The sequence below is a fragment of the Talpa occidentalis genome, unplaced genomic scaffold (genome assembly GCF_014898055.3).
Source record: "Talpa occidentalis isolate TD23 unplaced genomic scaffold, MPIMG_talOcc4v2.1 talOcc4.9, whole genome shotgun sequence".
NCBI classification, from domain to species: Eukaryota; Metazoa; Chordata; class Mammalia; order Eulipotyphla; family Talpidae; genus Talpa; species Talpa occidentalis.
In genome coordinates, this window is record NW_023605305.1 from 31351932 (window position 1) to 31842785 (window position 490854).

Genomic DNA, 490854 nt, shown 5'->3' on the forward strand with positions numbered 1-490854 from the left:
TAAATATAGCATCTTCTCCCTGTGTCCTCATATAAAGGCAGGGCCTAGGGAGCCTTCTGAGGTCTCTTTTATGAGGGCACTAATTCCATTCATGCAGACTCTGTCTTCATGACCTAATCACACCCCAAAGGCTCCACCTCCTAACTGGGGGTTAGTTTTCAAAATGTGGATTTTGGGGGACACAAAAATTCAAGCTATAGTAAGAAGTAAGAAAAAAAAAGTGTATCCAAAAGAAAGTGGAATCTGAACTTAGGTGGCCCTGAGCCACTGAGTAGGGCAGCTTTGCTTCTTTTTCCAGCTCCCTCCAGCTGTGCCCTGGCTCTGCTTAAAGGCACAGGACAGCATGCGCTTCTGTGGAAACTGGGACTCCTCCCCATCCTTCACATGAACAACACACACACACACACACAATATCAACCCCCAAGCACTGTGATCTCAAGAGCCAGTATTGTGTGATGTTGAGAGCACAGATTCTGGAGCAAGACTGCTTGAGTTCGAACCCTGACTCTACCACTTACTAGGTATATAACTTGGAATGTGATTTGTATCTCTCTGAGCCTATTTTTCTGGGTCATGAGAAATATATGAGTGTCTAGACAGGTCCAAGGCAGATAACAAGAGTTCTATGGGTTAGCTGTTATAGTTACTATTATTATATAGGTTGTTTCTGCTCCCAAAGTATCTCCTGATACTCCTATCCTCTCTCTCCATTCCTTGTGCCACTGTCCCAGTCCAGGTCACCACCATTTCTCCCCAGAAAAAAATCACAGTCTCCTCTTCAGTGGCCTCCAGTAGGTTGTCCCATAATAACCTCTGGCCCCAGAATGTTCTTTCTGAACCATGAATCTGGCCATGTCACATCCTTGCTCAAAAACTATCTGGGTCTGTCCACCATCTCCAGGGGGAATTCCAAGCTCACAGGCATAACTCAGAAGGCCCTTCAGCCCTTTCCTGTCATTCACAATCTCAGTATTTGTCATTATTACCTTGGCCCTCCAAGTGTCAGCCACATGAGCCTTCCTCAGTTCCCCTAGCAGCCTCTGTCTGGGTCACCACCTCAGCTGCTTCACCAAGCCTGCACCTCTGCCTCCTTCAAGTTGCAGCTCAGTAGTCACTCTTTCTGAGATGACTCATCCTAAGCCCCATGCAGAATTAGAAGACCCTTTTTGTGTTTCCACAAGCCCTGTGCCTCCCCAAAATTGCCCTGACCACAGAGTTGCCTTTGTCTCCCCAGATCACAAGTGTCCCTGGGGAAGATTCTGGGCCTGACCCATCTGTATTGATGCTCCATAAGCCCATGTGAAATGGGACTGAATTGGAACCAGCCCAATATTGCATTTTAAGAGCCAGAAAGCAGAATAAAGTGACTGGATCCAACTTCTCCAGGAGAGGCTCATGCGTGGGCAAAGGGAGCATGAGATGTTCTTTTCTCACACCATCCTCTTCCTGCTGCCAACCCCCTCCTAGCCGCGTGAGTCTCGTGAGTCGACTCCAGATGGGATGGGCTTGGCAGTGGCTGCCTGGCTGTGTGCCCACCACTCGTGGGCGCCCAGGAAACACTTGCTGCAAGGAGCTGAGCACCACCCAAGCAGTTTATCCCTCCAACTCCTACCATGAGGCATCAGAGACAGCAGTAGATGGCAAGCAGAAGGTAGGTCACCTGCATCTGCAATATCTATATAGTATCTTCTCTACAAAATGGAGTCAATAACCCCTATTGTAATGGTTGTCACAGGCAGTCAAGGAGATCACAGATGTGAGCACATAGTGGGTACTTCCATAGTGCTCCACCCCTGGAAAGTAAAGAGAATGAAGAGAAGCACAACTTTAGGTTGGATCCCACTTTGGTGCAAAGTAAATGGGAAGATTATCTGCAAACGTACAGTATCTTCCAAGGAGCTGGTTCATTCTTAAAATCCCTCATGGATGGTGAACCTGGGCACTGACTTCTAATGCTTTGGAAGCAGAGATAAGCAGTTCAAGAAACACAGGATTTTGTTTCCATGGGAAGGGCAGTGAACTGAAATACACAACTGCCAACATCGCTAATATCGATAGTACCTGCTATCGATTCCTCTTACAGCATTTACTGTTATATGCATAATCTCATCTAAGCCTCAACACAGCCCTATAAGGAAGATACTATATTTTTATTAGTATTACTATTATTATTCCTGTTTTTCAGATAAGAAGACTAAGTCAGAGGGAGTTAAGTATTTGCCCACGGATCCATTAATGCAGAGCCAGAATTTGAACCCAAAGTCATCTGATTCCTTACCCCTTGCTCTTTCCATCTGTTCTGGAAGTTGTCATTGGTCTTCAGGGCTACACCTGCTTTTCTACCCTCTTATTGAACCCCTAGGGTTGAGAATCCAAGGATTACTTTTCTCAGAGCCCTGAGCCAGCTGGTTTCCAGTCTGGCCCTGCACCTGGGAGGTACACTTGGGACATAAGAAGGCAGGAGGAAAGCTGAAGCCATTTCTGGTTTCTGTCACATATGAAAGTGTGGGCCTTGGATTCTAGGAGCTGCACTGATGTCAGTTCCAGGCATGTCTGCAGAGGTGCAGCCTCTACTTTCCCCCTTTTACTTCTCCAGACCTAAAAGCACTAATGGCTTCCTCTGGGTAACTAATTTCTAGGAGCACCCCATTAATTCCCCTTTTTGCTCTCCAGCCTCACCCACAGCTTTGTAACAAAGTCTCTATTTGAAACACCAAGAGGAGTTTGCTTCTTGACTGAACACCAGTTGGCACAGAATTGCTCTTTCTACTACTTCAATCACAGGCAATAGCCAGTTATAGGATCAAGGAGCCAGCCAAGCAGGCTGAGGCAAGGCTGAGACCTCTGTTGAACACTGAAATCCATCAGGGAAACTGAGGCAAGCTTCCATTCGTCTTACATCAAGAAAGGAGGATGTGGGTCAAAGAACTCCCAGCAGGTATTTGAAATGCTCGGCTCCACTTGTGAGCCTAATTCCAGATTTGCCCATGACTGAGCTGAGTCTAAAGCATTCAAAAGGCTCAGGGCTTGGCTGGTGCCAGAGAGCCTTGGGGCTGGCAGCTGCACAAGGAGCTAGGAGATGCGAGACCAACAGGCTATATTCTACCTGTCTCCACTACCCCTAGAAACTCATATACTTTGTGTTGACTTTTTTCTCCATTTGAAAGCCTGACGGTGAATAAGCTTTGGAGCCACATTCCTTATCAGCTAGTTCCGCTGGTCACTTAGCTCCCATCACCAAAACTTCAGTCTCCTTATTTATAAAATGGGGCTTCATGACCACTGTACAAGCAGGATGAAAGATAAAGTTCCTAACTCAGCTCCTGATCCACTGCAGATGCTTAATAACTGTGCATCCCTACCCTCCCTCTTCTGAATCATAAACTTCCTTATTTAATTGTTGAACATATCCTATATCTGTGTCTCTCAGGCTCCTTATAAGGTCTGGGAAAGTAAAGAACATGTCACTGCCTTTTTGCCTTACTCAGAGAACCTTGTTCATTTAAAATAATATGCCTTTAATAATAGATTACCCTTCACATTCATAAAAAATAAAAAGAAGGTGGGAACAAAGACATGAGGCTTTCCCATTCAGTCTGAATATGGTACATCAAGGAAGACTGAAAATTGAGAAGCTGCTCAATTTATTTTAGTATAATCCATTCCATTTTCCCTACCTGTTTCCTCTCTCTCTTCCATCTCTTTCTTCCACAAATACTCTCCAAGTCTGGAAATGACAAAGATAAATAGGGTATAGTCCTTACCCTCAGGAGTCCAGATTCTAGTAGTAGAGACACTATGTAAATAAATGACAGTCCAAGGGTGGCCAGAGAGGGAGCTGACACATGAGGCCACAGCAGAGACCAGCACACGACAGTATTATGAAGGCCAGGAAGGCTTCCTGGAAGAACTTACTATGTGCTGCATCATAAAAGATAAATGGAAAGGTACGACATGCAGGGTGGGCAGGTACAGCAAAGGAGCCCAGATTCCAGAGTCCTGCAAACTCTGTAGGTTCAGACCAACTCAGTGGTGTGGCCCAGGGTGACTCACCTACTCTCTATGGGACTGTTTCCTCTTCTTTAAAGTAGGGTAATCATACCTTGTTGGACAAGTTTGTCATGGGTTCTTTGACAATACAAGAAGGACCTGGAGTAAAGAAGCTGTCCATGGAGAGTCCCTCTCACCACCATTACGACAAAGGCCTCTCCTGAAGGAGACAGGAGCTCTGAGTAGAAATGTGTGGGGCCAAGATACCTCCTAAAGGTGCTTTGTTGGCTTTTGCATGTGGAAAGGATCCCCACCTCCCCTAACCCCCTTTCTGAACAAGGTTTATTGCTAATTACAAAACAAAATATGGAGAATAATGAAGAAGCCAATCCCTACCTCTATTCCAACACTCCTAGGGCTACATTACCCAGAACACAGTCAGGCTGAGGGACCCACCAGAATTTGGTGAACCTCTCTCAGCTCACACTTCCACTGCTTTGTTAGATTTGAGACAACACAGCACAAGAAGAAACCACCCCTGACTTTCTTTTGAAACTGAGTGAGTTCCTGAACTTGTCAAACATCAATGCAAAATTATGAAAAACAATCATAAATGAAGACTTGAGTTATGAAAATGTATGGGGACTAATTATTGATCTGATGATATGCTGAATAAAAAGAAAGAGACATGCTTGGATAAACGGAAATCTTTTAAAAGTCATTAATATACATGTTTTTATTTTTCCTCATCTACACTGGAAGCTGCAGCAGGCTGTATTGTCTAACAAACTGGAGGGGTGACAATGCCATGTTCAGTCTGATGTGTGATGCCTCTATGCTCAGACTTATTAATTTCTGCCAAATTAAAATAAGGGTGCCCTCCTCACTGCAGGTCACAGTAATGTGTAATGCAAATACAAATGACATTAGGAAGATTTTGCTAGAGGAAACTGCAGGCTAGCCTAAAGTTGCTTCAAGACAGACAGGAGGGGCCTCCCTGGTAGCGCAAGGGGTTAAGAATAGCACTGTGAAGCTATCTGCACCCTCTGAAGCAGAAGGGGTGCTCCCTCCCAGGAGGGCCATCTTGCTTCTATTCCTAGAAGGGTGGCCCTCCCTGCGACCCCCTCCATTTCCCCCAAGGACAGCCCCCCATGTGGCAACACTGTCCTGCAACGCCATTCCAAAATGATGGCTACTCCCCTGAGCTTTGGTTTTCCTATCTTCAAACTGAAACTCCTGGTGTCAGAAGACCTAGGATAATGGAGAAGAGTTGAAATTCCAGAGTCAGATGGATGCCTCTTTCTAGTTGTGTGATCCTGAGCTCCATAATCTCTCTGAGCCTTCTTCTCATCAGTTAAATATGAAAACAACAGTCATATTAATCCTCCTGGCACTGTCTGAAGATCAAATAAGATAATACAGGAAAAGCACTTAGTCGGATCTTGGCTGCATAGATCTTCAATAATTTGTCAGTTATTGTTACTATTATTGCCTTTCTCACAGTTAAATTAAATCACATAAAGTATGCAAAAGCAATAAACATATACTTCCTCCAGATATTTTCTCAAATAAAAAAAAAATTAATTGCCTCTAAAGTCACTCCTTCCAAAAGACCTCACAGGTATGTTGGCCAGCTTACATCTGAATACTGTCCCCTCTACCTTCAGATTACTATTGGAATCTTGGACTGGGGAACTTGACACTAGTGTTTGCCTTTTGATGTGGCCTCCTCCAGGAAGTCTTCCTGGATAGATGCTGTGACCACCTCTGGACTTTAACTTGTGACTGTTCTGCAGATGTCCATCTCCCCAACCTGAAAGTAAATGACTGGAGGGCAGGGCCTGAGTTTTACTGAGCTCTGGAACTCATCCCAGAAAAATGAATAGAGTAGCTAATGTTTACCTGGCATTTATTCTGTATCAGGACCTGAACTAACCAGAAGTTGTGAATCATCACCATCATCATCCGAGGGAGAGAAGTAATGTCACACTGGACACTGTGCTAAGTTCTCTACATACATGATCCCCTTCAGGCTGACACCTTGAGAAGGTATTATTTTCCCCATTTTACAAATGAGATATGAAGGTTTCCAAACAATTTCCTATTTGAGAAAATTTACATGGAAAATTACTTGAACCTGATAAATAAACATTTTTTTCAGCCTTTTGTAACCATGAAATCTGTTCCTGACAACTCAGTTCCCCTCCCTAACATAAAGATGTTGGGGTATCTGTGTCCCCACTTTTTGTCTCCAAATCTCAATCCTATCAATCTGGGACCTGTAGTCCTGGAGCACTCCCAGCCACCTCTCCCAGCTGGTTTAGCAAGTCTGCCCACAAATAGAAATTGGAGACACCCAAGAGTTGTTTAAGGGAACAGGCAAATAAGCATCTTTCCCTCTGATATATACAGACTTCCATAGTCCACCCAAGGTCTACAATTCACTGCTCCTGAATTCCCAACTCTCCCACCGCATAAGCCCAAAGACTCACTCTGACAGCCTGGGTATCAGGTTCAACCACTTGGAACCCCAGACCCTGGAGAGCGATCAGAATTGGGTAAATGCAGCTGTTCTTTTGAAGGAGTAAGTTGAGGGCACTTAGCGAATCAACTTCCTAATGAATCTTTTCAGGTCTAGATGGAAGCTGTTCTGTTACTATGGAACTTGGCTTGATTTGGAAATTAATGTGGTAATTTACAGCCACTCTGCCAGTCTGAAAGATTAAAAGCGATGGAGAGCGGGGGTGGGGAGAAAGTTCTGCAATGGCAAAACCTTAAGAGGCCCCAGCCTGGGAGGTGACTGGAGAGCTGGACTATGTGCATTGGGACAGTAGAGAAGGTCCTGCCAGGCCAGGCCTCTGCAGGACACAGTCTGCAGAGAAAAACAGTCCTCAACCAGATCTGAACACCAACGTCCCAAGTCCTCTCCTTGTTAGGGATTTTACTGAATAGATAGATCGATACATACATACACACAGAGAAAACAGATTTTTCATTGCTGTGTTTCTCTAACTTCCAGGAATACTCACCTATTTTTGTCATGACCATACGTCACTAATACCATTGTTCACTTTACGATATTTGTATTGAAATTTATTCACCTTTTATCTTATGTAAATTTTATATCACTATCATAAATGGAAAACCAGGAAGTAATAATGGAAGAAAAAGTAAATGTAAAATTAATTACAAATGAAACAAAGTTATTAAAATTTTTGAAAGGACAAAATTATTAAATTCTGGAGGAGCCCTTCCTTGTCTGCCAGAGGCTCAGAGTCTGAAACTTGCCTTCAGTTGGGGAAAAAAATCAAGTATCTGAGAGATGTTTAAGGCATATTAGTGCCAAACCAACATGTACATACCTCTGGATGCAATCAGACAGACTGAAAGAGGAGTGAAGCAGCATCTACTTTCTCACTATGTGAGTCAGTGCTGTTTAATGCTATGACCTTTGCAGTTTGTTTATTTAATAAACATTTACATAGCACATACTATGTGTCAGAGGCTGATCTTCTAAAAGCTTTTTTAAAATTGAATTAATTCGATCCATTTAATTGTATAATAACCCTAACTGATATGGCAGTATACCCATTTTAGAGAGAGGAAACTGAAGAACAGAGAGGTTCAGTAACTTGCTAAAGGTCACCCCAAACTATATCACCCCTTAAATCACATGCACTTTTGGTGAGTCAGACTGACCCAGAGTGTCTGGAGCTGCAGGCACTTGGCAAGGGGCACTGTTTAGACACTGAGTTCTGCAAATTCCAGCCTGACCCAGCCAGCACTGGCCTCTGTTGGTGGCCCCTATCAGGCTACTCCCCCAGGGCCTCTGGTGCTCTGCTTTGGACTGTGAATGGACTGTGAGTTCTACTTCTACAGCAAGTGGGGTGAAAGGCAGTTGGATTCTGATCCAGAGAAGAGTCTCCAGAAGGAGAGGAGACAGAGACTTTTTGTTTTGTTTTTAAAAAATATAACAGAGCCCCTGGAGCTGCTGCTTCTCTTTGTTAAGTATTCTTGAAAGAAATCTTTGAACAGCACTCTGAGGACCAGGCCGGGCCTACAGCTGGAGATCAGGTGGCTGAATTTGAGGAGGCAGTGGGATCCCTTGGCACAAGGGGGTGGTGGGAGCAGATGGGGCAGTGGGGAGACATGGGACTCTCTGCCTAGGACTTTTGTGACCTCTCCAGGTGCAGGAGGTGCCCTTGAGCCCACTCCAGAAGTTCCTCACTGGAGAGCCTATTCTTGTTCTGGCAGTGAGGTATAACTCAAGCTGTTACCTTAACCACAACCTGGAACAGATAATGGGGGCCCTGCATCATTATTATGATTAAAAAAGGGTAGTGGAGGCACTATCTGGGAAAATATCAATGCATTATTCTCTTCTGCTTTTCCAAGTACCTGAGCTTTGCCCACTCTGACTAATGTGAAGTTAAGAACCTTCCAGAAGGAATTCCATGAGAAAGGTGAAGTGTCATGCAGCCTCTGACATTAAAAATAGTCAGAATTCTATACTGGCTGAAACTAAAAGCTATATTTTGCCCCATTAGTGAGAGGAGAGAAGGGTAAGTTCAGAAGGAAGGTCAGATCTCCAACAGAAAAAAAAAAATCTTTCTGGAGTGTGAGTTAAATTTGAGACCCCACTATAATAATTAACATTCATTAAACACTTCCTTCATGTCAGATATTTTATATAGATGGCCTCATTTAAACTTCTGAATAATCCTGAGGTTGATGATATTATTATCCCCATTGTATGGACGAGGAAAGGGAGGAGGATCAGGACAAGGTCAGATATCCAGCAGGAGATGCAGCTGGTGAAAAATACTCAGTGCATTCCTCTAGACTGTCACTGCTGTCCCCAAGAAGCTACCAGTCTTCTTGGCCACCATGACTCATAAACACATCTCAGGAGTCAATCTCCAAGCCCAACATTCTTGGGCTCATGTCAGTCAAAGACCTTCAGATAAGAATCCCTGTCCAGGGCCTCCCCTGGTGGCACAGCGATTGAGCGCTGGGCTGTGAAGCTGCCGCAGCTTCTGCAGCACCGGTTCGATCCCCGGCCTCCGGTGAGAGTCCCACATGGCTCACAGACCTCTCCTTCTGCGTGCTGCTCCCCTCAGCAGTGTATTTCATCAGTCTGCCTGTTCTGTTCCCTGCTCTGGCTCTGATGAATTCTCTCACCCTCCCGTCCTTCTGACTGTACCCAGTGCTTGTATAAATAAATAAATAAATAAATATTTTTAAAAAAAGATGGAGATAAATTTCTAAAAAAAAAAAAAAAAAAGGAAAAGAATCCCTGTCCAGCCAGGTGCTAGAGCCCACAATGGTTGGAGCACAGGCCTCACTCTGGGGGATGACATCTGCAGAGGTATCTGCTTCCTCTGGGCATCTCCTGCAACCTTAATTAAATCAGGCACCTGAGCCTCCTGGTGGCACAAGGGGTTAAGTGTCAGCACTATGAAGCTGTCCATACCCACTGTAGCATGAGTCCAATCCCCAGCAAGGGAACTAACCCACATGGCACAGCAGACCTCCCCTGTCTCACCCATGTTCCCCTCAGCAGTGTATTTCAATACATCTGCCTGTTCTGCTTCCCACTCTGTCTCTGGTGAATCCTCTCATCCCCCACACTTCCGGCCTATACCTGAGTTTGTATATGCATAAATAAATAAATCTTTAAAAAAAATAAGATACCTGCTCCCACATTCAGATTCCAGATGTGCATTAATTCTGTACACCCTTCCTCACCACGGGACCAGGCTTGACTCATTTACTGGACAGCTCGGTGAGCCACTCAGAGGCTCCAAGCACTAGCTCTCCAGCACACCTGTCAACTTTCCACTCTCCCCAAAGGAGTTCAAGGTCAGGCAGTACCTGGCTTTCCCTCTGCCACTTGGACACTGGAGAAGGTTTCACCTCTTCACCTATCCCTACCTTGAGTCCTTCAGATACAGCCCCAGCAGAGAGGGCTCAAGCCTTTTTTATCTGCAGGCCCTACCCCTGGGATACCCAGAGTTCTTTTCTTCCCTCAGGTCCAGCCTGCTGCCTGACCTTCAACCAGGAAGTTACCTTCTCTGCACTTCAGGGCCCTTATCTACTAAACAAAAGGCTGGCGTCTCTGAGCTTTACAACCTACTCTTTACTAGACACAACTCATGCTATTAGATCGTTTAGGAGATTTTTTTTCTCCACCTTCAATCTTCTAACTCCTATCCTGAGCTAAATTGCATTCCTTAATAAAAATAATAATACTTTCAGTATAACATCAAATCTTTATGACGCACTTAACTACATGCCAGACGTTGTTCTAAGCGCTTCTCTTGTATTAATTTAAGTTCTCGCAGCAACTCCATAAGGTGGATGCTATTAATGTCCTATTTTATAGAGAAGGATACTGAGAAATAGAGGCAAAATGAATTATCCAAGGTCACCTAGCAAATAAGTAGAAGAGTTAGGATTTGAACAACTCCATGGTTCCCATGAGTGATGAAAAACTGTGATGAGGCCTGAGGGAAGCTGCCTTGCCTGGTCACAGTTTCCATTTTCATACATGATCCTATTCAAGGAGGCACAAGCAAAGTTTTTATACAAATCACATCTTTTTTTCAGACAACCTGTTCTTGTGTGATGGCCCCAAATTCAATTTTCTGGGCCAAATCCCCCAGCAGAAATCTATCTACTGTCAGTACCACCATTACCACCAATTCACTTCAGAATAAAAATCCTAAGTGTGGAGGCACAAGAGCATGGCAGAGCAGAAGAGAAAACTTGCGGACAACTTCTGACATTGTATGTGATTTTGAACAAATTCCTGCTCCAGTCTAAGCTAGGTCCTCCTCTGAAACACGGACACACAATACCAACCTCAGAGAGTTGAAGAGGATCAAATAAATAACAATGTCAATGTCCTGGGAAAGGGAGATATAATTCACTCAATAGCTAGTCAGCAAGTACCTACCTGTACCCAGCACTGTTAATGTCAAATACCACCCAAAAAGGACCTTCCCTCCCAGAGTTTACACTGGACAGTGACGTTTGCACTGGAGTTATTTCCCAAACCAACTCTTCCTGAAGGAGCCTGTCTCTGTTTATGAAACCACCATGGTCCCCATTAAATCAGAATCTCAGGATCCTCGCTGCCAGATACCCACCACCCAACTGTCTCTGTATCTCTGGCCCCTTTGCTCCCTCCTCTGCTCCCACATATGGTCAAGGGCCGGCCCCTGCCAGTCTCCCCACTTCTCTGGGCCTCCTTCCTCTTTGCACAAATAAGGAATTGGAGTCAGATTTCCAGGCTTTTGCAAGGGACCTCCAATGATTGTATGGTTTGCTACTCCTTGGTGGGGGGGGGGGGGGGGGGGGGGGGGGGGGGGGGGGGGAGGGAGCTGGGTGGGGGTGGAGGGTTGGCATGATGATAAGCCCACACATCCATGAGGACCTTTAGAAATTACCAGTAATCACTGAGCCTGAGGCTCTAAGTTTTACTCCCTGACCATACCAAACTCCTTCAAGTTCCCTTCACCTCCCGCTGAGATCACAGGCTGCCTCCTTCACCTGGTAGCTACTCTTCCATTTCTTCCTTCCTGGCCAGTTCCCTTTTACCTTTAAAACTCAGAGCAGATGCTGCCTCCCCTCTGGTCTATCTATTTTTGCACTCAGTGCACTAGAGTATAATTTATTGATTTGCACATCTGTTCTCCCACCATGCTGAGAGCTCCTTCAGGGCAGAGAGTGTAATTTATAATATTGTGTCCCCAGGCCCTAGGTCAGTGCCCGGCTTACAGCAGGTGCTCAATTGGTACTAGATGGATTGAATTGAATGTGATTTAAAGTCACTGATATCAAGTCCCTATAACAGGAACTGACAGGCTAGGATTGGAACCCAGACCTGGGGACATCAACTCCAGCACACCTCATCTCCCTGCACCTGTCAGGAGAGGCACAAGGGAAGCCACTGGAGGAGGAAGGGTGTCCAGACCAGCTGCTTTCACCACCCCCCTGCCATAGGGGAAGACCTGGGGGAAGGATGACCTGAGGCCTCTGTTTGTCCCTGCTGGCATTGCTGCCCACCTGTTTCCTTCCCTTTCCCCTCTCCACCCCCACCAGCCAAGAGACTGGTGTTCTGGGGACTAAAGTCAAGCCACCCTTTGCCGCTTCTTCTCTCTTTCCGGGACCTCTATAAATAAGGTGAGAACGTGGCTTTCTGAATGAGATGGGAGGAGACAAAGGGAGCCACCCACCCCCATGCCTGTGGAGTGCCCAGTTCATATTCCTGCTGTGACTGTATCTAAATTTGCAAATCGTCACCCCAAGCCCCACCATCATGTGTCATCTTTTATGCATGGCCACCTCTGCTGTGCTGCTCGGCCAGTTGCTATGCAACCGACGACGGCGCTGCAGGGGCCTGACATTAGTGAAAGCAAATTGACCAGAGGAGCCCTCATCCCGCATGCAAAGCAGCCAGGGCCTCCCTGAGCCACCGTCTTTCTATCCAGGGCCAGACCCTTGGACTACAACCTCCCCTGCCTAAGCTGCAGACATTGGAAACCCTGGCCCTCCTACTCCTGAAAAGATTTAAATCTTTCCAGTGATAAGAGCCATGCCCAAAGGGAGAGAGGGCCAGATTACCTTCGGGGTTTAAAATCCTGAACCTCTAGTGGATGAACATTGGCTGGGGGGTTGGGGGAGGTCTGAGAGCTACTATTCATTGAGCACTTGCCATGTGCTAGGCACAGTGAAAACAGTTCAATGTAAAAAGCTCTAACTCCCTGGATGCCAGCCCAGCTCCACCATTTCTCAGTTGTGCATCATGCACGCAAATCATTTAGCAGGACTGAGATCAGGCTACAGAAGGAGGTTGTTCTCCAACGTCTTCGAGAGCATGAAGAGGCCAGATGAGGGGCTGGGGGTGAGGGAGGCCAGGAGAGCAGCAGTGGGAAGAAGATAAGAGAAAGGCAGGGAGGGAGGATACTGCTTGCTTGCGCACCTAGTATGGAAGTCCTCTGAGCCTCCTGCTGGGAGGAAGAGAGGAAATGAGAAACTGACAGTTCTATTCTCCTCTCTGCTCAACCCTTCTCCCCCACTCCCAGGAACTTGACCTCACAATTTCCCACTTGAGTATACACCATTTTGCACTAGGAGGCAGCAAGTTGTGCTGGAAAGAGCAAAGACTGGAATTGATTAGAACTGGCCTCAAATCCTCAATTCCTGTCTCTCATTCTTCTGAACCATGTGACTGTGGCAAGCTGTATCTGCCTTCTGAATTTCAGTTTTTCCATCACTAAAACAGGCACGATGACACCTACCAGACCAGGTTAAATGGCTGGTACATGCAAAGGGCTAACAGAAGGTCAGTGAATATCATTCTTCACCCCAAATTTTCCAATGACTCCCAGCTGTCAGAAGAACAAGTCTCCTTCCTCAGCCCCACTGGCTTGCACCAATCACCCCAGTCTCTTCCTCCCCCACTCTCTCAGCCCTACACATTTGCTTCTGTCTACCAAGCCCTTCCTCTAACTGATCATTTTTATAAGTCTGGTCCACCTCTCAGGATCCAGAAAAAGTAAAATAAAATTCAGCTTCAATAGGCAAGCTTGCCCCACCAGACAAGTGCCCCAAACCACTGAAATTTTCCAGGGACAAAAGGAGTAGGGAACCAAAAAGTGACTTTCCCTTCTCCCATAGTGATCTTGAGATGTTCTCCCAAACTTTATGAGGATCTGTCCGTGTTCAGTAGCCTACTGAGGAGTGCAATTCTGAGGATCCTGAAAATATGGGGCTGTGTCTCACCCTGAGGGTGAGCATGGGGCCACTTCATAAGACTCAGTGCAGCAACTTACTTGGCACTAAGCATGGTCCTTGGCATCATAATAACACCTGGGGTTTGGCCAGTGTTAAACACTCATCAGTATTAACTGATTAATCGACAACTATATTAACATATTAACATCATCTTTACATATAAATCAGTGAGGTAGCTATTACTCCCATTTGCTGAAGAGGAAACTGAGGCTCAGTGGGTGGATGATGGTAAAACAAGGGCAAATCTGATGTTCTATCTGAAAACGGGCTATCTGGTTGTAATGATGAACTTTGTCAATATCATCCTTCATCGTTAACACTTTAGACAGATTCATCCATTTAAAAGGCCCACAAGATACCAGGCAAAGCCACTTACTTGTTTCTTGTAAGAGCAAAGGCTTCACTAAACTGGGAACGCAGAGGAAGCACAGGGGTGCAGAAAGTGCTGCTGGTCTGCAAGACCTGGGCCCCGGCTCCACTCCTGGGAGCCTGCGTTTCCTCTCTGAAATGGAAGGAAAGCTACCCCACCCACCCCAGGTCTATTCTCAAGGTCAAAATGTACAGACACCAAAGTGCTAAAGGTCTTGTGAGGTATCCGTACTCCCTGAGAAGTGGCATTCTCCAAACCAGAGGCTTACAACCTGTTTCTGACATCCGCATTTCTTTAATTATTCAATGTTGAGAACTGTGTTGTCATTGTTGTTTAAGAGGAGACGTGCCAATTGTATTGCCTTCGTGGTGTATTGAAAAGCATTTCTTCATTATTTGGACTAATTTCCAAACAAATTAAAAACTGTTGTAGCAGTCAAGCTCTGACTGCTCCATCTATTAGATTCAGAAGATGGCAAATTTCTTAAATCACAGATATAAACAATTCTGGTAACACAATCTGATTTTACAATTAATTTTCTGCCTGGGAAGGCAAAAGTTCTTCTTTCCACTTTCTTTACCCTCAAGTCCCTGACTACTCTTCCACTTCTGGCTGACTTTTGGTTAAGGAAAAGCAGATTCTGTTACCTGGGATCTGTTGCATGTAAAAAGATGTCATTTCTCAAATGTCCTTTCCTCAAGGATGGCAAGGCTAGAGGAAGACAAGAAGCTCCTTTATGCTCTGAGACTGGTCCCTGTTCCTCCCACAGTGCAGCCACAGTGGACACATCTTCATTAGGACATGGTCACCCAGCAAACCCACTCTGGTAAGCAGCCCAAAGAGGCTCCACCCTACCAGCCTGGGGTGGGGAGCTGCTCAAAATTATGGTGTGAGACTGAAATAGATAAAACAAGGAGGAGCAAACACACAAGAAGTGTTTAAATAGTAAGAGGATTTGGTGGTCTGAGCCCCTTGAGAAAGAATGGGCATATAGGATAGATCTAGGATCCAGTCTATGATCAAGCTCAGGACTCAGTCTGGGACAAGGTTTATGGCTCAGTATGTAGCCAGGTTAGACCTCAGCCTAGAACCAAGTTCAGGACTCAGGCTATGTCCTGGATCAAGACTCAGTCACTGAACAAGATAAGGGTTTAATTGAGACGTGATACAATACTAATCTTTGGTCCAGTGTCCAGAATTTGAGCCTTGGGGGAAGGTACAAAGATATGCAGGAGCTGCCTTGGCAGAGAATGGTCACAAATTAGATATATAGGCATAGCGTAACCTGGGCTTTGGATTTCAAAAGTCTTGATTCCTGTCTCCTCTGCTTACTCACTGAAAAACCCCCAGCATGTCATTGAACCATTCTGAGCTTCACTTTCCTCATATAGAAAATGAGACTAATGAAATCTCTAATATGAGGCAGTGGATGTAAAAATATATACTACAAAACCTTATTCAAATAATAGTTTCATTCATTCATTCAAAGCATATTTTTGAGTTCCTACTGTATATCAGGCAATGTGCTAGGAATTAACCTACACATAGGATTAAATGGGGATTCTACTTGTGAGTAGAGAGGAAGCAAATTTAGGAGAAGAAACAAGGAGAGGAAAAAAATTTAGCTTATAATGAGATTAAATGCTGCAGCGAGGGTCTGGAGCTCAGAGACAACACAACTGACTGTCATCTAATGAGGAAGATTTCCCAAAGAAAGTAAAATTTGTATAATTGCTCCTCATACATTAGTGGGGTTTTCCCAAATGAAGAAGGAACCTGAGTACAGGGAACAGAGAGCAAGACACAGAGGCATGAAAAAGAACTGCATTTAGGCCACCAGGACTGGCCACAGCGCAGTGTATTAGGACATGGGAGAGAACAGGAAAGTCTCTGGGGATCAAATGTTATAGAGGGAGTGTGAATACTTTTTTACAGGTAATGGGGACCTTCTCTGGCATGAAAGTTGCAGTGGCATTGAGGTGAAAGGAATAGGTGAGCAAAGCCTATCTGAGACCCAGGAAGAAGAACTGTAGGAGCTAGTGCCTTAAAAACTGCAAAAACATCTGGACCCTCTCACCACCAAGTTGCAGCCATCTCTCCTTCGACAGCAATTCAGCATGGTCAGTCTTGAAAATCTGGCTCCAGCCTATCAACACATATTCACTGTCACCCAATAAGCTTTGTTTGGTTATTCTAATTGTGTTTCTATTGGCAGGGTATAAGATGAAACACCTTCTAATTAGTCCTGAGTATCTCCCTAAAGAGGTCTTTATCAATTTATCTATTTCTGTGTAACAAACCATCCAAAAATTAGTGACTTAACACAACCATTTATTTAGCTCATGTTTCTGCTGGCTAGCAATTTAGGCTATCTTCAGGTAAGCAGTTCTGCTGATCCTGGTTGGGTTCATTCATTTATCTGTGTGTGGCTGTGGGTCAATGAGGAAGCTCTGTTTCTGGGGGTTAGGTGGCTGTCACTTGAGGGTTATGGAGCCAGCTGAGGTACTTTTCTTTCCTTGTCTAGCAGGCTAACCTGGGTTTGGACACATGATGATAGTCTCAGTGTTCCTAAGACAACAAGAGAGGAAGTTACAAGTCCTCGTGAAGTCTACACCCAGACTCTTTTACTCTATTGGCCAAGGCAAGACACAAAACCAGCCTGAAATGAATGCACGCAACCTCTTTTTTTTTTAAAGATTTATTTATTTATTTATACAAGCACTGGGTAAAGTCAGAAGCGCGGGAGGGTGAGAGAATTCACCAGAGCCAGAGCGGGGAACAGAACAGGCAGACTGATGAAATACACTACTGAGGGGAGCAGTGGGAGAGACAGGAGAGGTCTGCTGTGCCATGTGGGATTCTCGCTGGCCGGCCAGCATTGAACCCTCACTGCAGTGGCTGTGGACAGCTTCACAGTGTGGTGCTTAACTGCCTGCACCATCAGGGAGGCCCTGCACTCAACCTCTTGATGGAAAAATTTGCCAAGTATCGTGGCCATCTTCAAAATCTATACCAAGGTTTACAAATTTTTTTCTATTAATACTGGCATATACCAAAAAGGAAGAATGGAGAATGTTCCCAAAAGTTTTTGTTATTGTTGTTAAATAAATTACTCCCTGTAACCAGAACATATACTGAGAGCACAGTGAACCCCCTGCTGTTTATTTATTGTGCATTATTATTATTTATTGAGCACCTCCTGTGTGGCACAGACCAGTCAAATAAACGTAGAAAGGCATACACTAAATAGCACTTGTTCCCATGGAGTTTATAGTCAAATATGGAAAATATCTTGAATAAATAATTATGATAATTTGGTAAGTATCGTGTCTGAAAATTTTATAAATGTATTATTAATCATTTCCTTTATGGTTTTTGCCTTTGAAGTCCTGACTTTTAAAGCCTTTGTAACCCTTACTTTAAATAAATATTCACTTGTCTAAATGGGTTTTGAAAGAAGGAAGGTATACCTGTGGCTGCAGTTCCCCAGTAAGCAAACCCAGACCCGTCAGAAAGCCAAGACCAAAACAGGGGAAACTCCAGTTCAACTCCAGACCCAGGTCTTGGCCTCTCCTGGAAAAGACCAATGCTGTGCTCCCTTCTCATTGTTTACCTTTCCAGGTGACGCCATGAGAGGAAGGTTGGAGGCCCAACTTCAATCAGCCTAGACTGGTTGACCCAACTCCAGGCTGTCTCTGTTACCAGAACTCCTGTTGGGCCCCTCCCACAGGCATGTAACATACAAGCTGACCTCTCAGCAGCACTTGACTGCATTTCCCTCAAATGTATACATACCTACTTACATAACTATAGATAGTTTTGTATCTTTTTTCTTTTTTCCATTTGACAATGTATTAGGAAAATTGCCCTATGCTGTTACTTAAATCTACCCTGCGGGATACAGAATGTATAAATGGATGTTAAAATATATTAAAAGAGAAGTTGTTTGTCCAGCAACTCTCCGTGAAGGTCTCTTCTCCCCCAGACTCCTACTGTAACCAAGTCAGTCAGCACTGGGCATAGAGCTAAGTAGTCACTCTGTCCCTCCCTCTACTTTTCTGGGGATTAGAGTATTTCCATGAATCCTAGTAGACAGATATGAGACTTAGATTTTAGCATTGGTGACCTGCCGTGGGCTGGGTCTGGTGAGCTGCTATCTACACAGTGGAAAAGCTCAAGAGAACTACACCCTTCTGTCCACTGCTACTTCACTGACTTCTACAGACCAAAAGTGCATCTGGTCCAAGCCCTAGTTTATGGACTAGTAAGATATAAACGTCCTCCTTTGACAAACTAAGCCCCTGAGGCACAGGAGAGGTAAGGGTCCAGCCAAGCTGACACAGGTAATAATGGAGACCATTTCTGTACCCCCAGACTGTCCCCCTCACTTCAGATTTTCTTTTCTTTATAGATGAAGCTTCTCGGGTTCATCTAATCCAGTGTTTCTCAATCTTTTTTCCACTATTGCTTACCTTAGGAGTCTTTTTAAACAATTTTTCTCCTAATCCAACTCCCCTACAAAATTTTAATACCACAGATAAAGGAGGTGTCTTGTTTCTATACGTTGTATCTATCTGAGTTTTATATGTTAAGAAAAGAGTAAGCTGTTTTCAACTTCCAAGTACCACTTTTCACCTACCCTTTGGAGGCAATATTGTCCCCTTTGAAGATGCATGATCTAGTTTAAACTTTTCATTTTATTGTTGAAGAGACTGAAGCCAGAGAGGGCAGAGGAATGCCTCAAGATCACTTAGTTCAGACCCATGGAGTCAGGAGCAGATGCCAGGGCTCCAAGCTCCTCCCCACTCGCTGCCTCAGATATAGCTATAGAGGCCTTTGTGACTCCCTCCTTGACACCACCCTGCACTTCCTCTTCTTCCTCCCCCAGGATTCCATCCAAACTCAAGCCTTCACCTGTCAAAGAGCAAGGTTGTCAACAACTAAGGATCCCGGGGCCTCCTAGATTCAGCCATGGACCCTTGCATCAGGAAGCCCATACAGTCAACCGGGACTGTCTTCACAGCTATGTGAATGGACAAGCACTGCTCGGCTCAGGTGCTCACAACAGGGCTGACAGATCACACCACAGCTTCCTTGGAAGTTCGGCCCATCACCTTTTCCAAATGCAAGACAAGCATAAAACTACTGCAGCAGTGAACAAAAAAAAAAAAATTAACTTGGAAATAATTAAACAGCAAGGCAGCCACCCATAATGATATTCTGCAGCACACTTTGGGGACAGTTTGCTGCAAAAGCGCCCGAGCACTCCGGTTGTTTAATTAACATTGAAACGGCAGTTCCACAAGAACTAAAAACCCTGTTAATTTATGTGTCTCTTAATGATGCTCATTTAAATACTGTCAACTTTCCCTCGGTTTAATATTCATGATTTTGAGTCATTAAAACACTATGATCAGCTGGAGGGGGAGGGACTTTCTTACACACCGACAAACACAAACTGTTTGCAGACAATTTCCGAGTTCCTACCATCCCATCCTTCCCCCCAAAAGTTCAATTCCTTAGAGAAGGTGTAAACCAGTTGGGGTGCTTTCTCAGGGCTGCTGACAGTGCAGGGGGTTGAATGTAGTTTTGTCTTTTACTGCCCAGTTCAGAACCAAGCTGGGGTTCCCCTCATTGTCAGCAGTCACAATACTAGGGAGATCTGCTGGTTCTTGATAGCACCTCACCAAGAGGCCGGGTTCCAAACCCCAGGCCCCCAGAAGTATTTCTGCCATGGTTTGGAGACACAACATATCCTGAAATGTATTTCTGAAAGGACATTTAAGGCTGGTCAGGGTAGGATGCTGATGAGGCAAGGCGGCATAAGGCTCAGAAGGAACTGTTGATGCCCTCATGGGAAATGTGCAGCAAGTCACAGGAGGCCCTACGTAGGAGCTATGCACACAGTGCAAACTATGGGAGAGCCCCCCACCCCCAGAAACCCACAGATTCCATACACGGACACTCGCAGCAACACATGAAAACTCTATAAGAGCATGTGGAAATCAATAAGGAGGATTTGAGTCAATCCAATTCAAGATTATCACATTCCAGCAAAAGCCCACACACTATTCTGAAGATTCCAAACTGATCTAGTAGGGAAGACAGACAAATGCATGGGCAATGACCAAGAGGCATTCACCACGCTAAGGACCAGGGTAGGTGAGCGTGAGAGGGTGGTGGATATAGAGGAAGGAGCACATGAGAGGGAAATGGGCAGAACACCAATCAAAACTTAGTGGGTTCTCCTAAGAGCGCGTTGGCTTTCCCATCTCTAGATCTCTGTCTCTCTCTGCAGGACCACTATACAACACGCGAACCTGCTTTCAAAGAGCTACAAACCAAGTCTGGGATAAGCCAGATCAACCAGCATCTCTTTATTATGTGCTTTCCTCCACACAGACAGACAGACAAACCATAACAAGTGTGGTGACAGTTGACTGGAGCAAGAGACAGAGTTCTAATTTCAATGTCATCCAGAACTGGGTTCCTCTTTGTATCCTTATGACCCTAGGAAAAATCAGTTATTAATAAATGAGGCTTAGCCCCTCATCTGTAAATTTAAAATAATAGTACCTGATACCATTTTTGTTGAAAATACCTGTTAATGAGTTTGTCTTTCCCACTAGAATGTGAGCCACTTGAGACCAAGAACCTTGTCTGATTTATCTCTGTATTTTCAGCCTCTGCCATATGTTAGGTGCTAAATAGATGTTTGACTGAAATGAACTGCTGACTTCAGAGGGATATCATCACTAATAAGTAAAATAAAGTATGTAAAGAACATTTAGTAGGTACTCAACAAATTACTGTGACTGGGGAGGGGGGTGGACAAGAAAGCCTTGAAGAGAGTCTGAACTTAAAGTGGATTTTGAAGAGTGATAGGAGGTGAGCCAAAGAGAAAAGTATCTTAAGGTGAAAGAGCAGAGTGTACAAGAACCAGGCATAAGAAGTTCAACCCTTATGGTTTAATTGGTTCTAGAGTCACCTCTTCCAGGAAGTCTCTCCTGATTCCCAGCCTCCTTCTGGTGCTCTTTCTGGGCTCTTGTCTATTCTCATAACACTATGTGCATTCTCACTTGAAGAGAAAGACCAGTTTCTGAATCATCACTGCATGCCCAGTGCTAAGCACAGATCTGGCACAGAATAGTTTTTGCCTAATGGATGGAAACAGTCTGAGTAGAAGTGGCAGTTAGATAATGTGGCCCTCAAATTCACTGTTCAGACAAGTGTCAGTCATCGAAGCCTGGACCAAGCCAACTTCTTCCTTTCCCATTCCATTCCCACCATCCATGGGGTCCCGTGCCCTAATAGGCTTCCGTTCTATCCCTCCAGCCTTTCTGCTGCCTCTATCTCCATTTCCACTGCCCCAACTCAAACCCCACCAACTCCCCCAGTCTTGGGCTGACACTCCCAAGCCCCCTGCAATCAATCCATTCTCTATGATCGCTGAAGAAATTGAGCTAACAACTAAACCCTTCCTCAGAAGGAAATCAAACTTCTCAACCTGACCCGGAAGGCCCTCCAGGATGTGAGCATTGCCAACCCCTGCGTCCCCAGCCTTATTCTGAAGTCTACAGCCCCAGCCAGTCTCCCCCTCATTTCCAGGCCTTTTACCTGCATTTCCTCTTTTGAAAAACTCTTTGTCCTCCCCACCTCCCCTTTTCCCAAATAAGGTTTCTTTATCTTTCAAGTCTCATTTTTAATGGCACCTTTCCTGATCCTGCTCAGGCTGGGCAGACCCCTTAATTCTTTCCTGGGTATCTCTTCTAGAACACTGAGCACTTGTCAGATAAGGTGGAAGGTGCTCTGGATGGAAGGTAACAGGGGGAGGAAGCCCATGTGGAGCCTGTTCTTTCCTGGTTTATAGCAGGGGTGGCTTTAAGCGACCTCCCCCATCCAGCAAGTCTCCATGGACTTTGCCAGGAGAGGTGAGCTGCTGGAGCAATAGCGCCTTCCTCCTGACCTCCTGCCGCTGCACGTCCCCATGACTCACTGATGGAAAACATCCACCCCTTCTGGGCCTCTTCCTTATTTCATCACTTTAATAAATTAAGAGCAGATTGAAAAGCAGGAAACATTGTCTCTCAGGCCCCAGCACCCACATTCCAACTCAATTACAAGATTTGTTTTTCGAGTCTGGCCAGAGGCAGCTGGGATGCAGCAGAAAGAGCAAGGGAAAGAGTTTAAACCAAGAGGCCAGAGAAGGCAATTCAGCTCCCAGCTCAGTCGCTGACCAGTGGCCTCAGGCAAACCCATTCACCTCTCTCTACCTTCCCATTCTTGTCTGAAAAATGGGTGATAACAATGACACTTTCTTCACAGTGTGATGGGAGCATGTCAAATGAGGTAGGGAGTGTAAACGTACTTTGTGAACTGTCAAGTACTAGACCATGTGAGAAATAGATCATTGCCAATTCTCTTGGGTAAAGCTAACATGACATGAGGTACTCCCTCCCTCTCACCTTTGCAACTTGAATTGAAACCCCTGAATTCTTTGAGGTAAGTCCTTCATTCTCCCACTTCTTGTGGCAACTAAAACCATGAAGAGGAGCTCTATGCAGTTTTCAGTTGAAAGCCAGACTGCTGTGTTGGGAAGAAAAAGAAAAAAAACATAAGCCTGGGTGCGAACAGGGAGACATAGCTTTGTTTCTAACTATGTGACTTGATTTCTTGCCAATTGCATCACTTCTGTGGCTTGCAGTTTCAGTTTCTCCATGTATAAAATGAGGGCAGAGAGGGGAATGAGTTAATAATTCTCGTCTTGATAACCTCACAGAGTGGCGATTAAGATGAAGTTAGCCTCTTTACAAGCTATAAAGTTCTACACAAATGTAAACTACTGTTAAAAGGATATTAATAATTCAATGATTATAATAGTGACTAAGTAATGATGAAGAAGAATATTCCAGTTAGATGATAATGCCTCCTTCTTCTTCTTCAGGGAAGAGAATTGCCTGGCTTTCTTTGGTCACCCCTCCTGAGTTTCTTAAGATTTATGACACTGGAAGTTCTCCCTTCTCTAACCCAATTATCTCATGCTTTCAGCTAAGTCATTCTCATTTTCTGCTCTCATTTGAAAAGAAGAATAGGTCACCATGTCCTTTAAAAAATTTAAAAAGCTTTCTCTAAACTTAAGACCATTCATAAGACAAACTTTTTCCTTCTCAAATGCCATCAGAGAAAAGCACATTGGAGGAAAGTGACAACTCTGTTTTGGAAAAGGTGGGTCAGAGGTGCATGTAGATCTTTCAATTGAGAGACACAATAGGCTAGCTGGAAATAAAGTCTGAACATTCAATAGAGTGTGCTCTGCTGAAAATAGTGGTTTGGAGGCCTCAGAATAAAAGTGGCAGCTGAATAGTTTTCAATCTTATTAAACTACTTTCCATTTCCTGGCCAAGCCATACATTCTCAGGCCTCCCTGCCTTTTTGCCCCTCTTGTTCTCTGCCTAGAATGTCCTCTCCACCCTTAAGAGACTATGCATCACCTCCAGAGGGAGGTTCCCAAACATTACTAGATAGTTCACTCACTCTTCAATAAGGTATTGCAAGCTAACTTCCAGACTTCCGAATCTGGGTCTTCAGATAACAATTCCAGAGATTTATTGCTACGTTCTGCCAACTATTTCAACAGCAAGAGATGTATGGAAGGAGTGAATTACCTTTAAATTATAAGACAGATTCTGAATTTAGGACAGAGTTACTCTTGCTTTGGATTGAGTTAGCCAAGTAAATCAGCTGCTCAGTAGCCAGGACCAACTGCTTCAGAGGTTGGGCTGCCTCGGAGCTCTCCGTGGTACTGACACGACTTCCCTATGCCAGCCCTGAAAGTCTTTTTTTTTTTTTTTTTTTTAATTTATTTATTTATTTTTTATTTTTATATTCCCCCATACAATTGCAAACGCCCTATTCTGACCCCAATCCTTCCCCTCCCGCCCCCCACCCCCCAAAAAGTGTCTCTGGTTCATAGTTTTTTGTTGATTTTGATTTTCACTTTCTTATATTCATTTTCCTGGTCCCTTCTTTAAGTTTTCTAGATTCCTGCTATGAGTGAGACCATCCGGTATTTTTCGTTTTCTTTTTGGCTTATTTCGCTGAGCATGATCCCTTCCAGTGCCATCCATGTTGCTGCAAATTGCATGTGTTTATCTTTTTTGAATGCTGAGTAATATTCCATGGTATATATGTACCACATCTTCTTGATCCAGTCATCTATTTTTGGGCATTTGGGTTGTTTCCAAAGCTTAGCTATTGTAAACAGTGCTGCTATAAACATAGGAGTGCAGGTGCTCTTTGGAATTGTTGTTTCTGTGTCCTTTGGGTAAATACCTAGGAGTGGAATTGCTGGATCATATGGAAGCTCTATGTTTAGTAGGTCCAGAAATCTCCACACAGCTCTCCATAGTGGTTGGACCAGTTTGCACTCCCACCAACAGTGCACAAGAGTTCCTTTTTCTCCACATCCTCGCCAACATTTGTTGTTGCTAGTTTTTTTAATATGTGCCATTCTCACTGGTGTGAGATGGTATCTCATGGTAGTTTTGATTTGCATTTCCCTGATTACAAGTGATGTTGAACATTTTTTCATATGTCTGTTGGCCATTTGCATTTCCTCTTCAGAGAAGTTTCTTTTTAGCTCTTCTGCCCATTTTTTGACTGGATTATTTTCTTTGTTGTTGCTGAGTCTCATCAGCTCTTTGCAGATTTTTGTGATCAGTCCTTTATCATTAGTGTTGGGTGCAAAAATGTTCTCCCAGTTGGTGGGGTTTCTCTTTGTTTTTGTTATTGTCTCTTTTGCTGTGCAGAAGCTCTTTAATTTGATGTAGTCCCAGCTGTTTATCTTTCTCTTCACTATCACTGCTTTGGGTGATGTGTCTGTAAAGATGTCTTTGATGTGCAAATCCCGTAGTGTTTCGCCTATATTTCCTTCTATGTATTTTATGGTTTCAGGTCTTATGTCTAGTTCTTTAATCCATTTTGAGTTGATTTTTGTGTATGGTGTGAGGTAGTGGTCAAGCTTCATTCTTTTGCATGTAGCGACCCAGTTTTCCCAGCACCATTTATTGAACAAACTTTCTTTGCTCCAATGCATAGTCTTTGCTCCTTTGTCAAAGATTAGTTGACCATAAATCTGTGGGTTTATTTCTGGATTTTCTATTCGATTCCATTGGTCTGTATGTCTGTTCTTGTGCCAATACCATGCAGTTTTTTTTTTTTTTAATAGAGGCATGCTTTATTTATTTATTTATTTGTTTGTTTGTTTTGTTTATACATGCACTGGGTACAGTCAGAAGCGCTGGAGGGTGAGAGAATTCACCAGAGCCAGAGCGGGGAGCAGAGCAGGCAGAAGGGCCGAAGTACACTGCTGAGGGGAGCAGCGGGCGGCAGGAGAGGTCTGCGCGCCATGTGGGACCCTCCTCCAGTGGCCGGGGAGCAGCCGGGGATCGAACCGGCGCCACAGAGGCTGCGGGCAGCTTCGCAACCCAGTGCTCAACCGCTGCGCCACAGGGGAGGCCCAATACCATGCAGTTTTGATGATTATGGCTTTGTAGTATAGTTTGAAGTCTGGGAGTGTGATGCCTCCATTTCCTTCTTTTTTTTTCAGTAGAGCTTTGGCTATTCGGGGTTTTTGGTGATTCCATATGAATTTCATCAATAATTGTTCTATTTCTTTGAAGAATGCCATTGAGATTTTGATTGGAATAGCATTGAATCTGTATATTGCTTTTGGTAGGATGGCCATTTTAATAATGTTTATTCTTCCAATCCATGAGCAGGGGATGTCTTTCCATTTCTTTGTGTCTTCTTCTATTTCTTTTAATAGTGTTTTATAGTTTTCTTTGTATAGGTCTTTTACCTCTTTTGTTAGATTTATTCCCAAATATTTGATTTTTTTTGTTTTGATAATAAAAGGGGTGGTTTTTTTGATTTCTTCTTCTTCAGATTTATTGTTTGTGTATAGGAAGGCTACTGACTTTTGCGTGTTGATTTTGTATCCTGCCACTTTACTGAATTGATTGATGAGTTGAATTAGTTTTTCTGTGGAGATTTTGGGGTTCTCTATGTATATTATCATATCATCTGCAAATAGTGATAGTTTGACTTCTTCTTTTCCTATTTGGATTCCTTGGATGTCTTTCTCTTGTCTTATTGCTCTGGCTAGGACTTCCAGTATTATATTGAAAAGCAGTGGTGAGAGTGGACATCCTTGTCTTGTTCCAGATCTTAATGGAATTGCTTTCAGCTTTTCACCATTGAGAATGATACTGGCTGTTGGCTTGTCATAGATGGCCTTTATGATGTTGAGGTATGTTCCTTGTATCCCAAGAATTTCAAGGGCTTTTATCATGAATGGGTGTTGCACTTTGTTGAAAGCTTTCTCAGCATCTATTGATATTATCATATGGTTTTTATATTTCTTTTTGTTGATGTGTTGGATAACGTTGATTGATTTTCGGATGTTAAACCATCCTTGTGCCCCTGGAATGAATCCAACTTGGTCGTGGTGAATTATCTTATGGATACATTGTTGGATTCTGATAGCTAAAATTTTATTGAGGATTTTTGCATCAGTGTTCATTAGGGAGATTGGCCTATAGTTTTCCTTTTTTGTGTTGTCCTTATTCGGTTTTGGTATTAGTGTAATATTGGCTTCATAGAACGTGTTTGGTATTGTCCCTTCCTTCTCAATTTTTTGGAAGAGTTTGTGAAGGATAGGCACTAATTCATCTCTGAATGTTTGGTAGAATTCATTTGTAAATCCATCAGGTCCTGGGCTTTTGTTTTTGGGGAGGTTTTTAATTACCATTTCAATTTCGCTGCTTGTAATTAGTCTGTTTAGGTGTTCTATTTCTTCTTTATCTAGCTTTGGGTGATTGTAGAGTTGTAGGAATTTGTCCATCTCCTCTAGATTGTTGAACTTGTTTCCATATAACTGTTCATAGTAATTACTGATTATTCTTTTGATTTCTGCTGTGTCCGTTGTGATTTCTCCTCTTTCATTTATGATCCTGTGTATTTGTGCTTTCTCCCTTTTTTCCTTTGTGAGCCTGGCTAGGGGTTTGTCTATTTTATTTATTTTTTCAAAGAACCAGCTCTTGGTTTCATTGATCTTTTGGATTGTTTTTTTAGTTTCAATTTCATTTATTTCTGCTTTGGTTTTTATTATTTCTTTTCTTCTACTGGTTTTGGGGTTTTTTTGTTGTTATTTTTCTAGATCTTTGAGCTTCGAGATTAGGTTGTTTCTTTGAGTTCTTTCTTGTTTTTTGATGTGAGCTTCTATTGCTATATATTTTCCTCTTATTACTGCTTTTGCTGCATCCCATACATTTAGGATATTGGTGTCCTCCTTGTCATTCAATTCAAAGAATTTTTTAATTTCTTCTTTGATCTCCTCGTTAGTCCAGTGGTCTTCCAGTAGTGTGGCTTTTAATCTCCATGAGGTAGGATAGTTCCTTGCCTTCTTTTTATGATTTATTTCTAGTTTGATGCCTTCGTGGTCAGAAAAGATGGTTGGTATGATTTCAATCTTGGTGTATCTGTTGATGTTTGTCTTGTGCCCCAGTATGTGATCGATCCTGGAGAATGATCCGTGTGCGCTTGAGAAAAATGTGTACTCCGTTTTTTTTGGGTTTAGTGTTCTATAGATGTCTGTTAAGCCCAAATGCTCTAGGTCCTTATTTAGAGCTTTAGTTTCTTTACTTATTTTTTGTCTTGTTGATCTATCCATTGTTGATAGTGGTGTGTTGAAGTCTCCCACTACATATGTGTTTTCTCTGATGTCTGTTTTCAGAGAGGACAACAGTTGTCTGATATATTTTGGTGCTCTTTCGTTTGGTGAGTATATGTTAATGAGTGTTATTTCTTCTTGAAGTATTGTCCCCTTAATCATAATGTAGTGACCATTGGGGTCTCTTTTTATTTTTTTGAGTTTGAAGTCTGTTTTATCTGATATAAGTATAGCTGTTCCTGCTTTCTTTTTTGGCCCATTTGCTTGTAGGATTGTTTTCCATCCTTTGACTTTGAGCCTATTTTTATCTTTTGTAGCTAAATGTGTTTCCTGGAGACAGCAAAAGGTTGGGTTTTGTTTCTTAATCCAGGCTGCAACTCTGTGTCTTTTTATTGAAGAGTTTAGTCCATTTACATTTAGAGTTAATATTGATATGTTAGCATCTGTATTTGCCATTATGTTTGTCTTTCCTTTGATATTATTTATTTATTCTTTTAATAACTTTTTTTTTTGGTCTTCATTCGTTGTTATTCGTCCCTCTGAGGTTCTGGCTTTAGGATTCCTTGTAGTATTTTTTGGAGTGGGGGTTTAGTCGCAATGAAATTCCGGAGTTTCTCTTTGTCTGGGAAGGTCCATATTCTTTCTTCATGGAGGAAAGAGAGCTTTGCGGGATAGAGTATTCTTGGTTGGCATCTGTTTTCTTGGAGTCTGTTGACTATGTCCCTCCACTCTCTCCTTGCCCGTAGTGTTTCTTCAGAGAAGTCTGATGTCAGCCTGATTGGTTTTCCTTTGAATGTTATCTGTTTCTTCCCTCTTGTCAGCTTCATTATTTTTTCCTTGTCCTGGATTCTTGGGAGCTTTACTATTATGTGTCTTGCTGTGTTTTTCCTTTCGTCGTGGAAGTTTGGTGTTCTTCTTGCTTCTTGTATATCAATTTTCAGCTCCTTCTTCGCATTTGGGAAGTTCTCTTCAATTATATCCATGAATATTTTCTCTGTTCCTACATCTCTCTCCTCTCCTTCTGGAATTCCTATAACTCTTATATTTCCTTTCCTCATGGAGTCAGATAGTTCCCGAAGTCTTTCTTCATTCTTTTTCCTTCGTACTTCTCTTTCCTTTTCTGTTTTGGTTCTTTTTATTTCTGTGTCTTCAAGATTACTTATTCGTTCTTCCATTTCATCTATTCTGCTTTCATTGCTTTTCCCAGAGTTCTTTAGTTCCTCCATTAATTCTTTGATCTCCTGCATTTCTCTTACTTCCCTCTTTAGGGACTCAATTTCCTTCTTCTGATCTATCACTTTTTTAATCATGGCAATTTTAAATTCTCTTTCTGGAAGGCTCAGAAGTTCTTCCAAGTTACTGTCGTTGCAATCTGGGGAGTGGTTTTCTTTTTGTGGTGTGCTTCTTTCCTGAGGAGTTGTTAGGTTGCGTGTGGTTCTTCTACTCCCTACTGTCTGTTTTCTAATTTGTTGTATGCGTTGGGACACTGTGTTGCTCGGACTGACTGACATCTTGGGTGAACTTCTCCGCTCCCCTCTGGCTCTTCCAGGAGCCATCTCTGTCTTCTGGGGGACCTTTCTGCTGGTTTTAGGCAGTTTTTACTGAAGAAATGTCCCTGTTCTCAAATGGCGAAGCGGGATGCAGTCCCTGCGCCTCCGGTTTCAGGCACACTCTTCTGCGCACCCGGTCTGCCCCGGACGTGGGTGCCTGCTCCCTCTGTGGGCTCAGACTGCTGGTCGGAAGGGGCCTGGCGTGGGGTGGGCTAACTTCCCGGCTGGCCACTGGGTCCTCTAGAAGCCTTCTGCCCTTTTCAAGCAGTCTTAAGAAATTTCCTGTTTTATGGGGTGTTAGTGACTTTTTTTTTCCTGATCGCTAGGTGGCGCCAGAGATCTCTCCTATTGTCCTTGGGGGGCTGTTTTTCGCCTCCCCCCACCCCGTGGGACAGGGAACAGAGCGGGAATGGTAGGGTACACCTCAACAGCTTTGGGGTGCTGTGTCTGCCTTGTGCCCCACCGTCGTGGAGAACCCACGCCCCGAATTTTCGTGCCCCGGGTCTCAGTTCAAAGCCCTCAGTTCCAGGACGCGGGCTGTAGCCCAGTTCAGTGGCGCGGGAATGGCGCCTTTTGCACTGCTCCCGTGCCTGGGCGCCTGGTTCCTGCTTACTCAGGGAGGGACCTTCACCTCAGTGAGGACCTCCGCGTGTCTCCCCGCAAGCCTAGGTCGTCTCCCCGCAAGCAAGCCTAGGTCGCAGGCGCGGGGACCTGGGCAGCTGCGATCCCGGTCTGCACTTGCTTTTCAAGCTCCCCGAGCGCGCCGCTTTCCGCGCAGGCTTACCGGCAGCCCGGGCTGTGTGCGTGTCTCCCGGGGTCTTTGTTCTTCTCTAATGGCGCCCGGATCCGTTCGCTCACCGCCGCGGGGAATCCTGCAGGGTTCGCCTCAGCTCCCGTTCACGGGGTGTGGTGGCTGCAATAGTTCCTTTCCACTCCCAGTCCCGCTTGCTGCGTCGTTTGTTTTTGTTGGCCGTTTTGGTTTGTTGTTTTCCTCCTCTCTGCCGGAGAGTGCCGCCTCTGTGGGCGGGGGAGGGGAGCAGGGTTCTGCGCTTCCCTCCCTTCTAGTCCTCTTTTATGGCCAGTTTCTTCTTCGGGTAGTTTGCTGGAGTCACCCGTTTATCTTCCGTGTCCCAGTTCTCACTGGGACCTGCCGCTTTTCCTCCCTATTAACTTTTTTTAATGGGAGATCTTACTCGCAGTGTCTCCTCGCCGCCATGTTGCTCCGCCCCTCCCCAGCCCTGAAAGTCTGATGTGCTCTGCCCATGGACACTTTGTAGGTTTTGGGGGGATGGCATTTAAGTCATTTCCTAAGTGTGCCTACTTTTCCCAACCTACCTAAGCTCTTCCCTATACTAGATACTCCCCTGTTGGTAAGTACTCCTGGTGAATTTCTCATCATTCAAGACTTGTCTCCCATGGACTTCCCAGTGTGAAGAAGCCATACTGATTTTCCTAGAAAGGGTTCTCAGGTATCTACTATGTATCATGCACTATAACTTTCACAGGCAATGCCACTGATCACATAGCAACATATTATATGGTTTATTAATTTATTGTATTTGTTATTTTTAATAACTATTTTTTTAAGATTTATTTATTCATGCATACAAGAACCAGGATACAGGCCAGATGCGTGGGAGGGTGAGAGGATTCACCAGAGACAGAGTGGGGAACAGAACAGGCAGACTGACTGAAATATACTGCTGATGGGAGCAGTGGGCGAGACAGGAGAGGTCTGGGATTCTTGCTGGCCGGTCAGGATCAAACTGGCACTGCAGAGGCTGCGGACAGCTTCACAGCACTGTGCTCAATGCCTGTACGACCAGGGGAGGCCCTATTGTACTTGTTATTTACTGTCTCTCTTCTACCACAACAATATAAGATCAACATAGGCAAAGGTTATTGTTTGTCTACCAATTTATCCCTAGCATCTAGAAAAGTGTCTAACACATAATAGGTTGACAATAAATTATTGTTGAATGATTAAATGAATTGCCAAGTTACATGCAAACAATAATATAATGTAATATAATATAATGAGAGAGTTACAATTGCATTTCATATATAATGGTTTAGGCAAAAATGACTTTCCATGGGTGTTTCTTGTCCTTTGAGATCCAAACTCAGAGTGTATACTGAGAGAACTGAAATGTCAGAGTCAGCCTGGATAGGGTTAAGAGCTGGGTACAGGGTTTGGGAGAATGATGTGCCATTGTTTACCTACACAAGTCAATCTTAGAATAACATAGTTACAATCTTCAGTGTTGAAGCCATTAGGACTTTCAGCCTTTAAGGGGGAAACTGAGGCCAAGAGAATGAAAGAGAACCCTAACTTATTAGACACAAATATTTTATGGAGTTTATTATGGTGGGAACAGGATGCCCTGAATAAGTTCCCCTCTTATTCATGTGACCCAATGCATCCAGTCAGCAGTGCTTAAATCTTGAATCACAGTTGGGGTTCAGTGTCTGAAAGAGGCAGTTTATTCTGAGATCAGGGATCATGTATGTATATAAATGGGGTCAGGAATAAGCAAGTGACTTCAGTCAACTAAAACCATTAAATTAAATAATGTAAACAAAGTTTCTGTACCAAAACTTGATCCAATTTGGTGAGATGCTTAATAAATTAAGGTCTTTTTTTCCTAAGATTAAAGGGCACTCTACACTATTTTTAACTTTCACTTAGTCATCTCCACCCTTCATGTACTCCTTTCTTTTCTCTGAGAGCCTTTCAAACGACACGAGTATTAGGAACATCTTGAACAATTTATGATAGAAACTTTGAATTTTGTCCTAAAGATTATGAGGAACAGGAAAATCAGGGGCAGGTTTCAAGACTTAGACTCCATCCCTTCATTACTGCTCTCCACTCTATCTACCAAACCCTGCTGTAGCGTGCACTGGAAATTTGATACTATCAAGACTTGGAGAAAAGAGCACAATTTGTTTAACAGGTGTCCACATCCTGATTCACTGGGAATCTCCACTTGTAGGCAAGTGGAATAAGAAGGATGGAATTTTATCTTCTTTCCTGAAATAAACAAAACATATGAAACAGTGGTTTCCAAGACAGTGGACATCAGTCAACAAAAGACAACAACTTCTGAGAACAGGAAACAAATAAGGCAGATCTTACAACTGACCCCAGAATATTGCTTTGAGAGGTTTTCTACACCTTAGTGTAAATAAGGAGAACCCAAAGGGAATCTCTTGGACTCCCTAAATTGAAGAGTTAGAGCTGAGTATCCAGGGAAACAAAGGCAATGAGCGTTCACAAGACAAAGAGAGGGTGGGAGAGAGAAAGAAACTCAGGGATCTATGGAGATTTCCCCTTGAAGATTGCGTGCATATATGTGGGGAAAAAAAACTATACAAGGTCAGAGACCTATAAGTGCTCAGCATTTAAACAGTGTCAGAAATAGTGACTGTTCCTAACAGTCAACTTGAAAAAAAAAATGACTCACAATTCACAAGTTTTGGGATAAAAAAATCCTTTGGAAGGATTTTGTGCCGGTAATGAGAAACAATTAGCTCTGAACTGAAAGCTGCTCTGGTCCAGCTTTTAAAAATTTTACGATCAAGACCCAAAGGAATCAAACTATTTTAAAATAACATAACTGTATTCCATAACAAAGCTCAAGAATATGCAAAAAATACCCAGTGCCAACAGGGCAAAATTTACAACATCTGGAATCCAAACATTAACTTTAAGCATTTAAAGAGGTAGGAAAATATGGCCCATCTAAAGAGAAACATCAATCAATTAGAGCTGACCCAGATAGCAGAATTTTAAAAAGGTATTTTATATAGATATTATGATTATAACATTTATTTTCAAGAAGTTACATATGGTCATGGAATATATTTTAAAAGACCCAAATTAAACATCTAGAGGTGAAAACTATAACGTGTGAGATAAAAGTACATTGGATTGGATTAATGGCAAATTAAACCTTGCAAAATAAAATATTTTTAACACCTGCACAAAAAAATAGAAATTAAAATGAAATAAAAAAACTGAAGCCCATCAATGATCTGTGGGACAATTTTAAGCAACCTAATATAAGTATAATTAGATACCATGAAGGGGGAGGGGAGAATAGAAAAATTATTTGAAGAAATTACAGCTGACTTTTTTTCCAAATTTGATGAAAACTACAAACCCATAAATCTAAGAAGTTCAATGAAACCCAAACATAAGAAAAACAAAGAAAACTACAACAAACACATTATAATCAGATTTCTCAAAACTAGTAATAAAAAAATCTTAAAAGCTATTATGGCAAAAAAAATTATGTACAGAAGCACAAATATAAGGTGAAAATATACCTCTTCAGAAACAACATATGCCAAGAGATAGTGGAGCAGCATCTTTAAAGTATAAAAAGAAAATTGTCAACCTAGAATTCTATACTTAGTGAAGATATCTCTTAAAGGAAGGGACAAAATAAATCTTTTTCTGACTTACAAAAGCTGAAAAAACAACAGAACAGCCCTACAAGAAATGTTACAGGAAGCTCTTCAAGTAAGAACGAAAATGAAATCAGATGGAAAGATGGATCCACATAATGGAATGAAAAATTCCAGAAATGGCAACTACAGGGATAAATGTATACAATTTTAAACTCATTGTTTAAATTTCTTTAAAAGGTCATTGACTTTACTATGTAAAGAGTTTAGTTTTACAAAGAATAAAGAGTGGTGGAGATAACAGTTGCATAGCACTGTGATGCAATACTTTTAAAAGATACACTTAAAGATAGTTAAAATGGCTAATTTTATATCTACTTTGCCACAACTTCCAATTTTTTTAAAAAGATATCTGAATGAGGGCCTCCCCAGTGGTGTAGTGGGTTGAGCACAGCACTGTGAAGCTGTCCACAGCCTCTGCAGTGCCAGTTCAATTCCGGCCAGCCTGCGAGAATCCCACATAGCACACAGACCTCTCCCATTAACGCCCGCTGCTTCCCTCAGCAGTGTATTTCAGTTTTCTGCTTGTTCTGCTCCCCGCTCTGTCTCTGGTGAATACTCTTAGTCCCTCCTACGCCTCTGGCCTGTACCCCAGCTCTTGTATGAAAAGAAATAAATCTGAAAAACAAAATTTAAAAAGATAACTGAATGATCAAACAAAAATAATAATGTATTGTGGGATTTATAAGTACAAAGCATGACAAAGTTAGCATAAAAGATCAGGAGAGTTGAAATGGAATTGTCAGGCTCTCACATGGAGTGTTAACAGTATCAGTTGACGGTAAACTGCCATGTTAAAGATGTATGCTATCAACCCTAAAGCAACCACTAAAATAATATACCAAAGAGTTGATAAGTAGGGATAAAATGTTCATCCAAAAGATGAGCAATGTGAAACCTACCTTGCCCATCAGTAACTGCATGAAATGTAAATGATGCCCCCGTCCCCTGCCTGTTGAAATAATGGTGTGAAAAACAGGCATCTCTCATATCTGGATTTAAACCTCAAAGCCATCTCTGAGGTAGATCGCTGTTTGCCTCCTACTGCAGATTAGGAAACTCAGACCTTATAAGGGAAGATAACTTGTGCAGGTCAACACAACAAGTGAGCAAATGAATTTCCTGATCTCCTTCATTCCAACCAAGTGCCATAATAGACTCCTTCCTTCAAGAAATTCATAGATACCCACCTACCCCCACTCTTCTCTCTCTCAAGAAAAAATCCAATTTGGAATGAATTAATGATGAGCCTGCCTGGCCAATTACCAGGGCTAAGTGCTCTCCTGCTGGGAGCAGCTCCCACAAAGCACTAAGTGATGTGGGCCTTGTAGAGGGGGCCCCACCCTGCCAGGCCTAGCGCCCCCACCACCCCCCTTGGGTCCAGGCTTCAAGGAAGCAGCTTTCCAATTAGCTATTACCAGACAGACAGGCTTTTCCGCACAGCAAATTGGTTTACAGAGCTCTCCTCCAGCTGGCCTCCTCGCCTGGTCCCACCCAGCCAGCAAAGGAGCTAATCAACTGTGAGCCCAAGCCTGCAGGTTTCAGGAATCCTGTGCAGACCTTGACCCCATCCCACTAAGGTGGCATTCCATGAGCCAGTAGAGGTGCCCCCTACCAGCCAGACAATGGTATCAGAGCTCTGAAATCCAAACTCCTCAGTGAAAAAGCAAACTGCTCAAAAGAAAGAACCAGAGCTCCGGTGTTTACCCCACCCAAAGTCACACCCATGAATGAGGCAGAATCAGGGCTGTCCCCAGCACAGTTCAGGTTGGGCTTTTCAGATTTCTTTCTTTTTCTAGGACTGCAAAAATGGTCCAGATGTCATTTGAATTTTGAAAGAAATGCTGGGTGTAGGGAGGGGAGACTGGCACCCCATCATGGCGTGTCCCTGCCCCTGTGTTTCTTTTTCTGACAAGCCAGAAAGAGAACTTTGGACTAGCTAAGTGCTAGTCCAAAACTGGCACCCCTGCCCACATGGCTCTAACCAGGAGGGCCTGGCCTGCACCGCACTCCCTCTAGTGGGCATAGCCGTATTACAACGCTGAGCTCTTCCCCCGCAAAGTGAAAATACATGCCCAGCACTTCACCTTTTGCACAGGAATTTCAGAGACATTGTCACACTTGGTGCTCACAGTAACTCTGTTAGGTAAGCTAACAGAGTCTAAAGGTCATGGCTCCCACATGGTTAGGAAAATAAATTTGGACAGGTAAGGGAAAATCTGAGTCAGTTTGAAGCAGGATTGGTCCTGTAGACCAGGTCTTGGGGTGGGGGTGGGGGAACAGTTTCTCAGCTCTCCTTCACCAAGCCTGTCTTTTATTTACACTGAAAGTCTGGGGGCTGGGTGTGTCTCCTTATCTACTGTAGCCCTCACTCTTATACCTCAGGCACTGTGGCTTCACTCTGAGCAGCAGGACAGGATCTTAGTACATGAACCCACACAGCCGGCCTGAACTGCCAGCCACAGCACACACTGTGGGACTTATCACGAGCCAGGTTTTAGGGAATCCAGAGTGAATTAGACCAGGTCCCTGCCCTCAGGAGACTCAGAGGCTGCTTGGGAAAATAAATAAATCTTGGCAACACAATGTGGACAGTGCATGATGGAGGATGGAGGTGCCACGGGGCTTGGGAAGAATCCAGGGGACTGGCCCAGGGGAGAGGTGACACCTAAACCAAATAAAAGAGCTAGTGGGAATTCACTGGACAAAAATGGAAGGGTGGGCAGGTGCAGAACATTCCAGGGAGAAGGAGCTGCAAAGAGAAAAGAAAGCACAATGTATCTTGAGGAAATGTTTCAGTCTGGCTGTCACCTGGTGCATGAGGCCACAGAGAGACATGGCATGGGGCTGAGATGTGGCAGGACCAGACTATAGGACCTCCTGTGTACCCTGCTGTCCAGGTTGAGACTGCCAGGGTCAGTTCCCTGTAAGGTAGAGGCTGCAATCCCACAGCTAAGTGGGTTTATAGCCAAATATTCTTATACCCGTCAGGGAGCTAAACAGAGACAGGGCCTCTGGGGAATGAGCAGCTGGTGATGCTGAAAAGTGTCTGCCAGGAGAATCCAACAGAGAATACTTCTCATTCCCAAGAGGTCAAGGGGCTCTGATGTTGCTCCCTAGTAAAGGCCCTGAGATGACACTGTCATCCATAATTCATTCAACAAACACTCATTGCATCTCCTGCCTTTGCCAGGCTCTGAGCTAAGCTCCAAGGTGCAGAAATAAAAAGATATGGCCCTTGCCTGGGAGGGATGCATGGCCCTGGGGGGAAAGCATTGCAAAGGAATGGGAGATGGGCACAGAGAGGAGCAGCAAGCAAATCTTGTATGAAAGCCAAAGAGCAGAGGGAACTTGAGCTGTTTTAGAGGCTGGTAAGAGTTTGTCATACAGGAAAGGGCATTCTAGGAAGCAGGAAGAAGGCTTAAACCATTCGGTCATAAAAGGACACCAAGAGGCAGAGAAAATTAGGCAATTGCTATGTTTGGGGGTGCATGGTGGGAAGTCAGACCACAGAAGACTAGTTTTGCCAGGTTGAAGAGCTGAATGCTCTCCTAGTTAGGTGTGGGTTTTATAAAAGATGACACTGACAAAAAGAGAGTGGTCCAAGCTGAGGGCTGGAGCAGAAGGATGAGACCTGAAATGCACCAAAGGAGAATTGGCAGGGACCAGGAGACCGGCAGACTGACTACAGGAGGAGACATTCATTTCTCTCGTGCTTTTTAAACTTGCCAAGCTCTGCTAAGCAAACCTCTTCTGTGGGGCAGATAATGAAGGTTCAATCAGCAAAGGCAAGTGAAAACCCCTGGTATTGTAACAGGGTGGTCCCCAGGAAAGGGGGAAGTTCCAGGTTCCCTGCCCCACCCAAGGGAGGGTGGAGCTGAGCAGGAAGAGAAGAAGCTGCAGGAAGAGACGGAGGAAGGAAGCAGGATGGAGCAAGGAGACCTGGAGGAGGCGCATGGAGCCTAGAGACACGTGAAGAAACTGCGCTTGTCTTTTGGTTGTGGACTGGGTGACACAGATGTGGGTGAGACCCGTGGGGAGGTGACAATGGCAGCTTTTATCTTGATGTTGATTTTGCTCTTTTCCTTCCGGGCTTGTCCAGTTGTTTCTGACTCTTTTCTGTGGGTCCCCACTGGAAGATGCTTTAGACTTGTGGCAGGCTTTGGGGCCTTGCTCTGGGCCAATCCCATATGGATGGAGTTTTACCCACGAGGGGACGGGTAACTTTGGGTGCTTCATTTAGAAACTAGACTCTTTGCCTTACCTGTATTGTTTCCTAGTTTTATTAAAGTTCCTTCCCATTAAAGTCTCCTATGTTTTGTGTTGATGCGACGGATGGCAGAACCCATGTAGAATAGGCAGGTTTGCGGGGTTTGGGCTGCCCCTCTCCCTGTCCTATAACAGTATGGACTCCAGGGCCACACTAAACATGACATGTAAGGGTTTACTGTCGGTGACTCTGCATGACTCAGTGAGTATGTGAGTAGGGAGTGAATGAACAGATGAGGAAATGTGTGGTCTGTGGGTACCCCAGCAGGCAGCATCAGAACCACATAAGTCTCCATGCCTCTCTGCCCACCAAAGTTCAGGGGAAATGCTATCCAGAAGGCTAGCTTAGTGGTATAGGGTACTTAGGCCTGGGAAGAGAGAAATCCCAGGAGTTTTGGGGCTAAGGGTCTACTGACCCTCCATCATGCTTTTTGGCTAGTGCCAGGTAATGCAGCAATGTCTACACTCTGAGGAGGCCCCATTTCTAGCTTTCCTGTACTCACTCTGCCAACCTCAATAAATCAGAAGAAAATACGTGAGAAATGGAAGACACCTCAGGGGAGTAATTGACATCACTTAGTCACCTATGAAGCACAGACATTGTGGTGGGTACATTATTTCTATTATCTCATTAAATACAATGATCCTGGAAAAGAGGGCAGTTTTATCTACACTTTACCATTTAGGAAATTGAGGCCTAGAAAGCGTAACCTTTCCTAGGTCATCCAATAATTTCCTAGACCAAGTCCATCAATTTATCTAATTTAAGCAACCTATGATGGAAAGGTAGAAAAACAGAGGGAAAGTGCTTACAATTTTATCATCCTCATGTAGCAGCTATTATTTTGCAATAGTTCCTGTATGCTTACTACATACTTGAGATTTTATTATTCATAAAATTTTGTCTTACTTTTCTCCTGATTTCACATGTTATAAACATTTTCCAGGTGACTATGTCACCTTCAGAACCATTATTTTTCATGGCTACCGACTGTCAAGTTAGTTGTAAACACCAGTCTTTATTTAACCATTTCTCAAAATGGGGTACTTAGGGCCTCCCTGGTGGTGCAATGGGTTAAGCACAGCACTATGAAGCTATCCGCAGCCTCTGCAGCACAAGTTCGATCCCTGGCCAGCCAGGGAACAACCCACATGGTGCAGCAGACCTCTCCTGCCTCATTCACTGCTCCCCATAGCAGTGTATTTCAGTAGATCTGCTTGTTCTTCTCCCCACTCTCTCTGGTGAATCCTCTCAGCCCTGCACCTCTGGCCTACACCCCAGTTCTTGTATGCATAAATAAAAAATCTTTTAAAAAAAAGATTGGGTACTTAAACTTTTCCCATTTGATATTATAATGAATTTTTTAAATTTAGAATTGTTTCCTTTTAGCAAGATTATTTCCTTGGCACAGATTCCAAGATATGGAAATTCCAGGTCAGAGAATACAAACATTTTTAAGGTTTTCGCTACCTCCTTGCTTGTGGGGTTTTTCTACTTCCCTCCCCACGTCAGGATTCCTTCTTCACCCCTGCCTCTCTGGAGTTCCCTAGGCCCAGACACAACACCTCCCTGATTCGGGCTCAGTATCTGTGAGGTGCAACTAATGACCCTCCCTGCCAACCTCATGAACTGGAGATAGAAGTGTTTTTGGAAACCCTAGCAGAGTGTGTTTTATTATACAGCACAGTGATTATAAAGCACGACCTTTGACACCAGACTCTGCTGGTCTGAATCCCAGATCTGCCACTCAATAGCTGTGTGACCTTGGGCAAGTTACTTATCCTCTCTGTACCTATTCTCTCATCTGCAAACAAAAGTGATGAAAATAATAGCAACCCCTTAGGGTTGTAGATGAGACTTAAAGGAGTTATTTTATGCAGAAAGCAAGCAGCAAGAGCTGTGTTTGTTATAAAGGTTATGTCTGATTTGTACTACCAGAAAAGACTTCAGCATTCCTTCCCACAGGGGGAGAGGACACAAGGCAGGTGCCTGACAGATGAGCTTTCGGTGGAAACAGCTGATCTACCTCTAATGACAGTGACCATTACTCCCTCCCTGCAGGCCATGCAGTACCAGTCTGGGTCTCTCTAGCCTCCCCCACCCCTTCCACTCCACCCTCTGGCTGCTGTGGCTCCATCTTATCCCTTTTTCATCAGACTGCCTAACTGACCGGAAAATGCAAATGCATCCCTAAACGCAGGCAAGTGCCCCACCACCACACCCCCCTTCCGGGAAGCCAGGCCCCAGCGCCAGCCTGACGAGCAGCACTTAATTCTTTATTGAAAACCATTAACTGGAGTTCAGTTCTCTGAGCCCCAGTTTCAAATTACCCACAGGAAACGCCAGACCCAGAGAGTGGCTTTCAAGGGCAGAGCCATCTCCTCTAAGAGACTGGCTCCAAGACCCTGACTGTGGGGACTTTTTTATTTTGAGAGGCCATAACAGTAGCAGCAGCAGCAGCAGCAGCAGCAGCAGCAATCATTTTAACTCCTATAAAGCCTAAGAGCTAACTAGCCCCCTTCTCTTCCTCTTCTTCCTCCTCTTCCCCTCTCTTCCCAACAACCCAGTGCAGCAGGTCTGGCAGCAAGTATTATCAACCCACGATGAATGAGAAGACAGATGGCCTTGGGGTAACACTGGCAGGCAGAGATTGAACTGGACACCCAATTTCCCTGACAGTGAGCCCCATGACATCTCGTGACCCATGGTGGGGTCTGTCCCAAAGAAGACAAAGGAGAGGGGAAAGATGGGGTCCTGCCTGGGCTTTTGAGAGGCTGCTACTGATGGAGGACAAGAATAGAAAAAAAAAACTGAAAAGGAGGTGCGCCACAAGACCAGAAACCTGGCTCACACAAGGAGGTGGGGGTAGAACAGATTGGCATAGCCATTGACACAGCTACTGCAACAGGGTGGTCCCCAGGAAAGGGGGAGGTTCCCTGCCCCACCCAAGGGAGGGTGGAGCTGAGCAGGAAGAGGGGAAGCTGGAGAAGAGACTGAGGAAGGAAGCAGGATGGAGCCAGGAGACCTGGAGGAGGCACATGGAGCCTAGAGACACGTGAAGAAACTGCGCTTGTCTTTTGGTCGTGGACTAGGTGACACAGATGTGGGTGAGACCCGTGGGGAGGTGACAATGGCAGCTTTTATCTTGATGTTGATTTTGCTCTTTTCCTTCTGGGCTTGTCCAGTTGTTTGTGACCCTTTTCTGTGGGTCCCCACTGGAAGATGCTTTAGACTTGTGGCAGGCTTTGGGGCCTTGTTCTGGGCCAATCCCATTTGGATGGACTTTTACCCACGAGGGGACGGGTAACTTTGGGTGCTTCATTTAGAAACTAGATTCTTTGCCTCACCTGTATTGTTTCCTAGTTTTTATTAAAGATCCTTCCCATTAAAGTGTCCTATGTTTTGTGTTGATGCGGCGGATGGCAGAACCCATTTAGAATAGGCAGGTTTGCGGGGTTTGGGCTGCCCCTCTCCCTGTCCTATAACACTACGGAAACCAAGATCCTTAGGTGTGCAGACTACGATCCTTAGGCCCAGATGCCTAGATTATAAAGCACAACATCCAAGCAGGTATCCCACTGCTGTCTAGAGCACAGGCCCAAGGGTAAGGAAGATTAAGCCCAACAGACCCCAAAGGTAAAGATACGGAGATTGAGCCCATTGTGAATCTCAGTCCCTTTCAGATTCTGCATAGTTATCCAAGATTAGCAACCAAGGAGTGACCCCTCCCTAACAGAAGAAGACTATATCAGTTCAATGCCTGCACAGGCTTGGGGCAGCACTCCCACTGCCCACCTGTGCCTATGCATAGGTACCTGCCTATACAGGTACCTCTTTTCACCAACTCTCTCCCTCTGCAGGGCAGCAGCCTTCCTGCCTGCCTGCAACCACGCAGGCCTCTCTTAGCAAACCTCTCTTAGCTGTCCTTTTGTTAGGGGGAAAAGGATGTCCCAAAGCTAATTCCATACGGGCTTTGTGGACTCCACCCCCACCCCAGGTCAAAGCCAAAGACACTGGGAACTCTATAACACTTTCTGGGGTAGCTCTTCCTGCCAGCTTGTGTCCATGCAAGTGTCTTTAACTGTTTTATCCCTTCCCTAATAAACCTGCCCTTTAAATATAACAAATGTCTCTGTCTCATGGAGAAATTCACCGGGAAACTCGCCATGTGTCGCTGAAACGGGAGCTCTGGTGAAACCTTTCCCAGAGTGAACCCAAGGACCCCGCAATCCAAACCCACAGACTCCAAAAACTCCCAACACTACTAGTCCTGACTGGCAAGGAAGACAATGAAAAGAAGCCTGGCACATTGTGGGGTATGTTTTTATTCACACAACATCCAGAGAATAGTAAGGCTAGGAGGGAATGGACAGAAATAATGGAAGAGAAAAAAATCACTATCGAGATTTATAGCCAACTGGAGAGAACCTTCACTCATTCTTTCATTACGAATTGCTTAAAATCACCTATGTGCCAAGCACTGAGCAAAGTACTTTACAAATAGTTCTCATTAACTCTTTCAAACAGATTTTGAAGTCAGTACTATTGCTGTCCCTACTGACCAGTGAGGAAGGTGAGGCTCAGTGCACTAAGGTAGGTTGCTCATGATCACGTATCAGTAGTGGGATTTGAACGCAATTCAACCTGCCTCTGAGGCTTTTTGCATTTCCATTAATAGTTATGGTTCTACAAACAACAACAGTCACCTAACAAGAGCACAGAGAGAATGACAGGTCTGTGTGGGGGTCGGGGAATGGTTCTCAGAGGCACTGCCATCCAAGTTGAAGGGTGAATGAGATTCAGACAAAAGAAGAAGGCAAGTGAGAAAGTTCCACGAAGGAACAAGAGCACAGGCCTGGGCCAGGAAGTGTCAGAGGACACGGCACGTTAAGGCAAGTCAGGAATTGTTGCAATGCCTGGATCAAGCATAGAGGGTACGAAGGACACTGCCCTCCGGGAGTGTGCGGCCCAGGAGAGATGGAAACATGTCAAAGGACTTGGTATTTGAGGCAAATTGGATAAGAACTTTTATCCAAGAACAAAGAGCTTTCTGTTCTGTATCTCACTTGGTCCCCAGAGTAGCCTGAGAAGCAGTTGAACAAGGAAGCCCTGGTGGGGGAGGAAAAGACCAGGGGTCTGCCTCCCAGAGGTTGTACCACTTACCCCCTCTGAATTTCTTTCCCCTCTCCACAAAGGGGCCACTGGCCCCACTTCCCAGCACTGCACATGATAGTGATTTGAAAATAAGAGACTGGTTTTTATGCTAACTTACTACATATTACAAATGTGGACACTGAGGCTCAAAGACATTAATAACTCACCTATGGGCATCTACAGAAAATGCTTGGTCTGAAATCTGATCTCAAATCTGGTGGCTTCCTCTGCCTCTGTCACTTCCACCCACAGATCTTGGGTAAACCCTCTGGAGCACAAAACAAAAAACCTGCTCCTCTGTCCACAATGCCCCTCTATACGGATTAAGACTACAGCTGCGTCCCCAAATCTCTTCTCCCCAGCCAGACACTCCCAGGTTCTCACCCAATATGATTTCCCCACTCTGGACAGGGTTTAGCTGCCCTTGAGGAAGAAATAGGAATAAACAGTAGAAAGCGCTCCCTAATGCCCTGACCAGGACTGAAACATCCCCTGCCTCAGGTCCGGCAGCCAGAAACAGACAACTCCCCATGGAAAAGAACAGTCACAGCCGTCTGTTTGTTTTTCCTAGTCCATATACTGCCACAGCCAAGCTAGGCACCAGCTTTGGGACCTGTCTCCCCCTAAACCTTGTCTCTGCTCTGCCCCAAATGGCCCTTATTTGAGCTGGATCCATTTTCTTGGCCACCTTGCTGAATGTGGTGCACACTCATTCCAGAAAATGCTGACCTCTGCTCCAAGTCGCCTTGTCGGCAGTTTCCCAGACATGGCTCGACTGTTTATTTATTTATTTTTGTGTTAGCAAAGAGGAGAAAATCACATCAGCCTAAAATGAATACTAATGAAATGCCTTCATTAGCTTCCTTTGTGATAAGAATGAAAAATCGGAGTTCCGCAGAACTGCAAGCCATAAATTTCATTCCCCCAACCTTTTTTTTTTTCTTGCCCTTTCCTCTGATAGGAAGATTAGGGACAGTAAAGAAGGAAAGTAAAGTCATTTCATAAAAAATATCTGCATTTTTAAGGGCGCCTTTGTTGCAAAGGGACGTGGCGGTGCAATTTCTCCAAACCCACTCTTCTCAGCCTGTAAAGCAAATGTACCTATTTGTCCTCTGCTGCAACAATGCCAGCTGCATTCAATCAACTGAGAAGCTGCAAGCCATAAACCTTCTTCCTCAGCTAGGGGGGGTGTGGGGCTGAAGGGGGAGGGAGCAAGCAAGAGAGGAGGCAAGCCATAAAAATTCATCAGAATAATGTAGGGATGAGACGCGCTCCGATCGCCGGCAAGCAATCAACCAATCACTCATCCCGTGGCATTTACAGCACGTCTCATTCCCCTGTTCCTTAAGGACAATTGATTTTTCCTGATTCCATTAGCATAACGGCGTGGAAAATGTCTGCAGTGCAATATTTCTGGAAAGTTCCAACAAGTAGGCTGGGCACTGGAGTGTGACCATCTCCATAAAGCTTCCTCAGGCTCTGCGGCAGACGCTGCCATAGCCACTGCAAAAGGCCCAGGGAGAATGGCGCAGCCTCCAAAACTTGGGGGCCAAGGGCACCTCAGGGGTGTCAACGCATGTAATTGGCACCAATGTGAAACCCCTCGTCTTCTCATTGCACAACATTGAAGCATTCTTTTCTGCAAGGCTGAGTACTATGAAGTGGTAAGGAGAAAGCAAAGGAGGGACCATGTCACAGATCCTGAGTCCATTTGTGGGCTTCTGAAACTTCTGAATTTAGGAGCTGAGAAAGGAATGCCTACTATGACTGTTCCTTCATGTGTGAACAGGAGGCTTCAGGAGTTAGGATCCATGAGCCGTTTTTCTGTGTCTCCCTCTCCACCAAAACAGCATATACATGGGAGGAATGTGAGGAGTTTGGAGCTATAGAGACCTGGGTTCGGATCCTGGTTTTTCTTTTTATTTTGTGTGGCACAAGCCAGAGTGAATTAACCTCTTTGATGCTCTGTTTCTCCTCATGAAAACTGGGAACCTCATTACTTCATAGGTTGTTGGGGGTATTTGCAATATGTGAAAAGCACCTAGCATGTATAGGATTAATGACTATTCAACAAATCAGATTCTCCCCTCTCCCTCTTTCTCCACATTTCATTTTCCTCCAGCCCAGAGGTAACACAATTTTCTCAGTGTCAGCTTCAGTTGGTCAAATGGTGAAACTTTCCAGTGCCAAAAGAAAACATGCAAAACCCAGAATGTTTCCATCTGCACTTGCAAGCAAGATGAAAATCTGTTATACATTCTAGGATATGCTTAGGGACTCCTTCCTCTCATTCAGTTTCCTGAGTCAGCCTCTTGTCTCTTCTCTCACCTTCTTTATTCTCACATTGCACCAGAGGGATATTTCTAAAACAAGCACATGGCCTTGTCACATCCCTGCTTAAAACCACCTAGTGGCGCCTCACTGTCACCTGCTCCCTTCAAGATTCAGCATAGGCTGGCCCTCCTCCTAGTCTCACAACTCACCTCACACTCCATTGTGATTATCTTTACCATGTCGTCTCTGCTCCAGACAGTGGGTCTCTTAAGGGAAGCTTTCTAGTTCCTTGTCCCCAGAATCTCTCATAGCACCTGATTCCTATAGGTTCAGTTGATATATGATGAGAAAAGCTACTATTAAGGTAGTGCTGATCTCATTGACTAAGGCTCTAGGCTATTTGGGTGCTGGCCATGGCCCTGAATCTTTAGGCTCTGAGGAGAGAAGGTCTGTTTTTAGAGTTTCTGCCATGAAAGACCTCTAAAGCTCCTTGCAGTCCTTTCAGTGTTCATTGATCAAGCATCTATACCACCTTCACTTTTTCACTTCCAACTTGCTCCTTAGTCTGCTCCCATGTGGCTTCTGAACCCATCACACTGACAGAACAGCTCTTGATGATGACTTCAAACTGACAAATACTTTGCCATTTTTCAATCTTTATTATAGTTGCTCTCCTAGGACCACATTCTTGCTTTCAAGTATTTATCTTGGGATGCAATTATACATTCATTTGTTTGATTGTTTTATTAATACTTGCTCCCCAACTAGAGTGTGACCTCCATAAGATTCAGAATGGTTTCTTTTTGTTCACCATTGCACTCCCAGGTCCTGGCACACTGCTCACAGTCTCCCCCATGACTTATCAGGAAGACAGGTAATGTGCCCAGAGCAAATCTGGCCATGTCTAGAACTGACTAAAATACCAACGGAATGCCTGGAACCTCTCTGAAATCCCAGTGTCAACCTCCCCAACACTAGAGTTTCTGCCTGTTGGTCTCTGGAGCAATGGGCAAGCTTCCTCCCTCTTGAGAAACATAGAGGGTATAGTGAGGACTTTTATGATGCCCAGCAGCATGAGTACAGAGCTGGTAAGATCTTGGGAACCACTGAGCCCAGATGCCTTAATGTGTTGAGAAGGGAAATCAAGGTCAGAGAGTAAACGTGATCTAAGATCTCACAAGAGTTAATACCTAGAGAGAGCAAGAGTCAGGGAGAGTGATTTTTCAGACCTGCCAGTCTCCATGCTCAGGTCACGATGACCCCTACAATGCCTGATACCATGACTTGTTTCTTTGCTTTTTCATTTTCTGTTCACATGTTCGCCTCCCCTTGGAGGACAAAAACAGTGTGTGGTTAATCTTTGTATTTCCAGGGTCTAGATAAATGCATGACCCATAGTGGGGTGCAGTCAATCAATATTTTTTAACTACATACTAGATGGTGAAGAGATTGGGGGAGTGTGTGTTCAGGTGTAATAAAGGTAACTTGGAACCAACTCCTAACTCCACATAGCCTCAGAGCCCCATGCAGCTCCAGAGCCCAGGAATGAGGAATGGTTGACCCAAGATCTGGCTGACCCAAGATCCAGTCTTGGACTTCATGGTAAATCTCACAGATCTGCTATTGAATTCGTGCTGAATTTCCAGCCTATTCACGAAAAAAAAATCATAGCCATCCCATAACCTCCTGAGACTGACAAAACTTCAGAGTTTATGATTCATCTTTACGGGTAACACAAACACAGAATATTATCTGCATTCAAAAGCCTGGGAAACTGAAGTTCTTTCATTGATCCCATTGGGATGCAGAAGCAGTCTGAACCCCTTTGTATGAATTCTAGCTCCCCCACTTAGAGCTGTATACCCCAAGACACCAGTGTGGATTTACAAGGATACATAAGATACTGGCATTATCTTTCAGGAGTTTATAATCTAGTAATAGGGGAAAAAACATGTCTATAAGAACTTTAATGCCAGACAGAATGTAATTAAAAGTCCCCAAAGAGATGGTAGGGAATGCTCACAGTCGACTGGGAGGAAAGCTTTTGGAGAAAAGAGCCTCTCATCTAAGTCTTAAAAGATTCTTGGGATTTTAATGGCAAAGAAAGGAAGGTCATTCCTAGTGAAGAGGAAGCAGGAAAGTAAGAAAGTAAGGAGTGTGTTCCTAGAAAGGGAAGTGAGCCTATTTGGCTGGAGAATTTGGGGATATGTAAACTGTAAGTGGAAGTTGAGGTTATAAAAGTAAGTTGGTCCAAAGTAAAGATGTAAATGCCATTTAAATGATCAGAGAGGTTAATGATCACAGACACACAGAGTCAGTGGCGGGGGGGGACCTCTAACTGGACTCCAGAACACTTCCCCTTTGCCACTTTGCCCTCATCTTCAACATGAGTAGTGGCACGGCAGCTGGCAAGGGCAGAGGGCTGTCCCATTGTAAAAACACACAGACAAAAATAAAGTCAGTGTGGCTGACTGTAAGGGAAGGGCTAAGAATCTGACAAAGAAAAATTATAGGAATTATAGGATGAAAATAAGGAAAGATGTTCTGCCTCACATATCCACAAGTGGCACGTTCTACTGCCCGCCCAAGCCCTTGCTGAGAACAACTCGTTTCTGTGAGTGAATATGAATCTTTGCCATAGGCACATCTTGTCAATATATTTAGCATCCATTAAACACCCTCATGGCAATTTTTTCTTCAAAAGTATTTACCTTTGCTAAGACTTTTCATGGAAAATGCAAAGGTAAATTTCAGGCCAACTTGCAAATTCTGAGTTATCACAAAATACATATTTGGTAGTGGGAAGAATTTAAGATCAGAACCAGGTTAGTGATTGAAATATTCAGTAGCTTTAGTATGTTCTATCGGAATGTTCCAGCATTGCTCAGGCTGTAACAAATCAAGTTATCGGAACAGCAGCATGGGCTCAGTAGACCCAGGTTTGACCCAAGTCCAGGGACCTGTCCAGACACTGCCTGGTTTTATTATCTTGATTCCTTGATTCCACCTCTGTGCCCATCTCAGATTGTGAAGGTAAAATAAATCAGGTGATGGATTTGAAATCTATCAGAGATCTCATACTCTAGAGGGGAAAGATGACAAAGAAACAAAACGGGTAAAATAAGATGTCTCAGTTTTGCAGGGGTGGTTTTAAGCCAGAGAAAGATAACAATCTGGATGTTGATAGGAGGCACGAGGTCACCTCTTTGCCTGCCTGGCTGTCCTTTTATGTAAGTTATTTCTTATTATTATGAATTAGACTATTATGTCTCCATTTTTACGCAAGAGGAGACTGAAGTTCAGAAAGGTTAGTAACTTGTCTAAGATCATGGGTTGAAGAAAAGGCAGATCCAGATTCAAACACCTATCCAAGTGTAAAGCCTGTATGCTCCACCCCTAAATTATGCCACCTGCCACTAGAAGCCCAGTGAGTGTTACTATGGAAACTTAATCTGTATATTCACCTTGGAATCCTGGGATAGCAGGAGTCTTTCTACAGTGAAGCTCTTACAACCTTGGGAGAAGTGATAACAGGAAATTTGGGTATGATGTTCAAGAAAAGCATCTCAAACAGAAGAGGAAATAAAGGCTGCCCCCATCCAGGATGGAAGACTAAGGTGGATGTTCCAATTGCATTAGAGAGAGTTGAAATATAAGGGTATCACTGGGGGAACAAAAGGAGCCTCAAGGTTCAAAAAGTATAGATGGGAGCTCCACCTCAGGAATTCAGAATCTGGGGTGAACATGGGGTGAGTCTAGTGCTCAAACTACTCCCTGCTCCCCAAGAGGCCAGGGTAAGACTCAAGGTGTGGCTGAGATTGGGGGTGGATTCTGAGTGTATCTGACTGTGGAGGGTTATGAGCTATGGTAATAAACTGAAAGTTTGGCAGAGCCTGGAAAGTACATACCTGGTGGAGTAAGAGCAGTGCCCAATTTCTCCTGCATCCTCAAAATCCTACCTGGATATCATTAGCTCTAAGATGCTTTCCATGAACTCTTGCCTAGATTTAACTAATCTCTCCCTATAACTTCCTGTTGTGACACCTTCCTTACCATATGAACCACTGTCAATTTACATGCCTGTCTCCTTGTCCAGCATGACAGATTCTTTGAGGCAAAAACCTGGCTCCCCAGGACCTGGCACAGAGTCCTCCTTGAGTACAAGCTAAGGGCTATTTGCTGAATGGGATAATAGAGAGAACACCAAAAAGAATGCAGAGGCATTGAGAAGAGGAGGAGTGTGTTGTAGAAGGGGCACTTCCTGGAGGAGGTATGTGAGGAAGGAAACAGCTTTGTTCCTTCAGGAGCAGAGGTCATTTCAGGACTGATATTGGCTTCCCATCTGCACCAGATGCCTTCACAACTTTGAGGTGCTACAGGGTTCGTCAACAATTTCTGGTGTTTTCTAGTGAAGTCATCTAATTAAAATCATTAGTAAGCTGATGAACACATTTGGGCACTTCCAGTAAAAAATGCATATGGGATACTCCACCCTTTGCAAAGAGATCCTCAATTATTAAATTGAGACTATTGTGTGGGCTGAGTCTTCCTCATGGCCATCTGATGAGTCTTTCCTAATCCCATCCACATCATGGTCAAGTTCAGGTCAAACTGTGAGGTGGCAAACCCTTTGCCCCAATCACACTGCTCCCCTCATCCTTTGCCCAGCAGTTTGATGACATCCTGTGCCTTTGCAGGTGCTGTTCCCTCTGCAGAAACTACCTTGCCATCTCCCCACCCACATTTCTCAAGCATAAGATCTGATCCATGCTGGGAACTGTCTTACTTTCGGTTTCCCCAGAAGCAGATTCTGAAACAAGGATTTAAGTACAGGTAGTATACTTGGAAAATCACCTCAGGAAACACTGGAAAGAACATTAGGGGATGAGACAGGGAAGAGAAGGCTCCAATAAAGGGTGCTTTTTTGAGTAAGTAGCCAATATGAGTAAGTAGCACCTAATTGTGGGAGCCAGTCCACAACTATTGCCACAGATTATCCCACCTGAGGGGTGCAAGAACTGGGGTATATATCCATCAGCTCCATCACTCACTGGCTAAGAGTTGCTCTGGGGAGGTGGGATGTGAACACCCTGGTTCTTCTGTCTTGCCCTTCATGCCCAGGAATGGTAAATGCTGGGGCACGTGGATGGTTACTAACACATCCACTTCAGACACTTGTCAATTTTGTTCAACGAATGATTGACCCACAAACAATTCAATTATGATTATAATTACTAATATTCATAATAACCACTATGATATATAGTAACTGCTAATACTTTGCTATGTGTCAGGCACAGTCTAAGCACTTTTTATATACCTTTTCATCCTCCTAACAACCCTACAAGATAAGTTATTCTTTTGTCCATTTTAGAGATGTGGAAACAGAACCATAGCTATGTGACTTGCCAAGGTCACATGGCAATGGCTGGGATTGAGCCTTGGCAGCCTGGCAGGAAGGTGCCTTACTCTCTACCTGCACAATCTGGAGATGCTCCACCTTAGAACCTTGGGGTTGCTCTTCCATGGCCAGAAAGTCTTGGGCAAGTCACTAGTCTTCCAAGCCTTAGTTTCCTTACCTTTCAAGTGGGTGCCACATCACTTGATTCCTGTGTGCAGAGTCCAACCTGATATATTAAGGTTGGGCCAGACCTTGCTCTTCAACTGTGCAAGAAACTCTAAGGCCTCTTCCAGCTCTGACACTCTGGAGTCTTATAATTAAATTTAAAAAATTTCCTCCATCTTCCTGTGACCACCTCACTCAGGTGCACAGACCCTCATAGCCCCATTTGTCTATTCCATGAAGCAAAAGTGACCCCAGGGTTGTCAGGGGAGAGGAGCATGTCTGCTTGCCTTTCACTTCTCCCATTGAGCTAGGGTTCCAAACTCCAACCCACACCCTGAGTTGAGGGTCAAGTTCAAATCCCAGCACCACTACAGCAAGCTGTGTTGCTATTAGCAAGTCACTTTCCTCATTCCTGTCTCAGTTTCCTCATCTGTAACAGGATGATCACAACCCCTCCCCCAAAGGGTTGTGGTAAGCCTGAGGGAAAAGCCCAGCACACAGTAGGTGCTCAAGGTCAGGCAATTTCAGTTTTTGTTATGAAGAAGTACACTGAGATATTTCCATTAGGGTAAAAAAATCTTAACGTTCACTTTAATTCTAAGCCCTGGAGGCCTTTAGCAGGGCTGACAACTTCGTCTGGAGGATGGTAAATATTTGTCTATTTCAGAGGCAGCATTTATCTTCTAAGGCACTCGTGCCAGTCCCGGTGCTGACAAGCAACTTGTTTATTTATTACCCTAATAACAAATAGATTGTCAGGCCCGGGGGCTCTGCTCGCACTGACATTGAGGAGGGGCCTGCTTCAAACCCCAGCCAGCCAGGCTCTGGCTGACTCTGTGGGGCCTGGGGAGCTGGAGGGAGGGGGGCAAGCAGGGAGCTGGCTCCTTCCGTGTCCTGCCACTTAGATTTTCATTTGTTTAATCCCAAAATTTCCCTTGCAGGTTCCACACTGTGAGCCTTGCCCTGACCGGTCCTAGGCTGCAGGAAAGAACCACACACAGCCGTTGTCCTCAGAGTTTAAAGAGGAGAGATGATGATGATGATGACAAAAATAATGATGGTAATGTTGCAGCAAACGCTGTGCAGACATTGTACAAATACTCTGTATATACCACCTCCTCTGACCCAACCAAAAAGTAGATAAAATTGTTACCCTCATTTTACTGATGAAGAAATTGAAGCAGAGAGATTAGGGGGCTTATCCAAGATCACCCCAATAAAAGTCATTGCAATACAGGGAAGGGGTAGATGCCAACAACTGGACAGTAATTATAAATAATGATACTGAACACATTTTTTTGTGTCTCCTATATTCCTCCCACATGCCAGGCACACTCTCACCATAGGGCCTTTGTCATCCTTCTATTTCCTCTTCTTAGTACATGGATCCTTCCCCAGATGACCACCTTACTCACCAAAATACCTATGAACAAATTTAAAAAAAAAAAAAAGTACCATATCAGGGATATCCTCCCCATTTATACTTGTAGCCCCGTATGGCCCCCTTTGTTTAATTAGCTTCCAGAGCACTGACCACCATCTGTACTACATATGTTTTCATCTTATTTATGTCCACCTCTCCCCACTAGTTGTATCCTGCCTTGAAGATAGGGTCCAGGAAAGGAACACAATGTCCTACAAAGAATCCTCCCTGACGCTGGACCTCCAAAGGGTGTACAACTCCCACCTCTGTCATCACACTGAGCATCACTGTCTATGTACATGCCTATCTCCTCATCTGGGCTGTGACCTCCAAACAGGCAGGCCCCACCTTGACTCAGCCCTGGAGCACTCAGTGTGGGCTCCATAACTGAGCACAGCTATCAAGCCCTCCCCTGCCTATAGCCTGGAACCTGAAAACTAAAGCCTTTAGCGCCTGCCTCAAGCCAGGTTCCCAGGAAAGGAACACATTTTCCATGTTGTCAGACCTGAGCCCCTTGGAAGGTTACTTTCCAAAGAACAGAGCTCCCAAGGCCACTGAGAATGTTCAAGAACTGAAAGTCAAGACCTAAAAAGAACATGGGGAGATAATCCTCAAGCATTCAGCTAACAAGCAGGGGAAGGTTTTTGTGGGTCCTCACAAGAGAGCACCCAGGCCATGGCTACCTTTCTAGTCCCTCATGTTAACCCTCAGGCCTTGAAAACAAAAGGGAGAAAGAGCGCCAACTCACTACAGAAGATTCAATCACTGTTTATCTTTCAACAAGGGGTTCTGTGGGCCAGTGTTTCTCAGAGGTGCCTTGATGGCCATGCAGCTGTCAGAGAAGAGCTACAAAGCGTGGGGTCAGAAGCTGCCGCTTGACCCTGAGCCATGGAAAAACTGTCTGGGCCGGGAGTCCTGCTGCTGCCGCTAACTGTGTGACCGTGGGGAAGTTAGTAGCCTGTCCCACGGCCTCTGTGTCCTCATCGTTACAAGGACTGTTTTGCACCTCACCTGAGGATAGCACCTCTGCTCTTGCAACAAACTCTGTAGTTACAAATCAGATTCCCAATCCCTCAGCTAGCATGCATCCAGAGCAATGATTTATTAATCACCAACCGTGCGTCGGACTCCGTGAAGGATGCTGTAAGCATACACACGCACACACACTCTGTGATGCAGACACTGTGGCTGCCATTTTAGTCATAAGAAACTGAGACTCAAAGAGGTTCAGCTTTATTCAAGACCACACAGAGAATAAAGGGCAAAGCTGGGATTTAAACCTGGATTTGCAGAGGCAAATATGCACAGGTTTTCTGCAAGGTCATACAGGCTCTGGTACAAAAAAAATGCAAATGAGACTCAGAAGAACCCGGGATTCCTTGTCACAGCAAAAGGAGAGGCCCTTGCGCATCCTCTGTGCTTGTCCTCCCTCTGAAATATACTCAGATCACCTGAAATGACACACTAACCATCTACTCTCTCATCCTGGAAAATGTCCCTATGCTTCCTACTGGTAAATAAAAATACAATTATGTCTCCATATCCTATTGTTCTCAGAGTTTAGTGGTTAAGAGTTTAGGCTTTGGTCTCATTCAGTCTAGCTGAGTGACCTTGGGCAGGTTACTTAACCCTTCTGAGCCTTGAGTTCCTCATATGCAAAGTGGAGACAATGAGAAAAATCTCTACCTTGTAAGTTTATAGTTCACTCACATGGAGCACTTAACTCTGAGCCTGACCCACAATACTATGCAGTAATAACAGTGTCCACGCACACATTCTGGACCCACACTGGCTGGAGTCAGAACTGGATGAACTTGGACAAATTATAAAACCTCTTTGTGTCTCAGTTTCTTATCTGCAAAATGGGATTTTTACAGAACCTACCTTATAAATGGTTGCAAAGAATGATCAGGTAGATGTTTGAATGTTGGAAAGGAACTTGTGTTTGTGGCAAATGAAGACAGAAGAAATAGTCCTTTTTCTCCTCTCTCTCTTTCTCTCTCACCCCCTCTCTCCCTCTCTCATTATAAGAACAAACGAGAACAAAGATGTGTGATAGAGCAGACTGGCTAGCTCTTTACTAAACCCAAGTCCTCTGCCTGGGCACAAGGCACTTCCCTGTCTCACTGTCATTAGGAGATGTCATTTGACTATTCTGGCCAATGGAATGTGAAGAGCACTATGTGTACCACGTCTTGACCTACCCCATGAAACCTCCAAGCTCATTCCCCCTCTGCTCTGAGTGCAGATGAGATCATGCTTCTAGAGCCACATATTGAACTTGACAGACACACTATGTGTAAGGAACCTGGGTCTCTGACTCACCACTTGGAGAACTTCTCATCAATCAGAAAGAACCAATTTGGACTTTACCAGAGGATGAAATAAGCTTCTACAGTGTTTGAACCATTATGCTTTCATGGGTTTGTTTGTTACAGCAGCTACTGATACCCGGATGTTTGCAAAGAGCTTAATGCAGTACCTGGAGCACGGTGAATACTCAGTTTATAACAATCAAGAAGTAAGGAGGTCAGATAGTTCAATAACATTGCAGGAGATCATAAGATATCAAAACTTATATTGATTACAGAGAGCAACCAATGTTTTGTTCCCTGTCCTTTTTAAACCCACAAAAGCACAGAGGGATACCTCTCTGACTCTGTAAAACAGAATAAATTATCCCTATCCAATATGGTGGCCCTAAGGAATAAAGAAGATAGTTGTAATAACTATCATTTTGTCATGACTCTTACACTGGAGTGGGCATTAACTAATTACTTTTCCTGCATGATCATACTCCTCCAAATGCACTGAGAATCCCCATTTTACAGATGAGGAAACTAAGGCTAGGGGGTAAATAACTTGCCCAAGTCACACAAATAGTAAATTGGTAGCCAAGCCAAGTTCAAGACTTAAACTTAGGTCTGACTGACTACAGAGCCAGAATCCTTAACCCTTGACTTTCCCTGGGGGAGGAGATATCCCACCCCTGAGACAGCACATCTCAGCTCATCCTGGTAAAGATCAACACCAGGACCCTCAACAGCCAGAAAAAGGTTAGGTTTGGGGTCACAAGGGCCAGTAAGTTGAGTCTCAGTGTAAAATCTTGCATCTTGCTGATTCAACCCATCTCTCCAGGATCAGCCCCATCTTCAGTTCCTGGGACCTGGCCAGACCACTACAGGTTCAGTATGTAAATGGCTGAAAATAAAATGGAGGAAAACAGCTCACCAGTAGGGAGGAGGGAGATTGTCACTCCACTCTCTTCACCCCACAAGCAGATTCCCAGGAGGCAGCTGGAGGTTGGACCCTGGCTTTTCCCACAAGGTCACCTTCAAGACAGTTCCACCAGGGCTCCGGCTGGCAGCACCCGCCAACACCAGGCCGTGATGGATTACTGCTCGCTCTGGCTACTGTTCACTGCACAATCCAATCTAGGAGACACACATATTTCTCAATTCAGGGACTTCTTTTATTTTATGAAAAATCAGCCAGCTGCTCAGGCATGAGTGGTGGGGTTTGGCAAGCATCTTGGATTTTGTGAAACTCCTCCAGCCCTGCCTTCCTGAATTCTCTTCCCTCTGCCCTCTCTAGTCAGCCCATTATCACTCTTGGCCCTGCAGAATGTAAAAGAGCACAAACATGAGAGTCAGATAGTACTGGATTCAAGTCCCATATCTGCTATTTATTCTCTGGGACATGTTCTGCAAGTCACTCGTGTTCCCTAAACCTGTTTCCCCACATATAAAGTGTTGGTGATCCTCAGAGTTATTACCAGGCAAAAATGAGTCATGGGTGTGGAGTTTCTGATGCAGTAAATAGCTTACCTGTATCTACTAATGTACAGGAACTTACTCAATTTCCTCTTCTCCATCTCCATTCTTAATCACTTTCCCTTTATTCTCTCTGGCTTCTGTTCTCCCTTCCCCTCCCTGCTCTTTTCTCTGCTTCACTGTAGATCATGTCAGTCTTGAAACGTCAGAGACTATCTCAGACTGCTCTATTGTAAAAGCCAGAGCAATTACTAACACAGGCCTCTCTGAACTTTTATTTCCTGCCTTCTTCTGGACAACAGAAAATGTAGAGTCTGTCTAGGACTGTCATTAGGACATACTCCTTAAGACCAGACAACAGTGATTTTGAGACTGGTACTACTCTTTTAAATTTTAGTGGATCATTGTTCCCAGCACTTCACCTGCTCTTTATAACTAATCCTTCTGATTTGGATAGGATAACCCCACCAGCTCAAAGAGGGAAGAAAGTATTCTCTTGTGGAAAGTGATCATAAGATTATTTTTATGGAATTGGGTGAAAACAAAATAGCAGCCTATTGCATCCCATGAGCCCAAGTTCCCCACTATTTCATGGATCATTTGCATCATCTTGATGATGAATTCTTAAGTGGACAGAAAAGTGAGACGGGTTAGATATAAAATCAAAGCTGAACTTGTGCTGTGATGAAAAATAAAAATTGGGTCTCCCTGGGTCTTCTTTTGTTGTTGCCAGTTTGAAGGTTAGAGGAGGTTGGTCCTTCAAGTCAAGAGAGATCAGATTCCTTGGGTCAGGGGCAGCCACACCCTAAGCACTAGAACCAGTCACCAGAAGAGTCAGAGGCTGTGGAGTGCCTGACTCATCTGTCACACAGATCAATACCAGAACATATCATCTTCCCAGACATCCTTGACTTCTCTACTTTTGCCACTCAAGACACCCACCCATTCTTCAAGCACTTTGAAGCACATCCAGCTCCATTCACTGTGCCTCTGCCATATTCTGGGCCCCACTGTCTCTCACCTGGATGAATGCACCAACCTCCTTTCTGCTTTCATCTCCCTCTCCTTTACCTCTGCCCTAATCCACTCTACATAGCAATAGAATGATCTTCCTAAAATGCAAATCCATCCATGTCCCTATGAAATTCTCCAATGCTTGCCACAAATTTCAGACTAATCTATCTGCTTAGATCAGCAAATATTTTCTACAAAAGTCCAGGGGATAAATATTTTAGGGTCTATGTGCTGTAAGTACTTTGTTGCAATCACTGAATCCCTGTAGCAAAAGCAGCCACTGACAACAACAAATGGGTGTGGCATGTTTCAATAAAATTCTATTTACAAAACCAGGCAGTGAGCCAGATTTGGCTTGCTAGCCACAGTTTGTCAAGCCTGTGATTTAGACTGACCACAGTGCCCTGACTGACTTGGTCACTGCCTCTCAGCTGTTAGCCTGGTCACTTAACATGCAGTGATGTTTGCTTTTCAACCCACTCACACAATATGACTCAGTTCTTCCAAATAGCCTGTGTTTTATCAAGTCCCTATGCCTCTGTTCATACTGTCCTTTATGCCCCTGCCTTTATCTTCCTTCTTCCTTCTCATCTTAGAAGATCCACCCAGTCTTTGAAGGGAAATGTGGTAATGTCATCAACATCTGAAACACATATACATTCTGTTTGACTCAGCTATTTAACTTCTAGGAATTTGTTCCACAGACAAACTCACAGAGTTTAAAGATACACCTATGAAGATAATTGCTGCAGTATTATGTAGAGTTAAAATAAATTGTAAACAACCTAAGTGTTTCATTGATGTCTATTGATAGGTGATTAAATTTTAGCACACGCGTATGTATTATGCTTTTATTAAAAATAGCGGAATCTCTTGTGGGTGATATATGTAGTTGGGTTTTGTTATTTAATCCATCCAGCCACTCTGTGCCTTTTGATTGGTGAGTTTGGTCCATTTGCATTTAGGATTATTAATATATGAGGACTTACTATTGCCACTTCACCTTTTGTTTTCTGATTCTGTCTATCTACTTACTATCTTGTTCCATTTGTTGTGAACTTTCTTTTTTTCAATTTAGATGGAAGAACTCCTTTCAAGATTTCTTATAAAGAAGGGCTAGTGGTGAACTTCTTCAGCTTTTGTTTTTCTGGGAAAGCCTTTATTTCTCCCTCATATATGAAAGAGAGTTTTGAGGGATAGACTATTCTTGGCTGGTAATTTTCATATTTGAATTTTTTTGAATGTTATTCCACTCTCCTCTGGCCTGTAGGAGACTCACTTAATGATAAAGACAACCATAGACTTAAAATGAGGGGACGGGAAATGGTACTCCAAGTCAATGGAATATTTTAAAAGGTAGGAACCACCATACTTATGTAAAATAGACTTCCAGTCGAATAAGGTAAGAGATAAAAATGGATGCTATATAATAAAAAAGGGATAAATATAACAAGTAGACATAACTCTTAGTAATATATACACACCAAACATATGTATTAAAATAGTAACATATCTAAATAGAGATATTGACAACAAAACAGTAATAGTAAGCAACTTAACACCCCACTTACAAAATAGATAATCCAAACAGAAAATCATCAAGGAAACAATGCCCTTAAATGACAAATTAAATGAGATGGACTTAATAGACCCTTACAGGGCATTCTAACTCCTCCCCCTCCCCCCCCAAAAAAACAACCATGAACAAATGCTTATGTATGGAATATTCTCAAAGATAGACCATATGGTGGGACACAAAAAGAAATATCAATATACTTATGAAGATTCAAATCATATCAAGTATCTTTTCAAATCACAATATGATACAAATATTTTAAAATGTGATCACAACAACAAAAAACTCAATTAAAAAATGGGCTATAGGATCTGAATAGACATTGCTCCAAAGAACACATACAGATGGCCATTAGGCAAATGAAATGATGTTCATTATCCCTTATTGTTAGGAAAATGCAAATCAAAACAAAGAGACATTTCACTTCACACCAGTGAGAATAGCTATTATCTGAAAGACAAGAACTAACAAATGTTGGAGAAGATGTGGAAAGAGGGGAAAACTTGTACCCTGTTGATGAAAATGAAATTGGTACAAGCATTATAGAAAACGGTATGGAGTTTCCTCAAAAAATTAAATATAGAAATTCCATATGATCTAGTTATCCCACTTTTGGGCATATACCTGAAGAAAGCAAAAACACAGATTCAAAGAGATATATATACTCCTACGTTCAGCATTATTTACAATAGCCAAGAACTGGAAACAACCCAAGTGCCCATCAACAGATGAGTGGATAAAGAAGACACAGTAGCTATACGTGATGTGTATATCTATTCAGCTACCAAAACAAGATGAAATTCTGTCATTCTCAATAACACGGATGGATCTATGGTTAGTGAAATAAGTCAAATGGAGTAAGACAAACACTGTGTGATTTCATATATAATACATTAAAAAATTGATGAACTAAATAAAACAAAATTAAACTATTATACTAGATGACAAATTAGTGGCTACCAGAAGGGAAGGGGCTAGGGGAATGGAAAATGGGCAAAAGGGGTCAATTGTATGATGAAGAATTGCACTTTTAGTGATGAACCTAAGTAGCATATATAGATGTTGATTTATAATGATGCACACCTGCAACTTATATTATAATGCAATGTTAATTCAATTTTTAAAAATTCATAATGGAGTAGTTCTAGATGTTCTGATCAGAAATTATGCTCAAAATAAATTATGAAAGCAAAATGCAGATGTGGAGAAAAAGAAGCCATTGTACACTATTAGTGGGAATGTAAATTGGTGCAGTCACTATGAAAAACACTATGAAGGTTCCTCAAACAGTTGAAAATAGAACTGCCATATGATCCATCTATCCCACTTCTAGGTGTACATCCAAAGAAATTAAAACAGGATGTTGAGTGACATTTGCACATGCATGTTCATTGTAACATTATTTGTAAGCTAAGATAGGGAAAAAAACTATATATTCATTAGTGGATGAATACATATATGTGGAAGGTAATCAGAAAAATCCTAGTTTTTGCAACAAAATGAATGTACCTTGACAGCGCTATGCTAAGAGAAATGAGCCAAAGTAAAACAAATACTGTATGGCATCAATATTATGTGGGATTTTAAAAAAAAGTCAAAATAAAGGTGTTTGCCAGAATTGGAGTATGAGAGAAATAGGGAGAGATTGGTTAAGAGTGCAAACTTTGAGCTATAAGAGGAATAAGATCTAAGGACCTAATGTATAACTTGGTGTCTATAATCAATAACACTGCAGTGCATTAGAGTATGAACTTAAATATTCTCACCAATCTAGGTAGGTAGGTAGAGAAAGAGATCATAGATAGATAAATAGGTACATCTACACGCAGCGGTTGAGCGCTGGGTTGCGAGGCTGCCCGCGGCCTCTGCGGCGCCTGTTCGATCCCCGGCTGCTCCCCGGCCACCGGAGGAGGGTCCCACATGGCGTGCAGACCTCTCCTGCCGCCCGCTGCAGCAGTGTACCTCAGTCCTTCTGCCTGCTCTGCTCCCTGCTCTGGCTCTGGTGAATTCTCTCACCCTCTCACACTTCTGACTGTACCCAGTGCTTGTATGTATAAATAAATAAATTAATCTTTAAAAAAAAAAAAAAGAACATAGATACAGGGAGTTAATTAACAAGGTGGGGAAATCTTTTTACAATCTACATGTATATCAAAATCACTACAATGGACATTTTAAATATCTTACAATTTTGTCAGAAATACCTCAATAAAGTTGAAATTTTTAAAAATACCAAAAAAAAAAGAAAAGAAGATTTGAAAGATGTGCAAATTGACTACACACACAGCTATGAGGCACTTACAAAGTATCTGAAGTCAAACACCAGAAATGTAATGATGGATACCTCTGGGCAGTGCAACTGTAGTTGAAGGGTTGGAGCAGGTTTGCCAAGTATGGTCGTAAAGCCTGTGCACTAAGTAAGCCCATGTGGAACCACAGACCTAGACCACAACAGCAATGGTATCCACTAGAGTGGTACAGTACAATAGCAGCTTTGATTATGTAAAACTGAAAGCTCTTCATTACCTACCCTTTTAGACTACTTGAATTTTTACACCAAAGCCTGGAGTCTGAAACTCAAACCTAGATTTGAAGACTGCACTTTGCTGTTTGCCTACTTGCCAAGCTGTGAGTCTTTTGAGGGCAAAAAGTCTACCTTATGCACAGCACCATATAAATCATGCCACCAAAATCAGGTGTAAAAGATATAGAGAGAGCACAGATTATCCTGACTTAGAGCTGGATCTTGCCAAACAGAAAAGCAGGGAAGGGCACTCAACCAAAGGGAACCACAAGTTCAAAATCATCAATGTGTGAAAGAAGTCACACCCTTGTTCAGAGTAATACAGAGAAATAGGCTGCGTGTTGCAGGTGGGTATTAGATTTAATGAGTAATTCCTCAGACCCACTATGGACCAGAAAGCATGGTGGTTTTCTGAACAAATCAAGTACAGTTCCGGCCAGCAGTCCAGAGCTGGACAAATCATGGCCTTCAGTGATTCCACTGCTCCTTGGCAGGGAAAAAAGATGAGAATAAGTCAAGATTCTGTTCATACAAAGCAAAGTATGATTGACATCCTGGAGGTCAGAGGCAAGACATGACTTCTCATAGGAGCCATAAGGCAGGCTTTGTAAAAAAAAGCTTACTTAGGACATGTTACACCAAGATGAAGAGGATCTCACTAGGTAGTGATGGAACAGAAAAAGGCAAAATGGACAACATTTTAAGCCAAGGAAGAGAATTAAGAAAGCAAGGTCGTGGGCCTCCCCGGTGGTGCAGCGGTTGAGCGCTGGGTTGCGAGGCTGCCCGCGGCCTCTGCGGCACCTGTTCGATCCCCGGCTGCTTCCCGGCCACCGGAGGAGGGTCCCGCATGGCGCGCAGACCTCTCCTGCCGCCCGCTGCTCCCCTCAGCAGTGTACTTCGGTCCTTCTGCCTGCTCTCTCCCCGCTCTGGCCCTGGTGAATTCTCTCACCCTCCCGCGCTTCTGACTGTACCCAGTGCATGTATAAACAAACAAACAAACAAATAAAGAAAGAAAGAAAACATGCCTCTATAAAAAAAAAAAAAGAAAGCAAGGTCATGCTCAGGTTGCTGGGGCCCAGAGTCACATGCGAGGACGGTTGTAGATGAAGCAAGTGAGTTTGGCTGGCTGGCTGGGGGCAGGCTTGAACATGAGGCCAAGGATACTGGCCTGTTTCCATGCTGTTGGTAGAGTCAGGGTTTCCAGCTGACATTCTCGGAAGCCGAGGGTCATTATCCAGGACATTAAGTGGCTAATGGGCCCATCCCGGTGCCCTGTGCAGCCCCGAGCACAAATGTTTTCCAAATGCTGCTTTTATCTCTTGGCAACAGTGAGGCCAAGCCCTGTAAGCTAAAAGCCCTGTACTTGTTATTGTCCACTCTCCTCTCTACTGCCCACGGCCTAAAGCCCTGAGAACTGTCTCCTCAATGGTGCCACCTACCCCAGCCCCAGCCTGGCTAGCCCTTCCCTGGAAACAAAGCCAAGCCCACACCTGCTCTCTCTGACCTCATTTCTTCCTCGCTAATTGATCAGAACACAATAATAGCAGGCAGCAGGAGGACTAGTCCCTGATGAATCCCGGACTCCGGAGAGAGCCTCAGTTATTAATCCTGCACCAGCTGCTGGAGCCAACAGGCCTCCAGGGTACCCAGAAGAGTGGCTTAATCCCAGGTGGGCGGGTCAGGATTAGGGGGTACCCAAGTAGTATCAAGCAGCTCGTAGGCCACATCTGGAACCAGTGGGGCAGCAGGATCTGGTGTCTGTCTGATTGAGTAGGGAGATCTACCAGCCAATTTGGCGATGCTGAGAGGCAGGCCATTTGGAAGACCCTGAGGACACTTTGTACTTCTCTTGTGCCCATCTGTGGCTGATGCCCTTCCTACTGCTTCACCTTCCCAAAAGGGCCCTCTGAATGGAACCAGAGGGAGAAGAATATTAGAGAAATTTTCTAGCCACCCTGGCCAGGGTCATTCAAGTCTCCCCATGGTTCAGGGAGCGAAGGGTGGAGACACAAATTAACTCCCCTACATCTGCCTGCTCTAAAGTTATACCCAAACTCCAAGGTTACCCAAGCCTCACCTCCTCTTCGAAGTCTTCCCTGACGGCTTCTCCCCAAATTGGTTCATTTCTCCTCTGATTCCTTTTACTCTGAGCCACTTTACAAAGAGTCCACAGAATTACAACCCATTTCTCAGTGTTCTTTTAAGGCTGTGAGCAGTTGCTACATCTCCTTCGCTGTACACTTATGAAGGGCAGGTCTCTCCTTCTTGCTTGAGGGAATAGGGAAAAGGCATGTGATTGGGAGTTACAAGAACAGAGGACAAGTCTGGTCTCTGCTACTGACAAGCTGTGTGACCTCAGAGAAGTTGCTCAACCCCTATGAGCTTTAAATTCTTAATCTGAAAAATGGAGAAGATAACCCCAGCCTCCTGAGTACATCAGGGAAGTGGCCTATGTTGCCCAGGCCTCCTAAGTAGGAACTCCACTCTCCCCTCCGTGCCCATACCCCTGCACACTGTGTGCTCCCAGAAGAACCTTTTTTTTAATTAAAAATAATAAAAGATGATGTGCATATTGATGATTTCCTGCACCCACCAGGAAGTCACTTTAGAAGTATGTTCTGACCAAGGCCGATTCCATGCTCAACAAAGGAACACATAATAACAATATGTTTTACAATGAAAAGTTCCTGATAGAGAAGGCAGGAGCCAGGTATGACTCTGGAATACCTATTAGAGCTCATTACACTACAAGAAAGGACTGAGGGTGTGAGGCCAAGGCAGAGATCCAGAAGCCACCAGGGTCCGGGTCCTGAAGTCACCAGATGTGAGCTTAGGAGTTTTTCCTTGAAAACTCTCTGAGCTCAGGTTTCCTTATCTGTAGATAATCCAACCCTGAAGAGATATTAAAAAGAAGGGGGACAATTGCTGTAAAATGCCTGGCACATAGAGGTACTCAATCAATGGTAACTAGAGGTCTGCAGTGGGGGTTGGCAGTTTCTTGACATGGAATTTACATACCTAAGATTTCTCAATTTTATGAGAATTCAATGAGTTTTGACAAATGTATCTCCTATAATCATAATATAAAACATTTCCATTACCCTTTCCTCATGACCCCTTTCAATCAGTACCTCACACCACTAGTGCCCTTCACAACCACTCGTTTGATTTCTGTCCTTATAGTTTTCCTTTTCTAGAATTTAAAAGAAATTAGATAACACATCATGTGGTCTTTTGAGTCTTGCTTCTTCCATTAAGCATAACACATCATTTGTTTCATTCATTTGTTGATTCATCCATTTGCTGAATGCCTCAATACTTTACCCATTTTACCAGGGAATAGTTTTCCATTGTGTGGGTATATCACAATTTGCTCATTCTTTCACCAGTTTGATGGACTTTGGGTGGTTTCTGTATTTTGGTTATTGTGAATAAATCTTCTATGCGCCTTGGATATAAAAGTTATATCATTTATTATGGAATCACAGAAAAGAAGAGTTGTATATATTCTCAGAAATCACCAAGACTAGCATCTTTATCTCCTTTTTAAAGATTTTTTTATTTATGCATACAAGAATTGGGGTACAGGCCAGAGGTGCAGGGGGGTGAGAGGATTCACCAGAAACAGAGTGGGGGCAGAACAGGCAGACTGACTGAAATACACTGTTGAGGGGAGCAGTGGGTAAGCCAGGAGAGGTCTGCTGCGCCATGTGGGTAGCTCCCTGGCCAGGGATAGAACTCATGCTGCAGTGGCTGCTGACAGCTTGATAGCACTGAGACTTTAACCCCTGTGCCACGAGGGAGGCCCCTATCATTTTTATCTTGGAGATAAAGAAAAGGAGAGTCAGAGGGAAAACTAATGGTTTCACTCCTTGCAACTCAAAGTGCAGTCCATCAATCAGCAGCTTCAGCATCACTCTGAATGCAGAGTCTTGTTGGGGGAGGGCAAGATAAAGCTGAAATACAAATAAAAAATGCACCAGGCATTTGACAATCTGCCCCTGACACGTGGCCCACGTGTCCGTGCCTCTGTACCTCAGAGGAGAACAGAATCTCTGACTGAAGTTGTTATGGAATGTTCTCAGGAAGAAGTGAAAACGGGCAAGGCCTTAAAAGAGAGAAAAGGGGAAAATTCACCAAAAAGGCAGAACAAGTTGAGTGGGAAAGGGGAAGGAAGAAACACATGCTGCAAACAGTCCTTGCCTGTGTAGAGAATGGAGTGGAAGGGGGCAATGGTGTGAGGTGAGTCCAGAGATGGACTCATGGGCCATTACCCAAACCAGGGCAGGAAAGTAGGATTTTATCCAAAAAACAACAGTCACTGAAGAGTTTTATACAGGAGTCTGATATGGTTGGATTTGTAACAGTCTTGAAAAACATTACAGCCCACATATTGAGTCCATGAAGAGTCCTTTTGTTCACACGTAATGGAGTCCATGGTCATAATCACAACTGCTGAGTAGAATTATAGATTCCAGGGCCCTTTCTGGGACCAATTAATTAAAATCTCTGGGATAAAGCCGAGGCATATGCATTTGTTTAAGAGCTGATTTTAGATTTGTTCGAGAAAAGTGATTTTAAGTTCCTCATTTTCCAGAAAAGGAAACTGAGGTTTAAATGATGAATGGATTTCCTATTCATTTTCCCTCACCTATTTAATTGGGGGTATATGTAGTGCCAGACACTATGTCTTCTAGACATATCCAGTAGGATTACCCTACCCATAACCCCCCGGGAGGAAGCATTCCAGTACTTCCTGCCCCTTCCCTTCACTATGGCTGCCCTCCAACCTCCCTTCCCACCTAGGCCACTCAACACTCACTTCTTCCTGGGAATATTCCAGTCAAGGCTAGTACAGATCAGACTTCTGCAGGTCTTCCTGTTGCTGTACAGAACGCTTATGCCTCTTAGCATTTGCTGGACCCAGGAGATGGGTGTCATGTGAGCAGATTAGGGTTAAAGAAAGGAGTCAGTCTAATTGCATTTCATGTCACAGAACAAGGAGACTTCATTAGGAGTCAAATTTTGAAAACCAATTATAATTTCTCCCATGTAATCTTTCTTGGTCTGACCTGCCCTCCAGCCCCAGATACTTAGAAGTCAGTCTCACAGCCAGGATGAAGGGAAGGGAGGCCTGGAATCATACCTCCTAACACATATGGACCAATTTTAACTCAAGCAAAGATTCAAAATACAGAGTCAGGATTTAAATAACACCTAACTCTTGTATAGAACTTACTCTCCACTAGGCACTATTTTAAAAGCTTTACATTTTAACTCTAGTAACAATCCTATGAGGTAATTACCAGTATTACTCCTACTTTATAGATGAGGAAATGAATATCCAGTGGGTCATTAGGCTAGAGAGAGGTCAAGCTGGGGTTCAAACACAGTCAGTCTGGCTCCATAGCCGTGCTAACTACCATGCTACACCTACTGTATGCTAAGCCCTATTTAAGGAGCTTTAAAGAAGATGAACCCAAGCCAGTGTCAGGGGAGCTCAAAGTCTGGTGGAGGGATAGTCATTAGTACAGAAAATAACAATACAGTGTACGAGGGCTGGAACAGGGCTCAGTCCAGGGATCTGAAAGCCCAGAGAAAAACCCCACCATCCCACCCCCAACCAGTCTGGAAATCAAGGAGGCACCTGTGCTACCCTTGAAAGGTAATGATCTGCCAATAATTGCTTCCTAGGAGTGAGGCATTAGTATTTCCTGTGCCTGGACCAGCCCTGGTTCTGATAATCCCTTCCCCTTCTAATTGGATCTGTATACTTCCCATCCAGATCTTGCCCCTGTTGAGAGAAGACTCAGTCAGACTCTACTCCTAGATTCTGTACATTCAGACCCCATCAAATGTTCCAGCTTAACAGTCTCCCAAACTTCTAACAGTACAGAAGATATTCTTTGCAGCAAACCATCTAACAAAATGCAATTCAATTATATCCCCAACCAACCACCAAAAGAGAATTATCCTCCTCTTTTTGAGATCTTTATGGGAAAGGGAGCACACATGGGAACTGGTTTAATCCAATCCATAAACTGGAGGGTTTCAGCAAAGAAGGGGTATGAACAGAGAAATGGACAATAACCCCTAAGTTCCTGCTTGCATACTGAGGAGGGCGGTCCTGAACTGAGATCAGCAACTAAGGAGAGCATGTCTTGGCTGAGACTGTCTGAGCAGCTGAAAGCATCCTATGGAGTGTGCCAGCTGTGCCAGTCTCCATCTGGAGTCCTCTTAAAAAAGAAAAAGGTACAGGTGGTTCCACTTATTATTTTGCAGGGACACCCCATGCAAATGAGACTACGAGTCTATTTTGGGGAAAGAGATTTATCAAACACCCCAAGACTAAGTACTAAATGGGGGTAACAGACCAGTGCTTCTCCCCATGGGCAGGGGAAGGCCAAAAGAACATAACTTTCACCTGTGTTCCAAACTGACTGCATGAAGACAGAGTTTCTTGGGAAACAGGGTTAGCTGAAAAGGAAGGAGAGGGGATGACTTTGAGGCTACACTGAGATTCAGGCTCTGGACTCATCACTTCTCTTAGTCTCAGTTTTCTCATCTGTGAGATGAAGCTAATCCTGTATGATAGGTTCATCCCTATAGGCTCATGTTACAGAGCTGTTGAGGGAATTAGATGGGATAATGACTGTAAATAATGACTGCAAATGATCTTTGTAAATGGATTCAAGGTACAAATGTGAGTTTACAATAACAATGCCCGTTTGCCTTCTACTCAATGACTGATCCCCATTCATAATAGAGTCAAACTTTTTGCTTATTTACAGTTATCATTTTATTATCATGGGTATTTTTTCACTTTATACCATTTCTGTAGGGTAGGTGGGAGAGTTGTTATTTTATGAATTAAAAAAGCAGGGGACCAGAGCTGCAACCCTATGATCCAAGATATTTTCTTCAACATCAAGCTCTATACCAGAGGAATAATAACAATCAACACATATATATGTGCATTATCACCTTATAATTAACAAAGTATGTACATGTATAATCTTCCTCTGATCATCCCCACTAACCTGAAAAAAGGCAAAGTAGCCTATTTGCCCCCTTTATACTGATGCTCCTAAAAGTGGGAGTAGCAAGTCCAGTGCCACACAGTGAGAAAGAGACAGAATCAGAACTGGAACTCAGATTCCAGATTTGGTGTCTCTTTCTCTCCATTGTTCCAGCTTAAGCCACTCCTAGGCAGAAATTCCTTCGAGTCAGTGGTTGGGAGATGAATTTCAACATTTGATACCTAACCTTGATTGACCTTAATCAGTTCAAATGAAATCTTTTGGACTTCAGGTGTGCTACTGTACAAAATGAGTGTCCCCTCTTTGCCAACTCCCCTAAGCCCCACATAGATTATATCATTACTTCTGTGACCTTTAATGCACCTACTTTTTTCCATGTCCCTTCTCCTACTACCCTGGGAAACTTTTAAGGACAGGGACACTGTTTTACCTGTCTGTGCCCTCAATGTCTACACATAAAAGCCTGCCATAAATGGCTTTGCAATATTGAATAAGGACTTCATTTCTCTCCAAGGCAGTGTCCCTGTCTATAAAATGAAGGGGTGGGATAAATGTCTAAGTTTCTCCTAGCATTAAAAATTATTTGATTTCTGTTTGATTTGGTGAAAATGATTTTCTGTCTACCTATCAAACTTACACTTGACCTCCAGTACCAGTTTGGCTTCCACATGTTCTCTGAGGACTTTTCTAATCCTCACAGACTTTGAGGCCACTTCTTATCTTGAAATGTCAGAGCACTTACTACCTGTGCCACTCACCAGCCTTTAACCCATCCCACCTCATCCATTATGTGTTCCCTGCATACCTGTACCTGTTTTCACACACTGAATGGTATAGCAGATCTCCACAATTGAATTGCAGCCCTCAAGTGTTTCACAAACTACAGGAATATCCTGGTGAAAGAGCACTGAGTTTAGAGTCAGAGAGTTGAGTTTGAATCTCAGTTCTGTCACTTACAAGCTGTATGACTTTGGATCAAATTGTATTAACTCTTTGAAAACAAATTTTCTTTATTTATAATGAGAAACTTGAACCAGGACATGCTTCCCACTCTGAAAATTCCATGAGCAAAAGAAAATCCATGTGTTCTTTTCAAACTCTTGTGGATCTGTGGATGTAGGGAGAATGCATGGTTAACTTCTGAGAGGTTGCTGTCAAGCACAGCAATAGAAATGAGCACTGTGCCTAGAGTAGAAGCCACTGTCCTCAAATAGTGACTCTCCTAAGCACCACTGGACCTGGCTTGCCTGTGTCCTTGATGCAGGCATTGAGGCGGAGGTGGTTTCAGCACCACGGATAGCTCCATGGTGCTGCCCCCATGGCCAGGAGCCCAAACAGGCCTTTCCACCACCGACCAGATGTTCCTGCTTTCTCAGCCAGCTTAAGGCTAAAACAAACCTTTTCAACCAGGGTTTATCAGAGTTTCTAAATTACATACTGGGAAGAAATTTAATTGGTTTAATTAAGAAAGTTTATTTCATGGTAATTCAGTTTTGTTATGCTACAAGACTTAATGTGTCCTCTGGTGGAAGCGTCTGTTATAAATATTCATTGCCTCACTCAAATACCCTCTCCTGGCCTAATCTCCCTCCTCTACCCCATAGAGTTTAAAACTGTGTCTAAAGAATATTGAGGAAAGTGAAGTCTTCCTGAGCAAGGACACCAGGCCTGGACAAAGTCAACTGAATTTAGTGTGAAAGACATAGAAAGTTGGAGCTAAAAGAGACTTTGGAGATGTAGTATGCTACTCCTGCACTTTACAAATAGGAAAACTAAAACCTATTGGGGGGTAGGGGGGGAAGGGGAGGTGACACCCTTAGTCAATGACAGACTGGAACTATAGACCAAGTGTTCTGACTTCTGATACCCTGCTCTTGTGTTCTAAATTCAGGCTATTTTCTAAATTCAGGCTATTTTCACATCACCCCTAGTTATCAGCTGGTCAACTTTCTTATGTACAGAGGAGAAAACCAAGGCCTAGACAGGAGACTGACTTGCTCTAATCCACATACAGGCCTATCTACCTCTCTCCCTACTTTAGGATCCCCCAAGCCCTGATAACAGTGCAACTTCTGCTGGATTACCACCAAGGAAAAATCTGTAAGTTTTGTACACTTACACTAGTTATAGTAAGGGAATAAAATTGAGATTTGACATTTGCCATCCTTGAAGGATCTTACAGTTCAACTGGGTGAAGGAAATAAAGTGAAAACAAGAAGCATAATGAAATATATATAATAAACAGCACTGTACACTGCTCATACTCCTCACAGTTCCCCTAATGCACCCCATTATTTCATGTTTTTATGCCTTTGTACATGGATATCCTTCCTCAATGCTGCTGCTTAGTCAACTCCTGCTTATCCTTCAAGGCCCCAGAAAATCTCCCCAATTCCCCTCAACACACACACAGTCATAATTAAGTTTCTCAGTCCTCCATGTCCCCACTGTACTCTACCATCCAACCCCCCAGCATTTATCACACTGAACAGTTCCTCTTGTAGTTGTCTATCTCCTCACCAGGAAAAGCTCATTGGAAAAGTCAGTGCCAAGTGTACTGTCTAGCAAAGACTAGAAGCTCAGCAAATAGGAGCTAAAAGGGTGTTTGAAACTGATTTACTGTGGAATTTCAGCTCATTAGGTATAAACCTGAAAAGAGTTTCATTTTTCCAATAACTGCAACCGATTGTGTTATGGAGAACTCTCCCTTTCCTGCTGGGCAGGAGGCTTCCTTCACAAACTCAGTCTAGGGCCAAAGTTTTTCAGTTCACTTTCAGTTATCAGAATAGTCTCATTTGGGTTCTTTAAGACTCAATCCCATTTATGTCTTTATTCTTATGTTGATTCAAATCTCTTCCTTCTCCACTCTTATCATTCCCTGTCCCCATCATCCCTAACTCAGTTCAAGCATCTGACTCTAGTTGGTGGGGGCAGGGCCTATTCTCACTCTAACTCCTCTCTCTTCAACTGTTTTGATATTGGGATACAAGGAGAGGCAGGAGGTAGTGGACTCCTAATGTAACAGCTCATGGTGAAATAGTCTTCTCCTAATTGTGTGTTAGCCTCTAATCTTGTGTTTTCTGTGGACTCCTATGGGTGGTGGGAGGCTCTCTGCTAATGAGAGCCCTCCAAGCAGCTCCTCTATGTGCTAGTGAGTCCCATTTCGATTTGCCTCAGTATTGGCTGAACTCCTGTCATGGTCTCATGACTCAATCTCCTGACAACCCTCCCTACATGAGTCCTAATCTCACCTAATCTATGTGGACCTCCACTCAGACACCTATGAGCACATCAAGACTTAACAGGTTGGGGGACTGTCCTTTCCTTTTTTGTCTGGACAAGCCATTACCTAGTTTTCTCTGCTTTTCTGTTGCTAGAACAGAACCAGGTAAGTAGTTAAACAGAGAAACAAAATAGCTGGCTCTTTCCTTGGGGCCTTGTCTCAGGGAGGGGAAATCTTTTGTCTTCCCCAGAGTATGAGATGGGAAGTAACAGCTTCTCCCTCTCCAAATCCTCTCCCTTCAGGGAAAGAGGTCAGAGTAGGACTGGTTTTTAAAACCAGAAGCCTCTCAGCCTGCATTGACCGCTCTGACTCCTGGTCAGTCTCTTCAAAATGTGGGACTTTGTGTCTGTTTCCTGAGCCAATTTTAGTTGCCAATTACTAAGGGGGAAAAAAGGATCCCCCACTCTGTACCTCACTCTCCCCATCACACTGTTTCCTGGAATTGAGGCTAGCACAAGAGGGGATGATTCCCTGGGGTAATCAGGGCAAACTTTCTGATAGGAATAGGCTGAAGCCAAGCCTTAAAGACCAAGTTGAATTAGAATTGCTAGAGAAATAAAGGTAGTATACACAGAGGGACAAGGGACAGAAATGGATATGACATTTTGGAGGAGATAGCACAAGGCTCAGCACACAGTGGACACTCCATAGGAACATGAATTAAATGGATCCACCTACAGGCAGAAGTTCTTTCTGTGGGGGAAAAAAAATACCAGGGACTATACCAGACAGACCACATTCAGACCACACACTCCTATTAGCTTGGCATCTTTAGTAAGAGATTTGATCTCTCTGAATCTCTATGTCCTCATCTGAAAAAAAATAAACATACTAAAACCATTTAGGGTATTGTTAGAATTGACAAGGCACATGCCACCCTGTAACTGAGAAAATGCCAGAAGTTCACCAAATACATCTAATTTCCTCCTGCATGTACAACTCAACTTCATTTCCCATTTCCCCAGAGGAAACATGGGACTAAATTCTGGCCACAGGAATGTGGGCCAAAAGTAAGGTGGATCCCTTCCAGCTCAACCCTAAACTCGCACCTCCCAAGCTTTTCTCACCCATCAGTGAGCCTGGAAAGGAAAATAAAGTTAGAAAAGAACTGCTCCAAAGAGCTACCTGACCAACCTCTGACTATGAAATAAACCTTAGCTATTAATCCACTAAGAATTGAAGGCTGGGTGTTCCAGTAACAAGCATTAATTGCCTCAACTAATACTTAGAATGTGCCTGGTAAATGTTGCCCATTGTTAAGAATTATATTTTTATATAACTCTTTAGTTTACATGAGAATATTTTTTTATTTCTTCATATAATTGATCCTCAGTGTGCCCTTGTGAATGGGTCTAGAGAAATGAGATTATTGTTCCATTTTATAAATGATAAATCTGAGATCAAAACACACTGGTGAATGGAGGTACCCACCAATCACAATCAATTAAGTCACATGTCCAAGGCCAAAACCATTATACTTGACTCAATTCCCTCTTTCCCTGCCTGACCACAAACACCAGTGCCAGCCCCTCCAATGTTTATGGCAGAACACAAAGAATTAGTAATTTCCACCAAAAGTTTGTATGTGGGCAGGCAGACCAGATACCAGATACCAAAGCTAGATCAGGTGACATGATTACTGGTTCAGACCCCATACCACCATGGAAAGAAGTAGGAGATATGGGTTCTGGCTCTGCCTCCACCTTGCTAAGTGACCTTGGGGAAGTAACTGTACATCTTGGGACCATAGTTCTAAGTCAAAGTCTATAGGGCAACATGAGAACTGATGTGTTAACCTTGTCTCAGAGTTCTGGGGCCCCTATTGATTCAGGGTGAATGACAACACTCCTCCAGGACACCTCAGGACTCCCCTCATGGCCAGCTGAGAGCGGGCCAGCTCCATGCCCCACCCCTATCCTACACAACTGCTTATGCTCTAAAACCCCAGTCAAAAGGCATCTGTTACCAAACAAGTGGTTTATCATTCTAGCAAGGAGCAAGAGCTGGGAACAAATGGTGTTTTGTCTAAACAATTGTTTCCAACAGCAATTCCCTTTCCAGGATGGCTTATTATTATTATTATTATTATTATTATTATGCTTGTTTACTAATTAGGTTGAGATTTCTCATGTACAGAAAACAAATGCCTCCATTAGAGGAATCAGCCATCCTCAGAGTGCCAACCCCAGTGAATCAATCACAACCTACTAGGGCTGGAGGGACCTGAGAACCTGCCACAGGAGAGCCCACGGGAGGAGGGACTTGCAAAAAGTCACACATAAGCCAGAGGCAGGGTCTAGATGAGAAAACAGGTTATCTTTTTTTATATTAATTTTTTTTATTTTTTACATCATTGTTCATTTTTATTTTTTTATATTTAAAGAGCAGGTTTATTTTTTGTTATATTAATTTTTTATTTTTTTACATCATTGTTCATTTTTAAACAATATTTGCTTCCCCCCACCCCCTCAGGTGTAGTCCCCATAGAATTTCCTTCCCCAATGCACCCGTGCACCATCACCTCAGTCCCCTGTGCTCCTCCCTCCCTCCCTCTGATCCCTCTCCCTCCTCCTCCCCTGCAGGATGTCTCTCATTTATAATTGTCCGTTTTTACTTTGTTGTGTTTTGTACTGTACTATTTTTTACACTGATGTCTTATTTGGTTCCCCAAAATTCCTGCTATAAGTGAAACCATCCGATACTTTTCCCTTCTGGCTTATTTCACTGAGCATAATTCAGAAAGCAGTTTATGTTGACGCTGAGAGCAAGCTTTAGCTGGTAACTCTTACTAATCTGAGTATTAGTAAGTCATTATTTTTAGAATAGACATAACTAGGTTTGAATTCTGACGTTCAACTTTCTAGGCATGTTCCCCTCTTTAAGTCTCAATTTGCTCATCTGCAAAATGAGTTGGAAATTTTCCATTATCTCAAGAGGATAAAATGAAAAAAAAAATCTGTAAAGTACCTAGCCTGTAGCAAGCAACTGATAGTTCTTAATTAACATACGTAAAAAAGGGCCCAGAAGGAAAGATAGCATGTGGTTAAGAGCATAGATCTGGAGCTGGGTTGCAGGAGTTTGAACTCGGCTCTCTTTTTATTAACCGTGGGCCCTTTGGCAAGCTACTGAGCCTCCTGAGCATCAATTTCCTTCATCTTCCAAACGGGGGTGATGATGGTGCTGGTAGCAGTGCATACAGCATAGGATCATACATACACACAGCAAGCACTATAAAAGTGCCTGGGATTCTTACTTTGCTTCACTCCTGTTCAGCTTTTAAAGAATTTTCATAGCAACCCCATACTGAGCCTGGAAGGTAGGAAGGCAGAAATTATCTTACCCACTTCACAGAGGAGTCTCAGAGAGTTCTGGAGACTTGCCTAGGTCACACAGTCAGGAGGTGGCAGAGCTGGACTTGAGTCGAGCTCTCCCTGGCCTCTGACAATAGCTGCCCCAAACCAAAGAGCAGAGTGAGGAGAATGGCCACTACCCCTCTCCACCAGCCCCACCCCAATTCTGCCAGACACCCCAAGTGGTTGCAAGTATACCTATGGGACTCATGAACTCAGGAGATGAATGAGAACAGATAATGCTGCCTGGCTAGCTTCTAAAGTGGGCAAGGGAAGGCAAGTGCAATAATTTTAACTGGATTGATTTCACCTGTAGGGCCATTAACTTAATGCTTCCCACTTGGTTAGAAGCAAAGCCTGCTGCCTGTGCTCCAGAGAAGGTTAAAGAGAAGAGTGGAGTCAACATGGCGGAGACCAGACTGGCAGGGACCAGGACAAAAGGAGTAGATTCTTACCTTCAGGGCTGTACAAGTGCCTTCCTAAATTTTCCACCCTCATTTGCTTTAACCTAGTCCTGACCACAAGCTGTGAAAATGCGCCAGAATGGGGATCAGGACCTCTGTATTGAAGTTATAACTCTGCAACTTACCAATTAATATAGGCAACTGGTTTGCCTATATTAGAAATGGGGGTGCATCCCTATGTAGAAGGGTTGAAAGGTGGGGTGAGGATTAGATGAGAGGGGCTGAGTTCTCACAGTAGATGCAGCCCCTAGTGATCACCTGCTCTTCAACGAAACTTGCTCTGAGCTCCCTTCCAATATCAAGGCAGGCCGAACTCACCTTCCTCCCTCCTTCATAACCACCATCCTCCAAGTCCAACCTCACATATTCACATCAAATCCAGCCACCACACCATTGACAGGCTGCTCCTCCCTCCTTGCCTTAAGCCTAGGCTACTAAAATTCCCCTTCCATCCCAGACTATCCCAACCTTCTACCATCCCTTCTCTAACTACCAAGCTCCTCCTTGCATCACTACCACTCATTCCCCATCGGCTCCACAGGACATACAGGGCCCCTGCCTGACCCTGGACCATTTGCTGTTTGCTGACCTTGAATCGCCAACAAGAAGGGATTTAGGGACTGAACTGTGTCCCTCTAAAATTTGTATGTTGAAACCCTAACCTCCAATTGACCCATGGGATTATTTCTAATAAGACCTTTAAGGAGATAATGAAGGTTAAATGAGATCAAAAGGGTGAGTCCCTAATCCAATGGACGAGTGTCCTTATAGAAGTGACACCAGCAGTATGCATGGGCAAAGTCACATGAGGACATAGCAAGAAGGTGGACATCTACAAACCGAGAGAAGAGGTCTTGCCAGAAACCAACTTTGCCTGCAACTTGATCTTGGACTTCCAGCTTCCAGAACTGAGAAAATAAATGTCTGTTTTTTAAGCCACGCAGTCTGTGGTGTTCTGTAATGGCAACCCAAGCAGATTAATACAAAGGGCCTGTTTCATGTTCCATTTGTGACCTTGGGCGGCCATTTCCTTCTCCAAGACTATTTCTATAGCTGATTATAGCTGATGAAAGGAATAAGCTCTACATCTCTACTGAGGGAAAGGCAGGTACACTGTCACAGAGGTGATATAAAAAATGAGTAGGCATTGCAGGAAGGGTGAATCCAGCAGAGGGAGGGCACCCAGTCAAGCCATGGAGGCTTGAAAAACCCAACTTGAATGGCCAGGTAAGATCTGGTCTGAAGTTGAGCTGGTAGGACCAGGGCATGGGAGACCCTGTTAAGCCACACAGAGGGCCCTGTCCTTTCTGCTGAGGGCTGAAGAAAGCCAGTGAAGAGTCCTAGGCGGGGGGGGGGGGGGGGGGGGGGGGTTTAGGGGGGGGTATGGTTTGTGTTTTAGAAGGATCACACTGGCTGCTGTATGCAATCTAGTTTGGAAATACAGGGAGGAGGCTGGCATGGGCTCCCCAACACCCAGTGGTGGCTTAAACTAGTACAGCAGGAGGAGGACAGTTATTAACAGAACAAATGGACCAGATGTGCTTATCAGAATTGGGAGGGGGGAGGGATGCTGCATCCCAACCCCCACTTGGGCAGCTTCTGGATGAGGCTGACCTGGAGTGGACAGGGATCTGTGGATGTGGAGGTGTCTTTAAACACAGTGGCACCAGCACCCTCAAAATTCTAGGTTCATGATGTTCAAAAAACAGAGACTGAATAAATAAATGTGAAGAAACAAAATGAAGGTTCTCACCTTCACCTGGCCCTGTATCCTTAGTCTAAAGTGGCAATCTGGCTCCCCCTCATGAAACTGACAGTCCCCTTAATTACCTCTTTGATCCTCTTCACCAGCTATACCCTAGCAGCACCAGAATCAGACAGACTGTGGTCAGACCAGAACCAGAAGTCAGATGCTCCAAATGAGGGATCGCGTGCTATGCAGGGGCTTCATTAATCCTTGCGATGACCCACCTACGTAGAAAGATTGGCTCTATTTTCTTTAATTTTTAAATTCTTTATTGAAAAACATTGCATTAGAACATTATAATGTCTCAGGTGTGCATTATTATAAATCAGTGTCTGTATATACTGCATTAAGTCTGTATATACTACAATCAGTTCCATTTTAGGGAATAGGAAATTGGGGCTCAGAGAGATTCAGCAACTGACCCAAGGCCACAGGCAGGTTCCCTCACTCCATCCCACAGCTTTTTGTTTCCCTGAAGGCTGTGAACTCTTCACCTTCCACAAAGAACAAGAACAAATTCTTGGAAGTCATCTACTGTACTGTTTGACTGGAAAATATTTCTTTTAAAAAAAAGATATCCTGTCATCTCCTTTTTTCTTCACATTTTAGAGTCTCAGACCACAGCTTTTAACTTAATCTGCCGGAAAAAATATAGCCTGGCCCTGTCTCCTGTCGCTCTGATCTGAGGCACAGCTCTCAACCACAAATTATTTCCACTTCTCATTAGGAATATTCATTCATCATATCCTATCCAGGGCCCAGTTATTCCTCCATGGAACAGATAATTAGAATAAAATTAGACATTCAGAGTGTCAGAATTTCCCTGGCCTGCCCCCCTATTGTCATATGGGGAAACTGAGGCCTAGAGAGGGTAAGGACCAGAGTCACATAGCCACTCATTTCTAGAGCTGGGACTTGAAGCCAGTCTCCTAGCACCCCACTGCTGACTCTTCCCTTGTACACACTAAATAAAATCAGAAACCACATTCAGATCACTCTTGTGAGTCAATTCACCGTCTCCTTTAAGATGGAGTCACTGGGTTTTATTCCTAAGGCTTTCGGCTGTCCACTGAGTTCTCCCTTCACTCACTTGCTTCTGAAAGAAAGAAAACAGGGCCTCCCTGGTGGCAGAAGGGGTTAAGACGCAACCTATGAAGCTGTCTGCAGCCACTGCAGCACGAGTTCGATCCCTGAGTTTGAGTTCAATCCCGGCCAGGGAGCTAACCCACATGGCACAGCAGACCTCTCAGCTACCGCACCTCTGGCCTGTACCCCAGCTCTTGCATGCGTAAATAAATAAATCTTAAAAAAAAAAAAAAAGTGTGGCCCCACCGCTGGAGAGATCTAAGGAAAACTTGGACAATAACAGGAACAGCAACAAAGGAGCACAGAGCCCCTCTGCAGAGAGAGGCCATCAACAGAAAACTCTGCCAAGGGGCCTCCCTGGTGGCGCAAGGGGTTAAGCACCGCACTATAAAGCAGTCCACAGCCTCTGTAGTACAAGTTCGATCCCCGGCCGGCCAGGGAGCAACCCACATGGCACAGCAGACCTCTCTTGACTTGCCCACTGCTCCCCTCAGCAGTGTACTTCAGTCAATCTATCTGTTCTGTTCCCTACTCCGTCGCTGGTAAATTCTCTCACCTCCCGCATCTCTGACCTGTACCCCTGCTCTTGTATGCATAAATAAATAAATCTTTTTTTAAAAAAAGAAAGAAAACTCTGCCAATCACAGCAGAGGCAGGTGTTTGCACTATTACCATGGCACACCCCACCCTGCACTAGACAGGACCCGAGATTGCTCTTTGGAATGTCCCCCCAAGAGGGCGTGGCCTTTGATGTCCTTCCTTGGCCTCCACTGCCAACTCAGCAACAGACTCACACAGCTGCCCGCGGGCAGCAAAGGGAAGGGACTGGGAAGCCCGGGTCTCTCCCACATGCGCTGTGAGCAGGGGCCAGGCACCGCATTGCGACCACCAGTAAGTGTGCCCTGCTTGAGGCCCTGCACAGGGACAAAGACACAGAGCTGCAAGGAAAGCTTACACAGTTGGGGGTCATTTGGCTCCTCCACACAATGAGGACAATTATTTAATCCACACACATCCTATGAAGTAAGTATAGTTGTTTACTGCATGAAAGTTCAACCCAGTTCACAGGAAGTGCTCTGCGGACTGGAACTGTTGTATTACACAAAGACACAGACCCTGCCCTCAAAGAGCTCCCAGCTTAGTGAGAGCAGCAGGTGTCCCCAAGTAGTAACATTTGTTTCCATTCATAGAAGGGCTCTTATTCTTCAGGCACTGAAATTACTGTATTTCTAACCTTCAAAGAATACTACATGACAGTCCTATCAGATCCCATGTGACACCTGAGGGAACTGAGACCCCCCAAAAGGATAAGCAACTGAGGCCCCTAAAAGATTAAGCAACTTGTTTTAGATGACTAGCTAGGAATTTGACCTTAAGATTGCTAGCGTCTCCTCTCAGCTCACTCCGTTATGAAGTAGTCTGCAAGAAGCTCTGGAATTGCAGTCCAGGCCAACTCTGTATCAACCATCACTAGCCCTTTTGAAGGACTAAGAGTAAAGACAGGAGAAAACCCCAACCACACACTGGGGACTGAGCCCGAAGTCCGGGCAATGGAGATTCCAGGTACCCAGTGGTGCCCCGATGGAGTCCCTGGGCAACCTCACGGAGTTTTCAGGAGTCATTGAAAAGGGTCAGGCTTCTTCCCTGCGTGACCGGTGAGAGGGACTAGCAAAACCTGGAAGGAGGCTGGGCCCAGTGTCCAGGTGGCAGAGAATTAGACCTCACTGGTGGCCATGGAGACAGAGATCAGGTGATGGCCCATGAGTAAGCATCCATAGGACCCCATCCATGTCCTCAACCCTTCTGGATACTAGAAAAATGTCAAAGCCCTGCCCTCCTGGAGGCTTCACTCTCCTCTGTAGGTGAAGGGAGTAAATTCTTCACAGTAACCCAATGAGACAGAAATTATCAGCAGTCCTGACATGTGGAAACAAGGCTCAGAGAGGAAAGCAATTTGCCCTCCAGTCAATTTGCCTCCAGGTTGAGCCCCTCTAGTTCCTGTTCTTCTGCATCATGTCACTTGGCCCCTCCTTGTCCAGTTTCTCTCATTTTTAAAAGAAAAAAGAGAGGAACAAAGGGAACTCCCCAGAGCCCTGGGGACTGGCTATAAGAGATATACTTCTGAAGCTTTGAAATTACTGATCCCCAGTTCCTGCCCCTAAAGATTCTGATTCATGTGGTTTGGGCAGGGCCCGAGGGTCCAGACTTTTAAATAAAAGTGAAAGTTTTAACTTTTAAATAAAAATTAAATTCACAATGGTAGCAAAAGTGTGAAGACCCCTTGAAATATTCATGACTCCCATTGCTACCCCAAGGCCTAGAGAGCAGTGTGGAAAAAGTCTCCCCCAAAATATGAGTTTAGAGGACTTGTGTCTTCCATACAAAGGTTTTCCCTAAAGTCCCTAAATTAAGGTTTAATTATTCTCTGGCTCACTAATTCTAAAACACTAAGGTTCTATGATTCTGTCATTTAGCCCAAAGGTCTAGCTAAGCAGAGAATGCAGGTAGCCTCTGCGGGCTCCTGTAGGGAGTGAAGAGAAAGCAAGCAGAATGGGCCTGGGGAAATGAAAAAGGCCTCGCCAATCTGTTCCATCATTTGTCCAGCATCTAGCTCAGCAGCTGGCCTAGCACAGGTGTTCAATAAATATTTGTTGAGTGAATAGTGCATTTGTCAGGGTTACAAGTGTTATAAACCCAGCTGAAACTTGCCTAGATAAAAATGTGACTGATAGTGGGTCACATTTTATAACTGAGGTGTTACTGGGCCTCTGGACCCAGAGAAGCCAGGGCCTCAAATGTCCCCAGGCCTCTCCATCACCCATCTCAGCCGCTCTCTGCATATCAGTCTTCTATCCCAGAAAGACAAGGCTTTCCTACCTATGCATGAAACGTGACAGTGTATGCCTCCCAAGCCTCATATTCAACTACTCACACTAACAGAGAAAATCTAGGATTTTCTTCCTTTCATTCCAACTTGAAAGATTCCAAGGAAGCCCAGCTTGGCCCAGTGGAATTAATAGCACACCTCTTCCCAGATGGATGGAATTAGCACAGATGTAAGTCCTAGAGAAGGACTTATGAGTCAGGCAGTTACTCCTACTGATGACTATTACCAAAAAAAAAAAAAATCATATGAGAGCTTTCATTATGTAGCACAGTAGAGTCAATTTGGGATATTTACATGATCTTATTTGGTCCTCAAAACAACCATGACTGGGGGCGGTAGGAGAGATATGTTCTTCCCTGTTTGACAAAAACACTAAGTCATGGGGCTCAAGGGCATGGAGCCAGGTTCCAGAGCTAGGGTTACACCTCATGTCTTCTGACTCCTACTCACATATTTGATGAGAACATGGATAAAAATGAGAGAAACTCAACAAAGAGGAGCCAAGTGACATAACACAGTGGCAATAGCTGTCATTTACAGAAAATTACTACGTATAACTCCTACAACTACCCCATAGGCTTCATTTTCACTCCCATTTTATGGATGTAGACGTCGAAATTCAGAATGATTATATGGCTTGTTCAAAATTAGCTCAGAAGGACAAAGCCAACTGTGGACCCATGTCTCCAATGTGAAATGCTGGGTCCTTTCTTCTGCCTCATGCTGTTGAAGTCTTAATACCAGTGCCAAGTTCCTCAGCTCAAAACCCTCTCCCCCACTTCCACTTACAAACATTATGACATTCCGAACAATTCTTATCACTCTTTGAGCCCAAGTCTGATCCTGTTCAAGTGCATATATATAACTCTAACCCAGTGGTTCTGCAAGTGTAACTTCTGGACCCACAGCATTAGCATCACCTGAGAACCTGTTTAGAAATGCACATCCTAAGGTCCCACCCCAGACATACTGCTATGGGATGAATTATGCCCCCCATTCATGTGTTGAAGTCCTAATTCTGAGGACCTCAGAATATAACTGTATTTAAAGAAAGGATCGTGGGCCTCCCTGGTGGTGCAAGGGGTTAAGCACAGCACTATAAAGCTATCCACAGCCACTACTGCACAAGTTCGATCCCCGGGCTGCCAGGGAGCTACCCACAAGGCGCAGCAGACCTCTCCTGTCTCGCCCACTGCTCCCCTTAGCAATGTATTTCAGTCAGTCTGCCTGTTCTGCTCCCCACTCTTTCTGGTGAATCCTCTCACACACACACTCCCCCCAGCCCATCATCTCTGGCTTACACCCTAGTTCTTGTAGGCATAAGTATATAAATCATTTTTAAAAACTTAAAAATAAAGAAAGGATCTTTGGAGAGGTAATTAAAGTTAAGTGAGGCCATCTAATCTGACTCCTGCCCTTACAGGAAGCAGAAATTAGGACACAGACACACACACACTGAAGACCATGAAAGACATAGAAGAACACAGCTATCTACAAGCCAAGGAGAGAGACCCTCAGAAGAAACCAACCCTGCCCAAACCTTGATTTCAGATTTCTAGCTTCCAGATATAAGAAATAAATTTCTGTTTGTTAAGTCACCCCAGTTGGTGGTACTTTGTTATCACAGTCTAGAAAATTAATACTAAAGCACAAATTCTATGGCCTAACAGTCTGTATTTTAACAAGTCCTTTAGGTGATTCAGATGGCCACTCAATGGGGGAGAACCACTGCTCTAAGCCATAATCAGATATATATAGCACTTTGTTACTAGGAATAGAATAGGAAGTGTGACTGTTAGCCTGAAACTAGCTTTAGCAGTGGTTCCAGCCTGTGGGGGAGGTGGGATGGGGGGTGCATATCTTGCCTGAGAGAATGAATTCAGATGCATGGAGAAGAAAGATGATATGTGGAGGGTTGGGGGAGGAGGAGAGGAAGAAGAGATGAAATGAAGTTAGATGACAGTATTCAAATCCATGGAAGACCACTCTAGGATAACTCTGGTCAGCTCACTTCAAAGCTGTGACACTCAAGAGCTACACTTGTCAGTTTCATGTCTATAAACAGAGTGTACGCTCCCAGCAGACAAAGACTGATACATTTTCCTTACATGATCCATAGCTTGAGCACCTGGACCATGGAATAACAGCTGTCTTGTAAGTAACTGTGACCATATAAATTCTCACAAAGCCACCCCTTCAGCCCATCCCCATGGCATGGCTGAGTCCTTATCAACTCTTGTTTAGTTACCTGCAGCAACCCCTAATTGGTCTTCCAGATCCATCCTCTACTCACATTCCCACATCCCCCCACCTTGAGCAAAGTGAGCCAATTAGCCTAGCACTTTCTGACAATATTGCTCCCTGATGAACACCCTCCAATGGCTCCCTACTGTCCTCAGATCAAGATTAAGCTCATTAGCTCATCACCGGAGTCCTCACCATTGACCCTAATTACCTGAGTTGTTGCACCTCTCAGCCCCAAAAACTGTGACAAAGACCCACTAGCTAGTTACCAAATCCAATTCACTTTTCTTCCAGAAACATATCTACATTGTATTCCTCTAACTCCCTACTGTTAGATGTGTCTATGTGCTAAGTTCTAGCCAGATGCATGGATGAGGTAGTAATATACGCCACTTCCAAATTTAGTCCATTATAAACTTTTAATAGACTAAATTCTTTACACTCTTTTCCCCCAAATTCCAGCTGGAGGTCAATGACCAAGCTTATCTTGGAAGCCACACAGGAAATTATAGGGCTTCTGTTAGCAATGATGAGGTACAGAATGCCTTAATCCCCCCCTACTGCCACTGATTGAGCTTTATGTGGGCAAGAAGTTAATATCTATTATATTAAACCATTGACCTTTTAGAGTTTAAGCATAAGTCATGACCTTGGTCATTCCAGACTCCTTTGGAATGGTCAAAGCATCTTGCTGTGTCTCTCTGTTCCTTGTGTCTTGTCTTCCTGTCCAATCCCAATCACCCTCCAATTTTAACTCCAATCTCCTCCACAGTGACTTCTCTCACTCCCCATACCTCATACCTCCTCTCTGTACCACTGACTAGAAAACATTTATTTAGCACTTACTATGTGCCAGATTCTGCAAAGATTTCACAATCATTATCTCTTCAAACCCTTGCAGCCATGGGAAGTGAATGCACTACTCTCCCCATTTTAGAGATGAAGCACAGAAAATTCAGAGACTTTCCCAAGATCACACAGCTAGTAAGTAGCAAAGTTAAGATTTCAATTCAAGAAAACTGACTCCAGGGGTCCTACTTTTAAATTGTGACATGATGTGCCTCTATCTCCATGACTGTTCTTACACCCAATATGAATTCTTCTATGGAGAGATTTCTAAATGCAAGTTAAATATAATTTGATCCTTCAATTAGAAGCACAGTTTATACTGAGCATGTCATAGTTTGTTACAACACAGTGGAGAGGAAGAATCTATTACAGGGGAACAGGATGGGTGAGGGCTGGGGACATCCTGATGTTTTAATGATGCCTCTTTAGAGGGGGTTGGCACATTGTTACTCCAGCAGTGGACTGTCAAGGTGACTAGAAGGTGAGCAAAGGCTGCCTTCAAGACAGTGCTGGGGTGACAGAAAAAGAAAGGTTGTTCCTCTTAAGCAATAGGTGAGAACGTCTAACGTTGAATTTGCTCTGTGATCTTCAGGTTTTATAGCCAAGCACTTAGAGTTGTAAAAGCACCTTTATTATTGACATTCCTGAAGGAAAAATAATGTTGTTATGGTGAGTTTGAAACTATCTAGTCCTTAACCTCTTTCTCCCCATTGAAGCAATTGTCTCTATAATTCTGTTTTTATAACACAAGATTTCTGAGGAATGCTATCTCCACATCCTAATAGAACACAGCATAGACCTGGTGTCTGTCAAGACCAGGACAACTCCATTGCTGGGACCTCAGAGCCTGGCATGAAATGGGTGCCCAATCCATAGCTGTTTGCCATGTGCTGACTCTGCTACTACCCACCATCTCTACTGAGAACCCACCCTTTATTTCTCTTCTGTCGTACCTTTTGGCAAATATAACATCACCAGCTGATCTGACCCACCCAGATCTATCTCCTGCAAATGGCCTGGCTCACTGCAGACAAGCATTACCCAGAGTCCATGTTCATGTGAAATCATAGCACATAGGGCCACATGCTGCACCACAACCACTCTCATAGCAACCTGGGTTCAAACCCCAGCTCTACTACTCCCTAGTTCAATGATCTTGGGCAAGTCACGCAGCCTCTCTAAGACTCAGTTTCTTCCTCTGTAAATGGATAAATAGTATACAGGGCTGTTGTAAAAATTAAATGATATTAAAAAGAAAAGGCCTCTGGAGGTTTCTGAGAAGGAGTAACCGTAACGTGATCAAAATAACATCATAGGAAGACTCACGTGGGACTGTGTGAAAGACAGAGTGAAATGTCTGATAACACCACATGTCGGGGGAAACATGGATCAATGGGGATCCTCAGACACTGGTGGTAGAGTATTTTTACAATCACTTTGGAAAACAATCTGGCATTATTTTAATATAGTTGCAAACGTTCTATGCAAACCTATGACAATTTTACTCCTAGATCAGTAGTGCCTAGAACAGCCACTTAAAGTGTGAAACGGGGATGCTAGAACTTTGTCCAGGGATCCATGAGATCAAAACCACTTTCATCACACATTTGAAAGACATGTGAGTTTTTCATTCTCCTTGCCTCACAAATATACAATGGAGTTTTTAAGAGGATCCATGCTGTCCAACATGACAACGGATTGAAACAAACCAATAAGAGAATCAGCTATAAGGCCTCCCTGGTGGCACAAGGGGTTAAGCACCACACTATGAAGCAATCCGCAGCCTCTGCAACACAAGTTCGATCCCCGGCTGGCCAGGGAACAACCCATGGCACAGCAGGCCTCTCCTGACTCACCCGCTGCTCCCCTCAGCAGTGTGTTTCAGTCAGTCTGCCTGTTTTGTTCCCCACTCTGTCTCTGGTGAATCCTCTCACCACCCCCACCCCCACATCTCTGGCCTATACCCCAGCTCTTGTATGCATAAATAAATAAATCTTTAAAAAAAAAAGAGAGAGAGAGAATCAGCTATAATTTAATAAGTCAGATATTATAGAGGTTTATAAAAATTTTTTTAAGGTTCTTTTTTTTTTTAAGATTTATTTATTTATACAAGCACTGGGTACAGTCAGAAGCGCAGGAGGGTGAGAGAAGTCACCAGAGCCAGAGCGGGGAGCAAAGCAGGCAGAAGGACCGAAGTACACTGCTGAGGGGAGCAGCGGGCGGCAGGAGAAGTCTGCACGCCATGTGGAACCCTCGCCCAGCGGCCAGGGATCGAACCGGCGCTGCAGAGGCTGCAGGCAGCTTTGCAGCTTTGCAGCCCAGCGCTCAACCACTGAGCCACCAGGGAAGGCCTGGTTTATAAAAATTTAAACCATGACACTCTTAGAAAATATTGTGATTTATCATTTTTTTTAAAAGATTTATTTATTTATTTATTTATTTATTTATACAAGCACTGGGTACAGTCAGAAGCGCAGGAGGGTGAGAGAATTCACCAGAGCCAGAGCAGGGAACAGAACAGGCAGAGTGACGAAGTACACTGCTGAGGGGAACAGCGGGCAGCAGGAGAAGTCTGTGCGCCATGTGGGACCCTCGCTGGTGGCTGGGGATCGAACCAGCGCTGCAGAGGCTGTGGGCAGCCCCGCAGCCCAGCATTCAACTACCGCACCACCAGGGGAGGCCCTGATTTCTCATTTTAAATGCATGATCTTTATTAATTCATTATTGTCATTTTATATGAATTAATAAATAATATGTTTATATCTTTCTGTTCTAATTTCTAACACAGTAATTACCTATACCTTTAACTCACATAAACAAAAGTTCTTTGGGATGCTGAGACTAAATTTACTACATTAGACAAACTCTTGCCCATCTGTACCAGGACATGAACAAGGTGACCTGCAGAGGCATTACCACGGCAAATATTTGTGATAGCAAAAATTGGAGACAATGCAAATGTCCATAAACAGAATGAATCGAGTAAATTATGTAGTAGATTATGGAATAGCCACATAACGGAATATCATACAACATTGAAAATAAATGAACTATTGCTTGGTAGTATATAAAACCTGATAGTTGGCTTTTCCTTTTGTAATATAAATGCCTGACTTAAGTTTTGATACCAAGACATCCACTTCAAAGAGGTCTAGTTTGAATTAAAACACATTGCCATCCACTCCACTAGATAAAGAGGCAGGCTCTCTTGCCCCACTGAGGATCCTTTGTCCTGGTATGTACGGGCAAGTTTGTCTAATGTAGTAAATTTAGTTCAGGATCCCAAAGAACTTTTGTTTATGTGAGTTAAAGGTATAGGTTGATTTAGATAACTGGTCATTTGGGGCCACTTGAGGATTTTCCTTTCTCTTTCCGTGGTTTACATTGTCACCCGTATGTTTTAAATTCACCAATAATGAGTGAGGCCATGAAACCCTAAACCCCCAATCTCAACCCCAATAAAAGCAGGACCCCCGGTCATGCACACACACTCTCTGCCCATGACCTCATTGTGTGGCCCTGGGTGTACTGTGTAATTTCCAGGTCCTGTAAGTAATAAATCTCTCTTTTTTTTTTTCAAAGTTTCTTTATGGTTATTGCTGAAAGGCATCTTGCAATAATAATAAAAACCACAAGGTCCAATCCAACCAGATTGGGTTATTGATAGACTTAAACAGACACACAGCAAGCTCAGAAACTAAATCTTAGAAACTTACACTGAGTAAAATCAAGGTAGGTCACAGAAGAACACTTATCATCATTGCATACTTACAAAGTTCAAAACCACAGTAAACTAAACTAAACATGTATATTTTAGGATGTATATATCGATATACACATGTAACATATATAACATTTTTAAGCAAAAGAATAATAAATACTCAATCCACCCTCTGAGATGGAGGCTGAGGACTGAGAAAAAGGTGACACACATACAAGATGAACTGTTGTTGAAGTTCCAATCCTTAAATGAGATGGTATGGTAGTTTATGGGAAGCCATTTTATTATGCTATTTCATGATTTTATAGCTACATAATGTTCTATATATTATATGTTTTTATATATTTATATATTATATATTTATATACATATATGTGGTATATATACACTATTGTATATATCAAAATTAATGTTTAAAAAGTAATATAACCCCTTATATCCAAGCTGTGGCCCTTACATGCCATTCTCACTAAAAAGAAGGGAGGCCATAGATAAGTAGCATTTCAAACTAGGAACCTATTGAAGTTCCCTTGAACCCAATAACTTGGAAAAAATTACTGGGAGCAGGTCTGGGGTGGGAACTGTACAAAATGGAACATCCTGTCTTTCTAGAAAGCAGAGAGGCTAGTAGATACTGCTAAAGTCATAACCAAAAGGACTCAGGAGCCAAGTTTAAGAGGCTCCAATTAACCAAAGATGGGATCATTTCAATATCAATAAAAATAAACAACAGAAATGAACTGAAACACTTCATGGTCACCTTTTGGATAATGGTAGGAAACCAACTCATTATTTTAAGAAACAAAATTAATTGAAAAAAATCAAGCATCTGTCCTACCTTTCCTATATGACCGGTCCTCAGGGTATCCAATAGTTTATGAAAGCATGTTACTCTTTATAGAAGTCTAGATAAGGAATAAGAAAAAGTGATAGAATCAGAATACCATTAATGTAAAAACCTTCAAGAAGTAGAGAATTTAGGCAATAATCATCAATGGCTGCCAACAGCAAGAGACATGACAATTGGACATTCTGCCTCACCATAAAAGTTCACCCCACCACTTCTGAAATATTCTTGCTGTAAAAACAATCCGATGAAGCCTCTAGATTTCATTACAGGAAAAACAGGGGACAGATGAACATATCAGATGACACCACAGGATGCCATCAGCAATCTGCCTGATGTGGGAAATAGCATGAACAACCCAGTTTTTTTTTTAACAAATAAGTAACTGTGGAAAAATAAGAGGAATGAGCATCCCAGGGATTGAAAGACACCTCGTCCAATTGCAGCTTAAGGAACTTATTGGGATTCTGAATCAAATTGTAAAAGAACAAAAATTAAGACTTCACCTAGGTAATTTGAATACCAATTGTGTAGTTGATGATATTAAGGAATTTTTGTTCTTATTTTTGTATGATAATGATGTTATGGTTATGGTTATGTTTTTCCAATTTTTTATTGTGATAAAACACATACAAAAAATTACCATTTTAGCCATTTTTAGCAGTTCATTGGTATTAAATACATTCATAATGTATATCCATAACCACCATCCACCTCCATTATTCTTTTCAACTTGTAAAACTTAAACTCTATGCCCATTAAACAGTAGCTTCCCATTTTTCCTCCTCCCAGTCCCAAGCAACCACCATTCTTTGTTCTGTCTCTGATTTTGGCTACTTTATATACCTCATAGAAGTGGAATCATACAGTATTTGTCTTTTTGTGACTGGCGTATTTCTACAGTTATGTATTTTAATGCATCCTTATATTTATAGACATGATGATATGCTGTCTAGACTTTGCTTCAAAATAGTCTAGAAGGATGGTAAGTTGGGGAGAGTGGGCAGGAATAGATGAAACAAGATAGGCCAAAAATTGATCATTGCTGAAGCTGGGTGTTCTTTATTCTCTCATATAGTCTCTCTACTTTTATATAAGCTTGAATTTTCCATAATGAAACTTTTTGCTAAGAGAAAATAAATAGAACATAAAGTTATTTCCAAGCAGCAACAATAAGGGAAAGATAATAAAGGAGCAGGAGGGATGGCAACCACTCAGATGGAGGATGGCGATCCCGAGAGCAGGAGAAGCTGTGACAGCGGCAGAGACCAGCTGGACTTGGCACATGTTGACTGAGACGACACACTCCCTTATTCAAACATCCAAGCAGAAACCAACACATCTGAGAAAGATCAACACTGGGTCATTTAAGAAAACCAACCAAACCAAACAAACAAGTTCCAACACAGCCTTGGAGAGCGCCTGTCTAGGATTTCAGCTGCTTTTCTCTCCGCTATGTTTCTGTCCATAAGCCAGTTCTGAATATGACAAGCACTTTCCCCAGTCCCATGGTGACTCAAATGTGAGGCAGCCTCTGGTGCTGTGGAAGCCACCAGAGAAGGGATGGGACTTGGTAGGGGGACCAGGAAGGCAGCTCAGAGCAAACAACTTCACCTCACCCTACAGAGGGAAACTGAGGCTCAAAGAGCTGAAGAAGCCCACCAAGCACAGCCCGCAACCACGGTCCAGCTGCAGCACAGCTCAGGGCTCAGTGTTCTCAGTTGAGGGGGGTGGGCCAGGAAGGCAGTAGATGAGAAGCATTTTAAAGAAAAACCTATTGAAGACTGTTTTCATTCCAAGCCCTCTGGTTACCCTATGGAAAATCTGCAGCTCCGAGTAACACTGCCCAATTCAAAGAGTAGGGATTAAAACCTCTGGACATCAGCACTTGGGAGTCCCCCCACCTCCCATTCATGCCCTCAGGGACTCCATTTTGACAGGAACCAAGGCTCAATCCTGATGACGTGGCCCGGTTCCCCACTTTTCACAAGGATTCATCCACCCTTTATTATGAACTGAGCACCTGCCATGACCAGACTCTTCTATTGTTAGGAACATGCCAGTGAACAAAACAGACAAATCCCTGCCCTTGTGGAACTTACACTCCAGCAGAGGAAGCCAGACAATAACTATAACAAATAAGTTAATTATGTGGCATGCTGAAAAGTACAGAAAAGACCAGGTCAGAGAAATTGGGGTGCTAAGTGGGATCAGTTGTTCCCTGAGAACCATCTCTGCCTCCTACTACCTGGCCCAGGCTTCATCTTCTCTCTCCTGGCCCATTGTAGCAGCTTCCACACACTGCCCTCCCTGCTGCCACTTGGGCCCCTCTTACACATATTGGAGTCAAGTTCATTTGCTTAATCACACATCTGGCTATGTCATTCCTTGTGTAATGGGCCTCCCTGGTGGCGCAGTGGTTGAGTGCTGGTTGTGAAGCTGCCCACAGCCTCTGCCGCGCCGGTTCGCTCCCAGGCCACAGGGCGAGGGTCCCACATGGAGCGCAGACCTCTCCTGCCGCCCGCTGCTCCCCTCAGCAGTGTGCTTCGTCAGTCTGCCTGTTCTGTTCCCCGCTCTGGCTCTGATGAATTCTCTCACCCTCCCACGCTTCTGACTGTACCCAGTGCTTGTATAAATAAATAAATAAATCTTTAAAAAAAAATAATAAAACCGATGATTATCCACTGATGACAAATCTCTCCAGGACCTGGACTACAGTGTCTGTCTGTTCAGCTTCATCACCCACCCACTGCCCCTCCACACAGAGCCCCACCCTCCAACCCTCCTGCCCCTTGCTGGGTTCTCAGTTCTGCACCAACCCCCTCGGCCCAGTTTTCCTTTCTGATGCTCCAGAACAGCCTGGAAGCTCAGGGTCTCCATGGAAGAGGTAGCAAAAAAGACCAGGGACTATGGCCTCTGCCTTACATTAGCTTCCTAGGAATGGACTTTGCAGTATGGAGTTGGGTGCAGAAGGCTTATTGAGAAGTACTTTCTCAATGAATTCCTACTGATATCTCCACTGAGCCCACAAGGAGCTCTGAAGTTGGGATGGCCCCACAGAATTGTCCCAAATGGACTGGGTTTTTATACAGTTGCATCAGCCAGTCACTGGCCATGATGATCTCCTGAGAGGAAATATCAGGCAAGGGTGGTGCAGTTACTACATACAAGGGTGATTTTCCATGAGCCATCGTGACTAATATTCCCAGCAGCTGGGGGATGATGTGTGGACCCTGGAGAGATCCAGGTTAAGCACCACAGTATCCACTACAGCTTCTGACAGACCTGAGTTTGAAACTTGCTTCTGTCACTTACAGCTGTGTGACCTTTGTAGAGAAAATAATAGGTTCTGCTGCTCACACGAAGTTGGGAATCTTAAATAAGAGAATTGTCTAGATGAAAAGCTTGAACTTTAATACTTATCTTTTTCTCCTTCTCAACACCCCTCCCTCAAAATGATAGAGAAGGAACAACAAAAAGTATATACCCCTGAGGATAGAAAGGAAGAAGAGTCATTAGCAGATGAGAAGAGAGCTCAGCACATTTCTGTGAGATCAAAGGAGGATGGAAGAGTGCAGGACTTATTTTGCAGAGTGATGGAAGCCACAACACAGCTGAAGTCTCAGCCTCCTCCTGCATCACCACATGACTTTCCACCCCTCTCACACTGTATGGGATAACTTCTTCACCCCCCCACCTTGGGCAGTCCACTGCTACTTACAGTGTCCATATACTTCTCTTCCAGTTAATCTGTCTGCCTTCCCAGAAATAATTGCTTATTCCCAAACCTGTTTATGCCATTATATTTGCTTTGGTAATTATGTGATTCAATTTAATATTAATAAAGCAATAAAATACGATTGTGAAAAGGGAGTTGTTTTTATGAAAACCAAGTTGAATGCCTTGAAAGACTCAATGAGGGCAGATTGCCATAAAAAATGTTCAGATGAGTTACAGACAAGCGATCATAACAGATTGGGAGGAATCTGCATTCGGTGTTCACCAAGTTCCTTTACGTTTTAGCTGCTCTAGAAGGCAGCTAAACCAGGAAATGGCAGACAATACTTTATGGCTGGGGTATGTGCAAGAAATACCATATAGAAATTCAGTTCACAGACCCATATAAAAAGAAAAGGGAATAGGCAGCTGTATGCTTTAGGTTAAAATAAAATGTTTACAATGTGTTTCACCTTTTAATAATTTTTTATCTTTGCTTGAAATAATATTTTCCCCAAAGAACTAAACCTGCACTAGTTTCTACTGGATCAGATAAAATGTGCAGAAGGTGTGCTAACGAGAAAAAAGCCAACTGCCTCACACAGCCAGGAAGAGAGTGGGTGAATAGATGAGATTTTGAGGCTTGAAAGTTGAAAACAGGAAGATTCACTGAGAATCTGCCTAGGGAACAGCCAGTCCCTACAGTCCTCTTCTCTACTCGGTAGAGAATGTGACTGCAGGCACTACCCCCAGATTTATCACTACCAGCCATACTAAGGGCTTTACATAGACAAACTCAACAACCTACTGGGTAGTATTTAGGTCTAATTTACAGATAGGAAACTGAGGTACAGAGGGACTAAGTGACTTGTCCAAGGTCATATTAATTAGTAAGTGGCAATGCTGGAATGCAACCCCAGGTAGTATGGCTCCAGAATCCAGGGGATCAGAAGGGGAAAATATCACTAATATCCTCAGACAGGTAAAGAGGTTGTGTTTATGTTAGGGGACAGGGGGAAGAATGGAGAATACATAAGAACTCTTCAAAATTAAAAATATGGGGCTTCCCTGGTGGCACAGCAGGTTGAGTACAGCGCTGTGAAGCTGTCCACAGCTTCTGCAGCGTGGGTTCGATTCCCACCCAGCGAGGGAGATTCCCACATGGTGCAGCAGACTTCTCCTGTCATGCCTGCTGCTCCCCTCAGCAGTGCTTTTGGTCTATCTACCTGTTCTGCTCCCCCCTCTGTCTCTGGTGAATCCTCGCACCCTCCCACACCTCTGGCCTGTACCCCAGCTATTGTATAAATAAAAAATAAATCTTTTTAAAAAAATTAAAAATATGATAGCTGAAATTAAACATTCAGTAGAAGAACTGGACCATAAATGTAAGGAAATAATCTACAGGGAGACAGAAAGACAAAGATACGGGAAATCTGAGATTAGAGAAGTTAACTGAATGATCAGTTCTGGAGATCCAGGTCCACCTGGTGGGAGTTCCAACAAGAATATAGAGAGAAGGAACTTATAAAGAAAACATAGAGGTTCCTGGAACTAAAGGACACTAGTCTCCATATTGAAAAAGGCCACCCGGGGCTCAGCACAAGGAAGGAGGAAAGTCACCAACATGTCCCATGTATTGGGAAGTTCCAAAATTCTACAAATAAAGAGGGAAAAAATGAAGAGAAACAGACATTGTATTTTGAAAGAATATGAGATTCAGGAAGCTTCCGAATCGTAACTCTAGGTGCAGAAAACAGGGGAGCAGAGATGGACTTTCTGAAGGAGAATCATTTCCAACCCAGAATTCTATGCTCACTGGAATATCGATCAAATGCAAGGGTAGAATACAGATTAAGTTCACTTATGGGAAATTTCCCTACTCCTGCCAAATTTCTTAGGAAACAACCAGTTTCAACAGAAGGCAACAGAGACAGACTGAGTGACCGACAAACAAGGGCATGGAGAGAAAACCCCCTAAATGGTTGAGCAGCGCTGTCTGGGAGGGAACATCCCTGGGGAAAGGTAATGCAACACAGAATATGGAACGTAACAGATCTTTTGTGAGGGAAAATATGGGACAATAGGTGGAGGGCAGATCTGAAAGAGTTTTTGGGGAAATAAAGAGTCACATCATCTTAAGAATGCTGATCACATTGGGGCCTCACTGGTGGCACAAGGGGTGAAGCACTGCACTGTGAAGCAATCCGCAGCCTCTGCAGCATGAGTTCGATCCCCCACCAGCCAGAGAAAAACCCACATGGTGAAGCAGACCTCTCCTGATTCACCCACTGCTCCCCTCACCCTTGTATTTCAGTCAGTCTGCCTGTTCTGTTCCCTGCTCTGTCTCTGGTGAATCCTCTCACCCCCCGCATCTCTGGCCTGTACCCCAGCTCTTGTATGCATAAATAAATAAATCTTTAAAAAAAAACAAAAAAGAATGCTGATCACTGAGTTACCTAAAAATAGTGCTCCAGATATACTGGGCAGGCTTATGGGATGTGGTTGGAACACAGTCAATTCCTTATTTATCCCAACAGGAAGATAATAGATAATATCTGAAGTTGGTAAATTAAGAAACAACAGCATAAGCATATATATTACTTCAAAACGCGTAGGTAAATGTTAGAAAACAGGTACAAAGGGCTGAAATGGCTGCCACCAAATGCGGCACAGCAAGGACAGATTGGGTGAGCTGGGGATGGTTATTTTTCAATATAAGCCTTTCCATTTGCATCCGACCTGGGCCTCAGATTTCCTCAAGCATTTTCACAAGCGATATCTCATCGGCTTCTTCAAGAAACTGCCTTGCAAAGACAGGAGCCGAGACCCAGACGAGGGCAGTGAAACCCCAAGGTCACACAGCGAGGTCAGACGCCCCAGCGCTTGCTCCTGACACCCCACCCACACTCCGCGCGGGCAGCCCACAGGCTAAAGGCCAGCGGGGGCGCTGACGACTCGCCCCCACCCCCGACGCCCAGGCCGCGCCTCTGAACTCCGCCCGCAATGGCACCGCGGACGCCGCCAGGCTCGGTCGGCCACGGCCCCAGCGCCGCCCGCGGCGTCCACACCGTCCTTGCGAGGACACGTGGAGGCCGCGCGCGGTGCGACAGCGCCCCCTGCCGGACGCCGCGCGCCCAGCTCCCCGCCGGCCCGGCCGGCCCTGGAACGGGGCTGGAACCCCCGGGCGCCTGGCTTTTGAGGGCGGGACTCTGACCCCAGAGGGCGGACTCTCGACTGCCTGTGACTGTGGGTCGTCAGAATGACAGAGAGGCCCTGACTAGAATCGCAGGGCGAGTTGGCCGCCAGTTCTCCTGCTTGAACAGACTCCTGGGCATCAGGGTGACCGTCTGCCCAAGGGCACGCAACACGTTCGTGGTACAACCAAGCATGGAAGCCACTCCTCCTGTGGAACCTTCCGGAGGCCAAACCTGGTCTCTAGAGCCCCGCCACCAGGCCTCTTGGGCGTTCTAGCAAAACCAGGGAACAGGGGAGGTAGTTGGGGCTCCACCCCCACTGGCACGACCCCCGGGAGACCGTGGGAGGGTCCTCCCGCCCACACGGGGCCTGGACCTGCCTGTGGCCGCGTGACCTCCAAGGGTCCTTCCCTGCGGCATCCCAGGCGGCGTTCGGCGCTTCACAGCAGCGCATCGGAAGCGCCAACAACGGCCACTGCTGACCCCTCGTGGCCGAAGGAAGAGTCGCGGCCACGGAACGAGCCTTGACTCCCAAGGACAAGGCCAGTTCCCCCCATGAGACTCAACCCGCCCAGCGCCCAGCGCCCAGCGCTGGGTGTCGGTCTGCAGAAATAAGCCCTCTGCGCTCACCTGGAGAGGAAAGGAACCTGGGCCAGCATAAGAAACGACAACAGGGGGCCTCCCTGGTGCCTAAGGGGTTAAGATGCAACCTATGAAGCTATCTGCAGCCACTGCAGCATGAGTTCGATTCCCTGCCAGCCAGGGAGCGACCCGCATGGCACAGCAGACCTCTCCTGACTCGCCCCTCTGCTCCCCTCAGCAGTGTTTTCAGTCAATCTGCCTGTTCTGTTTCCTGTTCTGTCTCTGGTGAATCCTCTCACCCCCCACACCTCTGGCCTGTACCCCGGTTCTTGTATGCATAAATAAATCTTTTTTTTAAAAAAAAAAAAAAGGAAGAAAGAAATGACAACACCCTTCTTGGCTACGGATTTCAGAGAAGAGACCCACGAGGAAGCCAGGTCTTCAAATTTGTCAATAAGAACAGAACACTGCTGTGGCTAACAGCATGGACTCCAGAGCCCCGCCACCTGGGTTTGAGTCATACCTTTGTCCCTTCTCACTCTCTGTTTCACTTTGCACCACCGTAAAAATAGGGGTAGTACCTAAAGTTTGAACATTTCATATGTGTGAGCTCATACAACCATATAGCAACCCTGTAATGAAATAGGTACAGGTATTATTCCCGTTTAACATGAAGCACAGAAGGTTAAGTAACTTAATCAAGATCACACAGAAAATAAGTGGTGGGACTAGGACAAAATCTAGGTAATCTAGCTCCAGGGTCGCTGCCTTTAGTCATATTATACTGGGATGTTAGCAGTACCCATGCTATAGGATTGCTGTGAGGGTTTTAGAGTATAATTAAAGTGTTCAGAACAGTGACTGGCACACTGTAAGCCCAGAGTCAGTGTAATAATATGATTGTTCACTAGGCACCTACTATATGCCAGGCACAGTACTAGGGCCATGTGGATTCAGCAGTGAGCAGACTCTTGTATCTCTGTTATATACCAAACCACAGCCCTGGTGAAGCTGCCTGCCTAAAGAGGCAAACATTAAATGGGTCTAAGGAACACACAGGGTGCTCTGAGAGTTAGGGTCCTAGCCCTGAGGGTGGCTTAGACCCATACACAGCCCCTGACCTGGAGCTGGACAGAAAACAGGTAAGTAGACACAAGAGTGCAATGCAGAGATCCCAGCACAGAAACAAACACCTCAAGCCAGTCTGGGGAAGGCAGCTTCTGGGCCCAGCCTGACTAGTGGGGATTTACCAGGCAGAGGTGAGATTGGGTCCTCAGGTCTCTCATCTAAGGCAGTTTGGCTTCAATTCACAAGACAAGTTTTCTTGATTTTTCAAAATTCCCATAGCCCAGGAAAATATATGCTCTGTGAAAACTGGGGGCCCAGCATGAGCCTAAGGGAGGTGAACTCCACATGGGCTACCACAGGAGACAGACAATGCAGCCCCTGCAGATGTGAGTAAGAGGTTCGAAACCGCCTACAAGGAGCTTGTAGAGAGCCTCCCCATGTAGGGAGGGTGGTGAAACAGGCTGATTTCCCTGCTTCCTCCCACCAATAAATACAATTGTTCTTTCAAAATGTCCTTGTTGATGCTTCACAGAGGGCTAAATGGATACCAGTTACTCTCCCCTACTGCCAACCAGTTTAATCAGATTGCTTTCCTACTGACTCCTGATTGCAGCTTGAGCTTGTAGAAGGGGAATTTTAATCAGGTAAGGAGTCTCCAGGGCCCTCTTAGGGAAAACAGGCAAGAGAATCTTCCCAGGAAAGGAAAAGGAACAAACATTTGTTTAGCCCTCTTTTGTGCCAGGCCCACAGTAGGTGCTTTATGTCTATGGTTGCTTAAATGTAATCCTTATTGCAGCAATAGGAAGCAAAGATAGTATTTATTATTATTCTCCATTTTAGATGTGGAGCCAAGATTCCAGAGATGGCATAACTTACCCAACGTCACTTGAGTAGCAGAGGAGAAATTGAACCCAAGTCTGAGTGACACAAAATGGGAATTTCCTCCACCATATTGCAATGCTTCCTTCGAAAGTCCCAGTAGAATGAGTGCTCTGGAGGACTGGCACTAGGAAGGAAGAAGAGATGGAGAGAGGTTTTTGCCAAGGCAGTAAAGGCAGAAATGCAGGTTAGAAAGAGCCAATGTCTTCACCAAGCCACACAAAATCTCTTCTCCCCAGGCCATACAAAATCAGCAGGGCTGGGGCCTCCTGCCTCTGCAGGGTATTTTTAAAACCACCCACCTCTAAAACTCCTCTGTTCCTGTGCTTTAAAGTTCCTCTGAAAAGTTAGAATAAATTTGCCTGTCTTTTCTCCCAGACAAATGCAGAGGAGGAAAACAAAAAGAACACGTATTTTATGAGCACAAATTTGGGACAGTGACACCTCCAATCATCATTTTATGGCACGATGATATACAGTAATTAGGTGTCAGGAGTAATCTATGGCCACAAGAATAGAGTCATCTCTGCAGAAAAAAAAAAAAATTCTCTTTCATCCAGAAGGAAATCTCAGCATCAGAGAGGAGGAGGTAGAAACCACAGCCTGCAGAATTCAACATGCAGCTGCCCAGTGGCCACAGGGTGAATGAGGTCAGGCAGCTCTGGTTGGGTGCTCTGGAGGAAGAGAGGGGAGGGTCACAAGGAGGACTGGAGTTTGGCCTCCTTGCTCTGACACCCCCTCACCCCCCTTGCAGCTGAGTGATCCTGGACAAAATTCTTTCCCTCTCTAGAAGGCATTTCCAGCATATGTCAGGGCCTCCTGGTGTGGTTTCCTGAGGACTGGAACTGGAGGTGGGCCATGAGAACAAGAAGGGGCACAGAGAAGCAGCAGAGATGTTCCAGACAGAGAAGGTAGTGCCAGCAAAGGTGTAGAAGAGGGAAACCTGCCTTGACTGCCCTCTTAAAGAGAGAATTGTTTTCAAGATAGCTTCATTCTCATGATTTGCCTAATTAATCCTTTATTTCTAAGATAAAATGCTAGGCATTTACCTTTACTTTCTTCACAAAACACTGCCCAACAGGCACACTGGGTCTGGTGACCTAGGCTTAATGTGTCCCTACCACTTCCTCAAACAAGTAACCTTTACTTTTTTCTTTTTAAATATATTTATTCCATCATTCTTCATATTTGCACAATGTATGATTTCCCCATGAAATTCCCACCACCATAGTCCCTTGTGCTCTTCCCACCCCATCCAGATCCTTCTCCCTTCTCCTCCCCTACAGAATGTCTCTGATCTGTAGTTGCCTGTTAATTTTGATTTTTACTTTATTATAATTAACAAGTAACCTTTAAACCTCAGTTTCCTTATCTACTAAAGGGGGATGATTGTGGCAGCAACACAATAATCATTAGGACGCCAGTACCCCATTTTCACCAAGGGACAGATCAACCAGACAGAAAGGAAAGACAATCTTAAATGAAGAATTAGACCACATGAGCTTATGGGCATTTATAGGGCACTGCACCCCCCAAAAAGCTGAAAAAATTCTTGTCAAGTGCACATGGGACATTCTCCAGGATAGACCACATGCTGGGCGACAAGAAGATCAATAAATGCATGAAGATTGAAATCATACCAAGTGTCTTCTCTGATCACAATATCAAGCTAGAAATAAACCACAAAAAGAAAGTAGGAAAAACCTCTAGTATACAGAGATTGAAAAAAATACACTTCTGAGCAATTATTAGATAATGAGGAAATCAAGGAAGAAATTAAATAGTACCTGGAGATGAACAAAAATGAAGACACAATCTATCAGAACATATGGGACACAGCAAAAATTATACTAGGAGAAAAGTATATAGCAATCCAGGGCTCATAGCAAGAAACTAGAAAGAGCTCAAATAAACAACCTTACCTTTCACTTCAAGATATTAATTAAAAGAAGAACTAATGAAACCAAAAGCCAGAAAAAGGAAGGAAATAATAACAATTAGAGCAGAAATAAGTGAAATAGAAATCTAAATGATAGTCCAAAGGATCGATGAAACCAAAAGCTGGTTCTTTGGGAAAAATAAACAAAACAGACTTGCTAGACTCATTAAGAAAAAATGGGGAGAAAAATTTAATAAATAGAATCAGAAATGAAAGAGGAGAAACTACAACAGACTTTTCAGAAAACAAATCATGAGATTACTATGATCACCTATATGACAACAAACTGAATAACATAGATGAAATGGAGAAATTCTCAATAATCTATCCCTCTCCAAGACTGAACCAGGGTGAAACTGAAAATCTGAATGGACTAATCACAAGCAAGGAAAGTGAAACAGTAATCAAAATCTCCCAAAGAACAAAAGTCCAGGCCTAGATGGTTTCACTAGTTAATTCTACCAAACCTTCCAAGATGAACTAAAACTACCCTACTCAACTTTTCCATAATATAGAAAAAGAGGGAGCACATTTTATGAGGTCAACATCACTCTGATACCAAAACCTGACAAGACATTACCAAAAAAAGAAAGAGAGAGAGAGAATTACAGACCAATTTCTTTGACGAACATAAATACAAAAATCCTCAACAAAATCTTAGCAAACCAAATCCAACAATATATCCAAAAGATTATACATCATAACCAAGTGGAATTTATTCCAGGGACACGGAAATGGTACAACATCTGAAAACCGATCAGTATGATTCAATGCATCAACAAAAGATAAAAATCATATGGTTTTATCAAAAAACTAGGGACAGAAGGAATGTTTCTCAACATAATGAAGGCCATATAGGATAAACCCATAATTTTCAAAGGTGAAAATTAAAGCTTCCTCTAAGATCTGGTACAAGAAAAGATATCCACTTTCACCACTACTATTCAACATATTATTGGAAGTCCTAGAGAGGGCAATAAGGCAAGAGAAAGATATATTAAAATGCAAATTGGAAAAGAAGAAGTAAAAATATCATTATTTGCAGATGACACGGTACATGGTAAACCCTAAAGAACTCCACTAAAAAACTAATGGAAATAATAAGTTTATTCAGTAAAGTGGCAGAGTACAAAATCAATCTGCAAAAATTAGTTGCATTTCTATATGCAAACAAGTTAGAAAAAAAAGAAATCCAGAAAACAATCCCATTCACAGCTGCAACAAGAAGAATTAAATACCTTGGAGTAAACTTAACAATGGAGTTGAAAGACCTTTACAATAAACACTATAAGACATTGCTAAAAGAAATAGAAGATGGGCCTCCCTTGGTGGCACAGCGGTAGAGCGCTGGGCTGCGAGGCTGCCTGCAGCCTCTGCAGCACCGGTTCATTCCCTGGCCGCCAGCGAGGGTCCCACAAAAAAAAAAAAAAAAAGAAATAGAAGATGGAAGGAAATTTAAAGATATTCCCTGCTCATGGACTGGAAGAACATTGCAAACAGCCATCCTCCCCAAAACAATATACAGATTCAATGCAATCCCTATCAAGACTTCTAAGAAGGGGGGCCTCCCTGGTGGTGCAAGGGGTTAAGCACTGTACTAAGAAGAAATCCGCCACCTCTGCAGCATGAGTTTGATCCATGGCTGGCCAGGGAGCTACCCACATGGCGAAGCAGACCTCTCCTGTCTCACCCGCTGCTCCCCTCAGCAGTGTCTTCGGTCCGTCTGCCTGTTCTGCTCCCCGCTTGTCTCTGGTGAATCCTCTCACCCTCCTGTGCTTCTGGCCTGTACCCCAGTTCTTGTATAAATAAATAAATCTTTAAAAAAAAAGACTTCTAAGAAGGGACGCTATCTTTGAACCCAGCCCCTCAGCATACACTCTTCCTAGGTTCTAAAGGAAAATGGCACAGTGCTAGATGGGAAATTATAAATGAGAACTGAAAAAACGTTTTTTGGTAACTCTATGAGATGATGGATGTTAACTAAACTTACTGTGGTAATCATTTTGTAGTATGTGTCATGTGGTACATGTTAAACGTATATAGAACTATATTTAATTATATCTCAATAAAACTGGAAGGTGAGGGGAAGAACTAGAGCAATCTGGAGGCCAGTTTATACCTAAAGAAGTTGTAGTTCAGAGAGGGTAAGTCACCTCCCCAAGGTCACACAGTCAGAAACTGGCAAAGCTGGGGTTGGAATGGCAATCTGAGAGACTCAGTTGCTCTGGATCCTTTCGTTGGGCTGGTCCAGGCCTCATTCAAGGGAGGGCAATAGCTGGGGTCAGAAAGGCTGCCTGTGAGCATCTGGAATGCGCTGAGTACCACCAAACAGGAATCATAAGCCACCCTAGGGACCAAGAGTTGAGGAGGGGGTCTCCTAGACTCATCATTTCCTGTCCCTGGGATGACCTTCTCCTCCAGCTAGCTGGAAGGGAAGCCAGCAATTTCACATGTGATGCTTGCTCCCTGCAGATTAGCATGTGTTTGCAAGGGTCCATACATTGCACACTTGCTCTATGTAAATAACAAAATAAAAAGACAGGCTCTGCTGCTGCACAATTCCGCTGTCCCTGTGCAATTCTGCTGTCCCTTGGAGCAGGAGGAGGCTTCCAACTGAAGATGTTTAGGCACTAATGGATTCTACCTGAGCCTTCATATAAACAACAAACACCTTTACAGCTGCATAAAATCTTTCCCTTTCCAGGTGGGTGGCGGGGGAGAGGTGGCTGTGAAGCCGGCTGAGGTGGGCTTTCGGGGCTGGTATTTTTAGAACATGCCGGAAGGCTGTGGAGAGTTGATGGATGTTATAGAGAGGTGTTTCAGGTTGGAAATGGTCTCCAAAAAAATGGAAAGAAATGGGATTCTTTAATGGTAGAGACTTTAAAGCCTAAGATATTCATATCACCTTTCAAACCTGAATTATATAGGGATGAAACTTGGCTTCTCTCTTCCACTATATGTTGTCAAGCTGTGCTCCTGTTACAGAGCTACTGGAACATGCAGAGAATACGCAACTGCTCCTGTTCTCAGGAGGCCCCTCCAGAGTTTCCCCAAGTCCCCCACCAGCTTGGTACTTGGCTGGAACATAGGTGTAGCAGAGGGGCTGAGGTGGCTCAGAGCTTTAAATATACAGAGGGCATTTTAGTTTTTCTCCCCATGTAGTTGCTGTAAATCAGGAAGATAATGTGGACAACTGATCTCTGATTAGTGGTGAATTCATAAACAACTTTGAGGCGACTATTTCCCAGAACAGGAACACAGGTCAAATCCCATCCCCCACCCAATCCCAACCCTCACACGCTCTTAAGGAGAATGGAGGCCCCAGTTAGGAGAGGGAGGCAGCCAGCTAGAGAAAGGACAGATTTTCCCCTGAAATGCAACTGGGTGGAGGGCTCAGATCTACCACTTTCAACTGTGAGTTGGGAAAATCATTTAAGCTCTCTGAGCTTCCAGATCTTATTAGGCAACAGGTAACAGTTCCTGCCTTATAGGGATGAAATAAAATAAGGGGTATAAAATTCCAGCAACTAATGGGTGCTCAGTAAATGCTGGTTTTTATGCCCTCTGGTGATAGCTGGTTTTAAAATAGGTTGGGTTTGTTGTGTTTCTGCATTTCTTTTTCTCTCTGTGTGTCTGCTGGTTAGAAGCCAGGCTGAACAGAACAAAGACTCAGGGTGTGGATACTGTGAGTCTGGTGTGCTACAAAACATTTTTGAGGTTTAGAATGTTCTGGTACAGACTATTTTTTTTTTTTTTTGACAAGAACTGAGGTATAGGCCAGAAGTATAGGGGGAAGGAAAATTGAGAGGATTCACCAGAGATAGAGTGGGGACCAGAACAGGTGGATTGACTGAAACACACTGCTTAGGGGAGCAGCAGGAGAGACAGCAGAGGTCTGCTGTGCCATGTGGGTTAGCTACCTGGCTAGCAGGGGATCGAACTCATGCAACAGTGGCTGGCTGACAGCTTGATAGCGCTGAGACTTAACCCCTGCACCACCAGGGAGGCCCAGTAATTCTTTATTTGTAGATTTAAAAAGGACTTGGCTCATAGTAGACCTTCAGTAACTATTGATGATGGAATTTTGGCTAATGAATCAACAGTCAGTACCTGTTGTCTAGTAGCTTTATAGTTGAGCCCCACACAGGAAGCATGTAGCAACTACCTGCCCCTAGAAACAACTGAGCAGACACTAAAACACCTTGGAGGGGCCTCCGTGGTGGCACAGGGGTTAAAGACAGCGCTATCAGGCTATCACCAGCCACTGCAGCAGGAATTCAATCCCCAGCCAGCCAGGGAGCAACACACACAGCGCAGCAGACCTCTCCTGTCTTGCCCACTGTTCCCCTCAGCAGTGTATTTCAGTCAATCTGCCTGTTCTGCTCCCTACTCTGGTGAATCCTCTCTCTCACACACACACACCCCACCCACCCTTTGCACCTCTGGCTTATACCCCAGTTCTTGTATACATAAATGAAATAAAATCTTTTAAAAATAAATAAGTAAATAAATAACACTTGGACAGCCCTCTGGCTTCCTCAGCAACAGTTCTGCACCAAAGCAAAGGGTACCCTGGAAGGCTTCACACAAGAGGTGACATTTGAGTCAGGTCTTGAAGATGCACAGGAGTTCTCCAGAAGGGGAAAGAGAAAAAGGGTGTTTCTGGCAAATAGCATGTATAAGACCCAGAGGCATGAAAGGAGAGCAGCAGTGGCAACTCAGTGAGACATAAGAGAGTGCAAACAGGAGCTCTGCAACCCCAGGGGCAGAGTCCCACCAAGGAGCCACCTCTGGATGCCATCATCACCATAATATTAGCATTTGTTGAGCATTTAGTATGTGCCCGGCACTCGAGTGCTTTATGCATATTAATGTCTTTAATTTCCATCAAGCTTATGAGGTAGTAACTCTCTAGCCCCACTTTAGAGATGAGGAAACTGATTTTCACAGAAGCCTAATAGCTTCCTGAAGGTCACACAGCCAAGGGGACAAGCATCCTGATTGCCTTTTCCTCTAGAAGAGGGCCCATCTAGGCGTGCTGCCTTCTCTGGCATCTCCCAGGAGAGAAGTGTGCGGCCCACAGATTTATTACCTGATAAGTCTGGGACGAGCCACAAATTTGGAAATCATTATTCCTCTGGGAAGACAGAATTGCATGCAGTGACAAGATGGAAAATTAGAGGCGGCTAAAATTAAGTGATATTACTCACGTACCTCATACCTACTCCCACACCCGTTTTTCTTCCTGTTTTCTCCCCTCTGGTTTTTAGTGGGCTGGTCACAGGTTGCCAGTGATAAGAGAATTACAGTGCCCAGGTGGCCTCCTGCTGGCACTGATCTGGGAGGCAGTGCAGCTTCCCGAGGCAGGGGCCTCTTGCATTTCTGTCTTTCTCCTCTGTCTTTTTCTTTCGAGGCAGGGTCCTTAAACCGCAGTGCCCTGGGAAAGGCCTGGAGCCGGACACTGGGAAACCACTCACGTGGTTCCGAGCAGTTGTAGGTACTTGGTGACTGTGTTGAAGTAAACCCAATTGGCATGTTCCCTGGACAGGGTGGGGGTGTCCATCAGCAGCTGGGTCATGCTCAGTTTCAGACTCTAGAATTTCAGACTCCAGTTGACCAGTCGCAATCCCAGCCTCTGCCACTCACCGGCTGTGTGACTAGGCAAGTTAACAAGCCTCTCTGGGATTCAGCTTTCTCTAGGGCTGTTGGGAGGTTGACATTACGTAAGTACCAGACACACAGAAGTTCCTTCCTTCCTCTCTGAGGATTAACTACCCACGTGACTCTGGGCATGTCAGACCACTTCTCCAAACCTTGGTTTCTTGATCTGTAAAATGGGAGAAATAATGCATTGCCTCATCATCAATGTGAAGATGAAATGACACCAGGAGAACTTAAAAATTTCTTTAAAAACTGCAAAGAGCCAATGGATGGGAGAAGTCCAGGGACAACCTTGCCTCCCTTTCTTCAGTTCAAGCCCTTAATATTGGTGTCCTGAAGCCAGTTTCCTTTACTGGTCTTCATTACTGCACATGGCCAGTGCATCTCCGTGCAGATCAGAATCCTAGAGTCATCCTAACACCCTCCCCAAGAACCGCAGCTAACTGGGGGCTCACTAGGTCCAGGCGTTGGCCTAAGCATCTCAATCCTTAGTGTGGCTTTTACAGAGGAGGAAACTGAGGCATAGAGGAGGCAGCAGCTAGCTGTCTGGGGGGGGATGAAGGACACCATCCTAGCAGGGGTGGGAGCTCGGACTCACCAGATCGCAAAGGGGAGGGTCTTCCAGCAGAGAGGACAGGGTTCCACAGGCCCCTGCCCACTGCCCCCCACGGCCTTGGTCCCCAAGTAGCTGAAATTCACTAAGGTTGTTTTTAAAGCCTAAATAATCCCCGGTGGGGAGCCAGGCAGAAGCAGTTTTTATCTGTGGGCCCATTTACGGAACTAGTGGCAAACTGAAAACAGTCTCTCCCAGAACAATCTAGGCACACGTTAAAGAAAGCTCCCTTTGATGAGGAACAGACTATATTTCAAATTCTGCTGAAGCCACTTCTGCCCTTTCCTTAGGAGCGTGCGGGCCAGTTCTGGCTGAGTGGGAGGCTGCTTTAAGGGCAAGGAGAAGCAGCCTGGCCCGGCCTGGCAGACACCCCTGGGGGAAGGGGAGAGAGGCGAGCACAGGTAGAGGCCCTGCCTCCTGCCCAGCCAGGGAAAGGCTGGACCACCTCGTTCCAACAGAGAAAGGGATGGGTTGACAGGAGAGGTCGGGCCTGTGCTCAGGATGGGGTCCCCGGCCCCAGGGTCAGAGCAAGGTCGCACGACCCCACACAGGGCTTCCATACCTGTTACAGGGGAAGGCACCACCCTTGGCCACAGGGCAGTGGCCAGAGCAGAGAGCCTTATGACCTCCTGTTAAAAGCCATGTTTGGCTCAGGATGGGGCCCAGCTGGACCTGCACAATGTGGTCGTTGTGACCCAGTACAGGGCTGAAGAATGCAGTGAGAGCAAACTAATGTATATGGGAGATCAGGGGGAAAGCATGGGAAGGAAGTTCCATTAGGAAAGGTTCCCAGCTGCTTTCTTACCCATCCAAAACTTCTGTCTCTTCGTAACTGCTAAAGAGTGCCTGAATGCATTGAAATGTGAAGGTGTGCTCCTGAATCTTATACAATGTTGTAAACCAATGGGAAATCAATAAAATTTTACTTTTTTAAAAAAGAATGACTCAATGTAATAAAGTTTTGCCTGTTGCCAAATTAGATAAATACTGAAATCTCGCTGGCTTAACACAAGAGACATTCAGTTCCTGCTCACATTCCTTCACATGTTCCCTGCACAGCCTTCCCATGTTCATGTCCGCTAGATAGGTCCTGGATGTGCTCTCCCTTCCGTCAGGAGAAGGAAAGAGAAAGGATGTGGAGGATTCCATGGGAGGCTTTATGGGCCAGCCAGGCTGAGGCCTTCATCACTTCCACCCACCTTCCTTGGCCCCACCACCACACCTAAACCCATGGGAGGCTAGAAAAACACTGTTTGCCTGGGACAGGGAAACATGTTTGGTGAATAGCAAGCCAATCTCTGTCACTTCAGATCACCTCTTGATAGCTAGAGTCCCAGAGACTTAGAATCGCAGACCCATAGAGTGTTAGCATGGTGAGTTTGGAGAATCTTAAAAATATGAAATGGTAGCATTTTCAAATCCCATAATCATGGAGTCTTTAAATAATATAATCCAGACTCAAAAGAGTTGATTGTGGATATGTCCATCTCCTCTGTCAGCTTGTAAGTTTACTGGAGGGATGGGGCATAGCTTCTACAATTCTCAGACCCAGCACTTGAGCCATAATAACAGTAGGGATTGTAGAAAGTAACACAGTCCTGGGTCTCCCCTGGTGGCACAGCGGTTGAGCACTGGGTTGCGAGGCTGCCTGCAGCCTCTGCAGCGCCTGTTCAATCCCCTGGCACCAGCGAGGGTCCCAAAAAAAAAAAAAAAAAAAAAAGTGACACAGTCCCTACTATGTGCTATTCTAAGCACTTAGAATATTTTAATTCATTTACTTCTCACAACAACCCTATTATTATCCCCAATTAGCAGATGAGAAAACTGAGGCAGAAAAGTTAAGGAATTAACCTGGAGTCAGACATCTTAGTAAGCTGCCAATAAATATTGGTTGACAAGTAAATATTGAATGTATGTGAACCGCTATCCAAATCTGACTGTTTTCCTTTCACTTTCTCTCTCAATTGCAAAGGAGAAAGACAGAAAGTTGTCAGGGCATAATTGAAATATAAAAGAGACCCACAGATGGAGAACAACTCACTTTGTCATTTGCTCCCCAAACTTCTAAAATGAATTCCCTAACACAATGGGAAAATTGGCAGGGCCTCATTAATTTCAGGGAGGGAGTTTGAAGTCAGTTTGAAGCAGGAGCAATGGAAGGGCTTATCCACCCGCTCACTGAGGAGGCCTTGCCGACTCCATCTAATTAACAATAAACCAGACGCCCTGACACAATCCGCTTCTACATCTGTAACACGCTGACAATCTAAAAATGCCAGCCTCCTCCTTGTGTGTCAGCTAAATGTCACTGGCGACATTTGATGCAATTCAGAGATGAAAGTAAATCCAATATTATTGCTGACTAAATAACCACAGGCCCAATCAGAGGGCCCCAGGCCCCAGAGCAGGATAAGGAGAGGAAGCAGTACAGCAGGAAGGTGGAGGATGTGGCTCCTTCCCCGATGAGCCAACCCCCAGCTGCTCATGGACCAGAAATTCCAACTTGCTAGCCGGCTCTGCCTGGGAGGATCTGGACTAGTAACCCCCAAGACCACCTAGTTAGGGTCCAGAGGACTATCACTCTTCTCTCTCTCTCAGTTTCTTCATCTGTCAGAGGCAAGGCATTGCCTCCAAATTGCTCTGACACTCAGTTCATTCATTCAATCAACTCCTCTATTTACTGAGCAACTATTATGTGACAGGGCGGGTCTAGTTGCTGGGGATGCAGCACTGCTTTAACCACTCATCCTCTCCATGAGTCTGTAAGCCTCATGAAGGTAGGCACTTCTAGCTGACTCTTTTATTTTATGCATACAAGAACTGGGGTACAGGCCAGAGATGCAGGGGGGTGAAAAGATTCATCAGAGACAGAGTGGGGAGCAGAATAGGTGGATTGTCTGAAATACACTGCTGAGGGGAGCAGCGGGTGAGACAGGAGAGGTCTGCTGTACCATGTGGGTCAACTCCCTGGCCGGGGATTGAACTCACGCTGAAGTGGCTGATGATAGCCTGATAGTGCTGTTCTCAACCTCTGCACCACCATAGAGGCCCCTTCTAGCTGACTCTTGATCACCTTTGTGTCCTAGGCTGACCCACATACGTGCTCAGTGAATATGTGTGCAGTGAATGCATGAATGAACAAATGACTCTGCTTGTCTGGCTCCCACCAGCTAATCCCTACCTCATCCTCAGAGGCAGGGATTAGCTATCACTTACATGCCCAGCTCCCGGCAGAGCGATGACACTCTTCACACAAATTGTAGCAGTTGCCATCATAGGACCTAGATGAGTGGGAGCAGCAGAGGCATCAAAAACACATGGATGGGGGAGCCAACATGAACACCAGCAATGAGGAGCAGAGGGACTCCTCTGCTGCTGACTCTTTTTTTTTTTTTTTTTTTTTTTTTTTTTTTTTTTTGAGGGAAGCAGAATTCAATTTATTGATATTGTCAATCTACCAGCAAGACAGGTATTTTTTTTTTTTTTGACTTGAGATGGTTTCCAATCCGCCATAACGTGCGCCCACACATCTTCACCTCGAAAATGGAGCATCGTAAGCTTTAGTCAGGGTACATTACTCCTTTTTCACTTTCACAATTTTCACACTGCTGCCGGAAGTCTTCTCGGCGCTGGTTTTGAACTCTGACTTGAGAGCATCTCTCACTGCTTTTGCGCAGATCTGGGAGTATCGGATGTAGTTTGGGTGTGGGAAGGCACTAGCGAGAGCTGGGTTTCAAAAGGAATCGGCACAAAGCAAGAGGGAGGAGAGCTGAGCCCCGCCTGCCGCCAGTAGGCCACCATGCTGCCCGAGCCGCGAGCCGCGAGCCGCGAGGACGCGTCAATGTCGGGCCGCGAGCCGCGGCAGGAAGGTCAGGCCGGGGTGCTGCTGACTCTTGCTGCTGCCCTGAGAAGGACAGAGGGCACTGGGATGTGCTCCAGTCTCGGCGCACCCCTGCCTCTCGTCACAAACAGCTGACAAACCCCAAATGAGAAATGTCCAACTGAAAAGGGAAGTGAGGGAGTAAACTGTATCTTTAAAAATTCCATTGCAGGCCCTCCCTGGTGGTGCAAGCACTTAAGCACAGCATTGTGAAGCAATCCGCAGCCTCTGCAGTATGAGTTCGATACCCTGGCAGACCGGGCAGCAGCCCACACGGCGCAGCAGACCTTTCCTGTCTCACCCGCTGCTCCTCTCAGCAGTGTGTTTCAGTCTGTCTGCCTGTTCTGCTCCCCACTCTGTCTCCAATGAATCCTCTCACCCCCACACATCTGGCCTGTTCTTGTGTGAATAAATAAATCAATCTTTAAAAAAAAAATTCCATTGCAGGGCCCTGGAGCTCAATATGTAACCTGAGAAAAACTCAGGTTTCTCTCCAGGAGAAACCTACTGACAATCAGCGGCTCAAACATGGTCTCTGCGTTTACAAGGGAGAAAAGACAAAGCAAGCCTGAGGAGCTGTTGCAAGTGGCAGGAGACAAAGAGGTAAGAACAGTAAATACAATGTGTGACCATGTGCTAGAAGGAGGAAATGCTAAAAAGGACATTTCTGGTCACTTGACGAGAGTGAAATTGTCAGAATGGATTAGGGTATTAGTGTTACTTTTCTTTTGCTGCTGCAAAATATTATAACAAATAGCTTGAAACAAAACAAATATATGTAGGATGTGGACATCTTTGGGGGCCATTATTCTCCCTAGAATTTCAGTGGTAAATTAAGTTGATAAACATCCTGCATTTAAGAAAACACTCCATCCTTCCCAAATATACACTTATGTGTTTAGAAGCAAAAGGTCATGTGTATACGCCTTATCTCAAGCAGTTCAGGAAAAACAATATACAGAAAAGGGAAGGGGGAGGGAGGGGCGATGATAGAGCAAATACGATAATTTACAATACGTGATTCTGGATAAAAAGGGTATGGTATCCTTCCTACCATGTGTGCAAATTTGAGGGATTTCTTCTGTAAATGTGAGGTATTTTCCAAATTAAATACATGTGCCTGCCTCTGTGTGCATGTGTATGTGTGCATTCCCGATAAGTGAGACTGCCAAAGTGTTGAGCTAAGAGGTTTCATGACCTTCAGCCTCTTTCTCTGACAATCCCAACTTCCATCTGCCCTCTATTCTCCCAACCACACCAAATTACTCACCATTCCTCAGAACTGTATTATTTTTTTGTTTTTTTTTTTAAAGATTCATTCTCACTCATGCATACAAGAACTGGGGTACAGGCCAGAGGTGCAGGGGGTGAGAGGATCCACCAGAGACAGAGTGGGGAACAGAACAGGAGGACTGACCAAAATACACTGCTGAGGGGAGCAGCGGGCGAGACAGGAGAGGTCTGCTGCACCATATGGGTTGCTCCCTGGCAGGCCAGGGATTGAACTCATGCTGCAGAGGCTGCATATTTCTTCCTAGTGTGGTGCTTAACCCCTTGTGCCACCAGGGAGGCCCAGAACTGCATTATTGTTCTCTTTATTAAGCAACTAGTATTTGCTGGTGGGTGTCATTTCATTTAATTCTCCCAACGGCCGTTCAAGTCAGGTACCAATACCCCCTCTGACAGCAAGTCAAAAGTTCAGGAGGCTAACTACCTGCTTGAGGTTACCTGGCTAGAGCTAGACTTTAAATCATATCTATCTGATTGTAAAGCCAGAGTCTTTTCAACATATCACACTGTCCTGCCCTCCAAAAACTAATTCAATATACACCTCCTACAACCTAGTCAGTGCTGGCTTCTATGCCAGGCACCAGGAGTGCAGATGCAATCAGTCCACCCCAGCCCCTGGAAATGTATGATTTGACCAGGGCTGAGGCTCCACTAGGAGTAAAGATCCCAGTGAGTCATGTTTTCAGAGTATGCCCCCTCTGGCCCTCAAAGCTAAACCTCAGCCAGAAGGCTGTGCCTGGAACCACAGTGCAACTGCAAGTAGAGGGGGCAATCCCACTCCGGGCCTCAGATAGTTAGGTCCTCTCTGGCTCAGGTTTCAGCCACTGTTCTCTGGTTGAAGGTTCTGCTAACATTTCCCTTCTTAGTTAAGTCTCTGCTGCCCTCTTGTGGGAGATGTAGAGATGACAGGGAAAGAGGCCTCAACCTGAACGCCAGGAAATCCACAGTAGCACTGACCTCCTGCTTAGCCCAGTCTATGAGCTGGCGCCCCGACTTGTAAATGATAAGACCAGATTTGAGGCTCCAGTTGTCAGCAGGTTTCACCAAGTGAGACACTCAATTTTTCTCAGGTCATATACGAAGCCCCAAAATTAACCCTAACCCGAGCCCTGTAAAGACTCTGCTGAAGGTTACGGTGTGAGCCTGATCTTATCTATAGACTGAGTTCTGACCTTGATGAGAGATTAAACCCACCCTCATATCCCACCAAACTCCTTTCATTCTCACTCGCCAACCACCATTATTAAAAATTAAATTTTATAAATTTGTATTTAAATAAGCTGTATAGAAAAACAATGGTGGTATATACCCAAAATGCATTATTTTCCCCTAATTATTACATTTTACTATGGTCTATTTCTTGAAGTTTTATATCTATCTATCTATACACATACACATATACACACACTGTATCTGCACAAACCAATAAACACATCGACAAAAAGAAAGACAAAACTCATATGGTCCTCTCAAGAGACACAGAAAGTGCATTTGACAAAATTCAACATTCTTTTATGAGATAAACCCTCAACAAAATGGATATACAAGGAACATACATCAACATAATAAAGAACAAAAAACCCACAGTCACCATACTCAATAGCAAAAAACTGAGATTTTCCTCTAAGATCGAGAGCAAAATAAGGATGTCCACTCACCACTACCATTCAATATGGTGTTGGAAGTTCTAGTGAGAGCAACTAGACAATAAAGGACAGAAAATGTGTCTGAACTGTAAGGGAAGAAGCATAAATACTGTCATTCTTTGCAGATGATATGATAACACACAGAGAAAATCTGAAAAATGCCAGTAAAAAGTTGTTAGAAATAGTACAATAGCATTCTTCATAGAAATGGAACAAAAATCATGAAATTTATTTGAAACAAAAAGACCCCAAATACCAAAAACACTCCTGAGAAGAAAAGAAGAAAAAACAGAGCTGTCATGTTCCCTGACTTCAAACAATACTACAGAGCAATAGTATTTAAAAACTGCTTGGTATTGGAATGAAAACAGACACAGAAATCAATGGAATAGAATCGGGACCATATACATATGGGCAACTAATTTACAATAAAGGAGCCAAGAGTTTACAATGGAACAAGGAAAGTCTCTTCAATAAATGGCTTTGGAAAAACTAACCAGTCACATGCGAAAGAAACTAGACCACTATCTAACACCATACACAAAAACATTAGCTCAAATATATATTTGCACCCCTATATTCATGGCAGCACTATTTACAGCAGCCAAGAATTAGAAACATCCTACAGTTTACTGACTGGTGAATGGATGCAGATGTGGCACACAGACACAATGGAATACTATTCAGCTATTAAAAGGGTAAAATCCTGTCATTTGCAGAAACTTGAATGGACCTAAAGGGTGTGTGCTTAGTCAGCGAAGTCAAGCAGAGAAAGATAAATACTGTATGATTCACTTGTGTGTGGTATATGGAAAAAAACCAAAGAGGTGGACTAAATAAAACAAAAATAAACTTGGATGTAAAGGTCAAAGAAAAGGGGAACAACAGTAAGGTGAAGGGTAGATTTCAGCTTCTTCCAGAGATTAACTTAACGTTGTTTATATATATGTCGGCTTTCAGGGATGCACACCTGAAACTTATATAATGTTATGCAATCTTACTTTGATTAAAAAACATTTTTAATGAAAACAAATCTACTGTATCTATATGGGACATCACATTGGTAACCTGAAATTAATTATGGAGAGAGAACTTACACAAAGTCAGGATTGAGTTGTTTTATCTAAAATCTAGACCAGGAACCAGTATATGACAGCCAAGATGTTATTTTTCTATGGTGACCTAAGATTGATTTTTACATTCTAAAAATATTGGAAAATAAATAACAAACTGCAACACAGAACACATGTGTCTTGTGCAGCTTAAAATATTTAATATTTGCAGAGACTTTGCTAACCTCTGGTCTAGACAGCAGTGATGGAAAAAATATTAATAATACATATTATAAATATGTTAGATCTGTAGCCATTACATCACAAAGCACACAAAATATTGAGAAAATATTTTCCCAGTATTTGGAAAGTATTTTCAAATGCAGCATAAAAAAAGTCATTCACATTATCTACAAGCAGGTAAAATTCCAAAATATTAGTGCTGAGGCTGAAAGAGGCTTAAATTTAATAACTAATTTGCATGAGGTTTGGGAAACAGTTTTACAGCCAGCCACATATCAGATTTAATGGCAATAAATTTATATGGGGAAAGAGCGGGTTGAAATGCACCTCCATTTGTCAAATTATGATTGAACTGCAACCACCAATTAGCTACAGGCATGAGAGTGGCAAAAATCAGTGAAAATACTCTGTGAGAACCAACTGGCTCTACAGAAATCACAATAAATAATAGTGTATCTTTCATTATTTTAACTTTATATTACTCAAATTAGTAAATTTATAATAAACCTAGGAACGAATATATCTGCACATATTTTTGGAGAGCTGCTTGTTAAAATTTTAGAAGCACTTCTGCCCACCAACTTTCAAATACCCCAAATCAGTTGTACTAGCCCTCGCTCTGGAAAAGGCCAGGTTTACCCATGTCCATAACACTCAGTCAACGCCCTGGACCTCACCTCCACTTTCTCTCCACTATTTTTCTTACCTGTCTGAATTTGGACCTTTCTTTCCTCTTGCCCTGATGTTTTCCATCTGTCTTTTGCATCACCTTTTAGGATATGTTCTCTAACCCCTCAATTGAGTTTTCTGTTTATGCTCTCAAATATTTAATATCCAAGAGGTTTTTTTTCTTCCCCATTCTTTTTATGGCATTTTGTTATTTTTAACGGGTACAATAGTTTCTCTTATTTCTGTGAAAATATTCACTATAGTGTGTTGGATTTTAAGTTTTTATTTTCCTTGCATAGTTTCTGTGAAGCAGCTTTTGCTTGGTTTGCTTGTGTTTCTATTTTCTATTAGATTCTCTTTGACTCTCTGGTCATCCTTTGTTGTCTCTATGTGAGGCATTACCCAAAGCACAAGGATCCTGGAAGAAATAGCTGATCCCAGAACAAGAGCAGAGACGGTAGTAGATGAGCCCAGGACATCTCTTTCTTTGTGACAGAAATGATTCAGGGCCTCGCTGGTGGCACAAGGGGTTAAACACAGCACTATGAAGCTGTCCCCAGCCTCTGCAGCTTGAGTTCCATCCCCGGCCAGAGAGCTAACCCACAAGGCGCCGCAGACCTCTCCTGACTCACCTGCTGCTCCCCTCAGCAGTGCATTTCAGTTAATCTGCCTGTTCTGCTCCCCACTCTGTCTCTGGTGAATCCTCTCCCCTGCCCCACTTTGCACCTCTGGCCTGTACCCCAGTTCTTATATGCATAAGCAAATAAATCTTTAAAAAACAAAGAAAAAAGAAATGGTTCAGAGAATGACATGACAGATATAAAGACCAGATCAGCTGGAAGTGGATCCCATTCGATAAATCCAGAACAAATTGAGTGTGTTTGTCTCTATATTACAATAACATATGTAAATATAGAGAAAAAAGAGTTCTTTCTTTAACTGAAAACTAACCAATAAACAAATACAAATGCGGTGGAATTAGAAAATTGTCCCCAGACAACATCATGATAACAAACAAGTTAAGCAAGAATCATCAGTGATTGCTAAAACCAGTGAATGATAGAGACTTATTCATTACAAAGGAAAAAAAAAAAAAACTGTACCCTGGAGAAGTCTGGCGGACACCTCCTTTGTAGGTCTGCTAATCCTAAGCAGCCTGTCTGGCCACCATTTTTGTTACCTACAGCTCTGCATTCCAATACAAGATCAGAACTGCCCAGTCAATCAGTTATAGGAGCCCAACCCTACGAAGTGTCTTTCAAATCAATCAAGAGCAGAAAGCTTGGTCACCCTGGGAAGAGTATGCATCACAAAATATGCCCAGGGAACGCCTGGGGGGCCCGGTGACTTATGTATGACAAGGGACCTCAGAAGCTGATCAATGGAACGCCTTGATAAGATTGAAACCATGGCTTCGGATCTAGGGCTTGATTTCAATCTCAATACCGAGTCATCCAGCAGATGAGAAATGCCTGAGGCTCAGACTCAGGACCCCTGATAGATGACTTCGCACATTTCCTAGTTTCACCCCTCCCTTTTCTCTTTGTCTTCCTTCCCCACACAACCGAAGCTGTATGATTATTCTATGAATTAAAAAAGCCAGGATCTTGCTCTTTCAGCAGCGTCCTGCATCCTACAGCTTGCATCCACATCCACCACTCCCCATTGTGGTGTTGTCAATGCAAGACTCCTTAAACAGGTGATTACAGTCAACATTACCAGTCACTGGATAAATAGACCCCGAGTGCCCACTGCTGTGATGCACTGAGAACAGACGTCATTTCCGTGATACTCCTGCCAATGGTGCACAACTCAGGAGGAAACGTCAGACCAAGCCACGTTCGGCGGTATTCTGCAGAATACCTGTCCTGCGCACCTGGAAAGATGTCAAAGGCATGAAAGCAAAGACTGAGCGACTGCTTCAGATTAAAGAGGACAAAAGGGACATGACAACTAAATGCAGCACAGGATCTGGACTTGTGCGCTCTAAAGGACGCTATTGTCACAACAAGTGAAATCTGAATAAGATCTGTAGACAGCTAATAGCCCCGAATCAATGTAAACTTCAGTGTCATGAAGAATGTCCTTGGTTTTGAGAAACACACACTGTATTATTCAGGGGTAAAGGGGCATCGTGTTCAGTAAAAGATAATATATACATATTAGGGGATTTGGGTGAAGAGTAAAACAGGAATTCCTGCAAGTTTCCTCCAAGTCCAAAATTAGGCCAAAACCAAAAATAGTTGAAAAAAAATTAAAAGTGATTGGGAGCTGTGTGCACATGGATGGTGTTGACTGTGGGGCCTCCCTGGGGTGGGAGGGTCAGACTTGGTCATTTCACTAATTCCCTCCTGTCCTAGAATCATTTTCCAATCACCTGCCTAGGGATAGCTACCCAGCTGCAGGTGCCAGGAGTTGAGGGGGGCAGGGAAAGGAATATTGTGCAAGACTCACTGCTGAGGGTGCAGACATTCTCTTAACTCCTGTGTTCCCTCCCACAAGACCTCCTGCCCCCCAAAGAGAGACCCCCTCCAGTCTTCTTCCCAAGTTGGGGGAATGGGACCACCTGGCCATGGGAGTGGAGTAGGGAGGAATCTGGGGGTCCAACTGCTTTCTGTTTTCAGCTCCATCTACTTCTGCAAGTGCTTTTCCCCATTATAAACCCAGATGCTCTTGTAGACCCACTGGGTGTAAGATGCAGCTTTTGAGGGTCCGTTGCCTCATATGTCTATTCACTGCCCCTGGCTTCCCAAATGCTTCTGCTGCCATCTCCTCTCCTGGCTTTTTGTCCTTGTGGCTTTAATTGTTTTTTATTGAAGTAGGAATGGTTTGGGGCATATAAATATTTTAATAAAATCTCTTTTCTGTCATTTTAGTGGAATTTCAGGAAATTGTGTGTGTGTCCATCCTGGCATCTTTAACTGGAAGTCCTGTCCTGTGTTTTCTCATCTTTCTGTAATTACCACACATTGCTTGTGACATTTCAGAATAAATGTAAATGTTAAATATTGAGGAAATACATATGTGTATATATAATATATATATATATATAACAATCTAGGCATAGACTTCATCGGGAGGATAACAAAGGGAGGCAGGAGGATAACTAAACTCTGGGAAGCAGCTGGATAGTGTAAGGAAACATTTGGAGGGGCCTCCCCAGTGGCGCAGCTGTTGAGCGCTGGCTTGCAAAGCTGCCCACAGCCTCTGCAGCGGCGTTTGATCCCCAGCCGCAGGGCGAGGGTCCCACATGGCGTGCAGACCTCTCCTGCTGCGCCCACTGCTCCCCTCAGCAGTGTACTTCGTCAGTCTGCCTGTTCTGCTCTCCGCTCTGGCTCTGGTGAATTCTCTCACCCTTCCGCCCTTCTGACTGTACCCAGTGCTTGTATAAATAAACAAATAAATAAATAAATAAACAAACAAACAAATAAATAAATAATCTTTTAAAAAATTTAGAGAAGCCGTGATGGAAGAACGCTGGACATGGATGATGGTGATATTTGACAATGCAAATGTAGATAATGCCACTTAAAATGTACTTCATGCACATGCAAAATGCACGCTTAAATGTACACTTTAACATTGTTAAAATGATACATTTTATGTTATGCACATCTTACAATAAAACAGCTCCAATAAAAGGCAGAAATTGGGGTGGGGAAGCAAGCACTGGATGGGGTGTGGGAGTACAAAATTCGCTGAATTCTAAAGAAGCAAGGAGATCCTGCCCCAGGCCAAATCTCTCTCCTGGGTGGAGTCTCTGGACAGCCTGGCGCTACCAACCTCAGGGCTACTGGACGTTGAAGGAGAACCCAGGTTAAAGCCTGTCTCTATCTCTTGACCAACAACAAATCAAAACAGATTAGGAGGTGAGTCAAGTCGAAGGGTCGGTGCCAAAGCCACACCCTCGGTGGGAGGGATGCACAAAGCCAGCCTCCAGCAGCGCCCGCGCATCTGACTCCTCCAGCTGCAAGCTCAGCGCGCAGCCGCCCGGGAGGCTTCAGGCCCGCCAGGAGCAGCCTTTCCACCCTAGGCCACACGGGGGCAGTAGATGACAGGCGGAGAAAACCAAAAAGGTCTTGGGGGAATTGGGGTGGGAGAGGGCACGAGGCAGAGAAGAGACCTAGAGAAGGACAGATATACCCTAAGAGGAGAGAGCAGAAAAATGAAAGGTGGGGAGACAGACATACTCCGTGAGGTGAGCCTGGAAGCCCCAGAGCTCTAAAGGGAAGAAGCACCACTAACAAAAATACTAATATAGTGTGATTAGATGCGCTGTGTATAGTAGTATACATTACTTTGTGCCTTAATGTTATAAACCCATTTCACAGATGAAGAAACAGTCTGAGTGATAATGTGGTCAGCTGTTAAGTCACAGAACTAGCACCAAATCATTCATTGACCAGGTTATACTGTGCCTCACTTTCCTTACCCACCTCACCTGGCTTAGCCTCCTCATCTGCACAATGGGGGTAACAAGGGGCAATACAAAGGGCCAGATGAAGGTGAATTTTGAAGGAACACCATTCAATCCAGTACATTTAAAATCAGGAAACTTCACATAAATATCTGGGATTACCACTTTTTAAAATATTTATTTATTTATGCATACAAGAGCTGGAGTGTAGGCCAGAGGTGCAGTCGGTGAGAGGATTCATGAGGGACAGAGTGGGGAGCAGAACAGGTGGATTGACTGTAATACACTGATGAGGGGAGCAGCGGGCGAGTCAGGAGAGGTCTGCTGGGCCATGGGGGTCACCTCTCTGGCTAGGGATCAAACTCATGCTGCAGTGGCTGCAGATAGCCTCACAGTGCTGAGACTTAACCCCTTGCGCCACCAGGGAGGCTCCTACCACTTCTTTTAAAAAAAAAGAAAAACATCTGACCCCACATCCTCCTGTACCCCAGAGCCCACAGGTGACCAGTGGCTATAGCTGAGAAGCAGCTTTATTCCCACTGACACGGGGTACTGTTCCTTCCTCAAGGAATCCAGCGACTGAATTAGGATTCCCCATCCCATCCTCCTTACCACTTTTGATAGTAATTGCTAGAGTCAGAGGAGAGGCAGAGTGGAGAGCACACACCTTTTAAAGCAGCAAGTGCTTCTGCCCCAAGCATTTCTCTTACCTACATTATCTACTGGCCTCTCGGAGTTTTCATCTGGAGCCTGGCTGCACAGTCACGCATGGGTGTGGCCTGCCACTCACTAGAGCAAGCAGCCACTCCGTCCTCTCCATTCCTGAGCAAGCTGGCCTTTTTCTGGCTGGCAGCACCTGACTGCTCTTCCTAAGGACCTATCCCGACTGCCAGAGCCAGCCTTTAACTGCTGATGAGCCCTCAACCAGCTCCCTCACCTGTGGGTGGAGCCACTCCAGACACACCTCTACTCTGGAGTTCCCAGAGTTCCCCAGCAGGAGGACCTCCAGCCAGCACTGTGGTGCTATCTCAACCACAGGCCTCAGGGGCGCGTTGCCTGTCTCTTTCCCTCTCTCCGAAGGAACTGCTTTCTGGGACTCCGCTCAAATAAGCTCTTTGTATACAGTCCTTATCTCAGCGTAGGCATCTGGAGGAAACCAGATGTGAGGACAGACATGGCCTCCCTTACTCACCTGCCCATTGCATCATAGACAATGCTCATTATTCTCTCCTTTAGTCAGTTCTTTGCCTCTAGCTCTGCTTCAGGCCAGGTGCTGGCATAGGTGCAAGAGGGTCCGCCATGTTTTCTGGCCTCCTGGAGCTTCCCGTCTGATTTTCAAGAAAACAGACATTGATGCCCCCTAGAAACACAGCTTGGTTAAAAAAATAAAACTCACAAAACTTAGAAATGTAAAAAAGTGGAGAAAAAGCACAAGCTAGTAGAGAACCAAAATGAGTGGACTTATCATTCATGCACCAGGCAAAATACCACTGAGTACATTTCTCCCAGCAGGGGCACAAACAGGTAGACAGGCAAACAGGACACAAGAGGACAGTGTCCCAACAGAGCACAGCACTGTGGTAGCACCATGGAGAGACTAAGTCAGCATTGCAGGGCAGGAGGACTCCCTGGAGGAGGTGTTCCCTGAGCTAAGTCCTGAAGGACTGGAAGGCATTTGCAGAGCACTGGAAGGGGAAAGCACACATGTCAAAGGAAACTGCACAAAGAAAGGTGTGAAGGTGGGTCTATTGGGGTTCTGGTGTGGCTGGGACAAAGGAGAGGGCTCAGAAGGGAGGAGGAACAAGCAGGGTGGGGTCATGAAGGAGATCTGATGCCAATCTGAGGCATTCAAACCTCTTTGGGACTGGTTTTTCCTCACTGGAATGAACATGCTAAGGCTAAGTGAAGCCTAAGTATGCCAAAGCAAGGGAAGATCTTTGTCCAACATCTGGCATGTCACTGGCCCTCGGGGAACAATAGCTACTTTACCCTGAGAGCCATATAGAGTCATTGCAGGACTTGAAACAGCACGATGCTGTGATCAGTTGAAACCATGCAGACACCAGTGAGGGGGCTGCTGTGGTCAGAAAGGAAATGTTGGCCGAGAGCCTGCTTGGCCTGCCCAGAGTTCTCCTTAAACTTTCCAGCATGCCAACATCTTCTTATGTCTCTCTGAGAACTTTCTCTAGTGTTAGTCTTCTCAGCCACCTGCAATGCAGGCCAGAAATGCTAAGGAGTTTATATCCCATAAAGAACCCTCATGCAAGAAGGACAAGGAATCAGATAAAGATTTTCACTTCTAGCCCTCCCTGGGACAATTCCAAGGACAACTGCACCCTCTAAAAGGATTCCCAGTTGGATTGAACTCCAGGAGACCCCAGAAGTAATCCACATTTTAGCGTACCTTTTATTAGCGCTTATCCACTTCCTGTCTCGCTTCCACATTCCCTCATTAGGACTTCCTGGATCATGTCCCAAATACATTACTTACACCAAAATTCTTCTCAAGATCTACTTTTGGGGAAACCCAATCTAAGAAGTTGATCACAGAAATGACCCTGTCTAGAGAAGGCCTTGGGCAGAGAGTCGAAGATTAAATCACAAACCAGACAGATGGCGAAAACGAATCCCGTTTCCAGTGGAAAGTGAGATGCTTTTGCAGCTTCAGTTAATAAGATTCTCACCTGTTAGGCTGGGCATGTACACAAGCGGAAAGGGACTCAAAGGCCGTGTAACAGCTCCCACACTGACAGCCAGGGAGGCAAACGGGAATTTGCCTAAGGACTGTGCAATTGATTAGCTCTTCTTATCTACCACAGAAGCCTTGAAGAATGAGGATCTGTTCTCTCTTCCTAGTGGCTCAGTTAAATCCACATCAACTGAGGGCATATTGTGAAAACTAAAAGGTCTCCAAGGCACAATTTATTTATTTTTACTTATTTTTAAAATTATGTTCATGGAGGTAGTGTTGACTTACAGATGTATGTTCTCATACCACACCCACCACCAAAGCCCCAGTAATTCACCACCATGGTCCATGGAACCCCCTCCTCTCTCTGCCACTCTCCTCGCCCTCCCATTAGAGTGACCTTCGTTCTGCACTCAGATTTCAAGGGTTTGTTCTGGTTTGTTTTTGTCTATTTGTTTGCTTTGTTTTCTATATTCTACGTATGAGTAAAGCTATCTGGTATTTCTTTTTCTTCTTCTGTCATTTCACTTGGCATATTCTCTTCCAGTTCTGTCCATGTTGTCACAAGTGCAAGATTTCATCTTTCTTATATAGCTGAATAGTTTCATTGTGTATGTAAACTACATCTTCTGTATCCACTCATATGTCCTTGCACACTTACGTTATTCCCATAGTTTGGCTATTGTAATTAGTATGCAATGAATAAAGGGGTGCATATATCCCTTCAAATTATTATTTTTGTATTTTGAGGTCAATACATAGGGGAGGGATTGCTGGTAGATCTTATTTGATGTTTTGAGACATTTCCATACTATTTCCATAGAGACTGGACTATACTACATTCCCACCAACAGTTTATGAGGATTCCTTTTTCTCCACATGCTCTTCAACATTTGCTATTTCTGGTCTTTTTTGATATGGGCCTTTCTCAAAGATGTGAGGTATACCTCATTGTAATTTTGATTTGCTTTTTCCTGATGATAATGATGAGCATTTCTTCATGTGCCTCCTGGCCATCTGTATATCTTCTTTGGAGAAGTGTCTATTCAGCTCTTCTTTCCATGGCACAATTTAAAGAGATGGAGGGTCAATCTGTGCCCAACCAAAAGCCCAAGAATTTACTGCAAGCATAGCTAAGTTACAGAAAAGATTGAATCCACAACATCAATAGGTCTTGGGCTAATAAATCAAGGTCCCAATAGAGAAGTGGGACCTTGAGAGTTAGGATGTTTAGGTTCAAGGATCTTAGAAACCCCCCATTCTGCTGAACCCACAAATGCCTCCCTTCATCTCAAAATAAGAGTAATCTCCCATTGCCAGGAGACCATGCGAAGTCTTCCTCTATGGCAACTGCCTTCTAAGATAATGGTTGTCTTCCTGCCCACCCCCACCCCATCATACCACCATGACATGCAGACCAAAAACTATGGCCTGATCTCAGCATGACTTGATAAGGAAACACTGCCCCTTTTATGGGAGGAACAAATTATTCATCATTAGAGCTACAGGAACTAGTACATACCAGGAAGAACTGGAAGATTATACATGACAGTGTACCTTATGGGTGTTGGCCATGGTAGAGGACGAGCATAAGTCCGGATAGGAGAATGTTTGTTGAAGTGGGTGCTGCTGTCACTAAACACTTCACATTCTGACAAAGATGTTCAAAGCCAGTCTTGACACATTGCTGGGATGGTCCTTGAAGCTTGGTGATGACAATGGCCTACAGTAAATGAAGTAGAAATATCATAACTGCCATTGTAGGGTATTATGGAAGAGGTCAGAAAAGTGAACATGCTAGATTTATGGTGTAAGACCAGACCGTCATCAAGTGATCAAGTAAGGAAGCAAGAAGACACTCACTTTACTAAGTGGATGTGCATTATGGAATAATAAAGAATGCTCTATGAGAAGTCAGTGTAAACCTTTGTAAACAAAGGTTGATGGTACAGATGCAGCTATGGAGCTGGATTACCAAGGGTCAGTGGAGAAACAGAATTCTGAACTAACAGAGGCCAGATGGTGACACTTAAATATCAGAGGGAAGGTGGGTTTATGAGGAACAAAACTGGAAAGGTAATCCTAGACCCTGACCCAGAGGGATATGTGGTGATAGCTAATGGACCAGATTATTTCCAGAAATGGGCTAACTGGGCAACAATCTACAGTGTTGACTTGCAAACCAAAACTACCAAAAGCTTGGAAGCAGAAGACAGATAATCAGCTGCTGCAGTAGAAAAGCATGACATTGCACATTAGAGTTCTCAGATACAGAGTCCACTAATTGAAGGAAAGGCCAGGTTCCTCTGAGGAAGGCCTTGGCAATGTTACAGCAAGTGTATACAACACGTAACATCCCCACTGCCCAAAAGTCCTGTAACCAGTTACCATATGAATTATATACCGGAGGAAGGGGAGCTCTCTGGTCTCTTGAGAGCTGCTAATAAAGCATGTGAGGGCCTCCTTAGTGGTGCAGGGGATAAAGTCTCAGCACTATGGAGCTATCACCAGCCACTGCAGCACTAGTTGGATCCCCAGCCAGGGAGGTGCCCCACATGGCACAGCAGACCTCTCCTGTCTCACCCGCTGCTCCCCTCAGCAGCGTATTTCAGTCAATCTGCCTCTTTTGCTCCTCTCACCCCCCACAACCTCTGGCCTATACCCCAACTCTTGTATGCATAAATAAAAATAAATCTGAAAAAATAATAAGGTATTGGTAAAAGAACTTGAAAACAAATATGCAATAAATATAAACTATTTCATTGTGTATCAAGCATTACTATTGTTATTTGTTAAAATACATTTATAAAATAAATATATAAATGCCACTAAAAAAATGATAAGATCTATGAATTGGCATTTCTTTTTTTTTTTTTAATATCTCTAGGTCTTCCTCCTCTTCATTTTTTTATTTTATTTTATTTTTTTTAGATTTTTTTTTTTAATTTATTTATTTATATAAGCACTGGGTACAGTCAGAAGCGCGGGAGGGTGAGAGAATTCACCAGAGCCAGAGCGGGCAGCAGAGCAGGCAGAAGGACCAAGATACACTGCTGAGGGGAGCAGCGGGAGGCAGGAGAGGTCTGCGCGCCATGTGGGACCCTCCTCTGGTGGCCGGGGAGCAGCCGGGGATTGAACTGGTGCTGCAGAGGCTGCGGGCAGCTTCCCAACCCAGCACTCAACCGCTGCACCACCGGGGAGGCCCTGAATTGGCATTTCTATCAGGAAACCCAAGGAGTCCTGATGGCTCCTTTGTTGGATTGGGGTCACGTGATGGCCAGATATACATGGAGTCCTGGCCCAAGACCATCTCACATTGGGATCCATCCTGTGATTACTTCCCTAGTTCCTGGGTGCATATTCAGAACAGATACACTAAACTGGTTCTTTGTGGAGAAAGACACCTCATGGGAAAGAAAAGCTCAAATGAGAGCCCCTGAAACTCACTTGCTGTGGTCAAGATTGAAAATCAGAAGCAGTGCTACATGGTAGATAAAATGTAAGAAATTAGCGCCACCTTCAATGAGGTAATAGATGCAAGGATGTTGTTGTTTTTTACCATATCCCTATTTAATTTATCACAACATCACCTACAAAAAAATAGATCATGGTGGACAACAGTGTATTACTAGAAACATAACCAAGTGGTAAATGCAGCCATAGTCACTGTGCCAGATATATTATCTCTACTAAAATGAATCAATATGTGGTATTAGCTATTGACACAGCAAATGTATTCTTTTCAATCTCCCTCAAAAAGGAAGATCAAAAGCAGGTCACAGTTCTCACTTCACATTCACCTAAGATGAACAGCAATACACATTGACCTACTTGCCCCAGGGCTATGATAATCCTCCTTTCTGTCACAATATAAGCCAAAGGAACATTGATCATTTTGACATTTCCACAGAACATCATCATCATGGCTCATTATACTGATGACATCATGTTAATCAGATCTCGTGAGCAGAAGTGCACTGGATGCCCTGGGAAGAAACATGCTTGTCGGGGAGTAGATTAACCCTACAAAGTTTAAAGGGTCTGTCACGTCAATAATGCTTTTAAAATTCCAATGTCATAGGGCATTCTAGGACATCTCACTACCCCAAAGGAAAGGATCAGTTATTGTACCTCTTAGCTTCTACAACTAAGAAGCAGATATTGGTAGGTCTTTGGGATTTTAAAGACAACCCACAGAGCTATCCTGCTCTAATCCACTTGTGAGGTGATTAGCTATTTTGAGAGGGCTCTACAACTGGCTGTTTGCTGTCAAAGCTACTCTGACCTTGGGTCATCTGACCCAGTGAAACCCCATGGTGCTAAAAGTATCCCAGGGATATACAGAGACCAGATGGAATCTCTGACAACCCCAAAATATGGGCTTCAGTGTAGACTTCTAGAGTTCTGAGGAATGCTATTCCTATTTCTACAGCAGATAAGTAGTCACTATTCAATAACAAGCTCCTGGCAAGCTCCTGGGCCTTAGGAGACACTGACCTAGAACATCAGGTGACTATGAAGCCACCAATGATTATCCAAAGTTAGGTATTATCAGGCCCACAACAGTTCCATCATGCAATCTGAATGGTTCATTTAGTATCGCATTTGAGAAGGTCCAAAGGATGTAAATAGGTAACCCAAGTCACATGTCTCCTACCTCTATTGAACTGCAGCCTCTCCTTAAGCTTTACCTGGAGTTTCTTGAGAGGTTTTTTTTTTTTTTCTTTTAAAGATTTATTTATTTATGCATACAAGAACTGGGGTACAGCCTTTTCCGCGCTGCCCAGAGAGGGGTCCCTACGGCGTTGTTCTGGGTTCCCGTCGTAACTTAAAGGGGAAACTTTCACAATGTCCGGAGCCCTCGATGTCCTGCAAATGAAGAAGGAGGATGTCCTCAAATTCCTTGCAGCAGGAACCCACTTAGGTGGCACCAACCTTGACTTCCAGATGGAACAGTACATCTACAAAAGGAAAAGTGATGGCATCTATATCATAAATTTGAAGAGAACCTGGGAGAAGCTCCTGCTGGCAGCTCGTGCCATTGTTGCCATTGAAAATCCGGCTGATGTCAGTGTCATATCGTCCAGGAACACTGGCCAGCGAGCTGTGCTAAAGTTTGCTGCTGCCACTGGAGCCACTCTTATTGCTGGCCGCTTCACTCCTGGAACCTTCACTAACCAGATCCAGGCAGCTTTCCGGGAGCCAAGACTTTTGGTGGTTACCGATCCCAGGGCTGACCACCAGCCTCTCACAGAGGCATCCTACGTTAACCTGCCTACCATTGCTCTGTGTAACACAGACTCTCCTCTGCGCTATGTGGACATTGCCATCCCCTGCAACAATAAGGGAGCTCACTCAGTGGGTCTCATGTGGTGGATGCTGGCCCGGGAAGTTCTGCGCACGCGTGGCACCATCTCCCGTGAACACCCTTGGGAGGTCATGCCTGATCTCTACTTCTACAGGGATCCTGAAGAGATTGAAAAGGAAGAGCAGGCTGCTGCTGAAAAGGCTGTGACCAAGGAGGAATTTCAGGGCGAATGGACGGCTCCAGCTCCTGAGTTTACTGCTACTCAGCCTGAAGTGGCAGACTGGTCTGAAGGTGTGCAGGTGCCCTCCGTACCTATCCAGCAGTTCCCTACTGAAGACTGGAGCGCCCAGCCTGCCACTGAAGACTGGTCTGCAGCTCCCACTGCTCAAGCCACTGAGTGGGTGGGAACAACCACTGAGTGGTCTTAAGCTGTTCTTCCAGAGACTTGAACAGAAAGTGGAAATAAGGTTAATGGAAAATAAACAGTTTGTTAAAAAAAAAAAAAAAGAACTGGGGTACAGGCCAGAGGTGGGGGGGTGGGGGTGAGAGGATTCACCAGAGACAGTGGGGAACAGAACAGGCAGATCTACTGAAATACATTGCTGAGGGGAGCAGTGGGAGAGAGAAGAAAGGTCTGCTGCACCGTGTGAGTAGTTCCCTGGCTCTGGCAGGGGATCGAACTCAACTCAACTCAGCTCAATTTCATCCTGCAGAGGTTGCAGATAGCTTCACAGTGCTGTGTTTAATCCCTTGTGCCACCAGGGAGGCCCTCTTGAGAGGTTTAAAAGAGTTAATAGAAAGGGAAAAAACCTGGGTCTGGTTCATGGGCAAGTAGACTCATTCTATTTGTGCAAGTTAAAAATGTACTTCTGCTACACTACAGCTCATTCAGGGGTGAATTCAAGGGACAGGGGTGAGAAGAAACCCTCCCATTAGGGAAAATTGTAATCAGCATATGTAGTCACAATTTGATGCAGTCAGATCAGGGAATGCTCTCTCTCTCTCTCTCTCTCTCTCTCTCTCTCTCTCTCTCTCTCTCACACACACACACACACACACACACACACAACTATCATTTATTTCAAATCTCTTTGAACAGATAAAGATATTGGAGGCTGGGGTCAGAGTCATGAACTGTGTCCTAATGCATGGAACAGTCTGCACACATTGGGGGCTGTATACTTGAATTTCTCTGAATTAACTGTGTAACTCAGATTTCTCTGAATTTGTCCTAGAATACAAAGCATATTAAAGAATAAGTAATTAAAAATTGATTATTTTTTGGCTCCAGTTAAAATGGAGTAATAAGCACATTCGATCTTATCTCTCCCAATGAATGCAACAAAAATATCCCAGAAAGAACACATGGAGCAGCATCTGAGGACTGAAAAGTGAGTAATAGCAGGGGAGCTGGAGAAGAAAAGCAAAACTTAAAGAACCACTAAACTAATGGTGAGTTTCTTTTTTGTTTTACTCCTTCTATATCTTCCGAAACCCAAAGGCAGCCTGAAATCCAGAACACACTAATATATTTAATGTTGAAAGACCGAATCTCTCCCCTTGCCCCTGAGACTGGGACAGCACTTTACTCTCATCACTCCCCAGTCCACACTGTAGAAGAAGTAAAACTGTAGAAGAAGTAAAACTGTCCCTATGCACAGATGCTATTCCTATCTATATAGAAAATCCCTAGGGTTGTACCCCAAAAATCCTATAACTAATGAGTTTAGCATGTTGTAAGATGAAATATCTATAGACAAATACCAAATGTGTATCTGTATAATAGCAATGAACAATCAGCAATCAATTTTTTAAGTAGCATTTACAATGATCCCCAAGAATATAAAATAGTGAGATATAACTCTAACATGACATGTTCAGAATCTATATGCTGAAAACAACAGTTAATGCTGAAAGAAATGAAAGAAAATCTAAATGGATGGAGACACAGATCATGTTCACAGAATGAAATACTCGATATAGTTAAAATTTCAATTCTTTCTTGAAATTAAAATTGACCTATAGATTTAACAAATCCCAAACAAAATCTCAGCAGTAGTTTTTGTGGATATAGATAAACATATTCTAAAATGTATATAGAGAGCCAAAGGAACTGGAATAGTCAAAACAATTTTGAAAAAGAAGATTAAAGCTGGAGAATTCATAGCATACAATTTTAACATTTACTATAAGGTAAAATCCACACTCAAATTTCTAACTGACATCTTTGCAGAAACTGACAAGCTAATCCTAAAATTCATATGGAGATTCAAAAGACACAGAATGGTGAAAACAATCTTGAAAAAGAATAGTGCTGAAGGATTCACACTCTGCAATTTCAAATTTTATTACAAGGATACAGTAACCAAGACAACATGGTATTATCAGAAGATAGAATAGAACTGAGAGTCCAGAAATAAGTCCTCATGTTTATATTTAGTTGAGTTTTGACAGGGGTGCAAGGCAAAGCCATGGGGAAAGAATAGTCTTTTCAACAAATGGTGCTGAAAAAATTGTATTTCCACACACAAAAGAATGAACTGGGATCAGTTACTTCACATATAAACAAAAATTAACTCAAGTGGATCAAAAACTAAGCATAAGAGTTAGAACTATAAAATTATTAAAAGAAAATACATATCTAAATCTTCATGACCTTAGTGTAGGCAGTTTAGACCTGAGATATTGCACAATAAATACCACTGATAAAGGAGAAAGCATAAAACTATGTCAAAAATAAAAAGTTAAGCTACAGAGATACTACCAAGAAAGAGAAAAAAGAACCCACAGAATGGGAGAAAATACTTGTAAATTGTATCTAGACTATATAAGGAGTTTTTACAACTCAGTAGCAAAAAGACAAATGAATCAATGTCTCTCAAAAAAAGATATACAAAATGGCCAAAAGGCACAATGATTAGCCAGCAGGGATGTGCAATTCAAAGTCACAATGAGATAGCACTTCATACACACGAGGATGTCTAGAATAAAAAAGACAGATGATAACAGATGCTGGCCAGGATGTAGAAAAATTAGAACCCTATTACTCTGCTGGTGGGAATGTAAAATGATGCAGCAGCTGTAGAAAACAGTTTGGCTGCTCCTCAAAATGTTAAACAGTGTTATAGATACATATCCAAGAGAAATGAGACTTAAATTCACACAAACACTTGTACACACATGTTCATAGCAACATTATTCATAACAGCCACAAAATGGAAACAGTTCAAACATCTATGAACAGATGGGTGGATAAACATGGGTCTATCTGTTCAAACATGGGTCTATCTATCACCTATTATGGGGGACAGGGGAAAGGAATAAAAGACTCATCCCCGCTACAATATGAATGAACCTTGAAAACATGAAACTAAATGAAAGAAACCAAACCAAAGCCAGAAGACCACATGGTATATGATTGCATTTATATGAATTTTTCAGAATAGACAAATGCATAGGGACAGGAAATAGATTAGGGCCAGGGAAAGCCAGGAGAGTTTGGGGCAAATAGGCCATGACTGCTAATGCTACAGAAGGTGCCTTTTGGACATGATGAAAATGTTCTAAAATCGATTATGGTAATCATTTCACAACTGTGGAATATGCCACAAACCATGGAATTGTACACCTTAAAGAGCTGAATTGTATGGTTTTTTAATTACATCTCAATAAAACTGTATTTAAAAGTACTCAGCTGTAAGGAAACAAATAACCCAACTTTTAAATGAGCAAAATATTTGGACAATTCATAAAGAAAGATGTCTGAATATGAAAAGGTGCTCAGGATCATAAGCCACTAGGGAAATGCAAAAAAAAAAAACCACAATAATTTATCACTGCACAGCCATAAGGGAGGCTTTAAGAGAAAAAACAAGAGTGACATAGCCCCACGTGCTGGTGAGGCAACTGGAACCGGTTACTGGTGAGAACCCAAAATGACATAAGCCCTAGAAAACAGTTTGATAATAACTTATAAAGATAAATATACACTTGACGCAGGACCTGACAATCACACCCTCACATATTTACCTTAGAGAAATGAAAGCCTATGATCACACAAAAGCCTGTACATGAATGTTTTTAGCTGCTCCATTCTTAATCATCAAAAAACAAACACAACCCATATGTCTATCATCAGTGAACAGATTAGCAAATGGTGGTACATCCATACAATTAAATACTATTCAGCAATAAAAAGGAAGGAACTACTGATATATGCAACATCTTGCCTGAACCTCAAAGGCATTTGCAGAGTGAAAGAAGCTAGTCTCAAAAGATTACATACAGTAAGAGCCGCAGGTCAGTGGTTTCCAGGGATCAAGGGTTGAGGAGATTTGATTCCAGAGTAGCTGCACAAGGAAGTTTTCTGGGGGTGATGAAATGTTCTGAATTGTCCTGCTGAACCCAGTCTTCCAACCACCATTAAAGGGTACCAGACATGTGACTGCAGCATCACCCGCTGGACAACACATCCTGCTGTATAGCACCAAGAGATCACCATCAGGGCCTCCCCGGTCGGTTGTGCAGCGGTTGAGCACTGGGCTGTGAAGCTGCCTGCAGCCTCTGCAGTGCTGGTTTGATCCCCAGCCGCCGGGTGAGGGTCCCACATGGCACGCAGACCTCTCCTGCTGCGCCCTCTGCTCCCCTCAGCAGTGTACTTCGTCAGTCTGCCTGTTCTGTTCCCCGCTCTGACTCTGGTGAATTCTCTCACCCTCCCGTGCTTCTGACTGTACCCAGTGCTTGTATAAATAAATAAATAAATCTTTAAAAAAAATAAAAAAGGAGATCACCATCAAGGTTACATGGGACAAAAGAATGGCCTGGGCATGCCCTGCTTAAATTCCTGACCCACAGAAGTCAAAAGGTAATAAAAGGGTTATTGTTTTAAGCCACTAAATTTGGGGGTCATTTGTACACAGGGATAGTTAACAGGTACAGGAAGCCAGAAAGTTACAACCTAAACTGGGCAGAGGCAGATGTACTTTTTTTTTTTTTTTTTTTTTTAAATAGAGGCATGTTTTATTTATTTATTTATTTGTTTGTTTGTTTGTTTGTTTGTTTATACATGCACTGGGTACAGTCAGAAGCGCGGGAGAGTGAGAGAATTCACCAGAGCCAGAGCAGGGAGCAGAGCAGGCAGAAGGACCGAAGTACACTGCTGAGGGAGCAGCGGGCAGGAGAGGTCTGCGCGCCATGTGGGACCCTCCTCCGGTGGCCGGGGAGCAGCCGGGGATCGAACCGGCGCCGCAGAGGCCGCGCGCAGCTTCGCAACCCAGCGCTCAACCGCTGCGCCACCGGGGAAGCCCAGATGTACTTTTTAATGGAGCCTGATACTTGACCATGTGCTCAAAGTGGAGGATCTGGAAGGCAACCTGTAGAGATGAGGAGCCCTGAAGTTCAAGCTCCATTAGTATAACAATAAATTCACCTGTGAAGTGGGCCTCGGGGGAGGTGAGGATGGTCCTCAAAGTGAAGTAAGGGAAAAGGGTCTGGCTTTCCAGGCAGCAGGGCCTGCATGGGCAAGGGAGTAGGGACGTGCATATTCTATCAGGAGTGTCTGAGGAGCTTGGTGTGGCTGGAGTGCAGGATTATGGGGAGAGGAGGGAGAAAAATCACTGAAGCTACAGCTTCAGGGAGTAGAAAGCAGGGACATGTTGAAGGAGATCTTTATGGGTGGGGAGCTCCAATATTTAAGTTTTGTGGGTATCACAATAAATCCAGGGACAGGTGCCAAGAGTCCTGCCCCAGGACAATGACCTTTACAGGGGCAACATTTTAAGAGAATGATTTTAAGAGGCCAGCCGTCTTGTATAAACAGAACTGCTGAGAGACAACTGCAATGTTTGAGGCCTCAAGGCTCACAGCCTCCACCGAGGGAGTCCTGTGTTCTTTTGGGGGAAAGGGCAGTGCTAGGCCACTTTGCCCCCCCTCAAAGCCCCACTGCCATCCACACACTGGCTCTTCCTACCCACCAGACCAACCTCTTAAACTCTGTATATTGAACACCGAACTATTTTTCCTTCCCCTCCAATCTTGCCTCTGCTCTGGGGGCCACAACTCTGAGAGGCATCCTCACTGAGTCACCCGGCCCAGATTCCTACACAGGAGTCCTCCTCCTGGCTTGCTCGCCACTTTGGATCAATAGCAGAGTCTAGATCCCAGCATTCTTGAAGTCAACCTCTTTTCTCCACTGATCATTTTTTGGCACTACTATCTCACAGCTCTTCCTCAGAGGGGTCTGACCTGCCTCTAAGGATAGATCTTACCAAGTGCTGTTGCCAAAGGTGCTCTGTACTCTCTGAAACCAGGACAACTTTCCCAGTTGCCAAGGTCTCCACAAGCTGACCTCTGACCTCTGTCCAAAATCCCAAAGATCTCTCACTCCCTACCAACTACCTCAGGACTTAGCTATTACCTCTTGATGACCCTACTCACTTCACTCTGGGTGGGGTGTCTCCCATAGCCTGTGACACCACAGACGATTTGTAAGCAGAACTCGTTCTAGTCACTCAATTCCTCTGAGTTGTCTACTCCTCTGTGAGATGGGACCCTAGTCTCACCAGAGGAAGAGAATTGTAATAATGAATGCCTAAGAGTAACTGAGCTAAGCGTTTTACACATTATTTCATTTAATCCTCACAGCACCAGAGCAGCAGATGCTACTATTAGCCCCATTTAATTGGGGAGGATACTGAGGGGCAGTGCCTTGCCTAATTTGCCTACCCTGGCAGACGTCCCTGACTCCTGGGGCACTGGGCAGTGCATCCTTATGGCCTGTATCCTTGCTGCCCTGCCCCTAACACACTGCAAGTTCTTAGAGGGTGAGGACAGCACCTGTCTTGCACACTTGTGTATCCTAGAACATATAATAAGTGTTTAGTAAATATTTACTGACGGAAGTAATCTTTGAATGTATAAACCCAGCCACTGACAAAGCCTGGGCCCAGCTCCTGCCTCTTTCTCACCCACTGAGCAGGACACTGGGCAGACCTTGCTTAGTACACAAAGTAGCACACAGTAGGTACTCAAGATGGTGTAGTTGCTGCTCTTGTTATAAGAAAGAGGAGAAGGTAGAAGATAATTAAAATAATTACTTGAATTATTCAGTATTACATAAAGTAGTGTATAATAGAAATTACATCATATATGGTATTTAATCATTTAATTAATTAAAATTTGTTTCATTACGTAAATGAATTTTAAATGACTGTTACTTCAGGAGCGAGTCTGTCTCCCCAACAGTCGGAGCTCCCCTATGGGATCCAGATCTGTGTCCTCCCAATGTCCAGGCCGTCAGCAGACTTAAAGGAGGGCTTAGGGATCAGCACGGACAGTAGCGGTCAGGAAGGGAACTCCTGCCCTGCTCTCCCTTCCCGCAGAAAAGAGCTGCTGCTCCTGCTGCTGTCTGCCAGACGGAGGTGTGGGAAACCCAAGCTCCATCCCAGCTCAAATACCAGCCGATTTCGGGTCCCAGGCCCTCGCTGGCTGCCGAAGCTCCCCAAACCAGACACCTACTCACATGTCCCCGCCTTTCTGATTTGGGCTCCTCAGAGCCTGCACGTGGGACCCTGGGTGGGTCACTGCGGATCTGCGCCTCAGTCTTCCTCATGGGATGGTGGGCAGTGGGGTGGGCTGCTCGGTTGGGCGGAGGATTCTGCTAGGCGCCAAGGTTGTGGACACACGCTCTAGACTTCCATCCCCTAGTCTGGGCAGCTGACACACGCAGGGATGAAGGAGAGAATCTGAGCATCCCGCTACTCCACCCCCTTGAACTTCCGCAGCTAACGAACCTCTCTGGGCTCTATAGAAAAATCTGGAAGCTGGAGCTGAGGCCGCCACCTCTCTGGGCCCCAGAGGCAAGCGGCTTCTCACCAGGACTCTAGTGTACACTGGAGGGGGGTTTCAGCAGAACCCCTGTCATCAGTCACCAGAGACCACTCCATGAGAGGAGGAGCAGCAAACCCACTGTGACAGAGGAGAGAAGGCGAGCAGACAGGAAAGGGGATCAGAGGAGAGGAGGCCCAGGGTCCCCACTAGTTGTACAAGTCCCTGAACCACTCTGAACCTGTTTCCTCCTTGATAATAAACATTCTCCCTGGTTTGCTGTGAAGATAAACTAAAATAATCTTGGAATCTATGAACTCCAGAACTTCTTGACAGTGGGTACAGTGTCCACAGGTCCACTCCTGTGGGGTCCGACTTCTGCACCAGGAACCAAAGAGTTTTGGGGGGCCCTGTGTAGGCCCCTCCTGAAACCAAGAGACCCAACTCATTCTTAGCTCCACTTTGGTGGGCATGAGGCAGAGACCCAGGAGTGCTGGCTGCAACCTGCCTAGCAGGAGAAGCCCCCCCGAAAACCTGGAGTGGTTGAAGGACACCAGAGGCTTGAGAGCACGGGCCCCAAGAAGGGAAAGCGAGTTCACACTTCTAGAAGCTTCCGCCCAGCTTTCTCCTGCCTTGCTCTTTTAGGTAACTCTTCCCTCTGTCTTCACCCCCTTTCCTGCCCCATCTCTTTCTCTCTTGCCCCCAGATCCTCTTGCTTCTTCTCCCCCCGACTTCCATCTAGTCTTAGTCACCCTCGCACTTGATAACCAAACACCCAAACCTCTTTCCAATTAAAGTGGAATTAGGCAACTCAATCAAATTAGTTCCTTATTAAAGCCCTTCTTTATTAAACCGTTTTCTTGTCCTGCTATTAAGTTTCACCGCCTGGCGGAACTCGAGCCGGCCCCAGAAGTTTACCTTGGGATGCCGCGGGCGCAGTCTAGGGGTGGAGGCTCCCAATTTCCCGAAAGAGGGGGAGTCGCCGTGCAGGGAGCAGCAGAGACCGCGTGTGGCTGAAGGAGGGGTTCCTCCCGGGGGCGGCTAATTTACTCTGCTCGGCGTGGAGAGGGGAGGTCTGGGGGCGCGTGGTGCGATCTGGCTGGACGGCGCTTCCGCACGGCCACTGTCCACCCTCGGGTGACTGCCCAGACCCAGGACAGGATTCCCGCCACCCCCCACCGTCCCGAAATAACTCCCAGGCCGCCGCCCCGGGTGCGAGAACGGCCGCTCCCTTCCCTCCACACCGCTGCCGCTTTCCAAACCACTCCGAAAAAGGAGGCGCTCGGTGCGCTACCCGCGCCGAGCCCAAACCTGGACCAGGGGCAAAAAGGACCCGGCCGCCAGCCTCCAGGATTCTGGAGAATCCTCGGCCCGAGGTCCGGAGGCCGAGAGCACCGTCGAGGGGACCCCGCCGCGGTCCCCGTGCCGCAGCCGGCCGGGAGGGGGGCGCCGGGCGCCAGGGCGCAGCGCGCGGCTCCGGCCCGAGTTCGGCTCGCCCGGCCTCCAAGGCACCCCTGGACGTCTCCTCGCCCCGCGCCCTGGCAGGTCGGGGCACCTGGCGACCCCACGCAAGCTTCTTCCTGGCACCAAGGCCCGAGTAGGAAATGAAGAACTTTCCAACCCCAAATCCTGAGAAGCGGGAGGGGGTGCGTGTTTTCTTAGAAAATAACATTTATTTCTAGCTCATGTCTATGCAAAGGAAAGCACAAAGTGAGCCATTCTCTGCAGCTGCGGTCGCCGCTGCCGGCCCTGCGGCGTTTCGCGAGTCCCGGGAGGCGGGGATCGGCCCTCAGGCGGGCGGTTCTGGCTCAGTCACACGTCGCTCTGCTCCTGCTTCAGGGCGCACCTGGACGGCTCCTTACAGAGAGGCCGGCTGCAGGCAAGAGGGGCGGGTGGGCAGGATTCGTCCCGAGTTTGCGATATATTTCATCTCTAAAACCTGATAAGTACAATGCGCGCATAGTCTAATTTTTTTCCATTTTATCTTTTTTTATCCTTGCTTTTGAATATTTTCCACGTTAATACGGAGGTCACCTACAGATTACAATTAATAACTTAGAATTCCATTTTATAACATTATACACTGGCTTGTATATATATATATGTATAGATTATATATAGATTTATACATATATAAAAACTCACACTGCACCAAGGAAACCCATGCTTATCGGCATAAGCAACAAAGAGAGCGACAAATACCGCAACGAGGAAAGTGCACCTTAGAACTTGTTTCCTTTTTTTTTTTTTTTTTTACAATGGATATCGATATATAGGTTGTGTCCCAAAGACTCGACTCAGTGCCAAGAGATTTATACATCCTAAATTTATATTTGTTAGAGCAAATATTTAAAAAAAAATTATAAGGGAGGGGGAGACACAGAAGACAGACTCTCGGACTATCCTGCCATCCATTTGAGAGCGCGGGCGGGCGCGCGGGCGGGATGAGCATAGCTAAAGGAGAGGCAGGAGCGAGCGCAGCGGCCGCAGCCTCCGAATTCTTAAGAATTCCCGGCCTTTAGTAGGGCTGGGGGAGCCTTAAAAGAGGGGGTGTGGGCATGAGGACTCGGGTTCTCTCCGAGAACATCTCCATCCGTTGCTCATTTCTCCAAACCCACCCTCCCTCCAAAACAAAACCGAAAACCACCTTGGAGCAAGAAGACCCCAGCAAGGGCGCAGAAAGCACACGGGGCGGAGGGGGCCGGCGGCCCGCGGGGACCCAGCGAGGGTCCCTGTTGGGAGGCCACCCGGCTGGCGGCCCCGCGCCCTACTGCTTCTCAGGGGCACCATTGACCATAGGCCCATACAGGCCGCCGCCGTAGGTCGGCTCCTTGTGCACGGCTGCAGCGGCGGCTGAGCGGTCGCGCATGAGATCGCTGAAGGCGTAGTCCATGGGCGGACGGAAGCCCAGTGTGGGCACCAGGCCCGCCGTGGAGTAGGGCGCCATGAAGGCGAGCCCGCGGCTGTGCGCCGCGGCCGCGGAGTAGGCCAGGCGCAGGGGGCTGAGGCCCAGGGGTGCGCCCAGCGGGTAGGCGCCTGCGTCTGCGCCGAAGTGGCTGGCGTTGGGCTGCAGGGGCGAGAAGGCCGAGCGGCTGCTCAGCGAGCCAAGCGCCCCAGGCGCCATGGCGCCGGCCAGCAAAGGTCTGTGGTGCGGAGGCGCGGCGGGGCCTGCCTGCAGCGGTGCGGGCAGCCCGGGAGCCCCGGCGGCCGCGGCGTCGACGCGGCCAGGCCACGCGTCGTCCGCGGCTGCTACGACACCCACTGCTGCCTTATCCGGGGGTGAGGTGGGGCCGAGGCCGGCTGTCAGGCCTCCGCGGTGGTGGTTCAGCACCTGCTCGATGGCCTGCACCACGTCGCCGCGGCAGCCCTGCAGCACTAGCTCCAAGACACCTCTCCGGTGGCCCGGGAAGACGCGCGTCAAGATGTCCAGCGGCGTCCGCTGCCGTGGACCCGGACCCCCGCCTAGCCCTGGCGCAGGCACAGCCTCTGCCTCTTCTTTGTCAGCCTCCGAACCGGATTCGGAGCCCAGAGGGCTGGCAGAGCCCGGGCTGTCTTCCTCGCCGCCACCTCCTGGGCCAGCGCTACCTGAGCAGCTGCCACCTGCCTCTTTGGAGGCCCGGGCCAAGGGAGACCCCGAAAAGGACTCGCCGTCACCGTTCTCTGAGCCTGAGCCCGGCCGTACCTCCGGGGACGAAGTCCCAGGCCCCGAGTCCGCGCCGTCGGGTGATAAGGGCTTTCCCGGGGGCTGCGGGCTGCAAGGGCGGCCTGCTTGAAGCAGCGTCTTGGGAAACAGGTCAAACTTCTGTAACTTGGCCTCTGGGAAGGGGAGAAAAAGGGATATGAGGGGAGATTAGTGGGGGAGCTAGGGCACCCATGATACTCCAGACCTTTGGGTCCCTGTTTCCTTCCCCTCTGAGTCCCCAAACCCACATTTACTGGACTCCCGAGCCCCGTCTTTCTTTTTGCTCCAACATTCCTTCTCCTCTGAGCCCTGGCAGCATTTCGCCCCCTGCCCCCAGGGTACACTCTCTTTCTGCACCCAGAACTGCTATCACTTGTGCCCTGGAAACCCAGCGTCCAGTGCTCCTCTTCCTACACGTGTGCTCCCAACACCTCCGCCCTTCATCCTCTCCCTAGCCCTGCTCTGTCCTGGAGAACTGGCTTAGCCCAGGGTCAACATAACTTTCACCTTCCCACTCCATCTCTGTGATTCCAAGAGTCAACCCGGTCCCAGATGTCTGTCCTCTGGCCCGGGCAACATAGCTATATGGGAAGACTTCGTGGGCATCTACAAGATCCCGAGATGCTCTCTACAGGCAAAAGGAGAGCGTCTATTTCTAATCCAGTCTTTACAAAATGAAGACCTAAAAAGTCTTCCCCTCCCAATCTGAAAGCGTGGCAGTCCCAAAGGCCCAAGCCTCATTTCCACCCTCTCCAGAAAAAGTCAAGGGAGTCTCGAAGAAGAGGGTGGGGCTGGACAGAGTGTAGACAGGGGTGAGGAAAGGGAATTGGGAAGGGAGGGAGAGAGAGCTAACTCTCGGAAAAAAGGGGGTGAACGGGGTAAGAAGCTAGAAGGGGAGCAGGGCGCAGATGCGGGTGTCATCATAGGCACGAGAAAGGGAATCAAAGGGAGTAAGGAACCAGGGTCTTCAATACCTAGAAAAGCGATCTGGGGCGCAAGAGGGGGCTTGGAGAGCGTGGAATTTCTGAAGCCAGTGGGGAAACAGTGCAGGGAACCTTGGCGTGTGGACAAGTGCACAACGAAGAAGAAAAAAAGATAACAATGGGCAGATTTCCGCGCCGAGGAGAAGGCCTAGGGAAGCGAGCAGCAAAGCTGGGACCGGCCCGAGTTTGGAAGAGCAGAGCAAACATTAAGAGTTTCCAGCTGGGCTTGCGGAGAGAGAAAAAAAATTGCAAATCCTTCAGCAAGGGAAGAAAGGAGCGTTTGTGTTTGATGACCCAAAAGAGGGGCTGAGTGAGCGGTGAACACTTAGCAGTCCAGGCATTTGGAGAGGATCAGACCGAGCCGTGAGACTTGTCCCTAGGTCGCGCGCCCCAGGGCCCGGTTCTGCTGTCCCTCCGCCCCTCCGCCCCCCCCCCAGCCCCCCGCCCCCTCGCCAGGCCGCCTTCCTACCTGAGCTTCCAGCGCCCGCTGCGCCGCCTCCGGTCCCCGCGGGCGTGCCAGCTCCCGGCCCCCCGCCATCCGTGGCGCACACAGAACCGAAGACCTCGTAGGCGGGTCGAGGCGGGATGATGCCGTTGGCGGCTGCTAGCGCCAGGCCCTCGGCGGTGCCGTAGAGCAGCTGCAACTCGCGCGCCTCGTTCTCCTCCTGCGCCTGTTGCCTGCGCAGCGCCACCTGCGCCGCCATGACGCGCTGGCGCTCGGCGATAAGCGTGCACTTGGCGCACAGGCAGTCCTTCCAACGGCAGTACCGTTTGTGGCCCTTGAGCGCCGACACCACGCCGTGGTTGCGGCAGCGCGCGCACTTGGGGGTCCTGGGGTACTTCTCCGCGGCGCGCAACAGCAGCGGCGGCGCCCGCAGCAGGCCTCCCGCCACGCTCACCGGCAGCGAAGCGGCCGCGGCTGCAGCCGCCGCCACCGAGGCCACGGACGCTACGGGCGGCCCAGTCGCTGTCCCGGCCGCCGTGGCCGCGCCGGGCACGCTGGGGAGCTCGGAGCGCAGCTCCATGGCAGGACCTGGCGCGGGAGCCCGCGGGAAGAGGAGGGAAGACTTGCGGTGAGGAGCGCACCGTGCGCTACACTAGAGCGCACCCGCGAGGAACCCAGGCTTAAGAGGGGGAATTTACGGCCGCTGGAGTTTGGCTCGTGGCTGCCAACCTGCTGGCAGGAGAGGTCGTCTGAGCCCCCTCGTAAGGCCGGACCCCCCACCCACTCCCCTCAGAGTCGTCTTCTTCTATCTGATGTATGCGCTTGGTGCAAGGTTTCGTTACCACCAGTGGTTCCGCTGGAAAACATAAAAAGACATAAAATTTGAAAGTCACTATTTAGGTGGATGCAAGGAAGGTTTGAAAAAGAAAATATTAGCACCACCACCCCCAAGTTTTGTTTAATTGGGATGACACGGGTAGAGAAAAATGCTTGCTTGATGGGATTCGGATTAGAAACAAAATTTGGACGCAACGGTCAGGCGGATGCCCAGGGCAAAACAGGAAAACCGCAGGCAAAATGTTCAGTTTTGTTGGAGGGTGAAGAGCAGGCACGCGATATCAAGGCCATGTTTGGCTGGTAGAGTCGGAGATTTTTGGGGGTTTCTTGCTTGCTTGGTTGGGTTTTTGGTTTCTGGTTTTTGGGGGGGTTGGTTTGGTTGTTTTGCTGACGATAGGAGAGTTTGAGAGAAAAATCAGAAAAGGAAAGAATAGCTTTAGGAAGTGGAGTGAGGACTAGGAATCAAACGATTCCGAAGGAGACGTGGGCAGATGGGTCCAGGGACCTGTGGGAATGTGGAGGCGACTACTTCCATGGCGCGGGCCTCCAGAGTGTGGGAAAGAAAAAAAGGGTATTTAGGAGGCCTGGGGAGGACATGAAAAGAGAAAAGGCAACCTAAGAAACTTTTCCCGGCTAGAAACCTATTCCAGAGAATAGCTTGAAGAACAAGGAAAACAGCGCAAAGCAGCTGCTATAGGTGTCTGGGCCCCAAGGTGCACGCGGGAAGAGGATGTGCTTGAGGGAAAAAAAAAAAAAAAAAGGTGGGGGTGGGGATGGAGTAAAATCTGTGGCACAGTCTGTAGCCTCGCGGCCTGGAGGAGTTCCCTGGGACGAACGGGTATCTTGCGCAAAAGCAGGTGTTGCGGGAGGGGGATCCCTTTCGCCGCCCCTCTCACATCGCGTTCCCTGCTCGCGGTTTGGGGGCAGTGTCGTCAGACACGCCCTCCCCGGCCTGGGGGGCCCCCGCAGGACCCCGCTCCGGCGCAGGTTCCCGCGCTCAGGTCTCCAAGCTGGGCTCCTGGTACTAGGTGGCCCCGCAGGCAGCCCCGAGGCGGGGGAGTCGCCCCTGCATTTGGCTCTGAGCGCGCGCGGGAGTCCCACCTGCGCGCCGCCACCCGAGAAGGCCCATCGCAGGCCCAGCTCCAAGCCTCCGCGGAGGCCTCCTCGGGGTCCCCTGATCCCCGCCAGAAACCGGGAACGAATCCTAGTGTCTCCGCCCAGAAATCCTAGACCCCCTCCCAATTCGCAGCCTCTGCTCGCAGGCCCCCGGAGCCGCGCAGTCCCCAAGGCGCGCACGGCCTGCCTGGGTCGAGTCTACAGGGGCCTCGGGCCGGGGCGCCTCCCGGGCCCCCCACCCCACCTGCGGCCCTCAACTACCTGACTTGAACTCGGGATCCTCCTTCTCCGCCGGCGCTGCGCGCGCCTCCCAGCTCCGCTCCCGACGCCGGCGCTCTTGGCCTCTTTCCCCGCGCACCCCCACCCCCCCCCGGCCCCTTATCTGACCACGTCACTCTCCTTCGGTCACCATGTCCGAACTTCCGGACCCCTCAGAACACTGCGCGGTCCAGCCCTTCCGTCGGAAACCGGAGCCGGGGGACCTTTTAGGGACCGGCCGGCTGGAACCCGCGACCCGGCCTTCGCCGCGCCGCGTCCCCTCGCGGAGCGCGCCGGACGCTGCGCACAGCCGGGCCCCAGCTGCCCGGCGCTGCCAGACTCTCAATGAGCCGCTCGCCCGCTCTATTGTTGCTCCTTAGGGCTCCATTAGACAGAATTGGACAACAATGTGGCGCCTGCCATTGGCCAGGGGAGGCAGACGGCGTTCTGATTGGCCGCGCCCGCGCCCGGGGAGCCCCGCGTTCTACAGTGTCCGAAAGATTCGAAACTCCAAAAGCTCCGCCGAGTGCCTCGGAGAGGGGAGGGGCGCGCCGGGGAAGGAGTGGAGAGAAGTGGGCTAGGAGGAGCGTTGAGAATATCGTGACAAGTAGTTTCCGCGCACCCGAGAGCGTGTGAATTGCGCCTATTTACTGTGGCCGGTGCGCCTCTGCGTAAACGTGTGTAACCCCTCGACTTCTTGCGCGCGGGCTCGGCTGCGCGGCTCTCCCCGGCCGGGGGCGCTTGGCAAGGCCGAGCTTCCCAAGTGGCCCTGGAGGCCGGGGCGGGAGGGGGGCAGGTGACAATTCAATTACCGCAGGAGGGGTGGGGGCGGAATGGGGGCGCCGGGGTGGAAGGGAGGGTGCTCGTGGCATCCATTCCAAGACGGGTTTTCCACCTCCTTCCGGCTGGCTTCGGCTTGCTTCCAAGTCCGACGTGTTTGGGGTGGTTGGGTGAAACGGTTCTGGTTTTCCTCCTGACTCCTTTAAAACGCAGGTCCCTTATTTTAAAAGTCCTCGTGAGAGAGGGTCTCAGGGATGGTCAGTGGGGTTTAGGATGGTTTTCGTGTCCAAAGAGGAGAGGGCAGAGGAGCGAGAGCTCACTCTTCCTGACGGCTCCCGCCGCGCCCTTTGCGCTCTGCGCCTTGTCTCTCCCCGCCCCCCTAGTCCCATCCCTCTGCCCCCTCTTGCTCTTTCGCCTCCTTATTTCTCCAGCATCTCGAGTTCTTTTCGTGGTGGTGGTATATTTGCTTCGTCGTCGTTGTTCGAAGTTGACGAGCAGTTTAGTTTTCTTTTTTAAACGAAAGTAAAAAGTGTCCTCCCGGTCGCCCCGCGTCCTCTTGGACCCAGGACGCGCATCCGTCTGTGCGCCCTTCAGGCCAGAGACAAGGTCGCCCGGGACCCCAGGAGTAGTTTTAACTTTCTCCTTACTCTCCCGTCCTGACGTCACGGCCCCAGGAGCTGTTCGGTCTGCAGAAGAGGTAACAGGTTTCAAATTTTGTTTCCCTTTGGAATGGCAACATCTGGAATGAATACTGCCGTCCTCTGGCGCGCGCGTCTTCGGTCTCTCGGTTTCTCTGTGCTTTCTCTGTCTGTCCCCGTGCCCGCGTGCTTTCACCCATTTTTAGTGTCCCCTCTTCTCTCTCTCTGCCTCAGAGTGAGGAAAATTCGTTTAATTAATGAGGAAAAAACAAGCTTTCCCGTCGCTCCCTCTTCCATCCCGACATTGCGTTCCCGCGTTGCTCTTTTGAACCTCCAGGGCCCAGAGCCTCGGGCCCTCACTCTCTGGGGCGCGGACCTACTGGGTGTGCAGACTCGGCCCGGGGCTTGGGCCCTCCTGCCTGGCAGGACTGGTGGGCCGCGCGTTTGCAGCCCAGGCGCCTCTGACACGGGGCTGGAGACAGAGGGTGACAGGCGCCCACCGCGGGGCCCCTCCACGGAGGGCGAATCTCGCAGCCAGGGCGCGCTCTCCTGGAAGAAGCCAGCCCAGGCTGGGACGAGCCGGGGTGTCATGCAAGGGGTGATGTGGAGAAGAGCTGGGAGAACTTCCAGAAAGTTCACCACGCCGGGTTAGGAGTGAGCCCCCATCCTGTCTAGTCTGTGGGAGTGATAGAGACCAGGAGATTCACCCCCAAGGAGTTGCTCCCTCTGGAGCCTGAGAGTGGGCTTGGGAGAAAGGGCCAGCTGCCTGGAGACTCCCATGTGGAGTACAGGAATGCATCTGAGATAATATATCCTGCCAGAGTGTAGCACCCACACCCCAGTTTCCAGCACCTTGAGGGGATGAGTCCAAGGAAATCCCTGTGATAACCACCCTGACAGGGAGTCGGGAGAGGGAGAGGACCGCCACCAGGATTTGCTAGAGGCCACCAGGTAGCCTCTTCTCAGGAACTCCCTTGGACAAAGTTTTTTAGAAATTGTTTTAGACCCTGAATAAAATGAAACACGGAAATGTGCTTCGTTTGAGGGCCCTGCTCCGGGCACCTCTCTTCTAGCCTTTTGGCTGGTGTGTAAGGAAACTCATTTTCTTAGACGTGGGGAGAGATGGCACATCCTGGAACCTAGTCTAGGGGATCTGCTCACTCCTAGAACAGGCAATTTTCTGTCTCCTTCCCTAGTATTAATAGCCCATCAGCTCCAGGACGCACCCGTATGCTATCTCCCAGGTTGGGGTGCTCGTATGAGTGAACGTGTGTGTTATGGAGGGAGGCAGAGTGAGTCATGTCCCAGGTGGAGGTCACCGCCCTCAGCCTCAACAGACCACTCTGGGGCTAGTCCTTTCTGACTTGGAGGGGAACAGTCTGGGGGGGGGTGGCATACACACTGGCTTCACACCTGGAGGACCACCTGCACTTGTGACCTCATTTGCAAACCTTTTGGACACATCTGCAGACCTGCAAGCTGTGACTGCTCCCACGCTGCACCTGTGATGCTGCACTCCCAGGGAAAAGAACTTAAGAAAGTTGTATAGACCTTTCTGGGGCCTCATAAGCATGACTTCATCCTGGGGCATCCGTCTGATGTGAGAACTCACACCCAGATGTCCACAGACTTTCTCAGTGACGGAACACCCAGAGTGCGCATATGCTCCCCAGGGTGTGTACTCACCCAGGCATGTGACTCTGGGCCCTGCAGGCAGCTGGACCCCAGCAGAAAGGGACAGACTTCTGGGACAAATGAGGTGGCAGAGGGCAGAAAAAAGGTCCTCACACAACCACACAGGGACACCTACCCCACGAATTATCTCCTAACTCAGAATCATTAGCTGACGCCTCTGCAGGTGCCATGGGCTCAGGGCGGAAATCCACCTCCGTCCACATCCTCAACGGGTTCCACTCCCCAGCGCCCCCGCCCCGGCAGTGGTGGGGTGCAAAGCGGTGGCTTCGGTGGAGACTCCCGCTTAGGCTGAGGTTGGGGGCTGGGAGCGCCGGGCGTTGGCGCCGAGTAGGAGCGGGGCCGGGGGCGCTGGTGGGGGACCCGCGAGGCATTGACTTTTGCGCTGTTTGCCCGCGGCCTCGGAGCAAGCAGACGCCATCTGTTTGCCGGCTGCGGCGCATCCCGTTTAATTACCCTCCCGGCAGCCTAATAGAGATGATATTAAACTAAATCTTTCTGACATTAAAAGTAATTATCCCCAAACCAGTGACTCCGGGACGGAATCGCCCCTCCCGCCCCACCGCATCCCCTGGCCACGCCAGATTCCGTTAGTTTGGCTGAAACTCTTCACCCGAGAAGGGGATTGGGGGGCGGGGTGGCATCAAGGGGGGGCGCCTTTGGGAGAAAGATTCTACATAGGCCGCCCCATGCACACGGTGTCCTGAACACCCACACACGCTCCTGTAAGCATGCACAACTGCGTGGACACACACACACACACACACCTGTACACACAGAGACACACAACGACACATTTTCCTGCGGCTCAGCTCACGAGCCACGTTAATTAAGACTCGAGCGCGTGCACCCCGACGTGGACAGGAAGAAGCGCTGCCTAGTTTGCTCTCCCCGGTCCGGACCCCGCTAAAATAGAGCTTTTTTTTTTATTTTTGACGTGGCTAAAGTCATGGATCAGACCTAGGCCAGGGCCAGGGATCTGGGCACAGTTTTGGAGCCAGACAGCACCTCTCCCTTCGTGGCGCCTGATGCCTCGGGCGCTCACCCTGGGTGGGGCCTGTGCCTCGCGCTTCCCCTGCAGCGTTTTTTAAATCGCACCACCCTCTCCAAGGCACGTCCTATGATCCCACTTGACCAGTGAGAAAACAGACTCAGAGAGGCTGGGTGACTTGTCTCACAGCTCACGACGAGCCTGGGACAGAGCAGAATTCGAACCCAGGCGTGGCAGGGAGGCCCCCCCCAGGTCTGGAGCGCTGCAAACTTAGGGGTGCGGGTTCCGGCTGCGCGCGGCGGGCGGGTGTCTGACCCGCGGCCCCTCTCCGCAGCCTCGGGCCGGGCTCAGCCTCTTCCCCGGCCCTCAGCCCGCCAGCGGAGGCGGGGGGCAGAGAAGCCCGCTGCAGGCGGGCGAGCAGGGGCGCCCGCGCTGGGAGCGCTGCGCAAACCCCGAAGCACGCGTTCGGATCGCGCGTGGGTGTCCGCTGGGCGCGCGCGGGGGAGGCAGCCGCCGGTGTGGCCAGCCTTTCCGTCTTTTGCAAACCCTTCTGGTGGATGGCACCTGAACCTGGGGCAAACGCACAGAGAGAGGTGTTTATCGTCCAACTCGTTCGCGAGCACCCACGGGTGCAGCCACTCTGCTCAGCGCAGCGCGTGGGCTGCCGCGCTCCGTGCGCTCTTGGAGGCAGGTGTGGCGCGCCACGGTTCCAGGACGCGGCCGCGTTCTGCAGGGCCAGGTAACTTGGCCCGGGCCACAGAGCTGCTGAGCCTGCAGGAAGAAAGGAAACCAGATCTGACTTCCACTTTCTTCTCACCTTCAGGGCTGGTACGAGCAGACCTAACGCTTTTCCGTCGTTTCGATTTCATTCCATTCACCGATCTTTCCCAGAAACTCCAGAGAACGGGTCAGTTCATTTATTCGTTCATTTCATTCGTATTGAGCACTTAATTTGTGCCAGCGACTGAGGATCGGAGTGAAATCAACCGTGATGGGCCCTTAAAGAGCTCTTTGGCCAACAGTCCCCACCTACCTGGTAGTGAGAACAGGGTTGGGGTGGGACGGGAAAAGGAGCGTCACGAAAGACTTCCAGAAGAAAGGGTCCCTGACATGAAATTGTTATTGTTTGGTCTGACAAAGCAGAGCATCTTAGACAACCCAACGAAGTGTATTTGGGATACATTTTTCTTGTGTACCCGCATTTACAAAAATCTACTTTTGTGACTTGCTCTTTTATTTACAAGCGCGATAAACATTTTTCCATATTAATGTATCTATAGAATCTTTTAAAGGGCTGCTTAATATTTCATTGTGTGGATGACCCTAATATACTCAGCCAGATACCTGTTAATAGTCTCATTTACAATTTTTGCTATAATAAATATTGTCACAATGATCTTCCTTTGTGAGTTTGCTAATTATTTCCTTAGGATAAATTCCTAGAAATAAGATTCATGATCAGCGACTTTTAAAAAGGGTTTTGATAGTTACCTGCCAAATAACACGCAAAAAAGTTTGTGTCAAGGAACACACTCAACTAAGTAGTGCATCTTACTGATCTGTTTAATCTTTGCCAATTCACGCAGAAATAAAGTATTTTATTATCATTGTAATTTGCATTTCCTTCGTTGGTCCTTCGTTTTTTTCCAGCACAGTAGTCACTGTATTTTTTAAAAAATCTGTGTATATACTTTACTTATTTTTCTATCATAAAACCTCTCCTTTCCTTAATTTGTATAGCTGTTTATATATTGAAGACGGTAGTAGCTTCTTGTCTGCAACCTATGCTACCTTCCCGCATTTTTGTTTATCCTGTTTTGTTATTGTTATGCCAAAGTTTAATTTTTTTAAGATTTATTTTTATTTTATGCATACCAGAGCTGGGGTGCAGGCCAGAGGTGGGAGGGGTCAGAGGATTCACTGGAGACAGAGTGGGGAGCAGAACAGGCAGACTGACTGAAATAAGCTGCTGAGGGGAGCCCCAGGTGCGACAGGAGAGGTCCGCTTTGCCACGTGGGTCAGCTCCCTGGCAGGGGATTGAACTCCTGCTGTAGTGCCCGTGGATAGCTTCACAGTGCTAAGACTTAACCCCTTGCGCCACCAGGGAGGCCCCACAGTTTAATTTTAATGTTACCAAATTTATTATTTTTAATAGATTCAATTTACAGTATCATACTTAACAAGGATTTTTCAAGGATTTTTCAAATTCAACTTTCTAAAAGTGTTTACCTATGTTTTATAGTAGCACTTTCCCATTATTTACATGCATATCTTTAGTACGTCTGAAACTAATTTTGGTGGAAGGTGTGAAGGAAATTTTTAACTTAATTTTTGCCCAAATGACTAGGTATCACAGCACTACTAACCGGCTCTCCCTTACCCCCCACTGATATATACTGTAAACTAACTTCTCAGATGACTTTAGGTGCTTTCAGCACTTTCTCTTCTAGGAAACTGTTTAATTTTGCACCATCCTCACTATTTTTTAATTATTGTAGTTCTATAATTCTTGGGAGGACAAGTCATCCTTCTGATCCTTCCTGATCCTCTTTTTTTTCCCCCAAACTTCTCATAGCCATTTTTTGAAGTAGTCTTCTGAATAAAAATTTTTAGAATTTTAAAAGCTAGTTCCAAATATAAAGTAAAAAAAAAAATCTTCAGAAGAAATGTGATTAAACTGCTATTCGAAACTAATTTGAGGGAGATTACAGGTCTTCACAATATGGGATATTTCCATCTAGGACATGGTATGACTTTCATTTATTCATGACTTTTATATCCCTTGGTAAATTTTGTCATTTTGTTCCTATAGTTCTGTTTGTCAAGCACACTCCTTGGCATGTAATGTGGCGATTGTGAATGGAATCTTTTCATCCATTACCACATCTGACTCGTTGAAACAGGAACATAAGAAAGTTACTGATCATCGTAGATTGATCTTGGAGCCAGCCCTCCTTTCTGATCTCTTCCCCATTTAAAACCAAGTCAGTTCTCCCAGCTTCCCAAAGCTGAGTTTGGAAGGACCTGGAACTGACCTGGCTGAAGGAGGGAGGTGGAGGGGGCTGATTAGGCACAAACAAACAGAGCAAAGGCTGGAGCCACTTGCAGGTCCTCCTGGGGCTTTGGGGGCATGGGCATAGGCAGGGTGGTCTACTTTGAACCTTTTTTTTCTCCTAGTCTCCATCTTCTAAAGGGACTTTTGGAAACAGCGATTCCAGGAACCAGCCTGGGGCCAACGTGCAACCCAGACTCAGCACTGCTGTGTGACATTGGGCGAGTTGCCAGCCCTCTCTGGGCTCTCCTCCCAGCGCCCTGGAATCTGATAATGTGCAGGACAGCAGCAGGCAGGCCGCAGCATGTGTCCCCAGGAGGAGATTGTGAGGAGAAGGGGCCTTAGGGCTAGGCTCCCCGGCTGAATCTGCCAGGGTTTGAGTGTCCTGGTCTCTCTTGGGAAGTGCAGAGAGGGCATCCCCAGCTGCACACCCCCAGCTTGTAACTACCCTGCTCCAATCACAGGCCAAAATGAAGGGGGGAGGGTAGGGGCCAATCCATCCCCCACAGCTCTCCCTCAAGTGCCTCTCACCATAGGTGTTTCTTCCTACTCTGACGCCCCCTCCCCCCAAAAAAAACCCTCTGCCCAGCCCCTCCCTCCTTCAAGCCCTGTTCCCTGCAGGGCTGCAGTCTCCCTCCAGGCTGTGCGTCTTGCCAGTTCCAAGCTGCATGGCTGGGTCAGGCAAGAAGTGCAGAGCAGAACAGGTTAACTCTCTTCCCAGGCGAGGTGAGGAGGAAGGAAGCTGCCTGCTTCTGGTTCATTCTCCAGGCTTGAGGTGGCAGACACCCAGATGCCTCCAGATTCTCAGTCCCAGGTAGCCCATTACCTGGGAAACTTCTACTCACCTTGTAGGACCCAACCCCTCCACCCCCTCCCACCCCCCCACACCCCAAGGTCTTGTCGGAGGCACAAACGGACATGCATCTTCCTATCCAGCCCTCTCTGAAGCCACACAGCCACACCTGTCATCTCCAACTCAGGGCAAAGGAAACAGGCACAGAGAACAAATGAATTTCCCAGGGTCATGCAGCTGGGCAGGGAGAGCTACTCTTTGCATCTATCAAGAAAGACTGATTGAAAACTAGGAGGTAGAGTTGAGGCCACTTTCTCTACTCCCAGTTTTCTGAGAGGAGCCTAGGGGTGGGTGGAGGTGGATGGAGGAAGGGACCATTTCCTTTGGTGTTTGGAACATCTTTTCTTGTGGGGGATTTTTATGCCCTTCTGTGCACTCCCTGCCCGCTTCTCGCCCCTCTCCCACTAATCCTATTGGGCCTTCACTGCCAGTCAAGAGTCTGGCATCAGTATCCACAGCACCTTAGCTCACAGGGCCTGGCTGAGCAGGGCTACCAGTGTGGAATCTCACCTGGCCTCGAGTCCTCATTTGTCACATTCACTCCTGTGGAAGATGGGAGGAAAATCTATGCTTTTACGGGGTCATTGTGAGAATTTAACAACACAATTCATGTGCAGTCCATAGTAAACACTTGAGGTATTTGGGTGTTACTATTTATTTGTTAGGCTGTAGCTGAATGAATGAATTCATTTCCTTGCCTTTACTCCAGAGAGGAGAACTATTCCTTTCTCGGTGTCTCTTTGCTTCCATTAAAATGAAGACTAGAGAATTGGGAGCTTGTGACAGGAGAAATGTCTGCTTCCTCCAGAACCAGAATTCTAGAAGATTTGCATGGCTCAGAGACCTTGGCCTGGGGTGTTTGAGATTCCAAAATGACTCTGCATCATCTCTCTCCCTAAATCACCTCACCCAATCTACCCACCACCCTCTCAAGGGGCTCTATGAAGCAGAACATGCTTGCCAGGAGGCACAAAGTGGCTCTGGCCCAGTAAGAAAGGAGCAGCCCAGCCCAGGGCCCACCCCCAACCCTGGGAAACACCTCCATGCGTCTTTTCAGCTTTTCACTATTGGGGGCACAGCCTGGCACTGCTGATTCCTAGTGGGGTTTCCCAAAGACAAGGGGAACCTTCCATAGCATGTGCACTCCATGTTTTTAATACAAAGAAACCAAGGCCCATAAGCAGCAAGCATTCCATCCCCGGCCAGGGAGCTACCCCATGGTGCAGCAGACCTCTCCTGCCTTGCCTGCTGCTCCCCTCAGCAGTGTATTTCATTCGATTCATCTTTTCTGTTCCCCACTCTGGTGAATCACCTCACCCCCCAACATCACTGCACAAGCAAGTTCCTCATTGGCACTCATGTGGCTGAGGCCTTGAGCAATTCCCTTCACTGCTCAGAGCCTCAGTTTCTCCATGTGTAGGCTGAGGAAAGGTGGATCTGCTGTGTCCTGAAGGATCTGAAGTGAGTGAAGGCCTGCAGACCCAGCTAGGAGGATGGTGACCCCCTCCACCTGAGCCCTTGGCACCCAGCTCTGGATACACAGCGTACACAGCGAGCCCCTGACCTCCCCACCTCGTTTCTCTTCCTTGTATGATCTTCCACCTGACTCTCAAAGCAGAAATTTCAGTAAGTCTCGTTGCCAAACTGCTCAGAAAAGTCCAAAGCAAATGTTACCAGTGTGTTCCCAAGCAAGGCAGACAACACTCCCAGGGGCCAGGAGATCTGAGCCCCCAGGGCAGGCTCTGCAGATTCTAGAGGATGCCTCCATTTTTCCACTCTGGGCTCCCAGATGATTGGGTTTGAGCAGGCACAGTTATTACTGAATGGACTCTGGCCAGAGCTGCTAGATGGGGTTCACCTTTTCCCAGAATCCTTTCTCACCACCAGGCTGGGAGTCTCCTCTTGGTTCCTACATCCCTAGAACTCCTCTAGTATTGACCCAGAAATCAGTGGTCACCCCTCAGCCTGGGAGTAGAGGTGAAGAATCCATTGTTTAACAAAAAGGCCAAATGATGAACAGATCAGTCAAAGTTGGCCTGCTCTCCATAAGAAAAGGGCACTTAGTACTTAAACGAAATGTTGGTTTGGTGAAAATGGCTGATGGAAACATTTTTTGCTTTGGAGCTAGATAGGGTGTTCTATATTATTAGCTAAGAGACTTTGGGTAAATGATTTAACCTTTCTAAGCCTCAGTTTATGAAAGTGTGAAACGGACAGTATGTCCCATCTCATAGGCTAGTTTTGTAGTTCATGCCTGTAACATTTACCGTGTGTGTCCTGTGCCAGGCCCCAGGAGGACGGGTCTGTCACAGTCCAGAGGGGGAGACTTCTGTGCAAATAATCATGGTAATGTGTTAAGTGCTCTGCTACAGGGCAAACGAGGATTAGAAGAGACCCCAAACTTAGACTGGGAATTCCAGGAGGTTTCATGTAGGAGAGCTTGTAGGGTGGAGTGGCAGTAGCCTGAACTCTGGAGCCAAACTGCCTGTTTGGATCCTGGCTCCTGGGTTTACTAGCTCTGTGACCTTGGACAAATTACCTAATCTTTCATGTCCTAGTTTGCTCACCAATAAAGGAAGGATATGGGGCCTCTCTGGTGGTGCAGGGGGTTAAGAAGCAGCACTATGAAGCTATCCACAGCCACTGTAGCACGAGTGCCATCCCCGGCCAGGGAGCTACCCACATGGTGCAGCAGCCCTCTCCTGCCTCGCCCGCTGATCCCCTCAGCTTTGTATTTCAGTCAATCTGCCTGTTCTGCTCCCCACTCACTCTGTCCCTGGTGAATCCTCTCACTCCCCTGCACCTCTCTGGCCTATACCCCAGTTCTTGCATGCATAAATAAATCTTTTTTTTTTTTTTAAAGATTTATTTATTTATTTATTTATTTATACAATCACTGTGTACAGTCAGAAGCGCGGGAGGGTGAGAGAATTCACCAGAACCAGAGCTGGGAGCAGAGCAGGCAGAAGGACTGAAGTACACTGCTGAGGGGAGCAGCGGGGGCAGCAGGAGAGGTCTGCGCGCCATGTGGGACCCTCCTCCGGTGGCCGGGGAGCAGCCGGGGATCGAACTGGCACCTCAGAGGCTGCGGGCAGCTTCGCAACCCAGTGCTCAACCGCTGCGCCACCGGGGAGGCCCGCATAAATAAATCTTAAAAAAAAAAAAAGTAAGGATAGTAATAGCTCCTACTTCACAGGGTTGTCGTGAGGAGCAAATGAACTAACACATGTAAAGCACTTAGTGTCTAGCATACAATAAATAAGATATAAAGTTCTCTATATCATCAACAATTCCAGGTTTGTGCTGAGGCATAAAACAACGTTTTGAACCCTACCCTCATGCAGTTTATTTCTGAGGCGAAATCCAAGGGGTGTCTTGGAATACAGACAACCTCTCATCTAAACTTACCTGGTTTGAGAAGAGCAGAGCACAGGGAGGGACTCAGGGGCTGCTGACATCCCACAGGCAAGCAGAGCAAGGCACTGAGGAGACGGAGGGAAGCCATCAGAGAGGTGGACGGAAAACTAGAGAAGCAGTGTCCTGGAAGGCGGGGTCAGAGTGTGTGAGGATTCCTGTCACACTATCATCTGGGGGCCAGAGGTCCCCGCTACTGCAGCGGCTCAGGGAGGGGACCGCATGAGGAGGGAACACAGAGCGGGCATGAGCTTTGGGCACGGATCCAGGGGAAGCTCAACTCCTCTCTTCACTAGCTGTGTGTCTCTGGGACAGTGACATAATTTCTCTGGACCTATTTTCCTAACTATAAAAGAAGGCTACTGTTAGTAGTGACTTCACAGAGTAATTGTATGGGTGGTAGGAGAAGCCCTTAGCATGCACAGGGCTTACCTAGCTACTCAGCACCAATTCCTTTACTGCTGTCTCCTCTCAGCAGTTCCGGCTGGTTTTATTCCAGCTCCAATTAATTTACTGCTCAGTAACCACTGGGTGCCTGACTGTTATGTGCCAGACCCTGGGCTGGATCTGGAAATAAACAGATGATTAAGATCTAGTATCTGCCCTCACGATGTTCGCAGGTGAGCTGGATGGTAGAGATGGAAGTGACCACGTTATTAGTACATGAACGTTATTTCTTTGCTTAAATTCGGTTATTAATTTCAAGTTTCTATTGTGTGTTTGCTATGACTGGTCATTTTGCTAGGCCTTGGAGATACCCTTTAGGAGCTGGGGGCAAGGGTGTGTGAGCAGAGTTATGGCTCAGATGACGCAGTGCTCTAAGGACAGCAGGGCCTGAAGAGTCACAGCACAGGCGCCTAAACTGAAGGGAGTGCAGAGGGCCTGGAGATGGTCAGGGAAATCGTCTTGGAGGAAGGGAAGTCTCAACTGAAAGCGAAAGGTGGGTGAGAGCAGTCTAGTGGTGACAGAAGAGCACGCAGGAATGAGGGAATAGTGTGAAGGCCAGAGGAAGTGCTTTCAGGAAACTGCAGGTAGCTTAGGACGTGTGTCGAGGGCATGGCGGGTTACAGATGGGGAGGAAGGTAGGGGTGAGATGATAGTTTTAAATCTAAGCCAAGAGTTAGGATTTTATTTGGAGGTATGGCATGGGGTGACAGGTGTTTAGAAAGCTCTTTCTGTTAGCTGTGTCGAGATTGGTCTAGAAGAGAGGGGACTGGAAAAGGGAGATCACTTAGGATGTGGTTTTAAAACCCAGCTGAGAGACAATAAGGTCTGAAGGGAAGAAATGTCAGTGGGATAAAGGATGAAGGAGCAGGGAATGGATTTTGGAGACGTCAAAGAGATAGAAGCCATAGGTTCCTTCTAAATCACTGTGGGTGCTTAGAATGAAAGGCATTGCTTAAATTCTGGCTCCTGACACAGTGGGGACTGAATCATTTCTGAGGAGCTAAGTTTTCTATAAAAATGTGGGTTTGGGCCTCCCTGGTGGCGCAGCGGTTGAGCGCTGGGTTGTGAAGCTGTCCGCAGCCTCTGCAGTGCAGGTTCGATCCCTGGCCCCTGGGCGAGGGTCCCACATGGCGCGCAGACCTCTCCTGCCACCCGCTGCTCCCCTCAGCAGTGTACTTCGTCAGTCTGCCTGCTCTGCTCTCCGCTCTGACTCTGGTGAATTCTCTCACCCTCCCGCGCTTCTGGCTGTACCCAGTGCTTGTATAAATAAATACATCTTAAAAAAAAAAAGTGGGTTTACTCCTCTTAATATCCACCAATATTTAAAAGCATTATTATTTGGAATGTTTCGGTATTAGGTCATAGTTTCCTTGAAAGGGCACTGCACTGTCATAACACAGCGGGGGCTCTGAAATCCAAGGTCTGGGTCCCAAACTCTGCTCTTGATTAGCTATGACATTCAGGTAAGTCACTTTAACTCTTTGAGCTTGACACTCCTTCAAAATGGGGTTACAATCACCCGCCTAGCAGGGCTATAGGGGGCTCATATGAGGTAACATGTGTAATGGTTCAAGCATTATCCTGCCACATCCTATATTAGCTCTCCTCTCTCCTTCCCCTGATGCCCCAGGCTCATTCTTTTGGACACCAGTAACACAGTGACACTGCGCAGGGCCCTTTGACCTACCCTCGAGGGCTCTAGATCCTTGCTTCTAGACTTTTCATATTTTATGCCTGCTCCATAAATTTCCACTTCTCACTGCTGTCATCACCCCCTCCTTTCCCTTTATAACCACACAAGTTTGTAGAGCAGATAATAGCTATTCTAACTCTTTACATGTTCACTAACCGTAAATGTTAATTTGTTTAATTTTCACAACTCTATCTTCCAGGTGCTGTTATCTCCATTTAGCAGCTAAAAAACTGAGGCACAGGAAGGTGAAGTGACTTCCTGAGGGCACACTACTGCTAAGCAGAGGAAGCCTGGACCTAGGTGATGGCTACAGAGGCCATTCTCTTAATCTCACATCTTACCACCTCTCAAGCCAAGACCCATAGCTCATAGTGCACTAATCGAGAGCTAGTAGACCAAAAACTGGAGAGCAAGTCTCTTTTATTGGTGTTTCCTCTCAGACCAAATTTTCAAAAGCAGATAGATCTGTATGGCCAGCTCAGATTCTTAAGGGTCATCTTCCAAAGCAGATTATCCAAGACAAGGGAGAGGTACTAAGTGTAGAGGGAGGTTCAAGGCAAGAAAGCTAGTTGTTGCTTCTCACCTTCTTCGGGGACTTGCAGCTTTCTTCCAGATAGAAATATGGTTTGATAAAATGGATGGACACATTCAACTTCCAAAATAGTCTGATAATTGCATGATGTTCTTAATTTTTTTTTAAAGATTTATTTTATTTTTATGCATACAAGAGCTGGGGTACAGGCCAGAGGTGCGGGGGTGGGGGTGGGGTGAGAGGATTCACCAGAGACAGAGTGGGGAACAGAACAGGCAGAGTGACCAAAGTACACTGCTGAGGGGAGCAGCGGGCGAGTCAGGAGAGGTCTGCTGCGCCGGATGGGTGGCTCCCTGGCTGGGGATCAAACTCATGCTGCAGTAGCTGCGGATAGCTTCATAGATTGCGTCTCAACCCCTTGCGCCACCAGGGAGGCCCTTCAATTGTTTTTTTTTTTTTTTTTTTTTGGTGAACACACCCCACTGAGAATCTGATGAATGCAGAATCTCCCTCTATGAAAGTTCACATTTAACTTTTTGTACACAATTATAGAAGATGCCAAGATCTATTCTTGGACATGAAATTAACTGTTTCATTGTAAAAGAGTTGCAGATGGGGAAATCTAGGCCCCTGGTTTGAGTCCTGACTCTTCTACTGACATCCTATATGACCCTATGCAGCCACTACCCACTGCGGCTCATGTACAGACATGGAATGACTGTCTCTGCCCTGCTTCCCTCTCTGTAGTGGACTGTGATGGTGTGTGGAAGGTGTGGTGAACTACAAAGTGCTATCAGATGTTATCAGAACACTGAGGGTCAGAGTTTACTCACCTTAGAGTCACACAGCTATTAAGTGGTAGGACCAAGGTTGAAACAGAAAGAAGTCACTGGCGTGCACATGTGCATGTAGCTCTCCCTCCCTCCAAGACTTTCTAAAAGGATCAAATGAGGTAATGCTCCTGCTGGGGTCACACAGAATGTGAAGTTCAATGCCTGTGTGAGTTACTCCTGGACTGCAGCTAGGATTCCACTTTAGAACACAGGGTGGGTGGATGAGGGACTGAGTGGGGTGGTGGAAGCGTGTCGATCTGTGATGCTGCTCACGGAGACAGTCAGGACCCAATCCTACATACAGCTGAAAGTGGCTGTGTCTTCAGGGCATTGAGTAGAGCCCTGCAATCTCTTTAACACCCACCCCACTGACCAGTCTACTCAGTCAGCATGTCTAGCTTTTAGGAATAGCAATTTTAATATAGTTGCACATTTATTTTATGGTTTTAAAAATGTTACCAAGTAAATTTATAAAAGCCTAAATTCTAGTTTCCTACAGTAAAAAAGAAAAATCCCAAAAAAGATGCTCAGACCCAACTCAGACTTTGGATGCTGTGATTCAAAGATGAACACCTGTGTGTCCCATGTAACTGGTGGGCCAGAGCATGGTGCCATCCCAGGCCAGAAACCTCCGCAAACTGCACCTTCTGAACTGCAGGGGGAAATCGGCAGTACTTCCTTAAACCTCCAAACTAACGCTCCAAATGCAGAACTGGTAAGACAAGAAAGACAAAAATGTAAACTGGGATAGGGACAGGGATGACAAGGAATCCTGGAGCATCATAAACAGCTGGGCATGAGAACACAGGGCAACTATTCTGATGCATTCCCTGCATCCGGAGGCTAGGATATAAAGCCCAAGGAAGTCAAAAGGCAGGAAGAAGAACTGCAAAGGGCAGTGCTATTTCTCTGGTGATAGCAAATCCCTTAGTGTTTTCTTGGCTCTTAATTCTATGTCAGTCATTTAATGCAGTGCTTGTAAGAAAAGGAATGAGACTGCTTCGTCTCCAGTTCTGGAGCTCCACGGGCCAGAACGTGGTGCGTGAACAGTAACAACTAGAAGAGACCTTTCCCAGCGATAGGGCCTATGGGATAGGAATTCATGGAACTGAGCAAGGAGAACCACCTCCCAAGATTGGGCTGAAAAAGGGCATGTAAACTTCATACACATTGGAGTAGCATTTAAGAACTTTTATGAAATTGGTTTCAGAGTAATGTCTGTATTATTGGAAAACAGAAGTGAAGGTGTTAGGAGGGAACAATATAATGAAGTCAAACCCAAATCAGATGGAACAGGCTAAATAGGAAAGTAGGGCCTCCCTGGTGGTGCAAGGGGTTAAGCACTGCACTACGAAGCAATCCGCACCTTCTGCAGCATGAGTTCAATCCCCGGCCAGCCAGGGAGCAACCCACATGGCGACTCACCTGCTGCTCTCCTCAGCAGTGTATTTCAGTCAGTCTCCCTGTTCTGTTCCCCACTCTGTCTTTGGTGAATCTTCTCACCCCCTGCATCTCTGGCCTGTACCCCAGCTCTTGTATGCATAAAAAAATAAATCTTTTTTTAAAAAAAGAAAAGTAAATACAGAGTTCCTTCCCTCAAACCTCCACTCACACCCTTGCTGCTATTCCTGTTCAGGAATAGCAGGGTTGTAGCTTCAGGGTTGTGAGTTCAGGGTTGTAGCTTCTCCATGGCAGCTACAGAACAAGTTCTACCTGGAAAAGGAAGGGCTGGTGCCCTGGCGCATCTGTAGCCTTGGAAATGACTGTCCTGAGGGGCCCCTAGGTTAGCAGGGGGTGAGTGGAGAGGCAGTGCTCAGGATGAGCTCCCTCCAGAGTGGGTTTCTTTTCCTTTCAACCTCTCAAGCCAGAGAAGCACACGGTGAGGCAGACACAGGCCTAACCTGCTAGGAACACATCTGTTAAGAGAGTATTCAGAGCGGTCCCTCACTGGCGCATCAGAGCAAAGATATAAGGAGCACTTCTCCTGGCCAGTGCGCATTCTGGGAAAGGGAAAGTTACCAGGCATATCTCAGGCCCCTGTTAGTCTTCTGAGAACGCTTTAGCTCAGCACAGCGGTGAAAATCCAGCACTTCTGAGCAAGTACAAAATGCCAAAACCAGAACCCTGACCCCTGGGATAGAGATCATAGGTGACAGAAAAATATGGAAAGATATATATATTTTTAACTTCCCCATCCCTGCCCTCTTACCCCCACCCCCCGGCCCAGGTGGAAAGATATTTTAAGACTCAAAAGAAATCATTAACTGTGAAGGTATAAACAGTGCTTCCATGAACTAAATTCCAAAGCCCAAGTCCATAGATTAATAAAAATCCCCATTTACTAAATTAAACCCAAAATTATTGTAGGTAGGTTCAGGCAACACATGTCTTTTGGAGTTGAATTTCCAAGTTTGCTCTCTTAAATATATGAAATCAGAATTTTCAGCCATGGAATAAGACCCCTTTCATTTGCGATGGCAGTCCAATATCTAATGTTAATGACAAAACAGCAAAAGAATGAAAGAGGGGAGCAAGTTCCAATTACAGTGGGACTGAAGAGTCTGTGGGAGGTTGACCATATTTTTTGCAATAGAGAATGTACTTGCAACACCAAATGACAAGGTCCAAGTGTGATGGAATAGAGGGAGAGAGAAGCAGCAGAGAATTGTATCTCACGTACACTGGTGTCCGTGAGGGTCTAACTACTCAAGGGCCAGCCTAACAGCAGCCCCAAAGCTGGTTCAGATGCTGAAATGCTGGTACTGGTCCTCTCACACTATCTTAACATCCACATTGTGCTTGAACTGTTTCCCTTGCTGCAGCGGAACAGCACTGCCTCCTAGATGGAACCTGGAGACCCAAGGTATCAGCAATAAATAAATACCCCGCATATATGTCGAATGCAGTCCTCAAATACAACTTAACGTATTAGCAAAGAGTCAGAAAGTACCCACAAAAATGATAATGCTTTTCCTTCCTATAACGTTTAATCTCCATGCTGAAAAGTCGCATTTGAATTTTTCCCCATGCCGCTTCAATTAGATGACAAAGTAGAAATCCAGTCATGAAAATAAAAAGGCAGAGGTGCAGGAGCCCTGGCTCGGTGAGAAGTATCAAATACACAGCACCCTGATGTTAGGGGACAGCAGAATTCCTAGCACGGTGGGGAGAAGGTGGGCCACAGGGAGGTAAAAATCCCACTCAGTGAAGCTCACACGCGAATAGGGCATTAAATGTTGAACGAGGGAGAGGTGACAGGGGTGAGGGAGAATGCAGTTATAATTCTCTATAATGAGGGTTGGGGAACATATACTCATGGATGGGAAATTTTAAGTAGCTATGTTTATTATTACTTTTTTTTTTCCAGCAATCTTGCAAGAGGCAGAAGTGTGACATTTGAATTGAGTGAGCCGAGCGTGTAGGTGGGTTGGTGAGGAGCCCTTCTCTTGATGCAGGCCTCTGGCTTGTCAAGAAACGGCTGGTTCCACCGCTGGGCCGTGTTTACTCTTTCGCTTCGAGGAAAAGGGTTTCTTGAGGGAACAACTTTACCTCCAATAATGATTTATTTGGGTCAAGCTGGGTTACCTAAAAAGAAAGAAAACACATATTCAAAAGACTGAAACAAGCACTTGATACTCAGATCCTATCCATGCACACCGATCTTGAGCTTACTATCTACTTGGCCCGAGCATTTGCACATCTATTATCTGCTTTGATACTCAAAATAATCCTGTGATGTAGGTAGGTGTTGTTATTTCCATTTTTATGTGAGGAAACCAGGGCTCAGAGAGGTCAGTCTCATAATTTAGTGGGCGTGTGTAGAGGGCTTGCCTCCTGCAGAGCTCAGCTAGGCCAGCAGAACAGGAAGCCCTCGGAAAGGGTGCTGGTTAAATAACTGACTGTTTAGCTCCTGACAGTAGGGAGGATCTTCTCTTCCTGGAGGCATAAGGGCTGAACCCTTGGGGCTGATCTTCATGCTAAATCTACTCACAGTAAACTGCAGAATGGCCACTCCGCCATGCTCATAGATAAGTATCTCTTCTGCTGAGGAGAGGCACCCGCAGGAGGCATATCACAATCTCCTTTTTTCAGGGGGTGGGGTGGGGGGTGGGGGCTATATAGTTTGAAAAAAATGAGGCAATATCATCATATGACTTTACATTTTAGAAATAAAATCATTATTTTATAACATGAACTATAGAAAATAAAGGTAGGTAACATCTTTTTGGCTCAGGGGGAATCTGCTAATCATAAGGATTCTAAATCAGGTTTATGAGCACTTAGGCTGGGGCAGGGATAGATACGCAGGTTTTCTGAGTGGAGTGAGAGAAAGAAACAGACAAAACTTTCCTCTTTATCAAAAGGGAATATGAATTTTCAAAAGTTGAGAAACACTGGTTTAGTGGAAAGGACAATGGGCTTTGGAACCAGAAATATTCTGGTTTAAATCATAGCTGTGTTGGCTACTAACCTTGTGGCTTTGGAGTTAGTATCAACCTTGCAGGACTGAGGTGAGGATTAAATGAGAAAAAACATATAATTAGCACAGTGTCTGGCACAGAGCTGGTGTTCAAGGATGGCTGCTGTGTGTGTGAGCAACTCTAAGGATGGATGGACACAGAGATACAGGCAGCTCTGAGTGTGCATGATGGGAGACCAGGCAATCTGCTCTTGGATACAGGAGTCTGGGGCTCTGTGGATGAGACTGCAGCACCAGAGGCAGGCAGTCTTGTCCTCTGCTCAACTCAAGCCACACCTAATGATATGGCTCTACTGTCTTCTCCTACCCGAGAGGGAGCTGGGGCTCTGGGGGACGAGTATCACAGGCAGGCTGGTGAGCTGAAGGAGGTACACTATCGACTGTATCCAGATGGAAACCTGGTATGCCCAGGAGGGTCATTAAGGAGACACATCCGCCTCCAGAATCTTCTCTGCTTATACGGAACACAGAGCAAAGTGCTATACTGGGCATCTCTTGGGTTCTGGACAGATGGGCCGGCAAGGCGGTGGGAAGGGCTAGTCTACTGTCTGTCTTCCAATGCACTGGGGGCAAGCTACTGGCAAATGTTTACCCACTTCCCCAATTAACGTACAATACTGCACTGGCTTCTGTCAACAAACAGAGCCTCTGCCTCCGACTAGTTGGCATTTTCCGTCCAGCTGCTTCCGCTATTGTTCTTAATTAACATGCCAGAGCTCTTCCGGCATCTTCTACTTTGTTATTTGTGGTTTGTAAATATGATGTTTGCTGGGAGATACCAAAAATCATAATAGTGCCAGAACTGTGCATACCAGCAAAAAGACAGACTAGTAAGCAGATGAGGCTGGGAGGCTGAAGTCTCAGGCCCCAATTTCCATCTTGCCTGAGCTGTTAATATGCAAGGTTAGAGGTTCAGAAAACACACCCAATTTCCTCATGAGGAATCCAAATTTATAAATTTCACACATTTTAAGGAAAACATTCAGACTACATAAAAAAATAACTCAAAGGCAAGAATAGCTTAATATGTAAAATACAAAAATTAGAACAAAAAAATCAATATGGAACTCTGTTTCAGAGTCATTTAGCTATCCCTATACCACCTTTAAAGCAGATCAGAGTTCTTCATTGATAGTTCAAAAAATAAACTCTAAGCATGTAGCAGAAACATTTCTATACAACGGCTTCCATGTCTCTGCAGAAATATTCCACCAGATACATAAAGTTCTTGTGGGAAGAAATAAGTTCGTCATTTGGTGGCACTCTGTGGTTCCCTCCTTTCTTCTCTTCTTCTTTAAAATATTTATTTATTTATTTATACCGGGGTACAGGCCAGATGCGCGGGAGGGTGAGAGGATTCACCAGAGCCAGAGCGGGGAACAGAACAGCAGATGACAAAATACACTGCTGAGGGGAGCAGCGGGCGAGACAGGAGAGGTCTGCCATGCCATGTGGGACCCTCGCCGGTCGGCCAGCCAGGATCGAACCTGCACTGCAGAGGCTGCGGACAGCTTCACAGCGCGGCGCTCAACCGCCTGCGCCACCTGGGGAGGCCCCTTTTCTTCTCTTCTGTACTATACCAGAGAACTAGACAATGCACTAAGACAAGTAATCAAAAACAGTGGGAAAGGATTGGACAGGAAGAAACACTGCTGTCAAGTGAGGCAAAATTATTGCTGTTTCACAGTTGAGATACCATGAGCTATCTTACCAAGGTAGCAGATAGACTAAGGTTTCAAACTTAAGCATTTCTGACACCACTGCTCGTGATAACTAGAGCTGCCTTGGGAAAATGGAGAAGGGAGGAGCTAGGTGAGCCCACTGTTGTACCTAGATGCATTCAAATAAGGGCTTGTTTGAAGATGATGATGATAGTATTTACTGAGCACTTACTTTCTACCAGTTGTATTCCAATCACTTTACATTTTAAAAATAATTTAATTTCCACAATAACCCTTTAAAGTAAGTTATCTGAGGTAGATACATATTCTGCCAGAGGTGTTGTTAAAAGCAGGATGCACAGAGAGAAAGAAGTTGTATGAAATGACCCTGAGGGTATTTCTAACCAAGCTTCCAGGATATAAGATCTTCACTTTAAGAATGGCAAAAGGACAAGGGTCAGGAAAAAAATCCTGAAATGTTTATAAAATACGAATACAAAAACCCAATCTGAGCTTGTGTTCTGCCATTTACTTGGGACTTTACTGAATTATTGACTCTCAAAATCAACAGAAGCCCACCCTCTGGGACTCCTTGGGGGAGGGGAGGTATTCTCAGATAAGAGGTCTGTTCTGATTTTGTCTATGTGAGAAAAGGAAAACCAAACGCCTTGACATTTTATTCATTATACTTAGGAAGCCTGAATGGATATATTATTTTCTCATTATGTTACTATTTTAGCAGATTGGCTTTGTGAGCATGTTTGTGTTAGCAAAAATGGGACATGTTCTCAGCCAAATAGAGTTATTCTTTCTACATCAATTTTCTTAGGAACATGAATTTTCATATACATCTTATTTCTAATACTTTCCTGGGCTTCATTTCTTTTTCTAAAAATGTATAATACTAGGGCCTCCCTGGTGGTACAAGGGGTTAAGCACTGCACTATGTGGAGCAATCCGCAGCCTCTGCAGCACGAGTTCAATCGCTGGCCGGCCAGGGAGCAATCCACATGGCGCAGCAGACCTCTCCTTTCTTGCCTGCTGCTCCCCTCAGCAGTGTATTTCAGTTAGTCTGTGTGTCCTGCTCCCCACTCTGTCTCTTCTCTAGTGAATCCTCTCATGCCCCACATCTCTGTCCTGTACCCCAGCTCTTGTGTGCATAAATAAATCTTTAAAAAAATATAAAAATGTATAATACTGCGGCTGAGACAAACGTGAATCAATGTGACAGATTCTCCTGGCGGAGGTCGCAGTGAGTGAGTCCCAAAATGTTAGGGTAGGAAAGCTCCTGAAATGCCAAATAGTCTAACCCTTTTATTTCACAGCTGGTTAGTCAGAAGCTCAAAGAGGTCAAATGATTTGGCCCAGGTTACACAGTTGACAAGGAGCAGATATAGTATTCTACCCCAGGGTTTCTGGCTTTTGTTTTGGAGTTCTTTCTATTCACTCCATTCTGCCTCTTTTTTTTTTTTTTTTTAAAGATTTCTTCATTTATACAAGCACTGGGGTACAGGCCAGAGGTGTGGGACGGTGAGAGAATTCACCAGAGACAGAGCAGGGAGCAGAACAGGCAGAAGGACGGAAGTACACTGCTGAGGGGAGCAGCAAGCAAGACAGGAGAGGTCTGTCTCGCCATGTGGGAATCTCCCTGGCCTGCCGGGAATCAAAGTGGTGCTGCAGAGGCTACGGTGGACAGTTTCACAGCTCAACCCACTGCGCCACCTGGGAGGCCCCTGCTTCTCACTTTTTAAAAATACCTGTACACAAGTATACTACTACTATTAGGCTGGGAACTACCTGAAGGCAAGAGTCAAATACTACTGAAGATTGGGACCTCCCTGGTGTCGCAAGGGGTTAAGCACTGCACTATGAAGCAATCTGCAGCCTCTGCAGCATGAGTTCGATCCCCCGGCTGGCCAGGCAGCAACCCACATGGCGCAGCAGACCTCTCCTGACTTGCCCACTGCTCCCCTCAGCAGTGTACTTCGGTCAGTCTGCCTGTTCTATTCCCCACTCTGTCTCTGGTGAATCCTCTCACACCCCCCACCCCGCAACTCGGGCCTGTACCCCAGTTCTTATATGCATAAATAAATAAATCATTAAAAATAATATTGAAGATTATAGTAGCATCAATATAGACATAGTATTCTATATATAGTTTGTAAGATATTTACACAAATATTAACTAGTAGTCTTGTAGGGTAGGTATTATTATCAATCCTTTTTATCTTCTTTAATTTTGGTAAGGTCATGCTTTTGAGAATGAATAAAGTCTGGGTCTAATATTTTTACATTTAGAAAAAATGCAAGGTTCAACAAATGGCACTGCAACAATTGAACATCCTCAAGCAAAAACGTTAATCTAGACACCCTTCACAAAAACTAACTCAAAATGGATCACAGACTTAAATGTAAAACACAAAACTATAAAATTCTTAGAAGAAAGAATGGGAGAAAACCGATATGACCTTGGGGATGGTGATGTCATTTTAGATAAAACATCAAAGACACAATACATATAAGAAATAATTGATAAGCTGAACTTCATTAAAATTAAAAACTTCTGTGAAAGACACTGTCAAAAGAATGAGAAGACAAGTCACAGACTGGGGGAAAATATTTGCAAAAGACACATCTGTTAGAGAACTATTATCCAAAATATATAAAAGAACTCTAAAAACTCAACAATAGAAAACTAATAACCCAATTAAAAAATGGGCCAGAGATCTTAAAGACACCTCACCAAAGAAGACATAGAGATGGGAAATTAGCACATAAAAAGATGTTCCACATCATGTATCAGGGAAATGCAAATTAAAACAAATGAGATATTACTACATACCTATAAGCATAGTCAAAATCCAGAACAATGACAACACCAAATGCTGACAAGGACGTGGGTCAAGAGAAACTCATTCCTTGTTGATGGAAATGCAAAATGGTACAGCCATTTGGAAGACAGTTTGGTGGTTTCTTACAAAACTAATCATATTCTTATTATACAACCCTCTAATGATATTTCCTAGTATTTACCCAAAGGGGCTGAAAACTTATGCCCACACAAATCCTGCCTCTTGCCAAAACTTGGAAGCAACCAAGATGTACTTTAGTAAGGGAATGGATAGACTATGGTACATCCAGAACCTGGAATATCATTCAATGCTAAAAAGAAATGAATTCCCAAGTGATAAAAAGACTTGGAGGAAACAATTATATAAACGTTTATTAACAATCTTGTAGGGTAGGTTCTCTGTAGCATTTTCTATTTATTACTACTAGTGAAGGAAGCCTGTCTGAAAAGGCTACCTATTGTATGGCTCCAACTATAAGACATTCTGGAAACGGTGATACCAGATAAATAGTAAAAGATCATTAGTTGCCAGGGGTTGGAGGTTAGGGGGGAGTAAATAGGTAACGCACAGGGGATTTTTAGCACAGTAAAAATACTCTCTATGATACTATAATATTGGATATATGTCATTAAATATTTGTCCAAACAAGAATGTCTAAGACCAAGGTGAATCTAATGTGAATTACGGTCTTTGGGTGATTATGATGTGTTAATGTAGTTCACCTTGGAACAAATGAAACACTCCTGTGGAGGATGCGGATAACGGGGGAGCTATGCATGTGAGGGTGGGGGGAGAGAGGACATGGGACTATGTACTCTCTGCTCAATTTTTCTGTGAACCTAAAGTTACTCTAAAAAAAAAAATAATAAAGACTTAAAAAACACACACAATAGGCTGAATTTTTAAAAAAAGTTTCCAATGTATTTTAACAACTTAATGGGGGAAGTGTACTGCAGCAGTACCTGGTAACCATGCCTTAGGGATCAGGATGTAGATTAAGAAGTAAGACCCAGAGATTGGACTTGCCTATGTTTACATGGTGTAAATGGTAGAGGCAGTTCCAGAACCCAAGTCTTCTGACCTATTCCCTCGTAATTTCCACTCTAACTCCCCCCCTTCCCACAAGTGGTCTAATGGGGTTTTCTCTCTCTCACTCCATCAGTTACACACAACCTTCAGATTTAGTGTGTGGACTGGAGAAGCAATAATGCACCAAGAAACTTCTCAAAATCTATTCTTACTTTCAGAGTAAAACTTGCGTTTTGAAAATATAGGTAGTAGTACTACCCTCAGAGGGTTATATCGTGTTTATAAAGCACTCAGCACAGTTAGCCTAGTAAGCTCCAATAAATGTTGACTGTTGATATTGTTATTACAATATAAAACAAAGAGCTGGGGCAGCCTACAAGATACAATTTCTATCCCATTATCACCTTAGTCTTCTCTCGCTTTCTTCCTTTAACTTTTCTTTCATTCTCCCTTCTTCCCATCTATAAAAAGTCAAGAAAAGAAAATGTCCTGCCAGCACCCTATGCTTTGCAGCCCACCAATGTCTTCAGCACCCCAGTTCCACCACAGCACAGTAATGGAAAGAGGAGCATCTTTCTCTGTTTCCTGGAAATCTCACCCTGTGGTACATCTTTGCAGTGATTCAGTGACACAGGTTGATCCAGAAATTGCACGGAAGGCTGGGATGGAAATAAGCCATCAAATAGTCCCATAATAGGATGTTTCCAGATTGAAACTTCCTTTTGGGGTTACATTATCACTTGGAATAAAAGTAAAGGAGAAGTTGCTATGAGCTATAACTGGCATTATAGATGAGGATGGCGACAACCACCAGGTGATTAGCAATCCCTTATGTTTGCTTAATGAGGCCACCAACTCTAAACTGTTGCTAATGTCAAAAAGGCCTCAAACTTAGCACGCTGTCAGGGAGCTCCTGAACACCAATCAAAAGATGTGGCCCTCTCCTGGTACTGGCATCCTGGATGGTGGCTTGGATCACAGCATTATTAAACAACAATTTTCATGCGGTCAGGCCCAGAGGAAATAGAGGGGCTTCTTACAAGAGGGACAGAGTAAGTAGGGGAGGGGAAAACCTCTTTTTTTTTTTTTTTAAGATTTTTATTTATTTATACAAGCACTGGGTACAGTCAGAAGCGCGGGAGGGTGAGAGAATTCACCAGAGCCAGAGCAGAACAGGCAGAAGAACTGAAATACACTGCTGAGGGGAGCAGCTGGTGGCAGGAGAGGTCTGCGCGCCATGTGGGACCCTTGCCCGGTGGCTGGGGATTGAACCAGCGCTGCAGAGGCTGCGGGCAGCTTCGCAACCCAGCGCTCAACCGCTGCGCTACAGGGGAGGCCCGAAAGCCTCTTTTTTTATGTCTAGAAACTGAAGATCCAAATCTGCAGGATGAACATGAAAATCACAGAAAAGAATAAAAAACATAAAAATAATGAGAATAGACATATCTGCTCATGCTGGGATGCTGTTTCCCTTTAGGCTCTGGAAGACACGTTTTAAAGGAAATGAAAAGAAATATTTTTTAAAAGAGTGGTTTGCAAGCTCACAGTTCCTGAAAGTTTAATAAACAAGGTGTAGGTAAGTAAAGTATCAGGCTTTTCTGCCCTCCTGCCAATAGGATTAATGATGGATCCTTGCGGTCCTGAATGCATGCCTGATGGCGGGCACCTGGAATAGGGTGTGGGCATATGTAGATGGGATTCACCTGGGCTAAGACTTGGCTTATAAGGGCGGCATCATGGAGACGCCAGCAGAAGAACAACCACAAGAAGCAGAGAGAAAGAAAACGAAAGAGAAGCAGAGACCACCAGGGAATGCCGGAGAGCGCAGAAAGAGTGAAGACTTGCTGGGGGCTGGGAGGCCTGCCAGCCTCCCGGCCCCCCAGCACCCCTGCCTGCCGTGTACCTTGTAAATTCCAATAAAGCCTGCAAAAGCCACCAAGGGTTCCAGGACTCTTCCTTTACCCTGTTTGCTAGATCATAGAGATCCTGCTCCGTGCCCTTCCTGCCCTTCCACAAGGTATAGCGAAATTCATGAATGAGGATTCTGGGAATGTGGTCAGAGAAACAATGTAGATTAGGCCCAGTGATGTGCCAGATTACAGGTGTGCTAAGATACTGGCCTCCTCAATCCTTGAACACAAGATAGCTACAGTCCTCGGCACACTGCAATGCCTCTGATCTGAGTGACCTAGAATGCCTACTCCAATGAGGCACACCCACATTTTTAATGTATGCGGTGATTTGAAAAAGGCTGGAAAGCACCGATCGAGCGGATAAGTTTCACTTTCAGAGTCTGATATCATGGAAGAGAGCCAGGCCCTTGTATAAAAGATTCTTAGAATCCCTCTGATAGAAGATTGGTCTATAATACTAACCACTGTGTTTAGAGCAGGGCCCTAAGAGACGAATGAGAGAATCCTGTTATCTCACTCTAAATACCCGAGAAACCCCAGAGTTTCGCCACTAGACACGGATTAAGTGTTAATTAAGGAGGTTTTAAGAAAAAGCACTGGGTTTTGAATCCTGGCTATGCATGTATGCTCTTGAGCAAGTCATTTAACCGCCAGAAGAACCAGATTTCTCATCTGTAAGCTGATGACAACATGATCCAATATTTAATAGGCTCTACGAGACCATTTTCCTCAGGGCTACTCCACATTGCCACTGGGAGAGAATTGAGCAAAATATTGGATCCTTTCTCTCTGCTACTTATAATTGTTACATATTCCATACGGCAACAGGACAGTTCCCTTTTACTTTTGTCTTACTTTCACAATGTGTCAATGGATGGTGTTTTTGGCAAGGCTCAAAATAGCTCTATAATGGAAGACACAGCTGAAAGGATAGTTTGGAGATAAACCATGAAGGGCTTGAATGTCTTATTAGGCTTGATTTAAACTTTTGAAAAAAAACTTTTCTCTCTGACTTCAGAGAGATGTGGAGTGGCATGCTAGATGTGCTCTTTAGGCAGAGTGGCTAGGGAGGAGTGAGCATTTTGAACGCATTTTAATACTCAAGCAGGGCCATGCGAGCTGGTGCCTGTGTAACTGCATGCAAACACCGCTCAAGAGCTGGAGCTTTGAACAGGAGTTAAAAGAGTTGAGTCCCTAACGACATACAAAAGACTTGCCGGTGTGATTTATTCTGATGTATTTACTTATCCAATTACCAAAACAGCAGGAGATCATTAAATTTTCTAGTTACCAGATGCAGCACGTTTAATATCTTAAATGTTACCAAGGCTCTCTCTGAGCTATTTTGATATTACATTTCATCTGCCCAAAGGCTTATGAAACTGGAAGGCAAGAATCATGAACAGAGCAGGTGTGTTCTTTGAAGATTGGTCCAGCAGGTGCCTGTACAATACCAAACTTAAACCAGAAACTCCCAAATTCTTTCCCGGATTTAAGGAAAAGTATCACGATGAGAAACTACTTAGGAGAGAAGATGTTAAGAAAGTGGTACTTGAAGGTGGCTGGAGATTGCATTTTCCTGATCATGCTTGCTCCCCATAAGTTGGATCCCAATGTTCATAGTCAAGACTCGAGTGGAGGAGGGAGAAGGGAACAATAGACCTCTGGGAGACTGCAAACCTGGCTCCTAACCCTACCTTATTATTCCTGACTAGCTGTGTGATCTTGGATGAGTGGCTTTCCTCCTCTGAGTTTCCTTGTCTGTTACCAGGATGCTAACATGGGCTGTCCCTCCTCCCAGGTCTGCTCTAAGCTCCACCACAGTTTATCTTCCATTGTAATTCACATGATGTCTCTTGCATAAGATTGAGCACCTTAAAGACTGAACTGTATTTCCTGTATCTGTATCCCCAGCATCCAGGAAAGAACCTGGTGCATTATTTGCTCTCAATAAATGCTTGTTGAATAAATGTTCAAATCAGAGAAAGGAGATCATAAAATACAGAGCAACATCAACAGTGATGTTATTAACAACATTTTGGAAGTGGCAAGATAAAGGTTTCTTCTATTTTCTTCTGGAAAAAAAATCAAATAAATGAAATCTGGACCTAAGCTTTTTGAAAGGATGATGGGGCAACTTAGTTCCAACATTTTTTATTCTTCTGATTTCTAAATATCATCCCTCACAGATCCTATGCTCCAGCCAATTAAGAGCAGTTTAGTATCCCCCAATCATGTCTTGTGCTTTTCTTCCATGAATCTTTGTTGATATTATTTCCTTTACTGCACCTTCCTCCCCAGTCCCACCTGTTGAAAACATATATACTTCAAGGCTTAGCTCAAATGCTACTTCCTCAATGAAACCAAGTCTAAGTGACAGAACCTGAATTAATCTCTTTTTCTTGTTTCTTAGAAGAGAGTCAATCATCAGTGGCATTTTCCCCCATTCACTGGACCATGGGCTCCAGGGACAAAGGGACCATATATGTTCATTGTGGTTTCTCCCTCATGTGCCTATTCCACTGCCCTGTGTGTGGTCAGTCCACATTTGCTGACCTAACATGTTTGTTTCACCTTAATTTCCTCAGATGAGGGAGCTGCCAATGTCTGCAGGCAGATGCAAGGTTAGTGCTTAAAGTGGAATGCAGGCACTGGCTATGCCAACCTTGTCCTTTGCTAAAAAATACTCTGATACTTTGACCAGGCAAGGCAAACACTTCGGGAGGATCTAGCTCAAAGGATCAGCAATTTTTTTTTTTTTTGTGCCTGTCAGGTTATTTTGCAATTGCTGGTCTATGAGTCTATCTCTTCAGATAGGGAGAATCTGAGGGCATATGCAGACGTCTTACTTCCTCTGTTCCCAGAGCCTAGCATGCTGCTGGAAACAGTATGGATTCAATCAGTATCTGCTGAAAGGCTGCCCTATTGAGTAAGGGAATGGAAGTTCCTCACTCTCCCACAGAACTCCACAATCCAAAGAAAGGGAGTCTAGAGCTGTATCCTCAGACCTCTTTCCCCAGCCTCGCTTCAGCAATGGGCAGAGCATGCTGGTGACACCCCTAGACCCCAATTCCGGATTCTCTCTGGTCCTGGTCCTCAGTCAGTCCTATTGCACCGACATAGTGACTAACAGTAAGTTTGCATCAGTTGCCCTTTTAGAAGCGACAGATTTTTCCCTGTCTATTTAAACTGTTGTTGGAATTGGCTAATTAGAAGGATTTAAAAAATCTTAATACTCTAAACAGAGAAAACTGGTTCTGAATTATTAAGCAACATTTTCAATGCATCTGAATAACCTTAAGTGACTTAACTGCCACCTGATCCTAAGCTCTGGCTCAGATAAATAAATGTGAAATACTGTCAAAGCCCCAGCTTATAGCAGCCTCCAGCTACAGTAAATAAAAGCTTAAGTCCCCATAAACTGTCTGGGACAGAGACATTCTCATATAAAAGGAGTGAAAGAAGATGATCTTAAATAAAGCCAGTAGGACCAGGAAGCCAATGGTTTTGTTCTAGTTTTCAGAAAAGAGTTGTCAATGGGGCAGGTATTACCTACATCGAGGTCATTTAATCACAGAATCACACAGTATCAGAGCTGAAAGAAGATTAAGAAAGCATTTATTTCAATCTCTTCATATTTCAGATGAGGAATATAAGACCCAGAGAAGGATGTACCTTACTTGAGATCACAACAAATGGCTGGAAGAATCAAAATTCTACCCTAGGATACCTGACTCCCAGCTTAGTCCCCTTCCCACTATATCCTATTTTACTGAGAATGTCCTGCTGGAGATTTCAAAATGAGAGGCTGACGACTGGTTGCCAAAAACACCTGAAAATTTTAACCAGAGAGGTGACTTCTGGCACTTAAATCTCAACTTCTGGATTTTTCCTTCAGACTTTGGACTTCAATGGCTATGGAGGAGAGGTGGGAAGGGGAGAGGGAAACCAAGAATATAGTGAGTAATGTTGCGATAACGGGGGTCCCTTTCTTGCCTATCCTGAAACCCTGAGCATACCAGGAGTTTCTGCCTGGCGAGAATAAAAATACAAAAACAGACAGAAACCAAGTAAAAACTGTGGATGCACAAATGGGCAGAACATTTTATTTCTTATTTACTAGACACATTATTTCTTGAGTGCTTACTACAAGGCCTTAAACTGTGCTAGCCATGGGATACAAAAGTGTACAAGGCACTACTTCTCTCTTCAAGGAGGGCAGAGTCGAGGGCAGGACACACAAAAGAAATTGGGCCAGTGCAGTTTTGAAAAGTGATGGGGAAGCAGGCAACAGTGAAGCACATGAAGGTAGCTCAGTCCTATGGGTCCATTAGCTTTACACTTCTCTTTCCTCCTCCTCACAATTGTTTGCTACAATCTAATAATTTACTGACTTGTACTTTAGTATACAATAAACCAAAATTAGTTGCTTACTATGTGTCAGATGCTATATTGGGGGAACACTCAGATGAATTAGTCATAATCCCAAATAACTTCAGACTTGAAGTGTATTTGGGTAAACCATTTCTGCTTTTGGTTTTTCTAAGCTTTGAACAAGTTACTTTCCTTTTCTATATCTTAACATAAGGGACTTTTCTACCTCTCTCAGGTTAAAACACAGCCCTGTTCACATAAAGCTTTTACATACAGCTAACAAGAGGAAAAAAAAAAAAGAGAGAGAAATAAATTTGCAAATGCCAAAAAAAAAACCCAAAAAACCCAGAACTTCAGGTTTAAGATTTAGTCATAGCAATTAAACTGGAAGCCTTCATGAGGTCCCAGTTCTAGGTGAAAAGCATGGTGTGGTCTGGGTGAAATCAGCCGGGACTGGAACTAGAGCAGGTGCTAGAATAGTAGTGAGGTTCAGGAGGATTTGGCATGCTCATGCATGTGCTAATGCACTCTGGAACTCCAGCACTGGCTTTGAAAATTACAAGGAGTGTCTAGAAAAGGTTAATCTGTGCATATACACGTTAGCAGTTGTTTGTATTTACAATGGTGTTATTATACAGACTTTAAGTGAGCAAAGCATGTCTGCAGAAGCACCTGGAATACTGAGCATAGAACTAATGATTTTTTATTTATGGCTGGATGGAGTCAGATTGGATTGTATGTACAGTCTTCAAAAATTTATTCTGATTTCTGTTATAGCAATTTTGACTTGTATAGTGCTTTATAAAACATTTTATAAAATTAAGTTCTGGGGCCAAGTAAGTAATTTTGGAAAGGTTTAAATATTCCATTTTATGTTCAGTGTAGTATGGGGAAAGGACCTGGATTTCGGGGATCAAATACTGGTATTGTGCAGCCTTCAGAAATTTAAGCTCTCTAAGCTTCTTTTTCCTTATCTGTAAAATGGGTATAATAGCTATCTTTCAAAAACTGATATATCTGTGCATATAACAGGCACAAATATAAATGATTTTATTCATTGCCATTACTCCTTACTGCTGAGTCCTATGTAAATGGGATAAAGGTAGATTTTATTAAGGCTCTAAATTCCTCTCAGCTCTGTGAAATGGTTGTAATCACCTCACACATATTTTAAAAACTCCTTTATGTATTCCTTGTCAGGGACATACAAAGATAAATTTTCTTTCATAATACCACTAGTTCTCTCTGTGGGCCAGTAAGATCCTTTCTACTCCTTGCCATCAATTTCATCATAATGGCTTAGATATACTAAGCATTTACTACATGCTCCTAAATTTGTAAGTATAGCTTCATTTCGTTTTTACAACAGCCCTGTGAAATAGGTACTGTCATTATCCTTATTTCATAGATGAGGAAATTAAGCTACAAAGAGGTTAAATAATTTGTCCAAAGTTAAAGAGGAAGGAAATGGAAGCGCTGAGATTTATCCTCAGACTCTAGATCCATTTTTTTAAAAAAAAGATTTATTTATTTATTTATACAAGCACTGGGTACAGTCAGAAGCGTGGGAGGGTGAGAGAATTCACCAGAGCCAGAGCGGGGAGCAGAGCAGGAAGAAGGACCAACGTACACTGCTGAGGGGAGCAGCTGGCGGCAGGAGAGGTCTGCGCGCCATGTGGGACCCTTACCTGGTGGCCTGGGATCGAACCGGTGCTGCAGAGGCTGTGGGCAGCTTCACAACCCAGCGCTCAACCACTGCGCCACCAGGGAGGCCCTAGATCCAATCTCTTAACCACTAACCTATATTGTCTATCTATAATTTATCTCCTTCAATATGCCCCAGTTACTGCCAGAAGCATTTCCTAGTGGTAAGCCAGTCTCACAGTTTCTATTTATCCTCCGTTGGGAAGTATTAACTAGCCTTCTCCTGGCACCTCAGACTCCACAAATTCCAAAGTGAACCTGCCTCCTCATCTGTTTTCCTTGATTTCTGTACATGGTAACTACCATATTTCTAGTGATTCAGGCTGGGAACCTCTGTCTCCTCTGACAATTTCTCCCTCCCTCCTCATCCTGACATGGCTAGACCACTGATTCTTCCTTTCTCCATTGATTCTGCTGCCTCTTCATTTCGATTGCTGCCATCTTAGTTTGGATTCCCACAGCCAGTTGTCTACTGCACTAGTCTTACAGGTTTCCCTTTTCCAGGTTCTTTCTACTCTAATTCTTCCTGATAAAAATAACCAACAGGTTTGAGACAGTGGAAAAAGGCATAAATGTGCAATAAAAAGACCCAGATGAGGCCATTGTTCTACAATTTATTAGCTATGTTAATCTGTGTAAACCACTTGGCAGTGCTACACTTAAATTTCTCATCTTAATATAAGAGATAACACCTGCCTTGCTTAATAGGTTCAAATTTCCACGAATTGGTCTTGTGAATGCAAGAACTATATCTAGCCCTTTCACTATCATATCCCCAATGTCTTGTACTCAAATAATATTTGTTGGATTAATGCATAGAAAACTCCTCAGTATTTTCTCATCTTCTGTGTTTCCTTCCACGATGCAGTTCATATTCTAAATTCTAGTCTGGTAAACTGTGTGCAATTCCCCAAACATATGCTGGTTTTTATATGCCTATGGCTTAAGGCATATTTCTTCTGCTTGGCAATCATTCCCTTAATTTTTTTTTTTAATTTTGAAAAAATCATAACCTCACAGATATTGCAAAAACAGTTATCTTCCACCCAGCTTGCCTCTAAATGATACCATCTTATATAACTATAATATCAAAACCAGGAAACTGACACCAGTATGATATTGTTAATGAGACTGAAGGCCTTCTTCATATTACATCAGTTTTTATTCGATTGTGCATTCATTCGATTGTGTATATGTGATAGTTTCATATAATTTATCTCACAAGCAATCTGTGTAACCACCATTATAATCAAGACTCAGAATGAAACCAGGAACCCTAGAGTCATGTCCACACCCCTACAACACCCTCTATCCAAATTCCCTGGCAACCACTAATTTGTTTTCCTTCTTTATAGTTCTGTCAATTCAAGAATGTTCTATAAATGGAATCATAGCCACATGTCATTTGAGATTGCCTTTTTTAACTTAGGGAAATGCCCTTGTGAGTCATCCAAATTGTTGCATGTTTCAAGAGCTCCCTCCCTCCCTCCCTCCCTCCCTCCCTCCCTCCCTCCCTCCCTCCTCCCTCCTTCCTTCCTTCCTTCCTTCCTTCCACTACTGATTAGTACACAACTATTTCTTTTTTTTTTAATTTTTTTTTTTAATAGAGGCATGCTTTATTTATTTATTCATTTGTTTGTTTTGTTTATACATGCACTGGGTACAGTCAGAAGCGCAGGAGGGTGAGAGAATTCACCAGAGCCAGAGCGGGGAGCAGAGCAGGCAGAAGGACCCAAGTACACTGCTGAGGGGAGCAGGTGGCGGCAGGAGAGGTCTGCGTGCCATGTGGGACCCTCCTCCCATGGCCAGGAAGCAGCCGGGGATTGAACCGGCGCTGCAGAGGCTGCGGGCAGCTTCGCAACCCAGCGCTCAACCGCTGCGCCACCGGGGAGGCCCTCACACAACTATTTCTTAAGAAAATTTTTGTTCAAGTTCTGTTTCTATTGTGATGTTCTACTGATCTTCACATAGAACTAAACTCTCTACTGTTCCTTGAGTTTCCACTATAGCAGCATGACTATCACAGCATTTTTGGCCTTTTAATATCTTTATTTGTTTACTTACCTAAGTAAACAAATAAGACTTTGGTCACATCTTTGTGTCATTAGTGCCTAGTAAGTAGTTTGTAAAAAAGACAAAATAAGGTATGTATTAAGTATTTGTCAAATTAGTGAATATAGACTAACTGAATGTGAAAGTGTCTTGAAGATAGAAAATACTACTCAAGTGTTCCTAAAAGATCACACAGCTCACATATTACAGTTAATTCTCATTACTCAATTCTGTATTTGTGAAACTGCTTACTCATTACAATTTATTTGTAACACCAAAATCAATGCTTGCAGTAACTGTACAAAGTCATTTGAGAACATGAAAAATCTGAGTTGCATGATGAACTTGTACCCAGCTGAGATCAAACGTGGCAATACTTGGCCTTATTGTTTCCGCTCTCATAGAGTAAACAAACATACTTGTGGTATATTTAGTGGCATGGTTTTTGCATTTTTGTGCTTTCTGTTGGTGATTTTGCAGTTAAAAAAGCCCCAAGCATAGCGCTGCAGTGTTATCTTAGTGTTCCTAAGTGCAAGACGGCTGTGATGTGCCTCATGGAGAAAATGTGTGTGTTAGATAAAGTCCAGTCAGGCATGAATTACAGTACTGTTGGACATGAGTTCAATGTTAATGAATCAACCTTATATCTCCAATAAGGTGTCTTTAAACAGAAACACACATGAAATAAAGTTGTGTATTGATTTGTTGATAAAAATTTGTGACCAGAGGCTCGTAAGACATTAATTCTGTATTTACCCTTGGGGCAATGATTGAGTATTTGCTAATTCAGTGTTTGTGGAACTTTATAAAATATATCTACTGAGAATAATAAAAACAGTATATTTCTCGGTTTTAAAACCACAGTTTCCCATAGCCTACAGAATCAAACTGTAATTTCTTAACTTCAGATATACTAAACATCACAACCTGCACACTGACTCAGACAGACTTTTTGGTTTGGCCAAATATGTGTGTTCATGCTATGCCCAACTTGGCAGTATATGCCTTTGCCAGCTAGGCTGATCATTGCCTTACCTCTCCTGTTAGACTCGGTCACATAGGCCAAGATTGTGTCTTCTTTTTTTTTTAAGATTTATTTATTTTTATGTAAGAGCTGGGGTACAGGTCAGAGGTGTGGGAGGGTGAGAGGATTCACCAGAGACAGAGAGGGGAGCAGAACAGGCAGACCACTGAAATACACTGCTGAGGGGAGCAGTGGGCACAACAGGAGAGGTCTGCCACGCCATGTAGGAATCTCCCTGGCCAGCTGGGAATTGAACCCACACTGCAGAGGCGGCAGATAGCTTCACAGTGCTGTGCTCAACCCGCTGCACCACTGGGGAGACCCCAAGATTGTGCCTGACATGCATGCACGCATGCATCCATCCGTCTACTCCACCCCATCCTTCACCCACCTACACAATTCAGCAAGCCCCTAACTCTGTGGTAGGCCTGTGAAGGTTCTGTGCCAGAGACTGGGGGTATAAAGGCAAATATGACACATACAGCTACTGCCCTAAATAAGCATACACAGAGCAGGTCTTGGAGGACCCTGACATATAAGTGAAGTAAAAAATCTCCACTAGCGGCCTCCCTGGTGGCACAACGGGTTAAGTAAGACCCAACCTATGAAGCTATCCACAGCCACTGCAGCATGAGTTCGATCCCCAGCCAGGGAACTGAGCCACAAGGCGCAGCAGACGTCTCCTGTCTCACTCGCTGCCCCCCCTCAGCAGTGTACTTCAGTCAATCTGCCTGTTCCGTTCCCCATCTGTCTCTGATGAATCCTCTCACCCTCCCCCCACCCCAACACCTCTGGCTTGTACTCCTGTTCTTGTATGCATAAATAAATAAATCTTAAAGCTGGTAATTTCCAAACAGTTAATGCTGGACAAGGACTCTGTCTTCTTGAAACTAAAATGTAAAAGAAAAAAATCAAGCTAGAAAGGAGGAGTTGGGGTGGGGAGAGAAATAATCACCATTATCAACCTAACAGTTATGGGATTAGATTCCTGTTGTGTTAAATGCTATGCATATTAACATTTTACATTCATTACTTCATTTAATGCTCACATCAACCCTTTCAAGTAGAAAGTTACTCCCACTTTACCAGGAGATTAAGTTATCATTCTAAGATCACTCAGTGAAGAGTTGATCCAGAATTCAAGGCTTCACAGCCTGTGAATGCTCTTGTTTCAGGCTGCAATACCGCTGAAATGTGACTGAAAAGAAGTAGTGTTAAATAAATCATCCCTACAGTGTTGATTTATATTTGCTTATAAAACAAGCAAGAGAAAATAAATACCAACAACCTCCCCCTTTCTCTTAAGTAGCCAGTTTGAACAAAGTTCTCTTCCTCTGCAATGAGGTAAAATGGTTGCATTCTCAAGGACACTGCAGGGGCACTAAGCAGATCATTACAGATTTGGGGATAAGTTTACCCTGAATATGTTGGTACCCCAGAAACTAGGATATAGCTATTTTCAGAGATTGCATTTCCCCCAGGTTTTCTTGAAAAACTCCTTTGAAAATTCTGGATTAATTGGTGTTTGCTAGTATTTTGTTGAGGCTATTGCAGCCCTTCACTGCAGGACTAAATCGTTATAAGAAGGTGTGAGGCAAAGTCAAACGTTTAGAAGTTTCCTTACTGAGTTCCACATACATACTTAGTAGTAAACCCCAGAAGTGAATCTGAGATGTATCTTAAAAAATAAAACTACCTGTGCAGAGGAGTTAATACAGCATGCTTGCTGTCTTTTTTTTTCTTCTTCAAAGATTTATTTTTATTTATTTATGCATACAAGAACTGGGGTGTAGGCCAGAGGCAAGGGAGAGGGTGTGTGTGTGAGGATTCACCAGAGACAGAGTGGGGAGCAGAACAGGCAAGAGACAAGGTCTGCTGCGCCATGTGGGTCAGCTCCCTGGCCGGGGATAGAACTCATGCTGCAGTGGCTGGTGATAGCTTGATAGTGCTGAGACTATTCTTCTGAAAGGTCTTCTATGGTTGGCCCTTGGCTGACATTTGGGAACTTGGGTTTTGGGTGTGTTCTCACCATTCCCCAGAATTTAAAAAAATGATTCATTAGGCCTAAATTGTGTGCAAATAATGCAATTTATGTTGAGCAACTGCTTTCTCTCTGGGATTCTAGAATTTTGGTACATGCCACAGGGTACCTCTATGATCAGCCCACAGTAAGCCTGGGGCACTGAGTCCCTAATAAACTTCCCGGCTTGGCAACATTTCACACACACTGACTCAAATTATCGCTGGGGAAATGAAGTGCATCTTATGTGACTATTGGGAGAGACCTTTGGAAGTATGTGCCTGGTTTCCCCTAGATTTAGTTTCATGTGCTTTTTTCCTTTGCTGATTTCACATTTTTTGCTGTACTATAGCTATGAGTAAGGCTGTATCACTGAATCCTATGAGTTCAGCTAGGTAATCACCAAACCGTGGAGTAGTCTTGGAGGTCCTCTCCCCGATGGTTGGGTCAGAACTGGGATTCAAAAGAACAACCTGATTCATTGAAATATGGTGAAAGCACTGTTTGGAAAAGAGTGTAAAGGGGCAGGGAATGATGAACCTTTGGTACCTGGGTAGATATGGAGTCACTCACCCACTGGATGACGTAGCTAATGAGCTGCTGTTTATCATGGGAGGAATTTTTAAATGTCAGATACAACTTCAGGAGAGTAGGCTTGCTGGATCCCCTGAAAGTTTTGGTTTTACTGATTAAAGTGAGACGAAAAAAGTATACCTTGCAATGCCTTTGGGTTTAGTCTCTCTTTCGGGTGGCAAGAGAAAGGGTCATAAGATTACTTAAGCTGAACTTTGGATGGGCCAAAAATGTTAAGCATGCATTGTCCTCTCCCATAAATGGGAGAAAAATAAGATAACTCACTTCTCAGGGCTGAAGCACAATTTTAGATAAATTAGAAGGGAAAAAAACATTCTAGTCATTTCTCCAGCTTCACTGTCATCATGTTTACTGCACACCTGAGTATTACCTCTCCCTCTACTTGCCTTGAATGCCAGCAGAATCTTCCTCCAGCAACTCAATATCATGTGAAACTTACTGCTAGGTGTTTGAGTAAATTTGCAATGAGAAAAACAGGGGGAAAAAAAAATAATGGTTTTGTTTTGTGGCTATCACATCTGGATAGTTGATAAAATTTAATATAAAACATTATATGCTTTTAATTTCATAAATGCTAGAGGAATCATTCCAACCAAGGAAAATGCTAAGAAAAAGTGTCAGCAGAACACAATTTCCTTGCTGGAGTGGGCTAGAAATTTAAACTCTTTGAGTACTGGAAACAGAGCAAGTCTTCACAGTAATGATTTTTGTTAATTGGAACCTCATGAAAAAGGGAGACAAAACGGAAAGGAGAAGCAATCTTGAGATATACCTTGAGAATTTTAAAATGCAGTTTTTAGTTTGCTAATGAGATCTTATAAAATCATATGTCTTTACAGGCTGATGATTGCCTAGTGTGATGTGCTTATGTTTGAGAAGTAAATTTAGTGTTATATCTATTGCTCAATAGAGGTTGGCATCACAATAGGGGCTGAAGTTGGCATGAGACTGTTTGAGATGATCTGGCAGAGAGGTTAGCCTAGGGGAGAGGACCACTGTGGATCCCAACCACTCAACTTGGGTGCCTACAGCACTACAAGAAGCTCAAACACCTGAAGACCTTTTGGTGCCCTCCTGCTCCAGTTCCTTTCTATCAACTACCCTTTACTGGCACCAGTGCCCCATCCATTCAAACAGGTGCAGAGGCATCAGTCTATGAAAAACAGATACCTTAAGATGAAAAAAAAAAACAAACAAAACAAAAACCCTAAGATTATACGCAGCTTCTTATAAAAGGTATAAAGTAAGTTTATCAATATAATAAAAGAAAATTCCCTATTATTATCTGAGAAACTAAAAATGAAGAGACAGAGAGCATATCATTGCTAGCACAAATAAACTCTAAGAGCAGTCTTCTTCAATCCAGTAGAAATGCAAACCACGCCTGACGAGGAATATACGGTAACAGTTATAACCATGTTTGCCAAATTAAAGAAAAGAATGATCAAAAACAGGAAGAGACTGTTACAAGTAGAACTAATGGAACTAAAAAATACTATAACCAAATTAAAAAATACAATACAGGGCCTCAACAGTAGACAAACACAAGTAATGGAGAGAATTAAAGGCTTGAAAGCACAGTGAAGGAGAACACACAAATAGAACAACAAAGAGAAAAAAGAATTAAAAAAATGAAAACAGAGCAAGAGCTCTTTGGGATAACCTAAAGGGAAATAATATTCATATCATGGGGGGTTCCAGAGAAGAGAAAGAGAAATGCACAGAAAATTTATTTAAAGAAATAATTGCTAAGAACCATGTCCTTCTAGGAAATGAACCAGATGTCCTGATCCCAGAGGCCCAAAGAGTGAAAATGGGACCCATTAGAATGAGCTTGAGATCACTGTCCAACATTCCACTAAAATAGTCCATCATACCATCACCTTAGCAGCACTTTCAAACAAAAATAAATACAAGTGACCTTAGAGCCAAAAACTCCATTTTACACCATTAAGTATAATATTGCCTATACATTTACGATATATGACCTTTATTATGTTGTAGTAGGTTCCTTCTATTCCAGTCTTGTTTAGATTTTTATTGTAAATAGGTGCTAAATCTTATCAAATGCTTTTCTGCATCTATTGCTATTTTCTCATGATTTTTTAGCTTTTCTTTTGTTGATATGATCTATTACATCAATTTAAGTATTAAACTCTCCTTGTATCCCTGGGCTAAATCACACATGATCATAATGTATAATCCTTGAAATGTATTGATGAATTCAACTTGCTAGTATTTTGTTTAAGGTTTTCAATATTCATCAGAGATACTGGTCTGTAGTTTCCTGGTGCTGTCTTTATCTGATTTGGGAGTTAGGTAATGTTCACATCATAAAGTATTTCCTCTTCTCAGATTTTTAGAAACAATTTCAGCAAGATGGGCATAACTACTGTGGGTACTTGATGACTTTATTCTGTACCTTTTCCTTGGAGGAAGGAACGGAGATTAAGTTTCTCATTCAACTGGACCTAGACATGGACAGTTTTGCATTTTCTTCTAATTATCATTCATTGGGACAGAGAAAAGAAAAATTAGTCTCAAAGATGACAACCAACAATGAAGACCTCAAATGAAAATTTTTTCCTTTTCCTATTTAAAAGTTACATATCCTTCCAAAGGAAAGGTCTAAATGAGATTAGGGGATGATTTAAAAAATATATAATAAAATTATGATAGCTATAAGGACACACTGATTTTGTAACAAAGAAGAAAAAACAAAATAAAACCCTAGCATCTAAGGAAGTACATGGGAGGTAGGAAATCATTATGATCTTTGCTTTTCAAAATTGTTCCTAGAGGGCCTCCCTGGTGGCGCAGGCAGTTGAGCGTCGCACTGCAGCGCAGGTTTGATCCTGGCCTGCTGGGGAGAATCCCACATGGTGCAGCAGACCTCTCCTGTCTCGCCCGCTGCTCCCCTCAGCAGTGTATTTCATCAGTCTGCCTGTTCTGTTCCCCACTCTGTCTCTGGTGAATCCTCTCACCCTCCTGCACATCTGGCCTGTACCCTGGTTCTTGTATAAATAAATGAATCTTTAAAAAAGAACCTGTTCCTGGAAATCCCCCCCTTTTCCTGAAGAAAAACTTTCTTCATGTTGACTTTCCAAGCTGCAAGTGCTTGTAAAAGTCCCCATGTTGACTTTCCAAGCTGCAAGTGCTTGTAATTTTTTAAAAAATTTTATATATTTTTTACATTGTTTTTCATTTTTGCACAATGTATGCATTTTCATCTTGGTTATAGTACACATTCAATTCCCACCACCCTGGTTTAGAAAACCTAAATAAGGGACCAGGAAAAACACTAATTATAATAAAGTAAAAATCAAAATCAACAAGCAACTATAAACAAGAGACACACTTGGGGGGTGGGGGGGGAAGATGGTAGTAGGATCAGAACAAGTGCTTGTAATTTTAACTGATGTCTGAGTCTACAATCAAACCTGACAGTAGTGACTATGAGACAGTAGAAGGGTGGTTTCAGTGCCTACACATGCTACAGAGAACACCTCCAGATGTCATCTACACTTGAGGCAGATGAATTGGTGACGGACAAGTAAGACTGAGAGGTCGTTCAACTAATGTTTGTCCTGCTTGGGGTACTCTAACAATTGCCAAGTTTGTTTCCAGGGGTACCATGTGTATCCTCTGGGATGTTTTCCTGATATCATGACACTGCATTATCCCCGGAAGGCATTCAGATCAGCTTCAGCTTAGAATTGTGCTGGCCCTGAACTGATATCTTGGGTCAGGGAAAAAAAAAGATTAATATAGAAACTTAAGAGGAAGCCACCTTGCTTTTTTTTAAATTTTTTTTAAAAAATTGAGGTAACACTGGTTTACAACACTATATATGATTCAGATATATGTTACCACACAACATCTATCACCAAGGCACCTGTAGCCTTCTGCCATTATCTATTATGCCCCCTCTACACTCTGTTCTTCCTACTCCACTTCCCACTCTGTTGGCCTCAATTTTAGTCAGACTTCTAGGGCTTGTTGTTAGTTTGGTTCTGTCTGACCATTTATTTGGTTTCTCTGTAGTCCACATATAAATGAAACTATCCAGTATTTGTCTTTCTTTTTTTTTTTTAAATTTTTTAAAGATTTATTTATTTATACAAGAACTGCGGTACAGCTCAGAGGTGCAGAAGGGTGACAGAACTCACCAGAGACAGAGTGGGGAGCAGAACAGGCAGACGGACCAAAGACACTGCTGAGGGACACTGCTGACGGGAGCAGCGGGCAAGACGGGAGAGATCTGCCGTGCCATGTGGGTTTCTCCTTGGCCAGCCGGGAATAGAACCCACGCTGCAAAGGCTGCAGACAACTTCACAGCGTGGCACTCAACCTGCTGTGCCAACGGGGAGGCCCTGCCTTTCTCTTTCTGACTTATTTCACTTAGCATTATCTTCTCCAGTTCTACCCATGTTGTCACAAATGGCAAAAGTTCAGCTGAGTAGTATTAGTTAGATCTTAATGGTTAATGGGAAGTCTAGGATCCCTCAAAACAATAACTAAAATAAATACCTCAGGCTGTTCTCATTATTTGTATAGGCTCCTCTGATAAAAACTTCTCTATAAAGATGCCTTGGTCAAGGGATTAGTGGGAGATCTGTAGAGAAAAGAGTTAACATATTGTGATCGGCCCTGGGCACTGAGCACCTAACGTGCATCCTTGTTTTGCAACATTTCCATGTATTGTCTTACATCATTGCTGGGGAAATTAAGCCCATCCTGGGTGACTCCAGTGGTAGAGAGCCTTGGCAAGCTTTGTCTGGTTTCCTTGGACTTCACTTCATGTGACTTTTTTTTTTTTTGCTGATTTTGTTTTGTATATATTTGCTGCTATAAGTCATAGCTATGAATATGTTCACTTCTTGAGTTCATCTAGGAAATCATTGAAACTGGAGGAGGTGTTGAGGATCCCAACATATAACATGAAAAAGATTTCTATTTAGGATAAGAAACACAGGTTTTGGAGTTCAAATTTCAGTTATCTCAGTTACTATGTATGTGACCCTAGAAACATAAAGACTTTTAGCCTCAGTTGTCTTTTTTTGGGGAGGAGGAGGAGCATTAAACCATTATTGGGGGAGGATTGAAGGGCTGTCTCCTGTCATGACTGCCAATGCTCAGAACACATTTTCCCTGCACTGAGGGGGCTGCAAGAAATAGTGTACTTTCTTCCAAGGAAGGGTCTGTTATAACATAAGTGACAAAGTGCAGGTCACCTTCTTATTAAGAAAGAGGAATGTGTCTAAAAACTTATTTTTTTAAGACTAGAGATAGGTCAAAAGCAGTGACTTGCTGGAGATGGATCAAAGAAACTCAGCATTACCAAATCAAACTGCATGGCCCTCTGCCGTTTACCAAGTGTTTTCATTATCACTTTTGATCTTATCATCGTAATATATCTGTGAGGACACATGGCACAATCTTCACTTGAAAGACTAACTGAAATATAGAAAAGAGAAATATACCAGTGTAACTTAGCAAACAGACAGAAGTGCCAGTATTAGAACAAAGGTCTGTCTTACTGCGAGTATTAAAGGGGACAAGAAAAGCTGTAGAATCATATATCAATACACTTAGTCCAGGCATTAGTTGACCTTACATATAAAAATCTTTCTAATTTTCCCTGCTTGGATGCATTTTTATCAATCTCATTTAAAGTACTGCAAAGGGGTCTTCCTGGTGGCACGGGAGTAAAATCTCCTGCTATCAAGCTGTCACCAGCCATTGTGGCCTGAGTTCAAGCCTTGAACCCTGGCCAGGTTGCTAATCCACATGGAATGGCAGATCTCTCCTGTCTCGCCCATTGCTCCCCTCAGCAGTGTATTTCAGTAAATCCACCTGTTCTGCTCCCCATTTTGTCTCTGGTGAATCTTCTCATCTCCCCCACACCTCTGACCTACACCCCAGTTCTTGTATGCATAAATAAATAAAAATAAATCTTTAAAAAAATAGAATACTGCAAAGTATTTAAGAAGCAACTCTATTATTCTTTTAAATCCTGCTATTTAGTTTCTTTTGGATGTTATAAATATTAAACAGTTTACCAAATGACTTCATTCTGCAAACTCAAGTGTTCTGTAATCAAAGTACTTAAAAGGAAAATTGCTCCATTGAAAAAAAAAAAAGCAATCAAGATGCTTGGGCAGCAATTCTGTGTGGTCATTAACTGAACATACACTCTCCAGCAAGTCACTTTACCTCCACTGCACGTTTGCTCCCCATCTGCTGAATGGCACTAACACCAACTTCTTACTATCTCCCAAAGTTGACAAGAAGGAGAGTGAGATAAACTCTGTGAATGTATTTTACACCTGAATGAGATCTCCTGGTTTCTTTCAGTCACAAAGTTTATTGTGGCTTGTGTGGAAGGGGAAGTAATGGGAGGGAACAAGAACTGAACAGGAAAAAGGAGATGGTGTGAGATTGTGAAGGTTTTTGTATGCATTAATAAGGGATGTTTACAGGACATCCCTTATTAATACAGAGAGGTTTACAGGACAAAATGATGGACACCAACTAGACATTAGTTGTATTCCATTCCACAGTCATAGTTCACTGAATGTTGATCATTTAGAGACACTGGAAAATCTCAAATAATTAGATATGGTACACGAAATACTTGAGGGGAATGGAGCAAGCTCAGTAGTGGAAACTTTAACATGTACCTTGCTGATTAGATACTTCATCTTGAAAACAAAGCTTTTAAGATATAGGTAGTTCACTGGCATTAAAGTTTTTCCTTCTCAAACCTTTGTACACTGTTGGTGGGAATGCAGACTGGTCTACCCCTATGGAAAATAGTATTGAGGTTACTCAAAAGATTAAAAATGGATCTACCATATGACCCAGCAATCCCACTCCTAGGTATCTACCCTAAGGATACAAAAACACTCACTGAAAGGGATATATGCACTTCTATGTTCACTGCAGCTCTTTTTACAACAGCCAAAGTTATGAAAAAAATCTTAGTGCTCAAAGACAGAAGAGTGGCTTAAGAAGATATGGTATGTGTACATACTGGAATACTACTCAGATATAAAAAAAGATAAATGCTTGCCATTTGAGACAACACGCATGGAATTAGAGGGGATTATGCAAGTGAAATAAGTCAGGAGGAGAAAGATGAATACCAGATGGTGTCACTTATATGTGGAATATAGAGAAACAAAACAAAGGGTCAGATAGAGCTAAACCAATTAACAAACCCAGAAATCTGACTGTAGAACTGAAGCTAACAGAGTGGGCTGGGGAAAGGAGAGAACTAAGTAGGGAGGGAGCACAGTGGACTATGGAGGAGGACCACAGATCTTTTGGTGGTGGGTGTGGTGTGGTAACAACACCTGAATGGGGAGATCCTATACCTCTAAATTATAAACAGTGTTGTAAACCAATGTTACCTTAATTAAAAAAAAAATAATGCTGAAATAGCTGCAATAAATGGAGAATAAAATTTTTTTGCTCTTTTGAAAAAATTTAACTCAGTCTGATATAAACTGAAACTCAATCACACTGCAATATTAGATCTATTAACATCAAAAGTTATTGAAGTACAGAATATTTTATAATATTGGTGCTTGGAATTGTAATTTATTGCATTTACTGGGTGGTCTGTAATGTTGTAGAACAATTCTATTGTTCTAAGGCTCTAATGTTAAAAGTGTAACTCTATAATCTATTAATAGATTTTTAAAAGGACTCGACCTTAAAAAGCAATGTCCATAAGAAAACTTGGGTTTTTGTGTCTGCTCTGCTACTGACTTGAGAAAAATGCACAATTTTATCATTCTTTGATTCTCCCATCTGTAAAATGAGAGTATTGACCTTGATGCCTCTGAGATCCTTTTCAAATAAGAGACTACAATTCCAATGATACAGTCTTAGATCTGGGTTAGAGCACTGGGGTATTTTTAACACAAACACTCATCAATTGCTCTAAATAAAGATTTACTGCTCCCATGCTTTCTTTAACTATAAGCCTTTTCTACCTCTCTGTCTCTCTGTTTAAGATAATTATAGCAGACACTGTTTATTATGTGGTAGATAGAAGTTTACATTCACTTATTCAATTTTTACCACCTTTTGGAGCTAGTTATTATTTTTAATTAATTTTTTTTATTGTTTTACACCATTGTTCATTTTTAAACAGTATTTGCTTCCCCCCACCCCCTCAGGTATAGTCCCCATAGAGTTACCTTCCCCAATGCACCCGTTCTCCGTCACCTCAGTCCCCTGTGCTCCTCCCTCCCTCCCTCTGGAGCTAGTTATTATTTCTCTTCCAATGGCAAAAAATTGAAGTTCAATAGGGTCAACAGGGTCTGCTAATGTCATACAGCAGATTTGTGATGGAGTGGAATTCAGATACAGTTCTAACTACTGCCAAAACTTTTTTTTTTTATTTTTTTTTTTTAAAGATTTATTTATTTATTTATTATTCATTTATTTATACAAGCACTGGGTACAGTCAGAAGCGCGGGAGGGTGAGAGAATTCACCAGAGCCAGAGTGGGGAGCAAAGCAGGCAGAAGGACGGAAGTACACTGCTGAGGGCCTGCAGCGGGCGGCAGGAGAGGTCTGCGCACCATGTGGGACCCTCCTCCGGTGGCCGGGGAGCAGCCGGGGGATCGAACCAGCGCTGCAGAGGCTGCGGGCAACTTCGCAACCCAGCGCTCAACCGCTGCGCCACCGGGGGAGGCCCACTACTGCCAAAACTTTTACTTTTAACTATGTTGTTCTGTTTTTACTCATCCAGCATCTCTTTGAAAGCTTAGGTCAGATCCACTTCCTTTGTAATGCCTTCCCTATGTCACTGCAGGCTGAAATTACTTATCTTTTCAGCTGTGAGTACAGTTTGCTTTAGATGTGTATTTTCACTAGAATGTGAATTCAAGGTCAGTAAAAATTTCTCCTTTTTCTGTACCACCAGTAACTGATAAGGAGGCTGGCAGAGTATTTGCTTAAAATGTTTTGTAGAATAAAAAAAAAAATGAATGAAATGCAAATTAAAGCATTTATATTTTCTTATGGTGGCAGATAGAATATCTTTGTTATAAATGAAGTCACACATCGTCCAGCAGTAGATTCTGAACAGAGACTTTAAATTCTATAAGGGCTAGAACTACGTCACTGTTTTTCAGCACATGTTTCTCAGTGAGAGCTTTGTGCTTAACATAATAAAAAATGAATGGGTGACAGGAATCGGTATACCCTAAATTTATAAGGTTCTTCCCCACAGTTCATTTAAACAAAGCTTTACTGAAGTTCTATTCTGTGAAAAGCCCTGGTAGGAGCTTCTTTAAATGCACTCTCCTGTTCCTTTAAACATTAGGGGGAGTTATAGTTAGGGAGGGAAAAATAATCTAGTAAGCGTAGCTATAAATAGTCATTACTTTAGAATTTAAAATGTCTAACTATAGTATTTATGAATGTATGTTTGTGTTTTCAGGGTTCACATCTGAGATCTGGAGGAAGAAATGTTCTCAGGGCATACAGGCCATCAGTTCTGGCGCTCACCTGCTAGTCTCTATTTCTCGTAGTATTCTCCAGACATTTTATAAATAGCAAGACTTTATAAAAAGCAAGACTTTCCAGTTGCAGGTAGAACTCCTGAGTGACATGAATTAGGCCAAAGAAGGGAAACGGAGGAGACAAGAAGGGGAAGGGTGGGACAAAAAGTTGAGGAGGGAAGAGCGGAAAGTAGTGGGGAGAGGATAAAAAGAGTAAAGTAGGATTGGGAAGAAGATGGGGGAAGGGGAAAGGAGGAGAGGAGAGGGGGGGAGAGGGTGGTGAGAGGATACTGACAACCTCACATTGAGTAACACAGGGCCATGGTAGGTCTAGAGGGAATCTGGAGTGCTGGCAGGGCTCTCTGACTCTGAGGCAGGATTATTATTGTGTGTGTGTGTGTGTGTGTGTGTGTGTGTGTGTGTCAGTGTCATTCCTCAGCTTTTAGTACTTGACTACCTGACTCCCAGTGCAATGCCCACATATGGCCAATGGGTCACCGTTGTTGACATAGCTCTAACATATCCAGGACGTAGGGCTTAGTGACCAAAGCTCTGGAAGTGAATACTACTTGGTTACCAGTGTGAGTAAAATGGAAAACAAAAAGACAAAATCAAATAACTCAAGGTTCCCAGCATCTTGACAATCAACTTTTCTGGGGAAGGCAGACTGTATGTGCTGCTGTTTTGGTTGTCTCACAGTGCTCAGTTCAGGAAATATACCCAGAAGACATTTAGTAAATAGTTGGACAGCTGGGAAATCTTAACACGAAGTATTGTTTTGGTTGGGGGGAGGGTGTGCAGAAGAACTAAATTTAACAGGTCCTCTGGTAAAAAACCAGTCTCTGCTTTGTGGAGAAAAGGCTGAAGACACAATAAGACTCCTAGAGTTAAGTCTTATGTTATTTGTTATTAAAGAGGCAAGGTCTTAAGATGTGCTTTTTAACAGTCTTTAGTTTGGCTGTAATTTAAGATGACTTTTACAAATTAGATCCTAATCCTTGCAGACACAGATGGCAGTTACAGAATAGCTTTGCAAAAACACTAGTCATTCGACTTGAAAGAGCATTCAGAGAACGATGAAGGGCCATTAACTCTCACCCACCCCTGGCTCTAGGAGGTCTACAAGTCCTGGGTGGGCTTTTTGGGTTTGGATCCAGGTCTGGAATCTGGGTGGGCCTAGGGCATCTGTTCTCATTTGGAAAACCCTTTCTAGTTCACACTGGAATCAGAGGTTTAGGATCAGACCTGAGAGGTCATTAACATTTGACAACAGTAACTGAGTATCTATGTGTGAGATGGGAACCCATGCTGGGAACTCTAGGGGATATAGACAGGAATGTGATAAAGACAGTCTCTATAAAAATTTATAGACTAGACAAGGGTTATGAAGCACATACAAACTGTAATACAAACTGCAATGGGCACATAGGTAAGGAGCTTGGTAGAAGGGGGGTGCTTCACAGAGATGACATCTGAGCAAGGCATTAAAAGGTGAGTTCAAATAGGTCAGGAAAAGTGAGGAAGGTGGATATTCAAGAAAAAGGGAACAGTACATAAAAGCACAGAGCCATGAGTCTTTAGTTAACAGTGAACAATCTCCTATCTTCTGGTAAGGGAAAGAAGTACTGAAGGGCAGGATTTAGGTGGTAAAGGTAGGTATGGACCAGATTATGAAGAATTTTTGAAAATATTCTAGGAGTGTTGTACTTATCCTAGGGCTGGAGGGAGTTACTAAAATTTTAAACAAGAAGGAGTATGATCATGGTGGGATTATAGAAAAATTACTTTGTGGCAGATAATTTCAGGTTGATCAAGGACCACAAAATGTACCTCTGTTGGTTACTGGGGAAATCTTAATTTCTCCTATAGATTGTAAACCCCTTTGTTTAGATTTTTTCTACTGGGGAAATGGGCCAAATTTGTTCTACATTGGCCTTGTGATGGTGGTAGAGGCAGGAACGGGGTCAGTAGTGAAATGGTCATTCTTCAGCAGTGTTAAAAAAAAGAGTGAGTGACCAAATTAAATAGAGTAGATTTTCTCAAAGATGAAGTGTTTGAACATTTAGGGTGAATCCATACGGACACTGAGTGCAGTCTGCATTGAAAAGGCTGAATGCTTGGGTCAGCAGAGCTCAAGGTCGGCAGGGAGCAGGCCCACAAACTCTGCATTTCACTTCACAGTTCACCTACTTCTTTACAGAAGAAACTTTCCATACACCATATATTTACTCAGTGGGAAGAGGTTGTTAATACTGATCATAAAACTCAGCTCCTTTTAAGAGATTGATCTCCTACCATGTCCCCAGTAATCAGGTTTCAAAATTTAAAAGAAAATAAAGTTTAATTTTATAAGCCAGGAAGGTCCTTAGACTACATCTCTTCCAGTACTTTGGAGTGACTTAAAAGCAAGGGTTGGAACCATGTTTTATAAATCTCTAAGGTGAGGTGTTCATTACAGAACATGAATAAGAGAACCCGGTTGATCCTGAACCCCTTGAGGGTAGCTCTTTTCTAAGCATTCACATATTTAGAGTTCAACTTTGGTGTCAGAATATAAGGTAGTTTCTTACCTGACCAAATGGTCCACAGAGCCTGTGCATGTATGTGTTCCCTTGTGTGTGTGTACACATATTCCACATGAATGAAGAGCTAGGAGCAGTACATGGGGGCAGTGAGAAAGGAGCCAATGGCAAGCACCTGGGGCATTGTGTCCTTGGCTTATTTCTAAGTGGTAGGAGCCTCATCATACCTAGGGAATTTGTGGTAAAGTGACAGAGCTAACCATATACCACTGGTTTCTATCTCTATCCTGCAAATCTGACAGCCAGTGTGAAGGAATTAGATGAACCTTAACCAAATTCTTGGTTTTGGTGCATCTGTCAAAGTCTAGGTTACTAGATCTCATATTACCAGATCATAATGGAGTCACAGAATATTAAGACTATTATGTTTCTTAGAAGTAAGTTGGTCCAAGTCGTATCCCATATAATATAGAACACCAGGGATGAATACTTCTCCATATGCATCCACTCTTGCTAAAAGGGGCCATTCAGTTGTCATTACCTCACAAGATAAGCTATTCCTTTCTTAGAAAATGGTTTCTCACACTGGATAAATGACTGCTGTAATTTTGAATTTACCAGCTCCAGTTTTGTCCTTGAAGTCTCAAAAAGTCAGATCCCTCTTTCACACGGTAGGCCTTCAAGTACCTAACGACAACAATCATGCCTCCTAAGGCTCTTCTTTCTCCAGAGGAAATGCCTGTCAAATGATGATTTCTACTTCTCTTACCTTCCTACCAGTTCTGCTCTGGATAGTCCTCCTGTTTCTTAAGGTTTCACAGTGGAGTCTAAGGACCATTTAAGAGGTAGTACTGAGTTGAACAGGACCATCAAGTTATATTATTATTGGGATTAGATTATACCTGTAAAAATGCAACTAGCTTTCTGTTGGCAACCACTACACATTACTAATGTATATTCAGCTTAATTAAACCACAATTTCTGCTAAAACATAGTTTATTCATTCCAAAAGCAAGCAATTGATTTTGCTAAACCAAATGCAGGAATCTCTATTTCTGCATAATTTCTCTAGGATCATTTTTGTCTATTTCAATATTTTTAAGGTCTTCCTGGCTCTTAATTTTCATAATCCATAAATCTGATAAAGTATTCATTTAAGTTGCTAGCAAGTATGGTGAGTAATAAAGGATTAAGTGCAGAGATTTTTGGTCCCCTCTAGGAAGATGGGAGTCACTTAGTCAATACTTTCTGGACATAACCATTTAATCAGCACTTTAACTATTTAATTGTAAATTCACATTTCTCCACTTTGCCCCAGTATTCTATAAGGAACTATCAAGTACCTTGCTGAAATATAGCTACATAGTGAATACAGGTTATCCTCCCTGACTTTTCAGGCTAGTAAGAATTATGAAATCACAAAATACTCTTGCTTTAGCATAATTCATTTTACTGAACCTATAATCATACCTCTGGTAACTGTTAAACACACACTTCTCAGATATACTCTGAATATACAGAGATGAGATCACAAAAAAGTCTGTATGATATTTGGTATAGGGGAAAGAGCTAGGAAGGAAGAAAGACCGAATATCTAATTTTTCACATAGGTTACTAGGCACATGGCTGCTGGCCTGGGAAGCCATACCTTCTCCAAAGACTGAGAAGAGAATGGTGTGCAGAACAGAAGGACTCCTGGGGGTTTGATTTTGTAGTAGGCTGTCCTATGGAACCTTTCTTGGACTACTTTATCCAGTACCAACGATGAGATACATCCCATCTGGACACACTTCTCAGACAGGCATGGGAACTTACATCTCTCCGAGGAAAGGTGCTCAGTAACTTGAACTCATCCCAGGGGAATCCTTTGGAAGCTACAAAATCAAAGACGATCTGGAGCTTATTGCTGGCCAGGAAACGTCTCTCGAGGAACTCGCCACTGGGGGTTCGGATCCGCAGTTTGCTCACAGGCTCAGCATTTTCTTCTTCTGGCTCTGGAGGCAGGGCTTGCTCTAAGGAGAGCCGGATGGCCTAAGGAGGGCAAAAAAACAGGTATTAAAATGTGTGATAGATGGGACTGTAGGAAGGGGGGGAGAGAGAGAAAGATTAGAAAAAAGCTACTATTTTTTAGAAACTCATCAAAAAGTTATTGTGCATCTATTAATCAAATCTTATGCTTGAAAAATAAAATCAGGTATTTTTCTTTCTCTATTTGACCAATAGACTGTTAATTAAAACAAATCTCACCTTGATGACAATAAATTATTAAATTACTAGGAAACTAAATTATTAACTCAATAGGTAACTATGTAGATAAGTAACTTAATTGCTTTTAACTAAAAGGCTCAGGTATTTTGATTAAGGAAACAGGTATCAAATAACCTCTCTGTGAATGAAGACATTAAAGACATTTACAACAGACAAACATATATAAATATACACGTGTAATTCAGTACATTTACATACAACATACATATTTTAATATATTCTCTATTTTATATATGTATAAGCATTATGTATGCATATATACACACATATATAAAATTGTAAGAGAAATAACATACATTTCCCAAGTGTGACTAAAAAATTTGTATAATAATGGATAATATTGACATCAAAATGGAATGGATTCTATTTGAAAAATTTTGTAGAGTGGTAATGGTTATATAGCATTGAGAATGAAATTAGTGTCACTGAATTGTACACTTAAAGGGTTGAAAAGACAAATTTCTGTTATGTGACAATAAAAAAAATGGAATAAAAAGAAGAAATGAAAATATGTTTAACAAATTCTAGCAAGATGGCAGCAGAGTAAAGCACATGGCACACCTCCTCCACATATTCACAACAAAATTACAACAAAACAAAGACAAACTCCCCTGAAGTTAAATGGATCACTATCACATACATTAATAGTTTTTTTTTTTTATAGAGGCATGTTTTTATTTATTTATTTATTATATTTGTTTGTTTTGTTTATACATGCACTGGGTACAGTCAGAAGCGCGGGAGGGTGAGAGAATTCACCAGAGCCAGAGCGGGGAGCAGAGCAGGCAGAAGGGCTGAAGTACACTGCTGAGGGGAGCAGCGGGTGGCAGGAGAGGTCTGCGCACCATGTGGGATCCTCCTCCGGTGGCCGGGGAGCAGCCAGGGATCGAACCGGCGCCGCAGAGGCCGCGGGCAGCTTCGCAACCCAGCGCTCAACTGCTGCGCCACCGGGGAGGCCCACTATCACATACATTAAGAACAACTGTATGGTTGCAGAAAGGGGTAGGAAAAGCTGTTAATTGACTGCGTTTGAATGCTATTGGGGCAGTACAACCCATTACAGAGAGGAGCAGCTGCTGTATGGAGCCCCTCTGATATTAACTCAAGAGAACACATCTACCTGGGGAACTTAAAAAACCCAAAACTATACTGGAGAAAGGGGTGTACAGAGTTGGTGCAGGACAGAGGGTATGCCACTGGAAAACTATGAGAGTTAGTGTATAGAATGATGGCTCAAGCCTGAGGCCCCAAACTAGAACACTGGGGCCTGAACAGGTAGGGAGAGCCAGGTCTGATCACCTTCTTCAGAGAGGGAGATATTGTTTGCAGTCTGTGGCTGTGATATGTGAAACACCTGCCTTACCCCAACCTAGGGTGAACCTAGAAAGCTGAAAGCTCTCACTGACAAGAGTTTGAGGCACCTGGATCTTAACAACAGGCAGGAAAGCCCCAGGGTAAGACTCCCTAATCGAAAAGCAAAGACAAACAATCCCCAGCTTGTGGACCTTCTCAATTATAGACCCCACCTAGAACAACATCTATTGTTCAAACACAGCCTAGAGGTTGAAGCTTGCATGAGATTGTTTGAGATATCTGGTGAAGAAGTTGGCCTAGAGGAGGTGATCAAGTGGATCCCCACTATACAACTAAAGTACTTGTTGCACTGTAAGGACCTTGAACACTTGGTGCTCACTGGAAGTGACCTTTCAGTGCCCTACTACCCTGGTTCCATCCTATCCGTTACCCATTACTGGCATCTATGACCCAACCATCTCAAAGGTGCAAAAGTGCTGGTCTGTGAAATAATAGAAACTTAAAGATACCGAGTAAAAAAACTAGAATGAATCCAAGCTTCTTTCAAGAAAGATATGAAGGCACTTTGTGGCTTTTATAAGAAAAGTAAATTTCCTATTACAACCCATAAAAATGAAAAATGAAGGAATAAACATATAACTGCTGGAGCAAATAAACTCTGAAAGCAGTCTCAATTCAGCAGAAATGCAAAACATGCCTGATGAGGAGTATAAGGTAACAGTTATAACCATGCTTGCTGAATTAAGAAAAACAATGATGAACAAAAACAGGAACACAATAACTTGAGAAAATATGAGACTGTTACAACTAGAACTAATGGACCTAAAATATACTATAACCAAATTAAAAATCACAATAGAGAACTTCAACAGTAGACAAATGCAAGTAATGGAAAGAATTAGCAAGCTTGAAAACACAGGGGGGTAGAACACACAAATAGAACAACAGAGAAAAAAGAATTAAAAAAATGAGAACAGAGTAAGAGTTCTTTGGGATAATGTAAAGAGAAACAATATCCATATGATGCAGGTTCAGAAGGAGAACAGAATGAAAAAGGCATATAAAATTTATTTAAAGAAATAATTGCTGAGGGCCTCCCCCATGGTGCAGTGGTTGAGCGCTGGGTTGCGAAGCTGCCCGCAGCCTCTGCAGCACTGGTTCGATCCCCGGCCGCTGGGCGAGGGTCCCACATGGCGCGCAGACCTCTCCTGCAGCCTGCTGCTCCCCTCAGCAGTGTATTTCATCAGTCTGCCTGTTCCCCACTCTGGTGAATTCTCTCACCTTCCTGCGCTTCTGACTGTACCCAGTGCTTGTATAAATAAACAAATAAAAAAAATTCTTATTAAAAAAAAGAAACAATTGCTGAGAACCATGTCAATTTGGGAAATAAACAAGATGTTCTGATCCAAAGAATCCCAAATAAGATAATACCAGACCAACATAATTCAAGACACGTTATAATGAAACTGTTGAAAAATCAATGACAAGGACAGAATATTAAAAGCATCAAGAGAAAGAAGAGCAACCTATAAGGCAACGACCATTAGAATGTTAGTGGACTTTTCAGTGGAAACTTTACAGGCAAGGAGGGAATGTCAGGAGACAGTTAAAGTATTCAAAAAAAGAGATTTCCAGCCTGGAATACTTCCATCATTCAATATAGAAGGAAGACCAAAGAATAAAGACAAATACAGTCTTGGAGTTAAGGGCTAGAAGACAACTCTATAGCAACTGGCAATCAAAATAAGTCAGGAATAGCTATACTTATCTCAAATAAAAGAGATTTTCAGCTTAAAAAGTTAGTAAGAAATAGAGATGGACATTAGTTATGAGTAAGGGCCTAATACAAGAAATAGTAATACTTATAAGTATATATGCACCAAATGATGGAGCACCAAGATGTATAAGGCAGTTATTGACAGGACTAAAGAGAGATATTCACAAGAACACAATAATACTAGGGGATTTTAATACTTCACTTACAAAAATGGACAGGACAACAAGTCAGAGAGTAAATAAGGAAATAGTCTTAAAAGAGTAAGACCAAATAGGCTTAACAGACATCTACAGAACACTCCACTAGAAACATCTGAAAATAATCAGATGAATCTCACTGCTAACCTTGAACATCAATATTGGATAAACTTCCACTCATACTATCCAAATAAGAAACATAAAAGTAACTGGTTTAACTTTCTATTTTCTGATTTTTGAGCTATATTTCTTATGTTTTCATTTCTGGGTATAATTTTCCCCATACAAAAATGAAAGTCTACAACTATCTTGCCAGTACGACCCCGAGCAACCATTAACTAAAGCTTATTATATGTCATACACCACACTAGGAATTTTATATACATCATGTATATAATTCCCATTGTTAATTAAACTCTTTTAGTAACACTGTCATATATTAATAACCAAAAGAAAGATGAACTGGTGTATATAAAACTTAAATTTCAACTATGTCTTTGATAGCATTTATTATACTGTACCATAGTTATGTGCTTAACGTCTGGCTTTCTTACTAGTTTGCAAGGTCTGTAAGCACTGGGAACATGTCTCACTTCATATTGTAAATCTAGAGCATTGAGCACAACATAGATATTAAATATGTATTTGATAAGAGAAGGAATAAACTAACATGTTATGAGAATGCATTTGATAAGCACATAGCAGATGCTCAACAAATGTTGAGAGAATCTGAATCTCATTTCTTCTAGGAACCAAAAACTGAACAACCTAAGTTTCCTTTCTCCCTCTAGCATCAATTCTTCAGATGAATTTTCCACATATATGTCTAGTAAGGGCTAATTAAGAGTTGTCTGCAGCGATATAATCTACTTTTGTGGATTAGTTACATATATTTTCTAAAAATACATATTTTTTTCCATTTTATTTTATGTAATTCTTACATCATTTTTCATTTTTGCACAATGTATGCATTTTCATTTTGGTTATATTCCCCAGAAAGTTCCCACCCCTCCTTAAAGATTTATTTCTTTATGCATATAAGAACTGGGATACAGGCTGGAGGTACAGGGGGTCAGTGAGAGGATTCACCAGAGACAGAGTGGGGAACAGAATAGGCAGACTGACTAAATACACTGCTGAGGGGAGCAGCGGGCAAGACAGGAGAAGCCTGCTGCACCATGTGGGTATCTCCCTGGACGGCCAGGAATAGAACTCATGCTTCAGAGGCTACGGGTAGCTTCATAGTGCTGTGCCTAACCCCTTGCGCCACCAGGGAGACCCTATTTTCTAAAATATTAATGGGATCATTTGACTGTCTCCAACACTGATGGTTTTTGAAAGATTAAAAAAGGTTTGATGATTAAAAAAGGTTTTTCCTCATTATAGACACATTCATTGTAAAAACAGAACAAGAAAAACAGTAAGATTAATTTCTAGATTTTAAAGATTTTATTGAAATATAACAAACTTAGGGAAAAGGGCACAAATCCTAAGTGTACAACTTGATAAATTTTTAGAGAGAATAGGCCTATAATAACTAGAACCCTGATCAAACATATCTTAAATACTTTGCCCCCTTCTTATTTATTTATTTATTTATTTATTTTTATTTATTTATTTTTATTTTATTTATTTTTGCATAGAAGGACTGGGTGTAGGCCAGAGGTGCAGGGGGTGAGAAGATTCATCAGAGACAGAGTGGGGAGCAGAACAGGTGGATTTACTGAAATGCACTGCTCAGGGGCAGCAGTGGGCGAGACAATAGAGGTCTGCTGCACCATATGTGAGTTAGTTCCCTGGCCGGAGATTGAATTCAGGCCTCAGCAGTGAGAGTGCTGAGGCTTAATCCCTAGGCCATCCCAGGGAGGCCCCTCTTTTGCCCCTTCTTCAGAATTACTCTTCTCAAGTAAATCACTACTCTGTTTTTATCACAGCAGTTTTAAAAACTTTAATCTCTAAATTAAATGTCATGTAATGTTATAGTTGGGAACATATGACAGGCAGAGGTTCAAATCCTGGTCTTTAAGCATATAATAGTCTTTATGAACATCAGTTAACTCCTATAAGAATTGGGTCAAATCTTCTCACAAAGTTTCTTGTATAAAATGCAGTAATGTTTATAAAACATTTAGCAAATGTTGACACATGGTCATCACTCAATGAAAAGTGTCTAGTTTGAAACTCAGGATATAACACTGTACACAACAGATGACAGTTGTTATTCCCTTTGTACCTATTTTATATCAGAATTTAATGTGAGATTTCCTGGTTTCTCCTCCTGTTCTCCCTTTAATCACCTGTCTGCTTGCTTTCTATTTTGACATTTCCCTGCACAGTATAACAACAGATGCTACATTATTTTATGAACTCAACCAATTTATACTACAGAAGAATAAACAACAGTAGTTCATTACCCCATTCACTATGCAGACAATGTCTGCTCCTCAATGCACTCAGTCTCCAGGGCTTTTCTCCAGAATGAAAACAGACCTCAGATACCCCACACCAGTGGCCCAATGCGGAAAACAATGAAGAGATTTTAGGTAAACTGACAACCTTGTGATCTCAATACCCAAGTTTACTGGTTAAAAAAAACCATAAAAATATTATCAGTAGCTTAGTTTCATATATACTAGGTAAAAGCAAAGGCCTCATGTAAGTAAACACCATTGTAAAACAATGACATAAAGGACTCCTAGACTTGAATAGCAGTCATAGTCAACATCATTGTTAAACTTAAGTTTGATTTGCTTGACAAATACATTTTTTTATTTGCATTATTTTCGTTTTGTAATAAAACAGGGAAACCTGGTATAAGTTGGATTTTTTTTTGTTTTACTAAAAATATATGAATATTTAAAGCATTCACATTTGATGGAAGAGAAATGGGGATGTTTTGGAAATGAAATTGGGCAGTAAAGACAGATATTCAGAGGGCCTCCCCGATGGCGCAGCGGTTGAGCGCTGGGTTGCGAAGCTGCCCGCGGCCTCTGCGGCGCCGGTTCGATCCCCGGCTGCTTCCCGGCCACCGGAGGAGGGTCCCACATGGCGCGCAGACCTCTCCTGCCGCCCGCTGCTCCCCTCAGCAGTGTGCTTCCGTCCTTCTGCCTGCTCTGCTCCCCGCTCTGGCTCTGGTGAATTCTCTCACCCTCCCGCGCTTCTGACTGTACCCAGTGCATGTATGAACAAAACAAACAAACAAACCAGCAAACAAATAAATAAAGCATGCCTCTATAAAAAAAAAAAAAAAAAAAAAAAGACAGATATTCAGAAAAGACTGTTTCTATACAATTACATTTTAAACAGGAAGGATACTACACATGTACACCAGTCTCTTATAGTAGGAAACAAAGAATGGCTTAATGTGTATACACACACAAATATATGCATATATACACATATGCATATATTTCTATAAGTACCCACCAAATTACAGCTTATAGCTGGTTTAAGCAGAGTATGAATTAAGCTAATAGTGACATTCATTAATTACATGAATTCTTACTGAGCACCCACTATGTGCAGGCATTGCTCTACATGATGGGGAAATAGCAGTGATAAATAATTCTGCCTTTATGGAGCTTTTATTCAAGTAGAGTGGGAGTAAGACAACAAATATACACACAGGAGAATAAACAGTTTGTCACATAGTTGATGAATGCAACGGGGAGCAGGGGGTGAGTGCAGGAAGTACTTGCAGAGGGAAGAGGGGGCAATTTTAAATACTGTATATCCCAGTAAGCAAATATTATGGAGGTTTAGTCTGGGGAAGTATTATAAGCAGAAGTCACAGTAATTGCCATGCCCTGCTGCCTGGCTTCACTAAGGAACAGCAGGGAAGTCAATGTGGCTGGAGCAGAATTACTTTAAAATTAGGTCTATGGTCTATTTTGTGTTAATCTTTACATGTATACAAGACCTGAATTGGGAGGATTTTTATTGTTCCGTGTTAAAACTTTTTTTTTTTTTTTTGCATATGGGTAAAAAAAAAAAAGTAGTTGCAGCATCATTTGTTGAAAAAAACATCCTTCCTTCATTGAACTGCCTTTTGTATCTTTGTTGATAATTGACCACAGATGTATGGGTCTATTTCTGGACTCTGTTTTGTTTCATTGATCTGTGGATTTACTCCTTTGCCAATTCCCACACTGTCTTCATTATGCTAAGTCTCAGAGGAAGGACTCTATTAAATCCTCTAATTATGTTCTTTTCCAAAATTGTTTTGGCTATTCCAGGTCTATTTTATTTTCATATAAATTTTAGTCAGTTTATCAATTTCTTAAAAGAAAACTGCAGATTGTGATTGGAATCATTGAAAAGATTTTATCTTTTATTTAGTGTTATGAAGTCACTGCAGGTTTTTGAAGTGACATGAGATGCCAAGTGTTTTAAATGATTATTATTAAATGATTATTAAATGATTATTTAAATGATTATTTAAATGATTTTTAATGACTATCATTAAATGTGAAAAGACAAAAATGGAGGGAGGTGTGACATAAAGTTTGTAGATTACTATAGTAACCAAGGTGACAGATAATGGTAGTTTGGATGAGGGCAGACGTGATGGAATTAGTGAAAAGCATTTGAGTTATGCTTATATTTTAAAGGTAGAGTCAGTAGGATTTTTGTCACTTAATATGGATGTGAAAGAGAGAAATCAAGGATAATTCCAAGATCTTTTCGCTCAAGCAACTGGAAAGAGTTTCCACTTATTAAGATAGGAAGAGTGCAGAAGGAGCAGGTTTGGGTGGGGAGAGTAAGATCAGTTGTTTAGTTTAAGACTTGATAAATTTGTGGTGAAGATGATGAGTTAACAATTACACATTCAAGCCTGGAGTTCAGGGAAAGGGAGGAGCTGGAGATACAAATTTGGGAGTCAAATGTATAGAAAAATATTTAAAATCATACCATATGTGGTCATTAAAGGAGTACAATGGATCCCCACTCTGGATAAACTAAAACAAGGCAGGTGATATCTCCTTAACCAAAATTTAGAGATATGATCTGGGGCTGATCCTCGATATGAAGAACAGTTTGTAGGTTGTGACTTAAATATCATCAAACTAGATTTTCTTATCTATTTTAGATTCATGAGGACAATAGCAAATTACTTCAAACTGAATTAATCTCTTCAGAGGCATGCTTTTATTTATTTAATACATGCACTGGTACAGTCAGAAGCGCGGGAGGGTGAGAGAATTCACCAGAGCCAGAGCGGGGAGCAGAGCAGGCAGAAGGACCGAAGTACACTGCTGAGGGGAGCAGCGGGCGGCAGGAGAGGTCTGCGCGCCATGTGGGACCCTCCTCCGGTGATCGAACGGCGCCGCAGAGGCCGCGGGCAGCTTCGCAAAGCGCTCAACCGCTGCGCCACCGGGGAGGCCCAATCTCTTCAAACTATTAATCTCTGAATAATAGTAGGGTGTAGTGATGTGTTCAATTAGATAATGTCTATTAAGTGCTCAGCAAAAAGTTTAGTACATATTATTCCTCAATAGATAGTGACTGTGATGGTGGCTGGGGTGACTATGATTATGGCCAGGTGTAGTAGTAATATTTTTATGTGGCAAAAGGTAATTTACATAGATAAAAACATAAGAGTACAGTTCAATAACTTAATCATGTTACTACCTTCATTTATTCATTTACCATTTTGGGATAAGAAAGGATACCAGATAAAAGCTTTAGTTCTACTTTTATATGAAAAACATAGGTAAGACTTTTAAAATGGGCTTTTTAATCCTGCTATCATCTTCATTTATAAAATGGTAATGAGAATATTGCCCTTACCCATTTTGTAGGGTGGTTATGAAGATCAAATCAGAAAACTAAAGGGAAAGTGCCAAGGTTTCTAGTTCCATGCTCTTCTATTTCCCCATTTAAGGTCTTTAATATTACTTAAACATTTTCTATTTGAAGAGGCATTGAGGCATAAAAGGAAACAACTTTGCATAAATAGGCAAAAAAGTAATATTTTTCTTTTCTGCTTAATGGAACCAGCAATAACAGGGAATAACTTTATGCCTGTTCTCTCCCTCTCATGATTTCTAAAACATAGCCCTTTTAACATTAGCTCTAGTTATTTGATGGTATTCTAAATTTGTCCATTTACTGTTCCCTGAGCAAACCCTGTGTTTTTTTCCTTTTGCTCATGCAAAAGCACCCATGGGTCCTACCCATTCCTATATATCCTACTATCCCCTATTCACTGACCCATTCAAAATGCTTTTCCATTTCATCGTTATAAAAGTTTATTATTCCTCCAAAGTTTCCTCTCTGTGAAGTCTTCCTTATAATCTTCTTAGTCAGAAATCATATTTTTCTATAAATATCCTTATCACTCCATGTCATCTTAATGGTTTTTATAATATATAGTATCTATTATTATAATAATTTTTGAATTCATCCACCCTCCTGAATAGACAGTGAGCTCCTTGAGGGTAGGAGCTATGTTTCACATGACACAGTATCCATAGCAACTGCTTTAGTAATTGGCACATAGGAGATTAACAAATATTTGGTGAATATTGATTAAATAAATACCTGGGAGTCAGGTATTTATCTTGACTGAAAACTTTTACTTACCAAAAACTCAGTGGCAAAAAATATTCAGGATGGTGCTTTAAAGGATATACATTTCTTCAGTTAATATAAAATCCATCCTTTAAATTGGACTACCAGAAAAAAATATAATGTGGGCCATTGTAGAGATGCATTTACTAAACTGTGCTTTGGCTTAATAACTATGAATTACACAGAGAAAGTTATAAGAAGCTGCCATACATGACGTGATATTGCCACTTTGCTACTGGATATGGTGGGGGCAGTATTGACCACACTGCACAGTTCCTTCCTGATGGGGAACCACAGGAACCATTGCTCTAAGGGCTCAGTGCTTGAAAGATCTGGTCACCCTCTGAGAGACTGGCTTTATCTTCTGTTATAGAGTGCAACTTGTAGACAATCCTATATCCTTTGACATAGTTGAAGAGGAGCACAAAATAAATTTTGTGACTAATCTTGACCAAATTTACAGCACCCTATCACATGCATTTGGTGCCTGTGTTGTATTATCTGTTGTCAACACATTAATCTTACCTTTGCCATTATCTTCTTTTATTTGTTCTTTGTATTGACTTCTGTATCCTTTCTATATTTGACCTGATTTCTGTATCTTTTTAATCCTTTGGGATTGGATATATTTATGTAAGCTACCTTAAACTCATTTTGGAAAGAATAAGTAAATACATAATGAGTAAAATAAGGGAGACTTTCGTTGCCATTTCTTTGTTTTTCCTCAGAATAGTCTCCTTTAATGGTCTTTCTTCTTATTGTGGTCAAGGAGCAGATCAAAATCAGGTCTTCCTAGATTTCACTCCAACAGTTACCACACTGCAAAATGAGGCCAACCAATAAGGAATTTCCCTGTAACCAAGGTGATTTGATTATCCAACACTTCATTTTTCTAAAGGACCTTGAAATACTGGAGATAATCAAAATAATAAAACCACTCTTGTTTCTCAATACAATTATATGGATTAAGACTTCTGGCTAGAAGGGGTGGCAGTGTTACTGTGAAAAGTCAGGTGACTTGGCTTCTGGTCCAGATTATATGTCCAACCAGTTTGGTGACCACAGGTAAACTGTATAATCTGAGTTTCAGTTTCTTCAGAGGTTGCACAATACCACCTTTCCCCAAAGAGTCGTTTGTTATACACTAATATGCTGAAATATGTTAACTGGAGCTCCATGAAAACAAGGATCAAATAAACTTGGATAAGACTGAATTAAGATAAACAGATGATAAACGGTTTCTTAATGGTGGTGTTTATAAAATAATTGTGATTCTTTGAGGGAGTGGGGGTAAAGTGCATAGCATTACCTGAACCTTCACTTTTGGGGGAGTACATCAAGTCCTCCCCGAGTCCCTATAGTCTCACATGTTTACAGCTGGAGCATATACACTGAGTATGCTAAAGCATGATTGTGGGACTGACTTGATTTACATTTAGAGAGAAAATTTTAACCCAGGGTACATTAGGTAAACCATCAGAAAAAAATATATATGCCACTAAGCTCTAGATCTGTGATAGGCAGTGTACATGAGACATTTAACAAGCCAGGATGAAGATATGCTATTAAAGAGAACAGGTATGAAAGAGCGCATGAAAGAATGAGAGTCCTAAAATTTCCAACTGTATTTCTTAAAATTGCCTCAAAGCATAGTGACAATCTCTCTTATCTAAACTCTGCAAGCATGATTCCTTATAGACACATACAATGACATGTGGCCTTAGACTGGAATGGAATGAGGCAAACAAAAGGGTATGAGATTTGTATCAAAAGATCCATATGAGAATCTCGGCTGTTTCAGTTCTCAAAAAGCTTTCATTTTCTCTCTTGTAAGGGAAAAACTTTAACCTTGTAGCTTGTTTTAGTGGTCACTGTGTAAGCATATATAAAGTGATTAGCAGAGTACTTGATACACAGAAGATGCTCCAAAGTATTTTCTCCCTCCCATTATTGAGAGCACTCAGAGTACACAAACTAGGGTTTGTCAGGCACAGTATCTTTTACAATATGTGACAGGCACCCAATTAAGTGTTTGAACATGAATAAACTTTGATTTCCAAACAGTGAAATTTTACACATCTTTCAACCTGGCACAAATATCACTTTTATAGTGTTGTCCTGTTCTCAAAGCTGTAAAAAAATTGTGTCTTTGCCCCTGAACTCCATAGTTTGCTTTTACTTTTCCTATGTTAATTAGCACATTTCCCTTGACTTGTTGTTACGTGTAGACATGACGCATCCTTCCTATAAAATGCAATCTCTCCTTACAGGCAGATATTTTATTCTCCTTTGTTTCTCTTTAATTGCTCAGCACAGTTATTGTTCAAAAAACATTTATTGAAAAAGTGAGTGATGGTGACATCCTTTGACCGAGAATAAAGACCAATGGCGCTTTCCTCAGCCCAATTTAGAATCTTCCAGGACTTTCTATCACTTGTTAGATTTTTTCCTTTTTTTTTTTCTAATGAGTAAATCTTGCTATTAGTCTTACATCTAGAAAAAAGTTCTAAAAGTCCTTTCTTTTATGAAACCATCCTAGGAAGTTAGTTGACTTCCTTCTCTTTGTTTCTACTGCACTTTAGGCAAATTTCTATAATAAATTTTCCTCAGAGTATTATAGTTCTATTTTTATAAGACTATGAACTATTGGATGCCAGGAACTCTGTTTGTATTCATGGTTCCTCACAGGCAAGTACTAAGTATTAAAAAAAAATTGCAAAATGAATGAATTAATAATTCTCTGTATTGGGGCCTCCCTGGTGGTGCAGGTGGTTGAGCGCAGCACTGTGAAACTATCCGCAGTCTCTGCAGTGCCGGTTTGATCCCCGTCGGCCTCGGAGCAACCCACATGGCGGGGCAGACCTCTCCTGTCTCACCCACTGCTCCCCTCAGCAGTGTGTTTTGTCAGTCTGCCTGTTCTGTTCCCTGCTCTGTCTCTGGTGAATCCTCTCACTCTCCCACACATATGGCCTATACTCTGGTTCTTATATAAATAAAATAAAAAAATCTTTAAAAAAAATACAGTTGCATATTTAAAAAAAAATTCTCTGTATTGTTAAGGACATGTCATGAAGTCGAGGAGAAAAATTAGTCAAGTTAAATGAATTTCCTGTATTAAGGGACTGAGTGTAAGATGTTGCAGAAGTAACTCAGAATGTTTTTTGGTGAATAAGATTAAGTCTGGGGTAGGGGTAGAAAATTCTTTGTATACTGGGGTAGAACACTATCTAGGAGGCTGGGAGTATTTTTCAGACAAGAACAGGAGAAAGCAATTAAAAAGAATAGAAGACCAGGGCCTCCTCTCGTGGCGCATGTGATTGAGAGCCGTGCTGTGAAGCTGTCCGCAGCCTCTGCAACGCAGGTTTGATCCCGGCCAGCCAGAGGGATACCCACATGGTCCAGTAGACCTCTCCTGTCTTGCCCACTGCTCCCCTCAGCAGTGTATTTCAGTCAGTCTGCCCGTTCTGTTCCCCGCTCTGTCTCTGGTGAATCCTCTCACCCTTCTGCACATCTGGCCTATAACCCGGTTCTTGCATAAATAAAATAAATAGATCTTTTAAAAAAAAAAAAGAATAGAAGACCACAAATCTAGTATAAGGTCAAGTTTCCTAAGAGTTCCATACAAATCAGGAATGCTTTCAAGGAAAGTTTAGGTCTTCCATGCTAAAATGATCTTTGGAAAAGTGGAAAGAAGTAAATTGTAAAGATATCAACAACCTCATTTTTAAATGTAGTGGAAATATACTCAGATTTTGAATAACTTTCCTAAAAATTATGCCTTACCTCACGCTCCTCTTCTTGTTCTTTGCGAATTTGTTCCAAACGAAACTGTTCTGCCATCTCTCTTTCATGAGCTTCCCTCTGTCAATAAAAGAGAATGGGAGTCAGTACTCAATAAACATTTATTCACTTAAAAAAAAGGTGCTCATTCCCAACAAAGTCCAGAGGTACACTGTGGTAATGGAAGTGTTTTTTGGACGACAATGGAAATGAAGAAATAACAAAGCATTATTGCTCTCTGATCACATATGGGGTCCTATTCAAACTTCTGGGTAGTGTGGCATTCCAGATCTTTCAGAATTGTTCTTTAATGTTCCTTTCTGATCTTTTTTTACCTGGCCTTTCATTCTGTGGTCTTTCTTGCTACTTCCTTGTCTTAATCTCAAGCTCTATCACATCAGCTTCCACAACCTATGCAGGCTTTTTGACTCCTTGCTACTAGCATTTATTATTTGCTCTTCTCTTCTACTCTTCTTTCTCTATTCAGTTCACGTACACCACCTCTTCTATGAAGCCCTCCCTAGTACATTCTTACTTCTTGGCTCTCAAAAAAAAAAAGCCAAAAAATTTTCATTGAACTCAGTGCTTCTCTTAAGACACTTAGGATCCTTGTGTTATGCTACAATTATCTATGTTCTTGGCTGAATCTGCTCTACACCACATTATGAGCCTATTTTTGAGGGCAGAAAACTGTGGTTTATTCATTCCCCTTCCTTCAGTGTCCAGTAAAGAAGCAGATGCTCAAGAAGCATTAAGTAAATCAGTGGTTTTCAATATTGACTGCACATTAGAATCACCTGAAGTGATTTTTAAAAATTGCTAGGTTAAAAAATAGACACTAGGTCTACTTTTGTTTTCATTTTTCATGATTCTCAATAAACTATCTTGCCAAAACGAACCATGCTTTAAGAAACAGGGTGGAATTATATTCGTTCTGTTAACTGAATTTGCCTTTCTCCACTGCAAACCCAGCATTCTTAGAGATCAAAGTAATAAAAGGGCTGGCACTTAAATAATGAAAGACTATTCAGGATTGAGTTTTTTTATCCCAGAAATCCCTTGACCAAACTTACCTTTGCTCTGTCAGCCTCAAGTGAAAGGCGATAGGCCTCATCTTGCTCTCTCTTCACATTTTCTCTGGCTTCACGTTCATCCTTAAAACAAAGGAAAAGATTCAAATGCATTTAACCATATTTATTTCTTTAAGAAAAAAACCAAACAATGACAATCCCCTTGTCTTACTCCTGTGGGGATTTATTAGAATTAAACAAGGAACTTTTAAAGTGTATTGGATAAAAATAGGTAAACAAACAATAAGATGAGCAGCACAGTATTTATTGAAAATGAAATGTTTGAAACCTACCATTCACAAATTGTTTGACCTTGAGAAAATTATTCATTCTCTCTAGTCTCAGTTTAATATTTGCCTCATAGGGTTGTTTTGAGAATTAAATGCAATAATATATAAACAGGCAAGGAAAACACCTGATACTTAGTTCATTTTCACAAGGATTAGTTCCTTTCCCCTTTGCTCCTGAGTTTTATAAGATAAATTTGGAAGATTGTTGCATTGAGACTAAGGACTGGGAGAAAATAAAGGACTAGGACATAATTTTCTGGTCAGCCCACAGAAAGGCTAAAAGCATAATGTCCTGGTTAACTTCAGTCCACATACCACCACTAAAACAGGGATATCAAATAAATACCTTCTCACAACATTCACAGCCATGAAGTACAGATAATGCAGAAGTTATCCAAGTTGGAAACCTTTAGAATATTTTTAGCTTCTGAATAGATTATACCATCTGTCTACATTTAAATCATGACTTCATGATATAATATCTTGATTTTTTTTAAGTCATCGAGGATAGATAATGGAAGGATAAGCAGATTTGTATTTAAATCCTAGCCCTGTCAGTAGCAAGCTATGCATTCTTGAGTAAATCTCTCCCCTTTCAGTTATTTATTAAATTAAAGGATTGAATTTCTAAGGATCTTATGCCTCTGTAGACAAGTTTTTCTTTCCAAATTTAGATATCCCTAATATAATCAACAGGGGAGTAATCTTATCTTTCTATGTTTCAAATGGGGAAATACTTCAGATGGTTAAAATTTCAATTTCATCTTACTTCCCCCTCCAAATTAGTTCAGGTTTTTCTCATAACATTGTACTTTCCCTTTTAAAACACTTATCGCAATTGCAAATTAATTAATGATGGCATAATTATTTATTTAATGTGATATTCCCTCATGACACTGTAAGCATCATAAAGGCAAGGACCTTAGCTATATTATACACATTTGTATTCTGAGTGTTTCACACACTTCTGGCTTTGGGAGGTGTTTATTAAGCATCTGTTTAATAAATGAATTGTCTTTCCAGACATAAAATATTTATTGTCTAGAGCAAAAACTAAGGAAAAAAAGAAAGCTCATCCACAAAGTGGCCCCATTTGAGTCAATGAAATTGACTGGTTGGGCATAATGACCTGTTACGGACATGTTATGTAAACACAACAAAAGGACCTTCCAAATGTTACCACAGCTGGAAGTCCTTTGAGCACAAATATATTATAATAATAGCATCCTAAGTACACAGCTCTGTTTTAAAAAAGACTGTTGCTGATATGAAACATCATTTTGTCTGTCACAAAATGTGGCACCTGTTGTGAGAAGACTTCCTGAACCACCTAACTTGTTTCCTTCCCTTTTTTTTCTCCTTCCTATACTATTTCCCTTTCTCCTTTTCCTCTCACAAATAAACATTAAGTATCATTTTTTTTAATGGTCCATTCTATCTTTGGGCTGTAAGCAAAACAAAACAAAACAACCCAAAAAACCTTCCCCTCTCCCCCAAACAAACAACTTTGGCTTGTTTATCTCTGTATCCCTAGTCCTAAGCAGTTGCTGGTACTTTGCAGGTCCTTAAAAATTGAACATGAATGAACATTTGATTTCATAGACATCTATACTGTAAGTTTATTTTTGTTATACTGATTTTCCTGTAAACTCATTAATAAGCTGCTAGTGCTCAAAAACAGTACAGGACTGTGGCAAACCTGTCATTCAACATTCTTTCAGGTTACATACCTGAGAGAATAGGATTGATAGCTATTATATGTAAGACTGAATCTAAATGTTAGATTAACTTGTTATTTTTGAAATGCCAGTTATCGAAAGTTTTAAACAGAATTTTCAAGATAGTCCATTATGTGACTATGAAAACAGAGAGATGAATTAATAAATAGCAAGTAACTACCAGGTCCTAACTGAGGCTGTCTTGCTTTGCTAGAACATAAGTCTGTGGAATTTCCGGTGGAGATGTTTAGAAAAGATTCTTTTTCACTGGATAGAAGTGGTATGTGAGAATGAGTTGAAAAGCTGGATTTAGGACTGGTTTGCTAATTTCTTTAGTGGCAGGATTTTAAATTATGGACTGCAGTAGCAGTGTCTGTTTTAGAGGACATGGGTTAACTTTGAGAATTTATGTTAAGGTTAAACCAATCCAGAGAGAATCTATATATCTGCCTAGGACACTAAGGGTGAAACTGACTCATATTTCCAAACATGCTGCTTCTGTTCAGACCCTTGTCACCTCTTGCCTGGACTATGGCATAGCCTCTTAATAGTTCCTTCCTATATAATTTATCCATTCATTTACTTGCACATTAAAAAAATATATATAAAAAAAAAAAAATATATATGCACACCTACTATGTTAGGCTGTATTAGGAACTGGAAACAATAAGGTAACTAAGACAGTTTTCTCCTCTCACTAGTTGTAAAGTTTGGGGAGACAGATGCATAAGTTTGGGAAGACAGCCAATATAGATGAAGGCCCATTATGGGCTAGTCATTTTATATGGGCTGTTACTTTCTTCATCCTTACAATTAAACGAAACTGCAATGAAATAAATGTTATTATATCTACTTGCCAGATGGGGAAACTGAGATTCAAATTGGCTACATAATTTTCCTGTGTTGTATAGCTTGCAAGAAGCTGAATTGGCTTTTATATATAGGTCTGTTGATCAAGTCTATGCTTTTTCCATGAAATCAATGTTTCTTAACTTAAGATACCAAGGAATCACTTATTATATAGGAAACATTATCACTTCTCAGGCTTCTGGCTAAGATCAAGAATGGGAAACTTAAATACAGATTTTCTGGCCCTTCTACACAGATTCTGATTCAGTAGGTCTAGTGCGGATGCTCAAAAATCTGCTTTTGTAATAAATATGTGCTCAATGGACCATACTTTGAAAAGCACTATTCCTCTTAAAGACAATACCATAACATATAAATTAAAACAACACAAAGACTATGATAAAGATATGAGCCAAGTGATGAGCAAATAGATTAGTCATCAGAATTAGTTACCTAAGTTATAAATCTAATGATCTCATTTTTCTGCTTAAAAGAAGTGATGAATCTTAACTGCCGTAGTTTAAGGCTCTATTACAGCAAGACTTAGAAGTATCTTTAAGACAGGTCCCAGTGTAGATTTTCATCTTTTTTCTCCTCCCTTCCCTCTGCTAAAACCTTCTTGTTTGATTGAATTACTTGTCACTTCTCACATGTCTACATCTCCAAGCTGTATCTCATTTCTGCATTGCTTCAATGTACTTCCTCTTCAGTTCAAATGACTACTTCCTATTCATTCTTCCAAACTCAGTTTATAAGTCATTATTATCTTAGTTTGTATTACTACAGAAACTATTTTGTGAGTACTTACTAGATGTCAGGTACCAATCTAAGAACTGTATCAACTAATTTATTTATGTCAAATAACTATTGAGGAAACTGAGGCATAAAGAAATTAAGAGACTTTTCTCAAGGTTAAACAACTGCTTAGTGCTGGAGTTAGGACTTGAATTCAGGCATACAGCACCTAAAGCTCTTAAATCACTAACCTGAAGCTGCCTCTCATGAGACACTGAGCTACTTTCAGGCAAGACTTCCTTTCCAGTTACCCAGGGTCTAATTCAAGCCATATTTCTCTTCAGGTTCCTCCAGGTTATCCTCACCTCTTAATCTTTGGAACTAACTTCCTTCTATTCCACATGTATGTGGACTATGTCTCCTACTCTTGAATCTAATTATTTTCTAATTGCTTCATGTATTGAGGGTTCATTTTAGATAGATGTAGCAAGCTCACTGCACCCAGTGTAGCCTGACACACAGTGGGCACTGAATTTCTGTTGGACTGAAATGCAGAGCAAAAATTTTACCAGTATAATGTGTACAATGGTTAAAGAGAAAGCAAATGAATGGGGAATGAGTAGTTCTCTAAAGTGGAGTGAGGGAATGAGCAGGCAGGTATTTGTTAGTTCTTTTCTTGACAGCACACTGTTGTTTTAAGAAGCAAATATGAAAGGACGCTTAAGCATATGAAGGATTGATGTCCATGGTTGGCTGGTCCTTACTTTCAAAGAGAAATGCTACGATTTCTTAGTAAACAGTAATTAGATAGCTATAGCTATACATTTAAGTTGATATTTGGATTAAAAAAGCTGTTTAGAATATTTCACCCACTTCCCAGATAAGAGATGGTAACAAATACTTTAGGTTGGTTGCAAAACTGAGTCTACTGCTATGCATGGATAAACTAGTTGAGGACTACAAAGCACATGTCCTTTGTTTCTGTTACACCTGGAATATATGTAGTCAATAGATCCCATGAGCTGTATGCTTTGTACTTTACACAGTTATGCTAGTGTATCTTTTCATTGGAGTGAACCCTTTACAATGGCTAAAGTAGTTTAATCAACTATATACACATTCACATGATATGAGAATTTCATGAAAAAGAATATTTAAGGCAGCATTTTTTTTTTTACCAAAAGCACACAGAATAATTATTTTATACAAAAAGCTAAAATTCAAGACCATTTGAAGTCTTTTCCCCCAACTCCTACATATCTATTGAATGGCCCATCACAAGAGAATATTTAATTTTAATTAAGAGAAAGTAACACTGAAAGCAGAAAAAAATAACAAAAAGTCTGACTCTGTATTGGTCATCTTAAACAAACTACTTATAAAGGTTGCAGTTTCCTCAACTGTAGGATAAAGAAGTTCATAGCAAATGATTTCTAAAGTTTCTTTTACCTCAGCTAGAGGAAAAACAACAGTAGATATACACTACTTACTAAATATAGGCACTATTATAAGAGATGTTATGCTATCCTTACCTGCTGTACATCTATTACCTTTAATCCTTAAAACATGCATAGTAGGTAGGGACATACTATTATTATCCCCACTATATACAAGAGAAAACTGGAAAGTGACTCAATAGGTCAGAGGCCAGGAACATGCATTTTAAACAAGCTCCCCTGGTGACTGTGTTGCTAGTAGCCACTGCACCACACTTTTGGGAACTGCTAATCCAGTGGCCCAGTCAATACTGGTCAAGTTAGTACAATCCCAACTGTTGTGCATAAAACAAGATTTTTTTTTTTCCTAATTAGTATCTGGCTTGGGAAAATCCTTTAGCGCTTTGTGTCAGTTTTCGCTTATGTAAAAATGGGGATAGTAACACTGTCTTGAAGAATTTAGAGTAGGAATGCAAATGACCTAGTCTTATGCCTAAGAGATTCAGTAAATGTTATTATCATAGGCACCCTAAAAGTTAGTAATATAAATTAAAAAACAGGCCTCCCTGGTGGCACAAGGGGTTAAGACGCAACCTATGAAGCTCACTGCAGCCACTACAGCACAAGTTCGATCCCCGGACAGGGAGGTGACCCACATGGCGCAGCAGACCTCTCCTGACTCGCCTGCTACTCCCCTAAGCAGTGTATTTCAGTCGATCTCCTGTTCTGTTCCCTACCCTGTCTCTGGTGAATCCTCTTACCCCCCAAAACTCTGGCCTGTACCCCAGTTCTTGTATGTATAAATAAATAAATCTTTAAAAAAATAAATTAAAAACAATATCGTTTTGCTAAAGGCCACTGTCAAGTCATTCTGTGAAGTGTTTGTTTTCCTTGAGTTTAGCCTCATTTTTAAACACCCAGTAAAATGTACTCTTTTTGGTATACTTCATGAATTTTAACACAAGAATAGATTTATGTAATCACCACCAAAATCAGAACATAGAAACATAGAACATATGATTATTCCCCCCTCCCCTCACCCCAAATCTCTTCTGCTATCCCTTTAGAGTTACACAGTATCCAGAGTCCTAACCCCTGGAAACCAATGATCAGTTTCATATCTCTATACTTTCGTTTTTTAAAAAATATCATGTAATAGAATTAAACAGTATGTAACCTTTAGAGACTGACTTTTATCTGTCACTAAGCATATGCCTTTGCAATACATCCACATTGTTATATGTTATTAATAACCAGTTCCTTTTTATTGTAGTATTTTATGGCATGGATGTAATATAGTATATTTATTCATTCACTTACTGAAGGTGAACTGAAGGACAATGAAGGACATTTGAGTTATTTCCAGGTTTGGCAATTATAAATAGCGCTTTTATGAACATTCATATATAGGTTTTTATAAGAACATAAGTTCTTATATTTCTTGAATAATACTTAGGAATGAGATTGCTGGTTTGTATGTCTAACTTTCTGGGAAACTGTCAGTTTTTCAGAGTGACTGAATCACTTTGTATTTATATCAACAATGAATGAGAGTTCCAGTTGTTATGCATCAGGCAGTTAAAAGTATTCTCTTTTCTAACTAAAGAGTATTAAACATCCTTAATCCAAGTTTCCAAAGCTGTACAAAGCTGTTATGAGTATTTTAGCACTTAAGCAGTGAATTGCTTCAATAAAACAATGGTACATAGATGAGAATTCCAAAAGTAAATCCTTTATTAAGTTTTCTCTAGTCTGTTCAAATTTTCTCTAGAATGCTTTTCATTTATATATATATGTATCTCCAGACATTAAAAACACATAAACCCCTAATAACAACAAAAATTTGGAAGTGTGGAGAATCATTTCTTTACTTTCACTAACTTTGTTGTGTTTTATGGTAAAAATGGTCTGCATAGATAAGATAAACATAATAGAAATGGGGAGGTATATATGACTACCTTTTTTTCTAATTCTGACCAGCAGGTTTCACATCCCACAAACACCTTCGCATGGAAATTCTATCATTATACTGTAATCTTCTGTTTATATGTGACTGAATATTTAAAGGACACTCATATCTCTACTAGTGTATAGCACAACATGGGAGTATAGAAAATCCTTAATAAAAATATGTTTAGGTAGCCAAACAAAAAATTAATGGTGGTTTACCTGGATGTCTATGTTTCATCTTTCAAGACTAAAATATTTCTTCCTTTGAGTATTTGTGTCACTCCTGTACTTTGTATTTAATGTCACTGCTTCATTTTTACACTATTTTGTGCACCTCTGTACTTTGTATTTAATGCCACTGCTATATTTTTACATTATATTGCAATTACTTGTTTGGAGCAGGACAGGTAATTGGAGTTAAAGTAAATTTGTAACTAGAAAAAAAGGTGCCAGAAAGTTCTCACAATTCCCCAAGTAAGGCATAAAAAAAAAATCAGAAGAGTAATTTGAAAAGATAAGTGACATTAAAAATGCTAATGGAAGGTAGCTGAATTTTTTGTTATTTCTAAACACAAATTATCTGCTTTATATAAACTGGACTAACATGACTTCAACTTTTTTTTTTTTAAGTTTTATTTTTTATTTATACAATAGCTGGGGTACAGGCCAGAGGCATAGGAGGGTGAGAGGATTCACTAGAGACAGAGTGGGGAGCAGAACAGGCAGACAGACTGAAAGCACCGCTGAGGGGGGCAGCGGGTGCTACAGAAGAGGTCTGCCATGCCATATGGGAATCTCCCTGATGCCACCCCATATTGGAACCTCCCTGGCCGGCTGGGAATTGAACCCGTGCTGCAGAGGCTATGGACAGCTTCACAGCACTGTGCTTAATCCGCTGCGCCACTGGGGAGGCCTCCAACTTCTTTACACTATTCTTTTGCTCATACTTTCCTCACATGGCAATTCTCTCTCCTCTTACCTCTGAACATGTAAATTGTACTAACCTTTCCAGATTAAATCTTACCTCTACAGAGAAGTTTCTCTTGACTTTAAGAATCATTCTGTCTGAATTCTTCTAGATCATATAATAAACTACGCTTGTAACTTTTCTGTTTTAGCTTTCCAACTATAGATACAAAGTGGTCTCTCACTTTTATTTTTTAAGCTTCTTTAGAAACAACCAGTGGTAAATCCTCAATCTGTCAGCAAACATATTTATTTGGTAGCAAACAAATTCAAGGCAAAGGTAGAATGCACAGGTACTTTCAATTCCCAATTTCTTCTCACAAACATATCCACATATTGCCTAGAGGGAAAGGAAAATTCACGAGGACTATGAGAGTGACTTAAATTAGTATAATATTAGGACAAGGAAAGTTTCTTCTGAGTCTTTTAAATGGATTTGACTTAAGAGAGTCTCAGTTAACACTTTCTTTAGGTACCTGTCAGGTTTATGACACTAGAAGGTCTCAATGTACACTTAAAAAAACTTTAGAAGAAGCAGACGGTTTTAATTATTTAGAGAACACTAAGACATATACTTTTAAAACAACGGTATACAAAGAAAATACAAAAACTAAATATATTATATATTACCTACAAAGCTAGTTAATATTGTATAACTAGAAAAATAAAGATGATTTGTTAGACTATACTGTTATTAAAAACAAAAAGTAGACAGGTTAAACAACTGTTAAACAATGAGCACCTTTAATAAATGTTGACAGCCCAAATTAAAAAAAATGCATTACTGAGACCTCATCAATTGTGTTCTGTCATTACAAGGCAGCTCCACTTAGTCTAAGCTTGTCAAAAAGTGTTACTGTAATCCACAAAGAAGTTTTCCACCTCAGGCAAAAGAACAGAAAATGTAAAAGGATGGCTCTAAACAGGTGTTTTGAACTCTAATGCCAATGATGAGGCATAAATCTCTTTACATTAGTTTCACATATGACAAATTATTAAATTTTACCCTGAGGTGTCAAGCATGGATGAACTGATCTATCATTAGGCACTTTAAGAGCAACATGTATAAATAAACAGGGTGTGGATATAACTTTTTAACAGTGCGCATTACTTCATGCGTGAAAGTAGACAGTTATGACAAACTGCCTTATTCTACTCTGATGAATATGATCCTTGGAATTTGTGAATGTCTGACCTATTCTTAAAGTCAGTCACCCTGATTCTACCTAATCTTGGTAAGAGCATTGCTTGGTTATTCCATTAATCTTTAATGTAAATGTGACTCAGCTTTACAAGAAGTCATAATGGATGAAAAGCATGTTAAGTATGCATTCTGATTTTCACAAGGTTGTATAACCATAGGCAAATTATTTAACTTCTACAAGCCTCAGTTTCCTCCTCAATAAAATGGGAGTAATAACTATATCATGAAAATTAGAAAAAATTATTTACAGAAAGCATACACCATATCAAAATTTGAGGGATATACTAATTACCAGCTAATTCATTTAGTAGATCAGTGTTTGGATTGACATTCTCATGCAATCTTTTTCATGTGACTAATCATGATCTTCTTGTTGAGTTTTAGTTTTAAAAAAACTAAAATCATATCTTTATTAAGATATGATTTATGCATTATCATACATTTTACGCATTTGATATATATAATTTGATGGTTCTGATATATTCATAGACATGTGCAACTATTACCATACTTAGCTTTAGGACATCTTTATCTCATCCAAAAGAAACCACATACCCTTTAGTTATCTCCCTCCTATACTCCCAACCCACTAAAGACCTTGACCACCTTCCCAACCTTCATCAACCACAATTCTACTTTCTGACTTTATGGATTTTCCTAGTCTGGACTTTCATCTGAACAGATTCATATATGTGGTCTTCTTGTGACTGGCTTATTTCACTTTACAAATTTTCAAGATTCATCTGATATTGAAGCATGTATCAAGATTCCATTTCTTTTTATGGCCAAATAATACTTCACTTTATGTGATAAAGTGTCCTGTATCATTTGTCCTTTGATGCTATTCATGTATAGCAACATGAATAATGTTGCTATAAATATTGACGTGTACATTTTTGTATAGACGTTCTTTTTATTTCTCTTATAATTAAGAGTGGAATTGCTGGACCACATAACTATGTTTAAAACTTTGAGGAACTGCCATACTGTTTTCCAAAGTAGATCTATCATCTTACATTCCCACCAGCAGTTTATAAGCATTCAGCCTCACCAATATGCCTGTTACCTGACTTTTTGATTCTAGTCATTGTACTTGGTATAAAGTGGTATCTTACTGTGGTTTTGATTTGCATTTGCCTAATGACTAGTGATTACTAGTAAGAATACTGAATCAGTAATCAATAAACCTCCCAACAAACATAATTCCAAGATCAAATGGCTTCCCTTGTTCAATCCTACCCAATATTTAAAGAACTAACAACAATTCTTCTAAAACTCTTCCATAAAAAGAAGAGGAGGTAACATATTCAAACTAATTTTACACAAGGCCAGCATTACCCTAGCGACAAAATCAGCTGTAGACCAATATCCTTCGACAAATATTAGCACACTGAATTCAATAACACAATAAAAGTTTCATACAACACTATCAAGTAGGACTTCTAGGGTGCAAGGATGGTGCAATAACTGCAATTCAATCAACGCAATATACTACACTAAGAAAATGAAGGATTGAGAGAGATCATATGATCATCGCAATAGATCAAGAAAAAGCACTTGACAAAATTTAATATCCGTTTTTGACAAAAACTCTCAACAAAGTGGGTACAGAGGAAATGTGTACTTCAACATAATAAAGGCCATAAATAACAAGCTCACAGTTGATGTATTACTCAATGATGGTAAGTTGACAAGTTCTTCTAAGTAATCAGTAATAGGACAAGGAAGACCTCTCTTGCTAGTTTTATTCAACATCATATTGGAAGTCCGAGACAGAGCAATCAGTCAAGGAAAATGAATAAAACTTATCCAAACTTAAAAGGAAGAAGTAAGTTGTCTGTTTACAAATGTCATTCTATATATTCCTAAGAATTCCACCAAAATCTAAAAACTAAAAAACAAATTCAGTAAAGTTTCAGTATACCTATCCAACACACAAAAATCAGTTGTATTTCTCCACACTAACAATGAACTACTGGAAAGAGAAATTAAGAAAACAATACCATTTACAATTACATAAAATAGAATAAAATGCCTAATGAATAAGTTTAACCAAAAGGGTGAAAGACCTTTACACTGAAACCTATAAGATAGTAATGAAAGCAAGTCTGTGTTCGTGAACTGAAAGATCTAATATTGTTAAAATGTTTATATTACCCAAAGCAAATGCGACTTCTATGCAATCACTATTAAAATCCCAATGGCATTTTCACAAAAATAGAAAAATAAATCCTAAAATTTGTATGGAACCACAACAGACTCCAAATAGTCCAAGCACTCCTGAGAAAGAACAACAAAACTAGAGACATCATGCTCCTTAATTTTAAACTAGATTACAAATAAGCAAAACGGTAGAGTACTGACATAGAAACTGATACATTCATCAATGGAACAGAAGAGAGAGCCCAAAAATAAACCCATGCTTATTTGGTCAATGAATTTTGACAAAGGAGCGAAGATTATGCAGTGGAAAAAGGTCAGTTACTTCAATAAATGTGTTAAGAAAATTGGACAGGCACATCCAAAAGAACGAAACTGGATTGCTATCTTATATCATACACCAAAATTAACTCAAAATGGGTTCAAGACTTGCCATAAGACCTGAAGCCATAAAACTCTCAGAAGAAAACAGGTGCTAAAGCTCCTTAACATTGGTCTTGATGAAATTTTGGATTTGACACTAAATGCAAAAGAAACAAAGGCAAAAATAAATAAGTGGAACTACACCAAAGTACAAAGTTGCACAGCAAAGGAAACCATCAACAAAATGAAGTCACCCTGCCAAATGGGGTATTAGCATATCATATCACAGAATAAGGCATAAGTACGTAAAATATAGAAGGAACTCATACAACTCTATAGTAAAACAATCCAATTAAAAAGTGGGTAAAAGATCTGAATAGACATTTTCCCAAAGAAGACATACAGATGGCTAGTAGGTATAAGAAAAGACACTCAACATTATTACTTTTTAGGAAAATGCAATCAAAACCACATTGAGTTATCACCTCACACCGTTAGAACAGCTATTATCAAAAAGACAAGAATTAACAAGTGTTGGCGAGGATGTGGGGAAAAGGGAACAACCCTTATATACTCTTTTTTTTTTTTTTAAATAGAGGCATGTTTTATTTATTTATTTAATTTGTTTGTTTGTTTTGTTTATACATGCACTGGGTATAGTCAGAAGTGCGGGAGGGTGAGAGAATTCACCAGAGCCAGAGTGGGGAGCAGAGCAGGCAGAAGGACCGAAGTACACTGCTGAGGGGAGCAGCGGGTGGCAGGAGAGGTCTGCACGCCATGTGGGATTCTCCTCTGGTGGCTGGGGAGCAGCCGGGGATCGAACCGGCGCTGCAGAGGCCGCAGGCACCTTCGCAACCCAGTGCTCAACCGCTGCGCCACCGGGGAGGCCCCCTTATATACTCTTGGTGAGAATGTAAATTGGTGCAGTCATGGAAAATAGTATAAAGATTTATCAAAAAAATTAAAAATAGGAATACTATAGGATCTAGCAATTCTAACTCTGGGTATCTGTCTGAAGGAAACAAAAACATGAAATTGAAAAGATATGCATATTCATATTCACTGCAGCACTATTTACAATAAATAGCCAGACATGGAAACAACCTGTGTCCATGAACAGGTGCATGAGTAAAGAAAATGCAGTGCAGGTGTGTGTGTGTACATACACACACATATACGGAAATGCTGTGATTGTAACAAAATGTATGGACTTTGAGGGCAGAATGTTATATGAAATGAGTCAGACAGAGAAAGACAAATACCACAAGATCTTACTCATATGTGAAATCTTAGAAAACAAACAAACATAAAATCAAAACCAAACAAAATTGAACTCATAGATACAATGAACAGAGTGGTAGTTGCCAGAGCTGGCTGGTGGAGCCTGGGCAAAATGGGTGAAGGCAGTCAAAAGGTATAAAATTTCAGTTATAAAATAAATAAGTCACAGGACTATAATGTACAGCATGTGATTATGGCTAATGCTGTATATTTGAAAGTTGCTAGGAGAGTAAATTTAAAAAGTTCTCATTACAAGAAAAAAATTTAACAGCGTGATGATGGATGCAGACTAGACTTATTGTGGTGGTCATTTCATAATACAAATACTGAGTCACTGTATTGTACACCTGAAACTAATATAAGTCAGTTAAATCTCAAAAAATAAAAAAAGGAACCCTTTTTCTGGGCAGAAAGCAACTAGCCGTAGAAAGGCTTCTGTGGCATACTTGACTATCCATGTAGTGCCCTAATCATTAACATTAACTCAATTAGCCCTTTCTCCTCAAATACTTCTCTGTGTGTATTAGATCTTCTATGACTTTTGCATTTTAATTGCAATGTTAATATTTTAAAATGTTTTTTAATGTCAAATCTAAATTTACATATAGCTTCTTCAGGAAAAACTGACCAACACATATTTTTTTAAGTTTTAAGTAGTCCAGCTATATATATATTTTAGAAGAGTAACAGCAAAAGATCCCTTTAAAGGTTGGTCTGTTTTATAACTTTTGCTTCAGTTTTTGCTCAAAGATGTTGTTTTTAATCCTCTACCTTGTAATGACTTATTCCTGTTCTAAAGAAAAAACAGCAATCTGTACCCTGTTTATCACTGTTAGCTCTGGAAAGAAAAAAGGTATAAAAATGGTGAGATTTTAAACAGAGGAAAGGAATAGAAGTGGAGTGCTAAAAAACAGTTAAGACAAAGCTTAATACAAAAAAGTTAACATATTCCATGTAGCAGACAATAAAGCCAAAGATTTCCCTTGGCAACACAAAAAGCTGCCACAAGCTAATAAGCATACCCTCTCTGTGCTGTGGCAGTAGTTTTTAAGTTCCATATGAGAAATCTTTAAGATAAGCCGAGAATATCCTTTTAGCATATTTTGCCCAATTAGGGCTAATGTAGTGTCAGCACTACCAAAGAAATGAGAATGATATAGTTGCCCGTGAAATTTGCCCTGATCTCTAGTATCTGGATTACAACAATTATTGAGCTATTGTTCAGAAATAAGTTAATCTGAGAGGTTAGGTTGGACAGGAGCAATCCTGATTCCTATGATAGAGAATTTTAAATAATTTAACTGTGGATTAATGAACAAACAAATTAGACAATGAATTGATCAGGAAATAAATGCTATAATTTGATAGAGGTTTCTAGACTACTCATGGCTTAAAACATAGTGTATATGAAAAACTGAATCCAATTGCATGTTAGAAAGCACCTATTGGGGCCTCCCCGGTGGCGCAGCGGTTGAGCACTGGGTTGCGAAGCTGCCCGCAGCCTCTGCGGTGCCGGCTCAATCCCCGCCTGCTCCCCGGCAACCGGAGGAGGGTCCCACATGGTGCGCAGACCTCTCCTGCCGCCCGCTGCTCCTCTCAGCAATGTACTTCGGTCTTTCTGCCTGCTCTGCTCCCCTTTCTGGCTCTGGTGAGTTCTCTCACCCTCTCGCGCTTCTGACTGTACCCAGTGCTTGTATAAATAAATAAATAAATAAAAATAAATCTTAAAAAAAAAAAAAGAAAGCATCTATTGTTTGGAACCAGACTGCAAGCAAAAATGAATTCTAAAACATGGCTATATTATAATGTAGGGCTATTTGCTTTCCTTGTCATCCTTTCTTTGCCAATAGTCTCCAATTAGAGCAAAGAACCTTTCTGTTCCTAAGAACTAGCCCTGTGTTATACATTTGATAGATGCTCAACAAATATTTACAAAATCAAACTAATAACATTAACGTAAATGGCTATGAATAAAGTCAGAGGCCGTTGTGTTAAAACAGTGGCTAATGTAACTTATACTTCCTGGTTAGAGCCAGAACAATTAGCGCAATACAGGTTAATCCGCTCTGGGCCACTGAAGAATGTTTCAGACTGAGTAAGGTTTGGGCTTGGTTTTATTTAATAAAAGCTTTATACAGCATAGGTATTTCTGGTTGCATTAATATGATGCAATCACTGAAGTTATGGATATAACTGAATCTAAGTTAAGTTTAATAAATTTAGGCCTAGGCAGCCATCCTCCAAAACTGCTCATAAATTTGATTTTAATTGCAAGCTTAAGATAAAATCTTATTTAAATTTTTAAAAAATAAAGGCAAATTCACAATTATGAGAGACAATGTTTCTTGCCAAACTCCAGATACCAAATTATCATGATCTACCCATACACCAAAAGAAGCCTTTAAAGTAAGAAAAACTTTACTTAAGAACACTACTTATGACCTGAACGATAACTTTCATGAAGACACTCTAAAAACAAAGAGAAATCCTTAGAAAGAAATACCTCGTATGGTTAAATTTCAATAAAAATTTCAATTATATGGAGCCTTGGATTTTTCCTGTAACCCTCATATTAAATTTTGTGCTCAGTATTAAAGGAATTAAAGTCATTTTCTTTGCCAATGCATTATAAAGAACACAAATTAAGATGAAAGAATGAACTGGGAATATGCATGCAAATATTGTGCATTCATATTATTATACAGCATAATCTGTAAATCTAATACTAATGAGACTCAAGATTTAAATGTCTGAAGAATGTGTTTAGTGAATTATTGTCAATCAATACCTCGATTCCAGGATAAATGTAATCTTGAATGGCAACACATCTATTATTACAAATTCCTAACTAAGCACAGTACTTCATTATTTCAAAATGTCACTGTCAATTTTTAGAGTAACAGATAAACATCTTTCTACCATATACCCAATTACCTTTCCTTCAGAGTAAATGAAACACTATTAAGAAAAATTACAAACTTAGCATTTTTATAGCAACAAAAGAAACCTAATAAGCATTAGGACCCTAAACTAGTTATAACACTCCAAATTTTAATATCTGTTAGTGTGGACGCATCAGATTTTATACCACTATCATCTGCTATTATTTTTTCAGGGAATACTTTCAGGTAAATTCTTCTAGGCATTCACTTCTTCAATCATGTAGCAAAGATTTATTGAGTAAATACCTTGTTCTGGGTGTACTGTTAGGGGATAGAGTTACAGATGTGAATACAATTTGATTCTTACTCTGAAGCTCACAGTCTAATGGAAGAGAGATATAAGTAAACAAAGTAAAATACAAAAATATAAAGTTATACTAGAATTGTCTACATGTTTCTTATTTGCAAAAGCTAAAGGGTATTCTGTTGAAACACTCACTATGTCTGGAAACCTTTCATCATTATCAGATATCAAACTTTCCCTTATTTGCTCTATGGAAATCTTTTTTAAAAATTAAAAACATGGGCCTCCCTGGTGGTGCAAGGGGTTAAGCATCGGCACTATGAAGCAATCCACAGCTACTGCAGCATGAGTTTGATGCCCGGCCAGGGAGGTGACCCACATGGCGCAGCAGACCTCGACTGTCTCACTCGCTGCTCCCCTCAGCAGTGTATTTCAGTAGATCCACCTGTTTTGCTCCCCACTCTGTCTCTGGTTAATCCTCTTACCCCACCCCCAACCTCTGGCCTGTACCCCTGTTCTTGCATAAATAAATAAATCTTAAAAAAATTAAAAACAAATAGAAAAATAAAAAGGATAATTTTATAAATGTCTGCAAACTTACCATCTCAAATTAACAAATGCTAATATTTGTTTCCCATTTCATCTAAGGCTATTTTCTAAATCTAAATTTCTTGATAAAGTACTAATGGTTATTTGAGATTACTATAGCTCTTACTAGCTGTGTGACTTTAGGTAAATGAACTTAATTAAGCTTTTGATCCTTGGTTTTCTCATCTGAAAAGTGCAGGTAACAGTAACAAATCTGAGCTAGTTTATGTTCCACTTGCCCTCCAAGAATCATGCGTCATCTAATTTTTGCCCAGGGAAGTTTTCTTGCCTGCCAGCTTAGAGTTGGGTTAGGTCAATAGGAGGTAGTAGCAGGAGATCAGAATTTGGAAGATAATTATTCCCTGGTCTCCTCCCTACCAGATCACCAAGGGCTGGTTATATCCCTCTATAAAACTAATTCTTTCTATATAGCACCCTCTTCTAGGCCTTCAAACCTGAGAGTGATAATGGCTCCCTTTAGCCCTGATGTGTGTAGTGTCTATTGTTAGACTTCCATAAATCTTCTTCCTTTTTATTAACAGTTCCTTTATTAAATTCTTCTCAAATAACCCCATTTGAAAATGTCATCTGCATCCTGCCAGAGCTATGACTCATACACAACCTCAAAGAGTTATTTTGGGGATTGCAGGAGATGATAAATATAAAGTACTTAGCATAGTGCCTAGTAAATTATAAATATTCAGTAAGTGTTAATCATTATTATTATCAATATTGGTGGTACTATTCTATTACATTTTATTTGAGATTCCAGGTTCATGTCATCTATATCATCTAAATATGGCTGCCAGCTTAGATGGTTGGAAGGTCTTTTACGAATTTTCACAGAGCTTCATGTTAAAATATAAAATGTAGTTATTATTAATCTCAGCATTTTTTAAAAATTAGGAGAACCTTAAAATTGAGGGAAAAAAATCCATATATCATAGACAGGACTTCCTAGACTGTAGTTTTTTCTGTAAACATGCTTTAGAATTCATTTCCTGCAAATTGACCTCTAATTAGCAAAGTACAAATGTCCATAAAGTTAAACAAATTGCTGGGTCCTGGGGTCATGAAAAGAAAGGACTGAACGGTAAACTTAATGGAATAAAAGTCCTATTGTTAATATAGAAATTCATCCTTATCATCCTTATTTATCAATTATGACATAAGCAAGCATCACCATGTGACAAATTATCTTATCAAAATCTCATTAAAGGTACACTTCACTTTTTACCTTACCTCATCTTTTATATCTTCCTGTTGTTGGGCTGTGAAGATCTCCATTGCAGCCATAAGTCTCATCATTAATTCATCCACTGTTGTGTTACCTAGAAATATGTGGATATCGCCAAATGTCACATTATTGAAATTATTTAAAAATGTAGCTATTGTAGAATTAATCAGTAAGGAATAACTACAGTCTAAACAAATTACAAACTAATATGCCAATATTTGGTTAAAATACTTTCATGTATTTATTGAAAAGCTGTTCAACTAGATAAAGCAATATAATAGCAGTTGCAGTTTCAGAATATTTAGATCTGTGGTAACAATATCCTAATAAGAATTTTTATCACTATAAAGAAGATTGTCCAAGTCAGGAGGATCAAAAGTTCTTTCAAGTTATGAAAACACCTAACACTAGTAACAACTACCATTTGTCATATATGCCAGCAGTTAGGCTTTGCACTTATCCATATATTAACTCACTTAATCAATACAAAGATTTCATGAAGGAGTTATTATGAGTTTGATTTTAAGGAGGACAATGAGAAGTCAAGCAACCTGCCCCAACTAAGATCAAACTGATTAAGTGGGTTTTAATCCATATGATCCTGACTCAAAAGTCTGTCCTCTTTGCTACTGCAATATACTACTTAGAATTATTACCAAAAATTCTTTGGTAAAAGAAATAATAATTCAATTTCTGAAAAAAAAAAAAAAAAATTGAATTCTTTTGTTGCCCAATTGATAATTTTCCCTTTCAGCCTCTTTCAAATAACTATGCTATAAACTTTTTGAGGAGGGTATTTAAAACTATGCTATAAACTTTATGAGGAGGGTATTTAAAAGGTTTGATTTCCCTTAAGTTATTTAATTCCCTGTCCAAGTCCGTAACAAACATAGCACTGTATATATCATTCCTTAATGCAGTAAATTTTACTATTTTCTTTGGATATATCCACAAGAGATAAATTCACAAAGATAGTAATTCTTTTCTTTATACCAGCAGGCAAAAAAGTGAGTCTTTCTCCAGGGTTTGAGAAGGGACCTTCTTGCCCCATTATGAAACGGTCACCAAGAGGACAGCAAACAGCAAACATCCTTGTTGGTATTCTACCAGAGTAGGGCTTGACTAACATGATCCTTTTCCCAACTTTCCTTATGACCACTGGCAATATGGAGTTAAGCTACATTGGTAGTCAATGCTACTTTTACAATAAATAAGTTAGATAAAGTATGTAGTCTTGGCATGGCGTCATGGTAGTGAAAAAGCAGAACTGATGGTGTAGTCTTAGTTCTAACCCTAGTTCTGCTATTTACAAGATATGTGATCTTGTACCTAGAAGTTGCCTAGGACATGACAAGAGTTTAACAAATATTCACTTAGTAAATGGATAAGTGACTGACTATAGCTTTCTAGAGATCAATTCCCTTATATGAAAAATGAAAATAACACTACCTCTGTATAGTTCTTAGAATGATTAGAGATAATGTTAAGTGCTTTACACATACAACCACTAGTAATTATATTAACAGATATGACAAGTAGCAACATGTTTAGGAGTATCTTCAAAATAGATTTTGTTACTAGGCAGATCTCTGATTTTCATTTCTTATTTGCAAGCTGTAGTATATGAGGCATGAATATTTTATGGAGGATTCTGGAAGCATCAATGGGAAAATACTATAGTTGTACAGGTAACTACATAATGACCACTAAATTTCAGGCTTAAATCCCTGCTCATTAATGATGCTTCAAGCCTAAAATAAGGACTCACTGCCACACTAGACTTGTAGGTATTTTAAACCAAAATCCTTAATAATGCAATACAGAGAAAAGATATCAGTAATGCAGTTCAGGGCAACCTTAATCTTGATAGCCAAATAAAGTGATTTTTAAACTTTTTGTTTTGTGGACCCCCTTTATACTCTTAAAACTACTGAGGATCCCAAGGAATTTATGTTTTTATGTGGGTTATAATTATCAACATTTACATGTTGTGTTAGAAATTAAAATTCAATAAATTAAAACATTTATCAATCCATTTAAAAGTAACAGTAGTAAATCCATTATATATTAATATAAATATCATTTATCAAAAATGATTCTGTTGCAAAGGAAAAAAAATAGTGAAAAGAATGGCATTGTTTTAACATTTTTTGCAAATCCTCTTTAAAGTCTGGCTTAATAGAATACAACTGGATTCTCATGTCTACGTTTACATTAGACCAGTTACAGTATACTGGCTTAGCTGCCCAATCTGGCCTCACAGTGATATGTAGTTGGAAGAGGAAGGAGTATTTTTATAGGTAATTATAGATATTTTTCATTAATAGACCCAAACCAACAAGTAGAAATCTACAATATTTGGTACATAGGAATATGAAGTCATATTAATGAATTTTTTATACTTTATTATATTAAAATCCACTGTACAATCTTCCCCTTTGAATGGATCTTTTATCCATGCATGATTTTCAATAGTAGTCTCCCTTCTCCACGATTTTGCCTTCTGTGGTTTTAGTTACCCACAATAAATGGTGGTCTGAAAATATTAGCTACAATAGGACATTGTAAAAGAGAGATAGAAAGACCACAGCCACATAGTTTTTCTTACAGTATATTGTTTTAACTGTTCTATGTTACCATTAGTTAATTTTTTAATGTGCCTATAAATTATAAATTAAACTTTATCACAGGTATGTATGTATTGAAAAAATACAGCCTATGCAGGGCTGGGTACTATCTGCAGTTTCAGGCATCTACTGGGGGTTTTGGAATGTATCCCTTGTAGATAGGTGGCAATTCCTGTAACATGCATTGGTGATTTGAAAAACATTGGTTCAGTGAGTTATGAATTTCTTCTGAATACTGAAACAACTAATGATATAAAAAAAATTGTTAACATCACCACTGATGTCAGCAGCAAAGTATTTAAGCTATCAATTTTATGGTGGGGGATACAACTTTGCACTTAAATGCTCTAATGTTATCACTGGTAACATATACTGTCAATTATCTTTCTTGAAGTGACAAACTTAATTTGTTCATTCTGGAAGAAAAAATGTTTGCCAAATATCCAGGCTACATAAGTATAGTTTGCCTATTAGTCATTCTCAAGAAATATGTTCAAGAAAAAAATAACTGGTTAAGCTCAAGCAACAACAGAAGTGCTTTTCTTTGAGGCTACCAGTGTACTTTAAAATGCAGAAGTGCTTTATCCACACTTCTCATTGTGTCACACAAACTATTAAAAATGTTAAAATTTAATAAAAGTATTATTTTTTTAAACAGTATGTACATGGAGGTGAAGAATATGGCCAATAGCACTATTGTGTGTCATGGTCTTGATTCTGCTAACTTGATTTTATGCAACATTGATTTGGTGCCAGTGGTGCAAATGTTAGTGCAGCAAGAACGGCAAAACAAAAAAAGTCTTATCATAAATATGAAAATAATTTTGACCTGAAAGAGCCTAGGGGATCTCCGAGATCCATGGACCACACTTAGAGAACCACTAGCTATTATAATGTTGCCTCTGACAGGGAAAACAGGAATAAAATATCTTTATTATATATTTACCCGATGTAATTAGTTTCCCCAGAAGGGTTTCTCCAACATTGTTTATGAAACTCAGTGTTCTAGTTATAGAGAAAACATAAAATTCTAGAGATTTTGTTCTAGTTGAGCTTTAAAGACACTAAAATTCAAAACCACCCCTCCTTCCCCCATCACATCTGCTATAGAACTTTTGACTAAATAGGGGCAGATATTATCACAGACATAAGTTTTGCAAGGGAACTTGAAACCTCTTCCCTGTGGCATAGAGGACAAATTGTTTTCAGTTCAGGCTTTACCATGAACAAGGTTATATTTTATACTAATCCTTGGGTACATTAATAACAGTAAAAAAATTATTCACTCATTTTTTTGGTAAAGAATGTGCACTGTGATTAAATTCACAGGAAGTTTACAGCTTCACGCCTCAGGGTTGCATCCTAGATGTGGATTCACACAAATAGGGGTAAATAACTGTCACTGTGAACAATTCAATTCACAATATCTAGTAACTGGATTTTCTAGAAAACTAAAGATATTTCTTTCAACCAGTCGACATCATGGCAAGAAAAAATATATATATAAATATACACACATACACATGTCATGTCTGAAAAATGATTATGACCTAATTGCTACTTAAGAGAATTTAAAAATTCTGAATATCAATCCTTTGACTAGTTTATGTTCCAAAAGCTGTGCAATTTTATTAAGATGCTTTCTGTTTGATTTTCATGTAGCCTATTTCATTGTTCATAGTGCCTAAGCTTTTTGAAGATGTTCTTCTTCAGTGTAATCTATATTTTAAAATGCAAAGATATTCACCAATAGAGAGCTTTGTCAGCTTTGATGGGAAAAACTATAAGATTATCACACACACAAGAAAACACTCCACTCCCTTTATGACATGTACTTTACCTTGTATCACATTTAACACTTCATTAGATGATCTCTTTCCCATAATAATCAGAAAAAGTGGAAACTGATCTGTTTTTTGAGTCCGAATGGTTTGTGCAACAACACTGCCAAAGTGTCTATTGCACATTGTCAGAAATCTAAAATGAGACAAAATACAAAGTAAGTTTCATTTCAGTTTAATACATTTACTAATACTCCAACAAAAAAAAAATTATTATATTAGTAATGTTAAAACAAATAGCATATCTGATATTAATATGTAAAATCTTGCCATACTGAGTTTTCAACTATATCATAAATGACACAAATTTTATCATAGAGAAAGGCAGGAAGCACACTCTAAAATGCTGTCTGGGACTAATAGCATAGGATTCTTAGTCTTAAAATATTATAAGCTGTACTACCCTAAACTATTAGAAAAACAAATGAATTTTTTTAAAACAAGAGGAAAGAATATTTTTAAAAGGACAGATAATATAGTAGAAAGTTAAGTTAACTACTATCACCCTAGTCTAAACAGGATTTAGCAACATTTTCATGCCTTTAGGATGAAGAATTGTAGTTCAGATTTGTGTTTTCTCCAGTAGTAGCAGGTCTTCTAGTTTCATACTTAGTATGGGATAAAAATAATAATTCTAAGCTTTTGACCAAAAAAAGCTCTGAGATATTAGCATACCGAAGTCTAGCATTAGTATTCTTAACACGATCTGGAATAAATGAAAAAACTGATAAAGCTTTTCTCTTCTATTAGAGGACTGTTTGAAATTAGCATTTCTTTCAAGAGAAAAGGGTAGCTTATGATATGTTTTCAGATCTGATGGTAAAAAGTAAATGTCATAATAATAATGAATTATGAAAGACCAAATGCAAATACAGAATGCTTTAATAAGATCCAATTTAATAAAGTCTGTAAAAATAATGGACTTTTAATAACACAGGTCACAAAAGGCAAAACAGTGGAAATTCTGGGGACTAGCCACTGGTACTGGCTTATTAATTCTTAATTATGTTCATGAAAGGCAACTTAAATCGTGTGTTTTCTTATGCCTTATGATAATATTTTAGGTAACAACTCCTCTGAAATGTATGTTCTAGCTGATGAGCAAAGTCCTGTCGTCACATGCATTAGAAGGTAAATCTATTTGAAAAGACAAACGACATTAAAATGTCATGTGCTCAAATTCATTTGATATCCAAATTCAAAACAGAATCAAACCTCTTAATTTTTAAAACCAATATATTTCTTGTCTATAGAAAGTCATTCCAGAAATTTAGGCTGAATCTTCCACAAAACCTGTGCTGTGCCTACAGAAAGTAGATCGTGTTAAGGGCCACTAGAACTGTCAGCAAGAGTGTCATGACAAGTTAGCACCACTGCAGTAAGTTCATTGGGAGGCAGGTCCATATATACATTTAGAAAAGCAATAACCAGACCTCATGGCAATTTGAAATGACAAGGCCTTAAGAAACCCATTGTTGGCCATGAAATATCAGTGCCCCATGGAAATTCAGATCTTCACATTCCACAACTATTATGGGATAAAAGGTGCTCAAGCAGCCTAAGCCTCCATACCAAATTTCACACCAATATAGCTTTAATTCATCAATGGAGATATGTAGGCCAGAAGACTAGAAAGTTAGGATCTCATTTTTCTTTCTGCTTCTTACTAAAATATTTGAAGTCAATCTTGACCCTGATCTGATCATTGACAACCTTTGAAATTAAAGATGTCAAAAAACAGTTGGAATGCCATTTCCTACAAAAGGGAGAAAATAGGTCCTTGTTGCTTTCACACCAATGGATTAAGTGGATATCACACAGAAGATGCCCATCACAGCATACTCTCACAAGTGATATTAAATACTAGCTAAACAGGATAACCACCCCCCTCCAACCCCCCACCAAAAAAAAGGGAAGGAGTGAAGGAAGAGCAGGAACAAGGAAGGAAATAGGAAGGCAGATTGCCTTAGTGGTTTTAAGAATTCAAATTCAATGCAATTCTGCCTGGAAACTGTGAACTTCCCAAATTCTCCTTTAGTGAAAATGAGCTAGGAGGGAATATAATTATGAAAATGTAGGTATCTTATTTGGTTTAAATTAATACATGACACAAATTTCAAAACAACACAAAATACATTCAAGAGAGGTACAGTCTTCAAAGGCACATTAGCCATTCAATTAACTATAAAAAACAACAAAGTGATCAGTTTTGTACCACGTATTGGCAAATCATCTTAATTTTTTCGAAGTAGCTGAGAAATATACAGGGATCACATAACCAGTTGACATTTTCTACTGGCCTTAACTAACAATTTATTGTAATCAAAGAGCGATTTTGTTAAAATGTTAATTAATCTGATTAATCTTCCTAAGATCTGAATCATGTTTACTTTGAGATTGTCAAATTGCAATCATCAAGAGCCTGTAGGGCCAATGGACAGTCCCAAATTACAAAATTCTTTCCATTACAATTTACAAGAACTTCATAATATAGACATCCCATCTTTCTCATGGCTAGGAGGCTCAGCTTCTTCCTCCAAAGATCATTCACAGCACAAAGCTACCACTCACAGAATACTACCAGCAGCAAAAATCCAATTCAAAATAATTAGAGCAAAAACAGACCCAGGAAAAAAGTTGTTTTAAGAGAGAAAATGTATTTCTCATAATTGTGATATTTTCTTCCTTTTTAAAGAGATAAAGGTGTGACAATTCATTTAGTGGCAGCATCAATGATGTCAACCTAACTGCATATGATGTTTAACAAAGTCAGGTGCCATGAGGGGACAAATGTTTTCTGTAACAACTGGATTCCTATAATTTCAAACCCAAAGGGAGAAGCAATGACAACTGTTCTTTAGTAAGGACAAATAACTTTTTGTAAGTTATAGAAGATTTTAATAAAATCAACAACCTATTCATCATAGACCTATTTGAGGAAGGAGAATAACAAGTTATCAAATCAAGCCCCAAAACCAAAAACTAAAATAACAAATAACAAATACCTTCACTAAGTGTGTAACATGATGGAGGGCAAATAGGGGTGGAAGGACTAAGAAAATGAATTAAAGGAAACAGTTAATCACAAATCAGGTATAATAAAACAACTTATTGGTCCCTGAGGTGGGGGGCAGTAGAGGTGGGGTTATGAAATGGAAAGTTTCAATCTTTGGTCTTGGTAAAGAAACAAAAACTCATTAGTAGCTTATATTCACCAGTTCTTGCATGTAAGAATCTAAAATTGGAAAGATAAAATAGTTTTAACCTAAAGTTTGGGGAGAAAAATAAACTGAACATCTGATGGCTAGCACATATTAATCTTTAGTAAAATTGTCAATCTCTGAAGCATAGATCTTTTCTATCTTGCTAATAGAAACTAGGATTATAATAAATCAGATATGAGAAAAAGTAATCTCATTTTAATTCAAAACAGGATATAGTTTAGTTTTCTTTTAATCAAAATCATAATTACATAAGTCACTGACTTTTACTAAGTTATACTCCAACATAAAATATATACTAAAATAAATAGCAATTTATGGGGAGGGCAATGAAATTCCATTAACACTAACTGCGTACTTAATATATATCAGGCTATGTTAAAGGAGGCACGTTTGATCAAAAAATGGAGGCCACAAACTGCTAACTACTTTATGTGAGGCTTCCTGATCATTACATTTCAATATGATTTTGTGAGTTTAAGGGAGCCACAAACATAAAGTAGGAATAACATTTATCTTTAAAACAACTGTAGCTATGTTATTAAGTAGATAATCATATTTAACATTTTTTGTCATTACTTCAGGATTAAAATGATAGCGTATACCTATAGGCCAACACTGCAGGATTTTTTTGCATGGTAAGATATAGCATCAGAGAACTGCTGAATAAATAAAAACAGTCACTGGTTTTATTTTCATTCTGAGAATGAAAGGGCAGGTAGCGGTATTAGGAAAATAAGAACACAGAATTATAGATGCTGCCATTGTGTAATAGTATGAAACTTTATACATTTAAAAGTGGATATGAAACTAAAGTCACTGTTTTCTTTTTAATACATTTACACTTAGTATTATTAATTTAAAAGCAAGAATCAAATTCAAAATTTCAGACTATTTATTATTGAACCATTAAACACACTGGGTGTCTGTGAGTCACATCTCCAAAATGAGAGCTGAGTTCATGTTCAATGGTGTGACAGGACTTCTCCAATATTATCCCATAGAGTTTGAGGAATCTTTTATATACACTTCCTTAGCTGCAGCTGCTAACCTTATATTACTTCTTTTGAAGTCACTGTGGTTTAAAGAGGCTCAAGGTTCTTCCCTTTAAAACAAATCAAACTGGCAGTTTTTGCTATAATAATAGGCCTCATTACTTACACACATTCTTTCATGTGTCCAGAAATTTGTTCAATCACATTTATATACATGGGTAGGTAAACCAGAACATAAGATAAAGGATGTTAAAGATCATCTACCTATTTAACCAACACACAATTTCCCTTTTCTATGTGAGATGATTCTTATTAAGTTGCTAGCTATGTCAAGAATATCAAAACCAGTTCTGTTAAAGAGATTTGTCTCCTACTCCAATATCATTTCCATAAGTCTGCATGCCCATTTATTGTTCAGCTCACTTCCAGAGTTCCCACTGGGAATGATCTTCAGCACCCCTGACACATGCCCTCTGTCCTTTGAGAGTAGCTTTAATTTCTGGAAATAGTCCTAAGTCTTTGGTTCAAACTGAGTTAGATAAACAAGGTACATTACTAAGCTGAGGGACACTGATTATAAGGGCAGTGATCTTTAAGCTTTCAAAGCCTGATCACTTCAGGAGTTTGCTTAAACCCAACTCTATCTCCCACAGATTTTGATTCCATAGATCTGAGGTAAGGTCCAGGAAACTGCCTTTTTAATAAGCTCTCACCCCCACCCTAGTGATTCTGATGCAAGTGGTTAAATGAAAATTAACCACACTATGAGGAAACACTGTTTTCAGGACATAGTACTGCTTTCTTTGTGAAACTTTAAGCTGTCTCTTTAAAAGTAGTTCTTAGAGAAATTGTTCCAGAAATGTTTTGGCCAATGGAAGCTCCACTGGACCAAGTATGTAGTCTCCAAGTTAAAGACGTTAATTTACTCTTTCTTAATTTGTATAGATGAGCTGCCATCTTATGTGAGACAAACAAATACTTCTAAAGTCAGTCAGTTCCAGGAGATGGCAGAAAATCAGAGAAGGGTAGGTAAGGTCGCTACATAAAAATAGAACAGCCAGGGAAAGTCTCATCGAAAAGTTACCATTTGATCAAAAACTCAACCTAGGTGAAGGGGGAAGTAAAATGCCTATCTCAAGGAATTTCAGCAAAGAGAACAACAAAGACATTGAAGTTGGAGAGTGTCTAATATATTGGAAAGGTAACAAGAAGGTCAGTACAGCTGCAGCAAAGTGAAGCATAAAAGACAAATTTATAATTATGACTATTTCTATATGGCAGACACAGCACAGTGAGGCCAAAGATAAATGGTGAACAGGAAAAAAATTTTTAAATCAAACTACAAAGACCAATTTTCCTTAAAAATGAAAATCTCATAAAACCAATAACGAATAATAAACCGTATTTAAAGACACCTCCCAGAAATGGAAATAGTAATGACTCACAAACATGAAAATATTAAAACTAACTATAGAGAGTTAACTCCTAATTAAAGCTACCCTGAGAAACCATTTTTTCATCTGTCAGATTAGTAAAGATTAAATAATTGGTAATACAGAAATAGGTTCTATTGTACCTTTGGAGTGTGAGTGAAACTGGCACTAACTCCTTGGGCAATTTGTTAATATCTATTAAAGCTAAAAATGCACATATACTCTTAGCACATCTAATTTTGAGAATTTAGTCTACAGACATGATTTTCAAGTGGAAATCACCCATGTGCAGTTAATTATTGGGCAGAATATAAGATATACCAATGACATTTGGCTTCAAATCTGTACCCTAGAATAGGGCATGATCTTGTCTTACAATGCTGCTTATGCATAGTGTAGAAGTTATATAGCACCATAACACAGTGCCAAGTATGGTGCTAAACACAGCTCTTTGTTTAGTAATATGAATCTGAGATTGCTGTTATAACTTAATTTGGAAAACATTTTACCATTGCCTTAGTATGTATGTATTTTCATGTCATGTTCTTTGATTTTTTCCAGCTGCAAAATCTGGAAACTTTGTGATTTTATTATTATATAAAACATGTTCAGCATCATGTGTTTTCAGAGTTGGTTGGTTTCTCATGAAATCTTGACATTTATACACATTTTTTGCAAAGAACTATCATTCCAGTGGATAAAAACATGGGAGAGCACTAGTAGAAATCTCATACACAGAAGTCTTTAAAATATAAATGGTCAACAACACAGAATATTAGCACGTCTGCCACTTATCAAAGCTTTCAAGTAAGAATCAATTACAACCCAGCATTTGACAAAGCTTCACTTGAGACAGCTGATATTTGACAGGGGGAGTTGAATGGACAGGTTGACTGTGTAGACTTTTCCCCTAAGCTCTATACCTGCTATGATTTAGATCATCAAAAAGGACTACCTAAGCTCTACAAAGAATTACATTACTGAAAAAAGATTTAATATATAGCCTTCTGCTTTTAAAGGGGATTGATATAAGACACATCTATTTTAAATAATCTATCTTATGTAAAACAATAGTAGAAAATAATTAGATGTTTCCTAATAACTCTCAATAGATAAAATCATAAAATAAAATTCTTCTTTGAATTCAGTGGCAAGAAATCTTGAGATGAACTATTAGGTTTCCTTTAATCAAATGAGAACTTGTAAATGGTAAAATGTAAACTCTAGGACATAGTGTCTGGCACAAAACGTATACTGGATGGACAGAATAATATACGAGGACATGCCTATCACATCTCCTATTTCTCCTTTAGCAGCCAGAATTATAGAGCTGAAGTTCTGCACAAAACTGAAGACCTAGATGTTTATAAATACTCATTCATTCCTTTTGCCACCTTTTATTGATTTCCATCTGATTTTATTCATTTTTCAAGTAGGCAAATCATACATGCTAAAAGGAAAAAATAGACATATATAGGGAAAAAAGGGAAGCAAGAATGTGTTTCTATTTCAAGTCAGTGTTTGGTACAGTAAATTTTTACTGGATAAACAGGTAGTAGAGTAAATGGGAAGTTAACAAGCTAGAATGAATAATGACAGAAATGGCTTACTATTACTCTGAGCAATTACTCTGAACTAGACCTTAAAAATCATTTGTCCCAGGGCCTCCCCAGTGGTGCAGCGGTTGAGCGATGGGTTGCGAAGCTGCCCTCAGCCTCTGCAGCCCCGGTTCGATCCCTGGCTGCTCCCCAGCCACCAGAGGAGGGTCCCACATGGCGCGCAGACCTCTCCTGCCGCCTGCTGCTCCCCGCAGCAGTGTACTTAGGTCCTTCTGCCTGCTCTGCTCCCCACTCTGGCTGTGGTGAATTCTCTCACCCTCCCGTGCTTCTGACTGTACCCAGTGCTTGTATAAATAAATAAATAAATCTAAAAAAACAAAAACATTTGTCCCAGGCCTCTCTGGTGGTGTAAGGGGTTAAGCACACCACTATGAAGCAATCTGCAGCCACTGCAGCACGAGTTTGATCCCTAGGTGGCCAGGGAGCCACCCACATGGCACAGCAGACCTCTCCTGTTTTGCCCGCTGCTCCCTTCAGCAGTGTGTTTCAGTTAGTCTGCCTGTTCTGTTCCCCACTCTGTCTCTGGTGGATCCTTTCACCCCCCGCACCTCTAGCCTGTACCCCAGCTCTTGAATGCATAAATAAATAAATCGTTAAAAAATTTTGTCCCACTAAATTTTAATAACAAATCTTGAGGGATATGGTTTATATTTTCAATATAAAGGAAAGTGCAACTTAGAGGGTTTTAAGCAACTTACCACCCAAGTTCACAACAGTGGCCTAGTGATATAACTGGAATTCCAACCCTAGTTGGACTGAATCCAAAACTCATTCATATTCTTAATAATTATGCTGTCATGCATTCTGATAATAGCCTACAAATTATTAGTGAGTAGTATATTAAGAAGCAAAAGTGAAGAATACTAATACAGTTCTTGCTGTTATGAAACTTATATTCAAGTAGAGAATTAGAACAAATTTTAAACCAGCAAAAGTAATGTCAAAGTTCTAGGAGAGTACTATGAAAGAGAATGATGGTGAGATCTCTAGAAAGGTTCATCAGACTTTTTAAAATGTGTATTCAAAACACAAAACTCTGTCTTCCCACTGAAGACAGATTATTTGTCTGAAAGTGTTACTTTTACAAATATAATACATTTTTGCTCTTAAACCAAAAAATTAAAATTATATACTTGAACAAAATTAAAGAATTTTCTCATCAGAATTTTTATTGTTTTACATTTATTTATTTGAGGTAACAATGGTTTACATCATTGCATATGGTTCAAAGAACTAGGTTCACACCTCCTCAGATGTGTATCACCACACCTCACTCACCCCAGAACACACATATCCCTTTATGCCTTATCACTGAGCCCCCTCCAGTCTTTTTGAAGAGGCAAGAGTGATAAAACTTAGGAGAGTTAATAGAAAAAATCCAAACTTTAAATATCTTGTCTATCAGTTATATTAGTAGAGAATGATAGAGATCTGACCCAGCCCATTCTGGGCAGTTTCAGACCTGAAAATCAGGTAGGAGATTTTGGTTGTCACAGAATAGAATTGTGCTTAACAGCAAAAAAACCTACTCTGAAGTACAATGCAAGATCTACTCTGAAGTACAATGCAAGATTCTGGGCATTGTTAGAAAGGGCTGGGTCTACACACCCTATCACATGATGAACAATGGAAAGAAATAAACTGGATAAGAAGGGCAAGAAAATCAGGGCAAACAAGATAGCTGTGTATGAATTGCTAAAGGACTATAATACAAATTGGGATAATAATACAGAAGATAAGTTAGATTTATTCTATGTAATTCCAAGGTCAAAACTAGAGCAAAAAGGAAGAAAGCTGCAAAAGTTCTCTATAAGAAGAAACACTGAGTCAAAACCCTGTTGTAGCTTTTAGAACAGCTAAAAATATACATTATCTTTTGAATTTTCATTTCTCTATTCCTGGCAGTAGAGATTGTAATAACATCAGTTAAGCCATACAACAGGGGGAAAAGTCTGCATGGCTGCGAATTGAGGGTAACTGAGAATTCTTTTATTCCCAACTCTAATGCTTGGCAAATCCCATGTTCATTTGTTCCCTGATCAAAGGTATGTGCTTTAGACTTGTCTTACATTTCCTACCAGGATTTGCACAGTTTTTCAGTATAATTTTGTTACTGAATCATCTAGCCAGACAAGATCATGGGATAAGCATTTTGTAGTTAGAAAACATACACAGATTTGAGATTTATAACTGGGAACAACTATTTATATGACCTTGGGTAAGTTACAGAAATTCTCTGAGTCAAAAACAGTTTCCTCAAATGTAAAATTTAACCTTTGCTATTTACCTTGCAATTGTGGTTAAATGAGATATTATATATATATATATATATATAAAAACACACACGTACATACATACATATACACACGCATATATAAAGTGAGGATTAAATGAGCTCAAATACACAGTGCCTGGCATAATGTAGGAACTTAATGGTTGTAGCTGTCTTATATCTTTTGGGTTTTTAAAAATCATAAGTAATAGTCTTACTCTTAGCTATTGATGAGTCTCTCAGTGAAAGCATCTGTAACAACTGGTGTAAGTTCAGAGAGCAGTTTTAAGGGTAAAGAAGCTGATGTTACTGGTGAAAGAGTCAGAACACAACTGTGCTACTTTCCTTAGTTATACTCTACTGCAGTCACTCTAATTAGACCATCACAAAATGCTAAGGGCAGCATGCTATAATCTACTTACGAATTTGACTAATATTTATTTTTATTATTTTTATTATTTTTAATTTTTTTAAACAATATTTGCTTCCCCCCCACCCTAATATTTATTTTTAAAAGGAAATTTTGATTACCTCTCATTTTTCTATTGAAAAAGATTGTGTCCAAGTCATCAGACAGTCATAGAATTTTAGAGATTAAAAAGTCAAGGTCCTCAGGTCAAAAAGGCGAGTACCTATTTTCACAGATGGAAAAAAAATCTAGAAATAGATATTCCTATTAATGCCACTTTCATAATATCCGCTTGTTCCTCATACTTCCAGACAGAGTCTCGCTTAACTATTCTACATTTAATGACAGACACTTGTCTTCATAAACAGTAAGGAAGCAAGTGTATTGAAAATTAGTCTTTCAAAGAAAGTCAAGGAAAAGATAAATACCTGGGATTACATCAAACTGAAAAGCTTCTGCACAGCAAAAGAGACATTGACCAAAACAGAGAGACACCCCACTGATTGGGAAAAAAATCTTCACACTCCAGTCAACTGATAAGGGACTGATCACAAAGATATACAAACAACTCACAGGACTCAACAAAAACAAAATAAACAATTCAGTCAAGAAATGGGCAGAAGAACTTAAAAGACATTTCTCCAAAGAGGAAATGCAAATGTTCAACATCCCTTATAATCAGGGAAATGCAAATCAAAACCACATTGAGATACCACCTTACACCAGTAAGAATGGCACATATCAAAAAAAAAACAAGCAACAACAAAGGTTGGCGAGGATGTGGTGAAAAAGGAACTCTCCTGCATTGCTGGAGTGCAAACTGGTCCAATCAGTATGGAAAGCTATCTGGAGGTTCCTCAGTCTACTAAAAATGGAGCTACCATATGACCCGGCAATTCCACTACTAGGGATCTACCCAAAGGACACAAAAACATTGATTCAAAAGAACACCTGTGCCCCTATGTTTATTGCAGCACTATTTACAATAGGCAAAACCTGGAAACAACCAAATGCCCGAAAATAGATGACTGGATCAAGAAGATGTGGTATATATACACAATGGATTATTATTCAGCAATCAAAAAAGATAAACTCATGCCATTTGCAGCAACGTGGATAGAACTAGAAGGAATTAGGCTCAGTGAAATAAGCCAGAAGGAAAAAGAAAAATATCAGATGGTTTCACTTATTGCAGGAATACAGGGGAACCAAATAAGACATCAGTGTAAAAAAATAACAGTACAAAACACAACAAAGCAAAAACGGACTATTATAAATCAGACACATACTGCAGGGGAAAAGGAGGGAGAGGGATCACAGGGAGGGAGGGAGGAGCAGAGGGGACTGAGGTGATGGTGCACGGGTGCACTGGTGAAGGAAACTCTATGGGGACTACACCTGAGGGGGTGGGGGGAAGCAAATATTGCTTATAAATGAACAATGATGTAAAAAATTAAAAAAAATAATAAAATAAGAAAAAAAGAAAGTTAGTTTTTCAAGAACAGTAAATGACTTATGTAAATGTTAACAGGTTTTGCTTTAAGAACTAGCAATAAGTTATTACTTACATAGCTTTTATAACGGCAAAAAAATAAATCTGTGCTGCTGTGGTTGCTGGGTAACTAATTAAGGAGTTGCTCATGACCTCTAGTACTTTGATACTGGGACAAGGCACATTGATATACCAAAACTTCTTTATTATTGCCTAATTCTTTCTGTAGTTGAGGTGTATAAAGAAGTATGTTAAGGAGGACTTTCTTGGTGCTGATTGAATATTGAGGGGGAAAAAAGACCATGCAAGAGACTGTTTAGAAGATTGCTTGAGTTGTTGCTGTGACTATATACTGAGTCAGTCAACAGATAAATTGACAGCTGGCTTTAAAAAATCCCTATAGTTGGCCCTTTGCGAATAATACAAGTATTACTTTTCTCTATTACTGTAATGTAATCAAGTTCACAAATATAAACATATGCTTATGGAAAAGATACCAAATCCAGTTGCTACTGAATTAGCTGATCATGTAGGAAACAAGAATCTAGCTCACTCCCCAATTCCAGAACAACAAAGCTTCCTCTTTTCAATTTTGGTAGCATATTTGGCAGATTAGATTATTAAGATTATTGGGCACCAAAACTTCTTTGAGTATCTACATAGACTGACAGGCAAATGAATACTAGAAAAATGTCAGGGAAATCAGTTTCCATAGATGGTTTTCTGTGACTGAACTAAGATTTTTTTTTTATAATTTCTGAATGTTTTACTACCAGTCTTTAAGGGGAAGAGGAGAAATATGCTACCAATCTAAATGGCAATAGGTGGATAGGATTATTAAAAATTCTTTAGAAACAACCAGGAGACAAAAAAAATATTGATACTGACATAACAGTGAAGAAAACAAACCTTTGACTTATCAATTTCAGGAAAGAAGAAAGCAAAAGATATGATGGGGTATATTGCTTTTTTAAAAAAATATTTCATTTGGAAATATCTGATTTTTAGAAATTGTTTCAATAGATAACTCCAGATAATTTTATATAATCTATATAAAACTGGAATAAGTACCTCTGGTACTTAAATTTATTTGAATCTGTATATCCTAAAATATTAGGATAACTAGCTATTGGGAGGGAATATTTGCACACAATCACACATGAGTACACTACAGGGGGTCACAAAACAGGAAAAGATTTGGCAATAGAGCACAGTGGGGCAGGGACTTGGTATTAAGCTCAAACTTTGTGTATCTTGAAAAGGGAACAATTATTTTAATACTGTGACTCTTATAATCAAGATACTTAGAATACTGAAATAACAGAATGTTTAGAGAAAAGACCAAAGAGAACAACAGAGTAATAAGAAAGGTCTAGTGTATGAGGAAAATAGAATTTAATAAAAACGTACAATGCTGTTCTTTTGGACTATCTTGTCAAAGGTATCACCTTTGTATTGTTCTTTCCTAACAACAGTCTTCACATGGACTGTGACAACACATAGACAACTGTATTTGAGTTAAATACGTATGTCCTGAATAACATTAATTAGATGAATGTCTAGGGAAAATTTTTTTTTACAGAAGTACAATGCATGTACCACCAGGAGGTTATGATTGTTGTACCAGGTAGAAGTGTGGGAAGTATCCAATCAGAGTGAAAAAGACTTGTAAACTAGTAATTTCAAATTACCTCAAAGAACATTTTTAAAAGGATAATCTTCTATTTTAAAAAGAGTAAAGAATGTATTATAAATAGTTTAGCCATCATCTATATACACACTGGCTTGTTCTCAAGGGTAAGAGGCCATCACCTTTTATCCTTTCTCTCTTTCCTTCCTTTCAGTACTATTAGGAAACTATTCACAAGTGCACCCTTGGACAATGCTGAGCAGTAATTATGACTTGCTGACAAAGAGATATGAACAATTACTGAGCCCATTTTGAAACCCTACACTAATAAAGTCATTAGATGCTGCCCTTGCCATGATCCTTCTAAAAGCTTCTGAAGTTACAAGAACACACGGCATTGTTTGCAGGGACAATTGCTGCTGGCAGAACGCAAACCTTGAGTTAAACCATGCTGCAAATTGATCTTGACATTCTGTTAAGACCGCCACTAAAAATCAAAAGCAGAGGAGAAAAGGAGAAAATGAGTGGGTAGGATGTAATCATGGAACAGGAGGGGTTCCTCCTCACCTTCTCTCCTCCCTCTTCACAAAACAAACCAGGGAGAAAATGACAAACTCTCCTGGTGTTTTGGAACCTTTATTTTAAAGCATTAATTAAGCCCTTGACCTGGGATGCTTAGGATGGCAATACATTTCCTTTAAAAAGTATTGGAAGGAAAACGTAGCACAAAGGGAATAAAGAAGATTGGGGGAAATTATATGGAAATCTAGCATGGAGACTCTCTGGAAGTCTTACTACTCTGACCACAACATGTCCATTTGTTTTGTCAGCTACTCCTACAGAATCCATATCTGCTCCTAGGGTAACAGCTGGAAATTAACACTCCTTGTGACTCCCATGCAGACCCCACACCTGGGCTATATTTGTTGGATCAAATGGAAGTGTTGGGTTAGAGTAACATGGTCAGCTAGGCTGCAACCAGGCATGAACCACTGAGTAGTTTGGAATTAAGGGTAAGCCACTGTGAATATGGCTAATTACTGAGATTGAAAGTGCAGGTGAAGTCAGCCTAGTGATAATGCACGCTTTAAGTCAATTAACTCTTGCCAAAGATTAAGTAATGTGGAAAACTATCACTTGAATATTAAGGCTAACAAGTACCTGTCAGCATAGCAGCAGAAGTTTATTGTGGACTGCAATATTGTACTCCAGAGCTTTAAGTTCAAAAGCTAATATTGACAGACAATAGAATTCTGTACATGAACACTGGTACTAACTATGTGTACAAAATTTAATTAAATGCTGTGTATTTGTTACATGCAACCTGTGTAACTCAGGCATTGTCAGCAATTCCTAGGGAACTATTTGCAGCTATTCTGAACACTGCTTAGAAATAGTGTGCAATGCTCGATTTAACACTTTATCACATGTACACTGATGTGCGAAACATTTTCACCTCAGGAACTTATATATAAGTGACTCATTCTTCAGCCTTCAACTAGCACTTCAGCTTGTTGATTATCCACTTGGCACTATCCTAGTCAAATCAAATGTTTAAGTTTTCTCAAATTAGATAATCTAACCAGTTACCTATACAGAGTGGACTGAGGCCTTTGCCTGCTTGGAACAAGAGACACTGACACACTTACTACTGGTTAACATTGGTGGTTTACTGTTCCATGTTATGGGACTTTCGTTGATAAAGGAATTTCTGCCAAGGACCCAGAGCTGAGAACAAAAGTTTCTCATGTGTCAATATTCCCACACACCAAGTAGGTATATCCAAATAGTTCTAATAGAGGAAAGAAAATTAACAATTATTGTGCTATTGCTTTATATAGTGCTATCTATATTTAATTCTGATGGCACCCAAATGGAACTAACCTGACTACTTGGCATATCTCACCATGTAGGACCAGTCTACAGTCTGGTCCTATGATTATGTTTACTTTAATCAGTGGTACTACTATTGCAAAAAGCTCAGAGTACCACCAGAAAATGGCCCAATTTGAGAGGTCAATTCCTTCAGGGGTATCATAGAAAACTGGTGAGTCTGGGGGAGAAACTCTGGAACCAATGGATGAGCTCATTTGATTTGGAATTAAAGCCTTTCTTTTCTTGATGACTTATGAGTATGTGGGGGCACATGAGCATACAGGCCATAAAATTCCAGGATTGCTACAGGGCTGCAGAAGACAAGGTTCCATTTGGACATTTTTAGTTTATTCTACATGAGTATGAAGGCTATTGTTTTTTTTTTTAGAGGCATGCTTTATTTATTTATTTATTTGTTTGTTTGTTTTTTTTTTGTTTTTCTTTATACATGCACTGGGTACAGTCAGAAGCGCGGGAGGGTGAGAGAATTCACCAGAGCCAGAGCGGGGAGCAGAGCAGGCAGAAGGACCGAAGTACACTGCTGAGGGGAGCAGCGGGCAGCAGGAGAGGTCTGCACGTCATGTGGGACCCTCCGCCGGTGGCCGGGGAGCAGCCGGGGATCGAACCGGTGCTGCAGAGACTGCAGGCAGCTTCGCAACCCAGCGCTCAACCGCTGCGTCACCGGGGAGGCCCTGAAGGCTATTGTTTTATTAGTCTTATTAATGGCTGTGAGGAAGGATCATGCAATTAAGGGACATAGCAGTATTCCCAATGCTTTTTTCCACTACCCAAGCTGGTTTCTCTTATCCACTATTTTTTAACCAAGCCTATTAGAGATCATATATTTATCAATATAACACTTTTTAAAAGACACTGTGTAATGCAGTGAGATCACAGACATAGCTCCTTTGGGGAACTGGCAACCTAGCACGGACATAGATAATCACTATATAAGGTAATGAGTGTCATCAATAGTATAGGGACATTATAGGAACACAAAAAAATGTGCATTTTAAGCCAGACTGTGGCAAGGGAATGATGGGGGGAGGCAAAGTTTTCTAGAGGTAATGACTTGCTAAAAAATATTTTTATTTTATTAGTTAAATTCATGATGTTTTTCTCCTTGTTACATAGCCAAAAGAGTATATGGTCCCTGCTCCACTGACTGCCCCTAAGCATATGTCAGATACTGGGATGAATCATTAACAAAACTTCTTGGAATCTGTCCAGTTTGGATGGTTGACCTAATCATCAACTGGCTTTGGACTATACAGGATTACATTAGCTGGTTAGTGTCTTCTATATTTTCTTTGCTCCACAATTATGTCAACTACTATCTGTCATTTTAGATACTTAATGATAAGGTTTAAATTACTGGCATCCTTTTCTAAGCACAGCAAATACCTACAACCCAATAAACTAGGAAAGTTGCTAATATAAAAATCTCTAAATAAGAGTAAAATTCTAATTTCATCATTCCCATGTGTCATCTCTTTCAAATCCTTCTCTGGTCCTACCAGATACAACAGATCACTATAAAGTTCATCTATACTTTCAATGCATCTTGCACATACTTCATATTACATATTAGCTCTCATGTCTGCCTTACTTACTAGACTATGAGTGTTTTAGACTATGAGCATTAGCACTGTGTCTTTTTCAGTTTTTTATCTTCAATGCATAGCATGGTTATGGTTCATATTAAACATGCAGTAAATGTTTACTCATTGAATAAACATGAAGGAAATATATTACCTTTCTTAAGATATTTTTTTAGCCACTTCCAGAAGTGATTTGTAGAATCTCCTTGTTTACTATTATCTGCTTTTAGTACTTTCATTTACATATATATCCTATGGTTTCTAGGGTCATTGCTCACATGGATATTTAGGAAAGAATACCTTTGAGTACTTTTGAAGACTAATAAGAATATTCTGCCTGTTGTTTTAAGATAGAATAGCCTTAAAATACAACCATGGCGCCAACACAATTGTACAGATTTCCAAGGAAGAAACTTTCATTTAGATGTACAATACTGAAATGATACAGGTTGACTAAATTAAATATTCAACTTAGAAAATTATTAGATAATTTGAAGAAGGGAAATCCAAATAATCAACATCACAGGGAAGATTAAGAAAGACACTCTATAAAAAATAAAATTTGTCTCCTGCAATCACAAAGTAACATAGTAGCGATTGACATTCAAATTCTGGTTGAATTTATCAAAGCATTCACTTAGCTCAATATTCTTCACTTATTTTCTACACACACAAGACATTCATAGCAAATTGTAGAGGACTAATGTTTCTGTAGGCTTACCCACAGAATTTAGTAAGCAAAAGTATATTTGCTTGGTAAATTCCTTCTCAGTTTAGTCCTCAGATACTAATATTAAGGCATACGCCCAGAAAACCATGAAGGAAACATCCAGATTTAAAAGCTTACATTCTCTAAATTTATATTAGCCTGAACTACATAGCAAGACATGGGACCAGACAAAACATCTACCAGACATTTATTTCCAGACTTTAACATTTGTCATAAAGAAATCGTAGTTAAAAGGAAACCCACATCAATAATCTTATTTGTCACTTCTAAAAATTTCTTCCAAATTTCTATATATTAATCAGTGCCATTTTAATTATCTGGCAATATGAAAATGATAGCACAAAACTTTTGACATATAGCCCACTGATCAATAAATATAAGTCCAGCAATCCTCTATTGAATTGAGAGTGAAAGTTTGAGGTTTTGTTACGCAGTGTTAATAGCATCAAATGGACGGCGCAATTAATTTTCATGACAAACATCTTTGGATATATGTGGTGATAAAAATCCAAGAAAGATTAGAGATGGAAACCCAATTAGACAATTTTTTTTTTAAGATGAATCTATGACAGGTGGTAAAAAAATTGTGGCTGAGCTAAACCCTTTTTTGGGGCAATAAATCAGCCTAATTAATTCTCTTACTATGCCATATATCAAAAGGTAATCCACTTTATTTGGGAAGTATTTCATCCCAATGAATTTTCATCTTGTGTGTTTGTAAAGAATTAAATGGAGGATAGAACAAATGTTTTTCCCATTTGCCTAACATTAATAATGACAGAGCTGTGCATGAAAAGTAGCTATATAATTTTGTTACTTTATATTGAAAAATGTAATACCTTAACATAGGATAGTTGTTAATTTGTAATATGGATAGAACTTGATTTTGAATAAGGATGCCAAATATGTTAAATTCCAAAAATAGTTATTTTCTACTTCCTCATAGCCCTATTTCTTGTTCATATAAATGTATACTAAATTCAAACACCAGATGTTTCTATTTTCAGTCTTTAACATCATTTCTTTTTATTTTCATGACAGTAACTTAATAACGGACTGCCACGTTTTAAAAAATTTAGATTGAAATATCCTATCATACTGCACAGTTAGTCCTGCAATTCATTGAGAAATAGCTCTAAAGCCTTAAACAAGGCCTTTATTTTGTGTTTTAAAAAAGTGTCATAAGGAGTTAATAGGACACAGCTGTACTGGCTCTTTCTAATAAGCAGCTTCTGTCGCTTTGGTCACCACAGGTGTCTCTGTAACCTGCAAACTCTTATTACTAGTGTATCAAAGTTGTGCTACTTAACAGACTTCTTTAGTAAAACATAACAAAGCAATTACATGGCTGTTGATTGCCAGTCATTAAAAAAAAACCCTCAAACACTGTTTTTCAAAAGAAACTACACTGCAATTTTTTGTCATTGTAAAATAAAAGGAACTAAAGAATTAAATGGAGGATAGAACAAAATAACAGCAGGTAGCCTGCTGAACTTAGCCACTACAGATGGTTTAGAAATAGTGTTTCCTTCTCCATCAAGTTGTGGATAAAAGGAAAGGAGGAGATTCCTTACTGCCAGTGAATGGCAAAAGATTTAGCCAAGTCTCCAGTCTATGTATTTTGCCTCATGAAAGACATTCGATGCTGCATTTTTATCTGTTTTTGGCACTGCTTTTCATCACCTTTAACTGAGTGTGAATAATAACCTGATTTAATTTAAACAAATACAGGTGCTAAAGGTTCTTTATTTATATATAACAGGGAACATTTCCAAGGCAGAACGAAGTCATCCTATGAAATTTCCTATCCATTTGCTTAAAGAAATGAAGTATTAGATGAAGAAATTGCTTCAACATTCTTTTGCTTCACATTTAAGGGAAGAATCACCTTTCTTTTTAGATTCAGATCACTTTATAAAATAAAGTAAAAAAGATATGCAAAATTTTAGTGAGCCATAAAATAATAAAAAGACAAATCAAATGATTTCTAATTGTTTTATAATCATTTAAATTAGGTAACTACAATATGCTTGCCTTGAAATGAATTAATTTAATCTCCCTGTTCATAAACCAGCAGCCTGTGATTATGATTGTGTTAACACACCCAAGTAGCATCACGGGATGTTATAGCCACATGTGTAATTAAACATGATGAAATATACTTCAGATGGGTAACTCAAATGGGCAAAATATGAAGAATTATTCATCACTTATACAGATATTATGATTAACAAACTAAGTAAATTTATCTTGACAGCTAGGAAAAGGGATTTTTTTTTCCTATTGAGAATATGGATGTATTGCTGGCTGTGTGCAAAAGAATGTGTGCAATAAAGCGATTACATCAATTAGCATATGCTAGAGTTAAGCTATTACCAACTCCACTGGACTGGTCCAGAATGTCCTGCCTTCTTCACTGAAATTATTAAAAAATAAACTTACCAGTAGGAATATATGTTAGATTTATCTTGTCTTTTCTGAGCATTATTAAAAACAGGATTTTTCTCTAAATGTCCAGCAACCTATTACAACATTTGAAATTAGAATATACCGTACATAGAAATGTACTATCTTTGTTTTATTGCAAGAAAGATTAGAACAATGTATTTTGATTTTTGGTTTTGTGTTGTTCTTGATTTTTTTTTTAAAGAAATCTCTTATAAGTTAAGGTATATTTTCACAATTATAAATAACTGCATATGTTAGCTATGACAAACAGCTTTTATCTAATTAAATGTAATGGGAGAGAATTTAATGTTTGAGAATAAAAATGTTTATGATAAGAAATCAGACTCAATGGTGGCTTTAAAAAAATAGAAGCCCAACTTATAACTTGTGAACAATAGTATTACCTTGCTCTGTTGGCGTCCTTTGTCAGATCCCAAGCCCAGGTTATAAAATTTTGACTCAGATAAGAGACAATAGATTCAGCACAAAGCATTTGTGAGCAGAACACGTTGGTTAATACACTTTCATCATGGTGGAGGTAGATAGCAAGAAGCTTTCTCTGAAAAGAGGAGAAAAGATTGATGAATTAAAATATCCACTAATGTAAGATTTCTTGAATTTTGAAGTTTGTCTTTAAAAGGCAAAAATTAAATGCTATTCCCTAAGAGAATATGTGACATTGGAGTTACTATAGCTTCTATTAACATACATAAATTTTGCTTCTTTACACTTTAAAGAAGCTAGGATGGTTATATTCCATTTTACAGGCTGCTGTCACAGAGTCCTGTTAACACGGGAAAGCCTTATCTCAAGCAGAAATCACAACAGAATTAAATTCTCTTTAAATAAAACTGACCTACCATTCTTCACATTTGATACATACTTTACATATAAAGAGAAAATTAATTACACAGGTTAATAGAATTATACAGATAAAATACTGTTTAAGAGTGGATGCAAAATATTTCACTTTTTAAAAATGTTTTTAATCTGAAAACTGAGTAGTCCCTTGTACTTGAGAGAAAAAGGTAAGAAATGAAGTTTGTTTTAGTTCCATAGGTAATTTCAAAACCTTAATGTGTTCCATATTAAAGTCCTTATTTAAGAGCACATAACATCTAATTGCAATTTTAAAAGATAGAAAAAAGTTCATTTCACATGAATTCTTTCCAGTTTATATTTCAAAAAAGTCCAAATATAGTTTTTTATTCTTTCACTTTTACCATGATAAAACTTGCTTTCATGAAATGACATTTTCCTCTTAAAAGTGTTGTTATAGTTGGTTATTCAACAAAAGAATTAAAACTGAAAACTGAAATTGAACAACATAATTTGTAGCATGTCAGCTTTAGCAACAATGATGACACATAAAGAGCCTAAATTGTTTTTGACTAACTTCTTGAGCTCCTTGTAAAAGAGTTGAGTTTAAGAATAGTCACAGTTGCTATGAAATGGAAAGATAAAATTTTATGGCAAAGACAATATACAAACCGATCTGTGAAATTTTGGCAAAGGAAAATTTCAAGGAAGTTTAGGATCTTTTCCTTCAAATTAAATAAGGATGTGATAATAATAAAGAAAAAGTTTCTTTGTATGATTCTGAACAAAAGAAGGACATTTGTAGAAAAAGATAAGGTTTATGTTAATGAAAGATTAGTGAAATATGATACTTGGAATTATCCAGATTAGTAATAGTAATAATAACAGCAACAACAACAATAATGTGATCCTTGAAAGGTACTTTCAAAGGTAAACGTTGTAGTAGATGAGGGTAGCCTAAGTGAAATGGGCTAATTAAGAATCCAAAAGCATCTACTGTGATGAAGAGATACTGTCAGTTACTTAAACACCCATTACTACTTAAATTCCCAGAATAAACACATAAAACAGCATTTTTAACTTTATCTGCATGTGAGGGAACTGAGGTTCAGAAAGCTGACTTGCCCTAAATTCCACAACTAGAAAGTAAGTGGTACATCTGGGGTTGGAATCCAGACAGTTTGCCTTCAAGCATAGTGTTCTTTCTTTGATGCTATAGTAGTAGCAGGGACATCAACCACCACTTTGGTCAAGTTCTGGAGTGCTCACAGAATATGAAGATGCCCAACAGGGCCATGGATACAAATCCTCAGAGACAGAATATAATGGGGAGAAGGACAGGATTTATGAGTATAAGTACCGAAACAGTGGGTGCTTCTATGTGTCAGTTCATTTATGCATCTTCCAACAACCATTTGTTGAAATACTCTTTTGTGTCAGGCCCAGCAGGAAGCAATGGTAATAAAATGGTGAACAAGAAAGACTCTGGGGTTTCTACATCTATGATGATGTTTGCAGATAAGAGTAGCTAGCTTCTAGGAAGTTTGTAATCAGATACATTATTGGAGAGATACTTATCCGGTAAATTCCTACTCACCCTTTAAGACTCAACTTAAATAGATGCCTCTATGAAATCTTCCCTGATTCTCTCAGGCAGAATTAAGAGCTTCCTTTTCTGGGTCTCTGCTTCTATCTATTAGAATTATAATTATTTACTAGTTCCCCCTCTAGACAAAGTCCTCATGGGTGAGGAGTAGGTCTCTCATTCTTCTTTGAATCCCTAAACCAGCATAGGTCTCAGCATGTTTGATGAAAGAAACCTGAATGCTGATATCAACCACAGCCCCCTGGCAAAAAAAAAGATACCAAATAGCAGCATCAGTGCCAAATCACTTTTAGTAAATTAATCTAGGACGCTGCTGCTTTAAAGAAAGGAACATGAACCTGGCAGCACTAACAAATTCAGAGCTCCTCTTCTTAGGCGCTCTCTAGTTGAACACACAGAGGGATGTCAACCTCTAATTCTGGCTGATCGTATCTCAGCAACTCCATTTAATGAGACACTGGGAACAAGAGAGCTGTCCATTTTAAAATCAGCATATTTCTAACCACACAATGGCAATGGCTAAATCTTTAAAATGCCTATTTCTCTCAAGAACACTGCAATGGAACATTTAGACTTTGGGAAAGAGATTAGCGATTTACATTGCTATCTCACTGATTTAATTTAAATGCTCTTCCAAACCAAACACACATGTGCTGAAGAGGCTACTAAGAAACCCAACATGCACAGTTCCCTATAAGTGCAGCCGACAGTGTTGACTGAAACTAAACTTGGAAATCCAGGGCACTAATGCACAATATCAAGCAATAAAACAGCATCTCTTTGGCAATATTTAATTTAAAAAAGAAGAAAGAGGCAGGCGAAGATCAGGCACTGTCTGTTTTGGAGGATCAACCATTCTGCATTTCAAAGCATTGGTCCCTGCAATATCCAGGTTACTGTGCTAGAATCTCGACTATTATATCGCAGTTCTGAGAGGGAGGGCAAAGATGTGTTTACTCAGTGATTAGGCCCTTAGAATAAGCCTCTAGCTCCTAGAGAGACAGCTCACCACTTATTCATTTGGGCCAATTCACAAAGCCTAGGAAGATTAAACATCCATGCTGAGAAGACAAGCGAATGCAGACGGTGAAAAAGAAATAAAAATTCTTTAAAAACTCTGAGATGACTTCATTATTTTTCCACAAGGAAACTTTAGGAAAGTGTTTAGTTAGAGAAAAACCCACATTGACCTCTCTCTAAACCCTTAATCTTTCCTTTGTGGTGGCATTGCTTTGTGGTAAGCGACTGGCTCGCCTCGCCCCTCTTTTCACTGGAAGCTAAGAGAAAAAAAGCTCTGGAGAAACAGTTTTCGTTCCAGGGACACAAACCCCTGACACTGTTAAACATGAGATGCCAGGAAAACACACTTTAAAAAAAATTCCACTATAAGCTCTAAACTGTGAGAAAAGAGATGATAAAAAAAGAGTATCAGAAGAGGATCTTCAGGATGGGGGTACTCCCATAGCAGCTTTCAAAAGGAAAATGGAATAATCTTAAAATAATCTTTTCTCTCTAACATAATAAGCTTTCAACAATTTTTTTTCTTCTACTATTATCACAATAAAAATAAGCAAAGTATAGGTTTTCAATAATATGCAAATACTACAGAATTTGGGCTACATAAATATCTGAATTATAGACACAGATAAATGAGCACCAGACTCAAATTTTTTATTATTTTATTGAACTCAATTAAACACAAGTCAAAACAGTGAGAACTGGGTTCAGCAAATCAGAAAAAGTGCTTTTGTGAAGAAAGGGCATCTAGTACATAGAAAAAAACCTAAGAAAATATTTTGTTTCCCATTACTATAACCATTTCCCCCCTTTGCTGCATTAATAATTTAGTTCAATAACATTTACGGAGTGCCTATGCGTTAGGCATTGAGAATATAAAGATGAATAAAACAAAGTTCCCTTGCCCTCAAGAGTTGCAGGGGAATAGCTTATGGAGAATCAGAGATTTCATTGTAGTACCATATGATTAAGTGTTAAGAATCAGGGCATTAAAAGGAACTATATTTTATTTGTCCTTTCTTATTTGGTAGAAAGGGTGGAAGTCTGGTAGACAACAAAGACAAGCAGCCCAGCTACAGTGTCCTCCAATTCCTTGTGATCTGGGTTTGGTACACAGTGTAAAGGAAAGTCTCCAAGATTAAGGTAAAACAGCTCTGTGCTAAACCCAGTTGTGCCACTCACCAACTGTGTGACTGCAGGTCAAGATGGAATCTGGAAGGGTTGTGGATACCATAGGTAAATTATCTATATATAATGCCTAGCCCATAGTAGTTGCTAAATAAAATGTAGCTATTAGGTTATAAAGATTCCTGAATGATCCAAAACAAATGATTTGAAAGCAACGTTCAAAAGAAATGACAGCCATGAAAATAAAGCAACTAAAGATAAAACGACTCTTAGTTTTCCTATTGGCAATAGTGGTTGGGATGCTTAATTGTGCCCCTGCCTTCAGGGATTCACTAATCTTCACATTCAAATCCAGGAGCTAAGGTACTAAAAGTTGACGTTTAGGAAATGCCAAGCTGACAGCAGCCAATGTAACTTGGCCTTGAGCTACAGTAGCTATTGCATTTAGACACTTAGCATCATAGAAACCTAGAACATTAGAGCTGGAAGAAAAGAGCTGGCTATGTCTCAAAATAAGCCAAGCACAGCGCAGACACTCAGAAAATATTTGGTAATGAACTGAGAAGGAAGTTGTCTAGTTTCTTTTAGAGCACCACATCATGCATAATCTGTGTTGAATTCTTAAGTTGATGTAATTTCTGGAAATGGCAGCTAATAGTTTTTTCAGTATAAGAATTCAAATAAATTAAAAAGAAAGTAATTTCCTTTGTGTAAATTAAATCCTGACTTTATTTCTCCCTTTCCCAATTCTTTTCTCCATTCCTATTATCATCATATTAAGCAGAATCATCATCAATATTGTAATTTTGTTTTTATGTTTGAGCATGGTTTATTGATACAAACAATAGATAAATTGATATGACAGTAAGCATTTATTCTTTATCTATATTTATCAAATATTAACAATTGCCTTATTTGCTTTATCACCTTTTTTATGTTTCTTTCCCTGAAACACATCAAGACACTTCAACCATAAATACCTTAGCATCTGTTTCTTAAGAAACAAGGACACTGCACACAACATAGTATCTTCATCATACCCAAGATAATTAATATCCTTTGTGGCTGTTTTATTGTGTTAAATCCAGAGTCTAATAAGGATCATCCATGAACACTGCTCATTTCCCCAGTCCTGTTCCTCTAGATGGATGTTCATAGGCCCAGCCTAGCATCCACAATTCTTCATTAAAAATGTACTGATAATAATGTATTCTTGCTGAAATTATAGAAGTTCCAATGATTTGCAGGTACATATGCTTAGCAACTTTTTAATACTGTCAAGTATTCTCTGGCAGATTTCAAAGTAAAATACTGTAAATTATAAAAACAAGCTAAGCTGAGTTTAAGCAGATAGAATCACAGTAACTTTTATTCACTCATTTAATACTAGTGTCAAAGACTGTTAGTAATCCCAAAATATTTTCCGTTTCTTCCTTAGTGAGGAAATCTCTTATTCATTTAAGTTGGATTAATGGCTGACTGAAATAATACATTTCTCAGCCCACCTTAAACAAATGTTGCTATGTAACTAAGTTCTGGCAATGTAAGCAGAAGGGTTAGTTCATTAACAGTCACCCTGAGTCATGCCAATCTGAATCATGCCACCCAGTGTAGCAACACGATAGAAAGAACCTGAGTTTCTGACTCTTTGATGTGCCATATCAGGTCTGGGCACACTACCTCTGAACTTACTGAAGGAAAGAGAAAAATTAACTTCTACTTTGTGGAAACCATTATTAATTTTAATTTTTCTGTTACAAGCAACCAATCAATCCTAACTCTTACATTAGGCTAGCTGTAAGATAGCCCCAGTAATAAAAAAAACAAACAAACATATTTTAAGGAATTATATAATTAACTCAGAAAATCTGAAGAAAAAATCATTTCCATGGATTAGTTCTTGGCCCTACAGAAAGATTCACAGAAAAAGAGGACCCTTATATACTAATGGTGGGAATGAAAATTAGAGTAGTCACTATGGAATGATGGTTCCTCCAAAAAATTGAAAAAGAACTACTATGTGATCCAGCAATTCCACTTCTGGGTATTTATCTGAAGAACACAAAACACTAATTTGAAAAGATATGTGCACCTCTATGCTCACTGCTGCACTATTCACAATAACTAAGATACGGAAACAATCTAAATGCCCATTCAAAGGATGAATGATAAAGATGTGATATATATACACAATAGAATACCACTCTGTTACCAAAAAAAAAGATGAAATCCTACCACTTGTAACAAAATGGATAGAATTTGAGGGGATTGCAAAATAAATTAGCCAGAGAAAGACAAATAACATGATTTAACTCATATAGAACGGTAAAGGATGATGCTGGTAACAGAATAGTGGGAGAGGGATGGGAGGTAGGATAGGAGTAGCATTGGAATGGGTAGAAGGGATTGATTGCATGGAGTTGGATGGAAACTAGACTTTTAGTGGCAGGTGTGAAGTGGTATATACAAATGTGGAGGTGTGAAGCTATACACCTGAAATGTATACAGTGATATAAACCAATGTCATCTCAATTAAAAATGGGCCTAGAATTATACTTTAAAGGATTATAACTATCACTCTCTTAAGGCAAATGACCTGACATCTGGCTAGTGAGAAGGAGACCCCATTTTCTAAAGGCCAACTAGGAACCGTGATGTAGGCAAAGGAGGGTCAGAGGTTGCTACTTGGTATGCACCTAGTCTAGTCTTCATGCAATGATCATTTAACCCAGAGAGGGTCTGAAGTCATAGTAAGTGGTTGATCCAGGTATTTTTTATTTTTTATAATCAATCTACAAACATATAATTTTTATAACACCAAAGGACATACTAGCTAATCACATTATTAATGCATCACACTTTTTTTCACCTAACAATATATCTTCATCATCATTCAACATCATTATATATGATGTGGCTTCATTTTTTAAAATGGTGGCATACTAGTCCACCATATGAATGACCTTTAAGATATTTCCAGATATTTTGTTATTATAAACTATGCAATAATAAATATTGTTGTATTTAGCTTATTTCTCAGATGCTTAAGTATATAAGTATATATAAAATTTTGCTACTATGAGTAGCAAAAATTTTTGCTGTTATATAACTGATATATTAGTATAATGTTAATGTGTATCATTTGTGTTATGGAAGATAGGAAGCACCTTTTCATGTTTTAGAGTAATTTTCTTTTCGGTGAAAGAGTGGTTTAAAAGTCCTTGCCCAAACTGGGTTGTTGTATTTTTCTTTCTCCCTTTTGGAGTTCTTCATAAGTGTATATGCTAAAGAAATTAAGTTTCCAATACCTTTATTAAAGATACTGTACAGCACTCTTAACAGTAAAAATGCTTTGATTTTCTTACCATAGCTTTTCATAAAAGACTATAAATGACAAGGCAGATATAAAATCAACAGATTCCATTGAAATGTCCCACAGAGGAAAGAAAGGCCAGAACACATAGTGTAGGTTTATAACAAAAGCAGTATTATTCTCTTCTGTTTTGTTAGGTGCTCCAAGGAGAGTGTGGGAGAAATAGGATACTAGAAGATACATATGTACAAAAAAGGCATACAAAAGCTAACAGGCTGTGAAATTTAGAGCTCAAAAGTTTGTAAACTACATGGTGTTATTACTGTACTATAATTTTCTAATCATTGCCTGATATTCCACACGTTCACATATGCAAAAATAAATACAGTTGCTCAGTTTTACGGGAATTAATTTCTTCTCTCCAATCCATTCGACAAACTGCTACCATATTATTTAATACCTATAGTACAGCTGACAGTGTCACCCTCTTCAAAAAATTTTGAAAGCTATCCATTGCTTAGCAACACAAAAGTTATTAGTTAAATTTAGGGATTTCCATGATGAACCCCAGTCTACTTCATTTTAGCCTGACTCCTACGGTTTCTTGGCATGTACCTTATGTATCAATTAAGCAGTGCCATTCATCTTTGCTCTATATGCATCGGAATAACTTGATTACTGTTAAGGTGGAATTCATTATTACAAGGTAGGTTAATTACCAAGATACTTTTATTCCCATTTCAGAGAATATAAAATGAAGGCTTATATTAGCTACCTTTAGTAAATGGGGAGTCAGAATTCACATATAAAAGTTCTGATTACTACTCTAATTTTTAAGTGAAAATTTTAAGATCAGATATAGAACAGGTTTCTTGAAATTACACATGAAATATTTAGAGATTTGAGGATTTTTTTTCCTTTCAAAATAGATTATAAATGGCAAATACTTCTAGGTACAGAGAGGGCCCTACAGAGAAATGATAAAAATATGGATAAAGTTCATCCATGGAAAAAACTCTTGTTTTTGATATTTTAATAAATTTTACCTACATTATTTCATAAATATGGTTAAATCATTCTCAAAAGATGGTGGATAGCAGTAAACAGAGAGGAAAGTTTTATACAGAGGCATATCTTGAAACTACTACATATGCTATTTAAGTAAGAATATCTAATAACAGTTTATTTGATATTGTTGTATTGGTAAAACATACCAACTTTTTTTTACTGATATACATGCTTGCACATATGTCAAAAATCACATGTAAAAGTAGAAATATTCAACAGTGATTATTTTAGGTTTGAGATTATGTGGTAACTCATTTTCTAACTTAAATGTATCTGCTTTGTATCTTTTAATAAACTTCATGTGTATGATGAAAAACTTTTAAAAATCATATTAACAGCATAGTTCTTATCTCAAATATGTGCAGGATGCGGTTCTAGCTGTCATAGAAAATTACTCTAAAGACACTGATATTAAGAAATTGAAAAGAAAACAAAGACAATATAAACAGATTGGGTATATTTTCCAAAGCACAAATAAGTTTGTTTGCCTGGTTCTTCAGAATTATATAGAGTTCAAAACTCAAGAACTATACCTGTGGCTTCTTATTTCTATAGAACTAATTTTTCTTAAAAACAATGACCAATAATAGTATTTAATTTTTTTTAACAGGAGGAAATAGAATTATTTTAAAATAAGTGATTTTGAGGAGATTCTGGCAAAATGGTGGCAGAGAGTGAAGATACAGGGCCCCCCTACTCCATATATTCGCAATCAAATTGTAACAAAATAAAGACAAAAAACTCTTGAAAGATGAATAGATGACTATTGCATATACCAGAGCCTTAAGAGGGAAGGGAAGGAGGAGTGCCAGCAGTATGGAATTGCTAACTTAAGGCCATCTGCCTACATTGGGGAATTTAAAACCCAGGCAATGCATTGGAGAAGAGGGAGCACAGAGTGTACAGGACAAAGGGTACAACACTGAGGAACTATAGGAGGTAGGGTGCACAGTGGGGACTACTGACTTGAGCTTGAGGCTTCCAAGCTAGAAAATTGGAGCCTGAACAGGTGGGGAGTGCCAGATGAGATCACCAGTGTCTACTCATAGAGGGAGCTATTATTTACAGTGTGTGGCTATGGTATGCAAACACCTGGGTCAACCCAGAAAACAAATGAAAGCTTTTACTAATCAGAGTTTAAAACACAGAGATCTTAACAACCGCAGCATAAGGCTATGCACTCCAAAAGCAAAGAGAACAAATCCCAGTATGTGGCCCTTTGTCAACTCTAGTCCCAACCTAGTGCTACATATCTATTGCTAAGTCACAGCCTAGAGGTTGAGACTGGCATGAAACTATATGAGATACTTTGGTGGAGAAATTAGCCTAGAGGAGGGGATCACTGCAGATTCCCACCACACCACTTAGATACCCACAGCAATGAAGGGAGCCTGAATCCTTGATGCTCACTGATGGTCGTACTGCCGTAGTTCTTTTCTACCCATTACTCACTACTGATGCCTGTGCCCTAGTCAACTGAAGAGGAACAAAGGCACCAGTCTATGAAAAAATAGACACTTAAGGATTGAAAAAACCTAGGATTATGTTCAGCTTCTTGAAGGAAAGATACAATGCCAATTATCAAAATAAGAAAAGGAAATCCCCTACTAAAACACATAAAAACTAAAACTGAAGAGTCAGAAGAAGATATCGAAAATGTGGGAACGACAACAACAAAAAATCCTGAGGAAAGTCTTCATGCAGCAGAAATGCAAAACAAGTCTGATGGGGAATTTTAGGTAACAGTTATAACCATGTTTGACAAACTAAGGAAAATAATGGATGGTCAAAAAAGAAGGACAAAATACTGAGAAAATATGAGACTGTTACAAGTAGAAATAATAGATTAATAAAATATTATAACAGAATTTAAAGAAAAATGGAGAGATTCAGCTGTAGACAAAAGCAAGTAACAGAATTAGTGAACTTGAAAGTACAGTGAGGAACACACAAATATAATAACAAAGAGGGAAAAAAAATATGACAACAGGGTAAGAGCTCTTTGGAATAACCTAAAGAGAAACAATATGCATTATCATGGGGGTTCCAAAAGGAGAATCAAAAGGCATAGAAAATTTATTTAAAAATATAAATGCTAAGAACCAAGTCAATTTGGGAAATAAACCAGACATCCTGATTCAAGGAATCCAAAAAGTTTCAAACAAAATAATACCAGACCAGCACACTCCAAAACACATTATAATTCAATTGTTGAAAGACAATAACAAGGGTCGATTATTAAAAGCATTGAGAGAAAGTGAATAACATACAAGGGAACATCTATTAGACTGTCCAAGGACATTTCAGTGGAGATCTTAAAGACAAGAAGGGAATGGCAGGAGATATTTAAAATACTCAAAGAAAAACATTTTCAGCCTAAAATATCCTAAAAGGTATCATTCAAGATGAACAAAGAATAAGGTGTGCTTCAATGAAAAAAGAAAAATTAAAAGAATATATAAGCACCGAGCAGAGCATGAAAATAGTACTAAAGGGGCTATTATAAAGCAACAACAAAACAAACATGGAGGTTACAGACACCCGAATCATACAGTGTGAAGGAGGAGGAGGGGAGTAAAAATGTGGGTCATCAGAATGAGTTTGAGATCAAATTATGCAACAGGTCACATAAATAGTCCAATGTGTATTAACTTCAGCAAAACCTTAAAGAAAAATCAAAACAAGTAACACATGAGATAATGGAAAGAAACCAAAACAAGATATAAAAGGAAGACATTAAAAAATAAAAAGACAGAGACAAACTGAAATAAACAAACAAACCCAAAAACAAAATGGCAATAAACACTTACGTCTTATAAATATACATGAACCATATGAGTGAGCACCAAGTTACATAAGGTAATTATGAACAGAACTGAAGGATGATATTGATAACAACACAAAAATACTGGGGAATTTTAATATTATACTTGCAAATATGGGCAATTCAGTAAGAGACTAAGGGAAACAATAGCCTCAAATGAGGAGCGAGGCCAAATAAGCTTAAAATAATTATAGGACATTCTAACTAAAAACCATTGCATATACATTTTTTTTTTCAAGAGCACAAGGAACATTTTCAAGAATAGAGGGACATACGTGGACACATGTCAATTGTCACTAAAACTATGAAGACTGAAATCATACCAAATACTCTTTCTGACTATAATGCTACATATCTAGAAATCAACTACAGGAAGAAAAAAAACCTGGAAAAACATTAAACCCATGGAAATAAAACAGCAATTGGGTTAAGGAAATTAAAACCAAAATAAAAAAGTATACTTTTAGACTAATGAATCAGGAATACAAGCTATTTAAGGCACAGGGCAAAAGCAGTTTTAAGAGGGGAGACAATGGCAATACAGGTCCACATATAGGCAAGAAAAATCCCAAATTTTAATATTTCATGTAAAGCAACTTGAAAAAGAGGAACAAACAAGATCCAAAGTAGTAGAAGGAAGGAAATAATAAGAGCAAAAATAAATAAAAGAGAAATAGAAAAGATCATATAAAAGATCAATGACTTTAAGAGTTGGCTTTTTGAGAAAATAAATAAAAGTCCAGGGCTAGAAAACTTTAAAAGCAAAATTCTGTCAGACCTTTAAACTTATACCCATTCTGTTCAAATTATATCTTAAAATCCAAGAGAGCGAATGCTCCCTAATAAATTTTATAATGCCAACATCACCATAATACTACACTGAGACAAAGACCATACAAGAAAACTAAAGAACAATATCCCTGATGAATACTGAAGAGAAAATCTTCAACAAAATACTGGCAAATTTAATTCTATGATACATTACAAGGATTATACATCATGATCAAGTGGGACTTTTCCCAGGGATGCATGGATGGCTTAATATCTGTAAATCAATCAAGGCAATAATTACATCAACAAGAAAAGGAAAATTTATGATAATAACTAATATAGCAGAGAAAGCATTTGATAAGATTCAGCACCCTTTTTTTTTTTTAATCAAAAACTCTAAACAAGATGGGAACAGAAGGAACCTACCTCAACATAATAAAGGCCATATATCACAAGCCCATACCCAAAAGATTATCTAATGTTGAAAATTGAAAGCTTTCCCTTTAGGATCAGAAGTAAGATAGGATGTCCACTGTCACTGCTTCTGTTAATTGGACATTAGAAATTATATGAATTATTTTAAAAAATAATAAAAGGGAATGATTTGTGAAAAGAAATGAGATAAAACTTGGTAACAAGAAAAATTCTCGTTTCCATGGTGGAAAGTCTCATATGGGTTCTCAATATTTCTTCCTAGAACTTCTTAGAGCTAGTTCATGAATTGCATAAAAAAATCAATTTAAAAAATTTTATAGACTTCTCTAATTTGTCCATAAAGTGATTAACAGAACCTTCTCTTTTAGCCATGTAACTGGGTGCATTTTGGAAGCATTCCATTTAATCCTCAAAACAAATACATAAACATTTTCATTGTCTCCCTTGTTTCAGATCAGAAGCAGGCTCATTATTGGGGCCAGAATTAATAAGTGGGAAATTAAGAAATGAGTTCTAGTTTAATTTATGTATAATATTTAGAAACAGCACTGAATATGAAGTCAAGAGATAAGGTGGTATAACAGGATTACAAATATCAAAGCCCAATCTCCCAAGGGGATGCTTGGATAGAAACAATCCTTCACATGGGAGATAAACCGTGGCACTGGGATTTTTATTGATGTTGATTTTTAGTTACTACAAATGTCTAATCATTCTCTAGGGTATTTTTTTTGTTGTGAGAAGAATTCAGGGGCAGTAGGAATGAGAGGTGGGGAGGCTATAAGGAGAAAAAAGAAATTTCATTAAGAAACTCCCAGGGAATCATAACGTGTCCAGTGGTAACTCTTCTGCAACCTTAATTAAAGAGGCTAACCATTGGCTCTCATTTTTATCTAAAGATAAACTATAAGCTTCTTTAAACAAATACTTTTAAATAGCAGGGAATCACAGACCCCTTCATACATGACCCTCCTGATCTTCCTAGCTTCAGAGCTAGCAATGCAACTCTGTCTTGAATTTTTTACTCTAGTAACACCAAACTTTCTTGTAGTTTCCCAATTTGAATCTTTTTGCATTGACTTTTGACCTTCCTCTTTTTTGGAATACTGTTATTTGTCTAAGTATTACTTATAAAATTTGGGTCAGAGGCACCTCCTCAAGAAAACTTCTCCCTGAACTTCTAAGGTAAATGAAGTACCTATTCTCTTTCCTTCTATAGTATATTGGATCTATTTATACTGTCTTATTCTTCCCCATTATACTGTGAGCATCTGAAGGGCAGGAAACCTTCATATCCCAGGTACTTAGTAGGCATGTCTTAAATATTTATGGTCTTCAACTGAATGAACATTCCTAATAATTAAGGGCAAAGGAAATCATAAAATCGATCAACTTGTCAGAGGCAAAATTTTGTTTCAGTTGTACTTAAATACACACACACGCATCATACACAGGCACACTTGTGTGCGAACTTAGAACACCTGCTTTACTGAAGGTGGGTCTCAACTTTGGACAGTATTGTAAATTCCTCCAGAAAAAGGCAGAAAGAACTATAAGCACTCAGCACCAAGTGCTCTCAAATGAAATCAGTTTGAAGCAGTTTTCATTAAGATGGATTGAATGTGGCATCGTGAGAAACACTTTATCAAATGTAGTGTTTTACTTAGTGATTAACTATATACCAGTTGATGAAGCTCCTCAAATCCTTTGTAATCCCACCACTCCAATAAACATTTAATGAGTATATAAGTTCAAAAAGCCTAGCAGAGGATTTAAACCTTCAATCTTGTTTTTATTTACTCTTGGAACTCAATTTCTCACTTCAAGTGAAGAATGCTGGTACTTGAGGCTCATCTGTTGCCCTGGTAAAATTAATGTGCCTCCCACAGTTTAAATTAAACATGTGATATTTAAGATGAAAGAAATTTACTAAGAATGCCACAGTATTGGTCACAATCACTTTAAAATATTAAATATCAGCAAACCATTTTCTTAAACATGATTCATTCAGAAGTTCTAAAAAATATTACTGAAAATACTTGTTTGAACACTCACATGTAAAATCTGTAAAGGAGAGATGAAGTTTAATAAGATAAGAAAGATTCAGGATAATGGAATCCAGCAGTACAGAATTTAGCACTGAAAACTGAAGTATGATGGTAGAGTGTAAACCACACTTATCTGTGTTGGAACATCTGAACTCTTACTTGACCTCTGGCCTCTGCTACTTACTATTGCTGTGTATTTGGGAAAGTCAGGTGGTTTTTCTGAGCTTCCTAATCTTTACTGTGAGAATATTGATATTATATGTCCACATCTCTCTGGTTTGTTATGAGTTCAAATGAGATTATATAAGAAAATCATTTATATATCACAGAGTACCACATAAATCTGAAGTAGCACTATTCTTTCTGTACTTACAAGGTCCTCTTTAATTAAAAGGAGATACATATGATTTGGTTGATGGTCATATGAAATGGATAAATTTCACTAAAGTTTACAGTAATTTGATAAAATGCATAAATTGTTGATCTTTAACTTAGAAAAGAGAAATGAGGAGGGAAAAAACCCTGGGCAAGAGGAGAAAGATAAAGACAGTTTAGGAGTCCAAAGAGGTCAGGGAATTTGGTATGAATCTATTATGTAGCAAAACATTTAATTACATGAACTAATGATTTTCATCTGTTAAAATACCAAGACACTAATCAAAAGCAAACAATCTTGTTTCATCAGAAATATCCAGAAGTTAATAAGCAAGAGTTTATGCTCCTCTGGGGATCATCAGTCTGAATAAACCCAAATGCCAACTTATTGTATAAGATACTTAGTAAAATTTCTTTTGACTATAACATACTGTATACTTAAATAAGCATCTTCATAAAAAGCCACAAATGTATAGAGTATATACTATATCTTATAGCAGCTTTTGAAATGGAATTTTAAAAAAATATGCTACAGTTTAAGTTACAAAAGGTCCTGAAACTCTCCAGTTACTTCTATTGCTTATCAATCTTGCTGGAAAGCAGAAACAGATATACATCAAATACATTCTTATCAAGGAAAAAATTGAAAAATAGCTAATTTTAAAGCTATAAATTAGATACTCTTTCAAAGAAGTTTGTATTCAACAATAATTGTTTAAATATATCATAGCTATATGAGAGATGATATCCATTAAAAATCCTGTTGTAATAAAGTATTCAGCATTACTAATAAAGCATTCTTGCAAAACAGTTTGAACTGAATATATCAAAGTTTTTAGATATAATATCCTTTTCTCATGAAATACAGAGACAGAGTTACAGTTAAATAATATCACAAGGAAACAATCACACAAATTTAGAGTTTAGAACAATCTGTAACTCATCTAGCATGACTTCTTCACAAAGCAAATGTCATGAAAAAATAAAGGTGGGGGGAGAAGGGTTGCTTGCTTAAAAGGACTTACGAACTATAATAACCAAATATATTTCATGATCTTTGAATGGATCATGGTTCAAAAAAAAAAACCAAAAAACAACAAAACAGCTAGACAGGTATTTCACAGCAATGAGTAAGGTTTGAATATATACTGTATATTAGTTAGTGGGACTTGTTATTAACTTTGTTACATATGATAATGGTATTGTGATTATGTAAGAGAATATTGAAAAATGCATCAGACATTTTTAGGGGTAAAATATGATGTCTATAATTTACTTTGAAATGCTTTAACAAAAATAACGAATTAATACAAGGTTTACTAAATGTTTCTGTGCAGTTTATGTTTTAATAACTTCAAAAGTTTAGCTGCTACAAACTTTAAAAAAGCCATTTGAAACTTCATTTATATTTCTTTCACATTTTTTTGGTGAGTTCTGAATAATAAATTTAAGCTTTAATTTCTGTTTCACTCAACATTTGCATTTTTATAGTCGGTTGGGAACTGAAACAATAAACTAGTCATAAAATTTATTCATCAAAATAACAAATTTACATAAGCATAAAAATGTAAATAAATCAATTTCAAATGTTTTTCTTTTTAAACTTTGAAACAGTTGAGCTTGCAATGACCTGTATACAGAAGACACAAATACAGCAAAAGTTTAGTGATTATTTAATCTAGGTATAGGGGATATGGGTGTTTAGTTTTTACTTTTTCTGTATGAACAGCTGTTTTAATAAAGTTAAAAAATATTATAAAATAGTGTGTAATTAAGGAAATGATCATATAATATTAAATGAAAATAACATTTCAAGATAATAAAGCTAACAAGATAATAAAACTCAAATTTATATTAAATACGCATAAACAGTCATTAAACATAAAATAAAAATACGGAAAAAAACCTATATCATAAAAGAACATATCAAAGTTAACTGTTATTTCATGTTAGGGTATTTCCTTCTTATTTTTCAGTATTTTCCATAATCTTATCTTTATGGAAACTACAAACATCTATTACCATAAATATGTTATTTTTTCCAAAACAACAACCATATTATCAAGATTAAACAGTTTAAAAACAGAGGTTTAAAATAGCTTTTAAAATGGGCTACTCCACTATTCTTAGGGTAAAAAACAGTTTGTTTTTTAATCTACTTTATTAAGCTGTCAGTGGTAGCTCTAAGTTTGATCACTACTGTTTTGGAATTCAATTTTTAAAATTTGTGATAAATTAATTTTTCTTTATGTCAGAGTTTAACATAAACTAGAATATATGGCTTTCTTACACTAATTTGTCACATGTGTAACTGAAAAGGATACAAATATGCACTCTAGTCCATTCTAAGCATGTTCACTTACAACAAAAACCTGTTTTAGATTTTGATATGGTCTTATGTGAGTCAGCAGTATCCTATCATATTACTGTCCTGCTGAAATAGGGTATCTTGGTAGCTAGATTAGAAAGAAAACTGAGTCTTCAATTTAAAAAAAAAACAAAACAAAACAGGAAACATTAAGCACTGCTTCAAGTATGGTGGTAAACCTACAGGATGCGCTTATTAACCAGAAAAGGTAAAGTTGCACTTACATCTCGGGCTTTCACGTAGAAGGCCTCTTGAAAAGCAGCTTCTAATGAGCCAATAAAAAATACAGGATGGCAGTCACCATATCTATTGGAAAAATGATATCTATTAATTAAAATACATTTCATTTCACTTCAAAGTTCACAGTTCTAACCAATGACATAAGTAAATGTTGAGGCTAAAGTTTTTTAAGCGCAGACTAAACATTAAAAGATTTCTTTAAAGGCTCTGGAATGAGCTTCATCAGTTTTTAGAATTCTTTTATGATAAATAAAAACTGTAATTTTAAGTACATCTAGCAAATAAACCATGCGACTTAAAAGCAGCAATTCTGGTTACCTATTTTGATAAGATTTTCTTAGTTATATTAAACTTAACTTTCCATTTTAGTTCATTTATTCCATAAGTCCAACAGAGAAGGAAAAAAAGTTTTTTTTACAAAGTTTCCAAATTATATTACATTGTAAAAATAGCACTGGAGAGGAATATCATTTACACAAAAATTTAGGGCTATATATTTAAATCCTCCTTATACAAATACCTTAGAAATCTCATAGAAGACATTTTATATTAACTCTTAAAAGAAGAATTGCTAAAAAATTCTAAAACAAAAATGGAAAGAAGAAATTCATTTACATTAAATTTTTTTTAAATTATCATTTAAAAAACATTGTTCTAAGATATGCTAAAAATTAATATTCTCTATCTTATTAATATCCCTTTGGGAATATGTCAAGGTATTAAATAATTCCTTTTTAAGCTTCCATAAAAATGAAGAGATAAGATGAATACATCTCTGAAATGGTATAAATGGCTTACCAGTTACTTGGCATTGAATATTTTGTGTTCAGTATCAGAATTATATAAATTGATAAATGTATTCTACGAATACTTTAAGGAGAAATTAAAAACAATGTATGATTAAAATTGCTCCAGAAAAAAGAACAGTTAGTATTAAAAGAACATCAATTTTATATAGTTAATGTCCTAACCCTACCTTGAAGAAAACTCTGCTGTAAATTGTAATAAGGCATCTCCTTCATTTTCTGCGTTTTCTGGCACTAAAAAACAAACAAAAGAAAAAACAAAAACAAAAAAAAACAAAACAAATAGACACAAAAAACAAACCACATAACATCTAATCCCACATATAAGAAATATATTTAATCAATAAAGAGAAAATAAAATTAAATTTTAGCTTCTGTGATACATCTGAGGAGGTATTTTAACTTGACATACATTAGATTTCATCAAACCTTAAAAAAGAAACTTTAGAAAGCTTCAAGTTCATAAATTTTTGAAAACCAACGGACACAATCCTGCTAAACATTTACAATGTGTCAGTCATCAATTCAGATTTCATTGGTTTCTTGAAATACGGTCTGTGATTAAATTACATTTAAAAAGAACCTCGAGTTGTTTTAAAGACCTTGTTAATCGGAAAGGTAGTCAACTTTATGTAAACAGCACATTAATTTTGCCCACAAGAGTTCCCTAATTTCACAGAATAAGTGAGGCATTGAAAGACTTATTTTAATGGCCAGTTGGCATATAGCATATCTTGTGATTCTATAGTACACATCTTGTAAGGTGGAAGTTAGGGAGGTGTCGTGTTTAAAGTACTTTTTCCCTTCCAAAGATGGGCATCAGTGAATGGAAAAGTAACGCTAATATTCTTAAACATGATACCTCTGACAAGATTTGGGGAAAATCAGTACAATCGCAGAAAGGGTAGTTATTTATCAATCTCTAATATAAAGGAAAGAGAGGTGGGAGACATAACTAATTATACACATGAAACAACAGTAAAACACTCCCTTTGATTCTTTCATGAATTTTACTACAGCAAAGGGAGCTGTTGGGCTTAATAAAATAAAAACTTAAGAGGCTCTGGTTCAAATGAATAATGTCCATTTGCTATATTTTATTTCTCTAAACTTAGAAGTCAAGAGAATTTTAAATTCATTGTGCTTCTTAAGTTTCTACACTAGGAGGGAGAAATACAATGCAGGACCCAAAGAGCTATTAATACTCACTCATTGGAGATTTTCTCAGGGCAGTTGATGCCATGCCGAATACTTCTCCATCATCCACCCCAAATTCAGAAGCATCTTCAAAGTCGTCTCCATCACTATCACTAACCATATGAACATCCGTGCTTTGCTATTTAAGGAAAGTCCTGATTAGTTTCACATTGAATTTAAGAAATCAGATTGCAAAACATGTTATATAATTACAATAGGACATTAACATTATAAGATTGTATTAAAGTCTTTGCTAGAGTAAAGCTTAATATTTTTCATTTTATGACTTACATATATTTCTAAACTTGCTGGAATACCCTGAGATCAAAGGGTAGAGACTGAGGGAAAATGCAGGATGCTCATACATTTAACAGAGACAGTTTTATGTTTTATTCCCAGTGTACAGTACATTATTAAATGCTCAATAAATACTGGCCTAGTGATATGGGTACAACCAGAGTTTAGAGACAAAGTAAGCTGTAAAAGCTGACAAAGCTAATCGCCAGGTAAAAGCAATTAACAGCATTTTCAAACTTGCCAATTCCTAACTTCAACGGTTCTAAAATTTCTCATGAGAGAAATGTTACATTTCCCTCACAGTGTTATTAGAAGAGAACATGAAATACAATATACATGAAACCTCTTTGTAAACTGAATGTTATTAAAAATGAGACATAATAGAGATGCTTCAGTTCAATAAATATTTATTGAGAATCTACTACATGCTGGGCATTGATAAACATTTTCTGTTTGTTTTGTTTTCATCACTATCAGCTGATATTGTAAAGTATTACAATATAATAGTATTATATATTATATAATATATATTAAATATATTATATATTATATCACCATCAGCTGATATTGTAAAGTATTACAATATATAGTATTACTATATGTAATACAGTAATATATTACAATATAAAGTATTACAATATTGTAAAGTATTACAATAAAAAACATCACCTTCAAAATATGAACTAGGCTACTGATCGATAGGTTAGAATGGGATTCCAAAAATACTGAGGTTTAAAACATTCTGAGTTGTGAATACTGGCAAATATTAATGCATTGGATGAAAAGGGGATCCCAGCAAAGCATCTGGCTAAGTACCTGTATGTGATATGTTCAATAAATAAAGTCTATGAAGGCTTAATTAATAAATGAAATTTCTATCTTTTAAAATATGGGACTATGTAATTTAGTTGTAAAAATGGGGAACTATTTGATCTTTTAGTCTGTGCAGAAAGCCTGACTTAGAAATATTTGCCAGGAATCATTAAAAGAAACTTAGACTCAAAGACTCATAAACTTGTCAATAGGGCATGTTAGATTCAAAAACTCATAAATTTTAAACAGGGTTACTTCCTTGTCCTAGGGTTCCAAGCAAAAAGTAAGGCCCTCTGATGGATGCAAAAAGAAGGCAGTGGGCAGCCTAGTGCTCCTGAGCTTGGTCTTTTCTTTATATCCCTTTGACAGCAGGAGGTATCTATGAGGGACTGAGAACATTATAGAACAATTTTTAAAACTACAGATCTAGTGAGTAGCTAAGAAAGATATTTCCTCCATTTCACTCAGTATGCTTAGCATTTCCTCCTTGGGCATAATAAAGCGCAAATGCCTGGAGTTATGATATTTTCACTTTTATCTTTAAGCCAGTCTCCCCAGTGGTTTGACTAGAGAAGATAATGAAGATATATTTAATTGATGAATTAAAATGAATGATTCTTCCATTAAGCAGTCTATCTCTTATTATGACTATGCCACATTTTCTCATAGAATATTGTATGTACTCATGATCCTAATCCTGTTTTTAGTGCTTTGTTCTGCAATGCCAAGATATCCTCCTGATTTCAGCAATTCAACAGCCTAAAAACTCAAAAACCCTTTCTCATTTCAAAGCAGTGAGGGGGCCTCTACACAACAACATATTTACTAGTACCACAACAGTGCTTGAGTTCTCTTTGTGTTTCAGACAGGCAAATATCTGGAGCATGAAGTTCCTTTGAACTTTGAGGCTCAATTTTAAACACATAAAGGTTCTGGATCTACAAAGTACACCAAAAGTTTCTTTAGGGTACTCAGCCAGGTTCATAGGCAAGCAGAATGAAACAAAGGTCCAGTATGAAAAAACACCTCACATTCTCTATCAGTTAGTACGTTATCAACTCAGGCTTCACTTAGGCTTGCCTAGTACTCACCCTTTGCTTTAAGAGGCATCAGGTTAAGAAGGAAGGTTGGAGGACACAGGGAAGAAAAAAGAAAGGAATTGTTCTATACACCCTTTTTTCCTCTCTCATTTCTTTTTACCTTACCCCCCCCATCTGTCCTCTTTCTCTTAATCTAGTTTTCAATCAAATAATAGGCTCTTTCTATAACAACAGGGTTTTTTTCCTCCTACTAGGATAGTGATTTTAATTTTCTCCACTTAGCCCATTATCCATTTTGTTTTCATAAAGTATAGAATTCCCAAACCTCTTAAGATCCCAGAAAGTGAAATTACAAGACATCTTCAAAGAGAGGTATCTAAAAAGCAGATTTTGTTGAAAAAAGTATATTTCAAATATGAATTATTGAAGTATCTGCAAGAATGAACTACTTAATTATGTATAAGGAACCCTCAATCTCTTCACATTTTCTTATCAGCCATCTAACAGGTTAGGAAAAGCTTTTTCTAAAAAATGAGATAAACAATCTTTTTTTTTTTATTAATGTTTGCTGATGAGAATAGATCATCTCTTGGTTCAGTCATGGCTGCCCTAAAATTCTTTGAATCCAGAGGAGCTGTTTATTCAGAATTTTAAAAAGAGCTAATTTTTTTTTCCATTTCGCTGTTTATTGCATTCATTTTTTCAGCTTATAATATAAAAAACATACAAGTATCTATGCCAAGTGCCACATTGTCTGGACCTATGTGAAAGATTTAATCTATGCTGGCTCTAGGAGCACCAGAGAATACATAGAGAAAATTATAATACAGATTTATAAGTGTTATGATGGGTAAAGTCAGGGAGTAGAAGAGATCAGGGCAAACTTCCTGGAGGAGATGATAGCCAAACTGTTTGATATAAGGATTTGGAATTCATACTTGGCAGTAAGGCAAGCTTTAAACTGCAGCAGATGCTCCTTTTACCAGCTACTTACATCAAAGCACCAAGTTAAAATTTCCAGAGATAAAACATCCTTCCAGCTTTTAAGAAATTCCCGTTCTTAAGGAAGATATATTTAGCTGCAATATATTGTTTTCAGTGTGATAAGAAAGACAATGAAAGAAAAGGCAAAAGCTATCGAAGAATATAGGAGAAAGTGATTAGTTACCCTAAGATCTGTGAAGAAGACTATTAACCCATCCCTTTAAAAAAGATACCAATATTGTGGAGTGTAAGAAGAGATTGGTATGGAGGGAACTAAATTCTAGACATAGCAAAAAACTCAAATAAGGAATAATAAATTGACATGCTAAGGAATATGGACTTTACTGATAATAATAGAGAAATCTTAAAGGGTTTTAGGATAGAGGATTGTTTAAGGGAACAATTCTGATGTCTGTGTATATGTGTGTGTTTGGGGTAGTGTGGTGGCATATGACAAATTACACTTGAAGACATGAAGAGAGAGACTAATTTCAAAGTTCTAAGTGAGCAGACTTGAATAATAGCAGTGGGAAAATGAATGAAGGAGACAGATTTAAAATATACTTCAGTGGAACTGATAGTTGCTGTTGCCAATTTAAATTTGAGAATAAAAAAAAAGAGGCAAATAAGACACCAAAATTTCTAGTTTGGGTGACTGAATGGGTGGAGAAGGTCAGGTCTGGTGAGGGAGAACATTGAGGCCAGTTCTCATCTAGAATGAAGTTGAGGAAGCTACAGATAGGTAAAAATATCTAGTAGGCAGATAAATAAAAGGAAAAAACAAAAACAAACTTCTTGTAAGAGTTTAGGAAAGGGGTACAGAGAAGATTCAGATTTGGAAGTAATCAATATAAAAATAACAGTTGAGGAGTGAATTAGAACACTCAGTTAAAAAATATAAAGGAGGGCCTCCCGGTGGCGCAGCGGTTGAGCGCCGGGTTGTGAAGCTGCCCGCAGCCTCTGCAGCGCCAGTTCAATCCCCGGCTGCTCCCCGGCCACCGGAGGAGGGTCCCACATGGCACGCAGACCTCTCCTGCCGCCCGCTGCTCCCCTCAGCAGTGTACTTCAGTCTGCCTGCTCTGCTCCCCACTCTGGCTCTGATGAATTCTCTCACCCTCCCGTGCTTTTGACTGTACCCAGTGCTTGTATAAATAAATAAATAAATCTTAAAAATAAATAAATAAATAAATAAAATGTTTTAAAATATATATAAAGGAACAATACCTTTAAAAAATAAAGAGCAATAAGAATTAAGGGTTTACAAAATGTGTGTGTGTATATATTATGTAATTATTATACATTTTATATACACACAGTGTGTGGGTATGAGTGTATTTCAATTGATGAGGGTAGGAGAAATAGTAAAAGAGGTGATTATGAAAGATTACAAAGTGAATTGAAAGAAAGCAAGGTCTGGGAAAATTTCAGTGGAGATAATGAGAACCATAAGCCGTTTCAGTCGAATTAAGGAAGAGGCAGCTGTAATATTATGATTAAAAAAAACTACAACAAATAAACTTGAATTTAAAGTCAAAAGACCTAATATTGGATATCTAATATTTTCCTAGCATATTATGTATCACAAATGTCTCAGCATTCAACTGTGAAATGTGACTAATATTAACCCACAAAGGTGGTTATGAAAATGAAGAGATGGCATAACATGATATCTTACAAAAGCTATTAACTGACTCTAACAATTAAATATCATTTTAGTTACATAGTAGAATAAAGCCAAATTGCAATAAACGGCATGAATAGAAGATGAAGATGTACAGTATAGATTACTTTAAGAAGCTTGGTTGTAGAAAACAGAAAAGATGGAGTTAAAACTTAATAGGGAGTCAGGTTTGAAGGAATATTTGTTTTAGGATGAGAAGACTTGAATGAATGTGTAGAGAAGAAATCAACAGAGAGGGAGAAGATAAAAATCTAAGGGAGACTTCATTCCCTTCCTATGTTGTAGGAGAGGCTAGTGGGGGTAAAATAAAACTAATGGGCAGAACTTACTCCAGTAGCAAAATTCTTTCTCAATCAACAAATGAGGGTAACAAATTTGATGCTGATGGAAAATATCACTTTTTTTTGAATAGTCAAAAAGAAAGGGTTATAAAAATCTTGATGTATCAGGTCAACTGCAACAGTTTCAAGGAACAGTAGGCCTTTCAGTGACTGAAATAAACAGTTTTGGGCTTGGGCTGATAATGAGCATTTAATATGGGCCAAGGATTTTGCTTTGTTTACAGTCATAGTCTCAGCACTTAAACCTACACGAAGCATAAAGTAGGTGTGTAATCTGAATTTACTGAATGAATCTTTTTTGTCAAGAGCTAAAACTAGGCATCATTCTTAACTTCTCTCTCTTCTCCCATAAATCCTGTCCATCACCAGTCCTACTGATTTCTCCTTCTAAAATATTTCCTGAATCCATACACATCTCTCTTTTTACTGTGTGTTAGTTTAGGATCTCATTATCTTTTGCAAGTACTAGTACAATAGATTCATATCTGATTTCTGTCTCTAGTCTTTCATGCATCTAACCTCTCCACAGCAGCCAAAATATTCTGAAATGTATTTTTTTTTGGGGGGGGGGGAGGATCATACTCCACTTGAAAGCCCCAGAGTTTAAGTTCCCCAGAGTTCAATTCCAAACTTGACTCACAGACCTACCACTTCATTTTTGCAGAAACATCAAACTATACTCATCTTTCCCCATACAATACATCAGATCATTCTGTTTTCTCTGAATGAAATATCATTTCCATGTTTCTTCATTTGGTTGACTCTGACTCATTCTTTGTAATTGGATTTTGCTTTCAACTCCTCCTTCTTCCTGCTTTTTTAATAGTCACTCACAAATATTTATTCAGTGGCAGGCATGTGCTAGGCACTATGCTAGGTGTTAGGTCTACAGAGGTTGACAAAGCAGACAAGGTTTTTGCCTGCAACATTCTAAAAAGTTACCCATGGCCCCATATTTTTACTTCCATAGTATCTTGTGTTTGCCTCAATTTTCTCATTTATTGTACATTATGAAATTATCAGTTTATATTATGTAACTAGCATAGAGTATTAAACAGATATGCCCTTAAGTTATAAATTAATGGGCCCTCCCCCAACCCCCCGCCCCGGTGGCTCAAAGGTTAAGACACAGCCTATGAAGCTATCCACAACCACTGCAGCACAAGTTCAATCCCTGGCCAGGGAGTAACCCACATGGCATAGCAGACCTCTCCTGTCTTGCCCGCTGCTCACCTTAGCAGTGTATTTCAGTCAGTCTGCCTGTTCCATTCCCCACTCTGTCTCTGGTGAATCCTCTCACCCCCTCCCAACTCTGGCCTGTACCCCAGTTCTTGTATGTATAAATAAATCTTTAAAAAATGTTATAAATTAATACTTTTAACACTAACTATATTTGAACTTTATTTTTTGTCATTCTTGGGGTAACCCTCCTTCTCCACTGTCTCAGCCCAGCAGCTTGGAGGAAGAGAGACAGATACTTAATCAGGTACTGGGACATACAGGAAGATATTTAAAAGGAGATTCAGAAGAAGGGGAGATTGGGAAGGAAAGAGAAAGCATGGAATTATAAAGAAAATATATTTGCAGAGCCAGAAGGAAGATGTAAGAAACAAAAATTTCCCAGCCTAAAGGATACATAATTATTAACTATAAAATTCAAAACTGGAGTTTAATTACTGATATCAAAATCTCTTTTCTAACTAAAGGCTTAAGATAGTCAAAAGCAAAATACTAACTGCCTTGAAATATAAAATTCATGTAGAAGAGTTAAATTAAAGAAAGCTTCAGAACAACTGGGAAAAGCTAAAATTTCAGTCTAATATAAGGAAGATATTAATAGAGCAGCCCGACAATGAACTGGTTGCCTTATGAGGACAGAATCTTGTCATTGGAGATAAGACACGGGTACATTTTGAGTGGATATTTTGAGTAAGCACATTCAATATACAGACCATGGTCCTAATGTTTGGTACCGAGATGACATTAAATAAATATTCAAATGTTAGATGACTGGATCAAGAAGATGTGGTACATATATACCATGGAATATTACTCAGCATTCAAAAAAGATAAACACATGCAATTTGCAGCAACATGGATGGCGTTGGAAGGGATCATGCTCAGCGAAATAAGCCAAAAAGAAAAAGAAAAATACCAGATGGTCTCACTCATAGCAAGAATCTAGAAAACTTAAATAAGGGATCAGGAAAATGAATAACTATAAGAAAGTGAAAATCAAAATCAACAAAAAACTATGAACCAGAGACACTTTTTGGGGGGTGGGGGCCGGGAGGGGAGGGATTGGGGTCAGAATGGGGCATGTGCAGTTGTATGGGAGAATATAAAAATAAAATTTATTATTTAAATAAATAAATAAATAAATAAATAAATATTTAAATGAGTAAGGAAGGGAAAAGTGGAAATCAAATAAAAATCCCTTCGGGTTTTACAATTCTTTGACAACATAAAAACCAAGTCACAGCTTCTTTTCTATTTCTCACCAGTCCTCCTGGAGGAGGTAGTATTGATAGTTACTCAGGGAAGAAAAAAATAATGGACTCATCTTAGATAATCAGATTTCAAGATATTATGGAGACTGTAGCTGGTTTACTTCTGATCAACCTAAAGAATGTGCCAGCCTTATAGACACTAATCACTGTCTGGCACTGACTTTTTTCTGCTGAAGGGATACCCAGATATAACATGCCATTATGACAGTGAGAAAAGGAAATAAAATGAAGTGAAACAGGTATCTATTTTTCAGTGCACAGTATAGAATAATTAAGAATTCTGGGTGAGTCAAGTTGGCCAGCTTCTGATGTTAGTGGATTTATCCATTAAAGAGTTGAAGCAGGGCCTCCCCTGGTGGCGCAGCGGTTGAGCGCTGGGCTGAGAGGCTGCCTGCAGCCTCTGCAGCTCCGGTTCGTTCCCCAGCTGGTGGCGAGGGTCCCACCAAAAAAAAAAAAAAAGAGTTGAAGGAAACTTACTTTAGTCATTAAAAATATACTCTATACTAAAAAGAAATATCTCAATAAATTATTTATGGCAATTTCTGCAAAGTAGTGAAAATACCATTTTTCTTTGATAAGAACAAGTTAGATAAAATATTAAAAAAAAACAGTATGGATTCTTCAAGGGAAATTAACATTTTTTAGAGATTCAAGAAAACTGTACAGTAGTATTTGTAGTAGGGGAAAAAGCTTCCTTTTATGGTGTTTTTCTAAAAAATACTGAAAACCAGAGTAAAAAATTATCATTTTACAGTATGATCATGTATTAGAACTTCACTTATGCAGTCCCACTTCTCTTTCATTTAAATGATATTCATTTAAATACGTATTCAGAGGATGGCTGGAGTGGTCCTGCCACAGCTTCCATAAAGACTGTGCAAAATATACAAGCAATTTTAATAAAAATGTACAACCATATTTTGTATAGGATGCAAGTGGGAAATACTTTCATAGACCAGCTGAAGCTTCTGAATACTTGAATCATGGGTACAGGTATGAAAAACGCTGGTATAAATAAAGTTTTTTGGGCCATGTAGTTTGACCTTCATTGTACCCACTTTTCCTTAGCACATAGCCAGGCTCAATAAATACTTTTGAAACAGGTAAATTGTTTTTTCCAGGCTCTCTATCCATTCTCCTAGAACCAAGGTCACAGTTGAGAGCACAGAGTGCTATTTGTAGCCATGGAAAAGATATTGCCTTTTAGCATCATTCAGAACCACAAAGACATATACAGGCATATCATACACACAAACATACTCAATTTTATCTGCCCCTCATCTTTGTTTCTATAGTGCCCTGTGTGCACGATCACTGCCTTTATTACATTATGCCAATATTATTAGTTTACTAATGTATTCCCTTGACTCTGAGCATCCTGCTCTTTGAAACACTGTTATTCATCTTTGGTACCTAGTGTTAATGCTCGCTCATAGATGGTATTCCAACTGAAGGAATTAAAGTACCTTCAGGATCAATCCTAATAAACTTACTCAACTATGCAGTTGGCAACAAAGAAAACTCCTTTGTTAACCTGACAGTTCTAAGTAAAAATTCAACCAATCCACCCCAATTCTGTCTGTTGAAACATGAAACTTACAGAACAAGAAGGAGCACATTAGTAATAACCTTGCATGGAAAGTTTCTGCCTCCAAGAATTTACTCAGGCTCTATTCACGCTACATTAACTTTATCTATTCATTGCTGTGGCAGATTAAAAAAAAATAGGAAGTGGGCAGGTGGGTGGAGGATAGGCCTTCTGAAAAGCTGGCAAATAGGCTTACCTCTTCAGACTGCTCCCGGGTCTGTGCAGGTGAAGCTCTTCTTCCCACTGTAAGTCGATGACAAGGATAAGAGAGCCCTGATTCAGCAAGACACATCTGCCAAAAGCAAAATCCATCATTAGTAAACAAAACTGGGCCATGTTTCACAAAACGATTTTCCTTTTTGGATATTTTCTATTATTTCTGAAGTTAGATTAGAAACCTCACTCAATTAGTTCAGGTACATTATAAGGAAAGTTTTGAAAAATTTTCCATAAATGGAATGTTATATTATACAAGGTTATTTCTAATTAGACCACAGACTAAGGTTTTAGGAAAATGTAACAATTCTGAAATAAAGCTAATCATATACATTCTCTCCTGCCCCCTCCCAGCATGTGTCTGTTACTTTTCTGATTAGTAGAATAATACTTCAGTTTTCAAATTCCCAGAACTATACTCTATAAACATTTCCAGGATACCTAGAAGAATGCTTGCTAAAGTATTAAGAAAAATTCTACATATGATAACAATTTCCTAACGATTTAATCAATATCAACCCACTATCTCATATCAGTTTTACATTTACAAATCTATAATATATGTAGAGCACCTAACACAATGTCTGGCACACAGACAATAAGTTTATTGTTTTTATCACCATTATGATCTGAAACAATGCCCAAATATTCTGCCTAGTTTAGTCAAAACAACTAAAGCAGTATTTATTTACTTAAGTTTATAGTGGATCAGATAGTAAATAATTATTTGAGGTTTAAAATAAATTTGGGCAAATATACCTCTTTTATCTATATAGAAGAACTGAAACAGTATTAAATAGCCAAAAGGTATTCTTTCATATTCAAGAAATGACACATAGGTGTATTTAACTGAATGATGACATAAAATGAAATTTATTTTATTATTAGAAATGAAATAGGGTCTCCACTAGCACAATGAAAGCATCTATTGGTAACATTTGGGATGATGTCAATTAAATGATATATGAGGAAACGCAAATATCTGTAAATTCATAGAGACTAGTTAAAGACACACAGTGGGTTAGTTATAGCTACAATTCCAAGTAGTGTTAAAACCAGCATAATTATCTGAAGACAAATATTGAGATGGAAAATGCAAATGTCACATAAATATCCAGGTACTTTCAATCATGTGAGGAATATGCTGTCACATAGACTACATTGATAAAAACCATATGTGTTGATTACTGTTATTCTTCCTTTAGTCTGGCTGGACGTTTTTGTTTACTTTTGCATCTAGATATTTTGGCATTGTTATTTTATAAATACTAGAAGACCTGAGTAATAAAAATATATAAATAAAAGCAAAACAGCATCAGTTCCTCCATTTCTATACATTCATATTCATCAACACAACTGTCACAATTAGCTCAACTTCTGTCATTTCAATACATATAAAAGCTAAGATAGACAAGAAGCGCAGGCTAAATTTCAAGCCATGTTATGTTCACAATATTTTTCATTTGAAAAAAAGACCTCCTCCCCCACCTTGAAATCCTCTGGTAATGAAATAGTAATGATGGTAAATGTCACTGACAATCAGAAGCAGTGTAGTGTAATGGAAAGAGACCTGGACCAGGAACCAGAAAAATCTCAATTAAAGTACTGCCTAGCCTCCTGATCTTGGGAAAGTCATTTCTCTATTCTGAGCCAGGGTTTCTTCATTTATTAATTGAGGTGAGTAATCCCTGCCCTAACTACCTCAATTGGACTTTTGGAAGGGTTAAAAGGTAAGTAAAGGATGGCTTTCAAGTATATTGAAATAGGCAGAAGAGTTATTATTCCAATAACCATTATTTTTATAAAAGAAATGGTGACTAACTTCCATGGTGACTACCTTTGCATGCAGAGCAGTCATGTGTAAAAGAGGAGATATTTTAGGAGGAGATGGAGAAAAGTGTTCACTTTGGACATGGCATTACTAATGGACTGGCCTCTTTAGTCCACAGCTTCTGCTCCACTCTATTTCAGATCCTACTAATCACAATGCACTGAGGAAATTAGGTGTCAGGATTTTTGGAGTCAAGTGTCACATTAATTAAAGATGGGATTATGTCTCCACCAGGAAGTTTCCAGTAGAGCAAGAATGGCTCAGAGGAGCAGTAGTAACTCAGAGAGTAGTAACTCAGAAGTTAGAATTAAAGCAATTGTTTTCTGGAACTTATAACCTAAACTTATATAAAAGTTGTGAAGTTAGAAGGCTGAAGTTCCTAGCTGGCTAATTCACTCAACTGCCCATTGACCAAGAGCAAAATCGTTTAGAATATCTGTGTTTCAATTTCTTTTCCTGGAAAATGATGCAATACAATCTGTCCTTAGTTTACAAAATAGAGTAATAGAATTTGTTTTATCTCCCTCACAGAGTTGGTATAAAGATCCAATGGGATAATGGATATGAAACGAAATGGTTAGGTAATTGTAAAGGATCAGGCCTTTTATCATTAAGATATTTATTTTGCAAGAAAAAGATTAGGATTACAGTTGGTTTGATTTCATAGCTGAAGAGGGTTGCCTTGTGCCATGAGGGAGGCCCCAGAAAGAGAATTTTTGTGCCTAAAATCTCACTGGCTAATACTACAAAACACCCTATAACATTCAACAATAGCATAAGAAAACAAATAAAAATAAAAATATATAATATATATAAAATACACATACACACATATATTATGTTTCTGTGTTACCTGCTCTCTAGATACTAGGCACATATGTATATATGTGAACACTACATTTTAAAATGTAATTGTAAGTTTACACCAAAATTGAGAGGAAAGTATAGAGATTTCACCTATACTTCCTACCTCCACAAATGTATAGTCTCCTTTACAAATATCACTCACTAAAGTGGTTCTTACAAAGGATGAACCTAAACTGACACATGATTACCCAAAATCCACAGTTCATGTTAACTTTCACTCTTGGCACTGTATATTCTGTGTGCTTGGAAAAAAGAATAATGGCATTTATCCATCATTGCAAATATATAAGAGGATTTTCACTGCCCTAAAAATTCTCTGAATTCTGCCTATAGGTTCCCTCACTTCCCGCTCCTGGCAATAACGGGCTTTTTTTTTTAAAGCTGTTTCTATAGTTTAGCTTTTCCTATAAAATCAGAATCAGAATCTTACAGTGTGTAATGTTTTCAAATTGATGTCTTTCAGTTAGTAATAAGCATCGAAAGTTCATCTACGGCTTCTCATGGTTTGAGAGCTCGTTTCTTTTTCAGCACTGAATCATATTTCACAGTCTGGATATACCACACTTTACTTATTCATCTACTGAAGGACATATCAGTTGATTCCAGTTTATGGCAATTATGAATAAAGCTCCCATAAACATTTGTGTGGACATAGTTTTCAACTCCTTTGGATAAGGAGTACAACTGCTAAAATGATACGGTAAGGGTATGTTCAGCTTTTTTTTTTTAAATAATACCCATTTATTTATATTTTTTAAAGATTTCTTTATTTATTTATACAAGCACTGGGTACAGTCAGAAGCGCAGGAGGGTGAGAGAATTCACCAGAGCCAGAGCGGGGAACAGAATAAGCAGAGTGATGAAGTACACTGCTGAGGAGAGCAGCGGGCACGGCAGGAGAGGTCTGTCGCACCATGTGGGACCCTCGCTGGCGGCCGGGGATCAAACCGGTGCTGCAGAGGCTGCCGGCAGCTTCACAGCCCAGCGCTCAACTGCTGCACCACCAGGGGAGACGCAGGGTATGTTCAGTTTTGTAAGAAACCACCAACATGTCTTCCAAAGTGGCTGTACCATTTTGTATTCCCATCCACAATGAATGTGAGTTCATAGTCATTGAATTAATCATTCATTTAACTGAACTTTCATTGAACTGAATTTAGTTCAATGAATGTGTGTCCTGAGTCCAAATTCACTTACTACTCACTGTTGTACTATTTAATCAATATTTTATATCACAAACCTGTTTTTTTTTTAATAAAAATAATATCATCATTCCAAACAGGCTTTCTGTGAATATGGATTAAACAAGAATACATTTGCCACACAGTAGACAGTCCATCAATTAATGAATACTCTTAAAATCTATTTGAAGTTTTTTCTTTTCTTGTTATAGGAGGTATTTAGAATTTTCTTAGGAACATATTAACTATGCCAAAGATTCTCAAAATATGGTCAGGATTCTTGCAATGCTTTCAAGGGTTCCATAAAGTCAAAATATTTGCATCTGATCTTTCCACTAGTTTTATACTGATGATGAAAGAGCATAGTGGGTAAAACTGTTGGTATCTTAGCACAAATCAAGATAGTGGCACCAAAGTGTGCTAAGGTTTCCAGTGCCATGTAATCACCAGTTGCACTTAAGAATGTCCCTATTGAATCAGGAAAATTAATATTTTTAATTAAACTTGACTCCTGAGTACATATCTTTTAATATTCTATGTGACAAGTGTGAAGTACATATAAAGCACTCTCCCTACATAGTGTGATGAGTAAAAAAGCTTTTGTGTAATTGTTTCAGTTGTATACTGAACCAACTTTTTTCATAGAATTCTATTTCTTTTAAAAATATTAATTTTTAAATATTTTATTGAAGTAACATTGGTTTAAAACAGTACATAGGTTTCAGGTGTACAGTGTTATATAAATCAACACCTGTATATACCAAATTATGGAACACTATATAAGGTAAACAATTGGCAGGTAAACCTATGGTCATTTCAATGTAGGTATTTGATGATTTTCCTCCAAAATGAGTAAAACAACCATTACTTCAAGTATGAATTGCAGATCACAAAATTTGAGTTTTCAAGTACAAATTAAAATTTTGGAAAATAGAAGCCATCATGAGTTGTGGACAACTTCCCAATGCCTAAAATACTTTTCTGATGAGATGGTATATTAACAGATTAGGTTTTTTGATGTGATGTAATGAAATCTGTCAACATTAAAAAAATCTTCATAATTCAGAGGATCAATATTTTCCAAATGAACAATGAATATTCAAAGCTATAAAATTATGCACAGGTAAAGGATTCATTGAAAGTATGATACTGATCAATGGCACTGACTGTAACAAAAACTACAATGATATAGCTCTACATTCCACATAAAATTAACTTTTAGAAAACTAGAACTTGTCAAGTTTTGGTTTTGTATAAAAAAATACATAATTATTTGCAAAGTAATATTTTAAAATATTCCTCCCTTTTCTAAATATAGATCTGTGTGAGGTCAGATTTACTCCCTATATTTGAACCAAAACAATATATCACAATGGGCTAAATGCAGAAGATATGAGAATCCAGTTGTCTTCTATTAAGCAAAATATTAAGGTGATTTGCAAGAGTATAATATGTCACTCTGCTCAATAATTTTGTTTTTTGGTAACACAATTACTTTTCATAAAGAATGCTTTTATTCTTAATGTAATGAATTATTTTTATTGTAAATAAACGTTTAATTTTTCTCAATATTTTGAATATTACAAATTCCAATGTATAACACACATAAACAAAAATTCTTTGAGGCTTTTAATGATTAAAAAAAATAACGAAAAGGATCCTGAGACGAAGAAATTGTAAATTACTGAACTATGCAATGTGTATAGATGTTTCATCTCATATAACTAAGAAAGCAAGCAATGCTCTTCTTAAAAATAAATTAAAATGAAGTACATTTAGACAATGTGCTAAAGACAACTATAAATTATCATAATTGACCACTAGTTATTATTGATAAATCATTAACGCAATGTTATTATTTTAGGCGTGGTCCTCAGGATGTTTATAAGGCCCTTTAAATAATGCTTTCTTTAAAAATATAAATTAGTTCTTGAAAGTATTTTTTATTTTGTAATCAAATTGTATTTATTTATTTATTTCATCTGAGGCAACTTGGTTTACAACACTGTATATAATTTAGGGGAACAGGCTCTCACCTCTTTAGATGTATGTTGCCATGCCACACTCACCACCCAAAAGCACCCATAATTCTCCAATATAAATAGACCTTATGGCCCCCTCTGCCTTTTGTTCCCACTTGCACCCTATCTGTCTAGTAGCCACAATTCTGCAGACATATTTCTAGGGCTTGTCTTGGTTTAGCTCTGTCTTTCCTTTGTTTTGTTTCTTTATATTTCCCATATGAGTGAAATCATCTGGTATTTGTCTTTCTCATTCTGACTTATTTCACTTAGCATAATCTCCTCCAGTTCTATCCATGTTGTCATCACAAATGGCAAGATTTCATCTTTTTATAGTTGAGTAGCACTCCATTTTGTATATCTATATCTAGATAGATAGATAGATAGATAGATAGATAGATAGATAGATATCTCTTCTTAATCTACTCATGTGTTGTTGGATACTTAGGTTGTTTCCACAAATTGGCTAATGTAAATAGAGGTGCAATGAACATAGGAGTGCATATGTGCTTTTGAATTAGTGTTTTTGCATTCTCTGGATAAATAACAAGGAGTGCAATTGCTGGATCATATGGTGTATCTATTTTAATATTTTGAGGAACCTCCATATTGTTTCCCATAGGAACTGGACCTACCAACAGTAGAAGAGTGTTCTTTTTACTCCACACTATAGCCAACATTTGCTGTTTGTAACCAGATTTTACATCTCTCCCAAGTACATACTTGCAGCCAATCTTCCTACCTCATTGTTGATGACAAAGACTAAAACAGTTTAAAAGAGTATTGGACTGGAAGTTAGGAGACTGAATTATGGCATCTTGAGTCAGTCACAGAAACCTTAATACTCCCTTTTGTAAGACTTCTCAGATTCCTTCCAGGTCTAATGTAGTATGACTGCAATACAACACTAAGAAGATTCCATTAAAACATCCGCAAGATTTTCTGCCTATTTGTTACACACTTAGTATTACAACCTAACTATTTGTATCTTTAAAAAATTCAGTTTGTAAAATACAATTTTCTTGTGTTAGAAAAAGAACATTAATACAGGAGTTTTAAAAAGTAACATATTTCCAGTTTTTTTTTACCATGTTTTATCATCTTGTATATATACATTTTTATCATCTTTACAAGGCAGCAGCACAATTAATTCCATGCAGGTTTGTGAATGCAACAGGCTACTAGTATTATAGAATACAAGCAACACAATATGAAGGTTACACATATATTACATAAATACAGCACAGATCACTGCTTTTTTGAAATATAATTGACTCACAATAAATTATGCATACTTTGAAGTGACAATTTGATATGTTTTTAAATAATAAAAAACCATAAAACCACTCAGCAGTTTTAAAATTATTTTAATAATTGCTGTTATTGAAAGTTTAATATATACTGATATTATGTGAAGTGCTTTATATGCATTACCTCACTTAATTCTCAGATTAACCACATAGATAAGTATTAGTATCACTATAATCCCATTTTATTTATTTTTTTTAAATGAATTTTATTTTTATATTCCCCATACAATTGCAACCCCTTTATTTTGACCCCAATCCCTCCCTTCCCCACCCCCCATAGAGTATCTCTGGTTCATAGTTTTTTGTTGATTTTGATTTTCACTTTCTTATAGTTATTCATTTTCCTGGTCCCTTATTTAAGTTTTCTAGATTCCTGCTATGAGTGAGACCATCTGGTATTTTTCTTTTTCTTTCTGGCTTATTTCACTGAGCATGATCCCTTCTAGCGCCATCCATGTTGCTGCAAATTGCATGTGTTTATCTTTTTTGAATGCTGAGTAATATTCCATGGTATATATGTACCACATCTTCTTGATCCAGTCATCTATTTTTGGGCATTTGGGTTATTTCCAAAGCTTAGCTATTGTAAACAGTGCTGCTATAAACATAGGGGTGCAGGTGCTCTTTGGAATTGATGTTTCTGTGTCCTTTGGGTAAATACCTAGGAGTGGAATTGCTGGATCATATGGAAGCTCTATGTTTAGTAGGTCCAGAAATCTCCACACAGCTCTCCATAGTGGTTGAACCAGTTTGAACTCCCACCAACAATGCAGGAGAGTTCCTTTTTCTCCACATCCTCGCCAACATTTGTTGTTGCTAGTTTTTTTAATATGTGCCATTCTCACTGGTGTAAGATGGTATCTCATGGTCGTTTTGATTTGCATTTCCCTGATTACAAGTGATGTTGAACATTTTTTCATATGCCTGTTGGCCATTTGTATTTCCTCTTCAGAGAAGTTTCTTTTTAGCTCTTCTGCCCATTTTTTGACAGGAATTATTTTCTTTGTTGTTGTTGAGTCTCATCAGCTCTTTGTAGATTTTTGTGATCCGTCCTTTGTCATTAGTGTTGTGTGCAAAAATGTTCTCCCAGTTGGTGGGGTTTCTCTTTGTTTTTGTTATTGTCTCTTTTGCTGTGTAGAAGCTCTTTAATTTGATGTAGTACCAGCTGTTTATCTTTGCCTTCACTATCACTGCTTGTCTTTGATGTGCATATCACGTAGTATTTCGCTATATTTCCTTCTATGTATTTTATGGTTTCAGGTCTTATGTCTAGTTCTTTAATCCATTTTGAGTTGATTTTTGTGTATGGTGTGAGGTAGTGGTCAAGCTTCATTCTTTTGCATGTAGCGACCCAGTTTTCCCAGCACCATTTATTGAACAAACTTTCTTTGCTCCAATGCATAGTCTTTGCTCCTTTGTCAAAGATTAGTTGACCATAAATCTGTAGGTTTATTTCTGGGTTTTCTATTAGATTTCATTGGTCTGTGTGCCTGTTCTTGTTCCAATACCATGCAGTTTTGATTGATTATGGCTTTGCAGTATAGTTTGAAGTCTGGGAGTGTGATGCCTCCATTCCCTTTTTTTTTTTTTTCAGGAGAGCTTTGGCTATTCGGGGTTTTTTGTGATTCCATATGAATTTCATCAATAATTGTTCTATTTCTTTGAAGAATGACATTGAAATTTTTATTGGAATAGCATTGAATCTGCATATTGCTTTTGGTAGGATGGCCATTTTAATAATGTTTATTCTTCCAATTCATGAGCAGAGGATGTCGTTCCATTTCTTTGTGTCTTCTTCTATTTCTTTTAACAGTGTTTTATAGTTTTCTCTGTATAGGTCCTATACCTCTTTTGTTAGATTTATTCCCAAGTATTTGATTTTTTTTGTTTTGATAATAAAAGGGATGGTTTTTTTTATTTCTTCTTCTTCAGATTTATTGTTTGTGTATAGGAAGGCTACTGACTTTTGCGTGTTGATTTTGTATCCTGCCACTTTACTGAACTGATTGATGAGTTGAATTAATTTTTCTGTGGAGTGTTTGGGGTTCTCTGTGTATATTATGATATCATCTGCAAATAGTGATAGTTTGGCTTCTTCTTTTCCTATTTGGATTCCTTGTATGTCTTTCTCTTGTCTTATTGCTCTGGCTAGGACTTCCAGTATTATATTGAAAAGCAGTGGTGAGAGTGGACATCCTTGTCTTGTTCCAGACCTTAATGGAAATGCTTTCAGCTTTTCACCATTGATAATGATACTGGCTGTTGGCTTGTCATATATGGCCTTTATGATGTTGAGGTATGTTCCTTGTATCCCAAGAATTTCAAGGGCTTTTATCATGAATGGGTGTTGCACTTTGTCGAAAGCTCTCTGAGCATCAATTGATATTATCATATGGTTTTATATTTCTTTTTGTTGATGTGTTGGATAACATTGATTGATTTTTGGATGTTGAACCATCCTTGTGTCCCTGGCATGAATCCTACTTGGTCGTGGTGAATTATCTTATGGATACATTGTTGGATTCTGATAGCTAAAATTTTATTGAGGATTTTTGCATCAGTGTTCATTAGGGAGAGTGGCCTGTAGTTTTCCCTTTTTGTGTTGTCCTTGTTCGGTTTTGGTATTAGTGTAATGTTGGCTTCATAGAACGTGTTTGGCATACAACCCCATTTTAAAGATGAGGATACTAAGAAACTCCCCTTGGTCACACAGGCATAGAGTAGTGAGTCAAATTGAAACTCAGGCAGCTTTATCTTAGAATCATTTGAAAAGAGTTCAATCAAACAACAAGCAAGTCCTACCATATGTTGTCTTATAGTCCTGGATACCATCAATTTGTCAGGCACTATATATTAAGTGCTTACTGTAAGACTACCATACATGACAATACTGAAAATTAAAGATTATCCTGGTGGTACAGATTACAAAACAGCTTTAGAAAGGAAAAATAACTTGTTCAAGATCAATCAACTACTAAGTGGCAAACCAGATCTGATTGCAAAGACTATGGAGTTTTCAACGACATCACATTTTTGACTGACGCAAAGCCTTTTATGAGTAAGGAATCCTGAATATGACTGCTGGATCACTCCTTTTAAATGTTCAGATGCTCACTGTTCAGCTAGACAGATTATTAAGGTAGTTTTAAGCAAAACTGAATCATGAGGCTGGTTTCATTTACTGCCAAGCAGAGAGCAAATCCAAAAAGCTTATTTATTCAAATCCAAGTTTCTTTCTTTTTTTTTTTTTTTTAAATCACTTATGTGCTAGAAAAGTCACAGAGCTTTAATTTGTGGCAGGTTGAAGCAAGCTTATTAAGAACGTTAGTTACCAAGTGCACATCCACTTGTCTGGACTAGCCCAGTGCCACATTCTTGTAGCAGGGTTAAATAGCAGTTTAGTCACCTCATAAAAAAGCACACTGTTAAAAAAGGAAGTGACTAATAATGTGGAACCAATGGAATATTATAAGAGATGTGCAGGTCAAGATCAATTATCTACAAAACTCCTGTGTAAATAGCTCAAACATTGTGTTCTCTGCCTGGCCTTGCTGTGTTATAGTCCTCAATTGATTTGGCAAGTTGGAATAGTTTAATGAAATAAACACCAACAGTAACAAATTCTGAGACTTTTTGCTATATGCATGAACATGAACACTACCAACCAGCAACCAGAGTTTGAAGAAACAAGAATGGCTGCTATAAATAATTTTATTTTATACTCATAGGTATTAGAGTTGGAAGCATTCTTAGAATTCATCAACTACTGATATCCCAACCAGTGGACCATAATCTTGAAGCCTTAGCTGAGTTAAGTGCTGCTGCTGTACCTTCCTCTTCAAGTATCACCTGCTCCATTCTAAGCCAGTAATAAGAATTTCCAGAGAGAAGTTTATCAGCATCCAACACTTAAAATTCTTCTGTCAGTAGCCCCACCATTCCCAAGACATTACAAATGAGACCAAGATTCACTTCACAAGACGATCTAGTCTAATCCTCCCTTTAACAGGGGGAAAAGCTGAGATGTAGAGAGATAAAGTTGTCTTCCCCAAGTTACACATCAGCTCAATGACAGCAAAAGCATGCACTCTTAATTTTTAACCTAGGTCTTTCTACTAAATAATGTTAATAAAATTCTTCAAAAATTCTATAGTTAGTTGCAAAATACTAATAATAACTAGCTTGGCTTAATTATCTCAAATTTTTAAAAAAAATAGTAAATATATGTGAAAATAGTGTCAAATGTGCCTGCCCCCACTTTACTGTCTAGTTGTATATTCTCTTATACGCCTGTATGAGAATGATCAGGTTTAGCTATTTAATGATACTAGCTCAGGTAGATAGACAAACTGTAATATTCAAGTCAAGTTTTAAAAAAGAAAGAATTTCAGTTGAATAAAGAATTCTGTTTGAAAATAAACTCTTTTGCAAGGAGGCCAACAATCCATGTTGTGAATGAAATGCCACTTTTTCTTAGTTCTGACTCTGCTTTGTCATTTAATTGCTTATGAGCACCCTCTGGTGGAGGGCAGAAGAGGGAAAAATGACATATTAAATATATTGCTTCCAATCTACCAGACTTTGAAAGGGTGAAAAAGTAATCTGACATATGCAGGTTTCTCTTGACCTTGACGGCAGAACTTCATAATTTAGAGTGAGCTGCTGAATAAGTTATATAAACCATATGCTGGTCACTATGCATTTACAACTTAATCATTCAATAAACATTTATTAAGTTCCTATTATCTGGATCCTGGGTTTAATATTTAATGACATTTTCCAAGGAAGTTGTTTGACCTAATAAGACTTCATTTTCCTCATCTGAGAAATGGGGCGCTATCTTTGTTGAAGCATTAAAATGATAGTAAGTGAAAAAGTACAGAGCATAGTGGACTTAATGAATTTGGCAACTTAACAAAAAACACCTGTCTTCTATAGACGTTTTCAGACACATGCCAGGTTATCTGTCTTCAAGAATTTGAGCCTAGATGATAGTATTGGTATCAGGTAAGGGTTTACTGGTTTATAACATTTTCTGCGAATTACATTTTACTTAACTCGTAAGTGTTCTAAAGCATACACAGAACAACCAAATATATTACTCAATCTTTCCCACACCAAAGATAACCAGAAGATGTTGACCAATACTCAGTAAAATATTTTCTTTGTAGGTAAACAATCTCACTCTTGGGCATTGATTCAAAGGACATGAAACCATCAATTTAAGAAATTATGTGCTCTGCAATGTTTATTGCAGCATTATTTACAATAGCTAAGTGTCCACTGGTAGAGGCTGGAATTAAGAATATATGGTATATCTATGCAATGCAATGTTATTCAGATACAGGGAAGACTAAATGTTGCCATTTGTAACAGAATGGGAGGCACTTGAGCGAATCACGCTTAGTAGAGCAAGTAAGAATGACAAAGACAAATAATGGACATCTACATAGCAGATGATTCAATAAAGCAAAATACTTATAAAAACTGGTAGACACTAATAAAGGAAGAGAGGGAGAGAAAAGGGAGAAGGGGTCAGAAGGTTATAATGGATGGTGGTGGTAGGAAAAAAAAAAAAACATGTAAATCGTAGAGAAAAGCCAAAAACTAAAATGCCCAATTTAAAAAAAGCGAAACCTGCTTCAGGTTTCCCATTCAATTCCTTTGGAATAAACTTAACAAGGATCAAGAGCTAGGAAAACGGGCTACTGGGGGCAGAGGAAGTAGCAATTTGCTGCAGTGACTTAGGAAGACAGTTAAGCCTACTCAGAATTTCCAGCTTAATACATTTAAAGAGCCTATAAATTACTTCTCTTTTGTCACCACCATTAAAGCAAAGTAAGCACTGTTCTGTTGCTTCTAAGACAGCTTGGTGCTCTTTTCTGACTTTCTCCCATCAATGCCTGTGATATGATTCCATGCATATGAAAACGATGGTGGGCTAACACAATGAAAGAATGCTGTACATAGATAAAAGGATCAGGATTAAAATTCTAAATCTGTTTCTTATTCATTGTGTGCCCTTAATTAACTCTTTCAGTTTTATAATCTATAAAATTTTTTTAAAAATCTGGAATAGGTGATTTCCACCTTCTTTTCTCCCACTCTGAGCTCATTTCCCACTCTGGCCCATCTTTCCAGCTATTATCCCTATTACTTTTTTACACTGTATGCAGTTTTGTTTGCTTATTAATCCAAAAATATACCGTGGACTTGCCTATGCCTTTTGTTTTGTTCATGCCATTAAATTTCTCTGGATTTTTCTTTCCATTCACACCCATATTCTACCTCAAATGTATGTTTGGATTGTATGAAAAAAATGCAAGGACACACTTTAAAACTCCTCTCAATCTTCTCCCAAAAGCCTTCTATCACCTCCAAATCTCAAAATTTTTGTTTTCTAAAACACTTGATACCTTTTGATAGTCAGTCATATCAAGTGACACTGGACAAACCTTTCAAAAATAAATATCCTTTAGTCAGCTAGTTCCTGAGAGAAGGACCAGAATCTCACATGGGACCTGAATAGAAGTGGCAGTGAGGATTTTAGAGATAGGTCTTCCATGGGTGGGTCATGGTGTCCATTAAAGAATTAAAATCTGGCCCAGGAGACTATATCAAATTAAAGAGCTTTTGCACAGCAAAAGAGACAATAACAAAAACAAAGAGAAACCCCACCAACTGGGAGAACATTTTTGCACCCAACACTAATGATAAAGGACTGATCACAAAAATCTGCAAAGAGCTGATGAGACTCAACAACAACAAAGAAAATAATCCAGTCAAAAAAGGGCAGAAGAGCTTAAAAGAAACTTCTCTGAAGAGGAAATGCAAATGGCCAACAGGCATATGAAAAAATGTTCAACATCACTTGTCATCAGGGAAATGCAAATCAAAACTACCATGAGATACCATCTTACACCAGTGAGAATGGCACATATTAAAAACTAGCAACAACAAATGTTGGCGAGGGTGTGGAGAAAAGGAACTCTTCTGCACTGTTGGTGGGAGTGCAAACTGGTCCAACCACTGTGGAAAGCTGTGTGGAGATTTCTGGACCTACTAAACATAGAGCTTCCATATGACCCAGCAATTCACTCCTAGGTATTTACCCAAAGGACACAGAAACATCAATTCCAAAGAACACCTGCACCCCTATGTTTATAGCAGCACTGTTTACAATAGCTAAGCTTTGGAAACAACCCAAATGCCCAAAAATAGATGACTGGATCAAGAAGATGTGGTACATATATACCATGGAATATTACTCAGCATTCAAAAAAGATAAACACATGCAATTTGCTGCAACATGGATGGCGCTGGAAGGGATCATGCTCAGCGAAATAAGCCAAAAAGAAAAAGAAAAATACCGGATGGTCTCACTCATAGCAGGAATCTAGAAAACTTAAATAATGGACCAGGAAAATGAAAAACTATAAGAAAGTGAAAATCAAAATCAACAAAAAACTATGAACCAGAGACACTTTTAGGGGGCGGGGGCGGAGGGAGGGATTGGGGTCAGAAGGGGGGCGGCAATTGTATGGGGAATATAACAATAAAATTATAAAAAAAAAAAAAAAAAATAAAGTTCAGCTAATTGGGAGACTGCTTTTGTTCTGACAAATAAAATCAGGAAAAATTGTAAAAAAAAAAAAAAATAAAGTTCAGCTAATTGGAGACTGCTTTTGTTCTGACAAATAAAATTCAGGAAAAATTGTAAAAAAAAAAAAAAAAAAAAATCTGGCCCAGGAACTGGATCCAGCTGAGGAGGAAACCAAGTATATAGAGATCAAAATTCTGTCATCCAACTTCTGTGGAAGTCTGCCTAGACCATTGTCCTGTGTGATAGCTCTCACCAAGAGGGAGGTAGTTTCAAGAGAGGCAGAAACATGGGTGCAATGAATAAGAGGACCTGCTGTTCTAGGTGAGGGGCAAAGTGATGTCCCACTAAATAGGAAGGAATCTCCCCTCAACATGTGCCATCATGACTCCTGAATCATTTACTCCTATGACAAAGAAGTTTCTGGAAAAAAAGTGTATCACTGTAAGGCAATTTATTTAGTAATCAGGTATCAGCACACCTCCTTGGAGAGATAAACTAGCAGAGTGATTATCAGTTAGGATTCTAAAGCAGCAGTGTTTGAAATCTTGGTTCTGTGGGCTAATAGCTATGTGACTCTGGACAACTCTCCTTTTTGCTCAGAACCTCAATTTCCCCCCTGTAAGGTTTCTAAGCCTTACAGAGAATTGGAATTGTTGTGAGAATTAAAAAGTAAAATTTTTAAAGAATTAGTATTTTTGAATATTAGTAATGCATATAAACTTAAGGACAAGAATTTTGCTGTATAACTGTAGGGAACAGACAAAATACTAAATTTGTTTTAAGTATTATTCATTCACTTAACTAATAATGGCTAAGTAACCACGATATGCCAAGAATTCAGCTGAGTGCTAGGGATGTGCCAATGGTAAACAGTTTCTGTTTTTGATGAAGTTAATGGTTTTCTAGGCTATAGGTTTGTGAATAAAGTGCAGAATCTGTGAGATCTACTTTACTACACCTAATCCATGCTATCCCTTTAGTGAGAATGTACCTGGCATAATATGTCACAGTTCCATTCTACAGGAAAGAAAAATGAGGTTCATATTTTTCACCCAAGGTCACAGTGTTAATAGAGCCAAGTTAAGACTAACGTATGTCAATTCCTAAGCTTTTTTTAAAAATACATCACTTCCACTTTAAATGTAAATCAACCTAGTTAGCTTGTTAAGTCAATGAGTTATTGGTTAAAGGAACATGGTAATGTTGAATTGTGAAAAAATGTTAAAAATCTCTTAATGTCATTAGGTTACCTGAAATTAGAGCCCTATTTTAAGGCATTGAAAATAATAAAGAAACCAATTTATGTTGCAAAATCTCGTATGATTTTTACACAGTTCACTTTATAGTCTGGACATTTGTAAAGAAAAATCATACTTTATACTTCCATACTTCTCAGGCCAGGCAAATAGAATCATCATTTGAATGATTTTGTAAGTAAATTATATTTTAGAAATACTGCTGTTAAAGAAAATGACAATGATGGTGTTTGGAGAATGACTGAAAAAGATCTATCAAATCTCCCCTGGGTCCTACTCCACTCAAGGAACATATATTGCTTTTATAACTCTTCAAGGAAGTCTATGCAGCAGTATTTATATTATCACTTATAGTTTATTCAGCTTGTTCGCACATATTATCCTGTTTCATATGGGTTAGATCAATACATTAAACACTCTCAAAGTAACTGAAACTCAAACCTCTAACCATTTTTCCAATTGTGAAGGCACCCTTTCCTAGGGGATAATGCAATTCTGTATAACCAACTTGAGATTTCATACCATAGCAGTTTACCAAAAATAGAAGGAAATTTTTTTTCCTGTTACCAAAACAGATACCAAAATAAAAAACCATGTAGTAAAATAAAAACAAATGCATGTCTTCCAACAATTTACATTTCATAATTGTTGTTTTTGTTATTATTTAATTAGGCTCTATGAAAATATCTCTTGAAAGGTATTCAGCAGTTTATGTTAAATGGGTAAAAATCTATCTTGGAATATCTCTTGAAAGGTATTCAGCAGTTTATGTTAAATGGGTAAAAATCTATCTTGGGTGCAGTGTGTTCAGGTTATAAAAGCACCAGGGCTTATTTTATCTCCCCACAAAGTGTTGCTGAGATAATTACTGCTGACAGCTTTATTCAAGGTTCATTTCACTTTTTCTGCTATTTTTCTCTGGTTAGAAGTTCAACAGAACCCATGGGAAGCCACACCCCTCACACCTGTTAGGCTTCTTCATGTTACGGAGGGCCAGTATGGACATGTCACTTCAAATTAGCATTGTACCAGGGCGCTAACTGTGACAATTACTTATCACAGGTTTAACTTAAAAAAAAAGTTTCTAATTCAACCACAAAAACAGTGTCACAGAATGTAATATAAACCTGTAAAAGCAGGTTGCATAAAAAACATTCAGAGAGCTTCAGAAAAGGTTCCCAGGGTCGAGCTTTGTGCTGTATCTGAATTATGCAGGAATGCTCTGCAACTGAACATTTCCTTTAAAACACAACCAAACCAAAAAGGTAAACAAGAAAGAGCCAGTAATTATACTTTACCGGCAGGCAGTGGTGATGAGTGGGCCTCAAGTTTTCTTCATGGTTCTCTCCCAAGCGTGAATATTTGATTCATTTTGTTGATTCTTTTGTGTCAAATAACTAATTCAATAATGAAATTTTTCGCTAAAGCAAAGCAGTTATTTCTGGATTTACCAAAGAGAGACAGAGTTTTCTAATAAGAAAGAAGCATTTCCTTCTAATACTTGTTTTATCTTTCCCATGTAAATCAGAAAATTATTATGAGGGCAGACATTAAGACAAAAAGAAAAAGGGAAAACTTCACATTCTTAAATGTGTTTCAAGCTAGTTATTATAAGCCTCTCTGTTTCAAGTGCAAAATAATCTCAGAATTATGCCACCTCTGGAAGACCTGAGATGGTTGCAAGTGGTTAATATGGACTGCTGTGAGGCTAATTGTGGATTTTGAGTTAATTACTCTCTCCTGATAGGGGATTTGAAAAAATAAAGTTGTCTTTTATTCCATTTTTACTTCAATTTGGATTCAAGGAAACATCGAATGATGATGTCTAAACCCTTGTTATATCACGATTTGCTGCTGTTATGAGATAAATATCTAGAAAGTCTGGGAAATATGTCCACTTCATAGTTAATGTTAATGCACTAACAAAACAACAATGAATGGATCTGTATTTGTTACAATGTATACAGTTTTATTCACAAATGCCCAGAATCCAATACCTAGTCAGAGTTAAAAGGAATTCAATGTTGTTACACACACATACACATACACACACACACACACACACACACACACACACACGTTCAGCAGCAGCAAATGGGCTGGATAATAAAAGCTAGAGCTTGGACAGACTAGCTTTGAAATAGAATCTGGAAGTATTAAACACCCAGGAAAAACAAAGGACAAAATAATGATGCAGAGCAGGAACTTAAAAGAAGAAATGAATTGCTAGCTTATAGGAAATCACATTCACTGGTGAATGAAATCAGTTTCATGGTGATTTTGACATGGCAACCTAATTTCAGTTCTTAATTCTACAAATTTTAAAATGGTTCATTAGAAATGCAGAACTTTTCTCAAGTCCAAATATACAAAGGGTGCTTTATGAAAAAAAAAATCCTTAAGATATTTTTCTAACATTTGGAAAGTCATTTATTAACAAAGGCATATAAAGTCAACACAGGAAATAACGATTATAAGATCTAGAAAAGCCCTTTGCCTTTTCTATAATTAGAACATATTCACAGAAAAAACAAAAAAAAAATCTTTAGTTAGAAAGGTACTTTTACCTCAAGCTGGTTCCTTACTTTAAGTTTGATTAAGAGGTTCTGTTAGTGAAAAACTTCATTATTTTAGAAAACTACTGTATTAATTAGTGGTGACTTCAGATCATCATAACCACAGAATCTTCAAATATGCAGGAATACATCTCAAGCCTGCTTTGTATGCATAAAGAGTACCAACCAGCCATTTGGCACACGTCTAGTCAATAGTGGGATGCCATTTACCCCACAACACTGTGAAACTCTTTGGATAGCAAACATAGGAGCTCTGTATATTTTTCCAGCAGCATCTAATTCCTTGGCAAAACTCGGGCAGTTATGCGAACGGCTTTGGTATTAGCACATGGACATAGTGCTGCTGGGCATCTTATTGTAGTTTTCCTCCAGGGAAAAATAGAGTCTGAATTAACTATACCAAGGTAGGCATACCAGCATAAATGAGTGCTCTCTAGGAACTAGAAAAAAGAATTTCATCTTGCTGGTTAACTCATGCTTGGTCCATTCCAATCTAGTGATTCTTCTCCTTCTGTTCAACTCCCATACCTTTAGTGTGAACTTCGAGAATTCTTGGTCTCTGGTTCTTTTAATGTTGGCTGTGTCTTTGTTTAGGTATTGGACGCTAATGTCCTTGAGGGCACAGCCGGATCTTATATAGTCTCATTTTTAGCCCCCATAGGGGTTAGGTTGCTTTGATAGGCCAGTCACGTAATAAATGTCTACTGCTTTCAATTAAATGGGTGGCATCCTTGCCAAGATAAATTTCAAAAGATACTTAAAATTTTCTGAAGAAATATATAATTTACCTACTCCTACAACACAAAGGATGGAAACCACTCCAAAGTGAGACAAAGAATACTAAAAACTTATCTTCAGAGTACTGTCTGGCTGACCTCTGGGTCTGATTGAAATTTTAAGGCTCAAAATGATTCTGAGAGAAGATAGCAGGTAAATTTAATTTAGTAGTCAATGATGACTTGAAACCATCAATCAAAATAAGCAAAATATAGACTACTCAAATTCACTATCAATAAAACTTATACTTCTATTTACATTTTTTTAAATAAAGGCAGGCTAATTTCATTTTATATTTAATGAGTCTGTATAATTATCTTTGCATTTGAACATATTTCATCTCTGTTGACTGCATGGGAATTAGAGTAATTCAAATGTCATTTCAGCTGTATTGTGGAAGATGGCTCCAAAATTTATGAGGATGCATAATGTAGCTAATAAAAATTATAAATTGGTATAGAAACTCTCCAGTAATGTATACTATATATAAAAATAGTCTAAGACATTTTAAATAATGTCTCACATACTATTAATGATTTATTGGCATTATTTTACTATTATATTTTTTAGAATTCATACTCAGGTAAATACAAGAGCCAGTAAGTAATCTCCCTATAAAACTGTGTATATGTTTATTTACTGGTTAGCTGGTTCTGAACATACACACACACACACACAAAAAATCATACACATCCAAGAATATTTTTTGTATTATGAAAATATAGGAAGATGCTGAAATCCAATAATGCTTAAAAATATTTTGACACATAATAAAATTATAGGGAAATCCTAAAAATATAGGAAAATAATTAAAATGATGGGAAAATCCTCAAATCCAATAATGTTTAAAAAGTATTTTGACACAATTAAAAACCCATTCCTGAATCACACACATCTTCTGTGGGTAGATTTAAACCTGAAGAATTTATTCATGTCAATGCCCAAATGATTAGTGCAAAATGAAAGCAATGTAAGTGTAACTTGTCCAAAACAAGAAGTAATCATTTTTGTGTGCTAATTACATGTCCTATTTTTAAAAGAAAACTAACCCATAATTTTGAACTAAATTATTGAAAAGCACAATAGTTTTTAAAAAATGAATATTTAATTGAGTATAACTAAACTAAAAACTCTATTCCAGAGTTTCCATTTTATACATTACTTTCATCAACATATAATGTTAGAATTTTTCCTTCAGAATAAAACTGAATCTCTGGAACTCACTCAGCAAAGGCAGAGCAAGAAATTATTTGAGAATTATGAAAAACTTCATTTTTTAAAGGACACTGATATGTTTGTAATTTGGGAGTTAGATATTATTTGAAATTTACCTATTTTTAGTTGGTTCATTTTATTTGCTAAAGATTCATCCATTAGAATTGTATAGGATCAGAAAATTTTAGAGTGAGGGGAAATCTTAAAGTTGAGGGTGCAAAAGATGATGGAGAGAAAGGGAGAGAATTCCAATATTTATTGGGCACCTACTATGTACCAGGTTGAGATTTAATTCTAATTCAGTTTTTTTAAGATTTATTTATTTATGCATACAAGAGCTGAGGTAAAGGCCAGATATGTTGGGAGAGTGTGAGAGGATTCACCAGAGACAGAGTGGGAAACAGAACAGGCAGACTGACTGAAATACACTGCTTGGGGGAGCAGTGGGCAAGACAGGAGAGGTCTGCTTCGCCATGTGGGTTTTTCTCTGGCCGGGCGGGGATCGAACTTGTGCTGCAGAGGCTGTGGATTGCTTCATAGTGCGGTGCGTAACCCCTTGCGCCACCAGGGAGGCCCTAATTCAATTTGTTTTAATTGTACAACATATTATTCACCCATAAAGAGAAACCAACTTTTATTTAAGTAGGCATTTCATATTCATTAACTTATTTAATCCTAAAACTGCTAATACTCCCATATGACAGATGAGGAAACACAAGCTTACAAATTAGTAAACCTGTCTAAAGCTACTTTAACATCTTCTATTCTATGATCACATGTGTATTTTCTAATATGACTTATCTGTCTGCTAAGGAAACTAAAGTCCAGAGGACTTATATGGCCCGTCCAAGGTCAAACAGATGGCAAGTGACAGAGGGGAGACTATGTGCCACGTAGTCGATGTACCACACTCTTTCCCCACATCCTGTCATTTAAGATATTTATACATCTTACCAAGAGTTAATCCAAGAGCCTCCTGAATGATGCCCTAAGTAATCTTTCCCAGCCAAAGTGACATTCAAGCTTACTTGACATAACCAAAATAATATTACCCAAAAGACCTTTTCCAGATTCCTAAACACTAAAACCTTTACTCAGTTATGGCCTGGAAGAAAAATACCATGCCACAGTCAGTCTCAGGTGAAGTTTACTAGGAAAGGATGATAATGAAAAGTTTGCTTTTGCCAACTTGGGAGGAATGCATCAAGATTGGATGTGTGGAGCTAAAGAACCAGTATGCTGCCATTTGGATACAATGAACTAAGGAACAAGTGACAGTGACTGACTTTTTACTCCAGCGGGTTGTCCTTGGGAACAGTGTAAGGAAGGGGGCTCTGGATCTCCTGGGGAGCCTTTGATTATATAGCTTGTATATCTGGGAATAGTGGAAATCATAATTGGGCACAACTGGGAGGCAGCCTAGACTCTATTCTCATTCCTTAAATCCCTTCTAGGATGTGTTTTCTCCCTTATCATAGTATACTTGGTAACTCTTTACTATATCCTAGTATCCATATTGTAAGCTCATGAATATCATCTTCCCCTATATCATGACCCTATGCATCTCATCATCTCCCAAATATACTGAACCATGTCAGTATTGAGTTTCATCTCCTCAGAGCCTCAAGTACCAACTAGTTCCACAGATGCACCAAGTTTGCAGCCCATACAGATAAAGAACACTGGAAAACTTTGCCAGATTATATTCATTCATTTTAACTGTGGCATTTAAGGGACAGTGTTCTATTTTGAAGTTTGCAGTTTGGAAATTTTAAGGATTTTTGATAGAGGTTAAAGCACATATGGCATTGTGCTGGTGAAGCCAACCAAAAGGCCATGAGTTTCCATGGGAGGCAATCTGGTAGACAAGTCAGAAGACTGTGGTTCTTGTCCAGACTCCAAAACTTCATAATGTTCTTGCCAAAGTTATTTACTTCATTGAACCTCAGATCCTTTATTTGTAAGAAAAAAAAAAAAAACTATTCCGCCCAGTTAAAAAGATTATGAGAGAAAAGTATATTAGTCTACATGACCGACTAAAGAGATGAATAGTTTTATTCTTTTTTTTTAAGATTCATTCATTCATTCATTCATTTATTCAAGCACTGGGTACAGTTAGAAGTGCGGGAGGGTGAGAGAATTCACCAGAGCCAGAGCGGGGAGCAGAACAGGCAGAAGGACCAAAGTACACTGCTGAGGGGAGCAGCGGGCAGCAGGAGAGGTCTGCGCGCCATGTGGGACCCTCCTCCGGTGGCAGGGGATCGAACTGGTGCTGCGAGGCTGTGGGCAGCTTCGTAACCCAGTGCTCAACCGCTGCGCTGCTGGGGAGGCCTGAATAGTTTTATTCTTTCAACATTTACTAAGCTCATCCTATGCATTATTTGACAGAGGCATTATCAGATCTTTAACTTTTCATGTGTATTTACCTTGTTTGCCTTTTGAGACCTACCTCAAAACTAAAACTTAAGGGCCATCTGGAGAGTATATGTACAAAATAAATGACTGTTAAGCTAATCTAGATGACACAAGAATCCAAACTAGCTCAACAAATTGTGAGTCCTCCTTCCACATAACATTGAGATCCTGAAGCTGACCTCAGTCTTAACAAAAACAGTAAGAGGAATTAACTATACTATGTGAATTTAATATCTTTTCACACATTAAAAGTCTTAACCATTCCTCACTTCTCTCTAATTACCCTGTCAATATACAGTACCTACTATGTATTTATGGATAGAGAGATAAAAAGAATAGTATACCCAAGTTTGAGGAATTCTCAAACTAGTAATGAACTGTACTTATACACAAGAAGTAGAAATAATTTTATCTAGGTGTTAAGTCCCCTGATAAGGTGTCTTGGGAGCACAAGAAGAGGAAATGTTGAAATTTGCCTGAAGACATAAAGGGAGTGCCAGTTGAATCTTAAAAGATTAAGGAGATCAGAATGAATATAAATACATGAGAAGGAAATGACAAACTACAGAAAAAATACGGTGACACATAAAAGAAACAAGTAGTGTAGAGTTGTTGGGGCTCAGGTAAGGTGCAAAATGGTGAGGGACATCGGTTCAAGGGGAGACCTAAGTCAGACCACAAAAGGTCATATATGACCTCTTAAGGAGCTTAGATATTATCTTGTAAGTGATGGGAAGCCACTGAGAGAGAGGTCTGAGGAAAGGGAGTAATATGATGCAGATGTCTTAACAAAGATAACTATATTGCAAAGAGGAGGATGGAGTAGGGGAAGCAAGACAGGGAGACCTGAAACAATAAAATCAGCAGAAAATGATGAAGCCTGAATTAGGTAGCAGTGGTAGAACAGGGGACATAGATCAATGAACCAAATTGATGAAAACTGAAACTAAAATAATTCTTGCCACTTATATATCACAGTGCAATTTAATAATTATAGCCTTCAGCAGCAAGACTATCTGCTTGGGTATAATAATAGCAATTACTTACATTTCTTTTTTTAAATTTTATTTTATATAATTTTTACATCATTTTTCATTTTTGCACAATGTATGCATTTCATCTTGGTTATAGTCCCCATACAATTATTTTGACCCTAATCTCTCCTCTCCCCCACTCCCCCGACCATAGTGTGTCTCTGGTTTATAGTTGCTTATTGATTTTGGTTTTTGCTTTATTATAATTAGTTTTTTTTCCTGGTCCCTTATTTAGGTTTTCTAAATTCCTGCTATGAGTGAGACCATCCGGTATTTTTCCTTTTTCTTTCTGGCTTATTTCACTGAACATGATCCCTTCCAGCTCCATCCATGTTGTTGCAAATTGCATGAGTTTATCTTTTTTGATTGCTGAGCAATATTCCATGGTGTATATGTACCACATCTTCTTGATCCAGTCACCTATTTTGGGGCATTTGGATTGTTTCCATGGCTTAGCTATTGTAAATAGTGCTGCTATAAACATAGGGGTGCAGGTACCTTTGGAATTGATGTTTCTGCGTCCTTTGGGTAAATACCTAGGAGTGGAATTGCTGGATCATATGGAAGCTCCATCTTTAGCAGGTTGAGTAATCTCCACACAGCTTTCCATAGTGGTTGGACCAGTTTGCACTCCCACCAGCAGTGCAGGAGAGTTCCTTTTTCTCCACATCCTCGCCAACATTTGTTGTTGCTAGTTTTTTTAATATGTGCCATTCTTACTGGTGTAAGATGGTATCTCATTGTAGTTTTGATTTGCATTTCCCTGATTACAAGTGATGCTGAACATTTTTTTATATGCCTGTTGGCCATTTGCATTTCCTCTTTGGAGAAGTTTCTTTTTAGCTCTGCTGCCCTTTTTTTTTTTTTAAGATTGATTGATTGATTGATTGATTTATACAAGAACCAGAGTACAGGCCAGATATGCGGGAGGGTGAGAGGATTTACCAGAGACAGAGCGGGGAACAGAACAGGCAGACTGACGAAATACACTGCTGAGGGGAGAAGCGGGCGAGACAGGTGAGGTCTGCTGCACCATGTGGGACCCTCACCAGCCAGCCTGGATTGAACTGGCACTACAGAGGCTGTGGACAGCTTCACAGCGCTGCGCTCAACTGCCTGCGCCACCAGGGGAGGCCCTCTTCTGCCCATTTTTTGACTGGACTATTTACTTTGTTTTTGTTGAGTCAGCTCTTTGTAGATTTTTGTGATCAGTCCTTTATCATTAGTGTTGTGTGCAAAAATTTTCTCCCAGTCGGTGGGGTGTCTGTTTTGGTTCCTTACATTTCTTTAGTTTGCTATCTTTGAAGGTGCATTTCCACATTTATTATCTTATTTGAAACAACAATGTTGGATAGTTCTAAGAACAGGTAACTGAAGCTCAGAAAAGTTTACTTATTCAATCAGTATTTATTGAGCATTTACTACATGAGGCATTGAATATGTAATGGTGAAAAAATAGACATCTGCCCTTATGTAATTTAGAGTTTAAAGTGGGAAATAATCACTTAAATAAAATATAAAATGACAACTGTGGTAAATACAACGAAAGCAAGAAGAAATGGTTGAATTGCAAGACTGTGTAAGAATTATATACTAGAGGGCCTCCCTGGTGGCGCAGTGGTTGAGCGCTGGGCTGCAAAGCTGCCCGCAGCCTCTGCAGCACCGGTTCTATCCCCAGCTGCCAGCAAGGATCCCATATGGTGTGCAGACCTCTCCTGTTGCACCCCGCTGCTCCCCTCAACAGTGTACTTCGGTCCTGCTGCCTGTTCTGCTCCCCGCTCTGGCTCTGGTGAATTCTCTCACCCTCCCTTGCCTCTGACTGTACCCAGTGCTTGTATAAATAAATAAATAAATAAATAAATAAATAAATAAATAAATAAATAAATGGATGAATAAATCTTTTTTTAAAAAAGGAATTATATACTAGAGATCAGGGGAAAGACAACTATTCTAGGCATTTGCAAAGGCGCAATGATGGTATATTAGAATGAACAGGTAACTACTGTAGTTAGTAAAAGAAGCAGTATAATAAAAGACAGCACTCAAGAAATAAACTGGAATCAGACTATCGAGTCCTGGTGGTTTATGTTAATGATTTTGGTCTTTATTTGGGAAGATTTAAACAGGACCATTACTTGAGCAGATTTAGACATATATATTTTTAAATAATTATCCTGATGTAGTATGGAGAATGATTGAAAAGAAATGATAGAAATAACAGTCTAATATGGAGACTTTTGCAACAACCCAGATTCAAGAAGTTAGTAGCTTATATAAGGGTGGTGGCAATGAAAATGGATGGAAGTGACTAAGTGAATGAATGAATGAATGAATGAACAGGAATCGAATGATTCAGTTGGCGGGAGAGAGAACTATCAAAAGTAACTCCTACTTGGCTTGTGGAAACGGATGGATAGTGATGTCATTCATAGAGTTAGGTAACTTTGGAAGGGGAACAAATATGGCTGGGGAAGAATATAACTGAATTCTGTTGAAGTTAAGGTCCTTTGGGAACTCTAAGTACAAATGATAGAAAGGCTCTTCTAAAGCTGACCTCAGGAGGACTCAGCCAGAAAGATAAATTAATCATCATCATATGGATGATAATTTAAGCTATAGGTGCAATGAGAATGCCAAGGGTAAGCATACAAAATGAGACAAAGAGCACATGGAACTGAACCCTAAGAACTCCAATATTTAGCAACTAGATGGAGAAGGATGAGACAGAAAGGGATGGTAAAGTAAAACTAAGAATGTGGTATCCAAGGGAAGAGTTTTTAGGAAGGAGCTTTCAAAACCATTAAAAACTACTGAGATGTATTTGAAACAGTTTAGCAGTGAACACTCCCCAAATGCTTATCCCTTCATCAATAGAACAGGTGAATGTCGGTTGTCTATATAATTATTAAAGCAATTATGGATGAGCTATAATTACATGAGAATATGGTTCAATCTCATAAACATAAGACTGAAAAAAAAGGAAAGAAAGACGAAAGGGAGTGAGGAAAGAAGAAAACAAGTCAACATCTAGTAATATATATATATATATATATTACATACTATATATGCACATTACATGCATATATAGGCATACTACCTGATTACAATTTACATATGTTTAAGCCAGGCAAACTAATCTATAGTCTTATCTCTTGGATGAAGGAGACCTGAAAGGATCTTTTGAGATGATGAAAATATTCTCTTTCTTAATCTGGATGCTGGTTACAAAAGGGTATCTATGAAAATTCATCAAGTTGCATATTTATGACCTGTATGCTTTCTTGAATGAATGTACTTCATTAAAGGTCTTTTTGTAGTTAAGGCTATTAAGAAGTTAAATAGGGCCTCCCTGGTGGCACAAGGGGTTAAGATGTTGATGAAGCTGTCTGCAGCCACTGCAGCATGAGTTCGATCCCCGGCTGGTCAGGGAGCTACCCACATGGCACAGCAGGCCTCTCCTGACTTGCCCACTGCTCCCCTCAGCAGCGTACTTTGGTCAATCTACCTGTTCTGTTCCCCACTCTGTCTCTGGTGAATCCTGTCACCCCCCCACACCTCTGGCCTGTACTCCAGCTCTTGTATACATAAATAAATAAATCTTTTTTTTAAAAAAGTTAAATACAATGAGAACTGAAAGGCCTACTTTGTTTTGAAACATGGTTGTCATTAGTACCTGAAGAAAAGCTATTCAGGTAGAGAAATGAGTTGAAGGCCAGAGTGGTATGAGTTGAGAAATTCGTAGAAGGGCAAAAATAGAGATTGGAAACTACAGATAACTCTCTAAAGTTTGTCTAAAAAAAAAAAAAGGAAAGAATGCAGTAAAGTCAGGGAGGATTTTTTGCCTTTGCCTTATGGTATGTAGATGTATATTTATTTAAAGATGAAAGGTTTTCCATGTTTAAATGTGGATAGAAATCTAGTACAATAAGATTAAAATACTAAAGAAGGCCTCCCTGGTGGCGCAAGGGGTTAAGATGCAGCCTATGAAGCTGTCCGCAGCCACTGAGGCATGATTTCAATCCCCGGCCAGGGAGCAACCCACATGGCGCAGCAGACCTCTCCTGACTCGCCCACCATTTCCCTCAGCAGTGTATTTCAGTTAGTCTCCTGTTCTGTTTCCCACTCTGTTTGTGGTGAATCCTCTCACGCCCCCACACCTCTGACCTATACCCCAGTTCTTGTATGCATAAATAAATAAATCTTTTTTAAAAATACTAAAGAAGAAATTATTGATAATATAAAGTTCTAAGGATAAAGAAAGGAATGGGGGTACAGAGCACAGATGAAGAGAGGACCTTACTCAGCTTGGACTAGAAATAAAGTTTTCCGACCTCTCAAATTCAGTGTTCTGTTCTAATTATAGTTATTTGATCTGAAAGCAATGGACTGGACTAGTGGCAATATTCTAATGTTTGGTATAAAGGAGCTTCTAAATTTGAATTCTGTCTCTGTGACATCGGACAAATTTTTAAATAAGTAGCCACAGTATCTTCCATGCTTAATAATATTTAACATCATTTTTGGACTTTTATGGATAAATTTGTAAACACTCAGCAGCTTTAGAGATGAACAAGGTTAGAATGATGATACCTTCTTCTTCTTGGATTTATTTATTTTTTTAAGATTTATTTATTTATGCATACAAGAGCTGGGGTAAAGGTCAGAGATGCGGGGGGTGGGGAGGGGAAGGGGGTAGCGAGAGGATTCACCAGAGACAGAGTGGGAAACAGAACAGGCAGACCGACCAAAATACACTGCTGTGGGTAGCAGCAGGCGAGACAGGAGAGGTCTGCTTCGCCATGGGGTTGCTCCCTGGCTGGGGACTGAACTCGTGCTGCAGAGGCTGGGGATTGCTTCATAGTGTGGTGCCAGGAAGGCCCTCCTTCTTGGATTTAAAAACCTATGAATGGCCTCCCCGGTGGCGCAGTGGTTGAGCGCTGGGTTGCGAAGCTGCCCACAGCCTCTGCAGCGCCGGTTCAATCCCCTGCTGCTCCCCGGCCACCGGAGGAGGGTCCCACATGGCGCGCAGACCTCTCCTGCCGCCCGCTGCTCCCCTCAGCAGTGTACCTCGTCACTCTGCCTGTTCTGCTCTCCCCTCTGGCTCTGGTGAATTCTCTCACCCTCCCGCGCTTCTGACTGTGCCCGGTGCTTGTATAAAATAAATGAATTTTTAAAAAAAAATAAATAAATAAATAAAAATAAAAACCTATGAACAGTTAAACTTGCCAACTGTCTCTGGCCAATGAAACTAATAGGCAGGAAAAGGAAATTGGTAAATGTAGTACTCACACTGGTCACACTTCACAGTAGATTATAGAAAGATGCAGTTTCCATTTCTATATTACCTTCTATAAAAGTGGAATTATGGCCATAATGAATATGGCAAGTTCATCCTTGAGTTGCTCTACAATGAATATTATGAATATATAATAAATCACACAGATCATAGATGCCCAACCATAAATCTTTCTTTGCTATTGTAAGAGGTATATGGTATGGTAGGTATGGTAGGCCATAAACTGTAGTCTACACAGGCTCAAATATGTGTTACCATTTATTAATGATAACACCATTGGAATATGCCACAGTTTGTTCATATGTAAAATGGTACAAATGATATGGGCATTTGTCCCATAGGGTTGCTCACCTCATAGGGTTGCTAAGAAGGTTAAGCGAGCTATATTATTACATGTATATTGCTAAGACTAGTGCCTCATTTAAAGTACCATCCACTGCTATTGTTAGGCCCAGAGAGAGAGATCTAAAATGAGCTTAATGCACAAGGGACTAATTCTATGAAGGTAAGACAGAAACTTTAAGGAAATAATAAAAGTTGAAGCTGGGAACTATGCTAGGGAAGGAAAAATAAGAACTTGGGGCTGAAGATCCAAAAGGAAATCCCTCTTGGTACAGTGGCAAGAGGTAGTGTTCAGAGTTAAACCTGGGCCAGGATCCCCTTTCCACCACTGTTTATCCAATCCACAGTGGTTGTTGAAGTAAACCACGCTAAGTCGCAATTCCATCATGTGTAAATATGGGAATATCTATCTTTCAGGATACATCAATGGGGAGATGAGGGAGAAAACATAAAAAGGTCAGCAAAGTGCCTAGAACAAAACATGATAAATGAACATTGTTCTTGTTATTACTAATAACAACAACATTAATAACTATAGAGGTCAAGAGAAATGATTAAATCTCATCTAATCTTTTCTTCCCACTTCCTAGTGGTCAAGTCACAAAAATACTCCAAGTTTAGTATTAAAATAACTGAACTTCAGCTTTTAAAGGTAATTTTTTCTGCTCATTGCAACACTGGTGATGCAACAGTACAAAAGGCTAATTTTCATTATTTTATTTTTTTTTTACTTTAAAATCATTTTAAAATAGAGCCTCCCTGGTGGCGCAAGGGGTTAAGCACCGCACTATGAAGCAATCCACAGCCTCTGCAACACGAGTTCGATCCCTGGCCAGGGAGAAACCCACATGCACAGCAGACCTCTCCTGACTTGCCCAATGCTTCCCTCAGCAGTGTACTTCGGTCAGTCTACCTGTTCTGTTCCCCACTCTGTCTCTGGTGAATCCTCTCACCCTCCACACCTCTGGCCTGTACCCCAGTTCTTGTATACATAAATAAATCTTTATTTTTTTTTAAGATTTATTTATTTATTTATACAAGCACTGGGTATAGTTAGAAGCACGGGAGGGTAAGAGAATTCACCAGAGCCAGAGCGGGGAACAGAATAGGCAGACCGATGAAATACACTATTGAGGGGAACAGTGGGCACGGAGAGATCTGCGCGCTATGTGGGACCCTCACTGGCGGCCAGGGATTGAACTGGCACTGCACAGGCTGTGGGCAGCTTCGCAGCCCAGTGCTCAACCACTGTGCCACCAAGGGAGGCCCCATAAATAAATCTTTCAAAAAAATCATTTGAAAATAGATAAACATCATAAGCAAGAAATTCTTTTGAGTTTGAGTTTCTGAATTTAGGAGATAAGTTGTCATATTAGCAGAAACAACCAATTCCTTGGATATAATAACCATTTTTAAAACATAGTCTTAAAAAAGACTACATGCCATTTTCCTCTACAGGTTTTATTTTTATGCTTTGTTTGCTACCTTGTTTTAATTTATGTCTTAGCAACAGTTATAAAATAATATTCATCAATTATAAAACACTGTGAGATACAGTCTCAAAGACCTGAGTGGAATAGTAAATTTTGACAGAGTCCTAGGATAACCATAACACATAAAAATATATCATATAATAACACAACTCCTACAAATCTCTCTTCTCTCTTTCACTTATTTAGTTTATCAAAACTGATGGTTAATGATTAAGTTAACTCTAAATAAGAAATTCAATGAAACTATGGGGTAACACAGTGTTAATAAAGGTCTACTAAATATCATTTGAAAATGTCATATTTGTTTGTCACTAGTCTGAAGGTTACCCTTTTTTTGTCTGAATTACAAATATTTGAATTTTATGAGAGTTGAGCGTACATCTGCTCTAAATGAGACTGAAAGGTTAGAAACAAGTAACACAAATCAGATCTCCAGCTTTTCAATTGCACACCTAATCCAAGACAATCAATTTGATTTTTTAGGCCAAATTTTCCTTTTAAGCTCGCATTCATATGCTATCTATAAGCTTGTTCCTCTAACATGGTTCACCAGCAATTTAGAAGTTGGGAAAACATCATTCTTTTTCATCTCTTCAGATTCTCAAGTTACTTCTCTATTCAGCTCATTCTTCTTGCTTCCTTAACTATGAATTGCATTTAGATTTAGAGGAAAGATATTTAAGTGCTCCACACCTCCCCTCAGATTTGCATGGTTTAATTTGGATCAGTGTTCCTGCTGCTTCTTGGTTTTCCTTTTTTGCCTCTTTTCAGTAACATCAACTACACAGTGGTTTATGGCTCTCAAGATTTCCTAAACTAAACCATCATTACTGGAGTTTTCCTTCTTCCAGAATTAAGACTATCAACTCTCCTAGCATCAAAAGTCTGGGTGAAAAACATGACTTCTTAGGATGTCTATGTTCTTTCAGGTAAGGTTATATTTTCTCCAGTTATTTCTTGAACTGCACCCAAACCCTACTTCCCAACATCTTCGAAAGTCACAGTATTTTCTTCCAAATTTGAAGCACTTTATATAAGCTGCTATTCATAATATTATAAACATTGATTTTTAATTATTCCACAACTAAGAATACTGAAAAATTATAATAACCCTAAGAAAGTGTTCATATAAAATTCTCTGCCTCTAAAAAAAAACAAATTGTTGAAGCAATAGTTTCAAATGAGAAAATGATAAACAAAAATAAAAGGTAATTTCTAAACTTTGAGACAGAACAGCTGGCATGTATCGCCAGCAATTTAGAAATCAGGTGCATTTACTTATTAAGCAAGTGACTAAGTATGTTATCACCGATAGCTTAAAGTATCTGAATTAACTTGTTACATATGGTTGGGGAACATGTATTAGTTCTTAAAGTTTTATTTGTAGCATCAGTCTTGTATTTTCTAACCTGTCATAATTAATTCAGTCCCCTTGCACTTTGAAATCTCCACAATAATAAGAACTTTATCAGGCTGGTGTTGGTATGAAGTGGCAGAGCAAACCAAAATCCCACCGGGAGCAGTCCACAGACTTCTCTCCTAAGCAGCAAAAAGCTGTTATCATTTTCTGAATTACAGGAACTATAAAAGGACACTCTACTCAAGCTGCCGCTGAATGTCACCTGAAAAGCAATCACAAAAGGGCTCTGTCTTGGCTTATCTCTGAGCTCTGTCACTACGGCAACCAGCAGGGAATAAGTATCTGTGGGTCTATGAATTTCAGAATCCCATAAAAGCCAGGGCTAAAAAGGCATGTGCAGCCTCTCAGAGATTGACTGCATTAATACATTAGCAAATACTGTGAAACACTGGATAAATGTCAGCAATTATGGAAAAAGCGTCTAATAACGATATTCGTTGCCTGTCAAACCCCCGTGAGGTTTGATATGTAACTGCCACTCAAAGCTGTCTGTAATTTTATCTCTTTTATACATCTGAATCCACAGCATTCAGATTTGTACTTTGAAAGTAATAAACTGTAAAGCAGTTCATTCCGTGTTGATCACAACTGTCAACAAACATACAATAAAAGAACAAAAAGACTTTCATTGGTTGTGGGACCAATCAATACCAACAATCTCTTGTAGATGTTTATCCAAAAGACCCTTATATATTCTACATGCAGAATATTAAACAATGTCATGATGTGAGGCTGCAATTGATTTGACTATTGATTAAGTTACATTGAGCTCAAAAGGCTACTTATCATGCATGAATTTTCATTTTAAGCCTACTCTTTGGGTTAGAAAATTTGTAAGAATTTAGCCAAGTAGATATAGTTGCAAACACCCTTTTTCTTTCCTTTTCTTTTTGTAAACCAAAAAGTGCCATGGAATCTATTAGTTCCAAAACAGGTTATAGGAGGATAACACTATCTTCACTATCTTTCTCAAATAGAGAATTATAGGCAATTGATTATACCTAAAACCCAAGGGTCTAAAAGCACAACTAAACAAGCTGGGAAAACTACTCTTTCAATTCGTATTTCCATCGCTTAAGAAAATAACTTATTAAGAAATCTCATCACATATGTTACAGCTGTTTAAATGCAATAGACAGCATGTTAACTTGCAAACACAAATGCCAGAGATTAAGGCACATATGTATTATAAACAACCTTCCATTTCTCAGCTATGGAATAGGGTCAGGTACGAGGGTTCCAATACTACTTTTCTCAGTAAGAAAGGGAAGAAAAGAGCTTGGTTGCCTGAAAAAGAACAGGGGTGCATCTGTAGAATACAGTATTATGTATCAGAGTTAGTTAGGGCTAACAGTTACTTATTGCAGTTTAGAATCATTTGACTTTTCAGTGCTACATTTAATATAATGTATCATTTATTTTGTACTAGGAACTATGCTAGCTACTTGAAATAAAAAGGTGAATAAGACTTGCTCTTCTTGCCCTCAAGGAGTTCACAGTATATGTTTTTTCAAGTACTCTTCCTAAGAGTCATCTAGAAGGTAAAGGTGGTTTGACATAACTCTGAGGAAATTTTATAGTAGATAGGAGCTCTATCCCACGGTATAATATCTTTTTTAGATTTATTTTATTTATTTATGCATATAAGAGCTTGGGTGCAGGCCAGAGGGGAGGAGGTGAGAGAATTCACCAGAGACAAAGTTTGGAGCAGAACAGGCAGACTGACTGAAATACATTGCTGAGGGGAGCAGTGGGCGAGATAGGAAGGGTCTGCTGTACCACGTGGGTTAGCTCCCTGGTCAGGGATCAAATTCGTGCTGCAGTGGTTGCTGCTAGCTTCAGTGTGCTGAGACTTAACCCCTTGAACCACCAGGGAAGCCCCCACTGTATAATATTTCCATCAAAAATTACTTACAATCTATTTGGTTCAAATTAGACTATGTACATATTTTGTAAACTATAAAATACTATATAAATGTCTCTTGATATATTCACCTAGGACTGTGTTAAATAACTTGGGTAGCAAAGTAGAGTAATGCCACATTAATAATAAGGCTACTATACAAGAATACATATACATATAAACCAAAGTGTTTAGCAAAAATTTAAAATTCATTTATGTTGAAAAACATTTAAGTGCTAACCTAATAAAGGCAATTGTTGAATCTCAGTATGAGTGTAATTCTGGAAATAATTAGACTGCGTATTTTAAAATTAGAACTATTTTAAGAAACATGGAACTCATATGAAATAGTATGATACAAAGAAAGAGCACTGGCATCAAAGAGGGGCTGATTTGGAGCTGAATACTGGTTCTAGTTTTTGTCTTCTCATTTATCAATTACGGTTTCAGATCAATATATTCATCCCAACTCACTAGTTAAAATAAAATGTATTGCAGTCTAGTAGCCTAAAGTAAAACACACTCTTCATAAGTATTCAACTCAAAGGGTTTTGATGAATATATACAATCTTGTAAATACCACTACCACTTCAAAACATCAAAAATTTCTATTACCTCTCGAAATTCCATCATGTTTTATTTTATTGTAAGACTTCTTTATAAAACCTGGATACAGGTCCTTTGCCAAATGTTTTGCAAATATTTTGTATGAGTCTATGACTTGCTCTCTCCTTTTTTTCTAAATGGTGTCTTTGAAGAGCAAAAGTTACAAATTGTGATGAAATTCAATATATCTTTTTTTTTCTTTTGTGGTGAGGGCTTTTACTGTCTTAAGAAATTTTTTCCTACCCTATGATCTTAAGACTTAAGGTCTAAATAAGAACAAAAGTATTAGGAAATTTTCTTTTTTTTTTTTTCCTTGTGTAAGTTTTATAGTTATAGGCTTGGATTTAGGCATGTGATTCATTTTGAGATAGTTTTAGTCTGTGGTACCAGGTAAAGGCTGAAGTTGTCCATACTAATATTTAATATGTTTAAATCACCATTTGTTTAAAAAAAAAAAAGACATCCTTTTTCCACTGCACTACCCTGGTATCTTTGCATAAAATCAACTGACAACATTTATATAGATCTATTCTGAATGTTCTTTTTTATCTTTACACAAATACCACATTATCTTGAATGCTGTACTGTTTTAAAATCAGACACTGTAATTCTGCCAACTTTGTTCTTTCTAAAAATTGTTTCAGTAATTTTTGTTTCTTCACATTTTCATATAAATTTTAGAATTAAGAATTAATTTTAGAATTAATCTAATTCTAAAATTAATTCTTAATTTCTACAATTAATTCTAATTTCTACAATTTAATAATTAATTTCTACAATTAATTCTTAATTTCTACAAAGAAAGACTATTAAGCTTTTGATTGGATTGCAGTGAATCCATACTAAGTGTGGGGAGAACAACCACCTTAAAAATATTGAGTGTTTTAATCTATGGCCATTATATTTATATCTTTACACACACACCCACACACACCCACACACACTATCCATGTTTAAGAACTTTATTTTTTTCAGAAAAAATTTATAGTTTTCAATGTACATCTTATACATATTTTGTTAGATTTATTCGTAATTATTTCATGGTTTTTGAAGGAAATGTTTGCCTAGCAAGATACCTGTTTCTTTGGTCATCTGTAAAGGAACCTCACCTGAAAGCTGTTTCTCCAAGAACAATGTGAAAGGCTGTGGTACCTTGAATCTATGTAACTTGCCATCACAGTGTTCTATGAAATCATCTAACTCCAAGTTTTGTTGTGAGAGTATTAACATGACAGGCACACAGCTTCACCTCTACTCAGCCCTCAAGAAGGCCAGCTCTGGAAAGACCTCCAGGGCAGGGACTCTTATTCCAGAAGACAAAACAACTCTCTCTCACTCTTTAGTCCCGGTAATATTCTTGTTCTGTATCTTGTCTAGAGTTAACATAGTCTTTAAAGTTCATATATGTTTAGTGTTTTACATGGTAAGTATTTTTCCACTCATTTAGGTTTAACTTATTGTCACTGTATTTATATTTCTTGTAGGCAGCATAACCTTGAGTATTGCTTTTTAAAATTCATTTTTATAAACTATTCTTTAATATGTAAGCCATTTATATTTACTGTAATTACCAATATGGTTGGACTTATACTTGCCATCCTGCATGTGTTTTGGTCATATTCCATGTTTTTATGCTCTGTTCTCCTTATTCTCCCCCTTCCTGATTATTACTATAATTATATTATTATTACTGTCCATTTTATCTCTTTTATTATTATAGCTTATTAGCTATACTTTTATTGTGTATATTTTTAGTGGATGCTCTAAGGTTGACTAAAAAAATCATCTTTAATATAACAGACTCCTTCAATTAATATTACACTACTCCATGAGTAACACAGGAACCCTATAACCATATAATTCCATCTGTCTTGTGTTGATATTGTTGTCATATATTTTACTGCCACATATATTTTCAAAAACTCCACTTTTTTTTTTAAACAGTTATCTTTTAAAGAGATTAATAACATAAGGAATGTCTTTTTTACCATTTATAGCACCCTTCATTCTTCTACGTAGATCTCTTTTTCTGGTATCACTTTTCTTTTGTCTGAAGAACTTCCTTTAATATTTCTTATAGTACAGGTTTGATGTCACCATTTTTTCTTAGATTTTTGTTTGCCTGTAAAGTTTCTATTTTGTCCTCAGCTTTGAAAGATTAATTTTACCTGTTATAGAAGTTGACATTAAAAATAATAACTTTCAAGGGCCTCCTTGGTGGTGCAGCAGTTAAAGCCTCAGCACTATCAAGCTTTTGCCAGCTACTGCAATATGAGTTTGATTCCCGGTCAGGGAGCTAACCCACAAAGTGCAACAGACCTCTCCTGTCTTGCCCACTGCTCCCCTCAGCAGTGTATTTCAGTAGATCCACCTGTTCTGCTCCCTACTCTGTATCCAGTAAATCCTCTCACATCCTGCACCTCTGGCCTACACTCCAGTTCTTGTATGCATATCTTAAAAAAAATACTTACAGTACTTTTACAATACCATTCCACTGTTTTCTGGCTTACTGTTTCTAATGAGAAATCTAAAATGTCTATTTTTAATTTCCCTGTATGATGTGTATTTTAAAATTTCACTTGTTTTTTCTCTTTAGTGTGGAATTCTTTGTGTTTAGCCTTCATGGGATTCACTGACCTTCTTGGATCTGTGAGTTTTATAGTTTTCACTGAACATGGAAAAAAACTCAATTGGTTCTTCAATTTTTTTTTTGTCTTTAACCTTCTTCACCTACTACCATCTTTTCTTCCCTTCTAGGATTCCAATGACCATATGTGACTGCTTGATTTTGTTCCAGAGGTCACTGATACTATGTTCAATTATTCTTGTCTTTCCCCCCACCCCCTGCACTCCCACACTGTGCCTTTAGTTTAGTTTCTATTGCTTTATCTTCAAGTTCACTAGACTTTTCTTGAGCAGTTTTTAATTAGCTGTTAAGCCCATGCAGTGAAATTTTTATTTCAGAAATTATATTGCTTATCTCTAAAAAGATACTTTATGTATTCTATTCTCTCCTAAGTTCATGTTTTATTATAAATTCTTAAGCTGATTAATAATATTTATAATATAGCTAAAGTCCCTATTTGCTAATTTCATTATCTAAGTCACTGATATGTTGGGGTTTTTTGTTGTTGTTGTTGTTTTTTACTAATTTCTCTCTTGTTTATGGGTTAGATTTTCTTGCTAATTTGTGTGTATAGTAATTCTTGATTGCATGCTGGATTCTGCTCTTAGAGGCAGTTATCTGTTAAACACCTTGTTGTTTTTGACTATTGTTCTTAAGCTTGTAGAAGGGAAGTTTGGGTAACTGTCACTCTAGACTAGTTCATACATGCCACTGAGGTGTGTCTCTTCTGGAGATATCTCTTGAATACCCCATATACTTACTGATGTATCTCTACTAATGGCTGATATGAACTCTAACTATTCTGTGTGAGTTTTGAGAATTACTTACCCTGTACTTCCCAGTTAATTGTTCTTTCCCCTGGTATTTGCTCTTTGCCCAGTCTCCTGGAATTTTACTCTATGCATGTACATACTGGTATTCCACTAAAGATCAAGGGGACCTATATAGATTTCAGGAGACTTTTCTCTGTTGATGCTATGTTTTGTAAAGTCTCACTGCCTTAGCCTCCCTGAACTCCACTCTGACTCTTCAAACTCAATAAATTCATAAGGTTCTGTTTCTGTTTCTTCTCCCTGCTCTGGGAAATAGAAATTGCCTTCAGATACAGTGTAAAACTACCAGAATTGATCTGTTTCCTTCTCCAGAGTTTTGCACTACCTTTTATCTAATATCTGAAAACACTTCACATATTTTATATAATTTTCTAGTTGTTTATAGAGGGAAGGAAATTTCCATAGTAGTTACTCCAATCATGGGGAAAAGCAGGAGTCTCTAGGTTTGGGATTTTAATAAACTAAAATCAAGTTTTATAGCATCAAATTTATAGTGCTTATAAATTTCATTGTGGGGACTGTCTTGCTTCCACATGTTCTCCTTATTTACATATTTACCTCATAATTGTATCACTTGAGTGTTTCATTCACTCTCCTGAACTTACCCTTTTTGTTCTAGGTACAGTCCATTTCACAACTTTTCACTCCTTTTAAACTCAAACTTTCTTCCAACTGCTTTTAAAGCTGTTCTTTCCGTCTGTTTAGTCTTTGCCTGTGTTATTTGTAAAAGACTCTATATGTTGACAAGGGCAATGAACCTTCTGAAGCTACTGAGTCTCACCACCATCAGAAGCAACATTATCCATGACCTTGCCAAATAAAGAAAAAACTAGTGAAAATGTCCAAAGATTGCCTGCATCTGTCTGACCTGGGACAGGCTAACAAAGTAATTTAAATAGCATACGATGACCCTGAAGTTACTCAAAGAATGCTTCTGATTCTGCATGTGTATGCAATATAAAGAAGGTGCTTACTCAAGGGAAAAGGAGCTAATGTTTGTTGAATGCCTATTAAATGCCAGACATTTCACCATGGGTTGGTAATTTTTTTCTGTAAAGGATCCGGGAGTAGATATTTAAGGTTTGTGCACCATGTGATATTTTATATAGCTACAAATCCCTGCCATTAGTTATATTATAAAAGCAATTACATATAATACATAAACAAGTATATATGACTGTGTACCAATAAAAATTACTTACAAAAACCAAAAAAGATGGTGAGTGGGATTTGGGTTGACAGTTCTAATTGCCAAACCCTGTATTATATTAAGTACTTTACATATTACATAAAACCATGTGAAATTGCTAATAGTCAAGAACTCTGTCCTTACAAAATGACAATTTCATATGGCTCACCCTATTATGTTAATCCTTTAATCTTCAAAATAGATTTTTTTCGACAATTTTTAAGGATGTTAATATTGTCCTCATTTTACAGATGAGGAAACTGAAACTCATACGTTAATTTATCCAAATAATAGCAATACCAGGATTCCATGAACTTGAACTAGTCTGCTTTGTTTTTCCCAACATGTCCCCGACCCCTCCCTGCCTCCTTCTCCCTTTCTTTCTAACACACACACACACACACACACACACACACACACACACACACAGGTGTAAAATCTATTTAGTGTTTCCCCTCCCCTCAGACCTGCTATTCTATGTCAATAAAGAACTATTGTTTTGATAATTTAATTTTTATTAGAAAGAAAATAAAATTTATTTTCAAACAATTAATCAAGTTATAATCATACAAATTCACCCTTTAGCTACTGTCATACATGGAAACTTAGTGGAGCAGCTATGAATAATTCAAATGAATGAAATGTAGAAAGCACCATGTTTGATCCTGCAGAATATGCAAAGATGAGGAAAGCAGTTTTTACTCTCAATTTTTTTTTAATTTACAAATAGAGGAAACACAAACATACAAATTAAAATGTAAGCAAATGCCCTTTTCTGTGGGAAGCCATTTTTATCCCCATCTCTTAGCAAAATTGGTTGCTCCCTCTTCTATGATACCATTGCATTTATGTAAACTTCAATAGTTACTGTTTACTTATCTGTTTCACATTACACTTTCAATTTACAAAGAACAGGACCTGAGCCTTGCAACTTTAAGGCCCAGATGTTTACTGTCTCTAGGGTAAATGGAAGAGATTTTTTCCACCCTTCAGCATTCAGGCACATGTGTAAGACCACAGGTGTCAATCATTAATGCTAATGGTGGGAAGGTGGAAAAAACCTGATCACTTCCATTTACCTTGCACTGTTCAATAAAGGTTGTCTCACAAATATCACATGAATAAAGAGACAGATGGAGGAAAAAAATTGTAATAGTCAAAGGTTAACCATATGTCAGACATGTAGCACTGACTTTCAATATTTAAAATAAACCTAGGAGTAACTATATTTGCAATTACTCTTTCAGTTTCACAATAAACCTAGAATTAATAATCTGTGCGTATAGTTAGACTGAGACCTGGAGTAGTTTTGTGGCTACTGAGATGTTAAATGATGAAATGAACAAAAAGAAAAATGAGAAAAATTTAAACAGAAGAATAGAAAATTAGAAAACAAGTTTTAAGAAGTTTGGAGAACGTGACTTGGGATGAGGAATATAGGATAAGTTTCTTAAAATAAAGGTCCTGGAGCTGTGTGGAGATTTCTTGACCTACTAAACATAGAGCTTCCATATGATCCAGCAATTCCACTCCTAGGTATTTACCCAAAGGACACAGAAACATCAATTCCAAAGAACACCAGCACTGTTTACAATAGCTAAGCTTTGGAAATAACCCAAATGCCCCAAAATAGATTACTGGATCAAGAAGATGTGGTACATATATACCATGGAATATTACTCAGCATTCAAAAAAGATAAACACATGCAATTTGCAGCAACATGGATGGCGCTGGAAGGGATCATGCTCAGCAAAATAAGCCAGAAAGAAAAAGAAAAATACCGATGGTCTCACTCATAGCAGGAATCTAGAAAACTTAAATAAGGGACCAGGAAAATGAATAACTATAAGAAAGTGAAAATCAAATCAAAATCAACAAAAAACTATGAACCAGAGACACACTTTGGGGGTGGGGGGCGGGGAGGGGAGGGATTGGGGTCAAAATAAGGGGGTTGCAATTGTATGGGGAATATAAAAATAAATTTTTTTTTTTAAAGATCTATTTTTATTTATTTATACAAGCACAGGGTACAGTCAGAAGCGCGGGAGGGTGAGAGAATTCACCAGAGCCAGAGCGGGGAGCAGAGCAGGCAATAGGACCGAAGTACACTGCTGAGGGGAGCAGTGGGCGGCAGGAGAGGTCTGCGCGCCATGTGGGACCCTCCTCCGGTGGCCGGGGAGCAGCCAGGGATCGAACCGGCACTGCAGAGGCTGCGGGCAGTTTCGCAATCCAGCGCTCAACCACTGTGCCACCGGGGAGGCCCTAAAAATAAAATTTATTAAAAAAAAAAAAAAAAGGTCCTGGAGGAAGGAGATAGTATAGGTATTCTAGTTGAAAGGAATGGTATGATAAATGACAAGGTAGGAAAGAGCAACAAATATGTCCAAGGAACAGCAAAATGTGTATTTAGCTAAAGCTGAGATATATAGGGTATAATGTTCAATCACTTTTTAAAGAAGTATTTATTGGCATTTCTTCTGGGCCTCTTTGGGAAAAGAAACCCAGAAGGAAAATTTCAGACCAAAGAATGAAGGGTTTTGAATGCCAGCATAAAAATCTGTACATCAAACAGCAAGTATTGGATTGCCACTGAAGATAAGTAAGCTGAATGCCATTTATTCTGTATTTTGGAAATATTAACCTTGCAGCAGAAGGTGGAATGACAATAATGGAGGCTTATGAGTTTACTTAGCAGGTAACTACATGATAATTTTAAGAGTCTGTATTTGGACAATAATACTATAGAGTGGCGGGTGGGGATTCAGTGTCAGGGGACTGGCCATAATTTGACACCTGCCAAACACAATGTGTCAGGAAGAAGTTATAGAAAAAAATGGTCTCCATCAAAAGGACAAAAGCAGATGATACTGCCTCATTTGTGAATGACTTACTTTTTTTTTAAAAAAAGGCAAGAGATGTGTATGATTTTATATTTATTTTATAGACAAATGGATATGGTCCATTTTATAGAAAATGAGATCATATGTTACAAATGATCTCATTTTCAATCTAAGAATATTTAATATGTTGCTTTCTGACTCCTTAAACATGTCTAAAGACCTCGGTTTATAAATTTCTAATATCTCAAATTTGGAGTTAACATTCCTTCACCAATGACGGGACCACAGATGATCACTAGTAATCTCAAAAGAAAAAATAAACATGCAATAAAAACATATTAAAAACTGAAGGATTTTTCTTCTTATGTATAAGCATTATTAAAACCTGGAATCTTTAAAACTACACATATTCAAATTGTCTGCATTATAATAAGGTGTCTAGACATAATTCACAGTGTTAAAATTATTTCTACTCTCTGGAAACCAGGGGCGTCCTTGTTAAAGTGTAAAATGAGATTTCGCTTACTTGCAACTCCTTGTTCTCACAGCTGAACTGTCACAGCATGAAAACATTCCCCTACTGGTGAAGCTTTAGATACCTATTTCCCTGGTGAAAGTGCAAAAGGAACTGAAAGAGTTATTGACAATTCATACAGTATCCCATGCCCCATTAGAGTACAACTACAAGCAAAGAAAATATTTTAACTCTGGAGGGAAATGAGGCAACAATGTTTTAAATGATTGTTGACTTCACTGTGTAGTGTTGAAAATGCCAAAAGATTGTAGTCTATCAGTTTCATAAGAGACTCAAGATTAAAAAGAATCTAATTATAAGAAGTCTATTTCTCTGTCCTGTTTGCTAAGTCAAAGGTTAATGAGAAGTACACTGAAAAAAAAAAAAAATCTCTTGTGTTTCTGCAAAGAATTTCTCATGCAACATAAAAAAGTAAATGAAAAAAAGATTTTAATCTAGTTTTTCATTAACTTCTTTAAAAACAGCTTTACTGAGGTATAATTTACATGTCATTAAATTTACTCATTTTGAGTGTTCAATTCAATGATATTTAGTAAATTTAGAGTTGTGGAACCACTGACACAATATAATTTTAGAAACTTCCGTCATCCCAAATTCATTAACTTCTGATCCAAGATATTTCTAGAAATTCATAGAAGCCACTGGTATCTACAGCTACTGTATATTCAAAGCTACACAAACTTCTGCCACTAAGCAAGAAAAGTGCAAAATAACCTCACTTTAAATGACCTTTATAACCAATCCTCTACTCTGGCACTGGGAAGAAAATGTTCAGGTGCTTTCTCTGAAAGTTAAACCATTCTAAGTACTAAGTTATGGCACACTGTCTTGGAAAGAAATTAATTATATTTTTGTTGGTAACACATTTCAGACTGTTTACACAGCTGACATTTCTCAGCTGTACCCAATTCATGCCCTAAGCTGTGAGTACAATCTTGTTCTGTAGCAGATGCCTCCACTTGAGTGATTTAAATAAGCATAAAAACACCACTGCCTGCAACAATATAGATTGCAAGCACCAGCTTTTTTTATAATCCAAATGAAAGAAAGGTTTCATGACATTTCTCTGGCTAGAATCTCCTTAGAAGAGTACAGTTATAAGTCACTTTTGCAAAAACTCAAGCAGTGGAGCTAGTGGATCTTCTATGGCACCAGCAAAAAGCAGTCTGGCCCTACACATCTTTGTTGTATCAAATCATGCAGCTCAAAGCAACATCCTGCCAACATGGCAACATTTGCTCTGGGGAGGTGTGGGCAGGCATCACTTCACAGGTTCTGGGACAAGGTGCAAATATGAATAATGAGGCAAAAAAGAATCAAGCTTCTTAATGGAGATTCCCTCTTGGGTTTGCTGTAACATAGATACAGCACCAGGTAATATTATAGTCTTGGATATGGTACGCTTTAGCTGTTTTACATGTTTTCCTATAGTAATGAAATTGCATTAGAACGTTTTGTAAAAAAATGAAATGTTATAATCATCATTAAAATGTGGGTTTCATAAAGTCTGTGCGATTCAATGCAATGATTTAACACCTAAAATGTATAAATACATTAAGCTAACAAGAACTTATATTTCACTGTACTTGCTCATCACTTTTAGAACTTGCATCTGACAAGCCTATTTCAGTATGGTTTTACAAGTGTGGAGTCTAAGCTCAGCTGGCTCCTATGAAGTTGCATATTCTGGACTTTATTAACTCAAGTTCTTGTTCTTAAACCAATTATTTTTACTTTAGACTTTTTATTACGGAAAAGTGTAAATACACACAAATTTGAGAGAATAGTATAATAAACTCAATATATGCATCATCCAGCTTTAACAATAATCAAGAGATCACTGAATTTGTCTATAATCCAGTGATCTATCTATAATCATTCCCCCAACCCCATATATTAATTTGAAGCAAATCTCAGGTACCATTTCATTTACTTATAAACCAACCAGTTCAAGCCCATCACCCTTTTCTGAGCTCCATTAATAGTAATTATAATATTGATTCTGATTTATTAAGTGTTTATTATGAGCCAGGTACTATATATGTATTATCACCAATCCTCACAACAATGATGTAAACTAATAAGGTAACAGAAGCTTAGAAAATTTAAGTGATATGCTCAGCTCTTAATTATTTTCTTCTATTAATGTTATTTCTCATAGCAGCTTATTAGACAATGCTAAGAACATTTCTGTTGCCTTAGCTATCACTTACGAACACTACTCTTATTTTTGTAAAAATAAATGTAGCACATTTTCTCTTAAATTCTCACTCCTATAGGGGGGAAAAAAACTAAAACCAACAACCACATCCTTACCTCTTAGCCATGTATAACCAGCCAATATTTCTAAAGCTATACCATAATATTAATGCTAAAATAAGTTGTTTAGATATAAATGCAAATGCCTACACATAAACAAATTTTTCTGGAATGTTTGCTTTAAAAAGTTTTGATATTTTTAATTATTTTTAAAGTTTCATAATCCACAAACCATTTTCCAAAGGCACAATGTTTAGATTGTAGAGTCATCTCAAATAGTATCTATACAAAACAATTGTTTAAAATTTTGTCTTCCACGGAGAATTCCTGTATATTAAAATGTATGATGGTGCTGCTCAGAGAAGATAAGTAATTGTTATTCAAATATAAATATAATACTTACTAGAAAATATGAAAAAGGCAACTCAATTTTTAGTTACAATCATTACTTTGGTATTTATTATGATAAGATGTTTACAAAGTCTCAGTTTCTTTTTAACCCTAGTTATTAAAAAAATAGACTTTAGAATTCTTGAAACATTCTCACTTTTTACTTTAAAAAAATAGGTATTTGTTTAGGATAACCAAGATTATGAATGAAAATAAACAAATATTTCAGTTGAGCTCCTTAGAAAATAAAATTTGCACTTTTGGAAAAGAATAATCACTGGAAACAGAGCAGACAGAGCTTCAAATTTTACAATAGGAAAATTACTATAAGAAGATATAATAATAGGTAAAATGACAGATTATTTTCTCGCACATTTTTATGATGGTAGAAATTATGAGAATGTTTACGAATAGAGTACTGTGCTATTATAAAATATAAAAATATATACTTATATTAAAATGGGGGAAATTACCTAATTTTTTAAAGTACTAGTCTACTATAGGAAATATATAGTTTTTTGATTAATTTATTTTTAATTGAGGTAATATTTGGGTACCTCCGTCGGGGATTATCTCTATAGTGAGCCCAACACCAAATCACCCATAGTCCAGCTTCAGTTCCATAATCAGCTATTAAGGGTTAGTTTTTAAGCTTGTCTTTACCCGACTCTTAGTTACTTTATATTCCACATATTTGTGACGTCATCAGCTACTTGTCTTTCTCCTTCAGACTTATATTACTTAGCACTATTCTTTCCAGCTCCAACCCTGTTTGCCAATTATCGTTTTTGATTGTTGAGTAATATTCCATTGCGTATATGTACCATTATCTTCTTGATCCACTCATCTGTTTTGGAGTACTTAGGTTGTTTTCATAATTTAGCTGTAGTAAATAACATTACAATAAACATGGGTGTGCAATTTTCTTCTGTGAATTGCTGTTTCTGAATTTTTGGGGTAGATGCCTAGGACTGGAATTACTGGGCTGAATGGTAGACCAGTTTTTAATGTTTTGAGACATCTCCATACTGCTTTCCATAAAGTCTGGACCAGTTTGCATTCCTACCAGCAGTGTAGGAGGGTCCCCTGTTCTTGACATCCTTGCCAGCATTTGTTGTTTCTGGCCTTCTTGATAGGGGGCCATTTTCAAAGGTATGAAATGGTATCTCACTGTGGTCTTGATTTGTATTTCGCTAATAATAAATTACGGTGAACATTTTTTCATGCAGAAATGTAGTCTTAAGTGTGAGTATAATGATTAGGTTGATTTTGAGGTATCTATAATTTAGGGGAAAATTTTCTTTTATTCTTGGGACAGTTCCTTAATAGTCTGAACATAGTTTCTTCATCAAAAGAAATCTATATCAACTAAAGCAGTATCGAATCCCTTATACTAATATTGTAACATTATCAAGAGAATCTCACATACTTGGCCTATGATATCTGTTCTGCAAATGAACGAAAATTATTACAACCCTTCTTATTTTCACATTATTTGATTTATAATTATTTATAATGCATCAAAGCATTTGATTCTGCTTATTAACACAGCCAATTAGTCTGAAAATGGTGAAAGGGAAGATATAAAACTGATAACTGTCACTTACTGAGTCATCAGTGGCAGAAGTTGGCCAGCCCTCCCATAATTGATGGCGAACAGGGATACTGGTAAGGTCATACACATTTCTCTTTACCTATAAAAAAGAAAGAACACAATTAAAATAGGATTGCATGTAACTTATGATACCTGCCAGTTAATTTATGTGATGTACTATATTCTCTGGGTTTTTTTTCCCTAGATTAAAAAAAAAAAAAAGACAATCTGAAATTAGAGAAACACAAATCAGAAAAATTTTGTAAAAAGTCTGAACCAAATTTAAAGAACTTTAGGTATGCAGATCACCTAGGATAGACTATAACTATAAATTTCTATAATCCATTTAATTTTTTAAATGACTGAAGATATGCAATGACTAAAGTAAAAGACATATTTCACATTTCTTTGTGTGAGAGAGAAAGATGTTCTGTTTTGTTTTTGTTTTGGAGCAGATGAAATGAAACACCTGAAGTTTTCCTTAATGTTTGACATACATGTCAAAGACATAAAATTAATAAACGAGCACAGGTTACTCCTTGAAATCATCCTAAATTAAAAATTATTTCAACAAATATTTATTAGCTGAGAGCTATCCATTACTACACTATTCAGACCTTCTTAAAAAGAAAATACAGTAACAATGCTTTTTATTTTAAACACTACTAAAGATGAAAACTATTTTTTCACCATGCAATATTATACTTTTTAAAGGAAGATGTGAAAAATTTGTCAGAATAAAATGTTAGATTGTTAAACTCTAAGTTATCTAGTAATTTAGAATATCAGTATATCTTTTTTTTTCTAAAATGTTATTTTCTAAACAAAAATTCTATTTTATTTTGTATTTACAAATAAAGTAAATGAACTAATAATAAAAATGAAGGGATCATTGATTTTTAACTAACTCTTCAGGTGAGTTATGGGATACCACTACGGTAACAAATGAAGCTACTGTTGAAATGTTGCACATAATATATTCTCCAATAGGCCTTCAGTATGGAAAACAAGCAGCATTCATTCATGTTTGTAGAAGCCTAAAGTATCATGTTGTCCAATTACAGCATTTTGTATCACATTACTGTTTATTATACACAAACACATCTAAGTTACCCTTTCAGTGAAATAGAGATATATATTCACTGGGGAAAGGAAAAAACAAAACAAAACATGGAACTCAATCTATTCTTATCTCTAATGTACACCTGTGAAAAAAGACTTAGTAAATGAGAACTGAGGAGCTAGGGGGCATGACTTGATCCCCACTCAATTCAAACAAACAGCTTTTCTTCAGAGGTTCTTAGCAATGGCCAGTCTACCATGCAGTATTTTGTTTATGGTCAGTCACATCAAGTTCAGAAATTTTCATTAGTTATCATCAATCCAACAATTTACTTACAAGCAACTGGGCTAACCGCTGACCATTTTCACTAGATAAGACTATTTTCATATATAAATATTCGTAATCTTAAAGAGAAAAGTATTCTATAAACTCAGAGTACTATATTAATAAAAGAAAGGGGAAGGACAGAAGAGGGAAGCATGAGAAGATGTTAGCCCTCAAGGCAAAAAAAAATTCTTTCCTAAAGTTACTTTTAATTATGTTATCCAGATAAGGCAAGCTTCATCAGCAATTGGGGGTATAGAGGGGAAAAGCAGAACAAATATTTACATCTGCTGGAAAGGTGGCCAGGCTACCCCAACATTGGAGAGTATGCACAAATATGAGTTGAATATATAAAAAAATAACTTTGGAGTGGAATTCTTTAAATTCCACCTTAATTCTAAAACATAAGAATATGCTATTATGAAATAAACAGTATTTTTCTTCTTTCATTAACTCATCTGTAACTGCACCTACTTGAATAACATTCCTTTGGTATTCTAAGCCTGAAAACACATTCTGACTATAGTGTTATGTTGTTATAAAGCACAATGCCAGATTGATGTTCTGAACGAAAGTGATCAAAGTTAAATTAATGTTAGCCATTGCACAAGTATTTGGCTTCATTGTTCTTCCCAGAATGACATCTGTTAAGCAATGTGTCATAGAATAAACTGCTTAATGCAGACAGAACTAGATTGAGAGGGTACAATGTGAAGCATATTAGGCTAATACTTGATTATTCCAATGGAAAAAGCTAAACGCAGTTTCTGATTTAAATCAAAAGAATCTTGTTAAATCATAATCATGAAACAACAATTTAAGTAAACACAAATTAGTTTTCAAAAACAATTCCATGTTTTATCAATGCTGTTACCATGCAGCTTTAACCATTATATGGAAGAAACAAGTGGTAAGAGAGCCGAAAGTACAAAACGAGTGATAGTTTTACTATCTGAGATACAAAAATTCCATTATCTTATTGTTTTTATTTAATTAAAAATTTAAGCCATAATCTTGAAGGGGAAGAAAACATCTGAAATGTACACAAAGCAAAAGTTAAAATGATTCTTTCAAAAAATGTATTCTAGGAATCCTGGATGACAAAATATGGCTGTAAAAAAATGATGCAGATCAATTTAAGGTCATGATGAACCAAGTGAAGGACTCAGAATTCTCTGAAAGAAGGAAAAGGATGGAGAAATAAGGGAAGAGGAGAAAAGAAGGACTTAGGAAAGGGGGGAGTAAAGGAGCTGAGAAAGTGGTTGAGAGAATGATTGACTTGAGAGATTTGAGAGCACTTGAGAAAGGCAAAGTCTGGTTGCTGTAGCTGGCATGCTCAGCTGCCATTTACTGAGCTACTTCTGATGGAGTTTCATCTTTAGAGATTTGCGTTAAATTCCGGTTAAGGACAAGTGGCACTTCACAGGGTAACATTTCCTAAGGGCCTCTTTGTCTTACACATTTTCTTTGATCAGCATTGGCTCAAGATCATGCTGAACCTTCATAATCTTTTCAATTCTTGTTATGCATTAAGCTCTAAATCTATGAGATTCAGGCTGCTAAACTATGCAAATGTTTCAATTACTCCTGAAGAAACTCAGAAAAAGCTTTGAATACCAGCTGAAAATTAAAGTTATGTTACAAACTATACAGCACTTAGAGCAAGTGTTGTAGATTAATAATAGATTTCCCAGAGTTTGTTTTCAGGTTTTCTAAAGGAAAATTTCATTTCTTCCCCATTGCTTCAGATACGATTGTTGTCTGTGAGTAAGGAAAAAATATAAATCAGATTAGCTTGAAATGGTATAAAATACAGTACTGATTCATTTCCTTACTGTTTGCTTTTCATTGTTAACAAACATGTTTATAGACAATAATTAATATTAAATACTAAGCAACTATCTCCACATTTTCATTGTGGAAATTTCAATGATAAACAAAACAAAAGATCATTTTATTATTTCTTGCTTAATACAGAATTATGTAACTCTCATCTCCCACGACGTCTTCTTTTGAGTTCCAAAATTTTCAAACATTTTTACTTTTTAATCAGAATTTCTTAGGACTAATTTCTTAGTTCCTCTGGTAACTAAATTTTGAGGCTCAGATTGGTCTCAAATGAGGTTTCTGTAGCCATTCAAATTATAAAACATGATATGTAATAGATAACTTTGCCAGCTACAACGAAATCATTCCTTGTGAGCGAAATTATTGAATAATGTTCAGGGAATTTTAAATGTCATTCAGGCATTATCCAAGTGAAGGCAGATTCTGATAACAGAAAGAAAAGTCACAAGTTTGAGGTATGGCAAAAGGGAAACAGACAACTAGATTTCTAGTACTAAATCTGCCTACCTATTACTGTGGACAAGTTGGTGGAACCTCTTTAAGGCTAAGTTTACTCAACATCAGGTAAGAAATAATGTAAGTTATAGTAAGTATTTTAGGCAAATATTTTTTCTTGAATGAAGAAAATCTTACTATTTTGTTTTTATTATACTTTAAGGCTAGATATTTCCCCCTCAAGAGATGTTATTTAAAAATAAAGCCTGTCACATTGGTTCCCGAAATAACTATTTCATCAATCAGATGTTATCAGTGAAGCTATGGTTTTGCCAGAATACTAAACAAATTGATATAGTTGTAAAATTCTATTAATTTATTTCAACCTCTCTAAAATTTTGAAATTGGCCCGTGATTCTTCACCTATCAGATGTTTTATTATAGCAAAAGACAGAAATGAGATACTTAAAGACATGGACTTAGAATCAGTTTGTTAGTACTCTAGTTTCAAGATTTTCTGAGTTAAGAAACTATGGTTAATTGCAACCCTTATTAAAAAAAAAAAAACACTGTAACTACAGACATTTATTTCATTCTCTTATCAGACTTAGAAGAAAAGGGCCTTTGGTCATATTAGAACCCGAACTGATACAAATTTTAAACACATCAAACTTTGAACTCCAAGTATTTCACATTATCATACTGATGGTTGGGTTAAGAGTTTGCTAAATAATAAGTGCACTGAACAAACAAGTATCTGTGTGTGTTTAAATCAAAATAAGGCATACAGGCTAGGCTTAGTTCCAGATTCCTAGCAATCATTGGTGCTCTGAAAGGCTTATAGTTAAAAAACCAATCACTTTTGATCCAGACTGGGTTTTGAACACATACTTCATATCTACGGACTTTTCTTTTTCCTTTTTTTTTTTTTTTTTTAAACATACTGTATCCTCAGAGCAGTTGCACATGGATTTGTTTTACTAAGATGCAAGTTAAAACCCTCCTAAAAATCCTTCCTGAACAAAAACACTAGAAACCGGATGGTGCAAGGGGAATGAGAAGGTGGCATCAGTAATCAAATGTTAATTAGCAAGCTTTTTTTCCCCTTCCCTCAGGGCTGGCCTGTGTTGGAGAATTCAAATCAGAAATCAATGCTCCAAGTGTTTAACTATTACTTCTTTTCATTAACCATTTAAAAGACTCAGCAATTCTCTCCTCATAAAAACAGTAACTCAAGACATTTCTTTTTCTCAAATACCATCTTTTCAGGAAACAATGAAGATGTTGTTTGAAGAAAAAGTATAAAATTGAAGTTGATTTCAATCAGGCTTTGAACTGACTATATTCTGCTCTTTTAAAATATCTTTGGTTCTAACTGAATTTTTCATTCCAACAACTATAACTAAGTTTTGCTTTGTGCCATAATTTGAAAACTTATTTCACTTCTTGTCTATAGAGAAATTTGACAATTGGCATATTAGAAAATCATGGAATGGTGACAATAAAAGTAATCAAATATGGAAACTAGTTTGACTGCATATAGTTTAAAATGGAATTTAGCTATTGTAAAAAACTACTAAGGATAAGATTTAACACTTTCATTAGAAATATGATTATATTCATAATTTCCTATCCTAAAGGACTGGTGTGGTGAAAATGATATACAAATTACAATGTTAGCTCATATTTAAAATGGCTAAAGTAGACATCACAAATTTATTAAATATAAAAAATTCAGGTTAAACTGGGTTTTTTAAACAAAATTTCTAAGGTGATAAGAAAATGTTCAGAGGTAAGACAAACTATCTCATAAATAGAAAAGATGCTAAATTTTAAGAATTTGCTGAGGAAAAAGGTTTAGAGAAATTGTGAAGTTACAGAAATTAAAACCATACCAGCAACAACAATATAAAATGTAACACTTTTCCTACAACAGTGGTTCTCAAAGTATGGTGCCTTGGAGAAGCAGAATTATTATTACCTGGAAACTATCAGAAATGAAAACTTGGTACCTACCTAAGACCAAGTGTACTGGAAACTGTGGAACCAAGGAATCATTAGTTTTAACAAGACCTCTAGGTAATTCTTACCAAGCCCAAGTTTAAGGAGCACTGCTTTAGGATGTATGAATTATAGGTTCTTCTAGCTAGCCATACCTCTCTAATTTACTGATTCTAAAATTCTTTTAACTTTTGCCCAGGGTGACCAGTCCTTTTAGAGAATGAAAATGATTAATAATGATGTTATAGAAATTCTAGAATTAATATAATTTTGCTGGGATGATGAAATGAACATTTTTAGTCAGAGAAACTGAGAGATGGTACTATCTCTTCACTATAGACTTTAAAGCACTGAAATAATTTCTAATAATCCACATTAGTTGTAAGTTTACATGTGATTACTTTCTGGCTATAATAAATATTTGGATATTGTATTAAACTGTAAATCAACAATAAATGATCTATTGGTTACATTAAATAAACTCGAAAGCATACCTGTACACATTAGCTGAACTGATGAAATGTCCTTTAAAAAACGACCAGAGAATTATATGTTTGAAGCAAATGGAACACTAAAATTTTTTTTAGTTTTTTTATTTCTCATAAGCCAGCTGAAACAAGACCCAAAGGAATAAACAGTGCAAGATTAACCTCATATTAGTCAGTGAAGACGTTATCCTAGAGGGCAATATATTTCTGCTCTGTACTTTATGGAAACAATAAAGAAACAAAGATTTTCTAACTACTTACTGCTCCAATAAATACCATAGAAGCAAATTTCTTTACTGTCTGAAATAAACAAAATTATCAGCCAATAAGTGCTTTTAAAATTTTCCTTTTTAAAGTCAAGTAAATTATTTTTTTAAAGATTTGTTTATGTATGCATACAAAAGCTGGGGTACAGGCCAGAGAAGCGGGGGAGTGAGAGGATTCACTAGAGACAGAGTGGGGGACAGAACAGGCAGACTGAGTGAAATACACTGCTGAGGGGAGCAGCGGGCGAGAAAGGAAAGGTCTGCTGTACCATGTGGGTTGCTCCCTGGTCGGCTGGGGATTGAACTCGTGCTGCAGAGGATTCGGATTGCTTCATAGTGTGGTGCTTAACCCCTTGCGCCACCAGGGAGGCCCAAAGTCAAGTAAATTAATCAAACTGTAAAAAGTCAACCCTAAAATAATAGTAATAACATTAAAGACATTTTTAGGAGTTTCCCTTTTACTAAAACCATTTTATAAAGTTCAATTTTATGTACTACTTAAAAATTGGTCACATAAAGCAAGAAATACATGTACATCAGAAATGTTTTACTTTTTATATCTGAATTTTAGTAAATAAATAATTTGATACAATGTCAGAATATATTGTAGAAGTTAAGTTAGTCTTAAAGACATAATCATACATGTACACCAAATATTTAATTATAAGAAAATTCATTACAGCCTACTTTATTATCATACTCAAAAAAGTAGCATAATCTTAATATCTAATGAGAAAGTTAAATAAATAAAATACCATGTAGTCATTAAAAAAAAAAATGATGACATAGAACCAGGGTGAACAAAGTACAGCCCAGAGACAAGTCCAGTCTACTCTTTTTTTTTTAAAGAAATTATTTTATTTATTTTTGCATAGAAGAACTGGGGTGCAGACCAGAGTTGCAGTGGGTGAGAGTATTCACCAGAGACAGAGTGGGGAGCAGAACAGGCAGATTTATTGAAATATATTGCTAAAGGGAGCAGCAGGCAAGACAGGAGAGGTCCACTGAGCCATGTGGGTTAGCTCCCTGGCCAGGGATCAAACTCAGGCCATAATGGTGATAGCGCTGAGACTTAACCTCTAGGCCAGCAGGGAAGTCCCCAGTCTACTCATTTTTTTTTTTTTTCTTAAAGATCTATCCATCTATGCACAAGAATTGGGGCATAGACCAGAGATGTAGGGGACAAGAGGACCCACCAGAGACAGAGTGGGGAACAGAACAGGCAGATTGACTGAAATACACTACTGAAGGGAGCAGCGGGCGAGTCAGGAGAGGTCTGCTGCGCCATGTGGGCAGCTCCCTGGCTGGGGATCGAACTCACACTGCAATGGCTGCGGATAGCTTTATAAGCTGTGTCCTAACCCCCGTGCCACTAGGGAGGCCCAGTCTACTCATTTTGTAAATAAAATTTTATCAGGACACCACCACTTCCATTTGCTTTTATTGATATGCTGCCTGTGGCTGTTTTTGCATTACCATGATGGCAGATGCAACATAGACTTTATGACCTACAAAGTCCAAAATATTTATATTTAGCCCTTTCAGAAGATTGTTGACCCTCTAGGTAACAATGGTTTGCATATACACTGTATATGACTTAGAGGGATAGGATCAACCACCCTTCAGGTGTATGTTACCACAGCACATTCACCCCCCAAGGCTCCAACAGTCCTCTGCCATAGTCCATTGAGCTTCCTCCCCATTCTGCTCTGCCATCCCCCACATCCCATTCTGGTAGCATCAATTCTACAGTTGGACTTCTAGGGTTTGTTATTACGAACAATCTGGTTTGCTTTTCAGCTGTGCCACTAATAATCTGAGTGACCCTGAGCAAAGAAAAGGAAAGAGAAGGTAACTGAACATTTACTGAGCAGCTTCTATAAACCAAGAATTATTTTATGTTAACATATCATTCTCACAATAAACCTTTTGTATGTATTATTATTATTTTCATTTGAGGCTCAGAGACAATAGCTTATCAAAGAATACTCCAGTTAGTAAATGGTGAGATTAGTATTTAATTTAGTTCTGTGAGACTCAAAGTCTTGATTCTTTCATGACTATGACATACATATCTTCTTGTAGCCTAAACTTCCTCTTCTGCAAAATAATGAGTTGTAACAAGTCACCTTAAAATTCTTTTCTAGGGGCCTCCCTGGTGACATAAGGGCAAGTTGAGATGCAACCTATGAAGCAATCCAGCAATCCGCAGCCACTTCAGCGCAAATTCTATCCCCAGCCTAGGGAGCTACCCACATGGTGCAGCAGACCTCTCTGGACTTGCCCACTGCTCCCTTCAGCAGTGCACTTCGGTCAGTCTACCTGTTCTGTTCCCCACTCTGTCTCTGGTGAATCTTCTCACCCCCCTGAACATCCCTGGCCTGTACCCCAGTTCTTGCATGCATAAATAAATAAATCTTTAAAAAAAATTCTTTTCTACCTGATGCTTTTGGATTTTTTATGAGGCCATTTACACTTGAGTGGTGGATAGTAAGTGGTAACAAGTGAAAGTGAACAACTATGAGTAAAACTTCTATCATGAGAGAAAGTGAACATTTCCACACTTGTGCTGCAACTAGCAATGAAGAACAGTTACAGACTGTTGATTTTGTACTTTTAAGTGCTGTGGAGGAAGGATAATTGCCAGATCAAATAATAACTTGTTATTGTTTCAATGACTGAATGCTACCTTCACAATAAGAGAACAGTTCCCAGTGTCAAACAGAGTTGGGAAAGGAATAAGATAAAAAATTTTAAAGCAAAATAAATCAAGGTAAAAGGAGAACAACAAAACAATAAATAAATTTTATCATGTAAGGGTTCGCACATGGCTCTTCCTCTTACAAACTTTTGCCCAATGCCTTCTAAGTCTCTACCCCATACTAATGTGAGAATTTTGTGTAGAACAAAAGAATATGAAGAAATTTACACTATACCGGCTTCTACTTTGCCAAATATACAGTATAGCTATTATCCCCTATCTTTTATTCCAGTAAGCTTTTCAACAATTGAGCACTTTGACCAACACCTCTTCCATGCTCTTGTTTGAGGCAAATGAAACTCTAATCAGATATTTTACTTATTTGCAACCTCTGTAAGTTCTAAAATACAATTGTATCTATAGAGAAGAAAATGTAGGGCAATGTCACTAATCTACTCTACCAATTTGTTTTTTACAGAACTGCATTTTCTTTAAAAAGTTATATAAACACACATTAAATTACTTGTCCAAATGTCAGTCATTTAGTTAGTCAACTAGCTAATGTGTAGGATGATAATGCATATTTTAAAACTTCTTAATCCTCACTTCTTTTTGCTTCTTAAATTTTTTTCTTAAAGAAAAGACCATCATTTCTACAGAAAACCTCAATTTTTTAAAAATGATAATCTTACTGTTTTTGGTTAAGACCTATTTCTATATTTTTATAAGACAATATCCCTTCCCATTCTGGTAGCATCATATTGATGCTCAGATATAATGTTTATGTTTGCTTTGCTACTTTCTGTTGTCCATCCAGGCCTTTGCCTTTCTCTAAGATTTTAAAAAAAGTGGTGGGAACCATCAGCAATGGAACCTCAGTCTATAATCAGGTCTCTTATAATTTTATCTTTTCTTGTTAACAAAAAAATGCAAAACACAAAGACAACAAAGGGACTTAGTGTTGGGGTCTGCCATGAATACTAAAATGGCCTGGGGGTGTGGCTCATCAAGTGAAAATAAACCATTCAAGTCACCCACATCAAGGAGAAAGTTTGGGAACAACTAGGCCTGTGTTTGCATTTGGGTCCCTGGAGTCAGGAGAGTTACATTTCCCTTCACTCTACTTAACCAAGGCATAAGAGACAGCCTACTTAACCTCTCCTTTTGGAAATATTAAGTAATCTCCTCCAAAGAACAACCCTGAGAGATAGTTAAAAGTATGTATCATCAGGTTTTCTGATTCTGACTTGCTTCTTTCCAAGATCAGTTTTCATCATTACTCTCTCTGAGAGATTTATGGGTGGAATGGCAGGGAGGATTAAGGAAAGTGTCTGCCTTGGCCAAGAACAAAGTTACAATAAGAGTATATGTACCAAAAATTACATACTTAGTTTTAAGTGAATGAGAGAGAATTGGAAACTGGTTCCAAATGACAATTGTATTAGTTTATCAAAATGCATTACAATTATGAATGAAAAGTCTAACACTGAACACTAAACCTTAACTAAGTAAGGACTGATGTTGTCAATGCTCAGAAGCTCCATACAACTGGCTTTTCATTAAGGCAGTACAAATCCCAACCCAAGGATTTCACTATTAGGGCTGAAATGTAAATATAGCTATTATATAAGGAAATTAACCGGAATACCTTAGTATCCCCACTTAGTGTATTTTTAAGATCAGAATTTTTTTTAAATCACATGATTCATTAAATAAGCAAGCAGTCTAAGTAAACTGCCTGAAGTCTCCTGTTTAAAAAAAAATTACTCCTATTTATTCATTAACAAAGCTATTCCTTAGCTCATCCCTGCCATAACCTACTCTATTCAAAACCATATGGGAAAGGACATTAAAAAACCGCCACAAACCATGGACTTCTGGTATTAGTGCTACACACTGCATACCCCTATTCATTATTCTACCTCCCTTGTTTAATCTATCATTAAGATTCAGTGACCCTACACTAAATTTAAAGCAGATCCTTCCTTCCTCCCATGCCTAAATTCACATACTTTTCTAGTTGGGGATGCCCTCAAGTATTAACAACTCTACGGGGTTTCTCTAATCTCAGCTCTGAACTATGTCATGCTATAGAACCAAGAAATTGCTGTTTTACATCTCTAACTATGGAAGCTCCCATAAAAAAGGACCATATAATTTACTTAATAAGATAAAGGGGGAAAAATCACCATTTAATAAGTATTTTTCTCATTGTATATGGTAAAAGAGGCACATGGAGATACTGTCATATGCTGTTGTCTTTAAAGTAAATAATACTTAGTGACATTACTTCAACTGCATTAATAAAAAAATTTAGAGTTTTAAATAATGGTGAAAATGTCAGGTGTTAGAATTTTAATAAACAGAAAAACAAAGAAAAGGAATATGTTAATGTAAATATATTTGATAAAACAATTATTTGGGGGAAAAGGGACTTCAAGAAGTTAGTGTTTCAAAGACATTAGTAAAGTTCATTTCCAAATTACAAACAAAAAAAATCTAAAGTACATACAATATGGCAAAATAAAGATGTGTATAAGATGGTCTACCAACACTAAAAGAACTTTCTGTGATAGAAATGTTCTGCATCTACATTGTCCAATAGGGTGGCCACTAGCTGCAGGTAGGTATTTTGTACTTACAATGTAGCTAGTATAATGAAGGAACATAGTTTTTACCTCAATTTATTTTTTATTAATTTAAATTAAAATGGCAACTTGTGACAGGCAGCTACCCTATTGACAGAATGTTAGAATTACTGAAGAAAGTAGAGAATATAGAGCAGCATAAAAAAAATACCATCGGGCCTCCCTGGTGGTGCAAGGGGTTAAGTACTGCACTGTGAAGCGATCCGCAGTCTCTGCAACACGAGTTCCATCCCCAGCTAGCCAGGGAGAAACTCACATGGCTAGGCAGACCTCTCCTGTCTCACCCTCTGCTCCCCTCAGCAGTGTGTTTCAGTCGGTCTGCCTGTTCTGTTCCCCACTCTGTCTCTGGTGGATCCTCTCACCCCCCGCATCTCTAGTCTGTTTCCCAGCTCTTGTATGCATAAATAAATAAATCTTTTTTAAAAAAATACCATCGATGAAACTACACACTTACATGTTTCATCTCATTCTTATTTCTTTATAGTCTGTGACATAAAGGTAGATACATCATGCTAAATTAATTCTTACATTTATTTTTTATGATTTTGAATAATGTTAAAGTACCTGCTAAGTGTCGAGAGGAACTACATGTTTTAGTATCTTCCAATGGAAGAGTTATAGATAGAATACATGTAAAAGATATTTCACTCGAATGAAAAAAAAAAGGAACAAAAGACTAAATTATATTAAATAATTAAATAGCCAACATAGTCAAATTCTCTTTAAAGATTCCATACATTCATCAATTCATTCATTTTTTCACAAATTGTTACCTGAGAATGATTATAATTATTTTTAGATACTACTGTAATAAATTATGTTAACAATATACCTGGAAGATTTTTATTTAAGAAAGCGATGATTCAAGGCCTCCCTGGTTGTGCAGTGGGTTAAGTGTCAGCACTATGAAGCTATCTGCAGCCACTGCAGCAGAAGTTCGATCCCTGGCCAGGGAGCTGACCCACATGGCACAGCAGACCTCTCCTGGCTCGTCCGCTGCTCCCCTCAGCAGTGTATTTTTGGTCAGTCTGCCTGTTCTGAACCCCACTCTGTCTCTGGTGAACTCTCTCACCCCCTGCACCTCTGGCCTGTACCCCAGTTCTTGTATGCATACTTAAATCTTTAAAAAAAAAAAAGTGATGATTCAAAGTTAATTCCTTCATTTTGGGCCAAGATTCCTAAAGCACTCATATATTAGGTTAGGAGGATAATTGGAAAGAGCACATTCTATAATTATTGCCTATCTCAAACTGAGTCCCATATTGATTCAATTAAATTTTTACTGAATACCTATCACTGAAGTGGTTACAATACAGAAAAAAAAAAAAAAAAGTACTGGATAGACAAGGCACAGACCTCTACACTCTCTTTAAGGAAATAATAGAGTTGGGGGGGGACAATATGTGAATTGGTATTTATAATGCAAATACATTTGTTATAGGGTTGTTTTTTGTTGTTTTGTTGGGGTTTTTTTTTTTGCCTTTATTTTTTCTGGTTGTAGACTTTTTGAATTCTTTTTTTTGCATTATTATTTTATTTTATATATTTAGAAAACCTAAATAAGGGACCAGGAAAAAGATTAATTATAATAAAGTAAAAATCAAAATCAACAAGCAACTATAAACCAGAGACACACTATGGGGTGGGGAGGGAACTGTATGGGGAATATAACCAAGATAAAAATGCATACATTGTGCAAAAATGAAAAATGATGTTACAGGGTTGTTTTAAAGAATGATAAATAAAATGACAAATGAAAAAATGCAGGTAAGACTGAAGTTAAGAATTAAATGTGAAATACTTCTGCCTCATTACAAAAAGCAGATCATCTATTTAACCTAAAAATTAGGTGACACCCCAAAAATTAGGGTGACAAAATTTTTTTTAATTAAAAAATGTACTGCTAACAAAGTGCTAGGAGAATTTTTCACTGGACTTACATGCAGCAGATAAACCTCTTCTAAGTTTTAAAAACACATTCATTGAATGATAATTCATAAGCATTCATTTATCCAGTTGTCCAGGCATTCAACAAATATATTGAGTGCCTATTCTGAAGATGACACTATTTTGTAGTAGTGTCTTAAGACTATGCCTTCATGGAGTGTACATTCATTTTATAATGTGTGTATGGTACGGGGCAGAAGGAAGAACAAAAGGAAGCAGACAGAAATTTACCAAAGAAACTGCCAAAGAAATTTACTCACACTGTTCATTTACTTGGTTACTATTCTTTTACAGAACTGGGACAAGCACTAGTTCAATTAGACAAATCATAAATCCCAAATTACTGTCAGGGACAAATTAACAAAGTTTATTATACTAATAGCAATCTCAAAGGGATATTTCAGAGATTCTGATCAAAGATACTCTGTCTTCAAACACAGTTGGGTGTTGTTTGTATGTTTTTGCTCAAGTGAATAGATATTGTCATGCATTCCAAAATAAATGGCAAGCGCATTTGATCATATTTTTTTGTCATATTTCACTATGTTATGCCAGTGCTGAATAAATGAGGGTGTCTACTCTTGAAAATTGTGGCAGCCTGGCAATCACATCCAATGAAAGCCAGTTATTTGAGTAAATCATACTCTGACACCCCAGTATTACCACTCCTTCATTCTGTTATAGTGAAAAAAAATGAGAATAGCTGAAGCTAAAGCACAGCTAGACCCCCATTATCTTGTACATTTTACAATAAATAAGGTGAACTTCTACACTTGTTTATGTTTATGGTTCTTTCATTCATCCATTCAACAAACATTTGTTGAGCTCCTAAATTTCAGACTCTCTGATATTCATCAAAAGAGCTTTTTCAAATACAGCCAAACAGGAAACATAAATGAGTGAAATGATGGGCAAATGGCATTCAGCCATAGTTTTGAGGGAGCAATATTGTTATGTTGGGGACTGTGGCAAACAAGAGGGAATGCTTCTTCCAAAGAGGCAGCTGCTATTCCCAAACAACTGATTGGTACAATGGGAAGTCTGGAGATCAATGTTGCTAGAATTTTTTGATTCTTTAAGAGAAGCTAGAAGGCAGAAATCCTGATGTACCTTGTTTTTTTTAACGTGATGCTTCCTAACTTTTAATGTTGGCAATCAGTCCAAATTTAAAACATTCTGGGATAAAAACTGGTTGTCAAACTAAACATTCTTGCAACTACAAGTTTATAAACTCTGCAGGAGAGGTACAAAGATAAAGAAACAATATTCTTGCCTTCAGGGAACACACATCTCTGTGAGAATCAAACTCTGAAATAAGTATTTATGGTAAAATGCAGTAATTGTAATGATAAAGATGTCAATAAAGTATTAGGAGGGCACAGAAAGATAACCATAACAGCTGCAACTACCATTTACTGAATGCAAGGACACTGATTTATGCACTTTGGATTTGCTAGTACATTTCATGCTCACACCAACCTTATGAGTACAAAAATGGCTTTACTATGTAATAGAGCTAGATCTGACTATATTCTTTACCAGTTTCAAAGTATGTGGTTTTTTTTTCCTACCACATTACACTATCATCCATTGCTCCAAACAAATTACTGAAGATCAATCAAATGAACATTAGTGGAAGACACTAATAAAGTTCATATTCAAGGTGTGGTTTCAGACATTAACACTTGAATTGTAGTATAGCTTTGCATTGTGAAGCTTTATTAAAATGCTGATGTGTTAGTGGGCTTAAGAATTATAGTACTCAATATTCAATAGAATTTATTAATCTATTTAGCAGACTTCAAGTGGCATATAGTATGATCAGGCACTACTCCAAGCAATTTACAGATATTAGTTATTTTCATACTTTAAAAAAAACACTTATAGAGGTATGATTGTTATATAAAAAATGTACAAATTTAATGTAGGCAACTTGGTGAATTGGAGTTAAGTATACATCCATGAAATTATCACCATACCTATATCATATCACCATACCTATATCAATTATCACCATACCTATATCATAAACTTGTCAATGACCTGTGGGTCATTCTGCAGGTCCTCTTTATTATCATTATCACTGTTATTATTTTATGATAAAAACACAACATTGATTTACCCTTTCAGCAAAACTTTAGTATATAGTTGTTAACGACAGATACTATGCTTTACAGTTGCACTCTTAAGCTCATTCATCTTGTGTACTAAAACTTTGTATCCTTTTCGCATTTGACAATCACCATTCTACTGTTTCTATGAATCTATTTTAGATTTTTCATGTAAGTGACATGACATGCTATTTGTCCTTCTGTGTCCATTTCACTTAACATAATGTATTCCAGATTCATCTATGTTGTAAACAGCAAGATATCCTTTTATATAAAGGCTTAATATTCTATTTATATATAAAAATCACAATTTATTTATCCACTGACCCATACACGAGGTAGCTAATACACAGAGAAGACATGTCACTTAACCAAGGTCACATAATAATAAATGTTAGGAGTAGTATTCTGACCCAGGCAGTCTAACTCAAGAGTATATATACTTTTAACCATATGCTATTCTGCCTTACTTCAGCTTATTTCAATTATACATGAAAAGGACAATAAATTACATACTACAATATATACCTGGTCTACGGTAAAATTAACATTGTGAATCATGTTTCATGTTGTTAGAGTTTGATCACTACTATATGCACATTAACTATTTTACAATTCAATACTAAAGTAAGTTGGTTTGGAAAATATAATATCATTAACACATAAAGAACTGTGCTTAATTTCGTTAGTAAATAATTAAGACAAAATACTGTTCATACCTTTAGTTGGTATTTTAGTACAGCTAAAAATACTGATATAACCCATTGTCAGTAAGAATAGCCTGACTTTGTATACATGGGTTCCACATCCACATATTTAACAAACTACACAAGGATGGAAAATATGTGCTATGGAGTTGGGGCTATAATGGTTGCCTCTATATTGAACATATAAGGACTTTTATTGGGATCACTGTTCCTCAAGCAATATAACAACTATTAACATAGTATTTACATTCTGTGAGGAATTACAAGTAATGTAGAGGTGAATTAAAGTATATATATGTAGATTATATATTATATGCAAATACTACACCATTTTATATAAGGAATGTGGGGTCTTTGGGGATTTTGGTATCCACAGGGAAGTGAGGGGTTCTGAAATGAAATGCCACCCCTCTATAGATACCAAGGGGCTACTATAAAATGTTAACATGTATCTTACATACTGCTGATGGGTGAAGAAGTAGTAAAGCCTTTTTGAGGGGCAATTTGGCTACATCTGCTAAAATAAAATGAATGCTATTGTCGACCCAATCATTCCACTACTAAGTAACTATCCTAAGGAAATCCATAGCATTCACAAAGAAGAGTGTTATATTTTATATTTTAGACTTTTCAGTCATTTACAATGAAAATAATATTCATATACTTTTTGAGTAATTGATAAAAGGTAACACCATGATCGATAAATTGTTGTTAGACATTCAATGTCAACCTGAATGTATGGAATAATTTCCTCATTCTATTTCATATTAGTAAGTTTAGTAAAGTATGAGTTATGAAACAAATCTAGGCCACATACGTAAACTACAAAAGGAAGACACCAATTTGCATTTTTTGGATAATTTAGGTCTATATGATATAGTTACTTAACATTCAAAATTAACATTTCATTTCAGGCCCATCCCCTGCTCCAGTCAGCTTATAGTCAATTCCCCTACCTCACCCTACCCTATAAGATATCCCACAATATGAAATTTTAAAACTGCATCAGGAATTTTTCTAGTCTCTCTTGAATCTAAATAGCACTATAGGCAAGTGTATATGGACTGAGAAACCAGGCAACTGTACACTATGGAAATGACAACATTTTTATTTAATGCATAGGTCAGGCAATGTCAAAATATATCTAAGGGCAAGTTCATTAGTGTTTGACCAGAGTACTGCAGGGAATCTTTTTATCTCTAGTCTACACATTTAACAAAACTCAGCATTTTTACAAGTAAGATGTAGGAAGAAAAGAACTGCATAATCTAGTTGCTTTTTAAAAAACACATTTTCGTATGCCAGCTTCTTTATCTGCCAACTATGATAATCAACACACAGTATATTATTTTGTAACTGTTAAATATGGCAACAAAATTACTGAGGGAAAAGAAGCCAGTTTCAATAAAAGAGCGTGGTTATTAAGTTTTGAATACCAACCTCACTCATTCATTTTTTCCTTCATTCAACTACTAAATACCAGGAGCTTTTTTTTTTTTTTAGAGATTTATTTATTTATTTATACAAGCACTGGGTACAGTCAGAAGTGCGGGAGGGTGAGAGAATTCACCAAAGCCAGAGCCGGGAGCAGAACAGGCAGAGAGACAAAATACACTGCTGAGGGGAGCAGCGGACGCAACAGGAGAGGTCTGTGTGCCATGTGGGACCCTCACCAGCGGCTGGGAATTGAACCGGCGCTGCAGAGGCTGCGGGCAGCTTCGCAGCCCAGCACTCAACAGCTCCGCCACCCGGGGAGGCCCTAAGTACTAGGAGCTTTATACATTAACATATCCCTTAGTAACCCTATTAAATAGGGTTACTTTTCAAAGGAGAAAAATGACACCTAAAGACTTGTTCACCTGATCTACCTGCTTCTCCACACTGATAATAAAACAAAACCACCAAAATAAAACTATCCTCACTCTCAGGCCCCCTTATTTCAATAAATGGCCCTACCATTCACTCAGATACTCAACTCAAAAATTAAGAATCATCTTTTATTTTCCCCCTAAATCTCATCATTCATTCCTTTTAATTCATGACCAAGCCAAGACTATAATCATGTCTCAGCTACACTCTTAAAAGAATCATCTCACTAGTCTCTGTGATTTCATTTATGCCTTTGTGATCCATTCTACACATCAGCAGCAAAAATCATATTTTAAAAAAACCCATACTCAATCATGTAATTTCTCCACTTAAAACCTCTAAAAACATTCCATTGCACTTAGTTTGGCCCCACCTACATCTCCAAATTAGTATCTTATCATTATCCTCTCACCCACCAAGTAATTTGTTTAATTGAACATGTGACCCAAGTTGAGCCAGTTAAATCATCAGTAGGAAATCTGCTCTAACTATGAGAGGAAAATTTCACAAATGTTACTAAACTGGCAGAATAAATTCAGAGCTTATGTGGTAGCCATTGCATTACCACTTGGGAAAACACTGAGAATAAAGTCACCTCAGAACAAAGAAGCAAGAGACTGATAATAGAGAGCAGTTTAGGCTAGTTTGTGCTAGACTTACACCATTAACATTAATATTCAAACATTAAAAATATACTACAAGTCAAGTATTATGCTGGACAGACCTTGGAAGGCCTTGAAGATAAAAGAAACTTTTTTTCTAAGGTATATCAGAAAAATGACATTTTCTTAAAACATAGTTACTTCCAAGACCCCATACATTTTTCCTCTTGTCCACTTGAAAAAATTCTTTCTTACTTATAAAAGTCTCATAATACTAATTATTGAAATTCCAAAAGAACAAAATCCATAAAGTTACTCATATATGGAATATAGGGAAAAAAAGGACAGACAAAACTAAACCAAAACAAACCCTAGAAATATGACTACAGAACTCAGGCTACTAGACAGGGAGAGAGCAAGTGGAGAACAAAGGAGAGGCCCAGTGGTCTATGGTGAAGGTTGGTGGCTTTAATGGCAGGTGTGGTGTGGTAACATACATCTGAAAAGGTGTGAAACTATTTCCCTAGCAATTCAGTGTTAGTAAGAAAAATCCTTAAAATTTAAAATCCTGAAAGCCACAATTCTGAAAGTTCAAAATCCCAAAAATATAATCCGAGAAAGCAATAACTTAAAAATTTAAATACCCAAATAAGGGACCAGGAAAAAGACTAATTATAATAAAGTAAAAATCAAAATCAACAAGCAACTATAAACCAGAGACACATTATGATGGTGGCGGCAAGGGGAGGGGGGAGTAGAATCAAAACAAAGAGGGGTGGGAATTGTATGGGGATTATAACTAAAATGAAAATGCATACATTGTGCAAAAATGAAAAATGATGTAAAAATATATAAAATTTTAAAAAATAAAAAAATAAAGCATACAGGTTGGTGTAAATGAAAAAAATTCTTTAAAAGACACTCATCCACATTTTTTAAATGGGATTTGAGAAACACATAAAAACATGACCAAACCTTTCCTAGGCCACTTTATACAATAAAATGCCTACCAGGAGAAAATCTTTCACAAATTCAGATGCACAAAAGAACATCTATTCACTTATTAAGCAAGTTTCAACATTTGTATATATACGCACAATGCTTACACACAAAGTCAACATTGGGATAAAGTACTTTTGAGAAGTCAAATTTTCAGGAAATGCATAAAATGATTTAGAATAGTAAGACCAGAAGAAAGCATGAAAAGTTAAGGTAAATGAAGTTGCAGTGGTGTGTATTTAAATAGAGCAGCTTTGAAAGGGTAGAATTTTTGGTGAATAGGAAATAAAAAATGGAGATTATTTTAAGCTCACAATACTCAGACATAATGAGAGAAATTATTGTTACCCTATAGATATGTAAGGGTAGAATTAAGCACCAAATTAGAGTACTGACTACCCTTAATTGCTACAGAATATAGTACTACATACAGCAGTATAGGTAAGTATTAGGAGAGCAATAAATGCAATGATAAATACTTTTCACACAATCCAAGCAATAACGCATGTTTAAAATAATTTTATTTAAAGATTTATTTATTTATACAAGCACCGAGTACAGTCAGAAGTGCAGGAGGATGAGAGAATTCACCAGAGCGGGGAACAGAACAGACAGACCAAAGAAATACACTGCTGAGGGGAGCAGCGGGCATAGCAGGAGAGGTCTGTCGCACCATGTGGGACCCTTGCCGGCGGCTGGGGATAGAACCAGCGCTGCAGAGGCTGCGGGCAGCTTCGCAGCCCAGTGCTCAACTGCTGCACCACCAGGGGAGGCCCCATGTTTAAAATAATTTTAAAACATGTATTGAGTGCTTATAATGTTTTAGGTGTTGTGTTAAGAGCTTTAAATACACTAATAATCTTCCTAACAAACCTCTGAAACATGTCATCATCTCAGAGATGAGGAAACTGAGATGGGGAGAGGCTAAATAACTTCCCACAGTCAGAGAGTTAGTAAGTGGGATCTAGTACAAGTGTTATTATCAGTATAGGAGGTGAAGAGAGTGAATTTGACTTGAAAATTTTCTTAGAAAAGTAAAATTTGTGGTAGTTCTTTAAGCAGGTGCTGGGGTTTTGCTAGGGAATCAGACAGGCATGGTTTTGCATCCATGAAGTCTAATAAAAAAATACAAGTAAGCAACTACATAATGACAACTTGTGATGATCAATCTTATGAAGATAATAAACAGGTTTTAATGATGAACAACCAATGAGCAAGTGGAGACCTAGTTAGATTTGGGAGACAGTGATAGAAGTCTTCCTAAAATAACATTTAAGTTGAAACTCGAAGAATGAGGAGTCACTCATACAAAGGATGTCCCAGATCAAAGGGTAAAAGGTAATCAAATCCTACACATTTAAGTAAACAATATAAAAACACAAATATAAAATATAAAAATACAAATACTAAAAAAAAACACAGCTTCTGGACAATGCATTTAAGTAGAGACTGATGCATATATCTTGGCAGTTAATACAAATACAGTTAATACTAATACACAAACTAAATATATATTCAATTTTTCATAAATGACCTAAACAGGAATAAGTTCTAAAGTCTGCAACTTACATTTTTGCGTCAAAATAAGTAAATTTTGCCTTAAAATCTAGCTTAAAAAAAGAAAGCATTTTTTAAAGACTTTTTTTTTAAAGATTTATTTATTTATACCAAAGCTGGGGTACAGGCCAGAGGTGAGGGATGGTGAGAGGACTCACCAGACGCAGAGCGGGGAGCAGAACAGGCAGACTGATCGAAAGTACTACTGAGGCTGGCAGGGAATCAAACCCATGCTGCACAGGCTGTAGACAGCCTCCCAGCGCTGCGCTCAACCTGCTGCACCACCAGGGAGGCCGAAAAAAGGAAAGCACTTTTACAGTGATATATCTGTATACATATTAGGTGCTAAAAAATTAGCTTTGTTTCATATTGAATTAAGTATGATTTACAGAATTAGGGGATCTTAAAAAACTAGTGTTTTCCAAGTTGAAAAATGTTATACTCCATTAGTGTATAACAGGAATCTCTAATAAATGTTTTATAAAATCTGTTCCAGTGTTGTTGACAATAAACTTTATCACTAAATATTAATTATACCTTTTTTAGTTTGTTGGTATATATTTGATAAAGTGTATTTTATTGAGAGGATACCTTCAAATAAAAGTTACACAGCTCCATCATTATTGCTAAGGAAATACTATGAAAATACATCACAGATTCAAAGAACTTCAGAGCCAAAAATGACCTATGGTGTTACTTGGTCAAAGCAAGAATTGATTACAGTAATCTCTGTAACAAAAATCTATCACAAAAATCTCTCGTAAGTAATAGAAATTTTAAGAAGGTTTCTATGCCTCTCCAATATCCTCAGATCGACTTAAAATACTTCTGATTTTCCCATTCTGAGAGTTAAACTTTTACATACATAACTGAACCAATTATGCAGTTTCTACAAGGCAAAATTGGTAAGTTTCTACAAGAATAATAATTCTGTATGATAACCTTAACAATTGCTTCTAGTGATACAAACTGACCATATATCAAAGATCACAGAATTCTAATTACTTTTATAAAATGCCTGAGAAAAAGAAAACTTTCTTACTTGCATATTTCTTTTCTACCAAAATTTGTGATAACCTTGACTTTATCAGAAGCACAGAAAGTGATTAATTTTTTGTTTTTATTTATTGTAAATTTCAAATGTCCAGTAGTTTCTGGAAATAATTCAATAATATTCTCACATACACTCTTGAAAACTAATAGATTATACTTTTTTTTAAAGATTTATTTTATTTATTTTGCATACAAGAGGTGGGGTGTAGGCCAGAGGTATGGGGAGATGAGCAGATTCACCAGACCCAGAAACAGAGTTGGCAGCAGAACAGGCAGATCAACTGAAATACACTGCTGAGGGGAGCAGCAGGGGAGACAGGAGAGATCTGCTGTGCCATGTTGGTCAGCTCCCTGACTGGAGATCGAACTAGTGCTGCAGTAGCTGCTGATAGCGTCGTAAGATACTATAAATCACTTAACCAGATGTGCCACCAGGGAGGCCCCCATTATAAATTTTTAACCTAAACAAGAATCTATATTTCTGAATAGCTTGCTGCTCTTAATTTTTCCATCGAATAAGCATGCTTTTATTAAAATGTCCTCATTCCATTATTATTCTTAAATCAAATATCTTCAGTATCTGTGGTACATTAATTCCATACAGCACTGAATTTCAATGTGCAACTGAATAGCTGATGCTGAAAGATGTACCTCTAGAGATAGAGTGCAATTGCACCTAATTAGAACTGTTTGAAATTTTTCGCACTTTCAATAAAACCAACAAATATGCATGTTATCTAATGTCATTTTCTGCCTGTCTTTATTTTACCAACAAAATATTTAATCTGTTATGTAAAGTAAGAGCAGAACTCCAATAAGGAAAGAAAAAAGGAGGGAGGGAGGGAGAGAGGGAGGGAGGGAGAGAAGTAAGGAAGGAAGGAGGGAACGTTATGTTGGTGATTAGCATTCTTACTCTTCCCACAGAAGAGTGAATCTGCTGTTCTGTACATACCAATACATCTCAGCCCATATGAAAGGGATTTAAGGTACTATAAATCAAGTAAATATAGTGTATACAACATAAAACTTACTGAGAAAGATAAGCTGTTATCTTTATTCTTAATATTCAGTGTTGGAATCTGAACATAGTATTCACTTTCTTCAAAATTTAAAAGAAATAAAAGAAATTAAAAATTGAAATTTAGGTGGGACTACATCGTATATGGTCAGAAAGTATGTAATTTTTTTAACTTATATGCATCATGATTATGGGGGATGTTTTAGAACAAAGAAATTTAAAAGACTCAACATTATCCTTAAATCCATTTTATATAAATATTGCTTCTGATAAAATTAACAGGAACATTACTAGAAAGAAGTATAAGCTGTTTAAATTTTTAAAGTAGTTTCTTTAGGTCCCAAGGCTATATTTTCATTTGCTGGTATTCATACCACCTATTATAGATCTATGACTAGAGAGAATTAATCAAGTAGTTGCCTCTTATAATGTGAAAGGAAATTTTTCAGTTAATTTGAGATGGTTCACACTATTGGCTTCCAACTTGGAAACCGAAAGGTGAGCCACTCAGTTAAGCAATAGATGCCAAAAACTTAGTAGGCAGCAAAGTCATAGCAGGAGTAGCTTAACAAGGTGATAATAGACAGAAATGCCATCCTTACTGTGCTATTGAAACATGTGTGTTTAATGGGCTTGATTTCCAACAGACACATTGTTTTGGTTAAAACTCTGAAGCAGCAAGAAAACTTTAGTCATGACAATAGGACATTTTAGAATTGGTCTCAAAAAATACAATAAGATTCTGAAATTCAGTCTCTGCCAGCAATGGCGAGGGAGTAGAAAGAATAAGGTAGCTGACAGAATCAATAACTTCTTTATTCAAGAATTCAGCAAAGAATATTCTTATCACAGGCTAGGCACTGAGGCTGAGATGAATCTGAAGGAGTTTACAATTTACTAGAAGTTAGAAACATACAACAAGTATAAATTATATGCGGGTAAATTAGCTCTCCTAAAACAAAAAGCTGTGATTTAAAGTTTGCCAATTTCCATGGTGCAAATATTCTCATGTGGCTGATTTCAAGCAAGCAACAGTTTATCAGGCCCACAAATTCCTAAATATCTAACAATCAGCACTCTTGCACTGACAGGAGTTACTAGCACTAATCAATTCATGATCTTAATTGATTTTTTGCAAGTTAACACCAATAAGTGCTATTATAGATATATATTATAAGGGCTGTGGTTAGAATAATTTAATGAAATTCAATTAATTTCAGTAATTGTTTTTTGTTTGTTTGTTTGTTTCTACTGTTCTTAAAATATTCTGTTTGGTTCTGTAGACAATATAAAGGCCAGTAAAATATAGTTACCTCTCTCCTCAGAAAACCTATAGGCTGGAAAATTGGTAAAGACAATCATACAAATGAATTTATGAGACACTCTGAATCACTTTGTAGCACATGAAGGCAAATACAAAAAGAACAGGTTACATTTATAACAGGATTATAGAAGTTTTCCTGAAGGATGTATCAACTGAGTATGGTCTTACTCAGTAAGAAGGGGTCAATCAGAAGAAGAGCTAAAACTTTAAAAAATTGTGGGTCACATTCATAGACAAGTAACAGGTCACAAAATCGGAGTTGAATGGAAAAAAATAAGAGTAATTCCCACAAAAAGTATTACAGAGTTAATAAAGTTGTATTCCCCTATGTTGCCTGACTTTCATTCTTCAAATTAAAATACTTGCCATGCAAGAAATAGTACCATTATGCTAATTTTATAGATAAGGAAAGAGTCTATGTAGTGAGATAAGAAGAACAAGGTAGGCTGCTGTCAGTACTGACCATGTTAGTTAAAGATTTAGAAAGTGGAATCATTGAAGGCACAATAAATCATACAATGGAAAGGCAATGATCTTATTGTGGACTTTCAGGTACCCCTTACCTATAACTTGTATCAGTACCTTTATTCAAACAGCAGATAAAGTGACCATCAAGTCCTACATTCACATCCTCACCAAACCACTGTGTTGCAGTTTCAGGTGCCATTTTCAATCTTCATATTCATATACAGCAAATCTGACACTAGTGAATCTGTTACAGGGCAGAGAGAGGGGAAGTTCAGAGCCCCCAAGCCGGCCTGCTCTAAATAGGATCTGCCATCTACCGCATCAACATAAAACATGAGACTTTAATGAAAAGGAACTTTAATACAATTAGTAAACAATACAGGAAAGGCAAAGAATATAGTTTCTAAATCAAGCACCCAAAGTTACTCATCCCCTCGTGGGTAAAAGTCCACCCAAGCAGGACTGGCCCAGAGCAAGGCCCAAAAGCCTGTCACAAGTCTAAAGCCCCTTTCAGTGGGAACCAACAAAAAAGGATCAGAAACAATCGACAAGTCTGGAAGGAAAAGAGCAAAATCGAAATCAAGATAAAAGCTGCCATTGTTATCCTCCCCACGGGTCTCTCACCCACATCTGTTTCAACCAATCCACGACCAAAAGGCAAGCGCAGCTTCTTCATATGTCTCTGTACTCCATGTGCCTCCTCCAGGTCTCCTTCTGGCTCTTCTTCCTGCTTCCTTCCTCTCTCTGTCTCCTCTGCAGCTTCTTCTCTCCCTGCTCAACTTCACCCTCCTTTTGGGTGGGGCAGGAAACCTGGAACCTCCCCCTTTCCTGGGGACCACCCTGTTACAGATACTGTAATAATCAAATGAACTAGGGCAGGGCAGTGTGAAGTTTAAAAGTATAAAATACTAACCCAAATATGAAGCTTCGTCGCCTTTGCCTCAATAAAGTTATTATCAGCTTTCAAGGTCAACAGCCAGAACATCACTGACTAGAAGAGTTTCCACAGAAATTCATTCAAATTATATTAAGTAAAAAACACTTGGGATAATTTTAATGGATCTCTGCTAGATGCAGATGATAATTTTCTCACAGAGAATGTCTTACTAATATTTTTAATTTCTTTATTTTCATACATATATTTTTCATATCTATATTCTGCATATATTACATGCTCAAATACACTTTCACTTGTAAGTAACAGACAAAACTAATGCAAAATATGCCACAGAAACTGTCTGATGACATAATCAATTAGCCTTTAATAGAACCTTTACCCATGTGACCATGTAAAAAAGCTGGTATAAATCTACTTGTGACATTATTGTGGTTGTACAAAAGTTGTATCCAATAGAAATAAATTAAGAATCTTTCCCCTTTTAAATATTTAACAGAAGTACATATGAAATGTAATTTCACAAAACTCCCCATTATTAAATAATATCAAACTCAAGAAGAATTCTCTCCACATTACAAAATCCATTGTCTCTTGGTTTAACTTGAAATAAAAGGCTAGATACCTAGTTAGTATTTCAATAAGAGTTCATTAAACTCTTGGCAAAACAGTGGTAAATTAAAACTTAGTGTTTTTTTTAGAAAACTTAAATAAGAGACCAGGAAAAAGACTAATCAATACAAAGTAAAAATCAAAATCAACAAGCAACTATAAACCAGAGACACACTACGGGGGGAGAGGGGGAGAGAGGGGCGGGGAGAGGAAGGACTAGAGTCAAAATAAGGGGTGGTGGTGCAATTGTATGGGGAATATAACCATAATGAAAATGCATACACTGTGCAAAGATGAAAAATGATGTAAGAATTATATAAAATAAAATATTAAAAAAAAAAACAGTGTTTTATGTACTTTATCCTGGTAGCATTATGTCTGGTTCTTTCATCTTCCTTTTTGGTACTATTCAATTGTAGGTATAGCTCTTTTTTAAGCTTTTGGTTCTCCATATCCTTTTTGTTGTTGTTGTTGTTTAGGTTTATTATTTTTAAGTGTGTAATTCAGAGGTTTTTATCACAAATTTGTGCAACCACTATCTCTAACAAATTCCAGAACAGTTCATCACTCCAAAAGACTCCCTCTCCCCCAATGGGAAAGGACTTGAATAGAGATTTCTTCAAAGAAGATACATAATGTCCAAGCACATGCAATGATGTTTCTTCAACATCACTAGCCCCTGGAAAAAACGCAAACTAAAACCACAATGAAATACCATTTCATATTAAGATGGCTATTATCAACAAAATAGAAAACAAATGTTAGAGAAATTTCAACTCTGTAAATTGCTGGTGGGAATACAATATGATGCAACCACTGTGGAAAGCAGCATGGCAATTAACTTAAAAATTTAAACAGAATTACCATATGATTGATATATATATATATATAATTATAAGAACTGAAAACAGGGGCTAGAATAGATATCTGTATACCCATGTTCATAGGTATACAGATATACCTATTCACAAAAGGCAAAAGGTGAAAGCAACCTATGTGTCCCATAAACAAAAGAATGGCTAAATAAAATGTAGTATGCACGTACATATTGTGGACTACTTATTATTCAGCCTTAAAAAAAGGAAGTAAATTCTGACATATGCTTTAACATGGATAAACCTTGAAAACAATATGCTAAGTCATAATAAGCCAGTCACAAAAAGACAAATACGATATAATTCCATTTATATGAGGTATGAAGAGTAGTCAAAGTCATAGGGACAAAAAGTAGAATGGTGACTAATAGGAGCCAGGGGCAGCAAAATGTGAGAATTACTGTTTAGTAGGTATGGAATTTCAATTTGGGGAGATGAAAATATTTCTGGAGATGGATAGTAGTGGTGGTTGCACAACAGTGTCAATAGACTCGATTCTACTGAGTTGTACAGCAGATCCTCAAATAACATTGCTTCATTCAATTATCTCATTACAAAGTTGATGGGAAAAAAACCTGATTCTGGGCCAGGGGTGCTATCAGTGTGGAGTCTGTGTGGGTTTTCTCCAGGTACTCTGCGTTCCTCCCACATCCCAAAGATAGTACTTTAGCTTCACTGGCATTTCTGAATTGTCCCACTCTGAGTGTGAGTGTGTGAATGCATCCTGAAAGGAATGATAACCTGTCCAAGGTTGCTCCCCACCAAGTGCCCTGAGCTGCTGGGCCAGGCTCCTCCAGCCACCTACAACACTGGCCTGGAATCAGCACATTGGGAAATGGATGAATGAATGAAAACAAATCATTATTTAATATTAGAGATGTTTTTGTATCTTTATTTAGAAGTTTAGTGATGTGTCTGTGACCACAAACACAAACTTAACTCATTTAGTCAATCAGCCTATAGTAAAATAAATTATTTTATTATCTATCATTTTGGTTAAAGTCAGTTTCTAAGAACCTGCCATGACATTGAGGATTTATACACTTAAAAATGATTAAAACGTTGCCATTGCTACATCATGATACTGGAGGGGAGTATGCTAAGTAAAACAAATCAGAAGAGAAAGAAATGAGAAAGACAAATAAGTTGATGATTCCACAAACACACAGAATATAAAGCAAGCAAGCAAAGAAACAGACAAACCAAACCGAAACAAACCCTTGGAATCTGAGGGAGTGGTTGGAGTAAGGAGGGAGTAGGGGTAGATGGGGCCCTATGGCTGTAGGAAATGAAGGATTATTGGTGCTTCAGGCATGGTGTGGTAACCTATATTCAAAAAGGTGTGAACCTATATCCCTAAAGCATATACAATGTTGTAGACCAACCTTACCAACCCCCAACCGCCCTCCCCCCACCACACACACACACACACACACAAAGGAATACTGTGGTAGGCAGAATAATGAACCCCTCCCCACCAAATGTTTGAAATGGTAAATTTTGTTATATAAATTTTACTGCAATAAAAAACAAGGCAAATTCAGATATTTCTTGGAAAGCCAAAATGATACTTACTTTTGCTAAATTATTTCAGAACTGAAAATTAGCTTAAGTACAAAACCTAATTTGTATAGACATGAAAATTTAAACTTTCTTATTTATTAAACAATGTAGGTACATATAAAAAGACCACTGTGCTCCTTAAATTACATTATATTTCTCACTATATAAAAATGGCAGTATGTAAATAAATAGATCTAATATCTTGCATGTACTGTGTTGTATATTTGGTGATTTATCATTAATGAAATGTTTAAAAAAAGGAAAAAAGCACAAAACATAGCAAAATAACAACAAAAAATATATAGGAACAGTCACCATTTTGCTTTTCTGCCTTATCCAGTGCTCCCGGAAGCCACTAATCTACATTTAAATGTTTCGAAATGCTTTATTTTTAAAGCAGTTTTAGGTTCGTAATAAAATTGAGTAGAAGTTACAAAGATTTGTCATATACCCTTGCCTACACACATGTATAACCTCCCCTATTATCGATACCCCCTACAAAGCAGTACATTTGTTATAACTGATGTGGCTACATTGACACATCATTTATATTACAAAATCCATAATTTGCATTACTGGTCACTCTTGGTGTTGTATATTCTGTAGATTTGGAAAAATTTATAATGATAAATATATGTATATATACACCTTTAAAGTATCAGATGGAGGAGTTTCACTGCCCTACTAATCTTTTTGTCTACACAGAATTTCCTGTTCTGTGCATCCCTTTTTCACTTTGCATCATTTTTTAGATTTGTTTGTTGTGTACGTTGTAGTATTTACTGGTACTTCATTCCTTTTTAATACTGAATAATATTCAGTCTATATTACAAATATACCATATTTTGTTTACTCATTCATTATTTAATGGATATTAGACTATTTCCATATTTTGGCTAAGATAATACTATATTCATGTACACATTTGTGTATGGACATAAGTTTTTGATTCTCTTTGCATATATTTAGTAGAATTGCTGTGTGATATGGTTAACTCTGTATTTAACTTTTTGAGGAACTACCACACTACTTCCCAAAGCTATTGCATCATTTTGCATTTCCACCATCAGAAGATGTTTCTAAGGGTTCCAATTTCTCAACATCTTTGCCAACACTTGTATTGTTATATTTTTTATTCTAGTCATTCTAATGGTATGAAGTAGTATTTTATTCTGGTTTTAGTTTGTAATTCACTAATAACTGAAGATATTGGGCAAGTTTTCATGTGTTTATTGACTGTATATCTACTCTTGAGAAATGTTTATTCAAATCTTTTGCCCTTTTAAAAATTAGGTTATTTTTCAGTTTATTATTTAAGTTGTAAGAACTGTTTATATATCCTGGAAAAGAGTTTCTTGTCAATGTATGGTTTGGAAGTATCTTCTCTTCTTTTGGAGGGTTGTCTTTTTACTGTACTGGTGGAGTCCTTTGATGTACAAAATTTTTAATTTTGATGAAGTGCAATTTACCTATTTTTCCTTCTCTTGCTTGTCAGATTTTTTTGGTGTCATATCTAAGAAACCACTGTTTAATCCATGTCGGGGAAGATTATTCTTACGTTTGCTCTAAGAGTTTCATAGTTTTAAGTCTAATGTTTAAGGTGTTTGATCTAGCTGGGTTAATTTTGTATATGGTATAAAGTAGACCAATTTCACATTTTATCATGTAAATATCCAGTTGTCCCTGCACCATGTATTAAAAAGACTGTTCTTTCCATGTTGAATAACTTAGTAACTTTACTGACAACTAATTGACCAAAGTGTAAGGAGTTTATTTCTGGACTTCCAATTCTATCCCATTTATCTAGTTCCCTAGAGGAAAGTATACTGGAAGATAAAAATAAAATTCTTTCTTATTCAGACAAAAATCTTGCAGAAATCCAAGTACCATGGCAATCAAAAACTCTGTTTCAACCTTGAACATCTTAAGCAACACCTTAAGAATCAGAGGGATACTTACACTCCACAGGGACATATATACATATTTACATACTAGTAACTGCCTACTGACCAGTTTTCCCTGCCTATCCCTCACCAGTCTCCACTCCCACATATGGTTCACTTGAAGCACAAATGAAATTTCTTAATTCACATATAATCCCCACATTTGAAACTAAAAAAATTCTTTGAAATCATTTCAAATTTTTTCTTAGGATGACCCAGATCCAGAGTAATTAAATTAACCGCCCAAACTCATATGGCTAGAAAGCCAAAAAAAAAAAAAATCCAAAAACACTATATTAGAATCTAGGCTTCCAAATATCTTTGTAACCACTAGATACTGACTCATGTAAATGTTTACTCATTCAATAATCATTTGAAATGTACTAAGCACTATATTTAGTGCTATAAATATGAAGATTAAATGACATTCCTGCCCTCAGAGCCTATCCTGAGAAGGAAAACAAACACAAAATGAATAAAAGGACAGAAGTGTTGCAAAAAATGGTACACAGAGATCTTTTGCATATCTTAAGGTTGCACAATTTATATTTTCAATAGCAAAAACCAGATTTTTGCATATCTACATTATGAAAAGCCAAACAAATGAAAAAGAAATAGCAGGTCATTCAGAGATATGTGATTGTGCAGCTTCTTACTTGGCAAGAGGATTGGAATTCAGATCCCCTTCATTACAGTGCAATAATCTTCCACTCGTACAAGTTAACTAATAGCCAATCAAGAAGTACTGTTAACTTGATTAAAATCTATAACACCGCATCTCTAGATTTAAAAGGACTTTTTCAAAAATCAGCTATAACCTCATTTAAAAGGAAACCACCAAGAAGTTACTTGGCAGGTATTACAAATTAAAGATGACATAAATCTATTTTAAAGCAGTTTTATTTTACACTTCTGCTGCAAACTATTCTCAGTCTCTTTTTTTTAAGCAAATGACTGGAAATTTATAGTCAAAACAGAGTTCCTCTCATAATCCCTTGAGAAAGTAAGTACATATTTATGTCAACACTAATACTTGAAATGCTTGAAATACTCAGAAATCTTGGAAACCTTTTGTTAGTGAACTTCAATTACAAATAATCTCATTAATTTATAGATTCTTCATTTTTCCATTTTTTCACTAAGCATACCTACTTAATGACATATTCAGTGGTAGGTCCAGAAAGAGATAAATTCAATACTTTTCTTGTTGTTTAGGCACTAAAAAAGGGAAATAAGTATGCAGGTAATTGTAAATGGGTGTAGCAAATGCTATTACAGATATATACTCATAAAGAGAGAAAGGAGAAATCAGGAAAGAGATACCTAACCTGAATAACCACAAATTTGACTACCCAGATTGAATAACCCCTTGACTCACAACATTTGGCTTCAAATTACTTTTGGCAGTTGCAACAAATCAATTTTCTCCCTTCATAGGACAAAGATTAGCCATAAGTGAGGTCAATAAAAACCAAAACACTACATCATAGGATTTACATTCATTCTTGGAAATCTAGAATAACTTTTAAGCAACAGAGGATGTACAGATCAACAACGACGACGATGACTAATTTGAAGGAGTCAATGTTCATTTAGATTTAGGACACAGGCACATTAATATGTCAGGCACATTTACTTCAGAGTTATGAATCATGTATTGTTCCATTCATTACATCTAAAAATCAGTTACAACATTTGAAGTTACAATTACCAACAGAAACCTAGACTCTTAGGATATTTAACTATGTTTTTGACATTTCAAATTCCAAGCAAAGTGATCCACATGTATATGTTATCAACAAAAATTTTCACCTATAAGAAGCCAGGAGCCTTTAAAAACACCTTATTAAATTCCCTTGCTTACAATGTGAAGGATAAGGGAAACATTTCCCAAATGAACAGAAGAGATTTGATGTTTGATTGACAATCTATGATTATAATTGGACATTATAAATATACCACTTAGGAGGAAATATTTTACACTTTTCATCAGGCAAAGGCAGGAATGTAAAGTGTTTTTGAGAGCATAACACCACATTAAACATATAAATGGCAATAGTATATTTTGAAATTAACATACATAATCAATAATTCTGACATTTTTGATATGGAATTTTTATAAACTCAATAACAAGAGAATCAGGAATCTCAATAATCATCTTACTTATAATTGATTTTATTTAGATATGATTGGCACGATTTTTCCCTCACAATGATTATAGGATCGCCTCTATATTTACTGAAGTAACTATCATAATATGGTAACAACATGCCTACAAAAAAATTATGACAACTATTACATGAAGATTTTTAACTACCAGCAAAACACAAGGAAAGAGACTCAGAAAGTCAATGCATAAAACAAGATTTCAATTCATTTGAAATAACGTCGTAGTTTGACTTATAGATCTGTCACTTTCCTAAATACTGTAAGAATTTCAAATGTTGCATTTGGATAGATATTCACTGTACTAACATTTAGATCAGGTTTAGCTTTACCTGAGAAAAAGAATTATGTGAATGGATACAAATAAATGCTATGAAAAGTGACATTTTAAGAGGTTCAACAGGTATGAAAAATTCTAGAGTTGCTTATCTTTAAAATCTATAAAAAGTAAGATTCAATCTCTTTTATGACTCGTCTGTCTCTGTTTTTTAGGTACCTCCCTGTTTTTATCAACTACCTGCTTGCTAGGTAAGGAAAATTTATCAATATTTTTAAAGTGTCTCCTCATGGACAATTTGAAAGCAATTCAGATTATATCAGTCAAATAGGAAGTCACAGCACCTTGATCTCTAACAGTGAAAGAGAAATTACATGGACAAGATAGAGGCATATTTAGAACATTTTCTTGTCCTGTCACTCCATAGGCTAAACTGGGACTTCCTCTGGAGTATATCATACATATGCTGCTCTTCTAAAATACATAAATAAGGTTTGCACTTTCCCAAATGGAGGTTATTTAATTCTAAATATATTCCACAAATATAAGCTTTACTTTCCTTTGTAGTGCCTTATTACAGAGGGAGAAAATATTCTCTTGGACGTCTACAGTCATTTCAAAAGCTTAACTAAGAGATTCCTCTCTCACCTTCTCCTGGAATTAGTCAAATCACATTTATTTCTTCTCCTTTTTTAAAGTTTCTAAATAAATTCCAGCAAACACCTGGTTTTTATTTTTATGCCTTCAATTTTTCAATTTGTGGGTATATGACTTCTCTAGCCCAAAGTTTCTTGGAAATTATTCTTTAATCAATATTTGGAATGGTTGTAGCCTTCAGCTACATGAATACCATACCTGTGGACACCACAGGCAAAAAATCTGCTGGCATTTAAAAAATTCTATTTTGCACTCTAAGTGGAAATCTAATTTTTTTCTACTGTCACTCATTGGACTTTTCCAGCATTACTCTTTTCTAAGTACCTTCTTTCCTCTTGTTTCCTCCATCCTTTTCCATCAAGTGTCCATGTTCAGTATTATTTCTCCCCCACTCATCCCCCACCCCCAAGCATTAGCTGTAAAATAGATGTAAAGCTTGGTATAAGTCCAAAAATTTTATGATCAAAATACATACTTAGCAAATTGTTTGGCTAAATCTTTCATGTATGATGAAAGATTATTACCACAATTCATTAGCAAATTATAGACTTTGAAATGTAGGCAGACAAATATTTGGCCCTGTATCAATCAATTTGGACCAGCTGGGTAGAAATTCACACAATCCCAGGAAACCCGGGAAGTGAGGTGCTCTTTCATTTTTCATTCACTTGAAACATTAAAGAAAAATTACCATTCTATAAAAATGTCCACTTTTCAAGATTTTAGAATGAGTTTTATTTCAGTCAATTACTATTTTAGTGACCAATAAACTGATCATTTCTCTTGCAATTGACTGTGAAGGAATAATGCAATATGTGTATACAGGCAACATAATATTTATCCAGTACTCTCCAGTTTAAAAGTTAAATATTTAATAATCGTTCTATTGCCCTAAATAAGAGGGGGAAGTATATTTCCAGATACACTAAATCGGCCTGAAAACTAATTTTGCAGTTATTCATGATAAATAATATCTTTAACATTCTTCCTCTGAGCCTCCCTGGCCTAGTAAGGTGACCTTGCACAAAGATTCTGATTGATCCTATGTCTGTCTATTTTGGTTAAGCTACAAGGCTGTGTATGAGGACAGCTGCACTTTGGGAGCAACTTAAAACAAATTTCATCTTAGTGGCATCTAATCCAGTGCTTGGTACAAGACGCATGGAAAAGTCAGTGTCAAAATTAAACAATGCCGGCTTTGCCATGAGCAGATGCTTTTGCCTTGCAGCTGTAAAAACCTTAAAACAATCCAGTACTCTACTGTCTGGTCACGCAATGATCACAAAGCAAGGAATACATTTTGCCATTTATAGAAAATGTTAAAATGTTTGATACAAGCTTTTAAAGTCTTTTTCTTTAAAAAAAAAAGTTTCAAAAAAATAATGGGAATATACTGAAAGAAATAATAAAGTCATACAGTTCCAAATTCAGCAATAAGTTTTTGTAAGTGTATTTGCCGCACCAAATATGTTTGAAGAAGAATAACTTCTTGACTGGAGAGTATTGAGTCATCACAAAACACATTACACAAAAGAAAAATTACCATAAACATGTTTTAAAAGGTTGTGGCTGTAAAAGCTTTAGTATATAAGGATAAACATGGAAATAATTTTCTACATGCAGGCCTTATCTTAATACACCCAGTCTTGTGCTGTTTATGAGCACTGTTGATGAGCACTGTATTTACTTACCTCCCTTTGATTTACTTCTTTGTTTTTGTTTGTTTGTTTTAGTTTTGGTTTTAGTTACACTGGGATAGGGGAAGAATGAGGAGGTTACTAGCTTATTCTATAGCTGAAAGATACTTTAATGTTAAAATACTTCTCAGCTTAGTAACGTGATACTTTCCCAGTTCTATACAAAAACTGCAGCCTTTTCCAAACCTTACCCTAGCAGAGAGAACCTGTCTCTGGCATTCAGGAATCTAAGGGTTAATATTTTAATACTGAAATAAATTCTTCTTCATGAGGAAAAAGGCTCCAACTACTGTGTCTGTGAAACCAAAGAACCAGCCCCACCTAAGTACTGACTACATGGTCATGATCAATCCACTTCTGCTAATTGAAGTTCTGGCTTTAAAGATTGCTTCTTATGGTACCTACTAAAAACAGAATCTAATAGTCTCACCTTTATTATAAATAGTGTATTGCAAAAAAAATTTTCTCCATGACTTTTTCCTCACCGTTCAAATTTGTCTTAAAATCCTTCTCCCCCAAGGATATCAATTCATTAACACTCCACTGCTTATAAATTTCATTGGATGTTTTGCTGGTTGAAGGTTTGGGAATTCCCCTTATAGTCCTCCCTACCCACAACTTATATTTCAATGAATAAGTCCCAAAGTAATGACCATATTAATGTGAAATGAATAAAAATTTATTTTAAATATCCAAAAAGGCAGGCTACCTTCTTTATCAAAAGTCTTTGAAAAATAAAATCTAAATTACTTTAGTAGTAATTTTGGCATTTCTATATCCTATTTTCTAAGCTGTAATTAAAACATACCAATACAGCATATGGATACATTATGTCTTTTTAAAAAACATTCATTTAAACAGATGGGCCATGCTTAGAAATAATATTTCCAAGAAATGTACACAATTATCATTAAGTTATATACTATTGGTATGATTTTGTTTTGTTCTTTGCTAATAGTTATAATTAAAATTAACTGGAACGATGGTGTATGTAATATATGCCATCAAAAAAAGTAAACCATGCAACAAAAATACATCACAAGAAGTTAGCTTAAAAGTATAAAAACTCACAAACCAACTGAGAGGTAAATGTGATCCCCTGTATGTTAACTCACATATATTAGTACACAAATTATTTTACAGTGTAAGTATTTCATTTTCAATATTGTACACAAACAGCTTCAAAGATAAGGAATAACTATAAATTTGTACAAACTGGGTTTGTTTATATTTTCTTGTCATTTCATAACAGCTTTGGCTAATAATCACAAACATGCTAGCAAGAACTGTGGGAAATATTTTGTTTAGAGGTGTATCCCAACTATAGGTTATTAATGACACAATTCCAAATAACATTTAATGGACTTTAATATATTACATATTTTTATAGGACATGCAGAAATTTGCAAAATTGATTGCCTCAAAAAAATTGTTCTCTTTTAAGTGCATTTTGTCTTTAAGATTCACTCGTAACAGCAATATGTTTTTAAAGTATATATTTTACTCAAAAAATACATAAGTAAGTCACAAACCAAAAGCTAACAGATGTGTGACTTCTAATTAGTTATAATAATCTCTGCTTCAATGCCATTAGAATGAGCCTTTCTTTTCTTTTGAAAACTAAAAAAGCTTTCCTTTGAATTTTAAACTGTCAGGGTGCTTCAAAGTCAATGTACAAAATCTGCTTTGATTAAAATTTTAGACATCTACAGTGATAACTTTATGAAAGGAAAATATTAAATTATAATTATCCTAAACAGACACAGTCTTGTGAAACTAACCCTACATTCATGTTAAAACACAAAGAGTTGAATATAATGAATTTGATTCATCCTCGGACACAAAGCTTCACCACAGTAAACTCAGTCAACTGTTGCTCTTGCGCCTATATTCATGGTGCTTAAATAGCGCACTTTAAAACAAAAAAAACTCCAATTGGCTTTTCATATATCCACCCTCCCCAAAAATAACGCACTTGAAAAACTCAAATGATATGAAAGGCTTCAAGGCCTCTTTTCTCCCTTTCATACCCCTTTTTTTTATTTCTGTTTGCAGTAATCTGCCTTTCTCTTTCTCTTTCTCATTGCTACAGAGCAAGCGAGGAGGCTCAGAGCTTTGAAAAGGGGGCTCAGTGTGTAATGGGTCCACTAGAATTAATTTACTTGCACCAAATCCATTGAGCACAGAGGGTTTTTTTTCCCCCTCTCTCTCCCTCTCTCTCTTCTCAAATCATTTGGAGTCGAACGCAGCCCCCAGCCTTTGTAATTCTAGTAAAGCACTTAAAGTGCACAGTAGGTGTTCATGAGGACCATCTGGTCAAAAGCAAAACAAGCTGCTGATTTTGCCTTTGAATAGAATGAAGCAAGTGTGAATTAGTCTCTTCAATTAGCACTATTACAACCTGTCAAGTGCATATTGTAAAACAGGATTATTACAGTATTGGTCACCAGTGCAATTATTTACTCTCTGCCTTTTCTTGCATATAAAAATGTCTTATGTTTATTATTTTCTGATAACTGAACATAATTTCTCTTAACCCAGGCCTTTCAAAACAACCCACACAAATCACAGATTATGAAATGTGGTTGGCCAAGAAGATGCTAGAAAATATATATACAAATATATGCATACACACACATATGTATCTTGAGTAACAAAGGACTAAAGCATTGTTAATTCTGAACAAACTTCAATGTCTCTATTTACTTGAAATGTAGGAAAAGAGATACTTGCGTGGACTAAGAAATTTTTCATTAGAGATTATTTTATAATTCAGAGAAAAATATTTATCAGTTACAAATGGCTGCACTGCTAATATTACTTAAACTTATTTCCTAAGGGACAATTTATTAAGAATCATAGAAAACCTTGACATTTATAAAATAATCATTACTGCTTTGTTCTTTGACTTAAACAGATCTTGGTTATAAAATACAACTTGAGACTAATAATATACACGCATATTTAAAAGAAACTCATAATCTCCTTTTATGAAACCGAATAAAGGCTTGAATTCACTGCCCAGTTGCTTAAGAAGTATCTCTTATTCTAAGATGTCACTGATTTCAAATTTTTAAAAATCAAACTATGATATATTCTAATTAAAATGGGTTCATGCTAATTGAGCTTATTATATATGTGCCATTTATTTTGCAGTAAAAATAAACCACTTAAACTTTTAATTAAATAAGCATACAATTTAATTTACCCTCTTGCAATATGCACATTCTGAGCAATGCACTTCAATTCTGTGCCAACAACCCCCACCCTCTCCATACTATAGAAAACAAACAAACAAAACAAAAAACACCAAACAACTATACTCAAAACTTTCATTTTACAAAAGGCATGTTACTTAAGAAGCTACAGTCAACCCACTACTAGAAAATCATTCATTGGTACAATCTATATAATACTACATATTTAATTACCGTCAATGACCTCCAATATTAAAGGAAAATCGTTTGAAATATATGTCAAGCAAGTTATAAAAGTAGCAAGTAGAAAAATAAAATGCAAAACCCGTTATGAATTTCAAATTTTTAGAATTCAGGATTAGTCCCACGATTTCACAATTATTTAGCGATTAATTTTAAAAACATATGATTACATAGCTTTCTTGTTGCTAATTCAAGCCATTGACTTCCAACTTGACAATCACTTGTATTAGTAGTGAAATAATTTATTATTCCATACAAGATATATCTTTATAGGTTGTCAATTTTTTACTTTCATTCCCACTAAGAATCAAGTCCACATTAATATGAACAGTGAGAATTCTAGAGTAAAGTGAAACTTGGGAGAGGATTTAAATAACTCCAATAGCTATTCATAGAGCTTCTCAATATAATAGATAAATAATACTCCATGATTCTGCACCAAAAATACTTAGGTTTCTTATCATTGTTTTTCTGGCTTATGTGTATATTGCTTAAGTTTGTATGACATCTACAAAGAAAAGTAGATATTTTGCCTAAATAGAAGCTTTGCAATAGTAAAATGGACAACAAAGAATTAGTTTCCAAGAAAAGTTGGCTTGATTTCAGGGACTTTATATCCTTTTCCACACCTGGGTTTAGGATTTGCAGTAGGCAAATCAATCTTTTTTTCCCCTTAATTTAACCAATCCTAAGTACATTTGTAACCACAGATCTTTAATAGTATTAGATGGAATTACCAGAATCTGTACAATTAACTATTTAAAAATCTGAATTCTAAGTGTAGAAAATTCATTAAAATAAGGCAAGCATGTTCAAAATTTCAAGGAAATTCACTATTTTAAAGTGTAACAAAGCAGTTAATGTAGGACCCAAAAAGGTGGTGAAATAGTTACAAAGTTATTGTTAGATTAATTTTTACTAACTACTTTTTCACTATGGAAAAAAAAGGATTTTTATACTTATGATACTTATGACTACTTACAACTCTCCATTCCCTTTACCATTGCTCTCCATTTGACCCTACCAAGTAGAAGGATAATGTAAGTGGAAGGATTTGTAAAGAGCTTAAAAAAAAAAAAAAAAACCTCAAACCTCAATATCTAACTAGCTTAAATTAAAATCTAGAGCACCCAAAGGATATAAGCCATGCATTGTGAGGCAAGACACCACAGAAACAGAATTAACAAACATTGTATAACTATTGGTTTATCATCACTAACTTTGCATGAACATATGGTCACTAAAGAGTTCATCTGAAATTCAAACTGCAACTTAGTACTATTTTCTAATTCATTATTTTTAAAAATGTATTCTGTCTAGTTAAAAAGTTGAATTCATAGTGCCTTTTCAACTCTATTTCATTTAATAGAAATTTCTCTCTAAGGGAAAAATATTACAAAGGCTTTCTTTTAAAAATTAAAGGCTTTCCAAAATAAAAATACAAAAAAAAGTGATTATTTATAACTTACAACAAAAATAATATACTACTGTACTGAGAAAAACTAGTCCTTTAAAATTTCTTCCTCTCCCTCATTTATTTGTCAGAATTCATTCTGTACCTATTCAACAACACCGCAGAGAGATTTCTAAAACTAGTGACAGAAATTAATTCACAATTTAGAATATACTGTATCATTAAGCTTCCACATTAATAGTAAACTTCCAGCCTTTATAAAGTGAAACTGCAAAATCATTTCAAGATTATATTCTTCTTATGATACAAACTGATTTTCAATCATTAAGCAAAAAAAAAAAAAAAATGCACATACTTGTCACCGTGGGATGCATGGTTGAAACATATGAGCATCCTGTCCTCTTGAACTCACCCTCCCCCTACCAGGCCTACGCAGTAGGCCACAAGTTGAAGGAGAAAAGTCTTATTAGGACTAGGCCTACAGAGTGTGATCCTAGGCCTACAGAGTATAATCCATGTCTTTTTTTTAAATTCTACAGATAAAAAAGTCTATGTGTACATCTCTACTTATAGAAAAGAAACTGGTATTAGAAACAATCACATTAATATTTTCTTGACAACTAACATTCAAAATATTATTTTAAATCAACTTAAAGAAAAAAAGAAAAAGAAGACAACGAATTCTTGCCAGAAATACATAAGAATATCAGTCCTTGCAAAAATATTTCTGGGACATTTTCATTTTGAAATGGTATGAAAAAGATTTACTGTTTTCAAGTCCTTGAAGCTTAAAATATACTTAATAATCTAAATAGTAGGCCATGGAGAACAGTTTCAGCCAACTGTGGCGCACAGTGGCACATTTACAGAATTTTAAATATTTCTTTTAATAATTGATGTAGTCATTTTGAATCATTCTGCATAGGATATCAGGTGTGAGCAGATTGCATTAACACTGCTTAAACATTTCAACTTGTCAGTATGGCCAACTCGATTTCGGAAATATTTGCAGTATTTTCCCATCGAAACAGTAATAAAGGCAAAATAAATATATGCCACTACTTTATAATCACCAAACATTAATGAATATTTTATGTCTTTTTAAATCTCCCTGTTTAATTTAAAAGGGTGAAATTAAGTCTCCTCCATGCAATATGCCAATTATCTGTAAATCAAACAATAACTTGGCCATTATGCTCCTTTTTGTTAATATAAGAGAAGCTAATTTGAAAACACTGAATGGCATTTTTAGACTATCAGTTTAATAGTCCTTTCTGCCCTCTTGTGGGATAAAGTTGAAGTACACTCAAACTACAGAAACTGAAAATGTAAAAAAGGATAAAATTTTAGCTATACAAATTTCAATCAGAAAGAAAAATTAAGCAATCTAGTCCATCATACATTATACAAGCTTTCAATTTAAAAAATTAGTTTAACAATAGAATGAAATTGATCTATTATATTTATTATTTATTTTGAAAATAAATTTCCTTATTTAATTATATTCAGAGTATAACTTAAGTTTTACTTTCATGAAGTTCCCAAAATAACTATGATAAAGTCATAGTAAACATTATTTCTAGTGTAAGAGCAATAATGATGTTTTGAGGAATTAAAAGTTTTAAGAGAGGTTAAATACAAAATGGCAATTAATATATTTAAAATTCTGGGGAAAAACAAAAAATTCAAACCAATGATTAAGGGTCCAAAAAAGTGTTAAAGATATTAGTGATTCTTCAACAAACTAGTCAAACAAGTGATAAATCCACTTCAAGCAAATAACTTATTTATGCCAAACTAAGAAGCTGAAATTCATTGACAAAATATGAAAAAGGACCATGAATAGTCCAGCCACTACTGACACAATTTATATAATTCTGAAAAAATGATCAGGGAAAAAAACTGTTGTTCTTCCAATATGATAAGAGTGATTCTTTTAAGCAATGTAGTATAAGAAAAAATTATGAAACAATCGAGATTAAATGTGATTGATCCTTTTTTAAAATGTCAGGAGACATATAATTGTTGTCTTCACAACTTACAACGGGTAATGTGACACAGCTGTCATTTCAGTGTTTCTAAGCAAAAGTCCTATCATAGCTTTATACATATTTCCCCTATGGACACAAATTACTAGCTTTTGGGGGGGTGGGGCCACAGGCAAGAAGGTACCTTCTCTCTTTGAGGAGGTTCTCTTTTGAAACAGTGACCCTAGTTGGCCATGCTGAAGAAAATATTGACACTATAAATACACGCTTCTCAGATATTCTGAGATAAATGACTGACAGTCTCCAACAGCATCTCACAAATACTGCATAAGACAGGGACTGAACTGCTTAAGAAAAGCCTCCTCAAATTCCTTTTGGAAACAGGCAGGGTATACATTATAAATAATAAATTTGAGAGCAACTTTACAAATAAAATATAAACATGTTGAAAATGAATGCTGTCAATAATTTCTAAATTAATACTGTAATTACTATAAAACCATGAAATAAATCATATAATAGTGAATTATTTTTTAACTTGACTATTTTAAAGAATTGTCAAGAGCTCTCATTTACAACATCTATTTTTCTAGGTCAATTCATTTATTATATCTACAGTAATCATTGATGCTCCAGTTAATTAAAATTAAGAACCCAATAATGAAACATAAAGAGAGTTTCCAACCAGAACAGATAAGCCCTCTTTAACAGGGTCAACATTAGCTATAATGAGTTACCTTTATTCCTTAGCTGTGAGACATAACTCACCTCTTGAATGGTACTGCTTCCTGAGAAGTTCAGGTTGTACTCCCGCTGGACTTCTCGGTGGGTGATGATCAGCATGAAGTTTTGATTTAATGACTCCTGCAGGGCACTGAAAGGGTTGAAAGAAAAACAAGGAACTCTGAGATGAACAAGTTCTAGCTTGCTTTACAGCTAGCTGCAAAAGCCCCAGGAGTACCATAACCTCTACACAGGCATGTCCGGGCCCAATGTTATCATCTTTTCAGCTCCTAAAGGCAAGAGAACATGCTGAGAACAACCAAGGGGAGCTAACCTGTTAACTCCTTCTCTACCAAGGTGTTTTTAAACTTCAATTTTAAATACTTTGCATACCTAAGAATTTTCTACAAGTCATGTTATTATTTACATACATATTTCCTCCAAGAAAAGCAAATTTGTCAATTATACCAAATTCCAAATATGCCACTAAAATGTACATGCAAAGGCTTTGGTTCAGTTCCAAGTGAAATAACTGTTTTAGAAAAAAAGAAATATGAAACTATTGTTTATACACATGAATATTATATAAATATGGGTTCAGTCAAACAGACTACTCTGAAATCTATAGAAGTTTAATTGCTATACCAAAATTCCTTCAAAATAACTGTTTTCACTTAGGACTCAGAACTTAGAAATTGGAGAATTAAAGCAACATTTCTTAAACTCTATGCCAAAGTTCAAAAATGCAAGAAATGTGTCAAAATCATGAGTAAATGAAATCAGTCACATAAATTAAAAAATATACATCACAGTTCCGTTAATGACAATATTAAGAAATGCCATCAGTATTGAAAATAAAAATCTATCACCATTAGGTCTGAATAATTTTTACTGCCAGTTTCAAATGTAATTATGCCATGTTTATGTAATCATGAAAATATTTTGGGTATGCTATACAGTTCTGGTCTCATCACTCCTCTTTTGCCAATCTTAACTATGTGACAAACATAAATGCAATATAAGATTAAGATTAGGCAGTATATTTCTCTGTTCTATTGTGTCCCCATAGAGCTATAAGTTAACTATAAACTAAAAATACCTAAGAAACATCAGTATATATATTATTGCTCAAAATCAAAGGAAATTATACCTTACTAAAAAAAAGAGTTTCTTGAGGGACCTTTTGTCATTGTATCCTTAGCAGATAAACAAAATGTCTGACACAAATATTTATTGAATAGTTAATGAATTGTGATTTTCCAGAAGGCAAGAGTCTTTATTCATCTTTGTTTCTCACATAGCAATGGTGCCTGCTAAAGAACTATCATTGTAATTAAGATTTTCATTTTGATTCATTTATTTATCAATATTAACTCAATGCCTTGCTTTATCCTAGGTGCAAGTACACCCACCCAAATATGCAGTTCTTGTCCATAAATGCTTGACATTCTAAGAGGGGTAGACAGATACATAAATACTATAGTATAATAGGTACAATTAGGAAATTGAAAAAAAGAAGTATAATGAAACCTGAGAAAGTACTTAATTCTGCCTCAGTGAAGGGAGTAAGGATTAGAAGAAAGCTTCAGAAAAGAAAAATGTAAGTTGAACTTGAAAGGGGTGAAATTTTTGTTTTGTTTGGGGAAGAGTGATGGATGGTGCTTTTTAAACAAGAAAATAATGAGGAACAATACAGCATGTTTATGACTCAGTTACATATTTATTGAGCATCTACCTATGTTTATGACACTGTTTTATATGCTAGAGATACAGTGGTGAACACACACACACACACACACACACAATGGGCTCTGCTTTCATAAAACTTATATTTTACTAAAAAAGATAGACAATAATCAAATAAATGGATAATTGATTTTAGAAAATGCTATGTGCCATGAAGAAAATAGAACAGGATTACAATATACAAGGTAACAAAGGGGTGGACTGAGGGAATTATTTTCAACAGAATAGTTGGGAAAGACATCTCTGAGGAAGTGACATTTAAGTTGATGTTGGCATGATAAGAAAGAGACAGCAAGAATCTGATCATGAAGTCCTTGTAGACCATAGTAAAGAACTTGGTATTTATAGTAATTGCAAAGGAAAGCCATTGGAAGGTTTAATACAGGGAAATGGTTAAGATCTGACTTACCTTTACATTTATACAATATTATTTTGGCTGCTCTGGTTACAGTAAGGACAGCAAAGACAGGGATAACAGACAGGAGACTAGTCCCAGCAAGAAGTAATAGTGGGGCCTCCCCTGGTGGCACAGCCGTTGAGCTCTGAGCTGCAAAGCTGCCCGCAGCCTCTGCAGCACCGGTTCGATCCCCGACCACCGGGGAGGGTCCCACATGGTGCGACAGACCTATCCTGCTGTGCCTGCTGCTCCCCTCAGCAGTGTATTTCATCAGTCTGCCTGTTCTGTTTCCCGCTCTGGCTCTGGTGAATTCTCTCACCCTCCCGCTCTTCTGACTGTACCCAGTGCTTGTATAAATAAATAAATAAATCTTTAAAAAAAAAAAAAAAAGAAGAAGTAATAGTGGCTTAGACTAAGAGGTAAAGGGAGAGATGGTGAAAAGTTGTCAGGTTCAGGTCTATTTTAGAGACGAAAGTCAGACATCTTACTGACAGAGTGTCAGAGAAAAACATAACCTCAAGGTTTCTGGTCTAAGCAACTGGAAGGATGAAATTGCATTTAACAATGAAACAGGCAGGAACAGTTGGGTGGGTGGGGGAAATAAGTGAAATTTTGGGTATATTAAGTTTAAAATATAGTTGTCTTCAAATATTTATATGTAATATAGAAGAGGACTGAAAACACATTTTATTGATTCCAAGTTATAAAAAAAAAAACAGAAAGAATTGCATGAGTCCATATTGTATATATTTAAATATATGAAGACAATTATGATGTCTATCACTCTCTAAGTATAATACATTCAATTCCTTTTACCATTTCTTTTTTTTAAAGATTTATTTATTTATTTATACAAGAACCGGGGTACAGGCCAGATGTGTGGCAGGGTGAGAGGATTCACCAGAGCCGGGAACAGAACAGGCAGACTGACAAAATACATTGCTGAGCAGCGGGCGCGACAGGAGGGGTCTGCAGCACCATGTGGGACCCTCGCTGGCCAGCCGGGATTGAACCAGAGCTACAGAGGCTGCGGATAGCTTCACAGCACTGTGCTCAATGCCTGTGCCACCAGGGGAGACCCCTTTTACCATTTCTTTTTTTTTTTTTTTAATTTTTTCTTTTACCATTTCTTAAGTGACATGTTCAGTTACCTACACCATTCATAAACAACTACACAGTCAATAAACAGCTGTGGAACAACAACAACAAAAAGATACCTATTAGACATTGAAAGAGTGATATCATCTACACTTGTATATAAAGATCAAGTAAGAAAGTTCAGAATTGACTACATAGAGATAGTATTTAAATTTTGTGGCAAAAAAAAAAATTACCTATAGAAACAGATTACTTAGAGAAAAGAAGTGCAAGATGGATGCCAGGGCATTTCAAAATCAAGTAGAAGAGAAGTCAGTGTAAAGGGATTCATAAATGGTCAGTGAGGTAAAAGAAAAATACAAGAAGGTCTAGTACAATGGAATCAAGTCACTGCATTTATTAGTCAGGCATGAGCAATTATGCCAAATGCTGCTGAAACATTAAGTGCTGCAAGGCTAGAAAAATGAGCACATTAAGGAATTTGTTAAAAGCTCAATGTGACCACAATGAAAGGTATGTGAAAGGAGTATAGGGAGGATCTCAAAAAGTAGGCTGGCTTAATGTTCAGTTTATATGTAAAGTGAATTTGGGATTGGAAATGGCAAGTAATAGAAAGTCTACTTGGAATTTCAAGGCCTTTATATATAGCTATAAAGAGACTTATTTCATAACCATTCTACAAAATTTGGTTTTTGCCCTAGAGCCCCTTGGCTGACATCCCCTTACATCAAAAGCATTTCAATTTCTGTTCATGTTGTATTCACCCTCCTTCCCTTCCCCTATTCCCAAATACTACAGTTTTCAGACTACCATTTTGTATTTATTACAGACCTCCTCAAATTCCTAAATCAACTACTTCATTTAGTACTTATTTATAGTGTGTTTTGTATAGTTTGCTGTTTCATGTGAAGTCCTGAATTCAAGGTTAGAAGCACTTTAAGAGTAAATATCTTATTACTTACCAGTATTTCCCTTGGCAACTAGCATACTAAAGGTGATTCAATGCAGTCCTTTAAACATTTAAGGAATTGCTGTACATATTTTAACTGCATATAAAGAAACACTAATTCTCATTTTTTCCAAATGCATAGAGAAATAATTGACATCTCACTGTATATGTTTAAGGAGTAGAGCATGATGGTTTGATTTATATATATTATGAAATGATGATCATAATAAGATTCAGCTTTTATCTCATAAATAACAATAAAAAGAATAAATTTCACATTTGAGCTGGTGGAGTGTCATTTTATTCATAAAATTGTGGTTTAGGAGGTTAACTATCCAAGGTTACACAGTTATAAAAATGATAGAATTCAATTTCTAAACTTTATTTGATTCTATTGTTCTTTACATGTCAGTAGCCGATCTCCTAAATAGCTAACCTGCTTTGGGAGAACAATGATGATAAGATCTCTGTCTCTTAGGATTTCTATTCTTTGTAATAATACAGGCGTAAAAGATAAAATCACCAGCCTCTAGACAGACTATTTAGAGAGGATGAAACAGGGGTCTCCCTGGTGGTGCAGGGGTTAAAGACAGCTCTATCAAGTTTCACCAGCCACTACAGCATGAGTTCGATCCCCAGCCAGCCAGGGAGCAACCCACATGGTGCAGCAGACCTCTCCTGCCTCGCCCACTGCTCCCCTCAGCAGTGTATTTCAGTCAATCTGCCTGTTCTGCTCCCCAATCTCTCTGATGAATTCTCTCACCCCCCCACACCTCTGACCTGTACCCCAGTTCTTGTATGCATATATAAATAAATCTTTAAAAAAAAAAAAAAAGGATGAAACAGATGTGAGGGTAGTGGTGAAGGGAGAAAAGTATTTTGAAGTTTTTTTGAAGAGGGGTAAGACATGGGAATGATTCCAGACATTGACTAGTTTGAGCAGAAATCAGAGATTATTAAGGGAAGGTATAGAAAGCAATGAGGAAAAAGTGTAAGAGGATGTGAAGAAGGGTTAGTGGAATAGGAAACTTGAAAAACATTAAGGACCTACATTATGGGGGCCTTCACTAGGCTAAGGAGATCTGAATTCCAAAAGTCTTGATTATTATATAGATCCTCCTTTATTCTTTACATATGAGCCCACACATGTGTTTAATACTTTCAGTGCTTGCCTTTATGCAATTCCTTAGATATGTTTCTTGATCTTGACTGGCAGACCTGTGCAATAACTTTGCAGAAAGATTTGTCAGGACCAGTATTGACAGCCAGACTACTTTAAAAGAAGACTGATTTAGTCTAGTTCTACAATTCCTTGATAGCCCTGGAGGAGGGTCAGTTGGCAAGAAAAAAAAAATTACAGCTTAAACTGTTTGGGAGTCACAGAGTCAGATTTGAGATTCTGTTCCCTTATTCAGTTACTTGTTTCACCTTGAAAAGCCAATTATACATTCTTTCAACAGTATTTGAGTGTTTACCACAAACAAGATTCTATTTTAGGCACTTAATTACTCTGTAAATTCTCAGTTTCCTTTTTAGAAAAAGGATAATTGTCCTTATTTCTATTTTTTTAAGATTTATTGTATTTATTTATGCATACAAGAGCTGTGGTGCAGGCCACAGGTGCATGGGGTGAGAGGATTCACCAGAGACAGAGTAGGGAGCAGAACAGGTGGATCTACTGAGACATACTGCTAAGGGGAGCAGCGTCAAGACAGAAGAGGTCTGCTGCGCAACATGGGTTAGCTCCCTGGCCGGGGATTGAACCCGTATTGTAGTGGCTGCTGACAGCTTCAAAGTGATGAGACTTAACCTCTGGCACCACCAGGGAGGCCCAATAATCCTTATTTCATGGAACTATGAATTTTAAAGAAATGAAAGCAGGAATTTTTACTGTATGTAAGTTTTAAGGTGACTTGTTACAACTTACTGAAAGTAGAACAATTTTTTTAAATTTATTTATTTATGCATACAAGAACTAGGGTGTAGGCCAGAGGTGTGGGGGTGAGAGTGTTCATCAGAGACAGAAAGCAGAACAATTTTGAGGGACACCCACACTTTAAAATCTTACAGTGACGATGAAACAGTAACAAAAGGAATCTATGGTGCTTTTGTGGAAGTTATTTTTCAAACTTTAGTTCCATTCCTCTACAGGAGCACACAGAGGGGAAAAGCTTTTTTGATGTATTGAACATAACTGTATATTATGCCAAATGTTATCCAGACTCAGTGTTTGTCTTATTTAGAGTTGATATACCATATTCATGTTCTTTGTGAGAATGGTCTGTTTGAACCAGTAACCTGAGAGTGTCACTTGCCTCTTCAGAGAAATCTTGCCTGATTCATTCACTTAGCCACTAGTAATAATAGCTAACCTTTAATGAGTGCTACTATGTATTAGGCATTAAGAGCTATGTGTCAACTTTATGAAATTATTACTGTCATTTTCTTTTTATACATGAGGAAATATATCTTAAATTACCACTGAATGTCACAGACAAAATAAGTAGCAGTGACCCCGATACTAAGGAACACAACCCAGTTAAGATCATGTCTCTGTCTTTATTGCGCTTACTGAAGGATGGGCAAACAAACTTAAAATTCCTATATGGCACTGTTTGCTAAATACTCTAACACCACTTTTCCTAAAGGTACTATGGAAACACAGGAAGAATATCTGAATAAGATCCAGAGTTTCCATAGAATCTAACAATGTAAAGTGAGTAAGTTTTGTTTCTTTGTTTTATGAGAGGTGTTCTGCTTTGTTTTGTTTTGTTTTGTTTTGTTTTGTTTTGTTTTGTTTTGTTTTGTGGGAGAGGGGAGGAGTTGTAGAGAGGGTCAGAGCAAAGACTTTATTGTTAAACTATTAGTAGGCAAACTGAAGCTAATTATTGCTTTAAATAAGGAGTCCTTAGTTGCTGCATTTTCTAACAGAATCTTTTAATGGCTAGTTAGGATAGTTAGCCAAGTTTAATCCACCTTCAAGCAGCCTTTTACTTTCCAAATGCAAAGATCCTTCTTCAACTTTCGTCCTTTAGAGTAGCTCTGAGAATGATTGCCAACCAAAGCCTTTAGGTGAAAAATAATATGAAAGTTTTTTTTAATGGCATGTTTTTCCTCAGTTAGAGTAAGAAAGGTGTATCCAAATGTAGGTTCTTTAAAAAGTTGAGTTTTAACTCAATGCAAGAAATGGTTTTACTAGAACATCTATTTTTTCCTTGTAGTGTTTTTAAATTTTTTTATTCTCCAATATGATTTTCCTTTCAGCTTGAATATTTGCATTGACCAACAAGGAGGTGGTTTTGTTTTCTACAAACAGACAAGGGCCATTAAAACTTACCATTCCTTTAGCCTCAAAGAGACACTGAAATTAATGTTTAGGGTGTAATAAAAATTATATACATATCGCCAGCCTTTGAGCTGATGGCTAGTTGCAAAAAATACAATACAATACAACCAATACTAACATTTTAAATCAGTTAGTACAAAAAGTATCTGACATTTTCACATATATCATTTCACAATTCTCCCGACCACTTTTTTAATTGTAAAACTGGGGAAGGGACACAAGAGAGGGAATGACAGACTGATAGATGATTGATTGATTGATAGACAAACACAATTCTAGAAATAGTTTCAGTAGGACATTTCCTTTTCTGCTTTTCTTTTCGTCTACAAGTCTAGGCTTCCAATGTTCTTTCATTAACATAATGTCTATCTCTATTTAGGGAAATCCCATTCCAATTTAACTATAACACTTATCAGAGATAGAGAAGCCATATACAAAATACCTACCTTCTAATGAATGCCAATTTCCTTCTGATTCACTGACTTAATTTAGTACATTTTAATTCCCCCTTCAGTTTTTGTTTTTTTTTTTTAATAAGGGGAAATAATATACAGCAAATTTTAACACATAGGCCCTAAAAATAAATTTAAAGCTGCTAGTACAGACATTTTTATACAGGTGAACATACAAAGTCATACATTACCCTCCATATACCAAACACTGATAAAAGCAAGAACATTAAGAAAAATAAATATAGCAGCCTTTACTGTCTTAATAGAGCTTATTTCACATTAGGAGGGCACTTCAGTAATCTACCTAAGCAGAGAGCAAATGGCTACTTTAATACATATGATATACTGATTTTTCAAAGCTAACTTAAGGCTGCATTATAGTAAAATAAATATTTGGTCGTCATTTAGTCATAGTATTAATTCCTGTCCTTAAATCCTGATTAAGAAAAGAAAAAGCTCCCTTCTACCAAATAGCAGTCCATTTCATAGGGCAGTACAGTAGTAGGCAGGGTGTCTTGCATCAAGAATAATAACAGTAATTTAAGGATTTCCTCTCCAGCAATTACTTGAATCAAGAATACCCTTTTAAAGTCTTCAGTGGACAGATATGCCCAGGCTAAACCAAGCCTTCCTATGAAAACATTAAGAGTTCTATGGGAAGTACTCACTGTTACAAAGTATAAATACATCAAGTTTAAACAAGACTAGGAAAAACACAAATTCAGACTTGGCTTCAGGGCTGTTACAGACTAAATGTTTGTGTACCCCCTCAAATTCAAATACTAAAATTCTAACCCCTAATGTGATATTTGGACGTAGGGCCTTTGGAGGATGATTTGGGTTTACTTGTCATGAAGGTAGGGCCTCCATTATGGGATTAGTGTCATAAAATGAAGCAGAGATACCAGAGCTCTCCCTCTCTCTCTGACATGTGAAGACACAATGAGAAGGCAGACAGCTACAAGTCAAGAAGACAGCTTTCACCAGGAACTAAATCTGCCAGCACCTTGATGGTGGACTTCCTAGTCTCCAGAACTATGAAAATAACTGTCTGTTCTTTAAGCCCACCCAGCTGATGTTATTTTGTTATAGCAGTGAGCTGACTGGCATAGGGTTTTTAGGGCTTCTATATTCCCAGCACTCCTCAGCGTTCAAGTAAACAGCTGACATCAGTTCAGCACAGACTTCTAAACAGCTGTTAAGACACTTTCACATACCCGTCCAAATTGAAAACCCACTCATTAAAATCTACGGTAGAAAACAACATGCTTTTGTCAAAACTCATATAAGTGAGGGGAACACTTGAGAACTGTGCACTTATTATATGTAAATTATATTTTCAAAATAGTAAATCATAAAAAAATGCTTGAATAATCTGACAGCTACAATTTTTGCAATTAAATGGACTCCATATTTTTAAAATGTAAAATACAGCACAGTTTTAATTAATGCAAATGGATTTGTTGCAAAGCTACTTAAAAACACTTTGTGTCCACTGACAAATAGGGGTTTGGCAGTGAAATTAAACTTCTCAAATCAATATTGTAATATAGCTAAGATGAGTAAAGTAGATCATAAAGTATTGTAGATCATAAAGTATTAAACCTTAAACCAATTTAAGGATTGAAAATCTCCTGTTTCATTCCTGTTGAGTGTATATGTTATTTTTTTCTTGCACAGGATATTTTAAACAAAAATACCATGTAAAATAGGCTGAGGAGATTCATTTCCATTAGATTTTATTTTTAAAATGACATGATGTTGAAATAAAACCAGTAATTTCTTTAAAAAGTACTGTAACTTTCATTTATAAAAATTAAAGATAGCCTTAGAAAGTGCTACTGAATTTTTCCTTGATACATCACAATTTATATTTTTCCAATGATCCTACAAAATTTTCTCTTTTGTCTCTTTGGGAATACTTTATGATCTACAATGATCTTTTTATCCTTTCAGATACAATGAGATCTTAAATTAAAAAGCATGACACATGGCAATTTAAATTTCCATTCTAAACTTACAGAGTCATATGAGCTTTTGTCAACAAAAGACCAAATTTACTATAATTATGGATTATTTACACTAAAACAAAATAAGAAATCAATATGTAAATGTAATGTTTGTTGTAGCTAATGCAGCTAGCAATGACAGATTAGGTTCAAATAGCAATCAGTTTGAAAATCTGGCACATATGTAAATGAGCTAGGGACTTGATGTTTACATTTGACTGTATTTCATTCAGGATTTTTAAATTGTCTCAGGAACAGCATAAAAATAAAATGTTAATCTTTCCACTATAAATACAAGTTGAGCCCTCATCATAACTGAAACTAGGTTTTGCTCCTGTCCAGTTAAACTAACATATGATACTAATAATTCTGAGCTGCAGATTACATCATTCTTAATTAACACTCTGCTACAGTTGTTAACATCCTCCAAGACACCATGTTATCATCACCACAAGTTCTGTAACAATCTTAAAACCACCTTTAACAAAGGTTGGCCTCTTACTCTGCAGCTACTTTTAATTGCTTTCTTTGCTGGCAATTAAATATGTTTAGATAAATAAACATTTTGGTTTCACATAATTCAACATTTTTCAAGATAATTTCAAAGTTCAGGTGGCCTTATGTCTATAATTACTGTTTATCAATATAGTGATATATTGGATTCAGCAAAATGAACTAACCAAAGTATTTAAGATTAATCAAAATGTGGTAATTAGTGGTGATAGTGATATATTGTGATCCATCAAGTAGTTCATAGCAAAACTGTCAAAATATAATTCCACCCATCTCAACAAAATATGAAGAAAGCAAAAAAAAAGTATACTTAAAGGATTTCTATTTCATGAATTAGTGAGCAAGCATCTCACTGTCCATTTTATCAACTATAGAAAATATTAGCAGTTCTTTTTCAAAGTCTAATTAGATGTGTTGTGCTCTCCATCAATGCTTTAATTGGCGACAAGCTTCTGCTTTCATCCATGAATACATAACTTTAGGAAAATGCTTCTTAAAATGAGTCACTTTTCAGTAGCTCCTTATTAAGAAACATTTACCAACCCAATACTTCCTAATTTCACTTTTACAAAATCTAATAATAATGCTTACTAGAATTAAATTTAAATTGGACAGAAATCACAATAATGTAAGTGCTTCACTGACTGTTACAGTTGTTCTTGTGAAATGACAAGTTACTTTAGAAATGATGTATCGATTTGTTACCAACTATTATTCTGATTACAACATTGGTAACAAACTATTTTCATAAATAAATGTATTTTGTGAAAACAACAAGACAGTTATTTTATAAAGGTTTTTGGAAGAAAAAACTAATTGATCCAATTCAGGACATTTACTTGTAAATATAAAGTTTTCAGAAAACTCATTTAGGGTCTCCCTGACACACTGCTAAGCACCTCACAAATATTGATCAATAAAATCACCATGGAATGGAATACTCTTTAACAACCATTTCAAATGACATCTCAGCAAATTATTTGGAAGTTAAAACTTATTTTTTTCAAGTTTCAAAATAAAAATATTTAGCCAAAAGAGTCACCCACTGGAAGTTTTTGAAGAAGCTGCATCACTCATTCCACCTATAAAGGAATTATTAAGAATCTACAACGGGGGCCTCCCCGGTGGCGCGGCGGTTGAGTGCTAGGTTGTGAAGATGCCCGCAGACTCTGCAGCACCGGTTCAATCCCCGGCTGCTCCCCAGCCACCGGACAAGGGTCCCACATGGTGCGCAGACCTCTCCTGCCGCCCGCTGCTCCCCTCAGCAGTGTGCTTCCGTCCTTCTGCCTGCTCTGCTCCCTGCTCTGGCTCTGGTGAATTCTCTCACCCTCCCGCGCTTCTGACTGTACCCAGTGCTTGCATAAATAAATAAAAATTAAAAAATCTTTAAAAAAAAAAAAAGAATCTACAATGGACCAGCAGACACTGTTCCTAGTTTACTTTACACATAAACTAGTCTGAAATCAGACTTTTTGTTGAGGATCATATTGACGCTAACCTTTGATGTGCAAAGGTACTCTGATGAGTGGTGTTAAGAGAGGCAAGTCCTGGCTCATCTATTAACTAACTCTGTGACCTGGCAAAGAGAAACTACCATGCATCTGTACTGTGCCAGATCTGATGCTCACTTGTATTATTTTATTTAATCAATCTGCCCCTCTCCAAAGCCCTAGGAAACAAATTAACATCCTGACCATTCTGGGTAAAGAAGCTAAGATCATAAAGACTTTTAAATCTTCCCTTTCTGTACCTTAGTTTCCCCCAGTCATGAAATGAAACTACATTAAATGATTCACTCCTGCAAAGATAATATCCTGGAGCATCCCTCTCATTCTAAATAAAAGCTCTCTTGAACATGACTTCTCTTGTGTTAATGGAGAACACCAAAGACAGCAATAGCAGGATATAGAAAAGAGTAAAAATATTGCAAGGATTAACATTTGTGCAGAGATCATGAGGTGCTGGGGAAACAGAAGTAGGGTGAGAGCTATTTGAAAGCATCCTCAATGTGCTTTTTTTTTTTTTAATTTTTTTTTTCTTTTATAGAGGCATGTTTTATTTATTTATTTGTTTGTTCGTTTGTTTCGTTTATACATGCACTGGGTACAGTCAGAAGCGCGGGAGGGTAAGAGAATTCACCAGAGCCAGAGCAGGGAGCAGAGCAGGCAGAAGGACCGAAGTACACTGCTGAGGGGAGCAGCGGGCGGCAGGAGAGGTCTGCACACCATGTGGGACCCTCCTCTGGTGGCCGGGGAGCAGCCGGGAATCGAACCGGCGCTGCAGAGGCTGCGGGCAGCTTCGCAACCCAGCGCTCAACCGCTGCGCCACCGGGGAGGCCCATCCTCAATGTGCTTTTAATAACTGAATCCCACAACAGTTACAGGATACGTCTAAGGTTATCTTTTCTTTTAAGATTTATTCATCTAATTCATACAAGAATTGCGGTACAGGCCAAAGGTGCAGAGAAATGAGAGGACTCACCACAGTTAGAGTGGGGAACAGAACAGGCAGATGAAATACACTGCTGAGGGGAGCAGTGGGCGAGACAGAAGAAGTCTGCAGTGCCATGTGGGTTAGCTCCCTGGCCAGGGATCAAACTCATGCGCAGTGGCTGTGGATAGCTTCACAGTGCTGATACTTAACCCCCTGCACCACAAGAGAGGCCATTTTGTTTGTTTGTTTGTTTGTTTGTTTGCTTGTTTGTTTAATTGGGACAATGCCTCAATACAGTGGGAAAAGAGGGGAGTGAGGAAAATATACCATACTTGTATGACTATTAACACATACACCACTCAAACTTTATCACTTATTAGCTAGGACCACAGGTGGATAGCTATCATTACAGTGGCTAGAAGGTTACAAAATGTAGATACAGAGGAAGAATGACAAGTCTTTCCCTTATTAAGTAATATGCACAACAGATGGAGTGAAGTGCATATATAATGCAGAGTTGGAAGAGACTTCAAGATCATGAGAAGAATGTTTCTGCCTGTGCTCAAGGAAGAATATCATTTTTCTTATACTGCTTCTCATCACAAAGGAAAAGTTTTAATGAGAATACTTGTGGTATCCCCCACATTCTAGACTTCCTCCTCCCAAAGAACAAGAGAATTATAATTATTCATGAGGTTACCCTGTACTAGGCAGAGTTTCACAGAAGGCAGGGGCGAAAGGATTATGTGCTCTATTGACTGACTAGAGCTTAACTACACCCCCACAAAAGTCATTAAAATATTAACTGGAACCATTAATCTACTATAAGAAGGTCAAAATTCAATAGCAAGACTCAAATATTACTTGTAAAAAGAACAACTACACACAAGGGATATCTTATTTTCTGTCACCTTGACACAAAAAACGAAGACAATCCATATAAATTAAAATTGAATTAGACTTTCTCATCACTTCTCAGAATGAAACCAAAACAAGTTGAAAAGATTGTCCTTTGTTACAAAAATGTCCATTCAGCCCTTCAATGTGGTCATCATTAGTAATAAGCAAGCCCAAAAATTGTTAAACCTTCTCCAACCACATTTGTACATACATGGCCTGTGGGTTATGGCACTAGCCATTTCCCCAACCAAGGATACTCTTCATACTGCCCTTCACTTAATGGCTCTTCAGTTATTCATGTTTCAGCCTAAACAGTATATCTTTATACATATTTTTGCTGACCTTACAACCTACAGTAGTCACCCAATTATTCCCTAACATGTCACTCTATTTAAAAGGTTGTAGTATCATCCGATGTTATTTCTTTGTAGTATGCTGTCTATCCCACAATCTCTACATATATTATATTGCAAACTCCATGAAAACAGGCATCTTGTGGTTTTGTTCCTTACTGTACCACTAGCACCTAGAACAAGGACTTAGCACATTGTAAGATGGTACTCAATCTATACCTGGTAAGCGAGTGAATAACTGACAGATGGCATGAATAACCTGATTTTCCATTTATCTGAAAAAAACAAACTTTATGATGGGCTTGACAACAGGAAAAGAATATGGAGAGACTACAGATGCATGGAACAAAAAAGTGCATCCCTCAACTAGTCTTGAAACTTTTCATCTTCCTTACAACATTTATTAAGAGCTTCTTACATAGATGACACTTTCATAAGATACTCAGTAAGAATGTTCTTACTCTTCACAGCTCAGGATTTGGTTGGAAAGAGCATAGTTATACACGGAATAATAGTAGGGAAACAAAGACTTATAGAGGAAAGGTTTTGTCCGAGGTAACAAACTAGTGGAGGACTGAACAGCCTATAAGACTCTAAAGACTGCATTCCTTTCATTACACTATACTATGATAAGAAAAACCAGAAGGGACAATGGAAATTAAAAAAAAAAAAAAGTTAAGCTCAAGCCAATGACTGTCCAGCTCATTATACTTATGAAGCACTTGTAAGATCTTTTGTTTCCCAAATATCTAATCTTGCTCTGCATAATGCTTGATATCCCACCATCAGAACAGTATTCCTTAGTTTTAGTCTCTTTGAAGAAGTGAATATCCTCAGAAATGTGTGTTTATTCCACAAATTTTTTTTTATTCAAAAAAATTTTTTTTTAAGATATATTTATTTATACAAGCACTGGTACAGCCAGAAGCACAAGAGGTTGAGAGAATTCACCAGAGCCAGAGCAGGGAGCAGAGCAGGCAGACTGACAAAATACACTGCTGAGGGGAGCAGTGGGCAGCAGGAGAGGTCTGCGCGCCATGTGGGACCCTCCTCCAGTGGCCGGGGAGCAGCCGGGGATCCTAACTGGCACTGTAGAGGCTGCGGGCAGCCTCACAACCCAGTGCTTAACTGCTGCGCCACTGGGGAGGCCCTCCACAAATTTTTTTTTATGTATATACTATGTTTCAAGCACTGTTTCAGCTGCTGGGGAGACAGCAGTGAACCAAAAAAAAACCAAAAAAAGCCCTCTGATTTCTTGTAACTTTACATTGTGATGAGGGTGACGGAAAGCAAATATGAATATGAATATTACTAATATTACAAGTAAAATGCATTCTAGTGATAAAGGTAAAGGACTCTCCCTTTGATGGAGTGGTTATTTTAGACATGGGGATCAAGAAAAGCCTCTCTGAGGATATGACATTTGAGGAGAGGCCTGAATAAAGTAAAGGAATGAGCCAAGGTGATAACCACTGGAAGATCACTCCTGGCAGGGGAATAGCAAGCACCAATGCTCTGAAGTGGAAAAACACTTAGAATGTTTAAAAAAAAAAAAAAGAACAGGAAGGCCAGTGTGGCTGGCAAATGTGAGTAAGAGACTAATAAAAGAAAAAGCTAGAAAGAAAATCAGGCACAAGATTATGTCTGCCCTTTGCAGACCATAATAAGGAATGTGAATTGTATCCTAAGCGTGAGTCTAAGTACTAGGTTTTTGAACATGGGAGAGAGAAAATCAAACTAGGATTTTCAAAAGAGGGCTATTGGTTTATTTACATCTTAGAGAAACCATTTTAACTTGGAGAGAGTTCCCATTTAAAGGTAGTGGGGGGCCTCCCTGGTGGCACAGTGGCTGAGTCGCGAAGCTGCCCTGGGTTGCGAAGCTGCCCGCAGTCTCTGCAGCGCCGGTTCATTCCCCTGGCCGCCGGCGAGCGTCCCACATGGCGCGCAGACCTCTCCTGCTGCCCGCTGCTCCCCTCAACTGTGTACTTCATCACTCTGCCTGTTCCGCTCTCCACTCTGGCTCTGGTGAATTCTCTCACCCTCCCGCACCTCTGACTGTACCCAGTGCTTGTATAAATAAATAAATAAATAAATAAATCTTTTTTAAAAAAAAATAATTAAAAAAAATAAAGGTAGTGGGAAAGGGACAGGAAAAATAAAGATTCAATAAGTGGTAAGGCTGAGAGGGCATTTTTATTATCTAAGGTTGTGAGATTTACAACTTTATTAATTACCATTTTATGTTTTGCTTTTTTTTTAAGATTTTTTTATTTATTTATACAAGAACTGGGGTACAGGCCAGATGCGTGGGAGGGTGAAAGGATTCACCAGAGACAGAGTGGGAAACAGAACAGGCAGACTGACGAAATACACTGCTTGAGGGGACCAGTGGGCAAGACAGGAGAGGTCTGCTGCACCATGTGGGACCCTCGCGGGCCAGCCAGGATCGAACCGGCGCTGCAGAGGCTGTGTGGACAGCTTCACAGCACTGTGCTCAACCGACTGAGCTACCAGGGGAGGCCCACCATTTTCTGTTTTTGATATTATATGATATCAAAAAATGATTATATATGCTTTGGTGGTGGGCATGGTGCAGTAACATACATCTGAAGAGATGTGAACCTATACCTACACAGTGTTGTAAAACCAACAATACCTCAAAAAAGAAAAAACCAGAAATACATAATTCTCCATTTCATCTAAAGTTCATATCTTGGCATAAAAATCAGCATGTTTTATTATTTATTTATACTTTAAATTAATTTATTAATTGATAAATTAGTATTATTTAATGACAATTTTATTAATCAAAAAAAACTCTTGTGGGTCTCCCCGGTGGTGCAGCAGCTTAAGCACAGTGCTGTGAAGCTGTCTGCAGCCTCTACAGCACAGCACGGGTTTGATTCCTGGCCAGCCAGGGAGATTCCCACATGGCAAGGCAGACCTCTCCTGTCGCACCCTCTCCTACCCTCAGCAGTGTCTTCAGTGTGTCTGCCTATTCAGCTCCCTGCTCTGTCTCTGGTGAATCCTCTCACCCTCCAGCACCTCTGGCCTCTACCCCAGCTCTTGAATAAAAATAAATAAATCTTTAAAAAACAAAACAAAACAAAAAAATAAACTGTGTGAATCTGCAAAGTCCCCTTTTCCATACCTAAAATTTTTATTTATGCTTACTTTTTCTTGGCTTGCCATATCTTTGCTGTATTCAATGTTTTAGTATATAACATTCTCATTTATGCTCACTTCTAAATATCCAGTTGTCAGTTATAATTTTATTTTCATTCACAACTTATATTAAGTTATTTGTAGTATGTTCTATAGCCTACAAAGATTTATTGCTTAAATTCATTAGTTTCTGAAAGATGTTTGTATATGATTGTGTTTGATCTATTTCTCAGTTGTCAACCTTTGCTGATTTGTGCATGTAAGTTCACAATTGTCATTTCTTCTTAGTAAATGTCCCTCACTCTATTTGCAATAAATTCAACTTTATGTGATATTGCTATGTTGCATTCTTGTAATTAATATTTGGTAGGAATAGCTAGAATATAATTTTCTGTTCTTATATTTTCTCATTTCTATGTCTTTCTTTCAAAGATGTTTTTCTGATAAACAATATAGAGCTGAATGTTTTTAAATCCTATTTGAAGGGTCTATATTTAATCAGAAAGTTTAATATATTCCTTTTGAGATTTTTATATATGGGGGGGTGGCTACCATATTTTCTGTTTCTTACTCTCCTTGTTTTTCTGTGCTTCCCCCCCTCCCCATTTTTGTTTGCTGGTGTACTGACTAAATATTCTCATTCTCCCTTCTCTTTTAGAAGTATGCAGGCTATTTTTCTTTAATGTTTATCTCCTTTTATAATGTTTATCTCCTTTATTATAACATTTGTGCCTAGGTTTATGTTTTTGTTAGACAGACAAAAATAATCAGGATCACTAGGCTTCTTCAAAAAAGCACCTAAATTAGGGGCCTCCCTGGTGGCGCAGTGGTTGAGCGCTGGGTTGCGAAGCTGCCCGCAGCCTCTGAAGCGCCGGTTCAATCCCCAGCTGCTTCCCGGCCACCGGAGGAGGGTCCCACATGGCGCGCAGACTTCTCCTGCCGCCCGCTGCTCCCCTCAGCAGTGTACTTCGGTCCTTCTGCCTGCTCTGCTCCCCGCTCTGGCTCTGGTGAACTCTCTCACCCTCCTGTGCTTCTGACTGTACTCAGTGCTTGTATGTATGTATGTATGTATGTACAAATCAATCAATCAAACACTCAATAAATCTTAAAAAAAAAAGCACCTAAATTAACTCCCAATACCATTCTCTCCCGTCATCACCTTACCACTACCCTTAATTCAGTTTCCCTATCTGTAAAATGTGGCTAATAATATCAATTTATCATTACTGGAGGTTTTAATATGATACTGTGTATAAATCACTTGGCCAAAAGACTCTTCGTAAGTTACAGTTGTTGGATCACTGTCACTTATTGAATACTTTTAACTTCATATTTCCTTAACATTCTTATTCTTGCAACTATCATCTTTGTTCTATTCCAGTATTATTTATAATTTGTTCTTTGTCATTAACTATTTCTGTAACAGCTTTGAAATACAGAACCTGAAATACTCTCCATTTGTTCCAATCTTTTTTTGTCTGGTTTTCTGCTGTCTCCAAGCCTGCTAGCAAACTTCATTTTAACACTTAATCTCTGGACTCCACCCTACATCCCTGCAATAGAGGTCTATGTCCTTCCTAGAATTTTTATGTTAAAGCTAACCCCCAATATGACTATACAATAGTTTCCCCATCCTTATTCTCAAGGGATACATTTCAAGACCCCTAGTGGATACCTGGAATCTCACATACTGTATATACTGCTTTATCCTACACACACAAACCTATGATAAAGTTTAATTTCTAAATTATGCACAGTAAAAAGCTCCACTGGCAACTAGAACATATGGGCTTATGATACATCTATACATATTTGGGGAAAGGTTTGAAAGCAAATGTCTGGGGAAAAGGTGCAATAAGAGGAACTGTTGAGAACAGAAGAAATCTTGGGAACATCAACCTTTAGAACAAGTGAAGAAAAGAGAAACTTACTGGATGAATCAACCTGAATGGAAGACAGAACACGAAAGAGTAAGTGGTACCTAGGGAAAATTTCTGAAAAAAGCGAATACCTTTAATAGGTTATAAGCTCTTTGCGAATGGAGCTTGTTTTTATGTAGTAGGTAATCAATGAATCATTGATGGACTGATTCTTTCTTACAATAATACAATGTACAATTAACAGCTTTTCTTCCTAATTTTTCTAAGATGTATAATATAATCTGAAGTTGTGGCTTAAAAGTACTGCTTCCTTCTCCTTTCGATTAATTATTGAAATCCAATTTATTAGCAAAGGTTTTAAATGTTCTTCAACTATAATAAAGATTATGATTAAAGAGTTTACTGTTGAATTTTCAAAGCTTAAAATTCTATTTTCTAAAAAAAAAAATCACTTTAAAATAATTCTATGTATAATGCAATTATATTCGTGCTTATGTGGTAATTTTGTTGCTCTTAGGTAGGTTTTTTTTTTTTTTCCCAGAAAGAAATGGTAAATGCAAAACAAGACTCAATTATCAAGCACCCCCTAGTGGCAGTAATATCAAGTTAAGAAAAAAAAGTTTTCACAGGACATGGTTTATGATAGAGTTCTTTATAACTCAAGTTCTTACCAAATCTTGAGAATGAAATGGTTTGTCAGTAGTCAAATTAAGAGCATGTTATCTTATACTGACATTCTATTAGATGATTTAATAATGCACTTAATGTAACTAAGAGTGACTTCATATACTATAAATGCTCTTGAGAAGTTATAAATGAAATAATATATATAAATGTCCTTCAGGGCCTCCCCGGTGGTGCAGCGGTTGAGCGCCACGCTGTGAAGCTGTCCACAGCCTCTGCAGCACTGGTTCGATTCCTGGCCAGCCAGGGAGATACCCACATGGCGCCGCAGACCTCTCCTGCCTCGCTAACTGCTCCCCTCAGCGGTGTCTTCGGTCTGTCTGCCTGTTCTGCTCCCCGCTCTGTCTCTGGTGAATTCTCTTACCCTCCCGCACCTCTGGCCTGTACTCCAGGTCTTGTATAAATAAATAAATCTTTAAAAATAAATAAATAAATGTCCTTCAAAGAATATATAATAATAATGACAAATTACAACATTAAAAAAATCTTCCAGAGAATGGCCTACCAAAAGAAAACTTCTTATAATAAAACTTGGTATATTTCTGTCAGTCTGAAAGCTACTAGCAGATGAAGAGTCAGATGGAGATTTCAGAATGAGAGGTATTTACTCTTGACCTTGGGCAAACCACAACTCTTCTAAACACAGCAATTTCTTCATCTATAAAACATAGGCACCAAAATCAGTCCGTGCTGCTTGCAGGTTTGTTAAAAGAATCCACGAAGGTGTTGAAAGAAAAGGATTACTATATAATTGGTATTTATTAGAAGAAATAAATCATTTTAATTATTATGTTTTATAAGTTGTGCTTTTGAACACAATGTATCACTCCCGAGCACCAAATTTTTATAACCACCTTGGCAAGTAAAAATAATGCTTCCCATTATATAAATGAAAAAGTGAAGACCCTAGCCAATATGGGACTGCAATCCAGGATTTTTATCCTATTTTGATATCTTTTGTCTGGAGAGATGGATTATAATCAGTATATTTCTGGTTTGCTTATAATAAATTTTGTTTAGGAGTTACCAATGTTGCCTAGCCTGTTTAGAGGAGATTAATACTTTATAAAGAAAAACACGTTTTGTCATTGCACTGGAACTGAAATGGTAGAATCCAGCAACAAGAATCTTATTTTTCATTGAAATTAACAGGGAGTTTATTATACACTCTCTCCCCATCTTCTAACATCCCACTGACTCACCTCAGAGAAATAAAACAATAAAACCAATTAAACAACCACCTAAACAGTGGTTTAAAACAAAATTCCACATCTGAGATGAAGAAAAAGGCGGTAATTTGTACATAGATCTTCCTGTTTTCCTCTACCAATTTCAGAATTCTTCTATCCACTTGCCAATTCTCAATAGAACTAAGAATCAAAATTACTGTAAATTTTCCTTATAATATAAATTATAAATTATAAACAAGATTTCTGTGACTGTGCCAATTATAACAAAATTCTGCAAAAAACAATTTCATCCATTATGTTTAGTGCAAAGCAATTTTATCTGTCTATCATATTTGATAATGTGATGTGCTAAATAACTTACTAGAAAAAAGTTTTTGGACTCCACTGTAAGGTGAAGATGTAGAAAATTAATTTTAAAAATTAAAATTAATACCACAGGTTAAAAATAATTATTACCATTAGCTTTTAAAGTTCTGTATGAATTTTGTTTTTTAACTTTTTCCCATGAAATTTAAGATACCACAGCACATAAAAATAATCTCTAGCTTTATGGAAAGATATTTGGATAAACACACTAAAAGAAATACACTTTAGCTTTTTTTTTTTTTTTTTAATAGAGGCATGTTTATTTATTTATTTATTTGTTTGTTTGTTTGTTTGTTTATACATGCACTGGGTACAGTCAGAAGCGCGGGAGGGTGAGAGAATTCACCAGAGCCAGAGTGGGGAGCAGAGCAGGCAGAAGGACCGAAGTACACTGCTGAGGGGAGCAGCGGGCGGCAGGAGAGGTCTGCGCGCCATGCGGGACCCTCCTCCGGTGGCCGGGGAGCAGCCAGGGATCGAACCGGCGCCGCAGATGCTGCGGGCAGCTTCGCAACCCAGCGCTCAACCGCTGCGCCACCGGGGAGGCCCCACTTTAGCTTTTTAGTTAGATTTTAATAAAATATGCATAGGTGTGGCTTTTTCATAAGCAGTAGTTTCCACATGCCCCCTCTTCTCACCAACCAAATACTCTATGCTCTTTTATTTGGTTTTAAAGTTTCTGTCTTTCTTATTGTTCCATCACAAGAAACAGCATTATTTTAACTTGGTGAAATTCAAAAGCCAACTAGGGAAGACTACTTTAATGCTATATGAAGTACTTGTTCTCCAATAAACATTGCATTTCAGAAGCACTGTAGGCCCCTGCTTGTCTAGGGGATGAGCAACTGGCAATTAAACTAAGGTCAGCCAAATGGCAATGAAGAACATTTCCATTAGCCCAGGAAGACATTTTGATAAATCCATTTAATCATGTTCCTGGAAAGCAATAGATTATAACCAATAATATCTCCTATCCACTTGTAATTATGTGGATTATATATTGGATGACAGTGATTATACTCTGTTAACTAACCTACAAAATAATGTTCTACCTGACTAGATACAGAACCATACTTTGTTTAATTTAATCTCTTCTGGTATTTATACCAAAATTACTATAATCACAAGGACTATAAGTACTGTTGACTGTTTGTAATAGTGTGCAAATTCAACTTCCCATTAATATGTGATCTAAATATAGAAGATAAATAGCAACCCAAGAATCATCAAATTCTTAACCTAAAACAACGCTTACATTACATTAGATTTAGCTTTTTTCAGTTCACTGATGTCTACTTTGGTAAAGCCAAATTTAATTTTCTTTTTGTTACTATCTATTTATACTGGTATGATTAACAATAAGAAATATATATTTGGTTCTTTCCCCTCCACACAAAGCTCCTAAAAACTTGGGATAAGTGATATTAGCAATACCAGTGAAATGAACAGGAGTCCTCTGTTACTTTTAAGAAGCCCCTTTCAATCACACTTGAGTTTGGGGGGAAAATTGGCAATATTCAGTTTAGGGACATACATCTCTGTACTGTAAAAATTTATCATGTTGTATTAACAAGAAAGGAAATGTGTATAAAGATTGTGGAAATCTAAATACTACACAAAGTTCTAGAGTGACAATGTCCTCACAAAAAATGTCACTCTATCACTGGCATAAGCATTATACTTTAGACAATTATCATCATCTAACAATAATAATGCAATAGATAATTAAGTATCAAGATAATCAGACTTTTTGCAAATATAGTGAATTTCAATGTGAAACTTAAAAAAAAAAAAAAGAATGGGAGTCTCTATTCCAAGGGAGAAAAAAAATCTTAATAAAAATTTTTATTGGGCCTCCCCTGGTGGCGCAGGGGTTGAGCGTTGGGCTGCTAGGCTGCCCCTGCCCGCAGCCTCTGCAGCGCCAGTTCATTCCCCGGCCACCGGCGAGGGTCCCACAAAAAAATAAATAAATAAATAAATTATGTGAATGTATTATTTAAAAGAATTTTTTTTTTTATCAGTGTCTTCCAAGCTGTATTCTTGAGTCCATGAACTTTCCTTAAAGGTATGCCTCTTTAGCCATGGGAAAAGCTGGAGTTCCATTTACTCATTCTCTCCCCTTCAACTCTAGTCCTCTCCCTTCAAATAAAAGTGCATTACGGGGGGCCTCCCCAGTGGCGCAGCGGTTGAGCGCTGGGTTGCGAAGCTGCCCGCAGCCTCTGCGGCGCCGGTTCGATCCCCGGCTGCTCCCCGGCCACCGGAGGAGGGTCCCACATGGCACTCAGACCTCTCCTGCCGCCCGCTGCTCCCCTCAGCAGTGTACCTCGGTCCTTCTGCCTGCTCTGCTCCCCGTTCTGGCTCTGGTGAATTCTCTCACCCTCCCGCGCTTCTGACTGTACCCAGTGCATGTATAAACAAACAAACAAACAAATAAATAAATAAAAACATGCCTCTATTTAAAAAAAAAAAAAAAAAAAAAGTGCATTACGGGGGTCTCCCTGGTGGTGCAAGTGGTTAAACACTGCACTATGAAGCAATCTGCAGCCTCTGCAGCACAAGTTCAATCCCTGGCTGGCCAGGGAGCAACCCACATGGAGCAGCAGATCTCTCCTGACTCGCCTGCTGCTCCCCTTAGCAGTGCACTTCAGTCAATCTGCCTGTTCTGTTCCCCACTCTGTCTCTGGTGAATCCTCTCACCTCATGCAACTCTGGCCTATACCCCAAATAAATAAATCTAAAAAAAAAATCCAGTTTTTAAAAAAACGAAAGTATCATTATTTACTATTTTTTACATAGTGGAGTTGTGCTAAAGATTTTCTGTGGAAAACAGATTCTACAACCAAAATTAAATAAATTAGCCAAACAACTGTTATAAAGTGAATAGCAGTTAAAAGCATCAATGAAACTGATTTGATTTTGACATATATATATATATATATATACAGTTCAAAGCAATTTAACAAACAAACTTTTCATTTCAAATTCCCAGGAAAAGTAAATACCTTACCCAGCATGACTTGATGATGATGGTGGTGGTAAGTCTGGTGTAAGGACATAAAGACTGTTGTTTTTTGGCAAATGTAGTGATTTCAAGACCGTCTAAAAAAGAAAAATAAACAAAATATGATTGTTGATTAATTTCCTATAAGTTCTTGAAAAATTAGTGCTTTTTTAGTTTGACTTTTTTATCTTTTGAGAATTTCCTAAACAGGATAATGCAGAAGAAATACTGAATCCAAATAGTCATGTTTCTCACACACACACACACACACACACACACACACGCACATCATAAATTAAACGTTAAAATAAAATACAAACTATTTACCTTATGAACAGCTACAAATACATATGAACACAACTAAGATCCATTAATCTCTTCATTGAAGAAGTACACCCTCACAACTAATCGATACTTCATTCTAAGATCATTATAGCAAAAACTGGCAAAGTAGACTTTCACAGACCATTAGACCTAGAAAAATCATAGGGAACACCTCAATGGATGAGAAGCTGCAGTCTACAAGTAGAAGTGACCTGGATAAGGTTTCTGCTAAGGGTTACCTAAGTCACTCAACTCTTACTCCAGGGAATTTTTGTTGTGGGGTGCTTTAACTGTGTGTATTGCAAATACACACTGACATCTTCTATTATTTTTCTTTAAATGTTGGCTATAATCCACTCAATTAACAATCCACTAATGATTTGTGACCCGTGGTTTAACAAAAACATTGTATAGAGGGTCCAACTCACAATTTAGAGTTAATTAGGGGGCAAAAGCAAAATGCTACTGTACTTTGAATTCTGATTTTTTTTCCTGGGTTAGCAATGTGCATAAAATAGTCTCTCACAATACGGGGCAGTGGCAGTGAGGAGCAGCTCCCATTCAGTCACATGATCAGAGGATAACCAACACTCTACAGTGTACTGTGTTGCCAGTTGTGCTCATTAATGGTGAAAATCCATACAACAACTCTGTTTTCCACATTTAGTAAACTATTCAATAAGCTACACAAGATATTCAACACTTTATTGTAAGTTAAGCTATGTGTTAGATGAGTTTTCCCATTACTGGGGTAACGGAAGTTTTTTGAGTATATTTAAGGTAGATTCGGCTACGTTACGTTGTCCAATAGGTAAAGTATATTATATGCATTCTCAATTTAGGATATTTTTGATTTATGATGGGGTTATCAGGATGTAACTTCATTATAAGTTGAAGAAGAACTGTAGTTGGCAATTACTCATAACTTCACAATCTACCAGGAAACCACCCTGAAGTTCTAAACCTTTATTTGAAATATATGTAAATCCTTTTTAAATTGGTCTATGTTACCTCTACAGAGTTAACAGCAAACAAACAAAATATATGCATATACACATAGGAAAGTTATTTTTACCCTTTAGCTTTCATTATTTCACTTTGTGGATTATGAATAAATACTTAAATCTGATCACTTGTTCACCTTCCATACCATCATTTAGAAATTTTCCACTAAATCTTCCCCCACAAGCCATATATGTCATGATTAAATAAATGAACAGTTCAAGTCACTTATTAATTTATTCACCCCCACATTTATTTGATGCCTATTATACTGAATATTGATATGCAATGGTGAAAGAAACAGATACGGCCTTTCTACTCAATGTTTTATAATGGAAAATGCTGCCTTGAACACCAAAATTGATATGGAGCTGATAAAGTAACATTTGAGATTTAATGGATGAAAGAGAGGCACCCATGTGAAGAATTGGGGATAAAGCATTCCAAGCAGTTGAATATCATCTGCCAGGTGAGGATACAAAAAATTTAAGCCTATTAGAGGAATTCAAAAGGAGATTTCTATGGTTGCAGCATGGAAATGAGAGTTAAAAAAGGCTGAAGATGAAGCTATAAAATGAACAGGGAGTAAAATGATACAATGCTATTTAAAGCATAATGAGTAGCTTGAATTTTATTCAAAGGGCAATTAAAACTGTTATAACAGGAGAATGATATAATTCAGTTTATGTTTTTAAAAGATTACTGGCTTGGTGCATATATGCAATGGACTATGAATCAGGTATTAAAAAAAGACAAACTCTTGCCACTTGCTTCAACATGGATCAAACTGTAGGGCATAATGCTAGGAAAAATAAAGTCAGAAGGAAAACTGGGTGTTTTCACAAATATGTGGAATATAAAGAAATAAAACAAAGGGTAAGATAAAACCAATAATAACAAATCCTAGATATATGACTGTGGGATTGAGAATACCAGAGGAAAAGGGGGAAAGCAAAGAGGAGAGGGGTCACAGGACTATGGTGGAGGACTATGAGTGCCTTGGTGTTAGGTGTGGAGCGGTAACATATATCTGAAGGGTATGGGCCTGCACCTCTAAATCATATACAGTGTTGTAAATCAATGTTATATCAATAAAACAAAAATTAGGATTAATAATCATTTTTTAAAAATACTAATAAAGTAACAAAATAAAAAACATAAAAGATCATTAGCTGCTGTATGGAGAATGTATTGGAACAATCCAAGAAAGGAAGCTGGGGAAACAATGATAAAGCTATTTATACTAGTTCAGGTAAGAATGCCAATGGGGGCCTCCCCGGTGGCGCAGCGGTTGAGCGCTGGGTTGCAAGGCTGCCCGCAGCCTCTGTAGCACCGGTTCGATCCCTGGCCGCCTGGCGAGGGTCCCACATGGTGCGTGGACCTCTCCTGCCACCTGCTGCCCCCCTCAGCAGTGTACTTCGTCTGTCTGCCTGTTCTTTTCCCCACTCTGGCTCTGGTGAGTTCTCTCACCCTCCCACGCTTCTGACTGTACCCAGTGCTTGTATAAATGAATAGGTCTTTAAAAAAAAAAAAAAAATTGTCATTTAGGGGGAAAAAAAAAAAAGAATGCCAATGGCCTGAATTAGATAGTTAAACTTAAAGGAAGCCATGGTTGAGATATAGTTTGGAGACATAATGTACAGGTCTTACCAAAGGATTAGGTGTTCTGAGAAATGGGTAAAGACTGATGCCCACATTTTTGGATTTAACAGTGGCTATATAGTGCTATCGTTTTTGGGGGAAGACTACTAGAGAAATGGCATGGGGAAAATCAAGTGTTCAATTTTAAACATGTTAAGTTAAAGATGTCAATAAAATATGCAAGTACAAAAGTCAATTACCAATTTGGATATGTGAAGTCATAGAAGTCTAACCCGGAAATATAAATTTTGGAGCAATTAGAAAATTAATGGCAGAGGAATAGCAGAAATCACCTAGAGAAAAGAGTACATAGAAAGAAGTAACTGAAAGTATTAATAACAAAGACTACGTACAAATATTAGAACACATAGCTTTAAGAACATTTTCAAAATGTCGTCTTTCTTGTCACAAACTGCTGAGAATGCCATGCAAGACTGATTTGTATCTGTAGGTTTCTCAATAAATGAAAGAATAAATAATAAAGCTATGTAAACTAATATATTTTGGTGTTCGATTTCAGTCAAGATTGTTGATTTACTCATATAGTATTTCTTTTTCTTTCAACCCATGTTTCAGTTAGAACAGTCATATAGTACTATGGAGTCAGTAACTGTGGCCCATGGAACATAATTAGTCTGTTTTTGTATAGCCTGTGCATTAAGAAGGGTTCTTACATTTTTGAATGATCAAAAAAATAAAACCTCAAAAGAATTTTTCATGATATGTGAAATTATATATATAAAGTTCAAATTTCTTTGTCCATAAATAAAGATTTACTAGAGCACAGTCATGCTCACTATTTCACATATTGTCAATAGCTATTTTCATGCTATGTGAAATGAGCAGTCTTACCACTTCAGCAACAAAGATTTATTCACAAAAATCTAAAATATTCACTATCTGGCTCTATAGAGAAAATGCTTGTGACCCTAATATAGCACATCCCAAACTTGTATCTAAATTTATAAATATCTTGCTCATCTGAAATTCAAGTTTAAGCAAAATATTTGGGATATTTCTCATATTATCAAATGAGCTCACATGAAATTATTTTTTATAAATATAATATCTACCAGAAGTCATTCACAAAGGAGAACTGAACCAAAAGTCGAAGATAATAAATTTATGCCTGGCTACTGAAATACTGACTCAGTAACCTCTGTGAAAAGATTTCATAATTGTTTCTCCTTGGAATATTGGAATAAAACTTCAGAGTTAACTCACTTCTCTGTCATCCCATCTCCATCACAAAAAAGAAAAGTGTATGAAATATCACATACTTGAGGTTTCTACTGGGTCCTTCAGAATAACAACTAATCACTTAAAATTACAACACTTTGTGCAAATTCTAAATATATAATCAATTATATGCACCTGTCACTATGTACAAAAAATTTTACTGTGAACAAAGTAAACAAAGAAATATTCTTGTATTTTCTAAGTTTTAACAATTTCTGTTATATTTGTTTCATAATCAATATGTGGTATAAATGTACACACTACATATAATTTATTCCAAGCCAATAAATAAATAATTATTCCAGGACACTTGCTGACATTGTTTGTATGAGGTTTGAGGAAAAAGAGTGCAAAACTAACTTCTAAAAAATAATTAGAAATAGGAAAAACATGCCATATAGTATTTTCATTTACATACTTAACTCATTTAAAACTGTTGTTTGTTTAGCATGAAAACACTTTAGCTTAAAAATCGTTGCTTGCTGATTACTTAAAACTAAATCACTGTTACCAAATCTATTTGTCATTTGTAGCAACATTAATAAAAATCAATTTTCATACATCATTAAGCAATAGTATAACTTGATTTTCTTTTATTTCTAGACAATTAAGAAACTCACACTGTCTTCCACATCTCCAGTCTTCCAGCCTTTTAACAGCATTTTAGACACAGGTATCTGAAGTTCATTTTCTAGAATCTGTTTAATCTCTCCTGTATAAATAAGAAGAGGCTGAATATTACTAACAAAATAATACAGTCAACATTCGTACATATCATTAATGAACTAGCATTAATAATAGGCATACTGATATTTGTTTGATGAATGAATAAGAAAAATTTCAGTAGTCTTAACTTCAAATCTTGATTAAACAACATGCTGTTCCTTTGAAGAATTCAAGATTCAACATAAATTATGGTAAAAGACAAGATAATTCAGTAATTAACTGCACATTTAAAAAACATAGATAATAAGGGGTGTGCTGTAAGATGGTTTTTCCATAATTTCTCAGTAATTATTAACATGGAAAATATTCCTGTGATGTCTCTAAATAATCATGAACTCAAGGAATTGTTCAGGTTACCTAAAAATGCATTGATTACTATTCAGTCAACGATTTGTGGGAAACACAATCTAGATTTCTAAAGTCTTTCTCTGTGCAGCTCTCTTGTTTCTAGTACCATCTCCATACATTCTAGTCATCTCATCCTCATGGATCGCCTAGATTTTTTCAACTTAGCAAGGCTATTATTTTCTGTTAAAGTTCCCTATCTCTGAACAGTGCTCAAGAAATTTCTTCTAGGCAGAAATTAGCTATGTAATGGGGGGGAAAAAAAAGCAGTAGCTAACAAGGAGGAAGTAATTACTCTGGACACAAGTATTTAATGCTTAGAAGTGTATTTGCATCTTTCACCTTCTAATATACTACATATTTATTGTGTTCATTTTTTCCCAGTTTTTTCCTTTCCTATCCTGATTACACCATGAAGTCCTTGATGTAAGGACTGTCTTATTTACACATGGTCCCAGAACTTCACATATATTCAACCCAAAGTAATCAACAAACATCTAAAATAAAAATGACCTATTCTGATTGCACGAAAGTGTTCTGGAACTTACTTCCATATTGCAACAGTAATTGCTAAATATGAGACCTTAGGAAAGTAAATTATTGTTCATTATTATAGTCACCACAATGTACATTTATTCCTTTAAAAAGCAAAAAAAGTTATCTTGGAAGAATTCAAAGGAAGATGATAGGGAACTATCAGAAGAAAGAAGAGATTGAGAGATGAATGACAGAAATAATGATGTCAGAAAACACGAGACTATACTTCTAATCTTCACCACCTTACTTTGAAGATAAGACAACAAAAGTGTATGAGGAATAAAAGCAGTTTAGGAACAATAATTTTAAATAATTTTAAAGGCTTTTCATAAAATGGCAACTTTACATGGTATAACAAACTGATAATAACAGGGAGTTAAGAATTAGAGAAAGGGAAGATATTCGCTTCATTCTTTACATACATCTTAATTTTCTAAAATTTTACTGAAAGTGTAGTATTTAAAATGTAAAGCAAGGTTAAATAAACATTTCTAATGCATACAATAAAATGATATGCATTAAGATCATAGTTTGAGCTGCTGATTATTTAGATTTTAAAATCACTTGGAATAATTTGGAAGTGCACAAATAATTTGTTGGCATGGAGGCAAAAGATACCAGTTTGTGAAGGGCCAAAAAACAATGCTCCTCATGCACAACACTTACTGTCTTTCTTCCTCAAAATACAAGCTATAATTAGTTCTCTCATCACTTCATGCTCACAACACCCATACAAGGTAAGTAACATTGCTATTCTTTCCTGCTTTTCACATGTACTATAATAACAAAAACATACATATATTGTTCTTCCTACTCATAAAAGGTGTCTGAGGCACAGAGTGTTTAAAGGCATGTGCCAAAAATTAGAGTTAATCTGAGTTGCTGAGTCAAGACTGGAAATTAGGTTTATATATTCAAGACAAAAACTGGATTGCAATAGCCTGAGTTACTTTTTTGCATTCAAAATGCACTTAAATCTTTCTATACTCAATCTGACTCTTTTAAATTAAAATGGGATCTAATATAATAAAAGAAGTTTTAAGAGAATACTCTAAATACAAAAAGGAAAATATGGCAAATGGATCAACTATTTTTTTACCCACATTCCAAGACTGCTGAAGAGGCTCAGCAAATTTACACTGATTCAGCAGATTTTATTGAACAAATACCTGAATGTTAGGCTAATTTCACAGCTAAATTGAAGATGTAGTGATATATAACAATACCTACCTTTAAGATCATAATGCTTTACAATAGATAGTATTTTATAGAAGAAAATATGCTTTAAAAATTACTTTATGGTAGGCACAATATAGTGGCAATAACCGATTGAGGTATCCTAATATTACCAGAATTAAAAATACATTAATTAATAATAATTCTTTAAATTCATTCAAGATAAGAAAACCCAAAATGATTTTGTAATAAAATGAAACTTCAGTAATAAATGGACACAATACAATTACCACTAGGTGTCACTCTGATATAAAGTTCTTTGCTGCCTTTAGGCCTACTTTCATCCTTTCAGTCTTCCTGGTAATAACATGGAAACTTTTGTTACCTATTTAGCATCTCTTTATATTTTAATACATGCATATATAGAAATTTGCATTTATCCAATTTTTTAATAAAAGTAAAATTATAATTGTAAACTATTTACCAATGATAGTGCAAGTCACAGAAGTGACTTTAACAAGTGCATTTTAAAAAATCTGTGGTAAAAAGGAACTATGCTCAGTGAAATAAGCCAGAAGGAAAAAGAAAAATATCGGATGGTTTCACTTATAGCAGGAATATAGGCGAATCAAATAAGACATGAGTGTAAAAAAATAAATAATAATAGTACAAAACACAGCAAAGCAAAAAAAGACAATTATAAATCAGAGACATACTGTGGTGGAGAAGGAGGGAGAGGGATCAAGGAGAGAGGGAGGAGCACAGGGGACTGTGGTGATGGTGCACGGGTGCACTGGGGAAGGAAATTCTATGGGGACTAAACCTGAGGGGTGAGGGGAAGCAAATATTGTTTAAAAATAAAAAAAAAAAAATTCAACAACAAAAATAAAATGAAAATAAAAAATAAAAATGAAAAAAACATCTCCTGTGGTAGATGAATCAATATACATAACATATTCATATATTCAGTCATTTATTTCCTCAACAGGTACTACTGTATGTCAAAATTTGTGTTTAAAAAAAGAATTTAGAGAAGAATAAGACCCAATCTCTGATTTTTTTTTTTTAAAGATTTTTATTTATGCTTACAAGAACTGGGATATAGGCCAGAGGTTGGGGGAGGGGGGTGAGAGAGGATTCACCAGAGACAGTGTGGGGAGCAGAACAGGCAGATCTACTGAAATACACTACAGAGGGGAAAAGTGAGCAAGACAGAAGAGGTCTGCTATGCCAGGTGTGTTTGCTCCCTACCAGGGATAGAACTCATGTTGCAGTGGCTGGCAATAGCTTGATAGCACTGAGACTTTAACCCCTGCACCACCAGGGAGGTCCTAGTCTCTGAATTATAAGAAGTTAAGATTCATAAGAAAAACCTGCAACACTAAGAAAGATTAAGAAGTTTTAAGAGCCATTTTGAAAGTATAGACAAAATTTCATGGGATCACAGGATAGGTAAACTTATCTATGTCTGTAAAGGTTAAGAAAATCTCAGAAGAGATATTTATGTTGGGTAGTGAAAGGTAAGTCTTCTAGAAAGCTAAAACAAAAAAAAAGAGGGTAAATCAAATAGAATATAGCAAACAGGGAGCCACTGAAAAATTAATGTTTTACAAAGAATACTAGGGCAACTATGTAAAATAGACTAAAGGAGCAAAGAAACTGAAAGAATAGAAATTCAAAAAGAATTATTTTAGTAACTCATGACAAAAATTAATTTCTAAACTGTAACAGAGAGGATCAAAATGAAGGAGGGAGTAAAGTGATACTGTCATAAAACCAACAGAATGGAGCCTTCCCTGATGGTGCAGCAGTTGAGCCCTGGGCTGCAAAGCTGCCCGCAGCCTCTGCAGTGCTGGTTCCATCCCCGGCCACAGGCAAGGGTCTGACATGGAGCACAGACCTCTCCTGTAGCAACCACTGCTCCCCTCAGCAGTGTACTTTGTCAGTCTGCCTGTTCTGCAACCTGCTCTGGCTCTGGTGAATTCTCTCACCCTCCCATGCTTCTGACTGTACCCAGTGCTTGTATAAATAAATAAATAAATCTTTAAAAAAAAAAAAAAAACCAACAACAGAACGCACTCAATAAAATGCATTGAAAGAAGAAAAAACTCCATCAAGTCACAGCTATCCCTGAGCATACACTGCACAATGATGCCTATCAACAAACCAACAGTGAACAGTGGAAAAGATTCATGTCATAATTTTCTGACCGGCATGTAATTCATAATAACAGACTAAGTATAAATAAGAATAATCCAGAACAAATTAAAAAACTGAAGTGGTTAGAAGCAGGAGAAGGTGTATATTATATAATAACAAAACTGATACAGGGCCTCCCTGGTGGCACAAGGGGTTGAGCGCAGCAGTGTGAGGTTGTCTGCGGCCTCTGCTGCACGAGTTCAATCCCTGGCCAGCCAGGGAGCTACCCACATGGTGTGACCCACATGGCACCACAAACCTCTCCTGTCTTGCCCACTGCTCCCCTCGGCAGTGTATTTCAGTCTGACTGTCCCGCTCTCTGCTCAGTCTCTCACCCGCCGAGCTTCTGGCCTGTGCCCCAGTTCTCGTATGCATAACTAAACAAATCTTAAAAAAAAAAAAAAAACTGATACAACATTTTGAATCAAATTTTATTTACTATATGTTTGTAACTACTTTACTTGCATTTGTTTTGAAACAGAATGGTGATTTGATTTCTATTCTGCTATACTTGGGCACAAATCTGCTTCTGCAGTGAAATATAAATCAAAAGTTTATAAGACATGATCCATGGAAACTCTTGATTCATGTGTTTCTATCACAAAGTTTTAAATATTTTCATAATTATATTATCCAAATTAAGACAAAATTAAAGCTACACTAACATATACAATCCAGTCAGCATTTCTGATCGCCATCCTTGAAATGAGCACCAGATTTCACTCTAAGAGAGTGAATCAATTAAATAGTGGTTCAAATAACCCACTAGCTTCTACCATATGCCAAATATTCCAACAACAGAAACAAGTTACTTTGAAATGAGACAGTATTTATTACTAAGCCACATGCCACATAATAATTAGATTTATTTAATATAGAATGACATTCCAGTTTTCTTACAACAAATAGGAATCTGAGCAAACTTTAAGATTTTTTCTAAAAAAGATGTGACATGGTATTGAAATATTTCCACTATTATAATAAAAGCATTCTTTACTAAATAAGAAAGACTTAGTAACACCCTACTTACAGGATTCCCTGCTAATATGCCAAAGATGCCTTAGCAATATTATTGAAAAATCCAAAAGAGCACCATGTATAATTAATTTTAATACTACTGTAAAGATAAATAAAACTTTTTAAAATATCATTAGATGGGTTTTAGTGCTTTAAAAATACAAAATGATTTTTAAATATCAAGATATAGGAACTGTGACAATGATCCAACCAGAAATTTTAAAGCTAAAGAATATGACTGAATTGGAATATTCACTACAGAGGCCCAACAACATACCTGATCAAACACAAGAGAACTTGATGAAAAGTCATTTGAAATTATCAAGTCAGAAGAGAAAAGAAAAATGAAAAAGTGAAGAAGACTAAAACACTTATGGGACACCATTAAATATTAAAGGTCATATATATGCATTATGGGAAATGAAGATGAGAGAGAAAGCAGCAGCAGAAAGCTTATTTAAAGGTATGATGGCCAAGCACTTCACAAATCCAGGGACAGAAATAGACATGCAAATATACAAAGCAAAAATAATGTCAAAGAATGAATGCAATGATGTCCACACTAAAAACATTGTAATCAATTTGTCAAGTTTAGGATAAAGAGAAACTTAAAGGCAGCAGTTAAAGCTGGTAATACACTGGAAGCGACCACAAGACTATCTAGAGATTTCTAAACATTGCAGGCCAGAAGGGAGTAGGGTAACATATTCAAAGTGCTGAAAGAAAAAACTGCCAAATAGCATACTATATTCTATAAAATTGTCCTCAAACATTAAGGAGAAATAAAGACTCTCCCAGATAAACAAAAGTTCATTATCACTAGACTACCTTATAAGAAATTCTAAAGAGAGTACTTCAAATACAACAGAAACATTAAAGTAGAAAGCTCACTGGAAAAGTTAAATAATTACAGAATAGTACAGACAATAACAGAATATTTCATGATGATGCATAAATCATTAATTCTAGTATACAAGCTAAAACACAAAAGTATAAAAATAAGTATAACTATAAAGTATATTAATGGATACAAAATATGAAAAGATGTGATTTATGATATCAATAACAAAAAGGAGAAAAGAATATTTGTGGGGTCTCCCCGGTGGCGCAGCGGTTGAGCGCTGGATTGCGAAGCTGCCCGCAGCCTCTGCAGCGCTGGTTCGATCCCCGGCTGCTCCCTGGCCACCGGAGGAGGGTCCCACATGGCGCGCAGACCTCTCCTGCCGCCCGCTGCTCCCCTCAGCAGTGTACTTCGGTCCTTCTGCCTGTTCTGCTCCCCGCTCTGGCTCTGGTGAATTCTCTCACCCTCCTGCGCTTCTGACTATACCCAGTGCTTGTGTAAGTAAGTAAGTAAGTAAGTAAATAAATAAATAAATAAATAAATCTTTATAAATAAATAGTTATTTCAAAACAAAGTTTAAAAAAAAAAGAATATTTGTATATGATTGAAATTTCAGCTTAAAATAGTTATAATTATATGTAATATCTTAAGTAAGCCCCTTTGTAGCTATAAAGAAAATACCTATAGAAAATACACAAAAGAAAATAAGACTCAAAGCATGACACCACAAAAAAAGTGAAACACAATATAGAATGGGGGAAGGATCCAAATATATGCCGTCTACAAGAGACACACTTTAGATTTCATCACATATCGGCTGAAAATGATGTAACATTTACAAATGTACCCAATAACAGAGCACCCAATATACAAAGCAAACAATGACAGAACTAAGGGGAGAAATATATAACCCAGCAATAGCAGGACATTTCAAAACCCTACTTTCAACAATGGGTAGAGCTTCCACATAGGATATCAGTGAAGAAAAAGAGGACTCAAACCATGTTGTAGTACAAATGGATCTAACAAATACCCAATAGCAGCAGAATTCTCTTACATTCTTCAGGCTAGATGACAATGTAGATCACAAACAAATTTTAATAAATTTTAAAAGACTGAAATCATACTAAGTTATTCAGCCACAACGTACTAACACTAAAATATAGAAAAACAAACTAAGCCCAAAGTTAGTAGAAGGGAGGAAAAGATTACAGCAAAAATTAATAAAAATGAAAACTAAGAGTTAATGTTTGAGACTGTAATAAAATTGACCCACTTTCAGCCTGAATTAAGAAAAAAAGACTCAAATATAATCAGGGGAAAAAAGACATTACAACTGATGCTAGAGGAATTAAAAGAATCATAGAGACTACTATAAACAATTATACATCAATTGGATAAACTAGAAGAAATATTGAGAGGTAAATTCCTAGAAACATATAACCTACCAGGACTGAATCATGAACAAACAGAAAACCTAAACAGAACTACGACAGTAACAAGATAGAATTAATAGTCAAAAACCATCCAACAAAGAAAAAGTCCAGTACCAGATAGCTTCACTGGAGAATTCTACAAAACATTTTTTAAAAATTAACATCAGTCTTTCTCAAACTTTTCTAAAAAATTGAAGGAGAGGACACTTCCAAACTTATTTATGAGACCAACATTACCCTGATACGAAAGTCAAAGACACTATAGAAAAAAGAAAAAAGAAACTACAGAAATCTTCAACAAACTTCTAAAAAACCAAGTTGAACAGCACATTAAAAGGATCATATATCTTGGCAAAGTGGAACTTACACATGTGACACAAGGATAGTTCAATTTATGAACACCAATGTAATTGATATGTTAACAGCATAAAGAATGAAAAATCACATAATCATCTCAATAGATACTCAAAAAGCATCTATAAAACCCCACACCTTTTTAAAATAAAAACATCTCAGGCCTCCCAGGTTGCACAATGGGTTAAGACACAACCTATGAAGCTGTCCGCGCCTCTGCAGCACGAGTTCAATCCCCGGCCAGCCAGGAGCAATCCACATGGCACAGCAGACCTCTCCTGGCTTGCCTGCTGCTCCCCTCAGCAATGTACTTAGTTCACTCTGCCTGTTCCTTTCCCCACTCTGTCTCTGGTGAGTCCTTTTGCCTGTACCCCAGCTCTTGTATGCATGGATAAATAAATCTTTAAAACAATAAATAAATAAAAACATCTCAAAGAGATATTTGCAATCCCATTATACTGCAGCCAGCACCAAAAATTACAAACATAAATGTCCATCAATGGATGAGCAGATAAAGAAAATGTGGTATATACATATAACAAAATATTATTCAATCTTTAAAAAAAAAAGGGAAATCTGATCATACAACACAGTATGAAAAAAATTCAAAGATATCATGCTAAGTAAAATAAACCAGACACAAAAGACAAATACTGCATGATTCCACTAATAGGAGGTATTTAGAGGTAAAACTCATATAAGTAAAGTACTGGTTGCCAGGAGCTGGCAGAAGTGAAAACAGGAAGTTGCTGTTTAATGTATACAAAATTTCATCTTACATAAAGATGAAAGAGTTCTAGAAATCTGTACAACAAAATGCTAAACATTTAAAAAACTGTTAAAAGGCTAAGTACTATTTGCTAAACCACAATTAAAAAGGGAAATGTACAGAATATTTTGGTGCATAGACGTGGGCAGAGGGAGAAGTAGCTGGGCTAGTAGAAGAATCCAGGCAAAAAAAGAAACAAGTGCAAAGGCCCTATGTGAACTAATAACCTAGTCAATGAGTTGAAGAAGTCCACAACAACTTAGGCATAGTGAGTAAAGAGGAGAATGGTAATATTGCGTTGTCAGAAAAGTTATGACACATTTTTCCTATGTTTTTCAAACAAAGAATACATCATAATTTTTCCAACAACCCAACAGATAAAAACTGGAAATGTAGGTAGGAACTCTATAAAACAAGAACTTACAGGCCATAGTAAAAGATTTCAATTGCATCCTAAACACAGTGCAAAGTTTCTGAATGATTTTAAGCAAGGGAATAATGATCTTCCTACTGTTGGGGAATGATTACCCTTTAACAGCCTTGCTTTTCTATATTGTACTTCAATTAAAAATAATAAAGGATCTCCACAATAAAGGAATAAGGCAGAATTTCAGAATTTAGATTTAAAAGAAAACTGTATTAAAATGTAAATTAATACAATTTCTTGTCCTACAAAAACATGTATCAAATAATCTTAAACATGAATTCAACATAGTTTCTCTAGAGGAATTTGGTAAAATCTATCTAAAAATGGCAGGCATACACTCTGAGTTTTCTTTGATGGGATAGTACTGAAGCATTTATTCAGATGGCAGGGAGGAATAAGGAAAACATTATTTATTTTTGATCTCTCACTAACCATAATATAACCATAACCATAATATGAGAAATGAGTGTTCTTCAGCTAAAAAATATAAAGTATGCATAATATATAATGTACTTAATAATTATAGTATTTTTTAAGTTCTTAGATGTTTAATTTATTCCATATAAGTGAAACAAAAAAAATTATGCTAAATTTATCTCAATTTCAACACAGTATTTAAAAATAGAGCACATTAATCTATGAGAAAATATCATTTTCACTCTTCCTTTACCCCTTTCGTGTTGGCAGTCAGCTCAAAAGAAAAGAATATAAATTGATTATTTACCTAATGAACTATTAATTTGTACAGGTTTTATGGTAGGAAAAACCTTACCAACTGTACAGCTGTCTTCAAGTACCACATCAACATTTCTGTCTCTGTACTCAACCCTGAAGTCCAACATCCGAGGTTGCCGTTCTACAACTTGTCTAGATGGCATTACAGGTCGAAATGCTGAAGAAGAGGAGGAAGCTGGAGTTGGAGGTGGGTGACTTGCTGGATCAAATGCAGGTCCTGGTATAGTCTCACCTCCATATTCACTGAAACATTGACATAAAAGAGGGAGTATCATCAATCAAATCATTACAGAATACCACAGAGGACCCCTCCATACTTTGCTTATGCTGTACTTCCTAGCCAATTTACCTACCTGTACATCAGAGCTTAATTTATATTGTATTTTTTCCACAAATTCCTTTCCAGTGACAAAAGGACACACTACTCCCCCTCCCATCCTTATTTTGTATATATCTATTAATGGTCACACACATCATTTAGCATTTAATTTAAGTTGTTATGATGCTGGTAAAACATCAATTTATATTTTTTTAATAAATTTTATTTTTATATTCCCCATACAATTGCAATCCCCTTATTTTGACTCCGATTCCTCCCCTCCCCACCCCCCACTCCCCATAGAGTGTCTCTGGTTCATAGTTGTTTGTTGATTTTGATATTTTCTTTCTTATAGTTATTCATTTTCCTGGTCCCTTATTTAAGTTTTCTAGATTCCTGCCTTGAGTGAGACCATCCGGTATTTTTCTTTTTCTTTCTGGCTTATTTCGCTGAGCATGATCCCTTCCAGCGCCATCCATGTTGCTGCAAATTGCATGTGTTTATCTTTTTTGAATGCTGAGTAATATTCCATGGTGTATATATACCACGTCTTCTTGATCCAGTCATCTATTTTTGGGCATTTGGGCTGTTTCCAAAGCTTAGCTATTGTAAACAGTGCTGCTATAAACATAGGGGTGCAGGTGCTCTTTGGAATTGATGTTTCTGTGTCCTTTGGGTAAATACCTAGGAGTGGAATTGCTGGATCCTATGGAAGCTCTATGTTTAGTAGGTCCAGTAATCTCCACACAGCTCTCCATAGTGGTTGGACCAGTTTGCACTCCCACCAACAGTGCAGGAGAGTTCCTTTTTCTCCCCATCCTTGTCAACATTTGTTGTTGCTAGTTTTTTTAATATGTGCCATTCTCACTGGTGTAAGATGGTATCTCATGGTAGTTTTGATTTGCATTTCCCTGATTACAAGTGATGTTGAACATTTTTTCATATGCCTGTTGGCCATTTGCATTTCCTCTTCAGAGAAGTTTCTTTTTAGCTCTTCTGCCCATTTTTTGACTGGATTATTTTCTTTGTTGTTGTTGAGTCTCATCAGCTCTTTGCAGATTTTTGTGATCAGTCCTTTATCATTAGTGTTGTGTGCAAAAATGTTCTCCCAGTCGGTGGGGTTTCTCTTTGTTTTTGTTATTGTCTCTTTTGCTGTGCAGAAGCTCTTTAATTTGATGTAGTCCCAGCTGTTTATCTTTGCCTTCACTATCACTGCTTTGGGTGATGTGGCTGTAAAGATGTCTTTGATGTGCATATCATGGAGTGTTTCGCCTATATTTCCTTCTATGTATTTTATGGTTTCAGGTCTTATGTCTAGTTCTTTAATCCATTTTGAGTTGATTTTGTGTATGGTGTGAGGTAGTGGTCAAGCTTCATTCTTTTGCATGTAGCGACCCAGTTTTCCCAGCACCATTTATTGAACAAACTTTCTTTGCTCCAATGCATAGTCTTTGCTCCTTTGTCAAAGATCAGTTGACCATAAATCTGTGGGTTTATTTCTGGATTTTCTATTCGATTCCATTGGTCTGTGTGTCTGTTCTTGTTCCAATACCATGCAGTTTTGATGATTATGGCTTTGTAGTATAGTTTGAAGTCTGGGCATGTGATGCCTCCATTCCCTTCTTTTTTTTTTTCAGGAGAGCTTTGGCTATTCGGGGTTTTTGGTGATTCCATATGAATCTCATCAATAATTGTTCTATTTCTTTGAAGAATGACATTGAAATTTTTATTGGATTAGCATTGAATCTGTATATTGCTTTTGGTAGGATGGCCATTTTAATAATGTTTATTCTTCCAATCCATGAGCAGGGGATGTCTTTCCATTTCTTTGTGTCTTCTTCTATTTCTTTTAACAGTATTTTATAGTTTTCTCTGTATAGGTCCTTTACCTCTTTTGTTAGATTTATTCCCAAGTATTTGATTTTTTTTGTTTCGATAATAAAAGGGATGGGTTTTTTTAATTTCTTCTTCTTCAGATTTATTGTTTGTGTATAGGAAGGCTACTGACTTTTGCATGTTGATTTTGTATCCTGCCACTTTGCTGAACTGATTGATGAGTTGAATTAGTTTTTCTGTGGAGTTTTTGGGGTTCTCTATGTATATTATCATATCATCTGCAAATAGTGATAGTTTGACTTCTTCTTTTCCTATTTGGATTCCTTGTATGTCTTTCTCTTGTCTTATTGCTCTGGCTAGGACTTCCAGTATTATATTGAAAAGCAGTGGTGAGAGTGGACATCCTTGTCTTGTTCCAGATCTTAATGGAAATGCTTTCAACTTTTCACCATTGAGAATGATACTGGCTATTGGCTTGTCATATATGGCCTTTATGATGTTGAGGTATGTTCCTTGTATCCCAAGAATTTCAAGGGCTTTTATCATGAATGGGTGTTGCACTTTGTCAAAAGCTTTCTCAGCATCAATTGATATTATCATATGGTTTTTATATTTTTTTTTGTTGATGTGTTGGATAACGTTGATTGATTTTCAGATGTTGAACCATCCTTGTGTCCCTGGCATGAATCCTACTTGGTCATGGTGAATTATCTTATGGATACATTGTTGGATTCTGACAGCTAAAATTTTATTGAGGATTTTTGCATCAGTGTTCATTAGGGAGATTGGCCTGTAGTTTTCCTTTTTTGTGTTGTCCTTGTTCGGTTTTGGTATTAGTGTAATTAAAACATCAATTTAAACTCTGAATTAAAGATCAATGTGTTCTTCACTCATTCTCCTTCATTGAATCACCATTATTTGCTGCATTAAATCTATCCTCTACAAAAACTATTCCAAAACTTTATTGTCCTTAAACCTCTATTCTTCCCTATATCATAATCAATCTTAAAAGATTAAATAGATGTCATAACTAAGTGATTTCCTTACCTTTTGACATCAAAGCTACAAACTAACCAGTATATGCACTCTCTCTGCCTGTAAGTAGAGAAATCATTCCTCCTATATTTATACAAAATCTAAGTTTACACTATGGATTATCCCTTTCCTTTTCAGTAACTTCAACATCTCCTTCTCTTCTGAATTCTTCTCAAAACTCAAATATGCTCATATCTTTCCCTTCTTAAAAAATAAAAATGAAACCAGGTTCTGACCACTTAATAGGTGTCCCATTTGTAAAACAGGAAAATATATTTGTAAGGATTAACAGATGTGAATGACAAATTTAGTACAACGGTACCTAATAAGATCTCAAACTTCGAACACAATATGTTCGAAGTTTAAGTTATTATTACTTCCCCAAGCCTTATCTTTCTCCATTAGTCCTCATTATCAGCTATGCAAGTAAGAAACCTGGTCACTATCCTTGACCCTTCTACTTTTCAATTTTACCTCCTAAATATATCTTGCATAAGTCATCTATCTATCCCTTCTGAAGCTACCAACTCTAGCCCAAGTCACAATCACTTCTTGCATAGTCTAATACAAAACCCACCTAATTTCTCCACATATACTCTTGTTTCTCTGCATTCCATTCCATACAGCACTAGTATGAAATTAAAGACAGAAATTTCTCCATAACATTTTCTTCAGTAACTCCCTCTGCTCTTCATATAAAAGTGGCTCATAAGGTCCTATACTTCTGTGACTAGCACTTCTTTCTAACAATAATTCTTTCCAAAAATAAATTTTTAAGGCTCTGGAAAACATGCTGAATAAATAAAATATTATACCAAGATATAGGAAATAGCAGTGCATACACTCAGTGTTTATGGCTGAATGAATGTTTTACATAAGTTACACACTTTACAAATAATGTTGTATCAGTAATATATTATCTAGTGCAAATTAGCCTTGGAGGTGAGGCAGAAGACTTGCTTATATTCCTGACTCCATCAACATCATGCTGTATCATCTGGGCCAAGTCACTTCAAGCCTTATTCTCTCTACCTGTAAAATGAGGGATAATAATATCTGCCTTTACTCATTTACAACTAAAATAATAACTGTAAAAATAAAACTATGGGCAAAGATGTTATATACATGCATTACATATCAACTTTTTTTACCCAACTGATAAAATCTTAAAAGCTGTGCCATCCTAGCTTACTGGTCTTGAAGAGGATAGTCTAGTATTAAAAAAAAAAAAAAAAAAAAGAAAAAGAACATGGCTTTTCAATGAGAAAAGCCAGACTTCACCACCTATTACATTTGTAACCTTGGGAGACTCTATGTAAGCTCTCTAAACTTGAGTTTCCTCATCTATGAAATATGAACATCATCTATCTTAAGGATTGTAATGATAATAAATGAGGGAAAATATGTCAATTATCCAACACAGTGCAGTAACTATTAAAAAATGTTTCTTTGCCTTAGAATCTAGGGGTACATTAAAAATCACATTCCATTTTTGAATTCATGTAAAAATCTGGTTTCAAGAAAAGTCATAAGTGACAAAAAGTGTAAAAACACAGGGATTAGGTACTTCTCCCTCCAAAAACAATTCATATTTCTTAGTAACTGTTCTCTGCTTGGTATGAACTGACTAGAGTTCACTATATCCACATACTATATCCAACTTTACTACAAAAAGACAAACATACAAAACAAAGATCCATTTAACTGTCTACATATACCATTCCTAGCATTGTGTCTTCCACTTTTGGTGATAAGCCTATCAGAAAGTACAGTCTTCTTTCATTTTCCTCTGGTCAGTAGACAAACAAGAGGAATTTTCAGTTATGTCAAATCCACAGTGATTTCAAAGCTAAAGAACAAAAATAGGAAGGAAAATAGTTGGAGAATATATTAGATACAGCTTACATTTTTATATGGATATATGATTCATTCCTTAATTTAACAAGCAGACAAAAACCAACAAAAACCTACTCAAGTGAAAGTTAACACTAAATATTATACTATCCTTATTAGAAATCAATTTAGTTCTGAATCTCTCATTCAAAAATATATTGAACAAAAAGTATCACCTATGCCAGCAAAGAGGGAATTTCTACAGTTCACCCATAGCAAATACTATTAATTGTAGCATATATCTGATATGTACTTAGAACACAGCAGCTGAATCCACAAGGGTTTAGCAAGCAAAAATTTTGGCACCAAAAGTGGAATAACATTTACTCAAGAATGAAAGTGGAGCCATATTTAGTATTCTAAAACATTCTAAACCAAGAAAAAAAGATGATCATGAAGGAAGTTCCTGTAATCATCCTTTAATTTGCTTTCTAGATGAAGTTTCATAAACTTGAAATGTTTTCAATGAACATAAAAAAAATGAGCAAAAAAATTTTGGTGCAGACTCTAGAAATCAGCCATATTTATTTTGGTTGAAAGTTTTTCTAAAAAGGAGTAGGGAATAGGTATGTTTATTATGGCCTTTATTCAATAACTATTAATCATTAAGGGAGGAACAGGTACCAAACAGATTTTTGCTGCCTTTAAAAAAAATTTAAAAAAAAAACTGTTCATATAAAATACAGCACAATTTGCAGTTCATGGTGAATTTGTTTTTTCAACTGCACTTTTCTTCCTCTCTAAAAAAATCTCATTTCTAGCCTGCTGTTTCTGTTTGCTTCATCCACACTTAGCAGATCATGCTTCAGTGACTTAGAAATCCCAGCCACCAAAATTCAGCCAAAGTTTGAATTGAGAGGAAAAAGAGGGAGAAAAATCAAGTAATTAAACTACTCTTGGAAAGGAAACTAGTTTTACCTCCTCTGACTTTATGGTATGCTCTTTTTAATCCAGGACCAGAGCTTTCAATTCTCAGGAGAGAAAAGTTATGACTTTATTTTTAATTTAAGGGATTGTTGTGGACTGTTGTAAGTTCTTTGGCGTCATCTTCCAATTTTACCTTCTGGCAATGCCACAAAACCACAAAGACCATTCCACATGTTAACACTGAATTCCTCAGGTAAAACAGTCCAGTTCTTTGGGAAATTTTATTAAGGGCTTATTCAAATTGTTGCAAGTTATCATATATTTCATTTAGAAACCAAAGGGGGAAGGGACAAAAAAAATACAGTAATGTGGGAGATGAAGCCTAGATAATGAGATGATAAACATGTTTGAGGGTTACTGAGCCGTGTCTCATTTTCTCACTACCAAAGGTTTAAAGGATTCAGTTCCTTCCATCCTAAGAATTAGAAGATGACCTTGGAAAGCTTTCTTTAAATAAAATAAAACCACCTTTATATAAATGATATTACCCAATCAGAAATAACATTATGCAGTAAAAGTTAGAGACTATAGGAAATTAACAATTAAATAAAACATCTGGAAGAAGAGTACTATATTAATGAACTCACACACCAAAGATCAAGTGCTCTATCAAAAAGTGAAACAAAAAATGAACAATTGCTTTTTTGCTTTTACCATTAAGCACTTTATAACATACCTTTGTAGAATGCCATTTTCCTGGGGTATTACACCATTGATAGCTGCCTATAAATAAAAAAGAGAAGACCATTTAAAGAAACAGAAAAATGCTGAGAGTGGGGTGAGATACTGTAAAAAGTAAGTATACTTTGAAAATTTATTTAAACAAAATACTAAATGTTCCCTTAATGATATAAAATATTCTCTATTAGATGTTTCTCTACTTCTCTATAATAAAACCACATTTTAGAAATCATTTGGATTTAACATTCACAGATATTGATTGAGTGATAAAAAGTTTAACTACACACTTCTCATTCATCAAGCAAAGTATCTACAAAGCCAATGTTTAAGGATATCAGAATAAGCAATTTTAAGTATCTTAACCTTTTTCTTGTTATTTCTTTCCTCAGAGATGAGCAAGATATAAAATCACAAAGGAAAAACACCAATCAGAAATTTTAAATTAGCTCAGAAACTGAATTCATTCTTTTGTGTTATAATCATTCTTACAAAAAGAACATTTAGAGGGCCTCCCTGGTAGTGCAAAGGGTTAAGACACAACTTATGAAGCAATCCGCAGCCACTGCAGCACGAGTTCGATCCCCAACCAGGGAGGTGCCCACATGGCGCAGCAGACCTCTCCTGTCTCACCCGCTACTACCCTCAGCAGTGTATTTTAGTCCATCTGCCTGTTCTGCTCCCCACTCTGTCTCTGGTGAATCCTCTCACCGCCCCCCCACACCTCTGGCCTGTACCCCAGTTCTTGAATGCATAAATAAATCTTTTTTAAAAAAAAAAAGAGAGAACATTTAGAAGGAAAATATGCAGGAGCAAAAAGTTCTTTGATAAACACAACACCAAAATTATATTTAAAGGAGGCAATAGCATCACTGGGAAGTTTCCTTATAGAAAACATGCCTGCAATTGGTCTCAAAGCTAACAAATTATCAATTATTGAGAAACAGCACAAGTGCATATGACAGGGGCGTTTATGAAGGCTACTAAGAAAGCAAGCTATTAAATCCTGGACTATGGGTAGTTCACTGAATAGAGAAGATTCTCTGGAGGAAAAAAACAGGCCTTTCTAACTTCGCTATTGCATCATAGTAACTTCTTTCTTACCCTTCTTCATTCCCATCAAAATGGAAAAAAAAAAAAAAAGCTACACTTTGACGTTTCATCAGCTGCCAGGAAATCAGATGCAGAAAAGAGTTTGTGTATTTTGTAAAATGTTAATTTAAATATTTGTCAGAGGTAGGTGAGGTAATTTACAATGTGGTGCTGCTGAATGTAAAGGATACTCGCCATGAATTTTGAGAATTGTAATGCTCTACTGTCAAAAATCAAAGAAATTGACACATTAAGAGAAACAGTGGGTAACCACAGAACACTGACAACTCTGGAGACTCATAAATTCTTTTTAGTCAAGCAAACACTAAAATCGGTTTCAAAACCACAACTTCAATTGAAGTATATCTGCTTAATTATTCCCTTTCTATTAATAGCATTAGTTACACATACAAATATCTCCTTTCCTAAAAAACAGAAAATGATAAAAGAATGTTTTATGATGTTGGAATAGAAGAAAATACCAGCATTGGAAAGATTTTGTCCACCTTTCACTAGGAAATGCCACGGTACAAAGAAAAGAACACTAAGGATTAATGAAGTCCAAAGTTTGAATCTAGATGCTCCATTTATTAAGTTAATGATTTTATATAGATAATATAGTTGATTCTGTATTCACTGACCCTCCTTGTGTCTCACTTTCTTCATCTATATAATGAGCTAATGATACTTCAGTCAAAATTAGCTGAATCTTCTGTTACTTGAAGGCATCAGGTTTTTCTATTTCTTAACATCTTTGAAGATACTACATCTGTTTGGAATGCCCCTTCTCCCATTCTTTATCTGGCTAAGTTTTAATCATTATAAGTGAAGCTTCTGTTAAATGTACTTTTAAAATACTCTTCTTTGATCACTCCCTCATCTAAGTAGGTTTACTATCACATAGAACCCTGTGCTCATAATTACAGCAATTGATAATTACTTATTTACTAATTGTTATATGCCTGTCTTTCTCACTAGACTGAAGAGACAATACCAATTTTTTCAACATTTTATCTCTATTGCCTTGCACATAAAAGGCACTAAAAATTATTTGTTGAATGATGCCAGAGGAATACAAAAAAAAAGCCACATCTTGGAGACTTGAGGAAGGCTTAAAGAAAGCTTCCTGACTGAAATAATGTTTCAACTAAGACTAGGGATAAAGGAAAGGTATCAAGACAGGGGAGGTGGCAATATTTGTAGAAGAACCATGACAAAACTTCACATTTAACCCTCATCCTCTTCCAAGATCTTAGATAATTTTCTTGTATCATTTGTTTTTATAACGAGGATTAAGGAAAGTTTCAAAAACCGAGGGCATTTGAGCTAGACACTGACTGATGGGGAGATATAGAAGCAAAGGAAAATTTCACATGAATTCTGTTTTGAATATGCTAACTTTTGAGCCAACAAGGGATGGTATTTTTTTATTGTAAGTATGCATTAATTGTCAACTATGTACCAAACACTGTTCTAGACTATAGAGATTTTTTTTTTTAAGATTTATTTATGTATGCATACAAAAACTGGGGTACAGGCCAGAGGTATAGAGAGTGATAGTATTCACCAGAGATAGAGGGGGGAACAGAACAGGCAGATTGAATGAAATACACTGCTGAGGGGAGCAGCAGGCGAGTCAGGAGAGGTCTGCTGCACCATATGGGTAACTCCCTGGCCAGGGATCAAACTCACGCTGCAGTGGCTGCAATTAGCTTCAAAGGTTGCATCTTAACCCCTCTGGAGATACAGTGACAGACATAATACAACTTGCTTTCTAGCAGGAACAAAATATATTCAACAGTTAATTTTATAGAGAAGTTCAGATAATATCCAAATGGAGACAAAAATTATCCAAATGGATATTTACAAATCAGAGCTATAGTAAGTACTGCAACACCTGTTTAAAGATACATAAATGTAGCCCTTGAAATATTTTAATGCATTATCTCTCTAAGCTTTCTTCTTTGGGAAGAGCAGTAAGAGAAAAATAAAATCTTGGGGAATTTTTTTATGTAGGAAAAAGAGACAGCTAAAAACAAAAACAAAAATGGAGCAAAGCAGCACAATAAGGGGGATTAGGCAAAACTTAAAAATGTCAAAACAGTCTAGTATTATTGGAGATAATAGATATATTTTAAAAGATTTTTAGTAACTATATTATAAAAGACTAAGTAAGAAATAGCTGGGACTTCCTAGCCTTAACTCAAAACACTTAGTATAAAAAGTATGAGGCCTGAAACTTCAAACAGAAGAATGACTATGAGATTTTGCTTGCTTTTTTATTTTTAAGAATGGAGATTTCTTGAGCTTATGTAGAGAAACAATGAAAACTCAAGCCATAAGGAAATTTCAAGGGTGTTAGGAGCTCTGTGTCAGCAATGAGGATCAAAAGATGCTACTAGTGCTCTTATCATTTAGCAAATTACAAGGATTTTAAAAGCTGTGTGCCAACAACCAGAGGCAGAGACAAATACATATTTTTTCTATTATTTCACAGGCTCCATTAGTATTATATTTATCAAATGAGCTATAAAAAGGGTTCTATTTGGTATTAAAATTTATCCAGTTCAAGATGTGGTAGGCAAAAGAAATGAGTAGTAAATTTAAGTGTCCACATTAAATTGGAGAGTTGCAAAAAAGACTTGAAATTGTGGTCGGAAAACAATGAGGCCTCAAAAAGATACTTAAAACCATTTTCTCCTCTTTCTAAGCAAAAAGGAAAATCATTTGTCATAAATAATTATTTAATTTATAATAATTATCTGTTAACAGACTGTTTCCAACAACATGTTATGTTTAAATTCTTCTAAGTTTTTCTTCAAATTTCTATTTTTCAAACATTTTAATCACTATGATACCCCTCTCTAGCTGAACCTCAAGTTTTCTATTATATATTCCTTCAAAACTCTTTCCTCCATTTATCCTAGACTGCAATAAATATATATAAAGGCAAAACAATAGAAGTAATGTGAATATCAAGAGAAAAGTTGGGAAGAAGTGATGATATTTGAACCAAACATTAAAGTGGGGTTCTTCTAGGAATAACAGAGTTGAATGAAAGCATTCAGGGAGGGATTTTTTTTTAATGTACAAAAAGTATGAATCTACTTAGCCTATTCAGGAAGCTGAAAATATTTTTGTGTGGCTTTAGCAAATGTTTGAGTCAGGAAGTAGTCCAGGCTGGTTGGAAAGATATGTAAGAGTTAGATTATAAGAAGCAGCATGAAGACATTAAAAGTTTTATTTCACCTGAAGATACTGGGAAGGCAATGCTGCAACTTCAATTTTACCCTTTATGAACATCATTTGGCAGCAACGCAAGATATGAATTGAAAAAGAAAATTGCTGAGAATGATGGCCAGGCTCACATCCAACCTATGAAGAATTCTTTATTCTACCTTCAAAATGTAGAATGTGATCAACATTCTCTTCTACCACCCTAATTTAAACCAATGTCTTTCACCATTCGCAGTAACATGGATGGAGCTAGAAGGAATTATGCTCAGTGAAATATCTCAGAAGGAAAAAGAAAAAATATTGGATGGTTTCACTTATAGGAGGAATATAGGGGAACCAATATTCCCCTATATAAAATAATAATAATAATATAATAATACAAAACACAACACAACAAAACAAACAATTATAAACCAGAAACATCCTGCAGGGGAAGGGGAGTGAGAGGGATCGGAAGGAGGGAGGGAGGAAGATGGGGACTGTGGTAATGGTGCACAGGTGAATTAGTGGTGGAAATTCTATGGAGACTATACCTCATAAAAGAATGCAAATATTGTTTAAAAATGAACAATGATGTAAAATATATATAAATAAATTTAAAAATGTAAAAAAATAAATCAATGTCTTTCCTCTCTATTATCAATAATTTCCAAACTGTTAATAGTATCCTTGCTTCCATTCTTGCCCTACACACTTACTACCTATTCACATAGCAGCCAGTATGATGCTTATAAATGGCAAATCAAATATAACCCAGTTCCTACTCAAAATAATAATACCTTCATACATCTGAATAAAATCCAGAATCCCCATTTTGACCTTATTTCGGCTCTAGTTCCCTCTCTGAAAACATCTTACACTGACCCTGACTTCAGTTACCCTAGCTGCTCTGATTTCCTTAAAATTTCTATAACAAGCCAAGCATGTTTAATCCCTTAATCCCTCCATACTTATTCTTAATCCCTCCATACTTATTCTTCACTCCACCTAGAATGCATTTCCTTTTTTTTTTTTAAAGATTTATTTATTTATTCATACAAACACTGGGTACAGTCAGAAGCGCAGGAGGGTGAGAGAATTCACCAAAGCCAGAGGGGAGAGCAGAGCAGGCAGACTGATGAAATACACTGCTGAGGGGAGCAGCAGGCGGCAGGAGAGGTCTGCACACCATGTGGGACCCTCGCCCAGGGGCCAGGGATCTATCAGGCGCTGCAGAGGCTGTAGGCAGCTTCACAACCCAGCACTCAACTGCTGCGCCACCAGGGAGGCCCTAGAATGCTTTTCTTTTACCTGTCTTACTCCCTCACTTCAGTCAAGTTTCTACTCAAAAGTAATTTCAGAAGCCTACCCTCCCCTATCTAAATCACATATTTATTTGCCTCATTGTTTGTAATCTGTCTTCTCTCACCAGAATTTAAGCTCCAAATGACCTCCATTTTGTTTACTAATGTATCCTCAACACCAACAATATACCTCGTACTTGGACAGTGTGGGCTAACAAATATAATTAGAATATAAATGAATAAACGCTATAAACCCAAGAGCATGAACAAAGAAACAGGCTTGAAAATATAGGGATGTTTTAGGTTTTGTTTTATGCAGGTTGATTTTTTGAAGTATGCTATGGGATATTTACATAGAGATGACAAAAAGATTATTAAGAATCTAAAATGTGTGAGTTTGAGATAGTGAATTTGGAGTTTCGAATCATCCACTTAAAAAGAATTTGGTAAAAATAGAACTACCAAATAATCTATATCCTCACTTTAGGGTATATACCCAAAGTAACTGAAAGCAGGGTCTCAAAAAGGTATTTGTGTTTCATGTCACAGCAGTGTTAACCAAAAAGTGAAAACAACCCAAATGGCCATCAATCGTAATAAAGGTGTGGTATATACATACAGTGGAATAGTATTTAGCTTAAAAAGAGGAAAATCCTGTTACAGACCACAACATGAATAAATCTTGGGGTCATTATGCTAAGTGAAATATGCAAGTAAAAAAAGTCAAGTACCATAGGATTCTGCTTATATAAGAAACCTAGAGAACATACATATTCATAGAGAAAGCCTAATGGTGGTTATCAGGAGCTGGGATGGAGGGGCGGGGTGGGGGGCAGAGGGTAGAGTTATAATTTAAAGTAAACAATTTCAATTTTGCAAGATAAAAAAGTTCTGGAGATCTGCACATAACAATGTACTATTTAAGACTATTAAACTCTACACTTTAAAATGATTAAGATGATATATTTAATTCTAGGTACTTTATATCACAATTTTTAGTATTCACAAGTCTTAGGAGTAGATTTAATTTACACAAAATGAGAATAGCAAGTACAAAGAAAAGGTTTAATCATGGAATTTTTGGAATGCCTACATGTAAGAAGTATGAAGGAAAGTAAAAAATAGTTTAAATAGACAGAAGTACAAGATATACATATATATAGATATAGATATAGATATAGATATAGATATATGGGCATCTGAACTTCAAAAGCAAACCTCAGTTACAGTTATATATATATATTCATTAAGCAAATTGCTAATACAATGTGACATTATGGAATTTACCAGGTATGATAATCTATTGCTACAAATAGAAAAAATAAGCAGAGGGCATGAAAACACTAATTTTTATATATTCATCCTATATCTTCACTTTAAAGCAAAAAAAAAAAAAAAGCCTAAAACAACTCGCATTCAGTATTTAGAGTATTTAGTTCTCTGAGACCTGTGATCTACTATAATTCAAATAGTTCAATTATGGGACATTCTATATTCTATAGTCTGACCAATCTCATTTTCAAATACTGATTCTATCATGTATTTATATCCTGTGTGATTCTGGTCATGTTAACTTGACTACTCTAAGATTTACTTTCCTCCTCTGTCAAATGAAGATAATAATACAAATTTGTTTCACAGGCTGATATGAGAATTAAATGAGAAAACACAGAAAAAAGGACTCTGCGAATATTAGCCACCACAACAGTTTTTGTTTTTGCTATATACCAATGGGGTATAAATGTCTACCTCAAGATGGTATATTGAAGATATACTGATGTTTTGCTTCCAATGATTCAGATTCAGATTGTCTGGAATGGAGGTCAAGAGAAAAATATTTTTTCCACAAACACCTCAAGTGTTTCTGATGCATAGCCAGGTTTGGTAACAACTAAAGATAGCTCATAACACACAATTTAGAGACCTATATAAAACCTTTTATTTTGCCATTACTTATTAATCTATTATTTCCCCCTAAATCCTTATTTCAGAAGTTACTCAATGTCTAAAGCCACAGATCCTTCATAAGATCTGCTATTAAATATACTCACATTGAGAACTCTTAAGCCAGAAAGTCATTGTATCTCAGCCCTATCATTTACTAGTTGTTAATCTTGAGAAAGTTACTCAAATTTCTCTCTGCCTCAGTTCTTTCACCAGTAAAATGGGAGCGGTAGCAGTACTTGTTCATCCAATTTTTATGAAACTTGTTAATATATAAAGTATTTAAATGGTTTTTGATATGTAGTAGAATATTCAATGAAGGTGAACTGCTTTTATTTTAAAGATTATCATACTGAGATTTTATTCTTTTTGAAATAACAAATGCATTTTAACCACAAAATTTTGAAGGCAAAGAACTGACACTATTTAAAAAATGAAAAAATTCCACTCACAACACTTACCTATTGCAGACAACTTATTTCTGGAGATGTTTCCTCTCTTCACTACTTAAATACTCTTATCAGTTATAAATAAGGTAGTGAAATCACAGTAGAAAAAAAACAAGTAATTTAACAATCCTAACAACTAACTCTAAACTTAAAAATATTTTTATTAACTCTGCTGTTTATTTTTGCAGTAGAAAAGAATTCCAACTGGCAATATTAAAGCAGTTCCTAACAGTCAAATATTTGTTTTTAATAAGCTCTAATTTGATTTTTTTTTTTTCAGGGAAAGAAACAGAAAGCAAAACATTTTAAGAAAAGTAACCATTCCACAATCTGTTTTTAGTCAAATGCAAAAAAAAAAGTTAAAATGTTCACAAAAGCCTTCCAAGTAGGTATCAGTATCAGAATAGACTGGCACAGATCAAATTAAAAACAAAGGAATATAAGGTAGATACTAAGACAAATGGTACCTCAGAGACTCGCCTCTGTCAAATAAACATCTGTGGGTAAAAAACCAAACAGCAAACTAGAAGAATCATATAACTGGGAGCAAAAGAAATTGACTAACAAGATCTCTTGTAGTAAAACCAAAATGCAAGAAAAATGATTTGTGTGACAGTCATTTCTCCATATTCTTTGCCCCTCATTAGACAACACAGTGTTAGCCTTTGGTCAGCATCACATAAAGGTCTACTCAGCTCTCTCTCTTCAGCCCAGTATTAAATATTTTTTTCTGTTCTATTCAATGAATGTGTCAAAAGGAAACAGAGGGTCAATTAATATGTCTTTGTTGGATTCAATTCACAAGCTAAAACCCAAAGAGACAGAAATGTTTGAAGGCTGGCAGAATTTATAGAGATAGATAGCCTGGCGTATTCAAGGGGAGACTTTTACATTTTTGAGCAAAGTAAACAAGCCAGATTTGCTTTATGTTAAAAGCAGCAACATAAGGAAAACACTCCTTGTTACCAGCAGTCCAAATATATAGCTGCCTTCATGTGGAGGTTGGCGAACATCAACAATCAATTTAGTTGAGAAAAGTAGATTGCAGGGCCTCCCTGGTGGCGCAAGGGGTTAAGAGGCAACCTATGAAGCTAACCGCAGTCACTGCAGCATGAGTTCCATCTCTGGTCAGGGAGCTACCCACATGGCGCAGCAGACCTCTCCTGACTTGCCTGCTGCTCCCCTCAGCAGGGTATTTCAGTCAGTCTGCCTGTTATGTTCCCCACTCTGTCTCTGGTGAATCCTCTCACCCTCCCTGCACCTCTGGCCTGTACCCCATCTCTTGTATGCATAAAAATAAGTCTTTAAAAAAAAAAGAAAAAGAAAAGTAGATTGCAGTTACTCTGTGCAAAGAATTGTGCTATGTATCATAGATGACACATGTAAAAGCCCCAAACCTTGGGAAACCAGGAGAAATAAAATAAGAATGCAACATTAAACAGAATATAGAAAGCTTTATCTCAATAAATGGCAATTTTATTCATCCTGCGGAATTTCATTTTATATATATATATATATATATATATATATATATATATATATAAAGCATAAACCTGAAAAGCAAAAATAATCTGACTAAGGTAAAGATGTCTCATCAACCAGCTATACATTATCAAAAAGAAACACATCTAAACTATAACACAAGCTCCCCTTGTGGCACAGGTGGTTGAGCGCAGAGCTGTGAAGCTGTCCACAGCCTCTGCAGCACAGGTTTGATTCCCAGCCGGCCAGCGAGATATCCACATGGTGCGGCAGACCTCTCCTGTCTCGCCCACTGCTCCTCTCAGCAGTGTATTTCATTCAGTCTGCCTGTTCTGTTCCCTGCTCTGTCTCTGGTGAATCCTCTCACCCTCCCACGCATCTGGCCTGTACCCCAGTTCTTGTATTCATGAATAAATAAATCTCTTTAAAAAATTAAAAAAATAAACCATAACACAAAAAGTTTGACAAGAAAGAGGTGGAAAGACATGTATCAATAAAACATACCCAAAAGAGGGGGCCTCCCTGGTGACATAGGGGTTAAGTCTCAGCACTAACAAGCTATCGCTAGCCACTGTGGCCTGAGTTTGATCCCCAGCCTGGGAGCTGACCCACATGGCAAAGCAGACCTCTCCTGTCTCGCCCACTGCTCCCCTCAGCTGTGTATTTCAGTAGATCTGCCTGTTCTCTTCCCCACTCTGTCTCTGGTGAATCCTCTCACTGCCCCACCCCGCACCTCTGTCCTACACCCCATTCTTATATACATAAATAAATAAAATAGGGCCTCCCCAGTGGCGCATTGGGTTGAGCGCAGCGCTGTGAGGCTGTCCACAGCCTCTGCAGCGCCGGTTAGTTTCCCGGCCAACCAGGGAGATTCCCATATGGCGTGGCAGACCTCTCCTGTCTCGCCCGCTGCTCCCTTTAGCAGTGTTTCAGTCATTCTGCCTGTTCTGCTCCCTGCTCCATCTCTGGCGAATTCTCTCACCCTCCCACACCTCTGGTCTGCACTCCAGTGCTTATATAATAGAAAAATCTTTATTTATAAATAAAATCTTAAAAAAAATACGCAAAAGAAAACTGGTGTGCCTATATTAGTATCAAATAAAATTAGTCAAACAAAAAACATTCTAGAGAAAAATAGTAATCACAGCACTTATACATAAAACCACAGTGAAATGATTCTATCTGGCCAAAAGAATGTACACAAATAAAGGATGACAATACTGGAAAGGACTTAAAGCCACAGGAACCCTCATATCGTACCAATGGAATGAAATTGGTACAACCACTTCTGTGAAAGAGAGAATGTGGTAAAATCCTAATGTGGAGGGCAGTAAGGTAGGGAGATATATTACTGCAGGGTGCAATACTGTAACACCAAGGTGAATAATGAAACCAGGACAAATGGAAGAGCCTGTTGTTTGGTGGGGAAGAATACACAAATATGGCACTATCCTTTGACTACTTGTTCAGTAAAGTCTGTTTAGCTTTTATAGTGTTACCTCCGGAGAAATATTAATACATCCTCACAGGTCTCTCACTGAAGTCCAACCTCAACAGTGCTGACACCCATATGTTGCGTTCCTCAACACATTCCACAAGCAGAAAACTGGTATGTGTGCCAAGGTAAGCAGGAAACTGAAACTGCAGCTCAGGATTAAAGGCTGTCAGAGCCAACATCAGCTCCCAAAAGTTCATTTCTCTTTCAGAGCATTTTGTACTACTGAGTGGCTATATCAGGAAGCCAACCAACAATCCACACACCCCTCCTTTTTTTCCTATCCCACTTGTTTCTTCAAAACCTGGGCAGCTATATTGCATCCTGTAACTAAGTTGCCAGTTATTGACAAACCAACAACCAACATTTCAGTTGTTTAAATTTAATGAGTCAGATTGCTTTTGAAAGTGATTAAAATAAGGAAAATATAATTCTAAATAAAAATCTTTTATTAAAAGCTTAAAAGGAATTATAGGTGGTAATAAATAGTTTGGTCATTAAAATCTGGCACACATACACTACCTAAACCTGGGACCTTGATATGTCCTTTCTAGTGCGAGGTAAGGTGATAGGAAATATCTGCATCCACATCACAGAGCTCTAGATTAAATTTAATCTGTTTAACCCTTTCTTCATGGTATTAATACGCCAGGATATTAATTCAAGACACAGAGACTTGGAAAAGCAGGTTGTTCTAAAAATTCTAATAAATTTTCTATGACAATCATATTACATCTTTTATAGAACATTCCTAAGTTTTATCAACTTACATTTTATAACATGAATAGAATTTGTCATTAGTTAATCACATAGATAAACTATTCTATATCGGGGCTTCCCTCCAGGGTCCAGAGAATTATTTATCAACTCAAATTATTTCTAGCCTCACTTTAAAGAGATCTAAAACTATACAAAAAATATAGAAAGAAAATTTGAAGAAATGGGAAGCTATCCCAGAATGGAAAGACTGCTAGAATGAAGGTAGTCCCTTCCAAGTTAACTCTTAAGAGTAAAAAAATTCCAGTAGCAATAGCAATATTTTGTTACAATCTGAACAAAGTATTTCTAAAAACCATCTGGAAGGAAAAAGTTTAAAATAAGCAAGACATTTTTGTAAGAGCAGTATAACGAAAACACACTTGTCCATCATATGTAAGTATATATCAATATCATAAAGTTAACTTAAGGAAAACCACTTGAAGCTAGTTTAAGAATACATTTTAAAATATTAAAGTGACCAAATAAATCCTACTATTTATTAGAAAAATTCAGCATAATCTAAAAGTGACATTTCAAATTCTAGAGAGAACAGGGCTTAGAAAAATGTTTCTTTTTTAATTTTATATTTTTTACATCATTTTTCATTTTTATACAATGTATACATTTTCATTTTGGTTATAGTCCCCATACAATTCCTACCCCCCTTATTTTGACCCTAATCCCTCCTCCCCCTCACCTCCATAGGGTGTCTCTGGTTTATAGCTGCTTGTTTATTTTGATTTTTACTTTATTATAATTAGTCTTTTTCCTGGTCCATTATTTAGGTTTTCTAAATTACTGCTATGAGTGAGATCATCTGGTATTTTTCTTTTCTTTCTGGCTTATAAAAATATGTTTCTTGTTAAATGAAATTAACAAGTGGTTAACTGAGGAAAAATATACAATTAACAGACCCTACATGATTAAAGAATATAAGTAATACATCAGTGACAGGAGAATATATATGCATATTTGATCTGATCTCATAGTAAAGATGCCCTATCTAAGCACACTAACAAAAAAATGTAAAAAGTTGATAGATTTGATAAAAAAGAAAATGATTAAAATTTAAATAAATGAAAATGAGAAATGACAAAATAGGGTAAAAAACAGGTTCTTATACATGATTTTTTTAAGTTCTTGTCTTTAATAGACAGTTACAGAAATTCCCAAAAATCAATTTAAGTAACTGAAAAACTGGACAAATGAAATGAACCTCACAAGGGCATAAATATAAATAAGCAATACAATCTAACCAAAGAAATAAAAATTTAAAAAAGAATACAATCTTTTTTATCAGACTGACAAGCATTAACTATACATATGGAAGTAAATATATATACATACACATAGATGGAAAATATCTAATGTTGCTAAAGACACAATCAAAAGACTTTCTTACATAGTGTTGGTGGGATTATAAATAGATGCAACCTTTCTGAAGTTTAATTTTCTATAGTATCAAGGGCATTAAAAAGGATGAGGAAGGGAGAGCCCTTTAAACCAGCAACTCTAGGTCCTCCCCAGTGGCGCAGGGGTTGAGCGCTGGGCTGCAAAGCTGCCCACAGCCTCTGCAGCGCCGGTTCGATTCCAGGCCACCGGTGAGGGTCCCACATGGTGTGTGCAGACCTCTCCTGCCACACCCGCTGCTCCCCGCAGCAGTGTACTTCATCTATCTCCCTGTTCTGTTCCCCGTTCTGGCTCTGGTGAATTCTCTCACCCTCCCGCGCCTCTGACTGTACCCAGAGCTTGTATAAATAAATAAATAAATCTTAAAAAATAAACCAGCAACTCTATCCTTAGATATCTTATTTAAGGAAATAATTAGGGATTTTTAACATAATTTTTCTATAAGGAGAGTCTCTGTATTGTTTCTATTATAAAAACTTAAACCAAATGAATGGTAATTGGAGGCTGGTTATATACTACATTCTATGACATGATATTCAACTTAGCTGTGCTATTAAGCATTTTTAAGATCTCAGTTACCATTTTTTTTTCAATGTGCTCAGAGCACCAAGATCTTTGTATTGCAAGAAACAGAGACTTTTTTTAAAAAGAAAGAATATACATTTATTAACTTGCTGTATGCTAAATGACTACACATATTTTATTGGCACTGTTCAAGAAATACAGAAGAAAAACAGTTCCTTTCTAAAGTAACTAATTCCTACTGTTTTTATAAACAAATCCCAAGTTCACATATTCCAAGTTCACATACTCCCAAACGCTTAAAAGACACACAATTTTTGGTATATAAGGAAGTCTGGTATTTATAGACTTTAGACTAATTTCATATTTATAAATTACTTTATCTCCAGGTATTTTATTCAACTAGAATTAGTGAAAACAAGGATCAATGTTGACCTAAAATTAGAAAAAGATGCTAGCAAATGTAAGCACAGAAGAAATGGCCCAAATACTGTTGATCAGATTTTGATAATTCCAATATCTTATGTTTTCACAGGAAGGGAGGGTGGGATGCCTTAAGGACATTTGTGATCTATCAGGTCCTCCAAATTACTATTGCTGGATGGCTAGGACCCTGTTTAACCCTCAATATGCATAAGATAATTGGACAAAACTAAAAAAGTGAAAAAAATCTAAACATGTCTAGCTGAAAATAAGTACATTACAAATCACATTCTACTATAGCTATCCCACGATATTATATAAAGGAAAAAAAGAAAAAGAATTTTTTTTTAAAAAGGCTTGTCACAGCCAATCAACTTCAGACACAAAAGCCTAGATCCTATCTCCCTATACTTCAACACATTAAACTAACCTATTGCTCAAAGCACCAGTATAACATTTCTGTAAGTTTAATTGATTTTTAATAAGTTTCAATTTAATAAGGGAACAATCTTTTCAAAAAATGGTACTGGGTCAACTGAACATCCATTTGGCAGAAAAAATAAATTTTAAAAACCTCAGATATAAACTCATACACAAAAATTAACTCAAAATAGATCTTAAACCTTAACTTAAAAGCTAAAACTATAAAACTTCCAGGAATAAACATAGGAGAAAATCTTTGTGACCTTGTTTAAAGCAAGGATTTCTTCACTAAAACACAAACACATAAACAATGAAAAAGAAATACTTCATAAATCAAATTAAAATGCTGCCTTTCCAAAGACCCCATGAAGAAAATGAAAAGGCATACTATAAACTGGAAGTCTGTTACTAGGTCTTTGACTAGCAAAGAAAAAAGATGTGAAGCTATTTGAGATGAAATAATAAGAGATGAAAATAATAATAAGAGATGAAAATATTTGGAAAGAAAGAAAATTCAGAAAATAAATGATTTTTAAAAAGATGTTAAGGTAAAAAGAAAAACCCAGACATGAGGCATAAAATTTTAAGGAGATCAGTCAAAAGTATGGCAGGTATAAATTAATGATTCCAAAACCTCATTTTAACAGTTTCTCTTTCCTTTCCATCAAACCTTCATAGCAGCTGCTAAGAAATATCTGGCTAAGAGCAGGACTGTTACACTTCCTGACTAACTAGGAATGCTGGATCATTATACTTCTAGACTGAAAGATTTGGACTGTACAGCTCCTGACTAAGAATGCAAGGCCTCATTACACTTTCTAACTTACTTGGAATTCTGAACTTCACTTCATTTACGGACCAAAAATATAAGATCCTGTTATAATTTGTTGAAGTATACTGTCTTCTCCATCCTAAGGTGAAAATAGGAGCACTGGGTGGGTCCAGATATACTATCTGCACTGAGCCTCACTGACTTAAAACCCTTTCACATTGAACTAACCAGGACCAATACTTCCATTCATATGTAAAGTCCTGTATTTTGAGCTCCCAGAACAATGCAGTCCAAATGGTAAAAGGTAGGTAGGTAAAAAAAAAATTAAAAAAAAAAAATTTCACAACTGAAACAAAGGTAGTTAAGTGAGAACTATATGTCCATGGTTATATATTCAGAAGCAATTATATCACTTTTTCCTCCTAAATCCAACATAATCCCATAAGCCTTACTATACTTTTTCAGGCAGACACTAATCAATTACTTTTGTACACAGTGAAAAAAAAAAAACTGAACAGAAGTGGCTTATGTATTAAAACTGTTTGCCAATTCTAGTACAGTGGAATAGAAATCTAGAGTCAGAAGACTGTGCTTCCAGTTTTGGTCCTACAGATGTATTAATATAATGATGGAACCAAAAGATCTAGTCAGGAAAAACAGTATAAAGGTGGAAAGACCAAAAATTATATAGATCCTAGTGTGTGTGAAGAATCTCTCAAGTCAGGTTATTAAAGGATGTGAGATAGAGGGTGGGAAATAAGTATGTTTGAAATTAAAATAACAATGGAGGTAGGTGTGATTGGTATGAAAGGTTAAAGTTAGGATTATAATGGGGTGCCAGAGGCAGGATAAATGTTTGACAGGCTGAAAGAAAAGAAAGGTTTGAAGTATCAAGAGATGGCATTCTAAAAGTGGGATTTAATAAGAGAAAATTGGCTGAGACTACCAGGTAACTGAAGTCAACAGTGGCTGCCTGCCTATCATCTAGTATTTCCATCCATGTCAGCTATCGATTTATTGACTCTCATGTCCAAATGCAACTTCAATTATATTCTATGATTTATTAAAAAAATCATAATTCCTTTAATTATCTTTCTTTAAAAATGAGCACAATGCTGTTTTTTCTCAGTACAAGGCACTGGAAGGACAGAGAAAAAAGAGGTCTCCTGAGGTTTCTAGTTATAGGGTGAGGGTTGGCCACATAGGAGTGAGGACACCCAATGAAATCCTGTCACAGTCATGGGCACTGAACATGATTCCTCCACAACCTCACAGTCTTGGAAAAATGAAAATCTTCCCAGGGACCTCTCAATATGGAAATCAGTGTCTAAAGGTTTACTGTCCAACCAGTATCCTGACTTCCTCTGTAAGTCCCTATACACAGGTGGCCTGCGGCCAGAAGGTTCACACTATGCTTCTATAAGTCTCCCACTCTCTATAGCCCACCTGTGCCCACAAGGGTCCCCAAGTCCATGCAAGCCCACAGCACATGCCCACTACTGGTGGCTGATTTGCTCACCTAACTGCACACTAGAGGGTGCCAACAACTTGCCCAGTGTGACTGAAACCTATTCTGGCCTGGCCAAATAGTGAACTTCTCTTCTATTCAGTTGGCTGAACTACTTCTCCAACTAGATCTGAAGCCCTTCTAATTTGTCTTTCCTTTTGGTACTCTGTCTTAGCCCTACAATATAATACAGTTTCCTCCTATCTTACACTTAGAGTTAATAATTCATGATATTAAAATTACTTATGGTTTCCTTTATCCTAATTGGCCTAGACTATAGCATCTAAAACAATACTAAACAATAATAAGGGAAAAATAAAGTTAAACAAAAATCATCCCATCTCCTCAATATGGCCTGCAGAAGAGAATATTGAAAGTTCAAAAGAACTGTGACTGAAACCCAGCACATGAGATCTCTCATGTCCCTGGTCCCACCTCTATCCCACCAAGACAGACGGTAAAAAACTTGGAAAGACAGAAGAGGGAAAAGGTAGAGAAGATTAAAGTTGCTTTAAAACTACTGCCTGTGAATCTAAGTACAATCTGTCTGAAAACACTAAAAAGTGTATGAATAGATTATAGAAAAGATTACAGGAAAGGGGCTTCAATAAAAGCACAATTAAAAGAAGCAGACAAGACTCAAATGGGAAGTTTAAGAAACACAGCTTCTGCAGAAAGAAAAAAAAGCAAAGCAACTAAGAGGTTCCCTTTGGTAATCAAATGACAAGGGAAATAAGAAGTAAAATGGGATTAGGTTCTTAAAAGACAAAAGGAAACCATAAAATCAAAGCACCCCTTACTTCTCAAGTTCCCCTCCACAATCAGCCCCCAGAGCAAACCACCCAAAACTGATTAAAGTAACTGAAATTTGCTAAATTGACAGAAGAGGGCACTGTTAAATAAAAATCTTATAAATCATACCATTACCATAACAATACACACACACACCCGCAAATATATGAGCTGTTACAAAAAATAAGGCAGCAAAACTTCATATATATCTATTGATGAAAATTCCTCCTAAGAACTATGGAAACTATATCTGAGAAGAGAAACCAATTACTGTACAAAAAAGAACAATGGTGTAAAAAAATTATTTTTTATTTACTTAATGTGTAGAAATGTAAAAAAAAAAAAAAACTCCAAAAAACAACCATGAAGCAGAATAAAAACTATAAATCAATACTTCAAACAGTATATTTAAATACACTTAAATAAGCACTTTTTAAAAAATCCACCCTGATCCAGAAAATTAAAAATAACATAAACAACAACACAAAAAGGCAGGGAGGAATGAAGGAAAGTTGATGATACCCAAGAAAAAGACAAAATTTTCTCAGAAATGAAGAACAAATCGGGCCTCCCCTGGTGGCACAGCGGTTAAGCGCTAGGCTGAGAGGCTGCCCGCAGCCTCTGCAGCGCCGGTTCATTCCCCGGCCGCCGGTGAGGGTCCCACCAAAAAAAAAAAAAAGAAATGAAGAACAAATCACAAGGTGCCTAAGGGAAAATAGAAACCAACAAAATTTAATGAGGAGCATTAAGAAGACAGAAAAACAATCAAGAGAACAAAAATAACATAATGAAAAAAACAAAAAGGAATCAGAGTGAAAGTAGAACATAAAGTAATAATATTCATATTGCCAAGTCCCTAAAAAAGAAAAGTAATGTAACTGAGCTAAAATTTTAAACTATAATCTTAAAAGAATTTTCCAGAAATACAGAAAGACCTGTATCTGCATATTGAATAGCTCAACGGGTAAAATTAACCCAGAATGATGAACCCTAAGATACTGTCTACTAAAATTACTAAATACTAACTACAAAGATGAAATACTAAAAGTCCTCCAGGCAAAGAAAAATAAATTACAAAGGCAAAAGATTAAGACTGGCCTCAGTTTCCAAACAACATATATATATAAAGGAAGACAATAAAGAATAGCTTTGGTTGTTTTTTTTTTTTTTAATGAAACTAAAGAGTCAAGTAAGGACTTTATACACAAGATAGCTGTCCTTAAATACTAGAATGAAAGAAAAATAATTTTCAACATAAAAGAACGTAGGGAGCGTCACACAAATCTAGCAGATTTCTTTCTGAAATCTAGAGAGAGCTCATTCAACCAATGACAAAGAAAACTTTAGTGAAAGAGAGAGAACTGATGATGAGTATTATATACATACAGACACACATACCCCACAAACAAGGGTGGGGTGCAGGGTGGAAGAATAAAGGATAAGTTTAAATATACAGGAAAAGTGTAAATAATGCAATTTTTCAAATAGAAGAAGGAAGATTATGGAGAAAAGGTAGGCTTAAGACATTGATTATGGGCAAAAGGTAGGTTTAAAATAATTAACTATTGATAGCTCACATAACAGAAGACTAAAAAGAAAAAACTAAGAGCATTAAAAAGTGGTTGACACTGGGCCTCCCCGGAGGCACAGCGGTTGAGCGCTGGGTTGCAAAGCTGCCTGCAGCCTCTGCAGCGCTGGTTCGATCCCCAGCTGCTCCCCGGCCACCGGAGGAGGGTCCCACATGGCGCGCAGACCTCTCCTGCCGCCCGCTGCTCCCCTCAGCAGTATATTTCGGTCCTTCTGCCTGCTCTGCTCCCCGCTCTGGTGAATCCTCTCACCCTCCCGTGCTTCTGACTGTACCCAGTGCTTGTATAAATAAATAAATAAATCTTTAAAAAAAAAAAAAGTCATGGTCATAAGTCAGAAAAATCAGGTTTAAAAAAAAAAAAAAAAGTGGTTGACACTATGGAAAGCTGTGTGGAGATTCCTCAACTTACTAAAGAGAGAGCTTCCATATGATCCAGCAATTCCACCCCTATGTATTTACCCAAAGGACACAGAAATATTAATTCAAAAGTATTTACCCAAAGGACACAGAAATATTAATTCAAAAGGGTACCTGCACCCCTATGTTTACAGCAGCACTATTTATAATAGCTAAGCTATGGAAACAACCCAAATGCCCAAAATAGATGACTGGATCAAGAAGATGCGGTATACACACACACACACACACACACACACACATATATACACACAATGGAATATTACTCAAAATCAACAACCAACTATAAACCAAAGACACACAACAGGGGGAGGAGGGAGGAGAGGAGGGATAAGGGTCAAAATAAGGAGGGGTGGGGACTGTATGGGGAATATAACCAAAATGAAAATGCATACATTGTGCAAAAATGAAAAATTATATAAGAATTATATAAAATAGGGCCTCCTCAGTGGCGCAGTGATTGAGCGCTGGGTTGCGAAGCTGCCCGCAGCCTCTGCAGCTCCGGTTCAATTCCCGGCTGCCGGGTGAGGGTCCCACATGGCGCGCAGACCTCTCTTGCTGCCCGCTGCTCCCCTCAGCAGTGTGTACTTCATCCATCTGCCTTCCGCTCCCTGCTCTGGCTCTCATGAATTCTCTCACCCTCCCGCGCTTCTGTACCCAGTGCTTGTGTAAATAAATAAATATTAAAAAAAAAAAAAAGCAGAGAGGTGATTGAATCATTAAAAATTTTAAAAAAGAATTATATAAAATAAAAAAGTGGTTGAAGTATAAAACTAACCAAAAGAAAAATATAAGCCTTCTTAAATAGCAAGAAAACAGTAACTATAAATAAAAGCAAAAAAAAAAAAACCTCAAAGAAAGCATAGGAAATACAACAAAGTATGCACAATTATAAAGTATTAGGACAATATTGAGACTAAACATATCAATCATGTTAGTGAATATGAAAGGACTTAAAAGTTAAAAGTAAAACATTTTAAATTTGACTAATGAAACAAGACTCAACTATATGACTCAACTCAACAAGACTCAACTCTCAAAACAAGACAGATCAAGTAGACAAAACATGAAAAGTGGTAAAGATCTTAAGGATATATATTAAACTTTACATTCTGATAATGAAGAACACAGCTCCTCTCAAAAGGTAATGACTCACACACAAAAATCAACCATATGTCAAGTCACAAAAAACTTCCATAAAACAGAAATGTTACAAACAATACTCAAGTTCATGACTTTTCTGGAACCTTATGATCTATGCTAAGATCATAGGACAAACAACTGGTCCAAAATCTAAGACATATACTTGCAAATAGACACTGGCTGACTACGATAAGAATTGTACTAGGGTGACAGACAAATTGACAAGTGACTAATAGTGCACTGATAAGAGAGAGTTAAGGCATATACAGGGAACCAGCTGATTCTTGCAGGTTTTCCCTCCATGAACATTAACAAGTGCTCACAGAAAGAAAAAAAAAGTCAAGGTACTGAGGAAGTCTCTACTAAGGTGTAGAACAAAAGAAAAGGAGTAGCAGACACTGTGGATGGGGTACAAAATTCTGCCAGGACCCTTCAACCTCACTCACAAAAGAAAGCCTTAATCTTAGGAGAGAGAGGTAACAGAAATAGTCACCTTATGACTCTGTTGATATCCATGGCAAATAGAAAAAGGGGGGGGGGGAATATCCACTACTCCAGGAGAGGGGCAGGAAAACATATTAGAATTATAGCTAAAGAGAGGAGATTTGAGAAACCTCAATTGGCCACATTTTGGAGCCATGCCAAGGTTGAGCTGGTTTCTCCAACCCCTGCTGAGATCCCTGCAGTGATTCAGAGCTTGAAAACAATAGTCAATAGTGCTAATAAAACTGGTAGCTTCAAACAGCTCACAGTTAAGGAAGCTCTGCTGAATGGTTTGGTGGCCACTGAGGTATGGATGTGGCTCTATGTTGGCAAGATCATAGGCAAGCATGGACTCGTTGGCTATAATGTCTGAAGACCAATCTTCAACATCTGATTATATTTGGTTTACTATTTGTGTATTCTTGGACCATGTGTGATCAGAAGGGTATTTGAATAAATGAGTCAAAATGAAAAAGAGAGAGAGAGACAGAGAGACAGAGAGGAGATTTGAAAAGGTCACAAACCCAGGAACTCAATGCCTGCAGAAGACTGAAATATCAGAACAGCAGAGCAGCTAGAATAACAAGTAACTTTCCAGAGACACATTTGTTCTACAGCATAGCTTAAAGGTGAAAAAGCTCAAAACCAAGGGTAGAAAAACATTTTTTAAAAATCTCTTAAAAAGTAATCTCTATCAACCAGTCAACACCTGAGATACAGGGTTTCATGATTTGGAGACTTTGGTGTACTGAGCAAAAAGCATAGGATAAATCTCAAACCCAACCCAATTCAAAATTAGATCAGTTCAAACAGCTGCACTGAAGTATTGGCATAAAGAAAGGCATGCCTATTTCCAAACACAAAAACTATTTACCTTAGTCTCTACTATTCTACAAAAAATGTCCGTCTTTCAACAAAAATAATAAAAGGTGAGGAAATATATTTGCAAGTGACAAACAATCATTAGAAACAGACTTGGATAGTCTGTTTACAGTTTTTACATAGATGTAAAAACTGACAGGAAATTTTAAAGGCCTTGATTAATCACCTTTGATTAAAGGCTCTAATACAAAAAATGGACAACATGTAAGACGACATGGGCAATTTCTTCAGAGAGAAGGAAACTATGCTAGAATAAAAACAGAGTAACAGAGATGAAGAATGTCTTCAACAGGCTTATCAGTAGAACTGACACAATCAAGGAAAGAATCAATGAACTTGAAGATAGGTCTATAGAAATTACTCAGCTGCAAAACATAGAAAGAAAAGATGAAGAGAAAGAAAACAGAGCATACAAGAGCTATAAAACAAAATCAAACATTTGATATATGCACAAACACAGAAGAAGAGAAAGAAAGAAAAGAGCAGGAAAAATAAGCAGGAATTTACAAAAAAACAATTAGAAAAAGCTGACAGTTGCACAACATTGTGAATACACTAAATACCACTGAACTATATACTTTACAATAGTAATAGTCATATGAATTTAGTCTTAATGAAAAAAAAAATCTTCAAGACCACATATCCAAGAACACCAGACTACAAAATCTACACACACACCCACCCATCCCCACCCACACACACTCTTTAGGCAGAGCATATTCACTTGCTTTGCTAAAAAACAACACAGAAAATTTGAAGGCAGTCAGAGGGGAGGAAAAAGGCAGGTTACATACAGAGGAATAAATATAAGAATAGCAACGGATTCTCTTCAGATACCATGCAAGCCTGATGATAACAGATTTCTGACTATAAAAACTACCTCTTGAATTACACTTGTATTGTGGCATTGAGAAGAAAGTGCAACATATTGGTAATAATGTGGCAACATGTTGGTAATAATGTGTAACCTATCGATATAAGTGTTATTCAAATCTCCTCAAAGATCTGCTGCACAGCTACTAGCCGTAACTAGTATTTATTTAAAGTGTGAATGAAAGGAAAACCTTGTTCCAAAGAGTTAGAAGACCAGAAGAGGGAGCTCTCTTCCAGGTGCCAAGGGTAGCAGCTCACATAACCAGAAGAAAGAAGGGAGGTTCTTCCCTTGCCCAACAACCACTGCTTGCAGCCAATGAAATACTGCCACAGCTATGAACTCTTACTCTCCGCCAATGATTTTCTGTTCAAAATAGGCCTCCCCAATTTACTCCTAAAACCTAATAAAAGCAGGCCTTCCCTTTGCCTCTTCCAACTTGCCTATAGCTCACTACAGCTTGCTTGGCCTGGGTTTTAATTCCTCTGCTATTTCTGAATAAGCTCCTTTGCTTATAAAATAATTGGTCATTTTATAAAGTTTTACAGAGGTATAACAAAATGCATTTTCTCAGATATATCTATAAATTAAAAGTGTACACTTTTTTTTTTTAATCAATAAAGCCCTTCCTATACACCATAGCCTGAAGTCACTTTAATTCTTTTAACAGTTACTATACATACTCTTTAAATGTGTGTGTATTTACCTGTATGTGTTGGGGTATAGAAAAGAGGAACAAAATAGCAAAGTCTAGGTTTTAAAAGAGCAGTACTACAATAAGGTATACAAAGCTTCTGAGAGAGCAGTCCCCACCAAAAGAAGAGGCTGTTAGTAACAGAATAGGTAAGACTTCAGATAAGCAAGCCCTAAAGGAAGGATAAAATCTAGATGGTCAGCAAGGATGGAAAAAATCCATGGGAAACCTTTAAACCAAAAGTGTGGTAGTAGGAATACATATGGCAAGTTTGGGATTATAGGTTAATTTGGCTGTATGAAGTCATACATACTCCAGAGTTACAGAAGTTCATTCATGAGGAAGAGGCACAGTTAAACGGTAGAGAGCTTTCAACATTAATCTAAGAAAGATGGCCCAAATTCTTTAACAGAGGCATTAAAAGAACAACTCCACTTCAGTTTCTTGTAACTGAAATAGATGTAGACAAAGTATAATTACCCTTTGAGTATTTTGGTATCAGAAGAACTATAGAACTATGTTTACCATTATTTCCATGTAGAGAGATTTTAAGCATGGTTATGATTTTTTTTTTAATCATATAGCAAGTAGGTATTTGGAGGAAATCCAAGGACAAAGATAAAGAAATAATGCATGAGTACACCAAAAATATATTTAAAATAAACTGATAACATCAAATTAAACAAAATACAAACTGAACAACAAAATTCAAAATGATATTGAGAATGAAGTTGCTGAGAGTAAATCTTAAGTACTAGCACCTCAAAAAAATGTTTTTAAAAATGAGAACCTGTGAAAATATAAATAGGAAATATAAATTTTTGTATGTGAACATTTTTTAACATTTCACTTAATTATAGAAGTATAATTAAAAATATTAAATTATATTATTACTGTATAGCTGTTAATAAAAGTAACATTTTGAGAGCTCAGTATAAAAATAAAAAATTGTAAAATCAGGAATTTTAACTGCATTATTACTTTTTCTTTTCCCAATATACACTAACATCTTTGAAACCATCAGGAAGAACTGCAAATCATCACATTTAGAAGTGTGGTAAGCCACCCAACTTTGTTGCAATGATTTTGTTTAAAATGTCTTTAGTAATAGAAATGTTAGGTAAATATCCAAGCAAGGCAATTTGTTGAAAATAAACCTATATTAAAAATCAAGATAACTTGCAATTTCCTTCCCAGTAATGTCTCTTTTGTCACAGCAAGTATCTGTGCAAATATAAGCCAGTCTCTGATGGCCACTGATGAAAGGCCAAACTCAATGTCTGACTGTTTTCTGATGACAACAGAAACTCATTATGTCACTGGTTAAACTAGTTCATTCATAAAACCGCAGGTGTTCATAACACTATGTAAAATAGCAAAGCAGTGTATATTCCAGGAACTCTATAGCTACATCCGAAACAGGGTGGTAAGAGAAATTTTTCTAAGGAATTTTAGGATAATCATAACGGTATTATTTTTCTTCAAAAGTGAAACTGAAAATATCTCAAAATACCTCAGTGAATCTTAAATGAGACAGATTTATGTGAACAATTTTCCTTGGATTTCACTCTTGTGTTTATAATCTATTATGTTTATACTAATACAAAAGTATCTCTAAAGACTAAAATTCAGTAATGATCCAGAAATAGACTGGCTGATTTGTTTCATTCTTACCTTAATTTGGAACATGTAGTTAAAGATAAATCCAAGCATTCTTAATAGTCTTTTTCAACACAACAGTTATGTAAGCTCAGACAGCAAACTAGAGCAGTAATTGAGTACAAAGTTCAAAAATCAGTTGCTAAGAGCACAGAGTACTTAAAATGTAGTATAGTTGGATGTGATACTGTGATTTATAAATAAAAATATGTATTTGGTCTTTTTCCATTTCTGGCACAAACCTTTGGTAATTTCCTAACCGATAAACACAAAACAAGTGTCTTTTTATGTTAATGAGGTTACTTTTGGACTTCACCTAAAGGGGCTGGTTGCCAGATTAAGAAAGATTTGATTTTCAATACACTGATATACAAACACCTCCAGAGAATGAAGAGGGATTGGAAGTTGAATCAATTGACATAGTTGATGATTTAATCAATTGTACTTATGTAATGAAGTCTCCATAAAAACCTAAAAGGACAGTGTTCAGAAAAATTTCAGACTGGTGAACACTGAACATTCAGGAAGAGGGGTGTGTGGAAATGGCATGAGAGCTCCCCATCCTTTTTTCATACCTTGTCCTGTGCCACTCTTCCACAGGGCTGTTTCATTTTTTCTTTTTTTTTAATTAGTTGTCGATGTACAATTTGAATATAGGGATAGATTAAGCATATATAATATAGTATATCTCCATACATCATTTTTTTTTATTTTATTTTATTTTAATTTTTTTACTTGATTTTTTTCCCCTACCACCACAACTTACACACATGTTCCATTTTGGCCTTTTCTCCCATCTTGGCTTCAGAAACCTCAGTTCAGATATCAACGACTGCGAGTTTATTATTATTTTTGCTTGATCGTCCATCTACTCTATTTTCTTATATTACTCATATATGTAAAATGATCAAGTATTTGTCTTTATCTTTCTGACTTCACTTTGCATAATCCCCTCATTTCTTCCGTTTTTTTAAAGATTTATGCATACAAGAACTGGGGTACAGGCCAGAGGTGTGGGAGGTGTGAGGGGAGGGAGGTGAGAAGATTCACCAGAAACAGAGCGGGGAACAGAACAGGCAGACTGACTGAAATACATTGGTGAGGGGAGCAGCAGGCGAGTCAGGAGAGGTCTGCTGCACCACGTAGGTTGCTCCCTGGCCAGCCAGGGGATCGAACTCATGCCACAGTGGCTGCGGATAGTGTCATAGGTTGCGTCTTAACCCCTTGCGCCACCAGGGAGGCCCCCATTTCTTATGTTTTGCTATAAATGGTAACATTTCATTTTTCCTTATAGCTGAATAGTATTCCACTCTGTGACTATACCACATCTTTTGATCCAATTCTCTATCAGTGGACACTTAGGTAGCTTCCAAATCCTTGTTATTATAAATTAATGCTGCACTAAACAGCACAGAGCACATTAATTTTTCAAATTAATTACTTGGATCTTCAGATAGATACCCAAAAGTGGGACTGCTGATTCATATAGTATTTCTAATTTTAATATTTTTTTAAAGATTTATTTATTTATTTACACAAACACTGGGTACAGTCAGAAATGCGGGAGGGTGAGAGAATTCACTAGAGCCAGAGCAGAGAGCAGAACAGAGCGACGAAGTACACTTGCTGAGGGGAGCAGCAGGCGGCAGGAGAGGTCCGCGCACCATGTGGGACCCTCGCCCGGTGGCCTGGGATCCAACCAGCTCTGCAGAGGCTGCGGACAGTTTCACAGCCCAGCGCTCAACCGCTGTGCCACCAGGGGAGGACCTCTAATTTTAATTTTTTAAGGTAAGTCCAGACAACTTTCTAAAATGGCTGAACGAGTGGATTTCCCACCCACGTGACTCATGCATCTGCCACATATTAGGAGGGTTGAACTCTAGGTACTCTAAGGCAATAAACTCCCAGTACTTTGTTGCCCCAGTTCTTGTCTCTGCCCCTTGCTCACTCCAGGACTCTTGTGCTGGAGTTTGATCCGCAGTCAAGTAGCTAACCCACCTGGTGCAGGGGACCTTTCCTGTCCCTCCAGCTGCTCCCCTCAGCAGTATATTTCAGTAGATTCACCTGTTCTGCTCCCCACTCTATCTTTGGTGAATCCTCTCACACACACACACCCTGTACCTCTTGCCTACATCCCAGTGTATTTATTTATGCATAAATAAATCCTTAAAAAAATAAAATAAAAATAAATTTCTATTAAAATGTTTGCTTATACTACTACTCATAATTGTCTTTTGTAGAATCTTAACAGAAATTAGAACGTAAGTAGATTCTTCACAAATATTACATATGTCAAGAGATCTTGAGTGTAATCTAGTTTATACTTATTTTATATGAAGAAGTTCAGAAAGCAGTAATTCCAAGAGTTTTGATATGCTAGGGCTCCTAATTTAATATTAATACACTGAGTTCACCACTATATTCAGTTACCTAGTATTCTGATTACTCAAAATTAACATAAATTATATAGATTTCTATTTTCCACTAGTCCAAATTCTTCTATTCTAGAAACAGAAAATGATCAATGTATCGATGCTGAAGTCCAGATTACAATTTATAGTGATCACATAGCATACTTCCATATAAGAAAGCAATCTCCTCAGTAAAAGATTGTAATTGTCAGTATTTCTTCCTTACATATTCACCTGTCAGGATATAAAATACTCGCCTGCAAGAAAGGAATTACCTGTAATAACATTAGCCTTCTCCTAACTATGAAAGTACAGGACAATGTCAAAAATGAAAGGCTGAAGTAGAGAAAGGCAAATGGAGCACTATAGCCATCATGTCAAGTAAAATAGTAGTCTGAGATGCATACCAAAAGTATAAAGCATATGTTATTTTGTTTTCAAAATTTTAGCATAAGCAGCCCAACCTGCAGTTGCTCCAAAATAAAGGAAATCAACCATGATATACCTAAAACAGTTGATTATGTAAGTCCATATGGAATTAAATATACCTACATATCTAATTTCAGTTCTGTAAATACACTAATTTCAGCTCTGTAAGTATACATAAAACTTTAATTTTCAAAAATCAACACTTCTTCAAATTGTAATTTAGACTTTCTTAGTATTTCAAAGCTATTGAGACATCTGTGTCATTCCAACAAAACCAATACTCTCCAATACTATTGTACAATTCATTTTTAGTTTGCTTTGCGATTACATAAATCACAATTTTGTGAATGTGTATTGCTGCACTGAGCCTTGCCTTTTGAGTTACTGTCTCCCAATCCCCCCAACCCCAAATTAAACCACTTCTATAATAAACTGCTTAAAGCTCATAAGGAAAACCACAGCAGAATGCCACTTCTGTAACAGCTTTAGAAAAAAGTAATCATCAGTGAGGGCCACAGGAAGTAAGGCGGAAATATCAAATAGAGTTATTCAGACATTCTGACAAGTCTGATGTTTCTCTCCTTCCAAGAATCTTTGCCACAATACTACAGGGAAATGCAAACCTTAACATACAGTAAGATAAGAGAATAACTTCAAAAATTATTTATATTACCTAAGAATTCATAATAATTTAGTACTTTAATACCAAATTTAATATGAACTTCATTTTAAAGATGTGACATTTAGATTTTATTCATTCATATTAGTTATAGATAGACTGTGATATACTGAACATCAGTAAGGAATATTAATGACATTTAAGAATTCATATAATTTGATTACTGATCAGATAAAAAAAAAGTACTTGAAATAACTCAGACAGAAAAAAAACATTGTATGCCTCACTTAAAAATTAATCTAGAAAAAAAGCCAAAATCATAGAAAGAACTCAGAGTAGACTGGTGGTTGCCGTGCCGAGAGGGGAGAAACATAGGGGTTAGGGATGTTAATGAGTAAAGACAGTTCGAGGCAGAAACATGCAGTCATAAGATGAATAAAATGACTATAGTTAACAATACTGTATTATTATTATTTGAAGGTTGCTAAGAGAGAAGATCTTAAAAGTTCTCATGAAAATATAAAGTATCTATGTGAGGTGATGGATTGTTTCAACTAACTTTATTGTGATAATCACTTCACAATATACAATCATATCAAATCATCACATTGTAAACCTTAAACATTGCTACATGCCAATCACATTTCAATAAAGCAGGAAAAAATTAAAAAGTACTTACCACTAAATCCCAATTATTTTGTTCAAGCAATGTAATAGCTTCATCAATGTTTTCAATGCCAGTACATGCCTAGAAACAAAGTAAATAATAATTATAGATATAATTTTGGGAATGGGGAGATTAGTCTTAAAAAGCTAGATGTACAATGTAATTTAAGTTTGAAAGGTATCTAAATAAAGCCAGACACTAAATGCCTACTTCTGTGATCACTTTACATATTAGTTTGAAAATTGTTAATTACATAGTAAATTTACATTACAATGAAATAAAAGCTAATAAAGTAATGAAAGTATGTTGATATCTTAAGCTTTGAAACCCGGTATGCTCTTTAGATCCCTAATTGCCTAGAACAACTTTTATTAAAAAGTTACTAATACACAACCGTATGTTTGAAAATGAACTTTAATCCATATATTTCACCTTATCCAAAATTAAATAAAACTAAATAACAGCAGTAAGATTCCTGATACTGAAATTTGGGGGTAAATAACTAAGGCCTGCTGGGAACAGCATTTCTAAAATATGACTGGAAGGTTGTTTGTGGTCCACAGATATTTTAGCTGGCTACGAACAGGGTTTAGGGTAAAAATAGGGATTGACTACAAGCATCAAGAGGGAATTTGGGTGCATAAGGAAAGTTTGAACCCTAGATACCATTAAAAAAAATCACAAAGGCAAACAAGTAAGACAATACTTAAAAAGGCAATCTTCATTTCAAGTTAAATGAAAAGAGAGGGATAAACCAAATGGTCCAAAGTACTAATAAAAGCTGTTAAGAAACATTAAGATAGGGCAGAAGTTGCTAAGAGGAAGTGAAGAGAAAAACTACAGGGTGTGCAGAGTGAGCCCAAAGTAGCAAATATAAGAAAACACAAACAAAAAATAAAACACTTCCTCAGTGGGCCTCCCTGGTGGCGCAGCAGTTGAGCGCTGGGTTGCGAAGCTGCCCGCAGCCTCTGCAGTGCCGGTTCGATCCCTGGCCCCTGGGCGAGGGTCCCGCATGGCGTGCAGACCTCTCCTGCCGCCTGCTGCTCCCCTCAGCAGTATACTTCATCAGTCTGCCTGCTCTGCTCCCCGCTCTGGCTCTGGTGAATTCTCTCACCCTCCTGCGATTCTGACTGTACCCAGTGCTTGTATAAACAAATTAATTAATTAATTAATTTAAAACAAAAACAAAAAAACACTTCTTCAGTGACACAACCTTTTTCCTGGGGGAGGCGTCGGAGGGGGAGGAGTGGAGTTAGTTCCAAGAGCCCATCCCTGCACAAAAACACCCCAAAATTGAACAAAAACTATCATGATCATATTAGAACTCTGGAAAGTAGTCAGTTTTACATCAATCAAGCAAATGCTGAAACAAGGAAAAAGCGACTTTGTAAAAGTTTGCAAGTTTTGTGGCATTTGTATTTCCCTTTCTCTATTCTTGTTTCAGTAGCAATCTTAAAAGACACTAGCTCATATTTCAATGGTTGGACCCTGGTCCCTTGTTCTCTTAGAGCAGACAAGTGGTTACACAAAGGACATTCCTCAAAAAACATTTTAAAGCGAACGAAAAGCTTACTGCTACCATGGCCCAATATTTTGGGACAAAATATTATAGTTTGAGGGAAAGCTGCAAACACAGTTTCAATGGGAAATTAGGGCATTTGTAAAAAGCACTTTGGTTATTTGGAAAGCCATGCACATAACCAAGACAGAACACCTGCTCAGAAAAGAACTGAGAAAAATACTAGTTCATCTCTAGGCTTAGCACAAGAAGAAAGTGAAGGCAGAGTTGTAAACACCCTTGCTAAATATTAGTGTGCCCCCAACAGAGGGTCAGTTTGCAAAGACTGGGAGAGAATTTTCTTCTCTTTTTCCTCTCTTCTCTTTTACTTTTACATCCAGATGTTCAAGAAAAAATCTATTAACAGCAGCAGATCACAGTTAAAGAAAGAGAGATTTCAGGGGCCTCCCCGATGGCGCAGCGTTTGAGCGCTGGGTTGCGAAGCTGCCCGCAGCCTCTGCAGCCTCTGCAGCCTCGGTTCGCTCCCCGGCTGCTCCCCGGCTGCTGCCCGGCTGCTCCCCGGCTGCTCCCCGGCTGCTCCCCGGCTGCTCCCCGGCTGCTCCCGGCCACCGGAGGAGGGTCCCACATGGCGCGCAGACCTCTCCTGCCGCCCACTGCTCCCCTCAGCAGTGTACTTCGGTCCTTCTGCCTGCTCTGCTCCCCACTCTGGCTCTGGTGAATTCTCTCACCCTCCCACGCTTCTGAGTGTACCCAGTGCTTGTATAAATAAATAAATAATTTTTAAAAAATCTTAAAAAAAAAAAAAAGAGAGATTTCAGAGACTATACTAGAAGCTTGTACCCCACATGCCCAGAAAATTATTATGTTGAACACAGAATGATGGCACTTGGGAGTGAGGATTTGGGAGGGAATTCAGTTTAGATGAGGTCTTAAAGATAGAATCCTCATCACAATATTAATGCCCCCTATAAGAGATAACACAGAGCTTGCCCACTCTCTTTCTGCTATGTGAAACTAAAATGAGAAGATGTCCATCTGCCAGTCAGGAGTAGTTTTTACCAGAAACCAACTATGCTGGCACCCCGATCTCAGAATTACAGCTTCCAGCACTGTGAGAAAATAAATTTCTGTCCTTTAAGCTATTTGGACTATCACAATTCAAGCAATATAGGGACCACATATAACAATATTACAAAAATTACTTAGAAAAGTCACTAAACAAACAGAAAACTAACACCCAAAGAAAGCAACAAAAACAAACCATGAAGAAGAAAAGAGTATGATTTCCAGAGATATAGTCTAATATTTAAATTTTCCACTTTTCAAAAATAATTGGGAACTACATACAGAAACAAAAATGTATAGTTCATTGAAAGGAGAAACTAACAGAAACTGTCTGTGAGGAAGAAAAGACATCAGACTTACTAGACAAAGACTTCCAGTCACCATCTTAAATATATTCAAAGAGCTTAAAGAAACCTAGGACAAAAGCTAATGGAAACAAACGATAATGGCAAGAAGAAAAAAGTATCAGTAAAGAGATAAAAATTATTTTTTGAAGAACCAAAAGTAAATTCTGAAACTAAAAAGTACAATACAATAACTGAAATGAAAAATAAACTGCAGGGTTTCAAAAGTCATTTTGAGCAGGGAGAAGATACAAAGAACACTGGTAAAGATAACAGTATAGGTAAATAAAGAGCCATTATTATTGTGCATTTGGTTGGTAACTCCTCTGTTTTTTAATGAGTTAATAAACAAATGCATAAATTCATAATTATAAATTATGTTAATGGGCATATATATAAAGGTGCAAGCTGTGATTACAAACGTAAAGGGGGAGGAGAGGTGGTACTATATGGGAGTTGAATCGCCATATACTACTGAAGATAGTATTGATTAAAAATAATTACTTGCAACTCCTAGGGTAACCTCTAAGAAAAGAACTAAAGAACACACAGAAAAAGACACAAAAGTATATAATACCAAAAATAAACACAAAAGAAAGTAGAAACAAAGGAACTGAAGATGAAAAAAAGATATGACACCTAAAACAAACAGCAAAATGGCAGAATTTAACAGTTCTTAAATGATTACTTATCAGTAGTGATTTTCTGAGTAAATGGATTAAAATCTCCAATTAAAAGGCAAAGGTCAACAAAATGTATTAAAAAATCATGATCCAATAATATGCTGTATGTTTGAGATCACTTCATATCAAAAAGCTCAAATGGAAAGTGAAAGGATGGGAAAAATTTAATGTAATTAGTAACCAAAAAAGAGAATGAATTTAAGTCTAAAATTGTTATGAGGGCATTATATAATATGATAAAAAACAAAATTCATCAATCAATAAGATAAAAAAATGATATACATGTATACACCTAATAACAGATTCTTCAAAATACATAAAGAAAAAAATGACAAAATTGAAGGGAGATACAGTTATACAAAATAGGTGAAGATGCCAATGCCCTATTTTCAACAAAGGAGAAAACAACTAGACAGGGGATGAAAAAGGAAATAGAGCACTTGAAAAAAACCTATAAACCCACTAGATATATCATTGGCAAGTTCCCTGAAGGGGTGAAGGTGGGCATGCCCCAGCAAATACCACACAGACATCAATATGACCTTGGCAAGCTCCTTAAAGGTGCACAAGGTCATACCAGCCCAAACAGACATACCACGGACATCAGCACTGCCTCAGACACTCTGGGAGTGTAAACCCACTATAGCAAACCTCCTACAATCATATGCACAACCTCAGTGAGCTCCAAGAAGTGGACTGAGGCTGGACCCACCATAGCAGGCCCATTGCAGACAGGCACTCCACCCATTCATTGAAGACCCAAGTTGCTCTGGTACTCCCTGACATACAGCATCATGTACCAAAAAGTAGAAGCTCTGCACACTTAATTTTTAGAAGGCAAATAATGGGAAGATGAAAAATCACAATTGGCAACCTGAGTCCTCAAGTGAATATTAAGCCACAGAAATGAATCTCCAGAACTCAATAAGAAAGACAAGGAAGGGCCTCCCCGGTGGCACAGCGGTTGAGCGCTGGGTTGCGAAGCTGCCCACAGCCGGTTGGATCCCCGGCTGCTCGCCGGCCACCGGGCGAGGGTTCCACATGGCGCACAGACCTCTCCTGCCGCCCGCTGCTCCCCTCAGCAGTGTACTTCGGTCCTTCTGCCTGCTCTGCTCCCCACTCTGGCTCTGGTGAATTCTCTCACCCTCCCGCGCTTCTGACTGTACCCAGTGCTTGTATAAATAAATAAATAAATCTTTAAAAAAAAAAAAAAAAAGAAAAAAGAAAGACAAGGAAGACTTTTTCCTATCAGATGCAGAGTCCAAAATTGTCATGATAAAGAAAATCAAAAAAATGGGAGAAAACACAGAAAAGATATACAAGAAAACTCAGAAAAAGAAATGAGTCTCCTGGGAAATAAAATTAATGAACAGAATATCAACACAGACACTTTAAATAAGAAAATAATGAAGATGCAAGATTAAAAAGATCAACAGAGGAGATAAAATTCTACAGAAAGCTATGGAGGTATTACAGACCAAATGGACGATCAAATCAATGACCTTGAAGACCTTAAAGATATAGTATATTAAAAACCCAAGTGGAAGAAGAGAGATATATTAAAAAAAAATTAGAGAATTATCCAAGTCCATAAGGAACGGCAATATAAAAATAATGGGTAGCCCTGAGGGGGGAGAGACATAAGGAACCAAAGAATTTAAAGAAATAATAGAGGAAAAAAATACCAAAACCAGAAGGAACTAAATACATACATCTATGAAGCTAAAAGAACACCACAATACCTAGACAGAATGAGACCTATACCAAGGCACATAGGAATGAAACTTCCAAGAGTACAAGACAAAGAAAGAAAATTAAAGTTGGTTGGGGGAAGAAATAACCTATAAAAGAATCCTGATCAGGACAAAATCATTCTTTTCTGAAAAAACACTATGGGCAAAGAAAGAATAGAATGTCATCATCAAAAATAAAGAAAAAAACTGCCAGCCAAAATACTCTGTTCTGCAAGGCTCTCCTTCAGATATGAGGGAGAAAAATGACCTTCTCAAACAAACAGACGCTAAAGGAGTTCGCAAACACTAGGCTATCCCTCTATGAAACATTGAAAGGAGCTCTTGTATCTGTACCAAAGTAAAAGAACATACATAAAGAACTAAACAAGGAAATAGAACCGCAAAATTAAGGACAAAATAACAGCAGCTGACTTTTATATATCAATAATTACTCTAAATGTAAACAGATTAGATTCATTAATTTAAAGGCAGCAAGTCTGGTTGGATTAGGAAACAGAACCCAACTTTCTGCTGTCTCTAGGAAACACACCTAAGCTCCAAAGATAAACAAAGGCTCAGAGTAATGGGTTGGAAAACAATCCTACAAATGAACAGAAGGCAGGAGAAGATAGGAAGAGCTGTACTTAGACAAAAGAGATCCAGCTAAAAAAGGTAACAAGAAATAAGGACAGAAACTACATAATGGTTACAGGAACAAAACATCAAGAAGACATAATACCAATCAATATATACTTACCGAATGAAGGAGCACAGAAGTATATGAGGCAATTACTATCAAATCTGAAAATAGGTATTAGGAAAAACTCATTTGGGACAATATCCTGCTTTCACCAATGAACAGCTCAACTAGACAGAAAATATATACAGACACTATAACCTTAAACAAAGATTTGGACTATATGGGCTTGAGAAACATTTATAGGACTTTCCATCCTAAAAAAGTTAAATGCACATTTTTTTCAAGTACACATGGGACTTTCTCCAGGACTGACCATGTACTGGTGATAACACAAGTATTAACAAATTCAGAAAGATTAAAATCATACCAAGCATCTTCTCTGACTAGAAAGGTATCAAACTAGAAATCAGCACAAAAAGAAATCAGGAAAACCTCTAGTACATGCAGACTGACCAACACACCACTGAATGATACTGGGTTGATGAGAAAATCAAAGAATAAATAAAAAATTACCTAACGAAAATCATGAGGACACAATCTTCAAGAACTTATGGGATACAACAAAAGAAGTACTAAGAGGGAAGTATATAGCAATATAGACTCACATCAAGAAACAAGAAAGAGGGTCTTCCTGGTGGTGCAACCTATGAAGCTATTCGCAGCCACTGCAGCATGAGTTTGATCCCCAGTGGGCCAGGGAGCTACCCACATGGCACAGCAGACCTGTCCTGTCTCACCCACTGCTCCCCTCAGCAGTGTATTTCAGTCAGTCTGCCTGTTCTGTTCCCCACTCTGTCTCTGGTGAATCCTGTCACCCCCTACACCTCTGGAATGTACCTAAGTTCTTGTATGCATAAATAAATAAATCTAAAAAAAAAAAAAAAAGAAACAAAAAGAGCTCAAACTTATCTCTCACCTCAAGGAACAAGAAGAACATACAAAACTAAATGCCAGAAGAAGAAAGGAAATAATAAAAATTAGAGTAGAGTTGAATGAACTAAAAATCAAAAAGACAATCTAAAAGAATAATGAAACACAAGCTGGTTCTTTGAAAAAATAAAATACACAAACCTCTAAGTAGGCTCACCATGAAGCGAGAACTCAAACAGGGTCAGAAACAAAAGAGGTTACAACAGACATTGCACAAATGCAGAGGATAACAAAAGGTCACCATGAACATTTGTATGTTAGTTAAGCTCAATAACTTAGAAGAGAAGGATAAATTCTCTTTTAAAAAAAAAAAAGATTTATTTATTTATGCATACAAGATTTGGGGTACAGGCCAGAGGTGTGGGGCATGAGAGAATTCACCAGAGACAGAGTGGGGAGCAGAACAGACAGAGTGACTAAAATGCTGAGGGGAGCAGCAGGCGAGACAGGAGAGGTCTGCTGGCCCTTGTGGGTTAGCTCCCTGGCTGGGGATTGAACTCATGCTGCAGAGGCTGCAGATTGCTTCATTGTGCTGTGCTTAACCCCTTGTGCCACCAAGGAGGCCCAAGATGGACAAATTCTTGAATATAAAACCATCTGTGACTACAGAGGGAAGAAACAGAAAACCTGAATAGACCAAAATTAAGCAAGGAAATTGAAATGGTACTCAAAAGTCCCCCAAAAAAACAAAAGTTGAGGAACAGATGGCTTCTTCCTATATGCAAACAATGAGCTAAAAGAGGAAGAAATGAAGAAAACAATCCCATTTACAATTACACCAAAAAAAATTAAATACCTAGGAATAAACCTAACAATGAAAAGGAAGGACTTATATAAAGAAAACTGTAAGGCATTGTTAAATGAAACAGAAGACAAAAAGAAATGGAAAGATATTCCCTGCTTATGGTTTGGAAGATTCAACATTGTCAAAATGGCCATCCTAACCAAAGCAATATACAATTCAATATACACAAATTCAATAAAATCCCTATCAAAGTTTCTATGGCATTCTTCAAAGAAATAGAAAAAAAATTACTGAAATTTATATGGAACCACAAAAGACAACAAATAAGTAAAATAATCCTGACCAAAAACAAGTACCAATTCCCAGCTTCAAACTATACTACAAAGCTGTAATAGTCAAAAGTGTTACTGGAACAAAAATATATGTACAGACCAATGGGATAAAATTGAGACTCCATGAATAAATCCATACCTATATGTACAGTTAATTTATGACAAAGGAGCCAAGAGTATCTATGGAGAAAGGAAAATCTCTTTAATGGTGTTGGGGAAACTGGACATTCACAGGCAAAAGAATGAAACTAGATTATTATCTCATACCACACACAAAAATCAACTTAAAATTGATAAAAGACTTGAATGTAAGATCTGAAACCATAAAATAAATAGGAGAGATCATAGGCCTTAGAGATGTCTTTGCAGATTCATCTCCAGTAGCAAGGAAAACAAAAGAAAAAATAAACAATTGGGACTAAAACAAACAAAAAAACTTTTGCACAGCAAAAGGAACCATAATTAAAAAATACAGACACCCTACTGGACAGGGGAAAATATTAACATATACAATCTCACAAGTGACTGACATTCAAGATTTACAAAGAACTGATATAATCAACAAGAAGAAATCAAACATCACAATCAAAAACTGGACAGAAGAACTAAATAGGCACTTCTCCAAAGAAAACATACAGACAGACAACATGCACGTGAAAAAATGCTTATCACATATTATCTGGGAAATGCAAATCAAAATCACAATGAGAAACCACCTCACACCTGAGAATGACCCATTATCAAGAAGACAGGAAACAAGTTGCTGGCGAGGATGTAGAGAAAAAAGGAACCCTCTCTTAAATTGTTGGTGGGAATGTAGTGGTCCAGTCCTTATGGAAAACAGTATGGAGGTTTCTCAAAAGCTTAAAAATGGATCTGCCATACAATCTAGCAATTCCATTCCTAAGTATTTATCTGAAAAATACAAAAGCACTAATTCAAAAGGAAACACGCACTCCCATGTTCATTGTAGCACTATTTATAATAGCCAAGCTGTGGAAACAACTTAAGTGCCCAAATACAGGTAAGTGTATCAGGAATATGTGGTATATAAACAAATGGAATACTAGACAGCTATCAAAAAAGATAAACTCCTGCCATTTCTGGCAACATGGATGGAGCTAGAGGGAATTATGCTAAGCAAATAAGTGAGCAAATAAGGAAAAAGATAATGCCAGATAGTGTCACTTATATATGAAATATAGAAAACCAAACAAAGAGTCAAAGTCAAACTAACAACAAACATTAGAAAGCTGACTATAGAACTAAGGCTACTAGAGAGGGAGGGAAAGGGACTAGAACAAAACAAGGAAAGAACACAATGGACTATGGTGGTAGACTATGGGTGTTTTGGTGGTAGATAAGGTGTGAAAACACCACCTAGACTTCTAAGTACAAACAGTATGTTGTCTCAAGTAATTAGATAGATTAGAAAGGATAGATGACTGATTGATTGATAGATAGATGGATGGATAGATAGATAGATCAGACGCTGGCAGAGATAGATAGATAGATAGATAGATAGATAGATAGATAGATAGATAGATAGATAGATAGATAGATAGATAGATAGATAGATAGATAGATAGATAGACAGACATACAGATAGATAGATAGATAAGAGAGAGAGAGAGAGAGAGAGAGAGAGAGAGAGAGAGAGAGAGATTTGATAGAGAGATAGATCGATCAGAGGCTGGCAGCACCAGAGTCAAGATGGAGGAAACTTGCCCCTGATGAATTGTGGTAAATGGTGATGGGGCCATTACAATAGGTACCACAAGTGGTGGTATCTTTCAAGCAATCAATGATTTTCACAATTTTCCAATGGTAGTAAACCACAGGCTAGGAAGAATTTTGACAGCTATTAAACCAAGGCTCCACAGCTGGGAGGTACTTTTGTATTTTGAGGGGAAGTTTGTTTTCCATGATTGACTGCATAGATTCAAGTTGAAGGGAAAGAAGATCCCTGGAGGAAATGCAAATCAAAACTACCATGAGATACCATCTTACACCAGTGAGAATGGCACATATTAAAAAAACTAGCAACAACAAATGTTGGCGAGGTTGTGGAGAAAAAGGAACTCTCCTGCACTGTTGGTGGGAGTGCAAACTGGTCCAACCACTATGGAGAGCTGTGTGGAGATTTCTGGACCTACTAAACATAGAGCTTCCATATGATCCAGCAATTCCACTCCTAGGTATTTACCCAAAGGACACAGAAACATCAATTCCAAAGAACACCTGCACCCCTATGTTTATAGCAGCACTATTTACAATAGCTAAGCTTTGGAAACAACCCAAATGCCCAAAAATAGATGACTGGATCAAGAAGATGTGGTACATATACACCATGGAATATTACTCAGCATTCAAAAAAGATAAACACATGCAATTTGCAGCAACATGGATGGAGCTGGAAGGGATCATGCTCAGCAAAATAAGCCAGAAAGAAAAAGAAAAATACCGGATGGTCTCACTCAAGGCAGGAATCTAGAAAACTTAAATAAGGGACCAGGAAAAAGAATAACTATAAGAAAGAAAATATCAAAATCAACAAACAACTATGAACCAAAGACACTCTATGGGGGATGGGGGGCGGGGAAAGGAGGGATTGGGGTCAAAATAAGGGGGTTGTAATTGTATGGGGAATATAAAAATAAACTTTAAATTAAAAAAAAAATGAAAAAAAAAAAAGAAGAAGATCCCTGGAATGCCATCACAAGCAGTGCCTTAGAGAGTCATAAAAACAGCAAGAAATAGACCAGTGGCCATGGTTGAGTCAGTCAAGACGGATGACATTCTCCAGTATTTAATTGAAGGAGCTGGTATCTTATTAACAAGACTTGCCTCTGCACAATTTCCCAATGGTCATCAGTTTACTGAAGGGTCCTCTTAATACCTCCAGCCAACTCAGTTACCATCGTCATCTTTTGGAGACTATCAACAATATCAATAGGGCTTCTTTTCCAGGATTTCTTTAACAGCATAAGCTGTAGTTCAAGAAAGGAATTCAGAAGACCAAATTAGTCTTTTTATTTTAAGCATATGTGGGTCAACTATGGCCAAATAGGCTATAAAGAGACATATAGTGGGTTGTTTGGGGATTTTTCTTTTGTATTTAAAGGAACATGGAGAGGAGGGGGACAAATGTTAAAAGATAATGCTTACTTATTCACACTTGTATCGCATTTGTGATCAGAGCTAGTGCTTAGAAAAGATGGACCAAAGGGCAAAGAATGGTGAATTATAACCATCATTTCCTTGAGGACCTCTCACCCTGGTTTTATATGTTCTATTAGTCAAACAAAACGAAACAAAAATACTCTTGGAAGGAAAATAAAAAGGAGGATATCACAAATCAATAATCTAATTTTATACCTTAAGTAACAGAAGAACAAATGAAACCCAAAGCCAGCAAAAGGAAAAAGTCAATAAAAGATTAGAGATTAATAAAATAGAGAAATCATAAAGAAAATCAACAGCACTGAAAGTTGGTTGTTCAAAAAGATTAACAAAATTGACAAAACTTTAATTGGGTTAACTAAGAAAAAAAGATTCAAATTACTAAAATGAAAGAAAAATTACAGCAAACACACAAACTATGCAAACTAGAAAACATCTAGAAATGTTTGGCATCATCAAAGTACTAAATGCACCTGAATTATACACTTAAGTAAGATTGGTTCGGTGATAAATTTTAAGTTATATATAATTCACCATATTTTTTAGAAAAGAAACAAAGTTCTTTCCTTATTGGATTACTTTGGTATTTACTTCTTTTTGATGCAATTTTAAGTGGATTGTTTTCTTGGCTTCATTCTCTTCTAGCCCATTGCTTGCATATAGGATCACAACTGATTTTTGTAAATTGATTTTGTAAACTGCACTTGTATTAATTTATTATTTCATTATACTAGTGGGATCTTTAGGGTTTTCTGTATCTGTTATCATGGTATCTACAAATAATGATGGGTTTTTACTTCCTTCCCAATTTGGATTCCTTTTACATCTTTCCCTTGTCTAACTGCTCTAATTAGGACTTCCAATACTACGTTGAATAGCAATGGTGAATGTCAACGTCCTTCACTTGTACTAGATCTTAAAGGAAAAAGCTTTCAGTTTTACCTTGGTAACTCTGTCACAACTCAAATAATTACATATGTGCATGCAAATTTATAGACTTTATTCTGCCCCATTAATCTGTATGTCTAATCTTCTGCCAATAAGGATACAAAAGTTTTATTTTTTTTTTTAAAGATTTGTTTATTTATTTATACAAGCACTGGGTACAGTCAGAAGCGAGGGAGGGTGAGAGAATTCACCAGAGCCAGAGCGGAGAGAGGAGCAGGCAGAAAGACCGAAGTACACTGCAGAGGGGAGCAGAGGGCAGCAGGAGAGGTCTGCGCGCCATGTGGGACCCTCCTCCGGTGGCCGGGGAGCAGCCGGGGATCGAACTGGTGCAGCAGAGGCTGCGGGCAGCTTCGCAACCCAGCGCTCAACCGCTGCGCCACCAGGGAGGCCCGATACCAAAGTTTTACATGAAAACTTGAAAATAAGAGTACTTCAACTTTGTTTTTCAAAATTGTTTTGGTTATTTCATTTAAAGTCTTTTCTTCTCCATGTAAACTTAGAATCAGTTTGTCAATTTCTAAATCAAAAAAATTAAAAGCTGGCTAGGATTTTAATTGGTATAGCAATAACTGCAATCAATTTCGGGAGAATTGATAACATTAAGACTTCTGATGCATAAAAATATTATCCGTTTAAGTTTTATTTTCTCAAAAATATTTATCTTGCACATTTTGCTTAATTTATCCATAAGTGGTACCATTTTTATGCAACTGTAAACAGTATTTTTAAATTTCTTAAATGGCTGGTATATAGAAATACAATTCATTTTGTACAGTAACTGTATACTGATTGGTTACTACAAGTAGTTTTCTCTAGAATCCACAAAATTTTAACTACACAGAACCATGTCATGTAAAAATAAAAATAAGATCTTTCTTCTTCCTTTTCAAGTTAGAAATTGAAGCCTTTTGCTTCTGTTGTCTTACTGTACTGGACAGCAGTTCCAGTAAAATTATTATTAAAGTAATGAAAGCAGATATCCCTGCTTTTATCCCTATCTTAGAGAGAAAGCATTCACTCTCACCCTACATAACTATAATATTAGCTGTTGAGTTTCATAGACACACATTATCAAGTTGAAGTTTCATCTTTGTCTGATTTGGATATCAGGGTAATGTTGGCCTTACAGAAAGAGTATGTTCCCTCTCTATTTACATTCCTAAAGAACCTGTACAGAATTGGTATCCAAACTAAGCAAAGACATTTTAAGAAAACTACAGACCAAAATCTTCATAAATATAGATATGAAAATCCTTAAAATATTAGATATGGTATCCAGAAATATAGGAAGATAACAATTCATGACTTAAGTCTATTTGAGAAATAAAAGATGCATCATCACTTTTAATAAGAGCTTGTATCTTCCTTCTTAAGACCACTTTTGCTGCAGCCCATAAATTCTGATAGCTTATAAGCTTATTTTTATTAATCTGAGTTTTTTTAAATTTCTGTTTATATTTCCCCTTTAATTCAATGACTATTAAGCAGAATTTACTCTTTATGTATTTAAGATTTTTTTCTTTTTTTTTTTTAACAGTTGATTTCTAGTTCTATGACATTATGCTAAGGAATAATACTTGGTATAATTTTAAGCATCATAATTTTACTGACAGTTCTGTTCTTCATTTTTACGTCATTTTTATGGGTTATGATAGAGACCTTCCGTTTCCTGTCTTGATAAATTGGCTTTATACCAACTTATAAAGTAGTTGAGTAGTTGAGTAGCTGAACAAAATGTAGTACATACATACAACAATTATTCAGTATTATAAAGGAAGATAATCCTAACACATACTACCACATGGATGAACTTTGAGGTCATTATGCTAATGAAAATAAATTAGAAAAAAAGAGACAAATATTGTATAATTCCACTTGCATAAGGTACCAGAATAGTCAAGTCCATAGAGATGGTGAGTAGAATGATGGATGTCAGGGTACTAAAGGGAGAAGGGAATGGAAAGTCAAAGTTTAATCAATATGGAGTTTCAGTTTGGGAAAAATTAGAGATAATGGGTGTAATGGTGCACAACAATGTGAGTGTAATTAATGCCACTAAATTATATATCTAAAAATAGTTAAAATGGTAAATTTCATGTTATGTGGCGTTACCACCATATTTTAGAAGTCTGCTATGATTTTTGTGCATACAAAGCTTAAAAACAGGCTAAGCTAATATTATGTATATATGAAAATGTATGTCAGATTGAGAGTAATGGTACATTTTCCTAGAGCAGGGGGAGATACTGATTGAAAGGAGGCTTCTGGAGTTCTACACATATTCATTTTTCTTATCCTGAGTGTTGGTTACAGACATATTTATTTTGTGCAAGCTCATCAAACTATATTTTTATTACTTGTGTTCTTTACTTTATGAATATTATACCACATAAATTATAATTTGCTGAATTGAGGAGCTGGATCATGTTCACAGCTAAACTGGTTTCACGAACAAGTGACCTGTCTAGTAAGTTAAGCACTATAGAGGATCCAACACTCACACTGCTGTGTACTTGTACTGCACGTCTTTGTAGTTGGCACAGAGAGCATAATTCTTGTGAAATGGTAAAAATACTGCTACTATTTCAAAACAGCCTCAAAATGAAAGTTGATTTCTACAATTTATGATATAAGTAAATAAAAAGTAAAGAACGGTCTAATAAACTAATATGAAAATCAATGTATAGAGAATATTAAAGATCTATACAAACGTGTCTATTAAGTCAAGGCATCTAAAGGCACAGCTGCTTATGGTCTCAGCAGCATTAATTCTTTAGAATAACAATATAATGTATTTTTTTTAAAAAAAAGGTTGTTTGGTGAGGCATTCTAACTTTAAAAGCTGTGAAGGCTAACAAGATGATTAAGCCTATATATTTATTTTGATTAAAAAAAAGAAACGCATCTTAGGAAATAATGATATCAATAATATCTTCTCATGATATCCAAAAATACCTAATATGGTTTTGGAATTAAAACAAAAAAGGTATTTCAGAATTAAGTAATTTATATGCAGGAAAGAAAAAAGTATGTGCTCAAAAAGTACTACTTAACTTCTGACTTAAGTAATAGTATTTGACCCTGGACATTAAAAAATGATACTTAAACATAAATTTCACAAGTTTTATGAGTATAATGAACTGAAATACTAGAATTGATAAAAATGAATGGATTAATATCCCTCCAAAAAGAGAACATTTTGGTAAATTTTACACACTATACTATGTCTTTAGTAACAAAAACTAGAGAATGAGGAGCTTACAGTCTCCTCTTAATCCACAAGAGGGAGCAAACATTTAACACATCTTTCTGGAATTTCTTAAACACAAATTTTCACAGAAGACTTTCAGGGGCGAGTAGATAGAAAAATAAAACTACCAGGGCCTCCCCGGTGGCGCAGTGGTTGAGCGCTGGGTTGCGAAGCTGCCCGCAGCCTCTGCAGCGCTGGTTCGATGCCCGGCTGCTCCCCGGCCACCGGAGGAGGGTCCCACATGGCGCGCAGACCTCTCCTGCCGCCCGCTGCTCCCCTCAGCAGTGTCCTCTGTCTGTCTGCCTGTTCTGCTCCCTGCTCTGGCTCTGGTGAATTCTCTCACCCTCCAGCGCTTCTGACTATACCCAGTGCTTGTATAATTAATAAATAAATTAATTAAATAAATAAATAACACAATCTTTATTTAAAAAAAAAGAAAAAGAAAACTACCAGAAAGAATTTGAGTGTCTACCATGTGCCAGGCAAAGCGTGTGGAAATTTAGTAGTTAAATATATAGCTCCTGCTCCCAGGCTCCACAGTATTTCAGGCAACAAAATACATCTAAAGATTTATAAGATTCTTTATTGAACACAAATAAAGCAACTAAGCTTCTTTATTGCATCACTCTAAACTATAATTTATAAGCATTCAGTATGACCAGAAACTATAAAAACGATGAAAAATACTAAGCAAATACTAGTAGTCATAGTTTATGATTATGGGGCAAATAAAAAGCATTACATAACTTACATAAAGAATTCACAGTAGCCTCGAAGATGTCACTATCTTTTTTCCAAGTGGAATCCAATGATTAAAGTCACTTCTGTCTTTGGGGCCTCACTGCTGGGACAGGGGTTAAAGTCTCAGTGCTATCAAGCTATTGCTATTGCCAGCCACCACCATGAGTTTGATCCCAGGCCAGGGAGTTAACCCACATGGCGCAGCAGACTTCTCCTGTCTCACCTGCTGCTCCCCTAAACAGTATATTTCAGTAGATCTGCCCGTTCTGCACCCCACTCTGTCTCTGCTGAATCCTCTCTCACACACACACACACCCCATACCTCTGGCCTACACTCCAGTTTTTGTATGCATGAATAAAGTAAATCTAAAAAAGAAAGTTACTTCTGTCTTTTTTTCACTTAGCTTAATCAAAATATAGGCAAATTAACATTGATTTGGGGAGTATGGGGCTATAGTTAAAGTATTTCAGGAAGGGGCATCTTTGAAAAGTAATGATGAACAGTAAAATCATTATGCCAACACTGGAAATTCTCAATCACAGCCTACTAACACTTGAATACAACTATTTTCACATGACTTAAAAGAAGAATAAATTCCAAAAGGGCATGATGAACTAGATTGGTGACCTCAGAAGAGCTCTTCCAATTAGGTGTGTCAATACAGACGCCAAACATGTTGTACAGCTCTTTTTAGAAAGAAGTATTGCCAGGACATAATACGCAGTGAAAAAAAACAAATGTGGGGCCTCCTTGGTGTCGCAAGGGTTAAGACGCAACCTATGAAGCAATCCACAGCCACTGCAGCATGAGTTCGATCCCTACCCAGCCAGGGAGCAACCCTGATGGTGCAGCAGACCTCTCCTGACTCACCCTGCTGCTCCCCTCAGCATTCCTTCAGCAATCTATTTCAGTCCGTCTGCCTGTTCTGTTCCCCACTCTGTCTCTGATGAATCTTCTCACTCCCCACACCTCTGGCCTGTACCCCAGTTCTTGTATGCATAAATAAATAAACCTTAAAAAAAAAAAAGCTAAAAGTTTGTTAAAAAAAAAAATCAAATGCGAATTGAAATAAAACTGTCTTCAACTCCACATACTAAGTCCTGCGACTTTCGGAAAGTTATAGCCTGTCTGAGTTTCAGTATTCTCATACATACAATGGAAATAAGAATCATCTTACAAGGCTATCTCAAAGACAGATGATAATGCAGGTGAAGCCACATAACAGTTCAAACATTAACTGCAATTTATAGGTGGGAAAATGAAAGGTCAATGATTTACCTACGATTAGAAAGCAGAAAAATAGTGGGTATTAACTTCTTTATTTGTAGTAAAACTCTTTATCCACAAAGTCTACTTGGTCTAATATCAATTAATCACACCAGCTTTGTTATGACTAGTATCTATATATCTTTTTTCATTCTTTTATTTCCAACCTAAATGGGTCTTTGTATTTCAAATGCCTCTCTTATAAACATTGTAGATCAGTTTTTCTTTTTATCTGACAGCTTACCTTTTGATTACTTCTTTTGTCTGTTTACGTTTAACATAATTATTGATAAGACTGAGTTTAAGTCTACCATATATATATGTACTTTTTTGGTTTGTAATCTGTCCCAACTGTTATTGTACAGTTATTCTTCCTTATGCACATTCTTTAAAGATGAGCTTAAGTTTTGATATTCAGTTATCTTCTATTTGCTTTTTAACTACAGTTCTTCAAATTTATTAGTGGCAGTTCTAGGAATTATACACATCCGTACCTTATCAGACTACCTTGAGTGAATGTTATTACTATATTCCATATAATATAAGAACTTTACAAAAAGCCCATTTACTTTTCTTTTAGATACTGTTGCCATGTCTTACTCCTATATAAAATATAGAATGCCTCAATATATAGCTATTTTTACATTGTTTTTTAAAACAAATTATTAAAGGAAAAATATTATTTTTTTATATTTACCCACATAAAGTCCATAAAGTATTCTTCATTTCCCCCACAGGTTCACATTTCTGTCTGCAGTCATTCTCTTCAGCCTAATGAACTTCCACTAGTATTTCTTAAAATACTCTAGGGTTTTATTTTCTAAAAATATGATCACTTTCACTTTTAAAGCAAAATTTTGCTAGACATAAAATACTCATTTGGTCATTTTTTTTTTCTTTCAGAAATCTAAAAAGACCATTACATCATCCCTTGTACTACATTTTTCCTAGTGAGAAGTTAGCTAACATTCTTGGCATCATTCTCTTCATTGGATGTATCCTCCACCCCACAACCCTCTGGATATTTTTAAGATGTTCAACAGTTTAACTCTTGTGGTACCAATGTGTGACTTCTTAGGTATTAATCCTATGCGGTGTTCAGCAAGCTTCTTTAATCTGTAAATATATGTCTTGCACCAAGTATCCACAAAGGTGCTGAAAAATCATGGCAATAAAAATCCACACAACCAATTAGACATCTTTAGGGATTTTTTTTTTTTTGACAGGAGGAATTCTAGGAGCACTTCAAAAGAGGAGGAAAAAATGGAAAAATTAAGATTATCATATTCCTATTACATTCTCATCAAGTCCAAAATTAGACTTTCAGAATTCTAATTCTAAAGAATTAGAAAAATAAAGAGATGCTGGCCTATAAATCCATGGAAGGGCAAGTTTTTAAAGTGAACATAGGTTGAGAAGAGAGCCAGTAGAAAGGGAGATGTAGGAGGCAAAGGAAATGTGAGGGAACTGATTTGGAGCAAATTCCTAGCGAGATGGTTAAGAGCAGGGAGAAGGAGGAAAGCTAACAAATACAAACTACTCCACTTAATTTGAGAAATTTAAAGATTAAATTTAGGATGAGGGAGATTAGTATTTTAAGTTTACTGCCCACTAAATGTGTCAAAATTGCAAAGTGATTGCATTAATAGTAATATAATATGCAAAACTAGGGGAAAGGCCAGTCTACTCTACTTCAAAACTCTTTTGGAATAATATCATGTTCACTCCTAAACTCCTCTTTGAGGTGCTCCATTTAAGAAGCAAACACATCAAAAGGAAGGTAAACAAGTTATAGGAGTGGTAGAAGGGAATAGTAAATTAGGACTCAGACAATAAGAATTAAAGATAGAATAGTTGCCTTTGCATGGCATAAAAAGAATTTTGTCTAGGTCTAGAGAAAATCAGTAAGTTACAAAGAGGTAAGCTTTTACTAGCTTTATTATTGATAGCTGCCTTATGAAGAAGTGATGTACTAATTACCTAATATGATCACTGGCACAAAAAAAAATTTGTCAAAAGAGTAAAAATATGAATAAAGCCAGCATCATGTAATACATGTTTCTCCATTCCTCACATTCTCACATCACAATACATATGAAGTCATTCAAATGAATGTTTGGTATACTCTCAATACATATTTACAGGTTTTAAGCAGTCAGAATTAAAGACAGTATTACTACAATAATACTACCCAAACTCCATGACATTCTTATCCCTTTTATCTCACTTATCTAACCACAAAATCAACTTAAAGCGAGAGATTTCTGAGTAAATGCCTTGTTGGGAAACTAGTCACATCCCACCTGAGATTACAAAAGCAATGGTGAACAAACAATCTAGATCTTTGACATTACATCTTCACACTTCCCCTCTGGGTAACAAATAACAGCTGCACCCCCTGCACCTCCGGCCTGTAGCCCAGTTTTGCATGCATAAATAAATAAATTTAAAAAAAACAAATAGCAGCTGCAATTTTGAGATACCCCCTCATTCCAGATGGGAGTCCCTTGTAGTTATCTTCATAAAGTTCTCCTAAAAACTCAGGACTACATATAGAACTGAGTCCTAGGGCCAGCTATATATGTCACCACTGCCCTTTCATTCAAAGATGACTCTTTATCATTCTAAGTCAGTGTACGTTCAGGACCCATCCCCTGGAAATACCAAGACTCTGCTATAATCTCCCCCCCTTCTCTCTCTCTTTCTCTCTCTCTCTCTCTCTCTCTCACACACACACACACACACACACACACACACACACACACAAAGCCATACTTAATTATTTTTAAATGAAGAAACAAAATCCTCTAGTAGACATTCCAGGAAAGAATGTGGTTGTTTCTTGGCACATTAAAATTTTTATCTTAGCATATTAAATTATTCCAGGATTATAGATAGGATTTATGATCTAAAAAGAATCTTTCATCTTAACAATAAAAACATTTTAGTGAAATGCACATTTTAACTTTATATACTCTCTACACATGCATAAGTAGAAAGATTAATAACTTATGCGGTACTCCATTCTTAAAGTCATATTTAAATATTACCATTACATGCTGTTCTTTTGGGACAGTAACAGCAGAATAAAAACTAAAAAGTCACTGCAAAAACAGATTGCATCAATACACACAGAAAATCACACATCATATAATTTGCTTTTTCTTTTTGCTTAATACATCTGTTATACCTTTCTAGGTTTCCGATTTTGTTTAAATGTTGGTTTGAAAAGGAAAAAGCTATTAGCACCTCTTTGCCAAAATAACACGTCTTCAACTTGTTATTGAAGTTATTCACCTTCAATAGTTGTTATTCACATTTAGCACATGAAGTTAATTCCCTGAAAGTTCCTACCTTTTTTTGTTGGTTAGAAAATTAGTTTTAGGAATCCTTTATTCCAAAAGTACAGGATATTCATATTCAAAATATTTTGAATATTCATATTCAAAATATTCATCAATTATTTTGGTAAAATACTATAGTTACATAACATTACTCTGATTGCTGTTATTGCTTCCTTGTTTAGTCTCATGATCATTCTTCTGTCCTACAGTCCACTACAACATGAAGATATACCAAAGCTTATTATCCCCCCAAAGTCATTTTTATTTTGACAGAACATCCTTTTGTACTTTTTATGAACTATTTCAAGAATGGAGATAACAGTAAAATGAACAGCTATGAACAGAATATTTTCTCCAACAACTACCAAGTCACAACCTATCTTGTTTCACTCCCCGTCAAAGCTATCTCTAACTCCCCTCCCAGATTGTTCTGAAATAAATTCAGGTCATTGTATCATTTCATCCATATATATTCTAGCATATATCTCTAAAGGATAAGGATTCTATTTTTAAAAAATAACGCAACACAATGTCACACTTAGAAAACATAACCACTTAATTTCATTAAATATCCAATTAACTTTGGCAAAATATTTCTTACAATATTATTACAAAGAAATCACTAAGTAATGTTTTCATCTTCCAAAACACAATGTAGCTTAAAACAAACTTCATATGTATCAATTTGGGGCCAGCTTGTCTTAACTGGAATAAGTCTATTAATATTGCCATAACATCATTGCTTTTGTTTCAAGTTCCACTGCTGGGATCCTGAGGACATACCCAAAACTGACTACTCCCAGAGAAATGAGGCAAAATTACTTAGCATAGTCATACTAATACTTTACTGATACTGATAATGTGAATATGAAGGAAAAGAAAAAAAAATCAGTGAGAGAATAATCTCTTACTGAGGTACAAATAATCCCAATAGCAACCATTGCCACATACAGTGTCAAGATAAACAGTCAAGGAATTCCAGCTTCTTCTTTTCGTCGCTTCTTTTCCTTGGAAAATTCAGACACCAGAAAAATTTAAATGTTAATTTTTTGATTGGTCCACAAAGCAACAATAGGATGAAGGAATCAAAAAATAACTGACTAGATCCAGGTTTGTTTTTAAAAGGCAACCTTGCAAAGGACAGTACTTACTAAAGTTTTCCAATTACTATAGTCATAACGATAGAGGAAGGGAAACATGTTTCTCCATGGGAGGACCCAAAGAAAAGCAAACATGCTTATAATTTCTTTGAAATTTTATTCCTATTTAAAATTAATGCAAATTTTGTATTTGCTTCATGACAAATGTTTTTAATCAAAAAAAAAAAAAACAAGTATTTCTCTTGAAGTTATTCTAGTAAACTGGTGCTACAAAAAGACATGCACGTTTATTCTGTAGCTTTTGAGTACTCCCTAGCACACCCATTTTAAAGATGTGGATATATATGATGATAGGTTTGACTATATACTAAAGCAGACCTGATTTCCAAATACAAGTTTGTCTTTACTACCTGTTACCAGATGACTTAAACTCCTTACACCTTTACTTCCTCATCTTTAAAATGAGAATAATAACACTGACTATCACAGACTAAATGGAATTTTTTTGTTAGACTGGATAATATAGATAAAACATTCACTACTTCACTACTGAGACCAGCAGAAAGGAATACCCAGCAAATGTTAGTAATAGTTATTATAATTAAAATCTCCAAGATCAATCTATAAAATGAGGAATTACCTACCTTATGGGGTGGGAGCAACTATGAAGAATCTAATATTTCACCCTATTTTACTGCAAGCCAACAACTTATATTGTTACAATTTCATGGGTGCTAGAGTGAGACACAGACTCCTAGGTCAAGGACAAAGTGGTTTTATTACCCACAGCAACAGAAGTAACCAGTATATCAGCATTTTCTTGTACTGATCCCCAAGTCCCATCTCCCACAGGGTGATACATAGTAGACCAAATGACATCTGCACACATAGTAGACTGCATTACAGAGGAAGGACCCTGAGTTTAGAGAATGTAAACCATTTATATGGGACAGAAAGCATGCCTACCCTCTGCTTTAGAGAGACAAAGAATCTTTACCTTTCAGGTTATAAGCAAATCTGCCCTTTGGTCTGGAAGGAGGCAATATGTAGGCTGACGGCAAGACAACACCCTTGAAAAGACAATCTGGAACAATTGGTGCCTCTAATCATAAAATGATGATGACATACACAGAGAACTATCTCCCCTAAGTATTCCCAACCCTCACTTCTAACCATCTTGGCAGCTGACAACTCCACCAGCTACTCTAATTAATCTGACTGACAGAGGCTGAGACTAACAATCATTTTTGTCTCATACAGCATTTAATTAAGGCAGACAAGAAGGCAACAGCACTCCATGCAGCAGGATGAGGCCAACCTTCAGAACTGATTTCAACCATTTTCCTTATGGTTGAACCAAAAAAAGATGAAAAAATCCCATAAACCATCAGAGATTGCCTGAGAAAGGCTGGAGGCTACTCACCTTACTTAAACTTTAACCTTTCCACTTGGGTCCAGGAACAAGGTGTATTAACATGTATACACTCTCCCATGACCCATAAATTGTCTAGGGCTATGTTATTATCTATAACAATTCTGGTCAATAAGTCAAAGCTGACCTGAATGCTTTCCAGAGTCAACGTGTGGCATTGATAACCACTTCTTTTTTTTTTTTCTTTTGCCAATAAGTCAGGAACAATTTCAAACCACCTATTATAATTGAATGACTTCCCTCACAGAAAAAAAAATCCACAAAGTACACAGTAATAACATATCAGTTATCGTTCTAGGAAGTTTCCCAAGAAACAAAATATAATTTCATTCTGGAGAGATCTTTGCAGTCATCTGATTACTACAAGATCAATTTGAAGTGTGTCCTTAAACACTCAAAGATAAAGGTCGAAGAGCCATGTTTTCAGAAGGCAGGCAGTTAATATGCCTGAGTTTCATGCAAGAAATACAGTCCTGAGGGCACCTCAGCTAGTACACCCATGGTTTGCTTACAATTGTTGAGTCCTTCAAGTGGGACCTACATCAATGTAAGAAGCATTGTCAACCTGTGTCCCAACAAGGTCTCCCAACCAGCTGGCAGATCTTGGGATTCCAAGATCATTTCTAATAACTGAGTCTAGTCTTTGTTCTTGAATGAGGGCAGTCAGAGCAAATGATCCCATTTATCTAGGCCACTGGTAACCTGACTGATAGCAGCTCTTAGCAAAAGCTATGAGATGGGAGGGGGGAAGACATCAGGAGGTGTTAACAAGCATTTTGCAGGGATGGTACAGGAGCTGGGGCCAACCAAAACGGCAACATGTCGTCTAATGAGGGGATGATAGACCCAATCAATTAAATCCAATGCCCCTGCAATAGCTGGAAGAGCTGCACCAGGGTGTTTCCCTTAAGGAAGGTTTCAAGTGTGGGTCTGAAAAACAAAGAACATTAATGTTTTCCCCTCCCCCAAATCTTGTGGGGCCTAATGTATTCCCTCCCCAGGTATTGAGATCATTGCACACTCCATTGTCACCAAATCAATAGTGCACCATTGCAGTAGCTGTAACTTTATCTTTTTTCTGATCATTTCCTACTAATATTCAGGTCTTTTGTTTGAAATATCAGGTACAAGAAACAAAGGGAATTTTCATAAAACCTACATAAACCCATGTACAGTCCCCTCTGTTCTATATGGGCCACAGGAGGGGAACTCAGCAAACAGGGTACTCAATAAGGGGTTATTATCCTTGTGATCGTGTCATGTCAACCTAACAAGTTCATGTAGGTGGCTGAACCAGAATTCAGTTTGAAGTCCCCAAGTCACCTTTTGGTGATCTGCCAAATAGAAGGTATGCCAACAAGCCTGGCCTTGGGGTGCCACTAGGAAAAAAAAGAAGTGTCATAATCAAAAGTCTGGCTTGCAGTGATACCCTCTGCATCAGAAACAGAGTCCTTTACTTTTCACCTAGTTTATGATAGTTGATGTGCTGTTATATCTGATACAATGAAGGATCCAGGCAACAATGATGGCTCTGAGTAGTGCAAGCTCAATCAAAATCTTGATTCTGGTGAGATTCATCAGAGAACAGGCCCTTATAATGGGCATCTACATGAGTGATCCAGACAGTTTGATCAGTAGCTATAATATGTTTCCATAGTTCGTAGTTTCAGAGAGCTATCTTTAATCTGCCAGTATATAGTTCTCAAGTGGTACACCAAATAGCTAGGCCACTGGCAATAAGCCAAGTGTCAGTAGTAATACATCAAGTTTCATAAAGGATTACTGACCAGAACTATAAGAACAGCTTTGATTTCTGTCCACTGAACACAGCAATCACATCCATTATGAGGCTGAATAGCTGATGTAGAGGCTGAACAGCTCCGGAAGGCAAGCAGTTACAATCAGTTTCAGTTTGGCTGAACCATTGGTGAACCAGGCCCAGGCCCAGGCTGAGGGAAACATCTGTGAAATGAGGACCCTCCACCCCCAACCCCACCCCTGCAATCAGTGGGGGAATTTTCTTCCTCCAAAAAGGGGTATTAAGCCATAAGACCTTAAGAACCCACATCATCTCTCAGCCAAGCCAGAGAATGTTCTAAAGACTTTGCTTTCTGCCCACAGAGATTGCAAATTTACCTCCTTCAGTCAAGTGTAGGTGCACAAACATTTGTAAATGTCTGAAAAAAGCAGATCTTCTGCTGAGCTGTGTTAAATCTTACTAGTTGTTACTGGAGGGAGGAAGGAGGGACAGTATGAACCTGAGTTTGACTGACATTGATGAAAAACATTCCCTCCACCACCAAAGAAATTTGAGGGTTGTTGAGAATTAGCAACATGAGAGGACTTCAGGCAGTTGTCCCTGAACTCAGTATGTAACCACCTCACTAATTCCTCCTCATTAACAGGCAATAAAGAACCACTTAACAATCTGGTCAACATGTTTGCTACCAGTTTGCAAGGTCTTCATTTACATTCTGTAAACCAGTCCCCGAGGCCCTCACCTTCCTCTTCCACAAAGCCATGTGTCTGTTAATATCCCATTTTGTTGCCACACTATTATGAATAGTGAAGGATCTTTTACTTGCAAGATAACAGGTTAATCTGCCAGTGTCAAGGATGTGCCAGTAATCAGAACAGAATATCAGCATTTTCTTGGACAGTCCCATTTCCCACAGGGTGACACAAAGTAGGTCAAGTGGCACCTGCACATGAAGTATACTGCAGTATAGAAGAGGAACCCAGAGTCCAGAGAACCCAAATCTTTTTAAATGGATATTATGCATATTATGCATGACTGTCCTTTGCTACAGAGGGAAACATTACAACTTCCAGGCTGCTCACTATATAAACATCCTTGAAAAAAATAGTCAGAAACAAAAACAGTTACTAACTCTGTTGGCAAACTATACAGAAACCATGTATCTCTGGATCCAAACATAGGGTCACTGTAGGATTCAGAAGCTACGAGCCCAGTAGTATCTAACACATAAGAAGCATTTAAAATCTAGGTGCTAGTGTTATTATTTCTCCCCATTAGACAAAAAATAAGAATGTTGGATCTTTTCTCCAACTTACCTCAACCAGATACCAAATGATACAACTTAAACTGACTTTTTAAAACAAATGCAACTGGATCTCCCCTGGTGGCTCAGCGGGTTGAGTGCTGCACTATGAAGCTGCCCGCAGCCTATGCAGCGCAGGTTCGATCCCAGCAGGCCGGCGAGAATCCCACATGACGCAGCAGACCTCTCCTGTCTCACCCGCTGCTCCCCTCAGCAGTGTATTTCATCAGTCTGCCTGTTCTGCTCCCTGCTCTGTCTCTGCTGAATCCTCTCACCCTCCCATGCATCTGGGCTGTATCCCCGTCCTTGTATAAATAAATAAATACATCTTTAAAAAAAAAAATGCAACCACTGCTTTTCACTTGGGAGAAAAAGGGTGGGGAACCAGAATGGCCTACGAGACAAAGCTTGACCCTTGTGAACATTCTTCTATTGCAGCACAATCATTAAAGAATTCAGGTAACCAGGGTAAACTGCAGAGGCGGGGGGAAAGAAAGAAAAAACAGATGGCTGAACCTGAAAGCCATACACATAAACCTGCAAACTTTTTCACTTTTTTTTTTTACAACATGACATCTCATCCTATCTCAATTATTCCTCTCTAAAGACAAGTATTAAGGGAGGTGCAATTATTCTGTTAATTTTCCCAGACTACTTTCTGAAATTATTTCATACTCACCTTAAAAACAATGACCAGTGATTTAACATGGTAAACAATTTTGATTTGAAATTAAATTTCTCCCTTAAAAGACAATTTGAGAGTGAAGCCATAATCAGAAAGAGTGATGGGCTCACAGTAACAATAACATCACTCAAATTTTACAAAGTTTTTGGTTTCAAGTTCTATATTTTTGCCACATTACCTTACCACTAAAAGCTAAACTAAAAGGAAGGTGTTTTGTACTTCTCTATAAGTGGGTCACTTTGGAACACTCACACACTATTGGTGGGAAAGTATATTGGTGAAGTCTCTATGGAAAATACTATGGTAATTCCTCAAGAAATTAAAAATAGATCTACCATATGATCCAGCAATTCCTTTTCCAGATATCTATCTGAAGGACATAAAAACACTAATCTATAAAGATAAAATATAAGCTCGCCTGTGTTACTGCAGCACTATTTCTAAGAGCCAAGATATGAAACAACCTAAGTGCCCAATGATGGATGACTGGATAAAGATCTGGTGTATACATAGGGTCTACTACAATGGAATACTACAATGGAATACTACACAAGCTACTGAAAAAAAAAAAAGTGAAATCTTACCTTTTGCAACAAAATACGGCACTTGAGGGAATTATAAATGGAAACAGGCCAAAAGGAAACCAATAAATACCCAATTCAGTCATGTATGGAATATAAAGAAACAAAACAAAGGAACAGACAAAACAAACCCTTGGATTCTGACTGCAAAACTAAGGTTACCATAGAAGGAGAAGGGATGGGGGCACAGGGTGAAGGTACCCAATGGACTGTGCTGGAGGATTACTGGTACTGTTGGTGGGTGTGGTACGGTAACATACATTTGAAGATGTGTGAACCTGTACTCCTAAAACATACAGTGCTGTAAACCAATGTTACCTCAATGATAAATAGGTCACTCTGGGATCTCCTGGTGGCACAAGGGATTAAGTCTCAGCACTATGAAGCTATCAGCAACCACTGCAGCATAAGTTTGACCCCCGGCCAGGGAGCCAACCCACATGGCACAGCAGACCTCTCCTCTCTCACCCACTGCTCCCCTCAGCAGTGTATTTCAATCAACATGCCTGTTCTGCTCCCCAGTCTGTCTCTGGTGAACCCTCTCACTGTCCAGCACCTCTGGCCTACACCCCAGATCTTGTATGCATAAATAAAATAAATCTTTAAAAAGTAAATGGGTCACTTTGAAGTTATAACCCTCAATTTGATAAAATTATCCAATTTTTACTCTATCGGTGACATATTTATTATTCAAAATCATGTCAGCAAATAGTAAATGCTTAAGAATACATAAAATTTTACAGCTCTATTTGTGTACCATAATAGCCAATATTCAGATTATTCCTTAAAAAATTCACTGAGCATATCTTACTAGAATATTGTAGAAACAGATGTTAAAACCTAGACAATAGTCCACTCAAAGAGATTATAGTAGGAAAGTATTTACTGACTGTCTGACATATGAAGTCTCAAAGAAGAGAAACACTGACAAGATACTTAAGAAATGATAGACCCTAACTGGACACAAAGTATTGATGCTATATGCAAAAGGTAAGTAAAGGGTTTCAAAAGATAAATACAAGTTTTCAAAAGGGACACAAAAAATAAGTTTTCAAAGATATGCAATCTTGGAACAGTACATTATTATGAGCTTCAAGTACATCCTGAAATACTTACTTTTCCTAAGTCATAAAAAAAGGAATAGTACTTAAGATCACAAAGTCAACGAATCACAGGAATGGATACAATCAAAAATCATCTATATTAATTGTTCTCAAGAGTAGTCTTGGTTATCCAACATCAACATAACCTAGGAAACTGGCAGAAATGTAAATTTGCAGATCCCACACAATATCAACTGAATCAGAAACTCTAGAGTAGGGTGCAGAAACCCGTGGCTTAACAAGTCCTCACCCTCCATGTTATAACTATGCAAGCTCAAGTGTGAGAACCAGAGTTAAATCAGGGTTTTCAGCACTTATGTCATTTGAGGGCAGAAAATTCTTCATTGTGGGTGGTTGTCTTAGACATCACAGAATACTTCTCAGTATTCCTGACTTCTACCCACTAAATGCCAATAGAACCCCCCAGTTACAACAGCCAAAAATGTGTCTAGATATTGCCTAATGTCCCCTAGGAAACATAAATTACCAGAGTTAAAGACCACTGATCTAGATCAGGGATCAGCAAACTTTCCCTATGGAGCAAGGTAAGTATTTTATACTTTGGAGGCTTGCAATCACTATGCAATTCTTCTACTGAAGGTAAGTTGCCAGAGACAATATGTAAAAGAATATACATGACTATCCTCCAGTTAAGACTTTGTTGACAAAAACAGTTGGTGCTTTGACCCTCAGGATGTAGTCTGCTGATCCTTAATCTAGACCAATTACCTAAATTATAACAGAAAGTTCTCAACCCCATTGCTGCCAAGTGATTGTCCAGACTATATGAATACCTGACCTACCCCAGTCTTCTGTGTTCAGGTAGCTGTGGCTCTAAGCAGATCTCCATTTTATAGATTGAATAACTGAAACCCAGAAAAGATAAGTGACTTGCTTAGAAAGCCACAATAAAAACAAAAACTAGAGCTTTGGTCTCCCTAAGTGCAATGATATGCTAATAAACTGCCCCTATGAAATTATAACCATATAACGCCACCTGTATGTAAGTCATTTAGTACTTCGCATTTTCTAAAACCTAGTAAGAAAAGTCTAGTTTTCACACACACACACACACACACACACACACACACACACACAAAATGGGGGCATGGGGTGAGAGGGAAGATAACTTTATTTCAAAGATCCAGAGAGTAAATATTTGGCTTATGGGCTCTAAAGTCTCTGTCTCAAATACTCATCTCTGTCACAACACAAGAAAGCAGTCATAGACAAGGCAAATGAAGGGGTGTGACTGTGTTCCAAAAAAAAATTTTTATGTAAAAAAATAGGCACTCAGGGCCTCCGTGGTGGTGCAAGGGGTTAAGATGCAGCACTATGAAGCTATCAGCAACCACTGCAGCACGAGTTCAATCCCCTGCCAGGGAGCTACCCATATGGGGCAGCAGACCTCTGCTGTCTTTTCCACTGCTCTCCTCAGCAGTGTATTTCAGTACATCTGCCAGTTCTGCTCCCCACTCTGTCTTTGGTGAATCCTCTCACCCCCAACCCTGCATCTCTGGCCTGCATCCCAGCTCTTGTATGCATAAATAAATAAATCTTTAAAAAAAAAAAAAATAAGCAGTCAGCTTACAGGCTATAGTTTCCTGACCCCTAATCTACAAAATGTACGAAACCTATATGGCAAACAACAGGCATCAACCTAACGATGTCAACAAAACTAAAGACTTTTTAGCCCGTGGCTTCTGATCACCTGCGAGTTTAGAAGCACGGCACTAGACTAGAATGGCAGACTAGCAAAAACCAAAGTGCTAGGCTCTCCCTCGCTTCCTTCCTTACAACTTGTCTGCTATATGCAAGGCACTGTTATAATTTATTTTTTATACGTTTCATCATTTGTAGAAATTTTTGAGTAGTGGATCTTGTTGTCCTTTAGAACTCCAAGTTATTTGAAAATTTAGAAAATAAATACTCTTATGTATACCTGGATAAAATCTTTGTTTCAAACCAATCCATGACCTTGGGCAAGTCACTTCCTTGCTCTGGGTCTCAATTTCCACAAAAGGAAAAATGAGAAGCTGGAAATAGATACCGTCTGAAGTCCTCTGCAGAGAACTACATAACTTAAAATTGTCAAAAATGAAAACAGTAGCTAAAATTTATTGAACACTTTTTGTCAAACACCTGGTCTAATCATTCTATAGGCACTGACTCAGTTTTCATATGGGGAAAATGAGACACAGAGGTATGTACTGATTGATCCAAGATCTAAGCTGAGTAAGTGGCAGAGGTGTGATTTAAACCCAAGAAATCTGTTCTTAAAAGCCATGCCCTTAATCACCAACTAAACTTTAGTCTACATTCCAAAATATCTTTTTCCCAATGACTAACAATTCAAGCACTAACACACCACAATTTGTTCCTCCAATAAATAAGGAGGATATTAGTAGAGAAAGAAAAAACAGGATCAAGATGACTTTCAAGCATTCTACTCAAATCTCCTACCCAAGGAAACCTCCCAGGAAATAAATATGTTATGCCACGGAGACTTAGTTTGGTCCCTAATCTACATCACAAAACAAACATAGCCTTAGGATCAGTACCACTTTTGCTTCCATCCTCTTTTGTAGAAGATATTGCTTTGCATTGAATTTGAAAAAAAAAAAAGTCAGTTTCATTTAGAAGGAAAAAATGTTATCAACAACAGAAACTACTTACCAGTAAATTACCAGAAGTGTCATGGAAGACTCCATGCTTCAAAGTGGAACTGATAGGCAAATGAAAACTTTCAAGTCTCACAGTGATAATCCAATATGTGGAAATAAATACAGCAATTTAGGCAGCAAAGCTATCACTAGCTGGAAAGACCAGGAGTGGAAAACAAGGGCAAAATTGTACATCATCCAGGAAATATATCTGAAAATAACATCAAAATTAATTCCAAATTAGAGAATAAGAGGATTCTTAATCTGCAACCACTGAAACTAAATTCAGAAAGAATACCTTTTTTAGCAAGAGAGATAAGGTCTTGTTTCTGGAAAAGAATGAAGAAAATATTACTAGTTAGAGTTGTTCCTTTTTTTTTTTTCCTTTACTGGAGTATAGCTATGATTTCTGACTGGTTTGACAGAGAAACATAAGTAGAAAAATATAGAAGACCAACATAGAATACTAATCTACATGGCAATATCAACACCCCTTATGTTTCCAAAGGAAAAGTACATGGTACAAAATGTACAAGAAAAAGAAATTAGCATGACATTAATTAAAAGGTTGGGGTGGGGTGAGAGACTCATTTTTTTGATTCATCAAGACCCAAAGTAAGAGGTAACTAATATTATTGAAATTATATGATACGATAGTTACAATTGCAATTCTACTTGGTTAACTATATTCACACCTGTGCACAAACCAAATGCTGTCTCAAAGTTGTTTGGTCAAATGATTTTTGCTCTATACCTCAACCTAAAAAGAAAAGTTAAAGAATTCTGCAATTACAAAAAGAACAAGATCTGGAACCTTTACCTGAATGCATCTCTTTGTTATGAGACATTAAATGGGGGAGGGGACAGAGTAGGAGGGGAGAGCTCTCATGATTCATCAATGCCTGCCTGTTTTTTAAACCCAGGAAATTCCTTTACACCCCCTCCTGGCTCTGGTCAGCCAGAACTGTAGGTGTACTACTCTATTCATTCTTTTGCCAGTGACATACTATGCTAATGCTATTTACATTTAAAGCTGGTTTTTGTTAGACTCCTCCAAATTCTAAACTTATTTGCTCAGAGTTGAATTTACAAATGATTGATTAAATAAGATACTGTCATTCTCTCCATTCAAAATTTAGTGGTGTAGCCACTATGGAAAATAGCATGACCATGCCTCAAAAAGTTAAAAATAGAAATACTATATGATCCAGTAATTCCACTTTTGAGTATATACCCAAAAGAATTCAAAGTAGGGACTCAAAAGAGATATTTGTACGCCTGTGTTCACAACATCATTAATGATTCACAATAGTCAAATGTGGGGAAAAGTGTCCATCAATAGATGAATGGATGAACATGATGTGGTATACACAACAATGGGATATTACTTAGCCTTATAAAGGAAGGCAATTTGACATGCCACAACATGAATAGTAAGGACAATATGTTGAGTGAAATAAGCCAGGAAAGGACAAATACTACATGTTTCAAGTACCTACAATATTCACATTCTCAGAGAGGAAAGCACAATGCTACTTGACATGGCTGGGAGAGGGAAGAAAGTGAAAGTATGATTTAGTAGGTACAGAGTTACAATTCTGCAAAACTAAAAGGTTCTGGAGATGGATGGTGGTGATGGCTGCCCCCCGTATGAATGCCACTGAACCGAAAATTTAGAAGTGGTTAAGATGGCAAATTTCACACTAAGTATATTTCATGACAATTTATCAAATTGATTAATTGGGAGTTGTTTTCTTATGGGGGGGGTAATAGAGGAATCTTTTAGAGGACAATTTGGAATATATTTGCTTTGTAATGAGTTCATTTGTCTACAAAGCCCCAAACCTATCCCATTAAAGTCAAAGTTATAATCTTCCAACTACTACTTAACCAATTATAAGAAACCAGATAATCAATTTAGCCCAAGACTTGGAATGTGGACACATGGATGAATGATGGTGGTTTCTTCTATAAATGCACAAAATCCATTTCTTCACCCAAAAGTGAATATAGTACAATTATGTTTTATTTTACTTCACATGATTGTTATCCACTCCCTCACTTATTTTCAACAGAAGTCCTTTCTAAAATGAGTTGAAACAGTTTTAAAATATATATATATAACCCATTTCCATATTTAGACATTGTATTTATAAAACCTATTATTCAGCAATAATAAAAATCTGAAGGTATATAATTTTTAAAATCTAATCAATTAGGGCATCCCTGGTGGGGCAAGGGGTTAAGATGTAACCTATGAAGCTATCCACAGCCACTGCAGCACGAGTTCAATTCCTGGCCAAGGGGCTACCCACATGGCACAACAGACCTCTCCTGACTCACCCGGCGCTCCCCTCAGCAGCGTATTTCAGTCAATCTTCCTGTTCTATTGTCCACTTTGTCTCTGGTGAATCCTCTCACCCCCTGTACCTCTGGCCTGTATCCCAGTTCTTGTATGCATAAATAAATAAATCTTTTAAAAAAACAATAAAATCTAATCAATTAAAAATCATGTCTGGCCTCGCTGGTGGCACAAGGGGTTAAGCACCGCACTATGAAGCAATCTGCAGCCTCTGCAGCGCGAGTTCGATCCCTGGCGCAGCAGAGCTCTCCTGACTCGCCCGCTGTTCCCCTCAGCAGTGTACTTCGGTCAGTCTGCCTGTTCTGTTCCCCACTCTCTGGTGAATCCTCTCACCCCTCCACAACTCTGACCTGTACTCCAGCTCTTGTAGGCATAAATAAATAAATCTTTTTTAAAAAAAAAATCATGTCCTTTTCTAAAGGAGTCTTTTTTTTTAAGATTTTTTTTTTAAAGATTTATTTATTTATTTATACAAGCACTGGGTACAGTCAGAAGCGCAGGAGGGTGAGAGAATTCACCAGAGCCAGAGCAGGGAGCAGAGCAGGCAGAAGGACCGAAGTACACTGCTGAAGGGAGCAGCGGGTGGCAGGAGAGGTCTGCGCGCCATGTGGGACCCTCCTCCGGGGAGCAGCCGGGGACCGAACCGGCGCTGCAGAGGCTGCAGGCAGCTTCACAACCCAGCGCTCAAGCGCTGCGCCACCGGGGAGGCCCCATGTCCTTTTCTATAAAGGCAGCAATGAGCTCTCAAAATATTAAGTTTCCTAATCATATAAATTAAATAGAATATATTTTTATTTTATTATGTTTATTTTCGGGTCGGAAATTGATTCTCTTAGTTATGGAAGAAATCAATATCACTAGGTATCTACATTTCAAATCTTGCACTAAAATACTTAAATTACCAGTTTCTCATAATTGCAGAAATGCTTATTTTAATAAGTTAATCCTAGGACCTCCCTGGTGGCATAGGGGTTAACTCTCAGTGTTATCATACCATCACTCTTGTGGTCTGAGTTCAATCCCTGGCCAGGGAGCTAAGCCACAAATGGCCCACTGCTCCCCTTAGCATGGTATTTTAGTAGCTCCACCTGTTCTGCTCCCCACTCATCCTCTGGTGAATCCTCTCACCACCTGCATCTCTGGCCTACACCCCAGTTCTTCTCTGCATAAATAAATCTTTGAAAAAAAAAGTTAATTCTATAAAAATTTTACATAATATAAAAAGAATAATAATCCCTTAAAACTAAGTCCACCAGCACAAACTGATCTGGAATCATCATTTATAAGAACACAACATTTTTAAATACACAAAGGCTACCATGCTTAACATGTGTAGAGTTTTACAAATAACTTTTTATTATACCGATATTACTCTGCCTATTTGACAATATGAAATTAACTCTTGCCATTTGGCAAACAATTACTCACTGAAGATACCATGAACCTTGTTCCATTTTTATAAACAAATGCTCACAGCTTTGCTGTTGGTTGTAAGAGAAAAACTTATTAGAATATATGAATGTAACCAAAATAAAATCCTAAAGGCTTCTCAGAAAATCTTACTATACCTCTGAACACGAGAATTCTAAATTTCCCATCTTTGACCTAAATAAGATTCACAGTAAGCATAATAATTCTCACAATAATAAGAGAGCAAGCAGCTACAAGCTATTAGAGGAAGTACGGAGATTGGTGAATCAAAACAAAGTTATAATTACCTTAAAGCTTTTAATCAGGTAAATTGCACTTTCTTGTTGTCTAAAGCCATTCATTCCTACCAGAATATAATAATTTTACAAAAGGATAAAACCACTCCTAGAAAAATATAGCCCTTTTTAACTCAACTACATTCCATATTTAATATAAGATTGAGTTGAAAAATGGAAAAAGATGACAAGATTTAGTGAGCCAAAAAAACCTCAGACCAATCCTAATCCTACAAAACACCAAAATCATGTAGTCAACTTTTGTTCTACAAACCCTTTTCTGTCTGAATTTGGAAGTTACAATAAAATGAAATACAGATATATGCTTATTCCTGATTAATACAATGATAGATAGATAGACAGACAGATTCCAAAAGAACAAACTCTGGAAATGACCAGGAGAACAGTACGTTGGAAAAATGAGAAACTTAAAAAAATCCGAGAAAGAGAAGTCCAACATAAACTCAGTAAGGAAATTCATTGCCTACTATGCTAGTGTGAGACCATGTGCAAGATGATAGTGTTGAAGAAAGAGGGGAAAACCTGCCTATACATAAAATTTGTTTCTAAGTTAGTGCAAAAATGAATGGTTAAAAATATCTCACTACAATATTTCCTTCACCAAACAGCAAAAGGCAAACATGGTTTTCACAGTGTATTAGTTTTAATTTAATTAGTCCAAATTTTTCATGATGCATACAACTCTACTATCAAAGAACCTCCCCTAAGATACTTAAAGGCCAGTGTCACTACCGTTGAGTTCAATAAGGGAATAACCCCTGCTTAGCCTTTAAATTACTCCGGAAGAAAGGACACCAATCAAGCAATTCAACCTGCGGTGGAGGAGAACACGTAAATTTCAATTGATAAATTGACAAGCTTGTGAATTCACTGCAAAGATACTCTGGTGTATTACACTCGCTTGGCCTCTTATCTTCCTACCCTGCAAAGATTCCAACACATCAAAGTCTCAGATGTTAATTCCTGCTTGAAACCGATCAAAATATCCTGCTGCCCCAGCACCTCCTCCTCAACATTCTTTTTGATTCTCCCTTTAATACAATACACCACACCCACCACACCACACTGTCCACACCCACACCGCATCCAGCACACTCTCCTCACGCAACAACCCCAAACACCCCAAACTTAACAGCCCCATCCTGTGCCCCTCAAAACCTACACACACCCCACATAACACAGCAAACGACACATTCCACATACCTAATACCCCAACTATCCTAACACCCCACACCCACCAATCCCATTCAAACCACACACAACATTCTACGCACACCCAGCACAGCATATGAAATACACCTTCCCCCACGGCTCACAATATACACACACACACACACACACACACACACACCCCAAACCTACGCTCACAACACACACCCCAACCACTTAGGGGAGAAAAGCCCCAACCACACACCACTGCAGCGCTCGAGCAAACGCTGGGAAGAGGAACCCCTTCTGGCACCCGAATCCCACGAGGCTGGGGGCAGGATGGGAACTGGACCAGATACTTCACCTGAAAATCCGCCAGGATCATCTCCCGGTCCATGTTGGACGCCATGGCGGCCGCCGAGTTCCGCGGCTCCGGGAGCGAAGCGCGCACCTGGGAGGAAGACTGCGCCTCCTGCGGCCGTCGTCGCCGCCGCCCGCGCCGCCGCCGCCGGGCGCCGAGGGGCAGGCGGGCGAGCCGGCGGGCTGGCCGGCGGGTCGGCGGGCGGGGCAGCGCGGAGGGCGCTAGGCGCTCATGCACTCGGTAACCTTCAGGCGCCCGGGCCGCCCGCCTGCGCCCGGCGGAGTCCGCGCCGCAGCCGCCCCGAGGGGGAGATTGGTGGGGATGCGGGCTGGGTCTTACTGTCGCCGGCCAGGGTGAGGGCAGGTTGCGACAGCGCGCACCCGGCTCCCCTGAGTGGCGGCGACACCGGCGGGGGCGGGGAAACCGAGCGAACCAGCAGGCGGGCGAAAGCCACGGCCGCCTCCGCCTCCTCCGCTTCCTCCCCGGCCGCCGCCTCCGCCCCTGGTTGGCCAGCGCCGCGGCTGTCGCACATTTTGCCTGTCATCGAGGTCGCAAAGCGCCGCTTTGCGGCTGCCACGTGACTGCGCTCCTGTCAAGCGCCGGGCGCGCGACTGCCCGGCGGGGAGCTGCGTGCCGCCAGCGGAGACGCCGGCCGGCGACTGCGGGAGCGGGGAGTCCCACAACAGGTTATTCCGGTTTGGAAGTGAGCGAAGGCCTCGGGATACTGCCTCCCGCTGGCGGGGGCGAAGGCCGGGTTCTGCGTCTGGCGTGGTTGCGGTCACACCTCCTCGTCGAGCCTCACAGACCAGCTCAGCACTCTCACCCGGGTCTTGGAGCTTTTCGACATGGACGTTTTCTCGTACAAAGTTGCGCCAAAAGACAACTCGTCGTCTCGTAGGCTCAACCAGAGTCAAAACCCTTTTACACACAGTCACACTCAATCCAAGCCTCCTGGCGCCTGCAGCCTCAGTAACACAGAGGTAAACAGGTTTCCATAAAAGACGTAGGGAGACATGGAAGCTAAGAAATATACGACCCCCAGTTATGATGATGATGTTTCTGTTGCTACATTTATTATTTAGAGCTCAGACATCTTGCAAATGGGGAAAGCTTGAGATCAGCTTTGAATATAGTCAAATAGAATCTATTTAAAGTACTTTATGCATTATATAAATGTATAATGGGTATTTTAAATTATATTTATTTTATATTTATTTTTATATTTAATTATGTATATATTTACATATATAATATAGACTATATAAATATAATATAAATTATAATATTATATTATAATATAAATTATATAAATATATATTTGAAGTACTTTCAAAATATATAAATTATATATAAATATATAAATTATATATAAATATATAATCTATTTAAAGTACTTTCAGAGCTGAAGAAATTTTATTGGAATACCAATTGCTAAAAGTTTCAATTTATGGTCAGAAGTTGACAGGCCTTGAGCCAAGAATAGCCAAGGACTGTGTACAGTGAAGTGACAGTTTGTAATTGTATCCTGGCTAGAGGAAGAGTGACAGTGGAACATGTTCAACTTTGACTTGAAAAACATAGCATCTTCTGGACTGTAATAGATCATTTGGTTGCCAAAGAAAGTATGTAAAATTCTGAAAGGCTGAGGTGATGTAAAATTGTCCGTTTTTTGCTGTAGGGTTAGAAAAGAAACTAATGAATCACCACATACATAGACTTAAGGGCTAGGCCTTTGTGTTCTGAACGCAAAGAAGAGCACTATGGTGTTCTTGAGATCTAGGTGTTTTCTCTAAATGAAAATAGTGTGGCCTATAACTCTCATGTGATAATCTATTTAAACCAGAATTAGGTAAAGAGTAGAACCCTCTATAGTCATGTGAATTGAAGTATCTTAGTTGTCATTCTTAAGGAAATATTCCAAAATATAGTACAAATGTGAAGCTGGAGGTAAAGCACAGTATTGTGCTTTTTAATTGTGGAATTAAATTGTGGAATTTGTGGAAATTCAGTTGTCCCATTCATATATATGTCACCCTTAGTACAAGGCAGGTTACATGGCCAGAATTAATGCAGCCCTGAAAACTTGATGTTGTTCTCTGTAATAACATATTTATACACTCAGAGCCCATTCAAATCTAGTGCTTTTCCCATTCTCCCTTGGCTTCTCTTTATTTGGAAATGAAATCAATGTGGTAATGTAAAAAGATGGGAGGAATACCCCTGGCATTCAGGCAAATGGGTTCTAGTGCTGCTTTCCCAACTAATTAACTGAGGGGACTTGGATGGACCACTTATTCTCTCTGATTTCAGCTTCTGACATGACTAAGGTGATAAGAAAAACAACCATGAAAATGTATGAAAATGTGAAATGTTTACAAAAAGAGCTTAGATGTCATAATCAGCATTACTAGGCTTGAGCCTGTCATCAAAACCTCTCTGAATCCCAGTTTCTTTATAAAATGGAGCTTATATATCTGTTGATTGTGAATACTGATTGATACAAGAAACTCTTCAGAAACCTTAAAGCTCCCTAAACATACTAATTCCTGTTACCCTATCCACCAACCCTAAGTGCTTGTCTCAGGGTCACCTCTTCCATAAAATTTATACCAATTAGGATTCTTCTTATAATCACTGCTTTTACTATCTTTACAACACAATTTAATGCTCTGAGAAATTTTGTATTTTCTCTCTAATTCCTTGAGATTATAAGTCATTTCATCACATATTTTTTATATTCACTATAATTAATATGTAGCAAAATCTTAGGTGTACACCTTTTCAACTGTGTACTTTTAACTATGTACTTTCAACCTTTCAACCTTTTCAACTGTGTACTTTCCTAAGCAAAAAAAAGAATCACTGTACATTATGAGAAAGAATTACATGAAAATTCTTATACTGAAATCTAAGTTTTTTATTTTTATTCATACCAGGTTTGATTTTCTACTTTGTCAAATAGGTGTTTCCAATAAATAAAACATATTTCTGTTAAAAAAAAAATCTTAGGTATATAAAAGCCAATACTTTTGAATTTATTAATTTTTTTTGAATTTATTAATTTTTACTAGGTGGCTAGTATGTACAGGTACTTTACCTCATTTAATTCTTAGAAGAACCTTTTACAGAACTTTTTTTTTAAAGATTTATTTATTTATGCATACAAGAACTGGGATGTAGGCCAGAGGTGAGGATAGGGGGGAGGATTCACCAGAGACAGAGTGGGGAGCAGAACAGGCCCATCTACTGAAATACACTGTTGAGGGGAGCAGCGAGCAAGACAGGTGAGGTCTGCTGTGCCATGTGGGTCAGCTACCTGGCCCGGGATATGTATTTGTGCTGCAGTAGCTTGATAGTGTCCACATTAACCCCTTGCGCCACCAGGGAGGTCCAATAGAACTTTTAAAAAACTGCTTTAAGAGGTTAAGAATTTCTCCTAAAGTTATACTACAAATTGAGAAACCTAGTATTCAAGACTAGGTCAAAACTAATGCTTTTTTCACTTACTCTATGCTTCCCTGTAATTTTCTTTTCTTTTCTTTTTTTTTTTTTTTGCTTCCCTGTAATTTTCCATCCCTACTGCAAAGTTTGTATATTTCCTCAGAGACTGATTCTTCCCTATGACCTACCTATTCATGGTTAAATATACAGCATCCAGAGAAATAAATGAAATACTGAATTAAGAGGGAAAAAAATTCATTTTTCACTCCCTCAGGATTAAAAACAATTATGTTTTAGTGTCATAAACTGAGAGAACAAAAGTGTATATTTTCTGTGCATAAGCATGAGCAAAGAAAATCACTTTATCTAGTCCAACTAATTTATTGTTGGATTAATTATATTAATTCATGGAGCTCAGGTCAATTCAAATGTACAGATTTTTTAAACATTGTTAAAGAAAAGGTACATTTTGAAAAGTTCTAAGTTAAGAGCCTTTGAAAGTCAGAGTTTGTGAGACTATTAAGTTGATTTGTGAGGCTTGATGTGTATGTCTGTGACTATGTAACCACATAAGACTCAGAATCTAGAATCTCCATGTTCTTTGATCTTATCTTACTCTTTTAAAAAGATCTTTTATTTCAGTTTTTTTCAAACATAAAATAAAACTTGCTTGTAGTTAATTTGCTAAATTCTTACTTGAAATACTTTTAGATTTATAGAATATTTGTAAAGATAGAATGGAATGTGCCTATTTACCCTTAATCTAGCCTCCTCTGTTACCCTCTTATACAACCATAGCCTAGCTATGAAAACTAAGAAAATAATATTGATATGATACTATTAATTATATTCTAGAGACTCTATCTGCATTTAATTAATGTCCCTTTTCTCTTTCAGGTTCTATTGCAGACCACATTACACTATTACATTTAGTAGCTGTGTTTCCTTAGTCTCTTCCAATCAATTATAGTTTCTCAGTCATGACACTCTAGAGTAGTCATCAGGCACTTTACAGAATGTCCTCAAATTTGAGTGTGTCTAAAGTTATCCCAGAATTATACTGAATTTACGAATTTGGGGGAACAAAATTCCAAGGTGATGTGTCCTCATCATATATATCATGAGCACATGACATCAATATGACTTATTACTGGTGGTGTTATGTTTGATTAATAATCATGTTTATTAATACTACTATTCATAATGTAATTCATGGGATTAATGCTACTATAGTGTTAGATCCACACTTAAGTAATCAAAACTATATTTCATCTAATGATTTAATGTTCCTTAGGAGTCGAGTGCTTTATACAGGACTCTTTAAGTAAAAGGTCTAAGACCTGAAAAAATGGAAATAATTATCATATTTACCTCACAGAGTTGTTGTAAAGATTTTTAAATGCATATATTATATTTTATAAACAGAAGTCACTATACAAATATTAATTATTGCTATTAAACTTTTGAGTTGCTTACTGAGCATTTTTCTTAGTTTACAAAAAGATTTCATAAATTGTGTGAGTACAAGTATGAAATGGCAGCTGAATCTCAGAAATGAAATGGCCATGCCACATCCATGACATGGTTAAAAAGGTCCCCTGAGGGCCTCCCCGGTGGTGCAGCAGCAGTTGAG

At 38.9% G+C, this 490854-nt stretch overlaps 3 protein-coding genes across 3 annotated transcripts; 1 reads left to right on the top strand and 2 right to left on the bottom strand.

Annotated features, from left to right (window-relative positions):
* The first annotated feature begins 127316 nt into the window (after window positions 1-127316).
* Window positions 127317-128359, top strand: LOC119235544 (40S ribosomal protein SA-like). Its single transcript, XM_037498958.2, has one exon. The coding sequence runs from the start codon at window positions 127396-127398 to the stop codon at window positions 128281-128283; it is 888 nt and encodes a 295-aa protein (XP_037354855.1). The 5' UTR covers window positions 127317-127395; the 3' UTR covers window positions 128284-128359.
* A 9599-nt stretch (window positions 128360-137958) lies between these two features.
* Window positions 137959-143073, bottom strand: DMRTA2 (DMRT like family A2). The gene is made up of 3 exons (XM_037500069.2): window positions 143004-143073; window positions 140814-141645; window positions 137959-139495 (listed from the first exon to the last, which is right to left on the bottom strand). Exons 2-3 carry the CDS (start codon window positions 141367-141369, stop codon window positions 138447-138449), a joined length of 1605 nt encoding a protein of 534 aa, XP_037355966.1. The 5' UTR covers window positions 141370-141645; window positions 143004-143073; the 3' UTR covers window positions 137959-138446.
* An 18170-nt stretch (window positions 143074-161243) lies between these two features.
* Window positions 161244-486278, bottom strand: FAF1 (Fas associated factor 1). The gene is made up of 19 exons (XM_037499959.2): window positions 485784-486278; window positions 448784-448852; window positions 419317-419363; window positions 412668-412873; window positions 402689-402780; window positions 397869-397960; window positions 373429-373534; window positions 329717-329803; window positions 282271-282366; window positions 272833-272959; window positions 271794-271857; window positions 270802-270883; window positions 253210-253364; window positions 233080-233216; window positions 228618-228706; window positions 210653-210733; window positions 209583-209660; window positions 195486-195701; window positions 161244-161510 (listed from the first exon to the last, which is right to left on the bottom strand). The coding sequence occupies exons 1-19, from the start codon at window positions 485826-485828 to the stop codon at window positions 161427-161429; spliced, it is 1953 nt and encodes a 650-aa protein (XP_037355856.1). The 5' UTR covers window positions 485829-486278; the 3' UTR covers window positions 161244-161426.
* Between the last annotated feature and the right edge of the window lie 4576 nt (window positions 486279-490854).

Bases quoted from the DNA above. Each gene is read 5' to 3' on its own strand.
- LOC119235544 (XM_037498958.2), top strand. From the start codon at position 127,396: ATGTCCGGAGCCCTCGATGTCCTGCAAATGAAGAAGGAGGATGTCCTC.
- FAF1 (XM_037499959.2), bottom strand. From the start codon at position 485,828: ATGGCGTCCAACATGGACCGGGAGATGATCCTGGCGGATTTTCAG. The intron at 397,961-402,688 runs GTGAGTTTCTTA...TTTCTTTTTTAG, and splicing joins CTGGAGATGTGGAAGACAGT to ACGGTCTTGAAATCACTACA. The intron at 233,217-253,209 runs GTAATACTATTG...GTCTCATTTTAG, and splicing joins AAGGACGCCAACAGAGCAAG to ATTTCTGACAATGTGCAATA.
- DMRTA2 (XM_037500069.2), bottom strand. From the start codon at position 141,369: ATGGAGCTGCGCTCCGAGCTCCCCAGCGTGCCCGGCGCGGCCACGGCG. The intron at 139,496-140,813 runs GTAGGAAGGCGG...TCCCCTTCCCAG, and splicing joins AGCGGGCGCTGGAAGCTCAG to AGGCCAAGTTACAGAAGTTT.